The sequence below is a fragment of the Oryctolagus cuniculus genome, chromosome 8, assembly GCF_964237555.1.
Source record: "Oryctolagus cuniculus chromosome 8, mOryCun1.1, whole genome shotgun sequence".
NCBI classification, from domain to species: domain Eukaryota; kingdom Metazoa; phylum Chordata; class Mammalia; order Lagomorpha; family Leporidae; genus Oryctolagus; species Oryctolagus cuniculus.
The window spans coordinates 63814891-64391606 of record NC_091439.1 but is presented as its reverse complement, the minus strand read 5'-3'; the positions used below and the strand labels follow the sequence as shown (position 1 = coordinate 64391606).

At 39.1% G+C, this 576716-nt stretch overlaps 2 protein-coding genes, 1 long non-coding RNA gene and 1 pseudogene across 4 annotated transcripts; 1 reads left to right on the top strand and 3 right to left on the bottom strand.

Moving 5' to 3' along the window:
- Nucleotides 1-105468: 105468 nt before the first annotated feature.
- Nucleotides 105469-430931, bottom strand: PPP3CA (protein phosphatase 3 catalytic subunit alpha; the record flags this gene model as incomplete). Its single annotated transcript, NM_001082692.1, is given in 13 exon segments — nt 105469-105937; nt 112066-112163; nt 119306-119390; nt 142461-142535; nt 143295-143420; nt 164493-164587; nt 167303-167380; nt 174732-174871; nt 181285-181430; nt 182412-182523; nt 191677-191801; nt 273892-274092; nt 430526-430931. Coding segments are annotated over 13 exon segments (1536 nt in total). The 3' UTR covers nt 105469-105740.
- A 71-nt stretch (nt 430932-431002) lies between these two features.
- LOC138843313 (sterile alpha motif domain-containing protein 1-like) lies at nt 431003-431521 on the top strand. The gene has a single exon (XM_070047113.1). The coding sequence runs from the start codon at nt 431003-431005 to the stop codon at nt 431519-431521; it is 519 nt and encodes a 172-aa protein (XP_069903214.1).
- A 17289-nt stretch (nt 431522-448810) lies between these two features.
- LOC100346476 (transmembrane protein 216-like) lies at nt 448811-449397 on the bottom strand (annotated as a pseudogene).
- A 3644-nt stretch (nt 449398-453041) lies between these two features.
- On the bottom strand, nt 453042-493349 carry LOC103350742 (uncharacterized). Of its 2 annotated transcripts, XR_007909154.2 has the most exons (4): nt 493186-493349; nt 488834-488883; nt 477327-477412; nt 453042-454111 (listed from the first exon to the last, which is right to left on the bottom strand). It is a non-coding gene; the product is annotated as an uncharacterized lncRNA (long non-coding RNA). The 2 variants fall into 2 exon arrangements; XR_007909155.2 differs by lacking the exon at nt 477327-477412 and having other exon boundaries at nt 453046-454111.
- Between the last annotated feature and the right edge of the window lie 83367 nt (nt 493350-576716).

The following is a 576716-nucleotide window of genomic DNA, read 5'->3' as shown; positions in this document are numbered from 1 at the left end:
TGGATCCTTTAAAGTTTTTGAGAATGGTTTTGTGGCCCAGATACAACATGCTTTGGTAATTATACCATGAACACTTGAAAAAAAATACATTACTGTTTTGGTCATGTTGGAATATTCTGTAAATGCCAATTAGATCAACCTGGTTGATGGTGTTATTTGAGTCTCCCATATCCTTAATGATTTTTTTATTCTGTCAATTATTGAGAAAATTATACAGAAATCTCTTTTTATAGTAATGGATGTGTCCATTATTTGTATTTGCAGTTCTTCCAAGCTGGGCTTAATTGATTTCAAAACTCTTCTACTAATTAATCAGTACTTAAGTTTGTTAGGATCTCTTAGTAAGTTGACCATTTTATCATTATGAAATGAGCTTCTCTATCTTAATCACATCATTTTCTATGAAATCCACTTTGATATTAATAAAACCACTCCAGCTTTAGTTTTTAAGTGCAGTGACTTATTATATCTTTTTAATGCTTTTATGTTTATTAGTATTTTTATATTTAAAGTAGGGTTGTTGTAAGAAGCATGTAATTAATTAGTTCTTGGTTTTTTTTAATCAAAGCTGATTATCTCTACAAATGGTTGGTATGCTTAGAAAAAAGGCTCAATAAACTGTGGTTCACTGTAGCCCATCACAAGGTTTTGTATGGCCCATTAATGAAGAATAGATGTCGTTATTTTGAAGCATTTATAAAACAGAATAAAGAATATGGGATAAAGTCCATCTGTGGCACAAAAAGCCTAAAATACAGAAGAAATTTTTCCACATAAGTGTAAACCATTTACATTTAGTGTGTTCAGTTAGATGACTGGATTTAAATCTATCATCTTATGAGTTTTATCATACTACTCACTATTTCATTTTTTGGTCCTCCTTTAGATTGTTTATCTAAAGATTATTTTATTAGCGATTCCATTTCAACTCCTTAGCTAGTCAGTTGTGACTCCTTTTTGTCTTATTTTAGTGATTGCTGTAGGGTTTAGAGTACAAATCTTTAATTTATTCTAGTCAAGGCTCAAATAATATTGTAGTACTCACCTATTCTAAAAGAACACAAAATAATTCTTCCCTTACAATGTTTTTGTTATTATTGACACACACTTTATGCTTACATACATAGTAAATATGAGTGGTTATTAGTTTTAGTTTAGATAGCCAGGCATTTTTAAAGATATATAAGTAAGAAAAATATGTTATATTTACATATGTACTTAGTATTTGTGCTCTGTTCATCTTTGTGTAGATCTAGATTCCCTCTGGTATCATTTCCCTTTGGCCTGGAGGACTTCTTTTAACATTTCAAGCCTGATGGTGGTGAATTATTCCAGCACTTCTATGTCTATATTGTGTTCAATTTACGTGGGTACAGAATTCAAGGTTAATAGTTTTACCATTTATTACTTTAAAAGTTGACCTCTACTATCTATGGATTGAATTATTTCTAAGATGAAATATGCTCTCATCCTTGACTTTTATTCTGTATATAATGTGTATGCCTCCTTCCTTCCCATTCTCTGGCTGCTTTAATGATTTTTTTTTATTTTAATTTTAATTAGTTTTTAACAGATTGAATGTGCTTTGTAGATCTAATTCTGAGAACATAATGATGTAAGAGCAATTTTATTATAATACACCTGGGCGTAATTTGTACATATTTCTTGTTACGGGTTTGCAGTTGTTTTGAGCTTCATGCACCTGTGGATTTAAGTTTTCATCAAATGGGGAAACTTTTCAGCCATAATTTTCTCAAAAAGCTTTTCTGCTTCCTGCCTTTGGATATTGTAGTTATACTATTTTGCCTGAAATTGTTTGTTTCGCTTTCTAGTGCTTCATTTTGAATGGTGCTATTTCTCTCTTCAAGTTCATTAATTGTCTCCTAATTTTCCTTTAATCCTACCAAGCTACAGCCAACATTCATTATTTGCAAATTTTGTATTTGCAATTCGTCTATTGATAAAATCCATTTACTTATTTATTCCTACCTCCAAATCAGTATGTGCTATTCTTTTACAATCATTCACAGTCATGAGCAGAGCAATCTACTACCTACTACACCCATTCCCAACTGAAGTCAAATGAGACAACACTCGATCTTCCTGTTGTACCTCTCATATTTGGCAACACAGTCCTTACAATTTAGCACTCATTGTTGACATATGTCACAATGCTGCTTAGTGTTTCTGTAATGCAACTTGTAGAGAAAATGTATGTGTTAGACAGGTTGCATTCAGCCACAAGTTAGAGTGCCATTGACTGTGTGTTCTATGCCAATGACTCAATAATATATATTAAGTGTCTTTCAACAGAGACACTTTAAAAACCAGATTATGTGTTGATTTGTTGATGAAAATTTTGTAACCAGAATCTCATAACACATGCTATGGTTTGAATTTATAGATCCTCCAAAAATTCTCATGTGTGACCTCAGGCCCAGTTTGATAGTATTAAGAAGCAAGGCTTTAGGAGTTGAATAGCATAAGCGTTCCATCACTGAGGAAGAGCTTGTGCCTTAAAAAAGGGATTGAACAGTGAGTGCAGCCTCCTTGGCCCACTTGTCCCTTCCTCCATCTGAGAACTCCGCATTCACGAAGCATCTTGGAAGAGACAGGTGCCCTTCTCAAACATCAAACCTCCCAGTGCCTTGATCATGGACTTTTCAGCCTTCTGAACTGTAAGGAAATGCATTTCTGTCCTGTATGAGTTTTCCACCCTCAGATATTTTGTTTGACTTGCACAAATGGGATAAGACAACCAATATTTCCCTAGGAGGAATTATTCAGTATTTACGGACTCAGTGATCACAACTACTAAGAATTACAAAAATAATCTGTTAAAGTATTTTTCATCTCAGACATCATCTTATCGATCTGAAATTTTCATCTCTATATGTTTGATTCAGGAAATTTTCATATCTAATTCTTTAAGATACTCAAGTTTTCCTCTACTTTGTTAAATATATGCAATCTAGTTATAATTACTTATTTTTTTATACTAATTCTATCATCTATGTCATGTCTGGATATGTTACCATTGGTTGATTTTTCACCGCAATCAGAGTGCATTTTCCTATTCCTTCATAAATTTGGAATTTTAAATTAGATATTAGATATTGTGAATTATGTCTCAGGAAGGTGTGGTGGGGGAGTTGATTTATTTGTATTCCCAGCAATATTCTTACACTTTGTTCTGGGATGCAGTTAAGTAACTTAGAAATAATTTGATCCTTTCAAGTCTTGCTTTTAAGCTTTTAATCTGTGTTAGGTAAAGCTTTAAAGCAAGAATCTTAAGGATTAAACTAGCTGATATATGTGCTAAGAACAAAGTTTAAGTATACCTATGGGATATTGTGAATTCTATGAAATTTTTGCCAATTTTGTTCCACTACTGAAACACATCTCCAAATCTCTAGATCTCTCTTTCTATGTAACTCTCTTTTCATGGCACAGTCATCCCTCAGTATCCATGGGCATTTGTTTCTTGGACTCCTAGCAGTTACCAAAATCTGGGTACACAAATCCCTTATATAAATTGGTATAGTATTTACATACAATCTATGCACATCCTCCAGTGTATTACTTTATATAAATATTATATTATAATAATTGTCTATTTTTAAAGATTTATTTGAAAGAGTGACAGAGAGGGTAAGATAGAGAGTGAGAGACAGCGAGAGAGAGAGAGAGAGAGAGAGAGAAAGAGAGAGAAACCTTTCTACTGGTTAACCCCGCCCCCGAAGATGGCTGCAAGGTTCAAGGCTGGACCAAGTTGAAGCCAGTAGCCAGCAGTACTTGGGTCTGTAGCTCCCTGCTGATGTGCCTGGAAAGGCAGCAAAGATAGCCAAAGTATTTGAACCCCTGTCACCCACTTAGAAGATGACAATAGAGTTCCTGGCTCTGGCTTCAGCTTGAACCAGCACTTCTGGGAAGTGAACCACTGAGTAAAATCGATCTACCTCTCTCTCTCTCTCTCTCTTGCAAATAAATAAAATAAATTTTAAAAAAAGAACACTAAATCATCTCTAGATCTCTAGATTTCTTAGAATATATAATACAGTATAAATGCTGTGTAAGTAGTTGTTATGCTGTATTGTTTAGCAAATAATGACAAGAAAGGAGTCTATACATGTTCGGTACAGATATAATTTGTTAAATATTTTACTCCTTAATTTATTTTTTTAACTTTTATTTAATGAATATAAATTTCCAAAGTACAACTTATGGATTACAATGGCTTCCCCCCCATAACGTCCCTCCAACCCGCAACCCTCCCCTTTCCCGCTCCCTCTCCCCTTCCATACACATCAAGATTCATTTTCGATTCTCTTTATATACAGAAGATCAGTTGAGCATACATTAAGTAAAGATTTCAACAGCTTGCTCCCACACAGAAACATAAAGTGAAAAATACTGTTTGAGTATTCATTATAGCATTAAATCTCAATGTACAGCACACTAAGGACAGAGATCCTACATGAGGAGTAAGTGCACAGTGACTCCTGTTGTTGACTTAACACATTGACACTCTTGTTTATGGCATCAGTAATCACCCTAGGCTCTTGTCATGAGCTGCCAAGGCTATGGAAGCCCCCTGAGTTCACCGACTCTGACCATATTTAGACAAGGCCATGGTCAAAGTGTAAGTTCTCTCCTCCCTTCAGAGAAAGATACCTCCTTCTTTGATGACCCGTTCTTTCCACTGGGATCTCACTTGTGGAGATCTTTCATTTAGGTTTTTGTTTGTTTGTTTGTTTCCCCAGAGTGTCTTGGCTTTCCATGCCTGAAATACTCTCATGGGCTTTTCAGCTGGATCCGCATGCCTTAAGGGCTGATTCTGAGGCCAGAGTGCTGTTTAGGACATCTGCCATTCTATGGGTCTGCTGTGTATCTCGCTTCCCATGTTGGATCACTCTCCCCTTTATTTATTCTATTGGTTAGTGTTAGCAGGTACTAGACTTGTTTATGTGCTCCCTTAGACTCTTAGTCAATTCATTATGATCAATTGTGAACAGAAATTGATCACTTGGAATAGTGAGATGGCATTGGTACATGCCACCTTGATGGGATTGAATTGGAATCCCCTGGTATGTTTCTAACTCTACCGTTTGAGGTAAGTCAGCTTGAGCATGTCCCGAATTGCACATCTCTTCCCTCTCTTATTCCCACTCTTATTTTTAACAGCGATCACTTTTCAGTTAAGTTTCAGCACTTAAGAATAACTGTGTATTGATTACAGTATTCAACCAAAAGTATTAAGTAGAACAAACAAAAAAAAATACTAAGAGGGATAACATATTAAGTTCTTCATCAACAGTCAGGGCAAGGGCTGATCAAGTCACCGTTTCTCATAGTGTTCATTTCACTTCAACAGGTTTCCTTTTTGGTGCTCAGTTAGTTGTCACTGATCAGGGAGAACATGTGGTATTTGTCCCTTTGGGATTGGCTTATTTCACTCAGCATAATGTTTTCCAAATTCCTAACAGGGATCACTTTTCACAGATGCAGAACCCACAGATACAGAGGACCAACTCTTCTGAACTGCTAACCCTAGCAGTTTCTGGCCTCTCCAATTTCCAACTCTGACTCGCTCACATAGGAACAATCATAATTTTCACTCCATTGGCTTCTTATCACTCAGGTAGCATTCTCTTCTGTTGCTGATATCTGGTGTTTCACAACTGTGTCTTCATATAACAGACCCCGTTTTTCAGTTTTTTCACAGGTGAGATTAAATCTGGTCCTTGTTTTTCCATCTTTTAAAAAATAATTTATTTATTTGAAGGGAACAATTTCAGAGAGAGAGAGAGAGAAAGAGAGAGACTCTTCCAACCACTGGTTCACTCCCAAAATGGCCACAATGGCTGGACCTGAGCCAATCTGAAGTCAGGCACCAGGAGCTTCATCCAGATCTCCCATGTAGATGCAGAGGCCATCTTCTGATGCTTTTTCAGGTGCATTAGAAGGAAGATGGGGCCAGCGCTGCAGCTCACTTGACTAATCCTCTGCCTGCGGCGCCGGCACCCCGGGTTCTAGTCCCGGTGGGGTGTCGGATTCTGTCCTTATTGCTCCTCTGCCAGTCCAGCTCTCTGCTGTGGCCCAGGAGTGCAGTGGAGGATGGCCCAAGTGCTGGGCCCTGGACCCACAGGGGAGACCAGGAGAAGCACCTGGCTCCTGGCTTCAGGCCACGCTGGCTGTAGTGGCCATTTTGGGGGTAAACCAATGGAAGGAAGACCTTTCTCTCTGTCTCTCTCTCTCACTGTCTAACTCTGCCTGTCAAGAAGAAGAAGAAGAAGAAGAAGAAGAAGAAGAAGAAGAAGAAGAAGAAGAGGAGGAAGAAGAGGAGGAGGAAGAAGAAGAAGAAGAAGAAGAAGAAGAGGAGGAGGAGGAGGAAGAAGAGGAAGAAGAGGAAGAAGAGGAAGAAGAGGAAGAAGAGGAAGAAGAAGAAGAAGAAGAAGAAGAAGAAGAAGAAGAAGAAGAAGAAGAAGAAGAAGAAGAAGAAGAAGAAGAAGAAGGGAGGTGGATTGGAAGTGGAGCAGTCAAGACTCAAACCAGCACCCATATGGGATGCTGACACTGCAGTCAGTGGTTTTACACACTACAACACAGTGCTGGCCTCTATTTTCCTATCTTTGACACCTTTCCTCTCTATGTATTTTCACTTCTGGAAAAGTGAGTCTTGATTCCACTCAATCATTCCCTCAAGGTCCATCTTGAAGGGCTATGCAGTTTAAACTCACAAAATGTTATGAATTGCAAATTCTAAATGGAAATGTGTAAACATAATCTAGTCACATGCCAGTGAATGTGAATATTTGGAATAATAATATCCTTCATCAAGTCCTTAGAGTCCGACTTAAAGTTCAGGGTCAAACAAACGTACAGGGTTCCTGTTTTCTATGAGTTTAAATAAAACATTGGTTTGTGATATTACTCTACAAGTAAAAATTGTGCAAGCAATAAGTCTAGTCCTTTGTTTTGCTAATAAGGAATATGAGATTTGTAAAAGTTAAGTGACCCTCTCAAGGACCCCCAGCTAACTATTGATTGACTTCTAAAAGAGCATTAGTACTAACTGCTAATTTAGTATTTTACTCTACAAAATTCTTTTCACTCGCATCGTGTTTCTGTCATACATTAGTAGGTTGCACATCCTAGGTAATATGTCAGGAGTATCCAGTAGGGTCCCAAGAGGAAACAGAATTAGAAGAGAAGAGAAAAACCAGAAGACAGCAGAGTCCATAAAGAAGCCTGGGATGCAGAGGAGGGGAGAGGAAAGAAGATCATAAATCTGGAGGAACAAGGAGACCAAACACTGCATGCAATTTTCTTTTACATAAGAATCTGAAAACAATTTTTGCCCACAGAAATATCAAGAAGATGGAAAATACCAATCAATCATTTGGGGACATTTGAAATAGTTCTGGAAACCATTTCTACCTTGTTTTCATAAATACTTTACTGTGTTTTTAACTTTATCAAGTTTTTACCACAAAAGAAATACCCATGTTAGTTTTTTTATTAAGAAGATGTGGGTAATGAAGCAAAATGAATGCAATGTAGAGAGAGTTGACATTTTACATTCACCAGAAAGAATATATTAATTTATTAAAAAGTGTCTTTTTGATGTAATTAAAATTTGATTCAAAGTTTCAGAATTGAACACTCAGCACAACTTACCTAAGTCTTGCCGTTCAAACCTCAAACTGTCACTGTCATACTTGTTTAAATCCCAGATGGATGAAATCCAGGATGTACAAATGACAGGTAGACCTGTATATTGACTTTTAGAAACTGAGACTCACTGTGAATCCTGTAACTCAAAACTTGTATTCAAACTTTGACTTGATTTACCCTGATCAAATATTATTTGTAGTTCTGAGAAGATGGTGGAATGAGACCTTTCCTACCTGTTCTCAGGAAAGTTAGAACTTGATGTGACTCCTTTAGAATTTCAGATTGAATAGTAATATACTCAGATTTTTCAAAAAATTTTTTGCAGAGGTACCATGCAAAAAAAATCTCCTGTGCTAATTACGTATCCTTTGGAGGCTTTTAAAATGACTATATCATGGTGAATTATGCAGGCAATAGAAAGATGGTTCATTTATAAAGTTCATATAAATGATGCATTGGGAAAGGATTTTTTGTTCTGGTTGATAAAAGTTAATCAAATGCAAGATGGCATAAAGCAATTCAGCATAAATCTTCCACAGAGCGCTGCTTACGCCTCCCATCTCCCAGGTAGGGAGAACATTTATCTGACTATTTCCAAATTCTCCCAATAAATCTTTGATTAAGAGACCCATATCCAAGTAGCTGACTAATGACTTGTTTTTCAGAACTGTTCTAGTAAATATATTATAAATGGCATCTCAACTCTTGGATAGCCTGAAAGCAGAGACATTTAAAACTTTAGTGAGAACCACACAGGAGTCAAATAGAGAAAGGATCTGTCCTAGAAGTACAGTTAATTCCAGAGAACTTGCCAGAAAGCAAAGGGAGAAGGAGATAGCAAGCTCGGATTCTGCGAAACTTTTAAACAAGATTTAACTCCTTTATGACCTAGATTGAATATCAGATTCATGAGTAGTGATCCATATACATATATATCAGCACAATGGTAAAAATACCTATTGCTAATAAGTGCAGATACTGGGAAAAGCCTGAGACACTTATTTCAAAAATAACTTTCTATTTCTCTCTTTATAACCCCCAAAATAGAAAATGTATGTTCTCAGTAGATGTAGTTTTGCCAAATGGCTTAAAATGGTTATGCCCTGAGGATAGATATATGACCTTTGCAAACCAGTTGCTCTTCAGACAAGTATGCATGCTTTTGTGGTGACTACAAAGTGCCAAATTACATGTGTTTTTAAAATTTCTCAACTGAATATTCTACATAATGTGTGCTCTTTCACACATGATCACTTGATTCAAACTATGCCCATGATGTGGAGAGAGAAATTGCATATACTTGACTTTTTTTTGTTAGGGTTAAAAACTTCTAACTTGTAACTATACCTTATCACACGTTTGGCATAAAATCTTACCTGTCTGCTTTGCATCTCCTCATCTCACTATTCAATTACTAGGTGTATATATTTTCTCAATGTGTCTATCAGTTTATTGTAAGAGCTATCACTTATTGAGAGAATTGTATTTATGACGTCTCATCTATTATCAAATTTAAGCACACAACAAGTCTTTTGTGGTAGGTCCTATTCATTGTAAAGATGAGCAAACCAAGATTCAGGAGGGTTAAGTAACCTACTTGAGGTCAAAACTATCTGCATGTGAGCTGATCTAGAAACTGACACTGGTTTCAACTATATTTAAAATTCATGCTCTTTTCATTTCTTTTTATTAAACTGCCAAAAGTACTAGGTGGTGAGATCTCTGTTTCTGCAGATAATGAAGTAAGGTAATTAAAATTTCTCACTTAAACGACTGGAATTTAAGGAGATCGATAAATGCCTTTTTTTAAAACTTGAAATTTTTAGAAAGATTGTAATACCCTCTCAGATTACCTATTTGTCCTCCTTAAGTGAAATATACTATATATAATTACAATTCCCATTCTGTGGATTCAAACAAGAGATCCCCAATCTGCACCTATGGATCACACAAAGATTTGCATTTGTTTGCATGGTACAAAAGAGAAAAAAGTAACATAACATTAAATTCTCTTAGTAGCTCTAGTTCATTTTTAAAACCATCTTTTTTTGCACATAATGTACTTTAAAAATGGTTGCTTTTTTCGGAATACTAATTCAAAGTAAAGGGACTAAAGGGTCAGAATAATAAAAAATAAATCCTTTTAAATATACATTAATTGAATTGACTGCAAAATAATGAAGCCAATAACATTACTTTTTTCTCATATCTACATTGGTTCTGTGTATCTTTGAGAAGCAGGATAACATTTCTCCTCTTTTCTGTCTGCTGTTGCATTTAATTAAAATATGATCTTAACTAAACTGACTGAGTCACCTGGCTCTATTGAGTATATTTCAGGTTTCACGTGTAAATTCCTTACCAGATTTCCATTTGGGGAGGATTAACCATTTTGCAATCTAATTTCCTTCCACCAGAAAGTCTTGGGTTCCTTGTCAATATTCAGGGGAAAAAATTGATATCTCCAAGGGTCTAGTTCTTTTCATGCAAATGAACTCTCAAATTAATCTTCTTGATTATGTTTCTCCTCCACTCTCAGGAGAGACTGCATACAATTACTCCTGAAATGGATAAGAGAAGGCATACTGTCATCCCCTTTAGTTGAGTCTTTACTACACTTGGCTTCTGCTGTATTTCATCAAATAAATTCAAATCTCTATGACAGAGTGTAGATCAACGGATTTTTCTCTTGAACAAGAATCTGGGTTAATGATTTCAAGCTTTGATCTTATTGCTTTGGATGCCTTGACTGCTAGTGTTGGAGAGCCCTTAAAAATCATTTAGGTCAATGTTCTCATTCTTCAGAAAATAAAACTGAAATCCAGATAGGCAAAATGAAAATATCACAAGTGATTTAATGGTAAAACCGAGACCATCTCTCTTGTCATACATGCCCAGTGATTTTTCAACATAGCAGTAATGCCTCATGCACATGACTTTTCTCATTTGTAAAACTTTGATTATTCACTTTTTAAATTTTTTTATTTATTATTTTTGACAGAGAGTTAGTGAGAGAGAGAGACAGGTCTCATACAGGTCTTCCTTCCATTGGTTCACCCCCCAGTGGCCGCTACGGCCAGCACGCTGAGCTGATCTGAAGCCAGGAGCCAGGTGCAGGTGCAGGGCCCAAGGACTTGGGCCATCCTCTACTGCCTTCCCAGGCCACAGCAGAGAGATGGACTGGAAGAGGAGAAACTGGGACAGAATCCGGTGCCCCAACTGGTACTAGAACCTGGGGTGCTGGCACCACAAGCAGAGGATTAGCCTAGTGAGCCACAGCATGGGCCTGATTATTCACTTTTTTTTTTTAAAGTTTTATTTAATAAATATAAATTTCCAAAGTACAGCTTATGGATTACAATGGCTTCCCCCCCATAACTTCCCTCCCACCCGCAAGCCTCCCCTATCCTGCTCCCTCACCCATTCACATCAAGATTCATTTTCAATTATTTTTATATACAGAATATCAATTTAGTATATATTAAGTAAAGATTTCAACAGTTTGCACCCACACAGAACATAAAGTGTAAAATACTGTTTCAGTACTAGTTATAGCATTAATTCACATTGAACAGCACATTAAGGACAGAGATCCTACATGAGGAGTAAGTGCACAGTGACTCCTGTTATTGACTTAACAAATTGACACTCTTCTTTATGGCGTCAGTAATCTCCCTAGGCTCTTTTTAATTTTTTTAGTTTTTATTTTATTTATTTTTTTTGACAGGCAGAGTGAACAGTGAGAGAGAGAGAGACAGAGAAAGGTCTTCCTTTTGCCGTTGGTTCACCCTCCAATGGCCGCTGCAGCCGGCGCATCATGCTGATCCGAAGGCAGGAGCCAGGTGCTTCTCCTGGTCTCCCATGGGGTCCAGGGCCCAAGCACTTGGGCCATCCTCCACTGCACTCCCAGGCCATAGCAGAGAGCTGGCCTGGAAGAGGAGCAACTGGGACAGAATCCGGCGCCCTGACTGAGACTAGAACCCGGGGTTCAGGCACCACAGGTGGAGGATTAGCCAAGTGATCTGCAGCGCTGGCCTCCCTAGGCTCTTGTCATGAGTTACCAAGGCCATGGAAGCCTTTTGAGTTCACCAACTTCTATCTTATTTAGACAAGGTCATAGTCAAAGTGGAAGTTCACTCCTCCCTTCAGAGAAAGGTACCTCCTTCTTTGATGACCTGTTCTTTCTACTGGGATCTCACTCGCAGAGATCTTTCATTTAGGTGTTTTTTTGTTTTTGTTTTTTTGTTTTTGTTTTTGTTTTTGTTTTTGTCAGAGTGTCTTGGCTTTCCATGCCTAAAATACTCTCACGGGCTCTTCAGCCAGATCCAAATGCCTTAAGAGCTGATTCTGAGGCCAGAGTGCTATTTAGGACATCTGCCATTCTATGAGTCTGCTGTGTATCCCACTTTCCATGTTGGATCGTTCTCTCCCTTTTTAATTTTATCAGTTAATATTAGCAGACACTAGTCTTGTTTGTGTGATCCCTTTGACTCTTAGACCTATCAGTATGATCAATTGTGAACTGAAATTGATCACTTGGACTAGTGAGATGGCATTGATTAGTCACTTTTAATCCACTGAAATTCACTAGCTGTACAAATGCTCAATATTTCATCAGTACTAAATGTATTTTTCTACTTATTAACCCTTCTGAAATAAAGACAAGTCTAAGAAAAAATGGAATCTTGTTGTTGTTAGCTGAATGTCCATGATAGCATAAGTATAATTACGTACTCAGTCACGATCTTGGTTGATATTCTGCGAGCATGGCTGGACAAATACTGTCTCCTGACATTTGGTTAGAAAAGTCCTTTAAGAACTTTTGATGGATTAGTATAAGTCTTAGATGTTGAGTTTAATTGACTTTTTCTGTTAAGATTAAGCAAGATCCTAATCAAAGCATGCAAGACTGGTACTCTTTAAAGAACTGCTCCATAGCTGCTGTTCTTGATGGCACCAGGATTGAAAATGCTGGGCAGCACAGATGTCAACAACTGAGTTGGAAAAGTATTCAGAATATTTAGAAACTGTAAAAAAAAAAAGAAAAAGAAAAAATATTTTGAAACTGTGAAGACCAATATATTTAGCTTATGTATCCTATTCCACATGTATATGAGTGTTGTTTAATTAATTAAAATCTGAATAAATTTCCAATGAAAATTCTAAATTATAGCTCAATTTTCAGTGAATTATTTCTTTTTTATTGGTACACAAAACAATAATATATTTTACAATTAATGACAACTTGAGTTTAATGAAATAATGAGTGTGTTTAGCTTTATGTGGTACACATTATTGACTGGAGAAAAGATCTAAGCCATACTCAGAATCTTAAACACATCTCCCAATTAGAAAAGATAAATCCAACCCAACAAATCCCTATTAACTGTGGCAGATCATTACCAACAATTACATTCTATAATAATATTTAGTATATTCTATTCAGCAAAGAGAACATTTTGAGGGCTGATGTCTTCTTGCAGGAAACCACTGGTATAGGAAACTTTTACTGGATTTCAATAGGTTGACAAAAGATTGTAGGATAAAATAAATTTTCTTCACTAGTCAAGTCAACAAAATTGACTCTGGGATGGCAGGTTGAGCAGCAATGCTTATGCATCATTATACAGGGTGTAACGTGCACAAAGGCACCTGACTGAGTGAGGACAGGAGAGAGGACTGTTTGCAACTTCTATTGAATTATCAGACAAAACATCATAGCAGGTAGATTCAATCATTTGTTTTATTTTTTATTGGAAAAGCAGAGAAATGGAGAGAGGCTTAGGTCAAGTCAAAGGCAAGAGGTGGGAATTCAATCCAGCTTTCCCATATGGGTGGCAAGGACCTGACTACATGAGCCAGCAGCTGCTTCCTCTAAGGGTATACATTAGCAGAAAACTGAAATCAGGAGCAGAGCCGGAACCCAACTGCAGGCACTCAATATGATATGAAGTTACCTTAACTGATTTCTTAACCACCGAACAAGAAACTAGTCCCTGTGCCTTTCTATAATTGATTGATCCAGTGGGTGTACACTTTTGCAATTTCTATAAGGTGTAAAATGTTCTGGTAGAAGCCATTGAAGACATAGATTACAGTCAATCATCCATCTAGTGAGAGAAAATGAAAGTTGTTGTAGGGATGAGTAGAACATGTAAAGACTTAGCAGCAGTCAGATGTATGCATAATTCACTGAACAGGAAAAAAAAAGTTGTTGGGGAAAAGAAATGGCTAAGATTGGATGGCACATTGGAGTTAGATCATGAAGTGTCTTGAAGACCAATACTCTGAGGGCAATAGATTGAAGCCTGAAATCAAGGCTCTGATTTGCCCTTATAAATAATTATTCAAACTGCAAATGAAGACCAGAAAATGGAATTTGGTCAAATTTAGTATCCTCACAGTAACACAGGCTAATCACATTGAAGAAGAGTAAGCAAGTCTTATCTACTTGAACCAAATTCTGATAAACCATAAAAAAGCAGTTTAGGCTTTATTAGAAAATCATGCCACAGCACAGTGGTAAGGGAATAATGACAAAGGTCAAAATGCAGTCCAGAAGATCAACAAGGGTTTATTCCTGAGGTGCAGAAGGAAAGGGGTGTACATCATCATTCCCATTCTTGGTGATGAGGAAATCACAGCATCACTAATAAGAAATCCATGGAAGCAAGACAAATGAAAGTTACTGACAAATGAAGACTATTTACGCCGGCGCCGCGGCTCACTAGGCTAATCCTCCGCCTTGCGGCGCCGGCACACCGGGTTCTAGTCCCGTTTGGGGCGCCGGATTCTGTCCCGGTTGCCCCTCTTCCAGGCCAGCTCTCTGCTGTGGCCAGGGAGTGCAGTGGAGGATGGCCCGAGTACTTGGGCCCTGCACCCCATGGGAGACCAGGAGAAGTACCTGGCTCCTGCCATCGGATCAGCGCAGTGCGCCGGCCGCAGCGCCCCAGCCGTGGCGGCCATTGGAGGGTGAACCAACGGCAAAGGAAGACCTTTCTCTCTGTCTCTCTCTCTCACTGTCCACTCTGCCTGTCAAAAAAAAAAAAAAAAAAAAAAGACTATTTACTAACCTAGCAAAGTCTCCTAAGTGTTCTCAAGTTCTACGAGAAAATAATCCTTCAATCTCTAGATAAGAAGGTTGTTTTTTAAAACAAGAAGAAGTATTATTGATTATCAAATAAACCATAAAAAAAGAAAGAAAAAAACAAATACTGTCAAGCTCAGGATAGTAGAGGAGAAGATTCTGGCTGGTCCAAATACAGGAATACGTGTTAGAGAACTGAGACATTAAAATGTTAACCACTGGTTCACTTTACCTGCTCCATGTTTTTCCAAAGACTTAATTCTACTTTTCTATCAATGGAATGTACCATTATCTCATTTTATGGGAAGGGCAGATCCAATGTTCTGCTAAAACCATGACAAATTAAATTTCACCTCAAAGATAAGCAGGCAGAACTTGGCTGAGATCAAGCATGGTGCAAGGGATTTGCAACAGGATTCAGCCTGTGAAGTGGGGCAGATAGAAGAAATTGAGCAGTGAGGACAGGGGTCCCAACTTCAAGAACAAGGAGAAAGTTCAGTACAACAAAAGCAGCACTGTTGAAGACAGGCAAGATCATAAAAAGAGTACTCTCATAAGCAAATGTCAAGACAGTGAAATGTAGCATCGGCAAATTCAGGCGCTAGTAAAATTCCAAAAGCAGGCAAGTGGCATCAGGAATTCCAATAGCTGATGGAAAGTGCTTGAGTTCCTTCACGTGGTGGGATGCAGGATTCAGTTTCAAAAATGTGAATGCAAGGAAATCATTAAACGTCTGTAATAAGGCAATTGTGAAAACTGAAGTAGAAGGGATGATAACTGAATATGCAGTAGAAAGATTTACTGTCTTCAAGGCACCTTTCACATTATGGGTACCACTATGTAATATGATAATGTGCCTTTATCTCACCAAGACTCCCTTTCCTTGCCTGCCTGTAACATGGGACAAGTATTCTTTCCTCATGCTAGCTCACAGATATATCATTAAGTGAAAAATAAAATCACATATGAACATTCACAAACACCCAGTCATTCAGAGAATCTGGAAGAAAACACATTCCATCGTTGTCAATGGTAACCATGCAGAAAAGAATGGGAGGGAACACTGTCAGTTTTATTATGCACAGTTCTGTTTCTTTAAATATTTTACAATGTGCATGCATTCATATGCGAATTTTCAGGGAAAGTAGACTGCAAAATACCCAACTCAGAGGATTCTCATGAGGTTTCAACAAAATAATGTTTGTTTCCACCGTGTGTAACACGGAGGGAGTCACAAGCTAGACCTCAGCAAATGATAGTGCTGATTATGTCACTGTTTCTGTGGATAGAGAAGAAAAGGCAAACATTCACACAATTCGTAAGAACACAGCTTCAGGAAAATAAAAGCAAAAGTGCACTTAGGAACATAAATAAGCTAAATTTAAACACAAGTACTGAGAAGACTGTGAAGTGACTGACACGTTTTAGGCAGGATGGAGTCCACCTGCAAAGGCTCCATGGAGATGACGCAGATTGAACAGAATTCTGCGGGTGGGAGGAGATGTGGGTTGTCAGTGAGACAAGGCATGACAATCATAAAAACAGGTGAGAGACAAAAGACCTAATGATGCCAACATATCTAAGTCCACATTCTGTTACAGAACATGTCAGAATCTTCTCTCAAAAAGAATTAAGCAGGCAATGGGAGAGGTTGTATAAAGCCACACAGAAGAAAGGCACAAGGAAGGGAAAGAAATACATGTTATTTACAGATTTTGTTACCAACAAGCGGTGGAGTACTGCTGTGCCTTGTATAAAATACCCCAGTCACTGGGTCTTTACTTATGTGATGGTCAAAATAAATGACTCAGCTACTCTTTACCTCCAAATTGCTCATGGGGGCCAGAGCCATGGCTCAATAGGCTAATCCTCCGCCTGCGGTGCCTGCACCCCAGGTTCTAGTCCCGGTCGGGGCGCCGGATTCTGTCCCAGTTGCTCCTCTTCCAGGCCAGCTCTCTGCTATGGTCCGGGAGTGCAGTGGAGGATGGCCCAAGTACTTGGGCCCTGCACCCACATGGGAGACCAGGATAAGCACCTGGCTCCTGGCTTCAGATCAGCGCTATGCACTGGCCACAGCGGCCATTGGAGGGTGAACCAACGGCAAAAGGAAGACCTTTCTCTCTGTCTCTCTCTCTCACTGTCCACTCTGCCGGTCAAAAAAATAAATAAATAAAAAATAAAAAAATAAAAAAAAATTGCTCATGGGAATGGCAGCAACATGGGAACACGCTGCCCTGAGCACATGCTCACTGCAAAACTCCATGAGTGGACCTGTAGGGCCTCATTGCCAGCTCTTTCTGCTTTCTCAGAGTGGGCCCCCTGGGAAGGCCTAAGTAGTGAATGCAAATTTCTGCACTTGATACTTACAAGAGATTTCAGGTTTATGCCATCATGTGCAGTACCATGGACAGAGATTTTGTGATCTACCACCTATGACAACAGCACAGTCATTAACAATCTGGTGGCCAAGGTCTGTTGGTTCTCTTAAGTCTGGTCCCTTATTTTTGCTTCCATTCTTGGTCATCAGAGTACTCATGCAATGTTCTATGACTTTCTGCTACAGAGCACAGCTTGTGTCCCAACTTCCTCTATGATAATTCCCCCGCTTACAACTCATGACTCCTACTTCTGTTTTCAGGATATTGGCATCTTTTTCCTGTGTCAGGCAATCTGCATCTTGAGGGTATCGTTCAGTCAAAGGAAGAACACAGGATTACTCACAACCTGGTGTTGGGTGTAGTCCTCAATACACCAAATCTTGTCTGGGCCAGCATGAGCCTAGACACTGGGAACCCATCTGAATAACCTCACAAGCACTCTTTGAAGCCATTGGTTGACCTTATCTACTTCAATATAACAAATCTTTCATTGAACAGTCATGAATGGCTTGGAGAGGAGACAAGAAGAAGGAAAGTAAGTGAATACCCACAGGAGTGAGCCCCAGTCTCAAGTTACGCAAACAAAAACTCTCAACAAAATTGTATGTGGCAGAAAAATACCAACATCAGAAAAACCTCAACTGAGGCACAGCCAAGAGACATTCTGCAGAATAATAGTATGGGAAGGGTGTTTTTACAGACCAAGTAGTGACTTACAGAGAAACTCAGGGCATGAAGTGACTCCAAAGAGTCAGGCCTTAGGTGACAATGGAAAGTGTTTTAGTCTTCCACAATATTACACGCTAATTAACAGAAATTAACTCAGAAGCTCACCAGCTAGCCAAAGCCTGAAGCTAAGGAACGCAGCCTTCTGTGGTTGCCCTAACAAAGTACATAGACTGGGAGGCTTAAACAACAGAAACCTGCTTTCCATGTTCTGGAGGCTGGGAATTCCAAACCAAGGTGCTGGCAAGTCACATGTCATCTGGATGCTTCTTTCTCTTGCCTTGTAGACAGAAACCTTCTTGTGAGTGCTCACTTGGCCTTCCCTTGCTGTTTATGTTGGGATAGAAAGGAAAAGAGATTAGCTTCATGCCTTCTAATAAGGACGTTGCTTCTGTTAGATCTCAGACTTACTCTTAGGACTTCATTGAAACTTAGCTGCATCCTTAGAGGCCCAGTCTCCAAATACACCACCCAGAAAAGCTTGGGAGTTCAATGTATGAATCTGGGGTAGGGGAGAAAAGAGATATATTCAGCTTGTAACAAGTCCCTGAATAGAATGAACTTTCTCTTTTAAGATTAATTTATTTATTTGAAAGCCAGTATTAGAGAGCGAGAGAGAGCGAGAGCGAGAGAGAGAGAGAGAGAGAATGTTCCATCTGCTGGTTCACTCCCCAGTTGGCTGAAATGGCCACACTGAGCCAATCTGAATTCAGGAGCCAGGAGCTTTATTCAGATCTTGGCCATGGTGGCAGGGGTCCAAGCACGTGGGCCATCTTCTGCTGCTTTTCCCAGGCCATTAGCAGGGAGCTGGATAAGAAGTAGAGCCTCCGGGACACAAACTGGTGCCCATATATAATGCCAGTGTCACAGCCACTGGCTTTACCTGCTTTGCCACAATGGCAGACCAGGAATGAACTTTCTAAGGAACTTATAAACAATATTTGAGAATGTTCACAAGAAACGTAGAACTCTGATTGGACTACTAGCGTAATATAAAATCTTTGTTTTAATGATAAGTTGGTAAGATTTTAATCAATAGCAAGACCATTCAGGTTGAACCAATTTTTCTAGCAAGAAAGAGTTGGTAGGATAGAGATTGGATAATAGCTCTTGTGCAACAAAGGGCAGCAGGAGGATCACATTGTGGGAGTAACAAGTTTGCGGGAGAAAGCCAAGAAATTGACCTAGTGAAATGAGAGAAAGTAGGCAGTGCTTGACATTTTCCATCCCACACTCTTAGCTCAACAGATCACAAAAGATCTACTTGGATTTCGTAGAAACTCAGGAAGGAGATAAGTGGGTACTTGCTCATCATCAGGGTAATACCATCATTTCTGGAGGTAGACAACATTTGAAAATGTGTGACAATGCTTGGGATTAAAACAAGCACTCCATAGTACCCATGCTCTGTATCCACAATGTAAAAGACAGCCCCAAAAATTTATGAAAAGTCTTATCCAAACATCAGTAAGTTTAGTCAGTTTGCCTAAGTGTAAAAGGAGGCCCTGGATTATGACATGTTGCTATTTATGAATTTAGTCATATACATATTTATTGCATTCCTATTATATATAGAAAAACTGAGATGAACCAACATAAGTAAGACATGAAATTTGCCTTCAAATAACCCATAATATATAGAGGCAGGTATTCACATGACAAAATAAAAAAATTTATGATATATGTTGTAGTATTTGTGTAAATAGAATATAAGGCAGAGATTAATTCAAACTGAGGAAGAATAGAGAGGAGAGTATCAGAGAAAACATTTGAGTTGAGATGGAAGGACAATTAGAGAATTAGCAAATTATTATTGTGCATTCCTAGAGAAAGCCATTCATGCACATGAAACAGCAATAACAAAGCACAGAGGGTGAGAGATTAATATATGTGTATCTCATACACACAGGACATGAAAGATAATTTTGTAGGTGCTATTAGAGAAGCATGTGGAGACCAGATTGTGAAAATACTTATAAGTCATCCTAAGAAACTTAGAATTCAATCTGTAGAAAATGGGGAGCTATCAAAGGATTTGATTTGAGGAAATCACATAATTAGTTATGAATTTATGGGGGAGAAATGACTAGTTAAGGCACATTGCACTAGTGCAGAAGATGAGAAAATTAATAAAAGAAAAAGTAGAGTAAAACAAGTATTTCAGAGCTAGAACAGTACACTCTCTGTACTTTGGAGAAATTCCTAAGAAATGGTTAGGGTAGGTTTTCCATGTTTCTATAACACTGCCAGTTATTGAAATTTGGTGATAAAATCTCCATAATTGCTGTTACGCAGGAGCATGAAAATTCTAAGTGGGGAAAAAAATGGCAAGAGGCAATTTATTGTGGCAAAAACCTCATGGTCCCATGTTAATTATGGGTAATCCTACACTTATTTTATCAGCTCCAAATTCACTAATCTATATTTCCCTGAAAGAATAATTTAGCGAAATCAGCTACTATTTTCCTAAAATATCAATAGACTTTATAAATACAGTCTCTTTCAAAGTAAGGTATTTTCAACACAGGGTGTTTCTCCACCTGTTTGGCCTTCAACTGAGTTGCCACATTTCCCCTGATTTTCAGCACCCAGTCCATCTATTCAATAATGCTTTAGCCTGAACAATAGGCATAGGAGGAATGACCAGGGAAAATGTCAGCAATTTGGTGTGGTTGCTGTTTCAATGTTTATTATGCTTAAATATGAGGGTCTCATGTTCCCATTCATCTTGGTGCACAGAATCTAGTCTTCACCCCGCAAAAGAAATGATCTTCACTACTTGAAGATTTGGTAAAGTTACCTGGACAAGTTTCTAGTATTGGCTCTATGGTCACTAACTTTAAAATGCTGACCAGATTCTTAAAACACGATCATCCTATTAGAGATGATACCCTTTAGGGAGCAGTTAATTCAAGCTTGCAATGAGAGAATTTCCAGACTGATTGAACTATAAGTTCTGGCACCAGTGTCATGGACAGTAGTAGGACTTGTTCTCCCTTCCCCCATTAGTATTGTGATTGCCTGTTGTTTAGGGGAGACAAGCATAGTTGGTATTTTACCACACTATTTTCATATAGTCTTTCTCTATAGTTGTTTAAATATAATCACCATGTCATCAAAATGCAAAATAAACATGTAAGACACAAATCAACTGCAGTTGTGTAATTACATTTAGTGTCTGAACTGACAACACAAAAGAAATTCAAACTCAACACTTTCTCTTTAAGCAAAGGATGCGATAAATATGTTCATGGTATCAGTTGAAATTCTGGAGTTTCACACTTAGAATTGTGCCCCCATCAGTCTTAGATTATCTCTTTCCTCCCCAAGTCATATGGTTAAATACCCAGAATCCTTAAATACTTACTTAATATAGCATTACAAGACAATAAACAATCGTGACAACGACCAACATTCAAGAACTTATTATGTGCAAGTCATTATTTCAAGTGCTTTAAAGGTAGTAACTCATAATCCTTACACAAGCTTGGTGAGAGAGCTAGTCTTCATACTCTTCCTATTTTTCAAATGAGCTACAGATACAAGGCAGTTTCCAAAGTAACGAAGCCAGTAGGTAGGAAGAGAACTGGGGTTTCAACTCAGGTTGAACGTGTCCTTGCTCCAGCATCTGTGTTCTGAACCACCAAGAATATTCCACTGTTGTACTATTGTTGCTTTAAAAATACAGAGCAAATGGGTTGACTATAGAGCACAATAATTTGCTGAATACTTTTTGAACAAAAAGAAGAGAGGAACTCCAATCATTAAGTAATGACAAAGAAAGGGAAATATTAATTATACTAATTTGATCAGTATTCCTAGTATGTAGGTATTTAAATGTCACACTATACCCCAAAATATGCATAATTATTATCAATGAATTTTTTAATGTGTTAGAAAGCAAATAAATAAAAAAGAAAATATGGATGCACATATAGAAAGTCATGAACAGGTTCATTAAAATGTTTTTGTAGTGAGATTTCACAAGTTATAATTGTTTTTCTCATTTGATGTTGAGGTAACTTCAAATTTATAAAAATGTTGAAAAAATATTGAAGACTACTCATATACTCTTTATCACACCTCGTTTGATGATGCTATCTGACACAGAGTACAATTTTTGAAACCAGAAATTATTACTAAGGCCTACTATTAGCCAAACTACTAACCTGATTTAAATTCTAACAATATTTCTCACTTATGTCCTTTTTCTGTTCCAGGATCAAACTAGTATTCTACCCTGCACTTAGTTGTCATGTCTCCCTAATTTCCTCCAGTCTGACAGTTTCTCTGTCTTTCCTTGTCTTTCATAATGTTGAAGTTTACTGGAGACTTCTGATAAGCATTTTTTTGAAGAATACTTGTTGAGTTGAGTTTAGCGCGTGTTTTCTCACAGGTATACTGAGCTTATGCATTCTGCTTACTATCATAGTACCCTGAATTTTGAGATATTAATTATAACAATAATACTGATCATTTTTTAAAGTTGATGCTTCCTAACTTGTTCTACCCTTCAAGACTTGTGCAATATCTTGTTTCTTCTACTGGTTTTCATCTACTGGTTTAGTAGCCATCCGTGGATCTTGCCTGCAAAGAATATGCTGAAATGTTTGTCTAATGATTCTTGCATTTCCTTCATTGTATCTACAATACAACTCATCTACAGTAGATGAGTTGGAATGCTTCTGGCTGCCTCCCCTTCCTCATTTTTTTTATTTCTCTGATAGTTTATTTATGCCAACATGGATTATTGGATATTGCTTCTGTTCTGTTGGTTATAATCCAATCCTTGCTTTTATGTCCTTGAACATATTGTTACAGGTGTGACCTCAGGAAGCTCTCTGAGTTTGGTGTCTGCGTCCTTTCAACATGACCTTTTACTTTCCACTTACTCTCTTATTTTCTCCTTGAGAAAGATGTTCTCACATCTCCTTTCATTTTCCCCAAGTCAGCCTGGAATCAGCCATTTCTCCAGAAACCCAGATAATGAGAAACCAAGGGGTCATTAGGTGTTCTCCTGGGCTTTCCTTTCCATTAGGCCTTCTCAGTGGACAAATGATGTGTAGTAACCTGCGCATACTCACACCTCCACGTTTACTTCTGTCACCAGATATAACAAAAACCACGTGTTCACAATGATACTTCCCTTACATATCCAATACCTCAGGGTTCATGCTATTATTCTTTTCCTTATTTGTAACATTTTTCTCCAACTCTAATAACTCTGGGTCTTATTATCTACAATATGTTCTACATAACATGCCAGGGGATTCCAATACAATCCCATCAAGATGGCATGTACCAATGCCATCTCACTAGTCCAAGTGATCAATTTCAGTTCACAATTGATCACACTGATAGGTCTAAGAGTCAAAGGGATCACACAAACAAGACTAGTGTCTGCTAATACTAACTGATAGATTCAAAAAGAGAGAGAAAAATCCAACATGGGAAGCGGGATACACAGCAGACTCGTAGAATGGCAGATGTCCTAAATAGCACTCTGGCCTCAGAATCAGCCCTTAAGGCATTCTGATCTGGCTGAAGAGCCCATGAGAGTATTTTAGGCATGGAAAGCCAAGACACTCTGAAAAAAAAAAAAAAAGAAGAAGAAGACCTAAATGAAAGATATCTGCAAGTGAGATCCCAGTGGAAAGAATGGGGCCATCAAAGAAGGAAGTACCTTTCTCTGAAGGGAGGAGAGAACTTCCACTTTGACTATGACCCTGTCAGAATAAGATCAAAGTCAGCGAACTCAAGAGGCTTCCATAGCCTTGGCATCTCATGACTAGAGCCTAGGGAGATTACTGACGCCATAAACAAGAGTGTCAAATTGTTAAGTCAACAACAGGAGTCACTGTGTACTTAACTTCTCATGTGGGATCTGTCCTTAATGTGTTGTCCAATGTGAAGTAATGCTATAACTAGTACTGAAACAGTATTTTACACTTTGTGTTTCTGTGTGGGTGCAAACTGATGAAATCTTTACTTAATATATACTAAATTGATCTTCTGTATATAAAGATAATTGAAAATGAATCTTGATGTGAATGGAATTGGAGATGGAGCAGGAGATGGGAGGGGTGCGAGTGGGAGGGAAATTATGGGGGGGGAAAGCCATTGTAATCCATAAACTGTACTTTGGAAATTTATATTTACTAAATAAAAGTTAAAAAATATGTTCTACATATTATCATTATTATTGCATAATATATACAAAAATCTGGTTCATAGTTGCTAACCTCTAATGCTGTAAAAAATATACTAATTAGAATATGGTGTCTGTGTATAGTTCCTTTGGTCTTTGACCTTGAGAAACTACTTTCCAAATTTTTTTCGGTTAGCTCTTTCCTTCCCCACCTCCATTATTTCTTTGATTGATCACATTTTCTGATACTTTACAGTACACATATATGTTTGTGTGCTTTTTCAAAAAAAAAAGATTTATTTATTTATTTGAAAGAATTCCACAGAGAGAGAAGGAAAGGCAGAGAGAAAGGTCTTCAATCCATCAGTTTACTCCCCAGTTGGCCGCAATGGCCAGAGCTGTGCCGATCCAAAGCCAGGAGCCAGGAGCTTCTTCCGGGTCTTCCCACGAGGGTGCAGTGGCCCAAGGACTTGGGACATCTTCTGCTGCTTTCCCAGGTCATAGCAGAGAGCTGGATTAGAAGTGGAGCAGCCAGGACTCAAGCTTGCACCCATATGGGATGCCAGCGCTGCAGGCAGCACCTTTTACCCTCAATGACACAGCACCGGCCCCTGTGTGCTTTTTTTAAAGACTACATAATCTGGGGTCTGCACATTTACTGGAAGCTAGAAATTGCATGAGCAAAATAAAATATTAAGTTGATATCAAGTACAGGGTTCCTGTGGTGTTTTCACTTTTACCACACTATTAACCTTTTTGTGGTGGTTGGCTGTTCTTCCTTGGGATATCTGAACTAATTTTCAGGACTACTCTGTTTCTCCAGAGAAACCCCTCCCTGCTTCTTCCCAGCACTGCCATTTCACATTTTACCAGCACTGACAATGGTCACGTAATTTCATATCTGGGAAAATGTAGAGGGCATTTTGTAATCACTGAAGAAGAAACCAACATAGTGCAATCATAGATATATTTCAGAAAAAGATCACAGCATCATTTGTGTACTTCATAAAAGCGTATTCCAGAAAGATTTAGGACACATCATGAACTCCCAGGGTTATGTTGCTAAATTCACGCTCTGGGAAATATAGAGACATGTGCTAGATTTCTCACAACACACACAGGATCTTGTCCCAGCAAAGAAACTAGGTTACTCCCAAGGAACTGGTCAATCCTTGGCCAAGAAGGATGTGAACATTCATACATGGAGCCCACCAGGAATGCAGAACAGTTATAGGCTTAGAATTCAAATTTCTCACTGCCAATAAAATGATTTATATAATATTAATCCTCCTCCATATTTGTCAGTAATTGAAAATGGCAGTTAAAATTCACAAGACCAGTTTGGATTTTCCTATCAGAAAATCATTAACATAGAGAGATGCCATTTTGGTTTAATCATTACTCATTTGCCTCCATAGCAAAATATCTGTCTGTCTACCAGCATGTTCCCTGCTTCCGAGTTACCTTACTGCACAAACTCCCAGCCCTTGCTCATCTAGCATTGGCCCATGGGGACCATTATCTTTCCTCCTGGCCTGAAACATGAAGTTTCGACGTAAGGAACTTCCTGAATCTAAAAGCAGGGACTTGCCTGCATTTTCAATTCATCCCAGCTTCATTTTCATTTCATTTGCATTTAAGTTTCACCACACTGCACTCCTGGAAATCAGGTTAAATACAAATCATATTTTGCTTTAGATGTCTGAGGTTTTATTTCTTACATGGTATCCAAATAAATCATATATACATCTGATAGTATGCCATAGAAGCAGAGATATAACAACAATAAACCATTTATCACAATGTACTTGTCAAATTATGTTGTAAGCCCTAAAAACTGGTCTTAAGCATATAATATGCAATGTTCACATATAGGTCCCAGTGTACCAGGAAGTACACATTAGAAGGCTGGCTTTAGCACTAGTCCGATTTATAATTAATACTTTTGTAGATGATTGAGAACTTAGAAAACCTGCAATGGGACAGAAGTAGATGAGGGGTGAGTTAAGTTATTACCTTTGCTTAAAAGATCTGTTCAGAAATTAAAAATTTGTATCACCTCTCTCACCTCCTCCCCCTATCTTCTTCACCCTCCTCTCTCTGTCTCTATCTTTCTCGGACTTTCTATCATTCCATCTCTCAAATAAATGGATAAATTACTTTTTTAAAAACAATCCACAAAAAATATAATTGCAGAACACTTTTATCTTTCCAAATTAAATCTTGTATCCATCAGCAATAATTCCCTTAGGCTTACCTTTTCAAAATATTTCATATAAATGGAATATTAGTTGGCCTTTTGTATCTGGGTTCTTTCACTTACCATGATGCTTTCAAACAGCATCCATATTGTGTATGAAAGCACTTTATTGCTTTTAAGGCTAAATAATACTCTTCTACATTGCTGTACCACAGTTTGTTTTTCCATTCGTCAACTGATGGACATTTTATTGTTTGTGTGTTTGGGTTATTATAAATAATGATGCTATGAACATTAAGTATATAAGTTTTTGTGTGAAAAGACAGAATTATATCCAGAAATGAAGTTGCTAGAGCATATGGAAATTCTATATTTAATATCTGAGAAAATGCCAAACTGTTTTCGAAAGTGATTATACAATTATACATCCCTGTCAGCAACATGAAGATTCCCATGTCTATGAAACCTAACCAATTCCAGCTACCATTGACATATTTATCCTAACAGTCCTACTGTGTGTGACGCAGTATCTCAAGGTGGTTTTATGTTTCTCTATTGAATAATAGTGTTAAACGTCTTTCCATGTTGAGCATCTTTTTATTGGAAATCTATGTATATATACTCTTCAGAGAAATATCTATTCAAATTACTCACCAATTTTTAAATAGATTATATATATATATTTTATTGAATTGTGAAAGTATGTTATAAGCTCTGAATTAGGTCATGATGGGAAACATGCTTGCAAATATGTTCCCTATTCTTTTGGGTTGCTTTCCACTTTTTTGATAGTGTTCTTTGAAATATTAAAGTTTAAAATTTTGATTAAGTCAACTTCATCTATTTTTGTTTTAGTTGCTTGTATTTTTGTGTCAGATCCAAGAAATTATTTAATTCAGAGTCACAAGATTATTTTCTTCTTAGTTCTTAACATTTAGGTCTCTTATTCATTTTTTTAAAAGATTTATTTATTCATTTGAAAGTCAAAGTTACACAGAGAAAGAAGGAAAGGCAGAGAGAGAGAGACGTCTTCCATCTGCTGGTTCACAGAAAGCAATGGCCGGAGCTGCGCTGATCTGAAGCCAGGAGTTTCCTCCGGATCTACTGGATGTTATTAATACTTCATACTGCTGGGACAATTTTCTGTTCTATGTCTGCATATACTTTATTCTCTGACCTTAGCATTTGAGTCCAATCACAATTGGAAGTCATTCTGCTAATTACTAAGAATGTCTCAAAAGGTATTTCAAAGGCTTTTTCATTCAATGCCCTATTGCTCTTCCCTACTCAATATTTACATTTGTTGATCAAAGGCAATTTTCAGGAGACTTGAAAAAAGAAACCACAAAGTGCCTGAATTGACATGTGTTCACCTTCCTGCAAGCTTCAAGGCTTCTGCTTGTCTCTCTAATCCTGCACAGAAATCTTGATTTCCAAATACCACACTTTAAAAATGGTGCTGTATTGTTTCTAGTAGATCAGCCTACTCTAGCATCCAGAAGAGAAGTAAGCAGGAAAAGGCCCAAAGAACCACTGGAAACTAAATAAAAGCCCTTTCCCAAAAACAATTAAATGAGAAAAAAGAAACCATTTTTCAACTTTGTCACTACAGTGCATATGTAACTTTTTCTATATGCATTTATTTGAAAATAAATAATCATCAAAGCATATAAAAATACTGGTTGTAGCTTTTTCAAAAAATTGTATCTATTCCAGTTGCCATTCTGTTCTTGGGTATCTGAAGACTATGAACTCACTGTTTTCAGGAAAATGTATTTAGAGCAAATGAGGAAATCTTAATTATTTTATAATGTCCAAAAGTGTCTAAAATCTCATAAGGTGTTTAGAAACAGCGACAGTAACTTCAAATTAAAAAAAATTTGACATCTTAACTGATTCACTATAAATAAATGATGTAGCAGGTTATTTGTGATGTGATAAGCATTTACAAATAATTATTATTTGCTTGGGGAAATTCTAGCTTATCAACTGTCACAGACTTGGTTAATAATATGTTGAGAAATTATTAAATTAATCTTTCATGAACAATAATAAGGATTTCATTAACTGATTAAAAATAAAACTAGGTCCAACAACATATCCACAAGTATAGTTAACATTTTTAAATTGACAATACCAAATGTTAATAAGGGTGTGGAGCAACTGGAACTCTGATGTACTGCTAGACAAAATATAAATTAGAAAAATCACTTGGCATATTGGTATTATAAATTAGAACTAATAAAAAGCCTTGTCTACAACTCAAGAGTAATTAATTCATCCAAAAAAATGTGTGAAACAATTGACAGCAACTTTAGCCACAATGGCTGAAACTAGAATCAATTTACCTCTTTTCTTGCTCTCATATAAGAAAACAGGTAAATAAATTTTGTGTGTTCAAAACACATACAACCCAACAAAAAAATAAAATAAAAAGCAGACTACAGATACATGTAGAACATAGGTTATTCTTGCAGATATTTAGGATGAGAAAGAAAATCAGAAGCAAAGGAGGGGCCGGTGCCGCGGCTCAATAGGCTAATCCTCCGCCTTGCGGCACCAGCACACAAGGTTCTAGTCCCGGTTGGGGTGCCGAATTCTGTCCCGGTTGCCCCTCTTCCAGGCCAGCTCTCTGCTGTGGCCAGGGAGTGCAGTGGAGGATGGCCCAAGTGCTTGGGCCCTGCACCCCATGGGAGACCAGGAGAAGTACCTGGCTCCTGCCTTCAGATCAGCGCGGTGTGCTGGCTGCAGTGCACTGGCCGGGGCGGCCATTGGAGGGTGAACCAACGGCAAAAGGAAGACCTTTCTCTCTGTCTCTCTCTCTCACTGTCCACTCTGCCTGTCAAAAAAAAAAAAAAAAAAAAGAAGAAGAAGAAGCAAAGGAGTACACACCACAAAACTCCATTTCTATAAAATTCAAGAGCATTCAAAACTAACCCATGGCATTACAAATCAGAGTAGAGATTACTTTTCAAAGAGGAATTGACTGGAAATAAACAGGAAAGTACACCCAAGAAATAGCAACATTTTCAAACCTCTTTCAGTATGAAACAAAAGGCTAAACCTTGTTTACCTGTAGTACAAAGAGGACAAAGAGGACTGTAAAGCCACATAGCAGAGCAGTCATACTGATGTGGAGAAAGGAGGGCTGATTCAAATATCAGACATTTATTCTTATTTGCTGCTAAACTGAGTCCATCAACCATATTATTTCAACTAAAGGAAATAAAATGATAAACAAGGGTTGTCGTCTACAGTTTTTGTTTGAAATCAGGGCGTGTTTCACGTTCTAATATTTCTTTTTTTTTTTTTTTTTTTTTTTTTTTTTTGACAGGCAGAGTGGACAGTGAGAGAGAGAGACAGAGAGAAAGGTCTTCCTTTGCCGTTGGTTCACCCTCTAATGGCCGCCGCGGCCGGCACACCGCGCTGATCCGATGGCAGAAGCCAGGTACTTCTCCTGGTCTCCCATGGGGTGCAGGGCCCAAGCACTTGGGCCATCCTCCACTGCACTCCCTGGCCACAGCAGAGAGCTGGCCTGGAAGAGGGGCAACCGGGACAGAATCCAGAGCCCCGACCGGGACTAGAACCTGGTGTGCCGGCGCCGCAAGGCAGAGGATTAGCCTATTGAGCCACGGCACCGGCCTCACATTCTAATATTTCTAGACTTTATTTCTTTTCCTCTCTACAAACTCACTTCATATACAAAATCCAATCAATATTTCAAGTTCAGCCAGGCTAAACTAAGTCATATGTTAATTCAATTCTACTTGAATGGCTTTTGCATAATCCTTAAGCAGGGATTTTTGTCAAATTACTCAGTACAATTCCTGGGTCATTGCTAACATTCAGTTGCTAATGTATATTATAATTAATACCATAATGACAATAACACACAAAGAAAATATATACTTTTTGCAGTTTGCTGAAATACTGAATTTCAGCCAGTATGGAATTTAATTTCAGAATCAACAGTAGCAAGAAAGTCCAGAAAGTAGCAAGAGTGATTGGATTCATTGAATTTGCAAATTTTGGCTTAAAATGCAGGGAAGTTCTCTTATAGGATACAACTAAATGAAGCAGAATAATTTTGTGACACTCATATATTTATTTTATTTACTTAAAGGTTGACATCTCAAAAGCTACGTAAAACTAAATCTTTTCAGAAGGTAAAACAATTGGAAATGTCTGTGTATATGTGTGTGTGTCTAAGTGTATGTCTCTGTGTGTATATCTTGGTAGGTACCTGAAAATGACAAAAAGTATTGATAAGTAGAGTAAGAGAGGAAGAAGCTATAATAAAATATTTTGCAACCGAAAAAGATTATTTGTGCAACTAATGACATGAGGTACACTTTTAGCTTCTTTGTCCCATCACAGGAGGAATTGCTGAAATAATGAGGATTCATAAACATTCCCTAAAGGTGTAAAGTTTTATTTCTCCCCACCTTTAGAGAGCAGCCAGCACCTACCCTGCAGTCCTCAAGAGAGCGACACACTTAAAAATTTGCCAGAAAAAGAAAAAAAAAAAAAAAAACCCCGTCTGGCTCACATTTCACAAACATTTGTCAAAAGCCCCAGGGTAAAGAGGATTTCCCCTAAATTCAGGTTTTATCTGAAAACTCCTTATACAAGGTTGAATCAGTGGTGCTGCAAGTGTACCACCTGAACTGCAACATGGGCATTACCTGGGAGTGAGTGACAAACGCTCCATCCAAGACCCACTGAGTCAAAACCTGGGGATGGGACCAAGTGACGAGCCCTCTTGATGACTCTCAGCCACCTCCAAGTTATTTCTCTTTGGTTTCCCATCCTCTTCTGCACCTCCGAAAAATAACTGGCCTGGGTCTCTCATGTTGCTGCTGTAAGTTGTTCTTCCTGTTCCTTGATTTTTAGAGAATTATTCTTCATATTGGAGTCAGAGTCCCTACTAACCACTTTACACGACATTATTCCAATCTAATTTACTCTCCCACCAGAGATCATTAAAATCCTGGAAAAATTTTGTCTACCCCAATATCTTGCCTGTATCGATTAAATTTTATTAGAGACACCAGAATAAACACCAGATCTTCTGCAGCACAATCCTGAGTGTAATGTCCCAGAACATTCCACCAAGCCAACATTTCATCCTCAACACATAATTCTATACACTAGGTGAATTTGCATTTAAGACTTCTCTGGAAGAACTCTGTGGCCAGGTATTGAATTTTAGATAAAAAAAAAAATATGGAGAAAATAATTAACATGACTTTTGAATCAAGACCTTACAAATGCAGGTAAATTTTTTTTCCAATCACTCTCTGAGTCTCCACGTGGGAGACCTAAATGAAGCTCATGGCTCCTGACTTCAGCTTGGCCCACCATTGCCATCTGGGAAATGAACCAGTGGATAGAAGATCTCTCTCTCTGCCTCTCCTCTCTCTGCAAGTCTTTCAAATAAATAATTAAATCTTTTTAAAAATGACAGTTTATACATTTTAAATGCGAAATAATTGATTTCTATTTTTACTGTGTTTTGTTATATTTTTCAGTGCTCATCTCCCCGGGAGTTTCAACAACATATCTATGTACTAATATTTCTGAGAGCAACAACAAATTTGGTTCTGTCTAGTTTTTCATCCGTCCATATCATTATGCGAGACCCCCAAGACAGTGCTGTGTCTTATTTATCTTCACCTTTGTGGTGCCTAACACAATGACTGACATATGGTCGATAGTCACAAAAATTTTTGTAATACAAACAGCCACAGAAAGAAGCATGAGAAAAATGGGCAAATGGCTCTATTATTTAATTTAGTTGTGTTGACTGCCAGAGATTAGGATTCAATAAGCCCCACAGATGTGTTCAACAAATATTCCTTTAATGTGTTCCAGGCACTATTCCAACAGTGGGTTAAAAAAAAAAATAAAACAAAGCGAAAAACAGTGAGCCAGAGAGTCAAGGTCTCTACTCTTAAGTAGTTTGTATCCCAATGGTAAAACAGACACAAACAAGGAAATGTTTATCTTCAAATGCAATACAATCAAACAGAACCAAAACTAGTAACAGAGAATAGTAAATTCATCCAGAAGATTTAAATAGGATGGTGTTATCGAAGATACTTGACATAGACAAAAATACTGCACAAGCTGTTTCTGGTATAGAAAATGAAGGGAATGGGGCCAGCGCTGTGGTGTAGTGGGTTAACACCCTGGCCTGAAGTGCCAGCATCCCATATGGGCGCTGGTTCTAGTACCAGCTGCTCCTCTTCCGATCCAGCTCTCTGCTATGGCCTGGGAAAGCAGCAGAAGATGACCCAAGTCCTTGGGCCCCTGCCACCTGCATGGGAGACCCAGAGGAAGCTTCTGGCTCCTGGCTTTAGATCGGCGCAGCTCTGGCCATTGCGGCCAATTGGGGAGTGAACCCTCAGATGGGAGACCTCTCTCTCTCTCTCTCTCTCTCTCTCTGCCTCTCCCCTCTCTGTGTAACTCTGACTTTCAAATAAATAAATAAACTTTTTAAAAAAGTAGAAAATTGAGGGACAATCTCTATTGTACTGGCAATACTCAATAGGCTCCTGTGCTAAGAGCTTTTACTTTGCCATGCTTCCTTTGACGGAGCATGTCAGGATGTAGTAGGCATGTTGACTTTGTTTCATTAGCATGTAATACGTGCTATCTACCTCCCTGTATTCCCAGACATTAAGGAAGAAAATTTTAACTCTAAGAGCATTGGGTAACTCTCAGAAGGCTTCACAACAAAAATTTTACTCCTGCTTTGTCATTTGCTATTCCTTCCTTTTCCCCACTGTGAGTTTATTTTTTTTAAATACTCTAACCATCATAATGCTTGACTCAGAATAATGTCTGGGCTAACAGCCTCAGCTTTGAGGTCAAACAACCCACTTCCAGTCACTCAGCTATCAGGCTAAATGAGATTGTAGTAGTAACTACTTCATACAATTTAGAGGAAGATTTCATAAGACAATTGCATATAAAATATTTACATTGATAAGTCATTAATGTTATGCAATTCTACTGAGGACAAAAAGTATGTTCAACAGAGTGAGAAAATAGGTCACAGAAAAAGAGTATCTTGATTTGAAACCATTGCAGATTTCAGAATTTTAAGATGAGGCTATCATGGTAAGTTGTTGAAGTTAAGCAAAAAAGAAGAGAGGAGTGTAGTAGTCAAGAAGCTGAATTAATTTTTGAATACAATAAGGATGATGATATTAGGAGAGAAGTGCTAAGATTATTAAAATGTGAAAATGTGAAGTCAGCTAATGACTCAAAAAATAAGTGTTCTTTAGTTAGATTCTTTATATTATAGGAACACTTAGCACCCAGTATTTTTCCTTTGTGACACTCTAAAATGTAATTAATTCAACTTACTTGTTTACTAACATACATCTATCTCCCTGTGAGACACTGAGCTTCTTGAATTGGGGCCAACTATATCTTGTTTCAAAACGGTCCTAATTGCTTGTAAAATACAGAGGTGAATGGATGGAATGATGGATGCATGGATGGATGGATGGATGCATGGATGGATGAGCTACTAAATTAATTAATAAGACAGTATTAAAAATAAATGAAATCTATATCAAAAGCTTTCAGAATAAGGTCAACAGGATGAGCATCTGAAGAATAAAATTTTACCTGAGAAACCAGGATTTCTTAGGCATGTGTTACTCATTTTCTTCCTTACCAGTTAGATATCCTGGCACAGATGTTTAGCCTAACAGTTAAGAGGACTGTTAAAACATGTGCATCGCAGCTTCAGCTGTTGTGGGCATTTGGGGAGTGCATAAGGAGACAGAAGTGTTGCCTGTATCTGTCTATCCATCTAAGTCTCTTTCATCTCTTCTTCCCTGGAGTCATAAGCTTCTTTGAAAATTCATAACTAGAGTAAACCTTCTTATTGCACTACCTAGAATTTCTGAGCATCATTTAATGATGTGACAATATATGTAGTAATTAAAATCGAGTATGACTTTGAGCCAATACTTCCATTTCTAGAAATTTGTCCTACATACATATTCAATCAACTACGTATGAAATGCATTCAAAAATTTTCTTGGCAACACTGTTTATAATACTGAAAAAAATGAACAATGCTGAAGTGTAAAAATTAGAAATTTGTAAAATAAATAATACAGTCATAAAATTGAATTTCATGCAATATTTAACATACCCTGGTGTGGGCATTTAGCCTACTGATTATGATGTTGGTTAAGATGTACACATCTTACATTGGAATACCTGGGTCTAATACCCAGATCTGATCCCTGTCTCCAGCTTCCTTCCAATGCAGACTCTGGGAAGCAGTGATGCTAGCTCGGCTGGATTTCTGCCACACATAGGAAAGACATGGATTGTGTCCTGACTTAAGCTTCGGCCCAACCCTGGCAGTTGTGAGAATTGGAGGAATGAACCAGTAAGTGGGAGTTCTTTCCCACTTGCCTCACTCTCTATCAAATAAAAAATAAGATTTTTAAAAATATATTCTGACCTGTAAATAGGTACATGATATTCTATTAAATAAAAATATGCAAATAATAATCTATATAAGATTACTCCATTTTTAAAGATTTGATTTATTTGTTTGAAAGGCAGAGCTACAGAGAGGCAGAAGCAGAGAGAGAAGGAGAGAGGTCTTCCATCTGCTGGTTCACTTCCCTAATTGGCCGGAGTTGGACCAATCTGAAGCCAGGAGCTTAGAGCCTCCTCCAGGTCTCCCATGTGGGTACAGGGGCCCAAACACTTGGGTCATCCTCTACTGCTTTCCCAGACCATAGCAGAGAGCTGGATCAGAAAAGGAGCAGTGAGGACTCAAACCAGTGCCCATATGGGATGCTGGTACTGCAGGCAGTGGCTTTACCAGCTACACCAGCCCTAAAGTTGCCCCATTTTAAAACTATGTATGTGTGTGTTTTAAGAGAGAGAGAGAGAGAGAAATAGAGAGAGAGAATGAGAGTCAGACACAGCAACAAGGACAGAGACATAGAGATAAAAATGTTCTGGATAACACTTAGGGTTTTCTTCCTCACTTATTCTTTTCCCTCTCTTCCTGTTCTCCTGGGGTCAATTATGGGGCAGTGTTCATTATCAAGATTGCAGCTTCCTAGCATAACAGAGAAATGTTTTCTAAAAGAAGACATCAGTACTAACTAGGAAAAAAAAAGTTGGTTTGGTTCATGAACATTTCCCTCTGAAGATTGTCAGGCCTTTCAGTGTCCCCAGCGCAGAAGCCAGGGAGCCAGCCCTGTCCCCTTTCTCTAGGGAAAGCCCAGGTAATAGAACATTAAGGCTTTGATGAGAAAACAGACACACAGAGATGACCAAGGGTTTGGTAAGAAGGGAAGGAGGATGCTGGAATGAGAAGGAAACCATTTCTGGGATGATATTCAAGGTGGATTATAACCAGATCTACATGAACTGACAGGTAGCATGATGGAAAAGTAGAAAAACTCTGTACAACCTCCCAGACTCCAGAGATAAATATGCCAAGACTGATCCACTCTTCCAGGTGCTCCTAGTATCATGTAATATGTGTTTGTGTACGTATAGGACTACACACGCAGAGAGGATATATTCAGATATAAATCAAACTATTAGCAGTGATTGCTTTTGGAGAGGATAGTTTAGCCACAGTGGGGGAGGCACACATGTTAGTTGGCTTCATGTTGTAAGTGAATGAAGATAGGAAAGAAGGGAGCTTTATAAGTCTCTCTAATCATGCATAGTTTACGACGATCATGCTCTGCAATTTCAAATGAAGAGGAATTTTTTCCTATGAGTTCAAACAAACCTCAGTTCCCTTGCATAATAAATAGGCCTTCGCAGGAGAAAGACGCCTCAGCATTGGTTTCGCTTTCCTGAGAATGTTTTACTCTGTCAGTAGAGTCGCCCCAAGATGTGGAGCAAAATGATTCTACAATCTTATCAGAACAGCAAGTGTTCAGTCTTCTTGGAAGTGATCATATAGCAATGTAAACAAATGACATCAATACATATTTCCTGAATTTTAATGACCACCAACGCAGCGTGGACAAGGGATATGCAGGGAAATCAGCACCATCTTCCACATCTAACATTCAGTAGACCAGCTCTGCTTGTTGACACAGCGACACAGCCCTAAATTTTATACTTTCTGTTATCAATAAATTTAAGTGGACTGAATTATTTCAAAATAAGAAATTATGTGATTACCTGTGGTATACAAAGACTTGCTGTCCTCTTTCTCTCTCTCTCTCTCTCTCTCTCTCTCTCACACACACACACACACACACACACAGTGAGAGAGAGAGAGAGAGAGAGAGAGAGACTGTGAGCTATGTACGGAACAAATTACATCTTTTATACAAATGGACTCTCAGCTCTCAGGGTTTTAAACTTTAGAGTCACAAAGAGTACCAGTTAATAACTCACAGATTCTAGTTACAAAATGCATACTATTATTTTGGATTGTGGATATTTGGAAGGCCAAATGGAGGCGTCTTTTAAAAAAAATGTCCCATAGAGCTAAGAGATCCAATGTCAAAAACAGTTGCTTGAATCAGAGAACATGAAATTCACCACATGTAAGTGACCGACAACTGTTATTTCACATCCTTCTTGGCCACAATTTTTTGGCATGTGCACTGATGAGGGATAATAGTTCAATCATTCCGCTTCTCAGTACCTGCTTTTTCTAAGTTGAATTTATTTGATCATCTACTACAATGTAGAAAAACAGAGAAGAAGAAAAAACAAAGCAAACAGGATTGGGTTCTTATAAAAAGAAACTGGAGGAAGTTTGTTAGGCCACAATCAATGGAGACTAGGTTACAGTCAGTATCTTATTTGTTCTCTTCAGTCTCCTTTGGTAAATTCACCTGGAAATGTCCCCGCCATGGATCTAACACATAAGCAAGAGTCTTGGAAACTGTGCTTCATGGGTATTAACCGCTCTCATAAACAGTGAAAGAACTCTTATCAGATAGTGGGTTTCTTGCAAAGCTCTTTCAGCAGACCAGAATTTAGACATGCCTCTTCATTTTACCATGTGCTTCTGTACCTTTTATTAATGTAAAACCATTTCCCCATGCTTTAGCCACTGAGCATAACTCTAAAATGAAAAACTGAGGAGTCGGTTAGGGGACGGGAAAGACTAAAATTAGGGAAACCAACAAGCTCTAATATTAGGGATTTATTTTTGAAAACTGTCATGTCTAATGAGAACTATCAAAGAAATTCTCTAAAAATGAATTTCCTTGTTTAGTACATTGAAGTTCTGTCCTGTGCTAAACAGTAGAAGTAGGTGGGTTTTCTGCATTATTTTTAAAGTTGTATAGTCAGATTCAGAAAAAAAAAAGTGTACTTAATCATGTAGAGAAAAAGTTATTATTTGCTCTAAAAGAAGAGACTGACAAGGATGGAGATAGGACAAAAATAAAGAAACCTAGAGAGATACTCTTGATCAATCTGTCTGTGGCTTACAAAGTGCTTCCCATTTTTCAGCCACATAGTTAACACACAAAATTAGATATCACATCCTGCATTTAGAAGGGGTACTGTGTCACCATGGTAACTGGTTTTGCTTAAACATAGCTCTGCAAGTACGTACAGTCCAAATTAGCTACAGAAGAGAGATGCACATACCATATTCCTGGAGCTTATATAAAATCAGCCTCATTTTCTGAAGTGAGATATTTAAGCTCATGTTTGTAAACAAGTATTGTTTCTTTAAAATTTTCCTTTCTAGGTAGTTTGTCTCTAATCTCTTCAATTGCTATGATCCTGGAAACAATATCACACATAAAATTTCAGGTGGTAATCAACATGTGAAAAGAATAATTTGTTTATGCTTGCTGACTTTTGTCAGTAAGTTCTAAGTACATGGAATATGAATTGTATAACCTACCACTTTAGCTTCTTACCTTTCAAATGCTATTTTATTTGACTCATCCTTATGGGGTATTTTGGATCATTTTTCTTGAAAGATTATCCCCAAATAGCATTTCCACTCCCACTGACTCCTCCTTATGATAAAATTACTAAGAAAACAACTTATGCAAATTAAAAGAACTTTGAAAAAGAAAGAATGTTGCCACAACATGGTATCAAAATCAAGAGATACCTTCAGCATTTTTTAAATCATTCTTACTTGAAGATTTATCTAAAAGAAAATGATTTACCATTTCAGCTCCATTAAAAGACACTGGAAAAAGCATGCAATTCTTTGTGTTTATCAATCTGCTATTCCTTTCTGTGGCCTGGGGGATTTTTTTTTCTGAGAAGGAAATTAAATATCATACAATTTTTTCTGCTATTTTCCAATTTTCAGGACTACCTTAATTTTTGATACTAAAACAGCATAAAATTTACAGTGTTAGTGAGTAGTAGGTGAAAAGAAGGACCATGGATCATGATATTTTGCCCTACTCAATACCAGTGAAATTATCCTTGTGCATTTCTTTACAGGATGTGTTCACACAGTTTAGCCGGTGTCTGTAGATGGGCCCCTCTGTTTAAAGGGAAACTACTACCAATGATTGAGTCCCAATTATGCATCAGGAACTTGGTGGGAAATTCAGGGTGCCATGTCACCTAATTTTCCAAGGGCAGAAAAGAAAATGAATGCTCAGAGTAGCCGAGTTATTTTCCCTGTCTTACACAGTATATAAATGAGCAAAGACAAGGTGCAAAAGTAGATTCCAGAACTGTAGTGCTCAGAAGATACTCCAGGTCTAAAGTTGCTGCTACTGAGTATCAGCTGACCGGGGTTCATCTGCACTCCACTAAGTTGGATTTGGTACAACTTTTCTTTAAAAAGCATCTCTCTGCAGGAGGATCATTGCTGTGATCCGCCAAGAGGACCACTGGGAGGCAGTAATGGTCTGAACCGACCACAGAACTCAAGGTATCACTCCCTTGCTCTGAGTGGATGTCTCCATCTCTGCCAAGAAGGGACTACGCAAAGCACTTCAAAAGTTCACAGAAAATGGGAAAAATTAGTATGCAGTTTCCATGAAATGTTTGAAGCCTCTTCTTATGTATGGGTTTCAAAAAAAAAAAATGGTGGCACCAAAATATGTTTATCTTTTAATTCCATTTCCCACAAACTTTTTAAAGCACCTTTGTATAACGCTTCCTTCCTTCCCCAGTCCTTAAAAACTCAATTGTGCTGAAATACTTTTTGAGAGCTGTTTAAGGACTTGAGCTGTCCTGGCATCTGCACGAAATGAGAAGGAAGATAGCACAGCTGTGCAGGATTTCCTTGGAGCAAGGTGCCAACAGCAGGGCCTGAAAAATGGAGGCAGTGAGGGAGGAGAGGCCCCTGCTCTGGCCTCACCCCGTGCGATAGCACAGCAGTGGGTAGAAGCCATGTGACAATGGTGGGAGCACGGGCTCCCTGGGTTGAGGTGCCTGGAGAACTGCAGTTTGCTCTCTGTGAAGAGACAAGGACACTCTGCTGTGACACTGATGTGATCAGCATGTGTTCTGCTGAGAAATCCACAGGTCCTTGAATGCCAGGGCTGAGGGTGACCTTCAAGAGCATACCAGACAGTATCTTGGAGTGCTTCTTGGGCAGCTGTCCCAAAGGCAACCACAGAGAGTTGGCCAGGGGACCTCTTGGGTGAAGCTTCTGGCTGTGCACCCTAACCCTGCCTTTCAATTACACTGTCTACAATTTTGCCAGTACTTTTAAAGATTCATTCCTTTAGTATTTGAAAGGCAGAATCACAGAGAGCAGGAGAGATAGAGACATAGAGAGCTCTTCCATCTGCTGGTTCATTTCCCAAATGGCTGCAACAGCCAGGGTTAAGCCAGGTTGAAGGTGGGAACCAGGAACTCCATCTGGATTTCCCTCATGCGTGACAGGGGCCCAAGTACTTGGGTCATCATCCACTGCTTTTCCACATGCATTAGCAGGGAGCTGAATCCGACGTACAGGGTAACTGGGACTGGACTTGGCACTCTAACAGGGGATATGGCATCCCAAACAGTAGCATAACCTGTGCCACTACAACACCTGCCCCTATGATCAGTTTTATATCCTGGTGTTTCTGCATAGATTTTATCTCATAAAAGAAACTTACAGTTTTTACAGTTTTGAAAACTCCCGTATTTTCTAAATGAAGAAACTGAGACTTCGAGGCAACCTACCACACAGTTTCTTTTCTTTCCATAATGAGCAAATTGTTGGAGTATATTCCTTTCTATGAAATACATATGTCTGTGATGTTCAGCAATACAGTAACCCAATGCTAAAAACCTGCTAAGAGGAATGGGCCACTGAGGAAATGATGATCAACATACGAGATCAAGGTCCATGCATGAATTCCACCAAAACGCTTGGCCATAGAGTGCCTTAAGGCCAGTCAAGCACAGGACAGCACGCCTTTATTTTCTCCAAGATGAACACTACAAAATCATTTTCCTGTATTAGATGTAGTTTCCAAGGGCAGAATCAGCTGAGCGTTCTATCAGTAGAGGAGCAAGCCAAAAAGAAACAAAATGCTACATCAAGGAGAGTAATTTTTTATATTTTTAATTCAAATCAGGAAGTTTTCACTGAGCAAGGGCACTGAAAATGTGCCAGACTGGGGTGTGAACCTAATCTGTGATTTTTTTTATTTGAGGAGGAAAAAAAGTAAATAAACTCCATTTCACAAATGAATGGCAAATGCTCTCTAAGACAACACTCACTGTAGTTTGATGCGACAGAATGGTTTAAAAGAAGAGGGCCGGCGCCGTGGCTCACTAGGCTAATCCTCCACCTTGCGGCGCCGGCACACCGGGTTCTAGTCCCGGTCGGGGCGCCGGATTCTGTCCCGGTTGCCCCTCTTCCAGGCCAGCTCTCTGCTATGGCCAGGGAGTGCAGTGGAGGATGGCCCAGGTGCTTGGGCCCTGCACCCCATGGGAGACCAGGAAAAGCACCTGGATCCTGGCTCCTGCCATCGGATCAGCGCGGTGCGCCGGCTGCAGCGGCGGCCATTGGAGGGTGAACCAACGGCAAAGGAAGACCTTTCTCTCTGTCTCTCTCTCACTGTCCACTCTGCCTGTCAAAAATAATAAAAAAAAAAAAAAAAAAAAAAAAAAAAAAAAAAAGAAGAAGCATCGCAGCAGGCTTTCTGGCATAGCAGGTAAAGCCACTGCCTGTGACACCGGCATCCCATACGGCCGCCTGTTTGCTTCCCAGCTGCTCTGCTTCCAATCCAGCTTCCTGCGAATGTCCTGGGAAAAGAAGCAAAGGATGGCCCAAGTGTTTGGGCACCTGCTACCCACCATGAGAGACCCAGATGAAAGCTCCTGGCTTCTGGTTATGGCCTGGCACATCCCTGCCCTTTGCAGCCATCTGGGGAATAAACCATCTGATGGAAGATCTCTCTCTCTCTCTCTCCCTCTCAACTCTGCCTTTCAAATAAATACATAAATTATTAAAAGAAATTTTAAGAAAGAAAAAGCATCAATGTTGAGCCCAGACATTTCCTAAGTGTGAGTCTCGCATTGCCCTTGCATGCCCTTGGCCAAGTCGTTCAGTCTTTACAGGCCTCATGCTCTTCTTTAGAAATGCTTTTGAGACTAACTGAAGGATCAGAGAGAATGTATGTGATGTGCCCAGCACAATGCCTGACATTATTTTCGTGCATTATTATTTTCATGCGGGTCCATTGCGAGTGGATCTGAAAATAAGAATTCAGCATTAAAAGAAGATGGCTTGAGTGATTTTCTCACAGGATATTTTTCTGATGCCATAATCTATTACATGTAGCCAGGAAATTCTATTTCTTAGTGAATGTCTCGAGTGCTGTGGGGAGAATTCTGAAGCTTCTCAGCAAGAAAATAATTGTCATAAGGGTAGAAATGGAAATACCCTTAGAAAGACAGCAGAAATGTCAAGTCTAAATAGTCTCCACTCTGGGCTAGGTGCTAGGAAATGGGAACATGGGTATTGAGCCACGTCTTTGTGTCCAGTGTGCCACCTATCATTGATGGGAGAAAGTAGAGAAAAATCATATCCCTCCTTTCATTGGCTAATTTTCAACTGGAGGTTTGTGGAGTCTCAGGGCTGATTTGCCCATTCGGCTCCAACAGAACTTCGATAGCTGCACAATGTCAACTTCCAGAAAGCAAGCAAGAGAAGAAATTCAGGAAGAAGTTGCAGAAGGAACAATCTGGGTTGGAGATGTTGCGTGTGCCTTGACAAGCGCCACTTACTATGCCTGGCATTCTCTCCACAGGAAGCCTTCATTTCCCCTGCTGGGGTTTCTCCATGGAGTTGTGCAGCTGTGAACTTTTGCAGAAACTCCAGTGGAGGGATAAAAGCAGATTCAATATTAAGCAATGCACAAAACTATGATCTAAGCAGTTCTTCCAAGAAGCCCCAGAGGTCTGGAGTCAGTAGACTTAGAGCAAATTTAGATGTCCTAAAATTTTGGCTGGGTCAAGGAACCCAATTAAGATGGGTTTGTGTAGAAAAAGGAGTGAGATAGGGCAGGAATTGGTGTAGCTTCCCTAAAGTGACAATCATCATAGGAGCATGAAGTAGAGATTTTATGCACTTGGTAAATTTTCTAGAATAAGCAAAATGATAAGGAAAAATAGTACCTCATGAGGATGTGATTTTTATTCTGTTGAGATTGCTGTAATTTTGTAAAATAATAGCATTATTAGGAGTCTAGCAGGCTGACCATCCATCTCTCCTAGGTAGAAATTACAGTTTTTACAATCTAAGCCATATGGGTCATATTGAGGTTGACTGGCAGAGTGGGTCATATCGACTGAGCTCTAGAGTTAGTCATCTTGCTAAATGTTCCCCCCGATCCCCATTCTTCAGGACAGGTTGCTAATGTCATCTTTACAGCTTCTGTTCTAAAGCCTCATTACCTAGTTGTGGCCTTTTGGGCTATAATTATTTGCTAAAGATGACATTTTTCTTTTGAAATCAAAAGGCTTAGGATGAATATATCAAATCACTCTATTTGAAATAGCACATCAATTTAGCATCTTGAAGTAAACAAGGTTAATGAATTGATGCATTCTGTGTAGTCACTGAATATAATTAAATTCAAACATTACCCAGGAGGGAGCCAAGCTGCAGACCGCCTTCCACAAGGACAGTACCAGGGAAAGAGCATGCTACAGCCTAATTTTTAAATCTTCCCTCCTCATCAGGGAGAAACAATGAATTAGGCACGTTAAGCTCAGGGTTGTTTTGCACTTCTGTTGCAAATTTTCGTCCAACACTTTGATTTTTATCATGTTCTCTCTGGAATACAACTTGTCTATGAGCAACACAGAGGAAACTGGTTCCTGCATATCAGTGTTTCCCCGGGCTACATCATCAACTGGAGATTCTTTTTTAAGTTTCCTAATAATATTTTCTCTCATCTTGGTTCCTGAATTGATTTTGGTGGAATCTCCATGCCCTTTCCAGCATCCCAATCTTGAAAGTCTCCATTGAGTATCTATCTCCATGACCATGTATCATACATACAGATTTTTAGCTATTAAACAGATTCTTCCATCTTTCCACTCTTTCACTCTCCTTTGGATCCATACTTACTTATCTGTGGTCAAGATCATTAAATTCTTCAAGACTTCATGGGAACAACTTACCATTGCTGCCCTGGCTAAGGCACTCTTTATAGCTGTTGTCCACCAAAGTTATGCAGTGCCAGTCACGTTGGAGGTTTAACCTCTAAGACTAGACTTGTCTAGATCCATCTGCTGGTTCAGTCCCCAAACACCCACAATATTCACAGTTAGACAAGGCCAAAGACCAGGAGCTCACAATATAATCTTTGTCTCACATGTGGGTTGCAGGGATCTGTGTACTTGACTCATCACCTGCTGCCTCCCAGAATGTGCATTAGCAGAAAGCTGAAATCTGAAGTGGACCCAGGACGTGCACCCGGGTACTCTGATTGAGAATGCAAGTGTCCTGAGGAGCACCCTAGCCATGGTGCCAAACATGCACTCCCTGAACTTCAAATTTAACTGGATATTCTAAATTTTACCAGATAACCCAATTGAATTATGAGGGTACTACAAAAAGTTCATGAAAAAAATGGAATTGAAGCATAAGTTTATTTCAGTGCAAAAAAATAGAAATCCATTGGTAACAAAACTTTGGTCCAAAAATAACTTTCTATCATCTAGCTAGCTAGCTAACTAGCTGCCTAACTCTATCATTTATCTGTCTATCAACTATTCGTCTGTTAATCATTTATTTGTCTTTTCTATAGATTGTACAGCTAAGTTAGGAAGATTCTAGTTGCCAGGGAAACCAGCTTACCTGAGTGTCAAAAATATTTATATTTATTTTATTTTTCTTTATTTAAAAGAAAAATATGCATCAAAATTGGGACCTTTCTCCCTCCTCCGATTCAATCAAAACCCCCCTCCCCCAATATCTTAAGGTCTGAATTCCACATACTTCACACGTTGCCTTGCTTGGCCAGGATATTGATTAACCAATAAATCATCTCACCTTCTGTTGCTACTGACCTCTTGCTGTCTTCTCTCTTTCTGCCCAAGGATGACTCAGCTGCTAGTTAGAGAACTTTTTTCCCTTCTTTTTCAAAAATAGACCAATAGACCAACTGTTTGCCTGGACCAGCCATCACTTGTGGCCCTGTTGAATCAAAAGTAGAAACTATACTCCACACTAAAGAAATTATGAAAATAACCCCCCTACTTGAAGTCATCCACTTAGAGAGGGTGGTTTAACAGCTCTACCCCCACCCCACCATGAACAGAGAACTGCTCCCTTTGATCTGGTTGCGTTCTAAGATATGCATATGTGTTGGACGCAGTGATGGGGTATCCTTTAGAAGGATCTCAGCTAAGCAGCACCCAAGGAGGATGGAGCATCCCCTTATTTGTAGCCCTACTACATCTGGCATGTGTTTATGTTAAGTGCTTTTTAATCTATGTGTCCTGGAAGCCAAAGGTAACTTGTTTCATCGCAAAACATTTCTGTTTATCAACTACAGAATAAAAGAGGCTTGTCTGAGTCTTGAGAACTGCAGAACTAAAAGTTCAGGCTGGGGCCTTTCAAATTCTGCCTTTATTTAGATAGGAGCCCTGGGATCAGTTAAGAATCCTCCTCCTGCAAGAATCCCCCAATTGTAAATAACAACCACCTTAAGTGGGTCATCTGCACAAACAGAGCATGGCCTGGGACTTAACTTTCCTTTCCAATGAGGGACCTCATGTTCCAGACAGCATGTTTGTGTCCCAAAATATATTAGAGCAGGGGTTGCAGATTCGCTTCTAGTCAGTTCTTGGAGCACTGTGATAAAGAGACTTCTCGGGCCATGTTCTGGCTCTGGGAACAGTTTCATGTGTTTTCTCCCATGGCATGTCAGAGAGAAGGGCACACAATGCCTTGTATTTAATACATCTTTATTAGGGGCATATGTTGACATGAACTAGAAACAAATTTCATTTCTTGAGATAAGTAAGCAGTTTTTGTAGCTGGCCAGGCAGTTTCATCTGTTCCTCAAACTTACTGACCGAAACACTAGCTCAGCTGAGAAGCTGTGCTGCCTCTCCCTTATACCTTATCATATTCATCCAGAATGAAGTGTGCTATTATCCCAATGTTTCTATCTTCCTCAAGATCCATATGTTGATGTCCCAACCGCTATGTTTGGAATGGTTTTACAAGCAGGGCCTTTGGAAGTTGATTATGTTGTTAAGGGCAGGGTCCTCATAAATGGGATTCATGCTCTTATAAAAGACATCCTTTGCACCGTCTCCAATGTGAGGACACAGGTGAAGGCCCCATCTGTGAACCAGAAAGAGCGCTCTCACCAGACACCAGGTCTGCTGGCCCCTTGATCTTGGAGCTCACAGCCTCCAGAACCAGGAGAAATAAATTTGTTTGTGAACCACACAGTTTCTGATATCTTGTTATAACAGCCTGAAAAGGCAAAGACAACTTACTGTGTGCTTAACTGTGCGAGTGCTTACTCATAGTCATGTGAAGCGCAGCAACTCCGTCCTTCAGCTACATGCAGGCGCGGCCTGGAGAAACATTCAGATACGGCACTGAAGCCTGGGAGCACTCGGGCCCTTTTCCTCTGCAGCTCAGACTCTGTCAGAAAAGCCCATCGTCAAATCGTTTAAACTGACACTCCAAACTCACAAAGTCTTAGTGAAATACTCTCTTTAATTTTACTTATTCTGTTTCTGCCTAGAATCAGACATTTCTCTAGAGGTGGGCTCAAGGTAGACGTAAGTGACAGTCGATGCATCAAACTCAAATCGCCACTGTCATCCATGTGACAAGGTCTTTCTTATTCAAGAAGCAAGGACCCATGCCCTGCACAAATGTTTCCCCCAGGGATTAATTTTCCTGAGAAACTCCTCTGCCCTCCTGCAAACAGACTTCTATGAGTTTTTCCAGATATATTAATTTCAGTAGACCCAGTCTGGAATCCCCAGGCAGAATTTTCTTACTAACAGAGTGAGGCTTGAAATGGGCAATCAGTTGTATATATGTGACTCCTCTTGGCAAACAGAAAATAGTAGTAAGTTTATATATTAACCTGGAAGTCTCCAAGACATTTTTTAAACATCTACAAGACTCCTATAAATGGGCCTAGATGGTTTCTAATTTATACATCTCATTAGATAAGATAGCTCCTGCAATGCTGTCAATAAAGAGAATGCTAACTCCACCCTGAGTCAGCCTCCAGAGCCTACTGGAAGCAGTTCTCAGAGAGCAAACTTGCCTGGCAATAAAAGAATTGTTTTCCTCTTTAACTTCGCCCAAAGGTTGATCTAGTTTTTGTGGTTGGTCTGGAGATACCCGAACAATGGCTAGGAAGAGAGTGTGCATCCCGATCTCACTCACGGAGCCCTGTGCTCTGCCCAAGTTTGAGACAGCCTAAGAAAAGATGAAAGGTGCCACATGGGTTAAAAGGAGCCCAGATTTAGTAACAATTTCTGTGGATTCTCTGGGTAGACAAATATCCTTGAGTAGACCCACAAAGTGGACCAACAATCCTAACTCTTATTTTTTTTTTTTTTAACAGGCAGAGTGGACAGTGAGAGAGAGACAGAGAGAAAGGTCTTCTTTTGCCGTTGGTTCACCCTCCAATGGCCGCCATGGCCGGCGCACTGCGGCGGGTGCACCGTGCTGATCCGAAGCCAGGAGCCAGGTGCTTCTCCTGGTCTCCCATGGGGTGCAGGGCCCAAACACTTGGGCCATCCTCCACTGCACTCCCTGGCCATAGCAGAGAGCTGGCCTGGAAGAGGGGCAACCGGGACAGAATCCGGTGCCCCAACCAGGACTAGAACCCGGTGTGCCGGCACCGCAAGGCGGAGGATTAGCCTGTTGAGCCACAGCGCCGGTCAACCCTAACTCTTGAATGAAGCCATTTTACCAGTTTGGAAATCAAAGGGTGTTGAGATAGAAAATTAGCCCATGGAAGGAGTCTTCACAAAGTTCATGGAATCGTTGACTATATTAAATGAGGCATGGATTTCAAATTCTTCCACACCAAAACATCTATCTTTTAATTCCATTTTCCATGAACTTTTTGAAGTTCCATTGTATATTTGAAAAACCCTCCGTTTTTACATTTTTATTTCCCTGGGCTTTCAGTAGAGACCTTCAGAGTGACAAAAGGCATCCAAGTTAGAAGTAACATTTGGAGAGTTACCTTGGTTGAGAGCCGCTATGGTATGATGCAAAAACCACTCAACACAGAAGACCTAAGCCAAGTTTCCACTCTGCCATCCACAATCTCTCTTAGCTTTAGTACCTTGAATTACAAAACAGTGCTTTGCATATGTAGTTTTAAGAGTTATCTAAAAATAACTTTTGCATGTCAGCATTTTGTGCATTTTAAAGTTTTATGAAAATATGAGGTACACGATGATCACACTCTATATGGTATTTAAAATGTTTTTCCAATTACCTCAAATATTTAGCATATCTTTGTGGCAAGAACATTTACAATCTTCCTTGTTTTTCTGAAATACACAATACATGGTTATTACCTATAATCATCATGCTATATAATAGATACCAGAACATTCTTCCATTCTAACTCTAACCTCACCCACCACTGGTAACTACAGTTCTACTCCCTACTTCCATTAATTCAATTTTTAAAAATAGTATTTATTTGATGTGACATAAGAGAGGTGACACATTTTAAATGCTGCAGTTTTCAACTTCTTAACCAGTGGATGACATCACAGGGAGAGGCATCACCCTGCTATCGTCTTAAACACCAAAACAAGCAGCCTGTTTTGAGATTCGTAGGATGATCCAGTTGTCAAAATGTGTTCAGAATATCAGGCCATGCCCACGTGAGACCTGCTAACTTTAACTCCAGGGGAAAAAAAAAAAAACACAAAATAATTCAGAGAATAAGGGAAGTTTTCTCCTCCAAAACAAGCTATAAAGAATACACTGAAATTGGAGACAAACTCAAAGAAAAATCACATTCTTTTTTTTTTTAACTTTTATTTAATGAATATAAATTTCCAAAGTACGATTTATGGATTACAATGGCTTCCCCCACATACCGTCCCTCCCACCCACAACCCTCCCCTTTCCCACTCCCTCTCCCTTTCCATTCACATCAAGATTCATTTTCGATTATCTTAATATACAGAAGATCAGCTTAGTATACATTAAGTAAGGATTTCAACAGTTTGCTCCCACACAGAAACATAAAGTGAAAAATAATAGATGATTTTTTTTAAATGATGATGAAATCAGATCAGACCTATTGTCATGTTTAATCCCAGTGAGAGTCAAGTTGGGAGTTGATAATTTCTTTTTTTTTTTTTTTTACAGAGGATCAGTTTAGTATACATTGAGTAAAGATTTCAACAGTTTGCACCCCCATAGAAACACAAAGTGAAATATATTGTTTGAGTACTCGTTATAGCATTAAATCTCAATACACAGCACATTAAGGACAGAGATCCTACATGAGGAGTAAGTGCACAGTGACTCCTGTTGTTGACTTTACCAATTGACACTCCTGTCTATGGCATCAGTAGTCTCCCTATGCTCCAGTCATGAGTTTCCAAGGCTATGGAAGCCCTCTGAGTTCTCCGACTCTTATCTTGTTTAGACAAAGTCATAGTCAAAGTGGAGGTTCTCTCCTCCCTTCAGAGAAAGGGACCTCCTTCTTTGAAGACCTGTTCTTTCCACTGGGATCTCACTCACAGAGATCTTTTGCCAGAGTGTCTTGGCTTTCCATGCCTGAAATACTCTCATGGGCTTTTCAGCCAGATACGATTGCCTTTAGGGCTGATTATGAGGCCAGAGTGCTATTTAGGACATCTGCCATTCTACGAGTCTGCTGAGTATCTCACTTCCCATGTTGGATCACTCTCCCCTTTATTTATTCCATCGGTTAGTGTTAGCAGGGACTAGACTTGTTTATGTGCTCCCTTTGACTCTTAGTCCTTTCATTATGATCAATTGTGAACTGAAATTGATCACTTGGACTAGTGAGATGGCATTGGTACATGCCACCTTGATGGGATTGAATTGGAATCCCCTGGTATGTTTTTAACTCTATCATTTGGGGCAAGTCAGCTTGAGCATGTCCCAAATTATACATCTCTTCCCTCTCTTATTCCCACTCTTATGTTTAACAGGGATCACATTTCAGTTAATTTTTAACACTTAAGAATAACTGTGTATTAGTCATATTAAGTAGAACAGACAAAAAAACTACTAAGAGGGATAATGTATTAAGTTGTTCATTAACAGTCAGGGCTATGCTGATCAAGTCACCGTTTCCCATAGTGTCCATTTCACTTCAGGAGGTTTCCTTTTTGGTGTTCAGTCAGTTGTCACCAATCAGGGAGAACATATGGTATTTGTCCCTTTGGGACTGGCTTATTTCACTCAGCATGATGTGTTCCAGATTCCTCCATTTTGTTGCAAATGACTGGATTTCGTTGTTTCTTACTGCGGTATAGTATTCTAAAGAGTACATATCCCATAATTTCTTTATCCAGTCAACCATTGATGGGCATTTAGGTCGGTTCCAGGTCTTAGCTATTGTGAATTGAGCTGCAATAAACATTAGGCTGCAGACCGCTTTTTTGTTTGCCAATTTAAATTCCTTTGGGTAAATTCCAAGGAGTGGGATGGCTGGGTCGAACGGTAGGGTTATCTTCAGGTTTCTGAGGAATCTCCAGACTGACTTCCATAGTGGCTTGACCAGTTTGCATTCCCACCAACAGTGGGTTAGTGTCCCTTTTTCCCCACATCCTCGCCAGCATCTGTTGTTGGTAGATTTCTGCATGTGAGCCATTCTAACCGGGGTGAGGTGAAACCTCATTGTGGTTTTGATTTGCATTTCCCTGATTGCTAATGACCTTGAACATTTTTTCATGTGCCTGTTGGCCATTTGGATTTCCTCTTTTGAAAAATGTCTATTGAGGTCCTTGGCCCATCTCTTAAGTGGGTTGTTGGTTTTGTTTTTGTGGAGTTTCTTGATCTCTTTGTAGATTCTGGTTATCAACCCTTTATCTGTTGCATAGTTTGCAAATATTTTTTCCCATTCTGTTGGTTGTCTCTTCACTCTCCTGACTGTTTCTTTTGCAGTACAGAAACTTCTCAATTTGATGCAATCCCAATAGTTAATTTTGGCTTTGACTGCCTGTGCCTCACGAGTCTTTTCCAGAAACTCTTTGCCTGTGCCAATATCTTGAAGGGTTTCTCCAATGTTCTCTAGTAACTTGATGGTGTCAGGTCATAGATTTAGCTCTTTAATCCATGTTGAGTGGATTTTTGTGTAAGGCGTAAGGTAGGGGTCTTGCTTCATGATTCTGCACGTGGAAATCCAATTTTCCCAGCACCATTTATTGAATAGGCTGTCCTTGCTCCAGGAATTAGTTTTAGATCCTTGATCAAATATAAGTTGGCTGTAGATGTTTGGGTTGATTTCTGGTGTTTCAATTCTGTTCCATTGGTCTATCCATCTGTTTCTGTACCAGTACCATGCTGTTTTGATTACAACTGCCCTGTAGTATGTCCTGAAATCTGGTATTGTGATGCCTCCGGCATTGTTTTTGTTGTACAAGATTGCTTTAGCTATTCGAGGTCTCTTGTGCCTCCATATAAATTTCAGCACCAATTTTTCCAGATCTGAGAAGAAGGTCTTTGGTATCTTGATTGGTATTGCATTGAATTTATAAATTGCTTTTGGGAGAATGGACATTTTGATGCTATTGATTCTTCCAATCCATGAGCATGGAAGATTTTTCCATTTCTTGGTATCCTCTTCTATTTCTTTCTTTAAGGTTTTGTAATTCTCATCGTAGAGATCTTTAACGTCCTTGGTTAAGTTTATTCCAAGGTATTTGATTGTTTTTGTAGCTATTGTGAATGAGATTGATCTTAGAAGTTCTTCCTCAGCCATGGCATTGTCTGTGTATACAAAGGCTGTTGATTTTTGTGCATTGATTTTATACCCTGCTACTTTGCCAAAATCTTCTTATGAGTTCCAATAGTCTCTTAGTAGAGTTCTTTGGGTCCCCTAAATAAAGAATCATGTCATCTGCAAAGAGGGATAGTTTGAGTTCTTCCTTCCCAATTTGTATCCCTTTAATTTCTTTTTCTTGCCTAATAGCTCTGGCTAGAACCTCCAGAACTGTATTGAATAGCAGTGGTGAGAGTGGACATCCCTGTCTGGTACCAGATCTCAGTGGAAATGCTTCCAACTTTTCCCCATTCAATAGGATGTTGGCTGTGGGTTTTTCATAGATTGCTTTGATTGTATTGAGGAATGTTCCTTCCAAACCCAGTTTGCTTAGAGTTCTCATCATGAACGGGTGTTGTATTTTATCAAATGCTTTCTCGGCATCTATTGAGATAATCATATGGTTTTTCTTCTGCAGTCTGTTAATGTGGTGTATCACATTGATTGTCTTGCACACATTAAACCATCCCTGCATACCAGGGATAAATCCCACTTGGTCTGGGTGGATGATCTTTCTGATGTGTTGTTGCATTCTATTGGCGAGAATTTTATTGAGGATTTTTGCATCTATGTTCATCAGGGATATTGGTCTGTAATTCTCTTTCAGTGCTGCATCTTTTTCCGGCTTAGGAATTAAGGTGATGCTGGCTTCATAGAAAGAATTTGGGAGGATTCCCTCTTCTTCGAATGTTCTGAATAGTTTGAGAAGAATTGGAGTCAGTTCTTCTTTAAATGTCTGGTAGAATTCAGCAGTGAATCCATCTGGTCCTGGGCTTTTCTTTGTTGGGAGGGGGGCCTTTATTACTGTTTCAATTTCTGTCTCAGTTATGGGTCTGTTTAGGTTTTCGATGTCTTCCTGGTTCAATTTAGGTAGTTTGCATGTGTCCAGGAATCTATCCATTTCTGATAGGTTTCCCTGTTTGCTGGCATACAAGTCCTTGTAATAATTTCTGATGATTCTTTTTATTTCTGTGGTGTCTGTTGTTACGTTTCCTTTTTCATCTCTGATTTTATTGATTTGGGTCTTTTCTCTTCTTTTTTTAGTTAGTTGGGCCAATGGGGTGTCAATTTTGTTTATTTTTTCAAAAAACCAGCTCCTCGTTTGGCTGATTTTTTGGAATGTTTTTCTTGATTCAATCCTGTTGATTTCTTCTCTGATTTTAATTATTTCTCTTCTCCTACTAGATTTGGGTCTGGTTTGCTGTAGGTTTTCTAGATCCTTGAGGTGAATTGAAAGCTCATCTATTTGGTGCCTTTCCAATTTCTTGATGTAGGCACCTATTGATATAAACTTTCCTCTTAACACTGCTTTTGCTGCGTCCCATAAGTTTTGGTATGTTGTGCTGTTATCCTCATTTACTTCCAGAAAGTTTTTGATTTCTCTTTTGATTTCTTCTATGACCCATTGTTCATTCAGGAGCATGTTGTTCAATCTCCATGTGTTTGCGTATGCTCTAGGGATTCCTGAGTTGCTAATTTCCAACTTCATTCCTTTATGGTCTGAGAAGCTGCATGGTATGATTCTAATTCTTTTGAATTTGCTGAGACTTGCTTTATGGCCTAGTATGTGGTCAATCCTAGAGAAGGTTCCATGTACTGCTGAGAAGAATGTAAAATCTTTAGCTGTAGGATTGAAAGTTCTGTATATATCTGTTAGATCCATTTGGGCTATAGTGTCGTTTAAATCTACTGTATCCTTGTTGATCTTCTGTCCTATTGATCTGTCTATTTCTGAGAGTGGAGTATTGAAGTACCCCAGTACTATTGTATTGTGGTCTAAGTCTCCCTTTAAGTCCCTTAACAAATCTTTTAGATAAACTGGTGCCCTGTAGTTAGGTGCATATACATTGATAATTGTTATATCTTCCTGTTGAATTGATCCCTTAATCATTATGTAGTGTTCCTCTTTGTCTCTCTTAACGGTTTTTGTGGTAATGTTTATGGTGTCTGATATTAAGATGGCTACGCCCGCTCTTTTTTCATTTCTGTTGGCATGGAATATCTTTTTCCAGCCTTTCACTTTCAGTCTGTATGGATCTTTGTTGGAAAGATGTGTTTCTTGTAAGCAGCAAATAGATGGGTTTTGTTCCTTAACCCAATCAGCCAATCGTTGTCTTTTAACTGGACAGTTCATGCCATTCACGTTCAATGTGACTAATGATAAGTGGTAACTTTGCCCTGCCATTTGCCAAAGATAAGTTCTAATATATGCTTTGAATTCCCTGTGATCTTTTGCTGTGAGGTTTCCTTCCTTTACCTTCTTTCATATTGATGACCGTGTTTCTTTGTTTCTGTGTGTAACACATCTTTAAGCATCTTTTGCAGGGCTGGACGAGTGGCAACAAATTCTTTCAATTTCTGTTTGCAATGAAAAGTCTTTATTTCACCTTCATTCACAAATGATAGCTTTGCAGGATATAATATTCTGGGCTGGCAGTTTTTCTCTCTTAGTACCTGGGCTATGTCTCGCCATTGCCTTCTAGTCTGTAGGGTTTCTGATGAGAAGTCTGCTGTGAGTCTAATTGGAGATCCTCTGAGAGTAATCTGACGTTTCTCTCTTGCACATTTTAGGATCTTTTCTTTATGTTTCACTGTGGTGAGTTTGATTACAACGTGTCGTCTCTTTTGGTCATGTTTACTAGGGGTTCTATGAGCTTCCTGTACTAGGATGTCCCTGTCCTTCTCCAAACCCAGGAAGTTCTCTGCAACTATCTCACTAAAAAGGCCTTCTAATCCTTTCTCTCTCTCTCCATGCCTTCAGGAACTCCTAGAACCCGAATGTTGGGTTTTTCAATAGTATCCTGTAGATTCCCAGCAATATTTTTTAGATTTCTAATTTCCTCTTCTTTTCTTTGGTTTGACTGTGTACTTTCCTGTGCTCTGTCTTCTAAGTCCGATATTCTTTCTTCTGCTTCACTGACTCTGTTTTTAAGGCTCTCTAATGTGTTTTTCATTTGATCTATTGAGTTCTTCATTTCTTTTTGATTTCTCTTCACTATCACACTTTCCTGTTCTACTAGTTTCTGCATTTCGTTTTGATTCCTCCTTAAGATTTCATTTTCACGAGAGAGATTTTCTATCCTGTCCAATAAGGATTTATGTAGCTCAAGCATTTGTTTTTGAAAACTTCTAAATGTTCTTATAAATTTTTTTGAAATATGTATCTTGCATTCCTTCCATCTCATCATTTTCATAATTTTGGCTTGGGGTGTCTTGTTCATTTGGGGGCATCATAATTTCTCCCTTGTTCTTGTTTCCTTGGTTTCTGTGTTTGTTGCTTGGCATTGTGGAGATATTCTTTGGATTCTTCTTCCCTCGCTGTGGTGTTTTTTTCTTGTTTTACTATGACTGTATTAAGTGGAATGTCTGCTTTTGATGGAGCCTTAGAGGTTTGAGATGGGTGTGGCCTGAGAGCTCTGTTTGGTTCCTCAGGGTTAAGGGTGTGCCAAAGGTGACACTCCCAGGTTAGGCGTGGTAAATCTCTTTCCTTCCTTCCTTCCTTCCTTCCTTCCTTCCTTCCTTCCTTCCTTCCTTCCTTCTTTCTGATTCAGAAGAGAAGCTCTTTCCCAAGGACCACACAAGGAATCTGTACTGCCCTCAGTGTGGGCTCAATTCTCCTGCAGTCTCCCACTGGGTTGCCAAGGTTACCAAATTGTAGCTTCTCTGGAGAGTACTCACATGAATTCCGTGAGTTCTCTCACCCACCGTCTCTTTTTTCACAGTCTCAGTTCATTAGCACCACACATTCACTAGGTCCTAATCCCCTGTTATTTCACCCCCCACCCCAGAGTCAGGTTTTTCTGCTTGGCTGAGGGCGGGTGCAGCCCTGAGGTCGCGCCACTTATGATGTATGTCCAAAATGGCACCTGCTCTTTGTCTTCCTCACCTTTGAAAGGTGAGCAGAGAAACTCATGTCCGTATCGGTCACTTTTTTTTTTTCTCTCTCTTCTAGTTAGCCTGGTGAAATTTTCCCCACGGGTTTTCAAGCCTCGTTCCCTCTAGTCTCCTCTTTCCACTTTCCCGCCAGTGTCTTGGGCTATTGAGATTTGGGTCACCTCGAGCTCCAGTGCTGGTGGGTTGATTCTGCCTCTGGTGTCCAGAGTCATGGGCTCCCACGCTCTCCATGCAGGTCCACCATGAATCACTAGTTTTGGAAGAGTTTCCTCTGCTGTTTCTTCCCCTACTCTTCCTTGAACCTGCAGTATCTCCACTTTTATTAAACTGTCTCTTCCCTTACTATCAGTGTGCTCCCTTCCTATTTCACCATCTTGCCGCAACTGGAAATTTTCATTTTCTATTCAAAACAAGGGATGACCAATAATGAGATGTGATTGAATGGGATGTTATCAGATGGTGATTTGGAAATAGTGTATATGCAAGGCTGAAGGAAAAAAACTGTGAATGAGTTACTAGGATATTGTGAAGTAATCTGTGGATAACATGAAAGTACATGAACAAAAATGAGTCTTTTAAATAGACAAAGGTTTCCTTTATGCGATAGTCAGATATTTTCAGTTCTTGAATGAGATGGTTATGGGCCAGACACAAAAAATACCATAATGTTTTGGGGGAAAACTAACGAGAGTGATAACCAAATAATCAATACACAAATAAGTGCATAGCAAGAGATGTAGATGAGTCCTATTAATCTAATGCTCCTAGGGAAACAATGAAAGGTGGCCATTTTGAGAGTGAACCAGATCAAAGCTCGCTTGCTCTCTCTGTAATTCTGACTTTCAAATGAATAAATAAAAATCTTTAAAGCTACTTCCTCAAGCATCAACACAGATTCCCTCATTATGCTTATTTTTGTTCTGATTCTTTCAATTTCACCTTCATCTCTGTGATGTATGCTTTTCCCTCTTCCATAGACTTGGACTATTTTTCGTCCTGGAAGCATTTTCTTCTCTTGGCTTTCATACTGTCTCGTATTATAGATTACTTCTTTATCATCCTCATTCCTTCTCAGTGTTCTTTTTATTTTTAAATTTCAAAAATTGTTTTATATTAACATGCAAAAAGATGGAGAAACAGAGACACAGAGAAAGAGAGAAAAGGAAGTAGAAGAAGAGGAGGAGCTCTCATTCACTGGCTCACTCCCCAAATGCTTACAATAGCCAATGGCAGGGGCTGAAGTCAGGAGCCAGGAACTCAATGTGGGTCTCCCATGTGAATGGCAGGAACTTGAGCCAATACCATTGCTTCCCAGAGTCTGCATGAGCAGGAAGCTGGAATCAGGAGCTGGAGGCAGGCATAAAACCCAGACATTCTGATACGGGATGCAGGCTTCTTAACCTCCAAGCTAAATGCCTGCCCTCTTAGTATTTTTTGTGACTTTTTCTTCTCCCTGACCATCAAATCTTATACAATTCAACACTCAGTCTTGTGGCTTGTTTTCATTCCCTATTATTCTTTGTTTCAGTACCATACATTTAAACAACATCTATACTCCAATGATCAGCAAACTTGAATTTCCAGGCCAGCACTCTGCCAGGAGACTTACATTCAGCCTTGTAGCAAACTCATTTCAAAGTTCACTGGCCCCTCAAACCAAGGAAATATAAAATGCAAAGCTAGATTTTTCTCTGCCAAACCTATTTTTTTCACCCTGATCTTTTTCAATGCATAAATGATACCACTCTTGACTCAGCTGTTCACACCAAAAATTTGGATTCATTGTTGGTGCCACCCCCAGGGTTAACTGACCATTTGCAGGGTGGCTCAGGATCCTCAGGAACATAACCCTGAAAGTGGTTGCTGCTAGTCTCGTTGCCTAGTCCAGTGTCTTGTTCCTTGAAAAGGTAACAGCAAGTTGGTTGGTGAGTAAAGGACCTTTAATTCTGAGCCAATTAAGAATTGAGGATAGAGGGGCCAGCACTGTGGCACAGCAGGTTAATGCCCTGGCCTGAAGCGCCAGTATCTCATATGGGAAAGCAATAGAAGATGGCCCAAGTCCTTGGGCCCCTGCACCCATGCAGGAGACCTGGAGGAAGCTCCTGGCTCCTGGCTTCAGATCGGCGCAGCTCCAGCCATTACAACCATCTGGGGAGTAAACCAGCGGATGGAAGACCTCTCTCTCTCTGTCTCTGTCTCTCCCCTCTCTGTGTAACTCTGACTTTCAAATAAATAAATAAGTCTTTAAAAAAAAGAATTGAAGATAGAAACAATTAAGTAAATTAAATCTGTAGTAATAATAATAAGCCAAACTAAAAAATGTTTGCATGTTTGCTATTTCATATGTTTGAATTATTTAAGGGAAATGGCATATTTGAATTTGGGCATAATTAAAATGTCTGATTACTTATATCTGTGACTTTTAAACTTAGAAATATAAAATGTTTATCACATATATATTATATATTTATAAGTCTATATTATTAGGGTAATAACAAAGTAATTTTTAAGCTTTGTCATTCATATTAATGCTTTAAAAATTAAATATTTTAAATCTATAGATGAAATACAAAATATTAAGTCTCCTTAAAAGTGGTTAATTTTTTCAGATTTTTAGGTAGAAAATGAAGTTTTAATCAAATAAATGAATGTTTTCAATCTTGCCCAATGAAAGGCAGAAAGAGACACAGAAGCCCCCATACAGCAGTATTAATAAGTGCCTGCCACAAAGTTATTTCTGACAAGTAGTTAGTGGATGAAAAACTGAAACTATGGCTCTCTTAAAGAAATTTACAATCTATTGGATATATAGGTACTGAATATAACTACTTAATGAAGGCATAAACAAAGCTTGGTGGAATGAGTATCAAGGTTCTGATATATTTTATCAACCTTATAATAGCAATCACAAATTCAATTACTTAACTGCTACTGCTAATACCCACTGGTCCTTTTGCAACTCTGCTTGTGTTTGCTGGACTGTCACTTCTCAGAAGGCACCAGGACACGAATTTTACAGCAGTTGTATTTGCTCTGAGGAAGGTGACCATGCACTTGAACATGTCAATCAAGGCACCAACTCTGAGATTTCATTTCTGTAATTGCATGATAGAGAGAATCCCCTTCACAGGTGGCCTGCCATTAAATCCCAGACTCCGAAACCTTTTTTAAAATCTTATTTTCATGTTAGCAGCCAATCCAGCTGATCATATTGCCAACTTGATCAAGTGCTAAAAAAATACTGAATTTTTAATCTTGGTAAATTTCAAGGTAGACCATGCTACCCTTATTCAGACAAATCTTGCAGATACAATCTTTGATTTATCTGCTACTCCTTCTAAAAATAAGCATGGCTTTGTCTAAGCTTGTAGATCTAAAGCTGAAATGCTCTGGAGTCAGATGCTCATCTTGTGTCAGCTTATAAGAATCTTTCAGAGCCCAACCATTGGATCCAAATCCCTAGTACCAATTTTACACACTGGAAACGTTTGGAGGGTAAAAATACCAAAGTCTTCTCCAAGCCAGACCTGAAATCTCTTCCTTCAGTAATCTGTGTTTCTATGTGTAAACTTTGTGGATGCATCTGTTTTGAGTTACATAAATATACTAAAAAAAGCATTTTGTAGCAGGGAAATTTATGCATTCCATATTCCACAGCTTGAAAATGGCCAAATTTATTCTCTTGAATAAATGCTCTGGGGATGAAATCAAAAGAACAACTCCAAAGCAATATTTTGAGAGTTTTGCCAGCATCAGAAAAGAAGGTATATAAAAATAGACACATGTCTATAGCACATACATTCATATTTTGTTATTTATACTGAGATATAGCAAACAATAGAGATTATTCCAAATGACTTGATGATTCAAACTTTGTTTTTGGCTTGAAATATATTTTTGCTAATATTTGAATATGGGTGTTTTTAAAATATTCTTGAATTCAATTGAAAGGAATAAGAGAATTGGAGGAGTTCCAAGTGGGGTCATACAGAGGAACAGACTTTGTGCAGCACTTGTGTAACTACTAGAAAATTCACAACATCAGATGGCATAAACATTGTGATCATATCACATTGTGATGCCTATCACAGCTGCTGGCAGGCAAGGAGAGAGGAATCTGCCAATTCCGCCCTTACCTGTTTCTGTAAGAGCACGTGAGCCTGGGGTGAAACCCCTTCATCCACAGGCTATCTCCACCTTGCCCAATCAGCTGCTAGAGCAAGAGAATTACAGTGAAGAGCAAGGACAGCAGGTGGTAGGCATGGAGTCGGGGTTCCTTGAAGGGACAGCAGAAATGACTGGAAAAGCCTTTGATGTAGGGCTAGTACGTAACTCCAGTCCAGGAAATCCCTGATAATTTCCCAACAGAAACCCATAGTCCCAACCATTAACTAGTTTCTGCACCTGCTTCATAATGCTTGGTACTCTCTGTTAGCTCCATTCCCATGAGTATAGAAACTCTTACAGATTAATAACATGAGTCAGATTTTCCACCCCTTCTGCTGTCTCTGTGGATATGTCCCACTCAGAATCAGTGAATAGTGCCTTGGGAAGATGAGCTAGAGAAGAAGTTGGGAATTGTACACTTTCCTAATTTTGTCTTTTTACTGGATAACCTAATTCAAGATAATAATTAACTAACTTAGACTTATTAAAATTACATATCCTAAAGTTTAAAAAAAAAAACTTTGAGGAAGGAAAGTATTTTCAAACATTTCTCTCTGTATAATAAGTCAGCAGAAAGTCTCCAACGGTCAATGAAGAGGAAAAGTAAAGTTGGACAGTGTCATTAGAGACACCAATCATCAAACACCTGGGGTAGAGAAGGGAAGGGCAACACACTTGAAAACAAGATACACCAGGGAGTGACCACACCATAAACACTTTTGTTTTTTTAAGAGAAATCAAGAGGGCATGCCTTCTCTGTTATAAAGATGGCACCTGCTTCTCTCATGGTGCTTCCATCCTCAGTGAAATTTTGCAGGTCCTGGGTTCCAAGGCCTATCTATGCATCTTATCTTTCACCAAGCCTTCACTAATCTCCTGAAATGCATACTTATCTTTCATGCTGGCAACTTTTGAAAAGTCCACAAATCTACCATTTCCCATTAGTTAGCCAATTATCAACTCAACTCTGTGTGATAAAAAATAGAGAAGGGGTGGACCTTTATCAAAGCAAAGCAAAACAAAACAGATAATTTGATACACAGTTGGACACAATAAAGAACTGGCACTCACAAAATATAAATTCCACTAATAGTTGCAGAAGTTTCTTAACAAATTCTCAACAGAGCTTTGTGTTCTGCTGCTGTATTTCTTCTCAATAATCTATATTTAATAATAAATGTAAAGATTAATATTACTGGAAATGTGATTAATTATTAGTGTAGTAATCATATTTTGTGTGTTTTTATTACAAATGTGCAATTTTTCAGTCATTGTGAAGATTAGATAAATTTTTAAATGCTGATCTGGCAAGCAAGTCATTTGTAATGTTATAATTATAAAAAAGAATACTACAAATAACATAACAAATAGTTTCCAATACAACAGGTTTAAATTGAGGTGTGCCTAAATGCATGTTTACAAAGCATATAGCCATCTATATGCGTAGGTGTCTCAATGTTAACACAAATGTGATACATTTTCACTTTCATTCTATCAGCTGGGGATCAACTACTACTACTTTAATACAGAAGGTATTAAAGGTCATTGAAAGCATGGAGGTGGTCCAATCACCCCACACAAGTGTTTCAACTTCCTTGCACATGCAGAGGCTGAATCATCAGCAAAGCAGCTAATAGCTCTCACTTCGGAACCTGGAAATAAGTCCCTTCATTAGCAGAAAAGTAACTTTTTCACTTGCTGGGTTTAAGAACTTCTCCGAGCAGCATATGGTAAAATAGAATTTGAACCACAGATTCTCTCATGAAAACCTACAATTATATACCTTTAAAACTAATTCTATGTGTACAAAAGTATGTCCTAGAAGTTTTGCCAATGACTTTTTCATTGACTGAGCAGAATTTGCTTCCCCAAATCCCTGGGGATTAAGTGTTCATATATAGATAGCCCCGTGGCGGTTGAGTACTACTCAAACCGTGTAAACATCTCACAAAGTTTAGAAGCATTGTGAAGTGGACAGACTTCTCTTTAATTTTTAAAGATCTGTAAATAATAATTTTCACTACTCACCAGTCAAAATTTTGAGATACACTATGTGTTTGGATATTTTACATATTTTAGTATGACTGATTTTTCTCAAATGACCTGTGTGCCTATGATTTTATCCTTAATTATCATAGGTTTGTGCGAAGAATTTAGGATGAATTACTAGGGAAAAAAAAACACCAAAATTATTTTCACCAACTGGGAAGCTCTCAAGTTTCCCATCCAACCCTGAATTTATTCTATGGAAATTCATTTTATTTTAAAAACAAAACATCATCTTTAGAATAAAGTACATTTTATTAAATACTTAAATATGATTTGCTAATTCAAGTAATTTTAGGTAAGCGCTTATTCTTTGCCATATATCAAATCAAGATAACATACATTATTTTGGAGTCATCTGACTTGAAAATTTTGTTTTATTTCCGGTTAGCTAATATTTACCTAATTCATCTGTGATATAAGATCTATATTGGGCCAGCGCTGTGGCTCACTTGGCTAATCCTCTGCCTGCAGCACCGGCACCCCGGGTTCTAGTCCCAGTTGGGGCACTGGGTACTAGTCCCGGTTGCTCCTCTTCCAGTCCAGCTCTCTGCTGTGGCCCAGGAGGGCAGCAGCGGATGGCCCAAGTGCTTGGGCCCTGCACCCGCATGGGAGACCAGGAGGAAGTACCCGGCTCCTGGCTTCTGATCAGCACAGCGCTGGCCATAGCAGCCATTAGGGGAGTGAATCAACGGAAGGAAGACCTTTCTCTCTCTCTCTCTCACTGTCTATAACTCTCTCTCTCTGTCTCTCTCTCACCATCTAAATCTGCCTGGCAAAAAAATAAAAAAAAAATAGAACTATATTGGTTACAGGATTAAAAAGAAACAATTTGGGGTTGGCATTGTGGTATAATGGTACATATATGCATGATTCAAGAAACAAGGATAAGGAATACAACATGGCAGGGAAGACAACAAGACAACATTGACCCCTCCAAAAAAAACACAAAGCTGAAAGCACAACAATACCATATTTTAAGACATACTACAGAGCAGTTATACTCAAAATAGCATGGTATTGACATAAAAATAGACATGTAGACCAATGGAACAGAATAGAAACTCCAGAAATCAATTAACACTTCTACAACCAATATTTGACAAATGACCTATAATCAAACCCTGGAGAAAGGACAGTCTTCAACAAATGTTGCTGGGAAATTGGATCTCTGTGTTCAGAAGTATGAAATAAGACTCCTATCTTACACCTTATACAGAAATCAACTTTAGATGGATCAAGGGAGGCTGGCACTGCGACATAGTAGACTAAGCCTACACCTGCAGTGTTAGGATCCCATATATGTGCCGGTTTTGTGTCCTGGCTGCTCCTCTTCCCCTTTCAGCTCTCTGCTATGGCCTGGGAAAGCAGCAGAAGATGGTCCAAGTGCTTGGGTCCCTGTACCCATGTGGAGATCTGGAAGAAGGAAATTCTGCAAGACACTGGCATAGGTAAAGACTTCTTGGAACAGACCCCAGAAGCACAGTCAAAGCCAAAATAAACAAATGGGATTACATCAAACTGAGAAGCTTCTGTGATGCAAAGGAAACACTCAGCAAAGTGAAGAGGCAACTGACAGAATGGGAGAAGCATTTGCAAGCTATGCAAATGATAAAGGATTACTATCCAGAATCTATGAAGAGCTCAAGAAACTAAGCAACAACAAATGAATAACCCAGTTAAGAAAGGGCAAAGGACTTGAGCAGGCATTTTTCAAGAGAGGAAATTCAAATGGCCAACAGACACATGAAAAAATTCTCAGCATATCTATCCATCAAGGAAATGCAAATCCAAATCACAATGAGGTTTCATCTCACCCCAGTTAGAATGGCTGTCATACAGAAATCAACAAACAATAAATGCTGGTAGGGATGTGTAGATAGAAGTACCCTAATCCACTGTTGGTGGGAATGTAAATTAGTACATCCATTATGGAAGACAGTATGACGATACCTCAGAAAGCTGAAAATAGATATACCATATGACCTAGCAGTACCACTCTTGGGAAGTTACACTAGGGAAATGGAATCAGCATATGAAAGAGTGATGTGTACTCCCATGTTTATTGCAGCTCAATTCATAATAGTTAAGATGTGGAATCAACCCAGATGTCCATCAACTGATGACTGGATAAAGAAATTGTGGTATGCATATACACTATGGAATACTACTCAACTGTAAATAAGAATGAAATCCTGTCATTTGCAACAATATGGATGCAACTGGAAACCATTATACTTAGTGAAATAAGCTAGTCCCCAAAAGACAATTACCATATGTTTTCCATGATCCGTGGTAACTAATAAAGTATCAAAAAATGTAATGTATTAGAGTAAAATCAGCATTTTGAGATTTGGTGACTGTTTACAGCCCTTGTCTCTACTGTTGAAGAACAATGTTTTCTTCATACTATTTTTCAAACTCTTTACTTAGTGTAAGGTTAATCTTATATGTGTAAACTGAAAGGAAGTCATTGTAAAAAATTAGGAGAAGGATTAAGAGAGGAAAGAGAAGGAAGTGTGGGAACGTGGTTAGGAATGAGGGTAGGATGGGAAGTATGATTATGTGTCTAAATCTATATAAATGATACATGAAATTTTCTCACTTTAAATACTTTTTAAATAAATAATTTTTTTAAATCAAAGAAAAGAAAAAATCAGAAGGCCATTTTCATTTAATAAACTTATGACATTTCATATTTAAAATATCTTTATCAGTAAGGTGTTACACTGCTTAGAGTATTACTTTCACAGTTTAACAAAATAAGTGCATACAAGAAAAAAAAAAGAATTCATGAAGAGAGAAATGCCTCCAGAGAGGCAGTGTGCAAAGCATTATGAAAACAGAGAATGGGGAAGGGCCAAAATATGAAGCAAAAATGTTCAGGCAATCATCATAGAAGAGGCAGTACATGAGCTGATTTATGAAAGATCATCAAGAATTTTCCAGACAGAAAAGCGGAGAAAGGTGCTGCAGATTACTTTCCAGACACAAACATATATGTGAATGTACAAAAAATGTGAGAAGGAAAGGCAAATATTTGGGTGTTTATTAGGGAATGACAAGATGTGAAGATAAATAGCTCACAAATCTGGACCTGTCAAGGAGCGTTATTTTTGGAAAACTGATCTTTGATTCAACTAGTCTCCACCAAGAACTCACTGATGGTGTTTTTTGCATCTGCCATTTGCAGCATATGAATAGGCAGACCCAAGCTAGATTGTCTAAATTAGTTAAGGTTTAAGTGTGCATTTGCACATGATATTACAGAACAAAGTTGAAAAAGAGAGAGGAGAGTTTTCACCCCATCCTGACTCTTCATTCACTGGTAGTATTAACATTGGTTGCACGTTTCCATAGGGCAGTTGAGATAAATTATGTATTTGGATATTTGACATATTTTTATTATGGTCTCAAGCTAATATGCAGTGGACCTGAGAAGCCTCCACAGCTTTCCTGCTTTCTGTGATCATCTCAGTCAGTTTTTTAAATTCTTTTTTGTCAAAGAAATCTTACAACTTGTCATTGTGTACCAGTCTCTTTCTACGGAATGTCCATCCCCACCCTATAAAGCTTGCATTTTTATTTTACTGATGACTTAATTCCAAAACAGATCATTGGGGGCGGGGGGTGGATTATGGCTCACACTGGAAGTGTTGCCAAGATGAGCTCAAAAAGACTGAAGCAAAGAGGTTTATTAGTTGGCTCTTGGTAATAATCAGGCAATAGAAAACCAGGACTTGAACCTACACTAGGGTATAGCACTACTATTGGAGAGAAAAAGGAAAATCTTAAAGATAAATAGAACAGACAGAATTTGGTAACTGAATAGATACAAGAAGTGAGAAAATCATGACCTTTGAGATTTTTCTACTTCCAATTACAAAAGATTAGCCATCATCAAACCAAATTTATATCAAAAATAAGAACAGCAGCTACATACTTTTAAAATTATTTTAAGGCATCAGGGAGCTACTAAACAGCCAGATACTGAAGGATTGGAGTCCCAGAGGAAAAGAAAATGCATGGATATAAGTATTCTCACCCTTTTTCTCTTTAATACCTCTGCAGATCACAAGAAGACTGGAACCCAGAAACTCAGAAGCCCAACTGGAAGAGATGGAGAAGCTAAACCGTGGTTGAAACTCATTAATAGTAGAGAGTCATAGAGTCCAAGGCATTCCAGGGAGAAGCAACATTATTAAATACTATAAACTTTCTATCAAGATTCTTGAATGGCTATGCAATAGAAGTAAAGATAATCCGGAAATAGATCTAACTTCACAGAACGAAACTCATCTTTGATCAATTTAATCTCAGAGTGGATTCCAGGGGCCAGAATTGTGGCTCAGGGGTTGACTCCCAGGTTGGAGTGCCAGTTGTTGTTCCAGTCGCTCTGCTTCTGATCCAGTTTCCTGGTAATGCATTGTGGGAGGCAGCAGCAGTTGGCTCAAGTTCAACTGAGTTCTAAGTTCCTGGCTTTGACCTAGCCCAGGTCGCGTGCTTGCTATCTCATTCTCTTTCTTTCTTTCAAGTAGATCAAAATTAATAAATAGAACATTTTTTACACAGTACCCCTGGCCAGGTGGCCCCTGGCCCTGACTCCTCAGAGCCTGTCTCCGATTTCTTACCAAAGAAGGAAGGAGCAGCGCTGGGCTGAGTCTGCCGCCCTCCAGCCTCCACCCCAGAGGGAGCGATGGGGAGTGCCAGGGGCTGGGGCGGCCTGCCCAGCACCGCCCAGGCCCCCTGCCCCAGGGCCGCCCAGGCGCAGCCCCAGCTTTCCCTCAGCCCCTTGCCCTCCCCTAGAGGAGCGCCCTACCCGCCTCTGGTCCGAGCTGAAGCCTTCTGGGCCCCAGGAATTCCACTCCTTTTCTCACTTCCTTTCCTGCCTGGTGAAGGGGCGGGGCTGCTCTGGGGCTGCAGCCTCTGGCGCTCTGCCTCCAGGGCCAAGGGCCATTCAAGACAGGGTATCTTCTGCCAGGGCCCCGCCCCAGCCCCCCTGGCCTGCCGGGCCTGGTTTCGCATTGGCAGCTGTAATACAAAGGGAATCCCGCCCCCCCCCCCCCCCCCCCCCGCTTCTCCCAGTCTGGTGCTGGCCACTCAGTCCACCGTCAGCCGGGTCAAGCGCCAAGCCCGCTTCCTTCAGGGCTGGCTGCAGGATCCTGACCTCCGCCCCCACCACCTCCCAGGGGCCAGGGGCCGAGGCTGGGGCCTCTGTGTTGGGGAGCACCCGCCAGGCACTGTGCCCGCCCTGCCTCCACCCGGGCCTTGTGCCCGGGAGCCCCCACTCCTGTCGCAAGACTGCCCGAAGTGTCTGACTCTGAGTGTGTCCTGCCCCGAGGGGAGAGAGTACAGGCTGCAAAGGGCCCCACGCCCTCCCTGCTCCCCTCCTCTCTCCCTCCCCCACTTCTAGTTTCCCAAGGTGAACTCCACAGGCCAGCCTACTTCCCTCCATCATGGCCATACCCCCAGCCATTTTGTACCATTATATAAATATAAATATATAAATACAATATGTGAAGACATCCTCTTGGTTTTTATTTTGAAACCATTTTTAGGCTTGTTCTGGGAGTCTCTGTGCTGCCTGTACTGTATTGACCTGTTTTATAGGTGCCTTTTATTAAAAAGAAAATTCAAAATCCAAAAACAAACAAACAAAAAAAACAAAAGGAAAGGAAGATAAAAATACAAAATAATATAATTTGGGTGCAAATAAAGATGCAGTAAGAAAGGAATGTTAAGGCTCAACTGTATATATTTTAAAATAAGAAAAGAAGTAGTAATATGAGTGTATGTTTAAAATATTTTCAAAAACAAAGTCATCCAAAGAAATTAGGTTGAAGAACATAGTCATGATAAATAATTACTTAATAAGACATAAATATAAAAATAGACAAGATCAATGTCAAAATGTTGAGTTTTAAAACATTATTAAAATTGATAAAACTATAAAAATTGACTAACATAAAACCACAAATTAATATTAAGAATTTAAAAAATCATTATGAACCCTGAGATATTCATTAGAAATTATTAGGAGATTGTGGTAAATACTTTACGCTAATAAGTTTCTACAATTTGTACTGAATTGACACTAGAAAAAATTTCAAAATCTGTCTAATCCTATGTCTCTTAAAGGAAGCAGATTTGTATTGAACACTTTCTCGCAAATAAAACTAAGACAGATTGATAATGATTCTGTATCCAGAATACATATATGAAGTCTCCAAATAATTTTTATAAGACAAAAGTCAATAGGAATAGGAACAAGGGACTTAAACAGTAACTTCACAAAAGAGGACATCCAAATGGCCAATGAACACGTGACAATTTGTTCGATAAAAATCTCAGTGAGACCCTAATAACACCAATAAATGCATTGAGAATGGTGATACTAGCCCAATAATTAGGAAGGATATAAGGCAATGTTGTATATAAAGTCTAATATTATAAGCATAGAATAAATAGGATAATTATGTGTTTCTGGTGGGAGTGCTAACTGAGCATAACGTTAAAAAATTGCTTGCCAGTGATTACTAAGATAAAATATCCCTATGCTATGGTCCAACAATTTTGTCCTTAGATCGCACACGTAAGAAGTCATAACACTATCAATAATAGCTCTAAACTGGAAATAACTTAAAAGTTAATCAGTAGTAGAATGGATAAACAAATTGCAGTATACTAAATTAAATATCATGCAGCAGTGAAAATGGATGAAGTATTGTTATATACAATTAATAAATTCCCATAAAGATTCAGGGAAAGAATATAGACATAAATACTGTAAGGTTATTCAGAACTTAAGAGCCAGCAAAACTAACCTATGGGGGGCTGGTGCTGTGTCTCACTTGGTTAATCCTCCACCTGCAGTGCCGGCATCCCATATGGGTGCCAGGTTCTAGTCCCAGTTGCCCCTCTTCCAGTCCAGCTCTCTGCTGTGGCCCAGGAGTGCAGTGGAGGATGGCCCAAGTGCTTGGGCCTCTGCACCCGCATGGGAGACCAGGAGGAAGCACCCAGCTCCTGGCTTCAGATCTGCGCAGCACTGCTTGTGGCGGCCATTTTGGGAGTGAACCAACGGAAGGAAGACCTTTCTCTCTGTCTCTCTCCCACTGTCTGTAACACTACCTGTTGAATAAATAAATTAAAAAAAAAAAAAAAACTAACCTACGGGACAGGATTTGTAGACAGAGTATCTTTGAGGAAGGAATTAGTAACTGGAGAGGCTCAGAAAGTCTTCTTAAGTCCTGGAAATGTTCTATTTCTGTATTTGGGTGATGTACACAGGTATCTTCATGTCATGGTAATTCAAGCAGTATGCTTTGTGGCAGATTCATTTATTAAATTGGTCCAAGGAAACTCATTGCTGTGAAAATATTCAACATAACATTTCCCACTGTTCTATGGTTTCATACTCCAGTCAGTTTTCCTTCGAGACTTTTCCAAGCCAATTTTCCTCTTGAAAGGCTTGTTAAGGGGTTAAAATTTGGATAACAAAATAATCACTGGATCCAGATAAAGCATTAGACATTCTCATGAATTATTTAGTTTTATAATTTCAGCTTACTTTGCCTGTACATGCGTGCCAGAAAAAACACCCATTTAGGTGGATGCCAGCTAGATTTCTTATTTAAATTCCCACTTCAGAGTGCTGACTACTGCAGTAGGATTTGGATCAACTTATTTTGCCAAGTGATTTGAGTGTTCCTGATGATCAGTCCTTTAGTCTGGTTTGGACAGAGGTTAAAGATAGGGAGAGGGAAGATTACTGACAGATTTCCTGTTGCTCTGTCCAAGGCCCTTCCACTATTCTCTCTTTTGCCAGCCCCAAGAATTATCCCTGATGATGTAGGAGCATGTTGCTTGTTGCAATGGTTAGCAGGTTTTACACAGTTCATCTTCTCCCAGTTGGGGGAAATGCATGATATCACCAAAATATGAAGAAGGAATACATCTTAATTCAAGGCATTTCTTGAGATAGGCAGATATACTCCTTTTTCCTTAGCTGTGATAAGGATTAACTCTAGTCATCTATGTTCAAAGTTCATCGTTGGTACCATTGTGGGGAGCAACTGGGAGCAACTTGGACTAGACTAAGTTACTGGAATTAAGACTTATTCTATGCATCTGATCTCCCACAATATGGCGCTGGGAGAGGAGGAAACAGCTTTCACACAGCTGCCTCCAGTTCAACCAATAAACAGCAGGACCTGCTCCTGATTGGAGGAGAGCAGCGTACTCGGCGTGTGGGTAGCAGAGTTGGGATTGGCGGAAGAGGACTATAAAGGAGGAGAGAGACAACATGCACGAGAGAACATCTATCTGAAGGAACACCTGTGCAGCCCCCCAGAGAGCCGGCCGGTGGTGTGCCGCTCCCCTGCAGAAGTGGGGAAGGTGGCAGGGGGCCCACCCCTCCACGGAGGTGGAAGGGTCGGTAGCCAACCCGGGAAGAACCAGCAGCAAACCCGGGGAGGGCCGAGCAGACAAAAAGAACAGCGCAGGGTCCTGTGTCGTTCCTCCACGAAGAGGGGGAGCGACATAATGGTGCCGTGACTCGGATATGAAGCCTAGGCAGGGTTTAGTGTCGTTCCTCCATGAAGAGGGGGAGCGACATACCATGAAGAATGTTCTGGGCATAAGTTCCACATCTGCCCGAGTAGCATGTGTGAGCATGTTTTCTGTCATTGTAACAAAATTCCTGGTGTAGGGTAATGTGTAAAGATAAGACGTTTAGGGCCGGCGCCGCGGCTCACTAGGCTAGTCCTCCGCCTTGCGGCACCGGCACACCGAGTTCTAGTCCTGGTCGGGGCGCCGGATTCTGTCCCGGTTGCCCCTCTTCCAGGCCAGCTCTCTGCTGTGGCCAGGGAGTGCAGTGGAGGATGGCCCAAGTGCTTGGGCCCTGCACCCCATGGGAGACCAGGAAAAGCACCTGGCTCCTGGCTCCTGCCTTCGGATCAGCGCGGTGCGCCAGCCGCAGTGCGCCAGCCGTGGCGGCCATTGGAGGGTGAACCAACGGCAAAGGAAGACCTTTCTCTCTGTCTCTCTCTCTCACTGTCCACTCTGCCTGTCAAAAAAAAAAAAAAAAAAGACATTTATTTAACTTCCAGTTTTGGAGGATGAAAGTCCAAGATTTGGTCCCACCAATTCAGCCTCTGCTGAAGCCTTGGTGGCATGTAGCAACATAGCACAGTACAAGTGAGCGGGAAAGATCACACAGAGAGACAGGAAGCTGGAGGGCTGGGAAGGATAATCTTGCTTTTTTTACAACAATCCTCTCACGAAAACTACCCAGGATCCCAAGAGAACTACATTAATTCCTTCTGAGTGTGGCGCCCCCTGACCTAATTGTTTCCCACATGCTCCGCCTCTTAAAGGTTCCATCCCCTCCCAACACCAGCTCACGGTTAGGGGTAAATCACATTCAAATATAAACACTGTAAATATTATTTTTTTGCCTCAAACATTCCCATAGGCGATAGAAAGGTTCATTACTAGAGGAAGACTCAGAAATGATCCCTGGGGCCTCAGCTTGGGGTGGGGGGAGCTGAGGAGTGGGCGCAGACTGTCAGCTCTCCTGGGGCACTTCTCTCTCCACACTGCTAAGGGGTTTTCTCCCATGGTCTTGGCCTCCGTTTCCCAGTGGAGCTAAGACAAAGGAACTCTTCACTTCTTCTCTGGAAACGAAAGTATTTGTGATTGCTTTTTAAAAAATGCATGTCTAGCATACTGCGCCTAGTTTTTCCTGTGAGATAAAGTCCATGTCACAGAAACCTGCTCGGCCAGGCACAGGAAGAGAGGAAGCTAAGCTCTTTATCCACAATCAGCACTGGCAGCTCCAGAACCAAGCCCGGCAGGACTGACAAAGGCAAAGAGGAGACACTGAATTCTGGACCCTGGAAGCCCCTTGCTCACGTGCACACATCTTCAGGAAGTGCCATGTGTCCCCGCCCACAGCTGACTGCAAGCAGGTGAGCAGTAGGGCCAGGGACAGAAGGCAGTCACAGAACTCTTCCACACCACACAGCCGGGCTGCTTCGCCCTGTGGCCAGTCCTTAACTTATATTCCCAAATTAAAAAGTCTCATTAAAATCTGGGAACCTCTAAGTCTCTCTGTACAGGTCCAACTGACACCTAGGATTAAGGTCAGATCCATCGTGAGGCCTCTTTTTGTGAAGAGAAAATGTCATTTTTAAACTGCAATAATGGATTTCAGGCACCAAGGGAGAACAGAGCTCCATCCGAATCCCCAATGACATGTCTACAGAACCAGGTCTGGTAGGAAACAAGGTGAAAGAAACAGGAATTCTAATTGCGGCCAGCAAAATGAAAACGCTGATTGGCTGAGCACATGCCAGGCTTCTACCATTAAAAATCCCACAGCACAGCTGCCAAAAAGGGTGTTGGGACAAATTGCCAGAGGTAACTGTTACATAAGCCAGAGCTCGCCCTGCCAATTAGCCAGAAACCATTGCTATATCTTTTCTGGCCACAGTTATTCTGATGGGTAACCTAAAAGCTGTTCAGCTGTTTAAACACCGTACTAGAAGGCATCGGTTCCTCCGTGGGGCAGGAGAAATCCACCTCCAAGGGCAAGGCAGCCTGTGGGTGTCGACCCCTGGGGAGTGGTGATTCCACCCCACTGGTCTGGAGTTTCAGTACAGAAAACTCGGGCAAATGAGCTTTTGAAAATCGCTGCAGTTTTCATGGGGGCATGGGTGGTAAAAGCAAAGCAATGCGCCTTGGCTTGCACAAAGGAAGGAAGGAAGAAAAGCCCACTGAGTTACCGCATTTTCTCTAAAAGGTGTTTCACATTCAGCGTCAGCTCCCTAAGGACTGCTGCCCACCAGCAAAATGAAGGGACGCACAGGGGACCACTATCTGGGTAGTCCAGACAAAGCCTTCCGTTTATCTTGCATCCCTGGAGCATCGGGGTGTATGGACGGAGTTCCCAGGTGGTAAACCTTGTCTCCTGTCACTGCTCGATCGGCGTGCGACAGGTAAAGAGCCTGCCACCACCTTAGTGTCATCTCTCATGATTTCCTTTCTAGTTCCCAGCCATAGGCCCTCCTTTAAAGAGTCTCTTTATTTTATTTTCTCTGGCATCATCCCCTTTCCCACCGCATCCACACCTAACACAATCACAATGCCACATCCACAGTCTGTTCTAACACCACTCAAAGAAGTCCTAATAGACATCTGATACACAAACATGGTCTTGCCATTCACCTATACGCTATGGCCTTTGGTATTAAGTCTCAGCTTGATAGAAACCACCTGCTCTAAGAACCATCTCTGTACTCCTCCCCTTCAGGGTCTTTCGTTATTCCAGGGAGAGGATAACAGCACATTCCAATGACTGAGAGAGCTTCCACAAGTCCCAGTGACTCCTATGTCAATAAAATCAGAATGCCCAGAGAGGTAAACTAAGCATCGATGTCATTTATAACTTTCCCTGTAGTTACAGGTTTCAGAATCGGTATATTATACCCCACCTCTTACGCTGTTGCACATGCTGTTTCTTGGCCAGATAAGTGTTATTTAAATTGTTTTTCATTTCTTCCAGCTCTTCTTACAGGACACAGGCAAAGTGTCTTATCCTTTGAACATTCAGTGATCTCCCTTAGTTTTCCCAATAGCAACCTATGCACATCTTTATCCTAATCCGTGATTTTGTCTTTTTTCTCTCCATCTGGGTGAGAAAAATCCTTCCAGTGTGTTTTGCTTGTCTCTGTCTGCACAATGCCTCTTGAGCAAGCAGAGCTAGACAGCGACCCCAACAGACTTCATCCTCCAAACTCTTCTTCCACCTTCTGGAAAGCAGTCTTTGGTGTGCAGAGACCACAGAGACGCTCTCATTTGCTGACACAGTGCAGAAGGAAGACATCTAGAAGACAAGGGCATCAAGACTGCTGCAGGGCTCTGTGGCACTTGAGGAGCTATACTCTGCTGCTGCCTTTTGTGGTTGGGTGAGAGTTTTTCACAGTTTCTTTCTGGAAAGATGTAAGAATGGAATTCCGAAGGATTCAATCAAGAACAGGAAAACTCAGATGTAGTTTGATTTCATGGCCTTTGCTCAAATGGATTTCATATTTTAAAGCATGTTGGCAAGGCATGCTTCGCAATGTACGAAGGCAGGAAGAACATTGAGATAAGTGCAAACCAGGGACTTGGCTTCCATTAGCAGGAAATGCAGAACCCTTCCAAACAAAGAAGGGCTCCTGGACACAATGCAAGAAAGACAGTGTGAGAATCAGTTCAGATTTAGCCAGAAGGATACAAACATGAAAGCGGTTCCTGCTGGAAAGACGTGTTAAAATTCCGAGATCTTCAGGCCAGAGTCTGCCATTTGGAATTGGCAAAGAAAGAATAAAGAACTAAGTTTCATTTTGGCTTTTACCACAAGTGCGATTGCTTTGTGATTCTTGCCCAAAGACTCTAAGTGAGATGCTTGTTGTGTTTTCCAAAGTCAATGCATCCTGATGGGCGTGTGGACGATACAATGGACTCTTTTTCCTTCCTTTCCAGTGGAAAGAGCTTTAGAAACCAAGCTGTTTTGAACAGTATGTTGACAGTAAAATTGTTTTCCAACATAGGTAGCAACCTGATTGTTATTGCTTAGGACACTCACAGGAATTTTTACAGGCAAACTATGAGATATAAGAAAAACAAATAAAGAGCAACCTTTCTTTCTTTTTCCTTTGCCCTTTTTTGGAATTCCTCTAAGAATTCTGCTAAATGAAAATTCACATTTTTAATGATAGTCTTTTCTACTAAGGAGTCCCTGTTGTCAGGAAGTGAACATAGCAAAGCGAAGGCACTGTCTTCAAAGAAGCAACAGCTGAAGCAGTCTATGTACGCATGCAGGCGGTTTTTAGTACTCTCCTTGGTCCTAAGATAAGCAAATAAATAACAGAGATAAGAGGTGCCGTACATTTTTTATGTCTTCTACAGAATCCACATCTAGGCATTTTTTTTTTTGAGAGGCAAATAAAGAGACAGATGGAGAGAGACAGTCAACAAAACGGAGAGAGAGGAAGAGAGAGAAATGCCACTCCCCTCTGCTGGTTCACTTCTCAAATGGCCTGCAAAGGCCAGGACTGGTCCAGGCTGAAGCTGGGAGCTGGGAACTCGAATCAGAACTGTGCGAGTGGCAACAACCCAGACACACGTGCTGTCACTGCTGCCTCCCAGGGTGCACAGTGGCAGGAAGCTGGAGCCAGAGCACAGCCAGGCTAAACCCAGGTCCTTCTGTATGTGGCACAGGGGCGTCTTGACCAGTGTCCAAACTGCTAGGCTGAATGCTCGCCCTTGCTCAAAATTTAGTCATCAATTGAATCCTGTGTCTGTCCTTATCCTTTGCACACAATAACAGTAGACTCAACTATATAAAATTGCCATTTCTGTAGGGTAAGAATGGCCAGACTCCAGCAGAGACATACATTCATTCGAATAATAAACTTATTATTTTAGATGAAACCAGCTTAAATTTCATCTTTACTTCTTGAACTCTTTCTTACCAGCTCGAAAATATGTAGCTACCCCCATTTTATTGATGAGAAAACTGAGGCTTACGAAAATTAAATTGTCCAAGGACAAACAACTTGTAGGTGGCAGAGAGAGGCACATACAACTCAAAGCTAGCTGTGACTGAAACACCCAGGTCCTGTTTCAAACCTGACGAAGAACTCAGTTGGGTCATATCCGACAGACAGTATATTTATAAGGAGTCATATGAAACAAACTTGCTCAGAACCAGTGCTTTTGGGTGGGAGAAGCCCTTTGGTAGCCAACATGCTTTGAGGGAGGGGTGGTTGTCAAGAGTGACAGCCCCCACGCGTCACTCAGTCACCTGCACTGCGCAAGAGCGCTGGGACAGCTCCAGGACAGTGATTTCTTGAGACGTAGGCCACAGTTCACCTGAGCGTGACTCGTCAGGGCAGTTGCTCTCCATTTTCACCTTTCACAAGTTCCCCAGACGCATCTGTCAGTCCCACAACTCACCAAAGGCATCACAATCAATATTAAGCCTCGGGGCATGACAAATGGTCTGGTCAACTCTTCACCCAGATTGAAGATGGTTCACGGTTTTGTACTCTTTTTATACTGCAAAGTCTCCAAATATTCTGTCCTGTCAAAAGATACGTTAAGAAAATCCTTCAATGGAGAAAAAAAATTGCGCATTTCGGCTGTAAAATAACCGAAAGCACATTGTAGCAAAAGATCCCAGAACATTAAAAACATTCCCAAGTCTTTCCCGGCCAGTCTTATTTTTCCACTGCTCTCAGTTTCAAGAGGGTTTCAACAACACTTCCACTCAAAAACTTCTGCTCCTTCCTGGAGATAAACACAGAGACTCACAAGAGGAAGTTGGGTGTGAAGGGACACACTTGTCTCCAAAATCTCCATTGTAGACAATCATCAAAACTTTCGATCTTTTTTTTTTTTTTTTAAAAGATTTATGTATTTATTTGAAAGGAAGAATTACTGAGCAGCAGAGGCAGAGAGAGAGAGAGACAGAGACAGAGACACACACACACAGAGAGAGAAACAGCTCCTCCGTCTGCTAGTTCACTCTCCAAAGGGCTGCATTGGCCAGGGCTGTGCCAATCTGAAGCTAGGAGCCAAGAGCTTTCTCTAGGTCTCCCATGCATGTGCAGGGGTCCAAGGACTTGGGCCATCCTCCACTGCTTTCCCAGGCCACAGCAGAGAGCTGGATCAGAAATGGAGTAGCTGGGACTCAAACCAGAGCCCATATGGGACGCTGGCACTGCAGGTGACAGCTTTACCCACTACGTCATAGCACTGGCCCCAGAACTTTTGATCTTAATTAAGTAAATAAGCTCCCAGGGCTAATTGGTAGAGCCAGTTCAATTCACTTGACTTCATCACATTTTTCCTTGTTACTATACAGCTTGGGTCTTGGTAACTTAAGAAGATGACCCAGCTATGCAAAAAATACTTCCTCAGGGGAAAAATAATACCATAAAGCATAAACATGGCTTGCTGTAACCTATAACTAAAATTACCCAGCACTTTGTACCTGATAACCTTCAATTCCAGCATCTCGTCTGATTCCCACAAGCACATATTTAGCAAGCATGCTAATCAACAGACACCAGCCAATCAGAACAATTTTGCCTATAATAGGTGCCCCTGCTTACTTCTTTATACCACCTACACAGTCACGTGAGCTTTGATGTTTAAAGTTGGCAATGCTGAATCAGAAAGATATAAACATTGTAAACAAGAGAGCTTAAAAACATCTAATATTACCTCCTAAGTATAGCAGTTAAACTCCAAAATAAAATGAACTGATGCTTAGATATGTGCACACAGCTTTTCCTTTTTTTTTTTTTTTTCAGGATTTGGATCCTGTATAAGGTGCATACATGGAACCCCACGCACACTATGAGTTGCTTTAAGGGATTTACAGTTGTGACTTTCCCAATTCTTTGTTTTCACGCTCCGCATTGATTTTGGAGATTAATCCTCTGGATTCCTCTACAGAAATGAACTAATGGGTCCTCAAAGGAATGTGAAAGCATTCGGACTGAACCAGAGCACTAAGCCGGAAACAACTTTTGTTCATAATTAGTCTCTGTTCTGAATGAGATTTTCTGTCTTCAGATACCCACGTGACAGCAAGCCGTTGAGACCATGTATTCCTTCTGGATAGCCTGAGGAGATGCTGCCTTTTTTTAAGACAACGCCTATCAGTCTAGCTTCCCCTCGTTTTGTGAGAGTCATTTCATGGTAGCAGCAGAAAGGCGTTAGTTACAATGTCTGAAACACCAGAATTCTCTCCAGGTTGTGTGAGAGAGACAGGGTTGTCGGTAAGGAGGTTCGGGTGCTCCTGGCTTTATCTTTTACATAAATATGAATCAAAACAAGGACAAATCTCCATGGCAGACTGGATAAACCCCTGACTTCCTCATTGTCTTCTTCTCATTCATATACCTAGCCGAAGCTGGGGATCATGGGAAATGCTCACTACCGATGCCAAGGAAAAAAGCAGCTCACTTCCCCTTGAAGTAATACCCTCGAGCAGGAGAGAACAAATGGGTACCCCGAGAGCTTCAGAATTGTCACTTGCTACCTGCTCTGCTAGGAAGGTTTCCAGCACCCTTATCATGCTGTTACAAATGCCACGCAATCTTTTGTTTCACTGTCTCTCAAAACACCTGTTTACATGCAAGAACATTTTACATTGCTTTCCGGTATTCAAGTTTGATTTACCATGGAACCAAGCTCCAAGAGGATTTGGTATGTTTTTAGCCGTGAAATCACGTGCCCTCCGACATAGCAGTTTGGGAATCTCTGACGTGGTTAAAAGTGTTTCATCTAGAGAATAAGACCTGGATTCTAATCCTGGCCCCATCCATAATATGTTCTTGATTATTTTGTTAAATATCTATTATTAAACTTCATTAATTTAATTCTATCCCTTCTCCTCTTTTTAATGAAAACAGGTTCACTAAATCTCAACTCTAAAATTCATAAAGGTTATATTTTTATGTTAAAAATACACATATGGGGGCTGGCACTGTGGCATAGTGGGTAAAATGTCTGCCTGCAGTACCAGCATCCTGGTTCTAGTCCTGATTGTTCCATGTCTGATCCAGCTCTCTGCTAATGTGCCTGGGATTGCTGTGGAAGAAGGCTCAAGTGCTTGGGCCCCTGCATACTTGTGGGAGACCCAAAAGGAGCTCCTGGCTCCTGGCTTTGGATCAGCCCAGCTCAACCCAGCCATCTGGGGAGTGAGCCAGTGGATGGAAGACCTCTCTCTCTGTCTCTCCCTCTCTCTGTCTTTAACTCTGCCTCTCAAGTAAAAAAAAAAACAAAAAAAAACAAAAAAAAAAAAACTTAAAAAAATACGTGTGTGTGTGTATATATATGAAATCTTTAGAATAAATTAGTCACATTAACACTTCCCTGGACATTTTATACTTCTAAACAAAGACTGGAGTTCTTATGACAAACGTAAGATAGATTTTTTTAATCAATACTGAGTTAGTTGAGGTGAGGGAGATTGACATAAAACTCAGAAATTAGCACAAGTGATTGTTGTTCAGAGCTTTAAGATTTCTACTATTCTCTGGCTTTCACAGTTGAAGGTAATAATAATAAAATAATAAAGGGATATATTTAGTACAATTATGTAGGCATTTATTCTTTTGTCTAGCTAAGTTGCTTAAAAGAATCCATCTTGAAGGCATAGAAGTGAATCACAGGCATAGCATTATGTGTGACAGCAAAAACTAGAAATACTTCACAAGTTCGTCATTAAGGTACTGATAGAATGAACAACACTTTGTTCATGTGGTGGAGTACTATACAGCTGTAAATGAAGCATGAGAAGTATCAGTCATTCAGTGCATTGCTCTCTGTGATAGATAAAGTAAAAAAATACAGTGCAGAAAAATATGCACAGTATTGTTCTTGTATGAAAGAATTAGTGTGATGGAGAAAGCATTTATTCTAGCAGTTAGGATGCTGGCATCCCCTGTCAGAATACCTGGGTATCCTGGCTCCAGCTTTCTGTCAATGCAGGCTGTAGAGGGCCACGGTGATGGCGCCAGTAATTGAGTTCCTGCCACCTACATGGGATTCCTGGATTGCATTCCTGGCTCCTGGCCTCAGCCACAGCCCAGCACTGGCTGTTGTGGCCATTTGAGGGGTGAACCAATGGAAGGGAGTTCACTCTGCCTTTGTCTCTCTCTCTCTCTCTCTCTCCATATATATTCTTCTCAAACAAATGAAAGTTTTTTAAAGAAATGAATGAACATAAACATTCATATGTATTCATAGTTTTTTTAGATGGAAAGAAAACCCAAGAATCTCTTTATTGGAAATGTCATCGATGTGGGAGGGAAAAAGTAAGGGGAAGGACATAGGGATAGGAATAGACTTCTTTGAATATATGTTGCTTTGTAATTTTTACCTAATTATGACACAGAATTAAATACTAAGAAGCAATATCTATAAAGCAAGATAAAAAATACTCATCAAGTTAGAAGCATAATAGCACAGAGGGAATTATTGCACAGTAAATTGTATTGTATATAGTGGTATATACTATAAGACAAAAAGAATTGCAGCAGAAAGACAATATATTTAAAATATTTTCAGTAACCACATTGTTGAAGACAGTGTTAGTGTTGTTTTCCTAAGATGGTTGCTCATGAGTTGTGGGATAAATCACATGAGTCATTGGGTTGATTCATTTGGAATTGGTTTTTTTGTGGGTAGAAGAGAGAAACAGATATCAGGTAAAGTGAAGTGAAAACATTGCACTCTTGAATTTAATGAGAAATATCGGTATAAACACATCTGTAGGCTGTCTTTGGGGGAAGAGTTCCTTAGTCATATTCACTGAAAAGTTCCATGGAAATGAGAATTTATTCCATAGTAATATGCACTATAGTGCCTTCATAATCAAACTTTTAACTACAAGAAAATATGGCTGCATGGGAATGAAGGGTTGATTCCAGTTCTAGGGAATGAAATGTTCAACACAAGTTTAGACTATTTTGTCATACAAGGAAGAACTCAAAAACCGAGTGGTGATACCATCAACTCTCAGGAGTGCAGCGTGCAGGAGTCAGGAACATGGGCTCATAGGAGTGATTGCTAAGCATTAGGAGTTTGGGACTTCTTGTTAAAATAATATGGTCTTTTTATTCTCTCTCTCTCTCTCTCTCTCTCTCTTTTTTTGAGAGTTTTGGTGTCAGTTAAACAAAACAAAGGAGTCAACTTAAACATATGAGGTAAACAAATTCTGTTCTGAAGACTGGGACAAAGGGGAAAGGTCAAGCATTAATCTTTCTTTCCTACACAAAAAAATGCATACAGGGTAAATAAAGAATTGACAGGAAAGATTGTTTTTATAAATGTATGCGAGTTGATAAATGGTGAAGAAAATTATAGAGGTGAGCACTTGGCTCAGCAGTTAAGATGCCACATGGGATGTTCACATCCTACGGCAAAATGTCTGTGATTGAGTCCTGGCTCCTTCTGCAGTCCAGCTTTCTGCTAATGGACATCCTTGGAGGCGGCAGGTGATAGGTCATGTACATGGTCCCTACCACCCCTGTGGGAGACCTGGGTTGAGTTCTGGTCTCCTAGATTCACCCTGGCCCTTCCTTTGACACTGTGGGCATTGGAATAATGAACCAGTGGATGGAAGATATCTGTTTGTCTCCATCTCTGTATTTTATAATGAAATGGACTTTTTTAAAAAATGAGAAAAAGAAATGATAGAATATCACAATTTACAACCTCCAATTATTCAATGAATTATTCAATGAATTGGTAATGAACAATAATAGGTTCTTCTTTAAAAAGATTATTTATTTATTTGAAAGAGTCAGAGAGAGAGAAACAGAGAGAGAGAGAGAGAGAGAGTCTTCCATCCACTAGTTTACTCCCCAAATGTCCACAATGATGGAGAGGAGCCAGTACAAAGCCAGGAGTCAAGAGCTTCTTCTGTGTCTCCAACATGTGTTTAGTAGCCCAAGTACTTGGACCATCCTCCACTGCTTTCCCTGACATTTTAGCAGGAAGCTGGATCAGAAGTGGAGCAGCTGGGACTCAAACCAGTGCCTAAATAGGATGTCGGCATTGCCTCAACATGGCAAAATGTGAGAGAATTAGATTTTTTAACCTACAAAACATCACCCATTAAATCAAATAGTCCTTCACTATCACTCACCCCCCCAAAAAAATAAACCTCTGTAGCTGTTTGGACACTTTACCCAACTCTAACAGATTATCCAACCCGCCAGACACCACGTGCTATACAATTCAATCCTGACACCGATTACCTGGAGTTAAACAGATCCTACAGGGTGGCCACCTCACTTCAGACACCAGTCCCAAGGAATGAGTCCCCTGGTTACTCATGCTTCAGTCAGTGGTTCACATGACCTCCTTTTCGCGTTTGATAATTTACTGTGTTGGGTCACAGAACTCAGGGAACACTTACCTATGTATACTGATTTATTACAAAGCATAGAAAGGAATAGCCAGGAGATAGGTACATCAAATGATGTCTGAGCAAAGGAGCTTCTGTCTTTGTGAACTTAGGGTGTGCCACCCTCTCAGAATATGGATTGCTCAGCCACCCAGAAGGTGTTTTTTAGGGATTTTATAGAGGTTTCATCATAAAAGGTATAATTGACTGTTACTCTCCAATCTCCCCCTCCCCCAGAGAATTGGATGTGGAGTTCAAAGGTCGAAGCTTGTAATCACCATGTGGCCTTTCTGTTGAGCAGCTCCTACCATCTGAGTATCTGCAAGTCAACCAAGACTGACCTGCTTGTAGAAAAATACACGTGTCCCTCAGGGAATTCTAAGAAATTTAGTAGCTCTGTGTCTGGAACTGGGGTCAGAGACCAAATTTTAACCAAATGAAGAAGCTGTCAATGCATTTCAAGGGCCTAGAAAAATAACAACAAATGAAACCCAAAATTAGTAGGAGGAAAGAAATAATTAAAATTAGAGAAGAAATAAACAAAAATAAAACCCCAACAGATTAATGAAATGAAGAGGAGATTTTTTATAAAAATAAACAAAATTGACATACCATTAGCCCAACTAACCAAAAAAAGGGGGGGGGGAGACCCAAATCAACAAGATCAGTAATGAAAAAGGAAATGTAAAAAGAGACCCCACAGAAATAAAAATAATCATCAGGAATTACTACAAAAAGCTGTATGCCAACAAATTGGGAAACCTGGAAGAAATGGATAGACTCCTGGACACATATAATCTACCAAAACTGAGCTATGAAGACATAGAAAACCAAAACACAAAACACAAAAATCCACTCAATATGGATTAAAGATCTAAATCTATGACCCGACACCATCAAATTATTAGAGAACATCGGAGAAGCCCTCAAAGATATAGGCACAGGCAAAGACTTCTTGGAAAGACCCCAGAGCACAGGCAGTCAAAGCCAAAATTAACAATTGGGATTACATCAAATTGAGAAGTTTCTATACTGCAAAACAAACAGGAAAGTGAAGAGGCAACCAACAGAATGGGAAAAATATTTGCAAAATATGCAACTGATAAAGGATTAATAACCAGAATCTACAAAGAAATCAAGAAACTCCACAGCAACAAAACAACCAAGGACCTCAATAGACATTTTTCAAAAGAGGAAATCCAAATGGCCAACAGGCACATGAAAAGCTGTTCAGGATCACTAGCAATAGGGAAATGCAAATCAAAACCACAATGAGGTTTCACCTCACCCCAGTTAGAATGGCTTACATACAGAAATCAACTAACAACAGATACTGGGGAGGATGGGGAGGAAAAGGCATACTGATTCACTGTTGGTGGGAATGCAAACTGGTAAAGCCACTATGGAAGTCAGTTTGGAGATTCCTCAGAAACCTGAATATAGCCCTACCACATGACCCAGCCAACCCACTCCTCAGAATTTACTCAAGGGAAATTAAATTGGCAAATAAAAGAGCTGTCTGCACCTCCATGTTTATTGCAGCTCAATTCACAATAGCTAAGACATGGAATCAACCTAAATGCCCATCAACAGAAGACCAGATAAAGAAATTATGCGATATGTACTCTATAGAATACTACACAGCGAAAAAAAAAAAAAATGAAATCCAGTCATTTGTAACAAAATGGAAGAATCTGGAAAACATCATGCTGAGTGAAATAAGCCAGTCCCTAAGGGATAAATATCATATGGTCTCCCTGATCTGTGACAACTAACTGAGCACCTAAAAAGAAACCTGTTGAAGTGAAACTGACACTATGGGAAACAGTGATTTGATCAGCCCTTGTCCTGACTGTTGAGGAACAGCTTACTATTTTATTCTTTTTAGGATTTTATTTTTCTACTTAATACCATTGATTGAACTGTTTAATTAACACACAATTATTCTTAGGTGTTTAAAGTTAACTTAAGGGTGGGAGGGACGGTATGGGGGGGAAAGCCATTGTAACCCATGAGACGTACTTTGGAAATTTATATTCATTAAATAAAAGATAAAAAAAAAAAAAAAGATGAAAAAAAAAAATAAAGTTAACTTAAAATTGAACCCTGTTAAAAAATAAAAGTGGGAATAAGAGATGGAGGTGATGTACAGTTTGGCACACGCTCACTTGGACTTACCCCTAATGGTAGAGCTAGAAATGTGCCATAGGACTGCAAATCCCATTAAGTTGGCAGGTACCAATGTCATCTAACCAGTTAAAGTGATCAGTTTAAGTTCATAATTGTTGCCGTTGATTTCTCAACAATGTTGCAGTGGATTCGTTTCTGAGAGGAGCAGCATGGTGGCGGCAAGAGGCGCGGGAGTCGGGTGAAAGCAGGCTTGAGGCGAGCAGCCCGCAGACTCATTTATCACAGTTGGAACAAAGCCATTCCTGAGTAACTGACACTCACTTGCCAGTGGCCCCCTTGGCATGGCCTTCTCATTCCACCACACATAACTGATCATAAAGATAGAATTAAGTATCAGAGGGATCACATTAAAAAGACTAGTGTCCACTAATAATAACTGATAGAATTAAAAAGGAGAGAATGGGGCCGGTGCCGCGGGTCACTTGGCTAATCCTCTGCCCGCAGTGCCGGCTCCCCAGGTTCTAGTCCCAGTTGGGGCACTGGATTCTGTCCCAGTTGCTCCTCTTCCAGTCTAGCTCTCTGCTGTGGCTCAGGAAGGCAGTGGAGGATGGCCCAAGTGCTTGGGTACTGCACCCGTATGGTAGACCAGGAAAAGCACCTGGCTCCTGACTTCGGATCAGCGCAGTGCGCCGGCAGCAGCCCGCCAGCCATAGCAGCCATTTGAGGGGTGATCCAACGGAAAAGGAAGACCTTTTTCTCTGTCTCTCTCTCTCTCACTAAATCTGCCTGTCAAAAAAAAAAAAAAAAAAAAAAAAAAAAGAAAGGAGAGAATGACTCAACATGGGAAGAGGGATACACAGCAGACTCATAGACTGGCAGATGCGCTAAACAGCACAGCACTCTGGCCTCAGAATCAGCCCTTAAGTCATTCAGATCTGGCTGAAAAGCCCATGAGAATTTCTCAGGCGTGGAAAGCCAAGATACTGTGGCAAAAAAATGACCTAAATGAAAGATCTCTGTGAGTGATATCCAAGTGGAAAGAACGGGCCATCAAAGAAGGAGGTACCTTTCTCTGAAGGGAGGAAAGAACTTCCACTTTAATTATGGCCTTGTCTAAATAAGGTCGGAGTTTGTGAACTCAAGAGAATTCCATAGCCTTGGCAGCTCATGACAAGAGCCTCCAGTGATTACTGACGTTATAAATAAAAGTGTCAGTTGTTAAATGTACAACAGGAGTCACTGTGCACTTACTCCCCATGTAGGATCTCTGTCCTTAATGTGTTGTACTATGTGAATTAACAGTAAAACTAGTATTCAAACAGTACTTTATTCTTTGTGTGTCTGTATGGGTGCAATCCATTGAAATCTTTACTTAGTATATACTAAGTTGATTTTCTGTATATAAAGATAATTAAAAATGAATCTTGATGAAGAATTGGATGGGAGAGGGAGTAGGGACTGGGTGTGGGTGGAAGGTGGTTATGGGGGGAAAACTGCTATAATCCAAAAGTTGTACTATAGAAATTTATATTTATTAACTAAAAGTTTTCTAAAAAAAATTGAGCTATGAAGACATGGAAAACCAAAACAGACCAATAACCAAGACAGAAACTGAATCTGTAATACAGACTCTCCCAACGAAGTGCTCAGGACTGGCTGCTGAATTCTATCAGACATTTAAAGAACTAATTTCAATTTTTTTCAAGCTATTCAAAACAATTGAAAGGGAGGGAATCCCCCCATACTCCCTATATGAAGCTAGCATTACCTTAACTCCTAAACCAAAAAAAGATAAAACTGAGAAAGAGGACTACAGATCAATTTCCCTGATGAACATAGATGCAAACATTCTCAAGAAAATATTAGCCAATCAAATCCAATAGCACATCAGAAAAATAATTCACCTGGATAGAATGGGATTTATGCCTGGTATGCAGTGATGGTTCAACATTCACAAATCAATCAATGTGATACATCACATTAACCAACAGAAGAACAAAATCCATATGGTTATCTCAATATATGCAGAGAAAACATTTGACAAAATACAACATGCTTTCATGATGAAAATCTTCAGCAAATTGGATATAAAAGGATCATTGCTCAAGAAAACCAGGCAATTTATGAAAAACCCACAGCCAGCATCTTATTGAATGGAGAAAATTTGGAAACTTTTACACTAAGATCTGAACCAGACAAGGATACTCACTTTCACCATTGTTATTTAATATAGTCTTAGAGGTTTAGCCAGAGCCAGTAGGGAAGAAAAAGAAATCAAAGGGATTCAAATTGGAAGGAGGAAGTCAAACTATTCCTATTTGCAAATGACATGATTCAATATATAGGGGGTCCAAAAGACTCCACTAACAGACTACTGGAACTCATACAAAAGTATGGCAAAGTGCAAAATATATAAAATTAACACAAAAAAATAAATAGCCTTTGTATACACAAACAATGACATGGCTGAGAAAGAACTTCTAAGTGAATCCCATTCACAATAGCTTCAAAAAATTAAAATACCTTGGAATAAATTTAACCATGGATGTCAAAGATCTCTGTGATGAAAATTATAAAACATTATAGTAAAAAATAGAAGACACAAAAAATGGAAAAATCTTCCATGTTCATTCATTGGGAGAATCAATATCACCAAAATGTCCATGCTATGGAAAGTAATTTACAGATTCAGTAAAATCCCAATCAAAATACCAAGAACAGTCTTCTCAAATTTAGAAAAAAAGATGGTAAAATTCATATGGAATCATAAGAAAACCCAAATAGCTAAAGCAATCTTACACAACAAAAACAAAGCTGGAAACATCACAATGCCAGATATCAAGACACACTACAGGGAAGTTTGACTCAAAACAACCTGGCACAAAAATAGACATGTAGACCAATGGAACAGCATAGAAACTCCAAAAATCAATCCATGCATCTACAACCAAATAATGTTTGAAGGTGAGCTATAGTCCATTCCTGGAGCAGGGCCAGTCTCTTCAACAAATGATGCTGGGAAAACTGGATCTCTGTGTGCAAAAGTGTGAAATCTGTTGCACAAAACTACACTCAAAATAGATCAAAGACCTAAATCTATGACCCATTACCATCAAATTACTGGAAAACATTGGGGAAAGCCTGCAAGACATTGGCATAGTCAAAGACTTCTTGGAAAAGACTGCAGAAGCTCAGGCAATCAAAGCCAAAACAGACAAATGGGATTAAGTCAAGCTGAGAAGATTCTGCACTGCACAAGAAACACTCAGCAAAGTGAAAAGGCAACAGACAGAATAGGAGAAAATATTTTCAAACTATGCAAATTTGAATGACCAACAGATACATCAAAAAATGCTCAGGATCGCTAGCCATAAGGAAATGCAAATCAAAACCACAATGAGGTCACCTTACCCCAGTTAGATTGGCTCTCATATAGAAATCAACAAACAACAAATGCTGGTGGAATTTGGGGAAAAGGGTACCCTAATCCACTGTTGGTGGGAATGTAAACTGGTGAAGCCACTGTGGAAGACACTATGGTGATACCTCAGAAATCTGAATATAGTCCTACCATATGACTGACCCAGCCATCCCACTCTTAAGAATTTACCCAAATGAAAAGAAATCTGGCTGGCGCCGTGGCTCACTAGGCTAATCCTCTGCCTTGCAGCGCCGGCACACCCGGTTCTAGTCCCTGCTGGGGCACCAGGTTCTGTCCCGGTTGCCCCTCTTCCAGGCCAGCTCTCTGCTATGGCCAGGGAGTGCAGTGGAGGATGGCCCAAGTGCTTGGGCCCTGCACCCCATGGGAGACCAGGAGAAGTACCTGGCTCCTGCCATTGGATCAGCGCGGTGCGCCGGCCGCAGCGTGTTGGCCGCGGTGGCCATTGGAGGGTGAACCAACAGCAAAAGGAAGACCTTTCTCTCTGCCTCTCTCTCACTGTCCACTCTGCCTGTCTAAAAAATAAAAAATAAAAATAAAAATTAAAAAAATTAAAAAAATAAAGAAAAGAAATCAGCATATGGAAGAATGGTCTGTGTTCCTATGTTTATTGCAGCTCAATTCACAATAACAGATACGTGGAATCCACCCAGATGTCCATCAACTGAAAACTTGATAAAGAAGTTATGGTAATTTACACTGTGTACAGTGGTTAAAAAATGAAATCCTGTCAATTGAAGCAAAATGGATGCACCTGGAAGCCATTATACATAGAGAAATAATCCAGTCCCAAAAGGACAAATGCCATATGCTCACATCCCATATTAGAGTGCCTGAGTTTGAGTCTTGCCTCTGCTTTTGATAAAACTTCCTGCTAATGGTCTCTCTGGGAGGCAGCAGATGATGACTGATGTACTTGAGTCCCTGCCACCCACTTGGAAAACTCAGGTGGAGTTCCTAGCTTCAGCCTGGTCCAGATTCAGTTGTTGCAGGCATTTGGGGTGTGATTCAGTGATGCATGATCTCCTCTCTCTCTCTCTCTTCCCTTCAAGGAAAAAAATAAATGAAATTTTAAAAATTTAAAACATGTTAGTAACACTATGAAGACAACAAAGTGTGGAGGTAAAGATCTCTGTATGTGGGTGCAGCATAGTGTTTTCTGCTGCTCAAATATGAAAGAATTTGAGGACAGTTTAGAGGGCCAACTATATGAGAGGAGAATAATGAAAACAAAGACCATTTATTCATGCCACTCTCCTCTCCTCCACCATCTTCTATATTAGACAAGGTTTTTCAAGATACAAATGCATTTCCACAATAGCTCAAAAATGAAGTATCAAATTGCTGCATTCATCCATTGTCCTATTTCATCAGTCCTCTCTCCTTTTCCCTCATTTTTAATGCAAGTAATTGCAAGGTAATCAGAACCTGAGGTCTTTAAGGAATTACCCTCCTCAGAAATTTAAACCCAAACCAGTGTTTGTTAGTTAAATTCCATCCTGTATTTGAAAATAACAACGGCGTTCTTTTGAGCATTTGGAGGAAAAAAATTTTTACTAGTAATTAAATAAATGCCAAGGAAAACAGTGAAGCATCACCTTCATCTCTCAGGTTGGCGTGTGCTACTCAGGGACAAGGAAGCGTCAGTGCTTCCTGTGAGGCTGACAGGAGGGTGTGGGGAAATCCTACAAGTCAAAATAAAACAATGTGTGTCAGCACATTTCTGTAGTGGTATACTGAAGTATAACTGACATACAATAAACTACACATGTTTAAAATATACAATGCAAGGTGTGGATTTGACCTAGCAGTTAAGACTGTAATTAGGATACCCATATTCCACCTTGGGGTACCTGGGTTTGATTCGTGGCTCCAACTTCTGATTGCAGCTTCCTGTCAATGCAGACCCTGGGAGGCAGTGGTTATGGTTCAAATAATTGGGTTCCAACCACTTATGTGGAAGATCTGGATTGAGATCCCAGCTCCCTGTTTCCACCGGACCCAGCCTGGGCCACTCTGCACATTTGGGAAGTGAACCAGTAGACAGGAGGTGTCTCTCTCTCTCCCTCACACTGTGTGTGTGTGTGTGTGTGTGTGTTTGCACGTGCATGCATGCACACATTTTTCAAATAAATATACAATGTGACACTTTTTTAAAAGATTTATTTTCTTTTATGTATTTGAAAGGCAGAGTGATCAATAGAAAGATCTTTCTTCTGCTGGTTCATTCCCCAGAAGGCCACAGTGGTCCAAGGTTGGGCCAGGCTGAAGCCAAGAGCTAGGAACTCTATGCAGGACTCCCATGTAGGTGATAGAGGCCCATTGGAATATTATCTGCTACATTTCTAGGTACATTAGCAGGGAGCTGGATCAGAAGTGGAGCAGTCAGAACTTGAACCTGCGCTCAGATATGTCATGTCCCTGTCTGTTAAGACCAGGCGTTGTGCCTGATCTTGCGTGAGTATTAGACACAGTTCCCTGTGCTATAGCCTGAATAGTCTCTAAAGTCAGGAAGGAGTGGCAACTGTGGGACTGATAACATTTCCCTCCCTGTCTCTGGGATCATAGTGTTTGTTTTGTCTCAAGTTCAGTGTTTTGTAAATGGTTGTTATATATTTATCAGTGGTGGGGGGAGGGGCTTATTTCAGGTAAGAGGATAAAGTCAATTTCTGCTAGTCCATTTTAACTGAAAACAAAATCCAACAGCCTATATTTTTTAAAGTGTTTAAACATTTACTAAGCTACTCCATTTCTGATAAATTATCTCATCAAAAGTTACTCACAGTGGATATTGACGTATATGCAAAGATGTTCCTTAGAACACCAATTATAATGGGGAAAAATTAGAAACAACTGAAGATAAAGCATAAGGGATTTACATTTTTTAAAAACTGTATTTGTTTGAGGAGAAACAAATCCACTGACTCACTCCCCAGATGCCTGCAATGGTCAGCTGGGACTGGGCTGGTGTGGGAACCAAGAGCTGAGAACGCAATCCACGTCTCCCATGAGGGTGGCAGGAACCCAGTTACTGGAGCCGTCACGGCTACATTTCCAGGTCTGCATTGGCAGGAAGCCGGAGTCGGGAGCCGGCGCCAGGAACTGAATGCAAACTTTCCAATGTAGAAAGCAGGCATCGTAACCACTCGACTACATGCCTGCTCCAGAATTTAAAATATTTACAACTATATGTCATAAAACAAAGTAGTAGATCTTTATCAGAAGCAATACATTTACTGAAGAAAAGCTTGAAAATTTTTGAGAGAAAATCACTTCATATACTATAAGCCTATTTATATATATTTTATATATATAGATCCATATAAACAAGTATGTAACTTGTTTTCAAGAGAAAAAAGTCTAGAAGGTTACAGTAAAATTTGCTTATCTTGTTTCAGTGGGGGTATTTCTTGATTTTATTTTTTTTAATCTCACCTATGCTTTTCATCTTTTCCATCATTCATATATATCTTATATAGTCACATATCATGCAGCATTTGCTAAAATTTAGTTTTGAGAAAAATTCTTTAACTTACAGAAAAGAGGGAAGAACAATACAATAGATTCACAAATAGCATATGCCTTAATTTGCCATTTCTTAGTGTTTTCAAAAAAAAGTAAGTGTAGATGTTTTTGTGAAATATTTTCATCACAAAAGGTAATAGTCCAGAAACATAGACTACCAACTTCATCTACATGACTTAATTACAGTTCCAAGCCATCAGTCAAAAATAGTCAAGCTAAAACATGAATGATAATAGTAAACCCATCCCTGTTATTTAGGAGAAAAGAGTGTTCGTGATGAGTTGAACACATTTCAAAAACAAATCAGAGATTTGTATTTATTTCTGAGAGATAAAAATAGTCCCTGTTTGCTCCTTTGACAAAGCCTATGTGATCAATCTTTCCTTCTGTCTGTAGCTTCCTGCCTGTTTCCTTTATCATAGTGTCAATTTCTCCTCAAACAACACAAGGCCATGGGACCTGGCAATGAAGACAACCATGCAGACTGAAATAATTGATTTGGATGTCTCCAAGGTATTTGCCAAGTTGGAAAAGACTAATGGAGAGAAATGATTTAGGGACTGAATCTCATCTCCTAAACAGTTCTGTAAGATCAGTTGAGCAGATAGATTTACATTCCACTGATTTTTTTCTCACTTGGAGATTTAAATCTTGCTTTTGTTTAGCCCCAAGAAAGGTAGGCTCAAAGAGTCCTTTGTAGATGATGCATTGGGCCTCTGTCACATCCCCTCACCCCCTGCTCTTCTGTTCCAGGAGTTTGTTTTGCTTGCAGACTCACATTAGTGTCCCTCCTTAGGCAACTAGAGTATCTTGCTTCCTCTGCCCTGTGTCTTAACACAGCAGGTGCTCCTGTGGCCCATAGACTAGCATGGTGCAGCGATGTGGGAGAGTTTATGCCACTAGCGTGAAGCCCTCAGCCAGTGGGAATGGGGGATAAAAAACTACATCTCCTGATGCTCAAGGGAGGGAGTAGGGGCAGATCTGGGAGGCGGTTGGCAGTTTTCAACTACATAGCAACTCTGCTTTCTGCCTGACCCTCTCTCTTGCTTCCTGGCATAACACTCCCAGCACTCCAAACTTTCCCTTGGGCTCTGCTATTGGGAAGCCTAGATTAAAATGCCTATTGATCTTTTGATACATAAGAAAAAGATCATGGACAAGAATGAAGTTTAAAGATAAGTTTCTTTTTTGTGTAAAAAATCTTTTGAAATCTATGCATTTTTGTAACGCACTTTCCATGAACTTTTTGAGCCTTTCCTCATATTTGATGCCTGGTTCACTGAAGGTAAATGGAGCTAACGCTGCTTGCCCTCAGGACAAGGACCATGCTACCATTTTGTTCCTAGAGCCCAGCTTAGCATGATGACTGGAGCAAAAAGAAGTGCCAACTTACAAGTTAATAAATAAATAAATGAAAAAGCAAGTGAGCTAAAAAATACACTAAAATAAATTAAGAGACAAAACTTACACTAAAAAATTAAAATAAAAAACCAGAATTCATTCCTTATTCATAATTTAAAAAATCAGGCACTTCCCTTGTAATTACATAAGTAACTATCAAGAATCCTTTACTGGCCTTGTCTGATTTCATAACAACTATCCTTAAGTTTAAAATATACCTCAGCATTGGGGAGAAGTTTGTCAAATTTTCAGAGTGGAACCTGTGAAACACTGATAGGTGCCCTCATACTTAGAATATTTGAAGAAATTTCCTAAGAGCACATCCGCTTTTGTCTACACAGAAACAGCATGCAGCTACTGTCGGAGTACAACAGTCCTCTTCCCCTGGGGTCTCTTAGTGACTTGTCCTATCAGGTCACCTATCTTGACATGCACTATACCTTGCTCCTACCCTCTGGCTTCCCTCCTTCCCTCCCGGACCCTGTGCCCATCGGGGAGTCAGCTTGCTTGTTTTGCTCACTCTAGAAGCAACAGTGCTGGGCTTTCACCCTGGCCCCGGGCAGATCTCAGTGGTTATCCACTGAGTGAATCAAAGCACCACTGTGTTTACTTGGATGGTTTAATAGCTCTGTTCTCAGTTAAAGACAACATAATGATAGGAGAGGCAAAGATGGAAGAAAAGAAAATGTGAGATAAAGAGGGTATAAAAGGGAACAGAAAGGGAGGGAAGAAAATTTGGGAGAGGAGGAGACAGGAGAGGAGGGAAAAGGGGAAAAAAACGGGGAGGGGAGTCCAGAGGAGAGGAGCTACTCACTCTGGAACCTCTGGCAATCATGAGTATCAGAGTAGAGAATGGATTTGGTGAGTTACGAAAATCATCCTCCCAACTGAACAAAATAGTATTTAGAAGGGTTGCTAGACTATATTTAGGAGGAAGTCTTAGTACACCCTTAACTGCCTCCTTCCTTTTTTTATTGCCTGAATATTTAGCAAGCACAGTTAGTATGTTTACATAGCCATTTCGCTTCTATTTATAAAAGTATCTAAAGAGATGTAGCTTGTTCTGTCTCCTTTTCACACCTTAAGAAGGTAAAACAGAACATTTGCACGTTGCTCCTCAGGAGAGAATTTTGCTAAGCCAATTACTTGACTGGTTCAGGAAGCAGTTCCCAAAGTCAACATGGAAATAACCAGGGCCTCGTTAATACCCGGACGCCTTCACCTCCCGTGTCTAACCTGATGTCCTCCTCACTGTAGTGCCTACTTGTGGGAAGTACTTCTCTCATCAGTTCACACTGCCTTTCTTGAAGAATGTCTTCAGCTTTGCTATTGCTTCAGGTATAGTCTGACAGTCACGGAAATCTCACAAAATCTATTCCCAGTGTCCACGGGCCAGGGGCTCAAGTAAGTTTAATGTTTTTATGATTACTATTATTTCAGAAGGTAATGCTTCCCTCTAATGTGATGAGGACCCTCCTAATTGGGTCAGAACTCAAGTAACCCAAGTTCATCCTCTCCAATTCAAGCATTCTTTCTCAATCTGTCATTTCCAACCCTAACAGGTGATTTAGGCGTGATCATTCATTTCTTTGCCCTGTGAAATGTAAATATTATCATAGCTCTCTTCTGTGGATATAAACATTTGTATCTTTTTCCTTCTTCAAAGACCTCTGCTGTATGTGAATGTGTCTGTGTGTCTGCGTGTGGGTTAGTGCATGCACGTGTGTGTGGGGGGTGGTGGACGTGTTTGTGCAGGCAGTGAGAGGTTAGAGGAGCACTCCTGTGAGTTAGGACAGCTGCCGAGTCCAGCGCCCCCTCTTGTGTCTTCCCTGCTGCCGATGTCCTTTTCTTTTTTTTTTTTTTTTTAAGATTTATTTATACATTTGGAAGCAGAGCTATAGAGAGGCAGAGGCAGAGAGAGAGAGAGAGAGAGAGAAAGAGAAAGAAAGAGAGAGAAATGTCATCCATCCACTGGTTCACTCCTCAGATGACTGCAATGGCCGGAGCTGCGCTGATCTGAAGCTGGGAGCCAGGAGCTTCTTCTGGGTCTCCCACGCGGGTGCAGGGGCCCAAGGACTTGGGCCATCTTCTACTGCTTTCCCAGGCCACAGCAGAGAGCTGGATCAGAAGTGGAGCAGCCAGGATGCTGACCGGCACCCACATGGGATGCCGGCACTGCAGACCAGGGTGTTAACCCAATGCACCACAGCACCGGCCGCTGCTGATGTCCTTTGACAAATTCTACCAGCTGAGAGTTATGCTCTTTTCACACCTTCTTTTTGATCAGATTCCATATCTCCTCCCCTAATTCTCAATCTGATGTTAATATTGTCTGGTACCTCTTCCATTTCATTCTTTCTTCTAATGCTTGATAAGCAGAGCGCTGCCTTATTTATCAGAGGAATCCCTTCTGCTAGGAAAGTCCCTTTTATTTATTAGACTGTAGGGCCCATCATTCACTCCAGGCTATGCCCACACTCAGGTTTCTAAGGAACAAATTATAAATTACTAGTGAAGACTACTTGTGATTCACTCATTCATTCAACAATGAGCACTTTGCTCACCTTGGGCACTTTGTTCAAGGAATCGCTAGGTATTGTTTAGAAAACTGGAATGTTAACAGGCAAATTGAGTTCTGACAACCCTTCAGTTTTGTATGACATCATTGAACTAAAGGAAAATGTTGTTTGGAAACACAGTGGTTGAACTTGAGATCCCTCGGTCGCTAAATAAAAGGAGGAACGTTTATCTCTACTGGGAAAGAAGTATCTCTGTAAGGAATTTGTTCCAATGTTGACCAGGAAAGGCATGAATCACAGCATCCCATTTTAAACACACTCTATCATTTGGAGAAGGCATTTTAGGCAACAAGAAGTCCTGTGCTGTAGAATTCAGGTAAGAGTGAAGGGTGATGAGAGAATCCTCTCGTAGAGATGGCCAGAAGGCTGAATTTGATGGGCTGCAATTGCCAAGTAAGCTATTGGTAAATATACAAGAGGCAGTCAAGGCAAATGATCCAAACTAATTATGTTGGGAAATTGCAGAGGTATGTTTCTCAAAGATTCAGATTAAACAACATTTATCCTAGAAAAGCAGTTATGCCTTCTGACTGGATATGTTTGTTAGGATTTTTGCTAGGAATTCAACGTCCTTTCAAGTTCAGCTTTCAAATGTTGTGCTTCACGGCCACATTGCCTTTGCTCCAGGCTCTCTCTCTGAGCAGTGGGAGTAGAAGGCAGTGTCTTCAACGTGGAGTCCTGTTTTGTTATTGTTCTGCCTCCAGAAAAGTACGCTACCAAAGTTTTCTCATAATTAAAACGGAACCTGGTCATAGTTCGTTTTCAGAGCATTTTTGCCTTTTAAATTATTTGTGTTTTTCATTGTAACCCAAATTTCTATGGCTGAAAATATTCTGCCATCTTTAATAACAAAAATGAAGATATGGGGGCCGGCGCTGTGGCGCAGGGGTTAAAGCCCTGGCCTGAAGTGCCAGCATCCCGTATAGGTGCCGGTTCTAGTCCCAGCTGTTCCTCTTCCGATCCAGCTCTCTGCTATGGACTGGGAAAGCAGTAGAAGATGGCCCAAGTCCTTGGACCCCTGCACTTGCATGGAAGACCCAGAAGAAGCTCCTGGTTTTGGATTGGCGCAGCTCCAGCTGTTGCGGCCATCTGGGAAGTGAACCAGTGGATGGAAGACCTCTCTCTCTGTCTCTAGCTCCCTCTGTAACTCTGTCTTTCAAATAAATAAAATCAATCTTTAAAAAAAGGAATATATGAACAGGTAGGATGGCAAAAGTAAACAGTATTATGCTAGGCAGTTTATGGCTGCAAAAAGGTAAGTCAGACCAAGTGTGAGTCTGGAAAATGTATGACCACAAGGGCGGGTGGCGGCAGTGCTATGGAAGGAGAGATTGGAAGCCCTCCAAGGAAACTGACCTGGACAAAGACCCTGGAAGAAAACAAAAATTCTTGAAGATTTGAGAAGGGTCTGGAGGCAAGGACAATTAACTCAGTGTTTTCAGGTGAAATCCTAAGTATAGTAGGATAATAATTTTCCTCTATTCCTTTTTTCAATATTAAAAAGCTTGAGAAAATTGCTTTAATCAATGTGGTTGCAAAGTAAGCCACAGATGAAAAGCTATTTTGTGCAGAATTCCATCTTTTTTTTTAGTTACTATATTTAGTGACCTAAGTGGCTTAATTTATACATAATATCCATGCTTTGCAAATGTATTGGTAATAGGAGGTCAAAAACATTTGTTATGAAATTAATTAAACACCTTGTAAGCTGGTTCCCCAAAGCATCAGCCATGCCTTAGGACACAGGTTGAGACACTTTAAAGCAGCAATGTTCCTTGCATGAGAAAACGAATATTGGAAAATAAATCAAAAGAGAGAGAGAGAGAGTGAGACAGGGAGAGAGAAGGAGGGAGGGAGGGAGGAAGGAGGCCCTTTAGTACAGATGGCCCAGTTGCGGGACAGAGCTCAGGTGTAATATAGCATTCCATTCCATTTCTCGAATGAAAAATGCCGTGTTGGCAGAAGTCTAGTCCTCTGATTCAGCCGAGGAGGTCAGGTCAAATGTTATCTTTTAAAGAAATAGATCATGTAATTGGTCGCTGGTAAGTAATTGAAAGCTGGCACAATTGGAGAACCATTTCCCCCGAAGACTCACTCCTCTTACATTGAGCAAATGTCAGAAGCAAACATTAAAAGCCGAATGTTTGTCTTCTAATTCTCAAAGATTTTATTGTGTGTTTTTCCTGTGGACTTGTGTCCATGAACTTCCCAGGCTTGTGTAAACGGCTCATACCGTGCCGCCTCTGACCACTGATCCCTTAAATGGAAGCAGCATTGCAGAAACTATCAGAGGACTAGAAATAGAAGGAACGGCCAGGACGCTGACGTGTAACCCTTTCAGATCCACTGCCTACATTTTATAACATTGCTTATCAGTATTTGCTTTTCTTAATACTAAACAGTTAAATTAGCTCAGTTCTGATGTCTGCTTCCGAGTTTTAACACACTAGAGATGTATGTAACCATCACCGAAACCAGGCCAAACAATAGTTCCATCTCACCAAACAAAAATTAATGAAAAATGCACCTTTGAAAAAAAAACCACTTTGCATGGAATTCATTGTTTTGTGTGTGTCAAGATAAGCTTATCTTTTAATTTCGCTTTTCACAAACTTCGTGACATACCCTTATATAAATGAAGTCAAACAGTATGCGTGAGACTGGCCTCTGTTGTGTGGCGATTATCCACTGTGTTTCCGCACACCTGGTGACACTTGCGTTCCGTACTACCCTTTCGAGGCTCTTTGCTATGGAATTACAAGGATGTCTGCTAATAGGGATGCGGTGTCTCCCCGAGGCTGGAGCAGATTCATTTCCTGACGAGGCAAAGTTTGAGTAGGCTTGCTTGCAGCCCCCTTTCTGAGGCTGCGAGTCTTGTAAGGTTGAGTTCCTCAGCTGTGACAAAAATCCACCATGTGCACGGCATTTGTCTAGGTCCCTCACTGCATTGTGTTCATGGCTTGGGGACTAGAGGGACCGATTGGCACAGGAAGTTCCTACTGGATGCTGGCCTGGGAGGCCTAAAGCCTTTGCTTCTGACCTAGCAGACTCCTCTTTGCCTTTTAAAAATCACTTAGGTTATTTACAGGATTTTGTAATTGTTCAGGCATGCAGCTAAAAACATTCTTACGTAGGATTTTGGGGAAATGTAATTGTTTATTTCTCCAAGGTAAATACCTAAGAGTGTGATGCCTGGGTCACGTGGTAAGTTTAGCTGGAACAGTTTAACTGGATAAGAAGCTGTTTTCCTCTAGAGGGTCTGTGTCATTTCTGGATTTCCACTAGGAACGTTTTAGAGTTCCAGCTGCCTGACAGCCATAGAAGCACTTGGTGTGTTTAGCTTTGTTCTGTGTATGTGAGTTTTTTCTTTCTGTTCAAATAGGTGTGTATTCCTATCTCACTGATGCTTCAGTTTGTATTTTTTTAAAATATTTTTATTTATTTATTTGAGAGGTAGAGTTACAGACAGTGAGAGGGAGAGACACAGAGAGAGGTCTTCCATCTGCTGGTTCCCTCCCCAAATGGCTGCAATGGCCGGAGCTGCGGCAATCCGAAGCCAGGAGCCAGGAGCTTCTTCCAGGTCTCCCACATGGGTGCAGGGGCCCAAGGACTTGGGTCATGTGCTACTGCTTTCCCAGGCCATAGCAGAGAGCTGGATGGGAAGAGGAGTAGCCGGGACTAGAACCAGGCGCCCAGATGAAATGGCAGCACCGCAGGCAGAGGATTAACCTACTGCACCATGGCGCTGGCCCCCTCAGTTTGTATTTACTTCCTCCAGGGACTAATGAGGTTGACCAAATTCTCACGTGCTTGACATCTGTAAATCTTTTGTGTGTGTGTTTGTTCAAATCTTCTGCTCATTTTAAAACTGGTTTGTTGTTGCATTTGGATATATTTGTATAGATTTCAATACATTTCTCCTAAACTATTGGTTATTCTTTCATTCTTTTACAATGTTCTTTGTAGAGAAAAAAATGTAATTTTGATGAAGTCCAACTTATCATTTTATGACTTTTGCTTTTGTTGTCATATATGTAAACTCTTTGCCTAATCCAAGGGCACAAGGATATTGTCCTATGCTTTTTCTAAAATTTTAATACTTTGTGTTTAAAATTTGTGTCTAATCATTTTGAGTTATTTTTTATATAAGGTGTGAGGTACCAAATTAATTTATTTCTTCAACTGGATCTGCAGTTGTTCCAGCGTATTTTTCTCCATTGAAAAACACTTGCAAATTTTTAATTGATCATTTGTGCAGCTCTGTTTCTGGACTCTATTCTATTCTGCAAATATATGATTTTACTATTTCATCAATTCCATGTTCTTTTGATCACCACAGATTAAAAGAAATCTTTACATTGTTTTGTATGAGTCCCCGAACTTGTATTTACCTTGTCAAAATGTTTTTGGCAATTATAGCTACTTATTCATTCACTATAGAATTTAAAATTAGTTTTTCTAAATCAACAAGCAAATAGTGTTTTCACTGGGATTGGATTAAATCTAGATTCATTTCAGAAGAACTGAAAACTATGTTGAGTCTTCCAAGCCACGAAGTCAATATGTCTCTCCATTTTTTAAGGTCTTCTTTGATTCCTTAAATCAATATCTAATAACTTTTCCTTTCAACTGTCACATATATCTTTAAGAACTTGATAGGGAAAACTATTTGCCTAGATTTTCACTGTTATGTCCTCAAAATGCACCTAGTAACTCTTCCCTTGCTGTTTCTGCTAATTTTAAATTACAAATTCACACACTTTCTGCCATCATTATTAAACATCTACACGGAGGGGCCGGTGTTGTGGTGTAGCAGGCCAAGCTACCACCTGCAACACCAGCATCCCATATGGGTGTTGGTTCGTGTCCCAGCTGTTTCACTTCCAATAAAGCTCCCAGATACTGGCCTGGAAAAAGAAGCTGAAGATGGCTCAAGTGTTTGGACCCCTGCTACCCACATGGGAAACCCAGAAGAAATTCTTGGCTCCTGGCTTTCACTTGGCCAAGAGATGGCCATTGTGGTCATCTGGAGAGTGAACCAGCACATGAAGATCTCTCTCACTCTTTCTCTCTGCTCTCTGTAACTCTTTCAAATGAACAAATAATGAAGAAAACCTCCTAAAGAAGCTTCTGTGTGGAAAGGTCCACCTTAACAAAAACTCCACCATAAATACGCCTTAGGCTCCCTTCAGCTAGATTAACTATGACTCTACAAAGTAGTGATGACAATACTACTAAGCAGCAAGCAGTAAGTTCAGCTTTGCTTTCTTTATAGCTTATTTTGGTGGGGCTTCCCAGGAATCAGACAGTGTTGTTTAAAGAACTGATGCTGGGAGTTGCGGCAGTCTTTTGTAACCACAAGGACAGAAGCTAATGGAAGAATCACTTCACTGGAAGACTAGAAAGAGCCTGGGTCCGTGATGATACTGCTGATCCACCAAAGGAATTCTGGGACTGCATAGTCCTAGATGTCCTTGTTGGGTAATTGCAAATGACACTCTTCCCCACTGCTGACCCCTCTTCCTGGGAAGGCACCAATGAAATGCCATTTCTTCTAGTAGGTTTTCCTGATGACACACATGGTCCTACCCTCCACTGCACAATTACACGATATTCATCTACAGGAGAAGTATTTATTTTAAGCAGTCATGTGACTCAGCACACTGTGGAATACCCCAAGAACAACTCACGTTTATTGAGTGCTTATTTCGGGCCAGGCATAATGCCAAATACTTCATTTGCATTGTTCCTTTTAATCCTCATTGTCCCTTTTAATCCTTAATAAAATGAAATTTTAAGCAGCTTAGAAAGTTCCTCAAGGTCAAACAGACATTTGGCAAGCAGCAAAGCTATAAAAATTCCAACCTGAGTCTAACTCTGTACTGGAACTGGTATAGAGTACATGACACAGAAGTCAGCACGTGTGGTATAAAAAGGGACTTACTTTCAACTGCTATTGCACAGTATGAGAGTAAATCATGTCTTGAGTTATTGTATGCTTTTGTCTGCTGGGCACATGCACCATGTAGAGAGCTTCACACGATGCCCCACTGACTGTGGGTAGAGCCCGGCTCTGAGCACCATGCTCCTTCCTGTTCTCCCCAGGCACTCACCTCGGCTCCACTCAGAGCCTTCGCCTCTCTGCAAACATGCCCAACTCTATTATCCTGGTTCACTTTCTGTGTTGGAAGAGAGCCCTATCTCTCCATCTATTATAGCTCCGTCTAGGTAGCATCATCTCTCTCTCTCTCTCTCTTTTTAAAATCAGGCATTTCTTTTGTTTATTAAAAAAAAAAAGTTTTTAATTTGAGAGAGTGAGAAAGAAAAAGAGGCTGAGGCTAGGAGCTGAAAACTCAATTCAGGTATCTAAGTGGATGGCAACTCCCCCAAACACTTGTGCCTCACCTGCTGCATCGCAGGGTCTACTTTAGCAAGAAGCTGGAGTCAGGAGCGATAGCCCAGATAGAACCCATGCACTCCCACACTGGCTGCAGATGTCTCACTTGCCAGGCTAAATGCCTGCAACCTCTACTTCATGACAAGTAGACATCTTTCCGACTTAAAGAATTCTTTTTGCAAGAACCAACTCACTATTTAGTGACCATATATCTTGTTCACCATTAACCTTAGTTTTAAGAAAAAACAGGCTCCCCCCTGCTGAATCTCTGTTCCCTCACATGCACTCCGATTTGTCTGAGTTTTCTCCTGAAAATGTGAACCAGGCATAGGTATGACCTTTTCCCACTACTTTTTATCTCTCACTTTAATGAATGCATTAAAAATTTTAGTCATGGGGCCGGCGCTGTGGTACAATGGGTTAAAGCCCCGGCCTGAAGCGCTGGCATCCTGTATGGGCACCGGTTCTAGTCCTGGCTGCTCCTCTTCCGATCCAGCTCTCTGCTATGGTCTGGGATAGCAGTAGAAAATGGCCCAAGTCCTTGGGCCCCTGTACCCACGTGGGAGACCCAGAAGAAGCTCCTGGCTCCTGGTTTTGGATCGGCGCAGCTCCGGCCATTGCAGCCATCTGGGGAGTGAACCAGCGGATGGAAGACCTCTTTCTCTTGTCTCCACCTCTCTCTGTAACTCTTTCAAATAACTAAAATAAATCTTTTAAAAAAATTAAGTCATGAAAGAGCCTAGTCTGAGGCTTTTCTGATGAACTTTACCTTAAAATATATGCAGATATACCTTAAAGTCTATACAAAAAGAATCTCTGTGAGTCAGATTAAAGAGCAGCTCAATGTTAAACCACACACTCACTTCTTGTTTGATGGACAGTTGACATCCAACACCATAATGAAAACTGATAGGCTGTCAGGATTGCAGTCTGTGTGTATGTGTGTGTCTGTGTGTGTACAAAAGTAAGAATCAAGCACAGTGAGAGGAACACAGCAGAGGCCTGTTGTGCGTGGGACAGAGAAAGTGGATGGCCACACAGCCAGGAGTAAGAGGGTACCTTTCACTTTGGAGTTCTCAGATTTGTCCAGCCCAAAGGCTGTCTGTCTGAGAGACACGCGGGGATTTAGGTCAGGCAAACCGAAAGGTCCCTGTTTGGTCTGACCTAGAGTACAAGAAAGATCGAGTGAGAGACACAGTGCAGTCCCCAAACAGCAAGGCCCTTTCTGCTGTCCCTCTTCCTCTGCTGCCAGCTTCAGGTGGGGAGCCCTGGTGTCTGGGCATAAGCTTGGACGTGCACTAAAATGTGCTTCACTAGCATGTGGCTGGGTGGGAGGGAGGGACTGTTTCAGGACAGGAACGTGCTGAGGGCTTTGGCATGACCACAGCACCATGATCTGGGCCACTCCCAGTTTGGATGTCCACCTCTGCCACACCACGGCAGATGGGCAGAGCTGTTCCTCCGCCATCCCCCTTCATTCTCCTCACCACACACGTTCTGTCTCAGAACGGATTCCACTTTGTTTCTACAAAAAATCTTTAAGGAGAATAGAGGTAGTGGACACTTTATACAAGGAAGTTTGAAATTGCTGAGCCGGGGTCAATCTCATGCAGCTCTTACTCCTTGAAGGATTAGATGGCAAATTTGGTACTGAGTTTGAACCCCATGAAAGGCAAGGCACCCTGGAGGGGGGCAAAGCAGGGCTGGGGAGAGGAGGTTGTCTCTATGTATGTGCATGTTATCTGTACGTGTGCATGCACACTTGTGTATCTCTGTGTGCACACATGTGTTCATGTTTCTGTGTGCATGTATGTCTATCTGTATGTGCACATGTGTAATGTATATCTGTGTATGTGCACACATGTGTACGTATAGCCATAGGTTAACTGGCACAAGCAACTCCAGAATTCCATAGTTTCTCCAAAAGTGAATGATACAGACCTGGGAGTACAGATGATGACCTGGAAATATTATTTCTTTTGGAGAAATAACATCAGTTATAGATTTCTTTGATAGACCAAATTATGTAAAAATATATGATATTATTTTTCTAAGCACTGACCAGAAAGACCAAGCAATACTCACATCAACTGCTGATTTTAATGTCAAATGTTTATTTCTATGCCATAGTTGCCTCAGCACAATTTGTTAAAGAAAAGAATCCAAAAAATGATTTTTGTCAGGATATTTTCTCTGAAGTTATAAGAAAGAAAATAAACACCTCGGTACCAGGATTATTATTTCTTTCACATCACTCTAGTAAGTTGCATCTCAATATTTTCTGTGGATATTATTTGTTTTTAGGACCGAAAAAATTCCACAGGGAGGAAAAAAAGCTTGGAGTCATTAAATAAATGTGGGAGAGTCTTTGTCAGAGAATATATCTAGAATATCTTTGTTTTGGTACACTATGTCACTAATTGCCATACTCTTATTATGTAATATAACAGGCATATTTTATTACATAAAACAAAGAGCACTAAAAATGAACAATGTCAGAAACATACTGAAATTTGGTGTATCTCAAATCCTCAGGTGATTAGCTATTAGCTGAAGCGCAGGTCTACAAGTTTCCTATCAGTACAAATGCAACTCTCTTCCGTGAGGAAATGCACTTAGCAGCCTCGTTCCTTTCGCTCTAGCAGATAGGGCATCCAATACAACTGAAACAACCTGATAACAAATGGATTTTTTTTTTTTCAGTGAAAAGGAATGCTCTGGTTTCTTAACTGGTTCTCCCATTTAAGGGAGCCAGAGATGCCATTTGCTCTTTAAATAGACTTCTCTTGTCTGATTCGAGACACAAATCCACCAGGATTCTTACAGCAGAAGTAGGCACCACACCTCAGGTCACAAGGCCCTTCGAAAGAAGCCTGTCCAATAAATCTGTGGTGTGTGGTGGTGGGCCAGCACCGGGAAGACGCCCTGGTGGTCGTGCCCGTAAATCGCCTCAGCGGACTCAGTGAAAGGAGGAGAGTTCTGTAAGTTCATGCACATTTTATTGAGTAGTAATATAAAATGCTTTTTCTTTGTCATTGTTACAAGTGCATGCTTTGATTGCCAACATTTCAGAAGTCAAATTACAAAGGCAAGGCTTTAGGCTGTAGTGAATTACTTGGGCACTTATACAATTGTTAAAAAATATGAATGGACTTTTGTTGTGGTTGTTTTCAGAATGAACCAGTTGTAACCCGTAACTGATATACAAAGGGAAAAGAGTGAAAAAAGTACATATTTTGTGGCACATGACAGAACAGAACAAAATAACTAAACCGTATGACATTAACAGTTACCATGCATTTAGAGTTTCACATGTAACTACAAACTTATTTAAATTTCACAAGGTTTGCTAAACATGCTAACTGTCTATATGTGCACTGACAAGCTTATGTTAAAAACTTTTAAGAATACTCTCCCCTTTAGATTTTTTTCAAAGCTTTTTTGATTACAAAATTTCAAAGGCATTAAGCATTTTAGAGAATATAAAGTACGCCAGTATACATACATTTCCAGTATATGTCAGACCACTAAGCGCATTACAGTCCCATACAGGCCGATACAGCCATTTTTTTTCTTAAAAAACATGCATAGGCAGATTTTTTTTTTTTACAGAATATAGATGCTTTATCACTGTACTTAATATGGTGTCTTGTTCACTATACTTAAAAATGCACCACTCATAAATATTTAATTCAGCAAGCCACAACCAAGACTTGATTTATCAACAAAACCCCTAAGTATAAACAGCAAAAAAAAGATAGATGTAATTATTCCAGTTTTTTTTTAAACTTAAAGAAAAAGATATCCATTGCCAAATTAATAGATAAGTGTTATATGGAAAGAAGGGCATTCAAGCACACTAAAGAAACCTGAGGTAAGCATAATCTGTACAAAATTAAACTGTCCTTTTTGGCATTTTAACAAATTTGCAACATTCTTTTTTTTTTCTTTTTCTGTTTTATGTTAAGACTGCCTAATTCAGTTTATAGCCATTGTCTGACAAGAGTAGCAAAACATTATCAATAAATAGTCCTTATTTAGTTTGTACATCATTTTGTTAAAAATGTTTGATGTCATCCATTTTTAGTGCTGCGACTGTAAACGTACAATAGAGTAAGAAATTAGACAAAGTTCTCATGTCCAGTAACAGAATAAAAGGCCTTTCATTAACCTATCTAGAAGTCCCCAATGCAGTAGGAAAACATGTTCATTCCCCTAACATTGCAGTATATACTAGCATTAGCTTTTTTTTTTAAATTTTTTCCCTATAAGCATTTTTAAAAGGCATACCCAAAAGAGGTGTTTAATCTCCACCCTCACCAAAATATAGTTTATTATCTCTCTCCCTCTTTTTTTTTTTTTAATGATAGTGTAAACTGAATCCAATTCCTGGCCCCCAGAGCAAATAAGCTATCATCAGAGGCAAGAACATCCAACTGCAGACACGCAGCAATCCCATCACGCCCTGCAGCTCAAAAGAAAAAAAAAAAAAAAGAAAAGAAGAGAAAAGAAAAGTGAACAGGAAGTGGTCACTGGATATTGCTGTTGTTACTGCCATTGCTGTCCGTGCCGTTAGTCTCTGAGGCGAGAGCCTTGTTGATGGAGTTAAGGTTGGCGTCGGAGGGCATGGCATCCCTGCGAGGCGGCATCCTCTCGTTAATTCGGTCTAAGCCCTTGGCCTCTTCGAAGCTAGTGATCTTATGTTGTGGTGAAAATCCTTTGATGGCTAAACAGAAAATCATTAAAAAAGAAAAAAATAGGGTTAGCCAGAGGAAGACAAAGGGCACGGCTGTTGCATCAGGTGATGTTAGAGATTCCGCAGTGAGAAGGAATCCTTTAGTGAAGAACAGTGACGGGACCTGAACACAACACAACAGACTCCTTACCATACTCGGAGATAACCAGAAGGGTTGAAAACAGCCAATGTCTCTTGCCAACCAAAATGTCCTCTTGAAGTTATCAAGACGTAAGCATTTCTCTCATCTTCGTGAAAGTTTAAGTCAAAGAAATCCAAAGTGGATGCACAGAGAGAGAAGTGGCTTCCAGGGACAGGGCTCTGGAAGCAGCAGGGACTGGTCACGTTGGTAGCATGACTGCTGCGTCATATGCCCCGACCTGGTCAGACCACTGCATGTCCTCATTTTTTGCTCTTCCACTGGGCTAGCTAGGCCATATTCAGTAGAATCACTACATCTGTTGTATCTCAAAATCTTTTACAGGGCTTAGAGAAGCTAAAAGGAGCTAGGGAAGGAATGGAGTTGGGCAATTCCAAGCCATCTCAGAATCCCAGAAAGACCTCCCTCAGCAAGTAAGTCATTGGTGACATGGGAAGAACGAAGCCATAAACTCCTGCTTCCCCGCTCAAGGTGGGAGGCATGTGGAGTGGGAGAGAAACTCAGAAAAATCAGGATCAGATCACCAGGGGGAGAAGCATTGTTTGCCCTTCAGCAGTGAACAGGTCAAACTGATGTTCATGTGGTATCCATTATCGCCTAAATCAAAGAAAAACTCATTCTTAGAAGAGCAATGTGATGGTTAAACAACAAGACAAAAATGCCTTTCATATTTTTTTAAGCAAAAATGAATTAGACTGGTTTTGGTCCCATTCCATTTTAAAACATGAAATTCTCCAGGTGGGAGCAGTATTTTCTTTTCTTTCTTTTAACCCTTGGTGTGCTACAGAGATAGGTAAGGCATTTGTACAAAATATTTAATGATTTCTTCAGCTGGGTGCACCAACCAGTGAGCTGACAATAAAACACACAACTTTGGAACCGATGACATCAGTTTGCTTTACTCCCTGTGAAGTGCAAGGCAGAGATAATCAAGGGCCAATCACCAATGCTGAACTGGGCTGCATCTCCAGGGCCGATTAAGACAATTTCGTGGTGACTTTTTTCTCCCCACCTTATCTTGGGAGTTGAGGGGTGGAGGAGTTTGGAGCTGAAATTTTGCCAGCCACTCCTACACGAATGTGCAGTGCCTTTTACTAGTATGGGTGAGATTCTTACAAGACACAATAGTTGTTTCAAAACTCATTAAATGGTGAGAGATGGTTTGTTTTCCCTCCGCATTTTAAAGGTTAGCATAATGGTGATTAGTCAACTGTGAAAGGAAAAAGATGGGGAAATGGGGAAAGACCAAGGCCCAAAGCAAAGCTTTTTAGTTCTTCTCTAATTTAATAATAAATTGCAAAATAATAGAGCTGTCTAATGAGCACCCAACCTGAAAAGCATCTCAGTCATTTTAAGGGGCAAAACAATAGCAAGAAGAGGAACTCTATTCTTTTTCTAAACTGTGAATAACATTCCACCGTAATTAATAAATATACAAGGTTTGTCATCACTGTAATTTATGAAGTGATCTTATTCATTCAAATGGTAAAAGTGGAGGCTCTAGGTATTCAAAGCCAATAGGGTGGGGGTGTAGACATTAAAACTCTAGCTAGAATAATGGATATTTCTGGGCTGGGGCTCGTTTCTCATCATTTTTTGTCCATTCGCGTATGGAAGAATGTGCTCTGCTGTAGTTGCTGGTCAGACAATGGGTATTAGCAATTTACATTGGTAGTATACTTAACACAACACAGAGTCACAGAAACCACAGAAAACAGCCAAACTGTCAACAAGAATGCACACTGCAGATTAGAATTTGCCAGGAGGAATAGATAATTCCCACATAAATAGCAGCTTGCTCACTGCTATTTAGGAAGCAGTTGTATTTTCTCTTACAGTGCTGTCATTTCCCCTACCATATCCAAATCATGTATGGATTGGAAGAAAAGTGGCACTTTTTACACCATACCAAAGGCCCGTACACACACAATTTTGGGCAAAACAAAACATTATCTTGCAAGAACAAAATACAACTGAAGAATTTTGTTTTAAAGGGGAACTTCAAATCGTACTTTTTAAAATTTCCAGAGGATATGGTATATATACTATTACGAACTATTTTGATATGTAGTTCTCTCATAACCATGGATTGAGAAAGCACTCAGTTAAAAAGGAGTTCCAATGGGTTACCTCTTGTCCTGGAGCATGCTAGGGCACAGGTTGAGATGTGCACTTCTTAATTTCCCCTGCAGCTCCTAGTACAACAGTGCCTGGTACTAGGCACTCAGTAAACCTTAATCAACTGAGCGATTCCTTGGTACTCACGCTTCTTGTTATGGGCCACTTCCCAACTACTAGATACTTTCAAATGTCTTAAAAATATTTTGCTGGTGCTGTCTTACAAATACCAGTAGTTTAAAGTTGATAAGGCTAGCAGAGTTGTTTATCTCATACCCCACTGTCTCATGTTGGAATATCTTTTAGAGACATAAATCAATGTTGAACTACAACAAAGCACTATTCAAGCAAAGCTGCTGCTTCTTTTTTTCTACAAACTTCTGAAGACTTGAATTAAGGAAGCTATTTTTATTCTGTCCTTTTCAGTGCTGCCTGAAAGTGATTTGAGGGAGGGACATGGTTCAGCTCAGAGACTATTGTTTTAGGTGTTATTTGTCAGAACAGCTGCCATAACCCCCACCCCACATCATTCAAGATATACAATCCTTTGGTTTTCTGTGATTATACTAAGTTCATTATAAACGAGTCAAACATAGCTTTAAGGGAAAATAAAAAAAACAAACAAACAAACCATAGAAGGACATTTTCCCCTTTAAAGCAAGAACATTTGGGTTAATACTGAGCCACAACTGTTAGCCCAACACCCACACACTCTGTACAAGCTACAGCAAAAAAAAAAAAAAAAAAAAAAAAATGAATACACCCAGCAGAGCCCTTATCTGTTGCAGGTACAACAGAAAGGGGACTGGCCAATTTACCTTCATCAGCCTCAATAGCCTCAACAGTAGCTGAAGAGAAGAAAGGGGGTGCAAAATGAATGAGAAAAAAATGAGCAGAGGATTTTTTTTAATTCTAAGAACAAATAAGTGACGATCAAAGGAGCTAAGAGGATTAATGTTCCTGTAAGTGCTGGATTCTGGCACAGACAACAAGACAGAAATGCTAAAAAGAAAGAAAAAAACACCACAAAAATAATAAGTTCTAATCATGAGCCAGACACACCTATCTGAGTGAACTGCTTCGGTTTCTGCTCACGAAGCAAATGACAAAAGGAGTAACCCTTAAGGAAAAACACTCACTCAGGGAAGTTGTCTTTTATTTGGATTGAATTAATAAGGGATTAGGTGAATCTAAAATGTTCCTGACTCACACAGAGGCCTGCAACATCTCTGCTGTGCTTGCTGATTTAGTTTCAAAATGTCAGAGCAAATCATTGGACTTTAAATGATGCCGTAATGTCAGTGGTAGAATTCACACTACTTAACATTGAATAACACTGTGGCCTAATGTGATGGAAACGCAGGGCCATGGAAACTTAAAGGAAGAAGAAAATCAGCGTGTCTGAGTTGATAATGCATGGGACTCTTAGAGACAAACACTGAGCTTTGTTCCGAGGGAGCAGGGAGGAGGGGAGAAGGAAACAGCTAGGGAGTGACCATCACTGAGACTTCTTTGGCCAGACAGCCCACGTGAAAATCAGGTTTCTTTTCTTCACCGGAATATCATTCTTGAAAATATAATTCTTGAAACATTACAAACCAAGTGGTGGCCTGTAAGTAGTGGTAATAATTCTAGCAGTGCTTTAAGACTCGGCAACCTAAAAACTGAACGCAACCCCATATATTTACGCGTGAAATTTCATACAGGTATATGGAAACAGCACATTTCAGAGGCAAAACTTGAAAAGCCTACTGCTTTATCAGCTATTTGTATAATAAGGTCAGGGCCTGCACTTTCCTACACAGCTACATGAATCTTGCTTTGTCATTAAAGCTAGTTGTTACTTCACTAATGAGAAATCTTCTCCAAAATGTTTAATATCAAAATGCTACCACTTCACTTAAATTTAATTTTTCTTCTAATTTAAGGTTTTTAAAGTATAGCAACTGTCAAATGTGCACTATAACTTACAGTGCATTCAAGATCACTTTGATAAAAATGGAGAATGGTTACCACCTTTCTAAGCAGCAATAAGTAGCTCCCCCTTTGATACAAAAGTGAGGAATTTTTGAATTTCATTAAATATGTGGTTTAAACTATATACTAAGTTTTCAAATTCTCAGGGCAAATGAGATTCCAACTCATGTACTCTGTGTGTGTGTGTGTGTGTGTGTGTAAGTGAGAGAGAGAGAGAGAGAGAGATAGAGAGATTTCAACACAGAATACAATAAACCAATGGACTTAAAAGGAAAAAAAGTCTAAGTAAACATAAGTGAATGTCTGGAAATGAAACGAAGAGCTGTAAGAACTTAAATTTAAAAGCAACAAATCTGGAACCACAAAAGCACTGCCAAATTAGAAAATGTACTGCCCACAAATAGTGGTGTCCTTTGGGAGCAAATGAGGCCCACACTTTCTGATAACACACTTGCTGCGCCTTAAAATATCTTATCAGAAACTGCAGATTTCAGTCAATAAGAGAGAGGTGCATTTTGTGCATATGGGTGATTCGTTTATGTTAATGCTTTAGTGAGTTTGTCTACTTTGGTGGGAAAACTTTTGTGTTTTTATAAAGTCATTAAAATAATTGCTAACTGTAAGCTTTACTTTAAGACTACATTATTTCCCTACCTTCATTTAAAAATTCCTAACATTTTGTGGAAACTCCAAGTCATTGACTTTGGAATAAATTCATCTGAAAATAAATCAATTGTGCTGTTAGCATGTGTTCATCCAGCAACATCATGTCTTTGAAGCTACCATCATCTTGATGAAAACAAAGTGTGTCCACATAATAGAATCATAAGAATACCTGAATCTTCTGAACTGAAGGAAAGGGATACAAAAGAAAATACAAGAAAGATTCAGGGAGAGATACAGGAAAATAAGCTAGAGGCTGACATCTGTTTTGAAAATGTTACAGTGTACTTTTTGTTTTTATTTTTTTCTGTTAAAATACAATAGCAAAATTTCTATAAAGTATTGCTAAAATTATACTCTGAAGATGATATTAGTTAAAATGGATAAGAAAACAAAAACATGAATGAGTATATAGAACTGTGCTGTCTGACAAAGCAGCCACTAGACAGATGTGGCTATCTAAATTAATGGAAATTAGATAAAATTAAAAATTTTGTTTCCCATGTTATTAGCTATATTTCCAATGCTCAACAGTCATCTGCAATAGTTTCTGTAAAGATACAGAAACTTCTATTACCACACAGTGTTCTGTTGAAGAGCACTGGTTTTAAAGTCATACATTCTGCTACAAAATCTCTATCTTCATGGAAATGTTGTATATTATTGTTTTTCAAACTTAAAATGTAGCTCTACTCAAGCCTCTTCTCATGTTTTGGACTGACAAATCAGGGAAATGATACCCATGGACTCCAATTTCTATTCTGGTGGCTAATAAGATCATCTTTTTCATATTTTTCTTCATTCGCTGCTAAAATGGACACATGGGTGTAAACTAGTCTCTCTGTATGTTTATTCCATCCACCAATCAAATGGATTGTCTGAACATTTGTTAAAAATGTAATTAGAAATTTTTAGCAACTGATTGGCTCAAAGAAGTCAAATCTATCCTGCACAGAGGCCACCTGAGGCAGCTGTCAGATGGACAGGCCGGCATATGTGGGGGGATACACGAACTGAAGGGAGTGAGGGAGCTGTTAGGTCGAGCATGACTGATCACACGGATGTGGGTTTCAGCCCTTCTTCCAGCCAAGAAGAACTGAAGACCAAGGTGGAACTTCAAGGGATGACTAAGTCAGGGCTATGATGAGAGGGCTGCCTGAGGGGGTTCTGGGCACACAGTCATAGCACTGGGCCTACTTACCGCTTTGCAGGGTCTGCTTCCCTCCAGAGAGCACTCCACTGGGGAGCATGCCGGTGGGCGTCAGGCCTTTCAGTGTCAGCACACTCTCACTCTCTTCTCTGCAAAGCACAATGGCAGGTGGTGAGGGGAGGGTGGCTAACTTCAATTTTGTGACAAGGAAATGACTCAACGAAAAAAGGCATAGAAGAGCCCATATTTCCCTCGATAGTGGCTCTTAGAATTGCTCTTTGCTTATATGCCATATTTGTAGACATTCTTATAGAAGTAATGCTACATAAACAATGGCTTGGAAAAAGTTTACATTATACAACTGTGGAGCTACAGTCTCTTCTGATTATGGACGATATGGAAAACTTTTTTGATTTTGGAATCAAACATCACGACACAAAGTGTCTGGCACATGTCCTCCAGGACACCAATTGATAGGTAGAGAGAGAGCCACGCAGAGTGTAGCTCTCAGCTTTTCAGCTAGGGCTCAGCAAAAATAAGTGGAGCTAACTTGACCTGGGAAGGGACACTGGAGAGCATATGGGAAACAACAAAAAAAGCAAAAGCAAAAGATGGCTGGGTTACGGAACCAGGGATTATATTCGGGGGATTGTGAAGGAGTTATGATGTTGGGTTATAAATGCACAAAATAACGGCAATGTGCCCATAAAGCCACTTGCAAAATATCCCAGCTTTTCTTTTCCAGCCACTTCTCCCACTGATTTGTGAAGATAAAATTATTGTTACTATTATAATTGTTTTATAATCATAAGTACCTCATCCTTTCATTAATCATCTAATGCTATTAATCATTTCAATTTACTAGCAAATCCTCGCGACTGCATAATCACGAAATAGGAATATTCCATCTTTCTACATAGCAGATACTGCAATTCTATGTAACAAGAAAAATGTTTGCAATACATACATAAATAATGTTAAATTTAATTTGTTCAACCACCCACAATTTTTATGAAGAAATCTAATGTGACCAAAACAATATTTCAAAATTCTTCTTCAAAACCTGTGCTTTTACAACTTGTCTTCCAACTCAGAAATCAGAAATTCCAATTTTCAATTTCTTAAGCTGATGAAAGGGTCACTCTGTATCTCTTTTTATCCTCTCTTATTAGCAATCTTGAGAGTTCTACCCTTCGAGATATTTCCATTTCCCACAAACCCACTACCTCATCTCTTTGGCAAACAGGCCTACTGAGAAATAATTAACATAGTATATACCTCCCACTACCTACAGTGCATCATTCAGTCCGTGGCTCCTAGTATATTTGCAGAGCTGTGCAATCATCACCACAAGGGAGTTTAGATCATTTCAACATCCCCAAAGAAGGCCTGCACTACAAGCAGTCATGCCCCATTTCCTTCAGTCCTACAGAACCTCTGATTTACTTTGTTTCTTCTGCACATTTCCTACCATGGAATCATATAACGTATCTTCCACGACCGCCTTCTTTTGCTCACCAACAGCATCTCCTCTCTGGACTACAGCAGTCTCCTAAACGGGCTGTCTGCTACATCCTTGTTCCCTTTTCCCACAGCTGTTCTCAGCAGAGTAGCCAGATTGAGCCTTGCAATATCAATGCTGGATCCTGCCACTCCTAACTCTCTGATGGCTTCTTCTCTCATTGTAGGGTGAAAAGTAAAGTCTTTAGCAGGTTCCACAAGGGCCTTAAAAACTAGCCACCAACTCAGACTTTCCCATTCTGAACCATCTCTGAGTACATTCCTTCCCAGGGTTCACTTAGGTCTCTCAGATGCACTCAGCACACCCAACCCTCACTTGCTTTGTCTTCCTCTTCCCACAGGGACCCATGTAGCTTATTCCTTCTCTGCCCTCACATCAGTGCTCCTACATCAGCCTCTATCTAAACACTACCTATTTCCCCTGGCCTATTTTATTTTTAATCCAACATATTATCAACCCCCAAAACCTCATTTGTGATCTCCACTGCCCACCACATCCCACCCTGGCCGGACAAGCTTTATGAGAGCAGGGGTTTCTGTTGGCTTAGATCACTGCTATACCTTCAGTACCTAGACTGCAAAGTACCTGCTACATGGTCCACATTCGGAAAATATTTACCGAAAGGAGGAGTAAAGAAAAACTGAATGGAGAATGTCACTGTCAATTTATATTTTAGATTTCTGCATCCTTTCCTGCAAGAGTTTATATAAAAATACTAGGTTTGAAATGGTCAATCATTTAACTTACACACAGGTACTTCAACTGGTTCAGGCTGCTTCTGCCAAACCATTAAAGGTAAGAGAATAGCACACCTATCTTGAATACTAATATGCAGATTTGGACAAATTGGGAGTAACTCTAAAGAAATGGACACATTTTCTTTCACATTCATATTCAATCTAATTATTATCTTTCTATGTAAAGCAATTTTCTGGAAACCTGGAGTATTTTTTTAATCTTCAAAACTGTGCTTTTTGTAGTCTCAGTGTAACTTTATTTCAAAAATTACACCTTTGTGGTCAGACTCATCTTGGCTGAAATCTTAGCCATGCGATTGAGTCACTGTTTTACTTTTCCAGGCTTCGGTTTCCTCATCTACAAAATCACATTTATAATGACAGGGTTTCCTTCAGGACTAGGTTACACACTGGAAGCAAAAGCCCGGGTGGAGATGATCACTTTTTCTTCCTTCCTTTCCCTGTTCATTCAACATCTGCCTACCTTTCCCCAGTCTTGTCTGCCTTATTCTTTCTTTGGCCTGCATTTTTTTTTTTTTTTGACAGGCAGAGTGGACAGTGAGAGAGACAGACAGAGAGAAAGGTCTTCCTTTGCCGTTGGTTCACCCTCCAATGGCCGCCGCGGCAAGCGTGCTGCGGCCGGCGCACCGTGCTGATCCGATGGTAGGAGCCAGGTACTTCTCCTGGTCTCCCATGGGGTGCAGGGCCCAAAGACTTGGGCCATCCTCCACTGCACTCCCTGGCCACAGCAGAGAGCTGGCCTGGAAGATGGGCAACCGGGACAGAATCTGGCGCCCTGACCGGGACTAGAACAGGGTGTGCAGGTGCCGCAAGGCGGCCGGCCTATGCCTGCATTTTTAACCTCCCCCTCTCTGAAGCCTCAGGGCAGACTCTCCAACTGCCTCTCCCCCAGTTGGTCCAATTTAACTCATTGCAGTCCTCCCAATAAATACTTAAATAAATAAATCTTTAAGTGGAGAAATACCTCCTCTTCCTTAGATAACAGCATCCTACCAATCAGGCAGGCTGGTTCTTTTGTAGAACATGCTTGGAAAACTCCCTCTCTCTAATTAGTCAAACCATATTCTTTGTCTCCGAGTGTTTAATATGCTCCCAGCCTCCCACAGAAGTCATGTCCTCAAAGGTTTCTGGTGGCTTCTTAGTTTCTCAATTCCAGTGATCTCTGCTGAGTTCTTATTCAAACAGATTCCTTCAGTATTTCCCACTGACGGCCACACCTTCCCTTTCAGATTTTGTAACTCCTAGTTCTCCTCTAATACCGTCTCTCATTCTTTGGCTGATCTTTTCCTCCAAGTCCACACTGTGCTTTCAATATGGTAGCCCCAGCTGCCCATGGCTCTGCCCACTTGTAACATTGGTAGTCTGAGTTGAGATGTGCAACTCACTACAAAATGCACACCAGATCTCAAGTATTTAATATACGGAAAATATCTCTTTAATAAGCATTGTATTATTAACATGTTGAAGTGATAAAATTTTAAATGTGGATGACAATTAGAGTATATTATTAAAATTAATTTCTTTCTTCCTACTCCTCTTACTGTTTCTAGAGATTTTCAAATGACAGACCTGGCCTGTGTTACTTTTCCCTTGGAAAGCATGGTTCTAGAGGATTCTTTTGCCCTTTTCACATTTTCCTTTTTCAAGGCCATCTGCTTACGTTTCTTAGGTCTTGTCTGTGTTGTTCATTCCTCTGCCTCCCTTTCTAACCCTCCCCCATCATGAAGTTCCAGGGTAGAGTCTCCAACTGCCTGTCCCACATGTACAGTCTGTCAAATTCAACTCATTGGAGTCCTCCAATAAATACTTAATTGATTTTTAAATGGAGAAATACCTCCTTTTCCTTAGACGGCAGCATCCTATCAATCACACAGGTTGACTCCACTGTACAATGTGCTTGGAAAATTTCCTCTCCCTTATCATCTCTTGCGTAGGTAAGAGGTCACTTAGAGGGAGCTCACAGATTCAGAGAACTGGACTGGAATGTTCTGCAGGCAGGAGGAGTACCAGCATCCATCTACCGTGAGAGGTTGGCTCCACGAACCACTGCCACTAATGTTAAGAGGCAATACCTAAGTTGACACTATCCTGCAGTTCCACACGTTCTTCCTGTTTGTGCTAGGTCATTCTGCTAGCCAACCTTAACACTGTTTTTAGTGTACACCCCAACATGGGTTAGGACATGCCTCTCATCCTGTGAGAATGATTTCTTGCTGATCCAAGAAAATTACACTTTATCATGAATGGGAAAGCCCCTAACAGAATGGACATAAATAAATTTCCCATCTCATTTCTTAATCGATTCCTCACTCACTCTCTTGTCTTAACTGCTCATCGCTTTCAAAGACTTAGAATTCATGACTAGACTACTGTTACTTGAGCATTCATATATAGACTATGTAGTTTTCTTTTAAGACTCCTCAGTGCTGCTCCCCAACTGAGTGAATTGAGACATAATGCCTAGCCCTTCTCACATTTAATATCTTTTCTGTAAAGTGAGGATACCCCAGTCTTGCAAGTTACCTGTGTGGGTTATTGTTAAATGTATAGAACATGGGCCATAGTACCTGGCATTTCGCAAGCATCTCACAAAAGAATGCCAATGACATTGCTCTTGAGACTGTGTGACTGTTCTTGATGACTTCTCTACCTACAGGAATGTCTTCACCACAATTCTCTACCTACTGGAATTGGGCCTACCTTCTATGGCATATCCTCAGTATCAACCTCTTCATAAACTTTCCATTCAAGAAATAAGTGAGGGCTCTTTTCTATCTAATGCCACCACAGAGCAGTTGTTCACATATTTAGTGTACATTTCATTGTCTTTTATTTGTCTACTGTCTATACACCTGTCATTCCAATTCTGTGTCTGAACTGCCTAACTCAGTTCGTAGCACACATTTAATGCTCAGTCATTACTCACTAAGCTGAACTTCTCTCTGGATATGATTCCTGTGTATTCTGCACGCCAGGGTACTTTAAAGAGGTCATGAAAAAATGAACAACTTTTCCCATGAAGCTTCTGAAGATCCCTCATATTTACTACAGTATCATTTATTATAGGAACCTAATAACTTTCTACCAATGTGTGCAGTCTTAATTCACTGATTACCACTGGGTTTATACAGTCCATTTTTCTTCTGAAAATAATTATATCTCAACTGGTAGAGAATGGACCTCCTAATTTTAAGGCCTACATACAATTCTATAGCTGGTTAGTTCTTAAGGCACTGGTTACTGTGCTCATGTCCCATATTAGGGTGCCTGGGTTTGATGCCTACTTCTGGGTCCTGACTTCGTTTTCCCACTAATGTAGATCCTGGGGGCCAGAAGTGATAGCTTGAGTTGTTGGGTTTCTGTTACCCACATGGGAGACCTCGATTGAGTCCTAAGATTCCAGCTTTTACCTTGGCCCAGCCTTATCCATTGTGGGCATTTGGGAACCTGACTGCTTCTTCAACAAATAAATAGTTTTAAAAAGTTCTTTTTTCCCACAAAAGAACTTCCACATGGAAATTCTGGATTGTTTTTATTTCTTTAGGTAGACGTTTCAATAGTAAGGTAAAATAAGAGCATTTCTTGATAAAATAAGGCACAATGCATAAATGTTTATGTGGAGTACCAGTTGAGCTTAGCATCTTCATATAGTCCTTCACCCTCACATGACATTCACCCAACCAGCTGAACTCCTTGCTGATCCTCAAAACTGTTGCTTTTTTTTAAACTTGAGAGTCTTTATACTCACTATTGCCTTCGCCTGAACTCTTACCCTGTCTCTTCATGAAGGTCACCCACACTTGCTTGAATGGTCTTGGCTGATCATATATTAAAATAAGTGCCATATCTCTCACCTGCTATCTCATATTTTACTTTGGTTTTTCTTCCTAGTACATAACCAGTGCTTTAAGTTTTACTCTGTTTATGCATTGCATGAATAAAGTGTCTTCAAAGTTTAGTTAGAGCTGTGGACCTTTAGGGCAGAGGCAGCCTCATTCACTAAGCTGTAGGAAGCACTGGTGCTCTATTTTTAGCTTCACCATGACTCTCTGTTGTGCTGGCCACCACAGAGTTATGCCTGACTTCAACTTGGTGTCTTTGAGGAGGGATGATAATGCTTTTTCATCCTTCTCACGGCTCCCTGATTTTCACATCAAGTCATTTAGCTACTCTTCAGAGATTCTACCAGGTATAGGATAAAAACACCAAGACAAATCAAAACAGTCAATGCTGCTCTTGTATGAGAAAAACTGAGGCAAAAAAAAATCTGGCAAAAATCAGATCATGAAATTATAAAATATGCAGCCACATTCCCATTTATCCTCACAGGTGTTTCACTGGGAGTTGACTACACACTCCTTACCCATAAACAAGCCAAGTTTGAAACTAATCTTCTGAAGACAAACATAGTTACTGTGTATTATCTAGGAAGAGATAATTGAATTTAAGTAAAATATAGTGAATTGCCTTTAGGAAAATACCTGTTTTCTAAATCCATGCTTAATAGTATGATTTGTGATCTATTTCAAAAATACACTACTTTTTGGGAACTAAAACATTAAGTAACATTTTTTCAGTGATGTATTAGAATAATATGGACACACATGAATGGCTTTATGGCTGATGCTTATTTCCCTGAAATCTAGTGAAATGCACCTGATAAATTCATCTTTTACCACCCAGTCAGAATGAAATACAAAAGAGATTATAGTAGCTTTTCATGTTTCATAAATTGTTCAACTTATTGTGAAATAAATGCTGTAAAATCTGGCAGCAAATAGAGGGATAAAATGCAATGTAATCCATTTATAGAAGCTTTCTTTAGAGAAGTCATTTAGTAGATAGCATTTTAACTCAAACAGTGAGGAACAGACAATTCAGCTGCAAAGGAAAAAAAAGAAGAGCATATATTTTCAATCAAAATATTTAAATAATCAAACTAGTAGATTCAAATATTTACCACATGATACAGAACAACATTGAGAACAGAAAGAGAGGAGACAGGTCCCACCTGAGGACGGAGAACACTCGGGCCATTTTGCCTATGGCGCGGATCTTGTTCCTTATTACCTCCTTGCGGGCTGCAGCTGTGGCTCCTGCATTTCAAAAACAGAGTTTAATAGTCAGTGACTTTTTATCTAACTGTAACTCCTTTACAGATTTGTATATATAACCAACTACAGTAAACAAAATCAGTTTGCATTTTTTCCTTTAAGAGGATCTGTCAATAAACAAGTGTGGAAATTTATGCTGTGGGCTTCAATATTGCATGTGATTCTTGAGCGGTTTTTGTGATTTTCATGGGCAGGTGTTTGGGAGCTCGGGAGCTAACTGAAAAATCACTATCAGATGGGCGTGGGTACCCACCCTTGCGCCCACCCTTCTCTAAGTGAGTTTCCCTTCTATTGCATTAGGTGAGGACGGCATGAATTGGCAGAAAGAGGTGAGCAAATCATCAGCATCTTCTACTCATCCCCATCTCCATGAGGCAGAGACTGGTTTTTAACATTTTCCCTCGAAGAGAGGAAAGCAGGAAGCCTCTTAATGCCTTCTGTTCCTGGGGACAACATTTGCATTATTTATGGTCATAAAACATTTGTTATTGCACTTCAAACTCTTTCATCTTCCGCTTGCTTCATGAGTTACAGAGGAAAAAGTGGAAAACTGACATATTTCTCTTCCTTTTTTCTTAAAAACTGCATATTTTAGTAGGAAATAAATTCAATAAGGAATGATAAGGTGTGTGGCCGGCGCTGTGGCATAGCAAGTAAAGCTGCCGCCTGCAGTGCCAGCATCCCATATGGGCACCAGTTGGAATCCTGGCTGCTCCACTTCCGATCCAGCTCTCTGCTATGGCCTGGGAAAGCAGCAGAAGATGGCCCAAGTCCTGCCCCCATGTGGGAGACCTGGAAGAAGCTCCTGGCTCCTGGATTCGGATCGCCCAGCTCCAGCCGTTGCAGCCATTTGGGGAGTGAACCAGCAAATGGAAGACCTCTCTCTCTGTCCCTTTCTGCCTCTGCCTCTCTGTAACTCTGCCTTTCAAATAAATAAATAAGTCTTAAAAAAATGAAAGAATGATAAGGTGGGAGTTTATCTTATTAGCTACAATGCCTGCATCCCATGTTGGAGTTCCTGGGTTCGATACACTACTTTAGCTCCTGACTCCATCTTCCTGCTAATGCAGACCCTGGGATGGCTTAAGTGACTGGGTTCCTGCCATCTACATGAGACCTGGATTGAACTTCTGACTCTTGGTTTCCACTCAATTCAGTGGGCATTTGGGGAATGAAGCAGTTGAGTGAATGCTCCCTTTGACTCTCTCAAAAACAAACACCTTCAGAATCAAAGCATTTACGCTTTGAAAGCTTTTTATTTTTCAGTAGATCCAAAATTTTATCAACTAAGTTCAAAAGTTAATGCCAATGTTACTCATAAACATCACTCATCTGTTATTTCATCCATTTACTTTCCTTGTCAAAAAGGATCTCTGTAAAATATCTAAAGTGTGTACATAGAACATAGCTGAGATCAGGCTAGACTCTGGCATGATTTCTTTTAAAAAAGATTTATTTATTTGAAAATCAGAGTTATAGACAGACAGACACACACACACACACACACAGTGGGAGGGGGGAATGGGAGTGGGAGTGGGAGTTGGGGGGAGAGAGAGAGAGAGAGAGAGAGAGAGAGAGAGAGAGAAAATCTCCCATCCACTAGTTCACTGCCCAGTTAGCCACAACAACCAGGAGCCAGAAGTTTCATCCGGGTCTCCCACAGAGGTGGCAGGGGCCCAAAAACTTGGTCATTTTCTGCTGCTTTTCCCTGGTCATTAGCAGGGATCTGGATTGGAAATGGAGCAGCCAGGACACAAAATGGTACTCATGTAGGATTGTGGCATTGCAGGTGGCGGTTTTACCTGCTAAGCCACAATGCTGGTCCCTGGTTTGATTTTTAACAACTATTACCTCAAGTGTTTGAGTGTTGCAAATATTGAACCAGCCAAAGTAAAAGCCAAAATGGTACAGCATATACTATAAACAAATCGAGATAACTGATGTGTTACTGAAAGACAAAGCAGTGGCACATTAAACCAAAGTTATCTAAACAGATGTGGAAAGAGATATTTTAGTACTCATGGGAAACAGTTAAGCATGGGTTTGTCTAGTTACATTTTGCCACTTAATACATTTTCTAAATTCAAGACTACTTTATGGTAGATAAACTCTTTTTTTAAACATTTTTAATTTATTTTGATTTTATTTGAAAGGCAGAAATACTGGAGAGGGGAGAGAAAGTGTATGTGTGTGTGTATGTGTATGAGAGAGAGAGTCAAACTGACAAGAGAAAGATCTTCCATCTTCTAGTTTACTCTCCAAATGTCTTCAACAACCAGGGATGGGCCAGGCCATAGCTGGAAGCCTGAACTCCATCAGGGTCTCCCATGGGGTGGCAGGGGCTCAACCATGGCACACAATAGCAGGAAATGGATTAGTTGAGGAAGAACCTGGAGTCAAACCAGGCACTCCAATATGTCACGTCAAGTGGTGACTTAACCACTGCAATCAAACCCTTTCCCCCAAACAGTTCCTTTGTATCATGTTTTAAAAATAATATTATATGGTATTTAATGAATTCACTTTATTTTCCCCTTCCAGAGGTATATTTGGACATGTATAAGCAGAAAAATACTGTAAAAAAGATAATTTGTTTTCTACATGATACGGGATTTTATAGAAGGTGTTAACACCATGAGATTATGTTTTCATTCTACTACACCTCTAATACACATAAAACAAAATATTCTCTTCAGATAACTTCCAAAATGTTCCTAATCTGAACAGTTTAAATGCTGCTTAAACCCACTGTAAATCACATAATTTGGTCAGAGACCGTGGTCTACATGCAATAATTGGTATATGTGTAGGTCTTTTAATCTGTGATATGAACAAGCTTCTTGACTTTTAATAAAGGGAAGATTTCTGGTGTTTCCAGAGGGCTTTCACAAATGCAATTTGGAAGCATTTTTCACTGCTTGATAAGCATCAAGAAATAATCACCCTAACACTTCTACAGAAAAAACAAAAAACTTGCACCAATACATATGCAAATTTGAAATGGGTGTAAGGAAGACAGATGCTTTGCTCTTGACTCCAAGAAGTGAAAACATAATGGACCACTTCCTAGCCTGGAAGGGTTAATTTTCCGAGGTGTTGCAATGCACACTCATCTCACAAGGGCACAAGTGGTCTACAGAAGGTGTGCACAAGTTTGAAGCTGGCTTCCACTTGTCTCCCCCTGATCTGAAAGCAGTCCACATTTGTGTTCATTTCTTCCTGTCTGTGGCAATCACACCATGGAGGGTACCTCCCAATGTATCCAATGGGCACAACTTACTAATGCCATCTAGTCTGCACATATGGGTGGAATAAGTTTAAATCCACGTGAGAGAAGGCCATTCCCTAATGCAGTTATTCCGATAATCAAGCAGAACCATGGATTCACATTCCCCATGAGTTCCTTTAATTATTTCTCAGCTAGAACAATGAACTGTGTGTGTGTTGGATCACTGTGTCAAAACTTTTTCTGTGTTTCTAACAACATTTGTTAACAGATTTGTAATTAAGATTATTATACAACAAATTCTTCCCTGGAGACTATCTAAAAGTCTAAATTCTCTGTGCTTAAATTTTATTTGTTTGAGACAGAGAGGGCTCTTATCTGCAGGTTCATTCCCTAAGAGCCTGCAATGGTCTCGGTGCTTAGATTATAAAGGACTATCTTGATCAGGAGACGACTAAACTACTAGTGGATATTTAAGTTTTTTTTTTAAAGGATATATTTATTTCTTTCTTTGAAAGAAAGAGTTATAGACAGAGAGGGAGGGAGGGAGTGGGGGAGGGGGAGAGAGAGACAGAGAGAGAGAGAGAGAGACAGAGATCTTTCATCGGCTGTTCACTCTCCAGATAGCTACAATGGCTGGGGCTAGACCAGGCTGAAACCAGAAGCCAGGAGCTTCATCCTAGTCTCCAACATGGGGAGTAGACCCTCTCCCACATGGTCTCCCACATGGTCAATGGGCCATCTTCCACTGCTTTTCCCAGGCCATAAGCAGGGAGCTGTAACAGAAATGGAGCAGGCAGGACGTGAATTGGTGCCCACATGGGATGATGGTGTTGCAGATGATATGCAATGGCAATGGCCCCTTGGTAGCTTTTTTTGTTTATTTGCTTTTTAAAGCTAATGGCAAATAAATATTCTCCTTATCATGGTCTTTCTCTCTTTCTCACATGCACACACACACACACACACACACGTATGTTACTGAATATATATATATATATATGTTAATTATTCACATCAACGCTGCTTTCAGCCTAACATTCTTCTATTACTAATCCAGATGCCGTGATATACTAACTTATGGGAGAGATTCTGGGCCTTGCTAATAAACAATATGGCCAGATCATGAAATCTATCTGCCATAAACAATAAGTTTGGAAGAGCTCCAAAAGTGGTGACCATACTTCAAAGCAAAGTAGAAAGGAGTGGTCAAAATGTCTAAGAATAAACTTGTACACATTTAAGAGAAATGAGAAGGGAAAACCACAACATCAAATAAGGAAAACATATATAAATACCTACTTTCCATAGAAAATTTCCCATAGAGGACTCATAAAATATGTCAGAGCAATGAAAAGTAAATACTATATTGGAAGAGGAGGGAAGTCTATTACTATATTATGTAGAATTGTGCTTCTCAGCTTAGTGCAAGTTATTGCTCAAAGAAAGTGTTGAATGTTAAATGTAAAATAAACATTATGACAGTCAGAGCCAAGATATCATTTCTTATATTTTTATGTTAATTAAATTACTGGAGGGCAATAAATGGTCAATCAAGGCATATTCCAGCACTTAGTGAGCCAAATTCCCCTTTAAAACATTTGATAATACGGATAAGAAGTTTTATTACTGTTTTAATACAATTAGAATATATTTCCTCAAAAAGCCAAATAATCTGACCACAGACACTAAGAAAGGATATGAAACCTATTCTACTGATGTTTCATCTTAGGGATTACCTTCAACATTTTCCAAATAATCAAAATCAAAATTAATCTCACAGAACACAAATATCACATCATGAAATTTTTAAATAGCCAAATAAAATATGTGGATTAATACATAATTGAATTTTTAGAGGTGCACAGCCGGATAGAATTTACTCTCAATGTAAATACCCCAATATACTTGGTATTCTTGGTTTTTGGTATTTTACAAAGATCATTAAAACTCTTTTGTGAAAAAAAATTCCATTGCATATTCTCATAGTCCACAAGTCAATAGAAAGGTCAAGGAAAAGTGCATGTTTTTCAGAATTTTACTACCTGCCACAGGTAAATATAATGTCATCAGATACTGTCCATGCCACCCTAAGTTGTTGAAATGTGACACAGAAGTTGAAACTAAAATCCAGTATATTTAAATAATGAGGACACATAAAATACCTTTTGCATGAAAACTATGGAAACTATTTTTCATTGCAAAGAATATCATCAGTTACTTCAGTTTAGAAGTTCAAAACTGAAAGGCAATATTTTATATGTTACCAAAAATTAATAACTTTAGGAAAATTATATTTTGTGTCTCCATTCAAATAATTATCACTCTTTTGGCCACTCTTTAGTGTTTTAAGTTCTGACCTTCTTTCATGCCTGGGGTTTATGCTACTATTTCCAGAATCTAAGCAGCCCTGCACAGTCAATTTTCCTTAAAGTGAGGGAGGCTCTTATTTAGACCAAGGAAATCTTTAAAGATGTGCTTTTAACATGTGTCCTTCCTGCCCTTAACTTAGCACCTTGCTAACTTCACATGAAATTTTAGAGGTATCTAAGCGAGTGGCCTGCTGAGTGACTGCTGCATCCCCACAGTGTAGATTTCAGCCTCTATGGGAACTGCACCACAGAGAAATGAGGAGCCAAGTGCTGGGTGGAAGAGAGAGTCCTACCACACAGGGCACCTGCTGTATGTTACAGATGCTGGCTCTGTCTTTCAGTTCACAGTCACCACTGCCAATCCTCATTCTTAACTAATTAGAAGTATGCACAGAGTACTCTGTAGAATACAATTAATACAATCCAAAACAATTAGTACATGCATTTACTCATTCACCAAGCAGGCTTGTGAATTCTATGCTGTAGGATCCTCCACGTGCTAGCAGCAGATACAGGAACAAGGCATGGCCTCTGCTTGAAGACATCATCTATGGTATGGTTTGGATATGGTTTGAGTTTATTCCTCAAGGGTTCATGAGTTAGAAGCAAGTCCTCAGTGTGATGATTTTAAAAGATAGTGGGACTTTAAGGGGGGGGCATAGTGGGAGGTCTGTGAGGGTGCTGTGTTAGGAAGAACTGATTCAGCTTCCAGGGGACCCTGCCTAGCTCTTGTGAGAGGGCTGTTAAAAAAGGCAAGCCTGACCCCGGAATTGTTGTCTTTCCATGTCATATACACAAGGGTGGGGGCTCTCTCCAGAGCCAGCGCTATGCTGGTTAGACTTTCAGCCTCCAAAACAGTGAGCTAAACAATCCTCTTTTCTTTATACAGTATCAGCCAGAGGTACTTCGTTACAGTAACAGGTAACAACTAAGATCATGTAAGTGACTACAAGAGACTGTGACAAACACTACAGTGCAAAGAGCAGTGGTTTGCTGTCTTCTGTTAGGTGGCCATGTGTACTGAGTGTACCTCTTTTTAACTCTAAACTTAGCAACTTCAGTGTGCTAGCTGGAGATCAATGCTGAGGATAAACTTTATAGCGGGAAAACTGGCAAGTGCTATAAATTAGTACTTTTTCCCCCAAAGGACTGGTTGTTAAACATTTAAAAGTATGCCACTGGATGAAGGTGCTAAGGCTTGCAGGCACAAGAAAAATATTCAATGAAAAATCAATGATTGTGAAGGACAAATAATTGTCAAGGAGTAGAGAAAATGATCATTCTCCATAAAGAATTTTCAATCATGTGGAGGCATGTTCAGATCATGCGTGAGAAATCTGCTTTCAAGGGAACTTGGGCAGTCTGGGTGGAGAGGAAAGGAGGAAACGTCTGAGGGTTTAGCACAGCTGTACATGCAAACAAGTTTAGACATTAGCATTTGTGCAATGAGATGAAAGAGAGTTTATTTCGCTAGACACCAACAAAACAAAGAAACCAAACAATACTTGAGAAAGTCGGATTGATAGAAGGGTAGAGGGGCAGATAAGTGATAGAGAAGACTTACAGACAAATAAGAGTTGTAGAAAGGGATGAGTACATGGGTATTGCATATACAGTTCTTTAAATTTTATTTATCTAGAACACTTTATACTAAAATGTCAACAAATGGCACCGTAGATGGAGGAAACTTATTTTGGAGGGAAAGAGAGAGAGAGGCTTTGGGAAGAGGCCTCCATACCATCCCGCCCTTCCTTCACGTGACATGGTGGCTGCATGGGCTTGCAGAGGGCAACGATGGGGAAAGTTCTCTCTGCAGTAACATTCTGCCTATTGCCCTCACTAACTGGCTCCAGGGGAACACTGGACTGGTAGGGTTTTATTTTACGAATACAGTTCAACATATTTCAATTAGTTTCAACACACTTTTACAACTGAAAGAAATGAAGACGACACTATATAAAAATTTTATACTCAAACATAAAATAGGAATATTTTCATAGTAGAATATGAAACAGCTTTTTAAAAGTTATTTTTTTTGTTTTAATGGAAAAACTGGCAGAATTTTTCTACTTCATTACTATATTGACCTCAAGTCTTGCTATTTATAGGCTTCTTTCTTCAAAGGGCTTTTAACTAACACACGTATATCCACAGTACATATACTTATAGGCTATAACTTACAAAGTATATTTTGCTGGCAGACTACACATTTCTTTATAAACTTACAATTGAAATTCTGAAAACATAATAAGTGTTTAACACTTGAGTATTTTACCGAATTTCTTAAAAGTTAACAAACTTCTCCTCTATGGGAATCTATTGTGCTTCAAAGTAAAATTTTATTATGGATCACTATTATTAAGTAGAATTCAGATGCTTCTTCAGGTTTTTTTTTTTTTGGCAATCACAGCAATTATTAAATTTGCATAAAGGCTACTGATGGAATGAAGCAATATATATTTTGTTATGCTTTATTAAAGACAAAAATGAATTTTGTTTCCATCTAAAATCAATACCTCTGAAATGTAAAACATAATGCAAAAGACAGAGTACAACTTTAATGCGTCTAAATACCTTGCATAACTAGTCTTTAAAACTTTTATACAGATGAAAAATCATGAAGGTATAGTCTGTCTGGAAGAATGCATGCCTCAAATTTGATGTAAATTATGTGCTATGTTCCCTAATTCTTATATTCCTTGCCTTTTTTCTTGACCTGATTCAACAATATCAAACCTTGGGCTTCTATATGCCAACCAAGGAATGCCATCCACAATTTATTTAGACACAGCCCAGTGTTGCCCCTGGCTGAGTTGTGACAACTGCTTCCCTACATTTTCCTTTACCACCAGGCACTTGACTCTTGGATTGTGGAATGACATCATAAGCATCGGTTAAGCATGATTTTTACTCATATTGTTACAAAAGATTATTCCTGAAAGAATGCTATTTCTACTTTTAAGTTTTAATAGTTGTAGAGAATATAATATGCAATTATTGTCCTTATAAAAAGAAATGGCCATATTAATAACCAATGGCATAGAAATATCATATTACTATGATTCTCATCCATTTAAAAAATCTGGAAAGAAGATATTCATTTAGAAATCTTCATATTTTCCCTTTTTCTGAAATATTATTTCCATTTCAATCTCTTCAAACTTTTACTCTCATTATGTATTTGAACTTCAGAACATTTTTGTAACTACATTATACTTTCCTATAACAATATATGGTCAGACATTTAAGTTAAATATATTTTTAAAATTTTCCTGAAACAATAGGCTCTATGGATTAAAAAACTCATTTGGAATAAATATCACAATTATTGTTAGTTTACAGTTGAGCTAGGTAGCACAAATATATAAAAATGTTTATGAGTACTAAAATAAAAAATTTATCATAATGTACCTCTTAATGAAAAGAATGGGTGTACTGTTTTTTTTTTTTACTTTTTTAAAAAAGATTTTAGTTATTTATTTTGAAATTCAGGGTTATATATATATATAGAGAGAGTGAGATATAAAGAGGAAGGAAGAAGGAGGGTGGAGAGGTCTTCCATCTGCTGGTTCACTTCCCAGATGGCTGCAATGGCCAGTGCCAGGAGCTTCATCTGTACAAAGGTAGCAAGGACCCAAGCACTTGGACCATCTTCCTTTGCTTTTCCCAGCCATTAGCAGGAAGTTGGATAGGAAGTAGAACAGCCGGGACACAAACCAGTGCCTGTATGGGATATCAGCATCCCAGGCAAGGGCTTAACCTGCTAGGCCACAATGCCAGCTCCTAGAAATGAAACTTTTACAAGGTCTGTTCGTAGTATGCCAGAGGTTTTCATGGTAATGTTCAAGGTAATGCATATGGTGGTCATGCCTAGGGAGATCCATGCCTCTGTTAGAATCAGATTAGTGCAGCTGAGAAAGAGGAGATGGGGAAAGAGGAGCTGTATTGTGGCTCCTCTTACTCCCATGTCCCAGGTCTCAGGAATATTGAAAATAAATAAGAGGACACATGAAGTCCCAAGACTTAAGAAAGAATTACCTGTAAACGCCCCTTGAAACATCTCTGGGAACCCCAGCACACAAATGTTTCAGTCTGAAGATTCCTACATTGTCAAGAATTAGATGACTGGGGCCAGCACTCGGGTACAGAGTACCCATTGGGGTTGAGTGCCCACTTGCAACACCAGGCAGTTCTGATCCAGCTTCCTGGAAATATACCTGAGAAGGAAATAGATCATAGCCCAAGTACCTGGGTCCCAGTCACCTATATGGGAATACAGGATGGAATTCCTGGTTTCTGGCTTTGGCCTGGCATGGACCCAGTTGTTATGGCCATTTCTGGGGTGAATCAGTAGATAGATCTGTCCCTTTCTCTCCCTCTCTCCCTGTTGCTCTGCCTTTTAACTCAATCAATCAATGTTTCATTTAAATAGAAAAAAAAAAAAGAATGAGATTACTTAGTTGCTAGAGTTGTCAGAACTGGACAATGAATTTGGGAATGCTGCATGAGATCTAATCCAAAGGGACTATTGGGCTTTGCTTTTCACAAAGGAGCTGTTCATATGCTTATGTAGGTTACTCTTTTAGCTAGAGGAAAACCACCTTCAGGACAACAAGTGAAAAAAATTACTGTAAAAATTCAAGGTTAAAGCTTAAAATATTTAGAAAACCTACCTAATTTGGATTCTAATTCTACTATATTACCCAGCCAAAGGTTATAAAATTCAGACTTAATAGCCACTCTCTCCAAACCACATATTCTCAATTTCTTCCATATGTTTTTTAACTCAGCTTATAAGAGCGCCTGCAGTGGTGTGATATTTGGCATAAAGCTATTCAGTCTTATATTTCACTTTGAAAGCCACTGAAGGTCCTTTAAAATACAAGCTTTTAAAATAAAATGCTTATTTTGAGTAAAGGATTTTAAGGGAAATTGGTAGAGCCTAGACTGTTTTTTCTCACTTCTCTTGATAACTGAATTCTTTGGATAGGAAGTCTTCAAAATGTACAGATTACCGCTCCCAGATGTCCAATTACTGTGATTATTTGGTTATTTTCTACTTACTTAAAAGTTACTTTCATTCACAAATTCTAATGTGAGTACCTTTCACTTTTGTTCCCTGAGATGCTGTGCTCCATCTGTTCAATGACTCCTCCATAGAGCATAAAGAAATTGACCTACAGCATAACTCTAACTGGGGTGAAAATTAGAGACTTCGCAGATTAGGAACCTCCCACTGTTTTTCTAAGAAATGATCACATATTCTGTGCATGCCTTAAAAAGGACATTTCAGTGTATTTATGTTTACCTAAAGGAGAAACTAACAGCATGTAAAATCCTACCTCAATCCATTTACTATGACTGAAACAAACAGAAAATAAAAAGAAAATGGAAATAAATAATAATTGTCAAGTTAATAATGTATGTTTATTATCAGAGAGGGAAGCAATTATAATGTCTGGGTAACTTTCCTTTGAAGAATGTCTCTGGATAAAGATGGGGATATAATAGTTAACACAGTGCTCAGCAAGGACCTACTAGTGCTTCCATGCTAAGTGTTGTGAGAATGCAATCAGGTAAGAACTTAATTCAGGACCCTTAGGATTTATACATGTATAAAATACTAGAATGATATTTAAATGCTTTATTCAGAAATATATAAAGAGTTTGGGGAAAGTATAGAAAACATAGTAAAATAGTATGTTTAATACTACCACATGTTATATCCAGATAGAAAGGCAACTGAATACCATGATTGCACAATGGAAAGCAGGCTAACGGAAGTAAGGGAACTCCTCCCCGACCGTGGAGAAGGCCCAGGAGCTGGTATGGGGTGAGTTTATCTGAAACTAAGTCCCTGTGAGCTCCGCTGTTGCTGTTCACCACTGAGACAGGGTGTTTGTCACTTCTCGGGAGATGCCCAAAAAGGAGAATTAGGGAAATGAACATTAGGTTCTAGCCAATGAATACAATAAGCACATGTTGAAAATATGGAATAGATCCAAGGTCATGAGACATTAACATCACCTAAAGAAATTACTATCTTACCCAGACGAAAAGGATGGGCTCACCGGAAATGTGTTAAATATGTGATCATAAAGTAAATTGCAAGTATGTTATCACAAAAGGAAAAAAAAAAGGAAGGAGGGAGCCTGTCATGTATCATTATGTGCTGAAAATTGTGCATATGAAACATATAGAATCTGTGCTTATATAGATAAAAAATTAAATAATAAAAAAGGAGTGTGTGAGTCAGCCAGAGAATACTAGAGAGGAGCAGCTGTGACAAACACTTGAAATGCCTGCAGAAGTCGTGTCCAGAGGCCAGTACTCAGTACTTTCTGTGAAGCTTCCAGTTGTACAAATGTGGCTGGTGTGCTTCTTTTAAGACACACAGATATGATGGCATAGGACAGCCAGGACAGCATAACGGGGAGGAACTCGTGTCCTCGAGTCAAAGACCTGTGTGTATGGCGCAGCTCCTCAATCTTCGAGCTGTGCTGTTGGACAAGTTACTATAAGCCTCTTTAAAGCTCACCTCCTTATGTATAAAGTGAGGAATATTCAAAGGGCTTTATTTGCATTATTTCTTATAATCCTCATAATCACCACATGAAGAGAGTACTTCTAGCCTCTGTTTTACAGAGGACATTTCTAAAACAGTAGTAGGATCATTGCCTGGCAAATGACATTCTACACCCAAGATTCATTACAGCAGCAGGCTGGCTGATAAGCTTCACAGTTAGGTGGAAGAATTAAATAAGCAATGTGATCATTAATTTTCAACATTCAACAAACACATGAGCCACGTACTGAGTTTTGGCAAATGGTAAATACTCAAAACTGCCTATTGGTACTAAGCAGAAAATGCTTTGTGCAGACATGAATAGGCCAATTCTTCTGAGAGTTACAGTTTTCCCTGTAAACTAAAAAAATGAATGTATGATCTTGGTATCAAGCTGCCCTGGGATAGGGTTTCATTTGTCATTTGTGGCTCTGAGGCAAAAGGCTGGACCCCAGGGTTGATGCCAAACTCACCAGCGGAGGGGACCAGCAGCCTGGACGCTGCTGCCTGTGCTTTCCAAACAAAATGGACCACCCCAGAAAGATGAGCTGACCAAACATAACCGAAACTTCTATTTCTACTGAGTTCCAAGGGGAAAAAAGTGGGAGAACAGTTTTATAGCTTCTCATGAGTTAAGAATAAAGATGAAAAAATAAAATATTTTGGAAGAGTGAAAACTATCATAGAAAAATACTTGTAAGTTTTAATTTTCTGAGCATTTATTAAAATTCTTAGTATATTCTTTAAATCTGCAACCAGAGATCAATTACAATAAAATACAATGTTTTATAGGCATTGGACTCAAAAAACTTTTCTGTAGTTATCCAGTTAGTAATCATTCTCATAAAAGCACAATCTTTTGAGAACCTAGTCTAATGAAATGCTTCAGCATTCACAGAAAGTTATGAAAGCTCTGTTAGAAAAAGGAGAATATAGCTTATTTTCTTGTGCTATCAGTTTTCAGCAAGCTGACTTTGCCCACTGTATTTCCTTCTGTGAAGAATTTCACATGTCAATTACCTCGACCTTGCAAAGTCATGGTAGTATTAATCAAACAGAGAACAGTATTTTGATACCTGTCTCACTGCATCAGTTAATTTAGGATTTTAACTGTTAAAACCAAATGCTGGGGCCAGCGCTGTGGTGCAGTGGGTAAAGCCCCAGCCTGCAGTGCTGGCATTCCATATGGGTGCCAGTTCAAGTACCAGCTGCTCCACTTCCAATCCAGTTCTTTGCTATGGCCTGGGAAAGCAGTACAAGATGGTCCAAGTTCTTGAGACCCTGCACTGGCATGGGAGAACTGGAAGAAGCTCCTGGCTCTTGGCTTCAGATCAGTCAGTCCAGCTCTGGCCACTGAGGCCATTTGGGGAGTGAACCAATGGATGGAAGATCTCTCTCTCTTTCTCTGCCTCTGTCTCTCTGTAACTCTGCCTTTCAAATAAATAAATAAATAAAATTTTAAAAAACAAACAAATGTTACTCGGCTCGATTGATCAAAATATATGATGGCTTAACTAGGTAATATGCTTGGTAGTGAAGGCACCAATGTATCAGTTGCCATAAATATGATGGCAATTGTATTCCAATACCCTGTAAGTACTGATGTATGCATGCTTCAGTTTCAATGGCATGCTGCATATAATGATTTATTTCCTTTTTAAAGTATGAGCATAGTGAAAAATGTAGCTACCTATGTCATAAAAGGAACAAGTAGAAACAGTACATTGACCATAGCAAAAATGATTTAGATTGAACACTAAAATATTCAGCAACTGGAAAAAATAATAAACTGAGAAGATAATGAAAGGCTGAGAACAACTTAAGAAATCTTTCAGAAAATATTAACTATTCTTTTTACATACATCTTTTTTCTGCCTTCTCTAACTATATTATGCAAATTCAGTTATGATAAAAAGCTATGAGAACTTGAAGTTGTTAAACTGATATCCTTCTTTGCATCTACTTTCCTCCTCTTCTCACTTGGCCAAAATAAAAATCACTTTTCCTTTGCCTTTCTGGAAATAGAAGAGGACAAGAAAGATGTTCTCTGTGTTCTTCTTTTATTACCAAATATTTTATCCCAACTCATAATCCCTTCCCCAACATTCTAAATCCTGTGACTACTGTGTTTAAACTTGGATTAATTCTTGTTCCTAAGCTCAATGAAGTGTGGAATCACAGAATTTTGTGTCTTCTTCACTACACAGTATATAGAGAAAAAGACAGCCTGTGAATATTTGCTTATAATAAACAAAAAAAACCTCTAATGGAAGAAACAAAATCAAAATATATTATATTAAAATTGAAGTAATCTTCAGTTTTATGTTTTTGCTCTATTTCAGTGATTTGGTCATTATAAAAATAAAATAAAATATTTTTCACCTCTTTTCAATAATCTGACATTTGATACCCAGAGTCATTTCCTTTTCTCGTCAGACTCATGTCCCACATTAGTTTTCCTGCACTGAGTGTAAATAATCTGTAAGTAGCTGCCTGCATTAATACACAGGCCTGACTCTTGAGTTCGCTCCCTGTTCACTTCTACGTCCACTTCACTTGGTTGTTTTTCTTCTCCAGCTTCATCAGGAGGGGCGAATTTTAAGGATCACTCCCCAGTTTTTTTAATTCCTTCCACATCACCAATGTCAGAGACCCACTTCACTCTTAGATTCTATTATGATTTGATGCCAAGTTGGGCATTTCCAGAGTTGTGTGGGTCAGTTTAACTCAAATGCATGTCTGTAACAGATGTCACCATTCTCTAGAAACTTTTACGTTTTTCTGTAAATGCTATCTTGTCAAATTCCTGTGGAGCCCACAGTTGCAATCCTTGGAAGCCTCTCCTGAGTATCTCCTTTTTCTCTTTCTACTACCTTTATTCTGATCTAGTCACTTCAACCTCACAGTACTTTCCTAGGTTCCTAAATTAGATCCCTAGCTTGCTTTGTGCATTTTTTTAAGGTTTTATTTGAAAGTCAGAGTTACAGAGAGGGAGGGAGGGAGGAAGGGAGAGGGGGAGCGAGAGAGAGAGAAAGAAAGATCTTACACCCACTGGTTCACTCCCCAAATGGCTGCAAAAGATAGGAGGGCTAGTGTGAAGTCAGGAGCCAGGAGCTTCTTCTGGGTTTCCTATATAGGTGCAGAGGCCCAAGGAGCTGGGCCATCTTCCACTGCCTTCCCAGGCCATTAGCAGGGAGCTGGATCAAGGTGGAGCAGCTAGGAGTTGAACTGGCAACCATATATGGGATGCCCACGTCACAGGTGGAGGCTTTGCCCGCTACTCCACAATGTCAGCCCCAAGCTTTGTTCATTTTCATCTTTCTGAGCTTGAGAAACATGTCTGCTGCTTCTCAGATCTTGCCTTTGTTTCTCCTCTGCTGACTGACTTCAAGTTTATGCATCAGTGAACAGAGAACAAGAGTTGTAATGCCACTGGTTCTCAGGGCACTTTAGTTCTGCGTCTCAATTTTGTACTTTTATATGAAAACAGTATTACTCCCCCTCTCAAAAAAAAAAAAATCCCTGTTAATTATTACAGGGCAGACAGCTTTGCTAATTCAGCTTGGGAAAACCTGAAATACATGAGTTCTCAAAAGTACAATCATGACAGCCACAGAAGAGCTCTAGGCTAAGTTCTTAGTAGACATTCTGCCACAAAACAAAAGGGACGTCCAAGATGGATTTCTTCAGGCTTAATTTATTGACCCCATTTAGATTTTTAATTCACTGATCACATTTAGATGCTATGAATCTTTGCTGAAAATAATTACTTGATTTTGTGTGTAATCCCTTTACCTGTAGGACTCCCAAAGCATTTCTGCAAAGGAGTTGTTTATTAGTATCAAGAGCCTTTTTTTTTTGGAAAGGCAAATAAATATATGTTTTGACAGAAAATAACATAACCAAAGCCTTACAGAGGTGCTTCTCAAGGACCAGTAACATCCATGTTTGTCCTACTAATTTCCAGCTTTGCAATTTAAGAAGTTCCATGTGATTTTTGAAAGCTAGACCAAAAACAAGTAGGGAGACACTCTGGAACCTGTGATATTAGATATAAAGGATTATCTAATAATTCAAAGCAGACCATGGGAGATAATTTTCTTGTAACAATTTAGATGTTTTGTAGAGGCATGTAAAAATCTGCTCTGATCTCATATTCAGTGACTTGCTTGTGGTTAACATTGGGATAAGGCAAAAATTTGAGTAAAGGATAAGAGTTCTACCATGTGGTTTGCTCTTTAGTTGAAAGCAGAGACATAAATTCTAATTCAATATTAAGTCTTTCCAGTGTAGCTTGAAACTATATTTGGCTTGAAATGTTTTAGTTTTACTATTTTTTTCTTGTCTTTCTTATTTTATAGGATTTTGGTTTCCCATTCTCAACTCTTTCTTGTTAGCAAGATTTTTCACATATCATATTCTCGAACATAATTTATATATATATAAGTGATCTCATAGTCTCTTTTAGTGCTTAAAAGAAATCTCAAATTAAAAAATAAATCTTAACTCATGAAACTGCCATTAGGTTTCTAATGTTTAGTATTACCCCTGTCTTCCTTATTAAAGCAATGAACAAGAAAGAGAGCTTTGTGATGGGACGGCTTGATTATTGTCAGCTTTCCCCGTCTTGCACCCCCTCACTTTGGGATCACTTACTAATCCCTGGTCTGAAATGAGTCTTCTTCATTAATGTGGATTAACTAGCAAATGAGATTCATATTACTTGGATTTCTTTCTTCTCTAAAATGCTTGGGTGAATAACATTCAATTGAAAACAGATTCTCTACCATCCAAAGTCATAACTGGAAACAGGGAATAAAGATCCCAGTACATATAAAGTAGATCAGCAAAACACATTCTTTGGCATTTAACTGCCTTTGTAGTTTACAAATTAACAGAAGTTTCACAATTGTGTTTTCAATACACACACACACACACACATATATATAAATAGACAGGCAGAGTTAGACAGTGAGAGAGAGAGACAGAAAGAAAGGTCTTCCTTCCGTTGGTTCACCCCCCAAATGGCCGCTATGGCCGGCGTGCTGCGCCGATCCGAAGCCAGGAGCCAGGTGCTTCCTCCTGGTCTCCCATGCAGGTGCAGCGCCCAAGCACTTGGGCCATCCTCCACTGCCTTTCCGGGCCACAGCAGAGAGCTGGACTGAAGAGGAGCAACCGGGACAGAACCGGCGCCCCAACTGGGACTAGAACCCGGGTGCCAGCACCACAGGTGGAGGATTAGCCTAGTGAGCCGTGGCGCCGGCCAAAAATATATTTTTAAAAGGCCAATTTAGGCAGGCGCCGCGGCTCACTAGGCTAATCCTCCGCCTTGCTGCGCCAGCACACCCGGTTCTAGTCCCGGTTGGGGCGCCGGATTCTGTCCCGGTTGCCCATCTTCCAGGCTAGCTCTCTGCTGTGGCCAGGGAGTGCAGTGGAGGATGGCCCAAGTCTTTGGGCCCTGCACCCCATGGGAGACCACGATAAGTACCTGGCTCCTGCCATCGGATCAGCGCGGTGCGCCGGCCAAAGCGTGCTGGCCGCAGTGGCCATTGGAGGGTGAACCAACGGCAAAGGAAGACCTTTCTCTCTGTCTCTCTCTCACTGTCCACTCTGCCTGTCAAAAAAAAAAAAAAAAGGCCAATTTAAAGCAGTAACCTTTTTCTACACAACCTATCAAATTACTTCATTTGTAAGATGGAAGCCAACTAGCAGAGAATCATGATGTAGTTTTCTACTGCAGAAGCCAGTGTGAGTCAGAAATGTTTTATCTGATCAGATACACCTGCATTTTAAATGCGATGAGACATTTACATCACCTTGGAGGAAAATGAGTTTAAACAGAAGTAGAATGAGAGGCCGGTGTTGTGGAGAGTTGAGTGAAACCACCATCTGTGATGCCAACATCCCTTACCGGCACCAGTTTGAGACCTGACTGCTCTGCTTCTGTTGCAGCTCCTTGCCAATGTGCCTGGGAATGCAAAGCAGCGGAAGATGGCCCAGGTCCTGGTCCCCGCACCCAAATGGGAGACCCAGTAGAAGCTCCTGGCCCCTGGCTTCAGCCTGGCCCATCTCTGGCTGTTGCAGTCATTTGACGAGTAAACCAGTAGATGGAAGATCTCTCTCTTTCTCTCTGCACTTCCTCTCTGTAACACTGGCTTTCAAATGAAATAAATAAATCTTAAAAAAAAAAAGAAGGACAAAGCTGTTTCATTTACTTTGACTTTTGAGGAAAAAGAAGAGTACAGAATCTGTATCATTCTATAGCATATTTTGCAGAAAAACTAAAATATGTTGCATGCTTATTAGTGTTGCTTTGTTTAAAACAGGCATCATGCTGCTTCCAAGGGAAAGATATTAAGCATTATAATCTAAGGTAGTGGAAATTTCAAAATATTACAAATCTGGGCATTAAACTTACTGAATTTTGACCACTGCATGTGTAGAACAGGAGTAACAATAATATATAGATCAAAAAAAATTGTTCTGAGGATTAGAGATAATATAAATTGGCCCAGTAAACTGCCCAGCAAATGTAAAATAAATCAGACTTTAAAACTGACAAACTTTGTTGGCCAAAAGGTAGAATCAGCAAATCATACACTGATTTACATAAACCACATACAATGATAACATAAGTGTTGGCTGCTGTCCTTATCATCACCAACACCATCCTAAGATGGGAAAGAGGAGTTGAGGGATCCTGAAGGAAACCAGGAGAACCCCTATTTGCTGCAGGCTGTATCGATACTAAGAAGCCAACCTGGTAAAGTAACAAGAGAGTTATGGATGGCAAAGGCACCACCATACCTCTGACTTTTCAGTTGGATATTAGATCTGAAACAAAATATTGAGTAAGGCTTGGTTTATCATGAGATGGTGGCCCCACTTGGAATAAGCAGCGACTTAAAGAAGACCTTTATTAAATCCTTTTCTATCTGCTGATGCCTGCTTCCTCCCCTGCAGCTGACAAACAAGGCTGACAAGCAGACACACAGAGGCAGACAGGGATGGATGCACCAGCAGGCTGCTTGTAGCACAAGTGTTGGTGTGGTGGCAGTGAGAATTTTTTCCCGCTATTGGAAGTTATGTTACCAAAAAACAAAAACAAACAAAAAAAAAAAACAAAACAAAAAACAAAGGTAAAAAAGAAATGACAATACATATTATTAATAAATTGCATTCTCAGAGAATCAAAGCATTCTGGGAAGCTTTGCAATTGTTCTTTGAGCACCTCTGAAGAGATCCATAGTTTTTGTGTCATGTTGAAAGAGTGCTAGGGCTCCTTCTGACTGCTTGCTCTGAATTATATAGTATCTTAATATGTGAAAAACACTTTTAAAACTTCCACTTCTTTGCTTTTTTTCTTTAAAGGGAAAATTTATGAGCTCTTAGCTAAAAGATCACATTTAGAAGGCATAGCTACAAAATAAGAGGACTCATTTGATTTGGGTTCTAAAGTCCTTAATATTGAAACCCATCTGCTCCAGCTGGGAGGGGCAAACTAGGTCCTGCTGACCATCTCCTGCCTTGAATTTGGGGAGAGCAAAATTAGAGTTCTCTGCAGGACTGACAGAGTAGTTCAGGGTGGTCGAATAAGATTTCAGGATGCTGTTTTAGGATGAAAGAATCCTTCCAAGGGCCTTGGAAAGAACAAGCACTCCTAAAATTGGAATTAAGGGGCTTAAAAGCAATTGCTAATGAGCACAGCACACTGATTGGAACTATTTATTTTAAAGCAGATAAGTAAAAAAAAAAAAAAAAAGAACATCCTTTTATGTGAGTGATGGAAAGGGTGGGTAAAGAGGCTCACAAAGAAGGGAATTAAGCACCATGTCAGTCTTGGGAATATTTAACTAGTAAGGAATAGCCAGCAGTATTGAAATGTGTCAGCAATTATGACTGCAGCACATGGCACATGATAGGTACTCAAGGTATATCTGTTAAGTGAATGGAATGATACATAAATTGAAAACATATGAAGATCTACATATAGGTGATAGGAACTAGAACTCCTCTCCCCCCAGTACTCTAATAGCTGGCAAAACATTGTCTCCCTTCTCCCTTCACCAGCAAAGAAATTCATCCTACAAGTGTCCTGCCCGTGCTCAGGAGAAAGCCATACTACACAGGGAGGCCAAGAAGAACCGGGACAGACAGGCCTTGCTGGGTTTCACCCATCCCCTTTCGTAACCATTAGAATTATGATGCTTTTCTAACCAATCAGAGCTGTCCATTCTTCATTGAACCTACGCATAAAAACAGACAATTTTCCACAGGTCTTCATTTCTGAAGCCTCTCATAAAATTTGATTAAGTGTGTTATGCTTTGTTACAGGAGTGTCATTTGTGACCCTATGATGGGTGAGGAACAAGGAGTAAGGGAATATAGGCAACTATTGAAAAATGTTTATTGACATCTAGATTCAGATTCAATATGGTTGGTATTCTTCATTTAGGAAAAAAAGTTTCTGTCACCATAGAAATATTATCTTCTAAGTGATAAGAAGGAAAAGTTAACCTGGGCAAGCTATGGCTATGTTAAAGAAAGGGAAGTTCTGGCTACCTCGATTTATTCAGTACACACTGTATATGTGTATTAAAGTACTGCATTATAACCCATAAATATGTACAATGATTGTTACTATAAAATATTTTAAACATGAAGCATCTAGAATCTAAATAAAGCACTAAGTGAACTGTACATTTAAAAAATGTGTCAATGTATTTGCTTAATTAAGTTCTTATGACTACTCAAGTTAATTTTCACTCAGTTACAATTTTTTTAATCTACATTTTTTCTCTCCTTCCCTCTACTGCACATTTGCATCCTCTGACAAAGTGAAACAACCCAGAAACAGCATACTGAGAAAAGTGATGAAGACAGGTGGAGTCATAACATGGAGCTTAACTGACAAGTTAAGAATAAATTGTGCTCTTTCAATCTTTTTATTATTCTTTGAGTTTCTCTACTTTTTAAAACAATTACTTAAAAGTTTAACTGGCACTTAACACTTATACATATTAATAATCTGATATAAGTATAGAATTACAATAATCAAATCAGGGCAGTGAGCATTTCTGTTTCCTCAAAAACGCTGTTTTCTATCCAGTGGGAGACACTGGACTGGTTTTTCCCAGTTATTTTGTAATATATCATAGACTGAGGTAGACCACAGTTATCTGACTGTGGTACAGAACACAAGCACTAACTCCTCCCATCTAACTGCGTGTTGCTACCCACCTGTAACACATCCCTTCTGACCATACACTTCTTACGTCTCTAGTGACCACTGATGTACTCTCTTCTGGTATGAGATTAACATTTTTGGCATCCACAGATGAATGATAAGAGTATGGCATTTCTGTCTTTGCACACTTTAAATTTATCCAATAATACAGATCCTATGTACATGAGTACATGGATATTTTTCCTTTATTTTGCCTGCAGCATTGGCTATTCTGCATTTATAGTTATGACCTGTACTAAGTCCACAAAAACATTCAATCATGTCATTCAGATATTAACTTTCAGAAAGAGCTGCATTCTCTTTTTGCTTTATCTAAGTGCAGTCATTAACAGCAAAGATGGTAATGTTTACCACAGTACGTAGTTTCCCCTGGCACCTTCACCCTTTATTTTGTAATTTGTCTCATTTTTATTGATATCATCTACTTACACATCAGTCTCTCTAACAAGACTGCACTTGCTTCATGAAATAGGTCTCTAATTTATCTTGGAATCCTTAGTGTCCTTATTTTGTAAACACTTACTAAATGCTTATGAAATGAAGCTTTCTCTTGTATTTTCCTTCTCCAGTTGTGTTTTCTAATTAGTTTCCATTAATTCTGAGGTGCTTTTGTAAGACTAATTTTCCCTTTCATTTTAACTTCATGGATCTTTGTGTCTGGTAGAAAAAAGTATACTCTTTGAGAGCAACTAAATACCAAATAGTGTCTCAGCACATTAAAAAATCCCCTCCTAGCCTGTTTATTTTTGATTATTATATATATGAAAAAGTACTGTGATTTAAATAAATGCCAATATATCAATATGTATAACATATCAAACAAAATCTAAATAACAGACAGGAACAACTCCACTAAAGAACACTTATAAAAGTTGCCCACTGAACTGCAATAACTGGTGAAAAATAAAGCATTATATTTACATTAAGGGACCAAATAATGTCACTTTGCAATGTGAGGTACTGAAAGATCATTATAAAAATAGTTCACCTCAGGGGGCTTCCATAGCCTTGGCAGCTCATGACAAGAGCCTAGGGTGATTACTGAGGCCATAAACAAGAGTGTCAATTTGTTAAGTCAACAACAGGAGTCACTGTGCACTTACTCCTCATGTAGGATCTCTGTCCTTAGTGTGCTGTACATTGTGATTTAATGCTATAACTAGTACTCAAACAGTATTTTTCACTTTATGTTTCTGTGTGGGAGCAAACTGTTGAAATCTTTACTTAATGTATGCTAAACTGATCTTCTGTATATAAAGAGAATCTAAAATGAATCTTGATGTGAATGGAAGGGGAGAGGGAGTGGGAAAGGGGAGGGTTGCGGGTTGGAGGGATGTTATGGGGGGGAAGCCATTGTAATCCATAAGCTGTACTTTGGAAATTTATATTCATTAAATAAAAGTTTAAAAAAAAATAGTTCACTACTTCAGCAATGTTTTCAAACTGATGGGAAACTCAGGGCTTACGTTTCTTATACTTTTTTTAAAACATAATCAGAAGGTAAAATTGTATCTTTCATTCTCAATAGTAAGTTGTGATATAAACACAATCAAAATCTTAGCAATTTATTTTCAGGGTTAGCAATGAGATGCCAAGTACTGGCCTGGCAGACAACATTAGTGCAAAGGCTTAAGCCTCTTACCATCAAATCCATCTTCCTCTGACCCTAGTTCATCATCTGAGCAGATGTTGAGGACGTTTACCAGCATCTCAGTGACTAGAGAAAGAAATGGGGAAAAGTCAGACTTTATACTACAACCCGAGTTACCCTGGCACCGTTAATGAACAAGACTAGTGATAATATGTCCAAGTCAGTTAGTATATAGAATAAAAAAGAAAGGAAGGGGCAGTAGAAGGAGAGAAATGAGGAGGAAGGGACAAAAGGCTAATTCTTCTAAATAGAAAGGAGATCAAGTAAATAAAATTTTAAATGTAAATTTTTCTAATTTTATGTATTACACACTAATACCTACTATTTTTAATGAACTCTATTGTTAAATATATTATAGCCTTCAAAATATTATAGCTCTAAGCACTATCATGCAATAATTATTAGTATCAGTTGTGTAAAGAAAGTATGGCTATTCTAACCTTTTAATTTGAAAAGTAATTTGTAAAATAAAATAATACTATGGAAGCACAGTACATGGGGTAAGAAAAAAGGTAGATATTATTGTTCGGAACCAGGGAAAACTCATTTTACTTATTTTCAGAGAACTGGTTCTAAAAGTGTATAATGCCTTCCATCAAATATTACTCATTTCTTTCATTTTCCCTTATGTTTTTTAGTGTATTTGCTAACAGGTAACACAATGGCATACATTCAAATCACTTTTTTCATGGTACGACTTGTGAATTTCACTGGTTAGGCCAAAATGTTTCTCTTTCTGCGTGTTACATGGTAAGAGACACCACGTTTTTCCTTCTTTCCTAGGCCATCTTAAAATAAAGAACATTTCAGGATTACACAGCATACCTTTTTCTCCAACAAATGGCAGGGACCAAGTGAAAACATCCATGAAATTTGGAAGCCAGTATGGATGTGGCGAACAGTTGAATTGCCTGATATTCATAACATTGTTCTCATACTTCAATACTGCAGCTGAAAACACAAACAGAACTATGTCAGACTCACAGAGCACATTTCTGCTTCTACACCTAACTTTAGCTGATCAAGAAAATACAACCAGTTTACTTAAGTTCCAAAATACCAAGGCAGACAGCTTACTTATCTCTAAATGCTTACTCCACTTTGAGACTTAAAGCTCACTCAGTGTTAATATGTGATTTCATAATATGTGAAACTGAACACAAGATGATATACAATTTGGCAAATATTCCTATAAAATAGTTAATCAAATGTCTGTCATGAATTGGTCCAAGCGCTTGGTGCAGCCAAGAACATTCTAGTTTTATTTATTCAATTCCACTAATAAAAATGGCATAGCTAAGTAAGTTTGATGTAATTTAATAATCTCCCAAACATCTGAATTTTGTTTTTTTAAAAAAGCATACCTCTTCTTCCAGTACAACTCACAAAAACAGTTGTAAAAGTAGTTGAAATTAGACTGCTTTCTTGACTTACTAAGGTGAAATGTTGAAATTGAATTTCACATAAAATGAATCTGCATTCTGATTCTGATGTCTAGAAATATGCACAGTCCATGACCTAGAAAAATGAACCTGCATTTCACTCTGCTTTGTATGGTGTCTGGAAGGGAGACAGACTCTAATACAGAATGCTTCATTTGGGGGAGATCCTGAGAGCACAGCTAGTTCTACTTCTGCCTGGATTCAGAAATTCATTTGATGGTAATCATGATTGACACAGGGTTAGCAGGTCTCTGTGAGCCTTTTCAATAAAGGAAAAGCTGCCTGTTTTAATGGGCTGATGTGTTGTCTGTGGTTGGACAATTTTAAGTTGTGGTGAATTCTCAGGTTGAGATCAAATCCGCTTTTACCATTCACTGATTCTAGTTCTGCTTTCCGGAAAAATATGAAACAAGTATGTTTTGCTTCTAAATGAAAGCCTATTAAATATTAAAAATGATACTTTCATTTCATACCTTTCTGAGCTCTGGCAAGATTTCACTTTTATTATTCTATCACAGTATGATTGGCATTACATTAGTGAGAGTAATGATCAGACCCTACAAGATGTCAAATGAGCTATACTTTAGTGGTTGAAAAGAAAGAAAATTAATCATTTCATCACTTTACTTTTTTAGGATGACTTACATGAAATACGTTGTAGCATATGGTTATACATAACACAACAAAATTAGCTCTTAAAAAAATCCATGTATTGGGGGCCAGTGTTGTGGCATAGCAGGTAAAGCACCCACATGTGATACCAGCATTCTATATGGACACAGGTTTGAGTCCAAGCTGCTCCACTTACAATCCAGCTCCCTGCTGATGTAGCTGGGAAAGCAGCGGAGGATGGTTCAAGTGTTGGGCACCTGCACCTATGTGGGAGACCCATGTGGGGCTCCTGGCTTCAGCCTGGTCCAACCCTGGCTATTGCAACCATCTGGGGAGTGAATCAGCAAATGGACGATTCTCTCTCTGTCTCTCCCTCTCTCTCTCTGTGGCTCTGCCTTTCAAATAAATAAAATAAATATATATTTTTTAAAAACTATATATTGGAAAGTTACTGAATGTTTATCAGGCTTTAACAGAGAAATGTTTCCAAACTCTGCATTTGCTCTTCTACCTGGAATATCTGCCCAGAAACCTCTGCATATCCCAATCCTTCTCCTGGTTTGGAATTCAGCATAGCTACTATACCTCCTCTGAAAGCTTTTTTGATAACTTTGGATGCAATCCCTCCTTCCTCTAAATTCCACAGTGCATTTTTTTTTTCAATTTTGACTACAGCTATTCTTTGTATTTATGTATATGCTAACTCCATCTTTAAGGCTTTAAATTTCTTTGTGTCTCATGTGGCTCCTTACTCAGTCCAGATGCTCAGAAGCAGGCGACACACATCCCCTAGATTCTTTTTTTTTTTTTTTTTTTACAGGCAGAGTGGACAGAGAGACAGACAGAGAGAAAGGTCTTCCTTTGCTGTTGGTTCACCCTCCAATGCCCGCTGTGGCCTGTGTGCTGCGGCCAGCGCACCTCGCTGATCCAAAGGCAGGAGCCAGGTGCTTATCCTGGTCTCCCATGGGGTGCAGGGCCCAAGCACCTGGGCCATCCTCCACTGCACTCCCTGGCCACAGCAGAGAGCTGGCCTGGAAGAGGGGCAACCGGGACAGAATCCGGCGCCCCGACTGGGACTAGAACCCAGTGTGCCGGCGCCACTAGGCAGAGGATTAGCCTATTGAGCTGCGGTGCCGGCGCCTATATTCTTTTTCAAGCAAATTTTTTGCTAAGCCTTCAATCCTCTTTCATGTAACATGGCTTCCTGACTCCTTTTTCACACTGCTCACCCCTCATACGGATGCATGCCAGATGGGCAGTGTCTCTATTGAACAGTGCTGGAACTAATGTAATCTTTTAACTGGGTTTGATCAGTACAGACAAGTTTTCTGTAGTTTGGCCATTATACATGCTACATAGCAGCGTAACATTGTGTGGCTGTTTTCAACAGATTACACGTAGCTAAATGCATGCTTGTAAAGAGTAAAGTCTGCTTTGATTCATTTCTGGGTAATCAACACGGTTCCAGGGAACACAGAGTCATAGACACTTGGGGGAATCAACATTGATATGAAGGAAGTCATTTTCTTCTTCCACTCGATAACGAACTCATCGTATGTTTCTGGAAATCCATTCTCCTCTACATTATACTATCATTTATGCCATCTGTCACTTGATCTAAGAATACATTTACATGGTACTAAAACATGCAAAATGAAAAAATAAACATGGCAAATTACCACACACCACTACCTCTGATCTTCAGCACAGGGAATGGCAAGGTATTTCCCATCTTGACTAGTGCTACATAAGCACTGGCTCCACGGAAAAGATTTTTACTAACTTTGAGTAAAACACATTTATAGTAGAAATGTATCCTCATATCCTCAAAAGAATCTTTCAAGACTCTAAATTGTCTTTTCAAAGAGCAATTTTTTCTGTAAGAATCCCCAACTTTTTATTAACATTAGTGTGGTGATATAGCAGAAAGACAGAAAATAACTATAATTTATCCTCACTATTCACTGAGTCAACCAATCTTGGATTTCAAATATTTGAAAAAAATTATGTTTGTACTGAACATGTACAGACTTTTCCCTTTGTCATTATCCCTTAAACAGTACCACGCAATAACAATTTCCATTGTGTTAGGCATTATAAATAATCTGGAGGTGATGTGATGTATATGGAAAGATGCGCACAGGTCACAAGCAAATACTGAGCCATTTTACGGAAGGAACTTGAGCATCCACAGATTTTGTGTTCAGAGGCTCCTGGAGCCAATCCCCCACAGGTAAGGAGGGATGAATGTATTATAAATACAGTGCCCTGGAGGAAAGGGAACACCTTCACTTAATCTTCATGCAAATCTAAAAAGCAGGTGTGACTTCCCTTACATTACAAAGAAATCACAGTTGAGAAATAAGAAACTTGTTCAAGATCATGAAACCACAAACTGGCAGAAGTCGCCCACACTGAAACATGGCTTTTCTCCTGACATCAAGTTCCACCACTCCCTGCTGTCTTTCCTAAAATTGCAAAGGTATGAATCCTAGTCCTGAATGTTATATTAATTTGACTTGGAATATGACATTTATAATTAAAGAGGTTTCAGCTCTTTCTAAGTGTTAAGTTAGGTCTGTCCAGCAGATAAAACAGAGTTCTGTTCTGTAGGTGATGAGATAAAAGCATTCATTCATTCAACTTTTGCTCAACACAATTTATTTAAGAGCCTACTGATAAGGTGAAATAGTTTTCAGATTTTATTTTGGGTTACTAAAAATAGAAGTCATATATTTTAACAGTAGCCATGTTTGCTATATGCCTAGAACTATGTTCAGTCCTCAAATCTTCACAACCTTCCTCAAAAGTGGTTCTTATCATTTGCCTTTTGAAAACAAGCAGAGAGGCTCTGTTTTTTGCCCACAGTCACACTCAGGAAGGTTTAGAAAGTTCTGTCCAGAATCTCAAGTTCCTGATTCTTCATGTATACTATAAACACTCACCCTAACAACATAAACCATTCAATGTTTACGAAATGTTAGACACAAATTCTGTGTCCTCTTATGTTTAGTCTCAGAAAAGCACTGAAGGCCAGGAAGCCAGAATGCTGGATGGATTCCTGTCACTCATGGGACCCAATGCCACGAACTTAGGTTTCAGTTACCTCTTCTAACTGCATGGGTTTACTCAGAGAATTTATGAGATCTCTTCCCCACCTGAAGGATGTTAATGAATTATCAGTAATTCTATAGGCTATTAATCAGACTTTTTCTTCTTTTTCCCTGGATTAAAACAAAAAACAATTTAAAAACAAAATTATAAAAATGTATATTTTTATTCAGTAATATGTTTATGCAAAAATACCTTCTGAATAGCCTTACACTGATAAATTACTCATGCATGTGGAAATTTTGTATAATAACTATATATCACAAAAACACAGGAAAAAATAAAACATTCTCAAATATCTGCAGTCACGAAATTCACAGTTAATGTTTCATCTTCCACCTCCCACATCCTCCTCCCCTGCCACCTGCCTCCAACTGGTATTGGGATTACAAAACCCAACTGGAGCACTAACAGTGTACTCTTCTCTGAAGTACTGAAACGATGTTTATGTCCAGTGTAATATAAATAATACAAACAGCTGTAAGGCAGGAGTCACTCAAGACCACCCCAGGACAACTTGTCTTAGAAATACGGAGAGAGAAAAATAAAAGTGTATCATCAAGGAGCTGCTCTACTGTGCTGGCAATTTCACAGGACCTTGTTGCTTAACACTTGCATTGGAAGTCTGGGACACACTGTGACATGAAAATAGGCCTTAGGCTATTGACTGCAATTTAGGGCAGACCAGACAGCACGGAAAGAAAGGTTTTCCTGCTGCACCAGCAGGGGTGAAGAACAGTCAGAAGAAAGCTTGGCATACAGGGAAATACTAATCCCATGGATCTTGGGGCCTGACTGCTAGATCTTAACCTGACATCAGTATTACAGTCTTAAAATTAGGCAATGATTTGGTCCAATCATTTTTATTGTACCTGTAGAACCCTGTCTTTAAAGTTATGCTACAGGAGAGTATACAAAATCAATAAGGAAGGGCCGACTCCTACTCCATGCAGGTAGAAAGGACATGGGACTCTACTATTTTTAATAGCACGATGGGCTCTCCTTTACGTAAGTGAAGCTCATGGAATAGAATCTATGTCTCAATCCACTGTTCTACCTGCTCATGCCCTAAGGTGCTGAACCATATCCAAATTATAAATTTGAAAATTTATATGAGACACATCTAATATTTCATCAGAGCTTGACAATGTTTCTCAACAAATTCTCTACAGTTGTTATTACCCTGGGAAGCTGGTGACAAATAGATGAATACTAAACAAAAACAAACAAAGAAAAAAAATAAAAACAAAGTCCCTATAAGAAGCTTATAGATTAAGGGGCATTATCAAAGTATTATCACAAAGCCATGGACCCAAGAATATTCCAGGTGGATTTCAAAAGGAATACAAAGAAAGTTCTTCTGAATTCTTCTTCTTTATATTAGTAACTAAAACTACCAACATATCTCAGGCATTCCAAACAGTTATGTCATTAGAGTAAAATCAGTATTACTCCTTTTCTCATCCTCTACTTAGACTTGCAGTTCCTTATCTGTAACTGACCATTCACTTCTATTTTCAAAACATGGGAAAGAGGGAAACAAAAGAGATGAAGAAGACAGGAAGCCAAATGAGGGCATTCTAGAATTGTTATAACAATAAAATTTGCATGAATAGACCTGGAATGTTGTTCCCTCCAGTTCTTCCACCAGAAGATGCAACAGGAGAAAAACTAGCACCATGGTGTTCTTTTGGCAAAGCCCTACCACCACAGAGAGAGACATAATGGCTTAACGGATAAAATTCTTCATGTATGACCCATGCGCTCATAATGGTCTACAGCAATATTCTGAGAATGGTAAGTAGCATGAAAGTGTTTTTTGATTCCAGGAGAGATATTACGCTTTAAAAAAAATCTGTACTTTCTGATAAAGATTATTTTGGGGGAATACAATTTTCACTTGTGATTATGTAAAGGTATATATGCATACTCACCCACATGCATATTTTTCTGTAGTATATTAGCATATATGACCACAGTCTCTAGTAATTCCTTCCATTCCCAGATCTTTTTTTTTTTGTTTTGTTTTGTTTTGACAGGCAGAGTTAGACAGTGAGAGAGAGAGAGAGAGAGAAAGAGAAAAAGGTTTTCCTTCCATTGGTTCACCCCCACCCCCAAATGGCTGCTATGGCCGGCACACTGCACTGATCTGAAGCCAGAAGCCAGGTGCTTCCTCCTTGTCTCCCATGTGGGTGCAGGGCCCAAGCATTTGGGCAATCCTCCACTGCCTTCCTGGGCCACAGAAGAGGAGCAACTGGGACAGGACCAGCACCCCAACCGGGACTAGAACCCGGAGTGCCGGTGCTGTAGGCGGAGGATTAGCCTAGTGAGCCACAGCGCTGGCCAGATCTGACTTTTAATGCCTGTCTCCCTCTCCCCTCCACAAATGTCATATTCTTGCCTGATGGGTTCAGTTTTAAAAGGAATCCTTTGTTATCACTATCATTATCATGACTTAGTTAAGGGGGAATTCACTAACTCATGATGGTTACCACACTGGGTAAGCAAGGACTGCCCTGGGGAACCACCTTTCCTCCCCAGCTCATCACCTCAGCACAAAGTACCTGTCCAAGCCATTTATGAAGATGATTTCAAAGTTTTCAGTTTTGGGGTAATTCGATCATACTAATCGTCTTCAAGATGAGAAATTTAATTTACTATTTGTACTGTTTGATTCAGTACCGAAAACAGGGTCTTTCCTCAGAAAATTCTCAGTTTCATGCAGTAATTAAATTTCAGCCAAACTGAAATATTTTATTACAAATGGATAGAAAAAAAGGAATATATAACTAAATTGAAGTCATGAGATTTTTAAAATAAAATTTATTATGTATATTTAAGGTATATAGCATGTTATGGGATACATCTAGACAGTGAAAAGGTTACTATAACATATTCATTATCTCAGAGTTACCTCATTTTCTTTTGTTTTTGTGACAAGAGCAGCTAAGATTTACTCATTTACATGGGTCAAGGACACACTCATATGTTACTATATATAACGCTTTGATGCACATGCCCAGCTTCTACAAAACTCCTCTTACTATGAGGAAAGCCTTCTCAATAGTGCACTCTTTATTCTTGATGTCTTCATCCTTCATAATACCTACAACAGTTTTTTTTTTCTTTTTTGCCTTTATTACAAGTCTCATAGATAACATCTGGATGATGTTATCTTACCTGCACAGGGGAAGGAGACTACGCTAGATATTTCCATGCAACCACGAGCCAGCCTCATGACTACGTGCATGTGTATGCATGCACACACATATGTATACAGGTGTTTTCCTTCTTAATCTAGCATCAGTAAATTCTACACCAGGTTATGACTCAAACCTAGAAGATGATGATGATGATGGAAGTGATAAAGGTATAATCCCTTTTATTCTTTTAGAATGCTGTGTACTACACCTGGCAAATGACTGATGCCCAATTGTGTTAGCTGAAGAGGAGAGCTAAGGAAAGGCAATAGAAAAAGGAAGGACAAGAGTGAGGAAAAGGAGGAAGGAAAAAAATCCGGTAGGCTGGCAAAAACAAAAGAAAGAAGTGGAAATTTTCAGAAACATAAAAAGATATAACTCATCAGGATACTAAAAATGGAACTAACCACATATGACCAGGAATCTGAGGGAGAATGAAAGGATTTAGGAAAAAGTCAATGCATGACTTCAGAGGCTGAACTCTGTTTTATAATTATGGAAGTCTGAAAATAGAGAGGAGTGGAAATAACACTGGTTCTGACACATGGTAAACTGAATTAATATTGTCCTTACGTGCACTTCACCTCCCAAACTTGTAAAATAGGAATAACATATTTGCCCTCTCATTTTCAAAATATAAAACTCAAATAACACAATAAATGTGATTAATATACATGATAATATACACCATCAGATGAAATATTTGGCACCTGAGAAATGTAAAGTATTGTGACTCAGTTTCAAATTCCTCAGGAGGGGCTGGCTATCAACTTCTAATGATTTGTCATTTTATAATTCAATCTCATGTGTCATAGCTACATCATGGGATACAGAGAATTTAGGACCAAAAATTGATCCTTAATTTTAGCTCAAGACCAGTCAAACATTATGAATCACTACAATTTCAACTAGAGATGTGAATTCTTTTCATTGAAAACTTTTTTTTAAATTTGGGCTAAAATATAATAATTGCATATTTTAAATTAGTATAGTGTAACACCAACACATATACAGAGCATAAACTGGACATACCAGGCAATTTTCCTTCCCATTTCCTCATCTCTTCTTTGAGTTTGGAGTCTACCAGATCCTGGATTCAGTTCTTTATACAGAATATTATACATGATCATAAGCCATGGCAACCCCCTGTGTTCTCTGATACTAGAATCTGTTATGTTCACCCTGTGTTTTTATATCCAAAATCCAACTTCCCTCAACTTCCCTTCCCTAACCCCATCTTTATCTTTAATAATTTAATTCCTATTTCTACTTCAGATAGCTTGTATATATAATTTATACTATATATGTTATAATTATATTATATATGCACATATGTGAAAATTGTTATAATTTTCACCAAAGAGAGATCATGTGTTATTTGTCTTCTGTGTCTGTCTTATTTCATTTAATTTAATGATCTCTGGTCTCACCTATTTTGTTACAAATGCCAGGATTTCATTCTTTCCCATGGCCAAATAATATTCCATTGTGTATATTCTCCATGTGTGTGTGTATGTGTGTGTGTGTGTGCATCTTCTATATCCATTCATCCACTGCAGGGCACCTAGAATGAACCCATGCTTTGTCCATTGTGAGTAATGGAATAATGCTACAATGAACATGAGTGCAGGTATCTCTTTTTATATGCTAATTTTGGAATGAAACCAGTCCCTTACCTTGCATCACATGTGAAAAATCAACTCAGAATAAATCAAAGATCTAAATGGAAGATATGAAACTGTGAAACTAACAGAAGAAAACACAGGGACAAAAGTTCAATATATTCCCATAGGCAACAATTTTTTTTGTAAGACTTCGAAAGCACAGGCAACAAAAGGAAAAATAGACAAAGGGAAACATATTAACCTAAGAAACTTCTGCACAGTAAAAGAAGCACTCAATACAGAATGAGAGAAAATATTGCAAACTATCCTGCAAATGTTTAACCAGAAACATATGTTTATCCAGAAACATATAAGAAACTCAAAAAATTTATCAAGAAGAAGATAAACAATTTAATAAAGAGATAGACAAAGGATTGGAATAGATATTTCTCAAAAGTGAAGATATAAATGGCCAAGAAATATATGAAAAAAATCATAGCAGCAATCAGAGGCGTGAAAACCAAAAGCATTACTAAAACCAAAAGGTATTACATCTCACCCCAGTTAGAATGGCTATTGTTAAAAAAATAATAATAGATTGTGGCAAGAATGTGGAATGAAGGGAACCTTTGTACGTTATTGGTGGGAATGCAAACTAGTATAGCCACTGTGAAGACAGCTGCAGAGGTTTTCCAAAAAAACTAAAAACAAATCTACCAAATGACCCAGTTACTCCAAGTCTGAGGATTTATCTGAAGGAAATTAGTTCAGCATAACAAAGAGATAACATTAAATGTAGGTTTCTTTTGTTGTTAAATTTATAAAAAGAATCACTGTCAGTCATGAATCCCTTACTAGTTTCAGCTGGTACATTTTTTAGAATTCCAATCCACAGTGTTATAATGTTTAATAAGGCTTAAATAATGCCAGGAGAAAAAACAGACAGATTTAGCCGAAGCTTTAAGCTACTGGAGGAGACAGGCACAGAAAACACTGTGCCCGTGTCTTGCTCCGATTGAATGTAACTGATACTTAACCACTCTAAGCACATAAGAAGGGAAACTACACTCTGGTACAAGGTACCTTGAAACTGGAGTTATATGTACACAATCACAGAATGACCCTTTCAACTGCAATCTTATACTTGATATCAAGCTATGAGTTGAAGCTAGCAATGGCTCAGGGTCATGTCTAAGATATCCTTGACACTAAGTTAATATTAAGTCTTACACTTGCTAGCAACAAGTGTATTCTCCATGGGAATAATGTCACAGCTGGCTGTTGACACTGCCAGGTAAAATCCAACAGTTTCCTGCAGGTCTAGAATTTCTAGATAATGAGTAGCAAGTGGCAACTCATTGATTCAAGTTTTAACGTAACTGCTATTGCTACTCTTACTGCCTCTGAAGTACCTGATAGAGAATTTGATTTCTTGAGAAGGAGGTTTCAGTCCAGCCCAAGTCTCATCTAACCAGCAGAACTATCAGAAGGAAGAAATTTGATGTGTCTAAGGGCATCCCACATTCATGCTGTTCAACAGGCTGCGGAAGAGCACCCTGCAATGAATCTGGAGAACTCGGCATTGCAATGCAGCCTTTGTTCCCTACTATGATCTCCCTAACTTTGCGACCTGAATGCTGTCATTCTACAGGCAAAGCTTCGTGAAAAGCAAAGATTACCTCACACACTGAACAACTATTACTCTGCGGAAGTTCCACAATTACTTAGCTAAATTTACAATGAAGTTGAGGTGGTGTTAAGGAAATCAAGAAGGTCGTGTGTTAGAGCAAAGATACACAGGTATGCATAGATTGATTCAACTAAAATATATACTCAGAGTAGTTCTTCAACAGGAAATCTTAATGGACTATTTTCTCCCACCCATTCATTAAATATTTAAATGTAAGTAAGTGACTACTGGACTAAAACTAACCTCTTTAGAAAAGTGGCCTCCAGCAATGACACTTCCAGAGTGAGGCTGAATAAACAAAAGGAAATGCAGAAGTGCTTGAGGGGATCCATTTTAAAGGAATAAATGAATTATTCATTTTAGAAAAATGTAAAAGGTTCTCTAACTTCTTTCTTTTAATACTGCACATATTTGGATGTATAACACTCAAGCAGTTTTAAAGTGATAAGAAATGACTCTTTATTTCAAAAGCTTTTCTGTTCCTACTGAAGAGCAGTCAGGAGCCACCTAAGCCTAATGGAGCAGGAGCTGAAGAGCAGTTCACTGCAAACACTGCCCTGAGACCCTGCACATAGCAAAGCTGATGCGCACGGACAATGCTTCAAGTGCAGGCTCTGGAGTCGGTCTGCCCGGGTTCTATCTCAGTTCTCAGTGCTACCTGGGATCAGCTTGTGCGAATCCCGGGCAAAGCATATAAACCTTGTACCTCCATTTTTAATTTTTTTAATTAATAAAAGCAAGACTAAAAGGTAATTCGTAGGGTTGTTAAGGAATTACATGTATTGGCACTGGCGCTGTGGTGTAGCAGGTATAGCTGCCGCCTTCAGTGCTGGCATCCCATATGGGCGCCGGTTCAACTCCCGACTGCTCCACTTCCAATCCAGCTCTCTGTTACAGCCTGGGTAAGCAGTAGAAGATGCCCAAATCCTTGGGCCCCTGCACCCACGTGGGGAACGAGGAAGAGGCTCCTGGCTTCGGATCAGCTCAGATCTGGCCATTGCAGCCAACTGGGGAGTGAACCAGATAATGGAAGACTTTTCTCTCTCTCTACCTCTCCTTCTCTCTCTGTGTAACTCTGACTTTCAAGTAAATAAATAAATCTTTAAAGAAAAAGAAATTACATATGCCGATACAGGAATTTTTGAGCAGTGGCTGGCACCTGGTAAGTCCTTTAAAGTGCAGTTATGATTATTATTATATACTAAGTGTAGGAATAAGACAAATAGCATGCACTCAATATCCCATCACAATAAAAGATTAATATTTACAATACTAAATATGTTACCGACCTATGACTTTAAGGAAAATATATCAAGCTTTATCACTCAAGGTGACAATCCTAATGACAATAGGAAAAGAAATTATAATAATTACACTTGGATTAACATCACATCTTGAAGAGCCCTGGAAACTAAAGCAGACAAGGGGGACCTTCTGCAGGAACCTCTCGGCAGCAAATTTTAATCATCTTAGAGGGTTGACTTCTCTGAAAACCAGTCCAAACCTGGTAACTTCAAGTTCCCTTCTGTCTTAAACACTGACATAAATTTCTTTTCTACCATCTCACACTGATACGAAAGGAGTAAAGGATAAATAAGGGCTCTCTTCAGAGTTTCTGCTTTGTTCTAGCAGAAATTCTTGTATTTCATTTCTCTGTAGACTCTTGGATTCAGCAATTGTTATGAAGAAATTATTTTTCTAGTGTGTATAATTTTAGCACATTCACAGGGTTAAAACTTAAAAATGTATATTAAATAGATGAAGGAATAAATTTGGGTGAGGGATGCATTGTTATTTTATTTTAACTAAAAAAAAAAAAAAATCTTGGGCTGGCGCCGTGGCTTACTTGGTTAATCCTCTGCCTGAGGCGCCAGCATCCCATATGGCGCCGGGTTCTAGTTCTGGCTGCCCCTCTTCCAGTCCAGCTCTCTGCTGTGGCCCGGAAGTGCAGTGGAGGATGGCCCAAGTGCTTGGGCCCCTGTACCAGCATGGGAGACCAGGAGGAAGCACCTGGCTCCTAGCTTCGGATCGGTGCAGTGCTGGCCGTGGTGGCCATTTGGGGAGTGAATCATCGGAAGGAAGACCTTTCTCTCTGTCTCTCTCTCTCTCACTGTCTAACTCTGTCAAATAAAAAAAAAATCTTGAAACAGGCATTTGATGCAGCATATATAACGGTAAAGTTACTGAGTGAGGTACTTCTTTCAAATCCTGACTCCTCTGTTTCAGGTCTAGTTACTGCTAATGTATATACTGGGAGGCAGCAGATGATGGCTCAAGTACTTGAGTTCCTGCCACCCATACGGGAGATCTGGATGGAGTCCCTGGCTCCTGGCTTCAGCTTGGCCAAGCCCTGGCTGTTGCAGGCAGTTTGTAAGTGAATCTGTGGATACAAGCACTCTCTTGTCTCTCTGTCTCTGTCGCCTCCCCCCCCCCCCACCCTTTACCCTTCCCTCTCCTTCTCTCCCTTTCTGCCTTTCAATATGAAAAAACAAACTTGGCCCACAATTTGTTAGCAAATACGGTATTAAATAACAATATTACCATGAACATAAGTTTACATTTTGTATTTTGAAATAAGTACTTGGATCAAACAGTTTTTCCTGGAACAATTATAAGGGATCTTTAGATTTCAAATGATGGCAAGAAAAAACTGAAATATTGGGAAAATAGTTCTCATGGAATAAAGTCTACCAATTAATTTTCCTCAAATTGTAAACCAACTAGTGCTCAAATATATGCATAGAGTTGTAAGGAATCAAGAACATTTTTAAAATGTGTCTGTTGATGCCAAAGGTTATATCCCTGCTTAAGACAAGCTTCAGACTCCACTGAAATGGACCTTTGCTGTAAAACATGGTTCAGCGTCTGACATGCTGCAGAGAAAGAGGCAGAGCCATGTTTCAGGGATACCTGGGTACTGATTCTCGCCTTCCACAGGCCTCTCATCTATCCTTCCCACCCAGATACCAGATCTTACCTAGTTGTTTCTCAACTTGACTCCTTAACCAGGGGATCAAAGATATTTACAAACTTGAGAAGGATATGCCTAAATGGCAAAACAAACTCCCCAGGGGAAAAAATTGGGATATGATATGGGTTGAGCTTCTCAGGTCTGTGTAGATGATGTCAACTGAGGGTTCCTGCTTTGGGAAGTCAGGGGACCAAGGCAAACTGGCTTCTAGTGTGGCCCATCTGCTCCTATAGGTTCACATCATGACTGCCGGCAAGATCCTCACCTTGGTTCATTTTATCAGCAATTCAGTCTTCTCTTATGATGCTACCTTCTTACCAAACTATAGTTCTTTTTTTATTCATAATTAGAAACTTCCTGGAGCTCAGAAGTATTTTTTGAAGATGCTACTGCATTTGAAGATGTTGAAAATATCAGGGTTTAGTAAGACCGAAATGCTGTTTTTGGAGATTCTATCAAATCACCTGGTTTAAATTATTTATTTATTTATTTAAGAAGCAGAGGTATGAATAGAGAGAGCTCCTAGATGCTGGCTAAAATGCCTGCAACAGCCAGGGCCCAGACTGGGCTGAAACTCAGAACTGAATTCAGATCTGAAACCTGAGCTGCAGGAGCCCAGTCACTTGAGCCACGACTATTGCCCCCAGGAAGCTGGTGACAGGAACCAGAGCTGGGTACGGAAACTTGGTGCTCTGACACAGGCATCCTGACAGGCATCTTACGGTCAGGCTAAATGCCCACCCACAAATGCCCTCATTTAAAAGTTTTTCTATCCCAAAAGGAAAGACTCTTGTACCTCAGAATCTTAGGAAATAATTACTTTTTTTTTTTGGTCCCTGTAACCCTGATTTTCCATCATTCTTTTTTGCTTTTTGTGAAATTATTATTTAGAGAGAGAGAGAGAGAGAGAGAGAGAAAGTCCTATTCACTGGTTTATTATCCAAATGCCTGGAACAGATGGGGCCAGGCCTGGCCAAAGCCAAGAGCTGGTGGTGAGTCAATGCAGGCTCCCACATAGGTGGTCGGGACCTCACTACTTGAGCCAGCAGTGCTGTCTCCCAGGGTCTGCATTAGTAGGAAGCTGCAATCAAGGAGCTGGAACTCAAACTTTAACTCCGTCAGATATGAGATGCAAATATCTTAAGCAGAGTCTTAACCTTTAGTCCAAACACCTATCCCTCGTCCTTAACTACTTCAATATTGACTTGATTTATTTTTGTTTGTCATTTTAATATCTGATATTGATGGCCAAATAAGTTTTGTTGCCATGTAGGTTTTCTGCTCAAACCCAAAATATATTTCATTTAATGAACTTATTTAATTGTGCTGCCTGTTAGTAGTTTTCCTGAAACCAAGCACTATACCATAGAGTGTATGCTTACATTTCTTTACATACTTACCATATCCATCCATCCACTCACACCACGCTAACAGTTCATCTAAACCACAGAACACTGGCACCTTATGGAAACCCATATATTCTATTCTTTTGAAGTGTATGTATAATTCAAGAAAGGAAAAAAAGAAACTTAACTGTTTACATCATGACGTAAATCACTTTTTTCTAGAGGTTCATTACAATTTTTCATCAAACTGAACCATATAAAGCAGTTTTCACATCTCCCATGGTATTTCTCACAGCTGAAATTTGAGTCTCAGATTGCTTAAAGGTCATTTCCTCAATACAGCTTTTCTTGTACCTACAGACCAATTTCCTCACCAATATCATACTACTCTTTGTAGTCATTTCCAAGTAAACATACATAACTATTGGGGGAATTATTTATTTAATGTGTCATATTATCCTATTATGAAACAAACTTGAACAAAGCTCAAAACTCATGTAAGTCTTGTTTCATTTATATTCTTAACACCTAACCATGGTGGTTGGTATATAATAAGTTCTCAATACACACACACACACTACAAAGAGTGAGAAAGATATCTTGCATTTGCTGGTTCATCTCCCAAATATCCATAAGCCACCAGGTTGGGCCAGGCCAAAGCCAAGAGCCAGGAACTCTATCCATGTTTCCTACATGGCCTAAGAACTTGAGTCATTAAGTTGCCTCCCAGGGTATGCAACAGCAGGAACCTGGATTGGAAATGGAGGTGGAATTCAAACTGAGGCACTCTGGTATAGGATATGGTTGTCCTAAGAAAATGCAAGATTTCTTTCTCACTCTTTGTAATGTGTGTGTGTGTGTGTGTATTGAGAACTTATTACATACCAACCACCATGGTTAGGCGTTAGGAATATAAGTTAAACAAGACTTACATGAGTTTTGAGCTTTGCTCAAGTTTGTTTTATAATAGGATAATATGATACATATTAAATAAATAATTTCCCCTATGAAGCATTTGAACCATTGTACCACATCACCTGTTCCAATAAGCATTTTTTGTATTAATAAATGGATAGGGTTAAAGTCATTTTAATAGGTTGTCAATTATTTTTAAAAGCTGAAGATACATGTCATCAGTGTATTTTTCTTATGTTTGGGGTATTGAGTAATCAGGAAATAGCTTTTCCTATGAGGCCACAGAGTCACAGAAGAAAAATAACTCAAGTGTGCCAAGTGCTCTGCGATATCTAACTCCAACTTGAGAAAGATATCAACAATGGTGACAGCAGTAATGTTAGGTGATATAAGGATCTGTGGATCAATATTGATAGAGTACTTTGGAACATGGTATTGTTATTAATTCCCAGGGAGGGAGAATGCTTTGATCATTGCATGTACTGACTGCCTACCAAGCACAATGCATGCAATTTGGCTTCACAACATGACTTCAAAGTCTCATGTTTCAATCTAATTATAATCTGATTTGAAAATAACAGGAATACATGGAAAAGCTAGTTAGAAAAGTAAATGATAAGTGTAAGAGAAGAAAACTGCCCTTGCAGACACTCCGAGAAGGACTACTGATATATGTCCATGGACCCACAGATGCAGTTAGCCCAGTTATCTTAGATGAACGGAAGAGCAAGACAAATATTGTAGATGGAAAGAAGTATGTGGGAAAAGATGTGGAGAAACAGGAAGCCAAAAGCTGTTTCAGCGAATGAGTAGAACGAGAAGCAGAGAGGTCATCACAACAGGTTGAGCCCTAAATGGAAATTATAAAGAAGAAACTGGGAAGAGTATTTTCCTGCCAGCTCCTGTAAATCCATGCACTGATATAATAACAACCTAACGTATTCAATGGTGATAATATCTTAATATTGTATCACATTTTGTCAATGGTGATAATATCTTAATATTGTATCACATTTTGTCCCAAAGCAATTTTAAGTATTTGCATTCTATAGAGATGTCATCACACATATTCAAACCTACACCTTTTGCCCTGGCACTATATATGAATTATCCAAAGCAGGGAGATGAGCAGGAAGAAGAGTGCTAGTGAAGACTGTTAACAATAACAACTGAACAACCTGATGTAGGTGGCCCCAAGGGATGGGGCACTTAGGCCTCAGAACTCTCCAAATGCTGCATATTAACTAGAGGCACATAGTAAAAGCTACTTTGTTTTTAAGGCAGAATAAACCTATTTTTTTTTTTTTTTTGACAGGCAGAGTGGACAGTGAGAGAGAGAGACAGAGAGAGAGAAAGGTCTTCCTTTTGCCGTTGGATCACCCTCCAATGGCTGCCGCTGCAGCCGGCGCACCGCGCTGATCCGATGGCAGGAGCCAGGAGCCAGGTGCTTTTTCCTGGTCTCCCATGGGGTGCAGGGCCCAAGCACCTGGGCCATCCTCCACTGCACTCCCTGGCCATAGCAGAGAGCTGGCCTGGAAGAGGGGCAACCGGGACAGAATCCGGCGCCCCAACCGGGACTAGAACCCGGTGTGCCGGCGCCGCAAGGTGGAGGATTAGCCTATTGAGCCACGGCACCGGCTCTTATTTTTCTAATTCTTACATTTTCCCTGGGGGTACTGCTGCTGTCTTATTCCACAGCGGCTTTAAAGATAAAACCATATTATAATTATTAAGTTAGGGGGGCTGGTTCTATGGCATAGTAGGCTAAACCTCTACCTGCAGTGCCAGCATCCCATATAGGCACTGGTTCATGTCCCAGCTGCTTCTCTTCTGATCCAGCTCTTTGCTTATGGGCTGGGAAAGCAGTGAAACATGGCCCAAGTGCTTGGGCTCCTACACTCACGTGAGAGACCCAGAGGAAGCTCCTGGCTCCTGGCTTCTGATTGGCCCAGCTCTGGCCATTGCGATCATTTGCAGAGTGAACCAGCAGATAGAAGACGTGTCTCTCCCTCTCTCTGTCTGTAACTCTCTCAATTAAATAAATTTAAAAAAATTAAAAAATTATCAATTTAGAATTCCAGAGTCCTGCATTGCCATTTGTTTCTCAGAACCAAACGGTTAACTCATAGGTTCCTCATGACTACTTTTCCATTGATTGTGCTTTGAAGGCATTTGCAGCCCTAATTTACTGCACTGCTTTCAAAAACTCTAGTTAACATTGATTTTATTCAAATATAGTAATTCTCACTTCAGCACTGCATAACTGACTCCCACTCCTACACTGTGTACATGCTATTATCACAATAGCTTTGACGTGCTTCAAAAATTTTATACAAAAGTGTTTTGAAATTATGTTTGAATTTAAGAATACATCTTTCTGTTTTGAACTCATTTTGTCTTTCTCTTGGGATATGTTTTTCCTTTTATGAAAAGTTTCCCAAATAAAATGCTTCTATCCCCATCCAGAGAGAATGTGACTGAATCCAACACAAGAGAAAACAGTGAAAGAACTAAAATCAAAAAGACAGTGATGCATGGATGTAGATTTTTGTATCTACCTTTTTAAAATCAGAACTATACACAAAGAAATATCACACATTTTACATAAGAAACAGCTAACGGTCTCAAGCAAAACTGCATTTCTACACAGGTTAATGGATGGAAATGGCCTAGGTCTGTACCTATGGAGCTCAGTCCCAGTTTTCTTTTTTGTTTTCATTTTTTATTGTCTAAAACCTTATTAGTATAGAATATGCCACTTAGCAATGGATCTCGGGCAAGAAATTGACTGTTTTGGGCACTTCCTTTCCCATGTTTAATAGTAAATATGCTATTACCACAGAACAACAAAAATCTGTGTTTATAGTTGATATACATTTGGTAAATTGTAGGCTCACGATAGGACATGCAAATCTGACCTACTGAGTTTTTGTTCTCCTTGGGAGTACCTTAGAAGTTCTTTGATGCAAGGTTTAGAATTGTCATACAATCAAAGAAACTAGCTTGTATTGGTTTTAAACAAAAACAGTGTTTGCCACTTGAAAAAAATAATCATTTAATTTAATCATTTCTCATTCTAATCAAACATTCTTTAATGTCCAATTGATACTTTAAGTTTAAAAACACATCTTCTGACAATACTAGAAAATTATTACTTGCCAAATGTATTTAGTGTTTGATTCTCTCTCTCTGCCCCCCCCATATATATATAAAAATCACATTGTCTCCTATTTTTATATTTTGTCAATTGCCTTAAAAGCACATGTCGTGCAGAGAACATGTTTTGTTGGATTCTAGTTCCTCTTGCTAAAAACTACTACAGGGAGCATTTGTGTTGTGAGAACCATGGTTGTCCCCTGCCACATCTAGATGGGCAGAAACTGCACTGTGCCTATAACCAACGCAGGCTTCATGGCTTCTGAGCAAGACCCACCAGAATCAAAATGACTCATGGAAGACTGTGTGGCTACAGAAGACGCTTCTTCCTGGTATTACTTGGGGAGAGGGGTGTGGGCTATGCATGCTCCATCCATAGGATTGAGCAAGTGTGTCTGCAGAGAGGCAAGAATCAGGATGACATGTGTTTCAGCACTGTGATTCCACATGTTTCACATGCCTCCTCACTCTAGAAGGCATGGGGTCAGCATCTAGCTCTGAGCAGGGTACATGCAAAGTACTATATAGAGAAAGAGAATACATGAGGGAAACAAAGGCAACAATCTCTGAAGGGCTTAAGACATTCAACAGGTGCTTCAGGGAAAGGTGGCCAAGGCTGGCATGAGTCATCCTAGATACCGGGGCTAGAACAGGAAGACACTCACCACATCACATACATACAGGGAAGGCACCCAGTTGCAGCAACAAAGCTGTCTTTTTCTGCCTCTTCTGGCCTGTATTTGACCTTGATTATTTTTTCTCTATCTCCATTTCTCCAACTAGAGTTAATGTTTTTTTTTTTCATATTTTATTACATACAGGGATCCAACTGTAATGCTACTATGATTTGCACATAAAGAGATTATCATTATCAAAGGAAGTAGTAATGTGTCTCTTACTCTTCTTCTTTTCCGTGTAGTTAGTAAATGATGCCCTTTGGTTTCCTTGTTCCTTTCTGGCTGCAGGTATGGAGTTACATAAAGAAACACAGGCAGGACCCAGAACCAAAAGTGTGGGTTTTACCTCGGTTCATTACTTTCTTATTGGGTGGCCTTGGGCAAGGCAATTAACCACAGGTACTCAGTCTGCATGCTAAAAATGGGGATGAGGGAGTGGCTAAGGATGTTTACCTTGAAGTTTACTTTCATACATTTTTTTTATAGAAATGATCATGTGTTTACCTAACACAGGAGCTGACTCATGGTAGGTATTCAATAAATCCAATTTCAATTTCAAGCTACAGCTTCTTTCTGAACATTTTTCTTGATTCTTTATATGTTAAATCACACTAGTATTATCTAGATGCACATTGTTTGTAAGAAATATAATTTCAGGGGCCGGCGCTGTGGCGTAGCAGGTCTTGGGGGAATGCCTGCAATACTGGCATCCCATATGGATGCTGGTTCAGGTACTGGCTGCCCCTCTTCTTATCCAGCTCTCTGCTATGGCCTGGGAAGGCAGCGGAGGATGGCCCAAGTCCTTGGGCCCCTGCACCCATGTAGGGTACCTGGAAGAAGCTCTCGGCTCTTGGCATTGGATCAGCACAACTCCAGCAGTTGCAGCCATTTGAGGAGTGAACCAGCAGATGGAAGCCCTCTGTCAGTCTGTCTGTCTGTCTGTCTGTCTCTGCCTGTTACTCTGCTTTTCAAATAAATACATAAATCTTTTAAAAAATATGATTTTTTACTTCTTCCTATTATTATATTTTAAAAGTCTTCAGCCACCAGAGCAGCAACTATCAACTCCGCTGTATGTTAGAATGTACTAGAAAATGTTAAAAAAAAATTATACCAGTGCCGGTGCCCAACCTCTGACCTATTGAGTCTGTATCTCTGTGATTAATCACAAAATTTTAATCAAATAGTAGCTGAAAATATAAGGGGAAAAAAAAAGGAATGTTAAAAATGCTGAAGACAAAACCAAAATAACAGCATGAGAATTACACAGGACTGCAAAAGGGATTTAAAAACACTTACCTTTGTTATTGTATACATCTAAGTAATTTGGTGCTGAAAAAATTGTGATTAGAGAAGGGAAGCCTGTTGTTTGGCTTTTCCTGTACATGCGATACCTAAAAACAGCAAATACAAGGTAAAACAAAGCTAATCAGAAAATATGGTGGCACCATATTATAGATTTAGAAATAGAAAATTAAATGTATTAAATTCTACAACACAAATATGCTCTCTGCGAAGTCCAACAATTTTAGGGGTGACAAAATACACAATTATATACATAATTTCCAAATAGTTATCTTCTATTAGCAAGCCCCAGGGGAGGGTGGAATTCACTGTTAACCATAGTTAATTTCCAAGTGTTCAACAGAGAGGACAATGCTAATTACTGCACACAGAGACCCCATTTTCACTGTATTTTTCAGAAGGTGATTATACTTTTGACATTAAAAGACCAAACAATGTGAAGACTTACCACTAACAGCTAGGCCAATTATTTTATAAATCTACAATGTTCTAAAAAGTTTATATATAAGCATCTTGCCAAAAATAAGTGATTCTCTTTTCAAAGCATGTTTAATTTGATCTATGGGTTTTACTAATTGACACAGTTTCTATTTTAGAATTTTATTTATTACCAGTCTCCGCTGGTGTCTATATTTCAAAAATTACTGTCTCTGCAGGGCACTATTTAATCAATCAGAAATGAAACAGAACATTTGCAAAAAATTTGGAAATAATCAATAATTCAGTTAATTTTCTTTTGCTAAGACAACCAATTTATAATGTAACACTTTAATTACCAAATAATCAAAAGAACAGGAGACTGGCTATTTTCCATCAGCATGAAAATGTATGTCAAGATTTCTCTGTAATAGATTTAGGAATGCCAATTTAGAAATACCATTATAAAATGTGTTTCTTGGCCGGTGCCGCGGCTCACTAGGCTAATTTTCCGCCTGTGGCACTAGCACCCCGGGTTCTAGTCCCAGTTGGGGCGCCGGATTCTGCCCCAGTTGCTCTTCTTTCAGTCCAGCTCTCTGCTGTAGCCCGGGAGGGCAGTGGAAGATGGCCCAAGTGCGTGGGCCCTGCACCCGCATGGGAGACCAGGAGGAGGCCCCTGGCTCCTGGCTTCGGATCGGCGCAGCGTGCCAGCCGTAGTGGCCATTTGGGGGGCGGGGGGAGGTGAACAAATGGAAGGAAGACTTTTTTCCTCTCTCTCTCTCTCACTGTCTAACTCTGCCTGTCAAAAAAAAAATAATAATAAAATGTGTTTTTATCAATTCTTCAGTGTTCTCTGTCAGTTACTTCGGGGAAACCAGCCATGTCTAAAAGAGCTGAGTTCTAAAAGCAGCAGTACTTTCAAATAGATAAACAGCCACCTTATAATTTATATTTTTAAAAATTCTCTTAAAAACCTGGAAGTATTTACTACATATCTTCAAGTAAGCAAATAATTTCAGGTTTGTAGTGAAATTAAGATAAATCTGGGCCCAGCTGCTATTTGGTACAATGGTTAATACGCAGGTTTGAAAAACCTGCATCCCCTACCAGAGTTTGAATTACAGTTCTGCTCCTGCATCCTGCTGTATGCACACTCTAGAATGCAGCAGATGACACAAGCACTTGAGTCCCTGACAACCTGGAGGGAGAGCTGGATTGAGTTGTGGGCTCTTGGGTTTGGCCTGGCTCAGTTAAGGCAATTGTTGGCTTTTAAGCAGAAAATTAGTGGATGGAGGATAGTCAGTCTGTTTGTATAATAATAATAACAACAATAACAAAGACAAATCTGCTCAAAAAGGGCAGTCAGCCTACTGAAACTCAGTTAAAATAGCCTAACGATGCTATAGCTCTGAAAAAATGGGAAAATTATTTGAAGACTTAACAGATTGGGTAAATCAACAAGTTTATGCAAATATCAACCAACACACCAAGTACATATAGTATCAGAGTAGTTCATATCTGTTGCCTGATTGCTTAAAAAGAACTTGTCATTAAAGGAACTTAGTATCTGCCTGCATTGTGAAACATCATGGATATGCATCTCCTTTGGAATGCAGGTGTATATTGATATACTCCTGATTTCAATACATAGGATACACTAAGGAATGCCCCTACTTCTGAGAAATCCAAGAAAATGAAATGGATGAGTTTAATCATTTAAAAGCAAACAACGTCTTTCAGTTGAGTCTACTGGAAAGGAGTATCAGAACTGAAATCCTTAACTTAATTATGCTGATTTCTCCCTGATGTTGTATAATGAACCATTAAAGTGAATATCTGACATTTCTTAGTCTTCTAAATCCTTAACATTAGTCTGTGTCTTAAAAATTTATTAGACAATAAAAAATAGATTTTATATAATCATTTGGAATTTAAAATAGGATTTTTCTCTCTTTGTTTAAATCCCCTTCCAAATCTTACAGTCATCAGGGGTAGCATTCCTCAAAACTTGAGAACAACATGCAATATCTGCCAGATATTTATGTGTAATCACACTGTCAACCTCGACTGCAAAGCAGCTGGTAATTTATTCGCTTGTGTGGGATGTAAATGCAGAAGGAAGAGGGAGTAGCCTCACAGTGCTTCAATTAAGTTGAAAATGGACACATTCAAGCTAATGATGAACTACCTTGAAAGAGGACTTTTCCACATCTACAGTCGCTCATTTCCAAGGATTCTGCCATACCTGTGTCTTCGTAAGCCGATTTGCAGATCAGATTCCCTACAGGAGTGGGTCTGGCAATAGGGAATCTGCATAGCCTGAGCAAGGGAAGGATTTCTGACAAACCAGCAACGCACGGTTTTCATAAATTCTCAAAACTGCTCACCCTGCATCTTGGGCTTCATGGGCTCGGAGTATGGATAACAAGTTATTGTGCTGCAAGAATTCACATACAGCCGGGTAACTGCCAGAGACAAAAAGAAAAGGGAAGCATCCATTATGAAATCATCAGGAACAGTGCATTCATCTCTCACATGCAGACTTACGTGATCTGATCAAGTTTAATCAAACATACATCACTCATGAAGTGAGCCTCTTAAGGCCAAGGTCAGGTTTTTCTCCGTGGCAAAGAAAGCACCTACAGCTGTAGTTTCCATACAATCACAAAGGGATGAAAGTGTGAAAGAAAGATGTTTCCTAGTAGTCATGGGTCAACCTGTTGTGGAATGCAGGTGGCCAGGGAGAGGAGCTGAAATTCGACAGCCTCAGCTGAATTGCTGCTGGACAGCTCCCTGCCAACCCACATGGGGCAGTGATTGACATCTCCTGGCAATCAGTGGTTTAGGCTCTGGCCAGGCTTCCTGGGGACCGCTGGGGTTGGCCTATCTGATGGCTTGGCCCAGCCTGCATGCCACGTTCCTTTCTGTGTGCCATCCAAGCTCCTTCCCCTTCCTTCCACAATATTGCAAACTTGGAACCACTGGTAACCAGAAATATACAACATGCCTGCAGTATGTAGCCACCCTCTCCACTATGACATTTACATCATTATAATAAAATTACCATGGGAGACACGCCCACTCCCATCATGCACTTTTCACCATGACATTCTTGTATTTCCTAAAAGGTGCTGTGACCCACCTCTGACTCTGCTCTTTTTTTTTTTTCCCCCAATATTCAATTGGGTTCCAACCTGGACATCATCCCCTAAGTCTCTGCAGAGTATAAAGGGAAGGCCTGACCTTGCTGAGGGGTTTTTCAATGTTGGATAGTTTTCCTTGTTGAGGGGTTTTTCGTACTTTTGTTTTTCTCTGGATAAACCTTCCTTTCCTATATATATTTATGCCTCCACCTTTGCATTCTTTCAGGAGGAGAGGGGAAACCTGAAAATAAGCCTAGCCAGAAGCTCCATAGTGCACAAAAACCCAGTAAATAAAGCCTCTGACAGAGCAACATCAGTGATCTTACAAATTATAGGCGGCCGAGAGTCTCCAGAGAGGGAATGTAGGGCGGGGAGCTGTCAACACTGGTCTTCTACAGGCTTCCAGTCTACTTAAAGAGATGGGGAGTGTATGACCATTGTGTGTCACCGCACGGCAGGAAAAGGAACCTTTACTGCATACATGTATTTGCCACATATTTAACTATAAAATGCCCAGCATGGGCTGGCAGAGAGTAATTTTATGAATGTTCCTTCTCCATCTGCTTGAGTCCTTTCCTTACATTTCTTAGCCCTTTGCGATGCCTCTTTATGAAAGACCATTTATTGTCTTATTACCACTGTCAAGCAGAAGGTGTCTGTCTAGGTCTGTCAGATATTTGCCCTTTGGCAAATGGTTTGGTTGCTCTTTTTTCCCCTATTGAACTAACCTATTCTAGTCTTATGAAAGTATAACTTAAAATTATTGTCTTCATACTTTTAATATACCTGTATATGTGTTTCAGCTAAATTTTTCCCCATGGAAATATACACTCAGTTTTTACTGGAAATCTGAAAAATAATACTAAGTAGAAATTTGCTGTATCATTAGCAGTGAGTGAGGATTACTTGCATTGTTTAAACAGAAAGAACTCAATGTGGAGAAAAACTTTATATTAAGAACATATATAACCAAATACTCAAGTTTTCAAAGAATTACTAACATTTTCTTAAATAAATTTAATAAACAGTATTACCTAAATTCCCATTATTTGTGAACTACTTCTTGTCTAGGATATTTTAGAGTCTTTAATAACATTTGGGAAAAATAATACTTTTATGCTTTTTATTGGAAATAATAGTAAGCCACAAACTGTTCAAGCTGAAAAGCATTATATTCATCTAGACATGCACAAACTACAGTGGTTTGTGTGTAAGCAGAGTTCTGAGCACCTTACATCTAGAGGGAACTAGAAGATCACTTATTTTCCAGCATTGACCACAGACACAATGATGACTGGTTCCACTGGTTAGAAAACAGTTTAGCTACAGTTAAAATTTAAACACCTAAGAATAATTGTGTGTTAATTACAGAGTTCAACCAATGGTACTAGAACAAAAAAAATACTAAAATGGATAAAGTATTACATTGTACATCAACCGTCAGGACAAGAGCTGATCAAGTCACTGTTTCTCATAGTGTCCATTTCATTTCAACAAGTTTCCCCTTTGGTGCTCAGTTAGTTGTCGCTACAGTGAGAGGTGCCATTGGGAGTAAATGGCATGGTATTTGTCCTGAAGTTATTTATAATCTAGGTAGGAATGCAGAATAAATACTTAAAATATTTTTAAACTATTGAACAATACAATACCCTAAAGATAAAACAGTACAAGTTTTACAGAGATACTATGAGGGAATAAAGAAAGCATTCCGATTTGAGAAGTCTTTTAGAAAAATACCTGTCCTGTGTTGGATGGAAAAGGAAATAATATGTGTGTAGATGGAAAGGATCAGTAGATAGAAAGGGATTGGAATTCAACATGGTGGGGGGCAGAAGATACAAAAAATGGTAGAAAAACTGGCTTGGCAGTACAGCAAATAGGTATATCAGATTCACTAAGTTTATTCTTTTATGCTTTTTTTCTGCAGCATATAAACTATGTTTTACATCTTAATTAAATCTCCCAGATTTAAGATTCTTTAACTACGATTTAGCCAGAACATGTTATCAAAGTGCTTTTCTATGCTTTTGTGTCTTGACAGCTGTTCTCCTCATGCCTTTTTTCTACTTTTTGGAAAGGCCTACCCTATTGCCACATGTTAAATTACATTCTGTGATGCCTTTCATTCAAGTCCACCTTACCCCAAGGGTACAAAATTGCTAAAATATACTTAGGTCCTAGAATATATGTATCTAATATGTCACTCATCATGTTGAAGTGTCCATTGTTTATATATCTGCTCTCCAGCAGTAAGCGATGTCTTCAGAAAGGATCACTTTAATCACCTTCTATCCTAAATGCTCAGTAGCTATCTCTGAGGTTCCTGGAGCTTGAGCTCAATTGCCGAAGTAGTCTTAACAGGTGCAGTCAAGTAGATGAGAGTTGTGGAGTTTCCTTTCCTCATAGGCATGCCTCATAGGCATCAACAAGCCAGAGGCAGGCAGCCTGCAATCCCAAGGCAAGCGGCTTCTGTCTCCTTGGTTAGCACGGCAATAGGGAGGACCCTGTGCAACCCTTCAACACTTTCTCTGCTTCTTGGGGCCTGGCAATAGTACTTCATTCTGAAATCCCTGGGGTTTCCTGGATGCTGTCAGGTACATTTCTACTCCCTAAACCCCACCAGGACTTGCTGACTTTCTTTCATGCCTATTTCAAATAATTTGGTTTGACCCGTTAGGACTCTAATTCTTCCTGCCAGAACTGTGTCTTCACTTGCACCTAGCTGTTGGCTGTCTCAAGAGTAGCAAACAATTTCCACTTAAGGTCAGTGTTTTACAGAAGTAAAGCATCTATACAGAAACAGGCACAAACCAGATTACAACTGGAGGACTTCCCTCAAAGTGAATGCTCATAGAACACTCACATCAAGACATAGAACACACACCTGAACTTCAGAAACTCCTTACACCTCCTTTACTTCTAGCGTCTCACAGAAGGTAACCAGCACCTTGGTTTTAATCTCAGAGATATTCATTCTGTTAAACAGACACTGTTTCCATTTCTTAGCTGTTATGGTTACCGCTGCTTTGAGCAATCTTGCATGTCTTTTTTTGTGCATGTTTGCATACTATCCCATTGCATAGAAAAATAAGAGTAGAGCAGCTTCCTAATGTTCAGCTTTGGTAGTAACAGAGCAGCTGAATGTGATTTGGGGAAGAGGAGAGGTTGGATCATTCGGATGGCCATCTTTGCAGAATTCCAAGGAGTTTTACATCATGTCATATTTTCAAGAACGTCATTTTCTGTGCTGGCAAGGACCTCCCCTAATCACACTGCTTGTGATGTTCTGGTCTTTTAAAACTCAGTTCTGAAAACATGCTGGCAGAGTGGTCCCCTTAGCCCCATTCCATCCCCAGTTTGGGTTAGGGCCCCCACTTCCTGTGTGTGCAGGAATATGTGTGTGTGTGTTTGTGAGTGTGTGTGTATAAGAGCCTGTACATGTCTCACAGTACTATTCACTTGCATTTTTGTTGTGTGTTTCTATTCATTACTCTATGCTACCTGAAGGCAGGGCCTCCAGGTTCCTACAAAACCTAGAACAGGACATACAGAATCAGCCCTCAACTAATGTTTGTTAAATAGTTCAATGAGTGGATTCTCCAAAAGGATACCCATGAATGGACAGTATGAACTGAGGAGGAGAGGGATGAAGGACACAAACAAATTGGGAACAGGGAACTCAGTGGATTTTAAATAGATTAAAAATGAAGCTTTTGAAAACAGAGTGGAAGTGAGGGAAGACAGGGTGGTTTAGATGCTGGTAATTTTACAAAGAGTCAATAAGATGTGATGACTGAGTGGTGGTAACTGCAATGCAAGAAGAAGAAGGGAAGATACTTGCTAATTTGCTTGACTGGGAGACGAAGTGTAACAAAACCAGAAAAACTGGGATGGAAGCAAACAGTCAACCTTTTCTGGGAAGGCAGACTTTAGATTAAGATGCAAATGGAAGCCTAGATAAAAAGTGCAAGCATTTCAGCTCAGGAAAAGTGAGGAGAAGGGGCTGCATATAGATTCAGTGATCAAACCAGAGTTTCTAGTTTCTGGTGAGGGACCAACAAGTGGACAAGTGAAAGGTTGTGGCAGCAGAAGAAGCAGAGTCTGCCTGATGAACTAGGGGAGAATCAGGTGAAAAAGGAGGCACCGGAGAACTTCAGGATGGCAGGAGCTGCCAAGAATGTCAACTGCTGCAGACAACTTGGCTGGTGACACCTGAAGAGGAGAAAGATACAGACTGGTGATTTAGAGGCCAGCAGTGATTTTAGTAAACTGCAAAATGGAAGCTGCAGCTTAAAAAAATAAGTTAATTAAAAATGACTGTCAAGGTGTTCCTCAGATCTTAAGAAGAAACTTGGGAATACCTACTTCAAGTGACTCATTATGAAGCTAGGTAAACCCAGAACACAAAGTTTGCATAATTCTTTGGAGGCAGAGATACAAACTGACAGCCTTAGCACTTAATCCAGCTGATGGTATTCTCTGTCTACATAAAAATGAAAATGTTACCTCCAATATGTCACGATCTTCACTCATCTTTACAACCCAACAGTTGGCCTCTTTCTAGTATCTCAGTTACCTGCCTGAATGTGACAGGCATTTGAGTGTGCTAACTCTAGTCTCACTTTACAAATACATTGCTGGCATTGGGACAGAAACAGAATCCTTTTGGATTCTTTCCCCTCTGTCACATTTCCTATTTAATATAGCTCATGGACAGCATTAAATTTTTTTTTACTGATGTATTTTTCTGAATAACTTCATTTTATTTAAAGCATGGATCAGAAAACATAGTAGATTGTTGACTGAGTGGCTATAAACCAGATACAACATGTACAATAAGACTGGGTGTTGCGGTTCGAAATAACTGCCAATAACTCAAATTGGTAATTGCCACTAAGTTTCTCACCTTTTCCTCTTCCTTGGACAAACAGACTTCTTTGCCATTAGTCGAAATGCAGTCTGTGAATTTACATATTCAGTTTCACACAAAAAACTGTATGTCATGACTAACGATCATTACCTATTGAACCTTAATGAGGAAAGTTTAATCATCATTTTCTTGAGAATGAAAGTGTGAAAACGCGCTTAATTCTCTAATAACCCAGTTGAGAGACTTTATTGAAACCAAGAGTTTGGATTTTGTTTGATATTACAAGCACGTTAGTAAAATAAGCCCATCACACCTTAGGTATGATGAGGGATTTAAGATCAGATTTGGGAAATTGAACACTTGGCTTTAATATACCTCAACAGTAATTAACTTTTCACTAAAAATTCGAACACCTTTAATGAAAGATTATTGCTAAATTAAATAATAACTGAAAAGAAATCTTGGGCTTTTCAGAAATAGTAGATCATGCTTCATCATTTCATACAAAACACATTCATCAGACTTGGTGCCCAATCTTCCAAAACAGAAGTATACTATACACTTTCTAATAGATGCATCAAGAACAATCTTATTTGTTAATATTTAGAATAAAAACTATTTTTTGGTGCTTTATAGTGTATGAGATTTTCTGTTCTCAATCACATCAAGAGATAGGAAAAAAGGCAGCTTCCTTTTCCCCATAAGGAAAACTTAGTAAGTGCAATAAAATGTTGTGCTGCTGAACAGACATCTGATCAGTACCATACAGGATGCTACCTGCTTACTCGACAGACAGAAGAGAGGTAGCTGGATGTGTTTTACTGATTTTTTTCCAGCCTTTACATAGCTTAGCTGCTGGGACTGGAATTGAGCAGTAACTTCAAGAAACATCAAGTTTGGTTTTTAGTAATTTTTTTTAAGGGAAAAACACTATGCATGCTAAGATTTAAAATTCTCAACTTATTCATAACATCTTTGCCACTGGCAACTTTCACAAAAGCTGTGTGTTTAACAATAAGGAATGCAGTGAAACTGAGCATATCAGATACAGCAGGCTACAACTCGGGTGGCAGGTCATGAAAACAGTGTGGACATGCAAAATCCCAACTGTGTCACAGATTCCTGTCTGAAATGCTCTGAAATGTTATGGAATGGGAAAATCTCCAGGGGTCTGCAAGTGTAAAAATTCAAGTATTTTCAACTTGGCTGATTTCAAGGTGCTAAAAAGGTACCTGTGTACCTAGTAGCTGCTAATTTTAGCTTATCCTGGAAGCCCAACACTTAAAAATAAACTATAGGGATGATCTGAATATAATCTAATAAACTAATATAAAGGTTCTTTCCTAATTTAAGCTATGAAAACTGGTAAATATTTTAAAAAGATTTCACAGTTGAATGAAAAATCAAGGCTGGCATTGGCTTTCTTTTCTTATGGTTCATAAAATAGAACAAATTTTCTACCTTCTTTAGCAGCATCTCTACCCTCACATCACATAACTTCCTATACCTTTTATGGTCTTCAGAAACCATTTATATATATATATATATATATATACATATACATATATATGTATATGTGTATATATATATACACACACACACTTACATTTCAGATATTTATTCCCTTACTTATTTATTTATATTTTCATTTCACAAGTGCTCAGAACCCTTTTCACCAGACTTTAAAAGGGAATCTGCCATGTTTCCTTGTTTCCTAAAGAAGTAACCCAAACATCATAAATAAATCAAAGACGTGGACTGAGAAATTCAAGGAAAAATGTTCCGGAAGTGCCCCACTCTCACCTGTAGAAGTACGAACACCCTCGGACTGTGTTGTGAGTGAAGTGTTCCTGAGTCTTCTCGTTTCCAAAATCCTCCAGGGGGTCTGACCACAGGATGTCACACATTGGTCCATAAGCAGGTGGTTCTTTGAATCGGTCTAACTAAGAAAAATAGAAGACAGAGAGCAAAATACTTGGAATTCAGAACATAGAAGAAACCAGCACTGTGCAGTGTGCCCCGCAGAGTCCTGGGTGAACCTGACTCTCGCATTCTCTCCTTCCTTCCTCCCCGACCCATCCTTCTATCCTCTCCTCCTTCTCCACTTCTCCTGCCTTTTCTTCTTCCTGCGGAGCTCATTATTATCTGCCTGTATTCCTCCCTTTACTTCCTTCTTGCCTCTTTAAGGCTTATACTCTTAACACCTCTTTTCCTTTCCTTTAATACTTTTATCTTCTTATTTCATCTATTAAATTGTTTCAGCCATTACCGCCTAAACTGTCTCTACCTCTGCTTTACCTGTGGAGGAAATACTCTGTTTCTCTCTGCGGAGATCCCTACCTCTGCCTCCACTGAACCACGACATAGAGGTCTGAATGAGGGGTACCTTATCGTTTTAATATTTAACAATATGATTTGAGAACAGGTGGATTTCACTTGCTATTTGACATTCCGGATATTCATTCATTAGGGGCTATCTACATAACTAATTAAAATTCACATTTACTGTAGTTGATCTTACTAGATATGAGTAATGATAAGCAGTAAAATAACTCCAAATTCTGCAAATCATTCTTCAATTCATCATTTTAAGCTTTTATACTTTACCAGAAGTATTCATGTGAAATCTATTTTCTAGCTCTGAGTGTTTAGAAAAATCATATCTCAATGTCAAAAACTGCATTTAGATGAAGCGAGCAATATAATACTAGAAGTAAAATTTCACCAGTAATTTTGTAACACTGAAACTTAATTTTAATTTAATTGTAATTAATTAAAGGATCTTCAATGAATATTATAGTGCCTCCAGGAAAAAAGACATGAGGTATCTTAAAATATAAAGAACAAATATGCTTTATATTCAATATTTGTATGTTTTTAGTTTTTATTGTTAACTGAATCTAAAAATGTACACAGTTATAAGTTATTATGTGATGTTTAGTAGAACAATAATTTTTTCAAATCAGAATAAACTTTTCTATCTGTTCAAATTATTATTTCTTTGGAAAATCCAGTAGAAGCGGGTGAATATATTAAGCTGGCAAACAATCAGATTCTCTATTTTTACTGAGACATACAAGATGATGTAAGTAATGATTATGCTACACCACTATGTGTTATGAGTCATGTAGACAATGAAGCAATATATCACATTTTATAATACCCACTGAAAAGCTTCAGTAAGAACAGACCCTCTCTATTTCTACATCATACTTTCCATAAAATATCCAGTATAAGCCTAAATTTAAGAGATTTAACTAATTTTTTTTTAATTTTAAAGGCAGAGTTAGACAGTGAGAGAGAGAGAGACAGAAAGAAAGGTCTTCCTTCCATTGGTTCACCCCACAAATGGCCGCTACGGCCAGCGCGCTGCACCAATCCAAAGCCAGGAGCCAGGTGCTTCCTCCTGGTCTCCCATGAGGGTGCAGGGCCCAAGCACTTGGGCCATCCTCCACTGCCTTCCTGGGCCACAGCAGAGAGCTGGACTGGAAGAGGAGCAACTGGGACTAGATCCCGGCGCCCATGTGGGAAGCTGGCACCGCAGGAGGATTAACCAAGTGAGCTTGGCTGATGCCAGCTCCGTAATTTATGTTTTTGAAATGATTTATCCAAAAAATAATGCTTGTCTATAAAATACAGAATTCTTTAATAACTAAAAAAATATTATTGGGAGTACTATAACAGAGGAGAGAAAGGCACTGAGATTATACATATCCTCAACTCAGGGTCTGGCAAAGCAGCCAAAATACAGAATTTATTCTAGAAAAATTATGATACATGTACTAAAAGTTAATACCACCCACAGTAAAAATAAACAAATGCAAAATTTATCAAATAAAGTAACTGTGGTTGATATTCCTGTTGACAAATGGCAGAATACAAACCTAAAAATCATTTTATACCTAAGTGTAGAGTTTAATGATACATATGAGAATTGAACATGATATCTGAACCATGCCAAAAAGTCAATCCTGGGGACAGACAGCAGGTGATATTTAAACTATTTTCTTAGGGACTGGCATTGTGACTCAGTAGGTTAAGCCACCACCTGAAATGCTTGCATCCCATATAGACACCAATTCAAGTCCCAGCTGTTCCAGTTCTAATACAGCTCCCTGCTAATGGACTGGGAAAACAGTGAAGATGGCCAAAGTCCATAGGATCTGTACCCACATGGGAGACCCAGATGGAGTTCCAGGTTCCTGGCTTTGGCCAGGCCTAGTGCTACCCAATGCAGCCACTTGAAGAGTGAACAAGCAGATGGAAACAGTCTCACGTGTGTTCTCTCTCTCCTCTCCCTCCCCTATATCTCCCTTACTTTGTATGGGGATTTCCCTTTCAAGAAAATAAAATAAATCTTTAAAAATAAATGAATGAAATAAAATATTTTCTTAATTTATCATCAAATATTTAGTTATTCAAAAGAGATATTGCAGAAGATTTAATTGGTTGCATTAATGCAGAAAGAAGCCTTGCATACTTGAATTCAATGACTAAATTTCAGGATCAGATCTTTACAGTACTTTATACAGAGGGCAAAGACCAAAGCTTTGTGTACTAAAAAACACAAATGTGTAAGAGTCCTACAAAAAGGACACAAACACACAGAGTAAGAAACAAATAGATATTAACATACTTTTGATTTTTAAAATAAAAATCATGCATTTATTTTCTAAAAAGGAAGTAAACAACATATTATAAGGGTATTCCGAAAAGTCCATAGAAATGGAATTAAATGATAATTTCATTTTGGTACAAAATTTTTTGAAATCCATGCATATATGTGGTATTCTAAAAGTCTGTGGAACACTGGTATTATGAAAAGAAGTATGCTGTGGCACAGCAGGTTAACGCCCTGGCCTGAAGTGACAGCATCCCATATGGGTGGCCATTCGAGACCCGGCTGCTCCACTTCCCACCCAGCTCTCTGCTGTGGCATGGGAGAGCAGTAGAGGATGGCCCAAATCCTTGGGTTCCTGCACCCTTGTGGGAGACCTGGAAGAAGCTCCTGGCTCCTGGCTTCGGATCGGCGGAGTTCCGGCCATTGCGGCCAATTGGGGAATGAACCATCGGACGGAAGACCTCTCTCTCTTTCTCTGCCTCTCCTCTCTCTGTGACTCTGACTTTCAAATAAATAAATAAATAAATAAAATAAATCTTAAAAAATTATGCATGGATTTTAAAATTTTATTTATTTGGCAGGCAGAGAAAGCAAAAGAAGGGAGAGGGAGAGGGCTAGGGCAAGAGCAAGAGAGAGAGCAAACGAGAGAGCGCGAGCAAGAGAAAGAAGCCACATACAGAGCTGCTATCTGCTGGTTCACTTCACAAATGCTCCCAAAGGCTGGGGCTTGGCCAGGTCTGGAGCTGAAAATGCAATCTAGGTATACTACATGGGGCGTAGGAACCCAATTGCTTTGGGACATCACCACTGCTTCCCACAGTCTGCACTGTCAGGAAGCTGGAATTGTAGCTAGAGTTGGGAATAGAATGTAAGCACTTTGGTAAGGGTCAGAGGCATCTTAACAGCTAGGCTAAAGACTTGCTTCCAAAATCACCATTGTGAATCCACTTTTGAGGCAGATGTTTGGTGCGGTGGTTAAAGCTGCCACATAGGATGTCCGCTTTCATATCAGAGTGTCTGAGCTCCTGCTGTGACTCTACTCCCCATCCCGGCTTCCTGAAAGTGCACACCTTGCAAGGCAGCAGGTGATGGCCCAAGCGGTTGTACCTCATATTTTTATACCTGGGAACTACAACTTCAGAGTTTTACTATTGTAAATACCACTTTTTCTCTAAAAACAAATGAACTTTTAGAAGAATACAAAGTTCCTGGTAGTAGAGATTCATGATAGTGTATAGATATTCAAGATTTAATTATTTCCTTAGCATTTTTAAGTTTCTGTCAAGAAAAAAATATTATAGAAACAAAACTGATCCATAGCACATAAAATGGTTACTCATTTTGTGGTAATCATTTATAGAATTTTTTGAAGATGATGGCCCTATCTTTTCTATTAATTCTCTGCAGTACAGAACTTTATGAAAGTGCATTTTGAGTGAGTTATTCACTAATCCTCTTTTTAATGATGATACTTGCTAAGTTTCTCATTCCATCCAAACCCATAAAACTAGATCAAGACAAAAGAACAAAACATAAATGCATATCCTTGATGCTCAACATTTTATAAATGAAGTAACTTCAATTATTTACACTTATACATATTCTATTTTCCCTAACCACTGTGGTAAGTTGTTATCAGATTACTATTATGATTCATGGATACTGAACAGATAAACTATTTGATTTTCTTCTCCACTGAACACAATGGAAAAATACTACTAATAACTCAAGGCAGCTGACAAAATAAACTTATACAAGGTTCAACATACAGATTCTTAGGACGTAGCAGTACTGTGTTCAAAGTCAAATGGAAAAACAATTCATTGGCAGTCACTTAGAGAAGTGAGACCAAGGGGTTCTTCATAAGAATGGTTCTTAATAAGCAATAGCCAGAATGTAAATTGTGTCCATGATTATTCCTAAGACTTCCTGTACTTTTCTAATAAATTCTGTACTCATTGAGATTAGTGCATGATTTTTTTGAAGTCTATCCATTTATAATACATTAGACTTAAATGAGTAAATATTAAATAGTATGTAGCTTTATACTAAAACTCAGGAAAATCTTGGGTTTCATATTTCAAATGAATTAATTTAGAATAATGTGACCAATTTATTGCTAAAAGTACTGGCAAAAGTGATAACAAAAGTTATAATCATGTCCATGTTTCTTCTCTTTGGGATACATTAAAGCATATTTTCTACTCTAAAAGTGGAGTAAAGAAGGTCCTATAATATCTAGCTTTCAAACGGTTTCCAATTATAGACAAAAACTTTATTTCAAATTTCAAAGAGCAATATGTAGGTGGTGAACACTAACAATTTCATAAAACTGTTATAAACATTAATGTGAACAAATTATCATATTTTAAAATAATTCCAATGATATTATTTTAAGATAACTTGAGAAAACATGTACAAAGATGAATCTCTTTGGGGATTTTCACACCAAGGAAAATATGTGGACCTTTTTATTACCCTGTTTGCTCATGTTTTTCTTTACATTGTTGTACTGATCGATTATCAACATAAATAAGGAAATAAAATATTATCACTTGTACTACAGGAAACTATCCTATATATCCTACATTTTTCTAATTTTTTTTTTTAAATTCACTTCTACAGCCAATCTAATTCACTTACCTTTTTGCTGGTAAAACAGACACAGCCAATGACAATTTAGGTAGAAAAACGCTTTTTAAAACATAAACTGGGGGCCGGCACTGTAGTGCAGTGGGTTAAAGCCCTGGCCTGAAGCGCCAGTATCCCATATGGGTTCTAGTTCGAGACCTGGCTGCTCCACTTCTGATCCAGCTCTCTGTTATGCCCTGGGAAAGCAGTAGAATATGGTCCAAGCCCCTGGGCCCCTGCACCCACATGGGAGACCTAGAAGAAGCTCCTGGCTCCTGGTTTTGGATCTGTGCAGTTCAGGCTGTTGTGGCCATTTAGGGAGTAAACCAGTGGATGGAAGACCTCTCTCTCTGTCTCTACCTCTCTGTGTAACTCTGTCTTTCAAATAAATACAATAAATCTTAAAAAACAAACAAACAAAAACCCATAAACTGTTTTTCACCTAGGCACTCAATACAATCAATAGCTTAACATAATTTCCTTTGTTAGACTGTCACTTAAAAGTTTTGAGCTGTAATGAATACATTTTTTTTTTTTTGACAGGCAGAGTGGACAGTGAGAGAGAGAGACAGAGAGAAAGGTCTTCCTTTGCCGTTGGTTCACCCTCCAATGGCCGCCACGGCCAGCGCACCGCGCTGATCCGATGGCAGGAGCCACGTACTTATCCTGGTCTCCCATGGGGTGCAGGGCCCAAGCACTTGGGCCATCCTCCACTGCAAAAAGCATAATATGGACACATTTTTAAGGGTCAAGTTATGGTATTTTTCCCAAGGGCAAAGCAACATTTTTGAGATGATATATTATGGATATACAATGGATTGCTTGGAAAAGCCAATGGAAATAAAAGGCATGATTTTTAGAGACCAAATATTTTATATTTCCAATAACATGTCATATGGTACCATGAATCCTAAGGTGTTAGAGAAGAAAAGTATAAACATATCTTCCTTTCCAGGTAAAAATTTAACACAGAGAAGAGATTTATGGTTACTTCAATCATTTTAATTCAAAAACATAAAGTTAGTGATAAAGGCAGGGTATTATGTCTTCTACTTATTACTGAAGCACACCAAATGAGGAGACCTGGAAGATTACAGAACTTACTTTTCTGATATCATCTAAGGTGTTAATCTCTGGAGACAAGCCACCATGTACACACAGAAACTGTTGGTTCATCAGGGCAGCCAGGGGAAGGCAGTCAAAGGCATCCATACAGGCATCATAGACACGTTCTGAATACTTTATTTTACCTTTTAAAGCACAATAGAAAGCAAATATTTACTTTATCATTTCACAGCTAAGATCATTTCACTAAATTTTTTTTATGTTTTCTTACCAGGCATTTTATTATTAGCATAAAACTACACATTGCAAACTTCCAAAACATAACCAAATAACACTTTAATGATTTGCATATTAGCTTCTATATCCAATGTTGCTTGTTTTTGTCATCTACCCATATTTCACATTTTCTCATAACTTTCTGTATAGCAAATGAGAGAATTTTTTTATATCTTCTGGCTGTTTATCTACAGATACAGCACAAAACTAAAAGATACTGATAATGAGATCAACAGAAAGATGGACAAAAATCTAGTCAGTAGTTCTTAGTGACTTTAAGAACAGATGGTAGGAAATCTCTTGAGTTGCTTTTAGCTCACAGCCTAGTGCTTTTCTTTTATCGATTTATATCAAATGTTTTAAGAGAAGAAATTAATGCTTCATTGAAAACAGGACTCAATTACAGGGAAACAAATTTCCGTGGACAACAGGGAAAATTAAGAGGAGGTAAGTGACATTTATACCAAGTATTCCCCACTTCTACGATCTAAGGAAGAAGTCATCTACCCTTTGTAAAATACACTAGTGGCTCTAATCTATTGGTGTCCAAAAATAGAGGGAGAGTTCATTTGCCACTCTCCATTTGCTTCTCTTGAGTGATATGAGATGAAAACATAGATTTATTATCCCCAATAGTAGTAATCTGACTCTATTAAACAAGTTAATCACTGGCTTCTTAGCATAAATTATGCCAAATAATAATTTATTTTATAGAGAATTTGTAATTTAAAAAGAAATTATGCATTCTCATAAGTGTCCATGCTTAGTCAGAAATATGGACAACATGAAATAGTGACACTTCAGACAATGCATCATAATGTAACATGCACTTATGAATTAAAATACTTAGCACACAAAGTGTTAAAGGAACAGGCATGAAATATACTTACATTCTTGTTTAAATGTGAAATACTCTGTTAGATGTCTACATTCATGATTTCCACGAAGTAAAAACAGTGTTTTTGGGTAAAGAATTTTCAAAGCCCACAAATACAGCACACACTGGGAAACATAAAAAATGATATAATTACTAACCATTATATTCTTATACATTCCTCTACTCACATATCATGAATCATGTGTGTTATCATGAACATAAATCCCGAAAAGGTTAGGCCTTACTATGGAGGATATTGATAATCAAACAGAAAACAATGATTAGTACAAAACAAAGGTTCATCTGCACTTAAAATACCCATGCACTGAGGATCACAGACCACAAGAAAACAGTGAAGTACCTATGGTTAACAAAAGTAAAATTACATGGCCTGGGGAAACTTGGAAAGGCTATTTCAGAATAAAAGAAAAAGAAAAAGGAAGATGTCTAAAATGAAAATATACCGGAAGTGAAAATATAATAACGTAAAAGTATAATTAGAAATGTTTAATAAATAATTCATAAGTTAAAAATCAAGCACTCTCTTTAAAGAGGTAACTATTGGGATAGGCATATGGCCTGGTGGTTTAGATGTCTCAGCCCCACAGTGGAGAACTTGGGTTCAATACCCAGCTCTGGCTCCTGACTTCAGCTTCCTGTTAATGCAGACCTTGGGAGGCAACAGTGATGGCTCAAGGAATTGGGTTCCTACTACCCACATGGGGGATCTGGATTGCAATTCCAGTTCCTGGCTTAGGCTCAGCCCAGCCCTGCTCAGATCTGGATGTTGTGGGCATCTGGGGAGTAATCCAGAAGCCTGAAGTTTTCTCTCTGCCTTTCAAACAAATAATAAAATAAAAGTGATTTTTTTAAGAAAAAAATTCAGGCAAGAGAAATGGAAGAATCAGAAAGGAAGGGTAAAAAAACATTGAAGGCAAACCCCCAAAGCTCAGGCCAATTGGATTGTGTCTCTCCTTTCTCTCCGCGTACTCCCAGCCTTTTCCCCATCATTGCATCTTTCACTCAGTGTCTCTGGTATATAAAATCTTAAGCTTTTATTTTACATATAAATTTAATTAAATTGAAGGCCAAGCAATCTTACTAAACTTACTGCTGATAGCTTGAGAAAACCTTTCACAAACCTAAAACTCTCCAAACCTAAAACTCTAAAACTCTCTAAAACTCTTCCAAACCTAAAACTCTACCTGTACACCAAAGTTTGTGTGGAATGAGGGCTAACTATGCATTCACCAGGTCCAGAGTAAACCCATATTGCCACATCCCTCCTGGAATGAATGTTAAGATAAACTAAAATAATCAAGTATTAATATCCATTTCATTATTCTCGGCATTCATTAAGAATACATAGGGAACAGTAAACTATGCTTTGAAAAACAGGTATGCATTTTAGCCTCATAAAATTAGTGTCCTAAAAGTGAAACTAGGATTGTATGGATCCACAACTGACACAAGTCTGATTCTAGTTACTAAAATCTAAAACCAAAAATCACACAATATTTAGACTTTAAGAATCAGCTTTCCAACATGTGGAAGTAAAAGCTGCTGGCAACTTGTTTGCTGTGCTGCTTGGGAATAATCATCAGTCAGTAGAAAATACTACTTATCAGAAAAAGCATATATTGTATTGTTCCAACAAAATACCATCTCCAACAATGTAATTATGATTTAAGACAGCCAACACAACAGGTTGACATTAGATTATAAAATATTACTATGATTAATATTTAATTATAATTTCGTTACATGATTAGTTCAAATTCAGATGAATAGTGGTGTACGTATTTCTGAAAGATTGGCCAGGTAGCCTGAATAGTGACGGCTGAAGGACCATTATCTGCTGGTATGTGTAAGGTTCTCTTGTTATCTCAGTGGGTAGTCAGTGGCTCAAAGATTGTCTCACTGCTCCGCACTGACTTTTTTTTTTTTTTTTTGACAGGCAGAGTGGACAGTGAGAGAGAGAGAAAGAGAGAAAGGTCTTCCTTTGCCGTTGGTTCACCCTCCAATGGCCGCTGCGGCCGGCGCACTGTAGCCGGCGCACTGCGCTGATCCGAAACCAGGAGCCAGGTGCTTCTCCTGGTCTCCCATGGAGTACAGGGCCCAAGCACTTGGGCCATCCTCCACTGTACTCTGTCTGCACTGACTTTTATAGCTACAGGTATGTGTTTTAATAAAAGGAGTCCACATTACTCAGGGCTGTCTAACATTTCAGAGGAGATATGACGATGGTAGACCTGTGGGCAATTCAAAACATATTGCTGTACCATCTGATACTAATATGAGTATATATACTTGTGTATATATATATATTTCCCAAATTTGCAAACTCAGAATGTCTAATATGAATGAGTATATGAAATCTTTTAAAGTATAATTAATTGCTGAAATTAATAGATTTAATGCATTGTATTTATATTTTGGGGGAGAGAATTGATATATGTTTTTGGCTGTACTGTAGCTACTTTCTTGTAAGGTTTATTTCACTAACAGTATAATTTATATCAGTGAGGTGCACATTTTTAAATTACAGGTCAGTAGTTTTTTATAATTGTGTACTCCCATGTAGCTACTGCCCACATTCAGTTACACTGTAGCACCCGCAGGTTCCCTTTGCTCCCTTCCAATTAATATCTCCCTCTCGAAAGACAATCACAACTCTGATCTCTCTAGATCAGGTTAGCCTGTAACAATTTATTTTAAAGTAAATAACTCTCCCAACTAAAACATAAACTTCATTTTAACCCCACTCAAACACTACCAGAGGAATCACTTTGTATTTTGTGTTAAAGATTTTCTACTGACATTCAGTATGTGGCTGTATTAACTCCAGTTTTACTGAGGCTGTTTCATAACCAAAGCCTCAAAAAATGATGCTAAATATTCCTATGTATCTATTTACATATTTTAAATAATGTAATATACACTTGATTTCCCTTGGTATTTACTGGATGTGAAACATCTAGCATATGCATTTAGGAAACATTAGCTCCTTTCTATAAAAGAAAGGAAGGAACTAAGAAAAGAAAGGAGGGAGAGAAGGAGGTGGGAATGAAGAAGGGAGAATGAGAAAGAAAGCAAGACAGTAAAGCCAGCAAGCAACAAAGCAGGCAAAAAAAAAAAAAATCCTGAACTTCTAAATTCTTGGCTCAAAATATCCTAAAAATATGAGTCCGGTTTTCACATTTTATTTCCTTCTCCCCTGTGGTAAGAATAAAATATCTTCCCAAACACCAAAGAACACCACAAATGCAACCACTACGGAAGCAGTGGCATGGTAAAGGAGAGGGCAGGCGTGGACGGCAGCGGCAAGCCTGCCAGCTTCACCCTCAACATCTGGTGGGACAGAGCTGCCAAGCACAACGCTGTGTTGCTGGCAACGATCTTGCCATCTACAGTCCTAACATTCTGGTGAGCTGAAGATGTTAGGGAAAATTATAACCTGATATTAAAGAAAAAAAAAAGTAAAGTCTATGGTAAAAAGAAAATTTATAATCAACAGAGCGGTGAAGTCAGAATAAGGTTAAATAATGAGTTATCTCTGCCCATCTGGTGTCAGATGGCTAATTAGAAGCAAATGTTCTCCGACTTCACTGGTTAAGGTAGAGATGCAGCACTGTTACGGGGGGCCTCTCTGCACAGCGAGATGTCAATGAGCGGCACTAATCACTTCCACCAACTCCACCCACCACTGTCTTTCCATCTTTTCCTCTTAATTACAGGACTATTGACAATTTAAAGTCAGTTCCTTTCCTTAATAGGAAAGATTTAGCATCCTCTATAAATCTGCATTAATTTTTGTCACAGAGCTTTCTTCTATGTAGCAGCCTTCTCCAATAAAGCGGCATTAAGGATATCATTTTCTTCATCAGTTTACGGATAGGGGGTGCAATGATTTACAATGTGACTTATACTTTTAATTTAATGGTCAGTAATCTTGAAATATTCCCAGTAAAGGATATTAAAATATGACAGAAAGAAGTTAAGAAAGAAAAGAAACTACCACATTAGCATTATATCAATCAGTGATATCAATTATATCAATTATATCAATCAGTGCTGCCTGTCAATCACTGGAAAATTAAATGAAGGCTGTGCATTGGTTGGGAGCAGAGCCAAATGCCTGAAATGTCAAATGCAGCTCCTGGAAGACATCATTTGCCTGGTCTGACAAGCATGCAGAGAGGCAGCAGTGCAATAGCAATGCATGGTAAAGACAACTGGCTACACGCACGCGGACAGCCAATTTCTTCCTCGTGTTTATGGCACTATTCTGTCACCTAACACTGCTTGCTGTACTGCCTGCTTATGATTCTCAGGCAGCAGCACCGGGTACTGGCTGACTTGTCGTGGTTCATTTTGTTGTATGAGTTCACAGCTAATAAACAGGACAACTCTTCACACTTAAACGAGCTTGAGGCCTGAGGTGAGATATGGATGTAAGTGAGCGTAATAGTGAATGGCCAGAGAGACAGCTGGAGGAATGAAATAGAAACAAACAGCTATGCATGCTTGTCTGCGGTTCTGTTTCTGTCTTCATGGAGACACACACTCAGTCATGGACATACATACACATATGCTGGATCAAAGAGATCAGGTAGTGAGCGCAATGCGGTCATCGAAAGAGGAGTATTTAGTGTAAGACAAATTATTACTCAAGGCAAGACTACCTCTTTCATCATTACTCAAAAGCCTGCTTGTTTCACTGGGGCTAACTGTGTAGGAAATGATTTCTGATCTTGGCAAAAAAAGATGATTGGAGAGAGTGGGGAGGATGCATAAAATGGGTTCTATGTACTGCCCAGAGCACATTACCTACTGCCTGTAAATACACCCACCAGACTCTATTAGAAATCCAAACCTAGTCTTCAAAGGTGATTTGGTAAAAATTAAACTTAAGTGCTCCCCTTTGCCCAGAGGATAGCTGAAGGAGAATACCAGCAGTGGAGCTGTGAATTATTGAAATGAATCAAGAATTTTTGGAAACCTGGTAGGATAAAACCTGCTGGAAAATTGAGCCCTTATTTTAGGATTTTTTTAAATTGGCAGTATTTTACTCACAGAGCATATTTTATATTCAATGCTTTGAACTTCGGATAACACAGGTGGGGAGATGGCTGTGTGTGACTACATGCATGGGTGAATGTAACAGCACGTCTCAATTTTTACATTACTGACGTGCATTTCTGGCAGCACTTCTTGATACATCTAAGGAACATGGGTTGTGCATACCTGCAGGGTTGCTGAGGTAATGGAAAGAGCACGGCTTTGAACCCCAGCACCCATTCACTATGTGTGTGACCCTTTCTGAGCCTTGCTTTCCACACCTCTAAAAGGAAGGGGTTTACAGTGTTCCTTCCAGAGTTGAGGAACAAATGAGATAATCTCTACCATGCAAACAATGGCGTTCACAGCATGCAAACAACATCAGCCTCCTCAATCCATAATAAACATTCTCAAGGGCTTCCCAGGAAGTGTATTTTATACAAATGTCTCTATAAAATACAACAATGTCGCTGAGCCCCTCAAAAGTCACAGTGTAATAAAAATGGATCAATTATGTATGAGACATTTTGTCACTTTTGTATATATGCAGCAAGTTCCTAGGGTTGTTCTCTCAGAATCTTGGAATTTAATGAAAGAGTTATTTTTAAATGTGGTGACTTTGATGTATGCATCTCAGAACTTTTAAATGTCCTCTGATATGTACATTGATATATCATCAACATATTGTGATTCTTTTATCTTTGATCCTTTGCTTGGATTTCAAAAGGAGCTTATTATACAAAATATCGTAACTTTCATAATACAAATATCTATAATAACTGTGGACTTAAAAAAAAAAACCCTGGCAAGGAATAAGGTAGTGATTTCTGCATTTCCTGTTCTATAAAGAAACAGAGTTCACATTTTTCAAAGGATAAAATTCAACTGGCCAACAGAAACACGAAAAATGTTCAGGATCACTAGCTATCAGGGAAATGCAAATCAAAACCACAATGAAGTTTCACCTCACCCCAGTTAGAATGGCTATCATACACAGATACATCAAAAAACAACAAGTGCTGGTGAGGATGTGGGGGAAAATGTACCCTAGTCCACTGTTAGTTGGAATGTAAACTGGTACAACCATTATGGAAGACAGTAGAGATTCCTCAGAAATCTGAAAATACACCTACCGTATGAACCAGCCATGCCTTTTCTGGGAATTTTCTCAAACGAAATTAAATCAGTATACAAAAGAGTTATCTGCATCCCCTTGTCTACTGCAGTTCAATTCACAATAGCCAAGTTATGGAATAAACCCAGATGTCTATCAACTGATGACTGGATTAAGAAAATGTAGTGGGCCAGCACCATGGCTCACTAGGCTAATCCTCCACCTGTGGCGCCAGCACCCCCAGGTTCTAGTCCTGGTCGGGGCGCCGGATTCTGTCCTGGTTGCTCCTCTTCCAGTCCAGCTCTCTGCTGTGGCCCGGGAGTGCAGTAGAGGATGGCCCAGGTTCTTGCTCCTGGCACCCGCATGGGAGACCAGTAGGAATATCTGGCTCCTGGCTTCAGATTGGCGCAATGCAGCTGGCGCACTGCGCACTGTAGTGGCCACTTGGGGGGTGAACCAAAGGAAAAAGGAAGACCTTTCTCTCTCTCTCTCTCTCTCTCTCTCTCTCTAACTCTGCCTGTCAAAAAAAAAAAAAAATGTAGTCTACATACATTATGGAACACTACCCAGCCAGAAAAGAATGAAATTCTGTCTGTTGCAATAAAATAGATGCAACTGGAAACAATTACACTTAATGAAACACGTCAGTCCCCAAAATACCAATATCATATGTTTTCTCTGATATGTGGTAGTTAATATAAAATACAAAAAAAAGTATAAAAATGAAATGGACATCTTGTGATTTGATTGTTGTTTTTAGCCTTTGTTCAAACTGCTGTGGAACTGTGGTCTTCCTACTTTTTACTTGTTGATTATTATGGTTGGTGGTACGTTAAGCCTGTGATTATAGAGTGGATTAAAATTATGTTTTTGCAAAAATTAAAGCAAGAAAAAGGAAGAGAGTAGGAAGGGGATTTAGGAAAGGAGAGGGAGAGGGAGGGGAGTGTGACTGTCTTCTTGGAAATTGTACTTATGAAACACATGAAATCTATTAATAAAAATTAAAAAAAAAAACTCAGAGGTCTAAAATCTCTAATTAGGAAAGGTTTAGGAAATTTCAAATGACCTGCCTGAGGCTAAAATCCAGAAGCCTGCATTCAAGTAAAACGTCAAAGGTAAATAAAGACCATTATGAATAAGAAATGGTATAGTATCATTTACAGACAGAGCTGGTAAGACAAAGAAGGAGAAGACCAATTTCTCGCATTATTTTCTGCCTATCATGATCTTTCTCAAACCTGGCTGCCCACTGGCTTCACCTATGGCCATGTTATTGAATCTGAATCCTTGGGATGTGAGTTCAAGTGATTAGGCCACTTCCGGAAAATTTGCATATACAAAACATCATACTCCTCTCTTTCTTTTCCATCTTGCTGGATGTGATATGGAGAGAGGAGGGATGAAACTGGTGTGGTAACCTTGGGTTAATAGATCACCTTGGGAACAAGGCACATCAAAGCAATTAGGAAGCCACACCAGCCCTGGTTTGCCCATCTAAGATTTTTTCAGAGGGAGAAATAAATTTTTATCTTGCTCAAATTATCATAATGCAGGGGTTTCACTTAGTTGTTGCCGTCATCCTGGCAAATATTGGCTCTGACACGCTACATAGGTCTTAACAAAATTTGTACTCAATTGCCCTTTGTGCCACTTAGGCTGGCCAAGTAAGCCTAAGAACAAAAGCAAGGTTTAAAACATGCAGTAATGTCTTTCTCAGCACTTCTGCTCACCTCAGCTTCCATCCGAAAGTTAAATTTTAATTGCTCTTGGATTCCATCTTCCCCAACTATGCATGCTCTTAGCATTCTCTCACTTGCCTATATTACAAGAACATCTAGCTTCTATACTTCCTTTATTATAACATTTTAATAATCCATTCAAATAACTGAACTCTGGATGATCACCTATTCTAGGCTTCAGATTCCACATAGATTTTTATGGTTTTATTTTCCATTGCAGATTTAGGCCTCTGGAGAGTAAGGATGGACGTTATATTTATTCAAATTCTTCATGGTCACAATTATAGTTCATTTTATATGTGTGCCAATAGTTGCTTAACAAATGGAGATATCAAACAGTATGCTTATATATGTTAACATACAAAGAGAGTATGTAAATGACTAGAGTTGAACTGAATTATCAAAACAAAAAAAACCCATAAAAGTTGTATGATTTTAAAACAACTTTAAAGCAAAATCTGTTTGAGAGTGACATGCTTTTTGACATTAAATATCTCTTTAGTAAATAAGATATAATATAAATTAATTTATAGAATATTTTATATGATACTAAGCAACATATCATGTTGGTATGACACTTCTGCAAAGTTGATTTATTTCCTTCATTAACAATAACTGTTTTCCTTTTCATTGCTTTCTTTTGAGAGCACATATAATTTCAGCTAATATAAATGAGCTCATTTTTAAAAATTGATTCTTATTTCAAACCATTTTTTAACACCTATTGAGCCTTTACATGTATGTCACACTGTGTCAGGGACTTGAGAACAACAAATATATGAACAAAAAAGGTCCTGTCTTTATTCTGAATGCCATTTCTACTTCCCTAAAGCAGTTGCAGAGGGTAACTGGAGAGGAATCTCAAAGTTTTTCTGTTTTGTTTTAATTAATGAGTTTGACAAATTATTCTAGTAAGGTGACAGGTGCCAAAAAAAAAGACATACTACAGCATCTGTGAGTATACTCACTCAAACACACACACACACACACACACACACACTGCTGTCAATTCGTGAAGGTAACTTTTGTCTCATATCTATAAGGCATCATGTAAATAGAGTCCTATTTATATTATCAACTTTGATTATTTCATTCCATGGGAAATAGAATTATCTAATATAAAATAAGATAAATTTTTCCATATTTGCAAATATGAAAAATACATAAAAGATAAAAATCTTACTATTAACCACTTATTTGGCATCTCCAAGCATTAAAAATCATATGATAATTAACTGAAATAAGAAACATACTAGCTCACATGAATTGAGTGCACTAAAGCCCATCATTATAAACTAGAGATTCCACTAACGCAAAGATATTTATCATTCTTAGGTTACTAAGAAGCAATGATATGGACTTACTTCGATACTGAAGTACCCTCTGTCAACATAGTCCCCTAAGAAGAGGTAGCGAGTGTTGGCAGGTGATCCCCCCACTTCAAAGAGCTTCATCAAGTCAAAGAATTGTCCATGGATGTCCCCACAAACTGCAAGAAACAAAATTCATTTTATGGTCACATTATATTATGACTCTGAGTTAGATAATAAAATTGCAAAATTTTAAAGCTAGAATGGTATTAGATTAATTTTGGCCAAGATATTGCTTTTCAAGTCAGGAAAGTGAGACAGAAAAGCTAAATACTCTGCGTCAGATTCCATGGTTAATTCGGGGCAGAATTGACTTGAGCATCCAGGTCTACTACTCCACAGTTTAAGTAACATGTGGAAAATAAAATAAATATGGTCATTTTTGTGCATTTAAAAATTCTATATGAGACACTGTGTTAACAAATTTATATACATTTTCTAATTTAATCCTAACAATGTCAAGGGTATGTTTACATTGTACAGATAAGAAATAAGGCAAGACGGGCTCAGGAACATTGGCATAATCTATTCACAACTGAGGAATGCAGAGCCACATCAAGTCACTGCTTCCTGAAGAAATGGAGACATACTTCATAATACTAGGCTTTATTGAACCTAATAAGTAATCAGTTATAACAAACATTATTTTATGTACTTCTAAGAAAAAAGTTGAATTAAAATTCAAAAATATTTTTATAACATAATGCCAATATGAGATATTAAGATGAAAACAATATTAAAAACTGTTATATCACCAAAAAGTCACTAGGATTGATATTTAAACCCAATACCTTGAAAGGGTATTTATCATTTCTCTTTTTTTAAATGTTTATTTTTTAAAGATTTATTTATTCATTTTGAAAGGTAGAGGTACACAGTGGGAGAGACCCAGAGAGACATCTTCGATCAACTGGTTCACTCCCTAGGTGGCTGTAACAGCCAGGGCTGGGCCTGGCTGAAACCAGGAGCTTCATCCAGGTCTCCACATGGGGCAGGGGCCCAAATACTTGGGTCATCTTCCATAGCTTTTCTGACCGTTAGCAGGGAGCTGGATCAGAAGTGAACAGACAGAATACCTCTAGGGGATGCCAGCATCACAGGCAGTGGCCTTTCTCACCATGCCACAACGACAGCTTCAAGCACCTCTTTTTAAAATCCACTTACTGAGGGCCAGCACAGCAGTACAACTGGCCAAGCTACCACACGGGACACCACATCCTCTATCAGAGTGGTAGTTTCAGTCCCTGCTCCTTGCTTCCAATCCAGTTTCCTGCAGACGCATCCAGGATGCAGTGGTTGGGGCTTCTCATCTCCCACAAGGGCTGGAATTCATGGATTTTGACTTTGATTTGGCCTAGCCCTAGTTTTGCTGGAATTTGGGAAGTAAACCAGTGGACGGAAGATCTCTGTCTCTCCATCTCTGTCTCTCTGCCATTCAAATAAATAAGTAAATAATATTTTTAAAGAAAAAAACAATAGTCAGTACTTATTTCCTTTGCCACTTTCAAAGTCCTAAAAAATTATTATTATCTCCATTCTATAGGTTATGAAACAGTATAGCTTAACCAGGTTCTGGGGCCTGACAACTTTAATGCTAAAAAATGGACAACCCAGAACATAAATTCAGATTTGCTTTATTCAAAGCTTTTCCTCTCAATCACCACATCACATCCTTAGATTTTATGTTTTGATATATGTGCATATGTATTTTAATATTTCTCACTATATTGTGCTTGAATGATGAACATGATGTGGCCACTACTGCAACACTATGAGGTGGGCAGAAATGAATGTATTGGTGAATAGGAACTCAGAGGTCAACACATGGTATCTCCCCACAATGCATGCTTCAGTCACAAGCAGGGTACTGAAATGCTTTCACATGTATTCCTCTATCTGACACAAGTTGACAGAAAGAATAATGTCTAAGAAGTTCATTGAAACAATTGTTAAAACAATGCCTGAAATAAAAACGTCATGTAAATTCTCATTTTTAACATCAATGAACACCTAATAAGGACTCACAGCTCTATAAACCGGAAACAGCTAGAGGGGGACTTACTTTATAATAAGGGTGCTTGAAAACCCCAGCCTACCAAAATAGATGCCAACAGCAACATAAATAACAAGGCGTGGTGACTGTCAACTCATCCTTTGGTGGATTCCAATCACTTAGTTTCTTCCTTCTTTTGAGCAAGAGATACACTATAGAAGTATTTCTTCCATGTCTGAAATAAAGCTATTTGACTTAATATATATACATGTATGTATATATATTATTTTTGGACAGAGTTGAACACCTTGCAAATGAGCCCTTACCCTGAATGGCAGTGAAGGATCTGGCTTGGGAGACATGGCCCCTTAGACACCCACTCTTAATAACATGCAGTAGCTTAACCAAGGGAAGCAAAGAAAGCAACCAGAGGTGTGCTTCAAACATAGCCAGGCTGAATTTGGGGTTGCAAAAACTGAAATAAAACCTTCTGAAAACTTAAAACAATAATATAAGACAAATATCTACTTTAACATAGGTATGATAAACTGACATACCTTTTATTACCAAAACCTATAAAAGCCAAGTCAAATGCTTCTTAGTTAACAAGTAATAAAACACTTGATCCATCATCCACTGATTTATCCTTTGTAGTACAGTTGGTGTGAATTGCTTATCAAAAGCACCTGTTTCTCTGAAGTTGGAATTTTTAAACCTGCCATCTGTACGCTTCAAACCTCAAATCACAAAACAAAGAAAGTTTGACAGGAAAGCATACCAGGACATGGCCTGAACGAAGGGAAGTGAAGGGGAAAAAGGATGAAACAGGCCAGTTTCTTGCCATTGATTTTACAAGCCCTGTCAAATGTAAGCACCTATGACCCTGGCACTTTCAAGCCAGGGGCTTCCCACTGGCCTCCCCCTATCCTGGATTTCTTTCAGAAAGATCAGGGTTAAACAGAGGGTTGGGCTGAGAGAAAATGTGAAGACAGCTGATGGGCATCAAGTATATTTGGAATTTTTATTATCAGAGCTGGTTTAATAAGTATATTTTAGGCTGTCATTTAAAGATCTTCAAGTCAAATGGTTCATCAAAAAGTTCACGGAAAATGTACTTCAAGAAAAAATAACTAAGCATGGATCTCATAATTCTTTTGTACAAAAACAAATTTGTCTTTCAATTCTATTTTTTAAAAAATTTTGAAATACTCTCATTTGGGGAAAAAGATACATATTTGAAAGGCAACCTCTTTAACTGTTCATTCAAAGTTGGTGTGAAATTAGGATTTCATTATTATATGAAAGAATCAGTCCATGAGAGAAGGATGAACCTAAAAAAGGCAAATACCAACAGCTTTGATTACAGCTATTGCTCAGCCCCTGTGCATTGTCTAAGATAATGTATTTTTCCTAATGCCTTTATGTCTGAGAACCTTCACAGTTTTGACATCAGACTTCAGGAAGAGCGTGGTCACTATAATAAAGTTTTGAGAGAAATCCATAGATAAGTACCTAAGGGAATGCAGAGTGGGACCATGGATAGGCAGAGGCCTGGCAATGCTTTTCATTTACCAGCAGCCCCCACCCTCCATCCTACCTATCAGAGACCAGCAGATAAGGGAAGCTGTCTATTTGGTTGCTCAAAGCATCCAATATTCCAGAGACTAAGTCCTTTCATTTTCCACTCTGTTTGATTTGATGACCCTTCTAAATCAACCAGGCTTTGAATAAGGTCTATTGTATCTTACGCTTCTCCACCATACTGATGTTTCTCATCTTCTCCTAGCTCTCTGGTATTTGCTTCTCTTTGCAAATGAACACTATTCTTGAGCAGAGCACCTAACTACCCTGTGAGGGACCAGCATGATAGAACTATGATGTGGGAAAGGCTGGTTGACAGGTATGACATTGTATTAGAGAGAAGGAATAAATTTGGTGTTTGTAGCTTAGTAGTGTGACTATTGTTCATGACTGCCTTGTGTATTTCAAAATAGTTAGAAATGAGGAGTTTTGAAAGAACTCACCACTAAAAAATTTAAAGATATTGTATGCTAATTACTTTGATTTCATTAATGTTATACTGAATCAAAAACTCATATTATACTCCCTCAGTATGTACAATTAGTATGCATCAAACAAAAATTTTAAAAAAGGAAACGGAAGCAGCAAAGACATAGAAGCACAATATAGGAAATAAAAACACTCCTAGTGGCCGGCGCCACAGCTCACTAGGCTAATCCTCCGCCTTGCAGCGCTGGCACACTGGGTTCTAGTGCCGGTCGGGGTGCCAGATTCTGTCCCGGTTGCCCCTCTTCCAGGCCAGCTCTCTGCTGTGGCCAGGGAGTGCAGTGGAGGATGGCCCAGGTGCTTGGGCCCTGCACCCCATGGGAGACCAGGAGAAGTACCTGGCTCCTGCCATCGGATCAGCGCGGTGTGCCGGCCGCAGTGCGCCAGCCGCAGTGCGCCAGCGGCGGCCATTGGAGGGTGAACCAACGGCAAAAGGAAGACCTTTCTCTCTGTCTTTCTCTCACTGTCCACTCTGCCTGTCAAAAAAATAAAACAAAACAAAACAAAACAAAAAAAACACTCCTAGTACTCTACGAAAACATCAATATACCTGGCTGAATATTCCAAAAACAATTATACTATGACTTTAATGGGTTAACAGAATGGTTCATATTTCTGTCAGAAACTTTAGAGTTACATTACTTAATAAAGGTAACTCATTAAATATACTGAAATAAAACAAAGGTAATTTTTCTGGACCATTTCGTATCATTAACAACTTGGTATTTCAAAACTTGATGATTATTTCCCCTGTGGGAAATAGTGCTTATTTCTCAATTTACACTACAGAAGTAAGAACTACCAGGTACACTGAGCAATTAAATGCATTGTTGCACTGTCTTCTTGCCTTAAGTGCAATAACTAAGTAGTTCTGAACATGGCTACAGTAACATCCAGAGTACAGTTAAATGGTACAAAAATGATCAATATTGGGGTTGGTGCTGTGGTGTAATGAGTAAGCACTGCCTCCAGTGCTGGCATCCCACATGGGCGCCTATTCAAGTCCTGGATGCTCCACTTCTGATCCAGCTCTCTGCTATGGCCTGGGAAAGCAGTAGAAGACCAGTGTGGGAGACTAGGAAGAAGATCCTGGCTCTTGGCTTCAGATAGGTTAGCTCTGGCCGTCATGGCCATTTGGGGAGTGAACCAGCAGATGGAAGACTTCTCTCTCTCTACCTCTGCCTCTCTGTACCTCTGCCTTTCAAATAAAATAAATAAATATTTAAGAAAAATCAGTATTTTGTTATGCTTATATATTATCTCTTACAACTAAGGAATACATATATTCTGTTCAAATACTCAGCTACTTAGAAATACATAAGGAAATAACTACTTCTGTGTAATTGTCTTTTAGTACTGCTTCCTTCTGTCTGTGACTCCTAACCCATTTTAAATAAAACTTTGTTGGAAACAATAATGTTTTCATATATAAGCAGAGCAACAACTTTCAATCAATGTTGAAGTTTTTTGACTTTGGAAGTGGGAAACAGAAAATTAACATGCAGAAGGACATGTTTTTATTTTTTATGGTAGGAAATAAGTGGTTATTTTTCCTAGTATTGACAGAAATATACTTATATTCACATTTATTTATTTTATCTGAAAATCAGAGCCACACACAGAGAGGGAGAGCCAGTCATCTCCCATGTGCTGGTTCACTCCCTATTTGGCCAGAGTGGGCCAGGCTGAAGCCAAGAGCCATGAGCTCCATCTGGAACTCCTTTGTGGGTTTCAAATGGCCCAAACAGATGGGCCATTCTCCACTGTCCTTCCCAAGCCATTCGCAGGGAGCTGGACTCAAGTGGAGCAGCTGGGACACGAACCAGAGCAGGATGCCAGCACTGCAAGCAGTGGCCTCACCGACTAAGCTACAACACATGCCTCCTAAAACACAATCATTCAGCTCTGAAATCATAGGTCAAGTATATATAAACATAAACGCAAGTGTAAGCCCACCTACCATAAAGGGTAACTTAGAGACTGGTGGGCAGTGTAGTAGTCAGGGAGTTACTAACACAAGTTCAGGACTTGACTCACTATAGATTACAGCAAAGGAGCACTAGAGAGAAACAACAATAAATAGCAGTAACAAAGGACTTTTTGTAGTCAGCTGGGTAAGCTTTTGTGATACACAAATTGGACAATGAATCAGTCACAAGGCAAGCATAAGAGTCCCTAGCACCAGCTCATATCCCTGCAGAGAAGATAATGACAGCATATTGAGGACAAAGAGGCTCTTGAGGAAAGATCTCAGGCAAAGGAGGGAGGACAAGTTGCAAAGAGAACTATGACCAGGACTAAGCTTTTCCTTGCATCTCCTATCAGAGAGATGAGGTTCTCTGAGAATGGGCAGTGGTTCAGAACAAAAGCCACATTTATATGTTTGTTAGCGCTGCAAATCCAAACTACATTAGGACATTTGCAAATAAGCATATCCATATTACTGTTTAATGATACTTTAAAAGAACTGCATTGTTTCATATTGGCAATTATATTGCTGTACAGAAAATGTAAATTCAAGTACGGCTATACTAAACCTACCCAGGATGAGATCCTGGTAAACTGCTGTGCAACTAATAGCTTGAAATGCATTCTGATACAATGGTCATCCTGAGTAGAAGTTACACAACAGATGAAGGAAAAAAACTCACAGTTTCAATAAAAACCACTTATAATAGTTCTGGCTTACTGCACAGATTGACATGGTTGGTCCTGTTTACTTTCCTATATAACCGGAAATTTACCAAAGAACAACATTACATCAATTTCTCCTTGACTCTTAGCAACAATGTTATAATGTCCTATAATTCCAAGTTAAAGAAAGCTTGTAGAATCTATGATGCCCATGGACAAAGGAGCAAGTTGCTAAAACAAATAAAACAATAAATTATTCAACTACAGATGAAAGACGTATTTTTAATTTTTGACTCACAATTTATTATTCTGTAAAGACATTAATTTCCTCCAAAATATTGGTTTTTATCATCTTACTAGACTTGCATGGATATAATAAATAACTTCTACAAGTTTTCAAATACACTAAAACACTGCAATTTTTCCTTTAGAAGAGATGTTACTGAGTCATTGAGCAATTTTCACCATTAGTGTTCCACTCTTACTTTCAGCTTCATTTACTTCTACCCCATATTTTTTACCTAATAGACACATTTTCCAAAGAATAAAATTCCTAATGCCAAGGAACTAACATTATGTCTACTTCTCAGCATGATGAGATTAGCTTATTGAATTTATTAGCTTTATTTTTGAATACTCTATCTACCAGAACTTCTCTTTTTCCAGAATCTGCAATTTTGTTAGTTTTATTAGAGGTTAGCCACAGTTGGCGTACTGCCAAGTGCATATCTGTTTTTTCCTGTTGATAATCCAGGCTTCTGTAGCCTTTGGTGGACAGTTGTAGGTACAAACTAGTCAGTCAAAGCATGTGCAGTTCATTAGAAGACTGCGTAAACTTCTGAAAGTACGCAGTTAGTAAGATAAAAGTGACACTGGAATTTTCTTATAGCATGTGTTTGCAACATCTGCAACATCTGTACAATACACTAAAAAAGAAAAATGAATGAGGTTCTAATTCACTGAAGAGTTACTCTGCAATTATTAATATTTTCCCACAGTGAATATTATTTTTCAAATATAAAACATAGATTAGGTACTTTATAACAAACAAAATATAAAAAAAAATTCTTAACCAGTTTACCATTGATAAGATAGAACAATATGAGAGTCTCAATCAAATAAAGTTTTGGTAAACAGAAATTTTAGGGTTCTGAAAAAGAAAACAATAAAATCAAACATAAGAAATAATAATACTCATTTCATTAAGCAATAATTACCCACTACAGATGAACAGCAATAATTTCAAAATTATTTACTATTATTTTATGGTGATAAATAAACTATTACCCAAAGTCAATAAGAAATTTCCCAGTGCAGTTATATTATCAAAACATAATATAATTGTAATAAATAAACATGATCACAACAATAAAGTGCTAGATATTTAATTCACTACATAAATCTCAATTTATAACTGTTTATATCTCAGGAAAAAACAAACTATTTAAAACCATTTTATAGAAAGGGAAAGCATAATGTCATCATAGCATTCCTATAGTTCATTCCAATCAACACAAAAATCAATTACTAAAACTTAGGTTTATCTTTTTTTTTATCCTAAAGACAAGTGCCCTCACCGTTCAGGAATTTTTTGGGGGTTTTCTTTTCCTTTATGGATTAATGCTTTCAAAGCTTTTTGTTTGCCAGAACAATTTAATTTATTGAATAAGAACACACTTGTTCCATCTACCACTACTTTTCCATTTCAACACCAATCCAGAATATAACAGATGCATAATTATTAAGGGTGGATAGTAACATTAAGGAATGTTAGACGTCTCAGTCACAGTTGTGATTCTAATAAATAATAAGCAAGTGTGTACAACATTTATGTCATGACTTAACTGACTGTAGTCATCCCTGTGTTCATGTGTCCAACTACCGGTTATCTGAAATGTGGATTTAATTACATCATGCAGTTCACAAGGCCTTCGCTTGTCATCACCAGCTGGCCAAGAGCACTGAATGAACACTGTGAGTTGGTATATTTTCAGCCAAATGTACATAAATTTGAGATGGGCATGTTAAGCCACCTAATTTATCACTACTCATAATCGTCAATACATTATGACTAGATTCTTTACTTTTAAGATACTGAGCTCACACTTCAGGACCACAGCACTTCCTCCAGATCCTGAAAGATGGACTCCCTGCAGGTCTCAGGTTCTCAGCTTTGTCACTGTGTTTCCCTTCTTGGCCTTCCAAGTCCTCCTTCTGGGCTTGTTTTTTTTTTTAATGTTTGTTAACAGTGTCCACAGTATTCTTTCCATTTTTTTTTCTCCCCCCGGTGTGTTATTTTATCCACGGGGAGAAGTAGTATAGGGTCATGGTTGAGAAAACAAACTGAAGCTAGAGTGGTTCTGAACATCCCTCACCACCCAACCAGCTGAGTGACCCTGGAGAAGCTTGCTAGTCTCTCTCGTTCCTGTTTCTTCATCTAGTATATAGACAGCACCTTCCTCAAAGGATTACAATTAACCAGTCAGTATCAGTTAAGAATTCAGAATATGGCCGGCGCCGCGGCTCACTAGGCTAATCCTCCGCCTTGCGGCGCTAGCACACCGGGTTCTAGTCCTGGTCGGGTGCCGGATTCTGTCCCGGTTGCCCCTCTTCCAGGCCAGCTCTCTGCTGTGGCCAGGGAGTGCAGTGGAGGATGGCCCCAAGTGCTTGGGCCCTGCACCCCATGGGAGACCAGGAGAAGTACGTGGCTCCTGCCATCGGATCAGCGCGGTGTGCCGGCCGCAGAATGCCGGCCGCGGGGGCCATTGGAGGGTGAACCAATAGCAAAAAGGAAGACCTTTCTCTCTGTCTCTCTCACTGTCCACTCTGCCTGTCAAAAAAATAAAATAAAATAAAATAAAATAAAATAAAATAAAATAAAATATAAATAAAAAAATAAGAATTCAGAATACACCTGGCACTTAACAAGTGTTAAAATGAAGGTTTGCTATTATCCTTCTATTTTTCAGTCAGAATTCTAGGAGCATATGCAGATCCTTGTTTCTTCTATGGCTTGTTTGTGTATTCTTCTTGCTGGACTTAAGTCAGTAAGCTCTGGCTTCTCTCTAAATTGTTTTATTCACTCTCCCTATATCAGCTTTCACTATGGATCAAAGGAATAAATGAACTTTTTCAATTTGCTTCTTTGTTCTCCTCCTCTACATGTTCACACCCTATTCTATTTTATTACACTTTCTTAGGCTTTGACCATTTTGCTGTCTCAATGACCACTTGTGTAACTTGATCAAGACATGCTTTACCTGCCTCAACATAAAGGCTTCAGGACTTATCGTATAGTATTTAAAAAATAATAATTCAATAGGGGAGGAAGGTGCAGGTGTTGTGGCATAACAGGTTAAGCCGTGGCCAGTGACACTGACGTCCATATGGGTACTGGTTCATATCCCTACTGCTCCACGGCGAATCCAGCTCCCTGCTAACACACGTGGGAAAAGCAATGGAAGATGATGCAAGTTCTTGTGCCTTGGCTACCCAGGTGGGAGACCCAGATGAAGCTCCTGGCTTCTGGCTTCAGCTTGGCCCAGCTGTGGCTGTTGTGGCTGTTTGGGGAGTGAACCGGTGGGTGAAAGAGCTCTCTATATATACCTCCCTCTCTCTCCCTCTCTAACTCTGCCTTTCAAATAAATAAAATAAATCTCTAAAAAGAAAAATATGGGATGAAAAACTTTAGTGTATAGCACATACTAACACAATGTGAAGCAGTACAAGTGGCAGTTATTCCAGGGATTACCTAACTCAGAAACATTTTCCATTTTCTGCAATCTTGAGATAGATGGACTAAGTATCTGTCATCAATGTGGCCATAAGCAAAACACATAAAGGCAGCTGAATTTATTCTACTTTTTATACAGTCATATATTGGAAGCTGTTAAGGCTGAAATCAAATTGACTGTGTTTCCAGCTCTTCACTCCCCATCCTCTAAGAGCAGAAGCATCTCCAGATAGCTCAGCGACATTACCAGCCTTCCAGCAAGTGGCCCCTGATGAGTTTCAGCATAAGCCTCATTTCTTTTGTAGCACAGCTCACTTACAAGACCACTCTGCTCTGTGCATGTGCAACAGTAGTAACATTTTAAAAGCTGGAAGTGATGTTGTAAATGGAAGAAATGTTAAGACATATCAAAAAAAATGGAATGGTAATAATAATAAAAACCTCTGTTGTTCAGTTTCTATAAAACTGTTAGGAAAAATCTCCTAAGTAGGACAGAGAGAAATCATCTCTTACTTTTGTCGTGATGTTCTTGAAATCTGGACAATTTAAAAGGCTGCTTTATTTATAATATTTTAAAAACTTGAGGGTAAGTAAGCTAACAACATTTAATTCTAAAGTCCACATATTTCATTGTTAATTTGGCAATAATAGGCAGTAGGGATACGTGCAGAAAGCTTTTAAGCTAAAATTAACTTTCAAATAGACAGATCTATTTATGCCTACTAGCATGTGAACAAAACTAGTAAGTGCTATTCCTAAATGGAAATACCTAAATGTATCAAGAAAAACAAGGATCAAATTGATTATATGCTACCACTTCCCCTGTAAAAATATATAAAAATTTCTTGTAACATAGCATATTTGGAAATTGAATTATACATTGACAAATTATTCACATATATGGCTTCATGCCAAAAGTAAATACAGCATGCAATAAAATATATGAGAAACTCACACATGTTAAAAATATTTCTTTGAAAATTAGTTAAAACGATGACCTGGAAAACAATTCAGGCAAAGCCAATGAGGCCATTTGTAATTCCAACTAATTTTATTTTATATACCTATCACTTCTTATCCATTTTTCATTAAGTAGATATTCCAGAAGTATTTATTCAGTTAAATATTTGACAAAGTCTAAAACATAGAAGCATGGAATATTTACTAAATGTGCTATATATGAAAAACAGCACCTAAAATTGACCACCTACTACTTGTGCTAGATTAGACAGGGACAATAAAGAAAATGGAAAACATGGCATCAAGAACTTCACAGCATACTTGGAAGAGGCCTACGAGCATATAAAAATGGTACTGAAAAGTACTGGCTTCCTGAGAGCATATTTTCCACTCTATTGTGAAACTTCTGAACAGTTGCTTATTGTTATAAAACTTGGATTTTAGTTTTAGGTCTCCTATTAATGCCTTTTATGATCAAATCATTTCATTGCCAGTAAACCATCCATCAAATTTCTTAACTGTATTTTTCTAAAGCTAATTGTTAAGTTATGAATACTTTGCAGTTACTTTTGGTAATGATGTTTTTGGTTTGAAATTTCAACTTAAGAAGGGGATTGTTTTGTTTATACAAAAATGGTTTAAATCTTAAAAATTGAGAACTTGTACCACATTATCTCAAATTTTCATGTCCAAACTAACGTTTTTCATTCAACTGAAGTTTCTACTTGTGGAGTTTATTATATGTCACCTAATAAGATTCATTTTTGCATGGCTGCATGAAACAAATCAAGGTCACAGTTTCCTAAGACCACTTAAACACTGCATCCATAAAGTTTTCATGTATTTGTACATTTACCTATGCTCTTGTCTTTAATTTAAGCCACAAATCAGGTCAAATGTTTCTTGTTTTCTCATCATACTTCAAATATCTAATTAAATTATGCAAAATCATGTTTGCTTAATATGTTAAATATGGCATACGGAGTAATCACAGCAAATTAATGCAGGTGTTTGGAAAACAAAATAGCTGCTGATAACTCATTGTAACTAATGATCATTAGCAAAGATACTTTCAAACTTAGTTTAATTTTTGTCAATTAAAAATGATGAATGCTTGTTATGTACTTGCATTGCTAAAAAGACCAATCAGGAATGTCAATCAACTGTTTTCCCTTCCCTTGACAAAATACAGAAAATTAAAAAGCACATTCAGGATCTCTGTTTGATAAATAATTAAACTGCTTTTACTAGGAAAAAGTTTCTTTCATAAACCATATAATTTCTAGTTGCATTTCAATCGATCTGCTTCATTAAGTTCCCCGAATTCTTTACATTTCTATTTTCATTGTTTAAAGTATTTTAAACAAAATTTCAGCTGTTGTTCATAGACATAAGACTGCATTTTAAGTATTATATGTCTTTATTATTAGTTATGTCACTAACCCGAAATATATTTTATACAAGAACAGTTGATTTCTATGATATTGTGAAATTCTACCAGGAGATTTTAAAGCACACTGGCAACTTATTTCCATAATCCTAAGGAACAGTCAGCTACACAACCTATTGTTTTAGATTTAGTTATTAGCAGGTAGTTACTAAGTGCTGTGTAATAATTATCAGGGAGAATTAAGGAATATTCATTATCTTTTGAAGCTGGTGGGAAGAAAAAGTAAATCTGCAATAATTTAAAATAATGTGTAATTTATAGTAAGCAGTTAAAAATACAGTGGATTCCCTTGAGAAACATAAGAGTATACATGGAATAAATATACACACTACATCTATGAATAGCGTTCAAATGGAGCTTCCTACCAGTTAACTGCTACTGATCTGACCACTCTATAATAAAGAGAATCTGACCTTTGAAAATGGGCTTTTCTCTGTGACTTGGTAGACATAAAATGGGGATGACTGAAAAAGTTTCAGAAGAGTCTAGTCTAGTGACTCCTTAGCCTTTATTTCAAGAGTCTCAGAAGCAGAGAAAGAGACAAAAATCAGACTCACATACACATGCACAATGTTAAAGGTATGGTGGGGGGGTAGATTCTGATCCTTATAACTTGTCTTACCAGAAAGCAGAAATTATCAAAGTCAAAATTGGCTAACATTATCAAAGAAAACTTCACAGAGGGACGTAATTTGCAGTGTTGATGAGATTTATAACAAACTGCTAGTAAGAGGAAGGGGCTTCTCAACAGAAAGGTGCAAATGGACCAAAGTTGTCTTTCACAAAATAACTGTTTTTGTATTGCTTAGATGGTACCTGGGGAATAACAGGAGATACACTAGAAAGACCACATTAGATTACGAAGGGTCTTGGGTTCCAGCATGAGATATTTCAAAAAGAACTATTGCAATAAATCAGAAAAAAATCAAAAGCAACTTTGTTTCCAAATGGTGGTTCATTGCATTAACGTAGTCACAAGACAATGAAGTGGCAGTGTAAAGATGTAAAAAGGATGAAAGATATGTTCTTTGCCTTCTATATGGCAATAATCAATTAAATAACAAATGAACTCACTCATTTGTGCCTAGGTTCAATAAATATTAAGTGTCTATAGCATTTTTACATTATCTAATTGTGTTGGACCCTAAGAACAAAATAGAACAATTTAGATGTAATCAGTGCTCTCATGAAAAAAACAAACAAACATCTAATGAGGAACACTGAATTTTAAACATGTAATACCAGGAGAGTGCAAGCCATGGAGGCAGAGAATTTTCCTCTTCTTCTTTGTCTTCTGCTGTGTCTCTGGTGCCCACCATGGTGCCTGGCACACAGGATATCCTCAAGAAATATTTGCCAAATGAATGAACAATGAGAAAGGCACTGTGGTCTAGGTGAAGTTTCCTGGGGGAAGCGGTACTTCAGTTAAAACCTGAAGAATGCAGAGGAGTTAGTCACAGGATGACTGTGACAAGAACAGGGGATATTACTCATAGCAGAAGCACTAACCTGTGGCATTATTTGGGAAAGGGCAACACTATCTGTAAACTTGGACTCTACTTGAGGAATGAAAAGAGATGAAGCTGTAAAGATTAACAACAGTCAGATAACAAAGGTCTTGCCATCCAAACTAGGAAGTCTGAACTTCATCCATAGAAGAGTCATGGAAGGAATCTGGGCAGGAAAAAGAGTAGATCTTGCCTCTGGCAAGTCACTCTACCTCTCTAAACCTCAAGTTCCTAATATGCAGAGTAAGTGAGATAACACCTACCATGCAGCAAGGTGGGAAAGACTAAATCAGATAAGTTGTCCTAAGGGCACAGGGCAGTGATTCAGCACAGGGTAAATTCCCTCCCTCTGTCTTCCCACAGCTGTCTTCCTCTCCACCTGACTGGATCTTGGGAGCAAGGGAGGAAAGGAGTGTAGGGTGGGAAGTATCACTATTTCTTAAAACTGTATATATGAAATCCATTAAATTTGTTTCCTTTACATAAACAAATAAATGATTACAATATCATTCTAGTGTTGAAGTTATCAATAGTATCAATCAATGCTTTCAAGAGTTTTGTATATCCTATTTTACATTTTGGTTCTTTTATTTAATGCTGATTCACCAAATTTAAATCTGTGGATAAAAGGTCCAAGCAAGATTACCCTGCTTTCTTATTTCTCTCCTTTCATACAATCATACAATATGGCTGAATCAGGGAAAAAAAAAAAAAAACAAACAGAAATATTTAAAGTAGAAATTACATACAGATAAATAATGTAGAAATTACTATCTAGATATTAGATAGCATATTTTTATTACCATGCTTTTAAATTTTCATTATTTATGGAGTCTTTTAACTTATACTCATTATTATAAATTACAAGTGGCTAAGCATCCACAGATTTCTGAATTATAAATTGGTGCACACAGCCCTTTTTACTGTTCGTAAATAACACTGTATTTAAAACTAAGGGTTTCAAACACAGAATGAAATTCCGCGTTTAAGTCTTAAAGCTAATCAAAAACCTAAATACTTGACAGCTTAGAGGTGGAAGGGTATAAAGTACAATAGAATCTTAAGCCACAGAAAGGATTTGACCCCAAGATCTTTGCAAATGCTGTAGTTCATAAATATTGCTAAGCATAGATTTCCTCTATAAAATATAAGCACAGGGTTCAGGTATAAATGGATCCAGGTTTAAACAAAGCCTCTCTTATTTTCCCTCTCCTGTCAGTTTCCCTCTACTCACTGGTCTTATTTGCACCTACTGTAGTCAGAATTATTCCAAGGATCTTTCAAATCATCTTTCAAATCTCCGATGTCAGAGGGGTACCCACCAATTCCAGCAAAACTATGCTATGTGCTACAAAATAGCTGCCATTCACTCATGAATCAATCTCTGTGCTCAGGAATGGAGTACTTCTGAATGGGCAGTCCTGGGCCACTGCTCACACACACTGCTTGATAGAAGAGGAACCACGTCAATTATCAGAAGGAGAGGAAAGGGACATTCACCTTGTGAAGGGTCCCAGCCAGTGAGATGGAGAGGGCTCAGGAGCTGTGTGCCCAGTGGGAGTGGACAGAAGGAAAGGGAATGGAAAAAACACTCCAGGCAACTACCACAGGGCTTCTGCACCAAAAACAAACAGATAAAATTCTTACATTTCTCTCTAGCATAGAGATCACTTCAGTAGCCATTCTACAGCCTTTGCTAGAGTTTTAAGTTCTTGCTCCCGCAACACTGACCTAGAAACTCATTGAAACAGTGAAATATTTCATTTCACGTTGATTCTGTAAAAAGTTTATGATAGGTTCATTTATATACAGCCCCAAATTCCTGAAAAATATGACATTCTATTCCTTGTTTTACCTGAACATATTTCTGGACATAAGGTCTTTGCCTCAACACTTTGTTCTCGCTTCCAATAGAATTGGCTTTCTTTTAATTAGCATCTTTTTTCAATAGGAGATAAACATATATACTACACAGGATGGAGTGGGAGATGGAGAAAGGAAGTACAGGTGAACATACATGAGGCACTTAAAGCCAAAAAGCATTCAGATGCTAAGGGATCTGCCAGCCCCAGCCTACCACATGGGCTATATTAATACAAGCCATAAACCACTGTAAAAGGTCACATCTTAGAATGTAAAAGCTGTGAATGCCAAGAGACTACTCTTCTCCTACCGTATCCTGTGATGTCTAAAATATGGTGAAAACATTTTCAGAACCATGACTCATGTCTCTGAATATGGCAGCAGTTTTCATACAAAGATCAAGTGTTAGAAAGGCTTGGAAAACTGGAAACGAAACAACTATATAAAAACCCACTTAGGGGATGATCTAATCTTCGTTGATTCAAATTCCTGTAAGGATTAGAAAATTCTACGTTAAGTACACTTTCCATATTTCTCTTTCCACAGTCGTCATTAATATGGTATTTACAAAAGACTTTTTGACTATGGTACAAAAGAGATGAGTTTCTTAATGTTTCCACCATTATTGCTTCTTATTTGCAGTCATAATCCTCTTTTGGGAAATCAAGATGGGTTACTCTGGAAATACTGATGGTACAGACACATTGAGAATTTTAATAAAATTCTATTTGTGATGTGCTTTTTATCCATAGTATCCTTAAACATTTTAAATTCTAAAAACTCATACTTATCCATCAGGAAAGCACTCAAAAGCAGACAATACCTAATGGCTACACAGAGACAACTCTTAGCTAAGTGTTTCCACCAGAAAATAAACACATTCTCATCCCTAGGAGACTTCAAAAGCCTCTTACATAAGCAAAATCTAGCTATCTGTGTTGGAAACTGGCCAGGCAACCAAAATCTACCGTGCTGCATTTGGAAGGCTGCTAAAGCAGTATTAACACCTCGAAGTTGTCAAGATGTTATTTATTCCATGTTTGAGCACAGGCACTTCCAAAAGTGTACAGGCTTCTCAGCACCAACTTTTGCTCTCCTGCGTATATTTGGGAACCTCTGCAGTAGAGCAGTTCCTCTATGTTTTAGGTCCATCTTTCTTTACCTTCCCCCAGGGACTGAAATCTTGCTTTCCCTTATCTGAGTCCTTGAACCATATAACTTACTCCAAGAAACCTTTAGGTCACACTCACAAGTTAAGCCTCCAAACATCACCTCTTCTCAGATCTCCCATCAGCCTACTCCATTAATGTCCTATGTTGCTTCTGAGACATCCAATTCCTCTACTGTGAATGGCTCTGTTCTAGAGGTTATGAGTTGAATTATGTTCCCCCAAAAGATATGATGATGCCTTAACCCTTGTAGCAACAACTGTGAATAGGGTTTTCACATATGTAATCAGGTTACCATGAGAGTATACTCCATTAGGGTGTGCTCTAATTCAATATGATTAATTCTCTTGTAAGAAGAGGGAAATCTGAACATGCACACACACACACACACACACACACAGAGACTATGGAAAAATGGAAGCAGAGACTGGACTTTTGAAATCCTCAAAGAATCATTATGTTCCTAAAGTTGTAGTTATGAAATTATAGTATAAAGTTATGAAATGTATAAAGTTATATAAAAGGTTTCTGGGAAAAAGAAATTTCAGACATGTAGCTAAAACCCAATAAACTTCAGAGTTCTTATCTCAAAAATGAGAATGAAGCATCAACTCTTTGGTTTACTGTATGATATTTAAATAGCTTGGTGATATTTAATTGCCATGTACACTATCTGATATGTAGAAAGTGCAAATGAATGATAGCTATTACTGTAACAAAAGCATTCCACCTTGCACTCTTGTCTGAAATCTTTTTAGGCTTGCTCTACTATAATCCTTTCATACTTATAGTAAATACACAAATGCTTATACATGATTACTTATAAGGTTACATATGTAACATGTGTCTATGATATATACGTATATAGTTATATCTATAACATAAGGCAAATAGTTTCATCTTATACTATGTATATGATATGAAATTTAAATGATACAGATATGAAAACTTGACACACAAAAATGCTTTATAACAAAATTTTCACACTACAACTTCATTTAACTGTCAAATAAAACAGTAAACTATAACTGTTTTAACCAAGGTAAACAGTCAAAATAGCTTATAAAAGCAGAAACTAGGTCTTAGATTTTAAGATGCCCTATTAAATGTGATTTGGTAGAGGAATGGTGGGTTAAGGCTCACAATTCTTTTAATTTCTTGCACAATTACATTCAATACCAAATTTGAGTAGGCAATTAGAAGGCAAAACAGTCTTTTTACATTCTGTATGATACCTAATATTATGCCTTGCTCTACACATTGTAGAAACTCAACAATACTATATTTGATTCTGAAAAGAACATGACAAATGCAGACTGTGCTTTTGATAAACACCAGGAAACAGTGAATCTGAAATGAAGACAGTGCTGATTTTAAAAGCAGAATGGATCTTCTACCTAAAGTCGTTTTTATTTTTTGTCTGTTTGATGTTTATTTTTGTCCTATAACTATTGACAAATAGCATGAATGGCTTGGAGAACTTACATTTTGTTTTCTACTGGCATTGAATATAAGTCTGTTTAAACAACCACAACTACCAGAAGATAGGCTAAAGTAAATAGGATAATACAATTAATCATTTGAGAGTATTTAAAATTATTTTCTCTGGTGCTATTTTAAGTCATCTCACAAAATTATCATATAATTTCAGGTTTTTAATCACAAATTATGTGTTTTGCACTGAGTTTCCAGTGAACTTTCAATAGTATTTTTCATATTTCACTAAAACATTTTTCATTATTTTATTTATATTTGTTTGTTTGAGAAGCAGAGAGAACACGGGCACCCATGCACTAATTAACTTCTCAAATGCCAGCAGTAGCCAGGACAAGGCAGGACTGGAAACAGGAGACAGGATCACCATGTAGGTCTCCGACGTGGGAGGCGGGAATCCTATTTCTTGATTCAATATCACTGACTCCCAGAGTCTGCACTGGCAGGAGACTGGAGTCAGGAGCCACAGTCAGGAATAGAACCCAGACACTTCAATGAGGGATGCTAAAACACACTTCCCAAAGTGAAAAATTAGAGTGAGAATTTCCTATTCTAAGCTATTATTTAATTAATAACTTTACATAGCAGTTTTCAGTTTACAAAAAGGTAATTGATAACTGTCCAAATATCATTCTATTTTGGTTTTCTGAAAGAGATTACTTGTAAAAATTATTAATCTGTCTTCAATAAAGCTGAATTCATGCTACAGTTTTCTCTGTAATTTAATATTCTAATTAAATTAGCTTTTAGTGTACATCCATGCTGAGTACTGTGTTCAGAATTCAGAACTATTGGCTAGTAGCATTTTCATTTCCCAAATACTACCCTTTCTTTCTCTTTTTTTTTTTTTTTTTTGACAGGCAGAGTGGACAGTGAGAGAGACAGAGACAGAGACAGAGAGAAAGGTCTTCCTTTGCCGTTGGTTCACCCTCCAATGGCCACCGCAGCCAGCACACTGCGGCCGCCGCACCGTGCCGATCCGATGGCAGGAGCCAGATACTTATCCTGGTCTCCCATGGGGTGCAGGGCCCAAGGACCTGGGCCATCCTCCACTGCACTCCCTGGCCACAGCAGAGAGCTGGCCTGGAAGAGGGGCAACCAGGACAGAATCCGGTGCCCCGACCGGGAATAGAACCCGGTGTGCCAGCGCCACAAGGTGGAGGATTAGCCTAGTGAGCCGTGGCGCCCGCCACCCAAATACTACCCTTTCAAGACATAAATATCAGCAGACAAACACATGCCCTAAACTTGGTCACCTTAATGACGAGGAAGTTCTGGGGCACCAGGACAGGTTCTTCAATGGCACTTCAAAGAATAATCATATACTCTCCTCTCCCTCTTTTTTCCTTTCTTGGTGTTATCTTCTCATGATAAGAAGCATTAACTATGTGCTTCAGAACAATATGAAAAAATGTACTTGAACTCATGTTTTTATTTAGCAAGAAAAAAATTAGACTCACATTTGCTCCTTTCTTTTGAAGTCACTAAAGTGTGACTTTTACCTAAAGGTAAAAGTCTAATGTATCCATGACCAACCAGGCCATGAACGTGGTCGGATGGATAAAGAAAAATGATGTCAGCCATAGTTTGTAGTTCCAAGAGCATTCCGGGCAAGTATACCCAGCACTAGAATGAACAGTCTGGCCAGTAAAAAAGTTCCCCATACCCTCACCCCATTTCCCCTATGAACATCTCCAGCATTAGTATCTTTGTCACAATTAATGGACAACACCCAACTTCCCCTATTTCTCAGGCAAACTACTTTCATCTTTCTCACCCCCACCCAGACTCTAGTAATAAACATATTTATTTTAAGCCCATGGCTAGATTTAACAGAAACAATATTATCTATTTTAAGCATCCTATCTATAGAAAGTAAATAAAAGTGAGAAGACGTAAGGATTTCAGCTTAACTGACCCACGAGACACTGTTCACTAGTAGTACTTTTTCACAGACTACGGGGGTATTTTGATTAGTTGCTCATGATTCAAAAAAAAAAAAAGAAGAAGAAGCTAAAACATAATGGAGACAGAGGTAACACTCAAAATGTCACATGGCCAATATTTTATTTCTGTTTTCAAAACCCTCCAGAGGCATCCTATTTGGATTGAGTAAAAGCCAACGCCCTAAATATTCTGGTGCGCTGGTGTCCTCTCGTAATCACTAACCGTGCTTTCTCCACAATGGCCTGGTTTTAAGGGTCCCAAGAAAACTCTCAACTCGGGGCCTTCGCACATGCACTGCTGCAGACTTCTGCCCCTAACCACGTGCCCTGCTCCTCCCTGGGCCTATTCAGTACCCTGATGAAGTATCAGCTTCTCAGACAGGCCTTCCTCGACCCCTCACCTTATATCGTCCACCCGATGCTTTCAATGGCTTATCATCTTTAGTCACAGCACTGTTACAATCTCAAATGGCATGTACTTGTCACTTTTTATTTAAGATTTATTTTTATTTATTTAAAAGGCAGTTACAGAGAGAGGTAGAGAAAGACAGAGGTCTTCCAACTGCTGGTTCACTTCCCAAATGGTTGCAAAGGATGGAGCTGAGCCTATCAGAAGCTAGCAGCTAGGAGCTTCTTCCAGGTCTCCCAAGTGGGTGAAAGGGCCCAAGGACTTGAGTCATCCTCCACTGCTTTCCCAGGCACATTAGCAGGGAGCTGGATCAGAAGTGAAACAGCTAGGATTCAAACCGTTGCCCGTATGGGATGCCGGTACTAAAGGCTGTGTCACAGCGTCAGCAGTAACTGTTACTTGTAAAAAATTTATTTGAGAGGCAGAGAGACAAAGAGAGAAAGAACAGTCTTAGCTGCTGGTTCAGTTTCCAAATGTCCGTAATGGCTGGCACTGGGCTAGGGCTGGACTTGGAATAATAAGCTGGGAATGGAATCCAGGTTACCCACTTTGGTAGCAGGAATACAATAACTACAGCCATCATTGCTGCCTTCCAGGGCCTGCATGGGCAAGAAGGGGGAGTCAGGATCCGGAGCCAGGAATCAACCCCAGGCACTCCAACGTGAGATGGGGGCATCTTAACTGCTACAATGAATACCCATCCCGTATTTTAAAAATTTATCTATCAGATTATGTTCTCCCTCTACTAGAAAATATCTTCAAGAGAACAGAATTTGTTGTGTTCACTCATGTATCCAAATAAACTCATCAGTGCTGCCCCAAAAGTTTGTTGAATGAATGGATGTAGAGGATGGGTGATTCAAAGTCTGAACTTGCAATCACAACACAAAGCAGTAAATATAATTTCACATGTGGCTGAAGTACAATGATACTTAACATTAGCATTCCAATGGTGGAAAAACAAAAACTTACTAATCCTCAAGCATTTGAGATCATTTAGAAAGAAAACAAAGCTGAATAAAAAGTTATTTTGGTTGACTATAGGTTATCTGGTTAAATAAAGAAAATGGATAAAAGACTCAAGGCATTGATCAAACAATCAGCAAAAATCACAATACACCAGAACAAAGAGGATTCACTTTCGTGGATGCATTTTAAGTATTTGTGTACAAGCTAAGAATCTGATAAATATTCAACTGGACTTCTTGTAAATATCACCCCAAGAGCTTAAGGAAACAGGATAGCTCTTCATCTATACCTGACTTTGCTATGCAAGGAGGAGCTGGTGAATGAATTGCAAGTGACAGGAAAGCAGAGATGTCAGCTAAGCTACAGAGACAGTAAGAAGGAAAAAGCTAAACACAGTCTGAGCACACTGTAGACTTGCACAAGTAATGCCAAAGATGATAATAAAAGCAGAATCTCTCCCTTACTGAGGGTCCAATATGAGGTTGATTGACACTGTACAAAGCACCCTACACTCATAACCTCCCTCAACCCTTACAACTGGCCTCCCGTTTTTTTTTTTTTTTTTAAGATTTTATTTTATAGGTGGTTAGAGAGAGAGAGAGAGAGAGAGAGAGAGAGAGAGAGACAGGTCTTCCATCCACTGGTTCATTCCCCAAATGGCAGTGACGGCTGGAGCTGGGCTGATCCAAAGCCAGGAGCCAGGAGCTTCATTTGGATGCAGGAGCCCAAGGACTTGGGCCATCATCTACTGCTCTCCCAGGCCATCAGCAGAGAGCTGGATTGGAAAAGGAGCAGCTAGGTCTAGAACCTGTGCCCATATGGCATGCTGAAGCCGCAGGTGGAGGATTAACCTACTGAGCCACAGTGCTACCCCCTGGCCTCCACTTTTTAGAAAGTAAGTAAACCTTCAGTTTTATAATGCATTCAGTCAAGGGATTTGACACTGGAAATAAAGGTAGATACCAACTTGTAGGACACACTTTTCCACAGAAAACTAGCTGGCAATTCCACAAGTGTTTGCCAATACTGAAGGATCAGGGTCATCACAACGCTGCGGCTAGGTATGGCTGTCTCTGGAGCTCTCTGTGCTAACTCCTTTGACCCCAACATGGATCCCACTACACTCTGCCCCATGCCTCTGTTGACCTCTCTCCCAGCCACTCTCTGGAGAGGCTGCTAACCCATCTCCAAGTTTCCCCTAACACCTCCAATTCCAGCACAGAATTTAATCTGTACCACACGTGGGAAGGGGAAAAGGTGGGATGGGTTCCACATTCTTTGCTTACAGATTTTCCATTTGCTACCTCACCCTCTCCATCTTCACTTAGACCAGACTTCAGAAGTCTTTACTCCTCACTAAAGCTAATTATTTCACCCATGTTTTCATTCCTATTTTTTTTGGAGTGGCATGCTCCATCATCTATTATTTACTCTTCCCATACTTCTTATTTCTTTTGTAATGATTTTTCCCCCTTTGCCTAAAACTGGAGTTTCTTATTCAAAAATCCTTTCCTTTCCCTGTAATCTCCTTTGCTACTGTCTTACATTTCTTCTCCCTGAGGCTACTGAAAGGTGGGTATACCCTGAGTGTCTTCCCTTCCCTCAGCCCCTATTACTTTCAATTCACTGTGACAGTAATGGCCCTGTCCCCAGACACTCTGTGCTGTTTCTGTGGACAGGGAACACCCGTAGCTTCCCAACGATGAAATGCCACAGGCACTCTGAGATCTTCTCAACTTCCATTAACAGTCTCTTTCTTCGTTTTCCACTTAATTTTCTAGTTATAACTTCTCAGTCCTCTCCGTGGCCCCTCTGCTTTTGACTGTCCATTGAATGCAGTCAAAGTCCCTTTTCTAGATTTAGTAATCACATCCATTAACATGATTTTCCCATTGCCTACATAATGATGATAGCTCTAGAACAGTATCTCTAAAGATGGTTTCTCAACTGAATTCTAGACAAAATGTCTAGACAACCAGATGTCATAATTCAGAACTTTGTGGGAATGTCAACATGAAATACTTACATCTAACCTATCTAAAACAAATAATTTGTCTTTTCACACAAACCTGCCCCCAGATATATCCTGTCTTGGCTGGTGGCATCACCATCCCCCAATCGCATAAGCCTGAAAATTGAAAATCATTCTAGATTTATATTTCTATGCATCACTATCACCTTTCAGATACTGTTATAAATACATAAATATATATGCGCATATATTTAAATTGTATTTGAAAGACAGATGTGGAGAGAGAAAGGGAGACAGAGAGGGAGAAGGGACAGGGGGAGAGAAAGAGAGGTATCTCCTATCTCTTGTTTTACTCTCCGAATGCCTGCAACAGCTGGGGATGGGCCAGGCCAAAGCCAGGGCCCAGAACTGAATCCAAGTCTCTCACTGGTGGCAGGGATGATCACTGCTGCTGCCCAGGATGAGCATTCGCAGGAAGCAAATCTGGGTGCCAGGACTGGAACTCGAGCCCAGGTACTCCGATGTGGGATGTGGACCACCCACCCTTCCGTGACATTTTGGACAGTCTTTCAGCCTTCCTCCCTGCTCCCTCCAGTGCTACCTTTCAGATTCACGCCTAAGTGAATAAACCATACTTTTTAATAGACACTGCCACATATGAGCAAGTCTTTTCCTTACTAAAAAACTCTTTGTTATGTCTAATGAAAGGAAGTTTAAACTACTTATCCTTAGCATATGGGACTTTTCCCTGTCAAACTCTCCCATCTCTCTCCTGGCACATCTCTCAGTCCTGGAAGTTTTCCAAATATGCCAAGCTAAAGCATCCCTCTGCTCCTGAGGCCACATTATTCCTTTTCCTATAATGCTTCTCGATTACTCTTTATTATCTCATCAAGCTTCTGCTTTCCTCCAAGACCTAGATCAGAATTTACTGCCTCTAGACCAGTGTATACAATGCTGCTCACTTTGAGTTCTTTACTTTTGCAAATAGTTCTTGCTTCACATGCACATTATATTTTAAAATCTATTTTATTTTAAAGTCTGTCTCCTCCAGCAGAGTATGGCATTATTAAGGACAAAGACTACATATTTACCAACTCTGTGCCAACAGATCCTAGAAATATGACTGCTCAATAAGTATTCCTGAGCTGCCCAGAAGAATGACTATTTTATTTGGTCCACTTTAATCTACTTCAAGATATTCCCTGAGGTTGACCACTCACACGTAAGAAAACCTCTTTCACAGTGTTTCCTGTGCCATATCTCTCTGAACAACGAGGATTTTATGTAAGGCTCTATGCTAGCAATGTTTTCCAGAATTATTTGATCACAAACCAAGGTTGAAATATATTTTACATCATAAGCCATTATAAATATTCATGTATTTAAAATGAAAAAATGGGTACTTTCACTTATTTTGTATAAGAAAATGCTATTTTCTTTCCTATTCTATTTTTATATTGTTCAAAAATAGTAGAATATAAAATTGCTTTGATGTTACATGGATTGCAATGTGCACATTTTAGAAACCACTGCTGTGGACATAATATTTTCAGATAAAAATTCTTATCTTAAGGGATTTAACTTCTGAATTAGTTAAACATTTGCTCTTCATTAACATTTAACTATATATGTTACTGAAAGGCATTTCAATTTTGTCAAAACTGTGAGAAGATACATGTAAATAGTGGAGAATTACAAAATATGTAAAAAGAAATAATACACTACTTCTTTGAAGTTCACACACTGCTATAAACTATAGAAGTATTTGAACATCCTGACTTCAAGAAATATATATGTGTGTGTATATATGTATATACATAAGCATTTTGTTTATAAGCTGTTAACTTAAAATCATAAAGAAAAATGTTAAACGCTAAGCATATCCCGTTAATGTGTTTCACATTTTATTTGGTTTGAAAAACCATGGATAAAGACATTTTCAAAGTCAACTTCAGTCTGGTTGACATCTATGTCTGAGGAATTTAAATTTAGGACAGTTCAAGTTTTTTCTTCCATTCATTCATGCTTGAAGCTGGTACTGCCTCATGTATGTCTATGTGTTTTCCATGAGCTGGTTTCTGCTACTCTACAAAGTTCTCAAGGATATGCAATTGATATTCATTGATTAATCCAAAACATATTAAAAAAAGAGAGAGAGAGAGCAGAGAAGATTCAATAGCATCTTTGTGGGAAAGCTACCATTTACCAAGTATTTCTATGTGTGAGGCAACACTAGGCAACTCGTATGACAGTCTTGATTTTCACAGCACTCCTGAGGGTCAGTGCTGTCCTCTTTTTACAAAGGATGTACTAAGTAATGTGCAGGAAGTAGCAGAACCAGTATCAATACTAAATAAAGCATTCTATTGCATTCTACACTTACTCACTGCCAGGCACTGTGCTTTATATGTAAGCATCTTACCTAATTTGCACAACACCCCCCTAAGATAGGTGCTGTTTTTATCCTCATTTTTCAGATTAGGAGACTTAAACACTGAAAGGTTAAATAACTCCTACTGTAGCACACAGCTGGCAAGTGGTAGAACCCTTTGTTGTTCACAATCTAGGCTATTTCTACTGGGCTCTCTACTGTTAATTGTAGTATATGTGTATATATATTACAGTATATTGCAGTATATATTATATAACATATTATATAATATTATTATATATACTGAATTATCAATTATTATACTTATGTGGTGATGGGGCTTAGGGTTCGGAGTTTTCCTTTTCTGATAGACAAATACCCATTTCTTCATTTCTTCTGAAGAGCATACAATTAACTTTGGCAAAATTTCCTTAACACTCTATAAAAAGTTACTACATTATTAAACAATTTGAAATGAATTTGAAGATTAAGTATTTTTCAAACATGCTATGAGTGAGAGTGTGCTGACCTGCTGAAGTGTATGATCAAAGAATTCAGAAGGATGCCTTTTATCTGAGAATATCAAAGGCCAGTAACTATAAAAAGACACAGAGTTCCTATTACAGAGAAGAGAAAAAGCTGAGTCCACTGAAATATAATACAAGAATGTTGGCATACAGGTGATTCACAGATATTATTACCTTTGCTACTTGAAATTCAACCAATTTGGATTCTCTCCAAGAACTATTCTTTTGAAAGCATAATACATTCAATTCATTTGCTAAAACTGTCATTGCTTTCCCTCTTCATTTTCACCTTGTATTCACACACACACACACACACACACACACTCAAAACCCACATCCCCATTATCATGCTGTTGCCCCCTGTGGCTAACAACAGCTTATACTATAAAAGTTAAGACACTGACATCTTTGAAACTTTAAGATTTTAAATTAACTGAATTATCTTTCCCAATTTCCACAAGTTCATAGTCATTATGAGGGCAACTGAGTATTTCTAAAAGCTACTTAATTAACTTGGCTTCTCCTACTATGTTCCATGTTTCTGCCTGCTAGATACACAATCAGATAATTTCACTAGTATGAAGCATATTGCAGACAATAATGTTCTCTTTACAAAATATTCATCTCAACTCTCTGGTCCACAATATATATATAAAAGAGCGATATTTCCCCCTAGGATACACCAAAAAGTTTAATATTAAAAGTATACATTACCAAAGGTAATAATATTACTGAACTGCAGTAAAAGATAAATTTTATCATGATATCAAAAAATCAGGTCTTTCAGAATTTTTAAAAGGCACTTGGAAAAAATGTTTCCATTGGGCTAATTATAAAATACAAATATAAGCTAGGAAAGGTGAAACTAACTTACTTCTCAAATTGTATATATAGTTTTAAATAATGTATCAAGAAAAGTACTCCCATTAAAATTTGAGGCATTTTACTGTTCCTCAACATAACTTTTTCATGTAGAATCTATTTCTAAACATTCTGCTCAGTTGTCCTAGTTAGGCTATTTATTATTAGATGTCTTGATCTTGAAACCTAACTGATCCTGCTAAACACAGGAATTTCACATTCCATGGAAAGACACTTCATTTCGATCTTATTTAGAAAAGGCCATAGTCAAAGTGGAAGTTCTCTCCTCTCTTCAGAGAAAGGTACCTCCTTCTTTGCTGGCCCATTCTTTCCGCTGGGATCTCACTCACAGAGATCTTTCACTTAGGTAATTTTTTTTGCCAGTGTCTTGGCTTCCATACTGCAGGAGACTCTTAATATGCTTGTATTTTTCCTGGGGTTGAGTTAATATGGGCTTCTAAATGTGGATCTTTTATTCAAACAAACTAGAAAATAAAAACAGCTCATTTTCTTATTTATGCATGCATTTATTTTTAACCTAGGGAGTGTATTTAAAAGTGATGTTTCTAAGATTTCAATGTGAATTATGTAAGAAACTGTGGAAGGCTGAATTCATTTTTCTAACCTGTGTGATATAACATCTCTAAGAAAACCTCTATGTATTAAGTGTAAACCATAAATTATGCATCTCTTTAAACTTTTATTTAATAAATATACATTTCCAAAGTACAACTTTCTGATTATAGTGGCTTTTTCCCCCCATAACATCCCTCCTACCCACAACCATCCCATCTCCCACTCCCTCTCCCATCCCATTCTTCATCAAGATTCATTTTCAATTATCTTTATACACAGAAGATCAATTTAGTATATACTAAGTAAAGATTTCAACAGTTTGCACCCACACAGAAACACAAAGGGTTTCTGAGTCTGTCTTATTTTACTTAACAATAATGATCTACACTTGCATACATTTTGTTGCAAATGTCAGGATTTCTTTCGTTTTATGGCTGAGTAATATTACACTGTGTATTTATACCACATTTTCTTTATCTAGTAGGCAGTTGATGGACATCTAGTTGGATGTCTTAGCTATTGTGAATTGAGCTGCTATGTACATGGTAGTATAGGAAACTCTTTCATAATGCTGCTTTTGTTTTCTTTGATATATTCCAAAGAGTGAGATAGCTGGTCATATGGTTGGCGAACTCAAGAGGCTTCCATAGCCTTGGCAACTCATGGTAAGAGCCTCAGGTGTTTACTGACATCATAAATAAGAGTGTCAATTGTTAAATCAACAACAGGAGTCACTGTGCACCTACTCCTCATATAGGATCTCTGTCCTTAATGTGTTGTACTATGTGAATTAACGGTAAAACTAGTACTCAAAAAGTACTTTATTCTTTGTGTTTCTGTGTGGGTGCAAACTGTTAAAATCTTTACTTAGTATATACTAAATTGATCTTCTGTATATAAAGATAATTGAAAATGAATCTTGATGAAGAATGGGATGGGAGAAAGCTTTCCTAGAGAGTCCTTCTCCACCATGACGATGATCCTGTTCACTCCTCCAATGAAATAGGGAAATTTTGAAAGAGTTTCAAAGAGTTTCAATGGAAAACCACTAGGCAGTCACCTTTCAGTCCAGAAATGGCACCCTTCTGTTACCCAATCTTAAAAAAATCTATAAAGATTGCCCGTTTTCCTTGAATTGGTAATATAAAGAAATGCTGAACTGAAATGGCTAAATTTCCAAGATGCTCAGTTCTTTAGGGATGGCCAAAATGGCTGGTTCATCACTTATGAACTTGGACTTGATGAAGCTTACGTGGAGCATTAACATCTATATATATTCTACATAAACATTTAAAAAATTTTTGTCTTTTAATCCAATTTTCCAGAAATTTTTGCTTCATTATGTAGCAGAGAATAATTAACAAAGCAATAAAGAAGCAAAATAAAGTCTAAATGCTCTATTGAGTATTCCCTGGCTCTACAAATTCATGTTAATCATTTCTTCCTTGGCATTCACATAATACTGTATATTTCATCTACCTTTGGGAGTCTCTCATGCCACACATGTATTATTTGTGAAAACATCTGTTAGATTCCCTAGAGTGTTAGTTCTTAGGAAGAGTTTTCATGCCTATATCATATACACATCTTTCAAGATATAATTGATAAAGTTATAAATGTATTTATAGATTTATATGAATTTAGAAGCTAAAAAACAAATATAGTTTTAGAAGCTGGTTTAAAAGAAACAGGATTATATGACCAAAGTTTAAAATTATTGTAACTAATTATGAATTTATACATTATGAATTCATTAAAAATTCATAAGAAAACATCAACATAATATAACCTTTTAACATCAGACATTAAATATTACTTTTGCCATTAAAAATTCTTCATGGAGTATTACTTCATTGCTGGTCCAGAAATCATGACCATGGATCTTTTTGTAGCCAGGATTTAAATCAATGGTTAAAAAATTACTTTTCTAGCCGGCGCCGCGGCTCACTAGGCTAATCCTCCGCCTAGCGGCGCCGGCACACCGGGTTCTAGTCCCGGTCGGGGCGCCGGATTCTGTCCCGGTTGCCCCTCTTCCAGGCCAGCCCTCTGCTGTGGCCAGGGAGTGCAGTGGAGGATGGCCCAGGTGCTTGGGCCCTGCACCCCATGGGAGACCAGGAAAAGCACCTGGCTCCTGGCTCCTGCCATCGGATCAGCGCGGTGCGCTGGCCGCAGCGCGCCGGCCGCGGCGGCCATTGGAGGGTGAACCAACGGCAAAAGGAAGACCTTTCTCTCTGTCTCTCTCTCTCACTGTCCACTCTGCCTGTCAAAAAAAAAAAAAAAAAAAAAAAAATTACTTTTCTTAGAAAATATTCATCTATTTAAGTTTTATTATGATAAGGGTCCACAGACTTACATTTCCATGTATAAAATGTTTATTCTGGAACTGGTGCTGTGGCATAGTGGATAAAGCCACCCCCTCCTCCCCATGCTGGCATCCCATATGAGCACTGGTTCATGTGTCTGGGTTGCTGCATTTCAGATTGAGTTCCCTGCTAATGGCCTGGGAAAAGCAGTAGAGATGGCCCATTGTTGGACCCCTGCTACCACACGGGAGAAGCGGATGAAGCTCCTGGATCCTGGCTTCAGCCTGGCTCAGCCCTGCACACTGCAGCAATCTAATGAGTGAAACAGCTTAGGGAAGATTTTTCTCTGTTGCTCTGATTCTCAAATGAATAAATAAATCTTAAAGAGATACAGATTATTCTGAAACTGCAGATAAGCCAATATTTCCTATTTTTCTATCTACACAAATATTCTAGTAATCTGGAAATACAATATAAAAGCATTAATAGATGGATGATACATATGCAAATTGCTGAAAATTCAGAATCTAGGACTATTTTGCAGATATTTCAGGAAGGCTAAGAATTTTTTTTTTTTTGACAGGCAGAGTGGACAGTGAGAGAGAGACATAGAGAAAGGTCTTCCTTTGCCGTTGGTTCACCCTCCAATGGCCGCTGCAGCTGGCGCACTGCAGCCGGCGCACCACGCTGATCCGAAGGCAGGAGCCAGGTGCTTCTCCTGGTCTCCCATGCGGGTGCAGGGCCCAAGCACCTGGGCCATCCTCCACTGCACTCCCGGGCCATAGCAGAGAGCTGGCCTGGAAGAGGGGCAACCGGGACAGAATCTGGTGCCCTGACCGGGACTAGAACCTGGTGTGCCGGCGCTGCTAGGCGGAGGATTAGCCTGTTGAGCTGCAGCGCCGGCCAAGAAATTATTTTAAATTTCATTTTTAAATGCTTCTAAATTAACCTAGTGCTAAAGACTATTTTAAAAATAGTTAAATCATCCTTACAGTTAAAATAATTGACTGGATAGATCAATAATTAGATATAAAATATACGTTAATACTAGAAAATAAATACAATAATTTAGGATGAGATATTCCAATTTAAGTCTTTATAAAGCTTGATAAGCAAAAGACAATAATTTATAATAATAAACACAATTGTTTATAAGTAAAACAATGCAACTCTAGTGCTTTCCCATGCTTTAAAAATATTTTTTTCATGCATTGTCTTTGAAAATTATCATTCCATGGGCAGGTGTTTGGTGTGGTAGCTCATAAGTAGCTTGAAATCCCTGCATCCCAGAGGAGTGTCTGGGTTCTTAGTCCAGCTCTTCTCCCAATTCCAGTTTCCTGCTAATACACAAATGTGAAGCAGCAGGCAATGCTCAGAGTTCTTGGGTCCATGCCATCCAGACAGAGTTCTCAGCTTCTGGTTTCCACCTGGCCCAGCTCAGGCTGCTGGGGGCTTCCGGGAAGTGAACCAACAGACAGGAGATCTTTATCAGATAAATAAAATGAATACAGCTGCAAATAAATTTTTAAAAATGATCATTCCAGACCATCCAACTGATCACATTTTAATTTTTTTTTTTTTTTTTTTTTTGGATAGGCAGAGCTAGACAGTGAGAAAGATAGAGAGAAAGATCTTCCTTCAGTTGGTTCACCCCCCCAAATGGCTGCTACGGCCGGCGCACTGTGCCGATCTGAAGCCAGGAGCCAGGAGTTTCTTCCTGGTCTCCCATGCGGGTGCAGGGCCCACGCACTTGGGCCATCCTCCACTGCCTTCCTGGGTCACAGCAGAGAGCTAGACTGGAAGAGGAGCAACCGGGACAGAATCCGGCGCCCCAACAGGGACTAGAACCCGGGGTGCCAGCGCCGGAGGCGGAGGATTAGCCTAGTAAGCCGCAGCACCAGCCCATATTTTAATTTAATAGGTACTGAATGAAAACGTTTTACTTACAAGATCATGGAATGCTACAAGGTTATCTATTTATAATTTAAACCAAGAAAATAGGTCATTGTTAATCTAGGTTATCTAATGTAAATAAAATAGAGTAACATAACTCAAGAGTTAATTTTACTAGAAATGGGTTTCCCCACTATGTAGTTAAGACCTTGAACGATTTTTTTTCTCCTTACCAATCAACGAATCTGTCGGTCAGTCAATCATCAAACATTTAAAATAATCTACCACGGGGTAGGTGCAGCATTAGACAATGGAGAGAGAGATGCATCCTTGCAAATATAAACATACAGTCTAGAAGGGGACACAGCTAAAGAGGCTGCTGCATGCTCCATGAAAAGCAAATTTAACTGCTCTAATCTCTGCAAAAGGAGGAGTGTAAATGCAGCAGATTTCAAGCTTCTGTGGAGATGGAAAGGCTCCCCGAGGAGTGACACGTACCCAAAGACTGAATAAGATTTTTCTAGGTTAAAGGAAAGCCTGACAAATTGCATGAAGGTTGGCTCTTCAACTGAGGCTGGAGTCTGTAGTTCAAGGGAAAAGCACCCAGAGGAGGCTGGAGAAGAAAGCAGCCCTCTGGGCGCTCGGAGTTGTGGTAGTTTGGAGTCCATCCAAAGGGTAAAGAGTCGCGATTAAAGGGTTTTGTGCAAGGCCTGTGGCCTGGCCTGTGTGTGCAGAAACTCTCTGTGCGTGGGTCTGAATGAGGCAGGCTTTCAGTGAAAGAAAGAATGCAAGCTTTTCTCAACACAGAACCTAAACAAAGCATGATATTGTCCCAAGTAAAGTTCAGCTAACAGCTAGAAGTAAATTGCCATGCTTATTTCATCTTTTTTTTTAATAACATTCATTTCAACAGCACACATGCAGCTCAAGATTTCTGAAGACATATTAGTGGCAAAACAGAATTTGATTTGGGCACATGGAATATAAAATTCTAGTCATCAGCCCACATTTGTTTGTTTAGCTGTTAGATCTTTGAATACAGAATCAACAGAGAGTGTCAAAATATCAACAGAAAGAGATCTTACCAGAGCTTAATTAGGGCTTCCAAATAGAAAACTAAACTAAGAGTCCCTTTAGCATGGATCTCCGTATTCTCTTAGATGAGGAAGAACTAAGCAGCACCCACATCTTATCCCATAAGATAGAGTTTGACCATGACCTCTTGTTGATGGGCTTAACTCAACAAAGACAAACAGCCTGACAAACCACACTCTTGGCGCCCACAACCCAACCACTGTGTGCCCAGCCATACTTCCTGCCCTGTCGCCAAGATCACCAAACCAGCTCATTTTTAATACAAGAACAGATTTGAAAATATGTATGGCCTTGTCTACTTTTCTTCGGTAAAAATTATTAAATATAGTCCATGGCCACATTCAAGAGAGAAAAAAAATTCCAGGTGACAGGTGTAAATTTTCTACCTAACAAAGAACCAACTCAGTTTTTTTTTTTTTTTTTTTTTTTTAGGAAGTAGAATGTTTACTTGTTTGTGTCATCCACATCTCGAACAATAATTTTCACCCTGTTTTGAAGATTAAAATAGGTATCTCTTCCTCTACATATTATTTCTTGGTCAGAATGCTTCAAGAGCTGTGAGTGGTCCCATTACTCAATAAGAAAGTTCATTACATTTAAATCATCCTTTTTGTTCTATATAAACCTGAGACACATTTACCAATGAGTAGTCCTGAGCAAAGGTTTCAAAACTAACTTAACACACCCAGTAACATAATTCTAACTAGCAAACTTACCCACAGTAACAACACTTAACACAGACTGAATGATTCAGTATCATGCGGATTTTTCAGCACAAAATTTGGAAATGATTCTTCTTCCAGGGTGGTATAATGGGTAGAACAAAAAAAATATTATAAAGCTATGTTTTCAACAAATTTAAAAATCATGACCTTCTAGAAGTGAACATTTAAATTCCAGTGTCTTATCAGAGATAATATAGAGTGATTGGATTTTAGAAATTGCTGCTTAGAGTCTTCCCCAGGGTTCCCTAATCATCATGATTCTACCTAAGAGTGGGTTTCTTTACCTCAATGATAAATTGTGAGAGACTGTCCAATGACTCAAGTGCTTCCATTTTATGAATTTTAAATATGCATTGCATTACATTTGTTCCACTTGGCATGAAACTCTGCAAATGTAAATCTGTTTCAGAATGTATTCATTCCCAGAAGAAATATTTTAAGATTTAATTTGATGTGCTATGCTAAAATACACAAACAGAAAAATGTCCCTAACCTCAAGGCTCAAGGCTAAATTTCTTTTTTTCTGTTCTTAAGCACAAGGTTTGTCACTAGGTATATACTCAATAAATGGTTGATGAATTGACTGAGTAATACAGGAGAGGTTAAATTCATGAATGAATGTGAACAAACATCCCTGGGGCACCTTTACAGGGGCCCTTGTCCCTAGAAAAGCCTAGGCAGGCCTTTCTGTATCTGAGACCGGAAAAGAAAAAGCCCTTCCTATTTATGTTGCCCATTCACACTTCTTTCTCATGGGAGAGGCAACGGCAATCCAAGACCAATGAGGTAGCAGTGGCTCCTGGGATGGCAAGTCTTCATACGGGAATCTTTGTTCAGCCAAGAAAGACAGTTTCTTTCTCCTGGGAACAGTTCCATTTGGCCGTAGGCCTCTAAGAGAAGGGATAATTACATGACTAATATAAGGAATTGTTAAGCTTAAATGATACCTTTGTTGTAAGTTCCCACTTTGGGAAGCACATAACTACCTCAGTGCACTAAGTGCCTCCTTACTACTTAACAGTAGATTAGATGAATTTTTATTTTAACTGGAAATAGGTTTCCTTCTCAAAGCAGGAATTACTTTTTTTTTTTTTTTTTGACAGGCAGAGTTAGACAGTGAGAGAGAGAGACAGACAGAAAGGTCTTCCCTCTGTTGGTTCACCCCTGAAATGGCCGCCACAGCCGGCGTGCTAAGCCGATCCAAAGCCAGGAGCCAGGTGCCCCCTCCTGATCTCCCACGGAGGTGCAGGGCCCAAGCACCTGGGCCATCCTCCACCGTCCTCCCAGGCCACAGCAGAGAGCTGGACTGGAAGAATAGCACCCAGGACAGAACCCGGCACCCCAACCGGGACTAGAACCTGGGGTACCAGTGTCACGGGCAGAGGATTAGCCAAGTGAGCTGCAGCACCGGCCAGGAATTATCTTTAAACTATACATCTATAATAATATCAATGCTACTACTAATATCCTAAGCACCATCTAGCATCAACAGAGCTCATACTATATGTTGGGTACTATTCACACCACGAGGTGGGTCAGGAGATACTGTAATTACACCCACTGAGAGAACAGAAACTATGCTCACGTGACAAAGCTAGTAGGAGTCAGAGTAAGTTTCAGTTAGTGTACAGTCATTAATTGACCTTTTCGTTAATAAACATTAACAATGGAATAATGACACTCACAATTTATTTTTGAATGCTCTTCCAGGGAGAGCTCCCCACATTTTACCTTCTGGATTCCAAGGCCAAGCCCAGAGGGCCTGAACACAGGCACAATGGAAATTAAAGAAAGGGAATCAAATGAAAGTTATTTGAAATAAAATTTACGGAAAGCATACAGGTGGCAAAAAATGTACACTCCAGAGACAAAGAACAAACCAATCTAAACAGACCTGAAAGCTCAATGAAGGAGAATAGGGGATAGATGGGTATGGGCCAAACTGTGGGAGGCCTGAAACCAGCTTCATTAAGGCCTTTGAAACAATTTCTAAAATTAATGGTGAATCACTGCAGATTTTTAAACAGGGGACAAGGAATGCAAAATGGGATTTTAGCAAAATTAATCTAGCAGAGTCTTAAAAAATGAATTAGAAGAGAAAGAGACAAACTACAGGCAAAATAGGCAGGAAATACCATGGTCCCTTAGCAATCAGATTTAACATTCACAATTGCAAGTTTTCCCCAGCAATCACCAAATGTTCTCATTTCTAATTTTTCTAGGGCAGACAGTTATGAGGTCGGTTTATAAAGCAAGCTGTTAGCTAGCACCATGCTTCCGTTTCTCAGTGACATTTTATCTACACCACCCCCCCCACACACACCCTACCTCTCCAATCCAGGGTCTTATATTAAGTCTAATTCATTTAATGATGGAAAATGTTTCTTTATGCAAAGTGTCCCCATGCAAACCACAAATGCAGGTGTACAGGTAAACAGTGAATTACTGGAGAGTAATGACATTGTTGCTTTAATTATGAAAGTTCTACACGTATGTTCCTTGAGAATATCCAAGAATTTTGCACTTTTCCACATTCCAAGCATTCATGTAAGGAAGAAGAAAACAGAAATAGTTAAGGAAAAAATGGATATAATAAAACATCGGAAACAAACGGTCAGATTAAAAAGCTGACTAAAGTTGGAAGGAAGGAAGGAATTCAGGTCTCTAAAGTTTCAAGCCAAGGAGACAGGGAGTATGACACTGCCTACAGTAGAAATAAGAAATCCTAGAGGAAACCTATTTCCAAACAAAGTGAGAGTGAAGTCTATGCACCAAACCAAAGAACTTCAAGGCTGACCAAAGCAAACTGCTGTCAAAGAGAAAGAACTGCCTTGGATAATTTCAGGGTTTCTGAAAACTACTCAGAAAGATGCAAAGTTGGCAAAACGCTTCTGCTCTTTTCATACTGCCCATATGGAATATTCTAAATCCTTTATTTTCAGATTGTAATACTATAGCTTCTGTCTCTTATTCAGAAAATGTCTTATGGATGAATACTTTATCTTTCCCTGACAGGCACGGAAACTTCCAATCTCCATGATCAGTTTTAGATAGTTGTAATCTCAATTAATATCTAAGAGTTACAAAGGTTTAAACTTTTATGCATTTAAATTATGGTGTCATACTGAAATACACTGTAACAGAGAGAAAGGCCACTTTCAGTGAAATGAGGGCTGTGTTAAACATTCTGTCCTTGTTTTGCAGAAGCTTCAGAGTGACAGATAATTAGAACTACAAACACAGAACAGAAGTCAGAGAGCAAGTGAGAGGGAGGGAGAGAGGGAAGGAGAGGGAAGGAGAGGGAGAGGGAGGGAGGGAGACAGGGAGACAGGGAGAGAGGGAGGAAGAAGGAGGGAGAGAGGGAAGGAGGAAGAGAGGGAGGGAGAGAGGGAGGGAGAAGGAGAGAGAGAAGGAAGGAGAGAGGGAGAGAGAGAAGGAGGGAGAGTGGGAGGGAGGGAGAGAGGAAGGGAGAGAGGGAGAGAGGGAGGGAGGGAGAGAGGGATAGAGGGATTGGGGCGGGCAGGGAGAGAGAGAGAACCTGCCAGGAAACTGAGAATTCAGACCCACAGAATTATTCCTAATGACAAAGAGTCAGTATGGGGTGCTCTAGTCAGCCCTGGGGGATCCCCACAGCAGGGGTAGCAGTGCCAGGGAACAGCATCAGTGAGCAGACAATGTGTTAAGCACAAATAGCTACTGGAGATGGATCACAAATGGGAACCTAGTGAGAAGAGAAAAGCTGAAGCAGTGAGCCATGGGACAGAGCAGCTCTTAGAAGGAAATGGCCTTTTCTTCATTGGAAAACCCTTTCAGAGGTTCCAATGTAAAATGGAAGCCTTGAAGGGGACTCTGAGTTCAGTTCCAGTATTTAGGGCTCTGGGTCTCTGCATGGAATCCCAACTGAATACCTGAGAAGTAATGAGAGTAGTGAAAATTGGTGTCTTGATGACAAGCAAGGTTTTCCAGATCTCTGTGACCTCAACTGTGACCTGTACTGTGAGGGTGCATAGCTGGTGCTCAATGAAAATGCTTGCATAAATCAGTCAATTGTAATATTCAATAGCCAAATAAAAAAACCTACATTCCCTCCAAATTAGTTGCTGTTTAATAAACATACAATTTGTCACTCAAATATTTAATGCAATGGCAAGAGCAAGTTAATTAAAGCATTTTAATCAGCTGACAGTTAATTCACATCAGTAACATTGCTAAGTACCTGCATACAGTGTCATCGATTTTGTTTATTATTCACACTACCCGAGGTACTCCATTCTGAGTGAGGAAAACTACAGCTCAAAAGGGGGAGGGAATTTAAATACGATAATCCTATCTGCCTTATCTTATGATGCAGCTGGATTTTTAAATTCCCTAAAGAAGGTCCTATTATTGTCTCCCATATGCAGAAGAGAAAACCTAGGTCCAAAGAGTTACCCGAATTCTTAAGGTAGCATGGCGGACAGCCAATATGAGAACCAATTCTGGCAGCCTGGCCGCCAGGCCCACTCTCTGGGCGGGGGCTCCTCGGTGCACTGGAAGCAGAGAGGAAGATTCTGAGTCACCGATGCATGGGCCATTTTCTTCCCGTAGGTCACATGGTCTCCTCCATGCTTGTCCTCACCCCACACTGACTGCCCTTTCAACTCCTCCAGTGCTGCCCCAGGACGAGCACAGTGGCTGGTCTGTGACTTCATCTAGATTTTGATGATTCTTGGGAGAAGATATCAGAGATGATATAGCCCCCCACCCCCAAATAGGTTTAAACTTGTGGTGAATTTTGTATCAGAAGTATTTTCAGATAACTGGATTTGGCCTTCTTTCTGGTGGCAATACAAAGACAGCTGTGTTTTTTTAATGATTAATAATAGTCTAAACAAACATTTTTATTTAGGAAAACTGATTCAGAAACCTCATGTTTCCTCTAGTCTTAAAATTATTCCTACACTGCTGTCATCACTTTAAAAATCCACAGAATATACTCTTATTACAGGACTGCACAATACCAGAAATAAATCTTTCAGAAGCATGTTTATGGGTGTAGGGCTACTTCTAAAATAGGTATCAACCAGGACTGCCTTTTTCAGCTTGTTCTAGATACCTGAAATATATACATCAAAACCATCGGTACACAGAAACGGGGCCACTGCTAGGGGCAGTATTATTCTTAGAGTTAAAACATTGGAGCTACCTAAAAAAATTTATTCCAATTCTTACTGAAAATAGCCTAATAGAAAAAAATTTCTTATGTGCATCATTATAATAATCAACATGGGGTGAGGGAATAGCCATTTCCTTGTGAAAGTAGAGACGGACAATGCAGAATAGAAAGTAAAATAGGAAAGTATGATTGGTATGTGCCTAGTACATTCCAGCACTCTGTTTTAAATGGCAATAGTCAAATAATTTAATAGTGTGCTAAGTACAAATATTCATAGAGACTGCAATGGCAAGGTGTCCAATAAATTTCCAAAGTAGCTATATTTATTTCTCCATGGAAATCCCACTGTCAAAGACCATTAACAGCCAATAATTCCAGTCCTTACCAACAAGGTTTGCTTCACTTTCGGTAAATAGCTTATCCTTTTTGTCCCCAGTTTTTTATCTGATGGAGCAGGGATGCACGGCCAACATGATTTCTTAAATGGTTTCAAACTTAAATATTCATCAACCCAGTCCAAACTAGTAACTTCACAACTCTTCTGGTGGTATGAGGAATAAGCAGAAGCTTGCAACACAGACATCCCACACTGGAGTGCTCCACTACTGCACTTCTGAGCCAGCTCCCTGCTAATGCAGTTGGGAGAGCAGTGGAAAACAGTTCAGGTATTTGGGTCTTGCCACCCATGGAGAGACCCAGATGGAGTTCCAGGCTCCTGGCTTTGGCCTGGCCCAGCCCTAGCTGTTGCAGCTATTTGGGGAGTGAACCTGTGGATGGAAGATTTTTTTTTTCTCTCTCTGCCTCTCCCTCTCTCTGGCACTCCACCATTTCAATAAATAAACACACAAATCTATTAAAAATAGTAATCTCAAAATTATATATAAGAATGGGAGAGTCCAACCAAATTAATTGCACAGAGAATCCACTATAGGAAAATATGGTAAATTCTTCAAAAGCAAAACATAAACATATGCTGGTAAGTGACAAATGATCCTGCCATTCAAATTTTTATTTAGGTTACTTAAAACAGGCACATCAACCCTCTCAAGCAGCAAACACCTTTATACAACTCTGCTGCAAGAAAGATGGTGGCACACTTTTGATTTCCTAAATCAATAAACCTTTTTGCTTTTTGTATATCCACCATGCATGTCTTCTTTTAAAAATCAGTTTTTAAATTAGACAAACGAAGACCTTCTTTAGAACATGGGCATGAGTGAAGGTATTCAAATAGATAAGAAGGCGACAGGTTTTACGAATACTGAAAAAATGAGCTTAGAAAATTAGATCTGCTAACATCAAGAGAAAAATCTGAATACTTGTTGAAGTTTAAAATAATGACTCAGATTTCTAAGGCTCCTTTTTCTTTCCTACAAAAAGAAATAGTAATATTTTTATTGATTATCTGAACAAGTCTCCCCCCCCCAGCACAATGAATGCAGTCTCCCATGAATCATTTCACAGCTTTGTAAGACTTGCATGGTGTAATCCATTATGCATTTTTCTCAGGCTATACTTTCGATATTTAATGAAACAAAGCAGATTTCTTAGTGTTGCTATGGGAACATTCATCAGATGGGGAGGAGCTGGCCATAAGCTACCTGCTGCCAAGTGGGAAAGGATTCACCAGCTCTGGAAGACTGGCAGTCTCAAGAAACCATTTAAATATGACATTTAAAAAAAATTCTCAGTTGACAATTAAGATTTACACAATCCTAAAATTGATTTTAACACATAAAAATGACAGCTGTACAGATCTTGCAATATATCATGAAAGATTCTGAACAAATTCAAAGACAGTTGCAAATTTCTGGAGAACACAGTAAAAGGAACAGGGAGTAAACATGTAAGAGAAAATTCACATGTTCCCAAAGAAGAGGGAGGCCACGTGGGTGTCCTCACCAGCAATCTATAACAGCAGTTGCCCTGAGCAGACAAGCTGGTATTTTCCCCCCACAGGCAGAGATCTATAAATGACTTGGCTATGCATGCATTCTTCAGGAAGATTCTACCTTGATAATCCCCATTTCTTTTTTTTTTTTTTTTTTAAAGTGGGGGCATCAGTAAACCATGTAACTTATTTCTGCTGCTTTGATGCTTTGTGGAAAACAAATGTGATCTCTGTCCGCTGCTTGGAAATGAATTAATAATCAGTTGACCCACTCAAAGGATGCACATGCATGTGCATTAACTGCATGTAGTTTACAAGTATCTTGTGCGTGGGATTAAAATTTCTCCTTGGCAAATTTAACTCATTCTATCCCTTTAAGCTTTCACTTCTTCATTTAAAAAACAGGCATGCCTTAGCAAAGCTTTATTCTCTGTTGGCATTCATTACGGCCTTCTTCTATACTCTCTTGGTATTAAAGGGACTGAAAGTCTTAGAATTACACTTTTCACATCTCTGTGCCATTAAGGCTCTGTAGAAGGCAGAGGAGATACACTTATGTGATGTTTAAAAGTGAGGAAAGGCAGAAGCCATCCTTCCCCCAGCCATGACACGGCTGTTTGCTGCCCATGGGCACTGGCGGATATAGCTGAGTGACTGGTAATTCCATGCTCCAGCAATGGTCCACAGCTAAGGGGCTACAGGGTGAGTACAGTTTCGGCAGGGGGTTGCTGCCTTTGTAGATGGCAGTGATAGTTTCCCAGGCTCAGTCACAGTTTGCAGTGAAGAACAACAGAAAACCTTGACTATACTACCTCACCCTTCCCGATAGTTTGGAAAATATTTAATTCATTGTTCTAAATCCATTTTCCACTTGAAATCAATGATACTTCCGTTCCTTACGGTGAACCCATTCTCTCAAGAAAACCTAGCCATTTGAATCTATTAAACTTCAGGATATGTGTTGGCCCCCAGAGGGTGTTTTTCAAGCATAAAGCGTGAGCATATGCACTCTCTGCAAGGGGGATGGGGGCTTTAGTGAGAACAGGCCCCCTCCTGCTTTCTACAAGGCTTCAATGACTTGCTGGACAAGGTGTGTTCATTCTGGACAAGTGTGTTCATTCTCATTCTTATTCTTCCCGTTCCCCTCACCCCTGCCCTCTACTCCTTGCACAAGTGAAAGGTTGGGCTGGCTTACGGAAGCCACAGCTCAAAGCATTGGGACACACATTTTGCTTACCATTCTCTTCCTTTTTCTGACTCCTGTCTAAGTAGGGACACCGTGGGTTAGAGTTCCTGGTCAAATTTAGGATTAGAAGTAGACAAAACAGATTTTACATAGTCTTTAAGTCTACTTCAGGGGATAAGAACAGAGTTAGGAATTCAGTTACACTTAGCTGAGGTTTAGGGTCAAAGGCTTGGGTAAGTCACTATGTACTATAACTTCATTTCTCTTATGATCACAAATGGAAGCTGGAGGTTGACAGAATTTTACTGTTGGTAATTCCACATCCACACTTTCATTCTCCATACCTACAGAGGTTCACTGGAAACCATTTAGACATAACCGGAAAAAAAAATATGGGTAAAAACATTGTTTTTATGTGAAGCCTATTTTACATAATTTAACCTAGTTCAGGGTTAGCACATATTCGAGTTTCCATTTCACTATAATAAAGTAATTAAAAGCAAAGCTCCTGAGGACACTCTAGGGCGACACATCCCCAGCAACAGTACTGAAGAAACCGTGGTCAGGTGTACCAGTCGTCAGCTTGCTTATTCTGTGGGAGCCACATTGGCCTCACTGGTGATTCTGGCACACTTCAGGCATCCATCTGCCTGAAAGCCATGCTTTAGCTCTTCACTCTACAAAGTCCTTCCTTCCAGTGCCCTCTTGGCTACCTCCTCACCTGTCCCGCATTGGCTCAAACCCTAACTTCTCAATAAGACCTACCCTGGCCACCCTTCTTAACAATGCCTCTGTATCCCCATACCCCACTCTATATTTTCCATATCTGTAGTGCTTATCACCTTCAAATGCTCCTTATAATAACTTATTTGTACTTACTGCATTTATTGTACATGTTCTGGCCCTTACTGATAAGACAGTAAGAAACTTCCTCTGGCTTACTGTCATATCCCAAGTGCTGAGAATAGTACCTGCCATAGAATAAGATCTGGTAGATGTATATAAACAAAATCCTCTGAAATGAGTGGTCTTGATTTCTCTTTTCCTCTCCTTCACTCCCTGTTCCACCCTGCCCCCCCCCACCTTATAAAGCCATTCCAGTTCCTTATAACTTACTACTCCTAAAACTAGTGGCATTTAAGTATATTTTGTTATGGTATTCGATCTTTACAATTAAAAGTCATAATGTGGGGCCGGCGCTGTGGCGTAGTGGGTAAAGTCGCCACCTGCAGTGCTGGCATCCCATATGAGTGCCAGTTCAAGGCTTCGCTGCTCCACTTCAGATCCAGCTTTCTGCTATAGCCTGGGAAAGCAGTAGAAGATGTCCCAAATCCTTGGGCCCCTGCATCCTCTTGGGAGACCCGGAAGTAAAGAAGCTCGTGGCTCCTGGCTTCGGATCAGCACAGCTCTGGCTGTTGCAGCCATTTGGGGAGTAAACCAGCAGGTGGAAGACTCTCTCTCTCTGCCTCTGTCTCTACCTTTCAAATAAATTGATAAATATTAAAAAAAAAAAAAAACGACTGGATATATTCTTTAACACTGGCAGCACTTTAAAAAAAAAGTCATAGTGCAACTTGTTGATTGGGTAGACTAATAAAGAATATTTATAAAACAATCACTGAGATCATTCACTCCAGTGGCTTCCAGACTTTTGTATTTTTTTGGGCCAAAAAAATATCCTTCCCCAGCCCCTCAACCTCCAGCCCCCAGCCAAGAAAAAACAGTGAGGATCAGCTCAAAATAAAATTGCTGATATAGGGGCAGGCATTTGGCCCAGGAGTGAAGAAACTATTTAAGACGCTTGAATCCCTTGTTGGAGTGTCTGATCCTGGGTCTTGGCTGCACTCCTGATCCCACCTTCCTGTGAAGTGTGCCCTGGGAGACGGCAAGTGATCACTCAGGTGGCTGGGTCCCTGCCACCCACACTGGAGCTTGGATTATTGAGCTCCACACTCCTGGCTATATAATTCCAGGTATTTCGGGAGGGAACCAGCACCCTCTCCCTGTTTCTGCCTGCCTCTCAGATAAATACAAACTTATAAAAATGCCAATGATGATTCCAGGACAGGAATCCCTGAAAAAGTATTCCTGAGAGATGATTATCTATTCTGTGAAATTCACTTTAAAAAAAACAACAATAATACAGTCAACAAAAGTAAAAATAGTTTATTTCTTGTTGGATGACTGTAGGAGTAGAAAACATTTCCTTGCATCCTATTTGTTGGAGTTAAAGGCTGCTGCATATGATTGATAAATGAGATCAATTAAAACAAGATAGATATTCTACATTTTTCTTGGCACAAGGGCAGTCTTTCACAGGCATTTCAGAATAAAATAATGCCATTTGTTCATACAGGATATTATTCTCTACACAAATGGTGAATCATTTCCTTTGTAATTTGTTACCTATATAACCTTTCAGATATCTAAGGTAATATAAACTGAACATTAATTTAGAATGTCTCTCACATAGTTCCTTATCTTTTTATCAAATGAAGTATCATTCTTAACTTAAAATTTGGATATTAAACCATTTTCCCTTGGGTTTTACCCAAGAAGAAGAAGAGAAATTCTGGTACATCTAAAGTTGCTTTCTTCATTGATGTGTAGGCTATCCAAATATCACAAAGCTTGTATGTTCCGTTCAACAAAATATTTTAATCTCAATAGAACTGAACATAGACAAGCACAAAGCAGTCTTCTATGAAACACTGGGCATTTTTGCACAAAAATTCAAATAAATTCATCATCTAATATTACTTAGAAATATTCAAACTGACATTAGCTTTGCCGGTAGTGACACATAGACCAAAATATTGAAAATTTTCTAAATAACAACAATAATGATTTCTCTGTTAAACAAGACAAATCTTACCCTTTTAATTAAAAGAAAAGCAGAGGGATTGTATAATGATGAATGACCAAAAGTAGATGTCAGAGTTGATAAATTAAACAAATTTTCATGACATAATGGAATCATAAGAAGACAACTGGATAGAAGCTGGAATACATATTCATCATTCACAATGATGCTTGAATTTGCATGTAAATCCTGCCTTGTATTTTAGGGTAAGTTATATACACCAACTATTTAGATAGCTTAATAAAGTACTTCTAGACAAATTCTGGCTAGAGGCAATCAAACACCAGTGTGTTCTCTTCCAGATTTGCTGAGTTTCATCAGTCGGACTGTCTTCTCACCTCAATGGTTACTTTAGCTGTTCTGAAGTACACAAGTGTATGGGTGCTGGAAACTCATTTCTGTATTGAAGTTACTTATGTTTGTCTTAGCAGAACAGTGTTAATGCATTGCTCCCCCAACTCAACAAAGCAGATGCATCCATTCAAGCTTCAGTCTCAACACAGACATTGCACGTTTATGCATTATACTCAGTTCTTTTTGACACCTTAGCATATTTTCTGCTGAACAATTTCTCTCCCCTAAAGAAAATTTTTAAATGATGGGAGAAAAGAGAAAACCCAAATCAGATTTCCTGAATTTAACGTCCCATTGCTCACATCACATGTGCCAAGTGGCATGCCTTGCCAATCTACCACATACAGTTTCCTTCCAAGAGACCATTTTTGTTACTTTGAAATTTCATACATGTTATTACCTTCCAGGAAGCCAATTATTTGAAAAGTAGCTAGTTCATAATATAAAATAAGGACCAAATAGGTTTACCTTTAAAGATTCCACAGTAACAATAATAGGAACACCCATTTATTCCTTGCATTTTCCAAGTGCATTTCCTCAGGGTACATTAATACATTTATTGGTCTTTCAGGGTTTTTGTTTGTGTTTGTTTTACCCTCTCTATTGTTGAGGTTTACAAGAATTAAGTCATTAGGGGGGAAAAAGGGAACGATTTTAGAAACTGAAATAGTAATACACGGCCAGTCTCTTATTCTTTCCTGCCTTGCCTTTAGAGTTGTAGTTGCAACTGAACATTTTGACCTGAATTAAGGAGAAAAGTAGGTGAGAAATGATTTGCCTTAAGTCAAATTCCAAATGTCCACACTCCCAAATGAATACTTTTGTGTTATTAATTGAATGAGGTTGGACAAATAGAAAAATGCATTTATGTAAGAGAAAGGACATGGCAGGTTCTGCAGATGGCCTTCGTCGTGGACCAAGGAGCCAGAGCATTCAACAGCTACAGAGGAGACGATTCCTGGCATCAGCCCAGAGGCTCTAAGTAAAACTATCTTAAGAACACATTGCCTCTGCATGCACACAGAGCAGCACGTCTTTCGCAGGATTCAAACGTGTCTCAGACACATGGTTACCAGACAGACAGTTTTCTTCAGCTGGACAGCTCTAGTATAAAGCATCAGTAAAGGCCAGAGTAAACACTGAAATCAGCATTAATTAGATGAGCAATTCTTTACTAAGTGCCTCACATATGCCAGCTATTGTTTTAGACAGAGGGGATGGAGCAATGGGAGGAGGGAGAAGTAAACACCCATGTCTTCCTTGATCTTGCAGTCTGATGAGGAAGACAAATAATGCGTAAGTTATAGAGACAGGCATTTGGCACAGCGGTTAGGGCACCACTTTGAACACTCTCATCTCATATCAGAGAGTCTGTGTTCAAGTCCTGGTCCTGCTTCCTATTCCAGCTTCTTGTTAAGGCACACTCTGGAAAGCAGAATGGGATAGCTCAAGTACTTATTTTCCTGCCGTGACATGTCACATTGAGTTCTGGACTCCTGGCTTTTGCCTGGCTCGGCCCCACCTGTTGTGGACACATTGGGGAGTAAAGTAGATGAAAGTTCAGTCTGGCTCTGGCTCTCTGTCTTCCTAATAAAAATAGACACAAAATTTCAAAAACAAATTGATTAATTACAAGCTGAACTACAAAGTGTATCACTGAAGGATACATGCAGTTGGAAGAATATAACGAGGTAGGGCCTAACAACAAGCACCTGAGAAAGTGGTAGGCGTTAGGGGCAGAGGAGCTAAAACTTTACATAGCTTACAGATGAAAGGCCTTACAGAGAAGCTGTCTTTTTCTGATTTTGCAATAAACTTTTATATTCATTTATTTGAGAGGCAGAGAGAGGTGGACAGAGAAAACCTCATATATGGGTTCACTCCCTTAATGCTTCCAATGATTGGGCATGGAGAATGAAGCTAGGAGCCAGGAATGCAATGCCACCAAATGGGTGGCAGGAACTCAGCCTCTTGTGCTCACCTGCTACTCCAAGGGTCTGCATTAGTAGGAGGCTGGAGTTAAGAGCCTAAGCCAAGTATTGAACCCAGGCACTCTGATGTGGAATGTGGATGTCTTAACTGGAGGCACAGCCAGTAAGTCAAAAGTCAGCCTAGGAAAGTGAACTTTGGGCAACGACAGGAAGGGGGAGAGGATCATATGAACATGCTACATGGCTGAAAGGGATAGCTGGCAGAGAACATGTGAGGAACTGTAAAGGCGGCCAGAGTGGGAGAGGTGAGTGAATGAGGGTGGCAGGAGTAGGAGATGAAACAGGAGAGAAATGGAGCAGAAAGGGAGAAGGGTCAGAATGTTAGCAGAGACTGTCAGGACTTGCTGTCTGGACTTCTCTCAAGAAAAGAAGGTCACGAGAGGGACTGGAGCCAAAGAGTGGTATGATCCCACTTAAGTCATACGAGGCTGACACTGACTGCTAAGTGGAGAATGAAGAGAGATGGGGGGGCGGGGGGGAGGAGTGGGAGGCAGAAGACAGAGAACACTTGAGACACAGTCCACTGCAGTAACCCAGCTATCTTGGCCAGGCTAGACACGGAGTGATGAGAGGTGATCAAATTCAAATTATGAGCACATTTTAAAGACACAGCTGGAAAATTTTCCAGACACACTGGATGCTTTGCAGGAAAGAAAAAGGGCAGATACCAAGGTTAGGGTTATATATAGTATGCCAAGATGGAAAGGACAGCAAGAAGACGAGATTAATGAAGGAAGGCAAGTCTTGAAATTCGGGGTGTCCCTTTACAAGCCAATGGAGATGAACAGGGAGTTGGAAGCATGAAACTGGACTTAACTGGAAGGACTGGGCTGAAGACGCAGACGTTTAAGAAGTAACAAACAAAAGTTTTAGAAGCGAGAGAACAAGTGACTTGTCCAAAGGGCCTGCATGTAGGTAGAGGAGAAAGGCGTCTAAGGAATAAACCTTGGGACAGGAAGAGGTCCAATAAGAGGAGGACTAAAACCTGGCTGATGGCAAAAAACATGTTCAGATGCTGTAAAATGAATCTTAACTGTTAAGACCACAGATAAAATTCCTAGGAAATTAGAGTTGAGGAGCTGTGCCACCTTATTCACATGCCTAGCATGTAAACCCTCTTACAAATAAATATAAAATTTTAAAGTACAACTTCTGGATTATAGCGGTTTTTCCCCCAATAACCACCCTCCCACCCACAAACCATCCCATCTCCTACTCTCTCTCCCATCCCATTCTTCATTAAGATTCATTTTTAATTATCTTTATATACAGAAGATCAACTTACTATATACTAATTAAAGATTTCAACAGTTTGCATTCACACAGACACACAAAGTATAAAGTACTGTTTGAAGACTATTTTTACTGTTAATTCTCATAGCACAACACATTAAGGACAGAGATCCTACATGGGGAGCAAGTACACAGTGACTCCTGTTGTTGATTTAACAATTGGCACTCTTGTTTATGACGTCAGTAATCACCCAAGGTTCTTGTCAGGAGTTGCCAAGGCTATGGAAGCCTCTTGAGTTCACAAATTCCGACCTTATTTAGACAGGGCCATAATCAAAGTGGAAGTTCTCTCCTCCCTTCAGAGAAAGGTTCCTCCTTCTTTGATGGCCCATTCTTTCCACCAGGATCTCACTCACAGAGATCTTTCATTTAGGTTTTTTTTTTGGCCACAGTGTCTTGGCTTTCCATGCCTTAGAAACTCTCATGGGCTTTTCAGCCAGAAGTGAATGCTTTAGGGGCTGATCTGAGGCCAGAGTGTTGTTTAGGGCATTTGTCATTCTATGAGTCTGTTGTGTGTCCCACTTCCCATGTTGGCTCATTCTCTCCTTTTTAATTCTATCAATTATTATTAGCAGACACTGGTCTTATTTATGTGATCCCTTTGACACTTAATCCTATACCACACATCTTTTGTATTAGATATATCTGCTTGTATAAAGGTATTTCAAAAAGTTCATGGAGACACTTTATTAAAAAACTATGCAGGGGTCAGTGCTGCGGCATAGTAAGCTACACCTCCGCTGCAGTGCCTATATGGGTGCTGGTTTGTGTCCTGGCTTGCTCCTCTTCCAATCCAGCTTCTGATAGTGGCCTGGGAAAACACTGGAAGATGGCTCAAGTGCTTGGGCCCCTGCACCTGTGTGGGAGACCTGGAAGAAGCTCCTGGCTATGGATCGGCCCAGCTCCAGCTGTTGTGGCCATTTGAGGAGTGAACAAGAGGATAGAAGACCTTTCTCTCTCTCTCTCTCTCTCTCTCTCTCTCTCTCTCTCTCTCTCTCTCTCTCTTTCTCTGTCTATAACTCTGCCTCTCAAATACATACATAAAATCTTAAACACTATGCATAGATTTTAAAGGCTTTTTGCACCAAAATAAACTTATTTTTAAATTCCACTCCTTCCTTTTTTGAAGCACCTTTGTGAATGTGTGTGTGTGTGTGATGCTAAATCTGCCAGACCCATAATCTTTGCTTGATAAACTCCAGAAATTAATTGGTGATAATGCTATCTTTCCCTTTATATTGCACTTATTTCCTGGATAATCAATATTACATACTAAATGAAACAATGATAAAGCTACTTCTTAGACTCCAATAACAAATGCAAACAGGAAATTGAGATGCTCACTATTCCACAAGGGCAATTAATAACAATAAGAACTACAGATAAGCAGCTACATAATTCTATTTACACACAAGGATCAACAAGCAGGCTTGCCTTCTCACCAAAGACCAAACCGAGTGCCTAGAATCATAATTATGTGTGTGCAATTTAGGAAACTGAACACATTATCTAAATCACAATAAACTTCCTAAGCAAAACTCATTCCTTGTACCTTCTATGTGGATTTAGCACAGCACCTAAAGATGGTGTGCTATGAGCAGTAAAGAACTGACAGAACTGTGCACAAAACCAGAGGTAGTACAAGCAACCATGTGGGCTATACCCTATACCACTCCAGGGGGCGCTATTCACTAGGCTACCAAGTCATACGCGGTCTGACGACAGATGCTCCCCAATCCTGCAGGTGATGACACAAGCATCTGAGTTCCTGCCACCCATTTGGGAGCTCTGAATTGCACTCCTGGCTCCTAGCTTCACTCTCCATCCCCAGTCATTGGAAGCATTAAGGGAGTGAACCCATGTCTGAGGTGACAGGATTGGGGAGCATCAGTCGCCCTCTGACTTTTATCCTAAACTTGAAAAGCAATTACAGCATTGGCACATGCATGGCACATCTCCTTTGACATCAACATAGCCTGAGAAAAAGGCCTGAAGGATGACAAAGTTACTAAATGCCTATATATGGGTTTAACTATTTTTTATCTTGCTATAGAGCATTTGATTATAAACTGCTAAAAAGCAGGGACTGATCATTCCAGTGCTATACACTAGGAGCAGCAAACACCTTTTAACACTGGTTTTCCTAGGTGATGACTTTGCAACTTTAAAGCAATCTGTAACAAAAAAGCCTTCAGAAATCACTTACAAGAAAGATTTTTTAAGACCTGCTGGTGATTTCCACTCTTTTAAATTTGGGGAGTCACTGTTGATTATTAAAAGATTTCATTTTACAGTTTTGCCATACAATATTGAATTTTGAGTCTGGGAAATGACTCACCAGGTAAAATCAAGTTGCTTGGATCTGCCACCAATTACAGAAACTTCCCCTTTTCTACAGTTTCCTATGCAAAAATTTTGCTAGGTTTTCAGATCTACATCATCCTCAACCCATTTCATTTAAGAACCATAACAGATGACACAAAAGTGACTTTAAACTAACCTCACATGATTTAGATTTCTGGATTACCAACTAAAGTTAAAAACAAAAAAGATAATGGTTTTAAACCACTCAAAAAGTCATCATTCAAAACAGCAAGGCACTGTATTTCCCATCCTAAATAAAACTACACAGCAAAGTAGAAGAAAAATTCCTCCTCTTACTGAAAATCAGCCATAGAAATCCAAAACCAGCATACACTGCAAAATTCCTGAAGATTCTCAGCTTTAATCTCTGAGGCCTGTGGGGCTATAATTCTTTCTGATGGCTCTGAAGCTACAGTTACCCACATAATAAGCACAGAGCATCAGCCAAGAATGAAAAACAAAAGCAGTGAGCAGTTATATGTTACTTCAAGTAATTAAAAACAAGTGCACTCAATGGAAAGGGCTAGGAAAGGTACCCTGAGGATAGGGCAGGAGAGAACGAAATACAATGACGAGACTTACATTTGCCAGAAATAATCACCAGGCCTGAGTCAACTTACACTTACTGTGTTCACTAGACTTCTACACCTTTCTTAATACACTATGACCAGGATTTTTCTCGGAAAAATAATAGAATAATCACTGTATGTTTCATCTACCTTCACTAGAAAATTCCTATGCAGGCTATTATTCATCCTTCTTATTAAGAAATATGAAGTTGACCAAAACATCATAAAACCTTCAAAATTCATTCAGTTCATTGCAACTTATATTCATTGAGCACCTACCATGTATCAGTACATCAATGTCACTGACAAAAATCCCTGTCCTCTAGGAGCTCACGTTCTAATCTTGGACAGATATTCAATCATTTTGGTATATTGAAAGAGGGTTAAAAATGCAATTTCATTTGGAGAAAGAGTCGACTACGGTCTACAGGAATTCTTAAGGATTTACGTGTTTTGCTGATTTGCATGTTTCCAAGGAAGAACCAGTAATCACTCAAAGGCAGGTCACACAGAGCAAAGTCCTTTGGGTGGTTGTTAGTGGTTTATATTCTATGTGTGTAAAATCCTTTCTGTGCCATTTCAAAACCATCAGTTTTCAGCTTAGGATGTGAATCGGCGTGATCTGTGAAGCTTTTGAAAAGTAAAGCTCAATGCATACTTCCTGAAAACTATTCACTACAATGGATTCTGGACATGTGTATTCTTTAAAACTCTATAGTTGCTTTCACTGTGCACTCCAATTTAAGAACGGTTAGCTTAGACTCTTTGAATAAGGTCAATAGCACAAATGAACATCACAGGTAAAAGATAATTTTCTGAAAGCTCAACTACATGATAACAGTAATAAAAAGATAATAATAGCAAAATCTAATTGTGCACTTATTGTATGCCTTACACTATTCTAAATTATTTCACAATAGTCCTTCAGCCCTATTCTGCAGGGACCTGGATCATGGAGAGGCTGAGTAAGTTTATGTAAAGTTCCCAAAATGAGTAAGTACAAGGGCTTGGTTCTGAACCTTGGCAAGATGATACTGAAGAGCCTGTCTGTGCTCACTCATCACCTCATAGAGGAATTTACCCTCTAAATTAGCATTCACTAATATAGTAATTCATACAGCAAACAGGAGCAGGTATAAGAGACACAAATACATCTGAATTATTCCTCTGTAATACTGAGCACAAACATAAACAATTATGTAATCTGTTTAAATTTCAGCTAGCACTTTCATAATTTACTATGTCATTCTCAAATTTAGCACAGTGACTAATGCATAACAAAAATCAATAAAAAAATTGTTGACTGAATGAATGACAGTTCGTAAACTGTAAATGGGGCTTTTTCCATAGTATCAGTGCTCTGTTAAAGTACTAACACAGAACAGTGTAAGACAGGAAGTGACAAACAAAAAACCATCACATTCACAGTACTACTTGATTCTCACAGTAAGTCCATAAGGTAGCAGCACTATCATACTGTGCAGTCAATGTCCTTCAAAATGTGCCCAGAAATCCATGCTCCTGTATTGCTCGAATTTGGTCTGCAGAACCAGAAAGATTTGTGTTCAAAGTCCATGACATTCCCATTGGTGGCCTTAGGCAAAGTCTTAACATCACTGAACATCAGCTGGGTCATCTATAAAGCGAGGTATATATGAACCTAGCTTGTTTTGTATTCACTGATACAAAGCATCCCAAACATCTAGAAGAGAATGCCTAGCTTATATTTAAGCTAAACGTTTAAATATGAAAACATGTCCAAAAGAACACGGCACTGTGACTAACATGTAGCTTTAGTCACAGTTCTCTTGTGACTAAATGTCCCTAAAATGTTATTCCCACTTCTCTTTCCCCATTAAAATCTTGAACAGGACTCTTTGTTTCCCTTCCGCATTTCAGATCCCCTCTAGGCACATGCAGCCCCTCTAAAACGAGCATTAAGCAGTTAAGACATATTTCCATGAAATCATCTGGTACACTAAAGCACAGGGAGCCAGAATTCAATCTGTAAATCAGGACAGATTTGCTCTAGGATCTAGGAGGTCATTTGCTTTCTCATTCCCAGTAGACATATTAAGCATAAGTCTGTGCATTCTCCTTCTTTATTAAAAAGAATGACATCACTTAAATGCATTTTATAATGATCCTGTAAAAAAGGGTTTACAAATTTGCAATGCTGCTTTATTCTCAGCATTAGACTAATAACATTGATTCACTACATAGTCAAACATTACATTTTTTTTTTGGCACTAAAGAAAACAGCTACCAGGACATTTAAACTCAGTGCTCCCGGAGTTCTGACAGCCCACATGCACAGTGAACTCCACTAGCCCACCTGCCTCCTCACTCTCCTGTCTACCACCTTTGTCTCTCGGGGCTGGAGCACAGGCCCTGGGCCAGTGCATCTGCATGGCCACGATTCTTTAGAAACAGTTTCTGGGGACTGGCGTGGCTCTCAGGGATTAATAGGCCAGGGCTTTTTCCTTTCTTTTTTCTTTTTGATTTTGAAGGCTGTCTTGGATTTTTAAGAGAAAATGCTGGGGCCAGCGTACTGGGTAAAGCTGCTGCCAGCAATGCCAGCATCCCAGGTGGGCGCCAGTTCAAGTCCCAGCTGCTCCACCTCCAATCCAGCTCTCTGCTATGGCCTGGGAAAGCAGTAGAAGATCGCCCAAGTCCTTGGGCCTCTGCACCCACGTGAGAGACCCGGAGAAAGCTCCTGGCTCCTGGCTTTGGATCAGCCCAGCCCTGGTCACTGGGGCCATTTGGGGAGTGAAGCAGCAGATGAAAGACCTCTCTCTCTCTCTCTCTCTCTCTCTCTGCCTTTCAAATAAATAAATAAATCTTAGGAAAAAAAAAAAAAAAGAGGAGAGAGAAAATATCTTGTAAGCCCAGTTACATTCCTATGAAGGACATAGGACATGTAGATATATGCTAGACGGGATGATTATTTAGCCTTGGAGTAGGAGGGAGAGACAGTGCTTAGATGTAAAGGAGCTTGCAAACCTGGTGACTTAGTTCTATTGCTATGGAAAAACGAAAATCCAAACTTTAGTGGTCTATTTTTAACACAGTAAAAGGAAACACTAGGTGATTTGTACAGCTATATCCAGCTACAGTAATTTACATTTTACTGACAATAAAAGAAAACACTATTATGTTGACACTACACATTTATTTTTATGCTTCAGAAAAGGCAGTGATGTCAGAATTTATTATAGCAGTGACAATTCAGACAAAAAACTACATACAGACAGACACACAGAGGACATGCTTCAGTGAGCAAAAGATTTTCTTTTTTTCTTTTTTTTGAGAGCCAGAGAAATACTAAGAGAGAGCTCCCATCCAGTGGTTTACTCCCCAAATGCCAACAAAGGGTAGTGCTGGGCTGAGGCAAGAGCCAGGAGCTGGGAACTCAACCCTTGTCTTCCACATGGATGGCAGGAACCCAGCGAGTTAAGTCATCACCACCTGCCACCCAGGGTCAGCATTAGCAAGAAAGTGGAGTCAACAGCTAGGGCCAGGGCTTGAACCCATATACACCATTGTGGGATATACACATCTTTACCAGTATAGTAACTACAAAGGCCAAATAGCCACCCTAAGCATAAGCTTTAGAAACAGTTTGTCAAAAACTATTCCATTCATACAATTTTATTTTTTTTCCACTGAAAATAACTCTTGATTCAGTAATTAGCTAAATGAGTATAATAATACCAATGCTATTTTAATGCTATTAATAAAAGATATTCAGTGATGTAACTGCATGACAAAAATCCATCCAGGTATATGTGACAAGTATCACTTCTATTTTACAGATAAGAAATCTTATTTGTAAGATAAAGTGCAGAGATGTTAAGTTGCATAACTGATAAAACAGGGAGATTCAGAATTTAAACCTACAGCAACCTAACCACAGTCTCAGCTCTTTTGTGAACATATAATCTTCCAAATAATTATAAATACATGTAACAACAATTACTGCATAGGGAAAACATGGAATAAAGTCTGTAAATCATGCTCATCTAGGAGTTAAGGCAGTTTATTTCCACACTCATAGGAGCTATTAATCAACCAAATGACCCTGTAATGAAAAAAAAAAGTCTCGGGGACTCAGATCATTCAGACACAGAATGGAGATGAGTTGAGCTCCCACTGCCAGGTCCTTTTCCATGTGATCTTTGCTCAGAGGGAGGGAAGCTTCAGCATCCCAGTTACCAGGCCAAGGCCTTTGAGTTTTACCTTTGGAGTTTTGCACAACAGTTGTTTTCAAAAGGCGTGAGGTGCTAACACATAGTCTGGAAATCACTGAGTTCAATGACCTTCACATTAAGCTCTTTTGACATTCTGTGGCTCTATACAACATGTGTGTTCTTCTCTAGGAGATCAACATCCTCAAACTCACTTGTTTAATAACAGTCCTTCACAAACATGAACTAAAAAATATATTTTCAAGGATGTAAAAGAACCAGATCACTTGGGGGATAAATTTTTCTATTAAGATATCATCAAATTAATTGGGGTTGAGGAATAATTCACCAAAGAGCAAACACTTCAGGTATATTTTATTTTGTAAAGTGAACTAAATAAATCTTTTTATATTTATGTATTTATGAAAATAGCTTGGGGCCTGTGCTGTGGTAGGCTAAGCCTCTACCTACTGTGCTGGCATTCCATATGGGTGCTGGTTCACTAGTTCATGTCCCTGCTACTCTACTTTCAATCCAACTCTCTACTGTGGCCTGGGAAAGCAGTAGAAAATGGCCCATGTACTTGGGCCCCTGCACCCACCATGGGAGATCTGGAAGAAACTCCTGGCTCCTGATTTCAGATTGGCCCAATTCTGGCTGTTGCGGCCATTTGGGGAGTGAACCAGTGCATAGATCTGTCTCTTCCTCTCTCTTTCTATAACTCTGCCTCTTAAAATAAATGAATAAATCTTCAAAAAAATTTTTTTAAAAAAAGACTGGCTTAATTTTCTTCTAAAACATCTCCCTGGATTAAGTATATTTCCTCCCAATAATGTATGAACACTTCAACTATTATGAGAATGGCTTTTATGATGACAGGTATATACAGTACATTATACACAAACCTAAACATGAAGTTTTGAATTATTTAGGGGAATTACTGTGGGTACCAGCACATGGATACTTACTGATCTCAAAAAACACAAAAGAACAGGAAGTCTAAGTCTGGGGGAGCTGAGACCCTCCTCTACCCAAGAGAAATCGGGAGGTGGGGAAAGGGAATAATGCTTGTAGTGAAATCCCAATAGCCAGCAGTCATTCGGCACCAGATGGTGCTGTAAGAACTCTGCAGATACTAGTTCTGCTAATCCCCACAACAATGTGAAGAGGTGGCTGCTAAAACACAGACCCTATAAGTGACCTGAGGCACTAGGGCTCTACGACACCTAACTGTATAACATAACGTGAAGGTTGCATTGTGAGGGAATGTTGGATGAGTAGTACAAGATTAAAGTCCTGATAAGTATTTGGAGAGATGACAAAAATCTAAGATAATCTGAAATGACAGAGGAAAAGGAGAATGGGAATGCCTTGAAAGTAAATATCAAAGCAAAGATTACAGAAAGGAAACAAAGAATCCCCAGGGGGAGAAGCTGGTTTGTGAAGACAGAGTAATCAAATGGAAAAAGGCCCTACTTCAGAGAAAGTAAAGGAAAACTAAAGAAGAAGCTTAAAGAAGTTAGGTGCTGATGTAGGGTAATAGTAACAAATTTTAAGGGAATGAAAAAAGAAAACCAAGAGAGAGAGAGAGAAAGAAAAAGGATGACTGGGTAATTCCTGCCTCTTGCAGGTTGATTGATTTTACAAAATAAAACAGAGACACTGTGAGTTGAAGTGACTTGCTCCAAGGATTATTCCGGCTAATTAGTGGCAGGTCCACCATTCCTTTCACGATGCTACCAAGTTGTTTTTATACATCATATTTTTTCCAACCGTAAAGCTTTTTAATGACTCCATGTAAAGGTTTGCTAAAGAGGGAGCATTTAGGGAGGTCACAGGGTGTGACAGCGACACTTTAATACTACAGACACTGAGGTTTTCTCATTTTGCACAAGGACAAGACATGTGTGCCTGAGTCTGTCCTAAATGCTTGATGAGAAAGACACAGCTAGGGAATGATGGTCTCAGTGTATGAAACACCCTTTCTTTTCAAGTTGAGAGGGATGGCCAAAAAGAAACCTGAAGCAGCAAGTGAGGCGGGATGCTGTTGGCACGTTAGGCACAAATATAATGAATAATGTTGATTCTACCACACAGAGGATTAAGTTTGGGAAACTGAAAACACTCCATTTTATTCCACTTTCCACAGGAAATGGACAATGGATATCTGCGGTAGACTCCCATTAGCATTATGTGGTCTCCACAAAACCCTACTTTCTCAACTCTGAAGATGTTTAGTGGTAATTATGGGGAAAGATGAGAGAAAGTTTCCTAGCAGTTAAATAGGGATAGTCCTAGTGTAGAGGAACAGCCTGCTTCCCAGGGCACTGCCTCTGCCCTGCTGCCAAATGGCACTTAAGAAACAGAGGAAAGCTCCAGGCCCAGGACAAAATGGGAAGAACCTTAAGGGATTCCTTTTTTTAAAGGTCACTGGGGGGATACTGGGTTAATATGAATCTGCAGGTAAGAGTAAAAAAACCCCAACCTGTGGCTACAGAATAACTGCTAAAGTGTAGTAAAACATATAACATTTAAATAAAGCCAATAGAAATGAAAAAAGCAACATTAACATGCTGCAGAAGTGAAATCCTGTAGATTCCCCATTGTTGTTCGGAAGGAAATAGCTGACAAAACCTACAAGGGCAGTGGGATGTGATGCAGAGAGGCCACGAGCGTGCGCAGGAGACCAGAGCCATGGCCCCGGGAAAGTATCAACCAGCCATGGGTGGCACTGTCAGACCATTTCAACTCCATTTTATCCAGCTTCCTGATATGTGAGACTACTAGCTTGGGTGATCTCTGAGGCTCTTCCAAAAGGAGTTAGATGACCGTTCACAGCAGGAAAATCATCACCAAGACACAATGTTTTTCAAACATCTTTTTAAGCCCAGAATTTAGTAAGATTGGGTTGATATAAACAACCGTTAGATATATGTGCAAATCCTTAACCCCTAATAACAACCAAAAGACAAAGCAATGGAGCTGTTCATTAAGCTAATTATTATTACAGACATCCAACTACTATAAAGTCTCCCCCGTTCCCAAGAAAACTACAGAGAAACATGGCCAATATCCAATAACATAGCACCAGTGATACGATATATTACAGTAATTTAGTTATTACTAGAGGCTGGGTGAGATGGGGGTTAAAGAAGTATGGATTAAAAAAAGCTGAATATGGCTCATTAATTGTGACATACATACTAATATGAGAAGTTAGGAGGCAAAACAGGGTGAGGAGCATATGGGAACTCTTTGTACTACCACTACTACTTCCAACATTTGTAAATTTCAAACTTTTCTGAAATGCTGAAAAATAAAATTCATAAATTTATTCCCTTTTCATTGTGTTTTAATTCTACAGCCACAATAAAATTACGTCAGATTTTAAAGCAGTTGATTCACATAGAACTGATATGAGAAGAATGTAATAGAGTATACCTTTGAAGGAGAAAATTATTTTCGTGAAACAGACTTTCTGTATTTTAAAGAAAAAAAGAGGGACCTGCACTGTGGCATAGCAGAAAAAGACCCCACCTCCAGTGCCAGTATCCCATATGGACTCCGGTTCAAGTCCCGACTGCTCCACTTCCAATCCAGCTCCCTGCTAATGCGTGTGGGAAAGCAGTGGAAGATAGCCTAAGGCCTGGCCCCCTGTACCAGTGTGGGAGACCTGGAAGAAGCTCCAGGCTCAGGTTCCTGGCTTTGGATCAGCACAGCTCCGGCTGCAGCGGCCATCTGGGAAGTGAAACAGCGGATGGAAGACTTATCTCTCTCTCTCCCTCAGCCTCTCTGTAACTCTGCCTTTCAAATAAATAAATAAATATTTTTTTAAAAAAGAAAAGAAAAAAAGAAACGCTTGTGGGAGTGGAGTGATTGAGTCATCACAATAGAGATTATGTTAATGGAAGAAATCATTCTGGATACTGAGGGACTCACCAACAAACAGCTCTAATGGTCCTGAATGTTTAGAGAGCCTTTACACAGCAGGAAGTTAAATCACACAATTATAAAAGTTAGGGTTATCACTTACTTTGATACAGATATTTTTAAAGGGCGGTAGTAGGAAACCCTGATTAAGCTAATCAAGTACTGAATCAAGCTACCCACTTTGAGGTCATGTGATACACATTGAGTAAGAAGTGCATTCAGAGTCTAACCTGCAAAGGACTAGCACAATCTGAACTACAGGAAGACACTGTCAGAACTGGCAGGACTTCTGAGGGTTCCTGATGCACAGGGATCCTGCACTCTGTCACACTGCCTTTAGACAACAGTTATCACATACTTTATTTCTTCCCTTTCCCATGGGGTGCAAAAAAAAGCATTCTTTTAGTTTAGCAACGACAAGAAAATCCTAAATGAAATAACCGTTTATGGTTTTATTGGAAACAAAAGTAATGTCAAACAACTCATGCATGAGTCAGATGGAAAGTAAAATTGAAGTGCTAAGAAAGCACATCAAACAAAATAAGAGGCAAAATATTAACTACTGTAAAGATGTCTGATTTGCACTGAAAGGGCAAGAATGAAGCAGTGCTGAATAAATAGCAAATCGACATTTCCTAAGGAGGGTAAGTACAAAATTTAACAGACAAAATAACCCAATGCCCATGACAATGACTATTGTTACCCAAAAAAGCTAGCACATAAGAAATTTGATTTTTGTTTTTTTTATATAAGCATATTCATCCATCCATTAACTGAAGATGGGGATATATATGTACAAGTATACACATAAGTTTTAATGGTAGTAAGTGACCACTTTTGTTTACTGAATTCCACTGCAGTCAGTTACTGTGTGAGGAGCTTTGCAAACATTGTTGCAAGTTTTACAACACTTAAGGTAGAAATTATTTCAATCATTTGCACAGATGACTAAAAGAGCCGGGATGTATTAGATAACTTAGCAGCTGAATTAAAACTTATGTCTGGGTAATTCTAGAGCAGTTATCTTTTTACCAGACAAAGAATCTTACCCGTACCACATTCCCATTATAAACAGAAAGCAGATGTTTTGGATGAGAAAGTCCAGAACACAGGATTAAACACACACATGCTTCAGTTTTTCTTTCCAAACAAATGATCAGATTTTGCTATTTATCAGTACATGGTGAATACTCAACAGCTTTAGTACTGGGACTTGATGAACTAAAAGAAAATCAGAATCTATTTAAAAAGTCTTATCTTTACATTTTAAAACTTACTGGGGCTTGTATTGTGGCATGGTAGGTTAAGCCACCACTTGCAATGCCAGCTTCCCTTATCAGAATGCTGGTTCAGGTCCTGGCTGCTCCACTTCTGATCCAGTTTCCTGGCAATGTGACTCAGAAAGCAGCAAAAGATGGCCAAAGCACTTGGGTCCTTGCCACCCACAAGATAAACTAGAATGGAGTTCCTGGCTCCTGGCTTTGGCCTGTCTCAGCCCTGTTTGTTGTGGTCATTTGAGGAGTGAACTAGCAGATCTAAGATCGCTTTTATCTGGGTCTCTTCTTCTTGCTCTGTCACTCTGCTTTTCAAATAAACAAAATGATCCTTAAAAAACTTATTTAAAATCATGGTCATTACTGATCCTTATAATATTCAATTATGACAAATATAGCCATACTATCTTCTATTGACCTCTGCTGGTTAGAGTTGTGATCTACGGTGTGTTCTTTCTCATTGGTTTGTCTGGCATTTGCCAAAGTCCTCTGATCGACAGAAATGATTATTTTGTTGTAATCTTTCCTCTCTTTCCCTGCACCATTCTAAATGAGACAATTAAATATAGTGAGTAAACCCACCAATTTATTCCAGGCTCTCTGCTGAAAAAGCCATGCTGTACCCATAGTTATTTCACCAGCAATCCCTTTCCAACATTCACATTTTCCACTGCACTTACCTAGCCATCTCTGGATACATCTCAAGGCCCTCAAGAATGCAGAGGTCCCCCTGACACACCTCATAAAAATGGAAGTGTCCCTATTGTCCTTCCTGGCCTAATTTCTCAGACTCAATGCAACCATACAACAACAATCTCTGATAAATCCTTTCCTTTACCTTCAAAAGTGGCATTTATTGGTCAACCTCATCCACAAATAATAATTTCTGGGACCCCTGGCTAATTTTTAATGATTCTTGTTTCAGGGAACCTGAGCATGTTGGCTAACTAAATGGTATCTTACTTTGTACAATCTTAGAGATCCATTTATCATACTCAATCTCCCAGAATTTTTTTCTGTTTCTTGAACTACCTATAAAATAATCATCCACTTCCTCAAGTTCATCTCATCAGTGTCTCCAGATAAACAAGAGATGTCCAGGGCACCAGAAGCAGACACTTAGGTGATATCTACCACCCAGCTAAAGTACTTTGAGCAGAGTTTTCACTTCTTTGTCAAAACCTTTCCTCTTGCCCCTGGACAAATAACCACTGCAATTCACTACAAAGATCAGCCAATTGTAAGAAACCCAGTGCACTGCTCTATAATTGTATCACCTAGGATGTGACTGTGGCAGCAGCAGGGGACATACTTGCAATGGCTATAAGTGACTACTGCCTCTCAGTCCCGAGCAATTGGATATCTCTGTCAGATATCTCTGCATAACCCAAAAGGTTTGACAGGCAAAGGAGGCCATGGATGGCATCACTTTTATCATGCTGATATTAGCAATGTGACCCTAAGAGCAAGTGGACACCATTTGGGGCATACGCCTGGCACAGTGCCTATTTTAGATGAAGTACCCAAGAAAGGCAAATTTTAAAAGTATTTCAATCATCTTAATGTGTCAACCTATATTTTTATCTGTCTTATACATCTCTCCACATTTGAAAGAACATCATAAAACTAGTACATTCTTGCTACATTTTTTACAACTGTTTGTTCCACTCTGCCATAATTATCTTAAATTTCCAATATTTTACTGTATTAACTTCAGAAAATCATGCATATCTACATTCAAATACAAACATACTCAAAACTCACATAAAAAGTGGTATTTATAGGAAAATCATATTCATCTCATTAATGTGGTCAATCATTACCTTCATTGGTTGCATACCATTCTATAGGCACCCACAAATAGAAGGAAGATGATTAATGTACAAAAATTAAATGTGCAGGTTGGTCAATATTAAGAATCTGTGGTCATATTTCATGGAAATGAGCAGTGGCACAAACTGGGGGCCTTGAAGGCTCAGTACCAAGGGAACATCACATCCCAGTTTGTCAGGAACAGTTCTGGATTAAGTATGTCATGGTGGTATGCTTATTAATAGCATCCTTGTTTGCCTTCAAATTATTTTAGTAAGATTAAAGAGGAGGCACCTCTGTTACACAAATCATTTTTCCAATTTTCCTCAAATAAGCAGAAGCTAGAATCCAAAAGAATCTGACAAAAATACCCAAAAAAAAAAACACTATATTTCGTAGTCAGAATGCTGAGAAATTATATTTAACATATAAAATAGAAAACTATCAATAATTTATTGATTTCCCCCAAAGGAACTTGGAATAGAGTTGGGAGAGACAAGACATTCCACAGTAAACATTAAATAGCAGGCATAAGAAGCAAAATGTTATGGGAATTAGGGGGAAGAGAAAGATCTTGCTGTTTAAAGGGTGGCTGAAATCTTCCCAGAGGACAGAGGACTTAACCCTTCTCTTGAGAAATATATGGAATTCACATCAAGGGGTGTGAGGGGGCGGGGCGGGGGCAGTGACACAGCACAATGTAAGGATTACATTAAAGAAAGTCTCCTACAATTCCATTATGAACTTGCCCATGAGTAGCACACATGTAAGTGGCATAATTACCTAAGAAATAATGAAAGGACATATACAGTGAGACAAACTAAATTGCACAATAGGAATATTAAAAATTATAACCTTGATTATTAGGAACATTCCAGGATTAAAATACAAGAGCTGACAACAGTTTGACTGTATCTCATGTCCCTTCCTCCCAAAAAAAAGAAAAGGTGGGAATTAGTGTGATTATATGCTGGTTTTCAAGGTAACGTATTGAGTTATATTGTGCTTTTCTATATTTATACCCAGGACGACAAACCTGGAAGAAATGGAAGGCAGCATGGATCTTTCTTTAAACAAAACCAATTGTATCAAAGTGTCTACAAGACCTCTCAACTTTCAAGGCAATTGATGAACATTTTATTGATACAGAAGAAAATCAAATCAAAAATTCGTAAAGTGCATAAAACAGGCAAGAATAGGGATAGATGATAAGATAAGGTTTGTTTCAAGAACATTCAGTTACAGAGATTTCTTGGAAGGAATCTGCAGTATAGTTGAGGGAGACAAGATATTCCACAATAAACATTACATAGCAGGCATAACTATAAAACATTATGGGAATTAAGGGAAGAAAAAGACCTTGCTATTTGAGGGTCTGAATAAATCTTCCCAGATGGCATCAGACTTGAGCCTGCTCTTGAGAATGTACAGAATTCACATTAATAGAAAAAAATAACACACAGAAGACATACCTCATGTAGAAGAAATTTCTCTGATGTATCCCAAGATAGAGAAACAAAAATAATCAAGGCTCATTAAGAGAACAATATATTGGCTTCTCTCTGGAAAAGAATAGGGTTTATGGCAGGGATTTATGTAGTTATGGTAGGATAGGTAGGTAACAATCTGTTTGGGAGATATTAATGGGTTTACACTATGCACTAGAAAATAGGCACTAGAATTTCTGACACAGATCTAGATATAATAATGGCTTAAGTATGAGAAAAGTTTTTTTTTAATTTTAAGCAATTTGGAAAATATGGCAAGTACACAGAAGCAGGACCCAATGACTATTCTATTTTGTTGCTCCACCATCCTCAAAATAGGATGTTCTTTTCATGGTTGGGATGGTACCTTCAGCTCTGGCCATCTCAAGCGTATTGGCAAGAAAGGAAAACAGAAACCAGGAGGGTACTACAGTTCCTCTTGGTTGCACAACCTGCAAGTGGTACACACAAATTTTTCTCATGCACCGCTGACTATTACGCAAACATTCAGCAGTACATAGTATCAAAGGAGGGAGGAATTACTAGTCAGTTGAGTGGCATGTGAACCCCTTAGAAGTAGAAATTGGGAAAATAGAAATGGGCAGACAAAAAATACTATACAATTGACCCAATCCTATGCAACAGTGCTTTAAGATGTCACCTCTTGAAAACTACCAAAATCTTTTACCTTTTTAACTCTGTATGACATCCTAAAATCAAACAACATTATAATTAAAGTTAAATCAAAGCAATTATAGAAAAATGCTTTTCAATTCTTAAAGTTATCTATTATAAATATTTGCATTCCATCTCCTTTCTTGAGTCAATTTTTTTAATTGACTACAAGCTGGTCATTTCCACAGCAGGTTTATTACACTGCTTTGTTTTCCCACATTCTTGTTTCAATATCTCAATGATCTACCATACCCACCCCTCTATGTTATGAGGAGCTTACATGATGAACCTTGCTCCATACTGCTTTGAAATTCATTACTGTAAGGACATGTAGTCACACATGCTTTCTGAGCAACAGAGTGGCAATAAAAACAACACTTTGTGTAAGATCACTTAAGAATATAATACAAAGTGTGTTGGAGGGGACGGACCAAAGGAATTAAAGTCAAACTATAATTTCTGCCCAAGGTAGGTAGTACATAGCGTACTTTGTAGAGACATGTGTTAATAATTAAGGGATGAAAAAAAAGCAGCAAGGTTAGAAAAAAAAGAAGGCAAGTGATTCCCATAGACTTCTGGGGTCTATGATTTTATGTTCATTAACCCAATACAAAAAGTAACCAGACTACAGAATTTAACATCACAGGTTCAACTAAACAGAAAGAAAGAAGCAGAGAATAAAATCTCTCTGATGGTTAGATGTGACACAGGCTGTTACACTCCTAGAAGGGTGTAGCAGTGCACTGACTGAAGACTGAAGGAAGAAACTAACTCTCCAGCTCCTGAGATAACAGTGTGGCACACGAGCTTGAGCTCTTGGGCTCAAGACTCAGTTACCTGTATTTAGTCTATGCTTCTGGGTCTACTAAGGCTGTATTGGAAGCCAGTTACTTAGCAAGCTTCAGTTTCTTCATCTCTAACTGTACTGTCCTACAGGGCAGCCCTAACCACTGGTGGCTTCTGAGCACTTAAATGCAGTGAGTCAGAAGAAATGTGCTCTGAGTATACAATAAATGCAAGAATTGAAAGAGTTAGTAAAAAGAGAATGCCCGATATTTTATTGTATTGACTACATGCCAAAATGACAACATCTTGGATAGCTGGAATAAAATATATTATTAAAATTAACTTTACCTGTCACTTTAAAAATTTCAATGGCTATTATAAAATTCAAAATGACATATGTGACTTATGCTACACAAGAGCTGTCCTCTAACAAAAGAAATAACCATCTTGGGCCGGTACCGTGGCTCATTAGGTTAATCCTCCACCTGTGGTGCCGGGTTCTAGTCTCAGTTGCTCCTCTTCCAGTCCAGCTCTCTGCTGTGGCCTGGGAGGGCACGGAGGATGGCCTAAGTGCTTTGGTCCCTGCACCCTCATGGGAGACCAGGTAGAAGCACCTGACTCCTGGCTTCAGATCAGCACAGCGCCAGCCACAGCAGCCTTCTGGGGAATGAAGCAACGGAAGGAAGACCTTTCTCTGTCTCTCTCCCTCTCTCACTGTCTGTAACTCTACCTGTCAAAAAAAAAAAAAAAAAAAAAAAAAAAAAAAAAAAAAAAAAGGAAAGAAAGAAAGAAAAAAAAAAGAAATAACCATCTCTAAGTGGCATAACAGAATGCATCAAAAATGTTAGAGCACTGTTAGGCACAGGGCAGGAATCCAAAGAATGCCAATTCCCATTTGTTAGCACTAAAGAGGTAGAAGAGAAGGCTCAACTGGGTGCTGCTCTCCCCGGTAAGACAAGGTCTATGGCTGGAATCAGTCCTGGGGGAGCTGGGGCAGGTCTATGGAAATGGGAAAAAGAGCAGAAGGTGGAAGGTCAAGGAGATGGATCAGTTAACACAGAGGGAGGCCCAACACCTTGTACTTATAGAGCAGCCAAATACCTTCAGGGAATCTTCTTTGGTTCAGTGCTGAAATCAGCTGTTTAAATTGTTTTCCCGAGTTAGCTCAAATAAATAAAACACTTTAGTACTTGCATACAAATTGTCTTCTACTCAAGAATAAGAACACAACAATTTCAGACAAGAACTGGAAGCTAACTGATAACATTTTATGATTTTTAACAATGTTTTGCAACAAGTTCTCTTTGGTGAGAATTTTTGGGAAAGGGAAAGAAGAAAGCAAGGGAAATTAATTTTGGAGCTCACCTGTCATGAGACAGGCGATAGGGACTGAGGCCTTATGCAAATGCAACTTCATTGAAGGGTTTTAGGAGGATTTCAGGATTGTTCTGAAATGGTTCCAGTATCTCTTGGTTCTAGTATCTCTAATGCTTGTAACCTCTACAAAGCAAAAATTCTAATGGTGAACTTTAGAAACAAGTCACGTGGGGAAAGCCAAAAGAAAAACAAAACAAAAATCATGTTTCACTTTTAAAATATTAACTGGCTTTTTGGCTTATTCTAATGTTTACTTCACATTGCTAGCTATGGCTTGCCTGCTCTGCAGTTTGCATGATGTTGAGGGAATTATTGGGATGCTTATAGAAATGAGTGTGTCAATTAAATACTTGTTTGAAAGCATTAGTTAAAAATACTATGAGAAATTCCTTACCCAAGAATATCTTAATCAATTGCCACACAGCCACCCTTCATGATTCATGAAAACCGGGCTCTGGACTTAGTCTGGGTTTGAATAATAACTACAATGGATGGGCCAGATACCTCTAAACTGTGGAAGTACATGTCTGTGACTCTGGCCAAGCTCTGTAATCTCTCCATGTCTCAATTTTTTCATACATACAATTGACATTCCAACAGTCTCTACACTGGGGCTGGTGTTGTGATACAGAGATTAGGCCACCACTTGTGACACCAGCATCCCATTTCAGAGTGTCTGAGTCCTTGCTTCTCAGATTTCTTCTAATCTGCCTTGGAAACCAGTGGATGATGGACTCCTGCTGCCCATGTGGGAGACCTGGGTGGAGTTCCTGGTTCCTGGCTTTAGCCTGACCCAGATCTGGCTATGGTAGTCATTTGGGGAATGATCCAGCAACTGGATGATCCCTTTGTCTCTATCTGTCCCTCTCTCTCAAAAAAAAAAAAAAAAAAAAAAAAGTTTAAGCTTCTATGTACTCTCAGAGTGCTTGTTGAGCTTATTCATTACTTAGAACAGAACCTGAAATATTATCCACCATTTGAAATTGGTTTATATTTCTTTATAATGTACCAAAAGAACAAAAGCATGTGTGAGGCCAATCAATATTATACGCTTGTGACACATGATCCCTTAACTTACAATTTCTTCTTTTCTCCAAATGAACTTCTGAAATTTGCTTAGCATTATCTTATTCAAAGACTTACTAACATGCCCAAAAAACACAGCAAGAAATTGTTATAAACAATCTGAGCCTTCTAGAAACCCTAGAAGGCTTCAACTAAGAGGTACACAGACAAAATATCATTAAATAGTTTAGGGCTTCCAGCAGGAAGGAAAAAAGAAAATCACTGGGAATTCATATTAATATTTTTTCAAGTTTAAAAGCCAGAAAGTAATCTGGTTGCACATTATTTGGGAAATTTAAAATCCAGATAATATGCAATTTGTTGTAAGTTCCATGAACTACTATGTCAAAAGTCAAACACAAATTTGAAATGAAAATGCATTTCTGTCAGAATGATTCTCAGCCATCAAACGTAAAAAAAAAATCATTACTTTGACTAATTACTTCTAATTTTAAAATAACTCAATAGGTCAGATTTCACAAGTTTTTCTTTTCCCCTATTTTGCCTACCAGCAGTTTGTATGAATAATGTAAAAACAGAATTTTATTTTCATTAATTAAACTCATTTGAAATTTAGAAAGGATGAGTTGGGGACATCTGCCCCAAAGATTTCTCTGTTCCCTTTCTCATCCGTCAGCTCTACAAAATTCTTTCCTTACAATCATAAAATACAAAACACAAGGTCTGCTATATTATCCAAATTGGTAGAATGAAGAGGTCTGTCTACTCCAAATCACCAAATAATGCATTAAAAATGGAGTTTCTATATCAGCTACATAACAATAATAGCCATGAAAAAATGGGCACAGTAATTATAACAAAATGGTTACTATTTATGGGGCATTTTATCTGTGACGAGGTTGCAGTTCTTCACTATATCTGAGCAACAGGCATGAGACTAACACTGTGAACAGATGAGGAAGCTGAGAGAGAGATGAAATAACTTGTCCAGGAAATAGCAAACCCAGAATCCAAACTAGAGATCTATGATTTTAATGGGGACACTTTCTATCCTTCTTCTTCTTTTATTTTTTTCTTTTCTTTTTTTAAGATAACCTAGCAGGATGAGAAGTCTGAGTGTAATCTGAGAATGTTAAACAGGTCACAGTAAGAAAAGAACCTATAAATTGGCTCACAACTACTATACCCTTACAACACTTAGCTAATCAGCTACAAACTATTCTGTAAGGGACTACAAAAATCGGGCATTTTTAAGATGTTTTAAATTCAGATTTCTGAATGCAATGTATATTTTGTATCAGTGATGCAGACAATTTGTTTCACCTAGCTTTGATATTGATTTGAAACATACTACCAGCTTATCTCTTGAGGAAGGCAAAAACAAACAGCAGCTAAGATTAAGCTAGGGGTTACCTTTGAAGGTGTTGGCCTTTCATGTTTAAAACAGAAGTAAGAAATTTTCAAATGAATAATCTCTATTCACCTTTGTTATTACCTGCTAATCATTTACTCATCACATGATACCCAAATACAAATCAAATTTTTCTTTTAAAACCTATTTGGGCTGGCACTGTGGCTCACTAGGCTAATCCTCTACCTATGGCGCCGGCACCCCGGGGTTCTAGTCCCTGTCAGGGCACCAGATTCTGTCCCAGTTGCCCTTCTTCCAGTCCAGTTCTCTGCTGTGGCCCGGGGAAGGCAGTGGAGGATAGCCCAGGTCCTTGGGCTCTGCACCAGCACGAGAGACCAGAAGGAAACACCTGGTTCCTGGCTTCGGATCGGCGCAGTGCGCCGGCTGCAACGTGCTGGCCATAGTGGCCACTTTGGGGGTGAACCAACGGAAAAAGGAAAACCTTTCTCTCTGTCTCTCTTTCTCTCACTGTCTAACTCTGCCTGTCAAAAAAAAAAAAAAAAAAAAAAAAAAAAAAAAAAAAAAAAGAAAAAAAAACACCTGTAGTTAGGACTTTAAAGAGGATCTTAACGGAGTTCTTAAAACTGGGGACTGATTATGTTTTTAGGAAAGAATCAAATTATGCTAATAAAGATCATAGCAAGTAGGTATATTACTTCAAGAGAACAGAAAGGAAGGTATCAAAGATCCTTTATTTGAAAAGGACACTAATGTCTTTGCATGTCACTTTAAAAAATATTGTTCCTTATAAGCCATAAAGGACCCATGATTCCCATGGCAGCTAAAAGTACAACGAGATGTGTCAAATACATACCAGCAGATGGCATCTTAATTCAGATAGCACAATAACAGATCATAGGAAGTAAAAACTGCATTTCTGAAATTGAATCAAGTCCATAAATTCCAAATAGATCTCTTAATATTAAAAACCCTGGCACTAACCAGCAAACCTAATGGAATCCCAACAGTAGTATTCTTCATAAATATTGTCTTGAACAAAAATATATGAATCTGAGAAGAAAGGCAATGCAAACAAAATGGTGACCTTGACATCAATGTTTATGGAAATAAATGAACACACTACAAATAGAGCCATACAGAAAAAGAAAGCTCAGCTAATCATTGTTTCTTTCATTTTTATCTACATTTTTTCTTGTCACTAAACCTCATTTTATTCTTGCACAGAGCTTTGTTTATTAACAAGAAAAAAGGCACTTCCAAAGTAACAGTGTTAAGAAATTACAAAATAGGTCAAGATTCCTTCACCTACATATGAAAGTACTTAAAAAAAAAACTCATGGAAAATGGAATTACAAGATACATTTATTTTGGTGTAAAAAGTTTTAAAACACATTCTTAAACTTATTTCATAGTATACGCTTTCCATGTACTTCTTGAAAGTCCCTTTATGCCTGTGTTTCAACCAACTTTTTACTAAAATAAACTTTTGAAAACAATGTTAATTTTAAAGATTTACTTATTTATTTGAAAGCTTGAATAGCAGAGAGAGAGAGAGAGAGAGAGCAATTACATTTGCTGATTCACATGGCTCCAACAGTTGGCACTGGGCAAGGCTGAAGCCAGGAGCCAGAATCTCCATCCAGGTCTCCCACATGGATGGCAGGAGCCATCATCTGTTGCTTCCAGGCACATTATCAGGGAGCTGGATCAGAAATGGAGCAGCTGGGACTGGGACTGGCACTCCAGTATGGAAAGGAGGCATCCCAAGCAGCAGGCTAGCTCACTATGCCACAACATGTTCCCTCAAAATAGTTTTAATCCCAATTACTTCCACTAAATCCCATGGCTTTTTTTGAAGTCCCCTTGTATTTGCCTCTCATGAATTTGAAGTTCAAAATGTTTGGTATCCAAATCTTAAATATCTAAGGAATACAATGGAATAACGCTATTATGGCTGACAGAAGGGCCAGGATGCAAAATATGCACAGAAACTAATTACAGAAAAACATACAATAAGCTGGAATCAGAAATAACCACAATACCACAAAAGGCAACCTTGTCCAGAATCTTACATAATGTCATGTTTCATGAAACTCTGAAAATGACTAGCTCCTGGAAGTGGAATGTTTCATGTTGTTCCTTCTACCACCATATAATCAGTAAAATATATTTTCACATCAGTATTATTTTCATGTGGTGAAAACAACTTAGCAAGTAATATGTGTTACCAGTTTGTTATTTCTTATTAGATAAGGATTTACATATATAATTTACCATATAGAGACCTTTTGGGTTTAATATGATCAAAAGAATATTGACCTCCCCCTAAAACATATACCCCTAACTCCACAGATGGACAATTCTAGGGGCTTTCACTGTGCCATTAGGTGATGCAGGTGGTGAACTGGACCAAGCACAGGAGGTCAAGCAATGTGACCTCATAGGCAAAAGTAAAGAAGATCTCCCCTCAGGTAGCATATTTTCTCATCAATAAGATGTCTACAAAAAAGCGCTAGTTAACCTTTGTAAATGACACATTTTATATACCAAGAAAGTAACTAACCTTAAATGGTGATAAAGCAGCTGCCTTAAAATGTGTTATTAGTTTCCCTTACTAATCTGCTAATTAAACCACAGATCTCCCCATAAAAATGACTTTTGATGGCTTCATGTGTTTTTTTATTTCAATATCTCATACATCTAAAATATCCCACTAAGAAGCCAGAAACCAATAGGTTTAAGAAAATCAACAGTCAGTAAAAAAGAACAGAAAAAGAAGATAACCACTGTTTCAGTGATTGCACTGACACAAACACATATATAAATACAAATTCTACTTTGATGTTCTCATATGTCTTCATTGTATTATTATCATAATGTACTATTTGTAAATCTGCAGAATACTGAGATTAAATTATTTGGAAACAGAATAATGTCCACAAAACCACAGCACCATTCTCAGGTGTTTAACACTTCAGTAGGATAACAGCAAGAGATGAAAAAATAACTCAGGACAATACACTCTAATACCATGTTATAAATGGTGACTCCCAGATTTAATGCTTTCACGGGCCTGTGAAATTAAGCTTTACCTCCAAATAAAATGGGAACAGACATGGCAGATCTGCCGGGGTTTTAAGTTGATTTTTTAAAGGTTTTATTTGTTTATTTTAGAGGCAGAGTTACAGACAGTGAGAGGAAGAGACAGAGAGAAAGGTCTTCCATCCACTGGTTCACTCCCCAAATGGCTGCAACAGCCAGAGCTGAGCCAATCTGAAGCCAGAAGCCAGGAGCTTCTTCCTGGTCTCCCATGTGGGTACAGGGGCCCAAGTGCTTGGGCCATCTTCTGCTGCTTTCCCAGACCATAGCATAGAGCTGGATTGGAAGTGGAGCAGCCAGGACTAGAACTGGCCCATATATGGGATGCCGGCATTGCAGGCAGAGGATTAACCTACTGCATGCACCACAGCACCGGTCCCAACACCTGGGTTTTAATTCAAGTTCTGACACTTTCTAGCTGGGTAACTCTTTTAAGAAATTGATTTCACTGAGCTCCAGTTTCCTGCTTTGTAGAATGGGATGGAGAGCAGTACATCCTTGGAGTTGTGTGAACACTAAGAATTAACATATATGGTGTTCGGGGCGCCGGATTCTGTCCTGGTTGCCCCTCTTCCAGGCCAGCTCTCTGCTGTGGCCAGGGAGTGCAGTGGAGGATGGCCCAAGTGCTTGGGCCCTGCACCCCATGGGAGACCAGGAGAAGCACCTGGCTCCTGCCATCAGATCAGCGCGGTGCGCAGGCTGCGGCGGCCATTGGAGGGTGAACCAACGGCAAAGGAAGACCTTTCTCTCTGTCTCTCTTTCTCACTGTCCACTCTGCCTGTCAAAAAATAAAATAAAATAAAAATGTATGGTGTTGATAAGGGAAAGAAACAAGAACTTAACAAATGTTATCCCAACAGCAAACACAACTCAGTAATGTGTCCCCCAAATAGTTATTAAAAATATCTACAGTCACCATAGTTTTATATAAATAAGACAGCATGTTCCCTAAAATGAGAAATATAATTTCATTTTAGACCAGTGAAAACATTGTCAGGGACTAGGCCGAGTCTGTGACCAGCATTTGGCATTGTCCATTATAGCTCACACATGTTCCCACCTCAGGAGAAGATTAAAATCAGTGGGGACTGAAATTATTAGCAACACTTCAATAAGAAATTAGAATATGAAGTGAAACTGGGAATGCAATATAGTCTGCGTACACAAAGGAAAACAGATATCTACAAGTCCCTTTTTTAGGTAGCTAATAAGATTTTCTCTCCTTACCTGGAGGAATTCCAGTATCATTTCAAACACTGCTTCTCCTAACACCACAGCAGTACTGACTTTAATACAGGTTAACCTTCTCTGAAAGAATGGCAGGACCACCGCTGCAAGTCATCACTTTCAGATTTCAATAACTGTTAGTGCATGTTTATCTTTCCATGAAAACAACTAAAGGCACCACCTTCAGGAAAGTACTGAAACATTTCACTGTGTGGGACAGCACCACGGCACGGAAAACTGCAGAGGACATGGTGTAATGAGTCTTCAAGTACTGTAGCCGTTTTTATAATTATGACATAATCGTAGTGACCACCAAATGTTTCCTGGGGATGGTGTTACATGTTTATTAATGCTTAATAGATTATTACTAACTGTATACAAACACAGAATTACTGAGGCTCAGCTGTTCTTAACAGACCACCCAACTGCACCACCCAATTCACCTTAGGACATTTTTCATCGCTAGAGTGTTTGTTTTATAAACTGTCCTAGTAGTAGATTTCTTTTTGTTGTTGTTGTTTTTGCTTCTGTTTAAAGATTTACTTATTTCTTTGAAAGTGTTACAGAGGGAGGGAGGAAGGGAGGAGGGAAAGAGAGAGAGATCAATCTTCTATCCACTGGTTCACTTGTCCCCAAATGACTCCAACGGCCAGGGTGGGCCACAGCAAAGCCAGGAACCTGGAACTTCATCCAGTTCTCTCACATGGGTTCAGGGGCCCAAAGACGTGGGTCACCTTCTAAGCTTTCCCAGACACAACAGCAGGGAGCTGGATCAGAAGTGGAGCAGCTGGGACTTGAAACAGCACCCAAGTAGGATGCTGGATTTGCAGGCTATGGCTTAACCTGCTGTGCCACACTGGTGGCCCCAGTAGTAGCTTTCTATAGAAAATTTCCAGACAGCTTATGAAGAAAATCTCAATTTTTTTAACAGAAAAAAGCTACTCATATATAGATAAATTGTATGTCCCAAATGTGCTAAGCAGTATACCCTTGCTTTGTCTCCTTGTGTTAAGGAACACATTTTTAATTAATATATAATAAATGATAATCAACAGTCAATAATTTATTCCTTCTCAAGAAACTTTACCATCAATGTTCCTCAGGCTTTCTTCAGAAATAAGCAACAGCAAATTCTACTCAATTTAAATGAAAGTGCCTCACTTACACCTTATTACAGAGAGGCCGCACAGTGGGTACAGTGTAGCATGACCGCTAGGCACGAGTAACATGGACAAACAAATACCTGCTCAGGGCAAGGTCTGCAGCTGCCTACCTAGGAGACCTCTGGGCAAGCACCTAAGCAAGTGGTTCCTACAGTGTGATCTCAGCTCAAGAGCATCATTACCCAGGAACCTGTCAGAAATTCATTCTCAGCTCCTTCTGCAGACCGACTAATGAGAAACGCTGGAGGTGGGACGTGGCCCTCTGCAGCTTATGAAGCCCTCCTGGAGATTCTGATGCGTGCTCAACGTCACCAACACTGCTTTCAGCCCTGTGTCTCTCCCCTTCCTCATATGGTTTTCTGACAACAACCGTGTGTGACCAGAGAGGTAAAGTGATCAGGAAAAAAGGACAATGACTCTCATTCAGAATAGTCCCTAAAGATCTGGCCACAGAAATCATACGTGGGCAAAATGCCCCAGAAGTCATACTTTGTCCCCATAAAAACTAAAGTCACGCTGCTTTACAGTAAAACAAGACAGTACGAAGAGAATAAATACTGATCTTTTAGTTCCCAAAAGACACTGGATTCCAATCCCCACTCAACTCTCCCCGGAGTCCAGGCAAGGGGAATTCCAATTGACGTCAGCTGCTGTAGGGAAAGAATGCCATGACCTTAAACTTGGCCACCAGTCCACTCTCACATCCAGGAGCGGAGCCAGAGGGCTCCCTGGCCACTGCCTGACGTGCTAAATGGCAGGCCCAGCCACTGAGGGAATCCTTTGCTGCCCCAGGGACAAATCCCCTGCTGCAGGAAACAGACAAACCGGAGAGATTAGCAGCCTGCCCAGCTGATGATGCTGGCCACTGCCCTCCGCCCAGAGAGCAGAAAATAAGTTCCAAATCACTCTATTGAAAAACCTAATCTCCTGGTCTGCCTGCACTTTACAAATGAGTGGAATGTTCTCTGTCAAGTAAGAGGGAAAAACAGGAAAATATGAGAACTTCAGGGAGAAATGTAGTGGATTCCTGCAAACTCTAACCATATTCACAAAGTCTTTAATACACTGAATTTTAGTTCTGTAATTGATGCACAGTTATTCTTAAGTGTTGAAAATTAACTGAAATGTGATCCCTGTTGAACATGGGAGTGGGAATGGGAGAGGGAAGAGATGTATAATTTGGGACATGCTCAGGCTGACTGGCCCCAAGTGGTGGAGTTGGAAGCATACCAGGGGATTCCAATTCAATCCCATCGAGGTGGCATGTACCAATGCCATCTCACTGTTCCAGGTGATCAATCTCAGTTCACAGTTGGTCATGGTGGAGGGACTGGGAGTCAAAGGGAGCACATAGACAAGTCTAGTACCTGCTAACGCTAACCGATGGAGTAAATAAAGGGGAGAGTGATCCAACATGGGAAGTGAGATACTCAGCAGACTCATAGAATGGCAGATGTCCTAAATAGCACTCTGGCCTCAGAATCAGCCCTAAAGGCATTCGGATCTGGCTGAAAAGCCCATGAGAGTATTTCAGGCATGGAAAGCCAAGACACTCTGGCAAAAGATCTCTGTGAGTGAGATCCCAGTGGAAAGAACAGGTCATCAAAGAAGGAGGTACCTTTCTCTGAAGGGAGGAGAGAACCTCCACTTTGACTATGACCTTGTCTAAACAAGATAAGAGTCGGAGAACTCAGAGGGCTTCCATAGCCTTGGAAACTCATGACTGGAGCATAGGGAGATTACTGATGCCATAGACAGGAGTGTCAATTGGTAAAGTCAACAACAGGAGTCACTGTGCACTTACTCCTCATGTAGGATCTCTATCCTTAATGTGCTGTGCATTGAGATTTAATGCTATAACGAGTACTCAAACAGTATATTTCACTTTGTGTTTCTATGGGGGTGCAAACTGTTGAAATCCTTACTTAATGCATACTAAACTGATCCTCTGTAAAAAAAAAAAAAAAAAGAAATTATCAATTCCCAACTTGACTCTCACTGGGATTAAACATGACAATAGGTCTGCTCTGATTTCATCATCATTTAAAAAAAAATCATCTATTATTTTTCACTTTATGTTTCTGTGTGGGAGCAAACTGTTGAAATCCATACTTAATGTATACTAAGCTGATCTTCTGTATATTAAGATAATCGAAAATGAATCTTGATGTGAATGGAAGGGGAGAGGGAGTGGGAAAGGGGAGGGTTGTGGGTGGGAAGGACGGTATGGGGGGGGAAGCCATTGTAATCCATAAGCCGTACTTTGGAAATTTATATTCATTAAATAAAAGTTAAAAAAATAAATAAATAAAAAAAAATACAAACTAATAGTATGTCTTTAAATCAACTTTAGGAATCACTCTTTTAAAGGCCCTGAAATAAACACTGAATCTAATGTCCCGGGCATGCCAAAGTGAGCATCATGGCTCCCCTGAACTAGAAGGAAAGATTTCTGATCAACTCTTTCCCAGAGCTCCTCCACCAACACCCTGCTCATCCCATCAACGATGCTACTTTAGCCACAACTTTGATTATGGATTAACTCCCCTGCTCTAAGACCACTGTGGCTCCCCACTGCTTCCAGAGCAGTATTGCAAGGAACATTTTCAGTGCTGCCTACAAGAGACAAATATCTGACCCTCAACTTTGTAACCTGTCTCCCAGCCTTCTGACACACTGTCTTCCCAAAGTTCATCTTCAAGAACAAGGCTGGCCACTTGATAAAACATACCTATGTGCTTAGTAGGCTGTAGTGCATGACCAACTTTTGAATACAAGTAAATTTTACAAACCATGCGTGTTCCAATTCAAACCTCAGGAAACCTCAAGACATCCTCTGCCCTCTATGTTCTCTATGTTCCCATTCCAGTTTTTCAGCACCTCTGTTACAAACTTGACACATTATATAGCGAGTATCTGTTTATGTGTCTGACTCCCTTACCAGAACCTGAGCATCCTAAGCACAGACCACATCTCAATGCTTTTACCAAACATGATTCTGGCCTCCCTAAAAAGTCCTCAATCCATTTTCAGGACAGGCAGGAATCCAGCTAGTTAACACAGACTTTAACTCAGGATGGGATGTGGCAACCAATGGGCACTGTCAGGAAAACCAGTCATTGTTCAAAAATAGAACAGCTTTATGGCTCTTATAAGCTACATACTAATTGGCTTGGGTAGATCTGAGTCAAATCTTTAATCAATAGCTTCTGTACTTACCTTGGGGTAAACACTGCTTCCATTTTCCACACAGGTCAGGTTGTGCACATGTGTGTAACCCATGCCACCCTTACCAAGTAAATGTCCTTTGGATGTGTTAAACTGAATTGTCAAAATGCATAGCTATATTAATATTTGGAAACTTTTAAAAAAATATTTCACGGGGTCAGCAATGTGGCATAGTGGGGAAAGCTGCCACCCACGATGTTGGCATCCCATGTGGTGCTGGTTCAAGTACTGGCTGCTCCACTTCTGATCCCACTTGTGGCTCATGTGCCTGGGAAAGCAGCAGAGGATGGCTCAAGTACTTGGGTCCCTGCACACATGTGGAACACCCAGAGGAAGCTCCTGGCTCCTGGCTTCAGCCTGGCCCAGCCCTGGCCAATGTGGCCATTTTGGGGATGAACCAGTAGATGGAAGATATCTCTCTTTCTCTGCCTCTCTGTCTCTTTCTCTCTCTCTAATTCTGCCTTTGAAATAAATAAAATAAATCTTTAAGAAAAATAGAAAAATATATTTCATTTGTATGTTTTCTAGTAAACAAAGATATATTCAACTCAGTTTTCAGAAAAAGTGAAAGTGAGAAACTATTTTTCACAAAATGCCTGCAACACAGAAATACAATTTTCAAGCTAAATATCTGGAAATCTACCGTTTTAATCAGTCAGGTTAGTCTAGAGCAAACAGCAGAGCTTCTATCATGGCTCCCTTGTTTTGACTGGGATCTCACTGAGAGTTTCAGATATCAGAAGGGTGCAGCCCTTATAAGCAGGACTATTGGCCTTATCAAAAAGTGCACAGAGAGGTGTCTTCCCCTTCTTCCACGTACAGACACAGATGGAAGCTCCATCTGAGAACACTAGACTTGCTGGTCTTTAATTTCAGACCTCTCAGACTCTCCTAAATATATAAATTTCTATTGTTTATAAACCACTAGGTTAATGGCATTTTTTTTATTGCAGCCATAAAGGACTATAACATTAACTTGCTGGAGAATGAGATACATAAAAATGTATTCTCCCTTTTATCCACTGCGCAAAAGATTTTTACTGGCCTCTGCCACTATTATTCCATATTCTAATACTCTCAGAAAAAGGAGGTGCGGGAGAGTGGAGAGACCACTCAGATGTAATCTGCTAGAAGCTCTGTAGAATCTTTCCTTTATCACGAGATGTGAATACTCTTCTAAAGAAAGGTTTTCCCTTGAGTTAGATTCCAGTTGTGCTTCAGAGCGACATATTCTGTGACGTCTCCAAAAGCTACTCTTGCACTACCTAAAAGGCTTTTCTTCTCTCTCATGGAAAGTGATACTTCATTGAGTCCTGATTTTTAAAGTATCTTCATATCTAGTTTGTGAAATTTGTCAAACTATCAGCCGCTATCTGAGCCAGGTGGAAGAATTAGGTGTGGCCTCTGAATGAGAGGGCAAATGTACTGCAGAAAGGCCCAGGGTTCAGGGAAAAGATATTGTGAATTTGACTCTTCTAAAATCTTCTCTTTGTGTTCTTCCAGGACAGAGGCTAGCAACAGAGGAAGTGATCAGGCCACCCCAGAAAATACCTCACCCTAAATATCCATTTGCCATGTTTTTTTTTCAACTCTATTAATACTTCCTGGGTTCATTCATGATTTTCACATGAATTATTCATCAGAATTCACAAATTATCACATGTAATGGGAGAAAAAGAACTCAACAGCATGCAATTCATTATTATCAAAAACAAATAAGCTAAATGATATATACAGCTAATACGTTAGGTAGAATTCATAGTCAAAATAAAAAAAAAACACTTTTTTTGTTGGTGGTGGATTCGGAACAGTATTCAGATACTGAAATTTTTGGGTTTTAATATATAGGAAAGTAAAGCCTGTCCACTGTTGCTCTGTATTGTATTTTCATGGCTTCTGTGACCTGCAGATAACAATGCATGACTCCACTGTATTAGATGAAAACAAGATTCACACAAGGGTACTTCAGAAAGTTCATGGGAAACGAAGCTAAAAGTCAAGTTTCTTTTGGTGCAAAAAAACCTAAAATTCATTGAAAATATTTTTATAATACACATTTTTCCATGAACTTAATGAGGACTCCTGACAGTAACTAACACACACACACACACAGACACCAGGTAAGTCCACGGCCTGATTCACATACCATTGTCAATACAGACTTGATACAACTGCAGCCAATTCCTCCTGCTGCCTGACTCAACCCACCCTCACTATACTTTCTGAATTTGGAACAAGCAAGAAGATCACCTTGTCAACCAAAAATAAAATGTAAATTATGTCAATTTCTTTGGAGTAGGAATCTTTAGGGGGCATTTCCATCAAGGAAGGTATAAGCCTGATGTTCAAGAAAGAACAATCACATTCACATATGTGTTTGAAGACCAATAATATTATAAGAACATGCAGAATGGAAAAAAAGAGATAATCACTAAAATGCATGAGATAGTTTTAAATATTTCTCTTATTCCAAAAAGAGACATATGATATCTAGATGTTTTCCCTTTGCCAGGATGAAAATATGTAAGGGGAAAATGAAAATTATTAGGTTCTCTAAAAATGAAAGCCTGCCAAGTTTAGCAAACTCCACAAAGGGTAGATAGATCAAAAATCTCTAGTATGAGCTACTCTATTTTCCATTAAGCATACTTGAACAAAATTCGTACCTGCCCATGCAAAGCAACAGGACAAAAACATTCAGAATGTAAATATTTGTCTTCTAGGAACAAAAGTGAGAAATTTGGCTTTTGTCCTGAAGTTCAATATTTCCCAAATTTTATGAGAATCATCTAGAACACTTGACAAGTCAACACAGATTATGGGGCCTTACTCAGTTCTAGAATAGGGCCTGGAAATTCAGATTTTAACAAGTTCCCAGGTGAAGATGATGAGGAAGATGTAATGATGATGACAGTCTGGGGATCACATATCGAGAACCAGTAAATTAACTCAACCACTTCCTCAACCACTGTGAAAGTCTTAGGACACTTCAGCCTTCCCAGTGAATAGCCTGTGTTTTTTCTGCCAGTTAGTGTTTGCAATGACAAACAACATCACTTCTTGATTAAGAATTACACCAAATATCTTCATCATCTTCATTATCTTGAAGTTGCCCCTCACTTTTAATAGCACCCCAATCTTGCAGACATTGAACACATGAAAATAAAAATATTCTACATACATACAATATCCTTAGTCCCTTAATGTACAGATTTAACAGTAAAGGAGCACAGTGAGTAAGGTACTTGAAGACCCAGTGGTAGTCAGGACCTTAGATCTGATGTTATAAACAAGAAAGTTCAGGCACAAGGGAGCCAGGAACTCCCTCCAGTCTCCCACGTGGCAGGCAGGCACCCAAGTCTGCATCCTCAGGACTTACCTGTGACCGGCGCATCAATATCCAGCAAGTTTTTTTCCTGTCGAAGAATTGAAGCGCCTTCTGTTATTATTCTCAACGCAACACTCTCTTCCAGTCTGCCCTCCTTCATGAGATGTGCTTTTAAGATATCCACACGAGGTTTCCCATCATTATCAAACACTTCCTTTGCTGTGAGCCGGTGACTTGGAGGAAATGGGACAGCTGAAAGGAAAAATGTCAAATTACTACATTAGCCCGAACTCCACAACAAAAGATTCAGTAACAACCATCCCCATCCGCAAACCCCTAAAGGTGTATTTTAAAAGTCTCCACATTAAAATAGGATCAAAGGCTATCAAGGATTAAGGACTGCCTTCTCCCTTTCATTCTAGATGCAATTTGCAGTCATTCATTCAGTACTATCTCTTGCATCTGAAAGATGCTGATGGGTTTAATAGAGGAAAAAGCCATGAGAAACAGTTTTCTGTTAGGCAATGATCAATTCCAGAAATGAAAACCGTTTCTACACAGAGCTCCACAATGGGCTGGGCAGTCTGCTATCTGCAGCAGGCTCATCTCCAGGGATCAGAAGAATGAGAAGAGGATGCCCTACCAGGTCTCCTGGCCTAACTAGTAAGCACAGAAAGGCAAAAACACACGTAAAGGGACTCAAGATTTGTGTGTAGTTATGTATGCACTTGTACAAAGGACTATCTTGAAGAGTGAGGGGCAGAATGACGTCAGGGGTAGGGAGGGACATAGTTATTTGGGAAAATGATATGAAAACAAACTCCAGGACTTGCTCCGACTTAGAACACCCAGGCTTTCATCCAGCACCAGCTCCTCCCTCCCCCAATTTCATCCCTGCGCCCTTTAAAAGGAGCAAAAGCCCCTTGTGGTTGCTGGATTCCTTCACATGTGTAAGTGCATTTACTCAGAGCACATTCGACATATGTGAAATTTCTGAAAAATGGTCAATGAGCCATTTACATTATTTTATTTATTTTTATTTATTTGAAAGACAGAGTCACACAGACACACACAAGAGGGAGAGAGATTTTCCAACTGCTGTTTCACTCCCTGAATGCCCACAAAAACATGGGCTGGGCTAGGCTGAAGCCAGGAGCCAGAAACTCTCTGTTCTCCCATATGGGGGGTAGGCACCCAAGTATACCTGAGCCATCAGCCACTGCCTCCCAGAGGGCATTAGCCAGGAAGCTCAGTGGGAAGCAGAGCAAGGACTCAATTATGCAGGCACACTGATAGGGCACGCAGGCATGGCAAGCAGAATCTTAACTGTTACACCACTACCCCCACGCCAATGAGCCACTGAAAAACTCATCATCTATTTCACCCGAAGATTCTTCCACTGGACAAAAACTCAGACCTTTGAGAAGTATCTGGCAAGGAGCATTGACATTATTCCATTTAACAGCTATGTGCCATATGCATCATACTATAGGCAGAAGAGCACCCCACACACACACACACACACCGCACAGGAGGGCTCTTCTTGGAGGAAAAATATTGAAGTCAAGAAATAAACCATGTCTTCTTGCTTCCTTAAAGTCTCTCGAAGAAGAAAACTGACAATAGACATATGCTAAGAAATCTGAGTAATCCAATAGCATATGTTTGCTATCACTGTGAAATGTAGCTACTTAAGAGAAAAGAAAAAACAGGAAATGAATCTATATGGATGGATGCAAGTGTGATTTTCTGAACAATTCAACCACATCTATTTAACTCTGCTGCCAAAAGTGGTTGTGACAGGCACGGTGGGTGGCAGGATGAAGCAGGGTGCAAAGCTTGGCGGTGCCTGTTCCCCTGCTGCATGACCTTGGGAAGGTTAAAGAACTGCCTTTGCCTTTGGTTACCTCACTTGTAAGTGAAGATTATAGCTATCCGAGGATGGTTATGATAACCAAAGTAAACAGTAATAGTGGCGGCCAGCATTTACAGAGTATTTATTTTACACCTCATATTATCGTTTGGGTAATAAAATTGGACACATTAGTAAAGCTGTAAGATGGATAAGGCATATGTATGCATGTTTATATATAAACTTATTTAGTCCTCATAATATTACTGTGGGAGAGTAACTTGAGGCTCAAAAATAATAAGCACCTTGCCCATGAAAATCACCTACTGATTCATCTGTGGACTCCCAGGGTTTAAAACCAGGCGTCTGAATCCAAAAACTCGGTGTTAACAGCTAAACTACATTGTTTCCAAGAAAGTATTTCAGATAGCTATTAATAATTAAAAAGCAGTCAGAAAGTCATTTTAATAATTAAAATTCTGACAAATGTAAAGAAGGGCTTACTTATAAAGACCATTTTTATTTTCAATAAAATGATTTGGGGCAACTAACAGTAGAATATTTCTGACAAGTATACTTTAAAAAGTTTCAGGAAAATGGGATTAAACTATAAGCTTATTTAGTGAAAAACATCCTAAGGGCTAAACAGTTTTTCCCATAGTATGCATTTTCATAAACTACTCTGAAGAGCCCTTCTAGAAACGGATTTCAAAAACCTTCTGCAACAAAATAACCTTATCTTTTAATTCCATTTTTCCTGGACTTTTTGAAGTACCCTCATAAGATGTCAAAGTATTGAATAAAATAAAACACAAATGTGTAATGCCAAAGGACAGTCAAAATAATAGAAAATCCATGAATTAAACAGAGAAAAGGAAGAAACTAGCCCATTAAACTGGAGATATTTGCAAGTGACTGTTTCTTTGAGCCCCACCCTTCCTTGTCTGACTACTATAGCATACTTGTTAAGAAAAGGAGACATTGCAATGGCCACTTTTTTTTTTTTTTTTTTTAACCTGGGGGCTTCTGTCTGTTTTGAGATTAGAAAATACCTGACCTGGCAATTCCTCAAAATTCCCCAAGCTATAGGTAATGAGTCATGACCTGAACAGGGAATGGACTGGAGAAAACTTCAAAACCTTACATATGCGCAGGAGCTGATTGTTTAGAAGCTACAATTTCCAAAGGTATGAATTAGGCAACTAATGAAGGTGGAAGTGACTGTAAAATTGTCAGGCCAAGAATCACAGGAAAAGGAAGGGGTCTGGCTTATTGCTGGACAGATAGTAACAGTGGGGTCTTATTAATATTAATAAAGATCAAAGCATTAAGCCTGAAAGTGTTCAAGCACTTAAGATGGTGAGAGGCAAAGAAAGAGCACCCTGCCCCCAAGGGACAGCCTCACCTTCATGAATTAGACTTTCGCCAAGCCCCAAGGCTCTCTCCAATGCCAAGATCACTGTCAAGAGCAGATGCTCCACCCTTCACTGCAGCACTTTTACCTTCCAGTAATTGCTCATCTGACTAAGGTAAAGCCACCTGCTCCAACACACTGAAACTGGTTCCAAATAAACAGGGGCCAGAGAGAAGCAGCAGCAGCAGCCTACTAGAGGGCTATGTTTCCAACTGGACGATAGAGACACTGTTGACAGGGGACCCTCTACCAGTTAAACAGATGGCAACGCCTGCAGGGAACCAAGATGAGAAGCAAGAATGCCAACAATCGAACACAGAAATACTGTCAACCAGAGAAGCTTCCTGGGATAAGAGTAAGAGCAGGCTAATATTTGTGTACTTATGCACTTTTGGCTTCGTTAAAATAAAATACCAGCCCTACAAAGGTCACACTTATTTGCTTTCTCTGTTCACCTAGAATCCTATTGCAGACCTGTGCCAAATACGAAGCAAAACCTATTTGGACCAAAGACCCCAGTATGCTTGGGAAACATTTTTTTCATTAACTTGTTGTGAAAGTAGTTACTCTTAATACAATAAAATTGGATTTCCGCTTCTTTGCTTTTCTTTGAATATTGCAAGTTGCTTTCTTTGACACATGAGCAGGCAAGGACTGTGGAAATTGCTTGTGTATGCCACTAAAAATTCAGAAATAGCTATTGATATTTGGGCTGCCTCTTTCCAAAACAATTTTCAATTTTCTTGTAATTGCTTGTAAGTACATAGTGTTATAAAACCTCTTAGAAGCATCCTAGGGGTGAGTATTTGGCCCAGTGGTGAAGACACCAACATCCCACATCAAAGTGCCTCGACTCAATACGCAGCTCCAGCTTCTGACTCTAACTTTCTGCCAATGCACTCAGTGAGGCAGTGGGGAAGGCTCAAGTATTTGGATTCCCACAACCATATGAGAGTCCAGGACTGAGTTTCCATCTCTTGACTGTTGTATGGTTCAGTCCTGGCCATTGTGGGTGTTTGATGAGTGAACCAGTAGATGGAAGAGCTCTCTCTCTGCCTCTCAAATAAATTCAATCTTTTTTAAAAAAAAGCATCCTAAAATCAGAAACACATAGATTCTTCAACTTCACAATTCCAACTCCAAGTAATGCTTTTCCCTAATTTAAAGAAAAACAGCAAAGTAGCTGGAATTTGACATATGTGTGACCTTGACCAACTCCTGAGAAGAAACACACAGAAGGCTTTAAAGGTAAATGACATCCTGAATAGGATCACTTTCTCATATCACTGACTGGAAATCTGGCAGAGACTGATTTCCAGTGGTTAAGGGTATGATCCTTGCTTCTTTTCTACTTGCTGTTTCCCCCAGAAAGTTTATCTGTGTGATGTGGACAATAGATACTCATCTATAAACTAAAATCACATGACTCCAATATTGCCATCTATACAACAATTATTGATACAACAGTCAGTTAACTATTCATTCATATGAATCAAATACTTCCCCAAGTCAAAAATACATATATATATTTGTAGCCACAGTAGCCTAGCCTGGCCAATCCAGAACAAAGAGGCTACTCCTGAGTTTCAGGCTAGGACAATTTTAGACAGCCAGGATGTGGCTCAGTAGCCCTAAGTGATGTAACCACTTGGGAGGAAGGCGAGAGCTGTGATTTCTATTTCTGAACTCTGAGCCACTCTAGCCACTCCTGAAGGGATCCCCGCTATTTTATCGAAAACATCCATGAGACACTGTCATGGTAACACCATCCCTAGCAGGAGGAATAGGATTACCGGCTGCCTGAACTCTTCCTGGAGTAGTCTAACAAGTGCTGAGAAGAGAGCATCACAGATCGCAGATTCCAAAGAATACTTAGACTAAGTGGGCTTTTAAACCTTTGTTTTGCCTAAAAGAAATTTTTCCTCTTGAACAAAATGACACTTGGAAATTCAAGTATACCCACAGGAGAAAAGAACTTAGGGCAGTTTCTTCGCATTTCTTCTCCCCTCTGACAGCTGTTCAAAAAATCATGGGGCTCCTAGGAACAAACCCAGAGATCTCCCTTTCTAGGATTGACCTCTCATACTAAATAAGAGGAAAGTGAAGTCCAGACAGAGGATGAATAAACTGTCTAACCTGAAGCATCAGTCAGTGGTAAAAGCAACACTCACAGGTCTCCTGATTCCGATTACAGCACTGTACCCTTGAGATCCACACTGGCCAACATGGTATTGATCGTTACATACAGCCCCTAAGCACTTGAAAAGCATCTGGTCCAAACCAAAATGTTCTACAAATCTATAGTTAAGTCCTTGATTCAAAACATCTGATGCAGGGAGGAAAATAAAAGTGAAACACCTCATAAATATTTTTATATTTATTCAATGCTGAAATAAGATTTAGGATATACGTTGATGATATAAGTCTGTTAGTAAGATTGGGGCCAGCACTGTGGCACAGTGGGTAAAGCCACCGCCTGCTGTGCCGGGATCCCAAATGGACACTGGTTCTAGTCCCAGCTGCTCAGATTCTGATCCAGCTCTCTACAAAGGCCTGGGAAAGCAGTAGAAGATGGTCCAAGTCCTTGGGCCTCTGCACCCATGTGGGAGGCGTGGAAGAAGCTCCTGTTTCCTGGCTTCGAATCAGCACAGCTCTGACGGTTGGGGAGTGAGCCAGCAGAGGAAGACCTCTCTCGCTGCCTGTCTTTCTCTCTCTTTGTAACTCTGACTTTCAAATAAATAAATAAATATTTAAATAAATAAATCTATTAGTAAGATTAATACCACTGATTTATTTTTAGTTTTTTTTTTTAATTTTTTATTTATTTGAAAGGTAGAGTTACAAGAAGAGATAAGGAGAGTCAAGAGATCTCCATCGCAGATTCACTCTCCAAAGGGCTGCAACGGATGGGCTGTGCCAGGCTGAAGCCAGAAGCCCAGGGCTTCTTGCAGATCTCCCACAAGAGGGCAAGGGCCCAAGAACTTGGGCCATCTTCTGCTACTTTACCAGCCTATTAGTTGGGAGCTGCATCACAAGTGGAGCAACTTTGGCTTGAATTTATGCCCATATGGATGTCACCACAGCGGTTTAACCCAATACGCTACAACATCAGCCTCTATTGTTACTTTTTAAAATATGGCAGGGCTGGCAGTGTGGTATAGTGGGTAAAGCCCCACTTGCAGTGACAGCATCCCATATGGGCACCGGTTCGAGTCCTAGCTGCTCCACTTCCAATCCAGCTCTCTGCTGTGGCCTGGGAAAGCAGTGGAAGATGGCCCAAGTACCTGGGCCCCTGCACCCACATGGGAGACCTGGAAGAAGCTCCTGGCTCCTGGCTTTGGATCTGCCCAGCTCGGGCTGTTGCAGCCATCTGGGGAGTGAACCAGAGGATGGAAGATTTCTCTCTCTCTCTCTGCCTCTCCTCTCTGTAACTTCAACTTTCAAATAAATAAATGAATCTTTAAAAAATAAATAAATAAGGCTACAAGATGATTTAGAACTGCACATCTTGCCGGCCTCAGCACGCCGGCCACGGCGGCCATTGGAGGGTGAACCAACGGCAAAAGGAAGACCTTTCTCTCCGTCTCTCTCTCTCTCACTGTCCACTCTGCCTGTCAAAAAAAAAAAAAAAAAAAAAAAAAAAAAAAAAAAAAAAGAACTGCACATCTATCCTCCTTTCACAGGTCAGTGGTGTCTTAGACTGTGCATCCTTCTAGTAAATGACAACAAAGTGGGTAGAAATTATATTCCTTGTGATTTCTTCTCTCCCATCTTTGATTTGATACCTACAAAACCTCAGAGTGTGTCAAAAGTGGTGGACCTTGCAACTGCTTAAAAAAAAAAAAGCCCCTGCTCTACCTGTAGAGATTCTTATATACCTGGATCAGCATAGGGCCCAAGTGCAGGCTTGTTTTTAAAGAACTCCAGGTCTACTACTATGAAGACCAGACTGAGATCCACTGGTCTATACCTTAAGTAAAGGCCACATAAAACACCAGGCACTTTCATTGCCCCACCAACAGGCTCCATGCCAGTCAATCAAGCACAGCAGATGCAATTTCCTTGCAAGTCCAGACAGGTTTATTTCATCTCTGTCTTTACTCTGAACATGTACAGGAACAGCTCTTGTCCCATATTTCATGTGGCTACTGTCTGCACAGGGTTGTCAGAGATACTTATGTCAGCACATGTTAAGAAAATAGCTCAGGGATATCACATGTCAGACACAAATTAAAACACATTCTAGCCAGACCTTCTTAGACCGGCACTCCTTCAATCCTCTCATAGACATTTGTAGATGTTATAAACTTCTATTTTGATCAAACCATAGCAGCTATTCAATCAATCACTGAGCAACTATAAAGCACCAACTATGCACTGTACCCCACACTAGGCAGTGAGAAGCGCAAGAGAAAAGTGAGCAGTTGGAACAAACATTAGCAGATTCAGACCCTGAAGAGCTTACCATATAGGGTAATTATTACTTTTGTTGAGGATAGTTGCCAGCGAATTAAGCTGCAAAACTAAAAAAATAATTCAGATAAAATATAAGCAATGAGAAAAAAAGGTATATCTTTATCTACCCTAAGGTTATATCTGGGTTTCTGGATAATCTGATCTAGTTGCCTATATTTTTTCTTATTTGATGTATATAATTTTTGCAATGTAATTTTCTAATGATTCTAGAAGATGGAGTTCTATTTTTAAATTTTGAAAAGTAAAATGTGCCTATTCCAAAATATGACATGCCAGTTAAAATACAAAAAAAAAAAAATTAAACAGTTCTACCATCAGTCACCAAAATATGTAAAATCTGATTCAACTGTTGAACAAAAAAGCGAAAGGATATGTAAAAGGAAGTACTAAGGACTTTTCACTAAATTTATCTGGGTTATAACATTAAGTAATTATATTCTATTGATTTAAAAAAATTCTGTAAGCATGGGCTCCATCTTTATCCATGCACAGAATGTCAGTGTGCAAGGGTGCACAAAACATGATATCTGGAGAGAGCTAACACGGAAAAGCACAGCCAGCCTCTAAGAAGGCCTGCAGCCACATTCTTCCGAGGGTCCTACTTAAGCTACCCTGCAGACACTCATTACTTGCGTGTCTGAAAGTCTGCAGTTTTCATTACACACTGATGCCTGTCAAGTTAAAATATGTGTACTCATCTTAAGTGTTGTAAACATTAATGGTGTAAACAGAAACATCCCACCCCACACAGACTTAAAAAAATTCCCCTTAGCTCTATAAATATAATATATTAAATCAGTGGTGTTTCCACCTACTGTTATGATAACCTCTTCCGTCCTAGGCTGGAATCTTCTTACTCATCTCCTTTAAATATTACCACACAGGTCTAAAGCCTAAAATGTATTCAATTATTAGACACAGTATGTGTCCTGCTCATTTCACTAGCAAACTCAAGACTTCATCTGTTTTTTCTGAATGTTCACATGCAAATATAGTACAATATTATTTTATGTGGTTCCCAAAAGTGCTAAATCAAAGGGGACTGCCCATTAATACTCAAATTATTTTTTCATTGAAATAAGTCATCATCTTTTCTCCTCTGGTTAACTAGATACACAGTATCTTTTGAACCTAAACCTGAAATGTCCTATAGCAATTCTTTAATAAAGATCAGATACTAATGAAAAGAATTATTGTTCCAACTATAGGGACTAATAGAGAAAATGAGTACCTGAAAAGAACTCTCAGAGCTTATTAATGAAATTTCAAAGTAAGTTTCACTTACATATGCTTACTGATACATAGCTACTCCTTACACTTCCATGCACAACATTTTTATACTCCTGCCACCACCCATCCCTGTATCCAAGGACAGAGAAATAAGTATCAGTCCACAACCACATGCACATGCCACCTTGGGAAGTTCTATCTCAAAGCTAATTTTTGGTATTTGGTAAGCTCATTTCATTACAATTGAAAATGGATTACATTATGATTTATGTAATAATGATAACATGCAAGATTATTTGACAATATTTTTATCTTAAAAGAGATTCAAAATATTTTAGTACTACTGAAAACTTTAAATAAAACCTAGCTTTTTGTTCTTGATAAAAGTTATGCACACAAATCCAGTGATTCACATGAAGGCCATGAACATCGCAAATCATTTCATATACTTTCATGATAAAAGTAAAATTATATTTTCTGGTTTTGAAATATATCCTATTGAATATTCAGAGAGAACTAACAATTTTAATTAACAATTAAAATATTAAACTCAAAATAAATACTTTTTAAAAATTTAAATATGTAATAGAAAAGTTATGGATCTATAAGGGTTTCCTCCATAGTGATATTTTATTTGAAATATACACATACATTCAGTGACAACATGAAAGATCCCAAGTATATTGGCTCTCAGGACTACATGAAGTGATTACAGCTACATCTCTAGCAAATGATATTTAGAGTAATTTCCAGAGCAACAAACTTAGAGAAATGCGAACAGTCTTCTCACCAGGATAAATTTAAGCAGAGTCTATTTATTTATTTATTTATTTATTTGTGGGGCACAAACATTATTTTTCTTTTTTCTAGAGAAATACATCCCAAGAGGAGATTAAAATCAACAAAGAGGGACAGATAATTAAGATGAGTTGAATTTATTTCCTAGGTGAGCAAGTCCCTTAAAACATAATAATTAACCTACAGAAATGAAGACTACCCAGGGACTCTAAAATTTTATTTGACTCAAGGCACACTTAACCAATCAGAATTGTCAATTCAACACCCAAAGAAGATGCAAAATATAACCAATGACTTCTGCTTTATTGAAGTACAGCAATTTGATTATGTATTTTAAAGTAAATACAAACTTCAGAAACTTCCATATTGAAAATAGTCCTGAAAAACAGTAATACTTGCCTTCTTAGTCCTCAACTCTTAATCTGTAAATCTGTACCAAAAAAAAAAAAAAATCCATCTCTGCCCAAATAGAACTCTTTCACATTCATCATTCAACTGTAGATATCCACAGTTTCTAAGCCCAACCACCACCCCTATGCTCTGTGGTTCTAACACGTAGAGACATCAGAATGTTTTTCTTTTCTTTTTTTAGTACACTTTCTCTTCTATGAAAGAGTGTTGATAAAATGGCAAGTCTGTATCCAAAATGATATCAAATAATGCAAGCCTTGAGTTGCAATTTAAGGATTGCCAGACTACTGCTTTTGCCTATAAATGGTGAACATTTAAAAAATAACAAAGCTGGGTACCACAGTGAAGCGAAGATCTAAATATTTTGCCTGGGAATCACCCTCCAGAGAGCCAAGGAGCTAAATCCCTAGATCTGCACTTAATTCCCCCTGGCCTGGCTCTGTACTCCCTACTCCCAGTGGGCTTTACAGCAGGGTGCAGCAAAAAATCAGGCCCTCAGGGCCTGCCCATGTTTCGGTAATGCTTGCCCTGTTTGCCTCATTCTGACAGCCAGGCCTGCTCTCATCCATTGCCTCTGCTTCCCATTCCTAAGAACTACTCAAACACCTGACTAATACAGAAGCGTGCAGGAGCTCCAGATGATCAGCAGCTCAACTGCACACTCCCCTAGTCATAATCTGTACACATTCATTTAAAACCAGAGTGCTTTCACAAATAACAATAATATCCTTTCCAACTTAATTTTCCTTTCTTCCATGTATCCTTAAAATGAACTTGTCGATTCTGATTTAAAATCAAACTTGCATTTAATTCATCGCCTGGAAAAATAGGCCATTTCATAATAAAGCTGCAACAGATTACACTCCCTTCCTCAAAAAAGAGCCCCTCTTGGCCGGTGCCTCGGCTCATTAGGCTAATCTTTTGCCTGCGGCACTGGCACTCCAGGGTTCTAGTCCAGATCTGGGCACCAGATTCTGTCCTGGTTGCTCCTCTTCCAGTCCAGCTCTCTGCTGTGGCCCTGGAAGACAGTGGAGGATGGCCCAAGTCCTTGGGCCCTGCACCTGCATGGGAGACCAGGAGGAAGCACCTGGCTCCTGGCTTCAGAACAGTGCAGTGCGCCGGCCATAGTGGCCATTTGAGGGGTGAACCAATGGAAGAAGACCTTTCTCTCTGTTTCTCTCTCTCACTGTCTAACTCTGCCTGTCAAAAAATAATAATAATAAAAAAAAAGAGCCCCTCTTAACAGATATTTTCCACCAATTATAGGGCATGGTTGGTACATAAAAGAAATTTTCAAATAACTTAGAAAACAGATTTCTAGAATGGTCATATCAATTGCAGATTTAGAGGGAACCCTGAGTCTCACTCTAACCAGTAAGTCAATTAATCATAACCCTCCCCAATCTCACTCCCACCAATGAGTCAACCAATCAATACTCAATAAATATCAGAATAATTAAGTAGAAAGATTAAAAATCCAGTTCCATGGAATGTCTAGCCCAGCAAGATTCATTTGATAGATTTTCACACCAACGTGGTTAGAATGAACAGATTGTTTTTCCCTCCCTACTCACAATCAGTAAAATTTCTGTGGCATTAGAATTCAAAAAAATGGCTTTGTTCAAATCTAAAAGTATGTAATTATAGAAATGGCAAGGAACAGTCAAAACAACTTAGAAACAAAAAACTCAATTTAATATACATCTCTTAAAGTGCGCATTAAAGGAAAAGAGATCATGGATGCCAAGAGATAGGGTAAGAGAGATGGTATAGGGGCTGGCATTGTGGCGTGGTGGGTAAAGCCGCTGCCTGTGAAGCCAGCATCCCATATGGGTGTCAGTTTGAGTCCCAGTGGCTCCACTTCCAATCCAGCTCCCTGCAAATGTGCCTGGAAAAACAGTATAAGATGGCTCAAGTGCTTTCGTGGGAGACTGGAAGAGGCTCCTGGAAGAGGTTCCTGGCTGCTGGCTTCGGTCTGGGCCAGCCCTCATCCTTGTAGCCATTTGGGGACTGACAGATAGAAGACCTCTCTCACGCTCACTTGTTCTCTCTCTCTCTGTAAGTCTGATTTTCAAATAAATCAATCCAATCTTAAAAAAAAAAAAAAAAAAAAAAAAAAAAAACGACGACTATGGTCAAACACGTGCAACAGAAAAATGAAAAAGGAAAGGAACAAAAGCCATTGTATAAATCTTGAAATCCTAAATATTTCTCTCATATGTGAATGTAGGATCACAGATGAATCTATAACTTGTGACATAAAATTAAACTGAATAACAATAAAAATTTACTTCAGTACAACAGTGCTTCAGTGTTTTCAAGCTCCTCAAATGCTAGTCTCATGAATTTCTGAAAGCAGCTCAAATATTTCCTATTAAAAAAACACCGAAACACAATTTTCTAAGTTGCAAACACGCTCTTGATATACAGTTTAATAAGAGAACAATTATGATTGTGAAATTTGTGATGAGAGTTAACACAGTAACATTTTCTCCGCACTTTTAAGTGTCAGACACAGGTTAGAAGGGCCTCCTTTCCCCCTCTCTCAGTACCTGCTCAACAAGCTATCAGCGACCAGCCAGACTGAATCCTAATCTCCTAGCAGCCACAAATGAAAAATGCACTATGAAACACAGCTGTCAAGAACAGCTAAAAACTCGAGTATCTAACTCATTCCTAACACACATAGAATGACAAACAGAGTAAAATAATTCTCATGATATATGACTTGAGGTTACAGTTCCTTAAAATATCTAAAAAGCTTCAGTTTTTTACAATACAGGTTAAAGACACTCAGTTAGGCATGATGGTGAGTCATTTAGTCAGCACTGTGAGTGCTTTTATTAAAATTGCATACACAGAATGTAGAACTGACAGAATAGAAATATAGTAGTTTTTTATTACCACATCTTTTAAAATCATTTTTGGCTGAAAATTTCCACTCAAGAAATCATCATGATTAGAATTTAGAACTACTGACAGGTTAATCCAAATGTAACACAAATGCCATGTTCACAGAAAAGTAATAACACAACATACAAAATAAGATAGTGTAATAGCGCGTGCTGCTCCAGCAATTGAGTTGTACTTTACTTTTTAAGTCCCTGGAAGCACAATAATGTTCCACTTAGAGCTCTGGTTCCCATCATCCTCACCAACCACAGTGCAATCCTATATCTAGAGAAAGCCTATGTATCCTCACCACAAGATCGATGTCCTTACTCCCTATGAAAGGAGTTCTCAGCACATTAAATAGGAAGAGATGGTGGCCTGGCCTGACTGCAAATACATGTCCACAATTCCTCTTGTATATTTCACAGCAGTCCTCAGGGATATCGGGTCTATCACTGGTGCTGGGACGGTACATAGTCTATACTACAGACATGACTCCTATTCCACATTACTAGCAGTGTACCCTGCTGTAAAGAAAGGGAAAGGCATAATACAATTTCAATGCTATCATTAAACAGAATTCTAAACGACTTAATGTTTAAAAGAGATGTCTTAGTTATACAATAATTTCACCTTCAGGCAGATATCTTCTTCCCTGCTTATTATAAAAAATAAATGTTTATAATAATTTCAAATTATCTTCTGGACTTTCACATCACTGCAAGACTGACATTTTCCAAATATCAAATTTAGTTATTCATGATGAAGCTTAAAATATTTTTCAATCGTCCAATGCCATGGTTAAGTCTTGGGCTGGAATACCCACATCCCTGTCACAGTGCCTGGCCTGACTCCTGGCTTCTGAGCTTCTCATCCAACTTCCTGCTGCTGTGCACCCTCGGAGCAGCACATGAGGGCTACAGTACTGGGTCCCTGCTACCGAGGGAGGATGCCCACGCTAAACTCTGGCCTCTGGCTTCAGCACAGTGAACCAGGAGGTGGAAGACTGTCCTCTGTCTCTATGTCTCTCTAACTCTCTGCTTTCACATAAAATGAAAAGAAATTTAAAAAGTTAAAAATATATTCTTCAGTTTTCTAATGTCCTAAGTTGCAAGCCTAATTTTTTTGTTGTTGTTAAATGATACACAGAATGTATTCACTCACTAAAACTAGAAGAAGAAAAATCTCATATTCTACTCAGTATTTATAAATATAAGAAAACCAACTAAAAGCAACTTTGCTTTACAAGCTTGAAGTTTTAGAAAAGGAAGAAATCCCTAAAGTTGTTTTTCTGGTATTACTCTTTCTTCAAAATTAACTGGTCAATAACATCATGATTTTTAGGAATCTGCACGCTTATAATTACCACTACAAAGAAATAATTTCCATGTTCCTAACTTTAACCATCCAAAACACAGTTAAAATTTAGGTCAAATTAAAAATAAGGAGAAATAAAGAAGACAAATGGTTTTTATAATGTTTTGAGGAAGACAACTATGAGCTCAGTCTATGAAAATGCCAAGTTACAACGTGGTAAAAAAGCAAAATACTATTTAGCATGTGAATTTTACTAGAGCAATTTCCCACAGGCACTGGCAAGACTGATTCCCCATACAGCCAAAGGGGACCCAATTATAACTCTCACACCCAGTGATAAACAAAGCAAACAATAATCAGTCATCCAATCTCTTCTGAACTCCCTTACCCCTGGACTCTAATTACCCAGAAGGTTTCCATCCTCAAGTGACCGAAGAGCGTGTTCTAGGAGCAAAGAGAGAATCTTGGATCTGATTCTCCACCAGAAGCCACTTAGGGTGCGTTTTAGAAATAGAATTTATTTCTTCTTTGTAATGTAAATAACCTTTTTCCATCCAAGATAGCATCCAGATAAAAGTGTTTATAATGATATGGGATAATGTAAAGGCTGCTTGCCACAAGATCTTCCACTACAATTGGATTCAAGCAAAACAAAAGCAAACTGCAGACCATGTCACTGCAATCACGGACTTACATGCACCTGTGTACTTGGGACACAGTTGAGCAGGTCATCAGGAAGCTGCCAAGTTTATATTTTGTAAAAGTCATTGACTAAAGAAAATGAAATATTTTAAAATATGATTAAATAAAACATTGAATGAAAAACAGAATAAAATGTAGACTTTTATGTAAATATAAAATTGTTCTAACAAAGAAATTATTGTATTTCTCAAGCTGGATAAAAGCATCAAATAATTCATGAATATTTCTTCACAATTTTGTGTGCTCCAAAAACTTCTGGGAGAAAGCCCTTAGCTTCATAGATCTTTTTTTATTTATTTGACAGGTAGAGTTACAGACAGTGAGAGGAAGAGACAGAGAGGAAGGTCTTCCTTCCTTCCGCTGGTTCACCCCTCAAATGGCCGCTATGGCCAGAGCTAAGCCAATCCGAAGCCAGAAGCCAGGTGCCTCTTCCTGGTCTCCCATGCAGAAGGCATCCAAGCACTTGGGCCATCCTCCACTTCCTTCCTGGGCCACAGCAGAGAGCTTGACTGGAAGAGAAGCAACCGGGACTAGAACCTGGTGCCCATGTGGGATTCCGGCACTGAAGGCGGAGGATTAGCCAAGTGAGCCATGGCGCCAGCCCAGCTTCATAGATCTTTAACAGTCTGTGATGCAAGCAATCAAAGATCCACTCCACCAGGCCTGCCTCAACATCACCATGGTAACCATTTAGTGTAGTCCCTCCCATTTTTGTCTGCATTATTACAATAATGGCCACACTAGTTCTCCAACCCCTAACTTTGATTTCTGTTACCCCAAGCCCTACAGGCTGCTCTCACCCAATTACTCGGTACCCCAAGTACTGCAGGAAATGTTGTGCTTTTCTTCAAGCCTTTCAGAGATAGGGAAGCACAGGGACCAGACGCACAACTCTGGAAGTCAGAATGCTTAGGTAAATTATATCATCTTGATCAAGTTCTGTAACTCCTGTATGTGGCAGCTATCTGACCTATAAACTGAAGATTAAACATGTTAGTATTTGTAATGCTTGGAAAATCATTAGCATAGTAAATAGATCATAAGTATTCCTTATGATTAACAAATGCCTTTATTACCTCCTTGGTCATGTAATCTCCTAATCATCCCTATGGAATATTACAGCTTCTGAAAGTCCCAAAGCCTGCTTTTCTTCTATATTCTCTGCATCCTTGGGTGCCAAATACTCTACTGAATGTCCTTTGATCACCAAAATGTATTTTTATTTTTTGTTTTGTGTTCATCTCTTTTGTCTTTAAAACACAAAGCACACTCTTTACAAACTATTGGATGAGTTTTATGCTTTAAAAAACTGTTTTTAAAACTATGTGTAATATATGAAATTTGTTCCCTTTATATAAATTAAAAAACTGTGTGTAACTCTGAAGTTCGTTTCAGAGATAATCATTTCAACCCCCTAATTTTCTAGTTGAAGAAACTGAGTTTCAAATAAAGTACTAATACTGACAATGACAATAATATAAACATAAAAATATCTACCACACAGGACCACATATCAAACACAGTGCCAAACACCTGATAATGTGTTAAGTCACTGACTCTTCACAACAACCCCTTGATGTAGGTACTATGATCCAATTATTCATATCTGAGAAAGCAGGCATAAAGAAGTGAGAATAATTTCACAAAGTTCACAAAGCCAGTAAGTAGGGGAAGTCAGGGCTCAAACCAGGCCTCTGGAATTGTGAATTTAGTGTCTGTTTGTTTTAAATATTTACTTATTTATTTGAAAAGAAGAGTGACACAGAAAAGGAGAAGGGGGGAAGGTGGGAGGGAGAGATGGTGGGGGGAGTGAGAGAATGACAGGGAGAGAAGCTTTCATCTACTGGTTCATTCCCCATAAGGCTGCAAAGGTTGGGTTGGGCCAGGCTGAAGCCAGGAGCCTGGAACTCCAACCAGGTCTCTCACATGGGTGGCTTTCCCAGGTGCATCAGAAGGGAGCTGGATCCGAAGCAGAGCAGCCAGAAACTGAACCAGTGCTCATAAGGGATGCCACCGTCAGGTGCTTGCTAAACCCGGCAGCTTAACACTCAGTGTCACAAGCTGACTCTTGGAATTGTGCTTTTTTTTTTTTTTTTTTTTAATTTTATTTGAGAGGTACAGTTACAGACAGTGAGAAGGAGAGGCAGAAAGGTCTTCCATCCGCTAGTTCACTCCCCAAATGGCTGCAACTGTCGGAGCTATGCCAATCCGAAGCCAGGAGCCAGGCGCTTCTTTCCAGTCTCCCACGTGGGTGCAGGGGCCCAAGCACTGGGGCCATCTTCCACTGTTTTCCCAGGCCATAGCAGGGAGCTGGATTGGAAGTGGAGCAGCCGGGACTAGAACCAGCACCCATATGGGATGGTGGTGCCACATTGAGGAGGATTAACCCACTGAGCCACTGCGGAGTTGTGCTTTTAACCCTTGCTCCCTCACCTCTGTAGATAAGAGATGACTCACTCAATGACCCAAAGGCAAGGAAGCGCAAAGCCTAAAGTTTACAAAAGCTCTCCAGATTCCCTGAACAATGCTCTTTCCTTTTAAGTTCACTGTTCTCTACCCAGAGTGATGGACACAGCTGCACTCAAAAGACATTTGTCTAATGATTTATGGACATATGATTCACATCTCAACCACATAATTCTCTAACTGCAATAATATTTATCCTGCATGCACGGTTTGCTCCATGAACATCTTTTTGGCTTTTTTGTTTTCTTATTTAATTGCTCACAGTCTTGACAGATAATAAAATATTAAAAGGAACAGTTGGTTCAGTATTCAGCTTGTAAAAGGTATAAACTTTCTGTTTGAATTTGGTGTCTGACAGGCTGATCCAAATGAACCCATCAAAGTATTTCCATTTATGAGCCTTTAGCTTGACTTGGCTCCAAAATGTGAATATTTTCCTCAATGTTCCTTGCCACTTCAGACCCGCCTGTGATTTTGTTTAAAGTGTTCCACTTCTACCTTTCCTCCCTAAACAGCCTATGAGTCAACCTGCTGTTGACAATGTCCAGATATACAGAAGAAGAACTGGAGTTCTAGATGCAGCAAAGTATAGAGATGACAGTTATGAACTAACAACTGCCTGTCCCCACTTTCTGGTTTTAGCTGCTTTGTGCCCATGAGAAGATACAATGTGACAGCAGTTTCCTCACCTGTAAAGTATGGACAATACCATTCACTGCAAGAAAATGCTGTTTAAAGGATTAAAAGGCATGATCCTTGCCAATGTTGTAGCACAGAATGTAAAGTGTCAGCTTGTGACCAAGGCATCCCATATAAGAGTGCTGGTTCAAGTTCTGACTAGTCTATATTTCCGATCCAGCCCCCTGCTAAACTGCCTGGGAAAGCAGTGGATGATGGCCCAAACTGCTTGGGCTCCTTCCTTCCATGGGGGAGATGGGATGGAACTCCTATTTCATGGCTTTGACCTGGCCCAGAGCTACTTGCTGTCACTATTTGGGGAGTCACCATCAGATGGAAGATGTTTGTCTGCTTCTCTGTCCCCTTGCCTTTCAGATCAGTTAACTTAAAACAAAACAAAACTGAGTGTTACATAAAGGCTTATACCATTTAACTGGACTAATAGGAAGGAACTTACCATGTCAACTGACATTAAAGATGGTCCTGAGATGGTTATCTAATCAAGACTTTTATTAATCATTGTCATCAAATATAAGCATTCTCACTATGAGTAATATGTGACCGCAGTTCAAGGTTAATAGGAACAATTCACACTGGACATTTCAAGAACATTAAATTTTATCTGTACAGCAGCATTTCCAAAACACAGTTCTGGATTATTTCTGAATTTATCAATATTTTACTAAAAAAAAAATCTGGGGGAAGAAAAATATGTATCTTTTTTTTTTAATTTTTTTTTTTCACAGGCAGAGTGGACAGTGAGAGAGAGAGAGAGAGAGAGAGAGAGAAAGGTCTTCTTTTTCCGTTGGTTCATCCTCCAACGGCCGCTGCGGCCGGCGCACTGTGCTGATCCGAAGCCAGGAGCCAGGTGCTTCCCCTGGTCTCCCATGCGGGTGCAGGGCCCAAGGACTTGGGCCATCCTCCACTGCACTCCCGGGCCAGAGCAGAGAGCTGGACTAGAAGAGGGGCAACCGGGACAGAATCCGGCGCCCCAACCAGGGCTAGAATCCGGGGTGCCGGCGCCTCAGGCGGAGGATTAGCCAAGTGAGCAGCGGCGCTGGCCAAAAATATGTATCTTCAATATCTCTATGTTAAATGTGATTAAATGAATCTATTTATGGCACGTTTGCTTAGGGATTTGAATCAGCTACATGTCTTGTGAATATCTTAAGAGGATGATTAACCGTGTCTCATTCTCAAACTTATTCCCATAAAACTCAGTTTCCCTAACACATCATACATAGTATGCTTTGAGAAAGCCCAAATAACAAACAAATAACTAATTATTCACATAAGCTCATATAAACATGAATATTCAATAGAGGATTAGTAAAAATAGCCAGAAATATTATTCAACATAACGAACATGGTGGTCTGCTTATTTTAGATTTCTATTTACTTGTAAATATACCTTATTGAGCAAAGTACTATGAGTCAGTAAGTTAATATCTTTTAGTCGAGAATGCATAGTGTTTAATTAATTGTATGTGACCTTAGACACATAATATTGGGTTAAGTCAAATATGATTTGAAAATACTAAATGGTATTAGGTATCTTCAAATCAATAATTGGTAAATAAATTTCTATTATTCAATTTCAATCTAATTCTGCTCTACCTCTCTGAAATTGACTGCTGTACTACTAGGCAGAGAAAAACATTATCATTTGGAAGAAATCACTATTTTATGAACAAAAGATTTTCAACACTAAAAATAATAACTATGCATGCTGGTGCTGTGGCACAGGGCTTAAGTTGCTCTCTCAACAACAGCATCCCATATGAGTGCTTGTTCCAGTCCTGGCTGCTTTTCTTCAGTCCAGTTCCTTGCTACTGCACCTGGGAAAGCAGCGGAAGACAGCCCAAGTACTTGGGCTCCTGCCACCCACATGCTTCTGGCTTTTGCTTGGCCCTGCACTAGCTATTGTGGCCATTTTGAGAGTAAACCAGCAGACAGAAGACCCCGCTCTTTCTGTCTCTCCTTCTGTCTCTCTGTAACTTTGCCTTTAAAATAAATGTTTTTTTTTTTTTCAAAAAAATTAACTATTAAAGACAATATTCATACATGCTTTACATTTTTGAAATGACTTCATATGATTTACTACAATCTTCATTGACTTGTTTTCATATATGATTTCACTCGACTCCCATGCAATCACAATATTCATCATTTTACAGATCAAGAGTGTGAGAAGAGTGAATTTCCTGGACAGGTTGGAGAGACCACAGCCAATGTGTGAGGCCAATACATTATCCTGGAGTCTTGATTCCAAATCCCATGCTGTCTCCATTAAAGCTTACAGCATTAAACTGAAAATGCTTTTGAATTATGTGTCATCAGATGCAGTTGCTAATTCTCTTTAAAAAGCTAAAGAAGAAGGAGATCCAGGATATCTAAGCACATAAAATAAAACCTTGTGTTTTTTGATGCTGACAAGGCTGCCACAGACATAGGAATATTTCTTGTCTTCCCTCAGCTTTCAAGCCCAGTGGCACCCAGAGTTAGGTGGCCTCAATCTGTGCTTTGGGGACCAGCACATGCTTTCAAAATGCCAGCCAGAGACAACAAAGCCTGTCAAATTGTTTTAAGTGTTTACTCAAATTAATTGCAATATATTTTTGCTCAAATAAGGGATTTGTTCCTTGGGGCTTATATTAAAGAAGTGTGGGTTGCATGGCTATGCTTTGCCCAAGTCCCTAAGATCCCATACAGTTTAAATTCTTCATCCCTACTTACAAGCTATGGGTCTTTGAGTACCTTACCTGAGTTTCCTCAACTATATAATGGGATAATAACACTGATAGGCTGTTGTGAGGATTTAATGCTAATACTTCTTACAAAAAAGAACAATGCTATACATGTAAAAAGTGCTCAGTAAATGTTTCCTATTATCATTATGAAATTTGATAAAAACAAGGGAAAAACCTGAAAAATACAGCAGCTCCCTGAGCTGTGATTTACCAGGAAAAAGACCAAGAATCATTTTAGGCCACCATTCAGAGATGATCACAGAGTAAGAGATGCTGGCTTTCAGCATTGATAAGTATCTCCAGGGAACAAGTTCTCTCTATGCCTGCTACATAAAGGAAGTTTAAAACTCAGAACTCAAGAAGACAACTCCCATAGCATAGTAATCTGTGACTGCCCCCTTAGCAGGTCCATCTGTTCTGAGTGATTCCTATAGGTTTATAAATACAACCAGCACCAAAATCACCTAGAGTATCTCACTGAAATAACCAATGATCAAATACAAAGGGCAAAATTTTGCTGAGAAAGTATCATTCAGGTAAGCTCTGATTGCACAGAAACCTAAAGTCATTTACAAACTGATGCTTAACATGCTATAACAATTTTCCCTCAAGTCCATTCATTGTCATTTAAATTAATATTATTCCTAAGTCAAAATAAAAGAGAATGATGTAGGCAGAACAAAAATCTCATCACCCAAATAATAATAATAAAATATTTTCTTTCTAACAGTGTACCATTAAAACTATGTACCTTCTTTGCTATGGAAATTCTCATGTTCTTTCTCCAAATATTGTCCTATTCACTAAACTGAGTACATATTGAATTAAAATCATTTTACTAAATGTAATACAAACCTTCAAGCCAAAAGGATGTTTGCCTTGAAAACTTAAAATATTATGCAAATCACCATGAAATTAGAAACAAAAGCCTATCAACTAGCTTAGAGACATTAAGCAAATGAGAATATAAATAGACTTCTAAGGAAAACATAAATAACTGAATAATATTATCACAAGACAAAATACTTTGCTATATTGATTTTTACAAATTCCTCCTTTCAGATATTAAAAGGAATCACTTAAAAGTTTTCTTTATTTTCTCTTCTAATTATCAAAATAAAAATCCAGTTGCTTAATAAGCAAAATACAATTTTGTATTAATTTGTTACAGTGCCAGCAGTTTCCCCACTTTGGGGAGAAAAAGATTAACTCCATGAAGTACAAGGAGAGTTTATTATGTTTGCAGAGACAACAACTTGGTCACCACCATTCTAATCCTAAAGTCCCTTCTTGCTAAATAAAACTAACCTTCAATTGTTTCCACTTGAGTATTTTAAAAATTCCTAACTGAGTAAAGATTTCAACAGTTTGCACCCCCATGAAAACACAAAGTGAAATATATTGTTTGAGTACTCGTTATAGCATTAAATCTCAATACACAGCACATTAAGGACAGAGATCCCACATGAGGAGTAAGTGCACAGTGACTCCTGTTGTTGACTTTACCAATTGACACTCCTGTCTATGGCATCAGTAGTCTCCCTATGCTCCAGTCATGAGTTTCCAAGGCTATGGAAGCCCTCTGAGTTCTCCGATTCTTATCTTGTTTAGACAAGGTCATAGTCAAAGTGGAGGTTCTCTCCTCCCTTCAGAGAAAGGTACCTCCTTCTTTGAAGACCTGTTCTTTCCACTGGGATCTCACTCGCAGAGATCTTTTGCCAGAGTGTCTTGGCTTTCCATGCCTGAAATACTCTCATGGGCTTTTCAGCCAGATCCGAATGCCTTTAGGGCTGATTCTGAGGCCAGAGTGCTATTTAGGACATCTGCCATTCTATGAGTCTGCTGAGTATCTCACTTCCCATGTTGGATCACTCTCCCCTTTATTTATTCCATCGGTTAGTGTTAGCAGGTACTAGACTTGTTTATGTGCTCCCTTTGACTCTTAGTCCTTTCATTATGATCAATTGTGAACTGAAATTGATCACTTGGAATAGTGAGATGGCATTGGTACATGCCACCTTGATGGGATTGAATTGGAATCCCCTGGTATGTTTTTAACTCTACCATTCCCAAATGGGAATGATTGAACAAGTCAGCTTGAGCATGTCCCAAATTATACATCTCTTCCCTCTCTTATTCCCACTCTTATGTTTAACAGGGATCACATTATGATCAATTGTGAACTGAAATTGATCACTTGGAATAGTGAGATGGCATTGGTACATGCCACCTTGATGGGATTGAATTGGAATCCCCTGGTATGTTTTTAACTCTTCCATTCCCAAATGGGAATGATTGAACAAGTCAGCTTGAGCATGTCCCAAATTATACATCTCTTCCCTCTCTTATTCCCACTCTTATGTTTAACAGGGATCACATTTCAGTTAATTTTTAACACTAAACTGATCCTCTGTAAAAAAAAAAAAAAAAAAAAAAAAAGAAATTATCAACTCCCAACTTGACTCTCACTGGGATTAAACATGACAATAGGTCTGATCTGATTTCATCATCACTTAAAAAAAATCATCTATTATTTTTCACTTTATGTTTCTGTGTGAGAGCAAACTGTTGAAATCCTTACTTAAGGTATACTAAGCTGATCTTCTGTATATTAAGATAATCGAAAATGAATCTTGATGTGAATGGAAGGGGAGAGGGAGTGGGAAAGGGGAGGGTAGTGGGTGGGAGGGACGGTATGTGGGGGAAGCCATTGTAATCCATAAATCGTACTTTGGAAATTTATATTCATTAAATAAAAGTTAAAAAAAATTCCTAATTGAATAAAGCGAATGCAATGTGTTTCCAAACAAATCTCACATTGCTGATGCACAAAATTTATTCTAAAATACTATTAATCTTCTTCAAAAAAGTGTTACACTTCCCATTATGGTGTAAAAATGAATGCTACATAAGGCCAGTTTGAGATTAAAGGTGTAAAGATAGGACATACTCAGCAGGTGACAAATTGCACCACTGTCTTATTCAGAACATCTTTTACTAGACAGCTATCCTAAGTCTTGAATTTTTACTCCAAAAGTAAAATGGAAGTATGGAAGAATCCAAGAATTAGAATGCCTTTTGAGGTAACATTTTTCAGCTGACCTATGTATGAGTACAAAGAACATTTCACTTTGAGTAAATTGCATAATTGTGTCTGATTTCTCCTTTGAAAACATTATTCAATCACTGCACCATGTAAGGAAAATAGTATGGTCCATAAATTAATTCTGATTATACAAACTATTTTTCTCATATTCATAATGAATGGCACTGTCCCAAATTAAGGAAATAATGATTTCAACAAAGAAGCATAATTCCACTTTTTGTGAATGCTGAATTTTCTTGACTGTTCCCAATTCATCCCGATCAATGAATTTACAACTATTTCACCAGTGCATCAGCCACTGGGGCCTTGTATTGTAAAAACACCCAGGTCCAGGTCCTTCAAAGGTACTTTCTAGAACTCTCCAAATGCTACAAAAATGCCATTGAAGATCATAATAATCTACTTCCTAACGGTAAATAAAATCATCACAAACATCTATGATAAATGAAATCAGAAACCATTTTGAAAGAGAAGCTACTAAAAAATCGCTTTCCTAAAGTCAAATCCAAAATATTAATAACATATGTTCAATGATCAGAGAAAATAAAAATATTCCAGAAGTTACAGAAGTAATGGGCTTTATTTTGGAGCACAAATAAATTAAAGGGGCCTACCTTTAGAAACTCTTCTAAAATTTGTTGAAGAAACAAGCTATACAAGTGAGTAAACTGAGGCTAGACATAAGCTATAAATTTCATTTATACCTGGAGCACTTTGACTGGTACCAAGAGTTTTAAACATTTAGATTTCAGATCTGGCCCTAGAATGCCATAAAATAAGTGTTTACTATTCCCATTAGAAAGATTAGGAAAAAGAGGTTAAATACCTTGTTCAGGTCCATTCTAACATGAAGTGGAAAAGTTTGCATGCATATCTAGGCACATATGGTTTCAATTCTTCATACCACACCACTAAACTACCTAATCTATTTAAATAAAGTTGGTATTCTAAGTAATTTTAAGAAATATATTGAATTTTTAGACTACCAAATCAATGCTGCTGATATTCTGTGAGTAAAACAGTGTGGTATTAGAATTTACTGGTTATCAAATTAGCAAAGAGAGAGATTTGGGTGAGGATCTGCCATTCACTGGCTACCTAAGCTTGGCTTTCCACCTCTCTTCTCAATTGCTAAGTTTCCTTCCACGTATAATGAGGGAACAGTATCAGGAATCTCCAGATCCCTTCCCATTTCCAAATACAAGCCACACGGTGGTTTCATGTCTGGTGTATAGTCATTTCCTCTCTTTAATAAATCCCAGGGTTACCTCCAGGACTACTACTTTCTCTGCAAAGAGAAATCAGTGTAAGGCCAGGCATAGTGCAGTTAGTTATAATGAGTAGACACTGCATGAAGGTGTCTAGATGAAGCCTAAAATGAGGAATGAAAATACTAAATCCATTGAATGAGTCAAACCCTTTGCCTTTTCTTCTTCCTTCAAAGCGTGAGCACAGACCAGCTGGGATTGGTCAAGACAGAACACGAAGGGAAGTGCAGTGGTCCCGTTACTACTCTCGACTTTGGGAGCTGAGAATGAGCCACCTGTCTCAGAAGAGCTCAGCAAGAAGCAGACACTTCATAAACATCATGGAAGTAAGAGAAAGGAGAAAGAGAAAACAACAAAGAGTCTGTGAGGGCAAAGTTAAAAGACACAAAAGAGAGGAGAAATACAGAGTTGTTAATTGGACCTTTGAAGAATAAACTAAGTTTCCTTAAGATTTTATCCTCACTCAGCAAATTCTGAGTTAAAACATAATCAGCCTTTACTATGAAATCTGATTTAGCTAACTTTACTCCAGAAAAACTCCTTAGAAACTGCATTACATGAGTGTTATTGAATAACTCTGGGGAAAGAGGTAATCAAAATGTGGAAAAACTGACGTATGCTCTCCCACCTTCATCATTGAATCCTTTTCTCTTTATTTCCAAATTTTTCTTTGTTACACCTAAGTTTTCCCATTCCTCTTCATTGCATAAAGTCAACTTCTGTTTTCACAAACATTAGGAAGGCTGAATAATACTTACAGTTTAAATTCTTTTATAGAAACAAATCATTTAGAGTAAACAAAGGAAAACATCATATGAAACAATGGAAAATACAGTTCATCCAACATTATGATAAGATAGGAACTCAAATAGTAAGGATACTCCAGTAGTGGGGACAAAATGTAAAAGCTTGCTCTCTGAGAAAAAGGAACAGATAGCTAAGGAAGTAAATGGATATGATAGGAAAACTGAAGGGTTTTAAGAGCTAAAAGAGGCCGGCGCCGCGGCTCACTAGGCTAATCCTCCGCCTAGCGGCGCCGGCACACCGGGTTCTAGTGCCGGTCGGGGCGCCGGATTCTGTCCCGGTTGCCCCTCTTCCAGGCCAGCTCTCTGTTGTGGCCCGGGAGTGCAGTGGAGGATGGCCCAGGTGCTTGGGCCCTGCACCCCATGGGAGACCAGGAGAAGCACCTGGCTCCTGGCTCCTGCCATCGGATCAGCGCGGTGCGCCGGCTGCAGCGGCGGCCATTGGAGGGTGAACCATCGGCAAAGGAAGACCTTTCTCTCTCTGTCTCTCTCTCTCACTGTCCACTCTGCCTGTCAAAAAAAAAAAAAAAAAAAAAAAAAAAAAAAGAGCTAAAAGAAGCAACCAATAGCGCAATTCTTTTCTACCACTATTTGCCCAATATGGTTTTTACTGGATATCCACGTAGACCTTCATGGAAAATCTGCTGAAGATGTGAGTCCGTGCACTCATTTCCAAAGCTTCTGTTAAGTGTCTATTACGTGTGAGACACTGAGATAGCTGTTGTGGAATGAACCTTCAAATTCCCACTTGAACAGGAGAATGGAAGAGTGTGGTTGGCACTCTCAGTTTCATTATGGAAGTCTGATATGGTATATTTTATGCACTTGTACTCAAGTTTCCTAAATATGCCATCAACACCTCAGGAAAGTATAATATTTAAATAATAATTTGAAGATTCATTAATAATACAGGCTCACAGAATAAGAAGAAATTAGGAAAAAATACTATAGTAAGAAATAAAATTTCAAAGATCTAAGTTAACAACAAATACCTGAGAACAAAGCAATTACAATCGAGTTCTTACTAGAAAGGCACAGAAATGTCTAACATCCCCAATCTAAAGATAAAATTGGTGGATAAAAATAATTCAACACTGTTTGCATTTACACAGAATTCACTGCCTCAATCGATGAGAGTCGTCAGATGAATTTCTGTTATTTCCAACTCATATTTCCTTAATGATAACAGTTTTTAAACCCAGATTTTCCTACTTATAGAAGTAACTAATCAATTCCATAATGAGCATTTAGCCCAGCATTTAATCTATCAGAGAAGATACCTTTATCCCATATAGGAGTTTCTGTGTTTGAGAACTGGTTCTGGCTCCTGACTCCAGCTTCCTGCTAACAGACCTTGAGAGTCAATGGTGATAGCTCAAGTGGTTGGGTTAATACAATATGGGCAACGGTTCTAGTCCTGGTTGCTCCTCTTCCAGTCCAGCTCTCTGCTGTGGCCTGGGAAAGCAGTGGAGGATGGCCCAAGTCCTTGGGGCCCTGCACCCATGCAGGAGACCTGGAGGAAGCTCCTGGCTCCTGGCTTCGGATAGGCACAGCTCCGGCCATTGCGGCCATCTGGGGAGTGAATCAATGGAAGGAAGACCTCTCTCTCTGTCTCTCCCTCTCACTGTCTGTAACTCTACCTCTCAAATAAATAAATAAAATATTTTAAAAAATATATTTTAAACCAATGTTAAAGATTTCTAACTCTGGGCCAGCGTTGTGGTGTAGCAGGTAAAGCCGCCGCCTGAACTGTGGGCATCCCATGTGGGCACTGGTTTGAATCCAGATTGCTCCACTTCCAATCCAGCTCTCTGCTATGGCCTGAGAGGGCAGTGGAGGATGGCCCAAGTCCTTGGGCCCCTGCACCCATGTGGGAGACCGGGAAGAAGCTCCTGGCTCCTGGCTTCAGATCGGCACAGCTCTAAAGGTTGCAACCATTTGGGGAGTGAAGCAGCAGATGGAAGACTTTCTCTCTCTCTCTCTCTCTCTCTGCCTCTGCCTCTGCCTTTCAGATAGATAGATAGATAGATAGATAGATACCTTAGAACAATTTTGTAAAAAAAAAAAAAAAAAGATTTCTAACTCTATGAGATTTGACATGTTTTAGGTCACACTGCTTAAACGTACATTTCAAAGAAAAGGCATATTTGGGGAGTTAAAAAGACATCATTATCTTCCTTTCAAAAATGCAAGAAAAAAGTATAAATTTTAAATTGGAATTGACTCATTTTGCTAATACAATATGAATATATTACAAAATTACTCCAATTAGCCTACTTTACTGAAAAACCGCATAGAAAATCAAGTCCATCATCAGCAATAGGCACATAGATAGAAATATCAGGCATGCTGATGGTTCTTGAATTTCAATCTTTAGGGATGACTTCGTAAACCCACTAAAGTGGACACAATGTAGTATATAGTCACATTTTTATTCCAAAATATATTTATTTCACAAAATAATATAAAATGGCATCCACTAACAACTTTTTAAAACTTATTCAAGGAACAAAACACACTTTCCTCTGGAAAAACACAAACACACACACACACACAATTTAGTCATTCTTGTAGCAAAGATAACTAAAAATTCACACGTGTTCTCTCTTCCAGAAGATGCTCTTACCACTATCAAAACACATTTTGAAATAGGAGATTCCAACTAATTCTTAATTTTGTGTTGTCCTTAGATATCTATCCTACTGAATTTTTCATTCCTTCTCACAAATATAAACTAACTTACATTTAAATTTAGGAGCCCTACCCCTCCTACGCCCCTGCCACCACCACCACCACCACCACCACCACCAAGGACTGGAACAACCAAAAACAAACCTAGAACTATGCCTAAAAACAAAACAGGACATTATTCAGGAGTTTTTTGATCATTTTCTTTCTTTCCTCCTGTTTATATCTCCTTTCTGTGAGTATAGAAAAACGGTTTGTTTAATTTCAAATATATAAGACTACATTATCATAAATATGGACAGGATTCCCTTACAGATGGAATCAGCCATCCCAGCTTGTAAAATTTTCCACTCTAAATCCACCTCAAACACACATTAAAATACATTCCATTACAATGCTACAAAATAATTGCTCTTCTTAGCTGTTTTTTCAGCCCTTAGAAATAACATCACATAAAAGATTTATTTCATTTTTTTGTTCATTTCTGTGTGTTATGTGTGCACTAGAGGAAGGACACACCTTACGCCCTTTACATTGCTGGACATCACACATGAAAATGCGATTATTTTCCCTAATTGTTATTGTATTTCAAGGTCATGACTATCTATTGGCAGGTATCCAGGAATGAATGATTCACTGCACTGATGAAGATGTGGTCCATAAAAATATCATTTGTCCCATAGACACCCCAATCATGCAAGGACAGAATGAGAGTTAACTCCAAATCAAACAAAAAAAGTATGAAAACTCTGATTAAAAAGGAATATGCTTTAGACTCCTTAAACTTAGTCCTTTTTGTTCCAATATTTCTGATGAAAGCTATGTCCTACACTGAAACACAGTTATCACACTAGATTAGCTGAAAAGACACAGTTAAAATTTAATTATCCAAGCCTCTCATGCAGGTCACTGGTGTACATAATCCAAAAATTCATTTCATGTGAAAGGTAGACATTTGGCTATCTCTGGCAGCCTATTATAAGAGCATATTATTTTCAATAAAATAATGTCATTCTGAAAGGTATACATAGGTTTATTTGCACAGCTCCCAAACCCATCAAACAGTTCTCATTCCCCACATGTATGGGATGAACTAAGCCTTCTCTTATACTAATGGAAAGATTGGCTTAAATTTGACCTTGACTCTCTTTATAATTAGCTGATTCATTCCTTAGGGGAAAGAGGTAATTAACTTACTGGTACAGAGAGCTTCCTTAGGAAAGAAATGTAACTGTTTCACTTAAAAGGGCTTTCCTTGCTTCTGCAGATCCAATGCAACCTCAGATTTAGATACAAATTATCATTAATAAAACTCTTTCAAACACATCACTCCTTGCTCCACATAACAGTCCAGTGATTTGCTTCAGATGAGAGAGCCCAAAGGCAAAGTCAGGATAAGTGATATGGATAAAATCCTAATGCCACTTAATGGAGAAGATTCTACAATTATATGTCAATAAGAAGATGAGCAATGTTAATAATTCAGTGATGTTTCACATTAATACAAGGTAACAGGAAAGCATATCTGGACACACAAATGCAATCATCCACTCCATGAATTCCCTTTACAATGGCACTTTTATTTTTTCATTCCAATCATCCTCCACAAACCAAAGCTCTAATATTTTTAAACATTACAGAAAAATAACATCATAATTAGCGTCATTTTAACAGCAACAGAAAAAATGTACAACTTGTAATGTAAAATATTCTTTCATTCCACAGGCTAAAATGTTAGAGAAAATAAACTTCTACATAAGCATCTCTTAAAATAAGTGAATATTCTCTGAATTGCCTAGACAATGGACAAGTTCCAATCTCTTTAAATACAAAGCTATAAAACTATACCCATGGGGGGCGATTTTTTTAAAGAGAAAACAAGTATAGAACTTCTAAACATTAAGGATACCCCAAATCTAATATTATAAATGCATCAAAAATTTGAAATAACCTAGAATAATACAAAAGGTGTAAAATGCAATTATGGACTTCTACATTGGTCAGTAATAAATATATTATCTAAACAAAGATACTTTCAGGAATGAAAGGAATGCTATTAAAAAAATTACATTGGAATCATAGGCATAAAACAGGATTGTGCTGGGAAAAAAATCAAGACATCCAGTCACTCTAATCACATGGCTTCACATGCTGGATTTTCTTAAGGATTCCCAAGCATTTTGGTTTGGGTTTTTCGGTTTTTTGTTTTTGTTTTTGTTGCTGTGTGTGTGTGTGTGTGTGTGGCTTATTTCTTTGTTTTTTTTTTAGGTCATAATCACTTTTTTTCTTTCATTCTGTCCTACCCCTACTTCTCTTTTCCAATCCAGGAAAATATTAGCCAAGCCCCTTTCATCTGTGTGTGCCTTATTTTGCCTATTAACTAATGCAAAAAAGGTTTATTAGCCTGAAAATCTCCTTTAAAAGCCATTCCTTCTACAATTTCAATGTTATGACCCTTGTATTTTCTTTTTAAAGTGTCATCGTCAGAGCCCTAAGGAGGAAGAGAGCAATCAGGTTTCTGCCTCCACCACTACCATGTTCCATGTATAAAATCACCAGAAATTGGACTTCAAAAAAATCTGCTGTAGCTAATTTGAGGTGTGCATCTAACAAACATAGTTTTCTTAAATTCAATATTCTGAATAAATAAGCCTATTTGGCAGGAGGGCTGGAGGAGAACTGGCCACAGCATAAATGAAATGTTCATCACACTGTTTCATTAGGAATTCTGGAGACTTCCTCAGTCAGTTGGCTTCCCATGGCTTCTCAGCTCCTTCAGGGAAAGCCAAAGCTCTCACAGAGTGCTCCGTGGATTCCTCTGCTCCCCAAACACTGCGGTTCTTGACTACTGCTTCTCTGAGTCTTCCTGCAAGTGCACTCTGCTCCAGCCCATACAATCCTGGGGTATTCACACCAGGCACACTGCTTCCTCAGGCTTCAGGATTTGCTGTGGCTGGGACACTTAGCCCATGTGAGCACTTTGACTGCTTCCTCATATCCTCTAGGTTTTCCTTCACATGTCATCACCCTGAGATCTTCCCAGCAACCTTATTTTAAATGGAACATGCCCAGAACTCCCCATCTTCCTCTCCAGATGTCTATTTCTCCATGAAATCACTGTGTGATATACTGCAATTTTTTTTTTCTATCGTACGTCCACCAGAATGTAAGCTTCCTGAGGACAAAGGTATTTTTTGTGGAATGTGCTCACCTCTGCACCACCAGCACCTAGAAAACTATCCCTTTTTAAAAAGGCTCAACTGATACTTGTGAATAAACAAATTAATTCATAATACCTACATGAACCAGATTCACACAAATGGCTAGCAGTCTGGCACACTTGTCACAAACTTTTCTACAAGCCATAGTTACCTGAATAAAAATCACATTTTGGCAAACATCCCTTTGGGTATCTTTGAAACACAGACTGCTCTGAAACACAACATTTGTTTCAGAATGTTATCAGTAATAGGCACAGTCAATTAGAGTTTTATTATGCATTTAAGTATATTTCTAAAAGCAATGTTAAAGCAGTTATTGATAGTTATGAGGAATTTAAAATAGAAAAATTAAAGATGTCTTTAAGTTATATATATTTACATAAAACACAGGAAATTATACACAAAATACTAATAGGAAAACAAAGACTTTCCCTTTTCTTTTCTAAAACATCTAGGATAAATTTAGATATAATAGAGGCTACTTTGTGTTAAACTGTATAAAAATAGCAACATCTAAAACAATGGCAATCACGTATTCAGTTTTCTCTATCAAGATAGACTTCCGTGTTTGAGTGTGAGGAATAAGAAAAACAGTGGGGCTGGTGTTGTGGTATAGCAGGTAAAGCTGCTACCTGTGGCACTGGTTCCCCATAGGAGAACTAGTTCGAATCCTGGCTGTTCCACTTCCAATCCAGCTCTTTGCTAATGACCTGGGGAAAGCAGCAAAAGATGGACCAAGTGCTTGGGTCCCTGCACCCACGTGGCAGACCCGGATAAAGCTCCTGGCTCCTGACTTTGGCCTGGCCCATCCCCAGCCATTGAAGCCATCGGGGGAGTGAACCAGCAGATGGAAGATCTCTCTCTCTCTCTCTTTCTGTAATTCCAACTTTCAAAATAAATAAAATAAATATTTCAAAAAAATGGTCAAGGGCATTACAAAATCAATGTTTACTCAGGAAATACTTATAAACAGAGACACACACACCACATACATGTACACAACTGTCCTTGACCTTTCTTCACACTACTTGTTATCACATCCAGCACCTCAGCAAGGTTTTCCCCAAAATAATGACAAAATTAAGAACATAGGATCTCCCAATACTGTGGTCAGCAAACAGTAATGTTTTTCAATAGCCTGATTAACAGTGCACATCTGTGACATGAATGACCAAAGTAAGAAGCTTTAGACTATTGACACATGGAAGAGTTTTGCTAGATAAACCAGTCTCCATAAAGACCATTCAACAATGGCCAAAAGCAAAACAAGTGGGGACATCAGGCACAACAGTTAAGATGCTACTTGAGATGCCCACATCCCGCATTGCAGTGCCTGGGTTTGAGTTCCATCTCTTCTGATCCAGCTGCCTCCTAATGCCCACCATGTGAGTCAAAAGTGATGGCTCAACTACTCATCTGCAAGGCCCTAATGGAATTCAGGCTCCTGTCATTGGCCTGACCCAGTCCTGGCTGCGGGGAGTATCTGGGAAGTGAACCAGTCAGTTCAAGCTCACTCTCTCTCTCTCTCTCTCTGAAATAAATAAAAATAAATTGTGACAATACTCTGCATGCTCACCAGTCCAGAATGTCACTGAACTGAAGTTCCAATTACACAGATGAACACCATGGAGGGGTAGAGATACTTGAAACCTGGAATATATTTCCTAAAATTAGTTTTACTCAAAATTTTACAGGAAAAAGCTCATTTTTTATATTAGCGAAACGAGTATATTTGTAAGAGAATACAATGCTTATCTTACTTTTTTATATGAAGCCTGAGATTTTAAAACAAGTTCTCACATTCAAAGATCCACCCTCAGAGTCCTGTCCCTCATAAAGGAACACAATCATTCACCACTGAAGCCGCAGTGTGTTCTGAAACAAATATCTAAGGGTTAACGATACTATGAAATATCATTACCTCAACTGAAGGAAGGTGAAACAGTGTCACCTCAAGCAGAGGAAAACACTCAACCACAAACCTGTACATGGTTCAGGAGGATTTTTTCCTAATGATGGGGCCTGTGATGATACTACAGATACTGTACAAAGGTTTAAGTTTTTCTCTCTCTTTTTTTTTTTAAGTAAAAAGCAACCAAACAAGCATTGTTTTTGTTTGAGAGACACAGAGTGAGACAGAGAGCAGGCTCCCATCTACTGGTTCACTCCCAAAATGCCTGCAACAGCCAGGGCTATGCCGGGGTCAGACAGGAGCTAGGCACTAAACCCAGGACTCCCACATGAATGGCAGGAACTCAGTGACTTGAGCCATCACTGCTGACCCCCAGCGTCTGCCCTGGAAGGAGATTGGAGTCAGGAGCCAATGCTAGAACCGAGCGTAGGCACTCCAATTTGGCATGTGAGCCTCTTACTTTCCAGGTGAAATGTCATCTCCTTATTCTTTAATAATTACACAGGGCCTACTTGAAACAAGCCTTCAAAAAAATAAAATAAAATATGGTCCTATGAAAAGTTTAGTTTTGAAAATAGAGGAGTCTACAGGGTAATGGTATTTATAGGTTTGTACACTCACGCTTATACAACACAGATACAAATGTATCATTTAATAAAGTTAACACACCTGTGATGAAAAGCCATAATTACATTCTCCTTAGAAAAGTGGAGGATGGCCCAAGTGCTTGGGCCCTGCACCCCATGGGAGACCAGGAGAAGCACCTGGCTCCTGCTATTGGATCAGCGCGGTGCGCCAGCCGTGGCGGCCATTGGAGGGTGAACCAACGGCAAAGGAAGACCTTTCTCTCTGTCTCTCTCTCTCTCACTGTCCACTCTGCCTGTCAAAAAAAAAAAAAATGGATGATTGACAAATTCTTAAGAGATTAATGGGGTACATATAATTTAAAATTAAACAAAATCTTCCCTTTGTGTCTGATCCTACTTTTTCCTCCTTGTGTGTTACTTTCCCCTTCTTGTTGCATATGTATGACTATGTACTATTGTCATATATAGTAGTACAACAGTCCACAGACATTCCCTTTCTCTGCCTCTTTCTATACTGTAATTGCAGAAAAGGTCACACACAAAAAAAGCAATACATGTACTTTCCCAAGTATTAGTTAATTTGAGTTTAGTACCTGGCACATAGAAGGCCATTCAGTAAGGATCTATGGGTGAAGTAAGGGAACAGATAAAAGAATAAACAAATATTTACATTTAGCTTCTCTTCCTCATGGTTCAATCACACTAGTGGTGCTTCAGGAATGGTGAATAAAATTACTCTAATCCACTGACAAGCCTTTTTAGGGGGTTTCTCTCTTCTATGATTCAGACTATACTGAATCAAATAAAGTTAAGTTACACAGCATGTAAAATGCAATGCAATAAGTAACTTTAAATAAATGTAAACTTATTTTTCTTATTAGAGAACAAACATCTAAATCACTTGTGTTTCAAGAGAACCAGAACACACAGTTGGTGTTTCATGATATGAATTCCCTAGCCACCTAAACATGGAATTCTCTGTGAAATCACCACAAGACTCCTCTGACAGGGTGTATCTCCAGAGACACTGCTAGGGAACTAGAAAAATCTCTGTTTCTGTGTGAATTCTATGAAATGCTAATATGTGGGAAGTCAGGAAGTTGGATGAGAATTAAATCCATATTATCTGTAGAAATCATTACAAAGTAGTAAAATTTAAATATGAACTATTTCAATCTTAGATATGGAACTTCAAAACCAATTAACATAAAAAGCCTTGATGGAAGGCACTATGCAAAAAGGAATTTTACACTTTATCTTTTCAAATTGTTTTCCTTTGATTCTCTTTTACTTCATTCATGAAAAATCAAGATAAAATCTTCCCATATGTATCTGAAAAATCATCAAAGGGGGTTCTCACACACACTCCTACTGCCTCCACCTCCCCCAAAAAAAGATGCTTTGGTAAATAAGAAGTACTAATGGAAACTGATAAACAGCCAACTATCAAAAATATAAACTCTGAGGCCAGCTTTTGGCCGACAGGTTAAGATGCCCACATGCCACATCAGAGTCCCTGGGTCTGATACCCAGTTCCACCTCCTAACTCCATCCTGTGAATAAACAGTGGTGATGCCTCAAGTCATCAGATTCCTGCCAGTCATGTGGGGGCCTGGACTGAGTTCCCAGTTTGTAGCTTCAACCCATTCAGCTCAGGCTTGGGGGAGGGGGGGCTGAGGATGGGAGCTTGCTCATATTCGCGTTCTCTGTCCCTTCTCCTTCTCCCCTCCCTTCCAAATAATTTTCTTTCTTTTTTTTTTTTTTTAATTTCAACTCAGAAAGAGAGATAGGGCCAGAAAACCCTAACAGTGGTGAAACCTATCCCTTTAGTAATTACCAGAGAGCAATAGGAAATTAAACAATGCTGTGAAAGGAGACATTTCATTAGAAATGTCTTGAAACAGATTAAAAAACACTCTGCAAATATAACCTCTCCCATAAGACTGAGCTGGTGCTGTCACCTTACACATTGGTTTTGATTTTCCAACTAACAAAATGTGAGGGATTCTTTGGGGAATTGATTTTTTTTGCAAAGTTTTTTTTTTTTTTTTTTTTTTTTGAAAGACAGAGTTAGAGGTAGAGCCAGAGAGAGAGGTCTTCCATCTTCTGGTTCACACCCCAGTTGGCGGCAACGGGCAGAGCTGTGCTGATCCAAAGCCAGGAGACAGGAGCTTCTTCCAGGTCTCCCATGTGGGTGCAGGGGCCCAAGAACTTGGGCCATCTTCTACTGCTTTCCCAGGCCATAGCAGAGAGCTGGATTTGAAGTGGAGCAGCTGGGACTCGAACTGGGGCCCATATAGGATGCTGGCACTGCAGGCCAGGGCTTTAACTCGCTGCTCCACAACACCAGCCCCAGGAATTGATTTTTGACTCTACATCCAGCATATAAATTCTGTCACTCCACTCAACAGCATTGAAAGAAGCTGTTTCTACAGTAACATCATATTGGCTTATAAATGACTATAGTGTAAAACATAATGATAAATGGAATCTAATAAGCTACTCTCATTTCTTCAAATATGTGCTTGAATGGTATAGAGCACACTTTTATAGACACCAACCAAAAATAATTCAAGGCAGCTTAAGAAATAGCCAACTGTCAAAGAGAAGCCACAGCACCTTGCAATTCTAAAATAGGTAATATCATTTTCAAAATGAATTATATTCATTATTTTACACACACACATACATACACACATACACACACACACACAAAATACTTGGGAGGAAATGTGCTGCAATTCTGAATGAAACTGTAAATTTCTGGCCCCAAAGCTAATGGGCTGTGAGTTTCCAGGCTAGTGCAAGGAAGCAGTTCTGCTGCTGTTCTTTCATTTTTGCAGAGAAAACTGGTTGTTCTTTAGGATTCAATTACCAAGTATATGAGAATAAGATAAGCCTTCTAGCAAAAATGTGTGTTTCTATGATAGCCTCCTCTCTCCATCTTGCAGGTTTCCAGAACCATACTTGCTTCCTATTTTGATCTGCTTGCAAAAGTAATCCTGGACTGGCATAAACAAGGGAGTTTCCCAGTTCGCTACAAGGTGAAGAAAGTGTATCTAAAGGCAGCAACAATATAAATTGAGCCCATAGGAGTAAGTCACAAGTTATTCAGTCTCTATTATAACCCCTTGGGCCCAGTGTGGAGTTAATTGCTCCCTTCTGTAGTATATATTATTCCCAGTTTTGTCCACAAGGCAGAAGGTAAAAAGGGTAGCGGGGAAAAGGGGCAGATAGAAGAGAAGGGAATGAAAGGGAGATGGCTTTTTCAGAGGGATGTTTGTTCTGAAGGCAAATGGAGCACAAAGGAAAATGAGGGGCTAACTGGGAGTTGGGGAGCACTGGGACTTGAAAAAGCTTTAAGGAATGGAAAAGAGAAGAAAAGATACAGAAAGGGAAGAAAACTAAACCCCAAACAAGTAGATAGATAAAGAGAGGGGCAAGGAAAGAAGAAGGGAGGGAAAGAGGGAGGGAGGGAGGGAGGGAAATACAAGGCAGAAAAGGCAAAGAGGGAAGGGGGGAAAAGTTCTTTGTTCATTATAGACATTTTTGATTAGTCTCATAATTCAAGTTACTGTGATATCATGGGAATTGGATTTCTTTTTAAAAATCTGTTCAAGGCTGATCATAAGCATCTTTACAAGTCTTAAACCTTAAGTTCTAACAATCTTTAGAAGCCTTTAATCATAAGTCAAAAGAACAAATTTAATCTATCAGCCAGATTTTTCTTCTCCAGAAATATTTCTTCAATTCTATCCATCTCTGTGAGTCCTAAGTTCAATATCACTCCTACCTATAAAGGTTCTCATTGACTTTAAATTTTATCATGATATGCATCTAAAAAATGCTGCAATTAATTTATAACTCACCATCAATCATAAACTGAATCCAAATTTCAGTCCAGTTGCTCCAGAGCACTGAGCAACGGACAACATGTTGGACCTCTAGTTTAGGGGGAGACTCTTATGAGGGAAAAGCAAGAAATGTCAAAGGCCACTAACTCATGACTGGAATCCATGCCTCTATCACTTTGTAAGCTGGACTATCCTTCTGTCAGGTCGTTTATCTTAGAATTACAAAGCCAAAATGAAGTGCTTGGAAAAGGAGGCACAGTTTATTTAAAACAAAAAATGAACCCATATTCTTTCTTACCAAAAGAAAGTCTGATTTGGCTTACTGACGTGACAAACGAGGACCAGCTTTAGTAAGATCTAATATCAAAAGCTTTGACAACCCCAAAACAATAGATATTTAAAGTCCAAACATACTCAACAAACTACATCCTTTACAGAGGCACTGTCACACTTAACATTATCTTGCTGTAAATACTTAGGTATGTGCATGCTTTCTTCCATCAGTCAAAGACTTGCTTTAAATAAACTGTTAGTCATCTCTTACTCTCTTACATATTTCATTCATTTTAGATATTCAGTATATTTTTGTAGATCGATCAGAACTATAATTAAATTTCCTTGTTAGAGATTCCTACTAGAAGGACAGGTATTTAGCCTAGTGGTTAAGATGCTACACATTTTTTATTAGAGTACCTAGGATCAACACAGTGGTTGGGTTCCTACAGCCCATGCGGGAGGAAGATCTGCACTGAGTCCCTGGCTCCCAGCTTCAGCCTGGCCCAGTCCTGGCTGTAGCAGGCATTTGGGAAATGAACCAGCAGATGGAAGCCCTCTGGCTTTTTTTTCCTCTCTCTTTTTCTCTCATTCTCTCTGCCTCTCAAATAAACCTTTTTTTTTTTTTTAATTTCCATTCTTACATAGCAGCAATAAAACCACTGAATAAATAAAAGCCTTCCCACCTCTAAGTATCTGTTGCCTTCTCTAACCTACAAGTGTGTATTACCTATAACTCACTCAGCATTCTGAACTGGCAAAATTACTTATATTTCATATTTCTGTAAGACCAAAGCTCCCCCAAATCTAAATCCTTATCAAATTAACCTCAGCATCTAAGGTCAACCTTATTTGACATTTTAAATGAATTAATAAATTAAAATAAGCCTAGCAACCTTTGCTCTCTGTAACAGATACCTAACTTAATCTCTCTGCTGTGTGCTCTGGCTCGGGATAGACAGGGTAATTCCTAAAAAGAAAAAAGTGCTGTCAGTATATGAATATGATGCTACTGACTCACCACAAGTCAGGCACGCTGAGTTATTTTTTCCAGGACTAATGATGAATTGTGCTGAATGAGCCATTTGGCCCCTTCTGGGATCAATGGAACACATTTTTTAGGTAGCCTGCCAGGATTTTAAGATATCATTTTTGGCCAAAGATGGAATTATTTTTTCTTAAAAAAAAAAAAAAAGATAGCTCTTTCACTCAAGACAATACTAAGATCCAAAATGAAATAAGTAAAAATAGATAAAAAGTAACAACTGCTTTCCCTCTAGTTGGGGCCCTTGGCCTGGTCATCTCTGATTCCTTCATGTGTGAGTCAGACTTTGGATCTCAATATCTGACAACTGATCACATGTAAACCAAACACCTATGAGTAGGATTTTACATGTTTTCCTTTTAATTTGCTCAGTCGGCATTCAACAGATGAGCTTTGTAAAGAAAGGAATATCTCATTCATTCCAATCTCTGTATAAAACATCTTCCTAAAACTCTTAAGTTAAACTATTTGTTTTATTAACTAGTAATGTATATGTGATCAAAAAACTTGTAAAGAAAACCTGTTTGTGGTATTTGTTCATAAATGATTCTATTGATATATTTACTTTTTTTCCATGTCTGCCCTTTTATTCTTTAATAATTTAAAAATAATACTCAGGGTACTGGTGCTGTGGCGCAGCGGGTTAATGCCCTGGTCTGAAGCGCCAGCATTCCATATGGGCGCCTGTTTGAGACCCGGCTGCTCCTCTTCCAGTCCAGCTCTCTGCTACGGCCTGGGAAAGCAGCAAAAGATGGCCCAAGTCCTTGGGCCACCGCACCCACGTGGGAGACCCGGAAGAAGCTCCGGGCTCCTGGCTTCAGTCGGCGCAATTCCGGCCGTTGCATCCAACTGGGGAGTGAACCATCGGATGGAACACCTCTCTCTCTCTCTCTCTCTCTCTGACTCTCCTCTCTCTGTGTAACTCTAACTTTCAAATGAAAAAATAAATCTTTAAAAAAAAATACTGATAGAAATATTACTCCTAAATAATAAACCACTTTCAAAAAGATATGTCTAAATTCAAATTGCTCAAATCATGTAACTATTTACACAACTGGGAAACCTAAACACTTTTTATAACCAGTTGCTTCAGTCTAACTCACTTGAATTCTGTGGCTGAATTGTCTTAAGAGTAAATTTAAATGAAACTGGCTTTTTTAAAGCACTGGGGGTAAGGAGGTAGGGCCCAAAGAACTTTACTGAATTGGCGAATCTTCAATTTCTCATTTTATACTTCTGAAAAGCTCACCAGACCTATACATACGTAAGTAATACCACAGTCTACACACACACAAATATGGATATATAATTTGTGCATCTGCATCAAAGTTAGCATTGACATGAATGTGAAATAGCATGCACTGTAATATGACTGTTAATTTAAAAATTCCCCCCTCACAAGAGAGTAAGTTCTTTTGAGGACACAGGTAGATTGTGTTTCTCTATATCCAAAGAACCTACTGCAACAGTACCTAGATAAAGCAGATATTCAGTTAATATGTTTAATTAATATAGACATATTATGACCATTGACATTTATGTTCTGGATTAATTATTAATAGAAAATACCAAAGAACCTTACTAGACAACTGGTGAAGTAAATCAGATTCTGTTGGCAATTTCTCCTACATATAATATCTAGCCCAATATTATACACTGTAATCCTCTAACAGCCAACCCATCTACAATTATTGTACTTCATGTTTGGCTTCCCTCTTGGATATAACAGAAGGTAAAGCACAAACTTTTATATAAAGCACATATGAACTGTTTTAACAGCAAATGCCTTTTATCAGTAAGTAGGTAGGACCCACATGCTTTTCCAATAAAATGTCATTTTGTCTGTTATTTTCTTCTGCATTTAATGGGCCTAACAAAGAAAAACAAGTAAGAAAGTCAAAATCATCATAGCTTGACTAGAAGGGCCATTGTATTACCACAGCTGGTGAATCATTCAAACAATCCAAAACACATAGTCCTCCACGCTTTGAGCCAAGCTCTGAAGAAACAAAAAGGGTACGACAGACAGCAGTCTTTTACTCAAAGTTGGTAGCATTGTGTAGAGTCTAGGTAACAGTCAAATGAACAACAAAATAATCACAAATTATGGCAAGTGCTATGAAGGAAACAGGGTGCAAAAATAGAAAAGGAGAAACCAACTTTAAATAATATGACCAGGACAGGCTCTGCTGAGGAACTGTGACACTATAGCTTAAGGATAAGAAACACTCAGTCATGTGAAAAGCAGAAGGAAGCACATTCTAGGCCTAGAAAACTGCCAAGTGCAAAGGCCTGAGGTGGAAAAGAATTCAGCAGTCGGTAGAACTGGGAAAAAATAAAAAAGCCACTTGTTCACTTGAGCGAAGGTGAAGGGGCTTGGGTTGTGGACACCATCTGTGGTTGCAGAAGTCAGCGTCAAGTTAAGCATGCATATTCAAGTGCAAGGGAAGCCATCAATGGATTCAGAGAGGACTAAGAAGATCCACAGAAGATTTCTCTGCCCCTAGCAGAATGAGAGTGAGGAGTGGGAACAGGAAGCTGATGATCTCACCATCTATAGAAAGCAAGGAAGCACTTTTTAACCTTGTGTTTCTTCCAAGTTGTTAAACATTTATGTTACAAGTCAATTTTGCCACTATCAACCCTTTGTTCTGTTAAAGCATAATCAACACATCCCTAGGAGAATTTTCTGGACTCATACTATTAATTTCTTAATTTTAGTTTACTAGCTATGAAAAGACTCTAAGTCTCTTACTGCCCACACTTGTAAATGAGAATAAGAGAACCAACCACATAGAAATACTATGAAGATTAAATGATATAATCTGCATAAAATCCTTAGAAGAGTAAGCTAATAAGAGGTAATTCACATAAACTAGATCATTATAATCAGAAGTATTAGTTATTGTTATTTAAATTATAATTTATATAAAAATTCACCACAGAAGTCCTCCCTTTATTGGCTCCCTTTTTTGCATCATTTCAAAAATGTAATTTCTCCTGGAACCTCAGGTCCAGCAGAAAATATCACACCTGTAAATGTGATTTCTCAATTAATTAGATGTAATGTGTAACAGAGTAACACTTTTCCAAATGAGGTGAATATAATGTTATCACTGTGTCAGCTGAAACATCTGAATTAGATTTATCCAGCATTAGGTTTCTGGGAAGGGAAAGTTCAGATGTTCACGTGGAGATTCAGTGACTGAACAGCTAAATAATGTCCAAATAAAACAGCACAAAAAATAATATGACATATTATATTAGGGAAGGGAAACTTACATAAGAATCAGGTTGGCTACGATCAGGATATTTTCAAAAAATATTTTACCTACAGCTTCCTAACTGATTTTTAGCTTCTTAAGACAGGCTTTCATAATGCTACCGTACTAGCACCTATGACAACCACAAGTTTGCTTTCATTTGTGTAATGTTATTAACAATATCTCCTTCCCTACTAGATGTAAACTTCTTGAAGAAACAAAATCACGTCTGTGATTTTCTACCATAGTGTCCCAGTGCCTTGAATAAAGTCTGATTCCTCTGGGCAACTGCCACGGATTCTGTGGTTGACTGCCCAGCCCCCCACCCCCAATCGCCTGCAGAATCATGCCTCTCCTCCTTTCAGCTTCTAAGAGTGCTGGCTGTATACTCACAGCTGCCACTCAGGACTGCACTACTTCCCTGGTCAATTCAGAACTGCAAAGGCCCAACTCCAAATGACAATCCTAGCAACGGACTGGCTCACACCTCTTTGCAACCTACATTCCCTTCAGTCCCATAGGTGTTGATCCTGTTGATACACCCCAATAAATGTCCCACAGCAAGTCTCACACTCCGTCTCCAAGCACCCCATCTTCACACTTGATCTTAGCCAAAAGGCCGAGAAGCGATCAAGCACCCATCTTAAGACAACCCAACTACCACTTGCAGAATCAATGAATGATACGGCCAACAGATCCACAAACTTCCTTTCAACAAGAAAATACAATAAACCAACACCAAAGTTGATAACACAAATATATAAATAATCTTAAAATGTAATCATAAATTGTTTTCTTTCACTATTTTAATTAATATTAGATTAGCAAAAAACAATGACTGAATTGATTTAATATCTTGTCTTTAACCCTGAGACCATGAACCAATTAAAAGCTGAATGTCAATAGTTTATGACTCTCAAGAAAATTATTATTACTTTTATGGGAAAAAAAACAGTGTATACTTGGGAGAAGCATTTGGCCTGGTGTTTAAAATGCTGGTCAGGATCACCTGTATCACATACTGGAGTGCCTGAGTTTAATTCCTGCATCCAGCTCCTAACGCCTGCTTCCTGCTAAGATGGTGATGACAGCTCAGGTGACTATGTTACAGCCACTGAAGTGGGAGACTTGGGTTGATTTCCCAGCTCCCACCTTCGGCCTCAGCCCAGGATGCTTCAAGCTTCTGGAGCAAGTCAGCAGATAAGAGCACTTTGCCTCTCTCACTTTCTTTTTCTCTCTCTGCCTCTCAAATAAGAACAATAAAAATGTGGTGTATATTTAAAAACAGATATCCTAGATTAGTCATTTTGTTTTAAACTCCCATGATCATTTTTTCAAAAGAATGGACTTAATACATGCTTACAGGCAAAATGTTTTAATTAAAGATATATACAACTCCACTTTAAGCAATGCCACTATACTTTGAAATTTAAAAGCAGTTTATAAACTCAATTCTATCATATAAGGAGGGTTAAAAATTGAATATATGATTATATCTTAAAGATCAAAAATAAGAGAAAATACTACAAATAGAGTTGTGAGGAAGACATTCAACCTTATTTCCCCTCCCCCACATAAAGTACTAAATTCCCTTATGACTACGTAGAGTCTAAAAGTGCATAACTTAAAGAGCTGGGCTTCAAAAATCTCAGTTTTTCTGCTTCAAAAATCAGGAATTACCTCAGGCCATAAGCTAGAATTTTAACTACTTTGGTTGGAAGCTCTTCAATTTTAATGAGTGTAAAAAGAGATCCATACTACTCACCAAAGGTTAGAATTATGTTCTCAGAGATACCCTATCACCTATCCCACAACCACCATTCTCAGAGCCTTAAGTCTTTCTCTGACCTAAGATGTTCTGAATGCCATATGCCCAATTTTTGCTTTATTGACACTCTGATAAGTCGTAATTATTTTTAGGATAAAAAATCTCACATAACTGTCTTCCTACCTACCAGCACTCATGAGTATAACCGAGACACATACATCCATCACCATCACTTATATTAACTTTCTCCAACAACTCTGAACACTATTATTATACAACATCTCCTGAAGGATGGGAAACAGATTATGAGGAGTTTCTGAACCCCAAAGGAGAACTCTAAATAAAAGTTCTTTCTGCCAATACTAACAGCAAAGAGCCTACTACATACATAACTTGGGAGTACACCACATTTCTATATGTCTTAGTGCATGCAAATTTAAACATCTCACCGTTGTCAGGAGCAAATAAATAGTGTTCTTAAAAAGTCATAGCTTCACTCAATTCTACTTTTCGACAAAATTCAAACATTTATTAAATTTTCTTCTCAAAAGCATTGAAACACTTTGATGATTATTCCTTTCTCTTTCACAGTAAAGTAATCTCAAAATCCAACTGCCTAATTTAAGGAAAACAACCATGCCAATAAACAAAAAAATTGAATTTAAAATTCTGGCAGATAAAAACCAATTCCAAAAGAAAACAGTTCTACCCAGATATAGGAGAGAGCCTAGAGAGAATTAGGGCATTTAATTATAATTTGAAGCATGAAGGGGCCAGTGCTGTGGCACAGCGGATAAAGTTGCCACCTGCAGTGCCGGCATCCTATATGGGCGCCAGTTCAAGTCCCTGCTGCTCCACTTCCAATCCAGCTTTCTGCTGTAGCCTGAGAAGGCAGCAGCAGATGGCCCAAGTCCTTGGACCCCTGCACCCGCGTGGGAGACCCGGAGGAAGCTCCTGGCTCCTGGCTTCAGATTGGAGTACTTCTGGCCATTGCAGCCATTTGGGGAGTGAACCAGCGGATGGAAGACCCCCCCACCCCTGCCTCTCCTTCTCTCTCTGTGTAACTCTTGACTTTCAAAATAAATAAATAAATCTTTAAAGAAATTGAAGAATCCATAAAAAAGTAGAGACAACATGAAAATAATAGCCAAGTACAAACTCAGAAGTAGTAAAAATATTAAAAATAATGATCATCTTAATAACTCATTTCTACTTTCCCAATTCTTCTCCAATCACTTTAATTTTTAAATGTTATTTATTTTCACTTTATTTGAAAGGCAGAGAGACACAAAGAGATTCCATTTGCTGGTCCACTTCTAAAATGCCCACAGCAGCCAGGGCTGGACAAGGTCAAAGCAAGGATCCAGGACATCAACCCAGATGTCTTTTGTAGGTGGCCAGGACCCAATCACTTGAGCCACCTCATCTGCTGTCTCCCAAGGTTCACATTTGCAGGAAGGTAATCCAGAAGCAGAGAAGCAAGGTATCAATCAGACACTCTGAAATGGCATGCAGGCTTCTTAACCACTGTTCCCAAGGTCCATCCCTCCAATCCCACTATTCAGGGAAATGTACGCATGTGGTGAGGCTGCTATGGGCCTTGTACAGAGAGCAGGCACTCATTGATTAATGTTGGCAACCCAGCATAGACTTATCAAATTATTACTCCTTTAGTTAGTCAATGTCAATGTCAATGACATCCAATATTCCACACTCATATCAAGGTAAACAAACTCTCATTCTTCAAGCACAGTAATAGTCAAAATGTAGTTCCCCCCATGGCAAAGGGCTCAAAGACAGTTTACAGTACACTGACATCAGCTAGACTGTAAGCAAAAAAAGATTTAAAGCAGTTTGTTAAGGAGATTTTGGTAAAAGAAAGGCAACAGTCACTGCTTTTAGAGGTAGCTAATGGAACACTGAACAACTGGTTTGTGTATCGTCTTGCCACACTATTCTGCACATACTTATATTCAGAAATATAGTACATGAAAGCATGTATAAGAGCAACAGTACATGTACGATCAATTCAACAGTGAATACTACAAATGCTCTGGGAAGATTTTGGCCCTTTAAAGTTTATGTACACAACAGAGTTCTGTTCTCTCCAGAGAACATCACTACACAAAACCAAGGGGGACTGTGCGCTTCAGCAGCAGCTACTGGGAATTACCAAATTACATAAAATTAATGAGATGTGGCTCTTTGCAATGAATAAATTTATAACTAAATGATGAGTGCTTTACACTTTTTATTCCACTGGGTGAGCTGCTACAGTAATCAATTCAATCAGGTCTATTAGACAGGTCCATTACTCGTCTGATAGGCAGCCCTTATGTCTTTTTCCTTCTTACTCGGTTTTCTGTTTGTGTTTAAGGAAAAATTAACAGGTTGGTCTTTAAATTTAAAATCTGGAATGCTAGGAAATAAGACATGCAAATGGGAAAAATAAAAAGTGAAACTAAGATTTGGAAAAGACAAAAACACAAAAGAATAAAAGAAAATCTCAGACATACTAAAATGCTTTGCATATAAATCAAGTATTTTCAATTTTTTTAAAGTGCAAATTTTGGTAGTATTCAGAAAAGCTTTCTAAATGCTTTAAAAAAATTGAAGAATGAAATATTGTGATGCAACCTTGTTAGAATTCAAACCGACATGGAGCTTTGCCCTAGGTCCAAGTGATCCACATATCAACCTGCAGGGGCAACACTAAATTCCACAGAAATGTAAGCAAGATTCTTCCAACAAGGAGAGGAAATGGTAGAATGAAGAGAAATAAGCTGGGCTTCAATTTCTGAGATGAGATAGACCTTTAGATCCCTGTGAAAAGTTGCTTCATCTAAATACAAGTGTGGAGGCAGTATCACTGCATCTTTTTCAAACAGAGCCAAGTGTCAATAAATATATTGAAAGGAAAAATAAACTATTTAAGATTTTTTTAAAAAACTGACACCAAATGATTTCAACTGTTTTATATTGTGTGAACATTATGTTACATTAACATTAAATTCTGGGATATTCTGGTTCTCTATAATTATAGCCATAATGAATTCAATACCTACTAATAGCCACACCCTATTTTTAAGACTAAAAACCCTAATTTAACAGCAATTCCAGGAGGTAGACTCCACTATTAGAGTCTAGTATTAGAGAATTATTTACCCCCAAATACAGGAGTAACTAATATGACAAAAATTACACAGTCTCTGAGTGAGGGATTTAATTTAAACTTCAAAAATCTGGCTCCAGGGACCACACTTTTATACTAAAATAAACTCACATGCATTCAATGGGAAATTGTTACTTGTACAAACCTTACAAGAGGACATAACCAAAATAGTATCATCAAATAAAATTCATTCAGGATCCTCCTTAACTGTACTACCACTGTTACACATCACAATTCTCTTACATTCTAGAGCTATCAAATATCAATCACATGACATTATATAAGTCATACAGCCTCTCTTTCACTCTCCTGCCTTCAAAATACTTCCTCTCTAACCTCAGATTTACTAATAAGTGGGCATCTTATTTTGCACAGATGTGAAAATGATTAATACTGAACTTCTTTAAGAATCATAGTACAAATACCTGGATTAATGAATATTTACAGTGAGTCATTAGCTCATTAACGATTTAGTTACTGCTGACTGAGATAAGTATCATATTAGGAACTTGAATGAAGTCTGGATAGCAATTAAAGACATGACCTTAATCAGCTACTTTTTTTTAAAGAAGTTATTTTAAAAAATCTAATTAAGATACAAAGCATACTTCTGTGAGATGACCTGGAAAATGTATTTCAGAAAACCACTAATCTCTAACTAAAAACTAATAAGCTACCAGTAGAATATACAAATTCCAACAAATACTAGAGAGGATCAAATTCTATGGAGAACAAAGGTCAGAGACTAGAAATCAAATTCAATTACTCCATGTGCTTCAGTAAGAAAAACATAAGTCCAATAAAAAATAGTAAAGCTAGGTTTTCCACCCACTTCTTTCATCGTGAGGTAACATGAATTGTCCTGTATGTATCATTATCAGAAATCTATGTACATTGAGAACTCTATTTCCGATCCCTTAACCAAGGGCCCATGATGCCACTCAATCTATGTCTTATAACTCACCAATATGGTAGCATCTCACGCAGTGGATGAGTAAGCACAAGCACTAATGATAACTGTGGTGGTGGCTCCACACCAAGCATGGTTCAAAGTCTAAAGAAATAATTTAGGACAAAACCATTTTCCCTTATATCCCACCTTTCACAACCTACAAACTGTTTAAATCCTCTTCTGTTTCTTCCGTCAGTTTGCTCAAACTACCTAATCCTCATGTTCATTTCCTTCAGGCAGCTATCTGATTCATATATATATATATATATATATACACACACACACATAGGAATGATATATATATGATATATGATATATATATATCATTTTCAAGAACTCACACACACACACACACTCACACACACAGACATCTTCACAGACATGAGGTATTGCACGTGCTCTTATCTGTACAACAAAGAATACTGAAAATACCACCTATTCTGAACCACATGTATAGGCTGAAAAGATAGCACAGCGAGTTATAGGATGGGGCTGTAAAAATAAATACATGGGAAGAAACCCCTAGTCAGTAGTTAGACAACCTGACTTCAAATGCCAGTTCTTCCCTAAATGCCTATGTGATCTGGGAAGGTTATTTAATCTCTCTGACTCTCACTTTGCTCCTTGACTTTTTGACAAAGAAATTACTGATATACTTCCAGCTACCACCATCATTACCATCAATCCTACTGATTCTTAAAATAATAGAAGTGAATTCAAAGGAAGACAGAATAGATTTGATACATATGAAAAGATATACAGCATTTTTATTATTGACCAAAAATGTTCTGTCTCATAATTAATGGGATCAGTCTTGTACTATAATTCTTTGGCTTCCCCATGCCAAAGGCAAGTTTCCAAAATTTTCCATATATTAGTAACATTTGAAACATGGGAGGAATCTATCAGTCATTTAGTCTTTTTTTAAAAGGTTTTATTATTATTATTATTATTATTATTATTTGAAAGAGTTACAGAGAGAGGCCTTCCATCTGCTGGTTCACTCCCCAGATGGCTGCAACAACAGGAGCTAGGCCAATCTGAAGCCAGGATCCAGGAGCTTCTTTTGGGTCTCCCACGTGGGTGCAGGATCCCAAGGACTTGCGCCATCTTCCACTGCTTTCCCAGGACATAACAGAGAGCTGAATCGGAAGTAGAGCAACTGGGACACGAACCAGTGCCCATAAGGAATGCCAGTGGTTCAGGCCAAGGCTTTAACACCACTGTGCCACAGCACTGGCCACAGTCACTTAGTCTTTAGTCAACTCATGTTTCATTGCAAAGTTTTATATTTTTTTTAAGAATTATTTTTTTACTTGAAAGAGAGAGGCAGCTTCCATCCTTTGGTTCACTTCCCAAATACCCACAACAGCTGAGACCAGGCAAGGCCAAAGCTAGGAGCTCCATCAATATCACAGGTGAGTGGCAGGAACCCAAATACTAGGGCCATTTTACCCACTGTCTCCCAATTACGTGAACAGGAAATTGGATGGGAAGCACAGAGTATCCATGACTCAAAGCAGGCACTCAGATATGAGATGCAGATATCCCAAGTGGCAGCTTAAACCAGAGTACCACAATGCCAGGCCCAATGTGTTATTTTAAAACATGCTTCCTGTGTACAAGTCTATTTCTTAAAATACCTTCTGTAAAAAAGTCACCAGGACCAACCTCCAAAAACATACATATTTTTATTTTCTACCAAACAATATCTACTCCTTACCACACAAAAGTAAGTTGTAATCTACACTTTAGCAAGATCTTTTTTTTTTTTTGCTTAATCATTTTTGTAATGTTAATGAGGGAAGAATAAAACAGGGAGGCTATATAATTAACCTCTTCAATCTGCAAGTTGAACAACCCAGAAACAGTACACAAAGAAGTCAGCACACAGTATTCTACTGAGGACACATAACCTGCTGATTTTAATCAAGTCCATGGAATAGAAGAAAGTGAGAAATAATTTCCTCACTTCAGTGCTAATGAGAACTAACAACACAATAAGGATATGCTATTCCCATGCAGAAAAGAGAAAAGCCAACAGCTCACAGACACACTCAAGCTGGGTAAGAAAGCAAAACAGACAGATTAGATCCTGTTATTTGGTGTGACACACACTTCCTGCATTTTAAGAGTTCAAAAGATCTTAGTAGCTGCTCCTTGAAATTGTGCTATATGCCATTCAATGTGGTTAAGTTTGGAAATGTCTAATTTAGAATTTATACCTGAGCCAAAATGGCACAAAGTCAAAGCTCTTTGTTCTGTTCTACATAGCAAATACCTTCCTAAAAAAATGTTCAGAGATGCGAATGCATGGCTGCACGTGAAGCAGCTTTAACGGAGGCTACTTAAAGTCATTTCTAAGCTATGTCATAATTTTATACAAATCATTCACAAAGAAGAAAAGAGGAAAACTGATGCTGCCTATGGCATTAGGCTATCATAACCATCAACTCACACATATTTCAAAAAACTCTAGTGAAATTTAATGAGATTAGTAAACAGTTTGTCCATTGTTGTTTCAATGGATTTTTTAACTGCTTCCCATCAAAGCTTTTAAAAGACAAAAAGAGAAGCAATATGCCCCAAAAAGAAGGCTCACAGACAACCTAGAACAGTGGCCAACCCCAAAACTTTCCAAATCCCCCAGTCCCAAAATCCACCTGCACTTGTTTCACATATAATTAATTTACCATCTTTTGCCATATAGTACCAGCTCCTCTTCACTGCTTGCTCAGTTTTTAGTGGCATCACCGTATTTGCAATCTCTTTGACTAGAACACCTTTTTATTTCTATAATACAAATGAGAAACTGTCACTATATACCCTACATTTTGACTATCACTTTATTTAATGCAATATGTTACTAACCCTGCAGGTACTAGTCTTTTCGTTGTTTGGTCATTTGTTCATTGGATAAAAAGTCAAGTTTAGGTTTAGGCTCCAAAGTCACTGCTACCTCCCTAGACTAGGATGTCTTCACTCTTGCCCTGAAGTACTTCAAGTGCTTCTGTCCTTTTCTTCTGTATTTAACCAATTTATATCCAGAAGATTTATCTCTAGAACACCACAAGAGTAGGTCCCCTAAAATTCATACTGACTACATCAGTTTTCTATTAAAATATTTCCCAAAGTGTATCTGGTAACCCATCTGCCCTGGTGGGGAGTAGGGTGGGGTGGGGGGCTTCCTTTATAAAAACAAGAAAATAATCTCTATACATTGCTCTCAAATGACTTCATATTAAACCAGTTTAGAAAAGTAATGTATATCTATATCTGTATCTATATGATACATATGCACGTAATTTGAGGTCTTCTGCAAAATGAATAGAGTTCCTGTGATTTATAGATGTGTGGTTAAATTATAGTGTTAATGAGGCAAAGGATAAAGGGTTACTCCTTCTGATCCACTTAGCTTAACCATGAATTAGCAACCTGCTAAAACTCAGGTTGGTCTTCCAGCTGTTACACAAACTAAAGGAATAATTCATCAATCATATCAAAGTAAGTACAATACAGTAAGTACAATATATGTCCTTTCTTTAGAGCAAACAGAATTAGTTTGCAATGAAATGTAAGTTTCACACAACTCAGGAACTAAAACTAACATGAGTGGAATACTCATTATGGAATATTGGACATTAAATTTTTTTTTACTTTTTTTTTTTACAGGCAGACTTAGACAGTGAGAGAAAGACAGAGAGAAAGGTCTTCCTTTTTCCGTTGGTTCACCCCCAGTGGCCGCTGTGGCCAACACACTGCGCTGATCTGAAGCCAGGAGCCAGGTGCTTCTCCTGGTCTCCCATGCGGGTGCAGGGCCAAAGGATCTGGGCCATCCTCCACTGCACTCCCAGGCCACAGCAGAGAGCTGGACTGGAAGAGGAGCAACCAGGACAGAATCCAGCGCCCCAACCGGGAATAGAACCCTGGGGTGCCGGCGCTGCAGATGGAGGATTAGCCTATTGAGCCATGGCACCAGCCAACATTAAATATTTTTTAAAGCATAACTGAATGTCCTCCTTACAGGCTAGGAAGATGTAACATCAAGGAAGATCCCTCCTTGCCTTCCCCATAAACTCTATATCACATAATATTCTGCCTTTTGTGCTAAGCAGAGTAGCAATATTATTTCTATAATTATCATGATCAAAGAATTCATAAAATTTAAATGATAAAGCTTAATGTTTTTCCTCAGGCATATTTAGTATTTTTCACTTCCTTTGTGATTTCTTTTTATATAGGGAGACAGATACAATCAGCAAACTAGAAAATACAGTAGGTATTTCAACAGAAGAAATGGCACACAGGAAATAGGTTATAGTTGTTTGGAGGGAGCAGCTAGGAATAGAACTGGTGCCCATATGGAATGCCGGCACTGCAGGCGACAGCTTTACCAGCTACATCACAGCGCTGACCCCTAAAGAGGTTTTTAAATTCACTTGCCCCTGAACTTTTTGAAAGCCCCTCACATTTATCACTGCCACAAGTAAATAGTCCATATCACATGGAATTTCTCTATACAACCAGCTATTCTGGAGAAAATGCCTTATCTTCACCACTTATGCTAACAGATGGACGTATCAGAACAACAGGATCAACACCCAACACTGTTGATTTAACAAAGATATGTGTTAGGTTATCTTTTTGCACTTCAAAGTACCAATCTGTCTTTTCTTTCCCAAAGATATTAATGACCCAGATCTGGATGCCTGTTGGCTATCTACAGACCAAACTGTCAGACTTCTAATTAGTGAAATTCTATTTATTTTCTTCTGCTTGTCCCTCATTAGTAGCTAATCTTTGTAATTCAAGTCTGAATTAAAATATCTTGAAGTGTCAGATTCTTCATTATTGCTTTCACAGGTTTTAAAATATGTTTAAATATATAGACATAACCACAAGTTAGATGAATTCAATTTCCTCTTTGACAGAAAATTTATCCACCTTTACCATAACTTTAATACACAGCAAAAATAAGGAAAATAAACTTAGATTTACACTTTTATTTCACATATGAAATCTTTGAAATAATGCCTTGGCTATCATTTATTCCTTATAGTAAGTCATTAACATATATAACAAATTCTCTGCTAGAACAGTATTACTAGAAATTTTTCATCCACTGCACAAGAGCAACATGAGTGCTCCATTTTGTTTGTTTATTTGTTTTTCAGTATATCCATTTCTTACTGACATGTCAAGGTTAAACACAGAAAAAAGGAATATAGAAGTTAAGGATTTATTAGTTCCTGAGAGGGCAAAATATTAAAACATAAACATTCCAGTTTCTGGTTATATTCACTGCAGTTAGCAGAACTAACTGGGTTTTAAGAATATGACAGAGAATGCAGAGCAGACGTGATTAGCCTCCAATTCCATCTTCTGCAGATAAGACTTTTAAAATATTTACATTTATTTGCTTCATATTTAAGGTAGGACAAAAAATGGCATTATATGATCAATCTTCTCTGTTTAGTTCTATGATGCATACCAAGTTTTAATATGACAAACCTAAATTATCACAAAGGAAAGTAAGTTTAGTATATTTATATCATATCAAATTTTGAGAAGAATCTGGACAATACTTTGGAACATAATAAAAAATATGAGGAAACCAATCTTCCAGTTCATTTTTCAAAAATTACAGAGAAACTTACTGTTTACTTTGTCACTGCTTATGTGCAACTGAATAGCATTTTATTTGATTTTATTAGATTTTAGATGACTTCAGACTGTGATTCTTGAAACGCTATATATGCTATCAAGGTAATCATTTCTTGAATATGTTATTTATTACAGAACCTGTGCAGTACCTTGGTCTCTGTTCTAAAGAAGAAGGGAAAAACTGAGATTTCAGAATTTGAGAACTAATGAGATTTCTAATATAAATGAATCTAAACCTTATCTTAGATTAAGAAACTGTTCCCTAAATAAGTTAAGCCCTTTAGCCAAGGTCATATAGCTAACGTGGTGTGGTGATTAAGCGTGGGATTTAAAGTCAGACACACTTAGACACTAATCCAAACTCTCAGAATAACTGCATCGAACTGTACCTGTGACTATCTTTCGCAGTTCTAGCTTCTGGAACTGTAAGAAGGACATAAAATTTCATAAGCTGCTCTGGTGGATAAGCTGAACAGAATATTAGGATGGCACTTAACAGGGTGGCAGGCTTAGGTGACCATCTATCACTGTCAAAGAAGTAGAGCTATAATGCCGGTTTCCTGCCTTCCTGTCTATGACAGACCAATATGACATTCTACATAACTTGCTGGCAACTTTTGAGTATAAATACATATTTTTCCAAAGGTGAAATGTGAATTTCATAAACTCAAAACTGTATTTTTTCTACTGAAATATTAAATGAGTATAATTAGCTAATCTGAAGTGATTTTATCAAAAACTTTTCTGCTCTAGTCATAAGCGCAGCCTTTTTTTCCCGCTCAAGGAGGTCAGTTTTTTCAAAAAAAGAAAAAAATTAACAGGGTTAATGAGTAAGTGTACATCTCTTCATAAATACAATGGGTTGTTAACATGTATATTAAAGGCAAATAAAAATGTTAAAGGAAAGTAAAATGTCTCAACTGTGATTACCAAGCAGCCTTTCTCTTGAACAATTAGTTTGGAATGATGAAGGAAGAAAATAATCCTTCCTTCAAATAAAATATCTTCTTATCCTGTAAGAGACAAATGATTTTAGTTTTATGAAAGAAATTGTACTCTCACTTAACACAAATAAGAATTGCAAATTTCTTATCTATAACTTATTTTTATATATTATAATTAACTTAGAAAGAATTGGCAATGATTTTCTGAATGATCAAAGCGTCAAAAAATTATGTCCATATGGGGACAAATGTGGAATGGTCAGAGGAAAACCCAGAAGAGAGCTGGAGAAAGTTCTTTAAAGTTTCATTTCTCAGGGAAAAAAATGAAATATGTATAGTTTTGTCTACATTCTCCCAAAGCTAACTAAATTGATTTCATTTTAATATGGTTTCCAAAAATGAAAGTCTTAGATATTTCTGCTTGTTTTGCTAACTACAAATCCAATTTGATACTTCTCTACTATATGAAAATGTGACTATACACAGTATTCCCAGTTGCTAAAAGTAAATGAGAACATCCACCTAAATTACACAGGACAAAAATTAAGTTGGATCTAACAACAAGCTCTTTGGAATACAGCAATGGCATTTCACCCTGCAGAATCAAAGACCATTTGTCAAATGTCCTGTAATTGTTAACCATGGGGATTCTCTAATGCGCTTTTGAATAATAGAAGACAAAAAGTGTTGCAGGAGCAATGCTGAAGGCCCAGATGAAAGAAAGGTGTACAATAACAAACTGCTACTACATTAAAAGCACATTCTAATACATTCCTTCCTTTCTTTCCCAAGAGGTCCAGAGATGAAATGTACATTGATTGTAGGCAGCTGGAAGCAACTTTTGATATTTCTAAAAGCTAGAAGTTATATAAGATCTCATTCCCACTGTAAGCGTGCATGTCAATAGCAGACCTGGTCAAGGTAATGCACCTCACACCTCCTTTCTTGATCAAAGCTTAAACATTTGTCCTTTCAAAAACTCATAACCTGATCCTGCCAGAAAGGAAGTGCTTGTTTCAGAGAAGTTAGACTTTGGTGAAAAGCAGCATACCTCTGTTCCCACTTCCCACTACTGGAACTACTGCTGTAAGACAATATTTGTCTGAAAAGTCCACACTATTATCTCCAATCTCCAAATACAGAAACTGACATTTGAAGATATTGGCCAAATATAGGACGACAATCAGTAATGTAAACAAAATCCAGATCCAAACTCCAGTATGACTCCGAAGATGATGTCCTTAGCCAGAATGTCACAATTTCTCGACATTATTGATAACACGGCCACTTCAAACCATTCCCGGGTTTCATCATAGTCCCAAAAGAGTTGAGGTAAACATGACTAATTACTTGATTCATCTATCTGATATACAGACTTCTGGTAAGGTTGTAAAAACAGTAGAGAATTTCTAGAAGAATATAAACACCCACTCAATTAAAATCATACCATTTCTCATCTTTCTTTTCAGATTTAGATGAGACTTTTCCACCTTGTTGATGAAAACTCTCCAATGAAAAGATGCACTGTGCAACAGAGGAAAGATGGGCCTGCAGGAACATCCTTCTACCCACAACTGTCACCCTAGGCAACAGTTTGTAACTATATACACACACACACACACACACACAAAATGTTGTGTGGAACTTCACAGCTCCCAGAGCTTCTGGAAACTACATACTGAACTCATATAGGTCCACATATGATCCTGTTTTAGGAACACCTGAAAGTACAAATTGTTATCATTGACCTAAGTCTTTACACTTTTGCAGCCTGCCTAAGTCTCAGTATCCATGTCTGTATCTTTTTCCCTTTTTAAAGCACTTAACTATCCCTCCTTGTATGACAGACAATTGCTCTCACATCAGTTTCACTCCACCAGGAAGCCCACACTTTTAACATCTGGGTGGGATGAAAGGGAGGAGGAAGGAGGCTGTCAACCTGCTGATGACTCCAGGGGTTTGCATTGGCTAAGTCATTTGTCTCCCAAGCAGAGCAAAAAGGAGATTCACTGAGAAGCCTGACAGAGGGGCACCTATCTTCGGGACTTTGAAACCTGCCCTTCTGAGGTCTTAGAGTCGGCTTTTTCTGTTAACAGGATGGCCTGGATTTGTCCTTGATTAACTACGAGACGAAGTTTGTTCAGAAACCTCTCATGCTCTCATTCTTTTTATGAGTAAGAATGAAGTACTGTTTGACTAAAACTCATCTAACCTTCCAACACCGCTCAAAATAAGCCTGTGGTAAACAAACAACACCCCCGTTTGATACTAGTTTAGGGTAAAGATAGTCAGTCAAGGCATTTGCTCAAATCCAACCATCAAATATATTAATCTAATATTCCTAGACATTGATAAGGTTTTGACCAAACATGACAGCACTGTTCCATACATGCAAAAACTAGACAAAACCACACACAAACTGAGACTGGTCATGAAAAAAATGTTTTGCTTATCATTAATGAGTGAAGTGACTCAAGTTGAAATACAATTATTCCAAAAGCCACATTCTTCTTGACCAAATGCAAAGTTAAAAAGCCCTACTATATTATTTTTTAGTACAAACTCATAAAAGTTATATATGTGAGAAACAGATGGTAAATGTCAACTTAGCACCATTCCACCATCTGTGCCTGTAGAGTTAGGTTCAGCACGTTAATCAAAGATTAAAGGAAAAACAGATACTGTTAACAGCCAAGAGTCACCTTCAATCTAGAACTCTGACACCATTGGTAATACATATACCAAGCAACTTCAGGTTTAACAACTTCAGGTTTAACTGTGAGATATAAAACATGCTTTAATTTCATTTAACAGAACCTAAAAAAATTCATTTCTGTAGTATCCCACAGATATTTTCTAAACAAAAATTTAAAGACATAAAAAAGTTAAGAAAATGTATGCTTTAAAAAAGGCCACAGATAAACTGCATTTAGCACAAGAATATACATACAAGAAAACCTACAGAGTAGAAGTTCTCTTCCTGAGTTAGTTTTTGTTTACTAGTAGAGGCCATTAACTAGGCTAATGAAGAAAAACCTTTGTGGCAGGCTGTCTTTATACCAAAGTGTAGCATAAAAGTGGACTTAGAAGTATATTTTGCACCTTCATATAACCTTTATATTATAAATAATTTTCACAATTGTACTAGAAAATAAAAAAACATTTTATAGTACTGACAAGATTTCATGAATTTATTAGAGGTCATCATCTTCTCTTTAAAAATGTTTCATCTGAATTAAATATTATTCACAAAAGCATGTACAAAGAGATGATAAATAAATACCTGTTTTTATAAAATTATTTTGTCATATAAATATAAGACTTAAAATAATTAGCACTTGAGACTGACCTGGCTATCATAGATATTTATATCTGCCGTATAGCAACAGTAAACCTGTCTATAGTACTGAATATGCCAGGCCCAACTCTGGCCTCTGCATCTGTTGGCTCTTTTAATCCTCAAAACATCTATCAAAAATGCAAATGATACAAAATGCTCAGGACCCAATGCAAAACAAAAATACAGGGCCCCTTATTAAACATGTACAGAAAAAGCAACTTCCTTTTTCCCATCTCTTTCTCTCTCCCTCTCAGTCACTTGCTCTCACTCTCACTCTCGCTTTCTACCTACCTTACCTATCATTAGGTATTTGCAGGGCAGAGGCAGATCTTCTCAGGTACTAAACCTCTCTCCTCTCCCTGGCACCCAGCAAATGCACCCCTAGCTGATCTGACAACCCCACCCCCACACCCAGTGCCTGACTGGAGACAAATGAAGGTAGAGGAGGCAGAACGGGAAACTCAGGACTCTTTCAGAAAATGGGGACAGTGGTACTGGGTGGGACCACATGTGAGCCAAGGCTCCATAGCTCCAGTGCAAGTTTCATTGTTCTGATTCATTACAGAATAGATATTTAAAATAACAATACAGGGCCACATTCTGAAGACTACATCCTATGGAGTGTCTTGGGCTGCATGCCATGAAGTTGGCCCTGACCCAGAGAGGAAACACTATAATTATCTCCATCTTACAGATGAGGAAACTAAAGCACAGATAAAATCATTAATTTTTCCCAATGATACACAGCATTTAAGTGGCAGAGACAGTATTCAAACTCAGACAGGATTCAAACAAAATCCTGACTCTAGAGTATACACTCTTAGTGTAAAGAAATGTATCTGCAAGGACTAGTGTTGAGGCATCCGGGATTAAGCTTCCTCCTGCAACACTGGCATCCCCAGAATGGGCACCAGTTCATGTCCTGGCTGCTCCACTTCAGATCCAGCTCTCTGCTAATGACCTTGGAAAAGCAGTAGAGGATGTGCAGTGCTTGGGCCACTGCACCCTCATGGGAGAGCTGGAAGAAACTCCTGGCTTCAACCAGGACCGGCCCAGCCCCAGCCATTGTGGACATCTGGAGAGTGAACCAATGGATGTAAAATCTCTCTCTATTGTGCGCACGCTTGCCCTCTAGCTCTTTCAAATAGATATATAAATCATAAAAAAAGAGAAATGTATTAGTAATCTCTAAGCATCTGTCTAGTTCATTATTTCTAAACAATGATTTGGGGGCCAGCGCTGTGGCGCACTGGATTAATGCCCTGGCCTGAAGCGCCGGCATCCCATATGGGCGCTGGTTTGAGAACCGGCTGCTCCACTTCCGATCCAGCTCGCTGCTATGGCCTGGGATAGCAGTAGAAGATGGCCCAAGTTCTTGGGCCCCTGCACCAGCATGGGAGACCCAGAAAAGGCTGCTGGCTCCCGGCTTCGGATCGGTGCGGCTCCGGCCATTGCAGCCAACTGGGGAGTGAACCAACAGATGGAAGACCTCTCTCTCTCTGCCTCTCCTCTCTCTTTGTGTAACTCTGCCTTTCAAATAAATAAATAAATCTTTAAAAAAAAAAAAGCTAAACAATGATTTCTCATCTGCTCATGTTTAGAAGGTACACATACAATAATTTATTTTAAAACCATATACAAAAATTCCAAATCTTATGATTTACATAAATAATGTCCAGATGTATAAAGATAACTATTTGCTAATTATAATTTTCAGAAATGTTGATAAAAGGGGGAGGTTGAGGACTATTATATATGCATTAGCAATATATACATGCCTTATATAACTGCTTTTCAGAAGATCCAGTATCCTGTCATATTTACATGAATAATTGCATCTCAGAAACCTAGAGCAGCATTCTAAGTATTACTCTAAGGTTTTCTGAAATAGGAATCACTATGAATACTTGAACCCCAAAAATCACACAACACCTGTTTAGTACTTTCACATTTCTTTTCTATACCTCTCCTCCTTAGTCATTATCTCTTCTGATTCCTAACATCTAGTACAATAAACCAATTTGATCAGAGTTTTCTCTATCACTGATGCCTGTCAAAAGTCCCAGTGTTCTAGTCTGTCCTTTCACTTGCTCAATGACTACTTATCAAACGAACCTGATTTCCTTTTTAGACTTTAAGTTTCACATTTACAAATGATATGATTAAAAAAAATAAGACAATGTGACAACTTAAATATGTGCTTACTCTACTCTAGTGCCCACCCCACACTCATGCTCTTGTAGGCTTCCCAATGAATGAGTTAAGTTTCTGAAATGTGTGCATAGATGAAAGAGAAGAAAAGCTAGCACCTCCCTCTTAGAATCTTCATTAGAAAAGGAGAAATCAAAAAGTTTTATCAGTGCGGATATGGCAAACAGCATACCCAAAAAAATTACACAATATAGGCAGTCACTCTATCCCGGGGTACACCCTTTGCCTCTCCTAACTTCAATTTGTAGGGACAAGACAATTCCCACAATAACAAGGCATCTTACAGTTATAACATACTCACACCTGAAATCACTGAAATCACTCTATCCTTGAAAACATGCATTCAAAGTGACCTTCTCAGTATGACTCAATCCTCGCCAATTCCCCATAGAGTTTGTTCTTCCAGTTACAACTAAGAAAACTGTACTAAACTGATTGGCTTGCCTATCTCCCTGAAGAACAGAAATGGTGAGCTCAAGGGCTGGGTCCACTTATCATCTTGCACTCAGCAAGAGAACTTCATACATATTAAGCACTTGATGAACAGTGAAATAATTATTTGATATAATTCATAAGTAGATTTTTGTTTAAATACTGGGTCTACACATGTGATCAGCAAGTAAACTATATATACTGTAACTGGGGAAAATTCCATTTAATAAAACCAGTCAATTATGCTATCATTTTTTTTAGATTCTAAAATGCTAATTATTATAAAAGCTAATGCTGATAGTTCTTGGCAATGTCTCTACCAATAAAGATTAAACAATATAATTTGTATCTAAAAAGAAAAGTAATTCCTTATATCATTACAAAACTAGAACAGTTTTCACTGACATCATCCATACAGAAATGATCAGAGAGAATATTATCTAAAAGGACTTTGTATATCCACTTTACTTAGTAAGTTGTGATAAATTAGTAAGTATTAATTGGCTGTTTCCTCAATTAGTGTAAATGTTATATATTGAGTCTTACCCTTTGCAAGTTTTGTTCCTACAGATACTGAAAAATTTTTTAATTCAATCCCTCAATCAGTATTCAATGGCCTTACTTTGATTCTCTCCCTAAATAACAAAGTTCTTAGAGGACAAACCCGTGTCAAATTGATTTTGTATTTCCATCACGCACAACACAGAACCTTATATATAATTAACTAAGTATTATGTGAATGAGTTAATGCCCTATCACCACAACAGTGTAAACGTAAGAAGCCTGAGTCCCAGGACCAAGATGTACAATATTCAGGAAAGCATTTCTTTCAGTCTTGTCTTCCAGGAAGCAGACTTTACAGATTTGATACCACAGCCACAGGAATGCCTTTTGCTTGTGACTTCCAGTTTTGTTTCTCTCCCTTGGGAATTACCCTGCAGATCCATGTGCATGTCTCTCCTCTAAAACATCCCTTACAACAAACCTTTTAAGACTTTCTCCTCTTTATGGCTGGCCAACACACCCAGCTTCTCAGTGTCTGGAAAGTCAGAGCTACTTCGCATCATACAGCAATCTTTAAAACCAGTAACCCCAGATATCTGGCAAGTTTATCAACTCACATAAACCTGTGAGGCAGGGCCGGTGCCGCGGCTCACTAGGCTAATCCTCCGCCTTGCGGCACCGGCACACGGGGTTCTAGTCCAGGTCGGGGCGCCGGATTCTGTCCCGGTTGCCCCTCTTCCAGGCCAGCTCTCTGCTGTGGCCAGGGAGTGCAGTGGAGGATGGCCCAAATCCTTGGGCCCTGCACCCCATGGGAGACCAGCAGAAGCACCTGGCTCCTGCCATCGGATCAGCGTGGTGCGCCAGCCACAGCAGCCATTGGAGGGTGACCCAACGGCAAAGGAAGACCTTTCTCTCTGTCTCTCTCTCTCTCACTGTCCACTCTGCCTGTCCAAAAAAAAACAAAAACAAACAAAAAAAAAACCTGTGAGGCAGAATATCCTGCAAAACAAAGAGGAAAGGGAGGGGGGGGACCAAGAGGAGGGGCCAGTACATCTAATTTGCAACTTCACACCTCCCTCTACTGGCCCTTGTTTCCCTTCTCTGCCAAGTCATTAATTCTGTTTCTTATTTCATCAGAAAGTACAGTTCTGCACTGTCATTTCACAAAAAAAGAAAAGGTAAAAATTCTATTGTTTCCACATTATATCTGCTGTTTGTGAGTGAAAATGATATTCTTCAGTTAATACATTTTTCAACAACATCAGTAGCTCACCTGGCCTTATCAAATCCAAAACTCTGCCCTAATGGGATAACAAGGATAGAAAATCAGACACAGAACTTCCTTCTCATATCACCTATGTTGTACTGACAATGTTTAATTACATTTTAAATTAACAATAAAAGAATTCTAACAACTTACTCCCAGCCAAAGCAACTAAACATATAAACAGCTATTATTTAAAGGTGAATGCTCTGAAGATCAAAGCAAAATTGTAATCTCCTGTTTTAAAAATTTCACTTTTGGGTGGTATCACGTGACTTTAGATGTCCTGCTCAGAACCGTGCTGTGCATGCTCTGTTTAAATACTCTGTGCAAAAGCATACTGAAACATCAGGAGTGCTGAGCTGGCCCTTTTCTGTCACCGTAATCACTGCTGGTATTGTCACAGCTACTTTTTCACAAGGAAACAGTGACCCGCAAATCTACTTTACCGTTTAGCTTTCTTTTCCCCTCAACTTTCATTCTTTTTTCTTTTCTTTTTTTTTTTAAAGATTCGTTTGTTTGATAGAGTTAGAGAGAGAGAGGAAAGAGAGAGAGAAAACCTTCCATCTACTGGTTCACTCCCCAAATGGCCTCAACAACCAGGGCTGGGCCAGGAGTTTCTGCTGAGTCTCCCACACAGGTGCAGGGGCTCAAGCATTTGGGCCATCTTCCACTGCTTTCCCAGGCATATTAGCAGGGAGATAGATCAGAAGAGTCGTCTCTGGGACCCCAATGAACGCCCATATGGGAAGCCTGCGCTGCAGGCAGAGGCTTAACCTTCTATGCCACAGAGTCATCCACTCACCTCCGTGCTTGTAAGAAAGATAATGAATAATTTTAAGTCATTTTCCTCACTTTTCTATCTACATTCTGATCACCAGGTGGCTAAAGCACTTGGTTAATTATCATTATGTCGGGGCCAACGCCGTGGCTCACTTGGCTAATCCTCTGCCTGCAGCGCCGGCATCGCATATGGGTTCAAGGTTCTAGTCCTGGCTGCCCCTCTTCCAGTCCAGCTCTCTGCTGTGGCCCGGGAGTGCAGTGGAGGATGGCCCAAGTGCTTGGGCCCTGCACCCCATGGGAGACCAGGAGGAAGCACCTGGCTCCTGGCTTCGGATCGGCGCAGCATACCGGCCGTAGTTGCCATTTGGGGGATGAACCAACGGAAGGAAGACCTTTCTCTCTGTCTCTCTCTCTCTCACTGTCTAACTCTATCTGTCAAATAAATAAATAAAAAGAAATTATCATTATGTCCAAAAAAACCCTATATTCTTTTCTGCCTTTGGATGTGGGACTGATCACCTACTAAACACTTTTTCAAATATCAAGTTTTTTATTCAAAATGCCCTAAGATGTAAAAAAGGTACATACACACAGACCCTCAATAGAAATCTGCTACGTGCACAATACAGACACCATATTATTTTTCAATCAGCATAGAGTCAGTGTCCACAGAGTTAACCTTTTGAAAATTAGCTAATGTCACAAGGGATTCATACAAATATGAAAAAGGATATTATCTTTCAGGTTACAATATTCAAGTCAGTAATGCATAACTTCAGCTATTGTTCATTCTGGCAAATCACCAATGGCTGAATGATTTCCAATAGGTTGCTAATTATGGGATGGTACCTAAACATTGTCAGAAATTTAAAATGCCTACCTGCTGGAAGTGTTACTACACGTGCTTTAAAATTAGAGCTATCAGCATCACTGGTTAACTCTGAAGGCAAATATTTGCCTAGCAAGGCTGCCTGCTCACTGGTGTTAGTACTCACTGACATCAAATAAACCATATCTACAACAGAAATTTCCATTTAAATGATCATTAAGAAGCACTATGAAGTTAAACTGAGATATGATGATTATAGAAGTTTAATAATGGGAGGAATCAATAAGCCTGCTATGAAACAGCTGTGTCTTCTGGGAATGTTTGCCTGCGGGATTTTCTGGTCCCACAAGTAGTATTAGAATCTCATGTTCCTGGGGTAGCAGATTAAGTCACAGAGACTAAGGGAGACAATGAAAATGAAGGAAAACGGCATTGACTATGTGCCAACTATGAAACAAAGCACTAAACTGCACAATTTAAAGTATATTATTTTGTTTGGCACTCTTGATAATGCCATAAACTTGTTTAACTGCTTTTTTTTTGTAACACTTGAAGAAATGTAGGCTATGAAAGACTAACTCTGCCAGGCACACCCAAGCAGGGAAGGGCTGGGATTTGAATATACAGACTTCTGATTATAGAGCCCATCCTACCCTGCCTGGACACGTTTTTGAATCTTTCAGTTTCCACCTCCTCCAGTGAGCTACACATAGATTTCCAGAGGCAGGCATTTTGCATAGTGTTTAAGTTGCAGAATCCTCTACTCCAGTGCCTGAATTTGACACCTGGCTCTGGCTCTGGCTCTGGCTCTGGCTCTGGCTCTGGCTCTGGCTCTGGCTCTGGCTCTGGGTAGGGACTCTAGGTTCCTGCTAATGTAGACACTGGGAGGCAGTAGTGATGGCTGAAGTAACTGAGTTCCTGCTACCCAGGTGCTAGGCATGACTGAACCCCAGCTTGGGGCTTGGAGCCTGTCCAAGCAGTTGAGGGCTTCTGGACAGTGACCCAGCAGAAATATCTCTGTATTCTCTGTCTCTCTACCTCCCAAGTACATAAAAAAAATTCTAATGATATTTCCACGTTATTGTTTATTTCTGATTCTTAATTTAGTTATCTTCCTTATTATTCTTCCAGGAACACACAGTGAAGAATTGCTTCATAAAAACAAGCTATAGAGGGGGGCCTGAATGGTGAAGTAACAGGGAAAACAGTTTGTGTCCCAGCTGTTCCACTTCTGATCCAGCTCCCTGCTTATGGCCTGGGAAAAGCAGTGGAAGACGGCCCAACTCCCTGGGTCCCTGTATCCACTTGGGAGACCAGGATGAACCTCCTCCTGGCTCCTGGCTTTGGCCTGGTCCAGCCTTGGCCATTACAGCCATTTGCAGAAGAACCAGCAGATAGAATATTTTTCTGTCTGTCTCTCCCTCTCTCTGTAACTCTTTCAAAAAAATAAAAAGAGTTTCAAAGAGTAAAACATTTAAGAAATGTGTTTATTCTATTTACTGTGGGTTAAAATTAGATGGCTCCACATACACATTTTTTTCTCAGTGTTCCATATCCGATGACAGAATCCAGTGGCAGAGATCATTGGCCATTTTATTTGACATTTACAACCTGTTACTAATTTTCTGTGAAGTCCCAAGTATTTATTGTTTGTGAGCTGTGTTAACCTCACTTATAGTGAACAAATCATGGAAGGCGGTTTAATATATTAGCAGTATATACCACTTAGGGCTTTTCTAGTGATTAAAAGAATCAATAGATATAAAATACTTAGTGTCTGGCATGCACTATGCTCCATAACAAGCTACTTACTCTTTATTATGTTCAGTAATATGCCTCTTCATCTATGAGACATAGAGTATTACATAATACATTGTTAATAATATTAATTACACTACTGTCTGTAACACATCACAGAGAACATTAATGGCTCCCTAAAAGGACTCATAGTTACCATGTATATACTAGTTATTTGGTTTTAGCCTAAGAACATTAGATATTGATTATGTATTATCTGTAGTTAGAAAGTATCCGGGAATATTTTCAATTTATTTCTCTAACATCAATTCAGAAAATTCAAATGTATTTTCATTGTTTCCAAAAAGTGAACAAAAATCATTCCTCTTAAAATCATGTCAACAAATAAAACACTGTTCAATGTAAATTGATTAATACTATGCTCTACTTGTTCAGACAGGAAAACATGCAAAATTACCTGTAGGCAGTAAGTATTCCTAAATATTTGCTACAAGAACAAATAAACGAGTAATTTTTTTAAAGGAAGGAATGATTTTAGTAGGGAGGCAATGAACACAGTACAAAATCATCTAGAAAAAAAATTTCTGAACTTTAAGAACATTAAATCTGAAATATAAATAACAAATTCTCATTAACTTCTATACTGAGGAAAAAATACCACAGGATAGTTAATCAAATGTCTCATAGAAGTGGACAGTGCAGAAGAGCCTTAAGGAACTACCCAAATGGATTATGACTGAAGCAAATCAATCATGGTCTACACCTCCCACATGTAATTCTCCCAAATTTTCTACTGAATCAATCAACCACTAGCAAGCAAAAAAGAAAGGGGTAACAGTTCCCACAGAGCAGGTTTGCTACACTGCTACACTTGAGTGTTCTCTTGAACAAGAAGATAATCTAAACCTATATATTCCTCATCTAAATTTATATATACCCTTAAAATCTCTAATATTGTAGACATAAATTAACCATGTGAAAACAGCAGCTAACAGCTAAATTTGAGTTATTATTTAGCTCTGCTTTGATGAGAAAGATATGGTTTTAATAAGACACACACACAAATACTTATGTGCTAGGGAATGTTTCATTTCTTTGAAATTATTTCTTTTTTGTTTACCTCCTGTTGAGGTCAATCACTTCTCTACCAACTCTCATTTCCTTAGCTCCTCCTTTCTCTCCCCTAAAGAGTCACAGTGAGCCTGCCTGTGACAAAGCTTAGAAAGGAGAATTAGTAACCTTGGTTCTTCTCACACTTGGCACCGAAGCCTTCTGTTTTCTTTCTTGAAAGAAATTAAACTTCTGAGAAATTTAATCTCTCCAAGAAGAAACAAGACAAGTATATTGCTGATTCAAAATCCAAGAAACCACTCCAAGTCAGGACTTTCAGCCAGTCTCCCTGGTGCTCAAGGGGGCAGCCAGCACGTGCTGAGAGTCAGAAGACCTGGCTTCTGTTTTTGACCTTTCAGCTGACTCCATCTAGAAGCAGATGATACCTCTTAATCTCTCCTCTGGGTTTCCCCGTTTACCAAAAACGGGAAGCAGAATTTTCTTCAGTTTATATTTAAATACTTTTATTACTGCAAACACTTCCTTCTCTTTACCCTGAAGCAAACAACATTGCAAGTACTTTCCTCCTTTTCTATCATCACCCTCCACCACCCTACATACCAACCATTTCCTCTCATATGTCTCTGAGATAAATCCAACTTGGAAACTAGTCAAAACGCAGGCCATGAAATCAGCTGACAGCAATCTTACAGCTGAGCGTTTCTCTTTCTCACTCCATGATTTCCTTTATCCCTTCCCAGTTGACAAGTAGGAAATTTTTCATTCAACAGAGATCCGCCCTGAGCGTGGATGCTATACTGACCAGAATCACTGAAGAGATCAATAAATCCCAGCAACTTCAATCACCCTCCACTTCCGTAGATCAGTTGCAACAGCAAGGACCACTTTCACGAAACTCAAGCCTTTGCTTTTATAGCAGCTACGAATTTTCTTTGTGAGAGATAAAAATGAGGCATCTCAGTACTAGCTTAAACTATGTGCTCATGCCAGAGTATATCTGGTATGCTGCAAAAAGTCACCTAGCTGGGTTCTTATGAAGGATATCAGTATAAGGGCAGACTTACCGACAGAGCTCCAGTAAAATCATTGTGTTCGTAACAATTTGTGTTTTAGATTTCTGGGCTAAGAAAATAAACAAAAACACTACCTGATTCTACAAGATGCTGATGTTCCAACAGAAGAGTAGATCTACACAGGCATGTTAAAATAAGTATGCAGATCTTCAACCATATGCTCCTTGCTCTTTGCCTGGTGCTTTCTACACATGCTACCACTCAATGAGCTTCACGCCCTTTCGGTCTTCCATACAATCCAAAACCACCTGTTTCAGAAGTTGAACACCCTAGTCTGAAAATGCAAAATACTCAAAAATTCAAAACGTCAGCATGTTCATGACACTCACAAAGTCTCGGATTTTGGAGGACTTCAGATTTCGGATTTTGGTATTAAGGATCTTCAACTAGTAAAGCCTTTACAAATATTTCCAAATCAAAAAAAAAAAAAAAAAAAAAAAAAAGAGGTTCAAAATCTGAAATACTTCTGGTACCAAGCATTTAAGGTAAGGGATACTCAACCTGTACTAATAAAATGAAAAGAACTGTCAAGGCACAGAACTTAAGACACTTCCTGACCAATTTCAATACTAATTATTCCTTCCTTTTAAGGCAGAAACGGCTGTTTTCAGACTCAACCCATTTTAGCTAGATGACCAGTTTAGAAAGCATTACTGTAAAATGCAGTTTTACTGATGCCAGTTTTTCTTAATGACTCATCCTCAGCTGCACCGGCTTCAGAAGACAGAGCCATTTGTATCAACAAGGTGCAAATGCTCTTCTAATAAAGATCTTGGCATCATGGGTTCATAGTATCTCCAAACTTTCCCTTAGAGAATTCTAAAATTACAAGAAAAAAAAAATGCTGTGAGTGCATATGGTATCAGAAATGTAGTAATTTATAACCTCCTTAATGTCTCAGCTTTCTTCCTAGTCTTAGAGAGCAATTCACAAAGCAAGAAAGAAAATTCTAAATCTAACACAAAATTTTTAATGATTTGATGAAATCATTCCTCAAAATAGCCTATCAGGTTTCCCAGGAAATCTTTGACTTCCCAAGTACCACTGGAATCTGTATGGGAAAGCTCAAGGCTTTCTAGAATGGTAACTATGTCACCTAAATAAACTTTCCTATTACAGCATCTTTCATCAATAAAGGCAAGTCCTGTTTTAACTTGAAGAGCCGAGTTACTAACTGAAGAATGGACACCAGCAGTGTGCTGGAGTTCCCTCACTCGCTCTCAGTCTCTGTCAACTCTAAGTCCAAACTAATTTTCTTTTCCTCTGAAACAGCCATCTCTGGTTCACCTAAAGCAATTCGTTCTATAAACAGCCCTCTGACAATCTAGGATCATTTCTCAATTATCATCATCACATAAATTATCCTCCTAAAAGATGCTAATATCTGTTTCTACTTAACATCCTCACCTACTTTCTGGTTACTCCTATCTGGAATAAGCTAGAAGAGAAAAGCCATCAAAGTACTGTTCCCAGGAACCTGTGAGATCAAAAAAGAAAGAAAAAAGGTGCAAAAACAAGGACAAGAGACTCTAGTTTCACAAAGAGCGTGCGCGCGCAAACACACACAGCACATGAGCAAGATAGTATCTCCGTGTTCACTGAATATTCACTGTAGATAAACACTCTGTATATTGTTGTACCTAATTTTCATAAAACCCTATGAAGTAGGTATCCTTGTGTTTTCAGTTTTGAGATAAGCAAGCTGAGGTCTGGCAACCTAAGTCACTTCCGCCAGAGTTAAGACTCTTTAAGCATGGGAGGGGTAAAGCCCTCAGGAATGACAATAGTCCTACAGTCAGTTTTAGTCACTGGGAAGGGATACTGTGGAAAATTCTATAAAAGGAGGCAACTAAGTATAAAATTAGTCTTGAGCACTTCAGAACCAAATCCTTAAATCTGAAGCCTTGGTAAGAATTTTACTCTGGTATTTGTAACCTTAATGTATCATTGTTGCTCCACATTGTTCACAATCGTTCCAAATTTTTAAAAGGCATATTCCAAATAACAGCATTTCTTCCAAAGAATTTACAAATACTGCACACCATACCACATCAGTCTGAATAAAAAAGTCATAATCCTTTACGAATGATTATTATGGTCTAATTCTTCTCACCTAAAAAAACACCAGAATTTTATTTTCTGCAAAAGTGTCAATGATCCATCACATTGCACACTAGTTTAGAAATATCTAATTAACTATGGGTTCTGCAAATTCCCAAATTAATTATAAAATCATCAAGAGTTTTTTCACCCAGTCCTTTAAAGATGTCTTTTCGGTCAGCAACAAAACAAAAACAACCAAAAGCACACACACACACAAAAATATGTCATTTCAAAAAGATGATATTCTTTGTGTTTGTGTGTATATGTGTGTGTTTAACCTCACCTCCCCAAAACAAAAAATCAAAAGAATCAAGCAAGAATGCTTGTTCTCCTCCAGAAATATTAAATGTATTCTACTCTAAATTTTTTATCTTTCTATAGTAGTAAAGTATGAAATATTTAGGGAGGTTATTAGCTTTCTTATATAATAAAAATTACTTTCAAAACTTTTCTAACAATTATTCAGTGAGTTACATATTAACCATGACATATGATAGAATACAGACTAATTTTTAACATAGTTGTTTTTATATTCAACTTGGGTTTTTTTTAGATAAAAAGGAGGAATCCACCACTCCCTCTACACTCTACTAATGATTATTCTGCATTTGGCAATCAAAGGTAATGTTATCTATATTTTTATACAAGCATCTGGAATTAAATCAGAAAGAGTGCACACATATATCCATGGCCTTCAACCTCTCCCAAGATAATAAAAATATTTCTAGACTGCCGGGGTCTTAATTTATAAGACTAGCACATATTCCAATTAAAATAGCCCTCCTCCCCAATTAAGGATACATACCAGAATGTTACAAAAAGTTACAGAAAAGTGCAATGAAAGGGTAAGTTTTTTTTGGTGCAAAAAAGTTGAAATACACACAAAATTTTTCCATACTATTCATTTTCCATGAACTTTTCGAGGATCTTTTGTATGCATTGATTTCAAAACTTTTTGAACCTACTGTGGCACAGGAGGTTCAACCCACTGCCATCTGCGGTGCCGACATCCTATATGGGTTCAGGTTTGAGTCCAGGCTGCTCCACTTCTAATCCAGCTCCCTGCTAATGCGCCTGGGAAGGCATCAAGGATGGCTCAAATGATTGGGCCCCTGCACCCATGTGGGAGATTCAGATGAAGCTCTTGGCTCCTTGCTTCAGCCTGCTCCACCCTTGGCTGTTGCACCCATTTGAGTAGTGAACCGGCAGATAGAAGCTCTCTTTCTCTGTCTTTCCCCCTCTCTCTGTAATTCTAACTTTCAAATAAATAAATAAATCTTAAAAAAAAGGTTTTGTACCAAAGTGAACATCTTTTAATTCCAGTTTCCATGAACTTTTTAAATTACTCTTATATGAAATTATCTAAATCACTGAAATCATTAGTTTTGGGCTGGATTTTCTTTTATGTTGAAAACAGTATTGAGCAACAAGCAGATGTTTATGTTTTCATAAACTAATAATAAAGTAGCATTTCATATTACAAAGACTAGAAGGAATCTTACTAATTGCCTAGTTTGAACTTCTTGTTTTCAGAAAGTCAAATGAGACAAAAGCAGGCAAATAACTCTATGTTACAGACTTAGGCAGTCTCTAAATATTAAAACATGGTGCAAGTCTTCTCCCTCTGAGTTTTATTTTCCTGGGTCTACATCATGTCTGTTAGTTTCAATTCTACATAAAGCCTTCAAAGAATAATTAGAACTACGCAAGTCAGGCTGATGTGAGCTACAGTAACTATACACTGATCACCTTACTCCCACAGTGGGCCAACTACTTTGCTGAGAAGAAAATTTACATTAAGTCTATGCTCATGGTAGATTCCTTGGCCCTTAGGCAGTGGAGGCTCAGAAGAACCCAAAACACAGGGCTATGGTAGAGCAAACAATTGGAGAGGAACAAGGTTGAGAATGCAATACCATAAACCACAACAGAGACTAAGTTAATGTGCTTATGGTATGCAATACATACACAAGGGCACACATTCTAGGAACACAAAGTTGAGGTGCAGACTTGAATCCTATATTCTTAGGGATATTTTCATTTTTTTTTCAAGCTCCCAATCTTGTTAAGAAACCACCCAGGCACCAATAGCTATTGTACAGTACTTGGGAATATGGAATATTTCACTTGGGAATATGGAATATTTCACCTGAGAAAATTTCAGACATGTAAATGACTTATTTAGTCCAGTGCCCCTTAACCCTTAATGAAATTGCCTGAAGAGCTTACATGAAACATTAACATTTTGATGCTATCCTAGATCAATGAAATCAGAATTTCTCAGAGTAGGGCCTACGTATCCATGCCACTCTTGTCCCTCTTCCTTTTTTTTCTTCTTTTTTTTATTTTTGACAGGCAGAGTGGACAGTGAGAGAGAGAGACAGAGAGAAAGGTCATCCTTTTGCCGTTGGTTCACCCTCCAATGGCCGCCGCGGCCAGCGTACCACACTGATCCGATGGCAGGAGCCAGGTCCTTATCCTGGTCTCCCAGGGGGTTCAGGGCCCAAGTACTTGGGCCATCCTCCACTGCACTCCCTGGCCACAGCAGAGAGCTGGCCTGGAAGAGGGGCAACTGGGACAGAATCCGGCGCCCCGACCAGGACTAGAACCCGGTGTGCCGGCGCGCAAGGCGGAGGATTAGCCTAGTGAGCTACGGCACCAGCCATCCCTCTTCCTGAAAAAGACATGTTACATTTCTTTCAACCATTCATCAGCAAAAAACTGTTTCTGACGATATGCTTCATAAAAGATGGCAGGTCACAAAGGAGGGGAAAAGTCAGATGTGTTTCATTCAAGTTTTCTAATATTCTGTGTTATTTTCTGTCAGCTTTGTATTTCACCTTTGAAATCATTCTAAGGTGCTTTTACTTTTTTGGTTTCAGCAAAATTCCAATTATACCCAACACTCCCACCACCCCCAACTAGTGTGAGAGCCCTCTACTCACCACTAGAAGCAACTCTCCAAACTGACAAGGGTCCCTTAATTTCAGTGTCAGTTTCTCTGTTTAAACAGGTAAAGTTCCATTTCACCACATCATGATCTGATCCACATTAGCTCTACTTTATAGTGTGTCCATGATGATATCATTCAAGGGCTTTACACATGTGGAACAGAAATCTAGATTTGCTGATTCCTATTCACACTCTACCAAACTACAAATTATAGAGTCAGGCCAGGTACGTTGTTGGCAGAGAAGCTGGTAAAGAGTACGCTCTAAATGGTATGATACAAGCACTGGGAAAAGTCTCTGTCCAAAACTAACTTCCCAGAAGTTCCTCTCAACATTCTGATTCACATAGTACCTAGCAACTCTCCCCTTAACTATAGCAGGAGAATCAACATGCTTTTGCATAAAGCACCTCATTTACAGTAAATAAATAAGGCATGAATCCTTCACATGTATTTTTATTCATACAATAAATTCTCACAAGGGAGGTACTATTTTGTTTCTGTTTATTTCTCGCTTGCTTTTTTTTTAATGATCCACCATTTAACTAGTAAATGAGAAATTACTGTAGTTCATAGTTGCATTTTAATTTGGGGAGTTTTTAATTTAAATAGAAGTTGAATCATCTTTTGTTTTAAATTAAAAAGTCATTTAAAACAAAAAAAAGCATAGAAAATAAGGGGAAATTTTCCTCTTTAATTGTCTTCATTAACTAGTTTTTGGGAGATAGCATGCAATTACTATTCAACATAGAGAAAAATGTGCAAATGTATATGTCCAAAAAAATTCATTTTTTTTGTACAAGCTTCTGATCATCAGTCTCGATGCTAAACAAGACTCTAAATGCCAAACTGCACAGGCCACCAGGCCAGTGACCCTCACTCTCTCACAGTGGTTTGTTAAATTTAAATAATAATTAAACAGACATCTGTTTTAATCACCCAAAAAAGGGTAGCAAATTCAAATACCTGTAGAAGTCAGGAAGGCTTGTGTGAGTATATGGAGGGAAGAAAGGATGGAGGAGGTGAGGTGCGGTTTTGGCAGTTTTCAACCTTATTAAAGGAGGGAACCATGCAAAGTCTGGTGTTATGTAAAATCTTTGGAATTCTCCATGCTGGAAACTAATGCAAACTGCTTAAACCCCTTTAGGACCAGATAATTTTCTCTGAACTGGTGGCAGTATACTTTTGATCTAGGTGACTAAAAAAAAAATTCAGGAAAAAGAACTAAAAATTCACTTGCTACTGTTTTCCATAAGCATTCTGAATTTTGTCTTTGTTAACAATTTGTTAATCATATGCAATACATGAGTCTGCTTTCTTCAAGATATTTAATCTTTAATTTTTTCTTATTAATGTGGCCTGAATGCAAAAAAGTAAGATTATCATAGAAGAAAAAAAAATATAAGCACACAAAAGGCTGAAAAGCTTTTTTATGAATGGTGACTCAGAGAATAGATAACTAAAATGAACCACCTGGAACAGGAATCAATCGAATCCGAGGTTTTGCTCCATCCTCTCTCTCTGGTTTGTGACATTTTGAGAAAGAAGCCAAATGCAGGTAAGGAATGGTGAAATTCTGGAGGCAAATGTGAACCTAAATAAAATCACACACAACTGACAACAGTACACACACTGGCCCAAAACAAATATAGCCCGTTTAAGGCCATCTCAAAAGAGTAAAGTTGTACTATCTCAGGAACTCCATTGGTCATTTGCTTACAAGCTAAACAAAGACCTTTGTAACACAGGTAAATAAAACAAGTAAAGCAACATAGATAAATGTATACGCAGTAACGAACTCACTTGTTCTACCTGGAAGAAGTCGCAGCACTGTAATTTTCAGATTTTAGTTCTTGTGACAGCTAAGAGGGACTGTGGAATCTATGTGTTAGCTCTGCTTGTCGATACAAGACCTTTACCTTGTAAATACAAAGAGAAAACAGTAATTTTACACTTCAATTTTACTTTCTTACCAAGTGTCTCCCATGTATTCACCACCATAAACCCAGCCTGTTCTTAGAGCTTCTCACCCTTCACCTTTACCCCACTCTTCACCACAACTGTGTGCTTCCTTGTATCAGTCTGATTCTTTCCATAAATTCTATCAAAATATAAAAAGCTACTAATGTCTAAAAAGAAGAAAACAACAGAAAAAATAATGGCTATGTACATTCCTACAGTTTCGTGATATGTGGCATCATAAGCACAAAAAATGTAAACAGTGGTAGGCACTTGGCCTAGCAGTTAAGATGTCAGTTAAGGAGCCTGTACCCTGTAGCAGAGTTCCTGGGTTTGATACCCACCTCTGGTTTCTGCCTCCAGTTCGTACTAAGGCAGACTGAAAGGCAAAGCTCAAATAGTTGGGTTTTTGCCAGCCACATGAGAAAACTGTAAATGAGTTCTCGGCTTCCAGGTTCGGCCTCAGAACAACTCTCTTCTTGTCTATCGCTATCAAATAAATGAAATTTTAAACTAATAAAAAATATAAATAAATTTTTCAAGGAAATTACAGGGGCCAGCACTGTGGTACAGTACGTTAAATCCCTGGCCTGCAGTGCAGGCATCCCATATGTGTGCTGGTTCAAGATCCGGTTACTCTACTTCCTATCCAGTTCCATGCTAATGCACCTGGGAAAGCAGTAGAAAATGGCCCAAGTCCTTGGGCCCCTGCACCCTCCTGGCTCCTGATCAGCTTAGCTCTAGCCACTGTGCATATTTGGGGAGTGAACCAGCAGATGGAAGACCTCTCTCTCTCCCTCTCTCTCACTCTCTCTCTTTTCCCCTCTCCCTTGTTCTGTTAACACTGTCTTTCAAATAAAGTAAATCTTTTAAAGAAGAAGATGTTATTGCATTCATACACAGTCCTGGATATGTACTGGTTACTAAAACATTGCAAAAATCAGTTTAAACATTGTATATTAACTGACTATCTCATCTCTCATTTAAAATCACAGTGCTATTAACTCAGTATATACCAACTACAGCTTAAGGAAAAATTAAAAATCTATAATTAACAATGACCCAATTAAAGGCTCAAGGAAAATCATGGTTGGGACCAATATGAAGAAACTGGCCTTACATTAACAGACTCAGACAGGATTTGGTGAGAAATAAGATTACAGTCCACACTGAAGTCTGCCAATTGGAGCTGAGTCTCACCAATCACAGAATTTTAAATTAAGCATTATGCAGATGTGTCTGACATTCACAAAAGAAAGAAAACAGTAACTTTAAGGAGTGTTTTTGTGAAGAAAGAGCACAGTAATGCTCCATGGTTGTCAACTACTGATGTCCGCTCTCACACAGAGTCTGACAAACTCTTCAATAAGCCAAATGCCACAAGAGCCTAAGACCCACGTGTAACAGATTACCACCCCTAACGCTCCTACTAGACCACTGTCAGGGCTAAGGTATGAAGTCACATAAATACCTCTTACCAATCCCTCTGCCCACGGGCTTCCCTGGTTACCTAGGAATGAAATAAAATATATGTGCAAATTTCCACACCTTCACACTGAATGGGAGGAGTCCACAAAATGGAACTCAGTTGTTGTACTGCTAGAAAAAGAAATATGAGTGGATAATTCATGTACTGTACAGAATATGCATTAAATATAGAATAAGTTAAGGGTTCATTTAAAAGTCAAATAAAATCCCACTGTTACTGAACCAAAAGGTTTTTCCAAGTCAACGTAATACATGAAATGTATGAATTATCCATACATGTAAATAAAGATTTTTCCCAACCAATATTTAGTCAGGACCTATAATATGCTAGGAACTGTCTCATATACTTAAATTTTAATATCCTTGTGCTCCAGGTGCTAACAGACTAGTGGGACAGACAACCAAATCATCAAAAAACCACAGACCAGGAACATGACTTGTGTTTTGATAATCAGTCGTAAATATGAGGTTTAATCGTGGAAATGCCAGAAGCTCACACTCTACCAAAACCAAAGAAGGGAAACCGTATAAGGAGATTTAAAGAATGGCTTCTACAGGAGGTTACACCCAATCTGGCAAAGTGGAGGGAAGTGTCTCCCAGACAGAGGAGACTATGTAAAATCTCTAAAGCACTCATGAGGTTGGTGAAGTAAATAGAAACCAATAATGGCAGGAGACTGAACTTCATCCTTTAAGAAAGGGAACCACTGGGGCCGGCTGGCCTAAAGAGCTGGCATCCCATATGGGTGCTGGTTCAAGTCCCAGCTGCTCCACTTCCAATCCAGCTCTCTGCTATGGCCTGGGAAAGCAGTGGAAGATGGCCCAAGGCCTTGGGCCCCTGTACCCACGTAGGAGACCCCGAAGAAGCTCCTGGCTCCTGACTTCGGATCGGCGCACCTCTGGCCATTGCAGCCAATCAGGGAGTGAACCAGTGGATGAAAAACCTCTCTCTCTCTCTGCCTCTGCTCTTTCTGTGTAAATCTGACTTGCAAATAAATAAATAAATCTTAAAAAAAAAGGAACCACCAAGATATTTTAATCAAAGGAATAATATGCAAGGCTGTTTTTATATGGCATGATTCGGCCACTGAACTGTCTAAAAAACTGCCTTCAATTAAACAATGGCCTAACAGTTGAATCCATTTAACACCTAAATTCACACTAATTAATCTTTTAAAATATGACTCCCCACCTCTTAGTAAGGAATTGACACAATAAATATTTTGTGCTCTAAGATCATAGACTAGAATCAACACAAACTCATACAAGAATCTTCAGTCAGAACAGTACCCCAGAAATCACAATAGTAAAAAGCTGTAAATCATACAGTCAACAACACAGAGTTAACATTGCATTTAACTATTCATGAACTAAAGTTAATACAATTTCAATCATACCTCATTACAATAACAGCCTAATTCTATAATAATTCAAATTCTATAATCTCAATAGTGCATCATTTACATCTGCTGAAGCACATGATCTTTAATGTATAAGGAGTCTTCACAAAGTTCAAAATTTTCAGCACCAAAATAACATTTGTAATTCTACTTTTCCATGAACCTTTTTGAATTATCCTTGTATAAGTCATAAAAGTAAGCAACATATCTTTATGAGCCAAATGTCTGAAACCAATGGACATTCAAGATATCCTCCTTGAGCAGCTATGGGAAAAAATCCAGGGACAAATTATGATTTGATTTTTGTGTTGTGTTCATGAATATGATCTTGGCATTTGATTCTTTTAATTGAGTTGGCTCAATGTACTTCCTGCAAAAAATTAGCTGCCGAAAGTTCATAAAACTATTTGTTCAGCCTAAGAGAAAACTGCTGTAAAAATTATAGGACAATCATTAAATTCACTTATTACAGCTAATAGTACCAACTTAGTTCACATTTTTCATTTTTATTTTCAACTTTTAGGATTTCTGTACCGTGCTTTGAAAAGTCTGTTAAGAAAACTGAGGCTCTTTGCTGTGAGATATCACAGCCAACCTCCTCATCATCTCAAAACTGCTCTATTTCCTCGTTGAGCTCTTCTTTCCTGCCTTTCTCAGGGTTTTAACTATCCCCCACTCTTTGTCAAGGCAAAGATTTCATCCAATTTCCTGAAAGCACTTCACTGCCCACTCTAGCCCATTGTTGTATCAATTATGCAGAATATTTCTCTGACACTTGCAGAATCCCCTATGGACTGGCACCTTCCTCTATATTCCTACAACATCCCTCAAGGCTCTGGTCTGCTTTAAAAAAAAAAAAAAAGGGGGGGGGGATGAAAAGCCTATCCTTGATTTTGTTTTTCCTCAATACAATGCCTTTCTGATTGACCCCCTCGCCCTCTGTTAGTTGTATTACACATGAAACTGCCCCAGCTGGTGTTAATTCCCTGATTCCTACCTTCCAAGTCCCTTCCTGGTAGACACGCTAAGCAGTGTCCACTTTAATTAAATTTCTCTCCTAACTTCTAACATCCTAATCTCCCTATTTGTCCACAAGCCCACTATTATTTCTATTGCAAGCCAGAAACTTAAGGTCATGCAAAACCTATCCTAAGTCTTACAATTGCTTAATATTTCCACTTGTTGTCTTAAATGTATCCCTTTGTTCCAGTATATTGGTTTCATGTGTATTAATCCTACTTAGTATTTGGTGATAGTCTCCAAACTGATGTGTACGTCTTTATCAATCAATTGCCTACAACAAGCTGTATTAAATATTTCCAAATTCAATTTTGTTCACATTTTACATGCAATTAAGATTACAGTTTATACAATACCTAAATGGGCAAATAATCTTGAAGTCCAGTAGCCAGGAAGCTATAGTTCTCAAAATCTTTACTAGCTCTACAGTCACAAATCAATTAAATTAATGCAACTTTCTTAATCTCCAATACAAGGCTTAGCACAATTTGACCCCAAGCTATCTTTTTTAATCTACTGCTCTGTGACACATTTTAGAATTCAAATAAGCAATATTAAATTGTGATTCTCACCCATGAATACAGGATGAGAATTCTATTCACTTTTTGCCTTCTCCTATCATACTTGGAAGGGTCACTATACCAAAGGTGGGAAAAAAGATTCAATAAGGATCATTCAATGGACCACACATGGATATAATAACTAAATTGAAAGAAAATAAAAATACATACTCCATGCAAATAAGGAATTAGGTTTCTTCCCTCTGGTAATGCCTATTTTTAAAATTTTTAAAAAATTTTTTTTGTGAGGCAAAGAAACAGAAAGAGACCAACAAACTGCCAACCATAGGCTCAATCCCTAACGGTCCTCAAGTCAAGAGCCTGGAGTTCAATCAGGTCTCCCTTGTGGGTGGCAAGCACACCATGACTTGAGCTATCACCTGCTGCGTATTAGCAGACATGTGGGAATGGGACAGAGCCAGGACTCAAATCTACATACTCTGATATGGGAAGCAAGTGGGGTCTCAACCACCACACCAAATGCCCTTCCTACGAATTTAGCTTTTGTTTGTTTCATCTGCTATATCCTCAGAACTCAGAACATCCTGATTCTAGCAGGCACTAAAGTAACCATTTGCTTGACTGTTGTAAACACAAGCATACTATGTGGACATCCCCCTTTGTTTTACAGCTGAGAAACACAGAAAGTGCACTGTTGGCAAAATTAAGCACTCAAACATGAACATCAAAGACAAATAACACATAAGTATTCCTAAGACAAGAGTCCAACCATGGCAGTGCTCCACACTCATAACAGCAGTAGAAGGAAGGCCTTTACCCTAGCCAACCTCTACAAGGTGGTCATCAGTTTTTCCTAGAACATGCAAACATTTCATCAATTTTTGCTTCTACCATGATAATCTGTGGCATAGAGTTGGCTAGCGAAAATTTCATTAAATATTAGGAATTCCTACAAATTGAGTTATGGGTATATAACAAGTGAGAAGGTAATGAAAACAGACTTCGCTTGCTTCAGGGTATGCCATATTGCTATCAAGTTCTTTGAGGAATATTTTCTAATAAAGAAATTTTCAAGAAGCCAAATAAAAAAGGTGCTGAATTTGTAACACTTTCATTATCTAACATCTGTATCTTTTAATTAATGTGCCTACAGCTATTGCAGAAAAGGCCTGCTCAAGATCCACAAAGAACACAGGCTGTTCATAGGTGTGCACAGAACCTAGGCAAGCGAAAAGAACAGGTTACAAGTAAAAACCTCAACTGCTGCAAATGGGTCTCATTCCACTGCTCCAACAAACGGCTTAAATGAAGGTCCAGCATCAGGTACTAGATAAGCACATTCAAACTAAGATTCCCTCCAACTCTGAGATCCCTAGGAAAGGCCAGGCCAGCGCATAATGGCTTAGGTTCCTTGTTTAGGGAGACAAATTAATTGCCTGCCAATGTGAGACCCACTGTGCTACAGGAAATGAGTTGCCAAAAGCTGTTTTCAAGTAGATCTTCTAGGTCTCTTTAAATAATTACATTAAAGTATGACTCCAACAAAGGGCACATCTGCATACTGGCAAAAAGAGCCCATCTAACTTCTTTGAATTTCCTTTGTTAAAAGCTTTTTGTTTTTACAGGTTGGCTGGCTCAGTCCCTAATTCCTTACATAAACCTTAACAATTCGATAAGACCCATTTTTCAATGCAGTATAAACATTTGCCTTCCAATATATGATAGCCCCAAAATCCTTTCAGTAACTTTGTTCTCCAAAGAAACTAGGTGAACTTTGAAGAATGATTCCATGAAGTACATGTAAAAATCAATTCTAGTCATTTTATTTAAACATCTATATTATATGGACTGCCAAGTTCCTGGCTTCTCCCAAAACAGTAAATATCTGTAATCTTATCTCGTCTACTATAAAACTTACTCATTTTACCTATATCAAATCACAGTCTTCCTTCAAAAGAAATTACTTTGTAGTAGATATACATAGTATGTATTACATTATGAAAATCAGAAAAAAAAGAGAAGAAATTCTGCGTTTAAAAGGTAAGCAAATGGGTGATCTGTCAAGATTAGGGATGATGGCTACTCTCCATCATGGGCAAATATACACTGCCACATCATACATGCGTTCCCTCAAGGTCCTGCCTGCCAAAAGTTTATAACACACATAGACATTGGTCTCCAAATATCAGCACTCCCACTCATCTTCTCAAATTTTCTGGATGTCTCTTATAGGACTACATGTTTCCTAAGCATCGATAATTAAAAGGCAGCATTTAGTCAAAGATAAACTTATAGATAACAAATATGAACAATTAATGCACTTAGCTAGAATAATATCTAGTATAATTACTATAATATAGCTATGTTTAATATAATAGTATCTTAAATTTCATGAATCAACCAATGATTGGTTAGTGCCATTTATCCATTTTCCATATATATGTGATTAATTACAAGTAGTAGTTGACACTGTACATGTAAGCATATTCTTCTTTCTCCTCCTAACTGGGGAAAGCAAGCACAAATTTAAAAAGGAGGAAGCATTAGGAATTTCCTTCTCATGGTTAAAGCCAGTGTGCCAAGAGTGAAATATAAAGGAAATTGCAATGAATAAGGACAAAAACTCCTAAGCCATGTTTTATTTATCACATAAACTGCTTTATAATTCTGTGTCAAGTGTTCTCTCTTTCAGTGGGGCAAGGCTCTTCCCCCATCCCCTCCCATCTTCAGGAATCACTTGTCTTCCTGTTGCTATGTGAGTCAGCACCACCGGATGTGGACAGCTTCCTGCTCTTCATTACCAGGGAAGTCTTCTCCCTGTGGACGGACACATTGTACCAAAACCACAAACAAGGAGAGATGGGCCCTAAGTAGTGATGGCAATAATTAAACAAAACAAAACCAACCAAAACACTCATATTAAACAAAAGTTTATGTTGCTCACTGACAGAACTTGTATTTATCTTAGTCAATCCTAATAGCCATAACATAATACAATGTTTATTAAGTCATTTAATGATATAGAATAATGTAATTTTCTTTATAATTAGACCTAATTTGTCTCAAAAAGGCCTTGCTGGCATTTCACTCTCCATATTTCCAAGTAAATATCTTGTCACCCGCCTGTGGACACGTGATTCAATTTACTATCCTTAGTTGATAATATGATAACAGATTGCCAACTGCCACTATGGGACTTCTGGTTCCAGCTCTCTAGTTACAGCACCTACAGTCCACTTACCAAATGCTTTCAGTACACATGGCCTGCTACATTATCTCCTATAATCCTAAAATTACCTTATGAAGTAGTCTAGCTCCATTTTGAATTTAAAGACTACCTATGGTTTTAAGCCATTAAGAGAAATACAACTAAATTAGCAGTCAGGATCTATACCCAGGACTATTAAGCACCAAAGCCTTGATAACTCCCAGTCATGCAATGACCCACCTTATAATATATAAAATGTATAGAATAAACTATATCAAAATTTATTTATTCAATATAAACTCATCTAACAAAAGGATGTTGTCAACATTTCTGACCACTAGTGAGCCTCACTTTAACAGCAATCCTTCTCTTAAACTCAGAGCTCTCACAGGATTTTGGTGTTTTTTTTTTATTTTCTTTTTTTTTATTTTACAATTTATTTATTTGAAAGTCAGAGATAGAAAGAGGGAGGGAGGGAGGGAGGGAGTGAGGGAGAGAGAGAGAGATTGATTTTCCATCTGATGGTTCACTCCTCAAATGGCCACAACAGCAGGAGCTGGGCCAGGCAGAAGCCAGGAGCCTGGAAATCCATTTTGGTACCCGATGTGCATGTAGGGACCCAAGTACTTATGCCACCTTCCGCTGCTTTCCCAGGCCATTAGTAGGGAGCTGGATCGGAAGTCGAGTAATGGGGACTCCAATGGGCACCCATTTCGGATGCATAAGTCACAGGCAGTGGCTTTAACTGCTACGCCACAGCACCGACCCTATGATACGTTTCTTTCAGATTGTTACAAATGTAATAGCAGTTTTAATATAATCCAAGTCATTTTAAACAATATGAAAATTTATATAATAAGATGAATATTAAATATTAAAGACTTTAATAATTATTAATATCTAATTTTTACTTCTGAATCACAAGATCTTCAAAAGTTCAAAAATAAAACTGAACCATTTCCCGTGATTGGACTCCAAAGGTTAATTATTTATCGTAGCTTGAAGGCTTTTTATCTGACCCTATTTCCTCATTATCCTCATTTTTTCTTCCGAACCCTCGCATTTATCAGTATATATTCTGGCCACAAAGAACAAGTTTTTGTGCTTCAAACTCTGTGCATGACTCCAAGATACTTCACGAACCCTTCTTCACTACCTTAACCCACCTCATCTCTAACCACTTCCTCATTGGGCCAGCTGCCACTCACTCCTCAAGGGCTGGATCTGTTGTCCTTTCTCACAGGATGCCTTCCCTGCCTCCTCTGGGCCACAGGGAAGCACCTGCCCTACGTGCTCATACAGTCACCTGGGGTCTGGGACCGCCTATATAACCTTGTAAGACCTAAGGAAACGTGGCTGGCAACATGCTACAATCACTTACCAACCTGTTCCTACAGATCTAGACCATTACATAGAAGATGAAAGGCTGGGCAAGATACACTTGTACCAAAAATCATTACAGAGCTATTGCCACGACTATCTGCAAATACAAAAAGAAGCTTATTTGAGGACAATGGCAAGGCACCTTCACATTTGCACTCAGTATTATTGAAGGTAAAATTCAAAAACCAAGGACATTCCAGAATTTAACAAAAGATGATAGTTCAGGACAATGATTCAAAATTACAAAATACTGCACAAATCATACTCTACCTATCACTCTGTTTTGTAATTCCCTTATGACCTTCTTTGCTGGAAGTTTGTTATACAGAGAGATTACATTTACATCTTACCAAGGTTTTGTACCAAGGTTATGAAAACTTTACTGTATTACATAATGAAGGAAACAAAAATATCTTCTAAGAAGGGTCCCCTCTGAAACTTCCAGAACATATGCAGATTTTAGGGAAGCACTAATCTCAATTGAGACAGCATCACTAACTCACACAATCTGGAAGCACAGGTACCAACTATTGCTTAAAGGTGACTATATTAATAATATATAAAAACATATTATTTATTATATTTATAACAAATTTTTTCTGAGGAGTTAAAGTAGTTTCCACCTTTAACTCAAATTCCTCTTAATCCTTCTCCAGCTGCTTTCTGAAATTTTTCCACAATTACAGTGTTTTCCATTTTTATTAGTTTTTTCCCCATTTTTGTGAGCCTTTTACATGGTTGTTTCACAAACATTATTAGTTGGATCATTTCTTCAATCATCCCATCATGCCTTCACATACCACATAATTAGCCGACAGCCACTGTATGCCAGAAAATAGGGTTTGCTCTTACAGGGTTTTATTAAAGTTTTAATAGACTTATTTTTTAGAGCAGTTTCAGATTTACAGAAAAACTGAATGGAAAGTACAGAGCTACAAACAAACAAACACAGAGCCCCAACACACAGCGTTTCCCAATTACTCACAGCGGGCATTAATATGGTAGATTTGTTACAATCAAGGAACCAACACAGATCCATCACTATTAACTGAAGCTCAGACTTTACAATGGACTTGAACTTCCAAAACCATGAGATAAATAAACCTTTTCTCTTTTTAAAGTTAGTTGCCGCAGGTATTTCACTGTAGCCTTGAAAAACTCATAAAGTAACATCTCCAATTTCTACTTGCCAGTGGTTTAAGAGTATTCAGAAAACTGTTTACAACAGGTCTCATAATGGCCTTTTTAAACAGAAATTTCCATGAAAACCAAAGCAGTAAGTCACTATTCTAAGACAATGCCAACATGATAGTTTTATAAAACCTCTTCTTAACCTCCTTGGGATTTGTCTTGTTTTTTCTTAAAGCCTATATAAATCCAGATATTCCCCAAACCACAACATTGAGCCTGCTATATAAAAAAAAAAAATCTCTTTGGTTTATAGAGAGAAAAAATCCATCTCTTAATTCTACCAACAAACATTAAAAAAAGCCATTACTAAAAGAGTAAGACTAGTTCTTTTAACTTGACTTCAATATTCAATGATGTAGAATAAATTTAACACTGCAATTATTTTATTGTATACTTTTTTCAAATTATAAACTTATAATGAGGCATGTTTTGAAAATATGCTTCATTGAAAGGTTATTTTGCTTAATTTCATTGTCATTTGTCAGCCCTCTGCCATTACCTTAAAGTCTAAATTTTGTCTCTTTCTTATCCTCAGCATGAGGTTCATTAACGTTCCCAAAGAAGGACCCAATGCACAGTGCTCCCTCTAAGGCCTGCATACCCACTGTGATTTAGAAAGAAAGAGATTTCTCCACATAGACCTATGACCTCTTTTTGTTTCATTCCTCAAGCCTACAATTGTCAGGGGTAGTGTGGGGAGCAACCCGGACTGGACTGAGTTACTGGAATTAAGACTTATTCTATGCATCTGCTCTCCCACAATATGGCGCTGGGAGAGGAGAAAACAGCTTCTACGCAGCTGCCTCTTGCCAACTTGAGTGCTGACCTCCAGGAGCTGATCCTGCTCCTGATTGGAGGAGAGCAGCGTACTCGGCGTGTGGGCAGCCAAGTTGGGATTGGAGGAGGAGGACTATAAAAGAGGAGAGAGATGGCATGCACCAGGAACATCTAAGGGGAACATCTATCTGAAGGAACACCTGTGCAGCCCCCGAGAGAGCCAGCCGGCGGTGTGCCGCTCCCCCGCGGAAGTGGGGAAAGTGGCCAGGGGGAACCGCCCTTCCACGGAGGTGGAAGGGACGGCAGCCAACCCGGGAAGAACCAGCAGCAAACCTGGGGAGGGCCGAGCAGACGAAAGAACAGCGCAGGGTCCTGTGTCGTTCCTCCACGAAGACGGGGAGCGACATAATGGTGCCGTGACTCGGATATGAAGCCTAGGCGGGGCTTAGTGTCGTTCCTCCACGAAGAGGGGGAGCGACATAATGGTGCCGTGACTCGGATAGGAAACTTAGGAGGGAAGAAACGGGAAGAAGTGGAAAATACCGGAGAGAGAGACTAGCAAAGAGCCTAGGGGAAAGCCGGACGAAAAAGGTGCCGGAAGGAGCTATTGAAAGCCTAGGCATAGACTCGGATACGGACTACGGGGGGAAGCTGGGAGAAATCTCTAAGGTCGAAGGTGAAAGCTAGAACAAACAGACTCGGATATGGACTGTGGGGAGAAGCCAGGAGAAATGAGGGAGGAATATTGTTGGAAGAAAACTTAGGGAAATATACCGGGTAGAGAAAAATGTTAGGGAGGATGAAGCCGCGAGTGCAGGCCGAGGCGGAGACGTAAGCCAGCTTGGAATTCTTTAAGTCAGCCCGGGGAGCAAAAGGCGAAAATCTGGAACCAGAAGCAGAGATGTGGGCTGCCAGGTTGGAATCCGTCAGATTAGCCCGGGGAGCAAAGGACGGGAAGCCAGACCGAAAGGCGGAGACACATAAGCTAGGTTGAATTCGCCAGGTTAGCCCGGGGAACTTAGATTGAATGCTAGTGGCGGAAACGTAAGCTACACTGTGTGATTCGCGGAAGCCGCCGCATGCAGAGAGAGCACGGGGTGTGAATAGATAGGGAATGCGGGGCTAGCGCGAGGCCGTGGTGTGGGCGCGAAGGGGCGCGGAGACTGCGGAGTGCGCGCGCAACACCGGGAAGCCGCAGGGATAAGAGAAACAGAAGTTTAGAGGTAAAATGAGAGAAATAGGAATGCTGGTAGATAGAAGTAAAATAGGAGAGATAGGAATGCCCGGAGATAGAGATATAGAGAAAAGTAAGGCCTCCCCACAGCACAGCAGTGAGAGAGCTTGGATTCGGTCTGCCTGATTAAGACGATAAGTACCTGTGGGCGGCTGCAGGTCACCGAAGACAGGCACAAATTAACATCAATAAGTCTCCCCACAATACTGCAATGAGAAGGCTTGGATTCGGTCTGCCTGATTAGTAAGGCGGTAAGCACCAGCAGGCGGCTCGACCAGAGTATGAGCCGCAGGTCACCGAAGATAGGCACGAATCAACACCAATAAGTCTCCCCACAATACGGCAATGAGAAGGCTTGGATTCGGTTTGCCTGATTGGTAGGGCTTGTAAGCACCTGCAAGCAGCTCTAGCAGAGCAGAGCATGCGCTGCAGGGCACCGAACTCAGGCACGCATCAGCGCCTAAAAACCTCCTCACAACATGGCGAAGAGAGGACCCAGATTTGGTTTGCCTGATTGATAGGACTTGTAAGCACCTGTGGGCAACTCTAGCAAGCAGAGCAGAGTGTGTGCCGCGGGACACCAAAGACAGGCGCGTATCAACGCCAAAAAATAAAAAGAAAGGGGGATCTGTGGGGAGCAACCCAGACTGGACTGAGTTACTGGAATTAAAACTTATTCTATGCATCTGCTCTCCCACAATATGGTGCTGGGAGAGGAGAAAACAGCTTCTACACAGCTGCCTCTTGCCAACTTGAGTGCTGACCTCCAGGAGCTGATCCTGCTCCTGATTGGAGGAGAGCAGCGTACTCGCCGTGTGGGCAGCCGAGTTGGGATTGGCGGAGGAGGACTATAAAAGAGGAGAGAGATGGCATGCACCAGGAACATCTAAGGGGAACATCTATCTGAAGGAACACCTGTGCAGCCCCCGAGAGAGCCAGCCGGCGGTGTGCCGCTCCCCCGCGGAAGTGGGGAAAGTGGCCAGGGGGAACCGCCCTTCCACGGAGGTGGAAGGGACGGCAGCCAACCCGGGAAGAACCAGCAGCAAACCCGGGAAGGGCCGAGCAGACGAAAGAACAGCGCAGGGTCCTGTGTTGTTCCTCCACGAAGACGGGGAGCGACAGGTAGGACAGGCTGAAGCCAGGAGTCAGGAACTCAATCCTGGTCTCCCATATTGGTGGCAGGGACCCAAGTACCTGAGTCATCACTTGCTGTTTCAATGGATGCATTGGAAACAGAGGAGCCAGGGGTCAAACCAGGCCCTCCAATATTGAATGTGGGCACTGCAAGCAGCAACTTTAAAAAAAAATTACTTATACGAAAGGCAGAGTTACAGAGGGAGAGACAGAGAAATCTTCCCTCCTCTGGTTCATTCTCTAAATGACTACCATGACCTGGATGGCCAAAGGACATTCTCTGTTGATTTTCCAGGAGAGTTAGCAGGGAGCCAGATTGAAAGTAGAGCAGCTAGGACTTGAACCAGTGCCCACGTCACAGGCACTAGCTTTACCCACTATACCACAATGCCAGCCCTGGAAACAGCATCTTAACCATTGCTCTTGCACTGTGCTCCCTTTCTCACTCTGCTCTAAAGTGGAGTATCCATGACTAAAGTATCAGCTTCCATGTATCAGCTTCCATGTTTCTGGAGAAACAGTTGAATCGGAAGACCAACCAGAACCTACCTATAACTTCAATGTATGTGAGCAATACCAGGGGTAGAGTTTGTTTAGGCAGGCCCAGTTTATGCCTGTCATATTACCTTTTCTTAAAATATTTATTTATTTGTTTGAAAGGCAGACATATAGAGAGAGAGAAGGAGTGAGAGAGTGAGAGAGCGAGAGAAGGAGAGAGAAAGAGAACATAGATCAGCTGGTTCACTTCCTAAATAGCCACAAATGCCAGGGCTGGGCCAGGCCGAAGCCAGGAGCTTCTTCCAGGTCTCCCATATGGGTGGCAGGGTCCCATTGGGCCATTTTCCACTGCTTTCCTTGGTTTATTAGAAGGGAGCTGGATTGGAAATGCAGCAGTATTTTCATCATCGAAGCATCATGCCCTAGAAATAAACTAGATGATCAACCTAGTCACAAACACTCCTTTTGTCTCCCCATTCACATTGCAAATTTCCTACTATCCCTTTAAACACTCTATGGACACCTAGGCCCCTCGGTATCACTGCTTTTCAAAAACTTTCAGAGTTCTAACTACAAGGATTCTGGAGCCACTACTTTTCATGCACACTATATCACTGCAGTACTATTTTTTTAAACAGGACATGTTTGTTTCATGAAGACTAAACAGTCTCCCCAAATTTTTTTCTAAGCTAAATAAAGGTCATTAAAATACCTTAAATCAAACTGAGAAGGGTATGAATCACAAGCAATCACCTTCTCACTGAACAAAAGTTGGTTCAATGTTTCAAAGTCAAAATAGGAATTATTATAGGAGATCCAAGTTAGTAATAAAAAACGAGCGCCAAAAATTCAGGTCAATCAAAAAGCAGCAGCTTGGCCACCAAAAAACAAACAAACAGAAAAAAAATCCATAATTGCATTCCTACAGATGACAAGACCAAAATAAATATGTGATCCAGGGACAACAAATGCATGATTAACAAGAGGTTCAAGGCAGGAAGTGAATTTGGGGTAGCTCAATTAAACGTCTGAGAAATGTCATTTAGAAAACAGAATGGGGGCCAGCACTGTGGCACAGCAGGTTAAGCTGCTGCCTGTAGCATCGGCATCCTATATGGTTACTGGTTTGAGTCCTGGCTGCTCACTTATAATCCAACTCCCTGCTGATGTGCCTGGGAAAGCAGCGGAAGATGGCCCAAGTCCCTGGTCCCCTGCCACCCACATGGGAGACACGGAAGAAGCTCCTGGCTCCTGGCTTCAGGCATGCCCAGTGCAGGTCATCGCTGCCATTTGGGGAGTAACCAATCGATGGAAGATTTCTCTCTCTGTGTCTGTCCTCTCTCTCTAATTCTGACTTTCAAATAAACGAATACATCTTTCTTAAAAACAGTTTAAAAAAAAAAAAAAAAACAGAATGAAGTAATGGGTAGTAAAATGCTTCAGGAGGCACTGGTGGAGTGAGCCCAGAGTGACAGCCAAAAAGCAGATGGCCAGCAGCATCAAGTACCTGAACTATATTGTACTTGCAGGAGCAGCCAGCCAGCATTTAGGACTTCTATTAGGCAAGGACTGAAGAAGCACATCCCTGGGCCTTGCATGTGGTAACTGCTGAACGGTTAATGCAGCACATCAGTTGTTTTGTGTCAGAATCAGTGTGGCCCAGCAACGATAACTTGCAGAGTCATTCACCAGCTTCGGCGGAGCAGCCTGATTGAAACCAGCTGAGCGAATGACATCACCACAGGCTTTTTTTTACTATAAAAAGGGCAAGCTCTGTGAGGTCAGGAAGCAGAACTAAGCCCCATGAACAGAAGCCAAGCTGGAAAAGAGCAGAGCCAGGAGAAGTTGAGAGGAGAGACTCATTCCAAGAAGAAGCTAGGATGAGCAATTTGCTTAGACAGCTGCTGAAGAAAAAGACACACAGTGGAAATTTTCCTGTAAGAGCAGGGGGCTGCTGCTTCTCAAGTGAAGCCTCACAGGAGAAACTGACTGATGCGCTTTCAGATTTCCAGAGCCAAGTACTGAATTAAAACTGTAACATCATCACCGTAATAGCATCCATGCACCTTTCCACTCAATATATATACAAAGTGTGCACCTACTAAGGATCAAGCAGTAGAGTAGGGACTGGGAATATATCAGTGAATAAAACAGAAAAGCCCACTGCCCTCTTCTACCACATATTCTTGGAATGAAAAATAAGCAATAAACAAATGCACAGCACATCAAATAAGCAGCACAGAAAAAAAAAAAAAATGGGTGAGTTGAGAGTGGGGATATTTGAGAAAGCACTTAAGGAGGTAGGGAGGGAAGCCATGTGGATATCTGTGAGAGGGGCCTGGCAGGTACAGGTCACTGCAAATGCAAGGCCCTTGAGCTGGGAGCATGTTTTCTGTGTGGGAGGAACATCCAGGGAGCCAGCATAAAGGAGGGGAAACAAGAGTTTAATGTAGACAAGTTAATTTAGGCAGACAAGCAGAGGTGTCAAGCAGGTGTCTGGAAACAGAAGACCTGCCATTTGATGAGAACAGGTGGCATCACTCCACAAATTCATTATAAAGAAGAGAGGGCAGCCCAATGGTGGAGGCTGGTGTACGGAAGAAGAAACACAAAAAGTGACTGGGAGAGAATGGCCTTTGAGATAGGGGAAAATGCAAGGCAGGGGGTATTCTGGTACCACAGTGAAGAAAGTGCTCGCGCTGAGAGGATCAGACCAACTGTGTGAAGTGCTGCTGCTGCTAAGTCCAGTGAGATGGGCCGGGGGCTCACGGGAAAGCTGGACAAGAGCAGGTCCCGAGACAGAAGCAAGAACAGTGTTCCAGAGCACTGAAGGCAGACGACCAGGAGAGGAATTGAAGATGGTGAGCATACACAACTCTTTTGAGGATTTTTGTTCTAAAGACAAATGCAGTAGTCGCTGAATAAGAACATGGGATCAGAAAAGAATTGGCTATTTTACAACAGTAAAAATTATAGCGTGTTTTTGTGCTAATGGGTAACACCCTGTAAAGCTGGGAAATGATGAAGCAGAAAACAGAGCACTTCCTGGGCAATGCTCTTAATACGTAAAAAGGGGTGAAATCTAGAGAAGTGTTGGCCCCTTCCCTGGCTTACATGAAACTTAATGTGTGTATGTTACAGGGCAATTAAACTTGTTTAAATGCTTTTATGAAATTAATTCTGCTATGAACAAGGAGTTCTGAATTAAAATAAACAATTCCCCACAACTTTCTAAAGTTATTGTTATTTAGACTATGACACAGTTGATTGCTACACCAATGAAGAGTGCTAATCAGGATGTGGTGCAATATGCAACTTCCAACATGCATGTGGTGAATCACACAGCACCAAACTCAGATGAGAAAACAAACTAGTGTTTGTAAACTGCTTTTCCTTCTTCCTTCCTTCCATAACATGATGTCAGTTTTACACCGTGAAAGAAATAATCTCCCCTAAATTAAGGACAATGCTGGCCCTCACAGAAAAGAGGCAGGCTTGCTACCTATCAGGGGTCTTTCCTTCTGAACAAGGCTCCCGCAGGACAAATGACAAGACTCAGGAAGGGGAAAAGGGAAAGAATTTGCATTCAGCACATGTGCAGTTAGACCTTAGAGGACCTATGAGAACATATTCACAGGGCTTTCCACATCTGCAAAAATTGCTATGGTTTCCCTCCCCTTGTATCTTTCCCTGGGAAGACCTAGTCTAGATAACAAGAATATATTAGTATCTTCTCATCCACAGGGCATTTAAGAATGACTTGTGGCTGGCGCTGCAACACACTAGGCTAATCCTCCGCCTTGCGGCGCCGGTACACCGGGTTCTAGTCTCAGTCAGGGCGCCGGATTCTGTCCCGGTTGCCCCTCTTCCCGGCCAGCTCTCTGCTGTGGCCAGGGAGTGCAGTGGAGGATGGCCCAAGTGCTTGGGCCCTGCACCCCATGGGAGACCAGGAGAAGCACCTGGCTCCTGCCATCGGATCAGCGCGGTGCGCCAGCCGTGGCGGCCATTGGAGGGTGAACCAAGGGCAAAAGGAAGACCTTTCTCTCTGTCTCTCTCTCACTGTCCACTCTGCCTGTCAAAAAAATAAATAAATAAAGTAAAATAAAAAAAGAATGACTTGCAAAGATGATCATAGATAATCCACAACAAAGTTGTGTAAATTTTATCTATGAAAACCAATTTGGAGTGGGAGTATTCTTGACAGTATCTGCCCTGATAAACACTTCAGGATCACCTAGTAGCAGTTACAGTCAGAGAAGAGGGAGGGGAGGAGGGGGAGGAGATTAGACAAGTGGTTTTTCTCTCCTATAGGTGAAAAACAGACAGATGGCAATGGAGATTAAGATAGGGAAAATGTCAGGGATGCACCTCAACAGAATTAAGGTGAGTACTTCACAGGTGATTGCTTCAGGTTAGTATAAAGACAAGGAAAGTCAGGCCTCGAATTCCCCATGCTCAACTCTTTGCATGCAGCATATGCTCCATAATCTGTTTGATCTCAGGGTTTCTAGTCCTGCCTTGCCTTCTGTATGACTCACACCTGCTCTGTGTTCTCCATTTCTTCTGTAGTCTATAAACCTGTAAATTTTTTAGCCCAAATAATTCTATTGTCAAGAGATGCCCAGAGATTGCTTTTAGAATTAATTAATTTTTTTTATTTATTTATTTTTTTGACAGGCAGAGTGACAGTGAGAGAGACAGAGAGAAAGGTCTTCCTTTTTGCTGTTGGTTCACCCTCCAATGGCCGCTGCGGCCGGCGCACCGCGCTGATCCAATGGCAGGAGCCAGGTACTTCTCCTGGTCTCCCATGGGGTGCAGGGCCCAAGCACTTGGCTTGGGCCATCCTCCACTGCACTCCCAGGCCACAGCAGAGAGCTGGCCGGGAAGAGGGGCAACCAGGACAGAATCTGGCGCCCCGACCGGGACTAGAACCAGCTGTGCCAGCCCCGCAAGGCGGAGGATTAGCCTAGTGAGCTGTGGTGCCGGCCTAGAATTAATTTAAATAATGTGTGTTCAGCTTGTTTCCCTTCCTTAGCCTGCTGAGGAGAAAAGAACAAAGGAAAGCCCCGCCCACTTCAAGCCTGATACCTGGCTGAGGGACAGAGGACAACTATTTGTATGGAAATCCTCAATACAGTCACCATGGCATTTTAAATAGCCAAACTCTAATGTAAATTCTAATATAAAATTAGTCATTATACACAACTGTGTTTACTTTGTGCTTGTCTTTGACTCACCTAGTTGAAGTATTATTTAGTTCAAAATATTAAATAAGAAAAGGTGATTTTAGACATTCATATGACACTAATATTACATGCTCAAAGCTCATTCTTCCTGTTTAAAAACCAAAAAACCCTTTGAACATAAAAACGTGTACTAATCAGATTTTTCAAATTTACAGCATTACCATTTTACAAAATTATAATAATTTAAGGGGCCAGTGCTGTGGTGTAGGGGGTAAAAGCCACCACTTGCTGTGCCAGCATCTCATATGGGTGCCAGTTCAGGTCCTGGCTGCTCTACTTCCAATCCAGCTCTCTGCTATGGTCTGGGAAAGCAGTAGAGGATGGCCCAAATCCTTGGGCCCCTGAACCTGTGTGGGAGTCCTGGAAGAAGCTCCTGGCTCCTGGCTTTGGATCAGCACAGCTCTGTCCGTTGCAGCCATCTGGGGAGTAAACCAGCAGATGGAAGACCTCTCTCTCTCTCTCTGCCTCTCCTTCTCTCTGTGTAACTCTTTCAAGTAAAATAAATAAATCTTTAAAATTAAATAATAATAATAATTTACAAGGAAAACCAGATTTTAAGACTGGTTTTCAAATACTAGGTTTTAACATCTAGCTAGTCAACAGCATTAAGTTCAAATGAAAGCAAGCATCTGCTGCTATCTTGGCATCCAGTTCTGTGACTGGAGGTAGCACAATAGCTAAGTCTTGGTTCCTCATCTGCAAAGAGTGCTGGCTAATGTGACTCATGTTATTGCTTTTTGCTGTCCTGTCCATGACTTCTTTCTATACATTGTTCAAAATGATTAGTCATTCAGCTTAGTAAAATCCTACTCAAGGAATACTGGAATAATTTTAGATTTGCAATTTTTAAAAATGCAAATAAAGTACAATACAAGTAAATTAACAAAATAAGCATTTTAAAAGATTTATTTAATTATTTAAAAGGCAGAGTTTCAGAGAAGGAGAAACAGAGGGAGGGAGTGAAGTGCAGAGAGAGAGAAAGACCTTCCATTTGCTAGCTGATTCTTGAAATGACCACAACAGCCATGGCTGGGCCAGGCTGAAGCCAGGATCCAGGAGCTTCATCTGGGTCTCCCATTGTGAGTGGCAGAGGTTCGAGCACTTGGGCCATCCACTGCTTTCCCAGGCACATTAGCAGGAAGCTAGATCAGAAGAGGAGCAGCTGGGATTTGAAACCGGTGATCATATGGAATGCGATATTGCAGTCAGTAACTTAACCCACCATGTCACAATAGCAGTCCGAAAATAAACATGTTTTAAGTTTAGAAAGTCAAGGATTGGAAAAAATAAAGATTTCCTTTGAGCAAATGTGGTAGACAACTCTTGAGATTGGTGCACGGCTCACGCTTCCTTCTTCTCTGGGAACTGTCATCAACTCTCTACATGCAGACTGATTTTAGGGTTGCACCAGACCTGTGTGAAGACAATAGATTTCCTCTCCCTAGAAGCTGTCATTTCCAACTGAGAAAAGCGGGCTGGATACCACTAAACATTGAGTCAATGAGCAGCAACTCTAAAGAGCCCACCACAACTACCTCTGAAAACTCCCGCACAGCCCTGAATTCTGAGCAACGCCCTTGCTTGCCTACCCTGCTCAAGACTGATAGCTCAGTTATCCCCAGGAATTGTGAATGATCAGAAAAGAAATTATTAAAAAAAAATAAATAAAAACACGGTTCAACTGAACCAACCACATTGCAAGTGCTCATAGTCACATCTGGCTACTGGCTACCATGTGGACAACCCAGATATACAGAATATTTCCATCACCACAGGGAGTACTATTGGACAAGGCTGCCCAAACTCCTCTCATAAACTTACATTTTTCCAGAACTGCTAGGACCAGGATTTGCTTTATACTTGTGTTTTATAATTGTTGTATACTTGTGTTTTGTTTGCACTCCTAAGAGTCTTTATCAGGCAGGATAATCATAACTTTTTGAAAAACCTTTTAAAGGATTTCTCCGCACTCTGAATGGTTTTTAATCTTGGAGCTAATGTGACCTCAAAACTGAAAAGTCTTCTCTCATTATTCTTGGACTCCTCCTCAGTCATGGAATCATGGAATTTAAGAGCTTGGAAAAACCTTAGCAAATATCTAATTCAATTTCCTGTTTTTTTTTCTTTAACACATGAAGATATTCAGATCCAGAAAGTTTGTTACCAGCTTTTGTTTCTGAATAGCACTTAAATTTGGGTCAATAGATTAACATACTACGATACCAACTAAAATGTAATATGCAACATAACTGCAAATCTCATGATTCCACAAGTAAGAAGGCATGAAGTTTAAATATTTACTCACCAAGCTGTTACTACACCAACTCCTTCCCATTCCCTACCCCCAGTACCCTTTTCTATTTATTTTGTAAGGTGCATTTGCCATGGTTACCGTTGTTTTCAATGCCATAGTTCCCCATATCTAAAAAGCACAAAAACATTTTGCACTTTCGAATCAGCGGCAGATCAATAAAAGATTTATTGTAATTTTTATTTTTCACTATAAACCCTTTTACATGATTAGTCATCTGTACAGATTGGAATCTGGATACTTGGAGATGTTTTTAAACTCTGCTGCTTTTAAGCAAATAGTAACCAAACATCACTTAAAATAGATAGATTAAAATGTCATACCTATGCATCAAAAGGTTTTAAACTTGCTAAAGCAAGTTCTTTCAATATCTTCATAAAGCAATATGTTATTTCTAAACACCCCCTCCAAAAAAAAAAAAAAAAAAACAGAAAATACACACAAACACAAATACTGACAAGAGACAGGATTCTGACACTCTACTTGTGTACTCACTGTCTCACACCAAACTGTGGTAAAGTCTGTAACCACCCTTCCAGCACACAGGATTTATAAATTTCTTTCAGGTAAATACAGAATTCAAAATCTCATGCAGTACTAATTTGGCTATAAAGGTTATTTTTGAAACCATTCTTCCACTTTCCTTCCTTTGTTGAAGCCAAGTATTAAAAAAGATGTTTATGATCTCAAAACCATCCCTTCTATTAAACTACATATACTTTTTCCTTTAACAGATTTTCATCTAATATGACCACTCCAAAAGAAATGGATAACAATACGTATGATTCCTACACATATCAAATCGTTGAAAACTCATGGCTTTTTTTCAGCGTAAACTAGGAAAGATTTCCCTTGCTTTATCATATCACACAATGTTCCAAATCTTCTAAAACAATGATATGCATTACAAAGAATTAATCTAGACTATTTCCTTTCCTCCTTTCCCTTCAAACTCCAGAGCATTTCTACGTGCTTCACACACGGGTGTTGGCCACTGCTATCTTGGGGAAATGCCTCTCCCAAGATGGTCAAGCATGACACACAGAGTCAACACAGCAAAGCCCTGAACTGATCAGAGGCTGCTGCTTCAAGTCATGCCATGAATCCACACTAGTGTGAGTCACCACAAAGCAGGTTTAAGAAGCACAAACCAAGAACTTGCGATCTTTCAACAGAAGTTTGGGCCAATGGCTTACACACTAAAAATAAAAAGGCAAAACAGCATAAACTTCAGTACCTGCACTGCACTGAGAAAGCATATGTTCCTTAAAGAAAATGTGACACAGTAAACAAGGATATCTTAAAGCAAATGAAACAAATGCCAACCACAATCTTGGAATGGTTTTTGCTCAGACACCTGACTCTCTTAAAATACTTGCACACCCACTGGAGAGAATCACAAATTATTCAGGCCATAAAGTTTTGCACCTGGAAATATTTACTATACTAAAGCTTTACCAAGAAGGTAGAAAAAGCATGGGGACTTATGAATGAAAGTTATGGAGCTCATTATTTTAATGAAATTCAAACCACTGAGTAGAAAACAGAATTTTCTTACACAGCTAAAGGGGCTCTGTGACCAAACTTATAGCACCAGCTGGCCCTATGCTTGTTCCAAAACCGAACTCTAAATAGGAGTACTGCTACAAGCTACTGTGTTAGAATTTTGCCAAAAGTTCATTTTAATCATTGCTCCAAAACTTATTAGTTACACTAAATCTTTAAAAAATGAAGTGTAGGAGATCTGGCTGCAACAGACCAGTTGGTCATGACAAGCCATCTCAGGAGATTCCAACACCTAGAAAGAAGGAGCCTGGTCCTTTAACAAGGTCTGAATAAGTGGGTCAGCTGTCACCTGTGTGGGGCCAGCCTCTCACAGGAGACTGTACTACTGTAGCAGCCCAGGATCAGTTTTCGACAGCTGGGACTTGGACCTTGAGGCTTTTAAAAGCCATCAACTAATTTTTTTCTAGCTGAAAAAATACATATTTTTCCCAGCACAATTTAGGGTACACAATGTGTATGTGCTGGGAGTGTACAATGTGTCTCTTCAGTGGTGTATATGTGTGTGTAATAAATCATTTCTCTTAAAGTAAGAAAAATTCGGTACTTTAAGGCTAGGTTTACTAAACATTTAATGTCGAAGGAATAAAGAAAAAGGCTTTTCTCAAATCCACGTTTCATTTTTCAAGCTCAGTAAGTAACAGAAAAAAGGACCTACAAGTCTTACTTAATTTATCTTGTTTCAGCCAAGTTTAATATTTTTGAAACAGTCACCAACTTCAATTTTTGGCCATTTAAGCATATGTGCTTTAACATTTGGAAACACTACTGGAAAGAAGAAATAGAGGTAAGAAGAACCTTTAGAAGGAAGTGATGTTCAACTTTTCTCCTTGACAGAATTCTTGTTTTGAAAATATTAAGCATGGAAAGAGAAGCCTCTGATCAAAACAGCAACAAAGCACTTTAATTTTCTTAGATATATAATCCAACTCTCAGCATGAAAGCGCAGAGTTTAGATGCCCTAAGCAGCCTGCTCCTGCTCTTACTCAAGTGTAAGAATTCTATGTTTAATGGGTCCATCATTCAATATCCAGGGCAAGTAAGATGCTCACCATTTCAATTAGCACATGCACAGAATGTTTTTTTCTGCATCCCAAACTACATGGATCACAAGGGACAAAAAACACAAAACATAACAGTACCTAATCGATTTTCCATTAACCTCTTCCCCCATCTTTTTTTTTTTTTTCTTAACAGATATAGGGAAAATGCCTAAGTGAGTGTTCAATGTGTTTTCCCAAACTTCAAGTTATAAAATGGTATTTCAAAAAGTTTGTGGAAAATGAAATTAAGAGTAATTATTTTAGAGCAAAAATATTTAAAATCATGCTTTGCTTTTTTTCAATCACATTCATTCTCCATGAATTTTCTGAAGAGCTTTCATACTGCTAATCAAGGGTCCACAGCTTCAGTAAAATCTCAAAAAATGCAAATGAGGACAGTTTTCAACAACCCAGTTCCTACTGCATTACAGTCTTTCCTTCATTGCCCCAACTGCTGAAGCCAGACAGGTTGAGGACACCATCACCTTCAAGTAAGCCCTTTGCCCTGCCAGAGCAAAGCCATGCCAACAACCAAAGTAGAATCTGCTATTAAAAATAGGAGTCTAAGGAATCCAGGGAAGGCAAAGCACATTGTAAGGCCAGCAGTTTAGACTGCCCTCCTCTCTTGGCCATAGACACTTAAGGCTCTATCTGAAGGAGCTATAGAATCAAGTTCCCTGGCCAAATTAATACTGTAAATTAATAAATCACTACAATGACTGGGTGTTTGGCTGACAAACCAAAGCGAGTAGATTATTTAGTGATGTAGTCATAGTTCTAGGACATTAAACTTCAACTTTTTAAGTAAGTCTTGGCTATATATAAATGTCATTTATTTCTCTGAGATAAAATCAATGGTGACTCCCCCCAACACGCATACACACAAAAGTCACCACGCTGTCACTACAAATATAATGGAATATTAACACAAAATCAATTACTCTCAGGTCATCTGATTTTCAGGCAACCTATGTTTAAACAAATTCAAATAACAATGATTTAAAAAGAAAGTGACTGATATAAAAATAGTGCTACTAATAGGCAGAAATAAAGTTAATCATGCTGGCTACAAAGGCATAGTGATGTCTATGAGGTAGTAAAAATATTATCTGTATATTTAAAAAAAAATAAAGGAAGCAGCTGTCTAAATATTTTAGCTTTTCTCCCCCAAAATGTTTATACATTGTTCTGAGGATAGAAATAATCCAAACTGAGGCAATGTTAGCCCCTTGGAACACACACACACACACACACACACACTGACCCCCATGCACAATGGAGTCCCTTGTGTTCTTTCTTCCTTCCCCTTTTGATTTGCAGCCTTTCCTCCCAACTTGGCTACAAGAAGGAAATCCTGACAGCAAGGGTCATCAACAATATCTGTCTCTCTGCAACTGCGCAGGACAAAGAAAAAGCTCTCGCTGGTTTCAATTTTTAAAGAGTAAAATGACACTGGCCTGCTATCTTTTATAAGCCACTATAAACTCAATGCCAAACAATTTTACTAAAAAGATACATTCACATTAAAACACACTAATAAGATAAAATTTACAGGGCAAGCATTTGGCCTAGCACAGTTAAGAGGCCCTGAGTCTCATGCTGGAGTTGCTGCCAATGCAGAGCCTGGGAGGCAGCAATGATGGTTGAAGTAACTGGGTTCCTGCCACTCAAGTGGGAAATCAGGATTGAGTTCCCAGCACCCACTTTCATCCTGGCCTAGGGCTGGCCATTGCAGGAATCTGGGATTCACTAGCAGATGGCAGGGCTCACTCTCCCACCATCATTCTACATTCTATCTCCCTCTCCGTCTCTGAAATAAATAAATTTAAATAGAGAAGCAAAAGAAAATATACAACAAAAGCATCTCAAAATGGAAAGCATACATTTTACTTTCCATATTTCCTTCGTATCTGTACATCAAAATACATACTGATTGCACAGTTGCTACCATGGTTTGTTTATGGCTTTCCAGTCTGCATTTTTACTTGATATTTCATCATAAATGCTCCCATATACCCTATATATATGTACTCATAATCACTAAGAATTTCATTATATTCCACAAAAAAACAACAAAAAAGTATTCGTTCACTTTCTTTTGCTACCCCGTCTTCTTACAGAATGGTCTTAAAAAGGAATCACATGCATTCGAAGTAGAATATCATGATTTCCATTATTACTTGATACTTAGTATGCTTCCAGTTTTTTTTCCTCATTTTGCAGCAAACCCTGCAATGAACAAACCTGAGTAATTATAGGTCGTTTTCGGTTGAATTATTTGTTCTTTAATTAATTCTCAGGTGGGTCAATGAATCAAAGGTTGTAAACATTATTAGGAATTATTAAATGGCATTCATTTACAAAATGTTCACACCCATTTAGAATACCAGAGGTAGTAATGTGAGACAAAATGACCAATAATGACTTCAGCATCAAGACAAGTTTTCCTCTTGAATTAAAAAGCAATGTCGGGCTGGCACTGTGTCATAACGGTTAAAGCCACCACCTGTAATGCCAGCATCCCATGTGGATGCCAGTTCGAGTCCTGGCTGCTCTACTTCCAATCCAGCTCTCTGCTATGTCCTGGGAAAACAGTGGAAGATGGGCCAACTCCTTGGTCCCTGCACCTGTGTGGGAGACCTGGAGGAAGTTCCAGTCTCCTGGCTTCAGATGGGTGCAGCTCCAGACATTGCAGCCATTTGGGGAGTGAATCAGTGGATGGAAGATCTCTCTCTCTCTCTCTATCTCTCTCTCTCTGCTTCTGCCTCTCTGTAATTCTGCCTTTCAAATAAATAAATCTTAAAGAAAAAAGTAATGGATACCCCTAGCTAATCATTAAACATAAAGTAAAATCAATATTCTCACAACTCTAAAACCCATTCTCTGATGTGACTGCTGTTGCAATCAGGTATATTATCTTTTAATATATTTTGTTTTGTACACATAAGCATACATAGGAGTTTTTTAAATTATTGCCTCATTTTTTTTTTTTTTTGACAGGCAGAGTAGACAGTGAGAGAGAGAGACAGAGAGAAAGGTCTTCCTTTGCCATTGGTTCACCCTCCAATGGCCACCGCAGCCAGCGCGCTGCGGCCGGCGCACCGCGCTGATCCGATGGCAGGAGCCAGGTGCTTCTCCTGGTCTCCCATGGGGTGCAGGGCCCAAGCACTTGGGCCATCCTCCACTGCACTCCCTGGCCACAGCAGAGAGCTGGCCTGGAAGAGGGGCAACCGGGACAGAATCTGGCGCCCAGACCGGGACTAGAACCCAGTGTGCCGGCGCCTCAAGGTGGAGGATTAGCATAGTGAGCCATGGCGCCGGCCAAATTATTGTCTCATTTTACAATAAAAAAAATCTTTCCCTGTCTTCAGCCATAAGCTCATAATGACATATGAATCTGTTATCATCCAAATACCACTTGACTCCATTATACATTCAATCTAGCAACCTCACAAAGATTATATAAAAATTTTCTATTAACCGTTCATTTGTACTTAACCTAAAACATAACATAATCCCAAAATTCCTGGTAGGGAGAAGAAAGTAATCAGACTTTCCTTCCTAATTATTTTTATGACTAATGTTAAAACAGGCTTGTATGCCCCAAGACCATGTCGCTGGGTGGTACAAGGAAGTGACAGGAAACAAGCTGGTTTGATAACAAAAATGTGCTACCCATATGTGGATAATCAAAATTGTGAAATACCAGTGTTTTACCAAACAAGACAAAAGGAGCCTCTAGTACTGAGAGTACTGACAAAGCCAAAAGTTCATAAATCTAGCCATGAGGAAGCTACTAAGAACTTTAGAAACAGTGATTTCTCCAAAAGGTGTTAACTGTTGATAATCTGATTAAGCCACAAAATGCATTTTTAGAAATAATATTTCTATCTCAATTTCACTCTGGTAGAATTCCAGGAATTTCCTTTGGCAAGCTATGCTGCTCTTAAGAACTAGAGAATAGATATGGACCTTTCATCCAAATTACACCACTTCCTCACACATTTGCTGTCCCATTGCCATTTTTTATTGTAACACTTACCAATAACTATTATTTTCTTGTTTACCTATTTAATATATGCACTCCCACAAAAGAATGTTAGGATAAGAAAGGAAACACCTGTTCTGTTCATTTCAACAATATTTCTTGAACACTTGCACGTGCTGGATAAAAGGGATGAAGCAGTGACCAAATAGGTAAAAACGCATGCTCTCACGAACCTTAGACTCCAACAGAGACTGACAACCCAAACAAGGGTAAAATAGACAGTTGGTTAGATGATAATAAGTGCTATGCAGTCAATGAAGACAATGAAGGAACACAGAGAGTGCCAGGGTGAAGGTAGAGACGAGTGGTTGCAATTTAAATACTATCTCCAGGGCCCTGAAGGCAGCATGCAAGCTATCAATAAATACTAGCTTATGGCATGGAGACAGACTGGCTAAAGCCAAACAGCATAGCCAAAGTACCTGAATATAATGAATGGTCTTGAGATATGTAAATGAAATCAGAGTCACTGAGACACAGGATACTTAGGAGCAGGCAAGCCCCACTCTAACTGGTGCTAGGAACATGAAAAATGTGGAACTACCACAGCGAGTGGGCTACTAGGAAAACAAAACTATCATGTGAATAAAGGAAGGTAGAGTACAAGAGAAAATAATTGGCATTAGTTATGTATCATCTGATGGTCTGCTTCCAGCTGCATCTGAAACTTTTTGCCCCTTTGCTGGACTATTCAGTTACTTGGGGGCAAAAAGAGCTTCTAAATCAACTAAATCAGTTATCTATTGGTCAAAACAACTGCCTGATTTGCTTTCAGTAATAGAAATTCTTTTAGAGGTCATTTCTTCACTTGTAAAAGTCAGAGTTGCTAGTGATGTTTAATACACTCTGAGCAGAATTTCCTGTTGCTTTCCACCTAAGAGTCTCCACCAACACATACTCTAATTTACTGAATGCATTTAACACAGATTGTATTCACAGGGCTTGTCATGCTCTTCAGTGTGTGCAAGCATTTGAATATTTCCCCTTCTCTCCACTCCCAGCCTCATCTAGTGGAAGGCTCTCCTTTCTACCAATCCACCCCATCTCCATCTCTTTGACAAAGCATTCACCTATTAATCCATGCATTATTCATTCAGTCATTAACTCTAACAAATGTTTGGCAGGCACTGGCCAGCACTGAGAAGGAAACTAATAAGGCATAGTCCTTGTTCTCAAGGACATTTCAAAAGAGAAGGGAAACACTTGAATAAAAATGTGCAATAGCAAATGCAGGCTAATGGCTACTTGAAGAGAATGACGATGTTTATGAGACAAAGGGAGTGTGAAGGGTGTGATCAAATATGTGGAATAGCCTACAATTTCCCTCTCACCTCTAGGCTCCCTGATGGAACAACTTACTGTTCTATAACACACATGGCATCTAAAGTGGGAACTGTGTCTTCCCTAAAAGGTCCTAAATGTCTCTGAGGACAGAATTGTGTCAAAGTTTCCTTTTATAGCTCCCAAATTTTCTAGTATATAAGATAGGATAAGTCTTTATTAAATTCAGATATGGGTGTTTTGCACTCAGAGCATTTGAAAAGGGCCATAGATACTATTTACTTGTAGCCCTAGGTAAGTTTCATGGCTTTCTGACAATCAATTTTGTCTTATCTGTTTTGACAGCTGAAAGCTTATCAGAAAAGTTCATCATAAATTCTATCAGTGTATTCACCTTTCCCATGGCATCTCTACCTGGTCCCTAATCATTTCCTCTTTTTGAGTCCAAATAACTTCCTGCTTCACCCTCACTAACAGGAATCCTCGTGGAACCAAGGAGTTACAGAGTTTCACTCTTGAGCACTATTTACAGGAGATACTGTGCTATGGCCATGAATCAGAGACAACTTCTATTCCCATCAATACTCCTTAACCAGGCTATTCTCAATTTAGAAAAAGATTAAAAAGATGGATAAACTAGCAGCTTGTAGTTCTTAGGACAGTATTTTTAAAAAATAAATAAGTAAATAAAATATTGGGGGGGGGGGGTAGAAGGCAGAGCAATATGATCCTGAACAAAAGTTTGTGAATTCTAGAGTGAGCATAATTAAAAGGGGGTGTATTTCTCATATGAATCCTGAATGTATTTGGTATTCAAGTGTCTTTTTCCAAAAGAAAATCACATACAATGTACTTTCCATATGATAATCTTACATAATATGTTTTTTAAAAATATTTTTCCAAGTTGATGAGGCCATTACTTCTAAATTTGATAAATCAATTTGCTAGCCATCTTGTCCAAATCTCTTCCATTGTTTGAAAAAGTAAAATTTCAGTACTTTCATATTATTACTGCTATAAACAAAATGCATGATTGGTTATATAGGCTCTAGGAAGCTAGGTTAGAAACATAATCCATAATTACCATGCAGTGTATGAGCAAGTGTGTTCCACAGCCCAGAATAAGACAGGGTAAGCAGCATGAAAAACATGCCTTTCCCTTTTCTCCACTATAATCCTACTTCCCTAGCTCCATCCCAGGCAATACTGTAATTCCTCTTTTCCACCTTCCCACACTTTGTCTTTGCATTACACAGTTTGGACAGTTACTATTATCCAAGCTGAAGAACTCTTTATCTTTCAGGACTCCAAGAAATACCACGCATGTCATGGCTCTTGAGAAAGGAAGAAATGCTAGTCACTTTCTCTTTGCTGTTTACCTACTTGAATACATTCCCTGTTCCCCACCTGTATGTTTGCTAGTGAGTATGAGGCTTAATCCTCTGTCACCTCCACTGTGACCAGGTAACTAGGTGACCTGGATCAAGTCATTTCAACTCCTTGAGTCTTAGCCAAATCAAGTGACTGTTCAATACTTTTGCTCCTAGTTGTCAAATAGTCCTACAGTTTTGCTTTTAATATTTACTTATTTGGTTTATTCTGTTTCTCTTCTGCTCCATGTATCACCAGACATTACCACTAGGACTGGCAGATACTCACAAGGTGTTCTATAAATAAGAACGAAAACCATTATTTCAACATTTTAAAAGCAAGCCTATCAAAGCAACAGGGAAAGCACAAGGGTATACATGTTTAGTTCAGCAGTCACCAATTAACTATATTACACAAGGGACGTCAACCTCTTCAAGCCAGCATGTACCATGTGGTGCAAAACAGTGGTCTTCAAGAGGAAGTAAATGGAGATGGGGTGTGAGGTGATAAGAATCACTTATAAAAAAGCACTCACACAAAGCAAGAAAGTACATAAAAGTACTGCTTGGAATCTGCCTTCATATTCCAGCATCGGTGTGCGATTCCACAACTCTTTTCTGGAGGAAGGCTATCTCCTCAAGGAATTCTGAGGTACTGAGGCCTAGCATCAGCCCAGTTATGAACCATCGAGTAAGATGATCTGTAGGGTCCCTTCCAGCTCCAGCAATGTTTAACTCTAAAACACAAACTAAATTTTAGTCAATCTCTGTTCTTTTTTCCAAGTTGAGTTTCCGAATAACAATTTTATATCTACATGTCAAGTAAGATACAACTTTATATCTATTATGAAACTAATAATTTACTTATTTAGAGCTACATTTAAGACTCTGATACTACTCTATAAGACCCTAATACAACTATATCCTAATGTGAATTTTAATGATGAAAAAACAAATACATTACATATGGCAAAGCAGACAAGACAGTCTCATCTAGGGCAGGGTTTCTTAACCTTGGCACTCCCACCGTTTTGGGCCAAATCTATCTTGGCGGGCTGGGGGTGGGGTGACCTGGAAGGGGAGTTTTCCCAAGCACTCAGATGCTTAGCAGCATCTCTGGATTCTTCTACTCACTAGCTAGCTCAGCACCACCACCACCCCAAGTTGTAGCAATGGAAAATGGAAAAGATTGCCAAACTCACCCCACTCCTATGTCAGGACCCAATAAGGGAATAACATTAAAATAATCTCACCAATCATCTAAAGCCCCAGAGTACAAAATGTCCATTATGGCAGTCATTCTACACAACAAGCGCTAGGGTATCAATAGGCAATTACTTAAGGAAAAAGGCTACTAGTCTAAAAGAACATTTACCTATAGTGGCTTTAAAAACATCATGAATATTCAGGCAAATGACTTTTATCAAAATAGGCATCTAGTTTCTAATTTGGACAAAAAGCTTACATGGGAGAATAACTTCCAACACTAGCATTCTAAGACAATTGGGGAATTCTAAATAACATTTCCTAAACTTCCCTTTTGGAAAACTCTATACCCTCAATTCAAAATCTCACTGCAGATCTCATGATTTAAAACTATGTCTAGACAGAATAAAACAAAATGGGAGACTTGGCAATTCTTTTGATATGATTAACATCACTTCAAACCTTATTCTTTTGGGTTTAAATTATAGCTTTTTTTGCTGACAACGCTAGTAAATTTTATCAGGTAATTGGGAAATCTACAAATGACATTTTGCCATGCAGACATTATTGACTGCAATGATTTAAAGATGTGTCTGTGTAACAGGTTCTGAACCCTACAGAGGGAAGTGTAAAAAGAAAGTCACTTATTCTGTAATTCTACCTCTAAGAAGTGAGGTATTTATTTTAATGCACCAGACCCAAGAATTTAGGTAAACTTCTTTGCAATTGTGAGGTCTCAAAATGTTTCCTTTTCACTGAGTTTTCCTTTGTAGATTTGAAAACAGGCAAGGTTTTTGCTTTTGTTTCAGGCCTGAGGAGATATTGTCTTTTAAGTAAAATGTGTGGAGAGACACTATGTAACCTTAAAAAAAAATATCTACTCATAATCCTGTTCTTCAATGGCAGTTTAAGATGAGTTCTGTAACCTTAAGAATTAGCAGCCATATAAAAGTGGGTTATTTGTCCAAATAAAATTACAGTGGATTTCAATCATACCAACCTTTAAATCATTTTAAGTTTGTATTCATGTTCCATTCACAGAAGATAGGAAGATAACCATTACCTAAAGAACATTATGATTGCTTCTACAATTAAATATAGAATATTTTATAGGTATACCATATCTGCAGGTTGCTATATATAACACATACTGGTATATATGCAGCTTATTGTAAGCTCATTATTTGCCCAGAATCTAACAAATTCCACAATTCTCCCAGTGTCTATCTTTGGTTCACTGTACTGCTCCATAATAACTGTATGAAAAAGCTAATGAGGAAAAAAAGAAGATGAATAAAATATTTTCACTGCATTCCATGCTTTTATGAACCAATTCATCTTTTTTGCTATGAGTTAACCTCTTCAAAGATGAACAGGAGGTAAATACAAGCATATGGATGTTCTTTTCAAAGACAGAATCTCACTAATTAAGTTTTGGGAGCTATGTCATTTTATTTTAAGGATTTTTTTTTTTTTTTTTTTTTTTGACAGGCAGAGTGGATAGTGAGAGAGAGAGACAGAGAGAAAGGGTCTTCCTTTGCCGTTGGTTCACCCTCCAATGGCCGCCACGGCTGGCGCGCTGCGGCCGGCGCACCACACTGATCTGATGGCAGGAGCCAGGTGCTTCTCCTGGTCTCCCATGGGGTGCAGGGCCCAAGCACTTGGGCCATCCTCCATTGCCTTCCCGGGCCACAGCAGAGAGCTGGCCGGGAAGAGGAGCAACCAGGACAGAATCCGGCGCCCCGACCGGGACTAGAACCCAGTGTGCCGGCGCCGCTAGGTGGAGGATTAGCCTATTGAGCCGCGGCGCCGGCCATTATTTTAAGGATTTTATGATAAGCTTATTTTCCTGAGTGTTTCAACTATTACTCTATTTCTATTTCCCATTTTAAAATATATCTTATATAAAACATATATAAAAAGAAATTTTCTGAAGTTTATTACTACAGATTTGTAGAAATGTATGCCAGCATGAGTATAACCGATAGAGTAAAAAGGTACACATCTAAAAGAAGATTTAAGATTATAACTGAAGCTAGCCAATGCCCAGTGAAACACTGCTAACTTATTTAACCCTTGTATAACACTATAGTCAAACATCACAGAAAGAGTCTTAAGTTAAATAAGAACATGTTGAAATAACATATATTTAAAACACAACAGCTACTTTTTTAAAAAGTTCTAATGTATGCACAATTTATCATTCTGGGAATTTACAAAGTTGAAAATCAAAATACCATCAGTTCTTGAATGGACATTTGGTACAGCAGTTAAGATGCCACTTGGAATGCCTGCACCATACATCAGAGTTTCTGTTTCTTTTCTGGCTCTGCTTACAATTCCAGCTTCCTGTTAATGTGCACTCTTGGAGGCAGCCGGTGATAGTTCAAGTAGCTGGGTTCCTAACACCCAGGTGGAAGAGGTGGATGGAGTTCCGGACTCTTAGGTTTGATCGGGCCCATCCCCAGCTGTTCAGGCATTTGGTGGGTGAACCAGGGGATAGAAGATATCCATGTCTCAATCTTATATTCATGTTTTCATTCCATTTTTCTCAATCTCTCTCTCTTTCATTCACATAAATACTTTTAAACATAAATCATTGGCTCAGACATAACAGCAAATATTATATGTAACAACACTAAAAATATTTATGTAATCCTTCCTTCATATTTCCTTTTACTCCGTTCCTTTTTATGGAGTTTGGTTGACTGATATCAATGACACTGACAAGTGACAACTTCTGTAAGTCTCCCTAATCCTCTCTATTGTTTCAGCTACAGTGGAATTTAATCCAGACAATAGATATTCTCTCTCTTAGCACTGTGCCTAACACACAGTTAGTACAATAGTAAGCTTCCATCTCAAATGAAGAATCTAAGGCATGGGCCAAAACTAATCATAATCACTGACAATGTCCCAAGAGAAGATGATATGGACACCAGAAATTGCTTATCATAAATAGAGGTCACTGCTTAACTTAACCAGGGTATCATCAGCTGAATAATTTGGCCCAAGGTCTCTTCAAAATCATATATTTCAACTTTACAAATAATACTGGACAATTGCCCTGGCCAACTGTTCACAAGAGGAACCCACTAGGTAACCAGCCTTAGGAAAGGGGCAACCATTCTAGCCCCCATATATTCTCAACCAGCTGTTGAGAAAGAACTGTGGATATAACATCCCAACAGAAGCTTCTATGCGGTTTGTCTTCTGGCTGTTTAGTGCAGAGGTGTTTGTCTCAGCAATAGGACTGATTTGCTTCTGTAAATCTCAGATATGGAGGTCTTCTGCACAATGTTCAGTCAATTTTAAATAAAACTACAAAGGTAGTCTTGCTTCACTCGTTCCTCATGCCTTATCATAATGTTTTTGTTATTGTTCCTTTTGTTGGAATAGTTTCACTGTGTACTTTTCTTTCCACTGTTTCAGCAGTGAGAGCAACTACTGGTACAGAGCAACAGGAATCAGGGAGGCAGCTCTTTAACTAACTGGCTAAGCTCAGATCTCACTGGGTACCCTATGGATAGATCCCTGCAGAGATTCTCCTTAGTTCCAGAGATGTAGGATTCTGGTATTCAACCTATAGTTCTAGAATCAATGCAAGGGGTCTCAGTCGCTTCTTTGCTAGCATTACTACCAAATGGACTTAAACAGTCCCTAAGGTCCAGCACAACATTATCCAGCACCAGAAAGTCTCATACTGCCTTTCATGTTACTAATAAGGTTTTATTTATGTATGTATGTATTTGTTTATTTATTTAGAAGGCAGAGTTAGAGAAAGAGAGAGAGAGAGAGAGAATCTGCTGGTTTACTCCCCAAATGACCACAAGAGCCAAGACTAGGAAACACAGAAATCAGGAGACAGGTACTCCATACGAGTCTCCCACGTGGGTAGAACCCAAGTACTTGGGTCACTTTCTGTTGCCTCCATGGCATATTAGCAAGAAGCTGGACTGGAAGCAGAGGCAGGATCCAAAATCATAAACTCAGATTTTAAAAATGTGGGCATCCAAAGGAGCAGCTAAATCTGCTGGGCCAAAACACCCACCCCTCATGCTTCTTTGCAAACTGGACTAAGGCAAAAAACATACACAAACACACACCATACCTTTTTTTCAAGGTCATCTAATAACTGACTGCCAATCATAATGCCAGTGAGGATGGGGTGAGGGACAGAAACACATTTGAATATGAATAAATTTCACAAACCATATTTTATAGATTTGTCTTCTCTATCTTTGGAATGCTAAAAGATAGACAAAGGCAGACATTTGTCTTTTTTAATTTAATCCCTCATTGTAGCAAACATGTAATAGGCATCAACAGATGACACAGAGTAAATATGTATAATTCCCATTACACAATATCTAACTAACTTTCATCAGGTCATTATCAGTAGGTGACACACCTCACCTATACTACTTTCTTCCCTCTATCATCAACGCCTGACATGCTGCAGAGCCCTACAGTTCCTTTAGAAGGCACTCCTTCAACACAGATATTGAACACCAAGGCGTGCCCAGTTCTGTGCTTGGCAATGGGTTTGCAGAGTTGACGAAGAAAGTCTCTACCTCCAGAAAAATAATCTACTAGGAGGGGAGAGAAAAAGTAAAGGGAATAGATACTAGACTTAATTAACACATTGACTTCCATTTCAGAGGGAGAAAAATAAGGTGGGTCTCAAGCACAAATAAGGTAAAATTTTACCAACTTTATTTAACACATGCAAATTACTAAGACTAATACACATACATAGTAAATATTTCAAGCTGTCAAAGTACTCAAGTAAATACTTATATCCAGAAAATATGAAACATGCCAGTGCTATAAAACAGTGTCACAAAATTTTAATCAGAAAACCTGTTTGAATGCAATCATTTCTCATGGTGTCCATTTCCTTTTAGGTGATCAGTTAGTTGTCAGCAATCAGGGAGAACATATGATATTTGTCCCTTTGGGACTGGCTTATTTCACTCAGCATGAACTGAGCTGCAATAAACACTGAGGTACAGACAGCCCTTTTATTTGCCAATTTAATTTCCTTTGGGTAAATTCCAAGGATTGGGATAGCTGGGTCGTATGGTAGGGTTACATTCAGGTTTCTGAGCAATCTCCAAACTGTCTTCCATAGTGGCTTTACCAGTTTGCATTCCCACCAACAGTGTATTAGTGTGCCTTTTTCCCCACATCCCCACATCCTCACCAGCATCTATTGTTAGTTGATTTCTGTATGTCAGCCATTCTAACCAGGGTGAGCTGAAACCTCATTGTGGTTTTGATTTGCATTTCCTTGATGGCTAATGATGTTGAACATTTTTTCATGTCTGTTGGCTGTTTGGATCCAAGATTGGCAAAGTCACATATATTGGCTTGGTATTTCCTAACACATAAAGGACAAAGATCAGGTCACAAACATAATCTGTGATGACCATCTACTAGTGAGAAAAAGTTGGTGCTACCATAGTGATGAAACTGCAAAATGATCAGTTTAAGTTCATAATTGATCATAAAGATAGGATTGTCAAAGGGATCACATAAACAAGGCTAGTGTCTGCTAATGCTGATAGAATTAAAAAGGAGAGAACGATCCAACATGGGAAGCGTGATACACAGCAGACTCATAGAATGGCAGATGTCCTAAACAGCACTCTGGCCTCAGAATTAGCCCTTAAGGCATTCAGATCTGGCTAAAAAGCCAATGAAAGTTTTGCAGGCATGGAAAGCCAAGACACTCTGGCAAAAAAAAAATAAATGACCTAAATGAAAGATCTCTGTGAGATCCCAGCAGAAAGAAAGGGCCATCAAAGAAAGAGGTACCTTTCTCTGAAGAGAGGAGAGAACTTCCACTTTGACTATGGCCTTGTCAAAGTAAGATCAGAGTTGGCGAACTCAAAAGGCTTCCATAGCCTTGGCAGCTCATGACAAGAGCTTCTGGTGATTACTGACGTCATAAATAAAAGTGTCAACTGTTAAATCAACAACAGGAGTCACTGTGCACTTACTCCCCATGTAGGATCTCTGTCCTTAATGTGTAGTTCAATGTGAATTAATGATATGACTAGTGCTCAAGCAGTATTTGGCAATTTGTGTTGTATATGGGGGCAAACTGATGAAATCTTTACTTATTTTATACTAAATTGATCTTCTGTATATAAAGATAATTGAAAATGAATCTTGATGAAGAATGGGATGGGAGAGAGAGTGGGAGACGGGATGGTTGCAGGAGGGATGGAGGTTATGTGGGGAAAAGCTGCTGTAATCCAAAAGTTTTACTTTGGAAATTTATATGTATTAAATAAAAGTTGAAAAAGGAAAAATAAAAAAAAGAAAGAAAAATAAAAAGAAAATAGGGGCTGAGAAGCTGGTCAGGACACCTACCTCCAAAATCAGAGTGCCTGAGCCGGCGCCGTGGCTCAATAGGCTAATCCTCCACCTTGCGGCGCCGGCACACCGGGTTCTAGTCCCGGTTGGGGCGCCGGATTCTGTCCCGGTTGCCCCTCTTCCAGGCCAGCTCTCTGCTATGGCCAGGGAGTGCAGTGGAGGTTGGCCCAGGTGCTTGGGCCCTGCACCCCATGGGAGACCAGGAAAAGCACCTGGCTCCTGGCTCCTGCCAGGATCAGCGCGGTGCGCCGGCTGCAGCGGCGGCCATTGGAGGGTGAACCAACGGCAAAGGAAGACCTTTCTCTCTGTCTCTCTCTCACTATCCACTCTGCCTGTCAAAAAAAAAAAAAAAAAAAAAAAAAAAAAATCAGAGTGCCTGAGTTTAAGTCCTGGCTCTATTCTCAATTCAAGCTTCCTGCTAATGAGCATCCTGGGAAGCAGTAGGCAATAGCTCAAGTAGTTGAGTCACTACTACCCATGTGGGAGATCTCAACTGAGTTCCCTGCTCTTGGCTTTGTCCTGGCCCAACCCTGGCCATTGAAGGCATTTTGGGAATGAATCAGTGAATGCGAGTATGTTCTCTCACTCTATTAATTTTTTAAAAGTTATTTTTGGAAAAAAAAGTTTGGATAAAAAGGTACTTATTTTTCAATTACATTTTCATGAACTCTTTGAAGTTTCTCAACATAAATTTATATAGAGAATGTCTTGTTTATATATACAACACATATACTTAATGACATATAAAGCAAGCATTCATACCTTCAACTGCCCATGATTTACTGAAATTACAAAACTCAACTTAGTCATATCAAATAACACTAAGAAATTCACTACCTGCAAAACATTACGCCCTCCCTACTCTAATATTTCCAAAGGAGTATTATGAATCACTCCATTTATTTGATCATTCTTGACCAAAATAATCTGACAACTGGTTCACTTAAATTAGCTTATAGAATATCCTACAGAAATTTTAGTATGAAGGGGGAACGAAAAGTAAAAATGAGGGCTGGTGCTGGCTCAATAGGCTAATCCTCCACCTGCGGCGCCAGCACACCGGGTTCTAGTCCCGGTTGGGGCGCCGGATTCTGTCCCGGTTGCTCCTCTTCCAGTCCAGCTCTCTGCTGTGGCCCGGGAGTGCAGTGGAGGATGGCCCAAATCCTTGGGCCCTGCACCTGCATGGGAGACCAGGAGAAGCACCTGGCTCCTGGCTTTGGATCGGCACAGCGCACCGGCCGTAGAGGCCATTTGGGGGGTGAACCAATGGAAGAAAGACCTTTCTCTCTGTCTCTCTCTCTCACTGTCCACTCTGCCTGTCAAAAAAAAAAAAAGTAAAAATGAGAGCAAACCTATCCTAAACCTATTCTAAAAGGGTATACTTTTTTTCTTTTAAATAATAATTTCCCTGCTAGAGACTACTAGGTTACTGAACAATGTTTGTTCTTTATGAATAATAATAGAAAACAAAACATAAATGCTATAAAAAACTCTAGATTTATAATAAGTATATGAACTTATTAATTTGTTTATGCCAGAAGTGTTCTAGGCATGTTGCCTAAATGAAGTCTCAGCTCTGTCATTATCTAGCTGTGTAGTCAAGGACAAGTATTTCAACTCAGCCTGATCATCTTTAAAATGTAGGTGCAATCCTCATCTTCAAGTTCCCTTCCTGCTTTTGAACTATAAGAAAATCAAGCTGCAATGATATATTTTAAAAATATTTATTTATTTATTTAATTTATTTGGAAGTCAGAGTTACAGAGAGGCAGAGGGAGAGGGAGAGGGGAGGGCAGGTAAAGAGGGAGAGGGGAAGAGGGGAAGAGAAGAGGGGGAGAGAGGGAGAGAGGGAGAGCGAGCGAGAGAGAGAGAGAGATGTGTTCCACCTGTTCATTCACTCCCCAACTGGCGGCAATGGCTGGAACTGTGCTGATCCAAAGCCAGAAGCTTCTTCCGGGTCTCCCTCGTAGGTGCAGGGGCCCAAGAACTTGGGTCATCTTCTACTGTTTTCCCAGGCCATAGCAGAGAGCTGGATTGAAAGTGGAGCAGCCGGGGCTCAAACCTGCACTCCTATGGGATGCTGGCACTGCAGGCAGCGGCCTTACCCACTACGCCACAGCACTGGCCCCTCAATGATTTATTATTATTATAAGTGTCTTCTATTACATAATCCAAAGAAAGCATAAGCTTTTTAAATTAGCACACTATCAAAGAATAATAAATTATTCTTTATGTAACAAGCTTGTTACAACAACCACTGATCAGAAGATAACGGAATATAACATATCTATCATTACTATGCATTTTTATAGTTTCAAATACTCTAAAAATATTATGTAGCTAGTTCTCCACAGTATTATTCCCAGAGAAAAGAAATTGAGTCTCAGAGTTCTGAGAATGATCTGGCCCTCTGTCAGCAATACAGAGCCCAACATGACAAGACAAAAGTGTCTGGCTCTCAGCCACTGCCTTTTGGGAGTTAATGCAACTGGGCCTCCCTAATCACTCTAAGGCAGAGTTATAAACTAAGCACAGGAATCAAGTTGAAAACCTCAGGGCCAAATTCATGCCTCACTCAAAAACTGGCAGGAACCATTACATCTACTGTTAAGTGTTATTCAAAGCTATATCCCAATTCAAAATTGACACTTCCATTAATCACGGTCCAGATGTTTTGTCATCAAGATTGTGGCTATCTCCAATGTCACTACATCAAAATGAGAATGGCAGAAGCTATACTTCTGTATAGGTTCAGTAATAATTTATTCATAAAATGTATAATTCTACTTGCTCCAAAATAACATATTATCTTAAAGTAAAATGGCCAAAATTCCTATTTAAATTTTATTGAGGCAGGCACTTGGCTGAGCAATCAAGACACCCATTAAGATGCCTTTATGCCATATCTGAGTCCTGGGTTCCATACAGAGCCCCGGCTGGATTCCAATTTCTTGGAAATGCAGATCCTAGGAGGCAGCAGTAATGGTTCAAGCGGTTGGGTCTCTTCACCCACATGGGACACCTAGACTGAGCTCAAGTCTCAGTTAACTGCAGGCATTTGGGAAGCGAACAAGCAGACCCAGTACTCTACCTATCTCGCTGCCTTCTGAATGAAAACAAAAAATTAAACAAATAAAATTTTACTTGTACTTCCAAATTACAAATCTAATAATATTTACTTCATCTCTACCTCTCCAAAAAGCTACACTAAACCACCCAAAGGAAGCATCTATATTTTGTCTAATGTGTACACACAATAAATAGCCAATAAAAACAAATAAAAAGTGTGAGCATTTTATAAGATACTCACCTTTTATTCATAAAATGATAAAAAATAACTGCCCATATATTCTATATGCATACATAAAGTACATTTTTCCAAGTATACAGCTATTCAATTATGCTTAATATAGTTGCACAAGAGCCCATAGTTTGAATATATATTTAAGATTTTTCACTATTTCTTAAACAATAAAATACATTTTAACAATTAATTTTCATCAACAACATCCAGATTAACAATAGACACCTTGTAGGCTGCCCTTGTGTACTACTATTTCTATGAGATGTATTCCTATGAGTGGGACAGGATCATGAACATTTTAACCATAAAAACTCATTCTTATCAACAGTATATAAAAATGTCAGCTACCTAATGTCCTTGTTATAATAGCCACTCTAAGTCCTTTTAAGTTTCCCAATCTGATGGGATAAAAATGACATTTTTATTGTTTTCATTTCTATTATCCTGACCACTCATAATGTTGAACATTGTTAATTAATCTTCACAGTCACACCTACACTTTGTTCCTGTCCTTTCAAAACTGTTCTTTCTTGTTATCAATGCTTAAATCCTTTTACACACTGATTAATCTTTTATCTGTCATATTTGTTGCAAATACTTTCTACTCACCTTTTACCTTTGTTGATAGTGTCTTTTGTCTTTTGTGAATGAGAATGTTTACATTGTATAAAACCCAATCTGTTAATCTTTGTTTTATGGATCAAGGCTTCTCACCACACTTATAAAGACCATGTCCAAGATACTTTACTAACAGCCTCCTTTGTTTTCTTCAATTTTTTTTTAAGATTTATTTATTTTATTTGAAAGGCAGACAGAGAAGGAGAAACAGAGAGAGAGAGAGAGAGACACACACACACAGATGTTCCATCTGCTGGATCACTCTCTAAATACCCACAACAGCCGAGCCAAAGCCAGCAGCCAGGTACTGTATCTGAGTCTTCCAGGTGGGCGGCAAGAGCCCAAACACTTGAGACAGAGTCCCCTGCTTCCCAGGTCCATTAGCAGGAAGTTAGACTGGAAACGTAGGGGCTTGAGCCCTGGTACTACAATATGTGATGTGGGTGTTCCAAACAGTAAGTGGTTTATCTGGCCATACCACAATGCCCATCACTCTAACACTATTTACTTACATTGTTTTGTAGTTTTGTTTATGCTGTTAATATAACTGAATTTTTATATGGTACCAAACATGGCTAGATGTGCTGTATTATTTATTGAATAATACATGCTCTTCCTTCTGAATTGAAATGTAATTTTATCATTTCAGAAAGTTTCACTATGTATTAAAAACTGTTCCTGAATTTTGCCTAATGATACCCATTCCTGTGCCAATGTGCTGAAGTTTCTAAGATTTAATTCTTGGTATGGGGACAACATTGTTCGGCAATTTCATTTTTACTTTCATTTCCACAGATGAAAAGGTTTTCCTTTAGGGTTTTTAAAATTAATGCAATAAAAACCTGAATACAGAACATTTTATAAAGTGTTAGTCTGACCACCTAAATAAGCAAGCGATTGATCAATTTCCTAAATTCTTTATGTCATGATTTTAAAAAGACGTATATCCAACAATGAATTAAAGTATACATGTTTACATACCTAATAAGTTGGCAATGTACTTAGAAATCAGCCTACAGGTTCTTAACTTCATATTCAACTATTTAATTTGCCAACACAAATAACTAAAGAATATGAAGGAGAAAGTTCTCCATGTCCTTACGTTTTTTAAGTAAGAAAGCAATTTCAAAAATCTCTAATAAACGGTCCTTTTTACGTGCTACAGTTTATATGAGACTGCCTCGCTTTCAACAGGCCAGTTAGGTTGGCCCAATTTAAAGAAAAACATTGAGGCCATTGAAAATTAACTGAAATGTCAACCCACTTTAGAAGAAAGCTATTAGTACAACAAGGGTGAAGTTACAAGCACTTGTGAAAAGCACAATAAAATAAACAATGAGACCCATTCAAAGACACTGAGGAGACATTCAGGCTTTACAGGGTTAGAACAAGAGACAGCTAAACCAGTTCCCACATGGGCAAGAGTTTGTTTATTCTATTTGACTTATCTGAAATCAGAGCAAAAGGAACCCAGTGGTGGGGAAAGGCTTCAAAATCTTTCCCAGTGTGGAGGTGAGAAAACCTCCGTGGTTTTCAAGCAGCCTAACTGCTTTGCTCCTGTGAATGTTAGAGCTCATGATTGAAAACTGAACTGAGAGCATGAAAGATACTCATCTTCTTACTCTCTTCCTCTAACATTTTTAGCCACATTTTTAAGAGGGGCTCAAAAGAAACACTACTCTCTACTTCCTATGTAACTTTGGGAATTACTACATGGTGCTGCCCATGAATCACCATGGAAACGTATTTACAGAATTACTGTGTTTCACTCCACAAGAAGGATGTGAAATAAACAATTATTTTAAGCCACAATTGAAATTTCCTAGAAAATCAACAAATATATAAGATGCATTCTAAGTATTTGTTTCCATGATTTCATTTGGGGTTATACTAGTGATGAGAAAACCTAGAATATATTTCCTTTAGGTAACAAATTTGGAAGGAAAGTGAAAAATAACCCCCTTTTTCACATACAAGATTAAAAAACATGTTCTTCCAATAGGATAAAAGGAGATTTGTAATACCAAAGTTTTCAATTCAGGTGCAACTTTGGAGAGAAATCATTTGGCATAATTTGCCTACTTCAATAGCAGAAAACACCAAGTTGTCAAAGGTTGGTAGAGCTTTAGAAAGAAGCAGTGATAATAAAGTTTCCTACTTCTATACATATCCTCTTCTAACATCTAGCAATATGAAAACTGTTGTTCAAAACATATACTGAAAATAACATCAAAACATACCTAGCCTAACACTCTTCAAGGTGTTTTTTTCAAGATTCACAAGAATAATCATTTGTTCAGTGGATCTTAAGTGATGGACATGTATTATTTGTCAGTACCTGAGAACTTTATTACCAATGAACCCAGTTAATTTCAAGATTTGAGACAATGCTTTAGAAGACAGGATTTGCTGGAACAGTATATCTAAGTTACAGTTTTGTTCTGTTTTGTTTTGTTGCCAATCAGACATCCAGAAGAGGAAAAAGTTGTAGCTCTGCCTTCTAGAAAAGAGAATACATTTTCCCCTCAAAAAGTGATGGGCAGCCCACCACAAACGCAGGAGGTAAAGGTACAAATTGCTCAGTGCAAGAAAATTACCTCTCTGTCATGCCCATGGAACACCTATTGTTTGGTTAGCTTACTATGGAAGGGGTTTCTAAATTGGTTGGCTGTCATTAATGTAATTGTATATTGAAGCTGCTAATTAGAGAGGGCACCTTTCTGTTTAAGAAATACTGCCTCAGGTAAGGCTTGAATTAGTAGCCAACTTTCACCCCACACCCTCACTCACTCCTGAATCAGTGCTCTGTTTCAAGCACCTACCTCTCCACTTTTGGAATGCGGTCTGCCTCCTCCACCTGACCACCACGGTTCCCTCTCCGGAAAGCCACAAATTATAGTGTTCAATTTCAGCCAGCAGAAGGCGGCACTTGGAGGAAAAGCCAAAGGGAGAGTAAAAGAAAAGTTTCCACTAAGAAACCAACAGTAATGATAGATGTATAGGCTCCAGAAGAAGTATATGAACTGTACACCCACCACCATCCTAACTTCTCAAAATACACAAATAGAAGGGAGAAAGCAGACTTGTACTCTGACCTAAAAGAAAAGCACCAGCAGAAGTGAAGAAAAAATTCACACGCTGACCTACAGGTTTTATTCTTTGTGCTGGGTTTGACTATAAATCTGAAAATGGTATGTCAAGCATTATAGAATTACTGACTAAAGTAACTCAATCCAGCTCCCTTATCTCAAAACAGACTGCTAAGTTTGTGAAGGTGGGTACTGATTTCTTTCTTCACTTTGTTAGCTATCAGCACCTCTCTTAGTTATGATGTGAGAATTATGGCATGGATAACCAAGACAAAAACACTCAGTCCAAGGTCTTCAGAGAGACCAATGGTGTGAGACCAGCACAGGGCTCATTCTCCTCCAAAAACGCTTGTTGAATATGTAAAGGAAGACAGACCATTTCTCATTCTCTAAAGTTCTGACCCCAGTGGAGGTACTGTAGGTATTACAGCTCTATCAAAACACCAAATCCTTTTTTCCTAGCAAAACACATTATATTTACATCTAAAATGGAATTACATTGACTTTCTAATTAGATTTTAAGTAAAAAAAAAAAGAAATTTTGTCAGCATATTGTGTTTATACAAACAACCCCAACCACTGTTCAAAACAAGAACACCTGAGGGTAGAGCTCTGCCATGTAAAACTTTGCCCCAGTCAACATGTTGTCATTATGGCTTCACTTTTCCTGCTCCACAGGAACTTAAACACAGAATATGTTGAAACAGGGATGAATAATTGCCATATTTCCCGTGTTTGGGGGCTCTTACTTCTGTGAAACAATTCTGAGAATGTAGTTTGGCAACACAAACCTAGGAAACGAGATAGGTCACCATGGTTGGCTGACTTATCAGCTGAAAACAAATTTTCGTTATTCAAATTCTAATAGAAAAAAAGCTAATAAAGAGCTTAATTCACAAAATATGTTTTTTTGCTAATAAACTACGTGATTATGGTTGTCATCTTTATTATACAATGTGGTTACAACTGGTCTTGTATCAAGGTTAAAACATAGTCAACTATAAAAAAATTCTGGGTGGAAATTTTCTCATATTTATAAATGGACCAGATGTGCTTGTGGCCAACACTGGGACACTTGGAGCCTTGTATACCAAACCTTCCTTTGGAGCGAACACTCTGCTCAACACTATTTCACAGACCAAAGTAACCAAGGAAGTGAAGGTCACCACGGAAGTATTCACTGCTTTTTTAAGGACAGCCTTCTTTTTACAAAAATTCCTATTTATACTTACACCCCGAGGGCAAGTTAGTCTTCATTAAAGGACACCAACCAAGGGCCACTTGACAACAGATCCATGAAACTGTTATCCAAAAATAATTAATGATAAAGAAGGCACAGTGGTAACTTAGTTAGGAAGATAGCACTTCCTAATTACATCTTACACATTTTTTAGCCTTTTCATGCATGGGTGTGTCCCCCAGCAAGCTAACAATGCTTCTTGCAATGACTCACATCTGCTTGTTATAAGAACTCCTATTTGTGCTTTGAAAGATTCACACACCGCAAGTCTGGCCTGGTATGTGAAGTTAAAAGTGATGTATCAAGATTTTTATGTTATTTTTCACATACAAAAGCCTGTTAGGCAAACAGGATTTCTTTTTTAACTTTTATTTAATGAATATAAATTTCCAAAGTACAGAATATTGATTACAATGGCTTCCCCTCCATAACGTCCCTCCAACCCGCAACCCTCCCCTTTCCCACTCCCTCTCCCCTTCCATTCACATCAAGTTTCATTTTCGATTCTCTTTATATACAGAAGGTCAGTTTAGCATACATTAAGTAAAGATTTCAACAGTTTGCTCCCACACAGAAACATAAAGTGAAAAATACTGTTTGAGTACTAGTTATAGCATTAAATCTCAATGTACAGCACACTAAGGACAGAGATCCTACATGAGGAGTAAGTGCACAGTGACTCCTGTTGTTGACTTAACAAATTGACACTCTTGTTGTCAGTAATCACCCGAGGCTCTTGTCATGAGTTGCCAAGGCTATGGAAGCCCCCTGAGTTCACTGACTCTGATCATTTTTAGACAAGGCCATGGTCAAAGTGGAAGTTCTCTCCTCCCTTCAGAGAAAGGTACCTCCTTCTTTGATGACCCATTCTTTCCACTGGGATCTCACTCACGGAGATCTTTCATTCAGGTTTTTTTTTCCCCCAGAGTGTCTTGGCTTTCCATGCCTGAAATACTCTCATGGGCATTTCAGCCGGATCCGCATGCCTTAAGGGCTGATTATAAGGCCAGAGTGCTGTTAGGACATTTGCCATTCTATGGGTCTGCTGTGTATCTCACTTCCCATGTTGGATCATTCTCTCCCTTTTTGATTCTATCAGCTAGTATTTGCAGACACTATTCTTGTTTATGTGATCCCTTTGGTTCTTAGTCCTATCATTACGATCAATTGTGAACAGAAATTGATCACTGGGACTAGTGAGATGGCATTGGTACATGCCACCTCGATGGGATTGAATTCGAATCCCCTGGTATGTTTCTAACTCTACTGGGCAAACAGGATTTCTAAAAAATTATTTTCTTTCAAGATGAATATACCTGAGCCAAAGCAACTTTATATTTTAATGCGGGAAGGATAGACTGCTCTACAACAGTGTGAATTTATTGATCATTCCACAATACATACAGTATGTTTGTCTACACAATACTTAAAATATAGAAAGCTCAAATAATTCATTTTAATGTGATATTTCAGAATTCTTTTAAGAAAATTTCTTATATAAAATAACTTTGTAATCATCTAAGTAAAGCATATTTTCTTAAATGCGAAATTTTATAGCCGTAACACACGAGGTGAACACTTTCACAGCTGTGACAGAAAGTTATTTTTCAAAAAGAGGAATCCAAGGTTTACTGGAAAGAGTTTCCTCAGCCCCAGCCCCTCCTTCCTCTGTCATTCCCGTTTTACACTTTTGAGAACAAGACCTCTGTCACCTATGATTCATAAAACCTGAAGGAATACTGAGGAGAAGAAAAGAAACCACAGATTAGGTATTATCGTGGTACGTCCTGTGGCTCCACTTGTAAGGGGATTTATTCCTAGGGATATTATATAATGCCAAAGCTTTCTATTTGACAATAATCCATAAATAATAGAAGATCCGAACATAATCCTTTTGAAGTGGGGGCAGCCCAGCTTTGAGGTGGTGATGTTGTGATGTAGCTTTCAAACCCAAACAACAAACTGTGCTGCCCGCAGGGAGCATTGCAGCAGTCCCATGAGCATCTGGTTCTAGGGCTGCGAGCTAACATCCTTAAAAGGGCCAACTGGAAAACTAATTACTAAGACAGAAACGTGAACATGTATCTGCCGTGCAAGGCACAAGGAAGATTCTAACTACACTTTAAAACAACAACAACATGGGGCTGGTGCTGGGGCGTAGTGGGTAAAGCCGCTGCCTGCAGTGTCGCATACCATAGTGCTGGTTGCTCTTCTTCAGAGCCGGCTCTCTTCTATGGCCTGGGAAAGCAGTAGATGATGGCCCAAGTCCTTGGGGCCCAGCACCCACGTGGGAGACCCGGAAGAAGCTGGCTTTGGACTGGAACAGCTCCGGCCATTGCAGACATCTGGGGAGTGAACTAGCAGATGGAAGACCTCTCTCTCTCTCTCTCTCTCTCTCCTTCTCTGTGTAACTCCAGCTTTCAAAATAAATAAATATTTAAAAAGAAAAAAACAAACAGGCTTTATTTTGCTGGTCTATACTCTACACAAGAATGGTCAATAGTCGGAATAGCTCCACAGACCCTGTAACCAAAGATGCAGTTCAACTGACTGTCTCTACAGAATTTCCTAAATTAAGAAAAAAAGTTTTCTGAAAAAAAATGCTACATTACTCTATTTTTTTAAAAAAAGCATTCATTTATTAACTTATCCTAAACATTTTAAACTGTACTCTATGTACTCATTAGCTTCACGTAGCATTCATATGAAAAAATAAATACACGTTTGGGGCCTGACACTGTGGCGTAATAGGCTAAACCTCCACCTGTGGCACCAGCATTTCAAATGTGTGCCAGTTCATGTTCTGGCTGATTGTCTTCCAACTGAGCTCTCTGCGATGGCCTGGGAAAGCAGTAGAAGATGGCCGAAGTGCTTGGGCCCTTGCACCCACATGGAAGACCTGAAGAAGCTCCTAGCTCCTGGCTTTGGATAGGCTCAGCTCCGGCCATTGAGGCCATCTGGGGAGTGAACCAGCAGATGGAAGATCATTCTGTCTCTCCCTCTCTCTGTCTGTAACTCTGTCTCTCAAATAAATAAATGAAATCTTGTTAGTTAGTACAATTAAAAACTCAATCATCATCCTACTTAACACCTATTTCAGTTTAACTAAAATATCAGTTATACCTTCTTCAACTGTAGTATTGACATCAGTAAAATGAAAAGTGTCCCATGATTAACTTACTGATTTCCTACATACATGCTTATTTTTCACTACCAAAAATTTTTTAAAGATTTTTTTAAAAGATTTATTTATTTTTTACTTGAGAGTCAAAGTTACAAGAGAGAGCAGAGGCAGAGAGAGAGAGAGAGAGATCTTCCATTCAATGGTTCACTCCCCAATTGGCCGCAACAGCCAGAACTGCGCAGATCCGAAGCCAGGATCCAGGAGCCTCTCTCTTCCAGGTCTCCTGCGCGGGTGCAAGAGCCCAAGGACTTGGGCCATCTTCCACTGCTTTCCCAGGCCACACCAGAGAGCTGGACTGGAAGAGGAGCAACCAGGACTAGAATCGGTGCCCATATGGGATTCCAGTGCTGCAGGCAGAGGATGAACCAAATGAGCCTATGGGACCAGAACCAGTATGCTGGCGCTTCAGGCCAGGGCGTTAACCCGCTGCACCACAGCGACAGCCCCGGATTTACTTATTTATTTGAAAGACAGTTACATAGAGTTGGAGGCAGAGAGACAGACAGTCTTCCATTTGCTGGTTCACTCCCCAAATGGCCGCAACAGCCAGAGCTGGGTCGATCCAACACCAGGAGCCAGGCGCTTCTACCAGGTCTCTCACATAGGTGCAGAGGTCCAAGGACTTAGGCTATCTTCCACTGCTTTCCCAGGCCACTGCAGAAAGCTGGATCAGAAGTGCAGCAACCAGGGCTTGAACAGTGCCTATAAGGGATGCCAGCACTACAAGCGGCGGCTTTACCCAGTACGCCACAGTGCCTGCCCCCAAAGTGTTTTTAAATATATCACAATTGGTACATTACTGCAAAAATTAAAATGAAGTGTAGCTCAAAAAAACTGAATTCTAAGCAGACAAAAATAAGTATCATTATGCTCTAGTTTACTACTAATCAGCTTGGTTCAAAATAATTATTAATGTAATCACACAAACCCTCAAATTGGTTCAAAAAGATACTTGTGTCCTGCAGTATGTATATGTAAATTATACAGATTCCTGTTTAAAAGAAAGAAAGAATTTGCTAACTATTGAAAACTACTACCTACTTTAATCAAAAAATTATTTGGAAGTAATAAATGAAATCCATAATAAAATTCAGCACAGTAAAAGCATCAACACTTTTTGAAGCAAGGATTTTGTTCGAATTAAATAAAAATTACAGATTCAGTTAGCAAGATAAAATTTACTTAAGTTTATGTATTTAAAGTGGAAGATCAAATTACTTGAAATTCATCATCCTTAAGCTGTGAATATAAAAGTTAATTAATACTAAATGGAATGGTTAAAAATATTAAATTTTATGAAGCAAAGACTAAAATTTTAAAAATAAGTTTTATGAAAGTAGATTGATTTAAAAATCAAGAATTGATGAATTCCCACTTATGCTATTAAGTTGCACCAATCACATAGAAAATTCATTATTTCAAGATTTCTTATTTGCCTGGAAATCAGTTATAATTTAATTTCCAAGAGACCAGTTTATGTATTCTAAAAGTTTTGAAAACAGGGGCCAGGACTGTGGCATAGCGGGTTAAGCAGCTGCTAACGCCAGCATCCCATATGAATACCAGTTAGAGTCCCAGCTGCTCCATTTCTGATCCAACTTCCCGCTAAAGCACCTGCGAAGGCAGCAGAAGATGGCTTGGTACATTAGAATGGTACATCAGGGCTGGAATCTTACTGTAGAAGCCAGGAAAGGGCATCCAGCTGAGGCACTGACATGCCGTTGAGAAAAGTTAAGAAGGCGAGCTTTAGCCAGCACCGAGGCTCACTAGGCTAATCCTCCACCTGTGGCGCCGGCACCCGGGTTCTAGTTCCAGTTGGGGCGCCGGGTACTAGTCCCGGTTGCTCCTCTTCCAGTCCAGCTCTCTGCTGTGGCCCGGGAGTGCAGTGGAGGATGGACCAAGTGCTTGGACCCTGCACCCGCATGGGAGACCAGGAGGAAGCACCTGGCTCTTGGCTTCGGATTGGCACAGCGCACAGGCTGTAGTGGCCATTTGGGGGGTGAACCAACGGAAGGAAGACCTTTCTGTCTCTCTCTCTCTCACTGTCTAACTCTGCCTGTGAAATAAAAAAAAAAAAATTAAAAAGAAAAAAAATACAATGGTTAGATAGTTTTCTTAAAAGAATAAAAGTAATTTGCATGAGACTTGTGCTTATATTTTTCATGTGAACCACACAGAGGAGAATTGAAATGCAGTACAGGGCCAGTGCTGTGGCGCACCGGGTTAAAGCCCTGGCCTGAAGCGTCAGCATCCCATATGGAAGCCAGTTCGAGACCCGGCTGCTCCTCTTCCAATCCAGCTCTCTGCTATGGCCTGGGAAAGCAGTAGAAGATGGCCCAAGTCCTTGGGCCCCTGCACCCACATGGGAGTCCTGGAAGAAGCTCCTGGCTCCTGACTTTGGATTGGCGCAGCTCCAGCCGTTGCGGCCAACTGGGGAGTGAACCAGCTGATGGAAGACCTCTCTGTCTCTGCCTCTCCTCTCTGACTTTCAAATAAATAAATAAATAGTTTGTTTTTTTTTTTTTAATGGAGTACAAAAATTCCTCCAACTGGTTTGGTCCAGTTAACAGCCTTGCAGCTTATTTCAATAGGGGACATCACTTACTTTCTTCTTTTACAGAGAGCACCCTGAAGAACAGAAATCACTCCGTCTCCTTTCAAAAACATAATTAAAAACAGCTAGCTCTTGATCTGAATTTTTCAATCCAGTCATTCAATGGAGAAAAATCCTAACTTACATAACTAAACATAAACTCCATAAGACCCTGAAACTGGACATGAATAGTAGGCCCAAAAACCTAATTTTCATGTCAAATCCTGCTGAATTCCTAAAATAAGCATTTTCTAAATGCTTACTTGTTTGTTTTAATTTGAGAGGCAGAGGGAGAGAGGAAGAGCGGCAGAGAGCAATCTGCATTCTTCTAGGACTGCTCTTTTGCAGAGGTCCTCTTATCTTGCCCAAGTTTTTCTTTTCTCTTTTTGCCAATGCCTTGAATGTGTTTTATTTTCTGGTTTCTTTGTTTCTGCTAGGCTATCAAATGACAGGATCTCACATACTTCAGTGACAAAGTACAAAGTCACAAATGTAAAATCTGAGCCTACTATTTGCTAAACTTGAGAGCCAAACTGCCCAAAATTCATTTTGTATGGTCTTCAATTTGATCCTATTAACCAGTAGGGTCTTTGGAAAACAAGTAGGTCATGAGGGCTGAATTCTAATGAGCAGGATCAGTGCCCTTAAGGGTTAGTGCCCTGAGGTTATGTGTGTTGCTTCCCCCCTGAGGGGCTACAATAAAGACACAGCCATCTGTGAAGGAAGTGGACCCTCACTGGAACCCCACCATGATATTGCTTTTCCCAGACTCCAAAACTATGAGAAATAAATTTCTGTTGTTTGTCAGCCACCCAATTCAGGGAGTTCGTTACCACAACCCAAACCAAGTTAAGACACACTACAATTCCAGTTTTACAGAAGACCCTGATACTCACCAAACTCAAAAGACAGAATTCAGTCAATCTCGTGCTCTTTTCCTTGTGTGTATTTTATCATGTATGTATTTTATCCGAAGCCAGGAGCCAGGTGCTTCTCCTGGTCTCCCATGTGGTGCAGGGACCCAAGCACTTGGGCCATCCTCCTCTGCACTCCCGGGCCACAGCAGAGAGCTGGACTGGAAGAGGAGTAACCGGAACAGAATCCAGTGCCCAGACCAGGACTAGAACCTGGGGTGCCGGCGCCACAGGCAGAGGATTTGCCTATTGAGCCGCGGCGCCGGCCTACCATCTACTCTTTCTCAATAACCTCTACCCACAATGATTTTCCACAATCCACTTGACTGCACTCTGCTAGACAAAAACAGTCCTAAGCAAAAGAATGTTGGGTCATGTGTCATCCCTCTAACACTGCCTTGGGCTCCTCAACTCCACACCCTCATCACACATCCTCATACACACACATACGGCCCTTAAATTTCTCCATGGTGAAGTGATATCTCCTAATTTAACTCATAATCAATATGGTAAAATTTTTCCTTTGTCTCATGTATTTGTAACAAGTTATCAGATACTGAATTCCTTATCTCCATACAGTATCTTGAATTCTAAGTATTCCCAGTCTCTTCAAGTTCTCTTTATATGGTTCTATTTTGTTGTTTTAATATCTGTTATTCCTTAGACAATTTCCAAGGACCATGATAAAAGAAAATGCAAAGCTAAAAATTAAACTTGGAAATAGTGTCCTATGAAAATGCATTTGCTTTGAAAGTATTACTTGTCATTATCAGATAATATTTGGATACTGACAACACTATTTCTCCACATTCTTTCATAAACAGACAGCTGGATTTTTGTGGATTTAGAATCTACTTGATGACAGTCTCAGCAATCTTTCAGCCTTCTGGGAGGCACATTACATCACGGTCAAATAATGGGCTCTGTAACTACAGTAACCGGGTTGAACTCCCAGCATCATCACTTTTAATCTGTGTAACCCTGGGCAAGTTATTAATTCTGTTACTCATTTTTTTAATATGTAAAATGGGGATAAGAGCAACATACTACCTCTTGGAGTTAGAATAAATTACTACATGAAAAATAAGTTCAAATAGTATCTGATACATGCAATAATTCAAGTGTTGCCTATCACTATTTTTCACTTTTGGAAAAAAAAATAGGAGCAGTGTAGTAAAAGTAAATAACATATCAAGACAATTATAGAATATAAACTGCTGATTAAAACACATGCTTTGAATATCAGATTTGTATTTTCAAGGAATATTATCCAGAAAAATTTCAATCAATGCTTTAAGAAAAAAGTCACCAATGGTATAATCTACTAACATGTGTTTATAAAAGGCCTGGCCTCAGAAACCCCTGCCTCAATTATAATTAGCACCATGGAAATGCTACATAGTAGTGGAAGGACTCAATTTAAAGTTAACTCACACAAGGATGTTTAATGTTCATTAAATTCAATAATTTTTTAGAGACACAACTTGTTCAAATTTTATTTAAGAGTACATGAAATTTTCACATTGCAAGCCAACTTAAAGATAATAAACAAAATATACTCCTTTACAACTGATTTATCTACTTTAAATGGGAGGTAAATTAGGTGGTGATATGAAATGGATAGTAATTCCACAATAACAGCTCATGTTTTCTTCAGGGGGAAAAAAAACAGCCTTAAAAGGAGCAAGAAAAAAACCTGTCTGATTAGCTGAAAATTTTTATTGAAGAATTCATTCAGGGACATTTACAGGAAATTTGAGATATAAGTATAAGGTATCAATTACTGGAAACTGTTCAAACCTCCAAGGGATAAGCCTAAATCAATAAGCTTATTATGAATACAAAATAAATAGCCTACTAAGAGTGATAAAGCAGACCCAGAAACAAGTAATTTCAATTGTCTTTGTGGTGTCATCTATATTAGCCAGCCAGTGCTAGGGCCTATGCACCCCAGTTTCCTCACCTCAAACAGGGACAACACCTGTTTCCTGGGATAATTTTGAATACACAAAACACTGTGCACATCTAAATTTTCTCTACCTAGTCCCCAATTTTCACAGAAATCAATGAATAGAAAGCCAAAAAACTTAAATCTATAAATAGGAAAAAAAAAAAAAAAAAAGAAACTACACACAGCATTTGCTGTAATTTTTTAAAAAATTCAGAAATAGCTGATTTCAAATTATAATTTTCAAAATTGGGATTTGAGATTATGTATTAGCATTAGGGAAGCAGTCCCTCGTAAGTTACCAAAAAATTGCTACCCTAAAATGTAATCAATTGAAACTAAATAGTTTACTTACATATTATACTATTATTAAAACAGTATATGAGGAGTCTTCAAAAACTACATGGATATAAAAAAATGCATGAATCTCAATTTTTGTACCAAAATAAACTTAATTTTTAAATGTATTTTTCCATAAACTATTTGAAAGAGCCTTGAAAAAAAAGCCTGCTTACCATGAAGCCAACTAAGAAGAAAGCATCACAGAGTAGCCAAGAGAACACGAATGTGTGTGTGCACTTAGAGCCAAACCTACCCCCTGTCTGAGGCAAGGTATTTTTGCTAACCTCTGTATAATTTCCTATTGATACAGTAGACATTTGTGCTTCTCTACCTACCAGTGATCGCAGTGATACAAAACAGTGATTCGTTTTTCTTATCTATATTTTATAGATAATGCTTATAAACAAAATCTAGGATAGCACAACTACAGAGATAAACCCGTCCATACCTGTTTATATACATTTTTAAGTGACATTAAAAAAGTAGAAACAGAAGTTCTTTAGGAACGTTGACTTACCAGAAGAGTTACATTATTTAAAAAAATAGACATAATACAGAAACCACAAGTATTTATTTGAAGAAACAAACACGAGAGCTTTGGCATGCATTATTATATCACAGAAACAAACTTCAGCCCTTGGGTCATATAAGGCCTGTGAAATCATCTGGTCTGTCACTGCCAAGGCCAATCCCACAGGTGGGATTCAAAACTCAGTCAATCTACAGCAGGTAAATTTTTAAGTTGACTATTTTATATGGCCCTCGAATGATGTTATAAATATCCAAATGGCCCTTGGCAGAAAAAAAAAGAAGGGGGGGTTCCCCAACCTTATAAAGCTCACAAATGTTAACAGGGACCAAAAAGTCCACTGGATGAGAATGAATGTCATTCCCTCTTCAGTGTTGACAGCACAATTTTTGTTTTACATTTTCTCTCAAATTTCCTTCCCCAAGCTATCTATAAAAGGAATAAGCAACAGAATTCATTTGTTGTTGTCATCTGGCATGAAACAAAAAACTCCTTCCGAGCATACCAGTGAAGAAGCCTCCAAGATGGGAACAGCAAAATAAAAACAAAGCTTCAAATGTAAGGGCAAGAAAATTTAATTTTATAGAGAGACAAGAGAAGACTGAGGGACAAACAGCAGAGCCCAAGAGCTAAGACAAAGGTGTTTTTAGCAGCAATACTCTGTGAAGTAAGAGGAAAAACAAGCTGTCCAAGAGGTGGCTGTTGCAACAGAGGATGTCTTAACTGCAAAGGCCATTTATAGTCATTTCCCTTGCAGAATGGTTGGCCCTTGCCCTCAAGCCCACTTAAGAATAAGAATCCTTTCCTCATTTGCCCTTTAATACTTCTTCCCCAGAATCCTAGTCAAACGAGCTCTTTGGAACTTATTCGGGCTTTCTGGTTAAATGTTAAATAAATAAGAGTCATCTCTTCACACAGTAATTTTCTTTTCCTATGCCAACAACTTGCCTAATCTTGCCCATAAAAAATGGTTAGCACAGTCTATTCCAAAGTGCATGCTAGTCACTATTGCTGTTGTCTGAATATCTGTATCCCCCCAAAACTCATTATGTTGAAATCTAAACCTTCTAGTGATGATATTAGGAGGTGGAGCCTTTGGGATGGGATTAGGTCACAAGAGCTCCTCCTTCATGAATGGGATCAATGGGTACCCTTTTATAAGAAACCCAGAGAGAAACCTCCCTTCTTCTGTCATCTGAACAAAGAGCAATAAACTGGGTCCTCACCAAACACCAGACAGTAAAACTACTGACACCTTGATCTTGAATTCTCTAGCCTCCAGAACCATGAAAAATGAATGTTATCTATAAATTATCCATTTAATGGCATTTTTATTACAGTAGCCTGAATGAACCAAGATAGCTGTTGTTATAAAGAGGCAATGCATTTGTTGATTTCAAAACTTTAGAAAAAGAAATATAAAAATGGATACAGAAGTATTTCATTACAGAAAAATATTCAATGATGCAACTACATTATTTTCATTGTACTCATCATATATGTGTGCATATACAGAAAATCCAAAACAGTATCAAAGTAAGTAAAAATAGAACATAACACTTCTCCTTCACATTTCAGCCACAATTTGTTTCCTTGGAAACAAAGGCACCGTTCTCAAAAGGAATCTTCAGCGTCCCAAGAGGGACTCACATACAATGTCTCTACTACTGCTACAGCTAAAGGGTTTCCTCTTAACCTGCATGTCCATTTCCTCCATGGCTGAATTGAAACACCTGTAGCTGTTCCTCAAATGATATCAAACTATAAATACTAATGAATTTCTTTAAAAGAATAAAAATTAAAAAAAAAAAAAGTGTTACCACGGGCCTTTTGGGAAAGCAATTATTTTAAAGACTACAATTTGGGTCTCGTTAGTGCCTCTTGTGCCAGGAACCCAGAGCACTTCCACAAACTGAAGATAACTGTGGAGGTGTGATGAGTGTCCCTTGCCCGCTCTTCAGTCAAGTGTGCACTGATTAACCCACTCACCCAGTGTAATGAGGAATCCAGAGCCAGAATATATGTCTGAACATTCTGCAGACCTGCTCTCATCAGACACCTGATTTCCTGGAAGAAAAATCCTGTCGTAGCCTAACAAATCTCTCAAATGGTAAAATCATTAGGTTGAGTTTATGCTTTCCTAAGTAACGCTTTCTCTTTGAGGTATGGAAACTTTAGTAACAGTAATATTATCAAACACTTTTAAAGCACTTCTTATGTGCCAGGAACACTTTACACATGTATTAATTCATTTAATCCCCATAAAATTCTATAGGTAGGTGCTGTTTTATTTATAGGAAAACTGAGGCACATAACTAACTTGCCTGTAGTCAACCAGCAGAGTCAGCATTCAATGAAGGAAGACTGGCTCTAAACCACTCCACCATGTGCAACTCAGGGAAAGGAGCGCAAAAAATTCTTAATTTCTCTCTACTGTTGTCCAGTTCCTTCCTGCGGCCAAACAAAAAACACATCTGGAACTGAAGACATGGACTTACAGAAGATCAAATAACCATGTATATATATGGAGAAAAAATTAATAACAAAATATAAAGTATGTGGAATCCTACCCAGTGTAATGATGTGACTTAACAACTCATGTCTCTATTTTGCCCATTTGGTATCTCACATCCCCATGCCTCTTCAGTATAATTCTTCACTAGAAGTAAAGAATGAAGTAAGAAATGGAAAAGAAACTCTGGCAAAATTTTTGTTTCAAAAATATTTATTTATTTATTTACTTGGGGGGGGCAGACTGATTGTACACAGACTCACTTCCTAAATAGGCTGGGCCAAAGCCAGGAGCCAGCAACTCAATGCAGGTCTCCCGCATGGCTGGCAGGAAACCAATTACTTGGGCCATCACCTCTGGCTCTCATGGTGTACACTGGAAGCCAAATACTGAACACAGCTACTCTGATATGGGACCTGGAATTCTTAACCACTAGGCTAAACATCCACCTCTAAATTTTGGCAAAATTTTCATTACGTACTATCAAATGAGGATAAAATCAGTGGAGTCCAGTCTTACAGAATTATTTTTTATACCATCAGCCACTTGTTATCAGCAAAGAGATTAAATGCAATCCCAGGATTTCTCATGTTCAAGTCTTACGGAGCATCATTTTCTATACGTGATTTACAAGGTGAAATGTTTGGTTCATAGTGAAGCAGCTAAAGCATAGGAGAGAGATACTGCAGTATTAAACAGTGCATTGTAAAGTCTGAACTTAAGAATCCCCATATATATCTATCAATGCTAGACTCACATCATTTAGAAAATCCAAATAAAACAAAACAGGGCCAGCATTGTGGCACAGGGGGTAAAACTATGGCCTGAGATACTGTCATCCCATATGAGCACCAGTTCCAGTCCCAGCTGCTCCACTTCCGATCCAGAATGAACTAGTGGATGGAAGGTTTCTCTGTGTCTCTCCATCTCTGTAACTGACTTTTTTTATTATTATTATTTTTGATAGGCAGAGTTAGACAGTGAGAGAGAGACAGAAAGGTCTTCCTTCCATTGGTTCACCCACTAAATGGCTGCTACGGCTGGCACGCTGCGCCGATCTGAAGTCAGAAGCCAGGTGCTTCTTCCTGGTCTCTCATGCGGGTACAGGGCCCAAGGACTTGGGCCATCCTCCACTGCCTTCCCGGGGTCACAGCAGAGAGCTGGACTGGAAGAGGAGCAACTGGGACTAGAACCCGGGGTGCAGGTGCCGCAAGCGGAGGATTAGCCTAGTGAGCCACGGCACCGGCCTGTAACTGACTTTCAAAATAAAGAAATGAATATTTTCTAAAAAGTTGGGGGGGGGGGGTGTTGTGACACAGCAAGTTAAGCCTCCACTTGTCCACTTGGGGTGCCAGCATCCCATACAAGGTGCCAGTTTGAAGCCCATCTGCCCTGCTTCCAGTCCAGCTTCCTGATAATGAGCTTGGGGAAGGCAGCAGATGATCACTCAAATACTTGTGCCCCTGCCACACATGTCAAAGAATGGAAGGAATTCCTGCCTCCTGGTTTTTCCCTTGCCCAACCTTGACTGCTGTAGGCATTTGGGGAATGAACCAGCAGATGGAAGATTTAATTTCAATAACTCTCCCCCACCCTGACCCGCACAACCCTGCCGTTCTGCTGTCCAAATAAAGTAGTTTTTAAAAAGAATATAATAACATGGGGCCTCACATGGATAGTCTATTTAATTGATCAGGGCTCAGGCTGGGCATTGGTATCTTTAAAAGTTCTCAAATGATTAAGTGACACCACGCTGCAAGGCACTGTTTGAACATGCCCAGAGCTTCAAGATTTATTGTACACATAAGTCCCCTGAAAATCCTGCCTAAAATGTTGATTCTGACTCAAAAGAGCTGAGGTATGCCCTGAGACATTGTATTGCTTACATGTTCCCAGGCACCTCTGATCCACACTTCCGTAACCACACTTCTGAGCAGCGACTTTCTATCCATGTATCAATAAATTATGATGACCAGTATTAAAGGTGAGAGGGAGTGAAGGACATTACAATTCAAGGTAATGTAGAATTATACTTCATTCCTACATAAAAGAAATACCTATTTTTGAAAAGCACCTTGAGCTCACAAGGGATTATTATAGATCACAGGGCTACTGTGAACTAAATGAATTAATATGCACTAACAACGCAGAAGGAAGTGTTCCTAGCCCGGAGTCAGTACTCAGTAGGTATTAGTTATTTTATTATTATTTTATTAACTAATGAGTAGCAAATGATGACTAACCATATCATATGAAGCTAGATATAATAAACAAAAATTATTTGTTTTCTCAGAAAAGCATGGCTATCATCTGTTTACAGTCCATGTTCTCTGATACTTAGAAAATTTTGTATAAAAATAGAATATTATCCCCACTATCAAAATTTGTACACTTGGTAATAAAATGTCTGGAATCTTCTTTAAAATCTTTCTGTAAAGAGAAATGAAAGAAAAGTGGGGGTGGGGGACAGTAAAAGAAACGTAGTAAAACTTCTATACTTAACCTGCTGGACTGTGACCTAAGAGTTAACTACCCTCCTCTCCTAACTTCCTTGTTCAGTTGAAATTTCTTGAAACAACTTTTAAATAGCCTGTCTTTGAATCTCAGCTTCACCATCTACTAGCTTTGTGATCATGAGCAAATTATTCAACTTCTCTGATTCATAGACTTCAGAGGAAGTTTCCATATTAACCAACTCCTAGTTTTCCCATGGGATTTAAGGAATTGCATTTGTAAAAATAACTGACACCAAGTAGGTCACACTGTAAAACTAAATTTAATTCTAATCTAAATGGATCCAATTTAAGGAGAAGCAAAAAGCAAGGTTAAGTATTTCTAAAGTAGAAACAGGTGAGTCTACAAAGGTTGAAAACAAGGAGCCAAACCCTGCCACTTCAGGGTTTTTTTTCTATTACTTCTTTCTTAACATTCTAGACCAGAATTCACTAGAAATAGCAACAGGGAGCACACAGTGAAGTCTACACCATGCCATGTCCTGAGATAGATGCATAAAAGGCTCTGAGTGACAACGTAAGTCAACTTACTGTGGCCTACAGACAGACAGCACTTTGAACTGTTATATGATTGCCTGTCCACAATGAGTCTTGCCTCCCATTCATTCCATTCAAGGAAATCTTGGAATAGATTGGGGATGGCGAGACAGGAGGAAAGTACCATCTTGAATACAGGCCAAATAATCAAAAGCAAAATAGCAATTCTGATGCTGCCTCTTCATAGGACAGAACTACAAATAAGAAAAGGTGGTAGCAATTGAAAATCAATCCTTGTTAAAAATAAAGAGTTGGGGCCAGCACCCCAGCTCACTAGGCTAATCCTCCACCTAGCAGCGCTGGCACCCCAGGTTCTAGTTCCAGTTGGGGTGCCGGATTCTGTCCCGGTTGCTCCTCTTCCAGTCCAGCGTTCTGCTTTGGCCCGGGAGTGCAGTGGAGGATGGTCCAAGTGCTTGGGCCCTGCACCCGCATGGGAGACCAGGAGGAAGTACCTGGCTCCTGTCTTCGGATCGGCGCAGCGTGCCAGCCGTAGCAGCCATTTGGGGGGTGAACCAACGGAAGGAAGACCTTTCTCTCTGTCTCTCTTTCACTGTCTAACTCTGCCTGTCCAAAAAATAAATAAAGAGTGGGAATAAGAGAGGGAGGAGATATACAGTTCAGCACATGTTCCCTCAGACTTACCCCTAAGGGTAAAGTTAAAAATTTGCCATGGGACTCCAAATCCCATAAAGTTGGCAGGTACCAATGCCATACTAGTTAAAGTGATCAGTTTAAATTCATAACTGATCATAAAGATAGGATTAAGTGTCAAAGGGATCACATAAAGAACAAGTGTCTGCTAATAATAATAGAATTAACAAGGAGAGAATGATCCAACATGGGAAGCAGGATAAACAGCAGACTCATAGAATGGCAGATGTCCTAAACAGCACTCTGGCCTCAGAATCAGCCCTTAAGGCATTCAGATCTGGCTAAAAAGCCCATGAGAGTATTTCAGGCATGAAGCCAAGACACTGTGGCAAAAAATGACCTATAAGATAGATCTTTGTGAGTGACATCCCAGCAGAAAGAAGGGGCCATCAAAGAAGGAGGTATCTTTCTCTAAAGGGAGGCGAGAACTTCCACTTTGATTATGGCCTTGTCTAAATAATGTCCGAGTTCCATAGCCTTGGCAACTCATGACAAGAGCCTCGGGTGATCACTGACATCATAAGAGTGTCAATTGTTAAACCACAACAAGAGTCACTGCACTTGCTCCCCATGTAGGATCTCTGTCAGTAATGTGTTGTACTATGAGAATTAACGGTAAAACTAGTCTTCAAACAGTACTTTATACTTTGTGTGTCTGTGTAAGTGCCAACTTTTGAAATCTTTACTTAGTATAGAGTTGATCTTCTGTATATAAAGATAATTTAAAATGAATCTTAATGAAGAATGGGATGGGAGAAGGAGTAGGAGGTGGGATGGTTTGGGGGTAGGAGGGCAGATGTTGGAGGAAGAACCACTATAATCCAAAAGTTGTACTTATTTATTAAATAAAAGCTTTCTATTAAAAAAGAACAGGTGGTAGCTTTATTAACTGTACCACAGGATAATTATAACTGCAATACATATTATTAGTGATAATTTAATCATTCTGAAAATATAGCAAATGATTCAAAGAAAAAACCTCCTATGTGAATTCTTAGGAAGGAAAGAACACAATTTCATCCATTTGGTTGCAATATACAGCTTAGAGTAAGAGAGAGAGACAGAAAGTATTATGTCAAAGAATGTAAGTACAGAGAACAATTTATACACACTTCCACTTATTAATATGCAGAGGAGTCGGCATTGTGGCATAGCCGGTAAAGCAACCGCCTCCAATGCCAGCATCCCATATGGGCGCCGGTTCGTGTCCAGGCTACTCCACTTCAAATCCACCTCTGCTATTGCCTGGGAAAGCAGTAGAAGATGGCCTAAGTCCTTGCACCACTGCACCCTCATGGGAAGATCCAGAGGAAGCTCCTGGCCCCTGGCTTCAGACTGTCACAGCTCCAGCTGTTGTGGCCAACTGGGGAGTGAACCAGCAGATAGAAGACTTCTCTCTCTCTCTCTCTCTCTCTCTCTGCCTCTCCTTCTCTCTCTGTGTAACTCTGACTTTCAAATAACTAAGTAAATTTTTAAAAAACAAAATAAAAATCAATATGCAGAAGCAGTGGCATGCAGTTTTATTTTTGCCCATGCCAATTAAACTCTAGCCAAACACTGAATGACTGAATGAGACCTGTCCATATGTCCACAAGTCTTCCATTAAAAAAGCAATAATAAAAAAATTAAAAGTTGCTCAACTCAGAAATGCCCTGCCAGCTTCCTGCATTAAATTCAAGATAGGTAAAAGCAGTGAAGTAGTTCATGAGTTTTATTTCCTAGGGGAACTCTCAATAAAAGCATTCTCTATGTTCATCTTCAACTTTAAAATTTCACTCCAAAGTCATAAATTAAAACCACATTTTATAAAAACAATGTATAAGACTGTCTCTTACATATTCTCTCTCTTTAATTTATGGAATGTTTAAACACTGGTTATTCACTTAAATATTCTGATTTCAATAAAGACTTACCTGATATTTTTCCATACTGACAAGATTAAAATTATCTATGTATGCAATAATAAACACTAGGCATAATCATATCTCAGTATCAATTTCCTTATAAGGAAAAGGTTATTTCAGGCAAAGTCTGGCTTCAGGACTAAAATAAACACACACAACAAGAAAATTGTAATGTATATTTCATTTTCTCAGACCATGAAATATCTTATGTTTCAACAAATACAAATGAACAAAACAAGAACTATCAATAAAACATCCAAGTAGTCCTCCTATTTAAAAACTAAACTTACTCAAGGTTTCCCACTACATGCCAATGAATGCTGCTATAAACAACCAAAATAAAGTCACAGAGTAGAAGGTTCACAAAAAAAAAAAAAAAAAAAAAAAAGACACCAGAGAAAAAAGGAACAAAAAGAAAATATGAACTAATCTGTTTCCAGCAGGGAGTAAATTTTCTCACATACAGAGGTATCCACTATAAAGCAATGGAAAGTAAGAGGTCCTACTATGAAATCAGAGATCCCGAACTTATAGCCCCAGGGAATCCAGGCAGAGTGCTAAACCTTCCCTTATAGTGAAGCCTGTGGCCTTTGACCTGCACCTCCTTCAACCACAGAATCTGTCCAGAGCAAATCAGGTTCAATTGAATCAGAAATGTGTTAACTAATTAGAGGCACAGAAAATTCATTTCTCCAATCCCCTGCTTTGGAAGAAGCATTAAATTCTGAATCATCACTCTTGTAAATAATCAGTTTAAAATGAAACTGAACTAGGACTAAAATTCATCGCAGCACAGTAAAAGTAGTAAATGAAAATTTCAGATCTCAAAACAATTCACATTTGCATCTAAAATGTTACAATGAAACCACATAACTCCCTCCTCAAAATGTTTCATGTGACGTCTCCTTGAAGTGGCTTTCACTTTAGCTACATGTGGCTTCTTTTATTTGCTTTAGTGACAAAAATACGAAAATGAATATAAAAAAGCCAAGTCTCTACAACCAAGGCAGACAGCACACAATAACTGGCACTGGACCCTTTTTCATAGCTTTCCTTTTAAAGGAAAAACTGAAGGTGTACTAATGGCTTCTTCATCTAACTCAGAGTTAGCACTCCTTTTCAGGTTTTGGGTTTGTGTTGTAACACCACGGTAGGGCCAGTAATGCCAAATAAAGCCTAGTTCATAGCCCAGTCCCATTTTTATGAGCCTCAGCTACATATTTCTAAAAAGAAGACAAAAACACTTGCCAAAAAAAGTACTATATTTTGCTTGTCCAGAAAATCCATTGATGTTCCACTAAAATGATTCCCAGCAGCAACAGGATTTCACATAAAAACAAATCCCTAATAAAATCTGTCTTCTACTAACTCACTGATACTCTAATGAATGTGGCCTTTCTTGCCCCTCAGATTAGTGACCGTGGTAATGCTGAGATTCTGGAGTCACGTCTGAGTCCATACGTCTGCTCCTTCACTTACTCACTAGATCACCTTGCACAAGGTACTTATGGTCAGGTAGCCCAACCATTATTAACATTTTTTAGAAGAGAAAACTCAAGAAATATAAAAGCACTTCATTAATTGTTGACTTTGAGCAAAAATCCTGTAAAGCAGCAATGCAGCCTACAAATTAACAAAGTGTTCTCTTTAAATAAAAGTAGAGGCAGGGCAGGCATTTGACCTAGTGGCTAAAATGCCCATGACCCACATCACAGAATATAGGTGCAACACCCACCTCTGGGCCCTGATTCCTACCTCTAGCTCATGCACACCCTGGGAGTCACAGCACTGATGGCTTAAATAAATGTGTCCCTGCTACCCATGTGGGAGAGCGGGACTGAATTCCTGGCTTCAGCCCCAACTAAGGGCCCTAGCAGCCATTCGGAGAGTGAATCAACAAATGGGAGCTCACTCTCTGTGTCTCACTGACACTCAAATGTATGTGTGTGTGTGTCTGTGTGTGTGTGTGCATGCACCGAATAATATATATTACAAAGCATATGCCTATAATAAATATACGAATCCACTAACCATTATCTATAACAAATGCATGTCCTTTACACCTTAAAATCACGAAAGGTTAAAACAAAGCTCAACAAAGACAAAGGCATTTGATTGTTTTCAAAAAAAATCATTTTTAGGTATGACTGTAGAAAACTATTCCAACTGGGCATGGAAAACATCAAGGACAGCAATTGCTAAAACAATTCCTTTCTTTCTTTTTACACAAGCGACATATGCAGAACTCAAAAGAAGTATTTGTAAATGCACTCAATCAAAATCACTGCCTCCAAAAGTTACTTCAGTGACCAGATTTAGGTAAAAAAAAAAAACAAATCTAATGATGACACAAAAATGAAGCAGATAACTGAAAATAGGTTAAACACCCAGATGTTCAAAAACCATCTAAAAAATTTAGAATCACAGGACAAGGTTAACAAAATTAAATCAAATTGAGGCTTTCAAACCTTAAGTTTTGGGCTTAGAATTACAAAATAATTCAGAATGAAGATGTGGCTTTTATTTCATCACCAGAAATTGCCCTGGAGGGGCCAGCACTGTGGCATGGTGTCTAGGCCTCTATGGGCACCACTTCTAGTCCTGGCTGCTTCTCTTCCAATCCAGCTCTCTCTGCTATGGCCTGGGAAGGCAGTAGAAGATGGCCCAAAATGGGTACATGGGCCCCTGTACCCACGTGGGAGACCTGGAGGAAGCTCCTGGCTCCTGGCTTCAGATTGGCCCAGCTCTGGCTGCTACAACCAATTGAAGAGTGAACCAGCAGATGGAAGACAAACATTCTCTCTCTTGCCCTCGTCTGTAACTCTGCCTCTCAAACAAATAAATATTAAAAAAGAAAAAAATTGCCCTGGGAACGGGCATTGGGAAGGCCACATATTCCCTAAATCAAGAATATTGGAAAATGTAATCTAAGTAGAGCTGCACTAATAGAAGATATGACATTGGAGGAGGGGAGCACTGATAATATTATGCTTTTGTGAAAGACAGGAATATTTCATCTAACCAATTTGTTCTATATAGGAAGAAAGGTAGGGAGATGCTGCTAAGCACTGGGGAAATCAAGAGGCTGACTCTGACCTCAAAGACTAATGATAAAAAACATCACAAACCTTGGTTACACATTGTATGTACAAGGTACAGGCAGCAGCACAAACAGCTGCTGCTGACAAGTACAGAGAAGCTTTACACAGAAGACAGCAAAAGTGCTCCATGTGGAGCTAAAGCAAATAAAAAGCAAGGAAGGTCTGGTTTAGAATTTTAAATAGTTCAGTTTAATCAACTTTTATGAGTCTAAATATACATGAAGAATCAGCATATATATATGAAAAAAAGATGTTCTTCCCTGCTCATAACAACTTATATTCTACTAAACTGGAGATTTCAATTCAGTACAATGTAACCTACGCTGGGATATAAATATTTTAGGAAATCATACAAGAGTAAAATTCCATAATATATAAAGAGTCCCAACAAGTCAGTAAGAGAAGATCAACAAGCAAACAAAGAACTGGAAAAATCAGATGTTCATTGCAGAAAAATTACCCTAACTGAAATGTGATTAAATTAATGTAAGAGAAGAGACCAGGTTGAAAGCAAAGAGAACTTAATGTTGGGAGGGTCCTGGTGCTCTAAGTGAAATATTTTAAAGGCTTGAACTGAGTGACAAGTTTGACTGGATGGATAGTGGTAATGTCACCCAGGATCAGAAAGACAGAGGCAGATAGTACATTTTATTTTCACCATACTTATCCACAGAAAACTGCTGTATATGGGGTTTGACAGACAGTCCCAGGGAAAATACTAGGTTGTAAATACAGAGGTGCTAGTCATCAGCCTACAAGCCGTAATCAACCCTACCCAGGGAAGAAGAGACTGCCTGGAAGAATGTGTAAAAGGGTAAAAGAACATCCACATTTAGGATGGTGAGAGGAGCTGGCAAACAAGTCAGAAAAAAACAGGAAATCCCTGAAAACCAGCAAGGACTTTTCAAGAAGTGGTGGCTCATCATGTCAAGTATCAGAGAAACCAGCAATTGCACAGCCATTGCTGACCTTTGCCAAACTGTCTCTGTGGAGTGGTAGAGCACTTGAATTGCAATGCATTTCACAGGAGATAGGAGATGAAGAAGCATACGCTTTAATGCAAAATATTTCCAGAAGAGAAAGCTTAGCTTTCAAAGGAGCTGTCCAACAACAAAATAACAATACCAAGTATATGCTGGGGCTTTTTCACAGCAAGCACTAGGCTGAGCATTTTATATATAATTTATTTCATCTTAACAACTTGCAACATTAGTATCATCATTTCCAGTCTTCAGTAAGAGAAATGGGTTCAAGGTGATCACATGACTTGCCCATGGACACAGATCTGGCAAGTGGAACATACAGGATTTAAATCCAGGTTTTGCCTGGCTTTAAACTTGTGTTCTCTCTACACTTTGATTCTGCCTCTCCATCACTAAAAGAAAGTATGTAGGGGAGGGAGACAGCAGGCTGCTAATCATCTAAACATCTTTCTTTTGCAAGACTGTTAAACTATTAAAGGTACTTCTACCTTCAACAGCCCATGGTTTTATCTCATATATCCTGATCAAAGCCCAGTTATTATAGTAGCTATAGAATTCTGGATACAAATGCTCATCACTCCATTGGTGGCATCTTTTACACCATCTTCATTTTAAAATAAGCTCAATATTCTAACACATTCTTACATATACTACACAGAGAAAAGGAATTTCGGTATGTTTATTTTTGCAAAAATGAGAAGTACAATGAAGATAGTTCATCGCTCCATTTTCTATATGTCCACATTTTGCACCTTCTGCTATTAATTACAATTTACACTGTGATTTACACTTTTACCTTCCACACTGCACCATAACCTTCTGAGGCCCAAGAACATGATGTATAGCGAAGCAAGTTGGGAGCACTAAATTTCTGATGCATACTTGGACAGAACAGAAGAATGTATCCGTAGAAAGATGGATAGTCAGATGGATGGTTTGAAAGTGACAGAAAGGTTTTCAACAGTCATTTTACAATCAGTACAATAATCTGTTTACCAACTGGGGTACTGCATCATACTTAGAAGCAGGAGGTGGAAATGAAGCTTTCATTGATACAAGAGTCATGGAATATGGATTTAAAAGGAAGGCAGAAAGTCCACTCACAAAAAGCCTCAGGAAATACAAGATTTTTCCTGGCTTCAACAGTACTCAAAGAGAAGAAAATTTAAATTAGATAATTCACTAAATCACATTTTAAAGATCAGTTACTTTTGAATCTTCTATCAAAGAAGGCCAATCTTAGCATAAATAAATTACTGATCATAGAATTCCAGGCATGATATCCCCTGGGAGACGTTTGAGGAAGTGTTCATAGAGCACTTTGAAATCAACCTAGACATGCCTATCAATGTTTCAAGATCTATTTAGTTCACAGACTTGGCTGGTAAAGGCAAAGTCTCCCATTGCAGGTCTCAGCCTTTTTTTCCCCATAGAGATGCACATGGCAAAACAGTCAAGTGAACAAAACAGTAGCATGAGTGAATCCAAATGTTAATGAACTGCCAACGAAAACATACAGGGAAATAAATAAAGTATAATTTCCACTGTAATTAAAGGCATACTGGTAAAATCCAACAGACTGCAAGTTATGCAAGATGCCCACCAAGGCTGCTGCAACTCCAGCCTGTCCCATCAGAATGAAATAATATTTCAAGGCTGAACTTGAATCTACATTAAACATAGATATTTTAAAATTGAGTCATTTGCAAACTTCTGTACACTGGCCTCAGTAGCTGTTAACACCTCGGAGCTGAGGTAACACAGCAATGTGTTTTGACACTGCAGTTGGAAGCCAATGGTCTCCTACAGGTGGCAGTGAAACTTAAACTAGTTATCAAATTACAAACCAATCCACTAGGTTAACCAAATTCAATGTCCTTAGGAGCTGCTTATCAACAACTTTCAAAGGCCAGGCACAAGTAAGGGCAGGCAGAAGAGGCAGGGTTGGCTCTGGTGCAGGGTACTGAGTTGCTTTTTAGTATGATTTGAAAAGTAAACAAGGCATGTGGCCTCTCAATTACCGCACAAATACTCCCATGGTGTCAGACTATCGCCCTGTATTTATTACTTGCCTGTACTGTAAATAAAAGGTGAAAGCAACACCTCTAGGAAATCACTGTTGAATGCACCTGCTATTTAGATTTCCTGGGATGTTCCTACTTAATAGAGCAGACAAGGTGCTTCAAGGTGACTCCTGGAAGCTGTAGAGAGCCTGGGAGAAAATACAAGTTACAAAATTTCAATCAGAAAGCTATGAGGACTAAGAACATCACAACATAACGACATCACAACTGTATAATCTTTGTTTAGGTGGTATTATGGGATGCTGGACAGGCTTACCCATGAAAGACCCTTGAGTCCCAAGTAGCTTAAAGGTCAGCTTGAGGCCAGAAAAGTGCAAGAGTACTAAGTAATAAGTACTAAGGGAACTAAGCTGAAGGTGTTGGAGGTTGCATGGATGCAGTTAAGCCAAGATGAACTTGTCTCCATTTTCAAGGGACCCAAACATCCCAACTTGTATTTAAAGGAAGGCTACTAGGATACAGAAAGATCTAGAAACCATCCTGTATGGGGAAAAACTGGAAGAATTAAGAAAAAAGCTATTTTTTGAATAGTAAACGAGTTCTCTTATGAAAACCATATACAGCTCATTCTCTAGAACTCCATAGGGCAATGTTAAGAAAATCAAATGTGTATTCAGAGGCTAAAGTATGCTCAAGCATAAGGAAGCACTGTTTCTGGTAAGAAGTGAGAGGTGGTAAGGAGTAAGGAGCTCTGTCTCATTAGATGTGTACCTGTAGTGGTAATATTATCATCGGTCAGGGAGGCTGGTCAGGAGGGTCCACTTTAAGGGTGGCCTGGGCTACAATTCTGGTGTACCCTCGAGTTCTAGAAATCTGATTCTAGGAGTCTGATTCATTTGTTATGCACAGGCTCACACAGGAACATGAGCAAGTTGACAGAGAAAGCACTTCCCTTATAACCCCAATCCTTCCTCCCAGCACATGGTCAGAGGACTAGATCTGGGCTAGAAGGGAAATGAGATTACTAAGGCTCCTTCCAGCTTCAAAAATCTCATGATGTCAGGTTAACCATTCTTTAGCACACATACAATGCTCATGTTTACACCAAAATAATTGAGAATCATTTGTATCTCCATCCAGCCATTCCCCACAAACTACTACAGTGTTAAAGGTCTGGAACCAGTCCTGGTAAAATGTCTATAACTGGTTAATTCTTGTTGTTTTGTTGTTGTTTTGTTTTGTTTTTTAAAGCTCACCTAACTCTGATGACTCCAAATACTATTTTCTCTTCTTCAGCTGATAGGGGTTATGGACACATGAGTGTGAGCTACTGCAGAAAGAGCCACTCTAATATTTGAAAATTGTAGTTAAAAATCACCATTCAACCTTCCTTACTCATATTTCATAATCTGCTTCTTCCACAATTTAAAATCCTTTAATCATCATGAGGACTTTTTTTTTTTTCTTACATACTCCAAAATTTTACACATCCTTTTATGGAAGAGGAATGAGAATGAGTACTCAGGTAAAATTCTGACTGGAGGCCAGGCCAGAGAGATTCCCTCCTGGTTACTGAATGCAAATTAGCAAAAAAACAACAGCAAGACTTTGCACAGGAAGTTATAGTTTCCCTGCCTTCAACTCCTTGAAACAAAAATATTTCTGCACTGGGGAGATTCAGTCAATCCTGGCCCTTGGAAGACACTGAAAACACTGCTTCAGAATGAAACTGAAGTGGAGCTTGGAAAGCCTCAGCTGACCTACATTAACTGAAAACCATACAACCAAGTCTGAGCCAGTGCAGGTTCAGTGGTCACCTGGAAGGACATGACTGAGAGTAGGGGCCTCGTCATACTTCCTCCCTGTTGCTATAGGTTCCAGGGCTGAGCTTTTCTGAAAACACTGACCACATCAAAGGACCATCAAGAGAGCTGACTCATGAGCAGCCTTACTCATGTGCTGGGTCTGAAGATTTTATTACTGGCGTATACACAGTCATCCACCTGGATATGCAAAGTATTTTACATCTTGGTTACAACTGCTAAGTGTATTAATTTTTATTTGTTTGCTTTTGGGCACTGACAAGTCTAATCTAGGCCTCCCAGATGCTAGCTATACAGCTCTTCCCTCATCAATTATCATCATTGGTCTTCCTGAAAAAGACACTGTCATCCACCTTTGAAAAAATCAACCCATATACTTTTGGACTGACATTGATGCACTGAGAACCCAGCACTCTCCCTGGGAAAGCCATTCGTGTCAGTAACGCTTCTGCATGCTGGCTATCAGACAAAAGCCACATAATCCCCGTTAATGAAATATAGTCTTTCCAAAACCCACCTGAAAACACACTGATACAGCACTGGGGCTTACAAATCAAGAAAATTATTACACACTTGTAGGCTGACCATGATTTAAGACCCATAAAATTTCAACTTAACAAAGAACTCTACAATTTAGAAATTTAAATCCATCTTATTACCTTCATTTGTGATTTCATTCATTCAACAACCATGTATAAATGCCTATTCTGCAAAGGGCCATGTGCAGAACTAAGGATACAAAGATAAATGAACTGGGCTCCTCCCTAGAGAGGGCTCCCCACTTCCTGGGGAGAAGAGGCACATACGTACACAAATGATCACAGCAGCATGCTTTTATCAAGGTATCCTTCTGAGAAGGAGAGGCCTTGTCCCTTTACTGGAACTTAAGGTTTCAGGAGTTGTGGGTCCCAATGGATATGGCATTTGAACTGAAGGGTGAATGAAGAGAACTGAATGATGGGAGAAAACTGTTGCAATCCAAATAAGGCCCAAACAGAAAAGGTATGTGTTTATTTTATAGCATTAAATACATGAAAAAAGATTTTATCATTTTCAAAATATATTTTAATTCCTTTATAAAGAACAAACAAAAAATACAAACCTGAAATCCTGACTCAGATTCTATCATTTTAAGAGAATATATTGTGCTTTGAATTTGATAAAACAGCACAGCTTACAAGATGTTTAGAAACATATGCCAACGGATGGCTCATAGCCACTAAGAGTCAGCAGAGTTGGTGCCACTTTTTTTTTTAATTATCATAACCCATATGTCTTTCCATTGGATAGCATCCAATGACATTTTGGGGGCCAGAGGAGGGCAGGAGGTTATGTTGAAGAAAGTAGCATTTCTGGATTACAAAAGCATCACAGAAAATAATAAATTGTGATGTAAACAAAGAAAGAGTTTGGGTGTGTTTTCGCTTTTTGCTTTTCTTTTTTTTAATGAAACTTGCCACGTCATTTCCCTTTTAGTCAAAGTATGAGCAATGACTAAAATACATAAATTAAAAAAAACAACTACACGCCTCCACTTCTCAGGAAGTAGACTATATAACATATATGTGAGTGTAATATTATATGTACACTTAATGAATCCAACACTGAGAGGTTAACTTCTTTTTTCTCACTTGTCAAAAGCTGATTAGCCTAAGGGCACATACAACAAAAACTGAAAGAAAGCTTTTAAGTTCTACCTAATAAGTCAAAAAGGATTTCTCACCTTTTAAGTTCAGCAGGCAGAAAGCCAGTCCAAAGGGCCAAACAACAAAACTTCCCTCAATCTGACCTAACTGTGTCACCTTACTAAGGTCTCCTTCTTATAATCATTCTGATTGGGCTAGACAAGGATGCATTCCAATTCACAGTCATCACAAAGAACCATTTACACAGGGGCAGACCTTAAGATACACTCAAAGTAAACATAATCTGTCCCCTTTTATTGCTTCAGAAGGCAAGTGGGAATTTTGAAATGGCCAAAACATTCAACAAGAATTTATTCAATGCATAAGGTATTGAGCCGGAAGCAACCAGCACAATGACCATATTTTCTAAAGTAAAATTCTGAATACACATATTAACAAATAATTTCATACAACTTCCAAGTTTATCCAGTAACAGGGAAGACAAAGTTTAGACAATGATATATTAGAATTGAAAAACATTTTAATGTTACACAGAAACCATTTAACATTTTAAATCAGAACCAGTAAGTTTTCCCCATAAAAGAAAAGCTAGGCAATACTGTTACCAGAGGGGGAAAAAAAAAATCTTTAGTCTTAGAGTCTTATAGCTGACAGGAAAATTTGCTTTTAATTTAGCTCCATATAAATAAAGCTCTATGAAGGTCAACCATCATTCTTCTAGTTTCGTAACTGCAGAAAGTACCTGAAATTGACAAACATTGTAAGGTGGTATGTCATAACCTGTAGACAGTTTTCAAAATCCCTGGTATTTACTTGTTTTACTATTTTGCAGACACATGCAGAATTTCCCCCTTACAAGAAACAGAAATTCACTTACAGTCTGATAGGACCTCTTTTAAAACAAAAGTTTTAGGAAATTTTGTCAAAAGACAAACTTGTGGGTTAGAGGAATAAAAAGAAAAAAAACTGTAATTCTCCATGATGGTCTCACAAAGAATCTACCTTAATATCAAAAAAACAGCATTTTAAATAATTTATTGCCACTTTTTCAGTTGTCTTCATTGTTTTTAATACCTGGGAATTCTGCGACCTGAGTGCACATTTGTGAAAACAAGTTTGGGATCCTAGCAAAGGGTCAAGGTCTGCAGGTAAACACGCCATCTGATTTAAGCAACTACTCAGATCACTTAACCACGGCGCAGTGCGAAATTTTTTCCGTTGATCTCTTATAAGAAACATATATTTTGGCTTCATGCAGTGAATTTCAAATGTTGAAAGTATCAACAATACTTGAGGCTTAATTTATAAACTGAAATCATATTTCAGTGGCTACACCACTCCTACTCACTCTGTTCTTATAAAAAGTACAATAAGTAATGAGTACTGGCTTATGTTTTCACCTGTGCTTCCTATAGAAATTAACAAAATTTTTAAGCAAGTACAACAGTGTGGGTCAATACCTGTAGTTCAAAGAGGCTTACAATAGCATCAGCCAAAACAAAAGCAAGCCAAAATCTTTCACAAGAGAACATGCTATTCCTACTTCTCTGTATATGTTTACCTGAATAGAAAACATTTAACAGTATTTCTTTAGTGGGCCTCATGCCAATATCTAACCATATTATAACTGTGTCACCATGCTAAATACAAAAATATAAAAGCATCTTGTCCTAACCAAATTATTTTACACATACAATAATTTAGTGAAACAAAAAAAAGAAACAAAATGGGATGACAAATATAGCAAAAAGGTGTCAAGAGTCAAAAACATTTTCAAGCAAGAACAGCTTCTTTATAGAGAAAAAAAGCGGTTATACTTACCTGCTGCTGCACCCTGGTCCCACCTGTGACCATTCTATCTATTCTGCACCCATTTCTTTAACTATAAAAATAAGTGATATCATAAGCCACCAATGTAGACACAAGACATTTACAGCTTTTAACACTCATACACTACTCTTGAGTGACCTGAAATATATAACATATTGTCATTTGTGATGTCAACAAGTGAATGAATCATTATTTCCAGGGTATGAGATCAAATATAACCACTCGGGTCTCCCATATCTCCTTTAATAACCCTGGGTCCTCAATGCTAACTGGTAGGTACAATTATTACTCTTTGATAAATGGAGAAAACAGCCTCTGAAGTTATCTAAAAGTGGAATTGCACAAGGTAGATTTCAAGATCTCATCATTTCTCTCTAGAATATCAAGAGACTGCTATTTCAGAAAGTTGCTGAAAATACATTAGTTTTTTAGTAATTACCAAAATTCCATATCATGACTCATGACCATTCTTCATAGTTGTGAAGGGGTTCAGTATATTTTCACAAAACTTTCAACATGGAAATTTACTTGGGTTTGCTAAAGGGAAAGTATCTCTAGAAAAATGCTGGTTTTCAATGAGGTCACTCTAAATGGATTATTTGGTTTCATAATTAGTTTTAACTTTACACATGGCTGACACATAAAAGATAAGAAATGGCATAAGAGGCCAACTACTAAAGTTATAAATGCATGGAAGGTATATCAAAGCCTTATTTCATATCTGTGAAAATACAAATAAAAGCAGATCATAAAATATGAGTAGGCTTTTAAACAAACATTTTTTAACATATACAAATGTTAGAATAAATTGTATTAACCAGATTCTAAGGTATTAGCCTTTCACAATTCAGTGGAATATCTTAAGATATATTGTCCATTTAAAGTAAAGGTTATTCCCCCTACATTTCCCAAAACTATTACTTTTTAAATGTTGATTCTTCTTGGTTTTTAAAATCACTGATGAACTCAACTGATTGTAACATAATGTCAGTAAAATAAATTCACAATGAGCTCGTCTTATGATACCAGAAAGAAATGGTATTTACTACTCCATTTCAAGATCCAAATGTGATATTTACTACCAGGGTAGAGCATTTTCATATTCATTTTAAGTATGTAGTATTACCAGTCCCACTCAGAAATACTGGTGGTTTGAATCCTGACTTACAGAATAACATTTTACTCAACCAACATCTTCTTGCTTATACGCTCTTAGATATCTTTCCAGAATTTTCCTACATGCACTCTGTGTACACACGGCACATGTAAGCAGACAACACACAAGGGAAAATGAATCCCCATAACCAAAAGCAATCTTACACAAAGCACAGCTGTGCACTATGTAACTGAGAGAGAGTCCCCAAACTCTACCCAGCAATTTATCTCTCAACAGCCTCCACAGTTCTGAAATGTCTACCATGAGAATCAGTTCCGAGTTTGGGTTAAGTTTGAAAAAGGTCCATTGCCAAATACCCGGAGGTGGAAAGACAGCAGGGGTCAAGAGATGTATCAAAGCCATATACTCTTTACTACACACATTTTCATTTCCTCCAAGTATCTAACTGTCATACAGCAAAGTTCTACAGTCAACATCAACATGGAACATTAGGGCCAAAGTGCTCCAGGCAGGAACATCCAGAGAGAAATGAAGAGAAGCCAGTTTGGAACAAAGTGTCCAAGAGCACCAACGCAGAGAAAAACCAGGCTGTATGGCACACTAGGGAGACAGGACATGGATAGTCTGTTTATTGACCTCAGTTCTTCACCTTACAGCTATGCAACAATTCTTTTAAAATAGAATGTAAAAGAGCCAAAAGATCAAACTATGCAAATTTCCAACAAATGGCAGCACCAAGATGTTTTCTCTGAATTCTTTTATGTTCTACTGTTTTAATCCAAGAACAGTCAAGTGACAGGTTTGCTAACTGAAGTAACTTCCTTCTTTTTCAAAGGTAATTGAAATGAATGCTTTGCATGCACCCTGCCATCATTCATTTTTAAGGTTTAGAAAATTTAGGAGAGGACCAGTATTGTGGCATAGCAGGTTAAGTCAAAGCCTGAGATGCTGGCATACCATATGGGCACCAGTTTGTGTCCCTGTTGCTCCACTTTCAATCCAGCTCCCTGCTAATGGGCCTGGGAAAGCAGTGTAAGATGGCCCAATAGGTTGGGACCCTGCCACCCACATGCCAGACCCGGATGAAGCTCCTGGGTCCTGAATTTGACCTTGTCCAACCCCAACCTGTGCAGCCATTTGAGGAGTGAACTAGCGAATGAAAGATCTGTTCCCCCCACGCACCACCTTTTTTCCCCACTCTCTCCATAACTCTGCCTTTCAAATAAGTAAATAAATATTTTTAAAAAATTGATGGGGTCTCTCTTCACCGATTCTACAAAATTCAAAAATGACACGATTGACACTTAAATTCACCCTACCTTTCTAACATTGCATTCTGCAAGGACAAATCCAGACAGCTCTCATCATATTACTAACAAAACCACCAGGACAGCACAGCTCTATTTGTAAACAGCAATTTGCTACACAACAAAAACCGAATTGATTCATGAAGGTAACTGTAAACAAACACCATGACATGCCATGGTAATGATGAGCCCAGTGTTTCTTACTCTCACAATAAGTAAGGTAAAAATACTACATGTAATCTGTAAAAGAGAAACTCTAAGGAGCGCAAGTATTTCCAAGGATAATACTCCTGTGTTAACGAATGAATTAAATTTTGATTGCTGAGATGAAGTTCTAACAAAATTTCTAGAAAAGTCACGTTTTCACTGTGTATCACCTAATTTCAGCAAACATGAAAAATCACTTGATAATTTGTTTTCCACTTAGGGTACCCGTCCTTTCCACTCATTAAGCACGTGTATATATACTCAAGGAGAAATGTTATTTCAAAGAAGGCTGATAATCAAAATACATTACCATCTCAAATAACTAACTTGGGAACAACATATTGTCTCCAATCTTGAATACTGCATTTTAAGATAATAATATAGGGTCTACAAAGCATAACAAATAGCAGCAATGTGCCCACCTTAAAATCTGGGTTCACCATAAAACTTTTTTCTATGAACAAAAGTTCACATTGAAAATTTCACAAGACCCCTACCAAAATAAAGGTAAAATTAACTTTTCCGATTTTGAGTCTATTATCCATATCTTTATTTCTGTGTTGTAAAATATGTAAATCAAATTTTTGGAATTATGGGTGGGTATGTGTACTCATAATGAAAAATCATTTATAATAATATCAGAAAAAAGCAAAATAGACATGAAATGATTCTTGCACATTAACCGATGAAGACAATACAGAACGTATGAACAATTATTTTTACATTTTTCACTTAACAACAAATTTACATATATGTTAGGAATCCACATTTCCTGATTTAAAGCAGGGAATGTGACATTATGTGTACACAAGGAATTTTTTATTTTTTTGACTCCCAACATATGTACTGGTATCATTTGAACTGTGGGCTTTACAACAGTTGTTTTGAAAATGGGTGATCTTAACCTACAGATTGAAACTACACCTAAAATTTACATATTAGGGAGTTAGTTATCATTTTTTCAGCAAAAACCTTAATTTCTGAAAATGTCAACACAAGCCTTTATTGGTAAATAGTTCTTCTGAATGAATTAGAATCGACTATTTACATAAGAATTCATGCCTGCATAAAAAAAATGAAATAGATGTGCATTTGTTCTGCAGTCCTATTTACAATCATTTCTGCATATCTCTTCCATTTTGATGAATTTATGAATCCTGCACTGAGGCAGAAATAATTCCAACATAACAAAAAAAAATAATATTCTCTTCTCCGAGAGTTCTCTCTCCCTCCCTCCCTCCCTCCCTCTCTCTCTCTCTCTCTCTCTCTCTCTCTCTCTCTGTAAACCTGAAAGGAGCAAGGAGCATTACTGAAACCCCAGAGGGGTTCATGTGTCATGGTCTTTAGGCTACTGGGTTACTTCCCAAGTGCTCTTGGTGCAAACGACTTTGCCGCCGCGCGCACACACACACACACACACACTACACCACCAGCGATGTTTCGGATTTCACAGGCCCGCTGCTCTCACAGCCCATGCCCACGCCTGCTTTGCTGGATGCCCTGACCCGGGGAATGAGGGATACTACTTAATCCTGGCGGATCTGCGGCGTTGTCTCATCCTTCCAGGATTCCTAGGACGGTTCCTCCCCCACTCCACCTTGGAATTCGGGGAGGACGGTGGGTTCCCCTTGAGATGGAGAAGGTGACCATGCCTGTCTACTCCTGGCCCCCACGCATCCCGGCTTCTGTTCGCCGGTCACCCCAGGGCCATACTCCGAGGAGGGCAGAGAAGAGACAATAAAGGAATCGAACTGTCCCTTTGGAGGCAGGTAGCAGGGGCAGGGAGGAAGCAAGACGGGAGAGGTTGCCACGGGAGAGGTGTGCACGCGCCAAGAGCCCTTCAAGAGCAATGACAGGTCGGCGGGGGAGCGCCGGGGGCGGAGAGCGAGGCTGGAGAACTGCCTTCCGCGTCTCTCCCCGGGCATGCGGGGGAATCCCGGGGGCGGCGGCGGCTCCCGGGGCCGTTCCCGCCTCCCGCGGCCCCCACGCGCCCCCCGGGCCCCCTCCCGCCCGCGGCCGCCCCCGCCGCGCGCGGAGGCAGCGCCGGGCTCCCCCACGCTCTCCGGCTCTCTCGCGAGTGCTGTGCAGGCCCGTCCAGGGGGAGGCGAGGGGGAGGGGGCGCGCAGGGAATTGCTGCAATGGAGCGCCGAGAGCCCTGCCCGCGCGAGGCGCTCGCTCCAGAGCCACGGCCACATAAAAATGCCCCATGAATTTTTTAAAAGCCATAAATCACCACCACCACCATCCTCCTCCTCTCCCCTCCCTTCACCCCCTCCCTCCTCAGCGAAAGAAAACCATAAACCTGATCCTATGCAAGCCTGCGAGCAGCCACCCACTTCCTATTTCTGTCACAGCAGCTACACCCTGCCAGCAACCACCCCCCGGGCGCCCCCTCCCGCCACCACCATCGCCACCGCCACCGCCACCCCCGCGGCCGCCACCGCCTCCCCGCGGCTCAGCCATTTGCCAACGGACGCCCCCGTCCACACCGACACCCCCGGCCGGGCAGGGAGGGCGGCGTGGGGGAGGGAGGGGGGTGCGCGGGTTGCACAATATCCTAGAAGGTCCGCGGCCGGAGCAGGGAGCGGAGAACCGGGCCGGGGGGAGGGGAGGCGATCGGCGAACCGCCCGGGCGCCTGCGGCACTCGGTGCACCCGGGCGACCGCGGCGCTCCGCTTACCTTTCACCACCCTGTCGGTCGTCGACAACTTGGGATCAATCGCCTTGGGCTCGGACATCTCCAGCCGCCGGGGAGGGGGGGGACAGCGACACGCTGCTCGTCCGTCCGACTGCACACCCCGACCGGACCGGCGGGCCAGACACTCAGCGCCGCCGCCGCCGCCGCGCTGCAAACCGCTCGGCTGGAGGTCTGGGCTCTGAGCTGGCTTTAAAGTTACTGCCTTCTCCGCGCGTCCCTCCTCCTCCTCCTCCTCCTCCTTCGCCGCCGCCGCCGCCTTCACTCCTCCTCCGCCGCCGCCGCCGCCAGCCCCGCCGACTCGCTCCGGGCTGCGCGCGTGTGGGGGTTATTTATTTATTTTCTGAGCACGCCTCCCGGTTCTTCTTTTATTCTTGAGGGGGGGGTGGGTGGAGGAGGGAGACTGGGAGCAGAAGCGCACGGGCGAGCACCCACCCCGGCACGGAGACCGGGCACCGCGGAATGGAGCCCCACGCGCGCACACGGCCGGGATTAAAGCCGATCACATGGGGAGGGCCGGGGGCGAAGGAGGAGAGGCAGGGCCGCCGATGTCAGTGCCACCAGCTGCGCCTCGGCGTCCCCGGCGGCGGCGGAGAGGCGGCCGCCGCTGCTGCTGCTGCTGTAGCTGCTGCCGCTGCCGCCGCTGCTTCCCCACAGCCAGCGCCGCCGCTGCCCGCCGCGGCCGCCGGAGACGTCCCGCCGCCGCGCTCGCCCGCGCTCGCCTCTGCCTCCTCACGCCGCTCCTTCACTCACACAGGCACAGCCGCGGAGCTCGGCAGACACAGTCCCGGGTACAACCTACCCTCCTCCGCCAGCACCGCCGCCGCCGCCTCCTCCGCCGCCGCCACCACCGCGCCCGCCTCCGCCTCCTCCCCTTCCTCCTCCCGGCCCCCGCCTCTCGCGCGCCGGCAGCCTCCTCCCCGCCGAGCCCGCCCCAGGCCTCCCGCCCCGACGTCGGAGCCCCGCGCGCCCATTGGCTGACACGCGTGTCACTCCCTGCCAGGCGGCGGCCTCCCCGCTCGTCCCGCCTCCCGCTCCTCCTCGCCGTCCCCGCCCTCTGCTCTGTTTTCGCCGCCGCCGTCGCCGCCGCCAGTCCAGCGGGCCTGCTGCCTGCGCTGTGCGCCGCCTGCTCAGGTGTCACTGGGCGCTGCGGGGCTGCGATTAGGGAGTGGGAAGGGGCCAAGGGGTCGCGGCAGGGAGGAGAGGGCCAACACCGGGGCCGCCTTACTCCTTTTTGGCCTCCTTCCCGGGACCCCCGCACACACCCCCCGCTGCCTCTTTGGCAGCCCTGCCTTGCCGGCTGGGTTAAGCCGCAGTGTGAGTAGCCAAGTGCGGAGGGTGTCCGGGGTGTGTGCGTGGCCCGTGACGGGGCGAGAAGAGGAGGCGGGGAGAGGCGGGCAGGGGGTGGGGGAGGCCGAGCGCCGGAGCTCGGGGCCCCGCGGCGCAGCTGCTGGGGCCGCCGCAGCTGTCCAGGAGCATCGCCAAGGCTTACCTTGGGGAGCCGGACGCCGCCGGCGGTGGGGGCGTGTGTGCCTGTTCCCAACGGAGTGGGGGCGACCCGTGTGCACGCGGGGACCAGGCGGCGGGCGCCCTGCCCGCTGGGCCGCGCGCGGTAGGGCTGCCCGAGGAGAGTGGGCATGCGGCCTCTCAGTCACCCGGGGCAGCGCGGCCCGTCTCCAGGGAGAAGCGAGATGGCAAGCGGAAGGCAAGACGGGGGCGCCTTTCCCCTGTTTGGCATGCTGCCGCTGGTAGTGATGGGGCACGCCACGTCTTCCTCCCCGCTCCGACCCGGCTCTCGGTGCGCCTGATGCCTTCCGGGACCTGAGGGCCCAAGACAGTTCCCCACGCCTTTCCTCTGTGGGAAGGAAGACAGTGGGCGCCTCGGGAGGAAGAGGCGATGGTGGCCCCGTGCCCCTCTGACCCTTGCGCCGCTCGCGGGCCTGGAAGGTCACTTCGCACACCGGTCTCCCCCACTCACCCCGTCGCCAGAGGACCCACAGGAGGTTGGAACTTTGTGAGGTGTTACAGGAAAGCTGGGGGGAGTGGGGAGGGGGAGTTGCTCTAACCCTCATTCCTTCCTGTTTCACTTAAAAAATTCACTCTCAGGGTCCCCCCCCCTTTTTCTTGAATTGGAGATGACCTCAGCCAAAGACCCAATACAAAAGTTTAGGGAGCTAGGAAAGGGAACCAAGAGGAGGCTCTAAGGGGCAGAGATGACAGCTCAAACTCGAAGTGTAAGTTTCAGTAGCAAACCCGTGGCCAGAGGGCACGACTTGAGTGGCGTGGCCTGCCAAGGAGCAGGAGTGACACTGCAACCCCTGTGAGGCTCTGCAGGGATACCCTAGCCAAAGGAGCAGGTGCACGGTGCATCCCACCAGCTCTGGGAGGCTGCCCAGAATAGTATGTGGTACTTCTCTGTTCAATAGATCAGTATCGTGCCCCTTTTAGTGGTATGCCCTTTGCTGTGGTAGGTGGTGTGTGTGTGTGTGTGTGAGTGAATGCGTGCACGCACGTGCACACACTTGCATGTGTTGGGTGGATGTATTTGAAAATCGTCCTTGCCCTCCATAAAGTGGAGAATCCTGTGGAACTTTCAGACAACAGCAAAGTGAGCTGGGAGAGGTCACTGTAATCTCAGGAAAGAAAACAGCCTCCTGGGCACGGGCAGAGCTGGTTGCTCAGGCAGGTTTGGGAAGTTGGTCCCCAGCCAGATGGCACATGGCGCCAGAGGGCTGCCAAGACCCGTGGGTGCAAGGGGCCTGCATCAGGACAGAGCAGGAAACCGTGCCCGGGGATGCTGGTCTCCCAGCCCATGGCATTCTCTCCCTGTGCTGCAGGGAGACAAGGCCCCCCGTTATTTGCACTGTCTTTTCAGCAGCTATAGGAAAAGCAGCAGGGAACCACGACCAGAAGTCTCAGAATGCCAGCACCACAGCAACGCTTTATGATACTGATAGGAAATAAAGGCACACCTTTCGGTCACACCCTTCAGTCCACTACAGGTCTAGGACACCTCCTAGCTGAGGTATGTATGGGAACAAAACATGAATCATAATCACTTCAACAGGCTTTCTCAGCAGGCACTCTGAGTTCCATAACTGTTGAAACATGCACACTTCTTTTTTTCTTAATTTTAATTTTTATTTATTTGAAAGAGTTAGAGATAGAGAGAGAGAGGTCTTCTATCCACTGGTTCACACCCCAAATGGCCACAATGGCTGGAGCAGACCTGATCTGAAGCCAAGAACCAGGAGCTTCTTCCAGGTCTCCCACGTGGGTGCAGGGCCAGTGCACTTGGGCCATCTTCTACTGCTTTCCCAGGCCATAACAGGGAGCTGGATCAGAAATGGGGCAGACAGGGCTCACACCAGCACCCATATGGGATGCTGGCACTTCAGGCCAGGGCTTTAACCTGCTGATCCACAGCGCTGGGCCCACACGCACACTTCTTAAACAAAATCAGACTCTATGCGCAGTCTTTGATTATAATACCACTTACTTAAGATTGCCTTACATTTACAATTTATATTTTCAAGAAGTTACTTCAATTCCCCAGAGGATGACTTTCACAATGTCCTCTGCTTATGAAAAAATAAAAATTAAGGAAAAAAAAAAACACTTGGCAAAAGAGGATGTTTTGTCTACCCAAAGAAATTGTGTTTCCTCTTCCTTAGTATAATCCTCTCTGGGAAGCATCTGCCCAACTGGGGATTCTGTTGCCCAGCTCAACCCTGCATTCATTTAGATCTAAGTAGATCAGTGTGAATAGTTCTGATCTATGGATCGTGGACTAAAAACTCCTGTACTCCTGTGACTTGTAGACCAACACAGTTGCACAGCACATTTGGATTCTCTGGTCATTGGGCTCACATCCTATAGCCAAATGGAAGGGCTACTCATGGCCAGGGCAAGCAGAACACCAGATGAGTCTCTTAATTACCACATAGAGGAGTGCTACCCACACAGTGAAAAAAAAAAAAAAAATCTATGTTAGACCTTACTTAGAAACTTCTGTGTTACTCCATTAAAATCTGGGGATATGTTTTTTAGAGTCACTAATATTACCAAATTAAGGTCAAAAAGTAAAATCCTTAGTAAAATCGAGAATTATTGTGTAACTGCTATGTAAGAGAACTATCAGATGACTAAAATTATTCCCATTTCTTTTAATAGCTGAGCAGCAAGTCTTGATTTTCTGTAAATGAATTATTTATTTACCAGTTGTGCTTTGAACACCTGTGCTAGGTACTATGTCACATGATGCATAAGTGTATGGACTGAAAGTTTCAGTGGTTTAGTTCATTCAAGGATCTCAGCATCTTGTTATATAAGATTTATAAGCATATTGTCTTTGCTGGCATGTAAGTGTAAGGTACTATTTGCTCTTGTTCCTGGAAAACACAAAGTAATTGACTATTAATTTCATCAAAACTAATAATAAAGTATGTGGGGAGAGAAACAACATTTTGTGGATTTGAAGTCATGTATATTTAAATGCTTCACAGAGTTTATTTCCATTGATGCAAATCTTAGTAAATGAAAAAAAAATTTTGAATTGCTATTAAGTACAATGTCAGATTCAGAGGCATTTAATTAAATAAATAAGTGAAATAGAAAAGAAAGAAAGATACTGTGTTTTATGTCTTGTATTGAAAATAAACTGCTTTTGAAATTCTGGACTTTGGTGCTTGAATGAGTCACTTGGACATTAAGAGTGGAATAATGACTTTTGATTATGACTTTTTTTGCGGCAGGTATTTTGTTCTAAGGAGTTGATGGTAGGTGATAGTATCCTTGATCTATTCTCAGTTGGGTTGTTGAAACACAATACGGAAGTAGAGATCCAGCCCTGTTAGGACCATAAATATGTTTGAGAGTGATTTAGTATCTTAAAGCTACCTCCTGTGACATATTTTTTTTTTTAGATTTATTTATTTATTTGAGGGCAGAGTTACTGAGGGGCAGAAGCAGAAAGAGAGAGGGCTTCCATCTGCTGGTTCATTCCCCAGATAGCCATGAAGGCCAGAGCGGTGCTGATCCAAAGCCAGGAGCCAGGAACTTCTTCCAGGACTCCCACACAGGGGCAGAGGCCATCTTCTCCTGCTTCCCAGGCCATAACAGAGAACTGGATCAGAAGTAGAGCAGCCAAGACTAGAACCGGTGCCCATATGTGATGCTGGCACTGCAGGAGGTGGTTATATGAACTACACCACAGTGCTGGCCCTGATAGGTTTTTAAAAAACTTAGTGCCAGAGGTATTCAGGAAAAAACTTAATTTTTCAACAGTAATTATGACTTATGGAATTCTGTGCTAAATTTTCAACAGTAATTATGACTTATGGAATTCTGTGCTAACTTCAACATGCAGAGATATATTTTACATAATATAAAATTATGATAATTCATTTAATTTAATAAATATTCATATTTGTGTATTGATTTCATATCTCACTCCTGGGCCCAGAGTAGTTGCTCATCTAATTTTGTTGAGTTTAACATGTGTTGATATCCATGATATGAAGCACTGGGCTAAATACCACCAACCCTTCTCTCAGAAAAATTTCAATGCGACCACCCACAAAATAATAATTACACACATATATATGAGGATACTTCAGAACCGTGGGAAAATAAAAAATTTTATTTTGGTGTAAAAAAATGGAATCCACATAATTTTTTTATAATACACATTTCCCATGCACTTTTTGAAGACCCCCCACACACACACTCATATGTATGGATTTCAAAAAATTTTGCACCAAAATAAATTTACCTTTTATTTATTTAGTTTAAATTTTTTATTGATTTATTTGAAAGGCAGAGAGAGCGAGTGAGCTCCCATTGTCTGGCTTGTTTCACAAATGGCCAAAATGGACAGGAGTGGGCCAAGCCAAAGCCAGGAATGGGGAACTCCACCCAGGTGTCCTACAAAGGTAGCTAGGAACCCATTTACTTGAGCTGTCTGTCACTGGCTGCTTCCCAAAATGCAGATCAGCAGCAAGCTGGAATTAAAGCCCAAGGCAGGAGTGGAATCCACGTACCCCAGAGTGGGATACCATCATCTTAATCAGCATCTTACCAGCTGGGCCAAACTACCAACCCCAGACTGACCTTTTAATTCCATTTTTCCATCAACTTTCTTAAACTCCCTCATACATATCATATAGCCATACTGCAGAAAACGGTTTTAGACCTTTCTCCTAGACACTGTGAAATCTAATTTCATTACAGATTTTGAAATCATAAATAGATCCTTGGTGCCAAGGAAAAAAATGTTTACATTCAAAATAACTGTAAATTGAAAACTCCAAGTTATATACATGCTGTAATGCTTTGCATTCTGGCTTTTTTTAAACTCTCAGAGTATTTGACCTAAAAGGACCTGACCTTTACATATGCAGTGTTTTGAGAACTCTTCAACAATAACAACAATAGGCTTCTTAATCAAACTATAGTTATTACCAAATTGTAGGGGACCTGGTTGGTCAATTTAGAAGAAAGGCTTTAATGGCTTTTAAAAGTGCATTTGCATATAAAGAATCAATAAAGTAATTGGAAATGAGTTTCAATCATCAAAGCCTGCAGAGAATTACCTTTATTGGAAGTAGATTTTGCCCATTATGGATTAAAAATTCATGAATTTGCAATAAATATTCTGCTATTAAAATAAATCTTGTGCTTAAACCAGTAATCATTCCATTTGTTTCTGATTATTGAGATTTTGTCTTACTAGTACTCCCGGCTAGTGGAAAGCATGTCCAATGGGTATTTATTGAAGACCTGTACATATCAAGCACTAAGATATATAACATGAAAAAAAAAAAAAAACAACACAAGACTCTACCCTCATAAAACTTACCTTCTAATGAGAAAAAAAGGTAGAAAAGAACAATTAAGAACAATAGGCCAGTGCCGTGGCTCAATAGGCTAATCCTCTGCCTGCGGTGCCAGCACCCCAGGTTCTAGTCCCGGTTGCTCCTCTTCCAGGCCAGCTCTCTGCTGTGGCCCAGGAGTGCAGTGGAGGATGGCCCAAGTCCTTGGGCCCTGCACCCCATAGGAGACCAGGAGAAGCACCTGGCTCCTGGCTTCGGATCAGCGCAGTGCGCCAGCGGCAGTGGCCATTGCGGGGTGAACCAACAGAAAAGGAAGACCTTTCTCTCTGTCTCTCTCTCTCACTGTCCACTCTGCCTGTTAAAAAAAAAAATAGAACAATTACACATACATGCATCTATGACATCAGGGAACTAAGTGGTAAGCATCAACACAATACACAGTGGGAAAGCCACTGAAAGAAGTGATGGGGAAAAAGCACCATGGGAGATATAAGTGATGGGGAGATAGAGAGATCATACAGCAAAGGCTTCTCCAAACAGTTGAAATTAGAACAGATATTCAAATGCAGTGATATCCATGCAGCTATACAGAAGAAAAGAGTTCTGGCTGAAAGGAACTGCATATGCAAATGCCCTGAGGTAAGAGTCTGGTTGACATTTTCTATGGACTGTGTTAGAGGAGGCCAGCGCAGCTGGAGCAAAATGAACTAGAAAGAATGGTACAAGATAAGGTCAGGGAGATCATGGAAATCCACATTATGTAGGTCCTTACAGAGAGGAAAAACTGATTTTTGCTCTGGGCAAAATCAGGAATTTTATCAGGAAAGTGGTATGGTCTGACTGAATGTTTTTTTGTTTTTTGTTTGTTTGGCTTTTAGTGTTGATTCTTTTATAAGAATTGTGGAGGTTGGGGATTTGGTTTTTCTTTTTGTTTTTTTATTTATTCTGTTTTTGTAAGAATTGACTGTATGTACTGGTAAAAAGGAACAAGGGGTAAAATGTGAAGACCACTGAAAAGATTATGGTATAATCCAAGGGAGAACTAAAGTGGTTTGGATTATGTCATTTAGCAGGGTGTGGTGAGATGCATCCAACTCCAAATCTGCTTTTAAAGTAGAATTAAAAGTGTTTGCTGATGGATTGGATGTAGGATGCAGAAGAATTGAAAAGAAGAGTCAAGATAAACTTCGAAGTTCTGGGTCTTTGCCATTGAAGATGGGTGTAACCGTTTATGAACACGGGACACTGGGAGTGGAGAGCATGTTTTATTGAGAAGATCTAAAACTGGTTTTCAGTACGTCCCTGTTGAGGCTCCTGTTGTAGGTGGGAGTGGAGATGGCATGTTGGCAGTTGAACTTATGAGCCTGGACTTGACAGAGAGTGTTTTTCAAGTCTGGTGTCTACAGCTGCAGGTTCAGGGCAAAGTTGTGCTGGGTTTCAGTTTCTGAGTAGGTAGAAAATGAGGGATCAGTGAAGCCAACTGAAAGGAGCAGCTTGTGCCTCAGGAAGGCTCAGTCTCTGAAGCCAAACAAATGAAGCAAACCATGCTGATAGGTTGGGTACAATAATAATAGAACTGGTTATTGGTTTTGACAAAAGGGGAAATTATTGGTGATCTTAATGAAATTGTCTTATATTCTAACCTAAAGTACCACCTCATCACTCTCTACTTCTTCATACTGATTCAGTTCCTTTTCCTATTTATAATTATTTGGCTTTGGATGTTTGTAAGTGTGTGTGTGCATACTGTATTTGTCTGTTTCCCTGCAACTAGGTTATATGAAACGAGACTAAATTCCAGTCTATGTCATGCCCAGCACATACTAGGGGCTAAATAATGTATGTTGAAATACTAAATATTTGATTACAATGGTATCTGGGTAAGTGTTTTCTGATTTTTCTCAACAGTTGAAATATGCACTTGAAAATATTTGTGGGAAAATCAAGCTTTCATGTTAAGGTTTTTAAAGTTCCCAAATCAATGTTTACAGAATAAAGGCAGTTGACTCAGGATGAGACATGGAACGGGAATTCAAGAGTTTAGTTTTTAGCATGAGGTGTGTTTTCTCACTGTAAGAATAATCACTGGTGTAAATCCAGGGGAGGGCATAGTATTACTCATATTTCCTCTTTCTCCAAACACACAAAGGGTTCAATTGTTTGCAACATCTAAGCTATTCCCTGGTGATAAGTTAGGCCAGACATCAGCAATTTTCAGGGAGGAAGTGAGCAAAATTTGGGTTGTGGTTGTTTAAAAGCTGTCCCTCAAAAGAGTTTCATTTCATGGTAGACGTGCCTTAAAATGCCCATCTGGCCAACCACTTGCCACCTCCCCCCTGTTTTAAGTATGATGCCCCAGTCACCTCCCCTAAGTGAGATAATCAGGTCACAGCCTCAGCCACTGCCATCACTTGTGGACCAACTTGGGCCAACATCTAGCCTGAGGCCATGCAAGGACCTATTATCTTTAACTCCCTTGACCTATATTGAAGAAGCAAGCTAAGCTCATCAGATGTTCTCTGTGAAGAGCTTGACCTTTGCAATTCAAAAGGAAGGTGATAGTCAAAGGAAAGACACTGCAGGTTGGGACTGAGGTGTTCACTGGCACATGACTCATGTGCAAAGTATATAAACAGATGATGCCATTCCAGTCAGGGGAGCAATATGTCAGTTAGGTGTGGTAAGAGCAGGGAGAATATCCAAAATCTGTGTTCCTTTTTGCCTTTGCTAAGGTCTGATTGTTTACCTTTTTTTTTTTTCTGGTTATGTAAGATCTCTCAATATCCTTACAATAAGCTCTGTGCTCTACAGTTGGGTTCAGTATTATGTCCCGTACTATATGATTTTTCGTAAGACCCTCTCTCAATCATATAGAAGATAAAAGGAGCAATTAGGTTTATTACTTCACTCTCAGTAGATTTTCAGTAGGTGATGCCTTCTGATTCTGGTGCCTATGGGAATCTTTTACTTCATTCAGAAAATGCCTATATTATGCTCCTATCATTCCTCATCCTTGCTATCTCTATAGCTCACCCATTCCAAAAATGAAAAGAGTAAATCAGTATAGCTAGTGAAAGAGGGAGAGACACACACACAGATATTCTAAGTAGGAAGTCTTGGTATGTTTTGGAGCTATTAATTGAGTATTTTCCATGCCTAGTTCCCTGTCACCATCAGGAGGTTATATAGTCTGCTGCAGTGAAATCTGAAATTCTCAGGAACTTAGCAAAGTTTGAAGTCCTTTGCAGTTCTGGGCAGAACTCCAGGACATGGAGCCTCAGTGTGCTGACTCAGCATTCCAGCCTGCTACAATCAGAGAGCACAAATACCAACACAGGCTTCCACAGTCACCCAGCAGGGAGGAGAGGACTGGAGAGGTGAGCCCCAGAAATTGGATGCTATTGCCTGGAAGTGAAAATCATGAATAACTAAACTCACATTTCTTTGGCCTAAACTCATCCTTTGGCCACACATTATTTCAAGGGGGCCAAAGGTACATGATCCTCCCATATGTCCAACATTAGAGGGAGAATAAACACTTATAAAAGGATAATAATGAGGCCGGTGCCGCTGCTCACTTGGCTGATCCTCTGCCTGCTGCGCCGGCACCCTGGGTTCTAGTCCCGGTTGGGGCGCTGGATTCTGTCCTGGTGCTCCTCTTCAAGTCCAGCTCTCTGCTGTGGCTGGGGAAAGCAGTGGAGGATGGCCCAAGTCCTTGGGCCCTGCACCTGCATGGGAGACTAGGAGGAAGCACCTGGCTCCTGGCTTTGGATTGGCTCAGCGCACTGGCCGTAGTGGCCATTTGGGGGGTGAACCAATGGAAGGAAGACTTTTCTTTCTGTCTCTCTCTCTCACTGTCTAACTCTGCCTGTCAAAAAATTAAATAAATAAATAAAAGGATAATAATGATAATCAACATTTCTAAATAACCCATTTAACCATCTAGGCCTGCAGTGTACTGTGATACCCAGTGACTAAGGCACACGACTTCTCTCTGCATCACATACCAAGACAGACATGGAATTACCATGGCTCCTGATCTGTGTATTGGATTAAGCCTCTTCTTCTAGCCCTGTTGCAAGGCCTCTACTGGTATAAATCTGATACACTGTACTTGGACTGGGTTGTGATATTATTGTATCTTTCCTGAAGCCCTGAAATCTTGTGTCAGATTTCTGGCTGTCATTATTATTTGTTGTAATTTCCCTGGCTCCCTCACAGGCTAAGATTTAGCTTCTCCTTTACCCTTAACAGTCCAGTGCCTATGTGGGTGGGTAGTGTTGGGGCAATAGTTGATAGTTATTAATATTATACAAACTAGACTAGGGAAAATGCCCCCCTTAATATGTCTTAGCTACAAGCAGAAGGACTAACTACAGGCAGATTATGTGCACAGATGAAAATATATAAGTATACATATATATATACACACACATATGTACACACATAGAGTGAGTCATGACCTTTTATAAGAAGTTAATAAGGGGGCCGGCACCATGGCACACTAGGTTAATCCTCCACTTGTGGTGCCGGCATCCCATATGGGCGCTGGGTTCTAGTCCCAGTTGCCCCTCTTCCAGTTGAGCTTTCTGCTGTGGCCTAGGAAGGCAGTGGAGGATGGCCCAGGTATTTGGGCCCCTGCATCCACATCGGAGACCAGGAAGAAACTCCTGGCTCCTGGCTTCAGATCGGCACAGCTCCGGCCATTGCGGCCATTTTGGGGGTGAACCAGTGGAAGGAAGACCTTTCTCTCTGTCTCTCTCTTTCACTGTCTGTAACTCTACCTCTCAAATAAATAAATAAATAATCTAAAAAAAGAAAATTAAAATAAATAAAATTTTTTAAAAAAGAAGTTAATATGGCCAGTTTAATAATATGTAAACATTATTATCTGCATAAGTATGAAGCAGTTTCTGTGAATGTCATGTTTTAGTAGTATTTTGACATAGTGAGACATGTTTTTTCTCTTATTTTGTTAGTTCAGCAGTATTATGGCTTGTGTCATGTGTCAACTTGGGGAGCCAATTATTTAATAAAGTCCAGGTGTTACTGTGAAGGTATTTTGCAGGTGTGATTAAAACCTACAATCCATGGACTTTAAGTAAAGGAGATTGTGCTCAATAGTATAAGTAGAACAATACCAAACATGGTTGACTAGAGGCACCAGCTGCTCTTCTCTTCCACAAAGGAATACCAGTGACAGAGGAAAAGAACAAAATAAACACCTGTTAGTCACCGGAAGACTTGAAGGAGAGTACTGGAGAACAGTATGGATGAAATAGAAAAACTGTGGCACACAGAGACTCCAGATGGATGGGTAAAGAAGGGAACAAAGTATCTAGCATCAGGTTTCTCATTGCCCTAGTCTAGATAAACTGGTTTGAGCCTGGGTTTAACCCAAGATGGTCACGTGATAGGAAAAAGGTAAACTCTAGGTGCCCAACAATCCCCACTGACACCATGAACAACTGAATTTTTTGCTGCTGGTGAATCCTGCAACCTTCAAGTAACAAGTGCAATAGGGAGAGCTGTTAGGGAATGTGTACATGGCAGTGTCCCGGGGGGGAAACCAGATTCCATCCACCAGGCTATTACTGCACAGGGCCATTTTGAGACCAAATCCAACCACACTACACTGCAAAGTGGCCCCACTCCTGGCTCTGCGCCATGTGCAGATTGAAATACACATTCCTGTCACTACACACACACTGCATCACAGTCACTGGAGCCCAGAGGTGAGGACAGCCCTGGGCCACTAGAACATCCACACCCCCAGAAGGTGTCTGGAAACACATAGGCTTTCTGCACCCATGCCATACTACACACCCAAAGGCGTCAATTATAGATAAAGAATCTGTATGGAGACTACATTATGGCACAATTAGAATCCAAGCCAGCAGAGCACACCAAACTGACACCCTAGGTAACATCTTCAGGAGAATGTCTCTTACTATGAAAGCTACTTTATAAAACAAGAAAAGAAAACAAATCTGCTAGATGTGCAAATACCAACATAGAGACACTGGAAATATGAACAAATAAGGTAATATATTGCCTCCAAAGGAGTAGTGCCTCCCAAAGAAAATAAAATTGATGAAATGCCTGGAAAAAATTTCAAAAAATTTTTTCTAATTTTTCTAAGAGTTCATGAGATACAAAAAAATCAGGTGCACATTTCAAAAAATTGGAAACTTAGGAAAACAATTATTTATATGAATAAGAAATTTAGCAAAGTGGTAGAGATGATTTTAAAAAGCCAAAAAAGAAAGTTTGTAGCTGAAAAACTCAATAAGTCAAATAAAAGACACAGTTGAGAACCTCAACAACACACTAAATCAAAACAGAAGAAAGAAATTGTACTTGAAGACAGATATTTTGAAATAACCCAGTCAGATTAAAAAGAAAAAAAAATCCAAAACTGTCAAGAAAGCCCTAGAGATTTATAGGCATCATTAAATGAACAAATATTTGAATCATTAGTGTAGTTGAAGGAGGAGAAAAGGGAAAAGGCATAGAAAATCTATTCAGTGAAATAACAGCTGAAAACATCTCAAATATTATCAAAGATCTGGACAAATAAGCCTAGGATACTCAAAGGACCCCAAGTAGATTTAGCCGAAAGTTTCTCTAGGACATATTAAAATCAAACTGTCAAAAGTCTAAGAAAAAGAGAGAATCCTAATAACAACAAAAGAAAATCATCAAGTCACATTAAGAACAGGGTGTGGCATTTAAGACACCACTTGGGATCCTTATGTTCCATATCAAATTCCCTGGGTTCAAGTCTCAACTCTGTCCCAATTCCAGCTTCCTGCTATTGTGCCTCCTGGAAGGCAGCAGGTAGTGAATGGCTCAAGTACTTTAGTTCTTGCCATCCATAAGGGAGGCCATGCCCCTGGCACTGGCCTGGCCAGCCTGGCTGTTGCAGGCATTTGCGAACCAAATCAGCAGTTGGACAATGTCTGTCGGTCTCTGTCACCCTATCTCTTTGCCTTTCAAATAAATAAATAAAAGTTTTTGAGAAACCAAAATATATTCAAGTTTCCAAAAGAAAAATGTGTGTAACAGAGAACACTGCACAGACACAGAGAACATACACACCAAGCTGTCTGTGAAAACCGGAAAAGAAATAAAGATTTTTCAAAGAAAAGCAGAAGCTGAAGAAATTCATGATCACCAGACTAGGCTTCCAAGGTAAGTTTAAGGGAGTCCTACACCTAAAAGCAAAAGGAAGATAACTATCATCACAAAAACAATGAACAAATCCCACTAGCAAATCAGATACACAAAAGAGAAAAAGAATCAAATATTATCAATATCAATACAGAAAACCACCCAAACACAAACAGCATAAACCATATGATCATTTCAATAGATGCACAAAAGGCATTTGATAAAATTCAAAATCCCTTCATGATAAAAACCCTCAACAAATTAGATATAGAAGAAATATACTGCAATGTAATAAAGGATAAGTAGGACAGACCCACGGCCAACATCATGCTGAGCAGAGAAAAGCCGGAAACGTTTCTCCTCAGATCTGAATCTGAAAGAAGACAAGAATGCCCACTTTCACCACTTTTATTTAACACAGTACTGGAAGTTGTACCCATAGCAATCAGGCAAGAGAAAAAAAATTAAGGCATATAAATAGGAAAGGATGATGTAAGATTATCTCTGTTTGCAGATGACATGATTATATACAGAAAAGTTTAAATACTCAACAAAAAACTTCTAAAACTCGTCAAATGAATTTTTAGCAAAATTGTGGAGTACATAAACATACAAAAACTAAGAAGCATTTTTTATAATCCAATAACCAACTTGCTGAGAAAGAAATCAAGAATTCAATTGCATGCACAGGAGCTACAAAATAAAGAAAAGACCTAAGAACAACTTTAACCAAGGAGCCAAAAGGCCTCTACAATGAAAATTATTAAACACTGATGAAAGAGGTTGAAAAAGACACCCAAAATGGAAATATTTTGCATTTTCATGAGTTGGAAAGATTAATAATGCTGTAGTGCCCATTGTACTCAAAGCAATTTAAAGATTCAGTGCAGTCTCCAAAAAAAAAAAAAAAAAAAAAAATCAATGGTTTTCTTCACAAAAGAAAAAAAAAACTAAAATTAATTTGGAAGCTTAGAAAAACCCAAATAGGGAAACCAATCTTGTAAGAAAAGAAGAAAGTAGTAGGCATCACATACTTGGTCTCAAGGCATACTACAGGGCTACTGTCACCAAGACAACACAATACTGCCATAAAAACTGGCACATAGATCAATGAAACAGGATAGAGATCCCCAAAATAAATTTACATTTATATAGACAATTCATTGTTCAACAAAGTCACCAAAGACATACATTGGAGAAAGAATGGCCTCTTTAATAAATGGTGCTGAAAAATTATACATCCATGGATAGAAAGACCAAATCCATTCAAAAATGGACCAAAGACCTAAATGTAAGACCTAAAACCATGCAACAACTAGAAAAAAACCTTGGGAAAGACTTTAAGATTTTGGAGTAGGTAATGATTCTTTAGATTAGGCTTCAAAAGTACAAGAAACAAAAGCAAAAACAGACAAATGAGATTATATTAAGTTAAGAAGCTTTACACATCCAAGAAAATAATCAACAGAGTGATGAAGTAATCCAAAGAATGGAAGTAAATATTTGCAAACTATTCACCTGACAAGGGATTAATTCAAGGAACTTAAAAAAGTGAACAAAAAAAAAAATAATCTAATTCAAAAGTGAGTAGATTACATGAATAGACATTTCTCAAAAGAAGACATGCAAATGACCAAGTGTATGAAAAAAATGTTCATCAGTGAAATGAAAATAGAAACCACAGTGAAATATCATCTCATACCCTTCAGAATGTCTGTTATCCAGAAAAGCAGATGTAACAAATGCTGGCAATTATGTAGAGAAAAGAAAAACTTTCCAGAAAGATTTATTTATTGAGAGGCAGAGTTGAGAGAAAGAGAGAGAGAGTGAGTCTTCCATCTGCAAGTCCACTCTCCAAATGACTGAAATAGCTTGGGCTCAGCCAGGCCAAAGCCAAGAACCAGGAACTTCTTCCAGGTCTTCCAAGTGGGTGCAGAGGCTCAAATCACTTGTGTCATCCTTCAGTGCTTTCTCAGGTGCATTAACAGGGAGCTGGATCCAAACTGGAGCAGATGGGGCAAGAATCGGTTTAACCTGCTATGCCATGATGCTGGCCCCACGTTTTGTTTTTAAAACTCCACATGGGCCACTCCAAATGAAGGGAACTCTTACACACTGCTGGTGGACATGTAAATGAATACAACCACTGTAGAGAATTTTATGGCAATTCCTCAAAAACTTAAGAAATAGATATCTGCTGTATGATTCAACTATCCTATTTCTGGCTATATAGCCAAAGGAAATGAAATCAGCATATCAAAGAGATAGCTACCCCTCTATGTGTATTGTAGCACTATTCTCAATAGCTAAGATACGGAATCAACCCAAGTGTCCCTGAACAGATGGATAGATAAAAGAAAATGTGGCATGTACACTCAAGGGAATATTATTCAACCATAATATTCAGCTGCTTTGTATGCTTGTCAGGGTGCCTGGGTTTGAGTCCACGCTTTGCTTCTGATTCCAGTTTCCTGCTTATGCCTACCCTAGGAGATAGTAGCAGATGACACAAGTTCTTGAGTCCCTGCTGCCCATGTAGGAAATCTGCAGTGAGTTCTGGGATCCTGGCTTTGGACTGGCTCATAGCTGGATATAGCACAGAGTGGATGAAAGATCTCTCTAAATGTCTGTCTCTGTTTCTACCTGTCAAACACGAAACAATGAAATAATTTTGTTTTTAAAGAAAAGAATAAAATTGGGGCCAGCATTGTGGCATAGCAGGTGAAGTCCCCACCTGCAATACTGGCACCCCATATGCACTGGTTGCTCCATTTCTGATCCAATTCCTTGCTAAAGGATTGAGAAAGACAGCAGAATATGTCCCAAGTGCTTGGGCCCCTACTACCTACCTGGGAGACTCGGATCAAGATCCTGGCTCCTGGCTTCAGCCTAGTCTAGCCACAGCCATCGTAGCCATCTGCAGAGTGAACCAGCAGATGGAAGATCTCTCTCTCTCTCTCTCTCTCTCTCTCTCTCTCTCTCTCTCTGGCTTTCAAATAAATAAATAAATCTTTTCTAAAAAATCAAAAGATAAAAAAGGGAATAAAATTCTTACTTGTTGCAAAATGGTTGGAACTGGAAGGCATGATACAGGAATTGTCAGTCACAGAAAAACAAGCATCAGATGTTCTATGTCATACATGAACGCTAGAAATGCTGATCCAAACCAGAAGAGAGCAGTTTAGTGATTCTTAGAAGCTAGGCAGGGTAGAGAGGAAGGGCAAAGAGGGAGGTTGGATCACAGTACCAAAATGCAGTTAGATAGGAGTAATAAATTCTAGTGCTGTACAGCACAGTGGGATATTTATATTTCACAATAACCCAATATATATTTGCAGAAGAGAGGAGCTCAAAGTCTCCAAACAAAGAAATGATAAGTATTTGTAAGTGCTGATTACCCCTATTCAATAGGTGTGCATTGCATTAAGACATTACAGTGTGGAGCCAGCATTGTGGAAAAGCAGTTTAAATCCCTGCTTACAACTTCAGCATCCCACATAAGGGCCATTTCTAGTCCCAGCTGCTCTGTTTCCAAGCCACCCCCTTGCTGATGTGCCTGGGAAGGCAGTTAAAGATGCTCCATGCACTTAGGCCCCTGCCACCCACATGGGAAACCCAGATGGAGTTCCTGGCTCCTGGCTTAGCAGCAGCTGTTGTGGCCATTTGGGGAGTGAACCAGTGGATGGAAAATCACTCTCTCAATCTCTCTCTCACCCTCTTTGTGTGTGTGTGTGTGTGTGCAATGAGTAAATTAGTAAATAAATATTTTTTTTAAAAAATGCTTTGAATCTCAGTAGTATGTTCAATTACTATGTGTTAATTAAAATTTTAAGAAACAGAGCAAAAATAAATCATAATAGTAGTATGAATCAGCCTCACTGAATCAGTTGACAACCTTAACAGCAAAAGCCGAAGTCTGCAAAGGGGAAAGAAATTCTGCTTCAAGCCTACAGCCACAATTCCTGCCTGGGATTCCAGTCAGCTGGCCTTGCCCCACGTTGCCCCACTTATGTTAGACTTACTAGCTTCCACCATCTTGTAAGCCCATTCCTTATATCTTTGATTTTCCCACCACAGGAAAGACATATTTCATGTAAAATTATGTTTGTTTCATGATCAGCATAGACAAATGGCACTGTGAACTACTTAAAACAGTTCAGGAGGAACAGGGTCAGAGGCTCTGCATCACTCTGCAAATCCATCAGCATGGGGCACAGCGCACACAGGAGGCATGCAGCTCGGGTCCTTCTGGAAGGAGCCTACAATGGTCCATATACGATGCTCTGGGCATGATGATCAAAGAGAACTTGAAGTCCGCAGTGTGCTGTTCTGAGAAAGGCCAGGATGGTGCTGTCCTTGTCACTCCCTAAATTGTAGCATTTAAGACTCTCCTGGGCTGATGGCCCTGGTGCAGACTACGGTGCCCACTGGCCTTATGCTGGGACAGTTGCCCAAATCTCTGTACTGAAGAAAACCTGTAAGATCTTTCCCAGGACCATATGACTCACCACTTCTCCCTGGTGTAGCTAAAGCCCCAGAATCACACGTGGTGTCAGCTTGCTGGGCTGCCGGCTGAAATTTGTGTACTTGAAATCCTGTCCACAGTGCAGAGAGTAGCCAGGACAAGCAGATCAGGCAGCAGCTCTGAGCCACACAGGAAGAGCAAGATGCCATTCATGATGGCTTTCAAGAGAAGCATGAAGGTGGGGTAGCAGGAGGCAATGAGAGGCCGTCATAGTAGATAGGAAGGCCAAGGCCCAATAACACCAAGTGCTATCTTTCATTGGCAGAGGATTCCCCTTGTAACAAAAACAGCTGAATCACTTCAATTCCAAGACAAAGGAGGAGCATCACCACATCACCACATCCAGTGCTAGACTGACTGTTGGATATGGTAGCAGGAGACTTTCATATAGGAATAAGAAGAATTCTGGCAGCAAATAGGTAGCATAATATCACCCATTCAAAAAGAACAGGATTTCTAGTAAGGCTGATGACAACTGTTTACCTCCCGAATCTCATCTCAGGGTGCTATCTTTATCCCCCTCCCCCACAAATCTTTTAAAGTGCATACACACATGCACACACTCACATTTGTTCTGTTTTCAACCTTAACTGATACCTACAGTGTTTTTTCTTTTTTTAAAGATTTATTTTATTTATTTGAAAGTGTTACAGAGAGAGGTAGAGACAGAGAGAGAGAGGTCTTCCATCCACTGGTTCACTCCCCAGATGGTTGCAATGGCCGGAGCTGCACTGATCTGAAGCCAGGAGCCAGGAGTTTCTTCTGGGTCTTCCAAGTGGGTGCAGGAGCCCAAGGACTTGGGCCATCCTCTACTGCTTTCCCAGGCCATAGCAGAGAGCTGGATCGGAAGAGGAACAGCCAGGACAAGAACCGGTGCCCATATGGGATTAGAACTGGCACCCATATGGGATGCTGGTGCTTCAGGCCAGGGCTTTAACCTCCTGCGCCACAGCACCAGCCCCTCTTTTTCTTTTTTTTAATTCAAGTTCATAAGTTGTGCTAAATAGCATGAACGAATGTCTTTTTAATATAACCATCTCTGACTTTTTTGTTTATCTCATAAGTACATGCACACACACACATACCTTAATACATATACCTTAAAATATAAAATTTCTTGACTTAATTCTCAGGGTCAAATTTTATTTTACTTTCCTCACTCATGGCCTGAATGGAAAATTTCTATTCTGCTAAATATACCTACTATGTAGATAATCAAAATGGATAGCCAGGTATCCAAGGTTGGATTTCCATATGTAAATCCTGAGATAAAGACTCCTATAATTTATTAAAGAACATTTCAAGGAGAAACAAGTAGGGAAGTAGGCAAAGTGACAGGGAAGGGCAGGAAGCCAATCAAGTGGGAGATGTCCAGGAAAGATCCACAAACATGGGGACTTTGGCTCAATCACATGGAGGGTATCTGGAGACACAAGTCACCTCAGAACTGTTCCCATTATGGACCAGGCACCTGAAGTCTTCAAAATGTTCATGGCAAAGGCATATTATGAAAAGGCCATACATTTTTAAGAATGTCTCACCAAATTAAAATTCCATTTTCCAGAAACTTTTTGAAATACCCTTGTATAACCCTATAAGTCACTGGTGAAGACTACTGCTGGAGATGTGAATTACTAGGCACTTCCAACTCTCCCCACATGCAGGCAAAGGCCCCGGAGACCTAAGAACATTGTTCTGAGATGCAAGTGAAAGCAAACAGGAGTGCTGTGCATGGAAAGGGGAAGGTCAGAGAGGCTGTGGGTGAGAGCACTGGGAGTGTCTGCTGGTGACATAGCAAACCACTTGGATTAGAAGGCTGATGGTGCAAGAAAAATGACCAGATCATGTGCTGAAGGGATGCAATGAAAATACTGTATTACTTCTTATGTCACTTCAAACTCTTCTTCTGCGTCCTTCACAATGCACTTACCACCCCAGGAACTGGTAAGATGTGGTTTCATGGTCAGATGACCCCATTCCTTCACCATTTATGTTCCTCAGGCACAGCCAAATGACGGCCCTTGGGGTTCATAAATACTTTATACCAAAGTTAGGTTGAATTTCTGTCATAGGCCACCAAAATATGGTAAGTAATAAAGAGGATTTATTTGCAACTGCCAAAATTTGGAAGAAACCAAGGAGCCCTTCAGTAAGCGAATGGATAAATAAACTATAGTATATCCAGACAATGAAATATTACTTAGCTTTAAAAAGAAATGGCTCTCAAACCATGAAAAGACACGAAGAAACATTATGTAGTGAGAGACACTATGGACTGTATGATCCCGACTATACAATGTTCTAGAAGAGGTAAGAGTATGGAAACTATAAAATATCAGTGGCTTGCAGGAGTTAAGGGGCAGGGGAGGGATTAAAATGTAGAGCACAGAATTTTTAGGGCAATGAAAATCCTAAAATAAAAATACTATCCTAATGATATGTGTCATTATACATTTTCAAATCCCTAGAATACGCAACATCAAGAGTGATCTCTATTGTAAAGCACGACTGTACTTTGGGTGATGATGACATTTCAATGTAGGTTCATCAGTTATAACAAAAGTACCATCTTGGTGGGGAAAAATTTTTTTTTTTTTTGACAGGCAGAGTGAACAGTGAGAGAGAGAGAGACAGAGAGAAAGGTCTTCCTTTGCCATTGGTTCACCCTCCAATGGCCACCGCAGCCGACGTGCTGCGGCCAGCGCACCTTGCTGATCCGATGGCAGGAGCCAGGTGCTTCTCCTGGTCTCCCATGGGGTGAAGGGCCCGAGCACTTGGGCCATCCTCCACTGCCTTCCCAGGCCATAGCAGAGAGCTGACCTGGAAGAGGGGCAACAGGGACAGAATCCGGCACCCCAACCGGGACTAGAACCCAGTGTGCCGGCGCCGCAAGGCAGAGGATTAGCCTAGTGAGCCGCGGCGCCGGCCTTGGTGGGGAATATTGATAATGGGGTGGTTATGCATGTGTAGAGGCAAGAAGCCTATGGGAAATCTCTATACCTTCCTCTCAATTTTGCCATGAACCTGAAACTGCTTTTAAAAAGAAGGTCTCCAATGTTAGAGGAAACTAAGAGTACCAAATATTCTCTGTGGACTCTGCCTGGGAGGCTGGCGTAGGGGTGCCTTACTGAGTCCCGGAGTCCTGGCTGAACGAGGGTGACACAGAGCTGCAGTGGTGATAGGCACAGCCCTAGGAAAAAAAGAAGGCCTTCCAGATGGCACCCAGAGCACAACACTTAAAGTTCAGAATTTTGCTTAAAGCGGACATGTCAGGGTTGCGTATGACCTGTGACTTCTCCAATCCTGCTGTTCTATTCTCAGAGCCCTCTGCCTTCCCCTTACTCACCAGAAAGCAGGATGGCACAGGGTGTGAAAACCTTCAGAGTCCCAACACGGACTATTTGAGACCTGATGCTGAGGGAGTGTCACAAGACGCTAAATGCAGGAAGGCATCAAGCAAAGCAGTGGAATGGAAAGTGTCTTTTCTTGTCTAGTCACAGACTGATGCCTAGCCTCCTGTGACTGTATCTGCCTCCCGAGAACCATGAGTTCCTTGTGTGTGTCAGAATTCAGAATAGTAGACATGTATTTACATGTGTGGGTTTTTTTTTTTTTGGAATTTAAAAGCAAAATCAGTGGTTTATTTTTCTATAGAAAAGTCAACTTTAGATTATCGGTTTCAGAATCAAAAATTGGCTTTTCCAACTAAGCTTTTTGGCAGACATTTTCTCTAAGTTAAATTTGCCATGCTAATATTTTGATTAAAAATAGTTAACCTGCAAGTGCAATATACAATATGCTGGAAATTAGCAATTATGTTTAATAAACTCTCAATTCAAAACTTTACAACTAAAATATAATTAAAGTTATTTTGGAGGTACTCAAGGAAAAAAGCATCAAATACCTCTAAGTTAGTGAAATATATTCACCCAGACTAAGCCACTACAACCAAGGCAGTCTAATCACATTCACTGTGTTTTCTTTTCAGACTCTTGTATGACTCATGATCTCAAGGCCACAAGACTTTGGCTCACTGGCCTAGTAACCCAGTTATAAACGTACAGTCATCCCTCCATATCATTGTAGGATTGGTTCCAGGACTCCTAGTGGATACTAAAATTTGCAGACGCTCATGCCCCTTACAAAAAATGGCACAGTATTGATAATCTACATAATACATAGTACTGTAATTGACACATTTCTTCCTGTGTACTTTCAATCGTTTATTATTTATAATACTTAGTACAATGTAAATTTCATGAAAATTGTAATACTACATTGTTTAGGAGAACAGCACACAAAAGTTTATACATATTCATACAGACACAATATTTCCTGGATATTTTTGAATGAGTTTAGTCGAATTTGTGGATGGAGAACCCAAAGATAAGTAGGGCTGACTGCATTTGTTAGTTTCTTATGTTGACATTTGAGAAAGAAGGGACAAGTAGTCAAGTTCCCAAAAGGTGGTAGTTTTAGGAGAAAGGAATAAAAACACTGATCTCTTTACTTGCTTTATAATTTTACATATTTAAAAATTTTGTAGTAGTCTACAGTTCATAAAATGTTTCATATATGTATATATTTGTCCCTTTTTTTCTCATATTAGATGGAGTTTTGTCTTCAGCTAACTAGAAGTAAAGCCTGAAATGGAAGTTATTTTCCAATGATTACTGAGGGAGTATCTCCAGGGAGAAGGGGGTGCATAAGGAAGCAGAGCAAGACAGGAAATAGAAACTCAGCAGGGGAGTCGTCTCTACTGGTCATCAGCTTCTGTCTAATCGCACAGAAAAGTGCTGTGCAGGAACAGCACCCCACAGCTGGATTCCTCTGACACAAGGAGCTGGCCCTTTCTATCCTTATAAGACGTTGGCTAAGATCTCTGAGGAAAGCTGGAGGCTTTTCGTTCGTTTGGTTTTGTCAAGACTGCAGGCAGTTCTGTGAAGAGGGTCATTCCAGTGGATACAGCACGGGGGATGGTGCTCAGATGCGACATAAAGGAGATCCGGAAAGAACACCAACGGGAACTCCAATTTTCTCCTTTAGAAATAAGAAAACAATATCAGAAAGATTGAGTATATTAGTTCTACAGGTAGTAAATGATGGAGTGATGGCAGTAAAGTCATGGTTTTTCCCGTGGCCCATTGTTTCATGCCCAGTCCATATAGTCCACGGAACTAATCAGTCTGCTATTTACTAGATCAGTCCTGGGACATATGAAGGCTCCCAAAAAGTTCATGGAAAATGGAATTTAAAAATTCTTATTTTGGTACAAAATTTTGAACTCTAAGAGTATAAGTTCATGGAAAATTTGTATTATTAAAAAAAAACTACCCATGGACTACAATTTTTTGCACCAAAATAAACTTATCTTTAAAAAAAATATTTGAGAAATGGAAAGCCCCCTTTCCTCTTTTTTTTTTAAATATTTCCCATCCCTGATGGGAGATCAGCTAGCCCAGCTAGAGATACCGGTAAACTCTCAAACCATTATTACATTTTTTTTTTTTTGACAGGCAGAGTAGACAGTGAGAGAGAGAGACAGAGAGAAAGGTCTTCCCTTTTGCCGTGGGTTCAACCTCCAATGGCCGCCGCGGCCGGCACGCTACAGCCGGCGCATCGCGCTAATGCGATGACAGGAGCCAAGTGCTTCTCCCGGTCTCCCATGGGGTGCAGGGCCCAAGGACTTGGGCCATCCTCCACTGCACTCCCTGGCCACAGCAGAGAGCTGGCCTGGAAGAGGGGCAACCGGGACAGAATCTGGCGCCCCGACCGGGACCAGAACCCGGTGTGCCGGCGCTGCAAGGTGGAGGATTAGCCTAGTGAGCCGCGGCGCCGGCCAAAACCATTATTTTTTAAACAAGATTTATTCATTTATTTGAAAGGCAGAGTTACAGAAAAAGAGAGAGGAAGAGACACACAGAGAGATCTTCCAGCTGCTAGTTACTCCCCAAATGGCAGCAACAGCCCTGGCTGGGCCAGGTTGAAGCCTGGAGCCAGGAGCTTCATTCGAGTCTCCCATGAGCTGAGTCGTCTTTCACTGCTTTCCTAGGCACATTAACAAGGAGCTGAATTCGAAGTGGAGCAGCCTGGGCTTTAACTGATGCCCATAGGGGATGCCAGTGATGTAGGCAGTGGCTTTACCAACTATGCCACAGCGTGGGCCCTGTGGCTCCTTTTCCCTAGGAGTAACCACTCTTGGAACTTACACACTGTGAATACATTTTTGTCAGTTTTAAGTTCACAGAAATGGAACTTGAACACATGGTATCTATTTCCACTCAAGGTATTATTTTTTTATGTATTGCTCAGACTTTTCATTTTCATTGCTGAGTAATATTACTATGTATGTCTATTCATTTTAATATTTTATTGTGGATGAGCATTTTGGTTGTTTACAGTTTGGAACAATTATCCATAATACTACAGTGAATATAATTGATATTGTCATTTGGTATGCATGTGTGTGCATTTATTTTGGGTATAAGCATAGGAGTGAAAACTGCTGAATTATTAGGTATGTGTATGATCAAGTTGAGTTAACACTGCTAAACAGCTTTCCAAAGTGGCTGTAACTGCTTATTTATCCACTCCTCAGCATTCATAGAAAACTCTTGCTGCTCCATGTTCTCACCAGCTCTTCCTTTTCTCTGTTTTGATTTTGGTTTTTGGTATACTTGTGGCATACCACTACACAATTAGCAAAGTTAGGTTTACTTTCCTTTTTTTTTTTTTAAGATTTATTTTATTTATTTGAAAGTCAGAGTTACACACAGAGAGAAGGAGAGGCAGAGAGAGAGAGAGAGAGAGGTCTTCCATCCACTGGTTCACTCCCCAATTGGCCACGATGGCTGGAGCTGTGCCAATCTGAAGCCAGGAGCCAGGAGCTTCTTCTGGGTCTCCCACACGGGTGCAGGGGCCCAAGCACTTGGGCCATCCTCCACTGCTTTCCCAGTCCATAGCAGAGAGCTGGATTGGAAGAGGAGCAGAGAACTCTTTCAATTATATCATAATCTGTTCTTATACTAGAAAATGTTATTAAATTAATTTCTCACAATAAATTCCCGTAAGCTCCTTGTTCTATCTTTTGAGAACTACTTTAATTTGTGAATCTATATCTTCCTATTTGATATCACGGGCCTATTCTCAAAATAATATTGAATGAGTGATTATTAGGATTGGATTAGAACAATAGAAATGAAATGCCCTTGTCTAGGCATGAGTGTTTAGCATAGCCTTCCTGCTGGTGCATCCTTGGAGGCAGCCAGTGATGGCTCAAGTACTTTGGTCCCTGTCATCCATTTAAGTTCCTGGCTCCTGTTTTAGCCCTGATGCATCCCTGGCTGTTGTGGACATTTAGGAGTGAACCACAGATGGAAGGTCTACATCTTTTTGCCTCTTTCTCTCTTTTAAACAAAATGAAAATCAATAAGTTAGAAATTTTTAAAAAGAAATCAACTGGAGAACATCATATTGATTGAAATAAGCCAGACAGGAAAGACAAATATCTCATGTTCTCCATTTTATGTGGGAGCTAAAATTAAAAAAGAGAAAAAAAAAACCCAAACCAAAACAAAACCAGAAAGAAATGTCTTTGTCTATCAGTATTGCTGTAAATATAGCTTTGCTAAACTTTTTTGTTTTATGCCTTTGTTAAACAAATGGTTAAGAATGATATACAACTATAGTTTTACTAATCTGTGATTGTTTTGAAATTTACTGTATATGAGTGTAATCTACAACTTTTAATTTGATTATTGTTTAAAGCCCCTGCCTATACTCCTGCTAAACAGTGGTCTTTTTACTTTTTAGTTGTTGAACACTTTATTTAGTCAAGTATGAAACATTTGACTATAATGTAAACTAAAATATGTTGTCTCAAAAACTGAAGAGAAAGAAAGAAAGGGAGGCAGGAAATAAAGTATCATTATATTCTTAGAATTGTTACCTATGAGCTTCATTGAGTCTGTTCTCTTTGTATTAATATCACATTAACATGAGACTTGATGAGAATTGTGTTGTAATTATCACACATTTAACCTAATCAGTCAATAAATTCCTTAAAAAGCTTAAACAAACAAAAGAAATTAAAAAATTCGTTTGTCTAAACTCTCACTGTCAAATAAGGAAAGAGAGGTGTGGAAAAGCTGAATTCAGCAAGTCACAAAGCAGCCAATCACCCAGCCAGGCAGCCTGGCTTGTCCCAGGCTTGGGTTGATCCAGATACACTGCTGTATCAGAAGCAGTGGCAGCCTGGGCTTGTCCAACACCTGTGATGTGATGGCTGTATTTACCTACATCATTTAGGAACAATATAAGAGCTAACAATTCTCAACTTATAATATGCATCAGGCATCCTGTTGAGAATTCGACATAACTGAACTCATTTAGTGACCAATCTTCCAGAAGAAGTATCTTTATATTCTCCTGTTAGAGAAATTGAGGCACAGAGATGATAAGCAATTGACCTAAATTTACAAAATTGCCAACTAGTGTTTTCAAAAAAATTTTTAAATTTGAGAGGGAAAGAGCAGGGAGAGAGAGAGAGAGAGAGAGAGGGAGAGAGAACTCCCATGTGGTGGTTCCCCTCCCAAATACCTAGGCAGTGCTCAGCAAGGCTGTAGTCAGGAGCTGGGGACACAACTCAGTTCTCCAATGTTTGTGGCAGCAATTCAATTGCTTGAGCTGTTACCTCTGCCTCCCAGGATCTTCATCAGATGTCAGGAGCCAGAGCTGGATATAGATACCCAGTTTGTTAACTGCTAGGCTAAATGACTGCCCCCAAGTGGTTGCTTTAAATCACAGGCCTTGACTCCACAGCATTTTATCCTTTTAACTACTAAGTCGCTTTATTCTAACTTTCACCATCCGTGAAACTTCTGATCGAAGTTTCCATTGCTTAGTAAAAAATTTACAGTCGAGAAAATTAAAGTTCAACTTTCTCCATCTCTCACTGAAAACTACTTTAAGACCATTTTCAGTGCCAGCAAGGGGCTTATAAAGAAAGAATATTATTTTTGCTTCTTAATGTTAAGAAAATCATGGTGCTAGCATAGTACAATTCTATTTTTTTAATCATGTATTTATTTGGAAGGAAGAATGTCAGAGACAGAGAGAGAGAGAGAGGGAGAGATCTGCTGCTGGTTTACTCCCCAGAAGGTTGCAACAGCCAGGGCTAGCTCAGGTCAAGCCAGGGACCTGGAAATCCATCTGGGTCTCCCACCTGGGCAGTGAGAACGCGAGTACTTGAGTCATCATCCCCTGATTCCTAGATCCATTGAAGGGAAGTTGGATCAGAAACTTAGTAGCCAGGACTCAAACCTCTATTTCAGTGTAGAATGCAGGCATCCCAATAGGCAGCTTAATCCACTGTGCCACAAACCAGCCCCTTACTATTTCAAAAGAAACAAATCTTATTTCTAAAACCATATTTTCTAAAAACAAACACTTTAAACTTTAAATAAAGTATAATTATTAAAACTGGCTAGTTAGTTTATAAGAATATATGAAGTCAATTATTTAAATGAAAATTCTCTTCAACATGAACTTTTAATGTTGAAATATAAAAGCAGAGTGTAAAATTTTTAGTAAAAATCTGCAAAAGTATTACATGATTTATCTACAAGTTGTTGCCTCTATTAGTAACACTTACATATTAGCATCTGTATTTGAGAAAGGAAAGACAAAAATGTGCCTATTTGCCAAAAGTAATCAAACCAGTATCAATTCATATCTAGCTATAAAAATTAAATTGATATGTGATTTTGTCTTTAATACATATTTTCCTTGAGTAGAATACTATTATTTTTCTTTGGTTAAGGCTTTCACAGAATATATACAATAAATGTATTATTTGAATCTGGTTGCTTTGAACTAACTATTCTCATACGAAACACTGTAATTAAATTTTAGTTACCAACTGTACTGAAGGGAATGGGAAAAGGTCAGCCTGTTTTAAATGTATTTTAATGTAATGGAAATATCAACCATGGTGTTCCCTATCTTTTGCCAATTTGAATATGCCTGGTCTGGTTTGTACTCGTACAGCTAATAATAGTTCAAAGCTCTTTCCAAACTTGGTCTTTCCTTGTTGCATTTCCTCATGTTTCTCTGTGCCTCAGAGTTCCTGTGTGTTCTTCTAGATCTTTGTCATGCCAAACCCTAATGTGAATACCATCTCCCTCAGCTGTTACCTCCAAGTTTCAGCATCAGTTGGTATTTTGCGAATTAGTGAATGAACTGAATATTTCAGGTGCTTTGTAGAAAGGCCATTTCACACCATCCATACCAATCTTGCTAACGTCTTTGTTTCTTCCCTTCCACTACATTGTCTTCTAAAGCTTGGGTTCCTTCCACTTGCTCCTCTCCTCTGTATTATACCCCTCCCCCTCTCCTGCCTTAGCTGATTCTCTAAAATGAAGGAGCCTGATCAGGTCTGTCTTTCCACTTACCACCCAGAATGTCAGTAAGTATTCCAAGTTTTGAAATAAAAGGTATAAATCATTTACATCCTTTTGAGTAAATGCCACTTTCTTTTTATTTAAAACAATTTTAAAATAAGGCATATCACAAGTTACTAAATTTATTTCATAATGTAAAAGTACCAGAGAGAATATTTTGAAATTAAAAAAACAGAGCTCAGCAGGAGGATATTTGGCCTAGTGATTAAATAGGAGTATCTGGATTTTATTCCTGGTTTCAGTTCCTGACGTTGGCTTCCTGTTAATGAATACCCTGGAAGGCAGTGGTGGGCATGAGTAAACTGGGTTCCTGTCACCCACAGAGGAGACCTGGATTGAGTTACTGGCTCCAAGTTCCAGCCCCAGTCAGGGGACTTTCTAGGTATTTGGGGAGTGAAGCAGCAGATGAGTCTTTTCTCTCTCTCACTCTTTCTCTCTCTGTCACTCAACCTCTCAATAAATAAATATATAAATGGAGCTTGGTCTTAATCATGCTTCAAAACATATTCAATGACCATGGCTAATTTCATATAAAAAGAAAGAAAACCTCTGAATAAAGTGGACAAGAATTAAAGTTTGGAAGCTGCTCAGGCCTGTGAAATATGTAAGGATGATGAACTACCTTTGTGGGCAGGTGGAAAGAAATATATATGGCAAGATAAAGTTTCTTTTTTCAGCAATGAAGAAATAAATTTAGAGACAAAAAGAAGTATTGGGATAATAAAAGAAGCACCCATGCAGTCAACACCAAGTATAAGGAATAAATCATTACAAAGACAATCAAAGGCTACTGTGAGCACTCCTTTATTGCAGGCCTCTGAATCTAGCATAATTCTTCTGAATATTTATATGTCTAATACATATGCATGAATTCCATCAGTATAAGTAATGTTATTTTGCATATCTTATAGAAAAGCTACTGAAGTCATATTCTTTAGCTACTTAGTTTTTCAACATTGTTTTTAAGAGTTATGTGTTTGCATACATTTAGTCTAGTGCTTTCATTTTAACTATTTTATAGAATTTTATGAATACATCAATGTCTATCTAAAGTCCCACTAACAGACATCTAATTTTCTTTTGCATATTTATTTATTTATTTAGCTGTTAAAATCAATACTACGTTGAATAGTTTGGTTAACTTTTTCATGCATATATTTGTAGATGCTGTATACTTTGTAGAAGAATCACTAGGTTAAAAGTTATGCACATCTTCAATTTTGTTTGCTACTTCAAATTTGTTTTTAAAATATTTATTTTCATTTTATTTGAAAGAGAGGAAGAGAGAAGTCATCCATCTGTTTGGTTTAATCCTTAAATGGCCACAACAACCAGGACTGGGTCAAATTTAAGCCAAGGAGCCCAGAATTCAGGGTGAGTCTGCTACATGGGTGGCAGGGACTCAAGTATTTGATCCATCACTGTTACCTACAAGGGTACACATTAACAATAAGCTGGATTGGGAGTGGAGAAGCCTGTACTCAAATCAGGCACTCTGCTATGGGATGCAGGCATCCTACATGGCCACTTAACAATCATGCCCAATGCCTACTTCCCCAAATCTATTTTAACCTAACTAAACCAATCTACAATCTACCAGGAATATATGACCCTCCTTACCACTTGCAAATTTCTCTAATTACATTCATATGAAATAGTATCTCATTGTATATTCAAATTGTGTTTTTCTGACATAATGTGAACTTCAGCATCTTTCAGAATATCTGCTGGATATTTGAGTTTTGGCTTGCCATATCTCCAGTGGTTTTGTACTGTTTCAGTGTGGCTAGGCTAGAATTGTTTACCAGAATCTCCTTCCCTTAATGGTTGCATTTAGAGTTGGTTAAAAGAGAAATTTGTGTGAGATTTAGAAGGTCAAAGTGAGATAGCACCTTTTTGCTGTGAAGGTTGTTGAGACTCACTATGGTGAGAAGAGACACAGAGATGTCACTGTTTTCCAACTTAGGCTTTGTCCTCCTCCTCCTCTGATGTCTACGTCTTCTTCATGATGACTGGTCGTAATGACCAGTCATGACCCTAAGTTCCCCAGCAGATCCAGAAGAAACAACCTCCACTGACCTCTCTTGTGCTCCTTTTCACTTTGCCGCTGCAAGAACCTGGAAACACCTGCGTCAGGAGAGCTGGGCAGTGCCTTTTCTCTGATTTTCTAATTTCATCTTTTAGAATCTAAGTTTCTCAGCTTCTCCTCCAATTTTGTAAGTTCTTGTTATTATAAAAAATAATAAACCCCGGAAATAAAACAAAATGAAACAAAACAAGTAGAAAAACTGGAATCTATTGAACAGCTAATAGAAAGTAAAAACCTAGGAGGGTAAGATCTGGGAGAAACAGAGAGATTTAACAGGCCCAATATCTGGCATAGTTCTGTGCCTTAAAGCATTTGTCAAATCACATGTATTTGTTCATATTCCAAAGAGGTGACTATAATTGAAGAAGAGTAGAGGAGAAACCGTATAGAAAGTGGCCAAGAGGCCAAGAAACTAAGCAAAGCTCATGATCCTAGGAGTGAGACAGGGACAAAAATTAAAATCTAGCATTCTCCAGGGAGAAGGGGTTCTGGTAAAATCTCTGAATTTCAACTCAGTGACTGGAAGAGGATATTTTAGGAGGGATTGATAACCAGAACTAGAGAAAATTTTACAAAACTGAAGACTAGCTTCAAATCGGTTCAAACAGGGGCCAGTGTTGTGTTACAGCAGGTTAAGCCAACATACATAACTCTGGCATCCCATATCAGAGCACTGGTTCATGTCCCAGATGCCTTGCTTCTGATCCAGCACCCTGCCAAAGCACGGGGAAACTCATAGAAGATGGCCCAAGTACTTGGACACCTGCCACTCAAGAGGGAGAATCAGATGGAGTTCCAGGCTCCTGGCTTTGGCCTGTCCCAGCCCTGGCCATTGTGGGTATTTGGGGGAGTGAACCAGAGCATGGAAGACACCTTTCTCTCTCTCCTTTTCTCTATATGTGTGTTTATCCTTCTCTCTTTGTCACTTTGCCTTTCAAATAAATACAATCAATCTTTTTTAAAAAAAATTCAAACAGAACTGCTTAAAGGTAAACCGCATTAATTTTAAAAAAGGCAGCAAGAAGACCTCTAGTTTTATGTCAGGCAGGTATAAGAAGCTTAGAGATTTTGTTTCTTTCCTAACAACAAGTAGAGTGGAACAACTTAAAGGAACTTAGATCCGTAAGAGAAGTAAAGCCACAGGACAAACACATGGCCTCAGAAAATAACATCGAAACAGAAACATGCATGGATACAACACCAGGGTAGAAACATATGAGCTGTAATTAGTGAGCTCTTTAGTTTGAGAGTGATTCCAGACAGACCCAATCACAGGGAGGCCTCAACACTTTGGTGAGGTTTACTTCCAGGGTCTTGACCAAGTTCTCATAGGTAATGATGGAAAATTCCTCCCATGCTTCTGACAGGTAGAGGGCAAAGAAACCATAAGAAATGTGCCATGCACTCTGTTCTTAACAAGTCTTCCTTCAAGATAAGCTAGTCAACACCAATGCCTAACCTGCTGCAGCTCAACTGACCTTGGAGAAGAAAAATGCCAAGTTGCAGCCCTCAGTATCTTTCCATGTGACAGGACAGAAGTTCCCTACTGCAGCCAAGCGCAGACAGAAAGGAGGAAAACATTCAGAAGCACTGATGAGTCTGGTGGCAAGACACACAAACTTGCTAAAAGTTTGAAACCCAGTCACAGGGACTCTACGGGTAGAAGATTTCCTCTCCCTCTATAACTTATCACCATTTTACTAGAAGTCTACTTACAGCAGTCGTTTTAACCAGGACATCATGCTTGGGTCACAAGGTAAGAATCAGAGACATACTATCAGGCTAAAAATAAAATTTAAACAGACAGAGGAACCATCATACTGAGACATGGCAGGATTGTTGGTATTATCAGCACTCTTGATTTAAAAAATACACTCCGGAAAATAAAAGTGACTTTCATTGTCTTCATTCAAAATATCTGCAAAAGCCCAAAACTACATTATAATTAATGGTGTGAAATTTGAGACCTTCCCTAAGAACAAGACAAGATTGTCTTCTGTAAACATTGCATTTCAAACTTGTTCTAGAAGTTCTTCCTAATACATTAAGACAAAAGATGGGAACAAAAGTACACAAAGTAGGAAGGAATAAATAAAATGGCTTTGTCCATAGATTGATTGCAAGATCTTCTGTGTAGAAAACGCTACAGAACTGGCAACAAATTCATGGTATTAAAATTGATCAAAGGTTGCAAGATGCAATGTTAAAATAAAGTTAATCACTTTTCTGCATATCAAGAATGAACAGGTGGAATTTGCTTAAATACACAATTCCACTTTTAATAGCACCCCCTAAAATGAAATATTTAGGTGCAAACAGAATAAACTATATGCAAGATCTATGTGAGAAAACCTGTGGAATTCTGATTAAAGAAAGCAAAGAACAACTATGAAGACTCAAGGTGAGTATGTCAAGATTTTAGTTCTGGGCTGGCACCATGGCTCATTTGGTTAATCCTCCGCCTGCAGCGCTGGCATCCCGTATGAGTACCAGGTTCTAGTCCTGGCTGCTCCTCTTCCAGTCCAGCTCTCTGCTGTGGCTGGGGAAAGCAGTGGAGGATGGCCCAAGTCCTTGGGCCCCTGCACCCACATGGGAGACCAGGAAGAAGCACCTGGCTCTTGGCTTCGGATCGGCACAGCGCCAGCTGTAGCGGCCATTTGGGGAGTGAACCAATAGAAGAAAGACCTTTCTCTCTGTCTCTCTCTCGGTCTATAACTCTATCTGTCAAATAAATAAATAAATAAAAACATTTTAGTTCTTCCCAATTTTATCCATATTTTCAATGAAATCTTAACCAAATTCAAGTTATTTGGCAGATATTGACAAACTGATTCCAAAGTTTATTTGGAGTGGCAAAAGACTCATAATTGCCAAGACAATGTTGAAAAAAAAAAAAAAGAATGGAATCAGAGAACTTACACTACTGGCTTTAAGACTTGCCACAGAGCTAGAGTCATCAATATAGTATGATATTGATGAAAAAATAGACAATTAGATCAATGAATTAAAATAGAGAATCTAAAAATAGACCCACATAAATACTATTAATCTTGGAAAAAGCAGCAAATCATACTGCAACAATTGAACATCTACACAAAAAATTAATCTAGTCACAGCCTTTACATCCTTCACAACAATGGACTCAAAATGCATTCACATCCCTGAGTGCTAAATGCAAAATTATAAAATCACTAGTAGACAACATAGGAAAAACTCTAAGTGACACTGGGTTCGGCTGTGACTTTTGTGGCATGACACCAGAGGCACAATCTGTGAAAGAGAATTAATTTTGAAGTTGTTGCATATTTTTCATAATATGTATTTTAATGTTTTCATGAATTTTTGAAGACCCTACATGTTTCAAACATTTTTGTGCCAAAATAAAGTTATCTTTTCATTCCAATGTCACAAATTTTGAACTACCTTCACATTTGCAATTTATGATCTAGAAGGAGAGGAGAGAACATTGGGAAGAATCAACATTCAGAGATAAAGGCTGACAAATTTGCAAACCTGATGAAAACTTTATAGCTACATATTTATCAAGCATAGTGGATCTGAAGGTTAAATGCACAGAATGCCATATGTAGAAACATCACAACAAATTTCCTGAAAATCAAGGCAGAAGATTCTTAAAATCAACCAATAAAAATTGCAGAAAATATTGAAAAATGTAACTTAACAAGCTGAGTCTAAAATTTATATTGAAATGTAAATGTCTAAAAATACCTGAGATATTCTTTAGTGGAGACTAACATGGAAGAACACATATCACTCAATGTCAAGACTTACAAAACTTATTGTAATTTAAACAGTGTTTTAATGATTTAAAAACAGTAAAAAAAAATTTCAGTTTGGTGCCAGTGTTGTGGCATTGCAGGTAAAGCCTTAGGCTGGGAAGCTGGCATGCCATATGGGTGTTTCTTTGTGTCCTGGTTGTTCCACTTCTGATCCATCTCATTGCTCACAGTCTTGGGAAAGCTGCAGGAAGATGGTCTAAGTGCCTGTGCCCCTACCATCCACGTGGGACACCCAGAAGAAGCTCCTGGCTCCTGGCTTTGGCCTGTTCCATCCCTGGCCATGTGGTCATTTGGGGAGTGAACTAGTAGATGAAAGATCTGTGTCTCTCTCTCTCTGTAAGTCTGCCTCTCAAATATATAAACCAATCTTAAAAAATAGATTTAACAGATGAGGAATCCTATAAGATAATATTCATAGATGTGGACACTTAATTTGTGAAAAAAAAAATGAGTCCAAAGAGACAGGAGGAAAGGATTATTTTCACTGTATTCTAATAGAACAATTGAATATGCATTTAGTAGAAAAAGGTTGGATGCTTAGCTCACAATAGATACAAAAATCCATTCTGCATAGTTGATAGATACTAACATGAACATGACAATAGTAAACTTGTAGAAAGTAAAACACCTTGATAACTACGAGTGTAGAGAAATTATCTTTAAACAGAACAAAGATATCAATAAATAGCACTACATTAAAATGCTCTTCATCCAATAATACCATTAAGGCAGTGACACAGGCAAGGAGTAAGAGAAGACACTGCAAATGTGGCTAATAAGAAAAATATAGAGGCAGGTGTTTGGAATAGCAGTTGAGATGCCTCTTGGGAGCTCACATTTTACGTCAGAGTGCCTGCGTTTGAGTTCTGCCTCTGCTTCCAATTCCAGCTTCCTGCTAATATGTATTTTAGGAGGCATCAGGTGAGTTTCTACGACTCAAATGAGAGACCTGAACTTAAATGTGAGCTGCTGGTTTTGGCCTGTGCCAGCCCTGGCTATCGTGGGCGTTTATGGAGTGAACTAGTAGATGGAGGCTCTTTGTCTCTCTGCCTTTCAACTAAAGTTAAAATAAATTTTTAAAAAGAAAAATACAGATAAGCCAGTAGAAAACTAAATTAGAGGTGTTAGACAATATTTTAAAGTATTAGAAGAGCTAGGTGGGCAGTACACATGTGAACGAGTTTCTACCATATTTATCATATGGAAAATTCAAATAGTAGTTAGCAGATTCCACTAAGCAGAATGGCTTAGAATTACAAAGTTTCCCCATGCTGGTAAAGAAGACATGGAGTAAATCACACAGATGAACAACATTGATACAAGGAATTTGGAAAACTACTTAGCATTATCTCCTGGAGTTGAACATACATATTCCTGAAGACAGCAACTTCATATTTAAGTTGCAACTCTATAGAATTATATATACAGGGGAATTAACTGTACATGTACCTATCCTATTTTGTGTTTATCAATGGAAACAACTCATGACATTTGGATGCAAATGCTTGGCATACTCATACAACTGAACACATCAATGGACACTAATGAACTTCACCTAAAAACAGCGTTAAATGAAAATATCTGTGGGCAAAATTCAGCCAACTTCTGAAGTCTGACCCCATTTGAAAGCTGGGCTGAATATCAGCATGCTAGTACCTGGGCATGGATTTATCGGAATGTGAAGTTGGGAGCAAACCTGTGTTGCAGAGAGCTGGAAAGAATGTTGCTCTTCGCTAACACCAAGAAAAAATCAGATAAAGTACATTATCATAAATTTACAAGATCATTATAGAGCTGAGATTTCAATTAGCCACAGAGCCCAAAATCCAAAGAAGATATCTTCAAGGAGAGACAACAGGAGATCATTGTATGAGATTGTATCTTTCCAATTTAGTTCCATATACTGCATAAAAGAGTGCTCCTGGACAGAATTCACATAAATGCTACTTTTCTCCATAAACTTTCCATCTTTTAAATTTTGAGATTGATCCAAATTTTTCTCATTTTCGTCTCTCTCCAAAAGATGCTGCATTAAAATTTTTTCCATAATTTACAATTATAAGCAAAAGCATTATTACAATAAAATCAACTCAATCACAATTGAAAATTAGCAATTATATTTTCAATCTTGATTTTATATCAAGCAACTTTGCTAAGTTTTTGTTGTTGTTGTTCTGGTAAGCAAACAAAGTATAAAGCATAATGTCTGAGAATGAAAATAATTATTTTTCTTCCTTTTTAATCTGTACGTCATAGTTTTTAGTTTTGCTTTTATATGACATTGGCTAGAACCTCTGGGCAAAATGCATATAGAATCACTGAAAACAGATGCTCTTTTCTTATTTCTGATTTGAAAAAAAATTCCAAGTTTGCACCACTAAATACTATGCATCCTGGACTGAGTGGTTGGCCTAGCAGCTGAGACATAGATTTGGATGCCCATGTCCCACATTCAAGTGCTTGAGTTCAATTCTTGGTTCTGGCTCTTGATTCCAGCTTCCTGCTAATGTGGGCCATGGGAGGCAGAGTGATAGCACAAGCAGGAGTCAGGAGTCAGGGGTCAGAGCCCAAAATCAAATCCAGGGAATCTGGGATGGGATACCTGGGCCTTAAACGCTTCCCTAAATGCTCCCTTCCTATGGTCTAATATTTCTGTCAATTGTGTTAATGTTTCAAGTGTGCGTGAATAAAACAGGCATCTTCTAGATAAACTGTAGATTGTCTTTCTATCTAATATAGGTATGTATAGCTATATCTCTATCAAATCAAACTTACTTGCTCTTTCCATGTTCTGTTCATCTGACGAAAGATATGCTAAAATGTTCCACCATATTTGAATTAATCAGTACCTTATTTTAGTCTATATTTGCTTTGCATATTTTAAATATACATGTTTTTATACATTTCTATTGTTAATCTTTTTGTTGAATTTATTTCATTATAAAGAAACAATTTATAAAATCTCTTAAAAATCTTTTAAAACTGAACACGTATCTTTGTCTAGTGTAATATTGCTTCTCTAGTTTTCTTTTTAAGATTTACTTTATATTTTCTCATTTAAAATATTTATTGGGGCTGGTGCTGTGGCACAGTAGGTTAATCCTCTGCTGTGGCACCAGCATCCAATATAGGCACCAGTTCTAGCCCCTGATGCTCCTCTTCTGATCCAGCTCTTTACTATGGCCTGGGAAAGCAGTAGAAGATGGCCCAAGTCCTTGGGCCCCTGCACTCACATGGGGAGTCCAGAGGAAGCTTCTGGCTCCTGGTTTTGGATTGGTGAAGCTCTGGCTGTTGAGACCATCTAGGGAGTGAACTAGAGCATGGAAGAACTTTCTCTCTGTCTCTCCCTCTCACTGTCTGTAACTCTACCTCTCAAATAAATAAAATCTTAAAAAAAATCTATTCTGTGGTTAGTTTTTGAGTATTCTCTTTTCAACAGCACATATATTTTAATGGTCCAATTTTATAACTGTTTTATAAATAATCTGGCAAGTTTGTTTATATTCATTGTGATAAGAATTATATCGTATTTTATTTTGATTATCTTATTTTATTCTTCCTATTTACTTACTTTTCCATATTCATTTTATTCTAACTTCCTTTGAGTTAATCAAGTTTTATTTATTGATCTCTTTAGTCCCCTCAGTACTTGCTATAGTAGTTACATGTTCTATTTCTGTTCTCTAGTTTGCTTTTCTTAAAATATTGATATTGAGAGAGAACAGAGTAGGGGCCTGTGCTGTCGTGTAGTGGGCTGAGCCTCCTTCACCTTGGGCGCCAGCATCCGATATAGGTGCTGATTAGTGTCCTGGCTACTCTTCTTCCAATCCAGCTCTCTGCTTATGACCTGGGAAGGCAGCGGAAGTGACCCAAATGTTTGGGCCTCTGCACACAAGTGGGAGACCCAGAAGAAGCTGTTGGCTTCGGATAGGACCAGCTCTGGCCATTGTGGCCATCTGGGGAGTGAACCAGCAGATGGAAGACCTTTTTCTCTGTCTCTGTCTCTCTCTGTCTGCAACTCTGCCTCTCAAATAAATAAAATCTTAAAGAAAAAAACACCAAAAAACCAGAGATAACTGTGTCTAAAATTAATTTGTCTCTCAAACAATAAAGGAGCTTTTGAATCCTCAAGTTTCCCTTGGCACTTAGCCTAACATTAAAAAAAATCCATTGTTGGGGCCAGAAGAAGCTTCTGGCTCCTGGCTCCTGGCTCCTGGCTTTGGAATGGTCCAGCTCTGGCCTTTGTGGCCATTTGGGGAGTGAACCAATGGATGGAAGACCTTTCTCTCTGTCTCTCCTTCTCTAGGTCTATAAATCTATCTCTCAAATAAATGAATGAGTAAATCTTTTTTTAAAAATCCATTGTTCATTACTGCTATGGGTTTACAGTTCTCTGCTTTATAGTATATGTTTAAATATATTCAATCCTTGCTTAGGTTCATAATAACCAATTTGGTAATTCTGTATTTTTTTCATTTTTCAATTTTATTTGCCCTACATTTCTTTTTTTAAAGATTTCTTTTTATTTATTTGAAAGGCACAGTTAGAGAGAGAGAGAGAGAGAGGCAAAGAGTGAGTGGGAGAGAGATCTTCCATCTACTTGTTCAATTCTCAGATCAGACCCAAGCCAGGGACCAGGGACCAAGAGCTTCTTCTGGGTCTGCCACACGGGTGCAGGGCTCCTGGACTTCGGCCATCTTCCATTGCTTTCTCAGGCACATTAGCAGGGATCAGAAGTGGAGCAGCCAGGACTCAAACCAGTGCCATATGGGATGTCAGTGTCGTAGGCCACAGCTTTACCTGCTATGCCATAATGCCAGCCCCTTATCGTAAATGCTTTCTCTTGAGATTTGTTTGTGCTAAATTGCCCATATCTTTACTTAGTCTCAATTTTAAGCTATGTTAGCTGAATATAAAATGCTAATTTGATAGTTATTTCCTCTTTAGATTTTAAAAATGTTATTGTGCTGTTGGACTTCAGTGTTACTGTTGAGAATCTATCTTTCCTGTTTTATTATTCCTGAGATCTCTTTGTAACTGGTGACCAACATTTTCACAACAAGGTATTTAGGGTTAATAAAGAATTTGGTTTTGTAAACCACATTGACATTCATTGTGTTTCTTGGCCTTGAGGAATCATGACTTCCGTTGTTTAAAGAAAATTCTTGATGATTATGTCTATGAGTATTGCCTTTTCCTATTCTTTTCTCTTATGCCTAATTCATATATGTCGGTCCTTCCATTTTGAGTTTCATGACACCTGTTTTTCTTTTCCCTCTTATTTTCCCTGATTGTACTACATTTGCAGTAATTTTCTCATAGAGATACTCTATTTCATTATGCTTTTAAAAATCCATTTAAGGTAATCTTTGCCTCTAGATTTTTAGTCATCATTATATATTTTTTATTTCTGACAATTATATTTGTATATTATTTAGAATTGCTAGGTATTTTTGGACAATATCTTATCTCCATGTGTTTAATTTCTTTTTTATTTTCTATCATTTAATATATAACTTTGTACAGTATGCCTGATAAATCTCTCATTTGACCATATTAGGAATATATTTCTGCCATTTGTTTTCTGTTGACTCTGAGTTCCCTGTGGATTTTTTCTTTGTGTAATTTGTAACTGGACTGGCAAATGATGTTTCAACTGGTTATATCTACAAGAAACCTGGAATGGCAGCCTGATGATTTATCTCTACAGAAAAGCTTTGGATTTGCATCCTTCACACTTTTTGGAACCATACCACTTTGGGGAACACATTTTGTAGTAATTTTTTGAGACCAGGAAAACTGCAAATTTAAATTCCAGACTTTATTAAAGCAGGCCTTTGGAGATAGACTCAGGGAAGTTTTTGTTTGTTTGTTTGTTTGTTTTGTTTTGTTTTGCCTTTGGAGCCAAGGATGATATAAAATTCCTTTGCTACGTCCATTTCCAAATGTAGCGACTTTAATGAAGTTCACACTTTTATCCCAGATTATGTCCTTCAAGGGTCCAGGTTGTGTGAGTCATCTTCATAACAACTCGCAATCTCACAGGTGCCCAGGGCCTCAAGTGGTCTTTAAAGGCCACGCTCCTTGCACATCCTCTGTGAGGGCCAACCAGCCTCTGCCTGATCCTGACACTGATCGTCTATTTTTCTTCTGAGAGAGTTACCTTTAGTTACGTGTGAAATCAAACGTTAACGTGAAAGAAGTTTATCCAGGATTCTGATTGACTTGTTTCAAGGAATTTTTTTTTTCACCATCAAATATAAAGTTGAAAAAATCCCTGGAAAGTAGTGTTGATCTTTTCAAAATTCCTCAGTATAAGACCTTAAACTAGATTTTTCTAGTTATGGTCGCTGCTGAGAAATACAAAATACTGTTGAATTAAATAAATGATGTAATATATTAAACTATTCTACACTATATTAAAAAGCATTTTAATGGGTTGTATTAAAATATAATAAAATATAATTGAAGAAATTACACTGTTTAAAATTATTGAGGACTTCAAAGACTTTAATTTTTGTAGGTTACAGCTATCATTATTTAACAAGGATAAGAATAATAAAAAATTTAGAAGTTTTTATCATGTAATTTATTTAATAGCCACGGTAAAACATCAATTTCAGCATAAGTGAAAAGTTTTCACAAAAACTAAATCTATTTTCCAAAATAAAAATATCAAGAAGTGTGATGCTCTTTTATATGTTTGCATATCTCCTTAATATCTGGCTTACTAAAATAGAATCAGATTCTTATGGTTTTACACTCAATGTATTGCGATATAAATGAATTATAGGAAGAAAATCTAATCTCATAGACAGACATGTAGTTGGAAAAGGGAAGAGAGTTTTCATTCTTTGATCCACCATCTTTCTAGGCAGCAAAGTGCAAGGAGGCATGGCTAAGCACAAGGCTACCTGCTTGGACTAGCATGGAGTTGGGGAAACGGAGACAGAATTCAATACTCATTCTCCTTCTTAACTTTTCGTGTTGTCTCTTAATTTTCAAAGTAGCAGAAACCAAAGTTTCAGAGAAAACCAGAAGAAAGAGACAATGCAGCATGCCTGGGACACTGGAGATGGAAGAAATTACATTGCACAGAAATGAGAGTTAGAGTGTCAGTGGCTTGGAACAGCAAATAATGCATAGTGGAGAGAAAACAGAGAGGGAAAGCAAGCAGGAGGTTAGTAAAGATAGGACATGAGCACAGATGGTTCTAAAACAAAAGGTGGAAGAATTTAGGGAGAATTTGTTTTCTTTATCAGAAAAGGAGCTACTTTACGGTTGTTCTTACAGAGCAGTATGCACAATGATATATTAGAAACATTAGTTAGTATGGTATAGATAGCCACATATTTTGCTGGGAAATGCAGTTCCAAGAGACTGGAGATCATCCATGTTGGTCATATACTCCACCTTACTCCAAAGATCAAGGATCTGCTAAAACCCACACCTTACTGTTCCTTAGAAAAAGTTGTTATGTCACCACCATCATGATGGTCTCAAAAACTTTTTGGAGTTTTTTCCTAAGCTCGTTCTCACTGTCAGGATAAAATGTCAGATAATGTATTTCCTCACTGTGTAAAATAACATTTTTCTCATCTTATATATTTACTTATTTCACATTTCGAAGGCTTTCATCATATACCAGTATCCTATTTTTGCAGGTTTGAAAGTTTTATCTCTGGGTTCTAATTCAATGCGACAGTGTGGCTACCCCCTTAAGGATTTCTTATCCCCATTGTTGGGTTTAATTTCTATCTTGTCTTTGTGACTCTGTACAATATTCAAACAATTTTTTATTCTTTCATTTTCCTTTGAGAATAATTAGCTTTTACTATTTGCTCCCTGAGGTATGACAAAACACCACTGACTGTATGGAAAAGTTCTTAAGGATTGCCCACTCCTCTGGATTGTTTCTGGCTCCCAATCTCTGCCATCCCATAAGTACGGTTTGGATTATCCTTCCATAAACAACTTTTTGGATACTGTTATATAGAAACTCATTTGCCATTTTTATGCCCTCCCATACCAAAAAGATATCTGCAGTTTATCTCTGATAGTCTATAATTTCATCACAACAAAAAGTTTACACCAAGTTGACTTGGAGATTTGGCTATGGACTGCTTCCTCCAAATTATTTATAAATCTATAAAATAATACTTCAGAGATGAGTTTACTTATCATTATCTTCTACTTCCTGCTCAAGACCATTGTAAAACCACAGCTCTGATCACTTGTGACTCAGTGTATTTTAATACTGTTTGATACAGGAAAGTTCTAAAAATGTAAATAGCTTACAACTACTGGTTTCATTTTGTTCATATTAATTCAAATATGCACTGATTCTCTTGAAATCATATTAGCTTTTGTTATATGTATGTAATATATAAATATCACTTTATATTTTCAATGCTCTAATCCTTTATTTTACATTCTAACAACCTCTGTGAAATTGAAGAGAGAGTTAATAATTGGTGGTTCTCAGTATTCCCTCTGGAGCCCTTTAAGTGGTTATCACAAAGGAAAATCACCAGCTATCCTATATAAAAAGACCTGAACATTCTGGGAAATAGTCCACAATTGCACACCTTGAATATTTTCAATATTGTAAGGTCAGTCAAATTCAGGGGACTGATTTATATTTTCTTAGAGATTTGTTCTGGAATGATATCTAATTTTACCTTTATGCAACTAGAAATTCCAAAGTGACAATTTCTAAAACAATTTTGGAAAGAGAATCTCCCTAAAATTTTCCCTAGAAATTTGTTTATTCTCCAGTTATTCTTTCTTTTCGACCCCATATTCTATTCTCCTTTTATAACATGATCCTTAAGTAATTCTATGAATTTTCTATGTGGATTTCTCTCTTCATTATATTAGTTTAGAAACTTCTATGATGAAGACTTTCAGAGTATATCTTGCACTACTTTGCAATTGTGAGCATTTCAGATGAATGTGGAACTAAAATTATCCTATAAAATTATCCTATTTGAAGAAACCATAGTCTATGTATCAGGGGCAGGTGCAAGGACCTCAGATGTCCATTGCTCCTTCTCCAACTTTACTCCCCAGAATCTGCTGGCTTGCATCAGCCTACCATTGCTTCACCGAGATAGTTTCACAGAGTAATTTCATGTGGCTGTCATTGAGAGGGGAAATGACAAACCTGAGGATAGGGAGAACTCATAGCTTCCAGAGAAATTTAGAGTACAGAAGAGAGACTAAGGTGAGTTAGGATAGGTGTTCTGTGTGCTCCCTCACATCAGCAGCCTTGTTTCTATCACCTGGGGACTTGTTACAAATGTACATTTTTGCCCCCACCACCCCAAATCTACTAAATCAGATACAACACAAGTGGGATCCAGAAACCCATCATTTCACAACTCTTCCCATTGATTGTAATTACCACTGCGTTTGAGAGTTAGTTCCCTTTACCAAAGGGCAAACAATGCCCTAGAGCAGTGCACATCAAACATGGTCTGTATGAGGACTGAAGGCCTTCCATGGCACTAAAAATCGTACTTTTCAAAGAAAGCTCCTTGGGGTTGTTGTGCAAACTATATTTGATTGCAAGGCTACTGATAAAATCTAGAGAGAGATCACACAAGGAGTCGCCAGGAAAAACAGACTAAATGGGATGACCTTGACAAGTTTGGCACAACATTGAGGGAGACCCACTAGACTTGGCTTTGGTTGGCATCTTCATAGTTGACACAAAGAAAGTCTTTATCCAGAGTCCAGGATTTTAAGCAAGACAATCTATCATGAAAGGTCAGTAAATAAGAGAGTGTGAAACGTTAAGCTTATGCCAGAATAGGTTGTATGGTTTGAAACTTCATGGAGTATTTTATTAGCTCTCATTGGAAGCTGATGGGAGAAATGAGTGTGAACTTGAACTTTCTCAAAGCTGTACTAAGTAGGTACAGTGAAACAAAGTGCACCTTCAAGACAGGAGGAAGCCTAGGTTGTGTCAATGGAACTCAGAAAGCCTGCAGTTTCAGAATGGCTGTGTCACCTTGGCCACGCTACTTAATATTGCCGTTCATCAATTTTCTCACAGTTAAAATGTACATAAAAATAGAATCTATCAAACAGGATTCTTGTAACATTTAGTAAGTACAGATTTACAAGGTACTCAGAATAGTGCCTGGCACTTAATAAAAGTCAGTAAATCATTTCTTCTTCTTTGTCCACATCTTTGTCATCACGTTCTTATCATTATCATGACATCTGCCACATTCATCTTTCTTGGTGAATAGAGAAACAACGAGGCAGAAAAATTGTGAGTATATTAGGATAACTGTCAGATGGCAGAGAACAAATTAAGGTGATTAAGCAAGGACTCTGAGAAAGGAGGGCATATATCAAAATTATGAATACTTATGCCAAATATTTTCATATGAAGTAATTGAAAAAATTATTTTGTGAGTTGAGTCTCAAGGCTGAAATAATTAAAAGAAAAGCTACTATTGTTAGAGTAGCTTTCAGAAATGTCAATGTAGCAATGTTTTAATGTTTAATAAGAGAAGTAGCAAGTCTTAGAGTTGGTTAACTTTCTTTTGGTTTCTCTGAAGTCATGCATAGGTCATACTTCCTCCCCAATCTTTTTCATGGCGAGAAGTTGAATAACATGAAGGATTTCTCTGGGGAGCTTGCTTGCTCCCTCTTATACATATAAGCACATAGTATTATTAATGAATTCTTTCAAAAAGTATTTATTTGAGGAGAAAGAGAGACAGAAACAGATATATATATATATATATAGAGAGAGAGAGAGACAGAGAGAGAGAGAGAGATCCCATTCACTGTTTTCCTCTCCAAATGTCTGCCACTTCAGCTAAAGCTGAGGGCCGGGAACTCAACCCAAGTCTCCCACATGGGTGCCAGGAACCCAATCATTTAAGCCATCAGTGCTGCCTCCCAGAGTGTGCATTAGCAGGAAGCTGGAGTCAGGAGCCAGAGCCAGGAATTGAACCCAGGTACTCAAGGGCATGTTAACTGTTAGGCTAAACATCCAACCACTTATTGATGAATTTGTGAAACTAATATTGGTTGACATGAATTTTCAGGTTCTTTAGGAACATTGCATATTTAAGATCCCCACCCCCCCTAAACAAAGAAAACTAAAAATCTCTGAAAAAAATACAAACCTACCAGAAATTTTCAGTCTTCAAAAAATTCTCAAAGTCCTTAAAAGTGATTTTCAACATTCATATTTTAAAGAGATATACCAGATCAATGCATTATAAAGAATTTCCTTACCATCCTCAGTTCAAGAAGCATACAGTAACAATGTATATAATTTTTTTTTTACACAAGCAGAATTGTTATCTTTACCTAGTGGTTCAGACAGCCAGTAATATTTAACTTGTATGCTTCATGTAGCAATAAAATAAATAAATGGCCCTCTCAAATGGTACATCCTGCATTAGATAAATACTTCTCTTCAGCACACTCTAACCTGCCTAGCCACAAAGTGTTGCTTCCGTCTATCCTTCCTAGCCACAAAGTAAATTTTCTCGAGGCATCCTCATTGATTTTCCTCACACCACAGTAAAATAGTCTGTACCAGTAAATCAAGCAACAGTATTTAATTGTGATACACCCAAAGCAACTTATTATTGATGAATATTTAACACAGACAACCCAAAGCAGTGGGTCTTCCCAAATCAATGATTTTGCACTTCAAAAGTCATGTGGAAGCAGAATTGTGATTAAAGAATCTGCTCTGGTGGATCTGCATTTATCCAGCCAGTGTGCAAAGCCCCACAAGTTTGACAAGGGAATTTTGAGAGATAAATAGTGACTTGGCTGTGAGAGGCAGGGTGGGTTTTACCTCTTGTCAGTCACACTACTGAGTGAGCAGAACCCTGAGCACCCACAATTTAGAGGCAAGAAACCATGACCTGTTTTTCTTTCTGAAGGGAAGCTGATGAAAACAGAAATGTCCAGGAGAGGTTCCAAATGGGTAATGGAATAACAGCAGTATCATCTAATTAGAAAGAGAGAGAGAGAGAGAAAGAGAGAGAATGAGAACACTATCTTGTTTGTAGTATTGACCTTTTTACTTGTCATTGCATTTTCATAGTTTTAGTTCATACATAGAGTGAAGGTTTGTGCTACATTTTTTTTCTAACCAACTCAGAAATATATTTATAAAATTTTCAAAATATAAGAAAATAAATCTCAGTTGTGGGAGCTACTCAGTGTTGGTATCTTGTGGCAGCCTGAGCTGACTGAAACACTGTCTAAAACCATTTTTTTCCCTGAAGAACTCTTAACACTGGTAATTGACACCCAGAATATCTATTCTCTTCAGGGTTGACTCTCTCACATCTGTTGGGCATAACTTCACTCAGAGACCTGAACAAGACAACTAAATGAGAATACATTAGAAGACAAAAATGCCATAGAAAATATGTTGCCCTCTGACTAGCTGTTTTCATTCTTTTTTTTTTTTTTTTAAGTAGAAAAACCACTGTTCCTTAAGAGTATGGACAAGGGCTATAAGCAATAATCAAATCTCAAAATGTCAATTTTGTTCACATACATTACTTTTCTTGTACTCTTTATTTTAGTTACCACGAATCAGTAAAAACATACGATATTTGACTTTCTGGGGCTGGCTTATTCCAATAAGTGTAATTGTCTCCAGTTGCATCCATTTTGTTGCAAAACACAGGATTTCATCATTTTTTATGGCTAAGTATTATTCTGTAGTGTATATATACCAAAATTACTTTATCCATTATTCTATAGTGTAAATATACCAAAATTTCTTTATCCAGCAATCAGTTGATAGACAGCTGGGTTGATTTCTTATCTTAGCTATTGTGAATTGAGCTGCTATAAACATGGGGTACAGATAACTCTTTAATATGCTGATTTCATTTTTTTTTTGACAGGCAGAGTGGATAGTGAGAGAGAGAGAGAGAGAGAGAGACAGAGAGAGAAAGGTCTTCCTTTTGCGTTGGTTCACCCTCCAATGGCTGCCACAGCCGGCGCACTGCAACCCGCGCACTGCGCTGATCTGAAGGCAGGAGCCAGGTGCTTCTCCTGGTCTCCCATGGGGTGCAGGGCCCAAGCACTTGGGCCATCCTCCACTGCACTCCCGGGCCACAGCAGAGAGCTGGCCTGGAAGAGGGGCAACCGGGAAAGAATCCGGCGCCCCGACCAGGACTAGAACCCGGTGTGCCGGCGCCGCTAGGTGGAGGATTAGCCTATTGAGCCGCAGTGCTGGCTCTTCTGATTTCATTTTAATTGAGTAAATTCTCAGGAGAGGAATGGCTAAGTCATATAGTAGATCAATTTTCAGATTTCTGAGGAATCTCCATACAGTCTTCCACATGATTGCACGAGTTTACATTCCCACCAACTGTGTGTTAGGGCACCTTTTCCTTTACACCCTACCAGCATTTGTTATTTTGTTCTATTTTTTGGATGACAGTCATTCTAACTGGGGCAAGGGAAACACTCATGGTGGTTTTTATTTGCTTTTCCCTGATGGCTAGTCATCCTGAGCATATTTTCATGTGTCTGTTGGTCACTTGTATTTCATCCTTTAAAAAATGCCTGTTCATATCCTTGATCCATTTCTTAATTGGATTGCTTATTTTGTTGTTGTTGAGTTTCTTGAGCTCCTTACATATTCTGGATATTAATCAATTCTAGGACATTTAGTTTGCAAATATTTTCTCCCATTCTGTCAGTTGCCTCTTATTTTTGTTGAATATTTCCTTTGCTGTGCAGAAGCCTCTTAGCTTGATGTCATCCAATTTGTCTATTTTTGCCTTTATTGCCTAGGCTTCTGGGGTCTTATCCAAGAAATCTTTGTCTATGCAAATGTTTTGAAGTGTTTTTCATCCATGTCATGTACGGATTTCTTTAACTCATGTATTTGCTTCTCTGTGTTTTTGAGTAATGATCATTCTTTTTAATTCCTTTCACAGGCACTTCATCAGTCTCTTCATCTTCACATTCTAATACTGCAGTATTATTGTGTTAATCTGGGAGAATCATATTGCTGTCCTTGTTCATGCTTCTTGTATTACTACATTTATTTTTAGGCATTTGTGGAAACACTTGTTGGTTTTCTCCTTTGAGGGCTTTTATATTTGAAATGTTCTTCTATGGCTTAGTGGAGTATCTGCTCCTTCAGAGGATATCCAGAGGCATGTTCTGGGTGGGACCAGGGAGCTCCAGCCACTGCTTGAGGGTGGGGCAAGAGTCCAGAGTGACACCCTATTTTGGTGTGGTAGATCTCCTCTATCATCAGCAGGGGGGAGGGTGTGATTATGTTGGCTGGTGTGAACACAGCCTCTCCCCATCTCTGCCAGGGTGAACCAACTGTCCAGGGTGAGCCCACTGTAGCTACCCACCCCACTCATGCAGGTACATGAACCACACAGATCTGTGCACTCCTCAGTGTGGACAGGGAACCCTCTGTGACGATCCACCCCAGGCACTCAGGGAACTCTGAGCCTCTGAAGCCAGACACAGGGAATGTTCAGAGACCCAGCCACATTCCGTATCTTTTTGCAGTCATAAAATTCCCACAGTCACAGCGTGAGGGGTTCCCACAGTCACAGGGAGCAGGGGATCCACTTTCAGCCCCATGAGCCTCTGGAGAGCCCAGGTGATCTCAGAGCCAGCTGCCTGCCCAACAGAATCAGTCAGTGCTCCATCTTGGTAGGTTGTCTGGACACCTTGAGAGAGTGAGGTGAGGGGAATGTCACAGGCACACACCTGTGTGTGCATCCTGCCCCCATTAGTCTCCAGGCCAGGCTGAGAGTGGGGACCACAACATGCTCTCCCTCCATGGGGTTGGGTGGGCACCCTGCCCCTCAGTGCTCTTGTCCAGATTCAAAGTCAGTGTAGTCTGCGAGGTTCTCCCTCAGGCAATATTCCCAGTGCCATGGGCTGCCACAGGCTCCTCTCACCTTGCTCCAAGATGATCTAACCAATCTTCCTGCTCCTTTCAAAAATACGCTGACTGATGCTCACACCACCCTGACGCGGCTGAGCTCTTGTACTACTCTCTAGCAGGGGCGGGAAAACTGGTTTCTGCCAAGGGCCATTTGGATATTAATAACAGCATTTATGGGCCATAGAAAATGATCAACTTAAAAATTAGCCTGGTATCGATTCATTGGATCATGAGTCCTGCCTGCATTTGCCTCAGCAAGGCCAGATCAAATGATTTTGTGGATCTCATATGGCCCATGGGCAGGACATTGCCACTCTTGCTAGAGTTGCTATATCATTCTGCTTCCATAGTTGCAGGGTTTTTTGTTCTTATCAAAAACCAGTTTTGCTGTCAAACATTATTTGTTATGACTACATACTTTTCTTCTTTGTAATATTACACAACCAAATTACATTTGAAAAGAGAGAATTGTTCTTTTAAATAAAATGTTGCATGTTCTTCACAAATCCCAAGAGATGTAGATTCCTTACCAAAAAAGATATACTTTAAAAAACAAATGGGAATGGTGGAGAATAAAGAAGGGCTATGACCTTGTTACATCCCTGTTTCCTAAAACAAAAAATATTTAAGTTGTGTGTTGAGAGATGATTCTCTATAAGATTGTCACATTTTTGTACTTTTTATTTAGCAGAGATATTGACAGCTTTATTCTCAGGTTTTCTGTTCGAGGATGGTTGTTTAACAGCTTTGGAAGACAGAGATAATGCCTTCCTTGGAGGCAAAGGTCAGGTTTATTTGCTATCCACTTTAAGGTGTCTTCCTCTGGAGCAAAGGTTGGGCAGTTTCACTTGCATCCCCTTATAAAATCTGGTGTTTCTGGAGCTAGACATTCCCAAGGTGGTTTAGCTCCTTGTACTGCCAGCATCTTCCCCCATGCTACCTCTTCCCTGTGGGACTTCATGGAACATGAACAAATGTGAGCACTGTGCTTGTATGAACTGTTGTGCCTTTCCTCAGACCCACAAGGCTCTTATCTTTGCCAGCATCCATGAAACTGGAAAGCTAACTTATTAGCTTGCATGGGGGTAAAATCTTAGAACCTCCAGAGTCTGTGACTACATATGCAATATTTGTATGATTCTTTGTTATAACTTTATGCTTTTTAAAAATTATAACTACTGCTCCTAATCTTATCAGATAGGAGTGCTTTTACTCTCTATGGTGTGTGGTGGTATGAAACCTTGCTTTATTCCTCCCCACCCCCACTTCCTTACCTCCTGAAAATTCTTTCCCCTTTAATAGGATGAAGGCATTCAGAACACTTGACCCAGTGTCACGGTAATGCCCCTCTCTGTTGATCTTCCGCTGATGATTTATCTTCAGGCAACTTGATAGCTCATTTAGTAGTTTAGCAGTACCTGTTTGACATCATTTACCCACTTTTCCATTTCTGAACGCTTAACTTCAGATACTTCTCTAAAATCAATTATTAAAACAAACATTGTTGAGTGTCCACTTACATTTCAGAGTAAAATGTTGGCCATTTATCTTCTAACTTTCTTGGAGAGTTTTCAGAGGTGGATAATTTAATTGCAATTATATAATTATCAGGTCAATGAAGATGAGGCATTGTGGAGATAACAGGAAATATGAATAAAATATACATATCAAAATTTCAATCCCAATTATATTATAGAGGATTTAGGCTATTACCTGGAAATTTATGGGGACAAATGAAAATAAAGAGTAATTTTATTACTTTGCTATCTTGCAACTTTCCTTTGCCCATATAAGTGAAAGCTTTTTAAGAAAATTATATAGTTAGAGAGGACACTTGATATAAAAAGTTATTTTTTGGGAATATATACATTAAAATATAATTTCTTCTTCTAAGATAATATTTTATTTTCTCTCATCATTTCCTTTTTTCATATCCACTGTCACAACTTATCAACTTTTTCTTGTTGCATCTTCTCAAATATTTGTATTTATTTTTTCATTTAAAAATTTCAGTATGCTCTTTTAAAACATTCCAGTCTATTTTAACTTCTTTTACTTTTTCCTGCCTGCTGTGTAGTTTTACCAGAGATAATCAGGAAGTGGAGAGAAATTTTGTGTGTGTGACTAAAAGTAAGTCCCAGAGATTTAGTCAGAACTTCAGGATTTCGGTAAATGGAATGAGTTTAACCCGTGATGATGAGAAGTGTCACAGGGCAAATATATTTGTCCAAGGAAGATAATCCCAGCTTTAAATTATTATGACATAGATAGAAATATTGGAACTATGTGGGTGAAAATGGTGGAGAAAGAAAAGAGAAATTAGTACCAGAGGGAGAAGAAAACAGAGGGTCTGAGGAGGAACAAAATGCATCAGAGAACATCATTTGGGACTCTGTATCAGTAGGACAAATATTTAAAACCCATAGGAGTCCCATAAAATGTCAATTAGATCACCTCAACATAGTAGTTCCTATACAATATTTTCCCATGCAAATTGTCATACTTTTCTGTTTATTAATCTTTTGGGATGTGCTTGCTTCGGCAGCACATATACTAAAATAATTTGGGCTCAATCAGTAGTACTTGTGCTCAGTAGTTTTTTTTTTTTTTTTTTTTTTTTTAGCACCTATTTTTACCTAGATTTCTATTTCTCTTGATTTTATTTCCCTGTATTGCCTGGAGCATTTCCTACATTCTTTGTTTTCCAATTTTTTAGGAAGTCCCCTAACTCAGTTATAGGCAACTATTTGTGGATTTTAAGACTGGTTTAAGGGAAAGCAAGGGCAGAATTCCACATTTCTCAACTGGGCTTTTATGTTACCAGGTCTAGAACCATAGGGAAGTCACTTCACCTTTTTCTATGTCTCTCTCTCTCTTTCACTGTCTCTCAAATAAAAAAAATCAAGCTTTTCTTCTTTTTAAAGAGAAGGACATTTGTGATACTCCTAAAATCATGATAAATTTAATATTTTATTGCTATCTTTGAAAGTCAACTTTTTCCTCAAAGATCAGAAAAATAATTATGTATATATATATATATTAGTCTAAAATGTAGGAAAATTACACCTATTAATGTCCAAGGAGAAGATGAAACCTCAGTCCAAGCAGAAAAAGCCAATTCATCCTTTCCCTGCCTTTTTATATTATTTTGGCCCTCAGCAGATTGGATAATGCCTACCCACATTGATGAATGTAATGCTTACTTAAGTCTACCAATTCAAGTGTGAGTCTCTTCCCTACAGACACATCCAGAAATACTGGTTTACCAGCTCTCTGAGCATCCTTTAGCTTGGGCAAATCAATGCATGCTATTAACCAGCACATACTCTATCAGAAATGGACATATCAGACAGGCACAGAAGTAGTAAGGACATAGTTGAATTTAAAAACATTCATCAGTTTGAGTTACTGCCATTTATAGACTGTTTATCCAACAACAGCAGCTACAAGCTCTTGTCAAATTCATACGGAATGTTCAACAAGTTACATCACGTTCTAGTCCATAAAAAACATGTTAGCAAATTTCAAAAGTAGCAATCAAACAATGTTTGCTCTTAGACCAGAATGAAACTGAATGAGAAAAGAATCCCAGAAGGATAGCTGGAAACCTAAATGTAGCTCTTGGCAAGATTCTAGCTATGCCTAATGTGCGGATTAGCCAAGCAAAGGAGATGACTAAAAACTCTTAGGAATCTTCAAGATACTGTATTCCTCCACTATCCCAGCCCTGCAGGAATGTCTGCCAGGAATACTGAGGACTCTGTGTAAGAGCAACTGCCACACACCCATATTCTTTTTGTTACAATATTTCATGTAGCAGAAGAAAATGTTGGTTTATCAATTTTAGTAATAGACCAAACTATTTCTTATTATTTTAAAACTTTCAGGAAGCAAGTAGATGTATTTTGTAGTTCTAAATTGTGTGTGCTAAGCTTTCCTGTTTATTATCAGAGTTTAATGGTAGATGTATGCATTCTCTTTGGAGAAACAAGATGGAAGTGATGAAAAAAAAACATACCCAAGTAGATACAATGGCAGACATTACATAGATATAATCATTGAAAGAGTTGAGGAAAACTGTGCCTTGAATTGTAAACAGGTTTCCTTTTAGGTCTTAATCTGCCATGTCAATCTAGTCCTCTGTAAGAGAGAATTCCTCACTTGGGATTCATTTAATCCAGAAGAAATGTGCACACAGCATCTTGCTGCTGTAATACCAGTAAGTAGGGTTTCTGGAATCCTCATGATTTCAGTGACTGTTAACAGGTAACCTGCAATAGACTGAACATATTTACAGGATGCCTAATGGGTTCTTCCTTTGTCTTCCACACCTTTGTGGACATTGTTTCTTCCTTCTATCCACTTAGAGGAGAAAGGAAATGATGCATAAGTCACTTCCTACAGCCATCCTCTGGTGATCTTTCAACTGCTTAGTTGTCTTTTTGCCTTTGGAACACCAGTGAAAGACACATACAGCAGGGGAGAATGTTCAGCTTCTCCATTAAGATACCTATGTCCCATACCTAACAACCTGTATTCAATCCCTGGCTCTGGTTTTTGATTCCAATTCCCTACTAATGTGGATCCTGGGAAGCATCAGGAGATGATCAAGTAATTGGGTTCCTAACACCCTTGTGGGAGACTTGAATTTGAGTTCCCAGCTCCTGGCTTTGGCCTGGCCCATCCCTGGCCATTGAGGACACTTGGGAGGAATGCTCTGTCTTAATTTTTCTGTCTTCTGAGAAGTTAAAAAAATTTTTAAAAAAGGACACATATAGGAGATACAAAGAGAAAAATACTGTGGTTGATTAGTGATACCTATCATGAAACCAGAATTAGGAAGTGCAAAGATTGTATGTATACTTACAATCTTTGATTCATGTCAGTTAACAGTAGCTGTGTGAATGGGGAAAAAATGTCAGGCATTGTGTTATCAGTATGAAGGTAAAAAAAGGAAAGAAATGGACAAGAGATGTGAGATGAAGTGTCTGCACAGAACACTAACACTCATGAATCTCTATATTGCCAGAATTATTGGGGAAAATGTGTTTCAGCTGCTGTTTCTAACTGTATTTTCAATATATAATTGACTGAATTATGCATGCGTTATTTGTCTTTATTAATAACGTTCTCCATTTCAAAATTCACAGGATGTGAATTCTTGGAAAAAAGAAGGTGGAAAAATACTTTGCTTCTTTGGCATTCATTCATCAGGGCTTGGAAATTGATCATTACTTCACTTGGAAGCCTGAAGCTCTGGCAATCTTGTTTTGTCTTTACAACAACTGAGCCTCAGTGTTTTAAAGGTAATCATATTTATTGTACAAGCTAACTGAAAAAGTGCTGAATAATTGTTGCAGCCTCAGTGAGTACATTTTGTAATATTATTTTTCTGGTAGCACTGTAATTGAGATTCTTTAGATGAAGGGAATTACAGTAAAATTAAAGAATTATTAAGAGCTCCTTAGGAGAGAGGTCTTTATATTTGTAAACAAAATGACTTCATCAAAGCAAATGTCAGGGGTTTATTTTACCTTCTACACTGCATAGTATTGCTCTGATATATTCTGGGGTATTGGGGAGAGTGGAAAGGCTATAATATGATAGACTGAGAAAAGCTGGTATATGGCATACCGAATGACAAAAACTGAAAAAGTCCTATCAGACAATGGGAATATCAACTTTGTGAAACAATGCATTGGATATTTCAACAACAATCCCATTTTCCCCAAATACCAGAAAACATGCTCAACTCTCAATATTTGCCAAAAACAATGGGGACTTTTTGTTTTGCTTTGTTTCTGTGAGAACATTATCTTTAAGGCTATGAGTAAAACAAGGACACCTTGTAAACAATTGATTAGAAATCTAAACAGAAGCCAACATGCATTCTGAAATTAGAGGTAACATTGCTTTACCATGGACTAATTCCTGTTTTCTCAGTACTTGTCTTACATATGTATTTCTTTTATTCCTTTACTCAAAACTATACTTATGTCAGTTACATTGCCTACAAATACCAACTAAGGACTAATTTTCCAGCTTGCAAATTAACTTTTAAATGTGATCACGCATTGCACTGTAACAGGAAAAAGGAATGGTCACTTAGTAAAGGATGCTGTGGAATTAATTAACTACTTGGCCCTCATAATTTCACACTGTACAAAACAAGAAAGAAAGAAAAAGAAAGAAAGAAAGAAAGAAAGAAAGAAAGAAAGAAAGAAAGAAAGAAAGGAAAAGAAAGAGGAGTGGAGAGGGAGAAAAGGAGGAGGGAAAGAAGCAGGGGTGGAGGGAGGGGCAAGAAGGCCCACATGGTTGGCACAAAGCAAGCATAAAAAATCATAAAAAGGAAGTATTTGAAAAAATATTTGTTGTAGGATTTCTTTTTCCCAAGAAAAAATAATCCACAAAGAAAAATGATTTAGCTATGTAAAAATAGGGAAAAAACAAAAAAAAACCATTTTGTCTAAAACAGCAAATTAGTAAAAACAATTAAGAGAGAAAGTTTCTACAGCAAATGTGACATACTAGTGGTCATAGCCTGAAAGTATAAAGGGTTCTTAGAAGCACATAAATAAAAATCATAAGTCCTCAGGAGCTTGAAGAGAATAGTCACAAATTTGTTGATAGGTTTTTTCAAATAGATATTAAAATATTAAGAAATATTTCACTTTACCAGTTATCAAAGAAATGTAAATTGAAATAAGATGCATTGTGTTAAAAATTAGCACATATAAAATGCACCAAGCAAGAGAAGATTTTGTAGAAATTCACACTTAGTATAAATTGGGGCAAGTAGTTTGGCTCCACTTGGGCCTCTGCCACCCATGTGGGAGACACAGATGGAATTCCAGGCTGCTGGCTGTGTCCTGGCTGAGCCCTGACTGTTGCTGACATTTGGGAGTGAACCAGTAGATAGAAGCCCCCTCTATCTCTCTTGCTGTCTCTCTGTGTCTTTCTTTAAGTCTCTAAAAATTTTGTAACACTTTTTAGCCAGTTATTTCCATCATAGAAACCCATCCTGTGAAAATTATCATGGGTATGCTTTCCATTTGGTAAATACATCAGTGCTATCATATATTTGTGAAATCATTCCTCTGTATGTGTATGTATGTACTCATATGTGTACATATTTATGTGCTCACAGAAAAAATACTATTCTCAATATATCAGAGGAAGTAATTTTAAGAGAAGATTTATTTATTTGAAAGGCAAAATGACAGAGAGGGAGAAAGAAAGACACAGATAACAAGAGAGACAGAGGGGGCTTCTATCTGCTGGTTCACTCCCAAATGTCAGCAACAGTCAGGGCTCTGCCAGGGCACAGCCAGGAACCTGGAATTGCATCTGTGTCTACCACATGGGTGCAGAGGCCCAAATTCTTGGGCCATCACTAGCCACATTCCCAGGCACATTAGCAGGGAGTTGGATTGGAAGTGGAGGTGGCCAGGACTCCAACTGGCACTCTGATTTCAGATGTGGGTATCTCAAGCAGTGGTTTTACTGGCTATACCACAACACTCATGCTTGGAGCTGGTAATTTTGAATTATTTCTTCTTTGTATTTTTATGGTTGTTTTCCAGATTCTTTTCAAATTATGGCACTTTTTTATCAGTAAATATTTTGGCCACAAACATTTCTCATGCATACTTACATGTGATGTTTGCAAAGTTCAAAGCCTTAGGTTTCCTGTAACCCTAATGTTCATGAACCTTTCCTAATGACATTAGCTTATGGCAGAGAATTCCCTTCTTCAATTGCAGATGATGTTTTATCATTCAAGGAAACAAGAAGATGTGACACTTGGGTTGACCTAGCCACAGGCAGGATGTGGCTGCCAGAAAGTGCTATAAGTCTTTGAGTAAGGAGCCACATCCTCCTCCCACCAGTTCTATTTTTAGCTGATGGCAACCCCCAGAACTCTGGTGCTACCCAACTTTCACATCTCCTTTGAATTCTTCTTATATTCCTTTTTTTTTCCACCAATGCTTCTTAGAATTCACTTAATTAGGGAAATATTAGACCCTAGAGATTTCAAATAACCTAGCTCATTTAGCCAAACTGGTTAAACAAGGGAGAAGCATGAAAATGTAACCAAACAAGTTGCTCATGCTATGTTGTGCTATGTTAAAAAATGATCTGTCCTTTCTTATCTTAAGAAACCATCAGAATTTCTTCTCAGGTTGCCTTTAACTTGCAGCTATCTGAACAAACAGAAGTTTCAAGCTGTTCTAACAGTTCTTGGACCAAGCAGTGACTCTAACAAGAATCTTAAGAAACTTTTGGCATCAATAACACTTTGTGTGTTGTAGAAAATAAATATTGTATTATGTGCCTCTTTACTTGTATGCATCACTGGAACAAGAGAACTTCCTTGTGGTTTCCTGCTCACGTTCATAGAGATGGCAAGAGTATGTTTCCAACTGCTCCAAAGTGACTGCTACCCTTAATTAAGATATGTAGTGCATGAGAAGAGACATCACTCACCTTCTATATTATGATGTACTTCAGCCTCCAGAGCTCATGCTGGAGAAACTCTGCAGGGAGAAATATGATTCCATGTAAGTGCAGAAATTGCTATGATTTGGAGGGATGGTTGTGATATGTTAAAAGAAATATCCAAAATTCTTTTAGAAAATGAGAATTAAGGAGCATAATTTTACATATGTAGAGGCTTCAAAATGTTTATGGAATGTGCATTTTAAAAAAAGCAATATGGATTTCATAATTTATTGTACCAAAAATAAAATAATCTTTTAATTCTGCTTTCTCACAATTTGTTGAAGTCACTTTGTAATGATATTAAAAATTAAATCCAAAGCCAGTGCTGTGGCATAGCAGGTAAAGCCGTTGCCTGCTGTGCTGGCATCCCATGTGGGCACCAGTTTGAATCCTGGCCGCTCCACTTCCGATCTAGCTCTCTGCTATGGCCTGGGAAAGCAATAGAAGATGGCCCAAGTCCTTGAGCCCCTGCACTCATGTGGGAGTCCTGGAAGAAACTCCAGGCTCTTGGCTTCGGATTGGCCCAGCCCCAGCATTGTGGCCATTTTGGGGGAGTGAACCAGCAAAAAGAAGACCTCTCTCTCTCTGCTTCTGCCTCGTTGTAACTCTGCCTTTCAAATAAATAAATAAGTCTTTTAAAAAAATTAAATTCATTTTTCAATCTATTCAATGGCAACAAAATCTTAGATTTCCTAGTGTTTATAATTCAAAATGTGGCTAAATGAGAAGGACCAAAAACTGATTTTGTAAACCCAGATGCTACCATCTAAATGTTATGGCCAGGTCCTCAAGTTTTATTACTAAGGACATTTTTATGACTTCCTACAAATGTGCTTTGTATCTCAGATATACGTATAAATATTTGACTAGGTTTGGAACTAGGCAGAAGGTTTTCAAAGAACTCTAAGTGAAAATAGGGCAACTGACTAGGACATGGAAATGCTGCAGAAAAGATGACCTTAAAGTAGAACAGTTTCACAAAGCAAAGATCAGGATGGAAAGCCCATCAAAAAACAAGAAACTTAAAACACCTTGTGTTTGTCAACAGTAGCTTGGCAGCTAGAATAGGAAGCACAGAGGAATTTAAACTCATGCTGATTTCCAGAAGTCAGCTATGGAAAATGAACTTCTAGGACCAGATGGTTTTATGGCCTTAGTAAACAATAGATTTGCATTATGCTTCCTCAATAATTCTGTCAGGAAGAGTGTTGAGTTAGAAAACAATGTGCAATTGTGCCTCTTTTGAAAGACCAGTTCTGTAAATGGACAAATGGTAATGAAGGAGAAATCGAATTTCTGGGAAGGACTGAGTGTATAAGGGACCATTATCAGGCCATCTTGACTACAAGGCAATCGTAAATGTCGACATGTTTGGAAGTCATAGGTCTCCCTGGTGGCCATCGTATAAACTGATTATCAAAGGGGAATGAGGACTTCTCTGATTTGAGGCACCACCTCCTTAAGGTTTCCTTGTTTGTTATGGTTTGTAGCTTCCTTTGACTTTTGTTTCTAAAGCTTGGATGACTGCCATTTGGTTTCTCTTCAAGAAGAATCAACAAACCACTTACTGTTGAATTCTTTTCTATTATACACATGTATTACTACTCTCTATTGATCTCAGGATGTGGGATCCTCATAGGCATTTTGAAAGTAATCCTCTGCTGAACCCATATCTCATTCATTCAACTGATTTAATTGGCAACAATTATTCCTACAGGTCATTTCTCCACATGTAAATGATAGGATAATATACCATCAAAAGCTATTTTTCTATTTCCCAAACATAGCAACAATCCTCTAAATACTAAAATATTGATCTTAAAGAGCTTAAAACTCAAAAGCCTATAGTGATTAGGTAGGTAACAAGCACAACTGATGTTGAAGGGAGTTAAGACGAAACAACGAAGAATGTTGTGAACTGAGAGGTCAAGTGGAAAGCCTGGTTAAAAAAATAATCAGCAGCTCTTCTGCTCTAGAAATTGATGTAATGTAACAAAGCAGCCCAAGGCTTACCCAATCTCCTGGATTTCCAAGAAAAACTAAAATTCATTAAAAAACTCAACTGTATGAAAATATTGATGACTTTTCAAGGTTGGCAACCAAATTTATATTCTAGTTATATAAGGGTACTTCAAAAGTTCATGGAAAATGGAATTTAAAGATGAGTTTTGGTCCAAAAAATTGGGAAAAATGGAAGTTTTATATAGTAAGCATTATTAAGTTTTTGTGTACTCCTTGAGTGAATGGATTTCAAAAGGTGTTTTTTTTTTTTTTTTTTTTTTGCACAGAAATAGGTTTATCTTTTAATACCATTTTCCATGAAACTTTTGAAGTATCCTTGTGGTGTAAGAGACAAGCAAAACAGTTCCACAATCAGTATTTATCTCCCAGTGTACCAAGTTGTGAGCACTACCTTAGCTTCTGTGGCAATGCATGTGTTGCACATACAGTATAAAATTTCTAGTATTTACATCAAAAAGCGAAAAGAAACATGAAATTAAATCTATAATATATTTTGTTTACCCTGGCTATTCAAAGTATTATCATTTCAACATGCAATCAGTCCTTATAAAATCAATCATAAAGATTATGACTTACTTCACATTCTATACACTATATACATAGTAAGTCTGAAATCCAGTATGTACTTTATGCATTTCAATTCTAATTAGCTACAGTTTGAAAGATTAATAGCCGTGTGTGAGGCCAGTGACTACGCTGGACAGCACAACTGGAAATCTCCGAGTGCCTGGTCTGATATACATAGAAACTGATTAGGTTCTTGGTTGGGCAAGGGGTTTTGATACCACGCACCAAGGCTCTCCCTTGTTCCTGCACTGCCAGCTATTGCCATTTCTGCAACATCTAGCTACAGCTGCCAGAGTAGACGCAGGAAGCAGACTGGAGGGGCTCTGTTCATGGGATATGCTTTCCCCAGGAAATAATGTCAGGAATTTGGATATTACTTGAATAGTGAGAAACACAATCCCAGACTTTTCTTGGGAAATCATTTAATGCATAGGAACTTCCATAAGATTGTGAAAAATAACTTCTTTTCTCCCTGTGATGCTCTAGGAATGGAAGCATATTACTTCATGAATTAACTTTTTTTATTATTGGATAATTCTAATTTCTACAGTCTTTTTTGTTCAGTGAAAAAGATTTGCTTGGTTCTAGAGGTAAGACAAAAATCAAGTGGAGAAAATAATGGACAGAAACATTTATTAAAGAATAAACCAAACCAATCATAACCAAAAAAGAAAAACAGTAACTTTCCAATCCTGAATTGTTCAAAGGTTGAATGGATATTGTTAAGTTCTTGCTATCTTGGGGTGTCTAATGAATGACTGTTCATTGCTGAAAGTTCATAGCCATATCTGTTGCTAAATATACTATTTCTAATGATCTCATTTATTCATTTCTTATTTGTTTTTTCATTCTTTTTTTTTATTTAATGAACATAAATTTTCAAAGTACAGCTTATGGATTATAATAGCTTCCCCCACCATAACTGCCCTCCCACCCACAACAATCCCCTCTCCCACTCCCTCTCCCCTTCCATTCACATCAAGATTAATTTTCAGGCCGGCGCCGTGGCTCACTAGGCTAATCCTCCACCTTGCGGCGCCGGCACACCGGGTTCTAGTCCCGGTCGGGGCGCCGGATTCTGTCCCGGTTGCCCCTCTTCCAGGCCAGCTCTCTGCTATGGCCAGGGAGTGCAGTGGAGGATGGCCCAGGTGCTTGGGCCCTGCACCCCATGGGAGACCAGGAAAAGCACCTGGCTCCTGGCTCCTGCCATCGGATCAGCGCGGTGCGCCGGCTGCAGCGGCGGCCATTGGAGGGTGAACCAACGGCAAAAGGAAGACCTTTCTCTCTGTCTCTCTCTCTCACTGTCCACTCTGCCTGTCAAAAATAAAAAAAAAAAAAAATTAAAAAAAAAAAGATTAATTTTCAATTATCTTTATATACAGAAGATCAATTTAGCATATATTAAGTAAAGATTTCAACAGTTTGCACCCACACAGAAACACAAAGTGTAAAATACTATTTGAGTACTAGTTATAGCATTAATTAAACACCTAAGAGTAATTGTGTATTAATTACAGAGTTCAACCAATAGTTTTAAGTAGAACATAAAAAATACTAAAAGGGTAAAGTATTAAGTTCTTTTTTTTATTTGTTATATAGTTTTTTTTTTATTTAATAAATGTGAATTTACAAAGTGCGGCTTTTGTATTGTTGTGGCTTCCCCCCACCAACCTCCTTCCCTCCCGTGGCCCTCCCCTCTCCCACTCCCTCTCCCATCCCACCCTTCATCGAGTTTCATTTTCAATTACCTTCATACACTGAAGATCAACTTAGTATATACTAAGCAAGGATTTCAACCGGCTGCACTCACACAACCACACAAGGTATAGGGTATTGTTCGACTAGTAGTGTTGTTTTTAAGTTTCATAGCAGAACACATTAAGGACAGAGATCCTACATGGGGACCATGTACCCAGTGACTCCCGTTGTTGATTTAACAATTGGCACTCTTATTTATGATGTCAGCAATCACCCGAGACTCTTGCTATGAGCTGTCTAGGCTATGGAAGCCCCTTGAGTTCACCGACTCTGAACTTGTTTAGTCAAGGCCATATCACAGTGGAGGTTCCTTCCTCCCTTCAGAAAAAGGCACCTCTCTCCTTGATGGGCTGTTCCTTCTGCTGGGGTCTTGTTCACCAGGATCTTTCATTTAGATTGTTTTTTGCCACCGTGTCATGGCTTTCCGTGCCTGTGAGACTCTCATGGACCTTTTAGCCAGATCCGAATGCCCCAAGGGTTGATTCTGAGGCAGGAGTGCTGCCATTCTATGAGTCTACTGTGTGTCCTGTTTCCCCCGCAGGATCATTCTCTCCCTTTTAATTCTATCCTTCATTATTTGCTTACTCTTTCAACTGTAACTCCTGTGAGATATGGAGGATTCTGTTTTTTGCCAAATATTAAAAAAATGTTGGTTCTGAGGATACCAAGGATCTTGGAGTGCTCTGTGGTGACTAGTCTCAAGAGGCCAGGGACAAAAGTTAATAACACACCATTGGCATTCTGTTTCTTGATTTCTCTGGAAATATATGGTTCACAGAATGTGTGATGCCATATATAAGTGCTTAATAATCATAGCCCATTAACACAATAAACCTTAGAAATGAAATTTACAAGTGTTTTGACACAGAGATATGTGGCCTGAGCTCATCGATCATTTTGTGCATCAAAGAACATATACTATATATTTTAAGACTTTCTAGCTCTGCTGAGACGAACCATAACTGACTTTATTGCAGGAGGATTATATTGTGTGGTTTTATATCCTGTTTCTGTAATTGTGCCATTTTTGCATCTCCATTTTTGCATCTCCAAACAGATTTCATTGAGAGAGATTAAAATACAATGAAGAGGGGGCTGGCACTGTGGCGCAGTGGGTTAAAGCCCTGGCCTGAAGCACTGGCATCCTATATGGGCACTGGTTCTAGTCCTGGCTGCTCCTCTTCCAATCCAGCTCTCTGCAATGGCCTGGGATAGCAGTAGAAGATGGCCGAAGTCCTTGGGCCCCTGCACCCACGTGGGAGACCCAGAAGAAGCTCCTGGCTCCTGGCTTCAGATTGGCGCCATCTTCAGATGGCCATTGCAGCCATCTGGGGAGTGAACCTTCCGATGGAAGACATCTCTCTCTCTCTGTCTCTATCTCTCTATGTAACTCTGTCTTTCAAATAAATAAAATATGTAGGGGGCTCCAATCGAAAAGGAAACAAAGTTGCTAAGCCTTCACTCAAAAAGGCTGCTAAGCCTTTGTTCGAGTTTGCCACATTTCCGCATCCTAGTGACTCAGCATTTCCAACAATCCAAGATGGCCCCTGGGGGAGGTACCTAGCCTGACAGGAGACTTCTGTACTTGTGGACAGTATGAGTCCTCGGCTGTGATTGGCCATTGAGGGCGTGCCTGGCTCGTGTCCTGCCTTACCTTTCAGCTGGCTGGGTTGGTCCCCTTGTGCCCTGGACAGCCCCCTTTCTGTGTCTATAAAAGCTCTTCCCCTCCCAATAAAATCGAGAACCCGCTGTGCCATGGGCGTTGACTGATCTCCCGGCTCTGGTGTGGTTCCTCTGTCGCTGACACTCATCATCCCGCTCAGCCCCTGAGCTCCCCAGGCTGGCCCTGAGGAGCTCTATCGGACCTGCTGCCCCGTGACGAGCAGCAAAAATAAATAAATAAATACAATGAGGAAGGAACTCATCAATAATCCACAGGTATGCACTATGAATCTTTCCCCCAAATTTCCCCTTGGGACCTCAGACATCAGCCTAAGAGACTGGGCACTAGATAACAGGAATAGCTTATAATTTCTAGGACTCACTTGACAGTGACTTTTAATTTTGATGATAATGAAAAAACTCAAATGTAATTTTAAACTACTAGATCCAGAAGGAGCTTTATGTAGGTCAAGTGATAGAATTTTGGCTTTATTCCATCTCACAGTATAAGTACTTCTTAGACAGACTATAGAACTGTCCTATTATCATTCCCAGTCTCAGAATATATGGTGAGAATATTCTGTCAGAATCACAACAGTGAAGGTTAATATAACAGGGATAGCAAAGTTGAAGAAACCAACTGCTTCTAACAGTCCTCACCAAAATATTATATAGAAAGAATTCTTTATCTTTGTAGAAATAAAAGGGATGAGGTGTATCATCAAAGACTTAAGAAATATAGAAGTGATTCCTACCATATCCTACCTATGTTTAATTCAATTGTTTGAACATTAACTGAAAATTTGTCTCATAATTCAGGTGGTCCATTGAAAACCAGAATAGATCACAATACATAAGATAAGATAACCATGTGGATCATAGTTTAGAGTCCAAATGTGATGTCTTTGCTGGAACAAATTAACACAATCCTTGGAACTTGATATATAGCTATTGGCCAGGCAAATGTTCTCTAGTTATTTCCCATCAATAAATAAAATCAGAAGCAATTTGAATTTACACGGCAGAGACAACAGTACAATTTTACTGACTTGCTCAAGGATGTTTTTAAATTTTATGTTCTCTCTAAATCTTGCAATGGAATGCAGAAGGTCCTTGGTTACCTCAGCAACCTGCAGAATATTAGGAAAGTTTATTATACTTGTGACAGTATGTTGATTGGATCCAGCAAGAATAAGTAGCAAATACCTAAGAAATCTTGGTAAAACATCAATGCTAGAAGGTCAGCAATATTCCTTTCATATTGGTGAGGCTCTTCGGGTACTCTGGGCCATGTCATATTACCCTTTATATAGCTAGTCTAATGCCGTAGACCTCTTCTGTACTTCATAGCACCTTGCACTCTCCTTTGTGGATCTCTTTGGATTTTGGAGCCAATGTATAATATGTTTGGATTTGTTTATCAACCCATTTTCTGTGTATCTAGCAAGGTTTCTAGTTTTGAATGCAATGTGGAGAAGAAAAGGGCCTTGTACCATTTCCGGGCCATGGTGTGTTCTGCCTAACAACTTATTCCTTAACGTATGTAATGTTATTGAAAATATATGAGACAGAAATCTTTACTTAATATATACTAAACTGATCTTCTGTATATAAAGAGAATTGAAAATGAATCTTGATATGAATGGAAGGGGAGAGGGAGCGGGAAAGGGTAAGGTTGCGGGTGGGAGGGAAGTTATGGGGGGGAAAACCATTGTAATCTATAAGCTGTACTTTGGAAATTTATATTCATTAAATAAAAGTTAAAAAAAAAGAAAATATATGAGACAAAGTATATACTGAATAAACTCATCAGAAAGTGCTGAAAGAGAATAGGGGTACATGCCTTTTGGGTATTACATTAAAGTTCCATTTTCTTTGGCTAATAACCATTCTCCATTTGAAAGGAGGCTCTGGGGTTGGCCCTGTGGCTTAGTAGGCTAAGCCTCTGCCTAGGGCTCTGGCATCTAATATGCACAGTGGTTTATGTCCCTGCTGCTCCTCCTCCTAGCCAGGTCTCTGCCATGGCCTGGAAAGTAGTGGAAGATGGCCCAAGTACTTGGGCCCTTGCACCTGTGTGGGAGACCTGGAAGAAGCTCCTGGTTTCTGCAGCCATCTGTGGTGTGATCCAGAGGATAGAAGACCCTTCTCTCTGTCTGTAAGTTCACCTCTGAAATAAATAAATAAAATCTTAAAAAAAAAAGAGAAAAGAAAAGAGGCTCCTAGATTGCTACTGGGATTTGGTACAAAGAGAACAACTGACCAGAGAACACCAAGTAACAACGTACTCTCATGAACTGGGTATTATCTAATCTACTAAAACATAAAACTACATGCACAGTGGCATTCTACTATCAAATAGAAGTGGTTTATATGACTTGGCTTATGCAGATCTAGAACATCTATACGTTCTGTGTCACCTGTTTCACTCTGTTTTATGTCCTTGGAGTCTCACACTGGTGAATTACCTAGGAAGGCTTTCTTAACCTCTAGGTTCCAGTTAGTTCTAGAAGGGTCTTAAAGAAGAGGCTTTAGAAATATAATACCTATTTGTCTAGAACCTTCTCTGTGAAGTCATCCTCAGTCACCTATGTCCCTTAACAGATAGCCATTTCTCCTTTCCAACTGCTATCTTATGCAATACTTTCTTATCCAGTTTCTGTTGACTGTGCCATCCCTCAAATCTCTAGATTTAGATGTTAGAGTTACATTATTATCAGTCATGGTATATTGACCTATTCCTTTTGGTTTCCCTACACCCTTCCCACACTATTGTCAATATTTCTTTATTATACATATATATATCAGTTTATCTTTATTAAAATTTGTAATTTGTTTTCTCCTGGGTTTCTGACAGATACACACAGTGAAAAGACTTCACTTCACTGTCTTCCAACCAAAGACAACATTGAAAAAATTGAAATTGAAATTAAAAACTGTCTTGAGATAAATTAAAATTAAAGCACTTTGTATAAAAGCATCGGGATACAGGAATCCAAGATGGCTGAATAGGGAAAAGACATACTGATTTTGACCAGGGGAAGATAACAGAAATAAAGCAGAGAAAGTACACTCCTAGGGAAGAGTTAGAGAGAAGGTCGCAGTGGAAATTCTACAGAAAGAAGAGAGATGCTGTGCAGTAGTATGGACAGTATATACATGCAATAGTGTGTGGGAGCACCATCCATGACTCCCAAAGCTGGGGGCTGCAGGAGATGCCAGCTTTTGAGAATGGGTGAGAGCAAACTGCAGCAGCCCCTGTTACTGGTGATATTGCCTGACGGAGTACCTGCAGACCACACTGACTTTGAGGCTGGCCTGGATCCCTAGAAGGGCACCAGGAAAGACAAGCATATTTCTTTCTCTTCGTCATCCCACAAGGGCATCCGTCAACAAACAGGGAGAAAGTATCATCTTAAATCTAGTAGAGACTGTGGCAGCTCTTTTGCACACAACTAGAGGATTTTATCAGAGAGAAATTCCACATTTCTCACTGACTTTGAGTCTGGCCTGGAGGACTGGCAGAGGGTTGGGCACTCAGGACTGTGAGACGCTTCCATCTCTCCACCTTACCACTGGCTCTGCAGCTCAAAATACCAAGGTGGAGCACCCACAGGCAGCTGCCTCTGGAAAGGCCTATGCTCACTCTGTGGATAGGGCAGGCATGTGGGGCTGAGAGTGGACCCTGTACCTTGTGACAGTAGGAGCCTTGTGTGTTATGACTGTGGGAATACTGTGACTCCATGAGAGGGAGAGTGGTATAGCTAAGTCTCTGGGCAATCACTGTGTCTGATCTTAGTGGCTCAGAGTTCCCTGATTGCCTGGGGTGGGTCATTGCAGAGGGTTCCATACTCAAACGGAGGACTGCACAGATCCTTTGTGTGGTTCATGTGTCTGTGTGGCTAACACCACTGTGGGCTAACACACTGTAGGTTAACACCTGGCACTGACAAGAGGTGAGGCTGTGATTATGCCAACAGAAATGAGCATACACTTCCCCCTGCTGACAATAGAGGAGATCTACCACTCCCACCTTGGGTGTCACCTGGACTCTTGCCCTGTTCTTGAGCAGTGACCAGAGTTCCCTGGCCCCACCGAGCAGATACTCCGCTAAGCCACGGAAGCATAGTTGAAGACAAAAGCTATCAGACGTGAAAACCAACAAATGTTTCCACAAATGCCTAAAACTAAACACAGAAATACAAGAAACAAGAACAAAGAAGACAATATGATTCCCCCAAAGGAACACAATAATATTGCAATATTAGAATGTGAAGAAAAGAGATTAATGAAATGCCTGGAAATGAATTCAAAAAGAATAATCATAAGATTACTCAGAGAAACACAGAAAAACAAATTGATGAGATAAAGAAATCTGTACATAACATGGATAAGAAATTCTGCCAGGAGATAGAAATATAGAAGAGAAATCAAACTGAAATATTAGAAATGAAGAATTCAATATGTTAAATAGAAAATACAGTAAAAAGCATAAACAACACACTTGATGAGGCAAAAGAAAAAAATATCTGAGCTTGGAAATATCTCAGACCAAAAAAATAAGAAGACAAATCGAAAACCTGAAAATAGCGATTGAGATTTATGGGATACTATCAAATCACCAAACGTACATATTTTAGGAGTTCCTGAAGCCATGGAAAGAGAGAATGGATTAGAAAGCTTATTCATTGAAATAAAAGAAAAATTCCCTAATTTGGAGAAAGGGACATCCAAATACAGAAAGCACATAGTCTTTGTCCTTAATGTGCTGTGCATTGAGATTTAATGCTATAACGAGTACTCAAACAATATATTTCACTTTGTGTTTCTATGGGGGTGCAAACTGTTGAAGTCTTTACTTAATGCATACTAAACTGATCTTTTGTAAAAAAAAAAAAAAAGAAATTCTCAACTCCCAACTTGACTCTCACTGGGATTAAACATGACAATAGGTCTGATCTGATTTCATCATCATTTAAAAAAAATCATCTATTATTTTTCACTTTATGTTTCTGTGTGGGAGCAAACTGTTGAAATCCATACTTAATGTATACTAAGCTGATCTTCTGTATATTAAGATAATCGAAAATGAATCTTGATGTGAATGGAAGGGGAGAGGGAGTGGGAAAGGGGAGGGTTGTGGGTGGGAGGGACGGTATGGGGGGGAAGCCATTGTAATCCATAAATCGTACTTTGGAAATTTATATTCATTAAATAAAAGTTAAAAAAAATAAATAAATACAAAAAAAAAGAAAGCACATAGAACTCCTAATAGACACGATCAAAAAAGATCTTCACCAAGAAACATTGTAGTCAAACATTCAACAGTAAAACATTAGAAAAGATTCTAAAACGGGAATGAGAGAAATGCCAGATTATCTTTAGAGGATCCCTAGCTAAACTAATGGCCAAAACCTGGTTGTTGTACTCATTTGGGGAATGGTCAGGAGATGGTGATCTCTTTGTCTCTCTGTTTTTTTTTTTTCTCTCTCTCAATAACTTTCAAACGAACAAAACTCTTTTCAAAGTTCACAGAAAATTGGAAACCAATGATGTTGAAGGAACAGGAAGGAATGGAATCTCATTATGTTCTTGGAATTGTATCAACAAATCATGTTGAATCTGTAAAAACTAATTAAAATTAAAATAAAAACAAATTAAAAATAATGTATATTTTTTATAGATTGTATTTTCCATGATCTATTTGAAGTGCCCTCAGAAATGAAAAATTCTCAATGTCATTAATCTTCATAGATTTTTAATTAAACTACTATGAGATAACTCACTCCAGGTAGAGTGGGTTTTTTTAAAAAGACAAAAAATAACAAATAATGATGAAGATGTGGAGAAAGGGGAATACTTATGCACCATTGATGAGAATGTAAATTACTATATTTGCCATGAAAAACACTATGGAAATTCTTCAATAATTAAAAAGAAAACTAGCATATGATATAGCTATCTCACTACTGGGTATATGTCCAAAGGAATAAAATCAGTAATCAAAGAGATACCTGCACTCCTATGTTTACTGCAACTGTATTCATAAAAGCCAACAAATGGAATCAATGAATGTGTCCATCAATAGATGAATAGTTAAGGAAGTGTGGTTTATAAGCACAACATGTTATTGAGCTATAAACAGGAACTGAATCTTATAATTTGTGTCAATATGGATGGAATCAGAGGGCACTATTTTAAGTGAAATAAATCAGACACAGAAAGACAAATACTCCAATTCCTTGCACATACATGGAAATTAAAATTGTTGATCTCTCTGCATGCAGAAGTACGAAGCAAGAAACCTCTTACATCTTACACAAGAAACCTCTCAAAATGGATCAAAGACCTAAATTATGACTCAATACCATCATGAGAACATTGGGTAAACCCTGCAAGACATTGGCTTAGGCAAAGACTTCTTGGAAAAGCAGCACAGGCAATAAAAGCAAAAATAGATAAATGGGATTAAATTATGCTAAGATTCTTCTGCACAACATAGGAAATAACAAAATGAAGAAGCAATCAACAGAATGGGAGAAAATACTTTCAAACTATGCATCTGATAAAGGATTATTATCCAGAATATATAAGGAGCTCAAGAAACTCAACAATGACAAAACAATATATTTAAGAAATGGGAAAATGGCATGAACAGGCATCAGAGACATGAACAAATGCTTAGGATCACTAGCCATTAGGTAAATACAAATAAAAAAATCACAATGAGTTATCATATTACTCTATTTAGTGTGGCCATTCTCCAAAAATAAAAAACTAACAAATGTTGGGGAGGAAGTAGAGAAAAGGTATACTAATACACTACTGGTTAGAATATAAATTAGTATAACCACTTTGGAAGATAGTATGGATACTCCTCAGAAATCTGAAAATTGATCTATGATATGTACCATCCATTCCACTCCAGAGAATTAATCCAAGGAAATAAACTCTGCATACAAAACAATTGTCTGTAACCCCCATTCTCTGTCTCTTGTTTTTTAGAAAACTTTTATTTAACAAATATAATTTTCAAATACAACTTTTGGATTATAGCAGTTTTTTCCCCCCAAACCATGCTCCCACCTGCAAACCATCTCCATCTCCTACTTCCTCTCCCACCCCATTATTCATTAAGACTCATTTTAAATATCCTTATATAGAGAAAATCAACTTAGTATATACTAAGTAACAACAGTTTGCACCTACACAGACACACAAAGTATAAAGTACTGTTTGAAGACTATTTTTACCATTAATTCTCATAGTGCAACACATTAAGGACAGAGATTCCACATGGGGAGTAAATGCAATGACTCCTATTGTTGATTTAACAATTGACACTCTTATTCACAAATAAGATCAGTGATCACCCAAGAAACTTGTCATGAGCTGCCAAGGCTATGGAAGCCTCTTGAGTTCACACACTCTGACCTTATTTAGAAAAGGCCATGATCAGATTACATCAAATTCAGAAGTTTCTGTACTTTAAAAGAAATAGTCAGGAAAGTGAAGAAGCAACCAACAGAATGGGAAAATATATTTGCAAACTATGCAACCGATAAAAGATTAATAACCAGAATCTACAAAGAGATCAAGAAACTCACAACAACAAAACAAACAACTCACTTAAGAGATGGGCCAAGGACCTCAACAGACAATTTTCGAAAGAGGAAATCCAAATGGCCAACAGACACACGAAAAAATGTTCAGGATCACTAGCAATCAGAGAAATGCAAATCAAAACCACAATGAGGTTTTGCCTCACCCCAGTTAGAATGGCTTACATACAAAAATCTACCAACAAGAGATGCTGGTGAGGATGTAGGGGAAAAAGGGACACTAACCCACTGTTGGTGGGAATGCAAACTGGTCAAGCCACCATGGAAGTCAGTTTGGAGATTCCTCAGAAACCTGAATATAACCCTACCATACAACCCAGCCATCCCACTCCTTGGAATTTAACCAAAGGAAATTAAATTGGCAAATAAAAGAGTTGTCTTTACTTTATTGCAGTTCAATTCACAATAGCTTAGACAAGAAATCAACCTAAAAGCCTATCAACAGTAGACTGGATAAAGAAATTGTGGGATATGTGCTCTATAGAATACTATACAGCAGTTAAAAAAAATCAAAGCTGGTCATTTGCAACAAAATGGAGGAATCTGGAAAACATCACGCCGAGTGATATAAGCCAGTCCCAAAGGGACAAATATCATATGTTCTCCCTGATCGGTGACAACTAACCAAGCACCTAAAAGGAAACCTGTTGAAGTGAAATGGACACTATGAGAAACAATGACTTGATCAGCCTTTGTCCTGACTGTCAGGGAACAACTTACTACTTTATTCCTTTTAGTATTTTTTGTCCTACTTAATACCATTGGCTGAGCTCTTTAATTAACACACAATTATTCTTAGGTGTTGAAATTTAACTGAAAAGTGATCCCTGTTAAATGCAAGAGTGGGAATAAGAGAGGGAGGAGATGTACAGTTTGGGACATGCTCAATTGGACTTACCCTTAATGGTAGAGTTAGAAACGTGCCAGGGGATTCCAATTCAATCTCCTCAAAGTGGCATGTACCAATGCCATCTCACTAGTCCCAGTGATCATTTTCTGTTCACAATTGATCATAATGATAGGATTAAGTGTCAAAGGGATCACATAAACAAGGCTAGTGTCTGCTAATGCTAACTGATAGAATTAAAAAGGAGAGAACGATCCAACATGGGAAGCGGGATACATAGCAGACTCATAGAATGGCAGATGTCCTAAACAGCACTCTGGCCTCAGAATCAGCCCTCATGGCCTCTGGATCTGGCTACAAAGCCCATGAGAGTATTTCAGGCATGGAAAGCCAAGACACTCTGGCAAAAAAAAAGTGACCAAAATGAAAGATCTCTGTGAGTGAGACCCTAGTGGAAAGAAAGGGCCATCAAAGAAGGAGGTACCTTTCTCTGAAGGGAGGAGAGAACTTCCACTTTGACTATGGCCTTGTCTAAATAAGATCAGAGTTGGCGAACTCAAGAGGCTTCCATACCCTTGGCAACTATTGACAAGAGCCTTGGGTGATCACCGACGTCACAAATAAGAGTGTCAATTGTTAAATCAACAACAGGAGTCATTGTGCACTTAACTCCCCATGTAGGATCTCTGTCCTTATTGTATTGTACTATGTGAATTCATGGTATAACTAGTACTGAAACAGTGCAAATTGATGAAATCTTTACTTAGTATATACTAAATTGATCTGTATATAAAGATAACTGAAAATGAATCTTGATGTGAATGGGATGGGAGAGGGAGTGGGAGATGGGATGGTTGCATGTGGGAGGGATGTTATGGGGGGAAAAACCACTATAATCCAAAAGTTGTACTTTGGAAATTTATATTTATTAAATAAAGTTAAAAAAATTAAAAAAAAAGGCCATAATCAAAGTGGAAATTCTCTCCTCCCTTCAGAGAAAAGTACCTCCTTCTTTGATGACCCATTCTGTCCACTGGGATCTCACTCATGGAGATCTTTCATTTATGTAATTTTTTGCCGTAATGTCTTGGCTTTCCATGCCTGAGAAACTCTCATGGGCTTTTTAGCCCGAACTGAATGCCTTACGGGCTGATTCTGAGGGCCAAGTGCTGTCTGTGGCATTTGCCATTCTATGAACCTGCTGTGTATCCTGCTTCCCATGTTGGATCGTTCTCCTCTTTTTAATTCTATCAATTATTATTAGCAGACACTGGTCTTATTTATGTGATCCCTTTGACACTTAATCCTATCATTATGATCAGTTATTAACTTAAACTGATCACTTTAACTAGTAAGATGGCATTGGTACCTGCCAACTTAATGTGTACCCCCAATTTTCACAGCAGCTCAATTTGTAATATTTAAGATATGGTATCAGTTGAATATATACACAATAGAATATTAATCAGACATGAAATGAATGAATTCTGCCTTTTGAAATAGAATAGATGCAAATAAAGACCATTTTCCTACTGATGTAACCCAGACCCCAAAAAACAAATATCATATGGTTTCTCTAATATGTGGTAGCTATTACATACAGTACAAAAAAGGCTGAATGCTTGGCTAAGAATGAAACTGATATCTTATTTAATTATTGTTTTCAGCTCTTTCCTATTTTCCTGTGGAAAGTGGTCTTTCTACTTTTTCCTTGTTAAACACTATGACTAATAGTGCATTAAGCCTGTGATTATAAAGTAAATTTAAAGGATGTTATCACAATTAATCAAATTAAAAGGAATAAGAAAAAATAAAGAAAGAAAAAAGGAGGAGAGGGGCTGGCACTTTGGTATCATGGGTAAAGTCACTGCCTGCACTGCCGGCATCCCATATGGGTGCCAGTTTCAGGCCTGGCTGCTCCACTTCTGATTCAGCTCCCTGCTAATGTGCCTGGGAAAACAGTAGAAGATTGCCTTAGTCCTTGGGCCCCTGTACCTGTGTGGGAGACCCAGAAGAAGCTCCTAGCTCCTGGCTTTGAATGGGCTCAGCTCTGGCCCTTGCAGCCATTTGGGGAATAAATCAGCAGATAAAAGATCTCTCTCTCTCTCTCTCTCTCTCTCTCTCTCTCTCTCTCTCTCCTTCTCTGTAACTCTGCTTTTCAAATAAATAAACAAATCTTTAAAAGAAAAAAAATAAAGGAGGAGAGAAGCAGGGAGAGAATTATGGTTATGATCCTTGAATTTTATCTATGAAATACATGAAATCTGTTCTGTTTATTTTGACAAAAATAAAAAAAAAATTGTGAAGGCTGATTCTCAGTGCCTCTACATTCATTAAAAATGTCTACTTTATGGAAAGAACGGGGTCATCAAAGAAGGAGGTACCTTTCTCTGAAGGGAGGAGAGACTTCCACTTGGACTATGACCTTGTTGGAATAAGATCGAAGTCGGCGAACTCAAAACCTTCCATAGCCTTCACAACTCATGACTAGAGCCTAGGGAGATTACTGACGCCATAAACAAGAGTGTCAAATTGTTAAGTCAACAACAGGAGTCACTGTGTACTTACTTCTCATGTGGGATCTGTCCTTAGTGTGCTGTCCAATGTGAAGTAATGCTATAACTAGTTCTGAAACAGTATTTTACACTTTGTGTTTCTGTGTGGGTGGAAACTGATGAAATCTTTACTTAATATGTACTAAATTGATCTTCTGTATATAAAGATAATTAAAAATGAATCTTGATGTGAATGGAATGGGAGAGAGAGCGGGAGATGGGAGGGGTGTGAGTGGGAGGGAAATTATGGGGGGGGGAGAAGCCATTGTAATCCATTAACCGTACTTTAAAAATTTATATTCACTAAATAAAAAATAAAATATATATATAAATGTCTACTTTAAATTTCAAAGATATTATTTCCACATGAGAATCTAAATATAGTTGTTTTAAAGCCTTTTCAGATTACTTCCTTGTGCTATTTCTGTTGGTGTGAATTCTGTTTGAGGTTGTTTTCTGAAAACTGCTCTAAGTGTGGGATTTCCTTGTGTTTGTAATTTGTATGTGTTTTTTAAACCTCTGTTGTCACTTGAATCTGGAGAGTCTGGATCTAGGTCCTGTGAGTCAACTGGAAAATATGGTGTCCTGGTTGTCTATGTATCTAAAGGCTCATTCTCCATTCTGTTTCACCAGAGAGATCATCTTTACATTCTAAGCTGTTTTTTCATGGGAGATATTAGTCCAGAAAATGTTAAATGTTTTAGAAAATGGTCTCTTTATCTTGCAGAATGGGAATCAAAGAGGTCATGGACTATTTGTTTCTTATTTATATTAATTTCTAGTAATGTTATTAAGAACTGTGATTTTCCTAATGATGTTATTTATTTCCTGAGTATAATATCTTTATGTGGGTGCTGTCTTTGCAGGCTCTGAGTGGCCTCACCCAAGCTGTCTTAAGCCTTGAATGACTAGACATGTTTGTAGCTCTGTTATTGTTAAATGATTGCAATGTGATTGCTCATGTGTGATGCCTACTCATATAATAATTAAGAATGGTAAGACATTTACTTGGAACCAAATGATGAAATTTGGTTTGTGCTTTGTTGAAGGCAGTTTTCTTGATCATTGTAGATATTTATGAAGAAGATTTAGGTTAATGTGATTAGGATCTCAAGAAACCCCAAATATACCCTCTCTGGGTTTTCTACAGTCTGCCAAAACTTCTTTATGAACTGTGAGAACCCCGATCGAAGCATACTCTCTCAATATCCCCCAGGCAGAAAACACCTGTTACCCTTTATCGAAAAGTATATCCTTCAGCTACTGTCTGAACGTCTACCCATCCCAGGCTGTCTTATGAAATTCAATTGCCAGTGTGACAGTGTTAAGATGAGGGGGAAGTGACTGGATTATGAAAGCAGAGCCCTCAAGAATGCTGTTAAGGTCTTTATAACCTTTTATACAGGCTTCACCCAGGATTTGGGCTTTTTGCTTCTCTGCTCTTCCACCAGATACCAGAACTGATGGTGTTTGATCTTAGACTTTTCAGTTTCTATTCTATTATTAATATATTACCTGGTCTCAGATATTTTGTCACAGAAGCAGAAATGGAATAAGATACATTCCTTTCCCTTGTTTAGAAGAAAACTTTTACTAATACTTGTCTTATGAGCTAGGGAATGCCTTCTTACACAGAGTCACTCCAAGTCCTCTGCAGGACTACTAGCTTCTCCCCAGAGTTTGGGGGATGAGGGCCAAATATAAATGCTGGTGTTACTACTCCAGTGTTTCACAAAGATTAGTGCTCTTAGTGAATGACTGATTTTTGAGTAGTTTTCACTGAAATCTAGGCAGTAAAAATGCCAGAATGACTAAACCGTCCATGAGTTTTGTGTGAGCTGGCATGTTTAAGATCCGTTTAGTGGAAAATAGATGAACATCACGACACCATCACTGTAAGACAGAATATTCTTTTAGAGACTACTCAAGTGTCTTTTAGACACTGACTCTAGTGTCATTTGTAGGACACTCACATTTTCTACAAAAAAATGTAATGACTTTGTAAGTACTGAATATTGTATTTAGAAGAACTAATTTAAATTGAATCACATCAAAATTAAAGTAATCCAATAAATAACTTTCTTCCGAAATTACAACTGGAAGTTAAATAACAACGAATTTATAATAACTAAATATAATACAATATAATAACTAAGGTTCTCCTCAAATAGAACATTTCCAAAGTTGCTATAGTATTAAGTGATTGTTAGTGACAAATCACAAATTTTACTTGTTAGACTGTACTTTTACAGAGATTCCTCACCGGTGTTATCAATTTTATATGCAAGGGGGTCTTTGATCCCTTTTCTTTTCCATGTAGCAGGTAATAAAGTAATTTGATTTTGTTATTCACATTACCTTCTTCAAGTTGGGATCTTTATGCATGAAAAGATGGGATTGTGAATAATGTGGTAATGATTGATTCTTCAAATTTTTACTCTTCTGTATTTATCTTTAATGCATTGGCCAAAAATAAAAACAAAAATCAGTTTTGATATTCATTGTGATCATGTTACTATTGACACATAGAGAATAAGAACTGTATTTCTAATAGAGCTGGTTACTGACATGTAGAGATTCAGGAAATAAAACAGATTTGTAAGTGATAACTTGAAAGATGAAAAACTCATTATATATAAATACAGAAAAGGAGTTAAAATAGATGTACTTATTTGGAGTTCTCTAAAGAAACACTCTCATTTGCTTTTTGCTTCCTATAGTGGCTTCCTTGATAACCGTTCATTATTCTTGTTCCAGGCCTAATGGGAAGAATATGTGTTTAGTAACTTTTTTTTTCTTATTTACTTCCTTTCCCAATTACTGGCTTCACTTTCTGTCTCTGCTGGGCTTCAGGGTAGAGTGGGCAAAACATGTGGGGAACTGGACAGATGAAAAGAAAGCAGACCATCCTGGAAAATGATAGCTTCATGCTCTTGATCCCAGCAGATACTTGGAGCAAATTCTTCATTTGTGGAGTATTTTTATGGGTTATACTGACATCCCCCTCCATTGATGGATATCTCTTATCTGAATTTCCATCAAATTTTACTTTTTTATCTTTTACTATTTCCTCTGTGAGTTGTGGGGCAGTTCTCTGCAGAAAACTCTTCCTCATGAATGTGGCCAACAAGCTACAAGCATCATGTAGTTGACAGGAGGATTCCAAGATGGCAGAATAGGGACAGGGTAGACCACTCTAGGCTAAGGAAAAATAGTAAAAAAGAAAAGTGCATTCTCAGGGGAGAGTTGGAGGGAAAACTGCAGTGTAGATTCTTCAGAAGAGAAGAGATGCTGTGCATCTGTTTGGAAAGTACAGATGTGCTGCAGTGAGCATGGAAAAAACACATGATACCAGTATCCTTGACCAAGAGAAAATACTAGCTTTGGAGAGCAAGGTGAGATCAGACTGCAGTGACCCATGCCACTGGTGATACAGCTGGAGGGAGAGCTTAGTGGAATATACTGAGTCTGAGCCCAGCCCAGAGCCCTGAGGGGAACAAGGTACCAACTCACCCAAAGTGAAAGAATAGGGGCACATATCTTCTCCCACCTACCTCCCAAATGGCACCATTATGGACATAAGTAGGTTGCAGCTGCTATAGGTCTTTTGAGTACACCTAGCTGGTACACTGGCAGGGACAGTCACTATCTTGTCAGCTGAGGCAATCACAGCAACTGGGGTACGTGAACTCAGCAATGGGCAGTGAGAAGGAGCCATTCTGACATTAGTACTGGGTACAAAGACTTTTGTACAATCCTAGTAATTGGCGGGGAGAAGGGACAATTGTGAAACAAATAGGGTTGAGGTTGGCGGGTATTGTGCACACATCTGATCTGGGGATTTTACCAGAGCGAAAAAAATCCATGTTCCTCAATGACTTTGAGTTTGGTTGGGAAGATTGACATGGGGCTGGGCACCCATGTATGACTATGATGTGCCCCCAGCCTCTCAACATATTACAGGCTCTAGGACTCAAATTGCCTTGGCAGAACATCCACAGGCAGTTGGCTGTGGAATGTCTCAGCCTCTCTGTGTATTGAACAAGCTAGTGGATCTGAGTGGATACCCTGCACCCTGTGACCATGGAAGCCCCATGTCTTGAGACTGTGGGAACTCTGTGATTGCATGAGAGGGTGCAATCCTGGAATGCAGGGATGGTTCAACATTTGTAAATCAATAAATGTGATACATCACATTAAGAAAATGAAGAACAAAAACTTTATGATTATTTCACTAGATGCAGAGAAAGCATACAACATCCTTTCATGATGAAAACCTTAAGCAAACTGAGTAAAGAAGAAACATTCCTCCAAACAATCAAGGCAATTTATGACAAAACCACAGCTAGCATCCTAAAAGTTGGAATCATTGCCCTTATGATCTGGAACCAGACAAGGATGTTCACTCTCACCATTGCTATTCAATATAGTCTGGGAAGTTTTAGCCAGAATCATTAGGGAAGAAAAAGAAATCAAAGGGATACAAATTGGGAAGGAGGAAGTCAAACTATACATATTTACAGATGACATGATACTAGGGGAACCAAAAGACTCCAGTAAGAGAATACTGGAACTCATAGAAGAGTTTGTTAAAGTGGCAGTATATAAAATTAATACACAAAAATCAATAGCCTTTGTATACATAGGAAATGCAAAGGCTGAGAAAGAAATTTTAAGATTGATCCCATTCACAATAGCTACAAAAAATTAAATATGTTGTAATAAATTAACCCAAGGAAGTCGAAGATCTCTGGTGAAAATTACAAAGCATTAAAGAAAGAAATGAAGAAACAAAAAATGAAAATAATCTTCCTTGTTCCAGCATTGGAAGAATCAGTATCATCAAAATGTCCATACTGCTGAATGCAATTTAGAGATTCAATGCAATTTTAATCAAAATACCAATGACATTCTTCTCAGATCCAGAAAAAAATGATGCTGAAATTCATATGGAAACCCAAGAGATCATAAATAGCTAAAGCAATCTTATACAAAAACAAAAGCCAGATACATCACAATACTGGATTTCAAGATATACCCCAGGGCAGTTATAATCAAAACAGCCTTGTACTGGCAAAAAAACAGACTGTAGACCTAGGAACAAAATAGAAACTCCAGAAATCAATGCATGCATCTACATCCATTGTGTCTTTGACAAAAGAGCTAAAATGATCCCTGGAGCAAAGACAGCCTCTTCAACAAATGGTACTGGGACAGCTGGAGCTCCAGATGCAGAAGTATGAAACAAGACCCTTAAATTACACCTTACACAAAAGTCCACTCAAAATGAATCAAAGACTTAAGTCTAAGACCTGAAACCACCAGATTACTAGAGAACATTGGGGAAACTCTGTAAGATATTGGTATAGGCCAAGACTTTTTAGAAAAGAGCCCATAAGCACAGGCAATCAAAGCCAAAATTGACAAACATGATTACATTATCTAAGAAGCTTGTGTACTGCAAAAGAAACACTCAGCAAAGTGAACAGGCAACTGACAGAATGGGAGAAAATATTTGGAACATATGAAACTGATAAAGGATTAACAGCCAGGATCTATAAATAGCTCAGGAAAATCACCATCAACAAAAGAAACTACCCAGTTAAGAAATGCATAAAGGGTTTGAACAGGTATTTTTCAAAAGAGGACATTCTAATGGCCAACAAATGCATGAAAAAATGCTCAAGATCACTAGTCTTCAGGGAAACGCAAATCTAAATGACAATGAGTGTTCACATCACCCAAGTTAGAATGGCTGTCATGCAAAAATCAAACAACAAATGCTGGTGAGGATGTAGAGAAAGGTATCCTAATTGACTGTTGGTGGGAATGTTCACTGGTGCAGCTACTGAGGAAGACAGTATGGAGATATCTCAAAAATCTCAAAATAGATGTACTGTATGCCATATGATCCAATAGTACCACTCCTGGGAATTTACCCAAACATAATGAAATAAGCATACGATAGAATGATCTGCAATGATTGTTGCAGCTCAAATCACAGTATCTAGGATATGGAATCAACCCAGATGTCCATCATTGAAGACTCAATAAGAAATTATAGCATAGACACTATGGAATATTACACTGCTGTAAAAAACCTGAAATCTTGTTTTTTTGCAACAAAATGGATGCAACTGGAAACCTTTATTCTTAGTGAAATATGTCAGTTCCAAAAAAGACAAATATTATATGTTTTCCCTGATGGGTAATCTATGGAAATGAAATTGACATTTTGAGACTGATGATCTTTAATAGCCCTTATCTCCACTGTTAAAGAACAGTGTTTTTGTCAGGAGTTGCCAAGGGTATGGAAGCCTCTTGAGTTCACCAACTCTGATCTTATTTAGACAAGGCCATAGTCAAAGTGGAAGTTCTCTCCTCCCTTCAGAGAAAGGTACCTCCTTCTTTGATGGCCCGTTCTTTCCACTAGGGTCTCACTCACAGAGATCTTTCATTTTGGTCACTTTTTTTTTTGCCAGAGTGTCTTGGCTTTCCATGCCTGAAATACTCTCAGGGGGTTTTTAGCCAGATCCGAATGCCATGAGGGCTGATTCTGAGGCCAGAGTGCTGTTTAGGACATCTGCCATTCTATGGGTCTGCTGTGTATCTCACTTCCCATGTTGGATTGTTCTCTCCTTTTTAATTCTATCAGTTAGCATTAGCAGACACTAGTCTTGTTTATGTGATCCCTTTGGTTCTTAGTCCTATCATTATGATCAATTGTGAACAGAAAATGATCACTGGGACTAGTGAGATGGCATTGGTACATGCCACTTTGAGGAGATTGAATTGGAATCCCCTGGCACGTTTCTAACTCTACCATTAAGGGTAAGTCCAATTGAGCATGTCCCAAACTGTACATCTCCTCCCTCTCTTATTCCCACTCTTGCATTTAACAGGGATCACTTTTCAGTTAAATTTCAACACCTAAGAATAATTGTGTGTTAATTAAAGAGCTCAGCCAATGGTATTAAGTAGGACAAAAAATACTAAAAGGAATAAAGTAGTAAGTTGTTCCCTGACAGTCAGGACAAAGGCTGATCAAGTCATTGTTTCTCATAGTGTCCATTTCACTTCAACAGGTTTCCTTTTAGGTGCTTGGTTAGTTGTCACCGATCAGGGAGAACATATGATATTTGTCCCTTTGGGACTGGCTTATATCACTCGGCATGATGTTTTCCAGATCCCTCCATTTTGTTGCAAATGACCAGCTTTGATTTTTTTTAACTGCTGTATAGTATTCTATAGAGCACATATCCCACAATTTCTTTATCCAGTCTACTGTTGATAGGCTTTTAGGTTGATTTCTTGTCTTAGCTATTGTGAATTGAACTGCAATAAAGTAAAGACAGCTCTTTTATTTGCCAATTTAATTTCCTTTGGTTAAATTCCAAGGAGTGGGATGGCTGGGTTGAATGGTAGGGTTATATTCAGGTTTCTGAGGAATCTCCAAACTGACTTCCATGGTGGCTTGACCAGTTTGCATTCCCACCAACAGTGGGTTAGTGTCCCTTTTTCCCCTACATCCTCACCAGCATCTGTTGTTGGTAGATTTCTGTATGTGAGCCATTCTAACTGGGGTGAGGCGAAACCTCATTGTGGTTTTGATTTGCATTTCTCTGATTGCTAGTGATCCTGAACATTTTTTCGTGTGTCTGTTGGCCATTTGGATTTCCTCTTTTGAAAAAATCTATTGAGGTCCTTGGACAAGAGCCTAGGGTGAGTACTGATGCCATAAACAAGAGTGTCAATTTGTTAAGTCAACAACAGGTGTCACTGTGCACTTACTCCCCATGTATGATCTCTGTCCTTAATGTGTTGTACAATGTGAATTAATGCTATAATTAGTACTCAAATAGTACTTTACATTTTGTTTCTGTGTGGGTGCAAACTGTTGAAATCTTTACTTACTATATACTAAATTGATCTTCCATATATAAAGATAATTGAAAATGAATCTTGATGTGAATGGGATGGGAGAGGGAGTGAGAGATGGGAGGGTTGCGAGTGTGAGGAAGTTATGGGTGGTAAAAGCTACTGTAATCCAAAAGCTGTGTTTTGGAAATTTATATTTATTAAATAAAAGTTAAAAAAATAAAAAGAACAGTGTTTTTTCTTCATAGTATTTGTTTAACTCATTACGTAGTATAGGATTAATCTTGTGAGTATAAAGTTAACTGAACATAGATCTTAAAAAATAAGAACAGGAATAGGAAAAGGAGGAGGAAGAAGGGTGAGTGTGTGGGCAGGAGGGAGAGTAGTACGGAAATTATCACTTGTTCCTGAATCTGTATATGGGAATATATGAATTTGTATACCTTAAATAAAATTTTAAAAAATCATGTTGCTTTTTAAAAAAACTTAAACTGCTTTAGGAGTTTCATCTTTTGTCTAACACTTCCTTTGTAATACAGTATTTATTCTGCTTTGATGCCCCAGCTTATTCATATGTTCCCCCTCATGAAAGCACATTGAAAATCTGCGTTAAAGTAATGGTCTTCTTGTAGTTAGCAAATCTTTGAGTCAATAGAGCCCCATAATTTCTTTGACAATCCCAAGAATTCTTTTCAGTTCTACCTCAGGATGTGCTAGAATCACAAAAAACGGTTTCATTTTCTGTTATCTAGAGAGTGATATAGGTCTCAATTTTGTTTTATGCATTCATTGGCTTGTCTTTTTGACAGAGGTGGGGGTGGGTTCATGGCGTGCAACCAAACAGGGTTTATGAGTCACCATTTGTTCTTGTCACCTAGGATTTTTTATTTTTAATTGTTGAAAACAAAATATGCCTAACTCTCAACTATGGCAATTGTTACAGGTTCTCATAATTAAAAATATTCCTAACTAGGCCGGCGCCGCGGCTCACTAGGCTAATCCTCCGCCTAGCGGCGCCGGCACACCGGGTTCTAGTCCCGGTCTGGGCGCTGGATTCTGTCCCGGTTGCCCCTCTTCCAGGCCAGCCCTCTGCTGTGGCCAGGGAGTGCAGTGGAGGATGGCCCAGGTGCTTGGGCCCTGCACCCCATGGGAGACCAGGAAAAGCACCTGGCTCCTGGCTCCTGCCATCGGATCAGCGCGGTGCGCCGGCCGCAGCGCGCCGGCCGCAGCAGCCATTGGAGGGTGAACCAACGGCAAAAGGAAGACCTTTCTCTCTGTCTCTCTCTCTCACTGTCCACTATGCCTGTCAAAAAAATAAATAAATAAAATAAATAAATAAAAAAATATTCCTAACTAAAAATGCTTTCCATGAAGTTATCATAACTGATTTATGATTTGACTATTAAATTTAGAAATTATTCTCTACATAATTTTTTTTCATATTTTTTGTGAACTGCTTAAATGACTGTATTTCCAAAGGACCCTTAGCCATTCAGACTTTCGGTCTACATTGCATTTTGCCTGTTGAAAAGAGCAGACATTAATAAGAATGCAAGCCAACCAAAGCTTTTAAAATTGCTTTTGTTTTAAAAAGTTTCAAAATTACTTTTTATTGTAAAACTAGAAAGTCAAACATAAGCTTTAAAAACAAATTTCTCATTGGACTTGTGTATGTTCAGTATTATTCATTCTTCTCCAACTGAATGTTAATATAAATTTACAGTGAATCATTTACATGCTTTGTTCTGGTTTAAGGTAATTTTGTATTTATTAATTTTCTATTTTCAGTTTGAAGACATAAATATATATAAATCTTTGAGAAAAATTTGAAAATTGTTTGCATAAGGAAAATTTTAAACAATTCTTTCAGGAGAAGCCCTGTCAGTCAACTTTTCCATTTGTAGCAACAGTAGATCTGGATATGGAAAAAATAAGATTCTATTGGCCTGAGATGACATGAGTGCTTTCTCCCTCCTCTAAATGTTTTAAACTTCTTTTTACTGAAATACATTGAGAGGATTTTCTTTCTCTCTCTCTCTCTCTCTCTCTCTCTACTTTTCTTCCTTCCTTCCTTTCTTCTTTCTTTTCCTCCTCTCTCTTTCCCTTCCCTTGGGTTTAAACTCTAGCTTCAGTATTTGATAATAGTGCCTCACTTCCCTAATCTATAAAAGTTAATAATATCAAACTAGGCATAAGAATAAAGTGAAATGTCGCATGTTAAGAGCTTTCATGGCACAATGCTTCATTTTATATAGTTTAACAAAGTTATGGAGGAAATTAGGAATGCTATCAAAATCACTAGGTATGGTCTCAATTTAGTTGTATTTTTGCAAGCTAAATGTGTGCCTTGCCTGTCAGGGGATCCCAGATAGTACATTAACTTTTGACCAGGTTCCTCTTTAGTGTTCCTGTTTTCCATTATGGGTGGAGTCTAGCACTATGTGACTCAAATCAACCTATTAGCCTCTCTGAGAACTAGTTAACGAATACCTTCATCTAGGATCTGCTTTAAAGTAGACTTATTTCCTGGAGTCTTAACTGTGCCATCAGCTTGATAAGACTGATAGACCACTTGATGACAAGAGTTTTGATTTTCTTCCTTATATCTGACCCAACTTTACATGTTCATGCTTATTTTAACACTTGTGTTATTTAAAAGAATAGCTTAAAAATCACTAGTGTTTTGAATCACAAAGACAATCAAAGAGAATCAAATACACAAATTGTCCTAACACCTGGATTTGACAAGTACCAAGACTTGGCTAAATGTATTTCAAGTTCTTATAGAGATCATTAAAAGTGTAAATGAGGTGGCTGGCGCTATGGCATAGTGGGCTAGGCCTCTGCCTGTGTTGCCGGCATCCCTTAAGGATGCCAGTTCGTATTCTGGCTGCTCCTCTTCCAATCCGGCTTTCTGCTATGGCTTTTTGGAAAATAATTCTACTAGATCAAAAATAGTCATACTCCATAGGCTCTGAAAATAAAAAAAATCTCTCATTTTCTTTGAGATTAGAAACCAATCAATAGCAGGTTGCTGTCTAAATAATGGACTTTTTTTTTTTAAAGATTTATTTATTTAAGTCAGAGTTACACAGAGAGAGAAGGAGAGAGAGAGAGAGAGAGAGAGAGAGAGAGAGAGAGGTCTTTCATCCTCTGGTTCACTTCCCAAACGGCCTCAATGGCCAGAACTGGGCTGATCTAAAGCCAGGAGCCAGGAGATTCCTGCAGGTCTCCCATGCAGGTGCAGGGGTCCAAAGACTTGGGCTATCCTCCACTGCTTTCCCAGACCATAGCAGGGAGCTGGATCAGAAGTGGAGCAGCCAGGATATGAACTCACGCCCATATGGGATGCCGATGCCACAGGCAAAGGCATTCAGGCACCCAAATGGGATGCAGGCACTGCTTTACCCACTATGCTACAGTGCAGGCCCCTAAATAATGAACTTATAAAGTCATGAAATCACAACTTAAAAATAGACAAAAATCCACTTTATTGACATTTTTTTATCTGGTTTTAAAATCTATTTGGTGGTTAATATTGACTTCATGCAAATGCAACTGGATCAATGCTAATCACTCACTCCTGTGAACTGTCATGACATATAGCTTTCTCAGAATGGAAAGAGTACTTGAGTTTTATAGACAAAAATTAAATATAGGAAAACAAAATCCTACACATGTGACTTGTTGGTTTTCAGTTTATAGTAGCAATTGAATGAGCAGGATTAAAAATATTGATCTTGGATTAAAAAGTTAATATTTGGGAGAGAGAAAAACTAAAAATTGTTATTAGTTAAAATATTAAAGTGAATGAATAAATGAATAATATGAACTGTTTTTTAAAAAATTATTTATTTATTGCAAGGACAGAGTGAAATAGAAAGAGGGAGAGAAGGAGAATGAAGGAAAGAGGGAGAGATTCCATTTGTTGGTTAACCCCCTAAATGCATCCAACAATCAAGGCTGGACCAAGTCAAAGCCTGGAGATTGGAACTCCAAAAGGTCTCCCTTGTGAGTGACAAGGATCAAGTATCGGGTCATCATCTGCCTCCCACATATACATTAGCAGGAAGGCAGATTGGAAGCAGGGTAGTTGAGATTTGAGCTGGCACTCTGATAGGGTATGCAGGCATTGAAGTTAGCAGCTTAATCTGTTGAGCACCAACGCCTCCCCAGTATGGAGGATATTTGAGAGGTAAGTTCATGTCCGACCTCTTTATCCTGTGTAGCATCAGGCAGGCACAATATTTTGTGCATAGAAAGTGTTAATTATTACTGAGTGAATGAATTAACGTATAGTAAAGTGATATTAGAAATTATGTCAAGAGATGTGTAGTTTTATTTGACTTCATACTATCAGTAAAATCAGGCTTTGTAATGTTAAAATTATATAATAATCTTAGTGCCATATTTTAATTGAATTTACAACATCTCATTGGTAAGAGATATTTTTATCGATTCAAAACCACAAAACATGACATATATTCTCTAGTACTTGAAACCCATTTCCCAGTATAGTATTTATCCACTTAGTTGAAAACTTTTAGCAAAATTCCTCTTTGACTTACTTTTTTAGATTTATTTTATTCATTTTATTTATTGTAACAGCAAAGTGATTGAGAAATGGGAAGAGACACACAGAGAAAGAAATCTTCCATTGCTGATTCAATCCCCAAATAGCTACGAAAGCCAGGTTGAAGTAGGCGGTGCAGGCACCACAATGCTGCCCCCCCACTTTGATTTCTATGACATCATTTAAAAGAATAGTCTGGGGACTTAATTATAATTTTCTTCCAAGATTATTTAGTCTCTTGTGTTATCGCCATGTGCTAGTATGTGACAAATATTTGGGCAGCTGTGATCAAGTAGATTGGTCATTTTAGGATTTGTTTGAATCACAAGCAAGAGAAAACATGAATGTTGAAATACAAAAATTTGAAATAATTGGATGACTTGTGACCAAGAGTATCATATGAGATATATTTACTGCCAAGATTGAAATAAAAGTATTAGGAATCCACTCTGTTAAGGGACACAAATAGGAACCTACCTAAAAAGAAAGATAAAAAGTAGACAAAGTAAAAACTTGGACAAGGTAGTGACATGGAAACCAAGGATAGAAAGCAATTTTTAGAAGGTTTATGGTACTTTTTATATATGCATATATGTATGCATATATAAAATGATACAATACATAATATGCAAGGCACAATTTCTGGACAATTGACATTGTTTGTTAAATGTGAACAATCACCACCAACATCACCATTGTCATCTTCTCTGGAGGTAGCTAATTTTCAGATATGGTGTTTACATATTACCATGCTATCAGTCATTGATGGCCCTAATTCAGTTATCCTTACTTCTTTTTTTTTTTTTTGATGGCATGACTCAGCTCTTGAGCACCAAACTTTATTTTTACATCATAAGTCACATAATGATTCTTTCTTCTTACAATAACAAGTCTGTTACCCATTTTCTTAGAACTATTGACCTTGTATTTTATGTTGCCTTTAGATTCTATGTCTACATCTAGTTACAATTTATTTGATTTTCAAGGGCATATTCAAAGCCTGGGTTACTATCATAGACAGGTGTGAGATAACAGGCTGCCTACAGAAGCCAAAGCCTGGAGTACTGCTGAGCTATGCAGAAACCGATTACACAAGCTATAATATTACCTTCCTAATCTTTTTTTTTTAAACTTTTATTTAATGAATATAGATTTCCAAAGTACAGCTTATGGACTACATTGGCTTCCCCTCCCCCCAACCCCCGATGACTTCCCTCCCACCCACAACCCTTCCCTTTCCCACTCTCTCTCCCCTTCCATTCATATCAAGATTCATTTTCAATTTTCTATATATACAGAAGATCAGTTTAGCATACATTAAGTAAAGATTTCAACAGTTTGCACCCACATAGAAACACAAAGTGAAAAATACTGTTTGAGAACTTGTTATAGCATTAAATCTCAATGTACAGCACATTAAGGACAGAGATCCTACATGAGGAGTAAGTGCACAGTGACTCCTGTTGTTGACTTAACAATTTGACACTCTTGTTTATGGCATCAGTAATCACCCTATGCTCCAGTCATGAGTTTCCAAGGCTATGGAAGCCTTTTGAGTTCTCCGACTCTTATCTTATTTAGACAAGGTCATAGTCAAAGTGGAAGATCTCTCCTCCCTTCAGAGAAAGGTACCTCCTTCTTTGAAGACCTGTTCTTTCCACTGGGATCTCACTCACAGAGATCTTTCATTTAAGACCTTTCTTGTTTGTTTGCTTGTTCTTTTTGCCAGAGTGTCTTGGCTTTCCAAGCCTGAAATACTCTCATGGGCTTTTCAGCCAGATCTGCATGCCTTAAAGGCTGATTCTGAGGCCAGAGTGCTGTTTAGGACATCTGCCATTCTATGAGTCTGCTGTGTATCTCACTTCCCATGTTGGATCACTCTCCCCTTTATTTATTCTATCGGTTAGTATTAGCAGGCACTAGACTTGTTTATGTGATCCCTTGGACTCTTAGTCCTTTCATTATGATCAATTGTGAACAGAAATTGATCACTGGGACTAGTGAGATGGCATTGGTACATGCCACCTTGATGGGATTGAATTGGAATCCCCTGGTATGTTTCTAACTCCACCATTTGAGGTAAGTCAGCTTGAGCATGTCCCGAATTGTACATCTCTTCCCTCTCTTATTCCCACTCTTATATTTAACAGGGATCACAGTTAAATTTTAACACTTAAGAATAACTGTGTATTAATTACAGAATTAAACCAGTAGTATTAAGTAGAACAGACAAAAAAATACTAAGAGGAATAATGTATTAAGTTGTTCATCAACAGTCAGGGTGAGGGCTGGTCAAGTCACCGTTTCTCATAGTGTCCATTTCACTTCAACAGGTTTCCTTTTTGGTGTTCAGTCAGTATTCACCGATCAGGGAGAACATATGATATTTGTCCCTTTGGGACTGGCTTATTTCACTCTGCATGATGTGTTCCAGATTCCTCCATTTTGTTGCAAATGACCGGATTTCATTTTTTTTTTTTTACTGCGGTATAGTATTCTAAAGAGTACATATCCCATAATTTCTTTTTTCCAGCCTACCGTTGATGAGCATTTAGGTTGGTTCCAGGTCTTGGCTATTGTGACTTGAGCTGCAATAAACATTAGGGTGCAGACCGCTTTTTTGTTTGCCAATTTAAATTCCTTTGGGTAAATTCCAAGGAGTGGGATGGCTAGGTCGAATGGTAGGGTTATCTTCAGGATTCTGAGGAATCTCCAAACTGACTTCCATGGTAGCTTGACCAGTTTGCATTCCCACCAACAGTGGGCTAGTGTCCCTTTTCCCCCTACATCCTCACCAGCATCTGTTGTTGGTAGATTTCTGTATGTGAGCCATTCTAACCAGGGTGAGGTGAAACCTCATTGTGGTTTTGATTTGCATTTCCCTGATTGCTAGTGATCTTGAACATTTTTTCATGTGTCTGTTGGCCATTTGGATTTCCTCTTTTGAAAAAATGTCTATTGAGGTCCTTGGACCATCTCTTAAGTGGGTTGTTGGTTTTGTTTTTGTGGAGTTTCTTGATCTCTTTGTAGATTCTGGTTATTAACCCTTTATCTGTTGCATAGTTTGCAAATATTTTTTCCCATTCTGTCGGTTGTCTCTTCACTCTCCTGACTGTTTCTTTTGCAGTACAGAAACTTCTCAATTTGATGCAATCCCAATAGTTAATTTTGGCTTTGACTGTCTGTGCCTCCCGGGTCTTTTCCAGAAACTCTTTGCCTGTGCCAATATCTTGAAGGGTTTCTCCAATGTTCTCTAATAACTTGATGGTCTCAGGTCATAGATTTAGGTCTTTAATCCATGTTGAGTGGATTTTTGTGTAAGGTGTAAGGTAGGGGTCTTGCTTCATGCCTCTGCACGTGGAAATCCAGTTTTCCCAGCACCATTTATTGAATAGACTGTCCTTGCTCGAAGAATTGGTTTTAGATCCTTGATCAAATATAAGTTGGCTGTAGATGTTTGGATTGATTTATGGTGTTTCTATTCTGTTCCATTGGTCTATCCATCTGTTTCTGTACCAGTACCATGCTGTTTTGATTACAACTGCCCTGTAGTATGTTCTGAAATCTGGTATTGTGATGCCTCCGGTTTGTTTTTGTTGTACAAGATTGCTTTAGCTATTCGAGGTTTCTTTTGCCTCCATATGAATTTCAGCATCATTTTTTCTAGATCTGAGAAGAATGCCTTTGGTATCCTGATTGGGATTGCATTGAATCTATAAATTGCTTTTGGGAGAATGGACATTTTGATGATGTTGATTCTTCCATTCCATGAGCATGGAAGATTTTTCCATTTTTTGGTATCCTCTTCTATTTCTTTCTTTAAGATTTTGTAATTCTCATTGTAAAGATCTGTAACATCCTTGGTTAAGTTTATTCCAAGATATTTGATTGTTTTTGTAGCTATTGTGAATGGGACTGATCTTAGCAGTTCTTTCTCAGCCGTGGCATTACTTGTGTATACAAAGGCTGTTGATTTTTGTGCATTGATTTTATATCCTGCCACTTTGCCAAACTCCTCTATGAGTTCCAATAGTCTCTTAGTAGAGAGAATCATATCGTCTGCAAAGCGGGATAGTTGACTTCTTTCTTCTCAATTTGTATCCCTTTAATTTCTTTTTCTTGCCTAATGGCTCTGGCTAAAAATTCCAGAACTATATTGAATAGCAGTGGTGAGAGTGGGCATCCCTGTCTGGTACCAGATCTCAGTGGAAATGCTTCCAACTTTTCCCCATTCAATAGGATGCTGGCCGTGGGTTTTTCATAGATTGCTTTGATTGTATTGAGGAATGTTCCTTCCATACCCAATTTGCTTAGGGTTTTCATCATGAAAGGGTGTTGTATTTTATCAAGTGCTTTCTCGGCATCTATTGAGAAAATCATATGGTTTTTCTTCTGCAGTCTGTTAATGTGGTGTATCACATTGATTGTTTGTGAACACTGAACCATCCCTGCATACCAGGGATAAATCCCACTTGGTCTGGGTGGATGATCTTTCTGATGTGTTGTTGCATTCTATTGGTGAGAATTTTATTGAGGATTTTTGCATCTATGTTCATCAGGGATATTGGTCTATAATTTTCTTTCAGTGCTGCATCTTTCTCTGGCTTAGGGATTAAGGTGATGCTGGCTTCAATGAAAGAATTTGGGAGGACTCCCTCTTTTTCAATTGTTCTGAATAGTTTGAGAAGAAATGGAGTTAGTTCTTTTTAAATGTCTGGTAGAATTCAGCAGTGAATCCATCTGGTCCTGGGCTTTTCTTTGTTGGGAGGGCCTTTATTACGGTTTCAATTTCTGTTTCAGTTATGGGTCTATTTAGGTTTTCTATGTCTTCATGGTTCAATTTAGGTAGATTGCATGTGTCCAGGAATCTATCCATTTCTGATAGATTTTCTTGTTTGCTGGCATACAAGTCCTTGTAGTAATTTCTGATGATTCTTTTTATTTCTGTGGTGTCTGTTGTTATGTTTCCTTTTTCATCTCTGATTTTATTGATTTGGGTCTTTTCTCTTCTTTTTTTAGTTAGTTGGGCCAATGGGGTGTCAATTTTGTTTATTTTTTTCAAAAAACCAGCTCTTCGCTTGGCTGATTTTTTGTAATGTATTTTGGATTCAATCCTGCTAATTTCTACTCTGATTTTAATTATTTCTCTTCTCCTACTAGATTTGGGTCTGGTTTGCTCCAGTTTTTCTAGATCCTTGAGATGTGCTGAAAGCTCATTTATTTGGTGCCTTTCCAATTTCTTGATATAGGCCCCTATTGCTATAAACTTGCCTCTCAATACTGCTTTTGCCATATCCCATAAGTTTTGATATGTTGTGTTGTTATCCTCATTTACTTCCAGAAAGTTTCTGATTTCTCTTTTGATTTCTTAAATGACCCAGTGTTCATTCAGGAGCATGTTGTTCAATCTCCATGTGTTTGCATACTTTCTGGGGTTTCCTGAGTTGCTAATTTCCAGCTTCATTCCACTGTGGTCTGAGAAGCTACATGGTATGATTTTAATTCTTTTAAATTTGCTGAGACTTGCTTTATGACCTAGTATGTGATCAATCCTAGGGAAGGTTCCATGCACTGCTGAGAAGAATGTAAAGTCTTTAGATGTAGGACTGAAAGTTCTGTAGATATCTGTTAGATCCATTTGGGCAATATTGTCGATTAAATCTGCTGTTTCCTTGTTGATCTTCTGTCTGGATGATCTATCTATTTCTGAGAGTGGAGTATTGAAGTCCCCCAGTACTATTGTATTGGTAACTAAGTCTCCCTTTAAGTCCCTTAACATATCTTTTAAATAGACCAGTGCCCTGTAATTAGGTGCATATACATTTATAATAGTTACATCTTCCTGTTGAATTGAACCCTTAATCATTATATAGTGCCCCTTTGTCTCTCTTAACAGTTTTTGTATTAAAGTTTATTTTGTCTGATATTAATATGGCTACACCTGCTTTTTTTTGGTTTTTGTTGGCATGGAATATCTTTTTCCAACCTTTCACTTTCAGTCTGCATGCATCTTTGTTAGAGAGATGTGTTTCTTGCAGGCAACAAATAGTTGGGTGTTGTTCCTTAAGCCAGTCAGCCAGTCTGTTTCTTTTAACTGAAGAGTTAAGTCCATTCACGTTTAATGTGACTATTGATACATAGTGACTTTGCCCTCCCATTTTCCCGGAGATATTTTCTAGTATATGCTTTGAGCTTCCCATGCTCTTTTACTGGTAGGTGTTCTTCCTTTACCTTCTTTCATATTGATGGCCGTGTTTCTGTGTTTCTGAGTGTAGCACATCTTTAAGTATCTTTTGCAGGGCCGGACGAGTGGCCACAAAGTCTTTCAATTTCTGTTTGCTATGAAAGGTCTTTATTTCACCTTCATTCACAAATGAGAGCTTGGCAGGATATAATATTCTGGGCTGGCAATTTTTCTCTCTTAGCACCTGTGCTATGTCTCCCCATTCCCTCCTAGCCTGTATTGTTTCTGATGAGAAGTCTGCTGTGAGTCTGATAGGAGATCCTCTGGGAGTAATCTGACGTTTCTCCCTTGCACATTTTAGGATCTTTTCTTTATGTTTCACTGTGGTGAGTTTGATTACAACGTGTTGTGGTGAGGATCTCTTTTAGTCATGTTTATTGGGGGTTCTATGAGCTTCCTGTACTAGGATGTCTCTGTCCTTCTCCAAACCTGGAAAGTTCTCTGCTAGTATCTCACTAAAAAGGCCTTCTAATCCTTTCTCTCCATGCCTTCAGGAACTCCTAGAACTCGAATGTTGTTTTTTTAAATAATATCCTGTAGATTCCCAACAATATTTTTTAGATTTCTAATTTTCTCTTCTTTTCTTTGGTTTGACTGTATGTTTTCCTGTGCTCTGTCTTCTAAGCCCTATATTCTCTCTTCTGTTTTACTGATTCTGTTTTGTAGACTTTCTAATGTGTTTGTCATTTTATATATTGAGCTCTTCATTTCATTTTGATTTCTCTACACTATCACACTTTCCTGTTCTACTAGTTTCTGCGTTTCATTTTAATTCTTCCTTAAAATTTCATTTTCACGAGAGAGATTTTCAATCCTGTCCAATAAGGATTTCTGTAGTTCAAGTATTTGCTTTTGAAAACTTCTAAATGTTCTTATCATAAATTTTTTGAAATCTGTATCTTGCATCTTCTATCTCATCATCTTCATAATCTTGGCTTGGGGTGTTTTGTTTATATGGAGGCCTCATAGTGTCATCATTGATCTTGTTCCCTCGATTTTTTTTGTTTGTTGGTTGGCATTGTTAATTCTTCTTCTCTCACTGTCAGTTTTTTTTTTTTTATTTTATTTATACTATGTCTGTGTTAAGTGGACTGCCTGCTGTTGGAGGAGCCTTGGCGGCTTGAGATGGGTGTGGCCTGAGAGCTCTGCTTGGTTCTTCCTTGTTACGGGTGTGTGTCGCTCCCCCTCTTCGTGGAGGAACGACACAGGACCCTGCGCTGTTCTTTCGTCTGCTCAGCCCTCCCCGGGTTTGCTGCTGGTTCTTCCCGGGTTGGCTACCATCCCTTCCACCTCCGTGGAAGGGCGGTTCCCCCTAGCCACTTTCCCCACTTCCGCGGGGGAGCGGCACACCGCCGGCCGGCTCTCTCGGGGGCTGCACAGGTGTTCCTTCAGATAGATGTTCCCCTTAGATGTTCCTGGTGCATGCCGTCTCTCTCCTCCTTTATAGTCCTCCTCTGCCAATCCCAACTCTGCTACCCACACACCGAGTACGCTGCTCTCCTCCAATCAGGAGCAGGTCCCACAGTTTATTGGTTGAACTGGAGGCAGCTGTGTAGAAGCTGTTTCCCTTCTCAGCGCCATATTGTGGGAAAGCAGATGCATAGAATAAGTCTTAATTCCAGTAACTTAGTCTAGTCCGAGTTGCTCACAGTTGCTCCCCACAGGTGTGCAAAAGTGACACCCTCAGGTTATGTACGGTAAATCTCTCTTTATTTATTTATTTTATTTTATTTTATTTTTTATTCAGGAGGTAAGTAATACTGCAAGGCTGAGTAGAATTGATGGTATTTAGCTTCCGATCTCTGGCTTCTACCCAAAGAGTCTGTGCAGGCTGGGTTTCTCCTGCGGACTCCCACTGGGTTGCCTAGGCTACTGAATTGTAGCCTTAACTCTCCCCTTTTGTTATGTATATCCCGAGTGGGGCTTGCTCTTTGTCTCTTGCTGGCCTTTGCAAGGTTGGCGGAGAGAGAGAAACTTGTTTGTACCAGTACCCTCCCCACGCTTTTGTTTTCTTTTTTTTTCCTTCTCTCCTGTAGTCAGTCTGGTGAACTTTCCCGCCTCAAAGCCCGCTTCCCTCTAGATTCTGTCCGCCATTTCCCCGCCAATGTCTCTGGTTACTGAGCTCACCTCTCCTTCCAGCGCCGATGTGTGGACTCGGAGCCCTGGGTATCCCTGCTCTCCCTGGTGGTGTCTGTGTGACATCCACTTCCCTTCCTGCACTGGAGCACAGACCCTGCAGCTCCCGCGGCTCGGCTTCCACATGGTGGGCAACCTTGCTCTCCCAGTAGGTCCTCCAAGTCACAGCCACTAGATCCGGAAGAGTTTCCTCTGCAATTTTTTCCTGATCCTTTTTCTGAGGCTACCGTAACTCCACTTTTATTAAACTAAATTTTCCTGGACTATCAGTGTGCGCCCTCACTATTCTGCCATCTTGGCTCCGCCCCCCTACTCACTTCTTTAGAATTCTGGGTAGAAGCATTTTTTAAAAGGTTTTATTTATTTATTTGAGATGCAGAGTTACAGAAAGAGAGAGAGAGAGAGAGAACGGGCTCTCATTTGCTGGTTCACTCTCCAAAAGGCTGCAACATCTGGAGTGGGGTTGATCCAAAGCCAGGAGCTAGATCTTCTTCTGGGTCTCCCATGCAGATGCAGAGACCCAAGCACTTGGGCCACCTTTGACTGCTTTCTCAGGCCACAGCAGAGAGCTGGATCAGAAAAGGAGCAGCCAGGATACGAACTCACACCCATATGGGATGCTGATGCCACATGCAAAGGCTTAGACTACCATTCCACAGTGCTGGCCCCTGGATATAAGTATTTTTTTTAACGATTTATTTATTAGCATGACAGAGTGACAGAGACAAAGAGAGAGTGAGACACACACACACACACACACACACATATATATATATATATAGAGAGAGAGAATATGTTATTGTCTGTCTGCTGATTACTGGTTACTCCCCAATGACTGCATCAGCCAGGTTTGGGCCAGACTGAAGCCAGGAGTAAGGAACTCCCTTCTTATCTTCTACATGGGGGCTGCAGGGGCCCAATCCCTTGGGACATTGTCTATCTCCCCTTGCCTTCCCAGGTACATTAGTAGGAAGCTAGATTATAAACAGAGCATCAGGACTTGAACCCACACTCATGGGATATTGATGTTACAAGTGGCCGCTTAACCTGTTGTGCCACAGGTTGGCCTCTCTAGATGTAAGTTTTAAAATATTATGTCTATAGAAATATAATGGGCAACTGTGTGTGTGTGTGTGTTTATGTGTTGCATAAGTTGCCAGGTTAGAAGAGGACCAGGTCTAGACCACATTGCATATCAGTCTACACCCTGTGTAATGATATGAAAGCACATATTATTCTTATTGAATTTATTCTGTGCCAGGCACTCTCTTAGAACTTCAAGTTCTTTAATCCTTATGATCACCCTATAGGGTAAGTGCTCTGAATGCATCCTTATTAGATGAGGCACAGAGTTCAAAAGCACATAGGCACAAAAGCACACAAAAAGTTCAAAGCACATAGGCCATATTCTTTTATGGTTGCTGTGGTTTGAGCCCTTTTGTGAAAGGTGAAAAGCCAGCAAGGAGAGGAAAAGGAGAGAGAACGTATGTATGACTTCTCTCTCTGCTCATGAGAAAGAGTACGGTTTGCTTGTTAAGTCTTAGGAATCAGCTCACTCCTTTAGAGCATGACCAATCATTGCTTTTGACTATTCTTCAGGTAGAGTTTAGAACTCTTAATGAAAATTCTGCATGATTCCTTTTTCAACTAGGCAAGGGGAAGGGCTATTGTAGCACTGCTGTAAGCGGGCAAATCAGAAGTGGCTGCCTGACTTACACTTTATCATGCACAGTTGATATAAACTGCAGTGATTACTGCACTACAAATGATGAGAGTTAGAGGTTATTGCATGTTTGGGAGAAAGGGAAGGAGTTGGTTAGGTGACTATTGGCTGTGGAATTGGAAATACAATTTCACTGTGAAACATTTCCAAAGATACTGCAGACTAAAATTTCAAAGTATCTCCAGAGGATTTAGTTTTATTACTCATACTGATGTCAGTGGGAACTGGGCAGTTATAGCCTCGGCGGCTCCCTGGAACTCTGCCTGTCTACTTCTGTATTAGCTATCGAAATTGTTTCAAAGCCTCTATCTCTTGCCCTCCCCCAATAAAAAGGAGTCACAAATTGTTAATGTTAATGTAGGATCTGAACAGTATTTCCAAAGTATAGCTATTAGCTATGAACTGTCAGTTAGAGAATGAAGATGAACCTCTCTTTGGGAAACAAATATTGCCTATGAAAGCAATTCTTGACTCATAAAAATTCATTTTCTTGTTGCCTTCTATTATAAAATTGGAGACTGCTCCACCAGAAAATCTCTGACAAATAAAAGAAACAGATTTAAAGGCAGCAAATTTCAGACATATTTAAAACTAATTAATGCAATCTATACGAACATTTAAATGAGTCTGAAATAGTAGGAGTTATTTTTATGTTTTCAAGTTGGCTTAAATTTGAAAGGTAAAGTAAATCAGTTCAAACAGAAAAGGAAACACTCTTGGCTCAGTTTCAACTTCTTTCTGTCTTCCTTCCTTCATATTCAGAAACAGAAGCATGCCTATTGGTTCCTTTCATTAGATTTTGCTTACAGGTAGTTTAAGAATTCTCTAATCATTATAATTTTTAAAATAATAAGCATGTTTATGGGGTTGACAAGAGGAACAACAACTTAAGTGACAAAAATTGAATTTGCATACTCATATTGCATATTCTACGCTGGTGATTCCATGAGGCTGCCTGCCTTGCCCATACAGGAGATTGAGAGGGTATGGTGTGCCATGCCTCCTGGGAGGGACCCCACAGTCTGGCTGCTGGCAGGTGGCAGGAGCCCCGGGCACATTTTTCCCCATCCCCACCAATCAGGTAAACTCCTGGTTGTTGCCCAGGCCCACCTGGAAAGCTACCCTAGCTATGTGACCTTCAAGCTGATTGGAGAGGCATATTGGCGCCAGTGTTGGTTCTGTCCTGTAGAGTTAGTGTTGCCCTGAATTAGTTACGCCCCTTCTGCCTGCCCTTTAAAAAGTGTACACGGTCGTTAATAAAGCAGACATGTTCACTGAAGCCTGACCCCGGTGCTTCTTGTGGAAGAACACTGTCACCCCACTCTCCCCAGCAGTGCTGGCCTCAGGCAGGACGAGTCCACAATTCTATCTCCATATTCGCTAAGAAAGCATTTTGCTAAGCACTGTGTTAATTCCACAAGGTTTTCATTTGTTCCCAAATGAATCTCGCTTTATGGATGAAGTTGTACCTTATAGATTCAAGAAAGACCTAGAACCTGGTCCCCCTGACTTACTTCCCTGAATGTATTTCATTTTGAGCATTCATTCCCCATGACTCTTTTTTAGTCTCATGTGTTCTTCCACTTGCCAATTCTGATGTATCCTTTGGTAAGTCAGCAATTAGGCAACCATATCCACTGTGACTCGGTTGATAATACTGGTTAATAAGCATTACCTGTTACTTTTCATGGTCCCTATACAAAAGATGCTGGCCCCTAGAGAGAACCCAAAGCCAAGATGTGCCACAGCCCCTCACCCCAACCTTTTAATTCTACTCTTAGCAGTGATGGTATGAATGTTTTATCTTCAAGAATGATACTGGATTCTGTCCCGGTTGCTCCTCTTCCAGGCCAGCTCTCTGCTGTGGCCTGGGAGTGCAGTGAGGATGGCCCAAGTCCTTGGGCCCTGCACCCGCATGGGAGACCAGGAGGAAACACCTGGCTCCTGGCTTCGGATCAGCGCGGTGCGCCGGCCGTAGCGGCCATTTGGGGGGTGAACCAACGGAAAAGGAAGACCTTTCTGTCTTTCACTGTCCACTCTGCCTGTAAAAAAAAAAAATAATAATGATAGTGATTCTAGATGGCTGGCAATTCTATTTTAACTCAATTCCCTTCCTTTTGAGTCTGGTCCAGCCCTTGGATGGCTTAACTATTAGAATGAGGTGGAAATGACACTGTGCGTCTTCCAGCCCTAAACTTAGAGATTGCTGGAAGCTTTGGCTTTCTTCCTCTTAAACAGTGGAGATGCATCCCCTCAGATACCAGCTGACATGCTATGAGGAGCTCCAGTCACATGGACAGAATACAGGACACAGGCTGGTGTTCCAGACAGCAGCTGCAGTTGAGCTCCCAGCCAACAACTAGCATCAACTGCCAGCCATGTGAATGAGCCATCTTGGATGTTCCAGCCCAGCTGAGCCCTCAGATGACTGTGGTCTCAGCCAACAACAAGCAGAGAACTGCCCAGTGAGCCTCATCAACTGGTGTTTTAAGCCATTAAATGTTGGGGCAATTGGTTAAACGGCAATAGTTAATATAAACAGAGGATTTTTTCAGATGTGGTAGTACATATTGGCAAGGTCAAGGTGAGAGAAAGGGGATTTATGTCATGAGAATCTTGTCAGTGTAGTTCTTTCCAGGGTCAATGATTTGCTTGTGTGTGTGTGTGTGTGGACAGTGAAAGACAGAAAGGTCTTCCTTTTCCGTTGGTTCACCCCCAAATGGCCGCTACGGCCGGCGCACCGCGCTGATCTGAAGCCAGGAGCCAGGTGTTTACTCCTAGTCTCCCATGCGGGTGCAGGGCCCAAGGACTTGGGCCATCCTCACTGCACTTCCGGGCCACAGCAGAGAGCTGTACTGGAAGAGGAGCAACTGGGACAGAATCCGGTGCCCCAACCGGGACTAGAACCTGGTGTGCTGGCGCCGCAAGGTGGAGTATTAGCCTCGTGAGCCACAACACCGGCCCAATGATTTGCTTGTTTTTGTCTTCTTTGTATCTGGGATGTCATAATCTGTTTCCTTTTGAGAGTTGCTGACTTCCTTGTTTCCTTCAGTCTCCAAATAAGTCTTTTATGGGTAAAAGGAAGACCCTTTGGCTTGTCTTGATGCAAAGCCTCTTCAATCATGAAATATAATGGGGCTTCAAAAAATTTGTGGAAGTGTGGTCATGGTGCCACAATGGATTAAGCTACCACATGGAATGACTACATCCCATATCAGAGTGCTGGTTCCATCCTGGCTGCTCTTTTTTCTGATCCAGCTCCCTGCTAATGCTCCTGGGTAGTTGCCTGGCTCCTGGCATCAGCTGGGCTAGGCCCTGACTGTTGTGGCTATTGTGGAGTGAACCAGAGAATGGAAGATACCTCCCTTTCTTTCTGTCTGCCTTGCAAGTCAGTAAATATATATATATAATAAGTGTATAAAAGATATATGATATATAAATGTATGTTATATATGACATATATGCAAATAAGATGTATATGATATATATATGTATTTAAAGAAATGTTTGTGGGGGCCTGCTTTTTGGAGCAGTAAGTTAAACTGCTGCTTGCTATCCTGGCATCCCACATTGCCCTATTCAAGTCCCAGCAGCTCTGCTTCTGATCCAGCTTCCTGCTAATTGGCTTCCTGGGAAGGCAGCTGAAGATAGCCCAAGTTCTTGGGCCCCTGACACCCATGCGGGAGACCTGGATGGAATTCCTGGCTCCTGGTTTTGGCTGGGCCTATATACCCTGGACATTGGGCTATTAGAGGAGTGAGACAGTACATCAATTTCTCTCTCTCTCTGTTCTCTTAAATAAACAAATAAATAAATCTTTCAAATTGTTTATGGCAAAAGAAATTAAGAGGTAAATTACTCTGGTGCAAAGATAATCAAAGTCCATTTGTTGTTATGTCATAAATAGGTATTTTCCATGACGTTTTTGAAAGTTCCTTCTACTTCTATGGTTCTGTCCTGGTGTTTGCTTGTCACAGCTTTCAGTAAAGTTTTTCCTCATCAGATGTTTTCTCTTGACCATCAATCTCCCTCAGGGGACTTAGGCAGGTGTCCATGGCAGAAGCAGATGTAGGTATTCATGATGATCAGCCCTGGCCATTTTCATGATCTTTCTATCCTATCAGACTTTTCCAAGCAACTTTTTAGAGAAAATGATTAAAATCTGTCTTTGTGTTCTTTTCCCCCATGAACCCTTTCAGCCTCCCAGAGGGCACTAATCAGGGCTTATTTGTTTCTGCCTTTGGCTTCTGAAAAGGAGGCATAGCCTTCAGTAGAAATTCAGGGAACTGAAGTGCAGAACAGAACATTGGAGAATATGCTCAATTTATTTGTATTCTAGCTTTAATTCACTAGGATTTTCATTATGTTCTGTCTTTAACTTACTACTACAACTCATAACTTCATTAACCTGAACTGATCTTTGTGTCAGAATTTTACAGCAATTGGTTCTTGTTTTCAAGTATATTTTGGTTATAGGAACACTCACTCGCAAACTTAAGAACTACATAGTTATGTCTTTGTTCACTGTCTCAATTCTTTGTCCTCACCTCACCAGCAATAATTTCTTGACTGGTCTATGCTGCTCAACCAGTGCTTGAAACTGATTTTAATGCTTCATCACTCTGAAATCACTAACTCTGGCTCAATTGGATGTAAAATATTCTCAGAGTTTTTTGTTACTCTTTGGTTTCTGATCAGTACTGGGATTATTGTAGTGTTCTCGGTTACCCCGAAATTCAAGGCTGTCTCTGGTTAATATCTTTCTATGCCTATTCTAAAATAACCTGTGTGATTCATTCTCTCACCTAAACTTGTATTTTACATCATTGTTTTGATTGTGGTATAAAAATGAAAGTACTATTCCAAACTTTAAAATCCTCATTCTTTTAAAACATCATTTTTATCCTTGAAGCATCAAAGACACTTTTCATATCTGTTTTCCATTTTATAGTTGTACACTTCCAGTTCAACTCTTTCATTATGTTATTTGGTTATGAACAATGTGCAAAAGAAATTAAAAGTCTTGTTTTTGTCCAAATGTTCTCTTAACAGTCAACAATCCACTGAAGCAACTCTGAAGATGTTTCAAATGCTCAGAGGTGTTGCAGATATTCTCCATCTGATTCTCTGGATCTGCTTTATACTTTCATTCCCACCCTTTGTGTTCTGGGATAATTCTAAGGGCTAAAACGAGGAGCTTTACTTCCCTCTGTTTCAGTTAGGTTTGGTCTATGGGCAACACTGACAGGAAACCAGAGGATTAGAAGGTAAAGAGGCCCTGGTACCTATGCCCCACTTCTTGTTCCCATCTTCGGTTCAGTGTGATTCTTCCTTTGTCTTTGTTCCTATCCCAAAGGCCATAGTTGCTAAAACGAGATTCTCTCTGACAGTAAGCCTCTTGCTAATCACATCTTTCCTTCTTTAGGAATTGCAATGTCTTCTTAGTTTCCAGTCCTGTGATTTTACATCACAACTTCTTCATTTCTTTTAAACTTTCCACTATGCCTTGTGTGTTGTCCATTCATTAAATTGGACTACACCTATTATTGAACCCACCTATTCCATCCCTTTTCTGTCAGGAAATTTGACAGCTAAGCTCAAAAGTGAGAATTACGAATTGTACATTCCATAAGAGGCAGCCATATTGTATCAATTTAGGCAAGACTTTCAAAGAAATATGTGCCTGATAGTGAATATTAAAATGGCTTAAACTTACTTCTTTCCATATCAGTGTAACTAAACTCAGTGGTGCTTTTTTCTAACAAGTCTTTGGTGTACTTAGCCCACCTGCTGCTAACAACTAAAACTATTTTTTCCATATGGCACATATGCAAAATATATTTATTCCTCTTTCTACAGGTTCTTGGATATCTGTGTTATAATACCACTTTTGACGATTTCATATGAGTATGATTATAAAATGATACAATTTATTTCTTTTTCCCCTCTATTGGAATGCTTCAGACCTGCTGGAGACTCATATCTCAATGCTCAGCATTATGATCAGTGATTTGTTCAGCTCAATTGCCTAGGGATCCTGAACTTTAGTAGTTATTGCACAAGCTTAAGGAATTACTACTTTTTTCCATTTGATATCTAGATTTTCTTTTTTCTGTAAGCTTCAACATGCTTTTATGACCATGTTGCACTTTTCTTTTTTTTTACTGCATTGAATTTTTCTTAACCATGCTTTCTTCCTGTTAGGGGTCTTGTTACTATTTCCTTTATCAAAGAACAATATTTCTATCTCTTTACTGTTTATATTCAAAATTTCATGTGTAGACCTGTAACAACTTGTGACTATATGGACTACACCATATTTACATAAGTTACAAACTGATTATTATCATTTTTTCCAGCAGAAGCTGGGAAATTGTATTGAATCTATATCATAATTCACAAAATTGAAGGAAGAGTAATGTGAAGTCTAATTTTCTACTTAGAAAATAATGAATTACATATATTTGTATAGAAATGTAATCTCAGCTTATGGATCATCTTATTGACTCAAAACTCCAGATTCCTTGTTTTGGTTATGAATTCAATGACTCACAGAATGCCCAGTGAAGACAGATAAATTATGATAGAAACCTTATCCTTCCCTGTTATTACATGTAGGTTTCTTTTTTGATGTTCTCCTAACACATTTCTGGTCCTTTAATGAGTTTCGTAGCTCACATTCATTACACAGAGAAAGATAGATCATTATCTTATATATAGGAAGTAAAATAAAAACTGTGGTTTCTGTTGGTATCTTTAACACTGTCATTCTGCTTGATTTCAGTAATTTAAAGGACTTGCATTCTTTTTCCTCATTAGGAGAAGAGATACTTTGGATACCTCAGGGAAATGGTGGGTATTTGATGACAGCCTATCTTTGTAGCAATCTAAATTCTTTGTGTGATAGTCATTTCTAAATAAAGGATTATATTATTATTCCACCAGAATTACAGATACCATTTCTGCTATTTAAACTATTTCACAACTACTTTTAAAGTTAGAACTTTTAGTAACACAATATTAGATATATATGTAAGTGCTTGAGATTAATTTAAAATTGTACTTATCCCAGTCTTTCAAACTCCTATTCACACAACAGGATTAACACTAGATATAGTCCTAGAAGAAAAGTGAGTCTATGATGAAAGTCAAAGAAATCCATTTTACTATTCCAGAAAAATAATGTTCATAGATTTCCTAGTGTGGAAGACTTACAAGTGATAAGTGATAAACATGGTTTTCTCACAAGGATCTATTTTCTTATCTTCCTTCTTCACCAAATGAAACGCCAATTTTAATTTAGAATGTAGAAAGGTATGCATGGATGTGGGGAGCAACCCGGACTAGACTAAGTTACTGGAATTAAGACTTATTCTATGCATCTGCTCTCCCACAATATGGCGCTGGGAGAGGAGCAAACAGCTTCTACGCAGCTGCCTCCAGTTCAACCAATAAGCAGCAGGACCTGCTCCTGATTGGAGGAGAGCAGCGTACTCGGCGTGTGGGTAGCAGAGTTGGGATTGGTGGAAGAGGACTATAAAGGAGGAGAGAGACAACATGCACCAGGAACATCTAAGGGGAACATCTATCTGAAGGAACACCTGTGCAGCCCCCGAGAGAGCCGGCCGGCGGTGTGCCGCTCCCCCGCGGAAGTGGGGAAAGTGGCCAGGGGGAACCGCCCTTCCATGGAGGTGGAAGGGATAGTAGCCAACCCGGGAAGAACCAGCAGCAAACCCGGGGAGGGCCGAGCAGACGAAAGAACAGTGCAGGGTCCTGTGTCGTTCCTCCACGAAGAGGGGGAGCGACACATGGACACATTTACAAAGCACCTACAAGCTCTTCATAGGGCAAGCAACTCTGGACAATAGTTGTTATGATAATTACCTTTAGTTTAAAGTTGAGACGCAGTGTCTCATATTTCCCTGAGGTCACACAGCAAGTAGAGGCCCAGCTGAATTCCAAACTAAGATGACTGATTCTAATACCAGTGCTCTTTCTGGGTCATTTTGGTAGACGTATAAAGAAAGATCAGTCTTCTATAAACTTTTCATCCTCACAAAGTATTCTAAAGAGAATAACCTTACTAACCAGGCATGACTTACCATGAAGGAAAAGATCTGAGTGATGGACAATCGCACTGGGCTTCACTTTAGAGGTGAGAAGTCACGCCTTATCCATTTTATTTTCACACTTTCTGGAGATGCAGGGTGTGGCAGGATCTTCCTGTACTTTTCTGCCAAGTCCAGCTTTGGGTACATAGTGAAACTCTTTGAATACTTGATTGACCTTGCTGATAACAATGCAGCCTTTGATATTGTCATAAGCCAATTTTGTTTTCTGTTGCTATGTACTTCTGGGTTTTGGCATTTACATGGGTCTATATTTTAGGATGAGAAAGATTTTGGAGTGTGATCTTCAGTCTAAAGGATAACTGAATGTTTCTTCTGTTAGCATTGTCACTTCACTGAATCTAGCCTTTTCTATTAGGTTCTGCATTACTAGTTCAGAATTGACTCATTATATTTAAACATAGTCTCAGGAAAAAGAGTGAAAATACATGCATAACACTAACTCTTAGGAACTGTACTCCATTCTGCATCATCAAGCAAATTCTAAGACACTGAAACATATTTTATACTCTATGTATCATCCTGCATTCAGTTAATATAATTTTCTCTACCTACCTGTTTTCATAGAACACAAGAATTCTATTTTCCAAAACACGACACTCAATTGTTTTAAAGGTGATTTCAACTCAATAGTGTCACAACTTTAAAATAAGTATTTATTTGAGAGACAGACATACACACACAGAGAGAGAGAGAGAGAGAGAGAGAGAGCTCTCATTATTTGATTCACTCTCCAAATACCCACAACAGCCCCCAGCTGGTCTGGAGAGGGCTGAAGCTAGGAGCCAGAAACATAATTTAGATCTCCCATGGGGATGATGTGGCCTGAAATACTTGAGCTGTAACTGTTGCCTCCCATGATCTGCATTAGTCAGAAGGTGGAAATGGGAGCACAGCCAGATATCAAACCCAGGCACTCAGATGTGAGATGTAGGCATATTAACTGTAGACCAAATTCCTGCCATTACTAAGATACTTTTTTTTGGTCTAGATTTATTGTATTTCATTTTTTATAATGTCTACTGAAATTTTAATGCTTTTTAATCTTTTATTTTGCATACAAGTAAATATAATACTAAGCATAATTTAGATCACACTAGATAATTTTTATTTAACAGTGTCATGTCTCAAAACATTTCCTGCCTGGAGAGTTTTAATTCTAGCATTCATCAATGAATTAATAAATACTGCCTTTTAGATAATTTCTTTGACAAGTCTCATCCTCCTGGAATTTATGTTTTTCTTCTAACTCTAGAGGGAAAAAATATTAAAATCAAATTTCAATAGAGATTATTTCTGAGATCTTGGACTTGCTGTTCCTACATAGATATTCAAATTAATATATCTGTGTGCTACAGAAGGCCTTTTTAGTTTTGTGTGAGGGTAGAAGCTCTAATGCCAACATCTCAGTCCATGGTATTGGTTGTAAGTAGGTCTTTAGATTTTTCCAGTGTATGATAACAGGCCAGAATGAGAAATTTTAGTGGTGATGATCTGTTTATTTTGAGATAAGGGCCATCCCTCATTTCTTCTAGCACTCTTCCCTTTCTGATAGCCATCATCATGTTCTCACCCTTAGTGCCACTAACAACGAAGAAAACCACTCTAAACTTACTCAGAATTCAATAAATGTTATAGTATAAAATACATGTAACGTGACAAAAGACAGTGATAAGGACATCTCCCAAGCCTCCTAAAGGTGCTGTATATAGGGAAGGAGAAGATTTTGGGATTTGGTATACACCTTGAGATGGATGTGATGCTCAGTCTGGCACCTCCTGAGATTTTCAGTTCACGGAAGTTCAAAACTAGAAATTTAAGGCAAAAAAGATAAAAGGAAAAATAGAGAAGATGCTATAGAAAGTAGATGATAAGAAAGACCAAGCTCAGCCTCCAAACAAACTGTCTCCCATCTCCTGTCCTGGAGAAGTGAGCATGGCAAACATATCCATTCTCATTTTTATTTCTTAACTGGAAGTTGACTTTGTTAGTTGGTTTCCTCCAATATTTAGGGAGACATTTGTCTCCCAATTTTACATTGCTGCAAGTTACAGAGGTTGATTTTCATGTACGCTCTAAAGAGAAATATACTTATTCAACATCTCCCTTGCTCCAAGATTCTTGTTAAGAACAATGAATATCATGCTAAAATTCTCTGAACATCTATTCTGTGTAAGAACAAAGATTTCTTTAGCCTATAGTAATTGAGCTGGCTTTAAGTATTGTCAAGTGTGGGAGACCTATAGAACAGGAAGAGCTATTTGGAAGATAATTTTTTCTGGTAGATTTTGAGGAATAACATGACATTAGTTATGCAAGGGATGCAGTGGTTCTAGGCATACCATTTGATGGCCAGTTCAACTATCAATATCCATATCAATCCTTGGACCTTATTTGACATTTAACACATAGTTGTTTGCATGTAACTTAACAGTGCAGGCTAAGTGACTATTTGCCAACCTAATGTTCCTTGCTTGCTGTACTTCAAGATTATCTAGGGCAGGTATTTCATCTTCTTTTTATTTTTGTTTTCATTAAGTTCTACAAATTATAGTAGTCCTGTAAATGGCAGGAGCTCAATGAATCTAATGGAATAATTGATGACATGAAATTAGAAAAGCAACGTGTAATGAACTGTATGAGGGTTAAAAATTTTTCACTCCCCTTTTCAGTTCTATAAAGTTATCTTGGCAATGGCATAACATATACTTGAAAAAAAGAAGTTCAGCTTTGGGGATTAATTATCTTTTGCTATGTGCTTATAGTACCTCTTGTCTACTTTTTATATAAGTGTTTAGATTCATGAAGTCATATGTTTGATGACTATTTCTGAAGGCATCTAAAACCGTTCTCCCATAAAATATTTAGAATTTCAGAATTTTCTTACTGCCTCACAAGATATTTGGGTTTTATGATCTCTTAGGTATTATTCGACCTAAATGTCTCATAACAGAGATGAAAAAATTGAGGTTTATATCAAATATGTGTAGAAATAGAGAATATAATCTATTGTAAATCAAATATGTGCTAGACACTAATCTGTAAGAATATTTCAAAAAGTTCATATATAATATAAATATGAAAAAAAATTAGCATTGGATTTCAATTGTTGTTGCACTAACATTTATTTTACTTCAATTTTTCATGAATGTTTTGAGTTCCCTTATATTTCATGCATGCATGACCTTTCTTTTTTTTTTTTTGAAAAAAAAAAATTGTTTATTGAAAAAAGCCAATGTATTTTCAGTTCCATTTTTAACAGAAATTTTTTTTTTACTGTATGAAATTTATGTTTTTTTTTTTATCTTTTATTTAATGAATATAAATTTCCAAAGTACGACTCATGGGTTACAATGGCTTCCCCCCCCCATACCGTCCCTCCCACCCACAACCCTCCCCTTTCCCACTCCCTCTCCCCTTCCATTCACATCAAGATTCATTTTCGATTATCTTAATATACAGAAGATCAGCTTAGTATACCTTAAGTAAGTATTTCAACAGTTTGTTCCCACACAGAAACATAAAGTGAAAAATAATAGATGATTTTTTTTAAATGATGATGAAATCAGATCAGACCTCTTGTCATGTTTAATCCCAGTGAGAGTCAAGTTGGGAATTGATAATTTCTTTTTTTTTCTTTTTTTTTTTTTTTTACAGAAGATCAGTTTAGTGTACATTAAGTAAAGATTTCAATCGTTTGCACCCCCATAGAAACACAAAGTGAAATATACTGTTTGAGTACTCGTTATAGCATTAAATCTCAATGCACAGCACATTAAGGACAGAGATCCTACATGAGGAGTAAGTGCACAGTGACTCCTGTTGTTGACTTTACAAATTGACACTCCTGTTTATGGCATCAGTAATCTCCCTATGCACCAGTCATGAGTTTCCAAGGCTATGGAAGCCCCTTGAGTTCTCCGACTCTTATCTTGTTTAGACACGGTCATAGTCAAAGTGGAGGTTCTCTCCTCCCTTCAGAGAAAGGCACCTCCCTCTTTGAAGACCTGTTCTTTCCACTGGGATCTCACTCACAGAGATCTTTTTGCCAGAGTGTCTTGGCTTTCCATGCCTGAAATACTCTCATGGGCTTTTCAGCCAGATCCGAGTGCCTTTAGGGCTGATTCTGAGGCCAGAGTGCTATTTAGGACATCCGCCATTCTATGAGTCTGCTGAGTATCTCACTTCCCACATGCATGACCTTTCTAATTTCATATTTACCCTCACTGCATTGATGGACATGTATTTAACCTTCTGCTCCTCTGGTTAACAAAACACTATTTGGAACTAATTTGGCAGACTTTTGTTGAGAGTTATTTTAATCACTGGAGGAATTTACATACTTTTCAGAAGCTATATAAAATTTAAGGAAGATTAAAAGCCAATCAGAATAGTGTGATTTGACATGCTGTTCTCCCCAGTTTCTTTGATTCAAGAGGCACCCTTAATAAGTCTTTTACATATAAATCAAGATTGTGTTCCAAAATTAATATATTGCGGTGATAACCAAGCAGAATTCTTTGAATCCTTCAATAGTAGCAGAAACATTATTTAATTCCAAGTAAAGTATCCAAGTAAAAGATTACATTCTCTAGCCTCTCTTGTATCTAGAGATGAATACTCAAGTGCTAACAGAAGGTGTTTGGTGAAGCTTGTTAAAAATCTCCCCTTTTCCTTTTCCTTTTCCTGTAGTTTTCTGTCTGGATCATGACTGTCATGGCTGGAGCCCAGAGGACTGAGAAAAGGGCTTGCAGATGAGGTTGGAGAGCTTCCATTCAGCCTATGGCTTCTCATTGCTGAACTTCTAGAGAAGGGAATACATCTCTCTCTGTTCCAACCACTGTGATCAGATTTCTATGACTAGCCACTATTCCCAAAGGAAATACAAGTTACAACAGCTTTGGAAGGACTCATTGGTGTTTTAAACAGTGTTCCAAAGTTTTGTGGTTTCTTGATGTTGTCCAAGGGGTCAATCGGGAAAGGTTGGAAAGATAGGGGGCATGATTTTCTCATTCTGTTACCTTGGAACTAGAGATAAAAACAATTCTAGTTTCATCAGTTTTATTATTTAGACATTGGTGCAACATTTTGTTTGAACTGACTCATAATTTAAGTATTAAAAGCCGCTAGCCAAGTTCTACACAAATCTTCTTATCATAAAATTGCCAAAACAATGACTATTTGGAAGGCATTCCTCTAGGTGTTTAACTTATCATAAATTATTTTATTCTTTTAGTAACACTATGAGATAAGTGTTATTACTATTCCCATCGTGCACACAAGGAAACTGAGTCACAGAAGAAACTTCTACAGGATTGCACATCTTATAAGTGGTATAGCTGAGATTTAAACCTGGCAGCTAGCCTCAAAATCTAGGCTTTGAAACATCTTCCTGCCTCTATGCCTGATTACTAAATTCATGCCCAAAGAGCACGAGGGATTTTCTCAAGTTCACATAGAAGTTTATAGAAGACTCAAACCAAGCTCACAGAGCACTTAACTCAACCTAATGTTCTTTCCAGAACACCAAGTAGGGTCCTTCTTTTGGTCTGTCAATAGTTTTTTTCCATGTGGCACACTAAAGAAATGGATAAATAAAGAAGAATAAAGAGAAAGAATAGGTTGCTTTCCTGGCAGGTGCAATTGCAGAGAAATGACACACAAATTGAGCAAACCCAAATGCTTCCTGCTAATTTTTAATAATAGTTTTCCCAAACAGTTTAACACTGACACTGTACTTCCTGAAATTTGTCTACCCACAGCTTTCTTTTAAACATTAATCTCATCTTTCTCCATATTCTTCAAATCTTCAATTAATTCCAGACTTTTCAGTCTTAAGAATTCTAGAACATAAGTAGTTCTTTTTTTTGTCTTCACTTTCATTTTTTTAACTTTTATTTAATGAATATAAATTTCCAAAGTACAACTTATGGATTACAATGGCTTCCCCACCATAACGTCCCTCCCATCCTCAACCCTCCCCTTTGCCACTCCCTCTCCCCTTCCATTCACATCAAGATTCATTTTCGTTTCTCTTTATATACAGAAGATCAGTTTAGTATACATTAAGTAAAGATTTCATAGGTTTGCAACCACACAGAAACACTAAGTGTAAAATACTGTTTGAGTACAAGTTATAGCATTAAATCTCAATGTACAGCACATTAAGGACAAAGATCCTACATGAGGAGGAAGGGCACAGTGACTCCTGTTGTTGACTTAACAAATTGACACTCTTGTTTATGGCATCAGTAATCAACATAGGCTCTTGTCATGAGCTGCCAAGGCTATGGAAGCACCCTGAGTTCACTGACTCTGATAATTTTTAGACAAGGCCATGGTCAAAGTGGAAGTTCTCTCCTCCCTTCAGAGAAAGGTACCTCCTTCTTTGATGACCCATTCTTTCCACTGGGATCTCACAAGCGGAGATCTTTCATTTAGGGTTTTTTTTTTTTTTCCCCAGAGTGTCTTGGCTTTCCATGCCTGAAATACTCTCATGGGCTTTTCAGCCAGATACGCATGCCTTAAGGCTGATTATGAGGCCAGAGTGCTGTTTAGGACATCTGCCATTCTATGGGTCTGCTGTGTATCTCACTTCCCATGTTGGATCATTCTCTCTCTTTTTGATTCTATCAGCTAGTATTTGCAGACACTATTCTTGTTTATGTGATCCCTTTGGTTCTTAGTCCTATCATTATGATCAATTGTGAACAGAAATTGATCACTGGGACTAGTGAGATGGCATTGGTACATGCCACCTTGATGGGATTGAATTGGAATCCCCTGGTATGTTTCTAACTCTACTGTTTGAGGTAAATCAGCTTGAGCATGTCCCAAATTGTGCATCTCTTCCCTCTCTTATTCCCACTCTTATATTTAACAGTGATCACTTTTCAGTTAAGTTTCAGCACTTCAGAATAATTGTGTATTGATTACAGTATTCAACCAAAATTATTAAGTAGAACAGACAAAAAATACTAAGAGGAATAATGTATTAAGTTGTTCATCAACAGTCAGGGTGAGGTCTGATCAAGTCACCGTTTCTCATAGTGTTCATTTCACTTTAAGAGGTTTCCTTTTTGGTGCTCAGTTAGTTGTCACCTATCAAGGAGAACAAGTGGTATTTGTCCCTTTGGGATTGGCTTATTTCACTCAGCATAATGTTTTCCAAATTCCTAACAGAGATCACATTTCAGTTAAAATTTAAATACTAGGAATAATTGTCTGTTAATTACAGAGTTCAACCAATGGTACTAGAACAAAAAAAAATACTAAAATGGATAAAGTATTACATTGTACATCAACCGTCAGGACAAGAGCTGATCAAGTCACTGTTTCTCATAGTGTCCATTTCATTTCAACAAGAATCCCCTTTGGTGCTCAGTTAGTTGTCGCCGATCAGGGAGAACATATGATATTTGTCCCTTTGGGACTGGCTTAATTCACTCAGCATGATGTGTTCCAGATTCCTCCATTTTGTTGCAAATGACTGGATTTCGTTGTTTTTGACTGCTGCATAGTATTCTATAGAGTACATGTCCCATAATTTCTTGATCCAGTCTACTGTTGATGGGCATTTGGGTTGGTTCCAGGTCTTAGCTATTGTGACTTGAGCTGCAATAAACATTAATGTGCAGACAGCTTGTTTGTTTGCCAATTTAATTTCCTTTGGGTAAATTCCAAGGAGTGGGATGGCTGGGTTGAATGGTAGGGTTATATTCAGGTTTCTGAGGAATCTTCAAACTGACTTCCATAGTGGCTTAACTAATTTGCATTCCCACCAACAGCGGGTTAGTGTCCCTTTTTCCCCACACCCTCTCCAGCATCTATTGTTGGTAGATTGTTGGTAGCCATTCTAACTGGGGTGAGGTGAAATCTCATTGTGGTTTTGATTTACATTTCCCTGACTGCTAGTGATCTTGAACATTTTTTCATGTGCCTGTTGGCCATTTGGATTTCCTCTTTTGTAAAATATCTATTGAGGTCCTTGGCCCATCTCTTAAGTGGGTTGTTTGTTTTGTTTTTGTGGAGTTTCTTGATCTCTTTGTAGATTCTGGTTATTAACCCTTTATCTGTTGCATAGTTTGCAAATATTTTTTCCCATTCTGTCGGTTGTCTCTTCACTTTCCTAACTGTTTCTTTTGCAGTACAGAAACTTCTCAATTTGATGCAATGTTAATTTTGGCTTTGACTGCCTGTGCTTCTGGGGTGTTTTCCAAGAAGTCATTGCCGGTACCTATATCTTGCAGGGTGTCAGGTCGTAGATTTAAGTCTTTAATCCATGTTGAGTGAATTTTTGTGTAAGGAGAAAAGGAGGGGTCTTGCTTCATGATTCTGCACGTGGAAATCCAATTTTCCCAGCACCATTTATTGAATAGACTGTCCTTACTCCAGGGATTGGTTTTGGATCCTTGATCAAATATAAGTTGGCTGTAGATGTTTGGATTGATTTCTGGTGTTTCTATTCTGTTCCATTGTTCTATCAATCTGTTTCTGTATCAGTACCATGCTGTTTTGATTACAACTGCCCTGTAGTATGTCCTGAAATCTGGTATTGTGATGCCTCCAGCTTCGTTTTTGTTGTACAAGATTGCTTTAGCTATTTGAGGTCTCCTGTGTCTCCATATGAATTTCAGCATCATTTTTTCCAGATCTGAGAAGAATGTCTTTGGTATCTCAATTGGTATTGCATTGAATCTATAAATTGCTTTTGGGAGAATGGACATTTTGATGATATTGAGTCTTACAATCCATGAGCATGGAAGATTTTTCCATTTTTTGGTATCCTCTTCTATTTCTTTCTTTAAGGTTTTGTAATTTTCATCGTAGAGGTCTTTAACGTCCTTGGTTAAGTTTATTCCAAGGTATTTGATTGTTTTGTGGCTATTGTGAATGGGATTGATCTTCGAAGTTCTTCCTCAGCCGTGGCATTGCCTGTGTATAAAAAAGCTGTTGATTTTTTTGCATTGATTTTATACCCTGCTACTTTGCCAAAATCTTCTATGAGTTCCAATAGTCTCTTAGTAGAGTTCTTTGGTTCCCCTAAATAAAGAATCATATCATCTGCAAAGAGGGATAGTTTGAGTTCTTCCTTCCCAATTTGTATCCCTTTAATTTCTTTTTCTTGCCTAATAGCTCTGGCTAGAACTTCCAGAACTATATTGAATAGCAGTGGTGAGAGTGGGCATCCCTGTCTGGTGCCAGATCTCAGTGGAAATGCTTCCAACTTTTCCCCATTCAATAGTATGTTGGCTGTGGGTTTTTCATAGATTGCTTTGATTGTATTGAGGAATGTTCCTTCTTTGCCCAATTTGCTTAGAGTTTTCATCATGAAAGGGTGTTGTATTTTATCAAATGCTTTCTTGGCGTCTATTGAGAAAATCATATGGTTTTTCTTCTGCAGTCTGTTAATGTGGTGTATCACATTGATTGATTTGTGAACACTGAACCATCCCTGCATACCAGGGATAAATCCCACTTGGTCTGGGTGGATGATCTTTCTGATGTGTTGTTGCATTCTATTGGCCAGAATTTTATTGAGGATTTTTTTTGCATCTATGTTCATCAGGGATATTGGTCTGTAATTCTCTTTCAATGCTGCATCTTTTTCTGGCTTAGGAATTAAGGTGATGCTGGCTTCATAGAAAGAATTTGGGAGGACTCCCTCTTTTTCAATTGTTCTGAATAGTTTTAGAAGAATTGGAGTTAGTTCTTCTTTCAATGTCTGGTAGAATTCAGCAGTGAATCCATCTGGTCCTGGGCTTTTCTTTGTTGGGAGGGCCTTTATTACTGTTTCAGTTTCTGTCTCAGTTATGGGTCTGTTTAGGTTTTCTATGTCTCCTGGTTCAATTTAGGTAGGTTGCATGTGTCCAGGAATCTATCCATTTCTGATAGGTTTCCCTGTTTGCTGGTATACAGGTCCTTGTAGTAATTTCTGATGATTCTTTTTATTTCTGTGGTGTCTGTTGTTACGTTTCCTTTTTCATCTCTGATTTTATTGATTTAGGTCTTTTCTTTTTTTAGTTAGTTGGGCCAATGGGGTGTCAATTTTGTTTATTTTTTCAAAAAACCAGCTCCTCGTTTGGCTGATTTTTTGGAATGTTTTTCTTGATTCAATCCTGTTGATTTCTTCTCTGATTTTAATTATTTCTCTTCTCCTACTAGATTTGCGTCTGGTTTGCTGCAGATTTTCTAGATCCTTGAGATGCGCTGAAAGCTCATCTATTTGGTACCTTTCAATTTCTTGATGTAGGCACCTATTGATATAAACTTTCCTCTTCACACTGCTTTGGCTGTATCCCATAAGTTTTGGTATGTTGTGCTATTATCCTTATTTACTTCCAGAAAATTTTTGATTTCTCGTTTAATTTCTTCTACGACCCATTGTTCATTCAGGTGGATGTTGTTCAATCTCCATGTGTTTGCGTATGCTCTAGGGATTCCTGAGTTGCTGATTTCCAACTTCATTTCTTTATGGTCTGAGAAGCTGCATGGTATGATTCTAATTCTTTTGAATTTGCTGAGACTTGCTTTATGGCCTAGTATGTGGTCAGTACTAGAGAAGGTTCCATGTACTGCTGAGAAGAATGTAAAATCTTTAGTTGTAGGATTGAAAGTTCTGTATATATCTGTTAGATCCATTTGGGCTATAGTGTCGTTTAAATGTACTGTCTCCTTGTTGATCTTCTGTCCTGTTGATCTGTCTATTTCTGAGAGTGGAGTATTGAAGTCCCCCAGTACTATTGTATTGGGGTCTAAGTCTCCCTTTAAGCCCCTTAACAAATCTTTTAAATAAACCAGTGCCCTGTAATTAGGTGCATATACATTGATAATTGTTATATCTTCCTGTTGAATTGATCCCTTAATCATTATATAGTGTCCCTCTTTGTCTCTCCTAACAGTTTTTGTGGTAAAGTTTATATTGTCCGATATTAAGATGGCTACGCCCGCTCTTTTTTCATTTCTGTTGGCATGGTATATCTTTTTCCAGCCTTTCACTTCCAGTCTGTATGGATCTTTGTTGGAAAGATGTGTTTCTTGTAAGCAGCAAATAGATGGGTTTTGTTCCTTAAGCCAATCAGCCAATCTGTGTCTTTTAACTGGACAGTTCAGGCCATTCACGTTCAATGTGACTATTGAGAAGTGGTAACTTTGCCCTGCCATTTGCCAAAGATAAGTTCTAATATATGCTTTGAATTCCCTGTGATCTTTTGCTGTGAGCTTTCCTTCCTTTATTTCTTTCATACTGATGACTGTGTTTCTGTGTTTCTGTGTGTAACACATCTTTAAGCATCTTTTGCAGGGCCGGATGAGTGGCAGCAAAGTCTTTCAATTTCTGTTTGCTATGAAAAGTCTTTATTTCACCTTCATTCACAAATGAGAGCTTTGCAGGATATAATATTCTGGGCTGGCAGTTTTTCTCTCTTATTATCTGGGCTATATCTTGCCATTTCCTCCTAGCTTGTAGGGTTTCTGATGAGAAGTCAGCTGTGAGTCTGATTGGAGATCCTCTGAGAGTAATCTGACGTTTCTCTCTTGCACATTTTAGGATCTTTTCTTTATGTTTCACTGTGGAGAGTTTAATTACAACATGTCATGGTGAGGATCTCTTTTGGTCGTGTTTATTAGGGGTTCTATGAGCTTCCTGTACTAGGATTTCTCTGTCCTTCTCCAAACCTGGGAAATTTTCTGCTAATTCTCACTAAAAGGCCTTCTAATCCTTTTTCCCTCTCCTTGCCTTCAGGAACTCCTAGAACCCGAATGTTGGTTTTTTTAATAGTATACTGAAGATTCCCGACAATATGTTTTAGATTTGTAATTTCCTCTTCTTTTCTTTGGTCTGACTGTATCCTTTCCTGTTCTCTGTCTTCTAAGTCCTATATTCTCTCTTCTGCTCCACCCATTCTGTTTGTAAGGCTCTCTAATGTGTTTTTCATTTGATCTATTGAATTCTTCACTTCATTATGATTTCTCGTCACTATCCCAGTTTCCTGTTGTACTAGTTGTTTCGTTTCATTTTGATTCCTCCTTAATATTTCATTTTCACGAGAGAGATTTTCAATCTTGTCCATTAAGGATTTCTGTAGTTCAAGAATTTGTTTTTGAGAACTTCTTAATGTTCTTATCAATTTTTTGAGATCTGCTTCTTGCATTTCTTCTATGTCATCATCTTCATAATCTTGAATTGGGGTGTCTTTTTCATTTGGGGGCGTCATAGCGACTTCCTTTTTTTTATTACCTCAGTTTTTGCGTTTGTTATTTGGCATATTGGAGATATTTGGTTTCTTCACTGTGGTTCTTTTTCTTGTTATACTATGACTCTAGATTAAGTGGACTGTCTGTTTTTGATGGAGCCTTAGAGGCTTGAGATGGGTGTGGCCTGAGAGCTCTGTTTGGTGTGCCAAAGGTGACACTCCAAGGTTAGGCGTGGTAGATCTCTCTCTTTCTTTTTTTGATTCAAAAGGGAAGTAATTCCGCACACCTGAACGAAGTTGGAGGTAGTTATCAGGCAAATGATATACCCACAGGAGCCAGAGATTGGAAGCTCTTTCCCAAGGACCACACAGGGAATCTGTTCTGCCTTCAGAGTGAGCTCTAATTCTCCTTCAGTCTCCCACTGGGTTGCCAAAGTTACGGAATTGTAGCGTCTCTGGAGAGTGCTCACGTGAATTCTGTGAGTTCTCTCCCCAACCGTCTCTTTTTTCACAGTCTCAGTTCAGTAGCATCAGAAATTTACTAGGTCCTAATCTCCTGTTAATTCACCCCGCTCAGAGTCAGGTTTTTCTGCTAGGCTCAGGGCTGGTGCAGACCTGGGGTTGCTCTGCTTATGACGTATGTCCAAGATGATGCCTTCCCTTTGTCTTGCTAGCCTTTGAGAGGTGAGGGGAGAGAGAGAAACCCGTGTCCGTATCAGTCACTTTTCTCTCTCTCTCTCTCTCTCTCTCTCTCTCTCTCTCTCTCTCCTAGTTAGCCTGGTGAACTTTTCCCCCCGGGGTCATTCCCTCTAGTATCCTCTTTCCACTTGCCTGCCGGTGTCTCTGGCTATTGAGGTTTGGCTCACCTCACGTTCCAGTGCTGGTGTGTTGAGTCTGCCTCTAGTGTCCCGAACTGTGGGCTCCCACGCTCTCCACGCAGGTCCACTGTGAATCACTCATTCCGGAAGAGTTTCTTCTGCTGTTTCCTCCCCTACTCTTCCTTGAACCTGCAGTATCTCCACTTTTATTAAACTGTCTCTCCCCAGACTATCAGTGTACTCCCTTCCTATTCCGCCATCTTGCCTCCTCTCCAACATAAGTAGTTTTGTCTCTAGACCATGCTGCACAGTTTTGTAAATCCACCCAGCAAGAACAAAACATGGCTCTGGGGCCAGTGTGGTAGGTTGGAGTATAAAGCCATCGCCTGGAGTGCTAGCAATCCCATATAGGCGCTTGTTCAAGTCCTGGCTATTCTGCTTCTTATCTAACTCCCTACTAATGGCCTAGAAAAAGCAGCAAAAGATGGTCCAAGTATTTGGGTCCCTGCCACCCATGTGAGAGAACTGGATGAAACTACTTGCTCATGGCTTCAGCTTGACCCAGCTCTGGCCTTGTGGCCAAATGGGGAGTGAACCACCAGATGGAAGATATCTCTCTCTCTGTCTCTTTCCTCTCTCTGTAACTCTTTCAAAATACATAAATAAATTAAAAAAAAACCAAATTGATCATGGCTCCAATGCAACCATGTCTTTTACTAAGCCATTAAAAAATTCTAGAATCATGACTGTATCCTTACAAAACTACAATACCTAATGTTACATAGCATACTTCCTCCCAGAATTCAAAATATTAATTCTTTTAGAAATTATGGCTGCATAAGTGTCGCTCCCCGTCTTCGTGGAGGAACAACACAGGACCCTGCGCTGTTCTTTTGTCTGCTCGGCCCTTCCCGGGTTTGCTGCCGGTTCTTCCCAGGTTGGCTACCGACCCTTCCACCTCCGTGGAAGGGCGGTTCCCCCTAGCCACTTTCCCCACTTCCGCGGGGGAGCTGCACACCGCCGGCTGGCTCTCTCGGGGGCTGCACAGGTGTTCCTTCAGATAGATGTTCCTGGTGCATGTTATCTCTCTCCTCCTTTATAGTCCTCTTCCGCCAATCCCAACTCTGCTACCCACACGCCCGGTACGCTGCTCTCCTCCAATCAGGAGCAGGTCCTGTTGTTTATTGGTTGAACTGGAGGCAGCTGCGTAGAAGCTGTTTCCTCCTCTCCCAGCGCCATATTGTGGGAGATCAGATGCATAGAACAAGTCTTAATTCCAGTAACTTAGTCTAGTCCGAGTTGCTCCCCACAGATCCCCCTTTCTTTTTATTTTTGGCGTTGATACGCGCCTGTCTTCGGTGCCCTTCAGCGCATGCTCTGCTCTGCTAGAAATGCCTGCTGGTGCTTACAAGCCCTGTGAATCAGGCAAACCAAATCCAAGCCCTCTCATTGCCGTCTTGTGGGGAGACTTATTGGTGTTGATAACATGCCTGTCTTCGGTGACCTGCAGCGGGTAAGCTGCTAGCCGCCAGCAGGTGCTTATCGTCTTACTAATCAGGCAGACCGAATCCAAGCTCTCTCATTGCCATGGTGTGGGGAGGCCTTATTTTTCTCTATTTCTCTATCTCCTGGCATTCCTATTTCTCCTATTTTACTTCTATCTGCCAGCATTCCTATTTCTCTCACTTTACTTCTAAACTTCTGTTTCTCTTATCCCTGCGGCTTCATCCTCCCTAACATATTTTTCTCTACCCAGTATGTTTCCTAACTTTTCTTCCAACAATATTCCCCTCTCATTTCTCCTGGCTTCTCCCCACAGTCCGTATCCGAGTCTAAGTTTCTTGTAGCTTTCACTTTTCGCTTTTAATCTCCTAGCTTCCCCACCATAGTCCGCATCCGAGTCTAAGTTTCTTCTAGGTTTCACTTTCACTTTCAACCTGCAGTCTGTATCTGAGTCTAAGTTTCTTCTTGCTTTCACTTTAAATCCTAACTTCTTTCCCACAGTCTGTGTCCGAGTCTATGCCTAGGCTTTCAATAGCTTCTTCCGGCACCTTTTCCGTCCGGCTTTTCCCTAGGCTCTTTGCTAGTCTCTCTCTCTGGTATTTTCCCACTTCTTCCCGTTTCTTCCCTCCTAGGTTTGCTATCCGAGTCACAGCACCATTATGTCGCTCCCCCTCTTCGTGGAGGAACGACACTAAACCCTGCCTAGGCTTCATATCCGAGTCACGGCACCATTACATAAGAAAAGGAAATTTTGTTTCTTGGGAACAACCTTCACATATAAACATTTCTCCTGGATACATATGTTTCTTTAACTTTTATCCACAAAACTTTATGAACTCAACAAAAGTACTCATTTTATCTTAAGCTTTTGGCTATCACCAAATGTCAACTGTAATTTTCTTATATAAAAATGGACTTCAAACATTATTAAAAAGTAGAATTAAAGATGTTTATTGGTGCAAAAAAGTTAATGTATGTATAGATTTTTCATACTATGTATTTTCCTTCAATATTTTTAAGATCCCTTGTAAGAACAGATTTCAAAATATTTTTCATAAAAATAAACTTATCTTGAATTTCATTTCCTCAAACTTTGGAAGTATCCTCTTGTAGGAGATTCTAAAAGGAGAATCATCCCTTTTTAGAATAGCACAGGTATAAGCTCTTGGTTAATTTCCCCATATATGGTCAAAGACTGATTTTTGTTATCATTTACCTCTATCATGAGAACAGGAAAGAAGGCATCTTCTTTAGAAGACTGTCATCCATACAGAGTTAGGATACCTTCATAATTCTGTGGAATCAATTTGTAGAAGAATGGAAGTTATGGAAACACTAATAGATGAATTGGAAGTTTCCTTATTATCACCTTAGCTCCAATTCTGTTAATTTTCAAAGACACCCATTTCACTCTATAATTTGTCTAGAATTACTTGCATTGTTATTCACAGGAGAAAGGTGCAACATCTTGATAGAATTCAATTTTAAGCATTGAAAGTTGAGTTCTTCTAGCCTGATTGATTATCAGAATCATCTGAGCTTCCTACCACTGCAGATTTATAGGGGACCCCAGACCTGCTTATCTGGAGCATCTATGGGTGAAGTGTACACACAAAAAAATTTTAAAATTTCCAATGAATCTGATGTTAAGTTTGAAAATCTAGATTTAGATTTATAAAAAGCCTTCCTCATGAGAATGTGAAATGTTTAAATAAAGAAGAATAATTTGATGAAAAAATTTTCCTTAAAAGGCAGGGATTTGTGTTGCATAAATTTCAATAATTGGAAAATTTAAAAATAGAAGTATACTTGAGTAGAAATATTGGCATTCAGCAATGATATAAATGTGGTCATCATCTTCTCTTTCCCAATGAGTCCATTTTAAAATTTTGGATTATATTTATAATGTCTTTTTTTTTTTAATTTTTGACAGGCAGAGTGGACAGTGAGAGAGAGAGAGAGACACAGAGAGAAAGGTCTTTCTTTTGTCGTTGGTTCACCCTCCAATGGCCTCTGCTGCTGGTGCGCTGCAGCCAGCGCATCGTGCTGATCCGATGGCAGGAGCCAGGTGCTTCTCCTGGTCTCCCATGCGGGTGCAGGGCCCAAGCACTTGGGCCATCCTCCACTGCACTCTCAGGCCACAGCAGAGAGCTGGACTGGAAGAGGAGCAACCGGGACAGAATCTGGCGCCCTGACCGGGACTAGAACCCTGTGTGCCGGCGCCTCAAGGAGGAGGATTAGCCTATTGAGCCACGGTGCCGGCCTATTTATAACGTCTTTAAAATAGGAAAGATTGGCTGAGAGGGAAATGCCATAGGAAGGATGAAATATAACAAGGAATGATAACCAGTGGGAAAATTATGAAATCAGTTCTTTCTATGTTTCAACTCAACATTTGTTCTTAATTACAAAAACATTAATATAAGACTATGTTCTAAACATGTAGGTGTGTATAAAAAGCAAACACAACCATTAATATTTTATGAATTACATATGTATCTCATACTAAACACATCAATGAAAAACAAATTTAGGATTACTCAATTTATGCTCTGATATAAGTTTACTCTTTTCACTTAGCACTGTGAAGATAAATGCTTCAAGTCACTGAAAATTTTTTTCAAATGATCTTTAATACTATACTATTCCATTGTATGACTGAATCTTGATTATGCTGGTCAATCCTTATTTTAAATTCTTCACATTTTCTCCATTTTAAAATTGTTATAAGCTATTTTTATTATAATTATCATTGCATGTAAAACCACATCTAGGCCGGCACCGTGGCTCACTTGGCTAGTCCCCCGCCTGTGGTGCTGGCACCCCAGGTTCTAGTCCTAGTAGGGGCGCCGGATTCTGTTCTGGTTGCTCTTCTTCCAGTCTAGCTCTCTGCTGGGGCCAGGGAGGGCATTGGAGGATGGCCCAAGTGCTTGGGCCCTGCACCCTCATGGGAGACCAGGAGGAAGCACCTGGCTCCTGGCTTCGGATCGGCACAGCACGCCGGCTGCAGCGCACCGGCCGTGGTGGCCATTTGGGGGGTGAACAAATGGAAAGGATGACCTTTCTCTCTGTCTCTCTCTCTCTCTCACTGTCTAACTCTGCCTGTAAAAAACAAAAACAAAAACAAAAACAAACCCCACATCTAGATATAATTTGCTTAGAATAAATTAAGAGAAAAAATAAAAATATAATATTTAAAAATTATTAACATTGAGAACAGATTCTATGCATTCCAAAGGAACATTTTCAAGAACACAATCACACTTTCTTCACTCCCCTGCTCTCAGCCAATCCCCATTCTTTACTCCTCCCCCATCAGTTTTTGGAAAGCCATACTTTTTTTTTTTTATCTTTTATTTAATGAATATAAATTTCCAAAGTACGTCTCATGGGTTACAATGGCTTTCCCCCCCATACTGTCCCTCCCACCCACCACCCTCCCCTTTCCCACTCCCTCTCCCCTTCCATTCACATCAAGATTCATTTTCGATTATCTTAGTATACAGAAGATCAGCTTATTATACCTTCAGTAAGGATTTCAACAGTTTGTTCCCACACAGAAACATAAAGTGAAAAATAATAGATGATTTTTTTTAAATGATGATGAAATCAGATCAGACCTATTGTCATGTTTAATCCCAGTGAGAGTCAAGTTGGGAATTGATAGTTTCTTTTTTTTTTTTTTTTTTTAACAGAAGATCAGTTTAGTGTACATTAAGTAAAGATTTCAACAGTTTGCACCCCCATAGAAACACAAAGTTAAATATACTGTTTGAGTACTCGTTATAGCATTAAGCCTCAGTGTACAGCACATTAAGGACAGAGATCCTACATGAGGAGTAAGTGCACAGTGACTCCTGTTGTTGACTTTACAAATTGACACTCCTGTTTATGGCATCAGTAATCTCCCTATGCACCAGTCATGAGTTTCCAAGGCTATGGAAGCCCCTTGAGTTCTCCGACTCTTATCTTGTTTAGACACGGTCATAGTCAAAGTGGAGGTTCTCTCCTCCCTTCAGAGAAAGGCACCTCCCTCTTTGAAGACCTGTTCTTTCCACTGGGATCTCACTCACAGAGATCTTTTTGCCAGAGTGACTTGGCTTTCCATGCCTGAAATACTCTCATGGGCTTTTCAGCCAGATCCGAGTGCCTTTAGGGCTGATTCTGAGGCCAGAGTGCTATTTAGGACATCCGCCATTCTATGAGTCTGCTGAGTATCTCACTTCCCATGTTGGATCACTCTCCCCTTTATTTATTCTATCGGTTAGTGTTAGCAGATACTAGACTTGTTTATGTGCTCCCTTTGACTCTTAGTCCTTTCATTATGATCAATTGTGAACTGAAATTGATCACTTGGAATAGTGAGATGGCATTGGCACATGCCACCTTGATGGGATTGAATTGGAATCCCCTAGTATGTTTCCAACTCTACCAATTGGGGCAAGTCAGCCCGAGCATGCCCCAAATTATACATCTCTTCCCTCTCTTATTCCCACTTTTATGTTTAACAGGGATCACATTTCAGTTAATTTTCAACACTTAAGAATAACTGTGTGATAATTACAGAATTAAACCAGTCATATTAAGTAGAACAGACAAAAAAAAAATACTATGAGGGATAATGTATTAAGTTGTCCATTAGCAGTCAGGGCTATGCTGATCAAGTCACCATTTCTCATAGTGTCCATTTCACTTCAGGAGGTTTCCTTTTTGGTGTTGAGTCAGTTGTCACCGATCAGGGAGAACATATGGTATTTGTCCCTTTGGGACTGGCTTACTTCACTCAGCATGATGTGTTCCAGATTCCTCCATTTTGTTGCAAATGACTGGATTTCGTTGTTTCTTACTGCGGTATAGTATTCTAAAGAATACATATCCCATAATTTCTTTATCCAGTCTACCATTGATGGGCATTTAGGTTGGTTCCAGGTCTTGGCTATTGTGAATTGTGCTGCAATAAACATTAGGGTGCAGACCGCTTTTTTCTTTATCAATTTAAACTCCTTTGGGTAAATTCCAAGGAGTGGGATGGCTGGGTCGAACGGTAGGGTTATATTCAGGTTTCTGAGGAATCTCCAGACTGACTTCCATAGTGGCTTGACCAGTTTGCATTCCCACCAACAGTGGGTTAGTGTCCCTTTTTCCCCACATCCTCGCCAGCATCTGTTGTTGGTAGATTTCTGTATGTGAGCCATTCTAACCGGGGTGAGGTGAAACCTCATTGTGCTTTTGATTTGCATTTCCCTGATTGCTAGTGACCTTGAACATTTTTTCATGTGCCTGTTGGCCATTTGGATTTCCTCTTTTGAAAAATGTCTATTGAGGTCCTTGGCCCATCTCTTAAGTGGGTTGTTGGTTTTGTTTTTGTGGAGTTTCTTGATCTCTTTGTAGATTCTGGTTATTAACCCTTTATCTGTTGCATAGTTTGCAAATATTTTTTCCCATTCTGTCGGTTGTCTCTTCACTCTCCTGACTGTTTCTTTTGCAGTACAGAAACTTCTCAATTTGATGCAATCCCAATAGTTGATTTTGGCTTTGACTGTCTGTGCCTCCCGGGTCTTTTCCAGAAATTCTTTGCCTGTGCCAATATCTTGAAGGGTTTCTCCAATGTTCTCTAATAACTTAATGGTGTCAGGACGTAGATTTAGGTCTTTAATCCACGTTGAGTGGATTTTTGTGTAAGGTGTAAGGTAGGGGTCTTGCTTCATGCTTCTGCACGTGGAAATCCAGTTTTCCCAGCACCATTTATTGAATAGACTGTCCTTGCTCCAGGAATTAGTTTTAGATCCTTGATCAAATATAAGTTGGCTGTAGATGTTTGGATTGATTTCTGGTGTTTCAATTCTGTTCCATTGGTCTATCCATCTGTTTCTGTACCAGTACCATGCTGTTTTGATTACAACTGCCCTGTAGTATGTCCTGAAATCTGGTATTGTGATGCCTCCGGCTTTGTTTTTGTTGTACAAGATTGCTTTAGCTATTCGAGGTCTCTTGTGCCTCCATATGAATTTCAGCATCATTTTTTCCAGATCTGAGAAGAATGTCTTTGGTATCTTGATTGGGATTGCATTGAATCTATAAATTGCTTTTGGGAGAATGGACATTTTGATGATGTTGATTCTTCCAATCCATGAGCATGGAAGATTTTTCCATTTTTTGGTATCCTCTTCTATTTCTTTCTTTAAGGTTTTGTAATTTTCATCGTAGAGATCTTTAACGTCCTTGGTTAAGTTTATTCCAAGGTATTTGATTGTTTTTGTAGCTATTGTGAATGGGATTGATCTTAGCAGTTCTTTCTCAGTCATGGCATTACTTGTGTATACAAAGGCTGTTGATTTTTGTGCATTGATTTTATATCCTGCCACTTTGCCAAACTCCTCTATGAGTTCCAATAGTCTCTTAGTAGAGTTCTTTGGATCCTCTAAGTACAGAATCATATCGTCTGCAAAGAGGGATAGTTTGACTTCTTCCTTCTTGATTTGTATTCCTTTGATTTCTTTTTCTTGTCTGATGGCTCTGGCTAAAACTTCCAGAACTATGTTAAATAGCAGTGGTGAGAGTGGGCATCCCTGCCTGGTGCCAGATTTCAGTGGAAATGCTTCCAACTTTTCCCCATTCAATAGGATGCTGGCTGTGGGTTTTTTATAAATTGCTTTGATTATATTGAGGAATGTTCCTTCTATACCCAATTTGCTTAGAGTTTTCATCATGAAAGGGTGTTGAATTTTATCAAATGCTGGAAAGCCATACTTTTAATCCACTCTATATTCACAGGCTTAATTTTCCCTAATCATAATATACAACAAGTAAAAAGCAGGAAAACCATATTTCCACAGAGTATAAAACACGAACGGTTTTAAAAGGTACCAATTCACTGTCACCTTGAGAACAGTAGCACCAACTTATACTATCTCCTGATACAAATAAGGGTGTCCATAATCTCATAGATCGTTTAAAAAATACATTTCAGAAATGGATACATTAAAAAGAGCATTAATTTGCTTTTGCTTTTATTTCCTCTGTTGTCCTCTTTTCCTCAAGATGTATGTATTTTTTTAAAAGAGTTTTTTATTTATTTGAAAGTTAGAATGACAGAGAGGGGGGGAGAGAAATATTTTCTACCCACTGTTTCACTCTCCAAGTTGCCACAACAGCCAGGAAGTGACTAGGGAGAAGTCAGGAGCCAGGAACTCCATCTGCATCTCCCACATATGATGCAGCAACCCATATACTTGGGCCGTCACCTGCTGCCCTAACAGGCACATTAGGAGAACGCTGGACAGGAAGCATGTAGTAGATAGGACTAGAACTGATATGGGATGTGGGCATCCTAGGCAGCAAATTAACTCTCTGGGCTACAAAACTGTGTAGTTTTAATTCCTTTTTTATTGTTCCATTTATTATAGTAACTTTTTAATATACTGGAAATCTATTTTGGAATGTATTTTGAGATATGATATTCTGATTGTATTTTGCTTCCAGATTGTTGGCACGCTGGCTCAACAGTTTCTGATGAATAGTATATACTCTTTCCCCATGGGTACAATAGAGAAAGTAAACATCATCAGAAAGAACTCCTATAAACAAGTGCAACTGTTTTTGTTTGCATTCAGTAAACAGCGGAGGATTTGTCCATACTCCTATCTCAGGATCATCTCCCCTCATGCCCACTCATATCTTTTTTCTTTTCTGAAGATTTATTTATTTATTTGAAAGTCAGAGTAAGGGAGGGAGGGAGGAGAAAGAGAGAGAGAGAGAGAGAGAGAGAGAGAGAGAGAGAGAGAAATGCCTTTTAAATGCTGGTTCACTCCCCAGATAGCTGAAACAGCCAGTACTGGGCCAGGCTGAAGCCAGGAGCCAGGAGCTTCGTCTGGGTCTCCCACATGGGTGGCAGGAACCCAAAAACCTGGAACATCTTTTGGAGCTTCTCCCGAGCCATTAGCAGGGAGCTGCAATGGACGTGGAGCAGCCGGGACATGAACTGGCACCCATATAGGATGCTGGTGTCATAAAGTTGAAGGTAGGTAAATTAGATATTGTTGACTTCCTGTCAAGAGAATCTAGAGGTTTGCTTGTCTTTTAATTTTAATTTAATCTAATATTATTCAAAGTATTTCATAAATATAGTTTAGAGGCTTCTAAGAAGGAATGAGAATGCTTGGTCCCAATCTGATGGTTATACTCAGGAGGGAACAGTTTTTGATATATTATCTTATTACTTTCCTTTTTACCTCTATATTACTAAATTTCATGATCATATTTTTGCTTTTTGAGCTTTTAATTTCAGACATTATCCATAGGTTCCTACTGTGATTTCTTACAGCCTCATATTCAGTGCTTACACTATTATGGCAGTTATAGTTATTTATAATGGATGTATCCATGGTGCATTGCTTTCCTTGTTCATATTTTTATATGTTTGTACGTTGATAAGTGATTCATTTTTTCTTTTGCCTTACTTTTTTCTGCCTACTTATTAATGAATCCCCAGATTCTCACCAGAAATAGAAATATCTTCTGAGAGCCCAAATGTATTATATATCATGTTGGTTTTATTTATTTATTTTGGACACCGCTTCTGGGAGCCTTCAGTCCTCAATTCCATATTTTGCTTTCTGGCTTTCCCACACCGTGGGTCAGAGCTGCCCTTCCTTGTCATTCTCAAGGTCTTTCTACTAAGTCTCTTTCTTCTGGATCCCAGGTTCCTGGGCTTCATGTCTCCCTCATCTTATTTTAATTCCTTGATTTGTGGGGGAACAACTAGTAAAATAAGAAACTGATTATTGGAGTAAATTTTTTTCAGTGTTTGCATAGCATAGCTGAGAACATTTTTATTGCTCTACTTGAGTAATTGGTTGGTTGAGTATAGAATTCTTAACTAGAAAACCTTTCCAATCTGGCATTTTGAGTCCTTGCTAAGTTATGATTTGCCTTTTAGATTTCAGGGTTGCTGGTAAAGTGTTTTACATATTTGCTTTCTTTTTTCTGTTTCTTTAAATTGAATGGCAGACGCATACACACATACCCCTGGGGAAGAAAAGTTGGGGGGGGGGGAGAGAAATAGGTTGTTTCACTCCCCAATTCCTGCAACAACTGGAGCTTGGTTAGTCGGAAGCCAGGAACTTGAAACTGAATCCAGGCCTCTTATGTGGGCTGTAGGGACCCAAGAACTTGAGCCATTACATGCTGCCTCCTGGAGTACGCATTAGCAAGACTCTGGAATGGGGAAATGGAGCCCTGACCTGAACACAGACAAGCCACTATGGAATGTGGGCATTCCAAATGGCATTTTAAGTACTATGCCAAATGCCCACCTGCACTTTCTATTAAAAGTTTTAGGACATGAAATTTTCACCCTCTAGATGGCCTGAAATTTTAGTTTTTACTTTGGTGTGAGTTTTCTTGTTTCACAATTTAATCTGAAATTTTGCTTTTCTTCTCATGGTTTTCTCTCCTTCATTTCTGTTGCTTTCTGCTCTTTCCTCCTTCTTCAAGAAGTCTAATGTTCTAATTTTAAAATTTTCTGTAGTAGATTTCCTAAAAATTACAATCTGTTTACATTTTTCTCTACCTTCCACTTTCTGTGAGAGCATTCTTCTATTTTATCTTCCTATTCTTCTACTTAATTTTTTATTTCTGCTGTGGTACTTCAAATTTCCATGAGTCTTTCTGAACATCATCCTCTCCCTCTGTTCAAGAATAAGCCATCATCTTTAAAAAGAATCTCTGAAGATACTAAATACATTTTGTTTGAACCTGTCTTCACCCGCTGCTTCCACTGTGCTTCCCCTGGGTTCCCTTTTCCATATTTAGATCTTTTCTCATGTGTGGTAAGAGGTGCATGGGTCTAGGACTTTGCTTTTTTTTTCATAATGGAGATTCAGTCAGACCTGTTGTCATCTCCACCTGCTCCCTCCCCTTCAGAAGGAACCGAAGGCTCAATTCCTGAGTGACCTCATACAACATCTGGGCTTATTTCTTAGTTTCTCCTCCTGGAGGCCCTTAGCCTGCATTCCTTTCACACCTGGTCCACCTGCTTTCAGTGTTCTAGAACTGTGGTTGCCTGTATCTGCTTTCATCCCTAATCAGTACCTTTCCCTTAGTCCTTGCACATGAATGTGTTAAGGTTTTAAATGACTGCCATTTTGAAAGCAATGGAAGTAAATAAATATGTTCAAACTGATTTACCTAGGAATATCTGCCATTATGTCTAATACTTAATTATTTTAACTATATAGAAAAGGTATTGATTTGGAGCATAATATTTCATAACAACTTCATGAAACTCTTAAAACTTTTAAAAAATTTTAGGCAATTATTTTGGCTTTCTTAGGTAAATGATGACTTTTTTATAAATCGAAAAGTTCCTCTTTTACAAGTGTTTATACATTCACTTATATGTTTTTTATCTTATTTTTCTTGTTTTGCATCAGTGGCTGGTATATCTCATATCTATTTCTCACATTACGTCTGTTTCTACATATAATAGTCTTTGAAATCTTTAGAAGAATATGAATTATAATTTCATACATTTTGAGAGAGGAGTTAAAATTGTATTATAGATTTGAGAAGGGGTCAATTAAAACTTGTAAACTGTATATTCTAGAAGAAAGTGGAAAATGGCTAATGATATTTACCTAATATTAATATTCTGATAAATAATTCAAATTTCCTTTGACTTTCTAGATAACAGATCAATAAAAATTTATAAATTATTTGTATATTCTGTAGTTCTCAAACTAGTCTTTCATTATTTCTCCAATCTTATCCATAATATTATAAAGGTAACAGGGAATACTGGAAAATAATTTTTACTATGTTTTGTAAATATTACTGCTTTTGTGATTACTCTTAGTCTATCACATACTTAGAACTCTCTTATGCAAGAGGAACTATTTTCCTCAAAAAATTATGACTAAGTTAAATATGTTTTGTAAAGGCACATTATAGTGTATTTGCTACCATTTCTTATATTCATGAGCCAGATGCCTCAGAGCAGATATGATGAATAAGGGCAGAAAATTAATGAATACTACAGTTTTGTTAGAAGCTTCATTTTCTTTTTTCCATATGAATTGAAGAAAGAATTACTGATCAAATATATAATTTTTTTATTGCTCTTTTTTCAAAAATGGTTTTGTCATCAGAGAAAAGTAAAAGATATGCATCAGACTTATGTACATATTTCTATTATATTCCTACTATGAACACGCAGATAATCACTGACCAATATTTAGAACTGTTAGCCAATAAGTATGGAAAAGTTCTGTCCCTTGTTAGTCATACAAAATGTCCTCTGCTAGGAGCCAGTGGACAGCTCTGGAGTCTGACAAGTGTACAGTGAAACATATTTGCATGATTCATTCTGCTTTAGCCTATGACATGTTCTCTCTAGGCTCTCTTTATTCTCTGTGAATTGGAGAAATGAGAAAATAGACATAGGGAAGACAGAAAGAGAAAACATACAGGTCAGAAACTGATTTTTCTACATGTGTTTTATTTTTCAATATGGAAATAAATTCTCCAGACTCCTTTACATAGAAACATTAATTTTGTTTTCATTCTTTTATTTCTATTTTTTTGTGTGTGGTGTTGATGATTTCCCATGATATGTAGAATTTAGGACTGCACTGGGAAATGTGTAGGCAGTGAGGAGAGTACTACTCAACCCAGCATATTTGAGGAGGGCTGGGAACATCATGGCCTAGTATAGAAGACCCAGGATGGTGGTTAGCACTGAACATACTTCTGTATTTTTTGAAGCTGCCACTGTCACAGTGCAGGACACTTTGACTTGTCAAAATCTCGTGTCCTCATTGTGCCTATTTACACTCACAAGCTTTAAGGTATGGGGGTCACCAGACAGGAAAGGACTTAAGGATCTGCTCTGTGACCAAGTGACTGTGTTTTGATCATGTGCGTTGCTGTGATACTGTGGTCCACGTTTCATTTCAGATGTCAGCCCATAAAAGGTCAATATGCTGTAGTGGTGAAGGGCAAAGATTCTGGACACAGACTCCCTAGGTTGAAGCCTCAGTCTGTGGTTAGAAAGTCATATCCTGTCATTTTGTTCTGGTTCCTCTTTTTATCAAGGGCATAACAGTTTTTTTTTTTTTACAACATAGTCAAAAAAAGCAAACAGTTCCTAAAAGTTGTTAACTATTTTTGTTCCTGTTCTAACTATTTCAGATGTATTTAAAAAATACATATTTTAAAAATGTGATTATAAATAAAAGTGAGCTGCTTTTCAGAACTGTGACTATTTAATAGCTTAAGTGAAAATAATTTGGGTGCTTAGCACCCAGCAAATGATCAGAGAAGATAGAGCCATGAAAAGGTTTGTACATATTAGAAATAAACAAATATAGGAAAAATTTCAAGAGAATGGCAAAGCCCAACACTCCCTCCTTCCACAACTGAGAAGACAATGGAAAAATAGAAGGAAAAGTGAAATCTTATTTTATCTTTATGTAAAAGGTTTTTTTTCTTTTTAACATTTATACAATAAATATAAATTTAAAAAGTACAGTTTATGGATTACAGTGGATTTTTTCCCCCTCATAACTTCCCTCCCTACCCACAACCCTCCCATCTCCTGCTCCCTCTCCCATTCATTTGCATCAAGATTCATTTTCAATTATCTTTATATACAGAAGATCAATTTAGTATAAAATAAGTAAAGATTTCAACAGTTTGTGCCCACACCGAAATACAAAGTGTAAAATAACTGTTTGAGTACTAGATATAGCATTAATTCTCATTGTACAACACATTAAGAACAGAGATCCTACATGAGGAATAAGCGCACAGTGACTCCTGTAGTTGACTTAACAAATTGACACTCTTGTTTATGGCGTCAATAATCACACTAGGCTCTTGCCATGAGTTGCCAAGGCTATGGAAGCATTTTGAGTTCGCCGACTCTGATCATATTTAGACAAGGTCATAGTCAAAGTGGAAGTTCTCCCTTCAGAGAAAGGTACCTCCTTTGATGGCCCATTTTTTCCACTGGGATCTCACTCGCAGAGAACTTTCATTTAGTTTTGTTTGTTTGTTTGTTTGTTTTGCCAGAGTGTCTTGGCTTTCCAAGCCTGAAATACTCTCATGGGCTCTACAGCCAGATCCGAATGCCTTAAGGGCTAATTCTGAGCTAGAGTGCTGTTTGGGACATCTGCCATTCTATGAGTCTGCTGTGTATCCCGCTTCCCATGTTGGATCGTTCTCTCCTTTTTAATTCTATCAGTTAGTATTAGCAGACACTAGTCTTGTTTATGTGATCCCTTTGACTCCTAGGCCTATCATGATCAATTGTGAACTGAAATTGATCACTTGGACTAGTGAGATGGCACTGGTACATGCCACCTTGATGGGATTGAATTGGAATCCCCTGGCACGTTTCTAACTCTACCATTTGGGGCAAGTCCGATTGAGCATGTCCCAAACTGTACATCTCCTCCCTCTCTTATTCCCACTCTTATATTTAACAGGGATCACTTTTCAGTTAAATTTAAACACCTAAGAATAATTGTTTGTAAATTACAGAGTTCAACCAATAGTATTAAGTATGACAAAAAAATACTAAAAGGGATAAAGTATTAAGTTGTCCATCAACAATCAGGTCAAGGGCTGATCAAGTCACTGTTTCTCATAGTGTCCATTTCATTTCAAAAAGTTTCCTTTTAGGTGCTCGGTTGGTTGGTTGTCACCGATCAGGGAGAACATATGATATTTGTCCCTTTGGGACTGGCTTAATTCACTCAGCATGATGTTTTCCAGATTCCTCCATTTTGTTGCAAATGAGCAGATTTCATTGCTTTTTACAGCTGTATAGTATTCTATAGAGTACATGTCCCATAATTTCTTGATCCAGTCTACTGTTGATGGGCATTTGGGTTGGTTCCAGGTCTTAGCTATTATGACTTGAGCTGCAATAAACATTAATGTGCAGACAGCTTGTTTGTTTGCCAATTTAATTTCCTTTGGGTAAATTCCAAGGAGTGGGATGGCTGGGTTGTATAGCAGGGTTATATTCAGGTTTCTGAGGAATCTCCAGACTGACTTCCATGGTGCCTTGACCAGTTTGCATTCCCACCAACAGTGGGTTAGTGTCCCTTTTTCCCCACATCCTTGCCAGCATCTGTTGTTGGTAGATTTCTGAATGTGAGCCATTGTAACCGGGGTGAGGTGAAACCTCATTGTGGTTTTGATTTGCATTTCCCTGATGGCTAGTAATCTTGAACATTTTTTTGTGTGTCTGTTGGCCATTTGGGTTTCCATTTTTGAAAAATGTCTATTGGGATCCTTGGCCCATCTCTTAAGTGGGTTGTTTGTTTTGATGTTGTAGAGTTTCTTGATCTCATTGTAGATTCTGGTTATTATACCTTTGTCTGTTGCATAGTTTTCAAATATTTTTTCCCATTCTGTCATCTGCCTTTTCACTTTCCTAACTGTTTCTTTTGCAGTACAGAAACTTCTCAATTTGATGCAATCCCAATTGTTATTTTTGGCATTGACTGCCTGTGCTTTCGGGGTCCTTTCCAAGAAGTTTTTTGGTGCCCTTATCTTGCAGGTTTTATCCAGTGTTCTCTAATAATTTGATGGTGTCGGGTTGTAGATTTAGATCTTTAATCCATGTTGAGTGGATTTTTGTGTAAGGTGTAAGGTAGGGGTCTTGCTTCATGCTTCTGCATGTGGAAATCCAGTTTTCACAGCACCATTTATTGAATAGACTGTCCTTGCTCCAGGAATTATTTTTAGATCCTTGATCAAATATAAGTTGGCTATAGATGTTTGGATTGATTTCTGGTGTTTCTGTTCTGTTCCACTGGTCTGTCCATCTGTTTCTGTACCAGTACCATTCTCTTTCGATTAAAACTGCCCTGTAGTATGTTCTGAAATCTGGTATTGTGATGCCTCCAGCTTTGTTTTGTTGTACATGATTACTTTATCTATTCAAGGTCTCCTTTGTCTCCATATGAATTTCAGCATCATTTTTTCCAGATCTGAGAAGAATGTCTTTGGTATTTTGATTGTTATCGGATTGAATCTATAAATGGCTTTTGGGAGAATGGACATTTGATGGACATTGATGATATTGATTCTTCCAATCCATGAGCATGGAAGATTTTTCCATTTTTTGGTATCCTCTTCTATTTCTTTCCTTAAGGTTTTGTAATTCTCAATGTAGATATCTTTAACATCCATGGTTAAATTTATTCCAAGGTATTTGATTGTTTTGTGGCTATTGTGAATGGGATTGATCTTAGAAATTCTTTCTCCACCGGGGCATTGCCAGTATATACAAAGGCTGTTGATTTTTGTGCATTGATTTTATATCCTATTACTTTTCCAAACTCTTCTATGAGTTCCAATAGTCTCTTAGTAGAGTTCTTTGGATCCCCTAAATAAAGAATCACATCATCAGCAAAGAGGGGTAGTTTGAGTTCTTCCTTCCCAATTTGTATCCCTTTAATTTCTTTTTCTTGCCTAATGGCTCTGGCTAAAAATTCCAGAACTATATTGAATAGCAGTGGTGAGAGTGGGCATCCCTGTCTGGTACCAGATCTCAGTGGAAATGCTTCCAACTTTTCCCCATTCAATAGGATGCTGGGTTTTTCATAGATTGCTTTGATTGTATTGAGGAATGTTCCTTCCATACCCAATTTGCTTAGGGTTTTCATCATGAAAGGATGTTGTATTTTATCAAATGCTTTCTCGGCATCTATTGAGAAAATCATATGGTTTTTCTTCTGCAGTCTGTTAATGTGGTGTATCACATTGATTGTTTGTGAACACTGAACCATCCCTGCATACCAGGGATAAATCCCACTTGGTCTGGGTGGATGATCTTTCTGATGTGTTGTTGCATTCTATTGGCCAGAATTTTATTGAGGATTTTTTTTGCATCTGTGTTCATCAGGGATATTGGTCTGTAATTCTCTTTCAATGCTGCATCTTTTTCCGGCTTAGGAATTAAGGTGATTCTGTCTTCATAGAAAGAATTTGGGAGGACTCCCTCTTTTTCAATTGTTCTGAATAGTTTGAGAAGAAATGGAGTTAGTTCTTTTTAAATGTCTGGTAGAATTCAGCAGTGAATCCATCTGGTCCTGGGCTTTTCTTTGTTGGGAGGGCCTTTATTACTGTTTCAGTTTCTGTCTCAGTTATGGGTCTGTTTAGGTTTTCTATGTCTTCCTGGTTCAATTTAGGTAGGTTTCATGTGTCCAGGAATCTGTCCATTTCTGATAGGTTTCCCTGTTTGCTGGCATACAAGTCCTTGTAGTAATTTCTGATGATTCTTTTTATTTCTGTGGTGTCTGTTGTTACATTTCCTTTTCATCTCTGATTTTATTGATTTGGGTCTTTTCTCTTCTTTTTTTAGTTAGTTGTGTCAATGAGGTGTTAATTTTGTTTATATTTTTTTTAAAAACTAGCTCTTCCTTTGGCTGATTTTTTTGTAATTTTTTTTGGATTCAATCCTGTTGATTTCTTCTCTGATTTTAATTATTTCTCTTCTCCTCTTAGATTGGGTCTGGTTTGCTGCATTTTTTTCTAGATCCTTGAGATGCACTTAAAGCTCATTTATTTGACGCCTTTCTAATTTCTTGATGTAGGCACCTATTGCTATAAACTTTCCTCTTAACACTGCTTTTGCTGTGTCCCATAAGTTTTGATATGTTGTGTTGTTATCCTCATTTACTTCCAGAAAATTTTTGATTTCTCTTTTGATTTCTTCCATGACCCATTGTTTATTTAGGAGCATGTTGTTCAGTTTTCATATGTTTGCATACTCTCTAGGGATTCCTGAGTTGCTAATTTCCAGATCATTCCACTGTGGTCTGAGAAACTGCATGGTATGATTCTAATTCTTCAGAATTTGCTGAGACTTGCTTTATGGCCTAGTATGTGGTCAATCCTAGAGTAGGTTGCATGCACTGCTGAGAAGCATGTAAATTCTTTGATGTAGGACTGAAAGTTCTGTAGATATCTGTTAGATCTGTTTGGGCTATAGTGTCAATTATATCTGCTGTTTCCTTGTTGATCTTCTGTCCAGTTGATCTATTTCTCAGAGTGGAGTATTGAAGTCCCCTAGTACTATTGTGTTGCTGTCTAATTCTCCCTTTAAGTCCCTTAACATATCTTTATATAAACCGGTGCCCTGTAATTAGGTGCTTATACATTTATTAGTTACATCTTCCTGTTGCATTGATCCCTTAATCATTATAGAGTGCCTCTCTTTGTCTCTCTTAACAGTTTTTGTGTTAAAGTTTATTTTGTCTGATATTAAGATGGCTACACCAGCTTTTTTTTTTGGTTTCTGTTGGCATGGAATATCTTTTTCCAGCCTTTCACTTTCAGTCTGCATGCATCTTTTTGGAAAGATGTGTTTCTTGTAAGCAGCAAATAGATGGGTTTTGTTCCTTAAGCCAATCAGCCAATTGGTGTCTTTTAACTGGACAGTTCAGGCCATTAACGTTCAATGTGACTATTGAGAAGTGGTAACTTTGCCCTGCCATTTGCCAAAGATATTTTCTAATATATGCTTTGAATTCCCTGTGATCTTTTGCTGTGAGGTTTCCTTCCTTTACCTTCTTTCATATTGATGACTGTGTTTCTGTGTTTCTGTGTGCAACACATCTTTAAGCATCTTTTGCAGGGCTGGACAAGTGGCGACAATTTTTTTCAATTTCTGTTTGCTATGAAAGGTCTTTATTTCACCTTCATTCACAAATGATAGCTTTGCAGGATATAATATTCTGGGCTGGCAGTTTTTCTCTCTTAGTACCTGGGCTATATCTTGCCATTCCCTCCTAGCTTGTAGGGTTTCTGTTGAGAAGTCAGCTGTGAGTCTAATTGGAGATCCTCTGAGAGTAAGCTGAGGTTTCTCTCTTGCACATTTTAGAATCTTTTCTTTATGTTTCACTGTGGTGAGTTTGATTACAATGTGTCATGGTGAGGATCTCTTTTGGTCATTTTTTTGACAGGTGGAGTGGACAGTGAGAGAGAGAAAGAGAGAGAAAGGTCTTCCTTTGCCATTGGTTCACCTTCCAATGGTCACCGCGGCCGGTGTGCTGTGGCCAGCGCACCGCGCTGATCTGATGGCAGGAACTAGGTACTTATCCTGGTCTCCCATGGGGTGCAGGGCCCAAGTACTTGGGCCATCCTCCACTGCATTCCCTGGCTGCAGCAGAGAGCTGGCCTGGAAGAGGGGCAACCCCGACGGAATCCAGCGCCCCGACCAGGAATAGCACCGGGTGTGCCAGCGCCGCAAGGCGTAGGATTAGTCTAGTGAGCCGTGGCGCCGGCCCTAGATTTCTAATATCCGCTTCTTATCTTTGGTTTGACTGTATACTTTCCTGTTCTCTGTCTTCTAAGTCCGATATTCTCTCTTCTGCTTCACTGATTCTGTTTTTAAGGCTCTCTAATGCGTTTGTCATTTGATCCATTGACGTTTTCAATTCATTTTGGTTTCTCTTCACTATCACAATTTCATGTTCTACTAGTTTCTTCATTTCATTTTGATTCCTCCTTAAGATTTCATTTTCATGAGAGAGATTTTCTATCCTGTCCAGTAAGGATTTCTGTAGTTCAACAATTTGTTTTTGAGAACTTCTTAATGTTTGTATACATTTTTTGAAATCCTTACCTTGCAATTCTTCTACCTCATCATCTTCATAATCTTGAATTGGAGTGTCTTGTTCATTTGGGGGCTTCATAATGTCTTCCTTGTTCTTGTGTCCTTGGTTTCTGTGTGTGCTGCTTGGCATGTGGAGATATTCTTAGGTTTCTTCTTCTTTTTTTTTTCCCCCTTCACTGTGGTGGGTTTTCTCGGTATACTATGGCCCTAGATTAAATGGACTTTCTGCTTTTGATGGATTCTTAGAGGCTTGTGATAGCCGTAGCCAGCGAACTCTGTTGGGTTCTTCAGTGTTAAGGGTGTGCCAAATGTGACACACCCAGGTTAGGTGTGTAAATCCTGTCTCTCTCTCTTTTTTTTTATTCAGAAGGGAAGTAAATCCGCACAGCTGAGCAGAGTTGAAGGCAGTACTGAGCTCTGTGCTCTGGCCCCTGTGGGTATAATATTTGTCTGCTCTGTTCCAAGGACCACACAAAGGATCTGTGCAGTCTTCAGTGTAAGCTCAAATTCCCCTGAAATCCCCCACCGGGTTGCCAAGGTTATCGAGACTGTGGCATCTCTGGAGAGTATTCATGTCTCCAGTACTCTGTGAGTCTTTTCACACACTCTTGTTTTTTTTTTTTTTTTTTTTTTCCCACAGTCTCAGTTCATTAGTTCCACATATTCACTAGGTCCTAACCTCCTGTTATTTCTCCCCACCAGAGTCAGGTTTTTCTGCTTGGCTGATGGCAGGCGCAGCTTTTACATAAGTCCAAAATGGCGCCTGCTCTTTGTGTTGATCACCTTTGTAAGTTGAGTGCAGAGAGAATCATGTCTGTACTGGTCCCTTTTATTTTTTCATTTTTAAATTTTTTTCTCTCCTCTAGTTAGCCTGGTGAACTTTCCCCCATGGGGCTTCAAGCCTAGATTCCTCTAGGCTCTTCCTGCCACTTTCCGGCCCATGTCTAGGGCTACTGCGGTTTTGCCTCACCTCCCTTTCCAGGGCTGGTGTGTAGACTCGGTGGCTGGGGTCCCAAGCCGGGGTGTCCGTGCCCTCCATGTAGGTCCACCATGTCCCACTAGTTCCAGAAGAGTTTCCTCTGCAGTTTTTCCCCTAACTCTTCCCTGAAACTACAGGATCTACCCTTTTGTTAAACTATCTTTTCCCGGACTATCAGTGTGCTCCCTCCCTATTCTGCCATCTTGGAAGAATCCCTCTATGTAAGAGTTTTTAGCCAAAAGTTAGATAAAATATGTCCATCTTGTTAGTGTATTTAGAATATAAAACATATTTATGTTAATTTTTTTGGCCCTGTATTAGTTTTCCATTGCTGCTATAACAAAAAAAATAACATACTTTATGGCTTCAAGTTATAAAAAATTATTATCTTACAGATCTAGAGTTCTGAAATCTGAAATGGGTCCCACTGGACTGACTCAAGCATTTAAGGGAAAATCTATCTCCTTGCCTTATTTGGCTTCTAGGGGCCATCTACAACCTTGGACTTCTGGCCCCTTACTCCATCTACAATGTCAGCAGGGTAGCATTTTAAAAATCTCTGACTATAACTCTTCAAAGTGTCATAAAATTATGCTGGGCTCATTTGGGTGATCCAGAATACTTTCCCATTTCTCTCTGCTATGTGGCCTATGTGTTAACAGGTTCTAGTGATTAGGACATGTTCATTTTTGGAGGACTATTATTTGGCTTGCCTCACCCTGTCATTTTCAAATGATGTATTCAATGTGATTAATAAAATATTAAGTTAGTATTCTACACTCTGGATTAAAATGACACAGGTCTATGTAGTCCTTTCTAGCCTTCCACAAAACTATAGAAAACATTGAAACTCATCATAGCACTGAAAAATACAAATGATAAGCAACTTCAATTGCAAACAAAGAATGAGAAGGCTTTCTTTCCAACAAGGCAGATGAAACCAAAGTTAAGAAAATCCAGTGTGGTTTGACTTCATAGCACACTTAGATTTGACCTTCCACTTAAAAAAGCAGAAAGCCAATTTATAACTTTACCACTTAGCCAGTAGCTCAGACATATAATCAAAAGTCAAACAAAAGAAAATACTCTACTGTTTTGATCTACATAGCATCCAAATACTTCCTGCCTCTATCCTTAAGTTTTCCACACTTTTTTTAAATCATTAACAACACTGACACCAAAGATAGCAATTTTCAGAAAACAGTCAGGTAGGAAATAGAGATTTATAGTAGTGGGTTTTGTTCCCAGCAAAAATCAATGAAAATAAATCTATTCTATGTTCACCTTGGGAAACATTTAAACAACAAAGATAAAGAAAAAAAATGCCATAAAATATCTAAGTGAATGAAAACAACAAAGTTACCTACAGAGGAATAAAATTGAGGCTAGTTTCTTTTGTTTTTATTTTCTTCCTGAAAAGATAGTACATAATTGTAGCAGAGAAGTCACTGTTCAACTAATGTCTATATTCTTCTGTGTATTGTTCAGCCCCCTTATAGTTAGGCATAGGCACAAGATTTGTGCTGGTCAATGGACTGTGAACAAAAGTGGCAAATGTCACTTCTTTCTTGAAAATGGTATAAGGCTCATTTCATTGCACAAACAGTCCAGTAGGCTCACTCACCAAGCCTGTAAATATATTCTCAGCTCCTGAATGCAGAGTTGGAATAAATATTCTTGTCCACTGAAAAATCCCCTCATTGCTTTCTTCACGTGTGGAGGGAGAGCTGTTTGAAGAAAATGGGGCAAGAGAAGCCTTTGGAATGACTCTTACTTCCATGACAGAAAAACCAAAAGATTGGGATGTTGATTATCTTGTCATCATTCAGAACATGATAAACTACGGTGATCACTTCATGCATATTAGACCTGTCGAGAAATAGCAAGCTTACTAGAGGCTTTCATTGAACACATATAGGTTAGAATATGAGAGATAAACCCTATGAACATTTGGGGTCCTGCTAGCTCATAAGTTTTCTAGGCCAATAGTCAGGCATGTTTTTATATTTCCACCAAAATGGAATATAAGACATTATACTTTGTACTGCCTACAATTAATCAAGTAGGATGACACTTGGCAGGTTTCTGGGAAGACCTTTTGGGAGTGATGTTGTTATCTACATATTCAGTAAACCTATAATGCTGCATACAGAGTGGGAGCAGAACTCAAGGGTATTGACAATAGGTTGAGCTGCTGCAAGCTGCCATTCATGTTCAGTGGTTAATAAGGATGCCATATGGAAACTGAAAAGCTATAGCAAAGATGCATAACACAAATCTTCAGGGTTTGGTGGGGAAAAGCCTTCTGATAATTATTTTAAGATGCAATTCCTGACTTGCTGTTGAGACCTGGTACAGGCTGAGTGCTAGACCATGGAAAAGAAAGGTCCAACATAACCCAAGATGCTCATCATGCATGTTATCAGGTTCATCTATGCCATAATGGAGGATAATAATTATTAAATGTCTGTATTATGGTTTATACTAGGCTCAAGCAGATATGTGAACTAGAAACTGCACAGACAGGTGAACCAGGCCCTCATGACACTTACTCATGTTGCATTGACATAATTCATTCTACAACATCTATGGCCTCATGAAGGGTTTCTTGTGAATAGCTGACAAATAAGAGGACAAATAGATACCTCAGGCCTTAGTTACAGAGATTTGTGCTGCATAAACTGGCACCAGCTAGAAATGATCTATTACCATACGGCATGCCCAATCAAAATAGACCTACTGATAAGGGGAAAAGCCAAGTAATATAAATATAATTTCCCACTTTGCCTGGGAAAAGGTATGGTTTGAGAATTTTACTGATAGGCAGCAGCTAATGGCTTGTCTTGCTGGTCAGGAACTTGGAAAGAACAGGATTGATCGGTTGCAGAATATCTATATGGATGGATCTTTTTGTATTGTTATAAATTTGGTGATATTATGCCACATATGATTTCCCATAAAAATATAGTGCCACTTAAGAGGAGACTTTCAAAACTAGGTGGACTAATCGGGTCTTACGTATTTCAGATAGGCTCTTCCCCAAGGCATCTTATAACTATGTATAAAATAATTATGGTGGTAGGGATAAAAACTTTTTATGAACAAAAAGCGATTTGACCTATTAAGGCTGCCCAACTTGCCAATATTATAGGATAATTTTGGGAACTCATTATAGCTCTGCTTCTCAGAAAGATCAGTGAGTTTTCTAGTGGCAGGTTAATCACACTGTCTATATAGAAGATTGTGATATTTCTGTATTAGAATAGATACTTATTCTAGGTTTGAATTTTCTCATGTTACTTACCATGCTACTACTGCAAATAAAAACAACAAAGGACTTGAAGAAAGCCTTATTTACTCAATGATGACATTCTGTATGTTGCTTCTGACCAAGGAACTGATTTCTTAACAATAATTGTATAGCAGTGAGCTCTTTATTCTTACAGTGGGATATTTCTAGTAGAAGAAGGACTAAGGGTCCCAGCCTATGAGAAGTTCAAACCACTAGGTAGATATTTGGGAATCTGCAAGCTACAAAATTAACATTGAAGTAACTTGTAAGATTGATCCCAATTAGAAAGGGGACATTGGATTCTTTTACAAATGGGGGCAGTTTGAATTATGTTTACACTTTTGGAATTACCTTACATGTCTCTTAGCAATTCTATGCTTGGCAATAATTTACAGAAAAATGATATAGCAGCACAATATAGGCACAGACACTAGGATTCAGACACTTTAACAAATGCAACCTATGATTATCCCACTGGGTGAAAACACCAACCACCTGAATCACTTCTGAGGTCAAGGTAAACAAAACAGCAGGTGGAAGAAAAAAGTTATAAATGTGGCCTTGGAAATAGGTACAGAATAGGTACAGACTCAAGAAATAGAGCAGCAATATACATATTTGTCAATCACTACTCCCCTTCTTCCACCATTACTTTTATGAGATGAGATGGTGGTAGTTAATACGTAGGTAGTAGTCCAGAAGGACCCATATCTAGACCTGAATGGTAAGTATTCCTTATCTTGGATATCCTAAACTTGAGCTTTATTTAGTGAGTTATGATCCTTGGGCTTATTGGGATCAGGGTGAGACTGTCTACATTTGCACATTAGATAGGTGGTTCATGTCAGGTGAAAACACATAATTATTAAAGATGAGTAAAATGATGAGAATGGATACTGAATAATAGATGAGTGTGGACAGTGGGAGCTCCAGGCCTCCTGGCCCTCAACTCCATTTCTAGTCTCTTTTCTCTGTCATGTATCATGTAATTCTAACTTTGGTCTTCCCCTCATGTGTACTGGCTTCTGGCTGAAGGTTAGCCAAAGATAGACACTCATGGGAGATTACAATAATGAAGAAGGGCAGCATCCTCTATAGTATTTTCTTCAGTGGCTACAGGATTCTACTGTCTGCAGCTCTCTGTAGACAGACCTACTGTGATCATCATTGGGTAGCCTAGGCCAGTACCAGTTGCAGGATATTAGTGACTACTTGATTTCTGTAAACTCTCAGTGACCTCAGTTACTATACCTTGGCACTTCAGCCCAGCCTTCACCTATGCAGCCAATCCCCTGTATTAAATTCTTTGCACTTGAAGGTAAAGTGGTTTCTTCTTTTCTTTTATTTTTTTTTTGTTTTACTGATAAACGAGCTAAATCTATAAAAACCAAATCAGTATAAATCTGTTTAAAAGAATATAAAATAAAAATTATTCTAAAATGAAACATATTAAATACATAAGAATATGAAATAGTAATTATCTGAATTTAAAACTTCTAAAATATCTAACATAGGTCAAGTGGATGTTGGTGTATGCAACTAATAAAGAATTAATATTCGGAATCTATAAAGAGCTTAAGAAACTCAACAACAAAACAAACAATCCAGTTAAGAAATGGGCTTGACACTCTGGCCTCAGAATCAGCCCTTAAGGCATGCGGATCTGGCTAAAAAGCCCATGAGAGTATTTCAGGCATGGAAAGCCAAAACACTAAGGCAAAAAAAAAAAAATGACCTAAATGAAAGATATCTGTGAGTGAGATCCCAGTGGAAAGAACGGGCCATCAAAAAAGGAGGTACCTTTCTCTGAAGGGAGGAGAGAACTTCCACTTTACTATGGCCTTTTCTAAATAATGTCAGAGTGTATGAACTCTAGAGGCTTCCATAGTTTTGGAAGCTCATGACAAGAGCCTAGGGTGATCACTGACGTTATAAATAAGAGTGTCAATTGTTAAATCAACAACAGGAGTCACTGTGCACTTACTCCCCATGTAGGATCTCTGTCCTTAATGTGTTGTACTATGTGAATTAACGGGAAAACTAGTACTCAAATAGTACTTTATACTTTGTGTTTCTGTGTGGATGCAAACTGTTAAAATCTTTACTTAGTATATACTAAATTGATCTTCTGTATATAAAGATAATTGAAAATGAATCTTGATGAAGAATGGGATGGGAGAGAGAATGGAAGATGGGATGGTTGCATGTGGGAGGGATGTTATAGGGGGAAAAAGCCACTATAGTCCAAAAGTTGTACTTTTATTAAATAAAAATTAAAAAAAAGAAATGGGCTTGAACAAGCATTTTTTTAAAAGAGGAAATTCAAATGACCAACAGACACATGATACAATGCTCAGAATCACTACTTATCAGAGAAATGCAAATTAAAACCACAAAACCCTAACTCAAACCCTATCCCCAACCCTAACCCTAACCCCCACCCTAACCTTACCCCAATTAGAATGCTTCTCCTGTAGAAATCAATAAATAAATGCTGGTGAGGATGTGGGGGAAAAGGTTTCCTAATCCACTGTTGGTAGAACGTAAACTAGTAGAGTCATTGTGGAAGATAGTATGGAGATTCCTCAGAAATTTCAAAATAGAGCTACCATATTACCTGGCCATTCCACTCCTGGAAATCTACCCAAAGGAAATTAAATCAGCATATGAAAGAGTTATTTTTATTTACTGAAGTTCAATTCATAATAGCTTAGATATTGAATCAACCCAGATAT

Bases quoted from the DNA above. Each gene is read 5' to 3' on its own strand.
- LOC138843313 (XM_070047113.1), top strand. From the start codon at position 431,003: ATGGAGCCCCACGCGCGCACACGGCCGGGATTAAAGCCGATCACATGG.